The following is a 576716-nucleotide window of genomic DNA, read 5'->3' as shown; positions in this document are numbered from 1 at the left end:
GGCCCCCCCGATCGTCGGAACCTTAATGCCTTCGGTCAGGTTCTCCGAAGATGCTCCGACGATGGTGCCCCGACGAAGAAAAATGTGGCACCAACAATGCCCGAGCCCAGCATGTGCTGCCGTAACCCTCGGTCCGGTCCGATCTTAGACTGGGATTGAACTCCGTATGCCTAAGCCAACCGACGAAACGAGCGAGCGGGCGGGCGGGCACTACGTCGGTTAGAGAGACGGGATGCGCGAGCCGTGGATAGATAGGGTGGTTGGTGGGTTTAGGCACATCTTCATATTTCTACGTGCCAGTTCCATTTTTATGGCTTGTAAATTCATACAATGGTCCCTTAAGCCTTCACGTGAAGTTTAATGGAAAGACGACTCGTTTTCTAATTTTCATGATTTTTGAAACTTTTTGAAGTTTAGGATTTTTTAAAATTTTTTCAAAAAGCGTTCTTCCCCAAACTTGGTAGACGTGATCCTTTTACATTTTTTGGCAGGAACAAAAAAATTCGGCTAAAAACTCGAAGTGTACAAGATTTTGTGACGATTTGAAAAAAGTGTCCCCATTTCAGACACTTTAATGGCTACTGGCAGCAAACCTGTAAAATCTCAAGTGGTCTTTAAAGGGGTGTGAGTTCTTGAGGTTTGATGAGGGATAGGGGCCAATATAAGGGCTAAGTACCAGAACCCATAGCACATCATGTGCGCACACCCGCCCTCGGCGCCCCCGATCGCCAGAACCATAATGCCGCCAGTCAGGTTCTCCGGCGATGCTCTAGCGATGGTGCCCCGGTGAAGAAAAATGCGACACCAGCACATGCTCGAGCCCAGCATGTGCTGTAGCAACCCTCGGTCCAGTCTGATCTTAGATTGGGAATGAACTTCGTATGCCCATGCGAACCGACAAAACGAATGGGCGAACGGGCGGGCGGGCACTACGCCGGCCAGAGAGACGGGATGCGTAAGCCGTGGATCGATAGGGTGGTAGGTGGGTTTAGGCACATCTTCATATTTCTACGTGCCAATTCCATTTTTATGGCATTTAAATTCATACAATGGTCCCTTAAGCCTTCACGTGAAGTTTTGTGGCAAGATGACTCATTTTCTATTTTTCACGATTTTTGAAACTTTTTGCTGTTCGGAATTTTTTTAAAATTTTTTCGGAAGGAGTTTTAGCCCCAAACTTGGTAGACATGATCCTTGTATTTTTTTTGGCATGCAAAAAAAAATTCAGCTAAAAGCTCGAAATGTACAAGATTTTGTGACCATTTGAAAAAAGTGTCCCCATTTCAGACACTTTAATGGCTACTGGCAGCAAACCTGTAAAATCTCAAATGCTCTTTAAAGGGGTGTAAGTTCTCGAGGTTTGATGATGGATAGGGGGCCAATATAAGGGCTAAGTACCAGAACCCGTAGCACATCATGTGCGCACACCCGCCCTCAGCGCCCCCGATCGCCAGAACCATAATGCCGCCAGTCAGGTTTTCCGACGATGCTCTAGCGATGGTGCCCCGGTGAAGAAAAACGTGACACCAGCACATGCTCGAGCCCAGCATGTGCTGTAGCAACCCTCGGTCCAGTCTGATCTTAGATTGGGAATGAACTTCGTATGCCTAAGCGAACCGACAAAACGAATGTGCGAACGGGCGGGCGGGCACTACGCCGACCAGAGAGACGGGATGCGTAAGCCGTGGATCGATAGAGTGGTAGGTGGGTTTAGGCACATCTTCATATTTCTACGTGCCAATGCCATTTTTATGGCATTTAAATTCATACAATGGTCCCTTAAGCCTTCACGTGAAGTTTTATGGCAAGACGACTCATTTTCTATTTTTCACGATTTTTGAAACTTTTTGCTGTTTGGGATTTTTTTAAAATTTTTTCGAAAGGAGTTTTGGCCCCAAACTTGGTAGACATGATCCTTGTATTTTTTTTGGCATGCACAAAAAAATTCAGCTAAAAGCTCGAAATGTACAAGATTTTGTGACCATTTGAAAAAAAGTGTCCCCATTTCAGACACTTTAATGGCTACTGACAGCAAACCTGTAAAATCTCAAATGCTCTTTAAAGGGGTGTGAGTTCTCGAGGTTTGATGAGGGATAGGGGGCCAATATAAGGGCTAAGTACCATCACCCATCGCACATCATGTGCACAAACCCGCCACCGGTCCCCCCGATCGCCAGAACCCCAATGCCGCCAGTCAGGTGCTCCGACGATGGTGCCCCGACGAAGAAAAATACGGCACCAGCACATGCTCGAGCCCAGCATGTGCTGCAGCAACCCTCTGTCCGATCGATCAGAGACTGGGAATGAACTCTGTACGCCTAAACCAACCGACGAAACGAGCGGGCGGGCGGGCACTACGTCTGCCAAAGAGACGGGATGTGCAAGCCGTGGATCGATAGGATGGTAGGTGGGTTTAGGCACATCTTCATATTTCTCCATTCCAATGCCATTTTTATGGCTTTTAAATTCATACAATGGTCCCTTAAGCTTTCACGTGAAGTTTCATGGCAAGATGACTCGTTTTCTATTTTTTACGATTTTTGAAACTTTTTGCGGTTCGGGATTTTTTAAAATTTTTTCAGAAGGATTTTTGGCCCCAAACTTGGTAGACATGATCCTTGTATTTTTGTTGGCATGCACAAAAAAATTCAGCTAAAAAATTGAAGTGTACAAGATTTTGTGACCATTTGAAAAAAGTGTCCCAATTTCAGACACTTTAATGGCTACTGGAAGCAAACCTGTAAAATCTCAAATGCTCTTTAAGGGGGTGTGAGTTCTTGAGGTTTGATGAGGGATAGGGGGCCAATATAAGGGCCAAGTACCAACACACATCGAACATCATGTGTGGATACCCCCCCGGCCCCCCCGATCATCGGAACACCAATGCCGTCGGTCGGGTTCTCCGATGATGCTCCGACGATGGTGCCCCGACAAAGAAAAATACGGCACCAGCACATGCCCGAGCCCAGCATGTGCTGTCGTAACCCTCGGTCCGGTCCAATCTTAGACTGGGAATGAACTCCGTATGCCTAAGTCAACCCATGAAACGAGCGTGCGGGCGCTCAGCCGGCTAGAGGGGCGGGATGCGCAAGTCGAGGATCGATCGAGTCCCCCTCTACGTGCTGTCGAACCTGCTGCCGCAACCCTTGGTCTAGTCCAATCTTAGACTGGGAATGAACTCCGTATGGCTAAGCCAATCGACGAAACGAGTGGGCTGACGGGCGGGCACTACGCTGGCCAGAGAGACGGGATGCGCAAGCCGTGGATCGATAGGGTGGTAGGTGTGTTTAGGCACATCTTCACATTTCTGCATGCCAATGCCATTTTTATGGCTTGTATATTCATACAATGGTCCCTTAAGCCTTCACGTAAAGTTTCATGGCAAGACGACTCATTTTCTATTTTTCATGATTTTTGAAACTTTTTACAGTTCGGGATTTTTTAAAATTTTTTTGGAAGGGTTTTTTGCCCCAAACTTGGTAGACGTGATCCTTGTATTTTTTTTTGCATGCACAAAAAAATTCAGCTAAAAAATCAAAGTGTACAAGATTTTGTGACCATTTGAAAAAAGTGTCCTCATTTTAGACACTTTAATGGCTACTGGTAGCAAACCTGTAAAATCTCAAATGCTCTTTAAGGTGGTGCGAGTTCTTGAGGTTTGATGAGGGATAAGGGGCCAATATAAGGGCCAAGTACCAGCACCCATCACACATCATGTGCGCACACCCCCCGGCCCCCCCGATCGTCGGAACCCTAATGCCTTCGGTCAGGTTCTCCGAAGATGCTCCGACGATGGTGCCCCGACGAAGAAAAATGTGGCACCAACAATGCCCGAGCCCAGCATGTGCTGCCGTAACCCTCGGTCCGGTCCGATCTTAGACTGGGATTGAACTCCGTATGCCTAAGCCAACCGACGAAACGAGCGAGCGGGCGGGCGGGCACTACGTCGGTTAGAGAGACGGGATGCGCGAGCCGTGGATAGATAGGGTGGTTGGTGGGTTTAGGCACATCTTCATATTTCTACGTGCCAGTTCCATTTTTATGGCTTGTAAATTCATACAATGGTCCCTTAAGCCTTCACGTGAAGTTTAATGGAAAGACGACTCGTTTTCTAATTTTCATGATTTTTGAAACTTTTTGCAGTTTAGGATTTTTTAAAATTTTTTCAAAAAGCGTTCTTCCCCAAACTTGGTAGACGTGATCCTTTTACATTTTTTGGCATGAACAAAAAAATTCGGCTAAAAACTCGAAGTGTACAAGATTTTGTGACGATTTGAAAAAAATGTCCCCATTTCAGACACTTTAATGGCTACTGGCAGCAAACCTGTAAAATCTCAAGTGGTCTTTAAAGGGGTGTGAGTTCTTGAGGTTTGATGAGGGATAGGGGCCAATATAAGGGCTAAGTACCAGAACCCATAGCACATCATGTGCGCACACCCGCCCTCGACGCCCCCGATCGCCAGAACCATAATGCCGCCAGTCAGGTTCTCCGGCGATGCTCGAGCCCAGCATGTGCTGCAGCAACCCTCTGTCCGATCGATCAGAGACTGGGAATGAACTCTGTATGCCTAAACCAACCGACGAAACGAGCGGGCGGGCGGGCACTACGTCTGCCAAAGAGACGGGATGTGCAAGCCGTGGATCGATAGGATGGTAGGTAGGTTTAGGCACATCTTCATATTTCTGTGTGCCAATGCCATTTTTATGGCTTGTAAATTCATACAATAGTCCTTTAGGCCTTCACGTGAAGTTTCATGGCAAGACGACTTGTTTTCTATTTTTCATGATTTTTGAAACTTTTTGTGGTTCGGGATTTTTTAAAATTTTTTTGGAAGGAGTTTTGGCCCTGAACTTGGTTGACGTGATCCTTTTATTTTTATTGGCATCCACAAAACAAATCAGCTAAAAACTCGAATTGTACAAGATTTTGTGACCATTTGAAAAAAGTGTCCCCATTTTAGACACTTTAATGGCTACTGACAGCAAACCTGTAAAATCTCAAATGCTCTACAAGGGGGTGTGAGTTCTCAAGGTTTGATGGGGGATAGGGGGCCAATATAAGGGCCAAGTACCAGCACCGATCGCACATCATGTGCGCACACCCCCCGGCCCCCCGATCGACGGAACCCCTATGCCGTCAGTCAGGTTCTCCGACGATGGTGCCCCGATGAAGTAAAATGCGGCACCAGCACATGCCCGAGCCCAGCATGTGCTGCTGCAACCCTCGATCCGATTCAATCTTAGACTGGGAATGAACTTCGTATGCTTAGACTGGGAATGAACTCCGTATGCCTAAATCAACCCACGAAACGAGCGTACGGGCGCTCAGCCGGCCATAGGGGCGGGATGCGTAAGTTAGGGATCGATCGGGTCCCCCTCTGCATGCTGCCGATCCTACTACCGCAACCCTCGGTCTGGTCTAATCTTAGACTGGGAATGAACTATGCATGCCTAAGCCAACTGAAGAAACGAACGGGCGGGCGGGCGGGCGGGCAGGTGGGCACTATGCCGCCCAGAGAGACAGGATACACAAGCCGTGGATCGATAGGGTGGTAGGTGGGTTTAGGCACATCTTCATATTTCTGCATGCCAATGCCATTTTTATGGCATATAAATTCATACAATGGTCCCTTAAGCCTTCACGTGAAGTTTCATGGCAAGACGACTCGTTTTCTATTTTTCACGATTTTTGAAACTTTTTGCGGTTCGGGATTTTTGAAATTTTTTTCGCACGGAGTTTTGGAACCAAACTTAGTAGATGTGATCCTTGTATTTTTGTTGGCATGCACAAAAATATTCAGCTAAAAACTCGAAGTGTACAAGATTTTGTGACCATTTGAAAAAAGTGTCCCCATTTCAGACACTTTAATGGCTATTGGCAGCAAACCTGTAAAATCTCAAATGCTCTTTAAAGGGGTGTGAGTTCTCGAGGTTTGATGAGGGATAGGGGGCCAATATAAGGGCCAAGTACTAGTGCCAATTGCACATCATGTGCGCACACCCCCTGCCCCCCCAATCACCGGAACCCTAATACCATCGGTCAGGTTCTCCGGCGATGCTCTGGCGATGGTGCCCCGACGAAGAAAAATGTGGCACCAGTAAATGCCCGAGCCCAGCATTTGCTACTGCAACCCTTGGTCTGATCCGATCCTAGACTGGGAATGAACTCCGTATGCCTAAGCCAACCGACGAAACGAGCGGGCGGGCGAGCACTACGCTGGCCAGAGAGACGGGATGCGCAAGTCGTGGATCAATAGGGTGGTAGGTGGGTTTAGGCACATCTTCATATTTCTGCATGCCAATGCCGTTTTTATGGCTTGTAAATTCATACAATGGTCCCTTAAGCCTTCACGTGAAGTTTCTTGGCAAGACAACTCGTTTTTTATTTTTCACGATTTTTGAAAATTTTTGCGGTTCAAGATTTTTTAAAATTTTTTTGGAAGGATTTTTGGCCCCAAACTTTGTAGATGCGATCCTTTTATTTTTCTTGGCATGCAAAAAAAAAAAAAGTTAAAAACTCGAAGTGTACAAGATTTTGTGACCATTTGAAAAAAGTGTCCCCATTTCAGACACTTTAATGGCTACTGGCAGCAAACCTATAAAATCTCAAATGCTCTTTAAGGGGGTGTGAGTTCTCAAGGTTTGATGAGGGATAGGGGGCCAATATAAGGGCCAAGTACCAGCACCCATCGTACATCATGTGCGCACACCCCCCCCGGCCCCCCGATCGTCGAAACCCCAATGCCGTCGGTCAGGTTCTCTGGCGATGCTCCGGCGATGGTGCCCTGGCGAAGAAAAATGCGGCAGCAGCACATTCCCAAGCCCAGTATGTGCTGCTGCAAGCCTCAGTCCGGTCCAATCTTGGACTGGGAATGAACTCCGTATGCCTAAGTCAACCCACGAAACGAGCGTGCAGGCGCTCAGCCGGCCAGAGGGGCGAGATGCGCAAGCAGGGGATCGGCCGGGTCCCCCTCTGCGTGCTGCCGATCCTACTGCCGTAACCCTCGGTCTGGTCCAATCTTAGACTAGGAATGAACTCCGTAAGCCTAAGCTAACCGACGAAATGAGCGGACGGACCGGCCAGAGAGACGGGATGCGCAAGCCGTGGATCGATAGGATTGTAGGTGGGTTTAGGCACATCTTCATATTTCTGCTTATCAATGCAATTTTTATGGCTTGTAAATTCATACAATGGTCCCTTAAGCCTTCACGTGAAGTTTCATGGCAAGACGACTCGTTTTCTATTTTTCATGATTTTTGAAACTTTTTATGGTTTGGGATTTTTTAAAATATTTTCGGAAGGATTTTTGACCCCAAACTTGGTAGATGTGATCCTTGTATTTTTTTTCGCATGCTTAAAAAAATTCAGCTAAAAACTCATAGTGTACAAGATTTTGTGACCATTTGAAAAAAATGTCCCCATTTAAGACACTTTAATGGCTATTGGCAGCAAACTTGTAAAATCTCAAATGCTCTTTAAGGGGTGTGAGTTCTCGAGGTTTGATGAGGGATAGGGGGCCAATATAAGTGCAAAGTACCAGCACCCATCGCACATCATGTGCGCACACCCCCCGGCCCCCCCGATCGCAGGAACTCCAATGCCGCCGGTCAGGTTCTCTGACAATGCTCCGATGATGGTGCCTCGATGAAGAAAAATGCAGCACCAGCACATGCCCGAGCCCAACTTGTGCTGTCGTAACCCTCGGTCTGGTCCAATCTTAGACTGGGAATGAACTCCGTATGCTTAGACTGGGAAGGAACTCCATATGCCTAAGTCAACCCACGACACGAGCGTGCGGGCGCGCAGCCGGCCAGAGTGGTGGGTTGCGCAAGCCAGGGATCGATCGGGTCCCCCTCTACGTGCTGCTGATCCTGTTGCCGTAACCTTCAGTTTGGTCTGATCTGAGTCTGGGAATGAACTCTGGATGCCTAAGCCAACCAACAAAATGAGCGGGCGGGCGGGCGGGCGGGCGGGCGGGCACTACGTCGGCCAGAGAGACGGGATGCGCAAGCCATGGATCGATAGGGTGGTAGGTGGGTTTAGGCACATCTTCATATTACTGCATGCCAATGAAATTTTTATGGCTTTTAAATTCATACAATGGTCCCTTAAGCCTTCACGTGAAGTTTCATGGCAAGACGACTCGTTTTCTATTTTTCATGATTTTTGAAACTTTTTTAGGTTTGGGATTTTTTAAAATTTTTTCGGAAGGAGTTTTGGCCCCAAACTTGGTAGATATGATCCTTGTATTTTTGTTGGCATGTGCAAAAAAATTCAGCTAAAAACTCAAAGTGTAAAAGATTTTGTGACCATTTGAAAAAAGTGTCCCCATTTTAGACACTTTAATGGCCACTGGCAGCAAACCTGTAAAATCTCAAATGCTCTTTAAGGGGGTGTGAGTTCTCGAGGTTTGATGAGGGGTAGGGGGCCAATATAAGGGCCGAGTACCAGCACCCATCCCACATCATGTGTGCACACCCCCCCGGCCCCCCGATCGTCAGAACCCCAATGCCGTCGATCAGGTTCTTCGATGATGCTCCGACGATGGTGCCCCGACGAAGAAAAATACGGCACCAGCACATGCCCGAGCCCAGCATGTGCTACCGAAACCCTTGGTCTGGTCTGATCTTAGACTAGGAATGAACTCCGTATGCCTAATCCAACCGATGAAATGAGCAAGCGGGAGGGCGGGCGGGCACTATGCTGGCCAGAGAGACGGGCTGCGCAAGCCGTGGATCGATAGGGTGGTAGGTGGGTTTAGGCACATCTTCATATTTCTGCATGCCAATGCCATTTTTATGGCTTGTAAATTCATACAATGCTCCCTTAAGCCTTCACGTGAAGTTTCTTGGCAAGACGACTCGTTTTCTATTTTTCAAGATTTTTGAAAGTTTTTACGGTTCAAGATTTTTTAAAATTTTTTCGGAAGGAGGTTTTGCCCCAAACTTGGTAGACGTGATCCTTGTATTTTTGTTGGCATGCAAAAAAAAATTCAGCTTAAAACTCGAAGTGTACAAGATTTTGTGACCATGTGAAAAAAATGTCCCCATTTTAGACACTTTAATGGCTACTGGCAGCAAACCTATAAAATCTTAAATGCTCTTTAAGGGGGTGTGAGTTCTTGAGGTTTGATGAGGGATAGGGGGCCAATATAAGGGCCAAGTACCAGCACCCATCGCACATCATGTGCGCGCACACCCCCCGACCCCCCCGATCACCGGAACCCCAATGCCGTTGATCAGGTTCTCCAATGATGCTCCGGCGATGGTGCCCCGACGAAGAGAAATGCGGCCCCAGCACATTCCTGAGCCCAGCATGTGCTGCCGTAACCCTCGATCCAGTTCGATCTTAGACTGGGAATGAACTCTGTATGCTTAGACTGGGAATGAACTCCGTATGCCTAAGTCAACCCACGAAACAAGCGTGCGGGCGCTCAGTCGACCAGAGGGGCGAGATGCGCAATCCGGGGATCGGTCGGGTCCCCCTCTGCGTGCTACCAATCTTACTACCGCAACCCTTGGTCCGATCTGGTCTTAGACTGGGAATGAACTCCGTATGCCTAAGCCAACCGACGAAACGAGCGGGCGGGCGGGCAGGCACTATGCCGGCCAGAGAGACAGGATGCGCAAGCCGTGGATCAATTGGGTGGTAGGTGGGTTTAGGCACATCTTCATATTTCTGCATGCCAATGCAATTTTTATGGCTTGTAAATTCATACAATGGTCGGTTAAGCCTTCACATGAAGTTTCATGAAAAGACGACTCGTTTTCTATTTTTCACGATTTTCAAAACTTTTTATGGTTCGGGATTTTTTAAAATTTTTTCGGAAGGATTTTTGGACCCAAACTTGGTAGACATGATCCTTGTATTTTTTTTGGCATGCATAAAAAAATTCAGCTAGAAACTCGAAGTGTACAAGATTTTGTGACCATTTGAAAAAGTGTCCCCATTTCAGACACTTTAATGGCTATTGGCAGCAAACCTGTAAAATCTTAAATGCTCTTTAAGGTGGTGTGAGTTCTCGAGGTCTGATGAGGGATAGGGGGCCAATATAAGGGCCAAGTACCAGCACCCATCGTACATCATGTGCGCGCACACCCCCCGGCCCCCCCGATCGCCGGAACCCCAATGCCACCGGTCAGGTTCTCCGGTGATGCTCCGGCGATGGTGCCCCGACGAAGAAAAATGTGGCCCCAGCACATTCCTGAGCCCAGCATGTGCTGCCGTAACCCTCGATCCAGTTCGATCTTAGACTGGGAATGAACTTCGTATGCCTAAGTCAACCCACGAAACGAGCGTGCGGGCGCTCAGCCAACCAAAGGGGCGGGATGCGCAAGCCGGGGATCGGCCGGGTCCCCCTCTACGTGCTGCCGATCCCCTCGGTCTGGTTCGATATTAGACCAGGAATGAACTTCGTATGCCTAAGTCAACCCACGAAACGAACGTGCGGGCGCTCAGCTGGCCAAAGGGACGGGATACGCAAGCTGGGGATCGACCGGGTCCCCTTCTGCATGCTACCGCAACCCTCAGTCCGATCTGATCTTAGACTGGGAATGAACTCCGTATGCCTAAGCCAACCGATAAAATGAGTGGGCGGACGGGCGGGCGAGCTCTACGCCGGCCAGAGAGGCGGGATGTGCAAGCCGTGGATCGATAGGGTAGTAGATGGTTTAGGCAAATCTTCATATTTCTACGTGCCAATGCCATTTTTATGGCTTGTAAATTCATAAATGGTCCCTTAAGCCTTCACGTGAAGTTTCTTGGCAAGACAACTCGTTTTCTATTTTTCATGATTTTTGAAACTTTTTACGGTTCAGGATTTTTTAAAATTTTTTCGAAAGGAGTTTTGGCCCCAAACTTGGTAGACGTGATCCTTGTATTTTTGTTGGATGCACAAAAAAATTCAGCTAATAACTCGAAGTGTACAAGATTTTGTGACCATTTGAAAAAAGTGTCCCCATTTCAAACACTTTAATGGCTACTGCCAGCAAACCTGTAAAATCTCAAATGCTCTTTAAAGGGATGTGAGTTCTCGAGGTTTGATGAGGGATAAGGGGCCAATATAAGGGCCAAGCACCAGCACCCACCACACATCATGTGCGCACACCTCCCAAGCCCTCCCGACCATCGGAACCCCAATGTCGTCGGTCAGGTTCTTCGGTGATGCTCCAGCGATGGTGCCCCGTCGAAGAAAAATGCAGCACCAGCACATGCTCGAGCCCAGCATGTGCTGCCGCAACCCTCGATCCGGTCTGATCTTAGACTGGGAATGAACTCCGTATGCCTAAGTCAACCCACGAAACGAGCGTGCGGGCACTCAGCCGGTCGAGGGCCGAGATGCACAAGCCGGGGATTAGTCAAGTCCCCCTTTGCGTGCTGCCGATCCTACCGCTGTAACCCTCGGTCCGATCCAATCTTAGACTAGGAATGAACTCCGTATGCCTAAGCCAACCGACGAAACGAGCAGGCGGGCATGCGGGCACTACACCGGCCAGATAGGCAGGATGCGCAAGCCGTGGATTGATAGGGTGGTTGGTTGGTTTAGGCACATCTTCATATTTTTGTGTGCCAATGCCACTTTTATGGCTTGTAAATTCATACAATGGTCCCTTAAGCCTTTGTGTGAAGTTTCATGGCAAGATGACTCGTTTTCTATTTTTTAGGATTTTTGAAACTTTTTGAGGTTTGGGATTTTTTAAAAATTTTTTCGGAAGGATTTTTGGCCGCAAACTTGGTAGACATGATCCTTGCACTTTTGTTGGCATGCACAAAAAAATTCAGCTAAAACCTTGAAGTGTACAAGATTTTGTGACCATTTGAAAAAAGTGTCCCCATTTTAGACACTTTAATTGCTACTGGCAGCAAACCTGAAAAATCTCAAATGCTCTTTAAGGGGGTGTGAGTTCTCGAGGTTTGATGAGGGATAGGGGGCCAATATAAGGGCCAAGCACCAGCACCCATCGCACATCATCTTCGCACACCCCCATGGCCCCCCCGACTGTCGGAACCCGAATGCTGCCGGTCAGGTTCTCCGACGATGCTCCGCAATGGTGCCCCGACGAAGAAAAATACGGCACCAACACATGCCCGAGCCCAGCATGTGCTGCCGTAACCCTTGGTCCGGTCCGATCTTAGACTGGGAATGAACTCCGTATGCCTAAGTCACCCCACGAAACGAGCGTGCGGGCGCTCAGCTGGTTAGAGGGGCGGGACGTGCAAGCCAGGGATCGGCCGGGTCCCCCTCTGCGTGCTGCCGATCCTACTACTGCAATCCTCGGTCCGATCTGATCTTAGACTGGGAATGAACCCCGTATGCCTAAGCCAACTGATGAAACAAGCGCGCAGGCGGGCGGGCACTATGTCGGTTAGAGAGACGGGATGCGTAAGCCGTGGATCGATAGGGTGGTAGGCGGGTTTAGGCACATCTTCATATTTTTGTGTGCCAATGCCATTTTTATGGCTTGTAAATTCATACAATGGTCCCTTAAGCCTTCTTGTGAAGTTTCATGGCAAGACGACTCGTTTTCTATTTTTCATGATTTTTGAAACTTTTTGCGATTCAAGATTTTTTAAAATCTTTTCGGAAGGAGTTTTTGCCCCAAACTTGGTAGACGTGATCCTTGCATTTTTGTTGGCATGCAAAAAAAAAATTCAGCTAAAAACTCGAAGTGTACAAGATTTTGTGACCATTTGAAAAAAGTGTCCCCATTTAAGACACTTTAATGGCTACTGGCAGCAAACCTGTAAAATCTCAAATGCTCTTTAAGGGGGTGTGAGTTCTCGAGGTTTAATGGGGGATAGGGGGCCAAAATAAGGGTCAAGAACCAGCACCCATCACACATCATGTGCGCACACCCCCCCGGCCCCCCCGATCGTCGGAACCGTAATGCCGTCGATCAAGTTCTTCGGCGATGCTCCTAGGATGGTGCCCCGATGAAGAAAAATACGGCACCAGCACATGCCCGAGCCCAGCATGTGCTGTCGTAATCCTCGATCCGATCCGATCTTAGACTGGGAATGAACTCCCTATGCTTAGACTGGGAATGAACACTGTATGCCTAAGTCAACCCACGAAATGAGCATGCGGGCGCTCAGTCGGCCAGAGGGGCTGGATGCGTAAGTCGGGGATCGATCGAGTCCTTCTCTATGTGCTGCCGATCTTGCTGCTACAACCCTCGGTTTGGTCCGATCCTAGACTGGGAATGAACTCCGTATGCCTAAGCCAACCGACGAAATGAGCGGGCGGGCGGGCACTAAGTCGGCCAGAGAGGCGGGATGCATAAGCCGTGGATCGATAAGGTGGTAGGTGGGTTTAGGCACATCTTCATATTTCTGCTTGCCAATGCCATTTTTATGGCTTGTAAATTCATACAATGGTCCCTTAAGCCTTCGTGTGAAGTTTCATGGCAAGACAACTCGTTTTCTATTTTTCACGATTTTTGAAACATTTTGCGGTTCGGGATTTCTTAAAATCTTTTCGGAAGGAGTTTTCGCCGCAAACTTGGTAGACGTGATCCTTGTATTTTTTTTGGCATGCATAAAAAAATTCAGCTAAAAACTCGAAGTGTACAAGATTTTGTGACCATTTGAAAAAAGTGTCCCCATTTCAGACACTTTAATGGCTAATGGCAGCAAACCTGTAAAATCTCAAATACTCTTTATGGGGGTTTGAGTTCTCGAGGTTTGATGAGGGATAGAGGGCCAATATAAGGGCCAAGCACCAGCACCCATCACACATCATGTGCGCGCACCCCCCCGGCCTCCCCGATCATCGGAACCCCAATGCCATCGGTCAGGTTCTCCGGTGATGGCGCCCCGGCGTAGAAAAATATGGCACCAGCACATGCCCGAGCCCAGCATGTGCTACCGCAACCTTGGATCCTGTCTGATCTTAGATTGGGAATGAACTCTGTATGCTTAGACTGGGAATGAACTCTGTATGCCTAAGTCAACCCACGAAACTAGCATGCGGGTGCCCAATCGGCTAGAGGGGTGGGATGCGCAAGCCGGGGATCGGTCAGGTCCCCTTCTGCATGCTGCCAATCCTGCTACCGCAACCCTCAATCCAATCCAATCTTAGACTGGGAATGAACTTCGTATGCCTACGCCAACCGATGAAACGAGCGGGCGGGCAGGCGGGCACTACGTCGGCCAGAGAGGCGGGAAGCGCAAGCCGTGGATCGATAGGGTGGTAGGTGGGTTTAGGCACATCTTCATATTTCTGTGTGCCAATGCCATTCTTATGGCTTGTAAATTCATACAGTGGTCCCTTAAGCCTTCGTCTGAAGTTTCATGGCAAGACGACTCGTTTTGTATTTTTCACGATTTTGGAAACTTTTTACGGTTCGAGATTTTTTAAAATTTTTTCAGAAGGAGTTTTGGCCCCAAACTTGGTAGACATGATCCTTGTATTTTTGTTGGCATGCAAAAAAAAATTCAGCTAAAAACTCAAAGTGTACAAGATTTTATGACCATTTGAAAAAAGTGTCCCCATTTTAGACACTTTAATGGCTACTGGCAGCAAACCTGTAAAATCTCAATTGCTCTTTAAGGCGGTGTGAGTTCTCGAGGTTAGATGAGGGATAGGGGCCCAATATAAGGGCCAAGCACCAGCACCCATCACACATCATGTGCGCAAGCCCCCCCGGTCCCCCCGATCATCGGAACCCCAATGCGGCCGGTCAGGTTCTCCGACGATGCTCCGACGATGGTGCCCCAACGAAGAAAAATACGGCACCAGCACATGGTCGAGCTCAGCATGTGCTGTCGTAACCCTCGGTCTGGTCTAATCTTAGACTGGGAATGAACTCTGTATGCTTAGATTGGGAATGAACTCCGTACACCTAAATCAACCCACGAAATGAGCATGCGGTCACTCAGCCAGCCAGAGGGGCGGGACGCGCAAGCCGGGTGTCATGGACTAAGCTTTCTCTCAACAAGCAATAGACCGGATGGCACTTGAATGGGTGCTCCCAACCAAGTCAGCCTTCAATAGATCGATATCTGAACAAATAACCCTAAGCTATGGTTAGTCACAAGCATTCACAATAAGGCACAACATATCGAGATCAATCTCAAGCGCACACACAATGAGGCATATTCGCATCAAGAAAAAGAAAAACACATCGAGGCAACAATCGGGACATTAAATCAGGATGAGTTTTATTATAAATGGGACTCATACGTTAGGACCTCCCACCATCACCAGGGCCAGGGGGCAGCCCTTGGTAGGTGGCCTAAGCTCGCATAGCAATTGGTAAGACAGCCCAACACTACGCTGCCAGCTCACTCCCATAAAGAGCCTTAGAGATTTTAGAGCTATTCTACCAGTAACCATTACAATGTTTGAAATGGGGACACTTTTCCTAGCACAAGGGATCTACCCGGCCATGGCCCTATACATGGGTGGCTCATGGCAACCTAAGTCCCAGTCATGGCCCTATACAAGGTTGGCTCATGACATCCTCCCCCCACCTATTCTATCGACGTCCTCGTCGACTTGCTGGCTTGAAATTCTTCAATCTTCCTTTGAAATCTCTGAAGGTTGTGTTTTCTCTTAGAGATGGTTTCTTCTAGTCCTAATCCCTCCCACTTCACTAAGTACTCCCAAACTAGTCTTCAAGATATCTTGGTTTCCCTGTCAGCTAAGATCTCTTCGACTCGATGCTCTGAGGGTGACTTTATGGTGATGGCGGCTCTGGTTGGCTCCTTTCGGCTAGCATCTGTAGGATCTGCATGGAAAGGTTTTAGGTTACTCACATGAAATACTGGGTGCACCTTCATCCACTTTGGTGGGTCAATTTTGTAAGAAGCATTCCCCACCTTGGAAAGGACCCTTACTAGACCTTCATATTTGCGCACCAGTCTACGATCACTCTTTTTCAGGAACCTGGTTTGTTCAAGAACTAGTCGGATAAGAACCAAATCACCAGCTTGAAATTGTTGAGCTCTATGACCCTTGTCTGCCCATTTTTTCATCCGCTTTGATGCTTTCTCCAGGTAGGCTTGTGCAATCTCTGTGTTTTGTTTCCATTCTTTGCTGAGATTGAAGGCTCTCAGATTCTTTCTTCCATATTGTTCCAAGAAAGTGTGGGATAGCCTTGGTAATTGTCCGATGACCACCTCAAATGGGCTCTTGTTGGTGGAAGAGCTTTTGTTGGAATTAAAGCAGAGTTGAGCCATATCCAATAATGAAGGCCAGTCTTTCTGATTAGCTTGAACAAAATGCTCAAGTATTCCTCTAATAATTCGTTGAACCGTTCCATTTAACCATCAGTTTGGGGGTGGTAGCTTGAGGAAATGTTAAGTTGGGACCTCAATATCTTGAAAAGTTCTCTCCAGAAGGACCCCATGAATCTCAGATCTCGATCACTGACAATGTTTTGAGGGAGGCCCCAGTATTAGACCACATGTTTGAATAATAGTCGAGCTGTGTCTTCCACTGTGCAATACTTGTGAGCGGGATTGAATGTGGCATACTTAGAGAACCGATCAATTACCACCAAAATTGCTCCAAGGTCACCAACCTTGGGTAGGCTCGAAATGAAATCGATGGAGATGGTTTCCTAAGGTCTGGTGGGTACTGGTAGTGGTTCAAGCATGCCTGCAGGTTTTCTCCTTTCAACCTTGTCTTGTTGGCAAATGAGGCAAGTCTTCGTATAGTCCATCACATCTTGTCGCATGTGAGGCCAATAGTATCCCTGTTTCAATAACGCCAAAGTGCTTTGCCAACCCGGGTGTCCCACCCATGGTGTGTCATAACATTCACTCATTAGCATTTGTCTCAGACCTTCTGCTCTTGGCACAAATACTTGAGGCCCCTTGGTCATTTTCTTGCCAGAAGTACTTGGACTTCTCTTCTTCTACTAACTTCAAGATGGCACAAGCTTGTGGGTCCTTTCCTAAGTGATCTCCAATCAACTTGTGAATATCTGTAGTGGCTCTACTAGCCACCAGTAGGGCAATTCTTCTAAGGGCCGCTAGATCTGCTCGCCTGCTCAATGCATCGGCCACTTGATTGGTCTTTCCAGCGGTGTGCTCAAAATAAAAGTCGAATTTCGCTAAAAATTCTTGCCACCTAGCTTGTTTTGCCTTAAGCCTTGGCTGGGTGAAAAAATGGCTAACGGTCGTATTGTTTGTCTTCATGACAAAGTGTGAACCCAACAAGTAATGTCGCCAAGCCCTCAAGCAGTGAACCACCGCGAGGAGTTTTTTTTTCTGGGCCGTATATTTCTTTTTAGCTTCACTTAGCTTCCTACTTTCAAATGCTACAGGGTGATGTTGTTGCAAAAGCACTCCTCCAATAGCAAAATCAGATGCATCCGTCTGAACTTCGAAGGGCTTTTCAATATCAGAGAGAGCTAAAATGGGATCCTTCATAATAGCATCCTTCAATCCCTCGAAGGCCTCTTGGCACTCACTCATCCAACACCATTTACGCTCTTTCTTCAATAGCTCCGTGAGGGCTATGGTCTTGCGAGAGTACCCTTCCACAAACCTTCTATAGTAGTTGGCTAGTAACAAAAATGAGCGGAGCTCACTAACATTCTTTGATGTTGTCCATTCCTTGATGGCCCTAGCCTTTTCCATGTACATTCGAATATGGCCACGTTTGACAATGTGATCGAGAAAATGGATTCGGGTCTGAGCAAATGGACACTTCTCTTTTTTTACGTATAACTGGTGGTCATGTAATCTTTGAAGTACCTGGTGCAGGTGCTCTTGATGCTCTTCCAAAGTGGAGCTATATACCACTATATCGTCTAAATAAATGACTACAAATTTGTCTAAGTAATCATGGAACACCTGATTCATCAATGTACAAAATGTGGCAGGAGCATTGGTCAGTCCAAAAGGCATAACAAGAAATTCAAATGCACCATACCGTGTCACACAAATGGTCTTTGGCTCATCTCCCTCAACGATTCGGACCTGATGGTAGCCAGATCTCAGGTCCAATTTGGAGAAGTACTTAGCTCGGCTCAATTGATCAAACAAGTCTACTATAAGGGGAATGGGATATTTGTTTCTTACGGTGACTTTGTTCAGGGCCTCGTAGTCAACACATAATCGCAAACTTCCATCGTGCTTCTTCTGAAATAGCACTGGTGCTCCGAAAGGAGCCTTTGATGGTTTTATGAACCTGGCTTGTAGCAGCTCATCTAACTACTTTCTTAGTTCGGCCAACTCTGGCAGGGCCATGCGGTAGAGTGCTCTAGCAGGGGGTTTCACTCCTCGGAGGAGCTCGATTTCATGGTCCACTACTCGTCGAGAGGGTAGAACTTTAGGCAAGATCTCTGGCATTACCTCTTCGAATTCTTCCAACACTTTTTCCACACCATCAGGTATTGGTTCTACTTTCGACCCTTCTTTGTAAATTGACACCACCACAAAGGAGGGTTCCCCTCTCTTTATCCCTTTCTTGAACTGTAAAGCTAAAATCATTTTCTTCCCACTCTTTGGTAAGATGTTGGCTGGCACCACGCATGGGTGTTCTCCTAAGAACAACAAGCAGCTAGCGATGGGGATAGGAATGACCTGAGCCAACATCATGAAGTCCAATACAAGGACAACATCAAAGTCATCCATGGGGGAAACTGTAAAGTCTACCTTCCCCTCCCATGGCCCCAATCGGGTTGTCACACTTTTGGAGCTTCCACTGATCGCAAAGGCTGGCGAATTGACCGCCTTCATTCATCCACAGTCTTTACTAATCTGAAGACCACACCTTTTTGCTTCTTCTAGTGTGATGAAAGTGTCAGTTGCACCCGTATCCACCATGGCCTTGGTGGCTTTCTTATTGATCATCAAGTTCACATACATCAAGCCTCTACTCTGCTCTTTTTTTATAGTGTTCAATTGGGTGCGGAAGGCATTGAGGAACCTTATTGAACCCATCTTGGTTGGCTCTTCTTTAGCTTCTTCAACGCTCTCTGGTACTTTTACGGACTCTTGAGATGAGGTCCTTAAGGCATTAAGGGCTCCCCTGTGCGGGCATTCAGCCACCTGATGTAGCCCCTTGCAAAGAAAGTAAGCTAGCGGTTGCCTAGGCTTGAAAATCCCTGCGTTGCTTGTCTTGGGCTAGGTGCTATCTCGACCAAAGGACCTCCTGTCTGATCCCCCACTGAAGGGTTGGTCCAACCTAGTCATCTTTCCTCCACTCCCAAAGTTAAAGCTACTGCCAGCTAATGGAGGATTTTTTCATTTTAAGGAGCCATCATTGTAATCGTGAAGACATTCAACTACAGCCATGGCTGTGGCCACATCTTACACTTTCTGCCTTTGTAGTTCTATCCTTGCCCAAGGCTTGAGGCCCTCAAGAAAATAGAACATCTTATCCTTTTCGATTTGCACCAACTCTCGAAGTCTCCTTCGAGCCATATACTCCACATTCTCAGGGAAAAATTGGTTTTTCAATTCTCACTTTAGATCCGTCCAAGTCTTAATCGGGCACTCGTCATCGACAAACTTGGAGTGCCACCATAGCTTGGCATCCCTTGTGAGGTACATTGACGCCATTGTCACCTTATCTTCCTTTGAATTTGTGTGTACAGCTTGGAAGTATTGCTCTATGTCAAACAAGAAATTTTCAAGTTCCTTAGCATCCCTTGCCCTCTCATAGCATCGAGGCTCCGGCACCTTGGGCCTTTGTCCCTTTTCCATTGAGCTTGAACCCAATCTGGCCACAACCATTTGTAAGATGCTCATCTGTGCTTTGAGCTCCTCAAACTCCTTTTGGAGAATGTTCAAGGCATCTCTAGCCTCTTCGCTCATATTCTGGAGAGTGTCGGACAACTCCCGTTGGGTTGTCTCGATCTCCCTTACTTGGTCTTTCATCACCATATGAGTTTTCATTATGGCCACCGCGGCCTCAAGTTCCCCAATTCTCTGTTGATGATCCAGTCCACCATTTGTGGCCATCTCATCCATTTTTCTAGCACTTCTCAACCGTGCTCTGATACCATGTGTCACGGACTAACCTTTCTCTCAACAAGCAATAGACCGTGTGGCACTTGAATGGGTGCTCCCAACCAAGTTAGCCTTCAATAGATCGATATCTGAACAAATAACCATAAGCTATGGTTAGTCACAAGCATTCACAATAAGGCACAACATACCGAGATCAATCTCAAGCACACACACAAGGAGGCATATTCGCATCAAGAAAAAGAAAAACACATCAAGGTAATAATTGGGACATTCAATCGGGATGAGTTTTATTATAAACGGGACCCATACATCGAGACCTCCCACCGTCACCAGGGCCAGGGGGCAGCCCTTGGTGGGTGGCCTAAGCTCGCATAGCAACCGGTGAGACAGCCCAACACTATGCTATCGGCTCACCCCCTTAAAGAGCCTTAGAGATTTTAGAGCTATGCTACTAGTAACCATTACAATGTTTGAAATGGGGACACTTTTCCTAGCACAAGGGATCTACCTGGCCATGGCCCTATACATGGGTGGCTCATGGCAACCTAAGTCTCAGTCATGGCCCTATACAAGGTTGGCTCATGACACTAAGGATCGATCGGGTCCCCCTCTGCGTGCTATCGATCCTACTATCGTAACCCTCGGTTCGGTCTGATCTTAGAGTAGGAATGAACTCTTAGGCCTAAGCCAACCGACGAAATGAGCGGGCGGGCGAGAGGGCGGGCACTATGCCGACCAGAGAGATGGGATGCGTAAGCTGTGGATCAATAGGGTGGTAGGTGGGTTTAGGCACATCTTCATATTTCTACGTGCCAATGCCATTTTTATGGCTTCTAAATTCATACAATGGTCCCTTAAGCCTTCACATCAAGTTTCATGGCAAGACGACTCGCTTTCTATTTTTCACGATTTTTAAAACTTTTTACGGTTTGGGATTTTTTAAAATTTTTTCAGAAGCATTTTTGGCCCCAAACTTGGTAGACGTGATCTTTGTATTTTTGTAGGCATGCACAAAAAAATTCAGCTAAAAACTCGAAGTGTACAAGATTTTGTGACCATTTGAAAAAAGTGTCCCCATTTCAGACACTTTAATGGCTACTGGCAGCAAACCTGTAAGATCTCAAATGCTCTTTAAGGGGGTGTGAGTTCTCAAGGTTTGATGAGGGATAGGGGGCCAATATAAGGGCCAAGTACCAGCACCCATCGCACATCATGTGCGCACATCCCCCCAGCCCCCCCGATCGTCGGAACCCCAATACCGTCGGTCAAGTTCTCCGGCAATGCTCCGGTGATGGTACCCCGACGAAGAAAAATGTGGCACCACCACATGCCCTAGCCCAGTATATGCTGCCACAACCCTCAGTCCGGTAAGATCTTAGACTGGGAATAAACTCCGTATGCCTAATTCAACCCACGAGTGTGCGAGCACTCAGCCGACCAGAGGGGCAGCATGCGCAAGCCGAGGATCGACCGGGTCCCTCTCTGCGTGCTGCCGATCCTGTTGCTACAACCCTCAGTTTGGTCTGATCTTAGATTGGGAATGAACTCAATATGCCTAAGCCAACCGACGAAACGAGCTGGCGGGCGAGCGGGCGAGCATTATGCCGGCTAGAGAGATGGGAGCGCAAGCCGTGTATCGATAGGGTAGTAGGTGGGTTTAGGCACATCTTCATATTTCTACCTGCCAATCCCATTTTTATGGCTTGTAAATTCATACAATGGTCCCTTAAGCCTTCACGTGAAGTTTCATGGCAAGACGACTCGCTTTCTATTTTTAACGATTTTTGAAACTTTTTACGGTTTGGGATTTTTTAAAATTTTTTCGGAAGGATTTTTGGCCCCAAACTTAGTAGACGTGATCCTTGTATTTTTGTAGGCATGCACAAAAAGATTCAGCTAAAAACGCGAAGTGTACAAGATTTTGTGACCATTTGAAAAAAGTGTCCCCATTTCAGACATTTTAATGGCTACTGGCAGCAAACTTGTAAAAACTCAAATGCTCTTTAAAGGGGTGTGAGTTCTCAAGGTTTGATGAGGGATAGGGGCCAATATAAGGGCCAAGTACCAGCACCCATCGTACATCATGTGCGCACACCCCCCAGCCCTTCCGATCGTCGAAACCCCAATGCCGTCGGTCAGGTTCTCTGGCGATGCTCCGACGATGGTGCCCCGGCGAAGAAAAAAGTCACACCAGCACATGCCCTAGCCCAGCATGTGCTGCCACAACCCTCGGTCCACTAAGATCTTAGACTGGGAATGAACTCCGTATGCCTAAGTCAACTTACGAGCGCGCGGGCACTCAGTCGGCCAGAGGGGCAGGATGCGCAAGCCGGGGATCGATCGGGTCCCCCTTTGCGTGCAGCCAATCCTGCTGCCGCAACCCTCAGTTCAGTCCGATCTTAGATTGGGAATGAACTCCATAGGCCTAAGCCAACTGACAAAAAGAGCGGGCGGGCGGGCGGGCACTACGCCGGCCAGAGAGACGAGATGCGCAAGTCGTGGATCGATAGAGACGGGATGCGCAAGTCGTGGATCGATAGCGTGGTAGGTGGGTTTAGGCACATCTTCATATTTCTACGTGCCAATGCCATTTTTATGGCTTGTAAATTCATACAATGATCCCTTAAGCCTTCACGTGAAGTTTCATGGCAAGACGACTTGTTTTCTATTTTTCATGATTTTTGAAACTTTTTATGATTCGAGATTTTTGAAAATTTTTTCGGAAGGAGTTTTGGCCCCAAACTTGGTAGACATGATTCCTGTATTTTTGCTGGCATGCGCAAAAAAAGTCAGGTAAAAACTCAAAGTGTACAAGATTTTGTGATCATTTGAAAAAAGTGTCCCCATTTCAGACACTTTAATGGCTACTGGCAGCAAACCTGTAAAATCTCAAATGCTCTTTAAGGGGGTGTGAGTTCTCGAGGTTTGATGAGGGATAGGGGGCCAATATAAGGGCCAAGTACCAGCACCCATTGCACATCTTGTGCGCACACCCCTCGGCCCCCGATCGTCGGAACACCAATGCCGCCGGTCAGGTTCTCCGGCGATACACCGACGATAGTGCCCCGACGAAGAAAAATGTGGCAACAGCACATGCCCGAGCCCAGTATGTGCTGCCGCAACCCTCGGTTCAATCCGATCTTAGACTGGGAATGAACTCCGTATGCCTAAGTCAACCCACAGTACGAGCTTGCGGGCACTCAGCCGGCCAGAGGGGTGTGATACGCAATCCGGGGATCGATTGGGTCCCCCTCTGCGTGCTGCTGATCCTGCTGTCGCAACCTTCGATCTGGTCCGATCTTAGACTGGGAATGAACTCTGTATGCCTAAGCTAATCGACGAAACGAGTGGGCGGGCACTACGTCGTTTAGAGAGACGGGATGCACAAGCCGTGGATCGATATGGTAGTAGGTGGGTTTAGGCACATCTTCATATTTCTGCATGCCAATGCCATTTTTATGGCATGTAAATACATATAATGGTCTCTTAAGCCTTCACGTGAAGTTTCATGGCAAGACGACTCATTTTCTATTTTTCACGATTTTTGAAAACTTTTTGCGATTCGGGATTTTTTAAAATTTCTTTGGAAGGAGTTTTGGCCCGAAACTTGGTAGACGTGATCCTTGTATTTTTTTTGGCATGCACAAAAAAATTCAGCAAGAAACTCGAAGTGTACAAGATTTTGTGACCATTTGAAAAAAATGTCCCCATTTCAAACACTTTAATGGCTACTGGCAGCAAACCTGTAAAATCTCAAATGCTCTTTAAAGGGGTGTAAGTTCTTGAGGTTTGATGAGGGATAGGGGGCCAATAAAAGGGCCAAGTTCCAGTACCCATCGCACATCATGTACGCACACCCCCCGGCCCCTCGATCGTCGGAACCCCAATGCCGCCAGTCAGGTTCTCCGGTGATGCTCCGACGATGGTGCCCCGGCGAAGAAAAATGTGGCACCAGCACATGCCCGAGCCCAGCATGTGCTGCCGGAACCCTTGGTCCAATCCGATCTTAGACTAGGAATGAACTTCGTATGCTTAGACTGAGAATGAACTACGTATGCCTAAGTCAACTCACGAAACAAGCATGCAGGTGCTCAGTCGGCCAGAGGGGCGGGATGCGCAAGTCAGGGATCGATCGGGTGCCCCTCTGCGTGCTGCTGATCCTGCGGCCGCAAACTTCAGTTCGGTCAGATCTTAGACTGGGAATGAACTCCGTAACCCTAAGCCAACCGACGAAACGAGCAGGCGGGCAGGCGGGCGGGCACTACGCCGGCCGGAGAGACAGGATGCGCAAGTCGTGGATTGATAGGGTGGTAGGTGGGTTTGGGTACATCTTCATATTTCTGCATGCCAATGCCATTTTTATGGCCTGTAAATTCATACAATGGTCCCTTAAGCCTTCACGTGAAATTTCATGGCAAGACGACTCGTTTTCTATTTTTAATGATTTTCAAAACGTTTTGCGCTTCCGGATTTTTTAAAATTTTTTTGGAAGGAGTTTTGGTCCCAAACTTTTTAGACGTGATCCTTGTATTTTTTTTGGCATGCATAAAAAAATTCAGCTAAAAACTCGAAGTGTACAAGATTTTGTGACCATTTGAAAAAAGTGGCCCCATTTCAGACACTTTAATAGCTACTGGCAGCAAACCTGTAAAATCTCAAAAGCTCTTTAAGGGGGTGTGAGTTCTCAAGGTTTGATGAGGGATAGGAGGCCAATATAAGGGCCAAGTACCAGCACCCATCGCACATCATGTGTGCAGAACCCCCACGGCCCCCCGATCGTCGGAACCCCAATCCCGCCGGTCAGGTTCTCCGGTGATGCTCCGACGATGGTGCCCTGACGAAGAAAAATACGGCACCAGCACCAGAGGGGCGGGATGCGCAAGCTAGGGATCGGTTGGGTCTCCCTCTGTCTGCTGTCGATCCTGCTGCCACAACCCTCAGTCCGGTCCAATCTTAGACTGGGAATGAACTCTGTATGCCTAAGCCAACCGACGAAAAAAGCGGGCGGGCGGGCGGGCACTACGTCGGCCAGAGAGACGGGATGCGCAAGCCGTGGATCGATAGGGTGGTAGGTGGGTTTAGGCACATCTTCATATTTCTACGTGCCAAACCAATTTTTATGGCTTGTAAATTCATATAATGGTCCCTTAAGCCCTCACGTCAAGTTTCATGGCAAGACGACTCGTTTTCTATTTTTCATGATTTTTGAAACTTTTTGCGTTTCGAGATTTTTTAAAATTTTTTTGGAAGGAGTTTTGGCCCCAAACTTGGTAGATGTGATCCTTGTATTTTTGTTGGCATGCACAAAAACATTATGCTAAAAACTCGAAGGGTACAACATTTTGTGACCATTTGAAAAAAGTGTCCCGATTTTAAACACTTTAGTGGCTAATGGCAGCAAACCTGTAAAATCTCAAATGCTCTTTAAGGGGGTGTGAGTTCTCGAGGTTTGACGAAGGATAGGGGACCAATATAAGGGCCAAGTACCAGCACCCATCGACATCATGTGCGCACACCCCCCCGGCCCCCCCGATCGTCAGAAACTCAAGGCCTCCGGTCAGGTTCTCCGACGATGCACCGGCGATGGTGCCCCGACAAAGAAAAATGTAGCACCAGCACATGCCCGAGCCCAGCATTTGCCGCCGCAACCCTCGGTATGGTCCAATCTTAGACTGGGAATGAACTCCGTATGCCTAAGTTAACCCACGATACAAGCGTGCGGGCGCTCAGCCGGCCAGAGGAGCAAGCCGTGGATCGATAGGGTGGTAGGTGGGTTTAGGCACATCTTCATATTTCTGCATGCCAATGCCATTTTTATGGCTTGTAAATTCATACAATGCTCCCTTAAGCCTTCACATGAAGTTGCATGGCAAGACGACTCGTTTTCTATTTTTCATGATTTTCAAAACTTTTTACGGTTCAGGATTTTTTCAAATTTTTTTGGAAGGAGTTTTGGCCCCAAACTTGGTAGACGTGATCCTTGTATTTTTGTTGGCATGCACAAAAAAAAATCAGCTAAAAACTCAAAGTGTACATGATTTTGTGACCATTTGAAAAAGTGTCCCCATTCCAGACACTTTAATGGCTACTGGCAGCAAACCTGTAAAATCTGAAATGCCCTTTAAGTAGGTGTGAGTTCCCGAGGTTTGATGAGGGATAGGGGGCCAATATAAGGGCCAAGTACCAGCACCCATCGCAGATCATATGCGTACACCCGCCCGTCGGCCCCCCCGATCGTCGGAACCCTAATGCCGCCGGTCAGGTTCTCCGATGATGCTCCGACGATGGTGCCCCGATGACGAAAAATGCGGCACCAGCACATGCTCGAGCCTAGCATGTGCTGTCACAACCCTTGGTTTGGTCCGATCTTAGACTGGGAATGAACTCCATATGCTTAAACTGGGAATGAACTCCATATGCGTAAGTCAACCCACGAAACAAGCGTGCGGGCGCTCAGCCGGCCAGAGGGGCGGGATGCGTAAGCCGGGGATCAATCGGGTCCCACTCTGCGTGCTGTCAAGCCTATTGCCCGTAACCCTTGGTCTGGTCTGATCATAGACTACGAATGAACTCCGTATGCTAAGCCAACCGACGAAACGAGCGGGCGGGCGGGAGGGCGGGCACTACGCCGACCAAAGAGACGGGATGCGCAAGCCGTGGATCGATAGGGTGGTAGGTGGGTTTAGGCACATCCTCATATTTCTGCATGCCAATGCCATTTTTTTGGCTTGTAAATTCATACAATGGTCCCTTAAGCCTTCACGTGAAGTTTCATGGCAAGACGACTTGTTTTCTATTTTTCATGATTTTCGAAACTTTTTGCGGTTCGAGATTTTTTAAAATTTTTTCAGAAGGAGTTTTGGCCCCAAACTTGTTAGACGTGATCCTTGTATTTTTTTGGGCATGCGCAAAAAAAATCAGCTAAAAACTCAAAGTGTACAAGATTTTGTGACCATTTGAAAAAAGTGTCCCCATTTCAGACACTTTAATGGCTATTGGCAGCAAACCTGTAAAATCTCAAATGCTCTTTAAGGGGGTGTGAGTTCTTGAGGTTTGATGAGGGATAGGGGGCCAATATAAGGACCAAGTACCAACACCCATCGCACATCATGTGTGCACACCCCCCCGGCCACCCTAATCGCCGTAACCCTAATGCTACCGGTCAAGTTCTTCGACGATGCCCCGACAATGGTGCCCCGGGGAAGAAAAATACGGCACCAGCACATGCTCGAGCCCAGCATGTGCTACCACAACCCTCGATCTAGTCCGATCTTAGATTGGGAATGAACTCCGTATGCTTAGACTGGGAATGAACTCCGTATGCCAAAGTCAACCCACGAAACGAGCATGCGGGGGCTCAGCCGGCCAATGGGGCAGGATGCACAAGCCAGGTATCGGTCAGGTCCCTCTCTAAGTGCTTCTGATCTGGTTGCCGCAACCCTTACTCTGGTCCGATCTTAGACTAGGAATGAACTCCATATGCCTAAGCTAACCGACAAAACGAGCGGACGGGCGAGCAGGTGGGCACTACGCCTGCCAGAGAGACGGGATGCGCAAGCCGTGGATCGATAGGGTGGTAGGTGGGATTAGGCACATCTTCATATTTCTGCATGGCAATGCCATTTTTATGGCTTGTAAATTCATACAATGGTCCCTTAAGCCTTCACGTGAAGTTTCATGGCAAGACGACCCATTTTCATTTTTTCACGATTTTTGAAACTTTTTGCGGTTCAAATTTTTTAAAATTTTTTCAGAAGGATTTTTGGCCCAAAACTTGGTAGACGTGATCCTTGTATTTTTGTTGGCATGCACAAAACAATTCAACTAAAAACTCGAAGGGTACAAGATTTTGTGACCATTTGAAAAAAGTGTCCCCATTTCAGACACTTTAATGGCTACTGGCAGCAAACCTATAAAATCTCAAATGCTTTTTAAGGGGGTGTGAGTTCTCAAGGTTTGATGAGGGATAGGGGGCCAATATAAGGGCCAAGTACCAGCACCCATCGCACATCATGTGCGCACACCCTCCCGCCGGCCCCCCCGATCGTCGGAACCCCAATGCCGCCGGTCAGGTTCTCCGGCGATGCTCGGATGATGGTGCCCCGGTGATGAAAAATGCAGCACCAGCACATGCTTGAGCCCAGTAAGTGCTGCCGTAACCTTCAATCCGGTCCAATCTTAGACTGGGAATGAACTCCGTATGCTTAAACTGGGAATGAACTCCGTATGCCTAAGTTAACCCGTAAAATGAGCGTGCGGGCGCTCAGTCGGCCAGAGCGGCAGGATGCACAAGCCGAGGATCGATCCGATCCCCCTCTACGTGTTGCCGATCCTGCTGCCGTAACCCTCAGTCTGGTCCGATCTAATACTAGGAATGAACTCCGTATACCTAAGCCAAACGACGAAACGAGCGAGCGGGCGGTCGGGCACTACGTTGGCCAAAGAGACGGGATGCGCAAGCCATGGATCGATAGGGTGGCAGGCGGGTTTAGCCATATCTTCATATTTCTAGGTGCCAATGCCATTTTATGGCTTGCAAATTCATACAATGGTCCCTTAAGCCTTCACGTGAAGTTTCATGGCAAGATGACTCGTTTTCTATTTTTCACGATTTTGAAAACTTTTTGCAGTTCGGGATTTTTTAAAATTTTTTCAGAAGGAGTTTTGGCCCCAAACTTGGTAGACGTGATCCTTGTATTTTTTCTGGTATGCATAAAAATATTCAGCTAAAAACTAAAAGTCTACAAGATTTTGTGACCATTTGAAAAAAGTATCCCCATTTCAGACACTTTAATGGCTACTGACAGCAAACCTATAAAATCTCAAATGCTCTTTAAGGGGGTGTGAGTTCTTGAATTTTGATGAGGGATAGGGGGCCAATATAAGCACCAAGTACCAGCACCCATCGCACATCATGTGCGCACACCCTCCCGAAACCCCCAATCGTCAGAACCCCAATGCCGTCGGTCAGGTTCTCCAGCGATGCTCCGGTGAAGGTGCCCCAACGAAGAAAAATGCCCGAACCCAGTATGTGCTCCTGTAACCCTCGGTCCGGTCTGATCTTAGACTGGGAATAAACTCCGTATGCTTGAATTAACCCACGAAACGAGCGTGTGGGCGCTCAGCCGGCCAGAGGGGCGGGATGCGCAAGCCGGGGATCGGTCAGGTCCCCCTCTATGTGCTACCGATCCTGCTACTGCAACCCTCAGTCTAGTTCGATCTTAGACTGGGAATGAACTCCGTATGCTTAGGCCAACCGACGAAATGATCGGTCGGGCACTACGTCGGCCAGAGAGACGAGTTACGCAAGCCGTGGATCGATAGTGTGGTGGGCGAGTTTAGCCATATCTTCATATTTCTACATGCCAATGCCATTTTATGGCTTGAAAATTCATACAATGGTCCGTTAAGCCTTGACGTGAAGTTTCATGGCAAGACGACTCGTTTTCTATTTTTCACAATTTTCAAAACTTTTTGCAGTTCGGGATTTTTTAAAATTTTTTCGGAAGGATTTTTGAACCTAAACTTGGTAGACATGATCCTTGTATTTTTGTTGGCATGCACAAAAAAATTCAGCTAAAAAATCGAAGTGTACAAGACTCTACGACCATTTGAAAAAAGTGTCCCCATTTCAGACACTTTAATGGCTACTGGCAGCAAACCTGTAAAATCTCAAATGCTCTTTAAGGAGGTGTGAGTTCTCGAGGTTTGATGAGGGATAGGGGGATAATATAAGGGCCAAGTACCAGCACCCATCGCACATCATGTGCGCACACCCTCCCCGGCCCCCCCGATCGCTGGAACCCCAATGCCGTCGGTCAGGTTCTCCGACGATGGTGCACCGGTGAAGAAAAATGTGACACCAGCACATGTCTAAGCCCAGCATGTGCTACCGTAACCCTAGATCTGGTCTGATCTTAGACTGGGAATGAACTCCATATGCTTAGACTGGGAATGAACTCCGTATGCCTAAGTCAACACACGAACCGAGCGTGCGGGCGCTCAGCCGGCCATAAGGGCGGGATGCGCAAGCCGAGGATCGACCGGGTCCTCCTCTGTGTTCTGTCGATCTTGCTACCGCAACCCTCGGCTCGATCTGATCTTAGACTGGGAATGAGCTCCGTATGCCTAAGCCAACCGACGAAACGAGCGGGCGGGCGGGCGGGCTGGCGGGCACGTACTACGCCGGCTAGAGAGACGAGATGCACAAGTCACGGATCGATAGAGTGGTAGGTGGGTTTAGGCACATCTTCATATTTCTACGTGCCAATGCCATTTTTATGGCTTGTAAATTCATAGAATGGTCCCTTAAGCCTTCACGTGAAGTTTCATGGCAAAACGACTCCTTTTTCTATTTTTCACGATTTTGGAAACTTTTTGCGGTTCGGGATTTTTTAAAATTTTTTCAGAAGGAGTTTTGGCCCCAAACATGGTAGACGTGATCCTTGTATTTTTTTTGGCATGCACAAAAAAATTCAGCTAAAAACTCGAGTTGTACAAGATTTTGTGACCATTTGAAAAAAGTGTCCCCATTTTAGACACTTTAATGGCTACTGGCAGCAAACCTGCAAAATCTTGAATGCTCTTTCAGGGGGTATGAGTTCTCATGGTTTGATGAGGGATAGGCGGCCAATATAAGGGCCAAGCACCAGCACCCATCGCACATCATGTGCGTACACCCCCTCCGGCCCCCCCGATCGTCGGAACCCCAATGCCGCCGGTTAGGTTCTCCGGTGATGCTCCGGCGATGATGCCCCGACGAAGAAAAATGCGGCACCAGCACATGCCTGAGCCCAGTATGTGCTCCCGCAACCCTCGGTTCGGTCCGATCTTAGACTGGGAATGAACTCCATATGCTTAGACTGGGAATGAACTGCAGAAGCTTAAGTCAACCCACGAAATGAGCGTGTGGGCGCTCAACCGGCCAGTGGGGCGGGATGCGCAAGCCGGGGATCGATCGGGTCCCCATCTTTGCGCTGTTGATCTTGCTACTGCAACCATCGACTTGATCCGATCTTAGATTGGGAATGAGGTCCGTATGCCTATGCCAACCGACAAAACGAGCAGGCAGGCGGGCACTATGCCGGCCAGAGAGATGGGATGCGCAAGCCGTGGATCGATAGGGTGGTAGGTGGGTTTAGGCACATCTTCATATTTCTGTGTGCCAAAGCCATTTTTATGGCTTGAAAATTCGTACAATGGTCCCTTAAGCCTTCATGTGAAGTTTCACGGCAAGACGACTCGTTTTCTATTTTTCACGATTTTTGAAACTTTTTACGGTTTGGGATTTTTTAAAATTTTTTGAGAAGGATTTTTGGCCCCAAACTTGGTAGACGTGATCCTTGTATTGTTGTTGGCATGGACAAAAAAATTCAGCTAAAAACTCGAAGTGTACAAGATTTTGTGAATATTTGAAAAAAGTGTCCCCATTTCAGACACTTTGTCGGGTACTGGCAGCAAACCTGTAAAATCTCAAATGCTCTTTAAGGGGGTGTGAGTTCTCGAGGTTTGATGAGAGATAGGGGGCCAATATAAGGGCCAAGTACCAGCATCCATCGCACATCATTTGCGCACACCCCCCCGATCGCCGGAACCCCAATGCCGCAGGTCAGGTTCTCCGATGATGCTTCGGCGATAGTGCCCTGACGAAGAAAAATGTGGCACCAGCAGATGCCCGAGCCCAGCATGTGCTGCCGTAACCCTCAGTCCGTTTCGATCTTAGATTGGGAATGAACTCCGTATGCCTAAGCCAAAGGAAGAAACGAGCGGGCGGGCGGGAACTACGCCGGCCAGAGAGATGAGATGCGCAAGCCGTGGATCGATAGGATGGTAGGTGGGTTTAGGCACATCTTCATATTTCTATGTGCCAATGCCATTTTTATGGCTTGTAAATTCATACAATCGTCCCTTAAGCCTTCACGTGAAGTTTAATGGCAAGATGACCCATTTTCATTTTTTCACGATTTTTGAAACTTTTTGCGGTTTGAATTTTTTAAAATTTTTTCAGAAGGATTTTTGGCCCCAAACTTGGCAGACGTGATCCTTGTATTTTTTTTGGCATGCACAAAACAATTCAGCTAAAAACTCGAAGTGTACAAGATTTTGTGACCATTTGAAAAAAATGTCCCTATTTCAGACACTTTAATGGCTACTGGTAGCAATCCTGTAAAATCTCAAATGCTCTTTAAGGGGGTGAAAGTTCTCAAGGTTTGATGAGGGATAGGGGGCCAATATATGGGCCAAGTACCAGCACCCATCACACATCATGTGCGCACACCCCCCGGCCCCCCCGATCGTCGGAACCCCAATGCCGCCGGTCAGGTTCTCCGACGATGCTCTGGCGATGGTGCCCCGATGATGAAAAATGCGACACCAGCACATGCCTGAGCCCAGCATGTGCTGCCATAACCCTTGATCCGATCCGATCTTAGACTGGGAATGAACTCCTTATGCCTAACCCAACCGACGAAACGAGCGGGCGGGCGGGTGGGCGGGCACTACACCGGCCAGAGAGACGGGATGCGCAAGCCGTGGATCGATAGGGTGGTAGGTGGGTTTAGGCACATCTTCATATTTCTACATGGCAATGCCATATTTATGGCTTGTACGTTCATACAATGGTCCCTTAAGCCTTCACGTAAAGTTTCATGCCAAGAAGACTCGTTTTCTATTTTTCACGATTTTCAAAACTTTTGTGGTTCGGGATTTTTTAAAATTTTTTTGAAAAGAGTTTTGTCCCCAAACATTGTAGACGTGATCCTTGTATTTTTGTTGGCATGCACAAAAAAAATCAGCTAAACACTTGAAGTGTACAAGATTTTGTGACCATTCAAAAAACGTGTCCCCATTTCAGACACTTTAATGGCTACTGGCAGCAAACCTGTAAAATCTCAAATGCCCTTTAAGTGGGTGTGACTTCTCGAGGATTGATGAGGGATAGGGGGCCAATATAAAGGCCAAGTAATGGCACCAATTGCACATCATGCACACACACCCCCACGGCCCCCCCGATCGTCGAAACCCCAATGCCGCCGGTCAGGTTCTCCGGTGATGCTCCGACGATGGTGCCCTGGCGAAGAAAAATGCGACACCAGCACATGCTCGAGCCTAGCATGTGCTGCCGTAACCATTGGTCCGATCCGATCTTAGACTGGGAATGGACTCCGTATGCCTAAGCCAACCGACGAAATGAGCGGGTGGAGGGGCGGGCAGGCACTACGTTGGCCAGAGAGACGGGATGCGCAAGCGATGGATCGATAGGGTGGTAGGTGTGTTTAGGCACATCTTCATATTTCTACTTGCCAATGCCATTTTAATGGCTTGTAAATTTATAAAATGGTCCCCTAAGCCTTCACGTAAAGTTTCATGGCAAGACGAATCACTTTCTATTTTTCATGATTTTTAAACTTTTTATGGTTTGGGATTTTTTAAAATTTTTTCGAAGGAGTTTTGTCCCCAAACAAGGTAGACGTGATCCTTGTATTTTTGTTGGCATGCTAAAAAAAAATCAGCTAAAAACTCGAAGTGTACAAGATTTTGTGACCATTTGAAAAAAGTGTCCCCGTTTTGGACACTTTACTGGTTACCGGCAGCAAACCTGTAAAATCTCAAATGCTCTTTAAGGGGGTGTGAGTTCTCGAGGTTTGATGAGGGATAGGGGGCCAAGTACAAGCACCCATCACACATCATGTGCGCACACCCCCCCGGCCCCCCCGATTGTCGAAACCCCAATACCGTCGGTCTGGTTCTCCGATGATGCTCCGACGATCGTGCCCCGGTGAAGAAAAATGCGGCACCAGCACATGCCCGAGCCTAGCATTTGCTGCCGCAACCTTCGGTCTAGTCCGATCTTAGACTAGGAATGAACTCCGTATGCTTAGACTGGGAATAAACTCCGTATGCCTAAGTCAACCCACGAAACGTGCGTGCAGGCACTACGCCAGCCAGAGACACGGGATGCGCAAGCCGTCGATTGATAGGGTTGTAGGTGGGTTTAGGCACATCTTCATATTTTTGCATGCCAATGCCATTTTTATGGCTTGTAAATTCATACAATGGTCCCTTAAGCCTTCACGTGAAGTTTCGTGGCAAGACAACTCGTTTTTTATTTTTCATGATTTTTGAAACTTTTTATGGTTCGGGATTTTTTAAAATTTTTTCGAAGGATTTTTGGTCCAAAACTTGGTAGACGTGATCCTCGTATTTTTATTGGCATGCACAAAAAAATTTAGCTCAAAACTCGAAGTGTACAAGATTTTGTGACCATTTGAAAAAAATGTCCCCATTTTAGTCACTTTAATGGGTACTGGCAGCAAACCTGTAAAATCTCAAATGCTCTTTAAGGGGGTGTGAGTTCTTGAGGTTTGATGAGGGATAGGGGTCCAATATAAGGGCCAAGTACCAGCACCCATCGTACATCACGTGCGCACACCCCCTGGCCCCCCGATCGTCGAAACACTAATGTCGCCGGTCAAGTTATCCGGTGATGCTCCAGTGATGGTGCCCCGTGGAAGAAAAATACGGCACCAGCACATGCCCGAGCCCAACATGTGCTGTGGCAACCCTCAGTCCGATCCGATCTTAAATTGGGAATGAACTCCGTATGCCTAAGTCAACCCACGAAACCAGGTGCGGGCGCTCAGCCGGCCAAAGGGGCGGGATGCGCATGCCGGGGTTCGGCCGGGTCCCCCTCTGCGTGCTGCGGATCCTACTGCCGCAACCCTCGGTCTTGTCTGATCTTAGACTGGGAATGAACTCTGTATGCCTAAGCCAACCGATGAAACGAGCGGGTGGGTGGGCGGGCGGGCACTATATCGGCCAGAGAGACGGGATGCGCAAGTCGTGTATCGATATGGTGGTAGGTGGGTTTAGGCACATCTTCATATTTCTGCATGCCAATGCCATTTCTATGGCTTGTAAATTCATACAATGGTCCCTTAAGCCTTCACGTGAAGTTTCATTGCAAGACGACTCGTTTTCTATTTTTCAAGATTTTGGAAACTTTTTGCGGTTCGGGATTTTTTAAAATTTTTTCGGAAGGATTTTTGGCCCCAAACTTGGAAGATGTGATCCTTGTATTTTTTTTGGCATGCACAAAAAAATTCAGCCAAAAACTCGATGTGTACAAGACTTTGTCACCATTTGAAAAAAGTGTCCCCATTTCAGACACTTTAATGGCTACTGGCAGCAAACCTGTAAAATCTCGAATGCTCTTTAAGGGGGTGTGAGTTCTCAAGGTTTGATGAGGGATAGGTTGCCAATATAAGGGCCAAGTACCAGCACCCATCGCACATCATGTGCGCACACCCCCCGGCCCCCCGATCGTCGGAACCCCATTGCCGCCTGTTAGGTTCTCCGACGATGCTCCGGCAATGGTGCCCCGACGAAGAAAAATGCGGCTCCAGCACATGTGCGAGCCCAGTATGTGCTGCCGCAACCCTCGGTCCGGTCTGATCTTAAACTTGGAATGAACTCCGTATGCCTAAGCCAATCGACAAAACGAGCAGGCGGGCGGGCGGGCGGGCGGGCGGGCACTACGCCAGCCAGGCAGACGGGATGCGCAAGCCGTGGATCGATAGGGTGATATGTGGGTTTAGGCACATCTTCATATTTCTACGTGCCAATGCCATTTTTATGGCTTGTAAATTCATACAATGGTCGCTTTAAGCATTCACGTGAAGTTTCATGGCAAGACGACTCGTTTTCTATTTTTTATGATTTTCAAAACTTTTTGTGGTTCAGGATTTTTTAAAATTTTTTCGAAAGGAGTTTTGGCCCCAAACTTGGTAGACGTGATCCTTGTATTTTTTTTGGCATGCACAAAAAAAATCAGCTAAAAACTCAAAGTGTACAAGATTTTGTGACCATTTGAAAAAAGTGTCCCCATTTCAGACACTTTAATGACTACTGGCAGCAAACCTATAAAATCTCAAATGCTCTTTAAGGGGGTGTGAGTTCCTGAGGTTTGATGAGGGATAGAGGGCCAATATAAGGGCCAAGTACCAGCACCCATCACACATCATGTGCGCACACCCCCCGGCCCCCCCGATCGCCAGAACCCTAATGCTGCCATTCAGGTTCTCCGGCGATGCTTCGACGAAGAAAAATACGACACCAACACATGCCCGAGCCCAGCATGTACTGCTGTAACCCTCGGTCCGGTCCTATCTTAGATTGGGAATGAACTCCGTATGCTTAGACTGGGAATGAACTCTGTATGCCTAAGTCAACCCACGAAACAAGCGTGCGAGCGCTTAACCGGCCAGAGGGGCGGGATGCGCAAGACTGGGATCAATCGGGACCCCCTCTGCGTGCTGCCGATCCTGCTGCCGCAACCCTCAGTTCGATCCGATCTTACACTGGGAATGAACTCCATATGCCTAAGCCAACCGACGAAACGAGCGGGCGGGTGGGCGGGCGGGCACTACGTCGACCAGAGAGACGGGATGCGTAAGCTGTGGATCGATAGGGTGGTAGGTGGGTTTAGGCATATCTTCATATTTCTACATGCCAATGCCATTTTTATGGCTTGTAAATTAATACAGTGGTCCCTTAAGCCTTCACGTGAAGTTTCATGGCAAGACGACTCGTTTTCTATTTTTCACAAATTGTGAAACATTTTTCGAAAGGAGTTTTGGTCCCAAACATGGTAGACATGATCCCTGTATTTTTGTTGGCATGCACAAAAAAAATCAGCTAAAAACTCGAAGTGTACAAGATTATGTGACCATTTGAACAAAGTGTCCCCATTTTAGACACTTTAATGACTACTGGCAGTAAACTTGTAAAATCTCAAATGCTCTTTAAGGGGGCGTGAGTTCCCGAGATTTGATGAAGGATAGAGGGCCAATATAAGGGCCAAGTACCAGCACCCATCGCACATCATGAGCACGCACACCCCCCGGCCCCCCGATCGCTAGAACCCCAATATTGCCATTCAGGTTCTCCGGCGATGCTCTGACGAAAAAAATGCGGCACCAGCACATGCCCGAGCCCAGCATGTGCTGTCATAACCCTCGGTCCGGTCCTATCCTAGATTGGGAATGAAATCCGTATGCTTAGACTGGGAATGAACTCCGTATGCCTGAGTTAACCCATGAAACAAGCGTACGGGCGCTCAACCGGCCAGAGGGGCGGGATACGCAAGACGGGGATCGGTCGGGACCCCCTCTGTGTGCTACCGATCGTGCTGCCATAACCCTCAGTTCGGTCTGATCTTAGACTGGGAATGAACTCCGTATGCCTAAGCCAACCGACGAAACGAGCGAGCGGGTGGGCACTACATCGGCTACAGAGACGGGATGCGCAAGCCGTGGATCGATAGGGTGGTAGGTGGGTTTAGGCACATCTTCATATTTCTACATGCCAATGCCATTTTTATGGGTTGTAAATTCATACAATCGTCCCTTCAGCCTTCACGTGAAGTTTTAATGGCAAGACGACTCGTTTTTTATTTTTCACAATTTTTGAAACATTTTACGGTTCAAGATTTTTTAAAATTTTTTCGGAAGGATTTTTGGTCCCAAACTTGGTAGACGTGATCCTTGTATTTTTTTTGGCATGTACAAAAATATTCAGCTAAAAACTTGAAGTGTACAAGATTTTGTGACCATTTGAAAAAAGTGTCCCCATTTCAAAAACTTTAATGGCTACTGGCAGCAAACCTGTAAAATCTCAAATGCTCTTTAAGGGGGTGTGAGTTCTCGAGGTTTGATGATGGATAGGGGGCCAATATAGGGCCAAGTACCAGCACCTATCGCACATCATGTGCGCACAACCCACCGGCCACCCCGATCGCCGAAACCCTAATGCCTTCAGTCAAGTTCTCTGGCGATGCTCCGACGATGGTACCTCGACGAAGAACAATGCGGCAACCCTCGGTCCGCTCTAATCTTAGACTGGGAATGAAATACGTTTGCTTAGACTGGGAATGAACTCTGTATGCCTAAGTCAACCCACGAAATGAGCATGCGGGCATTCAGCCAGCCAGAGGGGCGGGATGCGCAAGCCGGGGATCGGTCGGGTCCCCCTCTACGTGCTGCCGATACTGCTGCCACAACCCTCAGTCTGGTCGGATCTTAGACTGGGAATGAACTCTGTATCCCTAAGCCAATTGATGAAACGAGTGGGCGGGCGGGCACTATGTCGGCCAGGGAGAAAGGATGCGCAAGCCGTGGATTGATAGGGTGGTAGGTGGGTTTAGGCACATCTTCATATTTCTACGTGCCAATGCCATTTTTATAGCTTGTAAATTCATACAGTGGTCCCTTAAACTGTCACATGAAGTTTCATGGCAAGACAACTCATTTTTATTTTTTACGATTTTTGAAACATTTTGTGGTTCGGGATTTTTTAAATTTTTTTCGGAATTAGTTTTGGCCCCAAACTTGGTAGATGTGATCCTTGTATTTTTTTTGGCATGCACAAAAAAATTCAGCTAAAAACTTGAAGTGTACAAGATTTTGTCACCATTTGAAAAAAATGTCCCTATTTTAGACACTTTAATGGCTACTGGCAGCAAACCTGTAAAATCTCAAATGCTCTTTAAGGGGGTGTGAGTTCTCAAGCTTTGATGAGGGATAAGGGGCCAATATAAGGGCCAAGTACCAGCACCCATCGCACATCATGTGCACACAACCCCCCGGCCACCGTAACCCTAGCCCAACATGTGCTACCGTAACCCTCGGTCTAGTCCGATCTTAGACTAGGAAAGAACTCCGTATGCTTAGACTGGGAATGAACTTCGTATGCCTAAGTCAACCCACAAAATGAGCGTGCGGGCGCTCAGTCGGCCAAAAAGGTGGCATGCGTAACCTGAGGATCGATCGGGTCCCCCTCTGCGTGCTGCTGATCCTGCTGTCGTAACCCTCGATCTGGTCTATTCTTAGACTGGGAATGAACTTCGTATGCCTAAGCCAACTGACAAAACAAGCGGGCGGCCACTACGTCGGCTAGAGAGACGGGATGCGCAAGCCATGGATCGATAGGGTGGTTGGTGGGTTTAGGCACATCTTCATATTTCTGTGTGCCAATGCCATTTTTATGGCTTGTAAATTCATACAATGGTCCCTTAAGCCTTCACGTGAAGTTTCATGGCAAGACGACTCGTTTTCTATTTTTCGTAATTTTCAAAACCTTTTGTCATTTGGGATTTTTTGAAATTTTTTCGGAAGGAGTTTTGGCCCCAAACTTGGAAGATGTGATCCTTGTATTTTTTTTAGCCTGGACAAAAAAATTCAGCTAAAAACTCGATGTGTATAAGATTTTGTGACCATTTGAAAAAAGTGTCCCCATTTTAGACACTTTAATGGCTACTGACAGCAAACCTGTAAAATCTCAAGTGCTCTTTAAGGGGGTGTGAGTTCTTGAGGTTTGATGAGGGATTAGGGGCCAATATAAGTGCCTAGTGCCAGCACCCATCACACATCATGTGCGCACACCCCCCCGGCCCCCTCGATCATCGGAACCCCAATGCCGTCGGTTAGGTTCTCTGGCGATGCTCCAGCGATGGTGCCCCGACAAAGAAAAATACGACACCAGCGCATGCCCGAGCCCAGCATGTGCTGCCGCAACCCTCGGTCCAGTCCAATCTTAGACTGGGAATGAAGTCCGTATGCTTAGACTGGGAATGAACTATGTATGCCTAAGTCAACCCACGAAACGAGCGTCCAGGCACTCAGTCAGCTAGAGGGGCGGGATGCGCAAGCCAGGGATCAGCCGAGTCCCCCTCTGCCTGCTGCCGATCTTGCTGCTGCAACCCTCGGTCCGGTCTAATCTTACACTAGGAATGAACTCCGTATGCCCAAGCCAACTGACGAAACGAGCAGATGGGCGGGCACTACGCCGTCCAAAGAGACGGGATCACAAGCCGTGGATCGATAGAGTGGTAGGTGGGTTTAGGCACATCTTCATATTTCTGTATGCCAATGCCATTTTTATGGCTTGCAAATTCATACAATGGTCCCTTAAGCCGTCACGTGAAGTTTCATGGCAAGACGACTCGTTTTTATTTTTCACGATTTTTGAAACTTTTTACGGTTTGGGATTTTTTTTAATTTTTTTGAAAGGATTTTTAGCCCCAAACTTGGTAGACATGATCCTTGTATTTTTTTTGGGATTCACAAAAAAATTCAGCTAAAAACTTGAAGTGTACAAGATTTTGTGACCATTTGAAAAAAGTGTCCCCATTTCAGACACTTTAATGGCACTGGCAGCAAACCTGTAAAATCTCAAATGCTCTTTAAGGGGGTTTGAGTTCTCAAGGTTTGATGAGGGATAGGGGGCCAATATAAGGGCCAAGTAGCAGCACCCATCACACATCATGTGCACACAACCCCCCGGCCACCCCGATCGTCGGAACCCCAATGCCGCCGGTCAGGTTCTCTGGCGATGCTCCGGCGATGGTGCCCCAACGAAAAAAAATACGGCAACCCTCGGTCCGGTCCGATCTTAGACTGGGAATGAACTCCATATGCTTAGACAGGAAATGAACTCTATATGCCTAAGTCAACCCACGAAATGAGCATGCGGGCGCTTAGCCGGCCAGAGGGGTGGGATGCGTAACCCGACAATCAATCGGGTCCCCCTCTGCGTGGGGCCACAACCCTCGGTTCGATCCTATCTTAGACTGGGAATGAACTCCGTATGCCTAAGCCAACCGATGAAACAAGCGGGTAGGCGGGAGGGCGGGTGCTACGTCGACCAGAGAGGTGGGATGCGCAAGCCGTGGATCGATAGGGTGGTAGGTGGATTTTGGCACATCTTCAAATTTTGGTGTGCCAATGCCATTTTTAAGGCTTGTAAATTCATACAATGGTCCCTTAAGCCTTTACGTGAAGTTTCTTGGCAAGACGACTCGTTTTCTATTTTTTACGATTTTTGAAACTTTTTTCGGTTTGAGATTTGTTAAAATTTTTTCGGAAGGTGTTTTAGCCCCAAACTTGGTAGACGTGATCCTTGTATTTTTTTTGGCATGCACAAAATCATTCAGCTAAAAACTCGAAGTGTACAAGATTTTGTGACCATTTGAAAAAAGTGTCCCCATTTCAGACTCTTTAATGGCTACTCACAGCAAACCTGTAAAATCTCAAACGCTCTTTAAAGGGGTGTGAGTTCTCGAGGTTTGATGAGGGATAGGGGGCCAATATAAGGGCCAAGTACCAGCACCCATCGCACATCATGTGCGCACACCCCCCCGGTCCCCTGGATCGTCAGAACCCCAATGTCGTCGGTCAGGTTCTCCGACGATGCTTCGACGATGCTACCCCGACGAAGAAAAATACGGCACCAGCACATGCCCGAGCCCAGCATGTGCTGCCGCAACCCTCGGTCCGGTCCGATCTTAGACTGAGAATGAACTCCGTATGCTTAGATTGGGAATGAACTCCGTATGCCTAAGTCAACCCATGAAACAAGCGTGCGGGCGCTCAGCCAGCCAGAGGGGCAGGATGCATAAGTCGAGGATCGATCGGATCCCTCTCTGCGTGCTGCCGATCCTGCTGCCGCAACCCTCAGTTTGATATGATCTTAGACTGGGAATGAACTCCGTATGCCTAAGCCAACTGACGAAACGAGCGGGTGGGCGGGCACTACGCCGACCAGAGTGGCGGGATGCGCAATCCGTGGATCGATAGGGTGGTAGGTGGGTTTGGCACATCTTCATATTTCTGCATGCCAATGCCATTTTTATGGCTTGTAAATTCATACAATGGTCCCTTAAGCCTTCACGTGAAGTTTCATGGCAAGACGACTCGTTTTCTATTTTTCACGATTTTTGAAATTTTTTGCTGTTCGGGATTTTTTAAAATTTTTTCGGAAGGATTTTTAGCCCCAAACTTGGTAGACGTGATCCTTGTATTTTTGTTGGCATGCACAAAAAAATTCAGCTAAAAACTCGAAGTGTATAAGATTTTGTGACCATTTGAAAAAAGTGTCCCCATTTCAGACACTTTAATGGCTACTGGTAGCAAACCTGTAAAATCTCAAATGCTCTTTAAGGGGGTGTGAGTTCTTGAGGTTTGATGAGAGATAGGGGGCCAATATAAGGGCCAAGTACCTGCACCCGTCGCACATCATGTGTGCACAACCCCCCGGCCACCCCGATTGCCGAAACCCCAATGTTGCCGGTCAGGCTCTCTGGCGATGCTCTGGCGATGGTGCCCTGACGAAGAAAAATACGACAAGCCTCGGTCTGGTCTGATCTTAGACTGGGAATGAACTCCCTATGCCTAAGTCAACCCACGAAACGAGCATGCGAGCGCTTAGCCGGCCAGAGGGGTAGGATGCGCAAGCCAGGGATCAGCTGAGTCCCCCTCAACGTGGTGCTGTAACCCTCGATTCGATCCTATTTTATACTGGGAATGAACTCTGTATGCCTAAGCCAACCGATGAAACGAGCGGGCGGGCGCTACGCCAGCCAGAAAGGCGAGATGCACAAGCCGTGGATCGATAGGGTGGTAGGTGGGTTTCGGCACATCTTCAAATTTTTGTGTGGCAATGCCATTTTTATTGCTTGTAAATTCAAACAACGGTCCCTTAAGCCTTCACGTGAAGTTTCTTGGCAAGACGACTCGTTTTCTATTTTTTATGATTTTTTAAACTTTTTACGGTTTGGGACTTTTTAAAATTTTTTCGGAAGGTGTTTTGGCCCCAAACTTGGTAGACGTGATCCTTATAGTTTTGTTGGCATGCACAAAAAAATTCAGCTAAAAACTCGAAGTGTACAAGATTTTATGACCATTTGAAAAAAGTGTCCCTATTTCAGATACTTTAATTGCTACTGGCAGCAAACCTGTAAAATCTCAAATGCTCTTTAAGGGGGTGTGAGCTCTCAAGGTTTGATGAGGGATAGGGGGCCAATATAAGGGCCAAGTACTGGCACCCATCGCACATCATGTGCGCACACCCTCCCCACCCCCCGATCGTCGAAACCCCAATGCCCCCGATCAGGTTTTTCGGCGATGCTCCAGCGATGGTGCCCTGGTGAAGAAAAATGTGGTACCAACACATGCCCGAGCCCAGCATGTGCTACCGCAACCCTCCGTCCAGTCCAATCTTAGACTGGGAATGAACTCTGTTTCTTTAGACTGGGAATGAACTCCGTATGCCTTAGTCAACCCACGAAACAAGCGTACGGGCACTCAGTCGGCCAGAGGGCGGGATGCGTAATTTGAGAATCGACCAGGTCCCCCTTTGCGTGCTATCGATCCTGCTATCGTAACCCTCGGTCCGATTCAGTCTTAGACTGGGAATGAACTCCGTATGCCTAAGCCATCTGATGAAACGAGCAGACGGGTGGGTGGGCGGGCACTACGTCGACCAGAGAGACGGGATGCGCAAGCCGTGGATCGATAGAGTGGTAGGTTGGTTTAGGCACATTTTCATATTTCTACGTGCCAATGCCATTTTTATGGCTTGTAAATTCATGCAATGGTCCCTTAAGCCTTCACGTGAAGTTTCATGGCAAGACGACTCGTTTTCTATTTTTCATGATTTTTGAAACTTTTTACAGTTCGAGATTTTTTAAAATTTTTTCGGAAGGCATTTTGGCCCCAAATTTGGTAGACGTGATCCTTGTAATTTTTGGCATGCACAAAACAATTCAGCTAAAAACTCGAAGTGTACAAGATTTTGTGACCATTTGGAAAAAGTGTCCCCATTTCAAACACTTTAATGGCTACTGGCAGCAAACTTGTAAAATCTCAAATGCTCTTTAAGGGGGTGTGAGTTCTCGAGGTTTGATGAGGGATAGGGGCCAATATAAGGGCCAAGTACCAGCACCCATCGCACATCATGTGTGCACACCCCTCCCGGCCCCCCGATCACCGGAACCCCAATGCCGTCGGTCAGGTTCTCCGATAATGCTCCGACGATGGTGCCTCGACGAATAAAAAATACGGCACTAGCACATGCCCGAGCCCAGCATGTGCTATCGCAACCCTCGACCCGATCCGATCTTAGACTAGGAATGAACTCCGTATGCTTAGACTGGGAATGAACTCCATATGCCTAAGTCAACCCGCTAAATGAGCGCGCGGACGCTCAGCCGGCCAGAGGGCCAGGATACGCAAGCTGGGGATCGATCAGGGCCCCCTCTACGTGCTGCCGATCCTGCTACCGCAACCCTCAGTTCGATCCAATCTTAGACTGGGAATGAACTCCGTATGCCTAAGCCAACCGATGAAACGAGCGGATGGCCGGGCGGGGGGGCGGGCACTACGCCGACCAGAGAGACGGGATGGGCAAGCTGTGGATCGATAGGGTGGTAGGTGGGTTTAGGCACATCTTCATATTTCTACGTGCCAATGCCATTTTTATGGCTTGTAAATTCATACAATTGTCCCTTGAGCCTTCACATGAAGTTTCATGGCAAGACGACTCGTTTTCTATTTTTCATGATTTTCAAAACGTTTTACGGTTCAGGATTTTTTAAAATTTTTTCGAAAGGAGTTTTGTCCCTAAACTTGGTAGACATGATCCTTGTATTTTTGTTGGCATGCACGAAAACATTCAGCTAAAAACTCGAAGTGTACAAGATTTTGTGACCATTTGAAAAAAGTGTCCCCATTTCAGACACTTTAATGGCGACTGGCAGCAAACCAGTAAAATCTCAAATGCTCTTTAAGGGGTGTGAGTTCTTGAGGTTTGATGAGGGATACGGGGCCAATATAAGGGCCAAGTATCAGCACCCATCGCACATCATGTGCGCATACCCCCCGGCCCCCCATCGCCAGAACCCCAATGCCGCCTGTCAGGTTCTCCGGCGATGCTTCGACGATGGTGGCCCAGTGAAGAAAAATGTTGCACCAGCACATGTCTGAGCCCAGCATGTGCTGCCACAACCCTCGGTCCGATCTGATCTTAGATTGGGAATGAACTCCGTATGCTTAGACTAGGAATGAACTCCGTATGCCTAAGTCAACCCACGAAATGAGCGTGCGGGCGCTCAGCCGGCTAGAGGGGCGGGATGCACAAGCAGAGGATCGGCCAAGTCCCCCTCTACGTGCTGCCGATCCTGTTGCTGCAACCCTCGGTCCGGTCCGATCTTAGACTGGGAATGAACTCCGCATGCCTAAGCCAACCGACGAAACGAGTGGACGGGCGGACGGGCACTACACTGGCCAAAGAGACAGGATGCGCAAGCCGTGGATCGATAGGGTGGTAGGTGGGTTTAGGCACATCTTCCCATTTCTGCATGCCAATGCCATTTTTATCGCTTGTAAATTCATACAATGGTCCCTTAAGCCTTCACGTGAAGTTTTATGCGCAAGATGAATCGTTTTCTATTTTTCATGATTTTCAAAACTTTTTGCGGTCCGAGATTTTTTAAAATTTTTTCGGAAGGGTTTTTGGCCCCAAACTTGGTAGACATGATCCTTGTATTTTTATTGGCATGCACAAAAAAATTCAGCTAAAAAATCGAACTGTACCAGATTTTGTGACCATTTGAAAAAAGTGTCTCGATTCCAGACACTTTAATTGCTACTGGCAGCAAACCTGTAAAATCTCAAATGCTGTTTAAGGGGGTGTGAGTTCTTGAGGTTTGATGAGGGATAGGGGGCCAATATAAGGGCCAAGTACCAGCACCCATCGCACATCATGTGCGCACACCCCCCGGCCCCCCCGATCGCTGGAACCCCAACGCCGTCGGTCAGGTTCTCTGGCGATGCTTCGACGATGGTGCCCTGACGAAGAAAAATGCGGCACCAGCACATGCCCAAGCCCAGCATGTGCTACCGCAACCCTCGGTCTGGTCCGATCTTACACTGGGAATGAACTCCATATGCCTAAGCCAACCGACGAAATGAGCGGGCGGGTGGGCATGCGGGCACTACACCGGCCAGAGAGACGGGATGTGCAAGCTGTGGATCGATAAGGTGGTAGGTGGGTTTAGGCACATCTTCATATTTCTGCATGCCAATGCCATTTTTATGTCTTGTAAATTCATACAATCGCCCCTTGAGCCTCCACGTGAAGTTTCTTGGCAAGACGACTCGTTTTTTATTTTTCATGATTTTTGAAACTTTTTTCGATTCGAGATTTTTTAAAATTTTTTCAGAAGGATTTTTGGCCCCAAACATGGTAAACGTGATCCTTGTATTTTTGTTGGCGTGCACAAAACAATTCAGCTAAAAACCCGAGGTGTACAAGATTTTGTGTCCATCTGAAAAAAGTGTCCCCATTTCAGACACTTTAATGGCTACTGGCAGTAAACCTGTAAAATCTCAAATGCTCTTTAAGGGGGTGTGAGTTCTTAGGGTTTGATGAGGGATAGGGGGCCAATATAAGGGCCAAGTACCAGCACCCATCGCACATCATGTGCGCACACCCCCCGGCCCCCCGGATCGCCGAAACCCCAATGCCGCAGGTCAGGTTCTCCGGTGATGGTGCCCCAGTGAAGAAAAATGTGACACCAGTACATGCCCGAGCCCAGCATGTGTTGCCGCAACCCTCGGTCTGGTCTGATCTTAGACTGGGAATGAACTCCGTATGCCTATGTCAACCCACAAAACGAGCGTGTGGGTGCATAGCCGGCCATAGGGGCGGGATGCGCAAATCGGGGATCAACCGGGTCCCCCTCTGCGTGCTGTCGATTTGACTGCCACAACCCTCGGTTCGATCCGATCTTAGACTGGGAATTAACTCCGTATGCCTAAGCCAACCGACGAAATGAGCAGATGGGCGATCGGGCGGGCACTACGTCTGCCAGAGAGACGGGATTGTAATGGCTACTGGCATTTGAAAAAAGTGTACAAGATTTTGTGACGATTTGAAAAAAGTGTCCCCATTTTAGACACTTTAATGGCTACTGGCAGCAAACCTGTAAAATCTCAAATGCTCTTTAAGGGGGTGTGAGTTCTCGAGCTTTAATAAGGGATAGGGGGCCAATATAAGAGCCAAGTACTAGCACCCATCACACATCATGTGCGCACACGCCCCTCGATCGATCAGGTTCTCCGGCGATGGTGCCCCGACGAAGAAAAATTAGGCACCAGCACATGCCCGAGCCTAGCATGTGCTGCCGCAACCCTCGATCCGATCTGATCTTCGACTGGGAATGAACTCCGTATGCTTAGACTAGGAATGAACGCCGTATGCCTAAGGCAACCCACGAAACGAGCGTGCGGGCGCTCAGCGGGCCAGAGGGACGGGATGTGCAAGTCAGGGATCGACCGGGTCCACCTTTGAGTGCTATCGATCCTGTTGCTGTAACCCTCCATCTGAACCAATCTTAGACTGGAAATAAAATCCGTATGCCTAAGCCAACTGACGAAACGAGCAAATGGGTGGGCGGGTGGGCACTACACCGGCTCGAGATTTTTTAAAATTTTTTTGGAAGGCTTTCTGGCCTCAAACTTGGTAGACGTGATTCTTGTATTTTTGTTGGCATGCACAAAAAAATTCAGCTAAAAAATCAAAGTGTACAAGATTTTGTGACCATTTGAAAAAAGTGTCTCCATTTCAGACACTTTAATGGCTACTGGCAGCAAACCTGTAAAATCTCAAATGCTCTTTAAGGGAGTGTGAGTTCTCAAGGTTTGATGAGGGAAAGGGGGCCAATATAAGGGCCAAGTACTAGCACCCATTGCACATCATGTGCGCACACCCCCCGTCCCCTGATCGCTGGAACCCCAATGCCACCGGTCAGGTTCTCCGACGATGGTGCCCCGACGAAGAAAAATGCAGCACCAGCACATGCCCGAGCCCAGCATGTGCTGCCCAACCCTCGGTTCGATTTGATCTTAGACTGGGAATGAACTCCGTATGCTTAGATTGGAAATGAACTCCGTATGCCTAAGTCAACCCACGAAACGAGCGTGCGAGCACTCAGCCGGCCAGAGGGGTGGGATGTGTAAGCCGTGGATCGGTCGAGTCCCCCTCTGCATGTTGCAGATCCTGCTATCGCAACCCTCAGTTCGGTCTGATCTTAGACTGGGAATGAACTCCGTATGCCTAAGCCAATCGACGAAACAAGCGTGCAGGCGGGCGGGCGGGCACTACGTCGGCCAGAGAGACGAGATGCGCAAGCAGTGGATCGATAGGGTGGTAGGTGGGTTTAGGCTCATCTTCATATCTCTGCGTGCCAATGCCATTTTTATGGCTTGGAAATTCATACAATGGTCCCCTAAGCCTTCACGTGAAGTTGCATGGCAAGACAACTCGTTTTCTATTTTTCACGATTTTTAAAACTTTTAGCGGTTCGGGATTTTTTAAAATTTTTTCGAAAGGAGTTTTGGCCCCAAACTTGGTAGACGTGATCCTTGTATTTTTGTTGGCATGCATAAAAACATTCAGCTAAAAACTCGAAGTGTACAAGATTTTGTGACCATTTTTAAAAAGTATCGCCATTTTAGACACTTTAATGGCTACTGGCAGCAAACCTGTAAAATCTCAAATGCTCTTTAAGGGGGTGTGAGTTCTCAAGGTTTGATGAGGGATAGGGGGCCAACATAAGGGCCAAGTACCAGCACCCATTGCACATCATTGGCGCACACCCCCCGGCCCCTCGATCGCCGGAACCCTAATGTTGCTGGTCAGGTTCTCCGGTGATGCTCCGACGATGGTGCCCCAGTGAAGAAAAATGCGGCACCAGCACATGCTCGAGCCCAGTATGTGCTGCCACAACCCTCAGTCCGGTCCGATCTTAGATTGGGAATGAACTCCGTATGCTTAGACTGGGAATAAACTCCGTATGCCTAAGTCAACCCACGAAATGAGCTTATAGGCACTCAGCCGGCCAGACGGGCGGGATGCGCAAGCCGTGGATCGATCGGGTCCCCCTCTACATGCTGCCGATCCTGTTGCCGCAACCCGCAATCCTGTCTGATCTTAGACTGGGAATAAACTTTGATGCTGAAGCCAACCGACAAAACAAGCGGGCAGGCAGGCGGGCACTACGCCGGCCAGAGAGACGGGATGTGCAAGCCGTGTATCGAAAATGTGGTAGGTGGGTTTAGGCACATCTTCATATTTCTACATGCCAATGCCATTTTTATGGCTTGTAAATTCATACAATGGTCCCTTAAGCCTTCACCTGAAGTTTCATGGCAAGATGACTCGTTTTCTATTTTTCACGATTTTTGAAACTTTTTACGGTTCGGGATTTTTTAAAATTGTTTCAAAAGGTGTTTTGGCCCCAAACTTGGTAGACATGATCCTTGTATTTTTTTTGGCATGCATAAAAAAATTCAATTAAAAACTCGAAGTGTTCAAGATTTTGTGACCATTTGAAAAAATTGTCCCCATTTCAGACACTTTAATGGCTACTGGCAGCAAACCTATAAAATCTCAAATGCTCTTTAAGGGGGATTGAGTTCTCGAGCTTTGATGAGGGATAGGGGGCCACTATAAGGGCCAAGTACCAGCACCCATCTTACATCATGTGCGCACACCCCCCGGCCCCCCCGACTGTCGGAACCCCAATGTCGCCGGTCAGGTTCAACGGCGATGCTCCGACGATGGTGCCCCGGTGAAGAAAAATGAGGCACCAGCACATGCCCGAGCCCAGCATGTGCTGTCGCAACCCTCTGTCCAGTCCGATATTAGACTGGAATGAACTCCGTATGCTTAGACTGGGAATGAACTCCATATGCCTAAGTCAACCCACGAAACGAGCGTGCGGGCGCTCAGCCGGCCAGAGGGGCGGGATGCGCAAGCCGGGGATCGATTGGGTCCCCCTCTACGTGCTGCTGATCCTACTGCCACAACCCCTGATCCGTTCTGATCTGAGACTGAGAATGAACTCCGTATGCCTAAGCCAACCGACGAAACGAACGGGCGGGCGGGCACTACGCCGACTAGAGAGACAGAATGCGCAAGCGGTGGATCGATAGGGTGGTAGGTCGGTTTAGGCACATCTTCATATTTCTACGTGCCAATGCCATTTTTATGGCTTGTAAATTAATACAATGGTCCGTTAAGCCTTCATGTGAAGTTTCATGGCAAGACGACTCGTTTTCTATTTTTCACTATTTTTGAAACTATTTGCGGTTCGGGATTTTTTAAAATTTTTTCGGAAGGAGTTTTGGCCCTAAACTTGGTAGACTTGATACTTGTATTTTTGTTGACATGCACAAAACAATTCAGCTAAAAACTCGAAGTGTACAAGATTTTGTGACCATTTGAAAAAAATGTCCCCATTTCAGATACTTTAATGGCTACTGGCAGCAAACCTGTAAAATCTCAAATGCTCTTTAAGGGGGTGTGAGTTCTCAAGGTTTGATGAGGGATAGCGGGCCAATATAAGGGCAAGTACTAGCACCCATCGGACATCATGTGCGTACACACCCCCCCGGCCCCCCGATCGCCGGAACCCCAATGCCGTCGATCAGGTTCTCTGGCGATGCTCCGACGATGGTACCCCGGTGAAGAAAAATGTGGCACCAGCACATGCCTGAGCCCAGGATGTGCTGCCACAACCCTCAGTTTGGTCCGATCTTACACTGGGAATGAACTCCATATGCTTAGACTGGGAATTAACTCCGTATGCCTAAGTCAACCCACGAAACGAGCGTGCGGGCGCTCAGCCGGCCAGAGGGGTGGGATGCGCAGGCCGAGGATCAATCGGGTCCCCCTCTACTTGCTGCCGATCCTGCTACCACAACCCTCTGTCCAGTCTGATCTTATACTGGAAATGAACTCCATATGCCTAAGCCAACCGACGAAAGGAGCAGGCGGACAGGTGGGCGGGCACTACGCTGGCCAGAAAGACGGGATGCGCAAGCCGTGGATCGATAGGGTGGTAGGTGGGTTTAGTCACGTCTTCATATTTCTGCATGCCAATGCCATTTTTATGGCTTGTAAATTCATACAATGGTCCCTTAAGCCTTCACGTGAAGTTTCATGGCAAGACGACTCGTTTTCTATTTTTCACGATTTTTAAAACTTTTTGTAGTTCGGAATTTTTTAAAATTTTTTTGGAAGGAGTTTTGGCCCCAAACTTGGTAGACATGATCCTTGTATTTTTGTTGGCATGCACAAAAAATATCAGCTAAAAACTCGAAGTGTACAAGATTTTGTGACCATTTGAAACAATTGTCCCCATTTCAGACACTTTAATGGCTACAGGCAGCAAACCTGTAAAATCTCAAATGCTCTTTAAGGGGGTGTGAGTTCTCGAGGTTTGATGAGGGATAGGGGGCCAATATAAGGGCCAAGTACCAGCACCCATCGTACATCATGTGCGCACACCCCCCGGCCCCCCCGATCGTCGGAACCCCAATGACTTCGGTCAGGTTCTCCGACGATGCTCCGGTGATGGTGCCCCGTCGAAGAAAAATGCGGCAGCAGCACATGCTCGAGCCTAGCATGTGCTATCGTAACCTTCGGTCTGGTCTGATCTTAGACTGGGAATGAACTCTGTGTGCTTAGACTGGGAATGAACACCGTATGCCTAGGTGAACCCATGAAACGAGCGTACGAGCGCTCAGCCGGTCAGAGGGTTGGGGTGCGCAAGCCGGGGATCGGCCGGGTCCCCCTCTACGTGCTGCTGATCCTTCCACCGCAACCCTCGGTCGGGTCCAATCTTAGACTGGGAATGAACTCCGTATGCTTAAGCCAACCGACGAACTAAACGGGCGGACGGACGGGCGGGCACTACGTTGGCCAGAGAGACGGGATGTGCAAGCCGTGGATTGATAGGATGGTAGGTGTGTTTAGGCACATCTTCATATTTCTGCGTGCCAATGCCATTTTTATGGCTTGTAAATTCATACAATGGTCCCTTAAGCCTTCACATGAAGTTTCATGGTAAGACGACTCGTTTTTTATTTTTCAAGATTTTTGAAACTTTTTACAGTTCGAGATTTTTTAAAATTTTTTTGAAAGGATTTTTGGGCCCAAACATGGTAGACGTGATCCTTGTATTTTTCTTGGCATGCACAAAAAAAATCAGCTAAAAACTCGAAGTGTACAAGATTTTGTGCCCATTTGAAAAAAGTGTCCCCATTTCAGACACTTTAATGGCTACTGGCAGCAAACTTGTAAAATCTCAAATGCTCTTTAAGGGTGTGTGAGTTCACGAGGTTTGATGAGGGATAGGGGGCCAATATAAGGGCCAAGTACCAGCACCCATCGTACATCATGTGCGCACACCCCCCCGGCCGCCCCGATCACTGGAACGCCAATGCCGTCGGTCAGGTTCTCCGGCGATGCTACGGCAATGGTGCCTCGACGGAGAAAAATACGGCACCAGCACATTCCTGAACCTAGCATGTGTTGTAGCAACCCTCGGTCCGATCCGATCTTAGACTGGGAATGAACTCCATATGCTTAGACTGGGAATGAACTCCGTATACCTAAGTCAACCCATGAAACGTGCGTGCGGGCTATCAGCCGGCCAGAGGGGCAGGAAGCGCAAGCCGAGGATCGGTCGGGTCCACCTCTGTGTGCTGCCTATCCTGCTACCGCAACCCTCAATCCGGTCTGATCTTAGACTGGGAATGAACTCCGTATGCCTAAGCCAACCGACGGAACGAGCGGGCGGATGGGCACTACGCCGGCCAGAGAGACGGGATGCGCAAGCTGTGGATAGATAGCGTGGTAGGTGGGTTTAGACAAATCTTCATATTTCTGCTTGCCAATGCCATTTTTATGGCTTGTAAATTCATACAATGGTACCTTAAGGCTTCACGTGCAGTTTCATGGCAAGACGACTCGTCTTCTATTTTTCACGATTTTTAAAACTTTTTACGGTTCAGGATTTTTAAAATTTTTTTTGGAAGAATTTTTGGTCCCAAACTTGGTAGACATGATCCTTGTATTTTTTTGGGAATGCAAAAAAAATTTCAGCTAAAAACTCGAAGTGTACAAGATTTTGTGACCATTTGAAAAAAGTGTCCCCATTTCAGACACTTTAGTGGCTACTGGCAGCAAACCTGTAAAATCTCAAATGCTCTTTAAGGGGGTGTGAGTTCTCGAGGTTTGATGAGGGATAGGGGGCCAATATAAGGGCCAAGTACTAGCACCTGTCGCACACCATGTGCGCACACCCCCCGGCTCCCCCGATCGTCAGAACCCCAATGCCGCCAGTCAGGTTCTCCGGCGATGCTCCGGTGATGGTGCCCCGATGAAGAAAAATGCGGCACCAGCACATGGCCGAGCGCAGCATGTGCTGTCGCAACCCTCCTGGTCCAATCTTAGACTGGGAATTAACTCCGTATGCTTAGATTGGGAATGAACTCAGTATGCCTAAGTCAACCCACGAAACGAGCGTACGGGCACTCAGCCGGCCAGAGGGGTAGGATGTGCAAGCCGGGGATCGGTCGGGTCCCAGTCTGTGTTCTGTTGATCCTGCTTCCACAACCCTTGGTTCGGTCTGATCTTAAACTGGGAATGAACTCCGTATGCCTAAGCCAACCGATGAAAGGAGCAGACGGGCGGGCGGGCACAACGTCGGCCAGAGAGACGGGATGCGTAAGTTGTGGATCGATAGGGTGGTAGGTGGGTTTAGGCACATCTTGATATTTCTGCATGCCAATGCCATTTTTATGGCTTGTAAATTCATACAATGGTCCCTTAAGCCTTCACGTGAAGTTTCATGGCAAGATGACTCGTTTTCTATTTTTTAGGATTTTTGAAACTTTTTGCGGTTCGAGATTTTTTATAATTTTTTCAAAAGAGTTTTGGCCCCAAACTTGGTAGACGTGATCCTTGTATTTTTCTTGGCATGCACAAAATAATTCAGCTAAAAACTCAAAGTGTACAAGATTTTGTGACCATTTGAAAAAAGTGTCCCCATTTCAAACACTTTAATGGCTACTGGCAGCAAACCTGTAAAATCTCAAATGCTCTTTAAGGGGGTGTGAGTTCTCATGGTTTGATGAGGGATAAGGGGCCAATATAAGGGCCAAGTACCAGCACCCATCGTACATCATGCGTGCACACCCCCTAGCCCCCCGATCGCTGGAACCCCAATGCCACCGGTCAAGTTCTCCGATGATGCTCTGACGATGGTGCCCCGACAGAGAAAAATGCGGCACCAGCACATGCCCGAGCCCAGCATGTACTGCCGCAACCCTCGTTCTGGTCCGATCTTAGACTGGGAATGAACTCCGTATACTTAGACTATGAATGAACTCTGTATGCCTAAGTCAACCCACGAAATGAGCGTGCGGGCACTCAGCCGGCTAGAGGGGTGGGATGCGCAAGCCGGGGATCGGCCAGGCCCCCCTCTGCATGCTATCGATCCTGCTGCCACAACCTTCGGTCTGATCCAGTCTTAGACTGGGAATGAACTCTGTATGCCTAAGCCAACCGACGAAAAGAGCGGACGGACGGGCACTACGCCGGCTAGAGAGACGGGATGTGCAAGCCGTGGATCGATAGGGTGGTAGGTGGGTTTAGGCCCATCTTCATATTTCTACGTGCCAATGCCATTTTTATGGCTTGTAAAATAATACAATGGTCCCTTAAGCCTTCATGTGAAGTTTCATTGCAAGACGACTCGTTTTCTATTTTTCACAATTTTCAAAACTTTTTACGGTTCAGGATTTTTTAAAATTTTTTTGAAAGGAGTTTTGGCCCCAAACTTGGTAGACGTGATCCTTGTAATTTTTTTGGCATGCACAAAAAAATTCAGCTAAAAATTCAAAGTGTACAAGATTTTGTGACCATTCGAAAAAAGTGTCCCCATTCCGGACACTTTAATGGCTACTGGCAGCAAACCTGTAAAATCTCAAATGCTCTTTAACTGGGTGTGAGTTCGAGAGGTTTAATGAGGGATAGGGGGCCAATATAAGGGCCAAGTACCAGCACCCATGGCATATCATGTGCGCACACCCCTCCTGGCCTTCCGATCGTCGGAACCCCAAATGGTCAGGTTCTCCGATGATGCTCCGACGATGGTGCCCCGACGAAGAAAAATGCGACACCAACACATGCCCGAGCCCAGCATGTGCTGCTGTAACCCTTGGTTCGATTGAGTGTTCGACTGGGAATGAACTCCGTATGCTTAGACTGGTAATGAACTCCGTATGCCTAAGTCAACCCATGAAACGAGCGTGCAGGCTCTCAGCTGGCCAGAGGGGCGAAATGCGCAAGTCGAGGATCGGTCGGGTCCCCCTCTACGTGCTGTCGATCCTACTGTTGAAACCCTCGGTCCGATCTAATCTTAGATTGGGAATGAACTCCGTATGACTAAGCCAACCGACGAAACGAGCGGACGGGCGGGCCGGCATTATGTCGGCCAGAGAGACGGGATGCGCAAGCCGTGGATCAATAGGGTGGTAGGTGGGTTTAGGCACATCTTCATATTTCTGCATGCCAATGCCATTTTTATGGCTTGTAAATTCATACAATGGTCCCTTAAGCCTTCACGTGAAGTTTCATTGCAAGACGACTCGTTTTCTATTTTTCACGATTTTCAAAACTTTTTGTGGTTCGGGATTTTTTTAAATTCTTTTGAAATGAGTTTTGGCCCCAAACTTGGTAGACGTGGTCCTTGTATTTTTCTTGGCACGCACAAAAAAATTCAGCTAAAAGCTCGAAGTGTACAAGATTTTGTGACCATTTGAAAAAAGTGTCCCCATTTCAGACACGTTAATGGCTACTGGCAACAAACCTGTAAAATCTCAAATGCTCTTTAAGGGGGTGTGGGTTCTCGAGGTTTGATGAGGGATAAGGGGCCAATATAAGGGCCAAGTACCAGCACCCATCGCACATCATGTGCGCACGTCCCCCGGCCCCCCCGATCGTCGGAACCCCAATGCCGCCGGTCCGGTTCTCCGGCGATGCTCCGACAATGGTGCCCCGACGAAGAAAAATGCGGCACCAGCACATGCCTGAGCCCAGCATGTGCTGCCGCAACCCTCGATCCGGTCCGATCTTAGACTAGGAATGAACTTCGTATGCTTAGACTGGGAATGAACTCCGTATGCCTAAGTCAACCCATGGAACGAGCGTGCAGGTGCTCAATCGGCCAGATGGGCGGGATGCGCAAGTCGGCGATCGATCGGGTCCCCCTCTGCGTGCTGCTGATCCTACTACCGCAACCCTCAATCCAGTCGGATCTTAGATTGGGAATGAACTCCGTATGCCTAAGGCAACCGACGTAATGAGCGAGCGGGCGGGCGGGCACTACGCCGGCCAAAGAGACGGGATGCGCAAGCCGTGGATCGATAGGGTAGTAGGTGGGTCTAGGCACGTCTTCATATTTCTACATGCCAATGCCATTTTTATGTCTTGTAAATTCATACAATGGTCCCTTAAGCCTTCACGTGAAGTTTCATGGCAAGACGACTCGTTTTCTATTTTTCATAATTTTTGAAAATTTTTGCGGTTCGTGATTTTTTAAAAATTTTTCGGAAGGAGTTTTGACCCCAAACTTGGTAGACGTGATGGTTGTATTTTTTTTGGCATGCACAAAAAAATTCAGCTAAAAACTAGAAGTGTTCAAGATTTTATGACCATTTGAAAAAAGTGTCCCCATTTCAGACTTTTTAATGGCTACTGGCAGCAAACCTGTAAAATCTCAAATGCTCTTTAAGGGGGTGTGAGTTCTTGAGATTTGATGAGGGATAGGGGACCAATATAAGGGCCAAATACCAGGACCCATCGTACATCATGTTTGCACACCCCCCCGGCCCCCCCGATCACTGGAACCCTAATGCCGCCGGTCAGGTTCTCCGACGATGCTCCGGTGATGGTGCCCCGACGAAGAAAAATACGGCACCAGCACATGCCCAAGACCAGCATGTGCTGCTGCAACCCTCGGTCTGGTCCTACTGGGAATGAACTCCGTATGCCTAAGCCAACCGACGAAACGAGTTGGCACTACACCGGTCAGAGAGACAGGATGCGTAAGCCGTGGATCGATAGGGTGGTAGGTGGGTTTAGGCACATCTTCATATTTCTGCATGCCAGTGCCATTTTTATGGCTTGTAAATTCATACAATGGTCCCTTAAGCCTTCACATGAGGTTTCATGGCAAGACGACTCGTTTTCTATTTTTCATGATTTTTGAAAATTTTTACGGTTCGAGATTTTTTAAAATTCTTTCGGAAGGAGTTTTGGCCCCAAACTTGGTAGATGTGATCCCTGTATTTTTGTTGGCATGTAATAAAACATTCAGCTAAAAACTCGAAGTGTACAAGATTTTGTGACCATTTGAAAAAAGTGTCCCCATTTTAGGCACTTTAATGGCTACTGGAAGCAAACCTGTAAAATCTCAAATGCGCTTTTAGGGGGTGTGAGTTCTCGAGGTTTGATGAGGGATAGGGGGCCAATATGAGGGCCAAGTACGAGCACCCATCACACATTATGTGCGCACAGCCCCCCCCGGCTCCCCCGATCGTCGGAACCCCAATGCCGACGGTCAAGTTCTCCGGCGATGGTGCCCCGACGAAGAAAAATGCGACACCAGCACTTGCTTGAGCCTAGCATGTGCTGCCACAACCCTCGGTCCGATCCAATCTTAGACTGGGAATGAACTCCGTATGCCAAAGACAACCCACGAAATGAGCGTTCAGGCGCTCAACCGGCCAGAGGGGTTGGATACGCAAGCTGGGGAACGGGCAGGTCCCCCTCTGCATGCTGCCGATCCTGCTATCGCAACCCTCGATCCAGTCTGATCTTAGACTAGGAATGAACTCTATATGCCTAAGCCAACTGACGAAATGAGCAGGTGGACGGGCGGGCACTACGACGGCCAGAGAGACAGGATGCGCAAGCCATGGATCGTAGTGTGGTAAGTGGGTTTAGGCACATCTTCATATTTCTACGTGCCAATGCCATTTTTATGACTTATAAATTCATACAATAGTCCCTTAAGCCTTCACGTGAAGTTTAATGGCAAGACGACTCGTTTTCTATTTTTCATGATTTTCGAAACTTTTTACGATTTGGGATTTTTTAAAATTTTTTCGGAAGGCGTGATAATTATTTTTTTGTTTGCAGGCAAAAAAATATTCAGCTAAAAACTTGAAGCGTACTAGATTTTTTAACCATTTGAAAAAAGTGTCTCCATTTCAGAAACTTTAATGGCTACTGACAGCAAACCTGTAAAATCTCAAATGCTCTTTAAGGGGTTGTGAGTTCTCGAGGTTTGATGAGGGATATGGGGCCAATATAAGGGCCAAGTACCAGCACCCATCGTACATCATGTGCGCACACCCCTGGCCCCTCCAATCGTCGGAACCCCAATGCCTTCGATCAGGTTCTCCGGTAATGCTTCGATGATGGTGCCCCGACGAAGAAAAATACGGCACCAAGACATGCCCGAGCCCAGCATGTCCTACCGCAACCCTTGGTTCAGTCTGATCTTAGACTGGGAATGAATTCCGTATGCTTAGACTGGCAATGAACTCCGTATGCCTAAGTCAACCCATGAAACGAGCGTGCGGGCGCTCAACTGGCCAAACGGGCGGGATGCGCAATCCAGGGATCTACCGGATCTCACTCTACGTGCTACCAATCCTGCTGCCACAACCCTCAGTCCGATCTGATCTTAGACTAGGAATGAACTCCGTATGCCTAAGCCAACCGACGAAACTAGCGGGCGGGCGAGTGGGCGTGTACTACACCGACAAGAGAGGCGGGATGCGCAAGCCATGGATCGATAGGGTGGTAGGTGGGTTTAGGCACATCTTCATATTTCTGCATGCCAAAGCCATTTTTATGGCTTGTAAATTCATACAATGGTACCTTAAGCCTTCACGTGAAGTTTCATGGCAAGGCGACTGATTTTCTATTTTTCACAATTTTTGAAACTTTTTACGGTTCAAGATTTTTTAAAATTTTTTCGGGAGGATTTTTGGCCCCAAACTTGGTATACGTGATCCTTGTATTTTTTTTGGCATGCACAAAAAAATTCAGCTAAAAACTCGAAGTTTACAAGATTTTGTGACCATTTGAAAAAAGTGTCCCCATTTTCAGAGACTTTAATGGCTACTGACAGCAAACCTGTAAAATCTCAAATGCTCTTTAAGGGGGTGTGAGTTCTCGAGGTTTGATGAAGGATAGGGGCCAATATAAGGGCCAAGTACCAGCACCCATCGCACATCATGTGCGTACACCCCCCCAACCCCTCTGATCGTCGAAACCCCAATGCCGCTAGTCAGGTTCTCCGGCAATTCTCTGGCGATGCTCCGACGATGGCGCCCTGACGAAGATAAATGCGGCACCAGCACATGCTTGAGCCCAGCATGTGCTGCCGCAACCTTTGGTCCGATCTGATCTTAGACTGAGAATGAACTCCGTATACTTAGACTGGGAATGAACTTTGTATGCCTAAGTCAACCCACAAAATAAGTGTTCGGGCGCTCAGCCTACCAGAGGGGCGGGATGCGTAAGCCAGGGATCGGCTGGGTCCCCCTCTGCGTGTTGCTGATCTTGTTGCCGTAACCCTCAGTTCGGTCCGGTCTTAGACTGGGAATGAACTCCATATGCCTAAGCCAACCGATGAAACGAGTAGGCAGTCGGGCACTACGCCGGCCAGAGAGACGGGATGCGCAAGTCGTGGATCGATAAGGTGGTAGGTGGGTTTAGGCACATCTTCATATTTCTGCATGCCAATGCCATTTTTATGGCTTGTAAATTCATACAATTGTCCCTTAAGCCTCCATGTGAAGTTTCATGGCAAGACGACTCGTTTTCTATTTTTCATGATTTTTACGGTTCAGGATTTTTTAAAATTCTTTCGAAAAGAGTTTTGGCCCCAAACTTGGTAGACGTGATCCTTGTATTTTTGTTGGCATACACAAAAAAAATTCAGCTAAAAACTCAAAGTGTACAAGATTTTGTAACCATTTGAAAAAAGTGTCCCCATTTCAGACACTTTAATGGCTACTGGCAGCAAACCTGTAAAATCTCAAATGCTCTTTAAGAGGGTGTGAGTTCTCGAGGTTTGATGAGGGATAGGGGGCCAATATGAGGGCCATGTACTAGGACCCATCGCACATTATGTCTGCACAGCCCCCCTGGCCCTCCCGATCATCGAAACCCCAATACCGCTAGTCAAGTTCTCCGGCGATGGTGCCCCGGTGAAGAAAAATACGGCACCAGCAGATGCTCAAGCCCAACATGTGCTGCCGCAACACTCGGTCCTATCCGATCTTTGACTGGAAATGAACTCTGTATGCCTAAGTCAACCCACGAAACGAGCGTGCTGGCGCTCAGCCGACCAGAGGGGCGGGATGCGCAAGTCGGGGATCGGCCGGGTCCCCCTCTGGATGCTGTCGATCCTGCTGCCGCAACCCTCGGTCTGGTCTATTCATAGACTGGGAATGAACTCCGTATGCCTAAGCCAACCGACGAAACGAGTTGGCAGGCGGGCGGGCGGGCACTACACCGGCCAGAGAGACAGGATGCGCAAGCCGTGGATCGATAGGGTGGTAGGTGGGTTTAGGCACATCTTCATATTTCTACATGTCAGTGCAATTTTTATGGCTTGTAAATTCATACAATGGTCCCTTAAGCCTTCACGTGAGGTTTCATGGCAAGACGACTCATTTTTTATTTTTCATGATTTTTGAAACTTTTTACGATTCGGGATTTTTTAAAATTTTTTTGGAAGGAGTTTTGGCCCCAAACATGGTAGATGAGATCCTTGTATGTTTGTTGGCATGTACCAAAAAATTCAGCTAAAAACTCAAAGTGTACAAGATTTTGTGACCATTTGAAAAAAGTGTCCCCATTTTAGGCACTTTAATGGCTACTGGAAGCAAACTTGTAAAATCTCAAATGCTCTTTAAGGGGGTGTGAGTTCTCGAGGTTTGATGAGGGATAAGGGGCCAATATGAGGGCCAAGTACCAGCACCCATCACACATTATGTGTGCACAGCCCCCACTGGCTCCCCCGAATGTCGGAACCCCAATGTTGCCGGTCAAGTTCTCCGGCGATGGTGCCCCGACGAAGAAAAATGCGGCACCAGCACATGCTCGAGCCCAGCATGTGCTGCCACAACCCTCGGTCCGGTCGGATGTTAGACTGGGAATGAACTCCGTATGCCGAAGACAACCCATGAAATGAGCGTTCGGGCGCTCAACCGGCCAGAGGGGTTGGATGCGCAAGCCGGGGATCGGGCAGGTCCCCCTCTGCATGCTGTCGATCCTGCTGCCGCAACCCTCGGTCCGGTCCGATCTTAGACTAGGAATGAACTCCGTATGCCTAAGCCAACCGACAAAATGAGCGGGCGGGCGGGCGGGCGGGCACTACGTCGGCTAGAGAGACAGGATGCGCAAGCCATGGATCGATAGTGTGGTAAGTGGGTTTAGGCACATCTTCATATTTCTATGAGCCAATGCCATTTTTATAACTTGTAAATTCATACAATGGTCCCTTAAGCCTTCACGTGAAGTTTCATGGCAAGACGACTCGTTTTCTATTTTTCACGATTTTTGAAACTTTTTGCGGTTCGGGATTGTTTAAAATTTTTTCGGAAGGAGTTTTGGCCCCAAACTTCGTAGATGTGATCCTTGTATTTTTGTTGGCTTGTACAAAAAAATTCAGCTAAAAACTCGAAGTGTACAAGATTTTGTGACCATTTGAAAAAAGTGTCCCCATTCCAGACACTTTAATGGCTACTGGCAGCAAACTTGTAAAATCTCAAATGCTCTTTAGTGGGGTGTGAGTTCTCAAGGTTTGATGAGGGATTGGGGGCCAGTATAAGGGCCAAATACCAGCACCCATCGCACATCATGTGCGCACACCCCCCCGACCCCCCCGATCGTCGGGACCCCAATGCCGCTGGTCAGGTTCTCCGATGATGCTCCGACGATGGTGCTTCGGTAAAGAAAAATGCGACACCAGCACATGCCCGAGGCCAGCATGTGCTGCCGTAACCCTCGGTCCGGTCCTATCTTAGACTGGGAATGAACTCCGTATGCCTAAGCCAACCGATGAAACGAACGGGCGGATGGGCACTACGCCGCCCAGAGAGACGGGATGCGTAAGCCAAGGATCGATAGGGTGGTAGGTGGGTTTAGGTACATGTTCATATTTCTATGTGCCAATGCCATTTTTATGGATTGTAAATTCATACAATGGTCCCTTAAGCCTTCACGTGAAGTTTCATGGCAGGATGACTCGTTTTTTTATTTTTCAAAATTTTTGAAACTTTTTGCTGTTTGAAATTTTTTAAAATTTTCTCGGAAGGACTTTTGGCCCCAAACTTGGTAGACATGATCCTTGTATTTTGTTGGCATGCACAAAAAATTCAGCCAAAAACTCAAAGTGTACGAGATTTTGTGACCATTTCAAAAAAAGTGTCCCCATTTCAGACACTTTAATGGCTACTGGCAGCAAACCTGTAAAATCTCAAATGCCCTTAAAGGGGGTGTGAGTTCTTGAGGTTTGATGAGAGATAGGGGGCCAATATAAGGGCCAAGTACTAGCACCCATTGCATATCATGTGCGTACACCCCCCCGGCCCCCCCGATCGCCGGAACCCCAATGCCGTCAGTTAGGTTCTCCATCGATGCACCGGCGATGGTGGCCCGGTGAAGAAAAATGTGGCACTAGCACATGCCCAAGCCCAGCATGTGGTACGCAACCCTCGATCTGGTCCGATCTTAGACTGGGAAAGAACTCTGTATGCTTAGACTGGGAATTAACTCTGTATGCCAAAGTCAACCCACGAAATGAGTATGCGAGCGCTCAGCTGGCCAGAGGGGTGGGATGCGTAAGCTAGTGATCAGTCAGGTCCCCCTATGCGAGCTACCGATCCTGCTACCGCAACCCTCGATCCATTCGATCTTACACTGGGAATGAACTCCGTATGCTTAAGCCAGCTGACAAAACGAGTTGGTGGGCAGACGGGCGGGCATTACACCGGCCAAAGAGACGGGATGCGCAAGCTGTGGATCGATAGTGTGGTAGGTGGGTTTAGGCACATCTTCATATTTCTACGTGCCAATGCCATTTTTATGGCTTGTAAATTCATACAATGGTCTCTTAAGCCTTCACGTGAAGTTTCATGGCAAGATGACTCATTTTCTATTTTTCATGATTTTTGAAACTTTGTGCAGTTCAGGATTTTTTAAATTTTTTTCGGAAGACGTTTTGGCCCCAAACTTGGTAGACGTGATCCTTTTATTTTTTTTTGGCATGCACAAAAAAATTCAGCTAAAAACTCGAAGTGTACAAGATTTTGTGACGATTTGAAAAAAGTGTCCCCATTTCAGACACTTTAATGGCTACTGGCAGCAAAGCTGTGAAATCTCAAATGCTCTTTAAGGAGGTGTGAGTTCTAGAGGTTTGATGAGGGATAGGGGGCTGAAATAAGGGCCAAGTACCAGCACCCATTGCACATCATGTGCGCACACCCCCCTCGGCCCCCCCGATCGTCAGAACCCCAATGTCGCCCGTCAGGTTCTCCGGTGATGGTGCCCCGACGAAGAAAAATGTGGCACCAGCACTTGCTCGAGCCCAACATGTGCTGCCACAACCCTCGGTCCAGTCCGATCTTAGACTGGGAATGATCTCCGTATGCCAAAGACAACCAACGAAACGAGCGTTCGGGCGGTCAGCCGGCCAGAAGGGTTGGATGCGCAAGCTGGGGATCGGGCAGGTCCCCCTCTGCATGCTGCCGATCCTGCCACCGCAACCCTCGATCCGGTCTGATCTTAGACTAGGAATGAACTCCGTATGCCTAAGCCAACCGATGAAACAATCGAGCGGGCGGGCGGGCACTACGTCTATCAGAGAGACGGATGCGCAAGCCGTGGATCGATAGGGTGGTAGGTGGGTTTAGGCACATCTTCATATTTCTACATGCCAATGCTTTTTTTATGGCTTGTAAATTCATACAATGGTCCCTTAAGCCTTCACGTGAAGTTTCATGGTAAGACGACTCATTTTCTATTTTTCATGATTTTGAAACTTTTTACGGTTCAGGATTTTTTAAAATTTTTTTGGAAAGATTTTTGGCCCCAAACTTGGTAGACGTGATCCTTGTATTTTTGTTGGCATGCACAAAAAAATTCAGCTAAAAACTCGAAGTGTACAAGATTTTGTGACCATTTGAAAAAAGTGTCCCCAATTCAAACACTTTAAAGGCTGCTAGCAGCAAACCTATAAAATCTCAAATGCTCTTTAAGGGGGTGTGAGTTCTCGAGGTTTGATGAGGGATAGGGGGCCAATATCAGGGCAAAGTACCAGCACCCATCGTACATCATCGGCGCACACCCCGCCCGGCCCCCCCGATCGTCAGTACCCCAATGCCGTCGGTCAGGTTCTCCGGTGATACTTCGACGAAGAAAAATACGACACCAGCACAAGCTCGAGCCCAGCATGTGCTACCGCAACCCTCGGTCCGATCCGATCTTAGACTGGCAATGAGCTCCGTATGCCTAAGTCAACCCATGAAATGAGCGTGCGGGCGCTCAGCCGGTCAGAAGGGTGGGATGTGCAAGTCGGGGACCGATCGGGTCCCCCTCTGCATGCTATCGATCCTGCTACCGCAACCCTCGGTCCGGTCTGATCTTAGACTGGGAATGAACTCCGTATGCCTAAGCTAACCGAGGAAATGAGCGGACGGGCAGGCAGGCGAGAACAACATCAGCCAGAGAAACGGGATGCGCAAGTTGTGGATCGATAGGGTGGTAGGTGGGTTTAGGCACATCTTCATATTTCTATGTGCCAATGCCATTTATATGGCCTGTAAATTCATACAATGGTCCCTTAAGACTTCATGTGAAGTTTCATGGCAAGACGACGAGTTTTATATTTTTCACGATTTTCGAAACGTTTTGCAGTTTAGGATTTTTTAAAGTTTTTTCGCAATGAGTTTTGGCCCCAAACCTGGTAGACGTGATCCTTGTATTGTTGTTGGCATGCACAAAAAAATTCAGCTAAAAACTCAAAGTGTACAAGATTTTGTGACCATTTGAAAAAAGTGTCCCCATTTCAGTCACTTTAATGGCTACTGGCAGCAAACCTGTAAAATCTCAAATGCTCTTTAAGGGGGTGTGAGTTTTCAAGGTTTGATGAGGGATTGGGGGCCAGCATAAGGGCCAAGTACCAGCACCCATCGCACATCATGTGCGCACACCCCCCGGCCCCCTGATCGCCGGAACCCTACTACCGCCGGTCAGGTTCTCCGATGATGCTTCGATGATGGTGCCCCGGCGAAGAAAAATACGGTACCAGCACATGCCTGAGGCCAGCATGTGCTACCGTAACCCTTGGTCTGGTCCAATCTTAGACTGGAATGAATTCCGTATGCCTAAGCCAACCGACGACACGAGCGGGCGGGCGGGCGGGCAGGCACTACGCCGGCCAGAGAGATGGGATGCGTAAGCCGTGGATCGATAGGGTGGTAGGTGGGTTTAGGTACATCTTCGTATTTCTGTGTGCCAATGCCATTTTTATGGCTTGTAAATTCATAGAATGGTAACTTAAGCCTTTACGTGAAGTTTCATGGCAAGACGACTTGTTTTCTATTTTTCACAATTTTCAAAACATTTTGCTGTTCGGGATTTTTTAAAATTTTTTCGGAAGGGGTTTTGGCCCCAAACTTGGTATACGTGATCCTTGTATTTTTGTTGGCATGCACAAAAAAATTCTGCTAAAAACTCGAAGTGTACAAGATTTTGTGAACATTTGAAAAAAGTGTCCCCATTTCAGACACTTTAAAGGCTGCTAGCAGCAAACCTGTAAAATCTCAAATGCTCTTTAAGGGGGTGTGAGTTCTCGAGGTTTGATGAGGGATAGGGGGCCAATATAAGGGCCAAGTACCAGCACCCATCGTACATCATGGGTGCACACCCCGCCCGACCCCCCTGATCGACAGTACCCCAATGCCGTCGGTCAGGTTCTCCGACGATGCTTCGACGAAGAAAAATGCGACACCAGCACATGCTCGAGCCCAGCATATGCTGCCGCAACACTTGGTCCGATCTGATCTTAGACTGGGAATGCGCTCCGTATGCCTAAGTCAACCCATGAAACGAGCGTGCGGGCGCCCAGCCGGCCAGAGGGGCGGGATGCACAAGCCGGGGACCGATTGGGTAACCTTCTGCATGCTGCCGTAACCCTCGGTCCGGTCTGATCTTAGACTGGGAATGAACTCCGTATGCCTAAGCTAACCGACGAAACGAACGGACGGCCAGGCGGACGGGAACTACGCTGGCCAGAGAGACGGGATGCAAAAGCTGTGGATCGATAGGGTGGTAGGTGGGTTTAGGCACATCTTCGTATTTCTATGTGCCAATTCCGTTTATATGGCTTGTAAATTCATACAATGGTCCTTTAAGCCTTCAGGTGAAGTTTTATGGCAAGACGAGGAGTTTTATATTTTTCACGATTTTTGAAACTTTTTGCAGTTTAGGATTTTTTAACATTTTTTCGCAACGAGTTTTGGCCCCAAACTTGGTAGACGTGATCCTTGTATTTTTGTTGGCATGCACAAAAAAATTCAGCTAAAAACTTGAAGTGTACAAGATTTTGTGACCATTTGAAAAAAATGTCCCCATTTCAGACACTTTAATGGCTATTGGCAGCAAACCTGTAAAATCTCAAATGCTCTTTAAGGGGGTGTGAGTTCTCAAGGTTTGATGAGGGATTGGGGGCCAGTATAAGGGCCAAGTACCAGCACCCATCGCACATCATGTGCACACACCCCCCCCGGCCGTCCGATCGTCGAAACCTCAATGCCGCCGGTCAGGTTCTCCGACGATGCTCCGACGATGGTGCCCCAATGAAGAAAAATATGACACCAGCACATGCTCGAGGCCAGCATGTGCTACCGTAACCCTCGGTCCGGTCCGATCTTAGACTGGGAATGAATTTCGTATGCCTAAGCCAACCGACGACACGAGCGGGTGGGTGGGCGGGCGGGGACTACGTCGGCCAGAGAGACGGGATTCGTAAGCCGTGGATCGATAGGGTGGTAGGTGGGTTTAGGTACAGCTTCATATTTCTGCGTGCCAATTCCATTCTTATGGCTTGTAAATTCGTACAATGGTCCCTTAAGCCTTCACGTGAAGTTTCATGGCAAGATGACCCGTTTTCTATTTTTCATGATTTTCAAAACTTTTTACGGTTCGAGATTTTTTAAAATTTTTTTGGAAGGATTTTTGGCCCCAAACTTGGTAGATGTGATCCTTTTATTTTTTTTGGCATGCATAAAAAAATTTAGCTAAAAATTTGAAGTGTACAAGGTTTTGTGGCAATTTGAAAAAAGTGTCCCCATTTTAGACACTTTAATGGCTACTGGTAGCAAACCTGTAAAATCTCAAATGCTCTTTAAGGGAGTGTGAGTTCTTAAGGTTTGATGAGGGATAGGGGGCCAATATAAAGGCCAACTACCAGAAGCCATCGCACATCATGTGCGTACACCCCTTCCGGCCCCCTCGATCGTCGGAACCCCAATGCCGCTGGTAAGGTTCTCCGGCGATCTTAGACTAGGAATGAACTCCGTATGCTTAGACTACGAATGAACTCTGCATGCCTAAGTCAACCCATGAAACGAGCGTGCGGGCGCTCAGTCGGCCAGAGGGGTGGGATGCGCAAGCTGGGGATCGGTTGGGTCCCCCTCTGCGTGCTGCCGTTCCTGTTGTTGCGGCCCTCCGTCTACTCCGACCTTAAACTGGGAATGAACTCCGTATGCCTAAGCCAACTGACGAAACGAGCGGGCAAGCGGGCACTACACCGGCCAGAGAGACGGGATGCGCAAGCCGTGGATGATTGGGTGGTAGGTGGGTTTAGGCACATCTTCATATTTCTACTTGCCAATGCCATTTTTATGACTTGTAAATTCGTACAATGGTCCCTTAAGCCTTCATGTGAATTTTAATGGCAAGACGACTCGTTTTCTACTTTTCACGATTTTAAAAACTTTTTACGGTTTGAGATTTTTTAAAATTTTTTCGGAAGGAGTTTTGGCCCCAAACTTGGAAGACATGATCCTTGTATTTTTGTTGGCATGCATAAAAAAATTCAGCTAAAAACTCGAAGTGTACAAGATTTTGTGACCAATTGAAAAAAGTGTCCCCATTTCAGACACTTTAATGGCTACTGGCAGCAAACCTGTAAAATCTCAAATGCTCTTTAAGAGGTGTGAGTTCTCAAGGTTTGATGAGGGATAGGGGGCAATATAAGGGCCAAGTATCAGCACCCATCACACATCATGTGCGCACACCCCTCGGCCCCCTCGATAGCCGGAACCCAATGCCGTTGGTCAGGTTCTTCGATGATGGTACCCCGGCGAAGAAAAATGTGGCACCAGCACATGCCCGAGCCCAGTATGTGCTGCCACAACCTTCGGTTCGGTTTGATCTTAGTCTGGGAATGAACTTCGTATGCTTAGACTGGGAATGAACTCCGTATGCCTAAGTCAAACCACGAAAGGAGCTTCGGGCACTCAGCCAGCCAGAGGGATGGGATGCGCAAGCCGAGAATCGATCGGGTCCCCCTCTGCGTGCTGCCGATCCTGCTACCGCAACCCTCGATCCATTTTGATCTTAGACGGGGAATGAACTCTGTATGCCTAAGCCAACCGACGAAACGAGCGGACGGGCGGGCTGGCGGGCACTACGCCGGCCAGAGAGACGGGATATGCAAGCCGTGGATCGATAGGGTGGTTAGTGGGTTTAGGCACATCTTCAAATTTCTACGAGCCAATGCCATTTTTATGGCTTGTAAATTCATACAATGGTCCCTTAAGCCTTCACGTAAAGTTTCTTGGCAAGATGACTCGTTTTCTATTTTTCACGATTTTTGAAACATTTTGGGGTTCGAGATTTTTTTAAATTTTTTTGAAAGGAGTTTTGGCCCAAAACATGGTGGACGTGATCCTTGTATTTTTGATAGCATGCACAGAGAAATTCAGCTCAAAACTCAAAGTTTACAAGATTTTGTGACCATTTGAAAAAAGTGTCCCCAATTCAAACATTTTAATGGCTACTGGCAGCAAACCTGTAAAATCTCAAATGCTCTTTAATGAGGTGTGAGTTCTCGAGGTTTGATGACGGATAGGGGGCCAATATAAGGGCCAAGTACCAGCACCCATGGCACATCATGTGCGCACACCCCCCGGTTCCCCCGATCATTGGAACCCTAATGTCGTCGGTCAAAATTTTCGGTGATGAAATGGGCAGGCGGGCGGGCACTACGCCGGCCAGAGAGACGGGATATGCAAGCCGTGGATCGATAGGGTGGTTGGTGGGTTTAGGCACATCTTCATATTTCTATAAGTCAATGCCATTTTTATGGCTTGTAAATTCATACAATGGTCCCTTAAGCCTTCACGTGAAGTTTCTTGGCAAGACGACTCGTTTTCTATTTTTCACGATTTTTAAAACTTTTTACGGCTCAGGATTTTTTAAAATTTTTTTGGAAGGATTTTTGACCCCAAACTTGGTAGACATTATCCTTGTATTTTTTTTTGGCATGCACAAAAAAAATTCAGCTAAAAACTCGAAGTGTACAAGATATTGTGACCATTTGAAAAAAGTGTTCCCATTTCAGACACTTTAATGGCTACTGGCAGCAAACCTGTAAAATGTCAAATGCTCTTTAAGGGGGAGTGAGTTCTCGAGGATTGATGAGGGATAGGGGGCCAATATAAGGGCCAAGTACCAGCACCCATCGCACGTCATGTGCGTACAACCACTCTTGGCCCCCTCGATCGCCAAAACCCCAATGCCGCCGGTCAGGTTCTCCGGCGATGCTCAGACGATTGTGCCCTGGTGAAGAAAAATGCGGCACTAGCAAATGCCCGAGCCCAGCATGTGCTGCCGCAACCCTCGGTCCAGTCCAATCTTAGACTGGGAATGAACTCCGTATGCTTAGACTTGGAATGAACTCTGTATGCCTAAGTTAACCCACGAAACGAGCATACGGGTGCTCAGTCAGCCAAAGAGGCGGGATGCGTAAGTCGGGGATTGGTCGAGTCCCCTTCTGCATGCTGTCGATCCTACTATCACAACACTCAGTCCTGTCTGAACTTAGACTAGGAATGAACACCGTATGCCTAAGCCAACTGACGAAACGAGCGAGCGGGCACTACGCCGGCCAGAGAGATGAGATGCGCAAGCCGTGGATCGATAAGGTGGTAGGTGGATTTAGGCACATCTTCATATTTCTGTGTGCCAATGCCATTCTTATGGCTTGTAAATTCATACAATGGTCCCTTAAGCCTCCACGTGAAGTTTACGGCAAGATGACCTGTTTTTTATTTTTCATGATTTTTGAAACTTTTTTCGGTTCGGGATTTTTTTAAATTTTTTCGGAAGGATTTTTGGCCCCAAACATGGTAGACATGATCCTTGTATTTTTGTTGGCTTGCACAAAAAAATTCAGCTAAAAACTTGAAGTGTACAAGATTTTGTGACCATTTGAAAAAAGTGTCCCCATTTCAGACACTTTAATGGCTACTGGCAGCAAACCTGTAAAATCTCAAATGCTCTTTAAGGGGTCTGAGTTCTCGAGGTTTGATGTGGGATAGGGGGCCAATATAAGGGTCGAGTACCAGCACCAATCGCACAGCATGTCCGCATACCCCCCCGACCCCGCGATCACCGGAACCCCAATGTCGTCGGTCAGGTTCTCCAATGATGCTCCGACGATGGTGCCCCGGTGAAGAAAAATGCGACACCAGCACATGCCCGAGCCCAACATTTTCTGTCGGAACCCTCGGTCTGGTTTGATCTTAGACTGGGAATGAACTCCGTATGCTTAGACTGGGAATGAACTCCGTATGCCTAAGTCAACCCATGAAACGAGCGTGCGGGCGCTTATCCGGCCAGAGGGGTGGGATGCGCAAGCCGGGGATCGGTCGGGTCCCCTTCTACGTGCTACCGATCTTATTGCCGTAACCCTCAGTCCGATCTAATCTTAGACTGGGAATGAACTCCGTATGCCTAAGCCAACTGACGAAACGAGCGGGCGGGCGACCGGGCACTACTTCGGCCAGAGAGACGGGATGCACAAGCCGTGGATCGATAGGGTGGCAGGTGGTTTAGGCACATCTTTATATTTCTGTGTGCCAATGCCATTTTTATGGCTTGTAAATTCATACAATGGTCCCTTAGGCTTGCACATGAAGTTTCATGGCAAGACGACTCGTTTTCTATTTTTCACGATTTTTGAAACTTTTTACGTTTCGGGATTTTTTTAAATTTTTTCGGAAGGAGTTTTTACCCCAAACTTGGTAGACGTGATCCTTGTATTTTTTTTGGCATGCACAAAAAAATTCAGCTAAAAACTCGAAGTGTACAAGATTTTGTGACCATTTGAAAAAAGTGTCCCCATTTCAGACACTTTAATGGCTACTGGCAGCAAACCTGTAAAATCTCAAATGCTCTTTAAGGCGGTGTGAGTTCTCGAGGTTTCATGAGGGATAGGGGGCCAATATAAGGGCCAAGTACCAGCAACCATCACACATGATGTGCGCACAACCCCCCTCGGCCCCCCCGATCGTCGAAACCCCAATGCTGTCGGTCAGGTTCTCTGGCGATGCTCCGACGATGGTGCCCCGGTGATGAAAAATGCGGCACCAGCACATGCCTGAGCCCAGCATGTGCTGCCACAACCCTCGGTCCGGTCTGATCTTAGACTGGGAATGAATTCCGTAAGCCTAAGTCAACCCACGAAACGAGCATGCGGGCGCTCAACCGAACAGAGGGGAGGGATGTGCAAGCCGGGATCGATCGGGTCCCCCTCTATGTGCTGCCAATCCTACTATTGAAACCCTCAATCTGGTCTAATCTTAGACTGGGAATGAACTCCATATGCCTAAGCCAACCGATGAAACGAACGGGCGGGTGGGCGGTCGAGCACTACGTCGGCTAGAGAGACGGGATGCGTAAGCCGTGGATCGATAGGGTGGTAAGTGGGTTTAGGCACATCTTCATATTTCTACGTGCCAATGCCATTTTTATGGCTTGTAAACTCAGACAATGGTCCCTTAAGCCTTCACGTGAAGTTTCATGGCAAGACGACTCGTTTTCTATTTTTAACAATTTTCAAAACTTTTTGCGGTTCATGATTTTTTAAAATTTTTTCGGAAGGAGTTTTGGCCCCAAACTTGGTAGACGTGATCCTTGTATTTTGGTTGGCATGCATAAAACAATTCAGCTAAAAACTCAAAGTATACAAGATTTTGTGACCATTTGAAAAAAGTGTCTCCATTTCAGACACTTTAATGGCTACTGGCCGCAAACCTGTAAAATCTCAAATGCTCTTTAAGGGGGGTGTGAGTTCTCGAGGTTTGATGAGGGATAGGGGCCAATATAAGGGCCAAGTACCAGCACCCATCGCACATCATGTGCACACAACCCCCTAGGCCCCCCCGATCGTCGGAACCCTAATGTCGCCGGTCAGGTTCTCCAGCGATGCTCCGACGATGGTGCCCCGATGAAGAAAAATACGGCACCAGGACATGCTCAAGCCCAGCATGTGCTGTCGGAACCCTCGGTTCGGTCTGATCTTAGACTGGGAATGAACTCCGTATGCCTAAGTCAACCTACGAAACGAGCGTGCGAGCGCTCAGCCGGCCAAAGGGGTGAGATGCGCAAGTCAGGGATCGGCCGGGTCCCCCTCTACGTGCTGCCGCAACCCTCAGTCCGATCTGATCTTAGACTGGTAATGAACTCCGTATGCCTAAGCCAACCGATTAAACGAGCGGGCGGGCGGGCACTATGTCGGTAGAGAGATAGGATGCGCAAGCCATGGATCGATAGGGTGGTAGGTGGGTTTATGCACATCTTCATATTTTTGCATACCAATGCCATTTTTATGGCTTGTAAATTCATACAGTGGTCCCTTAAGCCTTCACGTAAAGTTTCATGGCAAGACGACTCATTTTCTATTTTTCACGATTTTCAAAACTTTCTACGGTTTGGGATTTTTGAAAATTTTTTCGGAATGATTTGTGGCCCCAAACTTAGTAGGGGTGATCGTTGTATTTTTATTGGCACGCACAAAAAAATTCAGCTAAAAAATCGAAGTGTACAAGATTTTGTGACCTTTTGAAAAAAGTGTCCCCATTTCAGACACTTTAATGGCTACTGGCAGCAAACCTATAAAATCTCAAACGCTCTTTAAGGGGGTGTGTGTTCTCGAGGTTTGATGAGGGATAGGGGGCCAATATAAGGGCCAAGTACCAGCACCCATCGCACATCATGTGTGCACACCCCCCGGCCCCCCATCGTCGGAACCCTAATGTCACCGGTCAGGTTCTCCGGTGATACTCCGACGATGGTGCCCCGATGAAGAAAAATGCTGCACCAGCACATGCCCGAGCCCAGCTTGTGCTGTCACAACCCTCGATCCGATCCGATCTTAGACTGGGAATGAACTCCGTATGCTTAGATTGGAATGAACTCCGTATGCCTAAGTCAACCCACGAAACAAGCGTACGGGCGCTCAGCCGACCAGAGGGGTGGGATGCGTAAGCCGAGGATCGATCGGGTCTCCCTCTATGTGCTGTCGATCCTGCTATCGCAACCCTCAGTCTGATCCAATCTTAGACTGGGAATTAACTCCTTATGCCTAGGCCAACTGACGGAATGAGCGGACGGGCGGGCGGACGAGCACTACGTCGGCAAGAGAGATGGGATGCGCAAGTCGTGGATCGATAGGGTGGTAGGTGGGTTTTGGTACATCTTCATATTTCTGCGTGCCAATGCCATTTTTATGGCTTGTAAATTCATACAATGGTCCCTTAAGCCTTCACGTGAAGTTTCATGGCAAGATGACTCGTTTTCTATTTTTCACGATTTTTGAAACTTTTTAGAGTTCGGGATTTTACAAAATTTTTTCGGAAGAAGTTTTGGCCCCAAACTTGGTAGAACTGATCCTTGTATTTTTTTTGGCATGCACAAAAAAATTCAGCTAAAAACTCTAAGTGTACAAGATTTTGTGACCATTTGAAAAAAGTGTCCCCATTTCAGACACTTTAGTGGCTACTGGCAGCAAACCTGTAAAATCTCAAATGCTCTTTAAGGGGATGTGAGTTCTCGAGGTTTGATGAGGGATTGGGGGCCAATATAAGGGCCATGTACCAGCACCAATCGCACATCATGTGCGCACACCCCTCCGGCCCCCCGATCTTTGGAACCCCAATGTTGTCGGTCAGGTTCTCTGACGATGCTCCGACGATGGTGCCCCGACGAAGAAAAATGTGGCACCAGCACATGCTCGAGCCCAGCATGTGTTACCGCAACTCTCGGTCCGGTCCGTTCTTAGACTGAGAATGAACTCCGTATGCTTAGACTGGGAATGAACTCCGTATGCCTAAGTCAACCCACGAAACAAGCGTGCAGGCACTCAGTCGGCCAGAGGGGTGGGATGCGCAAGTCGGGGATCGACCGATTCCCCCTCTATGTGCTGCCAATCCTGCTAGCACAACCCTCAATCCCGTCTGATCTTTGACTGGGAATGAACTTCGTATACCTAAGCCAACCAACAAAACGAGTGGGTGGGCGGGCATTACGCCGTCCAGAAAAACGGGATGCGTAGGCCGTCGATCGATAGGGTGGTAGGTGGGTTTAGCCACATCTTCATATTTCTGCATGCCAATGCCATTTTTATGGCTTGTAAATTCATACACTGGTCCCTTAAGCCTTCATGTGAAGTTTCATGGGAAGACGACTCGTTTTCTATTTTTCACGATTTTCAAAACTTTTTGCATTTTCGGATTTTTTAAAATTTTTTCGGAAGAAGTTTTGGCCCCAAACTTGGTAGACATGATCCATGTATTTTTGTAGGCATTGAAAAAAAAATTCAGCTAAAAACTCGAAGTGTACAAGATTTTGTGACCATATGAAAAAAGTGTCCCCATTTCAAACACTTTAATGGCTACTGGCAGCAAACCTATAAAATCTCAAATGCTCTTTAAAGGGGTGTGAGTTCTCGAGCTTTGATGAGGGATAGGGGGCCAATATAAGGGCCAAGAACCAGCACGCATCGCACATCATGAGCGCACACCACCCCTGGCCGCCTCGATCGTCGGAACCCTAATGCTGTCGGTCAGGTTGTCCGGCAATGCTCCGGTGATGGTGTCCCGGTGAAGAAAAATACGGCACCAGCACATGCCCGAGCCCAACATGTGCTACCGCAAACCTCGGTCTGGTCCGATCTTAGACTGGGAATGAACTCCGTATGCCTAAGCCAACCGACGAAACGAGCGGGCTGGCACTACGCCGACCAGAGAGACGGGATGTGCAAGCCGTGAATCGATAGGGTGGTAGGTGGGTTTAGGAACATCTTCATATTTCTACGTGACAATGCCATTTTTATGGCTTGTAAATTCATACAATGGTCCCTTAAGCCTTCACGTGAAGTTTCATGGCAAGACGAATCGTTTTCTATTTTTCATGATTTTTGAAACTTTTTGCGATTCGAGATTTTTTAAAATTTTTTCAAAAGGGGTTTTGGCCCCAAACTTGGTAAACGTGATTCTTGTATTTTTATTGGCATGCACAAAAAAATTCAGCTAAAAACTCGAAGTGTACAAGATTTTGTGACAATTTCAAAAAACTGTCCCCTTTTCAGACACTTTAATGGCTACTGGCAGCAAACCTGTAAAATCTCAAATACTCTTTAAGGGGGTGTGAGTTCTCGAGGTACGATGAGGGATAGGGGGCCAATATAAGGGCCAAGTACCAGCACCCATCAAACATCATGTGTGCACACCCCCCCGGCCCCCCCGATCGCCGGAACCCCAATGCGACCGGTCAGGTTCTCCGGCGATGGTGCCTCGGCGAAGAAAAATACGACACCAGCACATGCCCGAGCCCAGCATGTGCTGCCGTAACCCTCGGTCTGGTCCGATCTTAGACTGGGAATGAACTCCGTATGCTTAGACTGGGAATGAACTACGTATGCCTAAGTCAACCCACGAATCGAGTGTGCGGGCGCTCAATCGGCTAGAGGGGCGGGATGCGCAAGCCGGGGATCGGTCGGGTCCCCCTCTACGTGTTGCGAATCCTGCTACCACAACCCTCGATCCGGTTCGATCTTAGACTTGGAATGAACTCCGTATGCCTAAGCAACCAACAAAATGAGCGGGCGGGCGGGCACTATGCCGGCCAGAGAGACGGGATGCGCAAGCCGTGGATCGATAGGGTGGTAGGTGGGTTAGGTACATCTTCATATTTCTACGTGCCAATGCCATTTTGATGGCTTGTAAATTCATACAATGGTCCCTTAAGCCTTCACGTGAAGTTTCATGGCAAGACGGCTCGTTTTCTATTTTTCATGATTTTTGAAACTTTTTACGGTTCGAGATTTTTTTAAATTTTTTCGAAAGGAGTTTTGGCCCCAAACTTTGTAGACGTGATCCTTGTATTTTTTTTGGTAGGCACGAAAACATTCAGCTAAAAACTCAAAGTGTACAAATTTAGTGACCATTTGAAAAAATTGTCCCCATTTTAGACACTTTAATGGCTACTGGTAGCAAACCTGTAAAATCTCAAATGCTCTTTAAGGGGGTGTGAGTTCTCGAGGTTTGATGAGCGATAAGGGGCCAATATAAGAGCCAAGTACCAGCACCCATCCCACATCATGTGCGCACACCGCCCCAGGCCCCCCGATTGCCGGAACCCTAATGCCACCGTTCAGGTTCACCGGTGATGCTCCTACGATGGTGCCCCAGCGAAGAAAAATGCGGCACCAGGACATGCCCCAGCCCAGCATGTGCTGTTGCAACCCTCGATCCGGTCCGATCTTGGAATGGGAATAAACTTCGTATGCTTAGACTGGGAATGAACTCTGTATGCCTAAGTCAACCCACGAAACGAGTGTGCGGGCGCTCAGCCGGCCAAAGGGGCGGGATGCGCAAGCCGGGGATCGAGCGGGTCCCCCTCTACGTGCTGCTGATCCTGCTGCTGCAACCCTCGGTCCAGTCCCATCTTAGACTGGGAATGAACTCCGTATGCCTAAACCAACCGACGAAACGAGCGGGCACGCAGCCAGTATGCCGACCAGAGAGACAGGACGTGCAAGTCATGGATCGATAGGGTGGTAGGTGGGTTTAGGCACATCTTCATATTTCTACGTGCCAATGCCATTTTTATGGCTTGTAAATTCATACAATGGTCCCTTAAGCCTTTATATGAAGTTTCATGGCAATACGACTCGTTTTCTATTTTTCATGATTTTCAAAACTTTTTGCGATTCGAGATTTTTTAAAATTATTTCGGAACGAGTTTTGGCCCCAAAGTTGGTAGACGTAATCCATGTATTTTTCTAGGAACGCACAAAAAAATTTAAATAAAGGGCCAAGTACCAGCACCCATCGCACATCATGTGCGCACACCCCTCCGACCCCCCCGATCGCCGGAACCCCAATGCCGCCAGTCAGGTTCTCCGATGATACTCCGATGATGGTGCCCTGACGATGAAAAATATGGCACCAGCACATGCTCGAGCCCAGCATGTGCTGTCGCAACCCTCGATCCGGTCCGATCTTATACTGGGAATGAACTTCGTATGCTTAGATTGTGAATGAACTCCGTATGCCTAAGTCAACTCAAGAAACGAGCGTGCAGGAGCTTAGTCGCCAGAGGGGCGGGATACGCAAGCCGAGGAACGATCGGGTCCCCCTCTGCGTGCTGTCGATCCTGCTGCAGCAACCTTCGGTCCAACACTATCTTGGACTGGGAATGAACTCCGTATGCCTAAGTCAACCCATAAAACGAGCGTGCGGGCGCTCAGTCGGCCAGAGGGGCTGGATCCGTAAGCCGGGGATCAGCCGGGTCCCCCTCTACATGCTGCCGATCCTACTGCAGCAACCCTCGATCCGGTCTGATCTTAGATGGGAATGAACTCTGTATGCCTAAGCCAACCGACGAAATGAGCAGGTGGGCGGGCGGGCACTACACCGGCCAGAGAGACGGGATTCGCAAGCCATGGATCGATAGGGTGAAAGGTGGGTTTAGGTACATCTTCATATTTCTACGTGCCAATGCTATTTTTATGGCTTGTAAATTCATATAATGGTCCCTTAAGCCTTCACGTGAAGTTTCATGGCAAGACGACTCGTTTTCTATTTTTCACGATTTTCGAAACTTTTTATGGTTCGAGATTTTTTAAAATTTTTTCGGAAGGAGTTTTGGTCCCAAACTTGGTAGACGTGATCCTTGTATTTTTGTTGGCATGCACAAAAACATTCAGCTAAAAACTCAAAGTGTACAAGATTTTTTGACCCTTTGAAAAAAGTGTCCCCATATCAGACACTTTAGTGGCTACTGGCAGCAAACCTGTAAAATCTCAAATGCTCTTTAAGGGGGTGTGAGTTGTCGAGGATTGTTGAGGGAGAGGGGGCCAATATAAGGGCCAACTACGAGCACCAATCGCACATCATGTGCGCACACCCCCCGGCCCCCCGATCATCGGAACCCCAATGCCACCGGTCAGGTTCTCCGACGATGCTCCGGCGATGGTGCCCCGACGAAGAAAAATGCGGCACCAGGACATGCCGGAGCCCAGTATGTGCTGTCGGAACCCTCATTCCGGTTTGATCTTACACTGGAAATGAACTCCGTATGCTTAGACTGGGATGAACTCCGTATGCCTAAGTCAACCCACGAAACGAGCGTGCGAGCGCTCAACCGGCAAGAGGGGTGGGATGCGTAAGCCGGGGATCAGCCGGGTCCCCCTCTACGTGCTGTCGATCCTGTTATCGCAACCCTCGGTTTGGTCCAAGCTTAGGCTGGAAATGAACTCCGTACGCCTAAGCCAACCGATGAAACGAGCGGGCGGGCGGGCAGGCACTACGTCGGCAAGAGAGACGGGATGCGCAAGTCGTGGATCGATAGGGTGGTAGGTGGATTTAGGCACATCTTCATATTTTTGCATGCCAATGCCATTTTTTTGGCTTGTAAATTCATACAATGGTCCCTTAAGCCTTCACGTGAAGTTTCATGGCAAGACAACTCGTTTTTTATTTTTCACGATTTTCAAAACTTTTTGCGGTTCGGGATTTTTTAAAATTTTTTCGGAAGGAGTTTTGGCCCCAAACTTGGTTGACGTGATCTTTGTATTTTTTTTGGCATGCACAAAAAAATTCAGCTAAAAACACGAAGTGTACAAGATTTTGTAACCATTTGAAAAAAGTGTCCCCATTTCAGACACTTTAATGGCTACTAGCAGCAAACCTGTAAAATCTCAAATGCTCCTTAAGGGGGTGTGAGTTCTCGAGGTTTGATGAGGGATAGGGGGCCAATATAAGGGCCAAGTAGCAGCACCCATTGCACATCATGTGCGCACACCCCCCCCGGCCCCCCCGATCGTCGGAACCCCAATGCTGCAGGTGAAGTTCTCCAACGATGATCCGGCAATGGTGCCCCGACGAAGAAAAATGCAGCACCAGCACATGCTCGAGCCTAGCATGTGCTGCCGCAACCTTCGGTTTGGTTCGATCTTAGACTGTCAATGAACTCCGTATGCTTAGACTGGGAATGAACTCCGTATGCCTAAGTCAACCCACGAAACGAGCGTGCGGGCGCTCAGCCAACCAGAGGGGCTGGATGCGTAAGCCAGGGATCGGTCGAATCCCCCTCTGCATGCTGTTGATCCTACTACAGCAACCCTCGGTCCGGTCTGATCTTAGACTGGGAATGAACTCCGTATGCCTAAGCCAACCAACGAAACGAGCGGGCAGGCGGGCACTACGCCGGCTAGAGAGACGGGATGCGCAAGCCGTGGATCGATAGGGTGGTAGGTGGGTTTAGTCACATCTTAATATTTCTGCCTACCAATTCCATTTTTATGGCTTGTAAATTCATACAATGGTCGCTTAAGCCTTCACGTGAAGTTTCATGGCAAGACGACTCGTTTTCTATTTTTCATAATTTTTGAAACTTTCTACAGTTCGGGATTTTTTAAAATTTTTTCGGAAAGAGTTTTGGCCCCAAACCTGGTAGACGTGATCCTTGTAGTTTTGTTGGCATGCATAAAAACATTCAGCTAAAAACTTATGGTGTACAAGATTTTTTGACCATTTGAAAAAGTGTCCCCATTTCAGACACTTTAATTGCTACTGCAGCAAACCTGTAAAATCTCAAATGCTCTTTAAGGGGGTGAGAGTTCTCGAGGATTGATGAGGGATAGGGGGCCAATATAAGGGCCAACTACCAGCACCCATCGCACATCATGTACGCACACCCCCCCGGCCCCCCTGATCATCGGAACCCTAATGCTGTCGGTCAGGTTCTCCAGCGATGCTTCGACGATGGTGCCCCGACGAAGAAAAATGCGGCACCAGCACATGCCCGAGCCCAGCATGTGCTACCGCAACCCTCGGTCTGGTCTGATCTTAGACTGGGAATGAACTCCGTATGCTTAGACTGGGAATGAACTCCATATGGCTATGTCAACCCACGAAATGGGCGTGCGAGCGCTCAACCTGCAAGAGGGGCGAGATATGCAAGTCAGGGATTGGCCGGGTCCCCCTCTACGTGCTATCGATCCTGCTATCACAACCTTCAGTTCGGTCCGATCATAGACTGGGAATGAACTCCGTATGCCTAAGCCAACCGATGAAACGAGTGGGTGGGCTGGCGGGCAGGCACTACGCTGGCAAGAGAGACGGGATGCGCAAGCCGTGGATCGATAGGGTGGTAGGTGGATTTAGGCACATCTTCATATTTCTGCATGCCAATGCCATTTTTATGGCTTGTAAATTCATACAATGGTCCCTTAAGCCTTCACGTGAAGTTTCATGGCAAGATGACTCGTTTTTTATTTTTCATGATTTTAGAAACTTTTTAAGGTTCGGGATTTTTTAAAATTTTTTTGAAAGGAGTTTTGGCCCCAAACTTGGTTGACGTGATACTTGTATTTTTGTTGGCATGCACAAAAAAATTTAGCTAAAAACACGAAGTGTACAAGATTTTGTGACCATTTGAAAAAAGTGTCCCCATTCTAGACACTTTAATGGCTACGGGCAGCAAACCTATAAAATCCCAAATGCTCTTTAAGGGGGTGTGAGTTGTCGAGGTTTGATGAGGGATAGGGGGCAATATAAGGGCCAAGTACCAGCACCAATCACACATCATATAAGCACACCCCCCCCCGGCCCCCCCGATCGCCAGAACCCCAATGCCTCCGGTCAGGTTCTCCGGCGATGCTCCGGCGATGGTGCCCCGACGAAGAAAAATGCGGCACCAGCACATGCCCAAGCCCAACATGTGCTACCACAACCCTCGGTTCGGTCCGATCTTAGACTGAAATGAACTCCATATGCTTAGACTGGGAATGAATTCCGTAAGCCTAAGTCAACCCACAAAACGAGTGTGCGGGCGCTCAGCCGGCCAAAGGGGCGGGATGCGTAAGCCGAGGATCGGCCGGGTCCCCCTCTGCATGCTGCCAATCCTGCTGCCGCAACACTCGGTCTGGTCTGATCTTAGATTGGGAATGAACTCCGTATGCCTAAGCCAACCGACGAAACGAGCGGGCGGGCGGGCTCTATGCCGACCAGAGAGACGGGATGCGCAAGCCATGGATCGATAGGGTGATAGGTGGGTTTAGGCACATCTTAATATTTCTGCCCACCAATGCCATTTTTATGCCTTGTAAATTCATACAATAGTCCCTTACGCCTTCACGTGAAGTTTCATGGCAAGACGACTCGTTTTCTATTTTTCATGATTTTCAAAAGTTTTTAGGGTTCAGGATTTTTTAAAATTATTTTGGAAGGAGTTTTGGCCCCAAAGTTGGTAGACGTCATCCTTGTATATTTGTAGGCATGCACAAAAAAATTCAAATAAAAACTCGAAGTGTACAACATTTTGTGATCATTTGAAAAAAGTGTCCCCATTTCAGACACTTTAATGGCTACTGGCAGCAAACCTATAAAATCTCAAGCGCCCTTTAAGGGGGTGTGAGTTCTCGAGCTTTGATAGGGGATAGGGGGCCAATATAAGGGCCAAGTACCAGCACCCATCACACATCATGTGCGCACACCCCCCTGGCCCCCCATCACCGGATCCCAATGTCGCCGGTCAGGTTCTTCGGTGATACTCCGACGATGGTGCCCCGACGATGAAAAATGTGGCAGCAGCACATGCCCGAGCCCAGCTTGTGCTACCGTAACCCTCGGTCTGGTCTGATCTTAGACTGGGAATGAACTCCGTATGCTTAGACTGGGAATGAACTCCGTATGCCTAAGTCAACCCACGAAACGAGCGTGCGGGCATTCAGCCAGCCAAAGGGGCGTGATGCCCAAGCCGAGGATCGATCTGGTCCCCCCTTGCGTGCTGTCGATCTTGCTGCAGCAACCCTCGGTCTGGCCTGATCTTAGACTGGGAATGAACTCCGTATGCCTAAGTCAACCCACGAAACGAGCGTGCGGGCGTTCAGCCAGCCAGAGGGGCTGGATGCGCAAGCCAGGGATTGACCGGATCCCCCTCTGCATGCTGCCAATCCTGCTGCAGCAACCCTTGATCTGGTCCTATCTTAGATGGGAATGAACTCCGTTTGCCAAAGCCAACCAACGAAATGAGCAGGCGGGCACTACGCCTGCCAAGAGACGAGATGCGCAAGCCGTGGATCGATAGGGTCTTAGGTGGGTTTAGGCACAACTTCATATTTTTGCATGCCAATGCCATTTTTATGGCTTTTAAATTCATACAATGGTTCCTTAAGCCTTCACGTGAAGTTTCATGGCAAGATGACTCGTTCTCTATTTTTCATGATTTTTTAAACTTTTTACGGTTCGGGATTTTTTAAAATTTTTTCAAAAAGATTTTTGGCCCCAAACTTGGTAAACGTGATCCTTGTATTTTTTTTGGCATGCATAAAAAAATTCAGCTAAAAACTTGAAGTGTACAAGATTTTGTGATGATTTGAAAAAGTGTCCCCATTTCAGACACTTTAATGGCTACTGGCAGCAAACCTGTAAAATCTCAAATGCTCTTTTAAGGGGGAGTGAGTTCTCGAGGTTTGATGAGGGATAGGGGGCCAATATAAGGGCCAAGTACCAGCATCCATCGCACATCATGTGTGCACACCCACCCCGGCCCCCCCGATCGCCGGAACCCCAATGCCGCGGTCAGGTTCTCCAACGATGCTCCGACGATGGTGCCACGATGAAGAAAAATGCGGCACCAGCACATGCCCGACCCAGCATGTGCTGCCGGAACCCTCGGTAAGGTCCGATCTTAGATTGGGAATGAACTCCGTATGCTTAGACTGGGAATGAACTCCGTATGCCTAAGTCAACCCATGAAACGAGCGTGCGGGTGCTCAGCCGACCAGAGGGGTGAGATGCGCAAGCCGGGGTTCGGTCGAGTCCCCCTCTGTGTGCTGCTGATCCTGCTGCTGTAACCCTTGGTCTGGTTTGATCTAAGACTAGGAATGAACTCCGTATGCCTAAGCGAACCAAAGAAACGAGCGGGCAGATGGCCGGGCGGGCACTACGCCGGCCAGAGAGGCGAGATGCGCAAGCCGTGGATCTATAGGGTGGTAGGTGGGTTTAGGCACATCTTCATATTTCTATGTGCCAATGCCATTTTTATGGCATGTAAATTCATAAAATGGTCCCTTAAGCCGTCACGTGCAGTTTCATGGCAAGACGACTCATTTTTTATTTTTCACGATTTTTGAAACTTTTTACGGTTCGAGGTTTTTTAAAATTTTTTCGGAAGGAGTTTTGGTCCCAAACTTGGTAGACGTGATCCTTGTATTTTTATTGACATGCAAAAAAAAATTCAGCTAAAAACTCGAGGTGTACAAGATTTTGTCACCATTTGAAAAAAGTGTCCCCATTTCAGACACTTTAATTGCTACTGGCAGCAAACCTGTAAAATCTCAAATGCTCTTTAAGGGGGTGTGAGTTCTCGAGATTTGATGAGGGATAAGGGGCTAATATAAGGGCCAAGTACCAGCACCCATCGCACATCATGTGCACACACTCCCCCCTCCCCGACCGCCCCGATTTTCGAAACCCCAATGCCGCCGGTCAGGTTCTCCGACGATGCTCCGACGATGGTACCCTGGCAAAAAAAAATGTGGCACCAGCACATGCCCGAGCCCAGCATGTGCTGCCGCAACCCTCGGTCCAGTCCGATCTTAGACTGGGAATGAACTTCGTATGCTTAGACTGGGAATGAACTCCATATGCCTAAGTCAACCCACAAAATGAGCGTGCGGGCGCTCAGCCGGCCAGAGGGGCGGGATGCACAAGCCGGGGATCGGTCCGGTCCCCCTCTGCGTGCTGTCATTCTTACGTCATAACCCTTGGTCCAGTCTGATCTTAGACTGGGAATGAACTCCGTATGCCTAAGTCAACTCATAAAACGAGTGTGCGGGCGCTCAGCCGGCCAGAGGGGCGGGATGCGCAAGTCGGGGATCGATCGGATCCCCCTCTGCGTGCTGTCGATCTTGCTATCGTAACCCTTAATCTGGTCCGATCTTAGACTGGGAATGAACTCCGTATGCCTAAGCCGACCGGCGAAACGAGCGGGCGGGCGGGCGGATGAGCGGGCACTACGCCAGCTAGAGATACAGGATGCACAAGCCATGGATCGATAGGGTGGTAGGTGGGTTTACGAACAACTTCATATTTCTATGCGCCAATGCCATTTTATGGCTTGTAAATTCATACAATGGTCCCTTAAGCCTTCACATGAAGTTTCATGGCAAGACGACTCGTTTTCTATTTTTCACGATTTTTGAAACTTTTTACGATTCGGGATTTTTTAAAATTTTTTTGGAAGGAGTTTTGGCCCCAAACTTGGTAGACGTTGTAGACACCCAATTGGGTCTAGGCCGATTGAGAGAATAGGGATGTATAGAGACCTAAGAAAAGGTTTAGAAGTGTTTTGGGAGTGAGAAAAAATTTTTTGAAAATTTTTGGAGATTTTTTTTCTGGGAATTTTTGAAAAATTCCAGATTCCGGTGAATTTTTCGGCGAAATCTGAATTTTTTGACGAAAATTCTGGCCAACCTTGAAGTTTTCGGCGACCTGCCCAGTTTCCGGCAAAGAATCCCAAACACCGGTGATCTTCCGGTGAACTTCCGACGAACTTCCGGCAAAAAAACCCAGATTTCGGTGACAAAACCCAGAATCTGGTGAATCTTCAACCGGAGTTCTTCGGCCTTTAAGAGAGAAGGGGGAGGAAAAAGGAAGAAGAGAGAGAGAGGGGAGGAGCGTTCTGCCGAAAGACAAAGGGAAGTGCCTTTTATACCCTCTCAAAACGACGTCGTTTTGGCCTTAAGTGACCTAGAGGATCAGCGCATTTTACCGTGACCCGACCCGACCTGAGCATCGACCCACTTCTTGACCCGTGCGTGCCTGCCCCCCTCCAAGCCGAACCGAGCTCCAAGCCCCCCTGAGCCGTTTCTCTTCCTCGAGCCGAGCCGAGCTGAGCTGCGATCCGAGCCGCTCCAGGTTTTTTTTTTTTTGAATTTTTTTATTTTCATTTATTTGCTTATTTGTTTTTTTTTATTTATTAGATTAGGTTTATTTAATATTCTTTTTATCTTTATTTTATTTTTATTTTTGTTTTACTTTTCTTTATTTTTTTATTTTTATTTATTTTTTTATTATTATGTTTTCTTTAAATAAAAATCAAAATTTCCAAAAAAAAATATTTTTAGGGAAAAGTTGAAAGTATCAATTTTCCTTAAAAATAAGTTTAAAAAAAAAGTATTTTTGAGGAAAAGTTGAAAGTATCAATTTTCCTTAGAAATAAATTTCCAAAAAAAATATTTTTAGGGAAAAGTTGAAAGTATCAATTTTCCTTGAAAATCAAAGTTTCCAAAAAAAAAACATTTTTGGGGAAAAGTTGAAAGTATCAATTTTCCTTAGAAATAAATTTCCAGAAAAATATTTTTAAGGAAAAGTTGAAAGTATCAATTTTCCTTGAAAAGCAAAGTTTCAAAAAAAAAAACATTTTTGGGGAAAAGTTGAAAGTATCAATTTTCCCTACACAAGAACAACCATCATTTCCTTCCTTTCTATTTTGATTTTGATTTTGATTTTTCTTTAACTAATCCGACGACGGAGCCTCTGTAAGTGAAACAGTAGTTTTTCTTGCATACTCTTGAGGTGAGGGAATTTTCTCAATTTTCTACTAAAAGTATTAGAGTCAATTGAGAATAATTTCCAATAATTAATTACTTGGTAAAATTTTAAGGCTTTTGGATAACACAAATTTAAGCTGGTACCATCTTTTGATGGGCGTTGTGAGGGTGCTATAACCTTTCTCACACGTAATCGAACTCCCAAACCCTGTTCTGGTTTGTAGACCTGAACCTATTCTTTTAGGGACCCTTAAGCTTAGGTGTTCCCTGAAAGGACAGATTCCTTAGGTGGCCAATCGCACCTAGATAAAAAAAGATTGGTGGCGACTCCCTAAAGTCAATGTCTAGCGATAGATCCTCGGATCTAGACGTTATGACAGCTTGGCGACTCCACTGGGGAATTTGAGAGTCAGACCAGCAAATAATTTATGTTATCCAAAAGCCTAATAAAATTGAACCTTTTTGTATATATGTATTATTGTTCATTCATGTTTATTTACTTTGTTAATTATGTCATTCATGTGCATGTGCATAACATGAGCTCTACACCTGAGCTCCGTCCCTCTAGGAGGGAGTAAAGTACCTATTGCTTTCGTGAGGTCTAATGCCTCTGCAGTGACTAGCGAAATACTCTCACTCAAATTGAACCTTTTTCGCTTGTAGCCTGTAATGGGCGAGGATTAGAGTGCCTTACTAGTCTGTGATGGACAAGGATGTAAGGAACAATTTGAGGACCTTTAGACTTTGACCCTAAAACTGCATATAGTGAACTTTAAGAGTGCCTAACCTATAGATAGAGCCATCACTCTTCCCTGATAGAATTAACCAAAAGCATAGGATTCATCCCTTTTACTTTGTGTGATGTTTAAATTTATTTAGTTATTTATTCTTTTTCTGGGTATACTAACCTTTTTTTCCTTTCGCATTGGTTCATGCGCATATCATAAAGTTGCATAGAGAACATTTGCCTAAAAAACAGTCTTCAACAAATTTTTTCATGGACACCAATGAACGCTTAGTCTGTTCTTCATTAGTATTAGCACCTTGTGGGACACCCAATGAAGTAAAGGCCTAATCAAAAAAGACTCAACTGAAGATGGGAGATTGCTTGCCAATTGGGTATGAGTCTACTCTGTCTCAAGAAACATCTATCCTTCTCAAACAGAACAATTTAGAAGATTTGGTGGATATCTGGAAGAAGATGAGTCCGTTAAAACAAGAGCAGTTTTGTCAGAAACATGGGCATATAGCACACCTTCTAGCAGTGGTTGTTGATGATCAACTAATTAGAGCTACAACACAATTCTGGGATCCTGCATACAGGTGTTTCAACTTTAACGAAGTTGATATGACTCTCACCATAGAAGAATATTCGGTCTTATTGGGTTTGCATCTAAAGACTCCTGACAAGATATATGTCAAAAAACATAAGTCAGGATTTCGTAAAAGTCTGGCTCAACTCATGGGGATAGACAAAGAAGTTGTGGATTCTCATACAAAGAAGAAACAGGAATAGGTTTGCCTATCTTGGAAGTTCTTTCATGAGTTTCTGATGCAACACGTCAATGAAGAACGGGGGTTAGACATATTTGCCTTGGCTATATACGGACTAGTAATCTTTCCAAAGGTTTTGGGACATATTGAGATAGCGGTGGTCGATTTCTTTGAAAGTGTGATCAATGGCTGTAATCCTTCAACGGTAATATTAGCAGAGACTATCAGATCTTTGAGTTATCGTCGTCGAAATGGAGGGCACTTCATAGGATGCATACAGTTATTGGACGTGTGGATGAAAAGTCATTTTGAACAAGAAAATGGCACTTTCTCGAAGATTTACATTTGTAATCATTTTCCAATCAAGGAATTCTGTGAAAGTGGATGGTCAAAGCGGAAGCCTAAACAAGAATGGATAACTTTCTTACAAAAATTAGAAAGTGCCAGGGTGAGATGGTTGGCCCCATGGATGAATCGTGAGCCTATGTTATACCAATGTGGGGATAGTACAGTGGTTCCGCTTCTGGGTTTATGGGGAGTGACGAATTATGCACCACTCCTAGTGAGAAGGCAAATGGGGGGAAAACAGTTCATTCCTATGACTTATGGGCTTCATCAGTTAGATTTCTCTTACAGTGAGCCTAAAGCATTTCAGAGGATGAATGAGATGATCAAAGCATGGAAAAATCCCCAAAGAATGAGTCTTGGACCATTCACTAAAAAAGTCACCCCAGGTTACTTGGTTTGGAGAACAAAGAGAAGACAAGAAATGGTATTCACTTATGAAATCTCTCAACCACCAACAGAAGAAAAACTTAAAGAGACACCATCAGAGTTAGAGCTGGCAACAAAAGAATTTGAGTTTGAAAAGATCAAGTTAAAGAAAGAGATTCAAGAACTTCAAGAAGAAAAAGCCCAGTGGAAAGGTAGAGCCAAAAATTATGAAGTTAAAGTTCACAAGATTGCTAGAGAACGAGATATAGCTACTGAAGATCTAGCAAGGTTACACCAGGAGCATAAGAGGCTATGTGTGAGAGAAAGAGCCAAAGAGATAACCATTACCGAGCTGATTGAGGAAAATACAAGACTGAAGCAAGAGTATGCCGAATTGGAAGAAGAAAGTACGGAAGCACAGGCAGAAATTAACATGCTAAATAGTTATTTTAGCAGGTTAAGTCAAAGGTTGGATGAACAAGGAGACCACATCACTGCATTGGTTAGAGAACATAGAGAATTATCATACCAAGTCTGGTATGGTAAAAGAGAGAACCTAGGAAGGCAAAAATACATTGAGCACTTAACAACCCAAATTCATAAAGGGGTGTGTAAGGCAAGAGAGATGGTGGAAGAGGCAGAGGCATTAAGACAAATGGTGGCCCCAGTAAGAGAACATGGACAGCGTCTCTTGAACTTCATAGAAGAAGCCAAGGCCCAGTATGAATAGATCAAACAATTTTATGGTTATAATTCTAGGATGATAAACTCAATGTAGATCAAAGTTTTTTGGAATAAATGAAATTTTTTAGTTGAATACCATTTTAAGCCAAATGTTTTTTGCGTACATGCATTTTTCATTCATTGCATTCTCATTCATTACACTTAACAAAGTAACCATGTGATGATCATGCAAATTTACTAATTCTGAGATATGGTATTCAAGGTTCCAGGATAGCTCCATCTAGCGAAAACCTTGCCCATCGATTCAACACAAGATTCAGAGCAAGGTAAATAGAGTAGAAAAATTCCCAAAGATTTGAAAAGATAGAAAAAGCCTAGGAGAGGAGTGAAAGTGAGCTAAGGAAGATTCTGGAAGCTCTTAATAACATGAATAAAGGAAAAAGAGTTAAAGAAAGTACAAGCCAGCAAGAAGTGGCTGACCATTTGTACCCTTCAAGTTTTGGCCCACCTCAAGCCCAGTCTGCTCAAGAGGTCCCGCCACAACACTTCGTATATCCAACATATCCTGGAATGCCATCAGCTTTTAACCCAAGCCAGTATAATAGCTATATAAATCCTGTCTTCATTGAAAAGGCAGCAGAACGAATTCATGATCTAGATGATTTAAAACAGAAAGAGAAGGAAAAGATGAGGGTGGAAGCTAAGGAAAGTTCTAAGATTAGCATGCTAGAGCAAAGGCTAAGGGATGTGGAAGGATTTAGCTTTTATGGGTCAGTTGATGCTGCTGGGCTCTGCCTAGTTCCTGATGTAGTTATCCCTCAAGGGGGTATGAGTTCTTGAGGTTTGATGAGGGATAGGGGGCCAATATAAGGGCCAAGTACCAGCACCCATCGCACATCATTTGCACACACAACCCGGCCCCACCGATCGCCAAAACCTAAATGCCGCCGATCAGGTTCTCAAGTGATGCTCTGGCGATGGTGCCCTGACGAAGAAAAATGTGGCACCAGCACATGCCCGAGCCCAGCATGTGCCGTTGCAACCTTCGGTCTGGTCTGATCTTAGACTGGGAATGAACTCCGTATGCTTAGACTGGGAATGAACTCTGTATGCCTAAGTCAACTTACAAAATGAGCTTGCGGGGGCTCAGCCGGCCAGAAGGGCGAGATACGCAAGCTAGGGATCGATCGGGTCTCTCTCTACGTGCTGCCAATCCTCCTACTGCAACCCTCGGTCTGATCCAATCTTAGACTGGGAATGAACTCCGTATGCCTAATCCAACTGACGAAACGAGCGGATAGGCGGGCGGGCACTACGCCAGCCAGAGAGACTGGCTGTTCAAGCCGTGGATCGATAGGGTGGTAGGTGGGTTTAGGCACATCTTCATATTTCTACGTGCCAATGCCATTTTTATGGCTTGTAAATTCATAAAATGGTCCCTTAAGCCTTGACGTGAAGTTTCATGGCAAGACGACTCCTTTTTTATTTTTCACGATTTTCGAAATTTTTACGGTTCGAGATTTTTTTAAAATTTTTTTGGAAGGAGTTTTGGCCCCTAACATGGTAGACGTGATCCTTGTATGTTTGTTGGCATGCACTGGGAATGAACTCTGTATGCTTAGACTGGGAATGAACTATGTATGCTTAGACTGGGAATGAACTCCGTATGCCTAAGTTAACCCACGAAACGAGCATACGGGCGCTCAGCCGACCAGAGGGGCGAGATGTGCAAGCCGGGGATCGTCCGGGTCCCCCTCTGCGTGCTGTCAATCCTACTGCCGCAACCCTTGGTTCGATCTGATCTTAGATTGGGAATGAACTCCGTAGGCCTAAGCCAACCGACGAAACGAGTGGGCGGGCAAGCGGGCACTGCGTCGGCCAGAGAGGCAGGTTGCGCAAGCCGTGGATCGATAGGGTGGTAGGTGGGTTTAGGCACATCTTCATATTTCTGCATGCCAATGCCATTTTTATGGCTTGTAAATTCATACAATGGTCCCTTAAGCCTTCTCGTGAAGTTTCATGGCAAGACGACTCGTTTTTTATTTTTCACGATTTTTGAAACTTTTTACAGTTTAGGATTTTTTAAAATTTTTTCGGAAGGAGTTTTGGAACTGAACTTATTAGACGTGATCCTTGTATTTTTTTTGGCATGCACAAAAAAATTCAGCTAAAAACTTGAAGTGTACAAGATTTTGTGATCGTTTGAAAAAAGAGTCCCCATTTTAGACACTTTAATGGCTACTGGCAGCAAACCTGTAAAATCTCAAATGCTCTTTAAGGGGGTGTGAGTTCTCGAGGTTTGATGAGGGATAGGGGGCCAATATAAGGGCCAAGTACCAGCACCCATCGCACGTCATGTGCGCATACCCCCCGGCCCCCTCAATCGTCGGAACCCTAATGCCGCCGGTCAGGTTCTCCAGCGAAGCTCCGGTGATGGTGCCCCGGTGAAGAAAAATGCGGCAGCAGCAGATGCCCGGGCCCAGCATGCACTCTCGTAACCCTCAGTCTGGTCCGATCTTAGACTGGGAATGAACTCCGTATGCTTAGACTGGGAATGAACTCCGTATGCATGAGTCAACCCATGAAACGAGCGTACGGGCGCTTATCCGGCCAGAGGGGCGGGATGAGCAAGCCGAGGATTGGTCGAGTCCCCTTCTGCGTGTGCCGATCTTGTTGGCACAACCCTCAGTTCGGTCTGATCTTAGACTGGGAATGAACTCCGCATGCCTAAGCTAACCGACGAAACGAACGGGCGGGCGGACGGGCGGGCAGGCACTACGTCGGCTAGAGAGACAGGATGCGCAAGCCGTGGATCGATAGGGTGGTTGGTGGGTTTAGACACATCTTCATATTTCTGTGTGCCAATGGCATTTTTATGGCTTGTAAATTCAGACAATGGTCCCTTAAGCTTTCACATGAAGTTTCATGGCAAGACGACTCGTTTTCTATTTTTCACGATTTCCGAAACCTTTTGCGGTTCGGGATTTTTTAAAATTTTTTCATAAGGAATTTGGCCCCAAACTTGGTAGATGTGATCCTTGTATTTTTTTTGGCATGCACAAAAATATTCAGCGAAAAACTCGAAGTGTACAAGATTTTGTGACCATTTGAAAAAAGTGTCCCCATTTCAAACACTTTAATGGCTACTGGCAGCAAACTGTAAAATCTCAAGTGCTCTTTAAGGGGGTGTGAGTTCTTGAGGTTTGATGAGGGATAGGGGGCCAATATAAGGGCCAAGTACCAGCACCCATCGCACATCATGTGCGCACACCCCCCGGCCCCCCCGATCGTCGAAACCCTAATGCCGTCGGTCAGGTTCTCCGACGATGCTTCGGTGATGGTGCCCTGACGAAGAAAAAAATGGCACCAACACATGCCCAAGCCCAGCATCTGCTGCCGTAACCCTCGATCAAGTTCGATCTTAGACTGGGAATGAACTCTGTATGAATAAGCCAACCGACGAAACGAGCGGGCGGGCGGGCGGCCAGCCAATACTCCGGCCAGAGAGACGGGATGCGCAAGCCATGGATCGATAGGGTGGTAGGTGGGTTTAGGCACATCTTCATATTTCTGCATGCCAATGCCATTTTTATGGCTTGTAAATTCATACAATGGTCCCTTAAGCCTTCACGTGAAGCTTCATGGCAAGACGACTCGTTTTCTATTTTTCACGATTTTTAAAACTTTTTGCTGTTTGGGATTTTTTAAAATTTCTTCGGAAGGATTTTTGGCCCCAAACTTGGTAGGCGTGATCCTTGTATTATTTTTGTCATGCACAAAAAAATTCAGCTAAAAACTCGAAGTGTACAAGATTTTGTGAGCATTTAAAAAAAGTGTCCCCATTTCAGACACTTTAATGGCTACTGGTAGTAAACCTGTAAAATCTCAAATGCTCTTTAAAGGGTGTGAGTTCTTGAGGTTTGATGAGGGATAGGGGTCAATATAAGGGCCAAGTACTAGCACCCATCGTACATCATGTGTGCATACCCCCCGGCCCCCCCGATCACCGGAACCCAAATGTCGCCGGTCAGGTTCTCCGACGATGCTCCGATGATGGTGCCCCAGCGAAGAAAAATATGGCACCAGCACATGCCCGAGCCCAGCATGTGCTACCATAACCCTCGCTCTGGACCGATCTTAGACTGGGAATTAACTCCCTATGCTTAGACTGGGAATGAACTCTGTATGCCTAAGTCAACCCACAAAACGAGCGTGCGGGCGCTCAGCCGGCCAGAGGGGCGGGATGCACAAGCCGAGGATCGGTTGGGTCCCCCTCTACGTGCTGCCTGGTCTGATCTTAGACTGGGAATGAACTACGTATGCCTAAGCCAACCGATGAAACGAGCGGGCGGGCGGGCGGGCACTACGCTGGCCAGAGAGACGGGATGCGCAAGCTGTGGATCGATAGGGTGGTAGGTGCGTTTAGGCACATCTTCACATTTCTGCATGCCAATGCCATTTTTATGGCTTGTAAATTCGTACAATGGTCCCTTAAGCCTTCACGTAAAGTTTCATGGCAAGACGACTCGTTTTCTATTTTCCATGATTTTTGAAACTTTTTACGGTTCGAGATTTTTTAAAATTTTTTTGGAAGGGTTTTGCCCCAAACTTGATACACATGATCCTTGTATTTTTGTTGGCATGCACAAAAAAATTCAGCTAAAAACCTGAAGTGTACAAGATTTTGTGACCATTTGAAAAAAGTGTCCCCATTTCAGACACTTTAGTGGCTACTGGAAGCAAACCTGTAAAATCTTAAATGCTCTTTAAGGGGGTGTGAGTTCTTAAGGTTTGATGAGGGATAGCGGGCCAATATAAGGGCCAAGTACCAGCACCCATCGTACATCATGTGCGCACACCCCCTGGCCCCCCGATCGCCGAAACGCCAATGCCGCCGGTCAGGTTCCCCAATGATTCTCCCGCGATGGTGCCCCGACCAAGAAAAATGTTGCACCAGCACAAGCCCGAGCCTAGCATGTGCTGCCGTAACCCTCGATCTGGTCCGATCTTGACTGGGAATGAACTCCGTATGCCTAAGCCAACCGACGAAATGAGTAGGAGGGCGGGCGGGCGCTATGCCGGCTAGAGAGACGGGATGTGCAAGCCGTGGATCGATAGGGTGGTAGGTGGGTTTAGGCACATCTTCATATTTCAGTATGCCAATGCCCATTTTATGGCTTGTAAATTCATATAATGGTCCCTTAAGCCTTTACGTGAAGTTTCCTGGCAAGACGACTCGTTTTCTATTTTTCATGATTTTTGAATCTTTTTAAGGTTTGGAATTTTTTAAAATTTTTTTGGAATAATTTTTGGCCCCAAACATGGTAGACGTGATCCTTGTATTTTTGTTGGCATGCACAAAAAAATTCAACTAAAAACTCGAAGTGTACAAGATTTTGTGACCATTTGGAAAAAGTGTCCCCATTACAGACACTTTAATGGCTACTGGTAGCAAACCTGTAAAATGCCAAATGCTCTTTAAGGGGGTGTGAGTTCTTGAGGTTTGATGAGGGATAGGGGACCAATATAAGGGCCAAGTACCAGCACCCATTGTACATCATGTGCGCACACCCCCCGGCCCCCCCGATCACCGGAACCCCAATGCCGCCGGTCAGGTTTTCCGGCGATGCTTCGGCGAAGAAAAATGTGGCACCAGCACATGTCCAAGCCCAGCATTGCTGTCGTAACCCTCGATCCGGTCCGATCTTAGATTGGGAATGAACTCCTTATGCTTAGATAGGGAATGAACGCCTATGCCTAAGTTAACCCACGAAACGAGCGTACGTGTGCTCAGTCGGCCAGAGCGGCGAGATGCGTAAGCTGGGGATAGACTGAGTCCCCCTCTACGTGTTGCCGATCCTGCTGTTGCAACCCTCGGTTTGGTCTGATCTTAGACTGGGAATGAACTCCGTATGCCGAAGCCGACCGACGAAACGAACGGGCGGGTGGACGGGTGGGTACTATACCGGCCAGAAAGACGGGATGCGCAAGCCGTGGATCGATAGGGTGGTAGGTGGGTTTAGGGACATCTTCATATTTCTATGTGCCAATGCCATTTTTATGTCTTGTAAATTCATACAATGGTCCCTTAAGCCTTCACGTGAAGTTTCATGGCAAGACGACTCGTTTTCTATTTTTCATAATTTTTGAAACTTTTTGCGGTTCCAGATTTTTTAAAATTTTTTCGGAAGGAGTTTTGGCCCCAAACTTGGTAGACGTGATCCTTGTATTTTTTTTGGCATGCTCAAAAAAATTCAGCTAAAAGCTCGATGTGTACAAGATTTTGTGACCATTTGAAAAAGTGTCCCCATTTCAGACACTTTAATTGCTACTGGCAGCAAACCTGTAAAATCTCAAATGCTCTTTAAGGGGGTGTGAGTTCTTGAGGTTTGATGAGGGATAGGGGGCCAAGATAAGGGCCAAGTACCAGCACCCATCACACATCATGTGTGCACACCCCCCCGATCGTCGGAACACCAATGCCGCCGGTCAGGTTCTCCGGTGACGCTCCGATGATGGTGCCCCGGTGAAGAAAAATGCGGCGCCAGCACATGCCCAAGCCCAGCATGTGTTGGAGCAACCCTCGTTCCGATCCAATCTTAGACTTGGAATTAACTCCGTATGCTTAGACTGGGAATGAACTCCGTACGCCTAAGTCAACCCACGAAACTAGCATGCATCCCGGGGATCGACCGGGTCCCCCTCTGCATGCTGTCGATCTTGCTGCCGCAACCCTCAGTCCGGTCACCATATGCCTAAGCCAATCGAGGAAACGAGCGGGCGGGCGGGCACCACGCCGTCCAGAGAGACGGGATGCGCAAGCCATGGATCAATAGGGTGGTAGGTGGGTTTAGGCACATCTTCATATTTCTATGTGCCAATGCCATTTTTATGGCTTGTAAATTCAAACAATGGTCCCTTAAGCCTTCACGTGAAGTTTCATGGCAAGACAACTCGTTTTCTATTTCTCATTATTTTTGAAACTTTTTGTAGTTCGGGATTTTTTAAAATTTTTTTGAAAGGAATTTTGGCCCCAAGCTTGGTGGACGTGATCCTTGTATTTTTTTTGGCATGCATAAAAAAATTCAGCTAAAAACTCGAAGTGTACAAGATTTTGTGACCATTTGAAAAAAGTGTCCCCATTTTAGACACTTTAATGGCTACTGGTAGCAAACCTGTAAAATCTCAAATGCTCTTTAAGGGGGTGTGAGTTCTCGAGGTTTGATGAGGGATAGGGGGCCAATATAAGGGCCAAGTACCAGCACCCATCGCACATCATGTGCGACACCCCCTGGCCCCCCCGATCGCCGGAACCTCAATGCCGCCGGTCAGGTTCTCCGGTGATTCTCCGGCGATGGCGCCCCGACGAAGAAAAATACGGTAGCAGCACATGCCCGAGCCCAACATGTGCTGCCCTAACCCTCGATTTAGTCCAATCTTAGACTGGGAATGAACTCCATATGCTTTGACTGGGAATAAACTCCGTATGCCTAAGTTAACCTGCGAAACGAGCCTGTGGGCGTTAAATGGGCCAGTCGGGTGAGATGCGCAAGCCGGGGATCGACCAGGTCCCCCTCTGCGTGCTGCCAATCCTGCTGTCGTAATCCTCAGTCTGGTCCAATCTTAGACTGGGAATGAACTCCATATGCCTAAGCCAACCGACGAAACAAGCGGTCGAGCGGGCAGGCGGGCACTACGCCGGCCAGAGACGGGATGCACAAGCCGTGGATTGATAGGTGCTTGGTGGGTTTAGGCACATCTTCATATTTCTGCATGCCAATGCCATTTTTATGGCTTGTAAATTCATACAATGGTCCCTTAAGCCTTCACGTGAAGTTTCATGGCAAGACAACTCATTTTCTATTTTTCACGATTTTCAAAACTTTTTGCGGTTCGAGATATTTTAAAATTATGTCGGAAGGAGTTTTGGCCCCAAACTTGGTACACGTGATCCTAGTATTTTTGTTGACATGCACAAAAAAATTGAGCTAAAAACTCTAAGGGTACAAGATTTTGTGACCATTTAAAAAAAGTGTCCCCATTTTAGACACTTTAATGGCTACTGGCAACAAACCTGTAAAATCTCAAATGATCTTTAAGAGGGTGTGAGTTCTTGAGATTTGATGAGGGATAGGGGGCCAATATAAGGGCCAAGTACCAGCACCCATCGGACATCATGTGCTAACACCCCCTCCGGCCCCCCGATCGTCGGAACCTTAATGCCATCGGTCAGGTTCTCCGGTGATGCTCCGGTGATGGTGCCCCCGTGAAGAAAAATGCGTGCAGGTGCTCAGTCGGCCAGAGGGGCGGGATACACATACCGGGGATCGATCGGGTCCTCCTCTACGTGTTGCCGATCCTACTGCTGCAACCTTCGATCCGATCCAATCTTAGACTGGGAATGAACTCCGTATGCCTAAGCTAAACGATGAAATGAACGGGCGGGCAGGCATTACGTCGGCCAGAGAGACGGGATACGCAAGCCGTGGATTGATAGGGTGGTAGGTCAGTTTAGGCACATCTTATATTTTTACGTGCCAATGCTATTTTTATGGCTTGTAAATTCATACAATGGTCCCTTAAGCATTCACGTGAAGTTTCATGGCAGGACGACTCGTTTTCTATTTTTCACGATTTTCAAAACTTTTTACGGTTCGAGATTTTTTAAAATTTTTTCGAAAGGAGTTTTGGCCCCAGACTTGGTAGACAAGATCCTTGTATTTTTGTTAGCATGCACAAAACAATTCAGCTAAAAACTTAAAGTGTACAAGATTTTGTGACCATTTGAAAAAAGTGTCCCCATTTCAGACACTTTAATGGCTACTGGCAACAAACCTATAAAATCTCAAATGCTCTTTAGAAGGGTGTGAGTTCTCGAGGTTTGATGAGGGATAGGGGGCCAATATAAGGGCCAAGTACCAGCACCCATCGTACATCATGTGCGCATACCCCCCGGCCCCCCCGATCGTCGGAACCCTAATGCCGTTGGTCAGGTTCTCCGGCAATGCTCCGGCGATGGTGCCCTGACGAAGAAAAATATGGCACCAGCCCAGCATGTGCTACCGCAACCCTCGGTCCAATCCGATCTTAGACTGGGAATGAACTTCGTATGCTTATACTGGGAATGAACTCCGTACGCCTAAGTCAACCCACGAAACGAGCGTGCAGGCGCTCAGTCGGTGAAAGGGGCAGAATGCGCATGCCGGGGATTGGCTGGATCTCCCTCTGCGTGCTATCGATCCTGCTGCCGCAACCCTCAGTCTGGTCTGATCTTAGATTGGGAATGAACTCCGTATGCCTAAGCCAACCGACGAAACGAGCGGGCGAGCGGGCACTACGTCGACCAGAGAGATGGGATGCGCGAGCCATGGATCGATAGGGTGGTAGGTGGGTTTAGGCACATCTTCATATTTTTGCATGCCAGTGCCATTTTTATGGCTTGTAAATTCATACAATGGTCCCTTAATCCTTCACGTGAAGTTTCATGGCAAGACGACTCGTTTTCATTTTTCATGATTTTTGAAACTTTTTATGGTTTGAGATTTTTTAAAATTTTTTTGGAAGGAATTTTGGCCCCAAACTTGGTAGACGTGATCCTTGTATTTTTGTTGGCATGCACAAAAATATTCAGCTAAAAACTCCAAGTGTACAAGATTTTGTGACCATTTGACAAAAGTGTCCCCATTTCAGACACTTTAATGGCCACTGGCAGCAAACCTGTAAAATCTCAAATGCTCTTTAAGGGGGTGTGAGTTCTCGAGGTTTGATAAGGGATAGGGGGCCAATATAAGGGCCAAGTACCAGCACCCATCGGACATCATGTGCACACACCCCCCGGCCCCCCCGATCACCGTAACCCCAATGCCGTCGGTCAAGTTCTCCGGTGATGCTCCGGTGATGCTCCGGTGATGGTGCCCCGACGAAGAAAAATGCGACACCAGCGAATGCCCGAGCCCAGCATGTGCTGCCGCAACCCTCGGTTTGGTCCGATCTTAGATTGGGAATGAACTCCGTATGCTTAGACTGGGAATGAACTTTGTATGCCTAAGTCAACCAACGAAACGAGCGTGCGGGCGCTCAACCGCCCAGAGGGGCTGGATGCACAAGCTGGGGATCGACCGGGTCCCCCGCTGCATGCTACCGATCCTACTGCTGCATCCTTCGATCCAGTCTGATCTTAGACTGGGAATGAACTCCATATGCCTAAGCCAACCGACGAAACGAGCGGGCTGGAAGGCGGGCGGGCACTACGCCGGCTAGAGAGACAAGATGTGCAAGCCGTGGATCGATAGAGTGGTAGGTGGGTTTAGGCACATCTTCATATTTCTGTGTGCCAATATCATTTTTATGGCTTGTAAATTGATATGATGGTCTCTTAAGCCTTCACGTGAAGTTTCATGGCAAGACAACTCGTTTTCTATTTTTCACAATTTTTGAAACTTTTTGTGGTTTGAGATTTTTTAAAAGTTTTTTGGAAGGAATTTTGGCCCCAAACTTAGTAGACATCATCCTTGTATTTTTGTTGGCATGCACAAAAAAATTCAGCTAAAAACTCTAAGTGTACAAGATTTTGTGACCATTTGAAAAAAGTGTCCCCATTTTAGACACTTTAATGGCCACTGGCAGCAAACCTGTAAAATCTCAAATGCTCTTTAAAAGGGTGTGAGTTCTCGAGGTTTGATGACGGATAGGGGGCCAATATATGGTCCAAGCACCAGCACCCATCGCACATCTTGTGTGCACCCCCCCCCAGTCCTCCCGATCGCCAGAACCACAATGCTGTCGGTCAGGTTCCCCGATGATGCTCAGACGATGGTGCCCCGGCAAAGAAAAATGCGACACCAGCACATGCCCGAGCCCAACATGTGCTGCCGCAACCCTTGATCTGATCTGATCTTAGCCTGGGAATGAACTCCGCATGCTTAGACTGGGAATGAACTCCATATGCCTAAGTCAACCCATGAAACAAGCGTGCGGGCGCTCAACCGGCCAGAGGGGAAGGATGTGCCAGTTGGGGATCGGTTGGGTCCCCCTCTACGTGCTGCCGATCCTACTACCACAACCCTCGATCTGGTCTGATGGTAGACTGGGAATGAACTCCGTATGCCTAAGCCAACCGACAAAATGAACGGGCGGGCGGGCATTACGTCGGCCAGAGAGACGGGATGCGGAAGCCGTGGCTCGATAGGGTGGTAGGTGGGTTTAGGCACATCTTATATTTCTGCGTGCCAATGCCATTTTTATGGCTTGTAAATTCATACAATGGTCCCTTAAGCATTCACGTGAAGTTTCATGGCAAGACGATTCGTTTTCTATTTTTCACGATTTTCAAAACTTTTTGCAGTTCGGGATTTTTCAAAAATTTTTTGGAAGGAGTTTTGGCCCCAAACTTGGTAGACGTGATCCTCGTATTTTTCTTGGTATGCACAAAAAAATTCAGCTAAAAACTCGAAGTGTACAAGATTTTGTGACCATTTGAAAAAAGTGTCTCCATTTCAGACACTTTAATTGCTACTGCCATAAAACCTGTAAAATCTCAAATGCTCTTTAAGGGGGTGTGAGTTCTCGAGGTTTGATGAGGGATAGGGGGCCAATATAAGGGCCAAGTACCAGCACCCATCGCACATCATGTGTGCACACCCCCCCTGGCACCCCCGATTATCGGAAGCCCAATGCCGTCGGTCAGGTTCTCCGACGATGCTCCGGCGATGGTGCCCCGACGAAGAAAAATACGGCACTAGCACATGCTTGAGCCCAGAATGTGCTGCCGCAACCCTCGGTCCGGTCCGATCTTAGACTGGGAATGAATTTCGTATGCTTAGACTAGGAATGAACTCTGTATGCCTAAGTCAACCCACGAAACGAGCGTGCGGGTGCTCAGTCGGCCAAAGGGGCGGGATGCGCAAGCCGGGGATCGACCGGGTCCCCCTTTGCGTGCTGTTGATCCTACTACCACAACCCTCGGTCCAATCCGATCTTAGACTGGGAATGAGCTCCGTATGCCTAAGTCAACCCACGAAACGAGCGTGCGGGCGCTCAGCCGGCCAGAGGGGTGGGATGCGCAAGCCGAGGATCGATCGGGTTCCCCTTTGCGTGCTGTCGATCCTGTTACCGCAACCCTCGATTCGGTCTGATCTTAGACTGGGAATGAACTCCGTATTGCTAAGCCAACCGGCGAAACGAGCGGGCGGGCGGGAAGGCTGGCGGGCACTGCGTCATCCAGAGAGACGGGATGCGCAAGCCATGAATCGATAGTGTGGTAGGTGGGTTTAGGCACATCTTCATATTTCTGCATGCCAATGCCATTTTTATGGCTTGCAAATTCATACAATGGTCCCTTAAGCCTTCACGTGAAGTTTCATGGCAAGACGACTCGTTTTCTATTTTTCACGATTTTTGAAACTTTTTACGGTTCAAGATTTTTTAAAATTTTTTTCGGAAAGAGTTTTGGCCCCAAACTTGGTATATGTGATCCTTGTTTTTTTTTTGGCATGCATAAAAAAATTCAGATAAAAACTCGAAGTGCACAAGATTTTGTCACCATTTGAAAAAAGTGTCCCCATTTTAGACACTTTAATGGCTACTGCCAGCAAACCTGTAAAATCTCAAATGCTCTTTAAGGGGGTGTGAGTTCTTGAGGTTTGATGAGGGATAGGGGGCCAATATAAGGGCCAAGTATCAGCACCCATCGCACATCATGTGCGCACACCCCCCCAATGCCCCCGATCGTCGGAACCCCAATATCGTCGGTCAGGTTCTCCGACGATGCTTCGGTGATGGTGCCTCAACGAAGAAAAATACGGCACCAGCACATGCTCGAGCCCAGCATGTGCTGCCGCAACCCTCGGTCTGGTCCGATCTTAGACTGGGAATGAACTCCGTGTGCTTAGACTAGGAATGAACTCCGTATGCCTAAGTCAACCCACGAAACGAGCGTACGGGCGCTCAGCCGGCCAGAGGGGCGGGATGCGCAAGTTGGGGATCGGCCAGGTTCCCCTCTACGTGCTGCCGATCCTGCTGCCACAACTCTCGATTTGGTCTGATCTTAGACTGGGAATGAACTCCGTATGCCTAAGCCAACTGACGAAACGAGCGGGCGAGCGGGCACTACGGCGGCCAGAGAGACGGGATGCGCAAGCTTTGGATCAATAGGATGGTAGCTGGGTTTAGGCACATCTTCATATTTCTACATGCCAATGCAATTTTCATGGCTTGCGAATCCATACAATGGTCCCTTAAGCCTTCACTTGAAGTTTCATGGCAAGACGACTCGTTTTCTATTTTTCATAATTTTTGGAACTTTTTGCGGTTCGGGATTTTTTCAAATTTTTTCAGAAGGAGTTTTGGCCCCAAACTTGGTAGACGTGATCCTTCTATTTTTGTGGGCATACACAAAAAAATTCAGCTAAAAACTCGAAGTGTACAAGATTTTGTGACCATTTGAAAAAAGTATCCCCATTTTAGACACTTTAATGGCTACTGGCACCAAACCTGTAAAATCTCAAATTCTCTTTAAGGGGGTGTGAGTTCTCAAGGTTTGATGAGGGATAGGGGGCCAATATAAGGGCCAAGTACCAGCAACCATCTCACATCATGTGCGCACACCCCCTGGCCCCCCCGATCATCGGAACCCCAATGCCGCCGGTCAGGTTCTCCGGCGATGGTGCCTTGATGAAGAAAAATGTGGCACCAGCACATGCCCGAGCCTAGCATGTACTGTCACAACCCTCGATCCGATCCGATCTTAGACTGGGAATGAACTTCGTATGCTTAGACTGGAAATAAACTTCGTATGCCTAAGTTAACCCACGAAACGAGCGTGCGGGCGCTCGATCGGCCAGAGGGGCGGGATGAGCAAGCCGAGGATCGGTCGGGTCCCCTTCTGTGTGCTACCGATCCTGTTGCCGTAACCCTTGGTCTGATCTGATCTTAGACTGGGAATGAACTCCGAATGCCTAAGCCAACTGACGAAACGAGCGAGAGGGCGGGCGGGCGGGCACTACGTCAGCCAGAGAGACGGGATGCGCAAGCCCTGGATCGATAGGGTGGTAGGTGGGTTTAGGCACATCTTCATATTTCTATGTGCCAATGCCATTTTTATGGCTTGTAAATTCATACAATGGTCCCTTAAGCCTTCACGTGAAGTTTCATGGCAAGACGGCCCGTTTTTTATTTTTCATGATTTTTGAAACTTTTTACGGTTCGAGATTTTTTAAAATTTTTTCGGAAGGAGTTTTGGCCCCAAACTTGGTAGACATGATCCTTGTATTTTTTTTGGCTTGGATAAAACAATTCAGCTAAAAACTCGAAGTGTACAAGATTTTGTGACCATTTGAAAAAAGTGTCCCCATTTCAGACACTTTAATGGCTACTGCTAGCAAACCTGTAAAATCTCAAATGCTCTTTAAGGGGGTGCGAGTTCTCGAGGTTTGATGAGGGATAGGGGGCCAATATAAGGGCCAAGTACCAGCACCCATCACACATCATATGCGCACACCCCCCGGCCCCCCCAATCGTCGAAACCCCAATGCCGTCGGTCAGGCTCTCCTGCGAGGCTCCGACGATGGTGCCCCGACGAAGAAAAATGTGGCACCAGCGCATGCCCGTGCCCAGCATGTGCTACTACAACCCTCAGTCCAATCCGATCTTAGACTGGGAATGAACTCTGTATGATTAGACTGGGAATGAACTCCGTATGCCTAAGTCAAATCACGAAACGAGCGTGCGGGCGCTCAACCGGCCAGAGGAGGGGATGCGCAAGCCAGGGATCGACTGGGTCCCCTTTTGCGTGCTGCCGATCCTGTTGCCGCAACCCTCCAATCTGATCTTAGACTGGGAATCAACTCCGTATGGCTAAGCCAACCGACGACACAAGCGGGTGGGCACTACGTCGACCAAAGAGACGGTATGCGCAAGCCGTGGATCGATAGGGTGGTAGGTGGGTTTAGGCACATCTTCATATTTCTACATGCCAATACCATTTTTATGGCTTGTAAATTCATGCAATGGTACCCTAAGCCTTCACGTGAAGTTTCATGGCAAGACGACTCGTTTTCTATTTTTCATGATTTTTGAAACTTTTTGCGGTTCGGGATTTTTTTAAATTTTTTTGGAAGGATTTTTGGCCCCAAACTTGGTAGATGTGATCCTTGTATTTTTTTTGGCATGCACAAAAAAATTCAGCTAAGAACTCAAAGTGTACAAGATTTTGTGATCATTTGAAAAAAGTGTCCGCATTTCAGACACTTTAATGGCTACTGCCAGCAAACTTGTAAAATCTCAAATGCTCTTTAAGAGGGTGTGAGTTCTCGAGGTTTGATGAGGGATATGGGGCCAATATAAGGGCCAAGTACCAGCACCCATCGCACATCATGTGCGCATGGCCCCCGACACCCCCGATCATCGGAACCCCAATGCCGTCAGTTAGGTTCTTCGACGATGCTCCGGCGATGGTGCCCCGACGAAGAAAAATACGACACCAGCACATGCCCGAGCCCAGCATGTGCTGCCGCAACCCTCGGTCTGGTCTGATCTTAGACTGGGAATGAACTCCATATGCTTAGACTGGGAATGAACTCCGTATGCCTAAGTTAACCCACGAAATGAGCGTACGGGCTCTCAGCCGACCAGAGGGGCAAGATGCGCAAGTCGGGGATTGGCCGGGTCCCCCTCTACGTGCTGCCAATCCTGCTGCTGCAACCCTCGGTTTGGTCCAATCTTAGACTAGGAACCAACTCCGTATGCATATGCCAACCGACGAAACGACAGGGTGGGCGGGTACTACACCGGCCAAAGAGACGAGATGCACAAGTCGTGGATCGATAGGGTGTTAGGTGGGTTTAGGGACATCTTCATATTTCTATTGCCAATGCCATTTTTATGGCTTGTAAACTCATACAATGGTCCCTTAAGCCTTCACGTGAAGTTTCGTGGCAAGATGACTCAATTTCTATTTTTCTCGATTTTCAAAACGTTTTACGGTTTGGGATTTTTTAAAATTTTTTCGGAAGGAGTTTTCACCCAAACTTAGTAGACATGATCCTTGTATTTTTTCTGGCATGTACAAAAACATTTAGCTAAAAACTCAAAGTGTACAAGATTTTGTGACCATTTGAAAAAAGTATCCCCATTTTAGACACTTTAATGGCTACTGACCACAAACCTGTAAAATCTCAAATGCTCTTTAAGGGGGTGTGAGTTCTTGAATTATGATGAGGGATAAGGGGCCAATATAAGGGCCAAGTACCAGCACCCATAGCACATCATGTGCGCACACCCCCCCAGAAACCCCCGATCGTCAGAACCTCAATGCCGTCGGTTAGGTTCTTCGGTGATGCTCCGGTGATGGTGCCCTAGCGAAGAAAAATACGGCAGTAGCACATGTCCGAGCCCAATATGTGCTGCTGCAACCCTCGATCCGGTCCGATCTTAGACTGGGAATGAACTCCCTATGCTTAGAATGGGAATGAACTCCGTATGCCTAAGTCAACCCACGAAACGAGCGTGCGGGCGCTCAGCCGGTCGGAGGGGCGGGATGCGCAAGCCGGGGATCGGTCGGGTCCCCCTCCATGTGCTGTCAATCCTACTGTTGCAACCCTTGGTCCGATCCAATCTTAGACTGGGAATGAACTCCGTATGCCTAAGCCAACCGACGAAACGAGCGGGCGGGCGGACGGGCCCTACGCCGGCCAGAAAGACGGGATGCGCAAGTCGTGGATCGATAGGATGGTAGGTGGGTTTAGGCACATCTTCATATTTCTATGTGCCAGCACCATTTTTATGGCTTGTAAATTCATACAATGGTCCCTTAAGCCTTCACGTGAAGTTTCATGGCAAGACGACTCGTTTTCTATTTTTCACGATTTTTGAAACTTTTTGCGGTTCGGGATTTTTTCAAATTTTTTCAGAGGGATTTTTGGCCCCAAACTTGTTAGACGTGATCCTTATATTTTTGTTGGCATGCATAAAAAAATTCAGCTAAAAACTCGAAGTGTACAAGATTTTGTGACCATTTGAAAAAAATGTCCCCATTTCAGACACTTTAATGGCTACTAGTAGCAAACCTGTAAAATCTCAAATGCTCTTTAAGGGGGTGTGAGTTCTCGAGGTTTGGTGAGGGATAGGGGGCCAATATAAGGGCCAAGTACCAACACCCATCGCACATCATGTGCGCACACCCCCCCCCCCGACGCCCCCGATCGCCGAAACCCAAATGCCGTCGGTCAGGTTCTCCGGCGATGCTTCGGCGATGGTACCCCGACGAAGAAAATTGTGGCACTAGCACATGCCTGAGCCCAGCATGTGCTGCCCCAACCCTCGGTCCAGTCTAATCTTAGATTGCGAGTAAACTCTGTATGCTTAGACTGGGAATGAACTCCGTACGCCTAAGTCAACCCACGAAACGAGCGTGCATCCCGAGGATTGGCTAGGTCCCCCTCTGCGTGCTGTCGATCCTACTATCGCAATCCATCGCACATCATGTTCGCACACCCCCCGGCCCCCCCGGCCCCCCCGACCATCGGAACCCCAATGCCATCGGTCAGGTTCTCTGGCGATGCTCCGACGATGGTGCCCTGATGAAGAAAGCACATGCCCGAGCCCAGCGTGTGCTACCTCAACCATCGGTCCGACCGGATCTTAGACTGGGAATGAACTCCATATGCCTAAGTCAACCCACAGAACGAGCGTGCGGGCGCTCAGTCGGCCAAAGGGGCGGGAAGCACAAGCCGGGGATCGGCCAGGTCCCCCTCTGCCTCTTGCCGATTCTGCTACCGCAACCCTTAGTCCGATCTGATCTTAGACTGGGAATTAACTCCGTATGCCTCAGCCAACCGATGAAACGAACGGGCGGGCAGACGGGCGGTCTCTACGTCGGCCAAAGAGACGGGATGCGCAAGCCGTGGATCGATAGGGTGGTAGGTGGGTTTAGGCACATCTTCATATTTCTGTGTGCCAATGCCATTTTTATGGCTTGTAAATTCATACAATGGTCCCTTAAGCCTTCAGGTGAAGTTTCATGGCAAGACGACTCGTTTTCTATTTTTCACGATTTTCAAAACTTTTTACAGTTCGGGATTTGTTAAAATTTTTTCGAAAGGATTTTTGGCTCCAAGCTTGGTAGACGTGATCCTTGTATTTTTGTTGGCATGCAAAAAAAAAATGCAGCTAAAAACTCAAAGTGTACAAGATTTTGTGACCATTTGAAAAAAATGTCCCCATTTCAGACACTTTAACGGCTACTGGCAGCAAACCTATAAAATCTCAAATGCTCTTTCAGGGGGTGTGAGTTCTTGAGGTTTGATGAGGGATAGGGGGCCAATATAAGGGCCAAGTACCAGCACCCATCGCGCATCATGTGCGCACACCCCCCACGGCCCCCCCCGATCGTCGGAACCCCAATGCCGTCGGTCAGGTTCTCCGGCGATGCTCCGACGATGGTGCCCCGGCGAAGAAAAATGTGGCACCAGCACATGCTAGAGCCCGGTATGTGCTGCCGTAACCCTTGGACCAATCCGATCTTAGATTGGGAATGAACTCTGTATGCTTAGACTAGGAATGAACTCCATATGCCTAAGTCAAGCCACGAAACGAGCGTGCGGGCGCTCAGTCGGCCAGAGGGGCGAGACGCGTAAGCTGGGGATTGACCAGGTCCTCCTCTGCGTGCTGCCGATCCTGCTACCACAACCCTCGACTGGGTCCGATCTTAGACTAGGAATGAACCCCGTATGCCTAAGCCAATCGATGAAACGAGCGGGCGGGCGGGCACTACGTCGGCCAGAGAGACAGGATGCACAAGCCGTGGATCGATAGGGTGGTAGGTGGGTTTAGGCACATCTTCATATTTATGCATGAAAATGCCATTTTCGTGGCGTGTAAATTCATACAATGGTCCCTTAAGCCTTCACGTGATGTTTCATGGCAAGACGACTCGTTTTCTATTTTTCATGATTTTTGAAACTTTTTACGATTCAAAATTTTTTAAAATTTTTTCAGAAGGAGTTTTGGCCCCAAACCTCGTAGACATGATCCTTGTATTTTTGTTGGCATGCACAAAAAATTTCAGCTAAAAACTCGAAGTATATGAGATTTTGGGACCATTTAAAAAAAGTGTTCCCATTTCAGACACTTCAATGGCTACTGGCAGCAAACCTGTAAAATCTCAAATGCTCTTTAAGGGAGTGTTACTTTTCGAGGTTTGATGAGGGATAGGGGGCCAATATAAGGGCCAATACCAGCACCCATCGCACGTCATGTGCGCACACCCCCCCTGCCCCCTCGATCGTCGGAACCCCAATGCCGTCAGTCTGGTTCTCCGACGATGGTGCCTCGACGAAGAAAAATACGGCACCAGCACATGCTCAAGCCCAACATGTGCTATCCCAACCCTCGGTCCGATCCGATCTTAGACTGGGAATGAACTCCGCATGCTTAGACTAGGAATGAACTCCGTATGCCTAAGTTAACCCACGATACAAGCGTGCGGGCGCTCAGCCGGCCAGAGGGGCGGGATGCGCAAGCCGGGGATCGACAGGGTCCCACTCTCTGTGCTACCGATCCTGCTGCCCCAACCCTCGGTTCGGTCCAATCTTAGAATGGGAAAGAACTCCATATGCCTAAGCCAACCGACGAAACGAGCGGGTGGGCGGGCGAGCAGGCACTACGCCGGCCAAAGAGACGAGATGCGCAAGCCGTGGATCGATAGGGTGGTAGGTGGGTTTAGGCACATCTTCATATTTCTGCATGCCAATGCCATTTTTATGGGTTGTAAATTCATACAATGGTCCCTTAAGCCTTCACGTGAAGTTTCATGGCAAGACGACTCGTTTTCTATTTTTTACGATTTTCAAAACTTTTTGCGGTTCGGGATTTTTTAAAATTTTTCAGAAGGAGTTTTGGCCCCAAACTTGGTAGACATGATCCTTGTATTTTTGTTGGCATGCATAAAAAAATTCAGCTAAAAGATCGAAGTGTACAAGGTTTTGTGACAATTTGAAAAAAGTGTCCCCATTTTAGACACTTTAATGGCTACTGGCAGCAAACCTATAAAATCTCAAATGCTCTTTAAGAGGGTGTGAGTTCTTGAGGTTTGATGAGGGATAGGGGGCCAATATAAGGGCTAAGTACCAGCAACCATCGCACATCATGTGCGCACACCCCCCGGGCCCCCCGATCATCGAAACCCCAATGTCGTCGGTCAAGTTCTCCGATGATGCTCCGACGATGGTGCCCTAACGAAGAAAAATGTGGTACCAGCACATGCCTGAGCCCAGCATGTGCTACTGTAACCCTCGGTCTGATCTGATCTTAGACTGGGAATGAACTCCGTATACCTAAGTCAACCCACGAAACGAGCGTACGGGCACTCAGCCGCCTAGAGTGGTGGGATGCGCAAGCCGGTGATCGGCTGGGTCCCCCTCTACGTGCTGTTGATCTTGCTGCCGCAAGCTTGGTCTGGTTCAATCTTAGGTTGGGAATAAACTCCATATGCCTAGGCCAACTGACGAAATGAGCACTACGCCGGCCAGAGAGACGGGATACGTAAGCTATAAATAGATAGGGTGGTAGGTGGGTTTAGGCACATCTTCATATTTCTGCTTGCCAATGCCATTTTTATGACTTTTAAATTCATACAATGGCCCCTTAAGCCTTCACATGAAGTTTCATGGCAAGACGACTCGTTTTCTATTTTTCATGATTTTTGAAACTTTTTACGGTTTCGGATTCTTTAAAATTTTTTCGGAAGGAGTTTTGGCCCCAAACTTGGTAGACGTGATCCTTGTTTTTTTTTTGGCATGCACAAAAAAATTTAACTAAAAACTCGAAGTGTACAAGATTTTGCGACCATTTGAAAAAGTGTCCCCATTTCAGACAATTTATTGGCTACTGGCAGAAAACCTGTAAAATCTCAAATGCTCTTTAAAGGGGTGTGAGTTCTCAAGGTTTGATGAGGGATAGGGGGCCAATATATGGGCCAAGTACCAGCACCCATCGCACATCATGTGCGCACACCCCCCCCGGCCCCCTCGATCGTCGGAACCCCAATGTCGTCGGTAAGGTTCTCCGACGATGCTCCGACGACGGTGCCTCGGTGAAGAAAAATGCGGCACCAGCACATGCCCGAGCCCGCCATGTGATGTCGCAACCCTCGGTCCGGTCTGATCTTAGACTGGGAATGAACTTCGCATGCTTAGACTGGGAATGAACTCTGTATGCCTAAGTCAACCCACGAATGGAGCGTACGGGCGCTCAGCCGGCTAGAGGGGCTGGATGCGCAAGCCGGGGATCGACCGTGTCCCCCTCTATGTGCTACAGATCCTGCTGTCGTAACCCTCGGTCTGGTCCAATCTTAGACTGGGAATGAACTCCGTATGCCTAAGCCAACAGACGAAACGAGTGGGCGGGCGGGCGGGCGGGCACTACGCTGGCTAGAGAGACGGGATGCGCAAGCCGTGGATCGATAAAGTGGTAGGTGGGTTTAGGCACATCTTCATATTTCTGTGTGCCAATGCCATTTTTATGGCTTGTAAATTCATACAATGGTCCAATAAGCCTTCACGTGAAGTTTCATGGCGAGATGACTCGTTTTCTATTTTTCAAGATTTTCAAAACTTTTTACAGTTCGGGATTTTTTTAAAATTTTCTGAAGGAGTTTTGGGACCAAACTTGGTAGACGTGATCCTTGTATTTTTGTTGGCATGCACAAAAAAATTTAGCTAAAAACTCGAAGTGTACAAGATTTTATGACCATTTGGAAAAAGTGTCCCCATTTCAGACACTTTAATGGCTACTGGTAGCAAACATGTAAAATCTCAAATGCTCTTTAAGGGGGTGTGAGTTCTCGAGGTTTGATGAGGGATAGGGGTCCAATATAAGGGCCAAGTACCAGCACCCTTCGCACATCATGTGCGCACACCCCCCCGGCCCCTCCGATCGTCGGAACCCCAATGTCATCGGCCAGGTTCTCTGGCGATGCTCTGGTGATGTTGCCCCGACGAAGAAAAATGTGGCACCAGCACATGCTCGAGCCCAGCATGTGCTGCTGCAACCCTCGATCTGGTCCGATCTTAGACTGGGAAAGAACTCCGTATGCTTAGACTGGGAATGAACTCCGTATGCCTAATTCAACCCACGAAACGAGCGTGCGGAAGCTCAGCCGCCCAGAGGGGCGGGATGCGTAACCGGGGATTGGTCGGGTCCCCCTCTACATGTTGTCGATCCTACTATCACAACCCTCGGTTTGGTCCGATGTTAGACTGGAAATGAACTCCGTATGCCTAAGCCAACCGACGAAACGAGCAAGCGGGCGGGCGGGCACTATGCCGGCCAGAGAGACGAGTTGCGCAAGCCGTGGATCGATAGGGTGGTAGGTAGGTTTAGGCACATCTTCATATTTCTACATGCCAATGCCATTTTTATGGCTTTTAAATTCATACAATGGTCCCTTAAGCCTTCACGTGAAGTTTCATGGCAAGACGACTCGTTTTCTATTTTTCATGATTTTTGAAACTTTTTACGGTTCAGGATTTTTTAAAATTTTTTCGAAACTAGTTTTGGTCCCAAACTTGGTAGACATGATCCTTGTATTTTTTTTGGCATGCACAAAAAAATTCAGCTAAAAACTCGAAGTGTACACGATTTTGTGACCATTTGAAAAAAGTGTCCCCATTTCAGACACTTTAATGGCTACCGGCAGCAAACCTGTAAAATCTCAAATGCTCTTTAAGGGGTTATGAGTTCTCGAGGTTTGATGAGGGATAGGGGGCCAATATAAGGGCCAACTACCATCACCCATTGAACATCATGTGTGCACACCCCCCCGGCTCCCCCGATCACCGGAACCTCAATTCCATCGGTAAGGTTCTCCGACGATGCTCCGGTGATGGTGCCTTGGCGAAGAAAAATGCGGCACCAGCACATGCCCGAGCCCAGCATGTGCTGCCACAACCCTCGGTCCGATCCGATCTTAGACTGGGAACACACTCCATATGCTTCGACTGGGAATGAACTCCGTATGCCTAAGTCAACCCACGAAATGAGCGTACAGGCGCTCAGCCGACCAGAGGGGCGGGATGCGTAAGCCGGGGATCGACCAGGTCCCCCTCTGCATGCTACCGATTCTGCTATCATAACCCTCGGTCCGATCTGATCTTAGACTGGGAGTGAACTCCGTATGCCTAAGCCAACCAATGAAACAAGCGGGCAGGCGGACACTACGCCGACCAGAAAGACGGGATGCGTAAGTCGTGGATCGATAGGATGGTAGGTGGGTTTAGCACATCTTCATATTTTTTCGTGCCAATGCCATTTTTATGACTTTTAAATTCATACAATGGTCCCTTAAGCCTTCACAAGAAGTTTCATGGCAAGACGACTCGTTTTCTATTTTTCATGATTTTTGAAACTTTTTGCAGTTCGAGATTTTTTAAAATTTTTTCGGAAGAAGTTTTGGCCCCAAACATGGTAGATGTGATCCTTGTATTTTTTTTGGCATGCACAAAAAATTCAGCTAAAAACTGGAAGTGTACAAGATTTTGTGACCATTTGAAAAAAGTGTCACCATTTCAGACACTTTAATGGCTGCTGGCAGCAAACCTGTAAAATCTCAAATGCTCTTTATGGGGGTGTGAGTTCTTGAGGTTTGATGAGGGATAGGGGGCCAATATAAGGGCCAAGTACCAGCACCCATCGCACATCATGTGCGCACACCCCCCGGCCCCTCCGATCGTCGGAACCCCAATGCCATTGGCCTGGTTCTCCGACGATGCTCTGGCGATGGTGCCCCGACGAAGAAAAATGTGGCACCAGCACATGCTCGAGCCCAGCATGTGCTGTCGCAACCCTCGATCTGGTCTGATATTAGACCAAGAAAGAACTCTGTATGCTTAGACTGGGAATGAACTCCGTATGCCTAAGTCAACCCACGAAACGAGAGTACGGGCGCTCAGCCAGCCATAGAGGCGGGATGCGTAAGCCAGGGATCAGCCGGTTCCCCCTCCACGTGCTGGCGATCCTGCTGCCACAACCCACGTGCTGGCGAATGAACTCCGTACTCCTAAGCCAACCGATGGAACGAGCGGGCGGGCGGGCAGACGGGCGGGCAGGCACTACGCCGGCCAGAGAGACGGGATGCGCAAGTCGTGGATCGATAGAGTGGTAGGTGGGTTTAGGCACATCTTCACATTTTTCTGCATTTGAATGCCATTTTTATGGCTTGTAAATTCATACAATGCTCCCTTAAGCCTTCACGTGAAGTTTCATGGCAAGATGACTCTTTTTCTATTTTTCACGATTTTTGAAACTTTTTATGGTTCGGGATTTTTAAAATTTTTTCGGAAGGAATTTTGGCCCCAAACTTGGTAGACGTGATCCTTGTATTTTGGTTGGCATGCACAAAAAAATTTAGCTAAAAACTCGAAGTGTACAAGATTTTGTGACTATTTGAAAAAAGTGTCCCCATTTCAGACACTTTAATGGCTACTGGCAGCAAACCTATAAAATCTCAAATGCTCTTTAAGGGGGTATGAGTTCTCGAGGTTTGGCGAGGGATAGGGGGCCAATATAAGGGCCAAGTCCCAGCACCCATCGCACATCTTGTGCACACACCCCCAGGCCCCCCCGATCGTCGAAACCCTAATGCCGTCGATCTTAGACTGAGAATGAACTCCGTATGCTTAGACTGGGAATGAACTCCGTACGCGTAAGTCAACCCACAAAATGAGCATTCGGGTGCTCAACCGACCAGAGGGGTGAGATGCGCAAGTCGGGGATCGGTCGGGTCTCCCTCTGCGTGCTACCGATCCTGCTGTCGCAGCCCTCTGTCCTGTCCTATCTTAGACTGGGAATGAACTCCGTATGCCTAAGCCAACTGACGAAATGACCGGGTGGGCGGGCGGGCACTACGTTGGCTAGAGAGACGGGATGTGCAAGCCGTGGATCGATAGGGTGGTAGGTGGGTTTTGGCACATCTTCATATTTCTAAGTGCCAATGCCATTTTTATGGCTTGTAAATTCATACAACGGTCCCTTAAGCCTTCACGTGAAGTTTCATGGCAAGAAGATTTGTTTTTTATTTTTCAAGATTTTTGATCCTTTTTGCGGTTTGAGATTTTTTAAAATTCTTTCGGAAGGAGTTTTGCCCCCAAACTTGGTAGACGTGATCCTTGTATTTTTGTTGGCTTGCACAAAAAAATTTAGCTAAAAACTCAAAGTGTACAAGATTTTGTGACCATTTTGGAAAAGTGTCCCTATTTCAGACACTTTAATGGCTACTGGCAGAAAACCTGTAAAATCTCAAATGCTCTTTAAGGGGGTGTGAGTTCTCGAGGTTTGATGAGGGATAGGGGGCCAATAGAAGGGCCAAGTACCAGCACCCATCGCACATCATGTGCGCTCACCCCCCGGCCCCCCGATCGTTGGAACCCTAATGCCGCTGGTCAGGTTCTCCGTCGATGCTCCGGTGATGGTGCCCCGATGAAGAAAAATGTGGCACCAGCACATGCCCGAGCCCAGCATGTGCTGCTGTAACCCTTATTCTGGTCTGATCTTAGACTAGGAATGAACTTCATATGCTTAGACTGGGAATGAACTTCGTATGCGTAAGTCAACCCACGAAACGAGCCTACGGGCGCTCAGCCGGCCAAAGGGGCGGGAACCTCATGTCGAGGATCGATCGAATCCCCCTCTGTGTGCTCTCGATCCTGCTGTCACAATCTTCAGTTCGGTCGGATCTTAGACTGGGAATGAACTCCGTATGCCTAAGCCAACCGATGAAATGAGTGGGCGAGCGGGCGGGCGGGCTCCAAGCCGGCCAGAGAGATAGCATGCGCAAGCCGTGGATCGATAGCGTGGTAGGTGGGTTTAGGCACATCTTCATATTTCTATGTGCCAATGCCATTTTTATGGCTTGTAAATTCATAGAATGGTCCCTTAAGCCTTCACGTGAAGTTTCATGGCAAGACGACTCATTTTTTATTTTTCACGATTTTGGATCCCTTTTGCGGTTTGAGATTTTTTAAATTTTTTTCGGAAGGATTTTTGGCCCCTAACATGGTAGACATGATCCTTGTATTTTTTTTGGCATGCACAAAAAAATTCAGCTAAAAACTCAAAGTGTACAAGATTTTGTGACCATTTGAAAAAAGTGTCCCCATTTCAGACACTTTAATGGCTACTGGCAGAAAACCTGTAAAATCTCAAATGCTCTTTAAGGGGGTGTGAGTTCTCGAGGTTTGATGAGGGATAGGGGGCCAATATAAGGGCCAAGTACCAGCACCCATCACACATCATGTGCGCACACCCCCCTGGCCCCCCCGATCATCGAAACCCCAATGCTGCCGGTCAGGTTCTCCAGCGATGCTTCGGCGATGGTGCCCTGGCAAAGAAAAGTGTGGCACCAGCACATGCCCGAGCCTAGCATGTGCTGCTGCAACCCTCGGTCCGATGTGATCTTAGACTGGGAATGAACTCCGTATGCCTAAATCAACCGACGAAACGAGCGGGCGGGCGGGCGGGCACCAAGCCGACCAGAGAAACGGGATGCGCAAGCCGTGGATCGATAGGGTGGTAGGTGGGTTTAGGTACATCTTCATATTTCTGTGTCAATGCCATTTTTATGGCTTGTAAATTCATACAATGGTCCCTTAAGCCTTCACGTGAAGTTTCACGGCAAGACGACTCGTTTTCTATTTTTCACGATTTTTGAAACCTTTTGCGGTTCAGGATTTTTTAAAATTTTTTCGGAAGGATTTTTGACCCCAAACTTGGTAGAGGTGATCCTTGTATTTTTGTTGGCATGCACAAAATAATTTAGCTAAAAACGCGAAGTGTACAAGATTTTGTGACCATTTGAAGAAAGTGTTTCCATTTTAGACACTTTAATGGCTACTGGCAGCAAACCTGTAAAATCTCAAATGCTCTTTAAGGGGGTGTGAGTTCTCAAGGTTTGGTGAGGGATAGGGGGCCAATATAAGGGCCAAGTACCAGCACCCATCGCACATCATGTGCGCACACCCCCCCGGCCCCCCGATCGTCGGAACCCCAATACCGTCGGTTAGGTTCTCTGGCGATGCTCCGACGATGGTGCCCCAGCGAAGAAAAATGCGGTACCAGCACATGCCCGAGCCCAGCATGTGCTGTCGTAACCCTCGGTGCGGTCCAATCTTAAACTGGGAATAAACTCCGTATGCTTAGACTGGGAATGAACTCCGTATGCCTAAGTCAACCCACGAAACGAGCGTGCGGGCTCTCGGCCGATCAGAGGGTGGGATGCGCAAGTCGGGGATCGGTCGGGTCCACTTCTGTGTGCCGCTGATCCTGCTGCCGTAACCCTCAGTCCTGTTCGATCTTAGACTGGGAATGAACTCTGTATAGGCGGGCGGGCGGGCGGGCGGGGATTACGCCGGCCAGAGAGACGGGATGCGCAAGCCGTGGATCGATAGGTCGTAGGTGGGTTTAGGCACATCTTCATATTTCTGCATGCCAATGGAATTTTTATGACTTGTAAATTCATACAATGGTCCGTTCAGCCTTCACGTGAAGTTTAATGGCAAGTCGACTCGTTTTTTATTTTTCATGATTTTTAAAACTTTTTACGGTTCAGGATTTTTTAAAATTTTTTCGGAAAAAGTTTTGGCCAAAAAAACTTGTTAGACGTGATCCTTGTATTCTTTTTGGCATGCAAAAAAAAAATTCAGCTAAAAACTCGAATTGTACAAGATTTTGTGACCATTTGAAAAAAGTGTCCCAATTTCAGACGCTTTAATGGCTACTGGCAGCAAACCTGTAAAATCTCAAATGCTCTTTAAGGGGGTGTGCATTCTTGAGGTTTGATGAGGGATAGGGGGCCAATATAAGGGCCAAGTACCAGCACCCATTGCACATCAAGTGCGCACACCCCTTGGCCCCCCGATAGCCAGAACCCCAATGCCACTGATCAGGTTCTCCGACAATGCTCTGGCGATGGTGCCCTGGCAAAGAAAAATACGGCTCCAGCACATGCTCGAGCCTAGCATGTGTTGTCGCAACCCTCGGTCCGGTCCAATCTTAGACTGGGAATGAACTCCGTATGCCTAAGCCAACCGACGAAATGAGCGGGCGGGCGGGCGGGCGGGCACTACGTCGACCAAAGAGACGGGATGCGCAAGCCGTGGATCGATAGGGTGGTAGTGGGTTTAGGTACATCTTCATATTTCTGCATGCCAATGCCATTTTTATGGCTTGTAGTTTCATACAATGGTCCCTTGAGCCTTCACGTGAAGTTTCATGGCAAGACGACTCGTTTTCTATTTTTTGCGATTTTCAAAACTTTTTACGGTTCGGGATATTTTAAAATTTTTTCGGAAGGATTTTTCACCCCAAACTTGGTAGACATGATCCTTGTATTTTTGTTGTCATGCACAAAAAAAAGCAGCTAAAAACTCGAAGTGTACAAGATTTTGTGACCATTTGAAAAAATTATCCCCATTTTAGACACTTTAATGGCTACTGGCAGCAAACCTATAAAATCTCAAATGCTCTTTAAGGGGGTGTGAGTTCTCAAGGTTTGATGAGGGATAGGAGGCCAATATAAGGGCCAAGTACCAGCACCCATCACACATCATGTGCGCACACCCCCCGGCCCCTCCGATCGTCGGAACCCCAATGCCGTCGGTTAGGTTCTCCAGCGATGCTCCGACGATGGTGTCCCGACGAAGAAAAATGCGGCACCAGCACATGCCAAAGCCTAGCATGTGTTGTCGCAACCCTTAGTTCGGTCTGATCTTAGACTGGGAATGAACTCCGTATGCTTAGACTAGGAATGAACTCCGTATGACTAAGTCAACCCATGAAACGAGCGTACGAGCGCTCAACCGGCCAGAGGGGCGGGATGCGCAAGCCGGGGATCGATCGGGTCCCCCTCTGCATCTTGCCGATCCTACTGTCGGAACCCACCATCCGATTCGATCTTAGATTGGGAATGAACTCCGTATGCCTAAGCCAACCGACGAAACGAGCGGGCGGGCGGGGGGGCGGCCACTACGTCAGCCAGAGAGACGGGATGCGCAAGCCGTGGATCGATAGGGTGGTTGGTGGGTTTAGGAACATCTTTATATTTCTATGTGCCAATGCCATTTTTATTTCCTTTAAATTCATACAATGGTCCCTTAAGCCTTCACGTGAAGTTTCGTGGCAAGACGACTCGTTTTCTATTTTTCATGATTTTTGAAACTTTTTATGGTTCGAGATTTTTTAAAATTTTTTCGAAAGGATTTTTGGCCCCAAACTTGGTAGACGTAATCCTTGTATTTTTTTTGGCTTGCACAAAAACATTCAGCTAAACACTCGAAATGTACAAGATTTTGTGACCATTTGAAAAAAGTGTCCCCATTTCAGACACTTTAATGGCTACAGGCAGCAAAACTGTAAAATCTCAAATGCTCTTTAAGGGGGTGTGAGTTCTCGAGGTTTGATGAGGGATAGGGGGCCAATATAAGGGCCAAGTACCAGCACCCATCGCACATCATGTGTGAACACCCCCCGGCCTCACCGATCACCGGAACCCCAATGCCGCCTGTCAGGTTCTCCGACGATCTTCGACAATGGTGCCTCAATGAAAAAACATGTGGCACCAGCACATGCCCGAGCCTAGCATGTGCTGCCGCAACCCTCGGTCCTATCCGATCTTAGACTGGGAATGAATTTCGTATGCCTAAGCCAACCGACGAAACGAGCGGGCGGGCGGGCGGGCGGGCACTTCGCCGGATAGAGAGATGGGATGCGAAGCCCTGGATAAATAGGGTGGTAGGTGGGTTTAGGAACATCTTCATATTTCTGCATGCCAATGCCATTTTTATGGCTTGTAAATTCATACAATGGTCCCTTAAGCCTTCACGTGAAGTTTCATGCCAAGACGATTCATTTTTTATTTTTCACGATTTTTGATCCTTTTTGCGGTTCGGGATTTTTTTAAATTTTTTCGAAAGGAGTTTTGGCCCCAAACTTAGTAAACGTGATCCTTGTATTTTTGTTCGCATGCACAAAAACATTCAGCTAAAAACTCGACGTGTAGAAGATTTTGTGACCATTTGAAAAGAGTGTCCCCTTTTCAGACAATTTAATAGCTACCGACAGAAAACCTATAAAATCTCAAATGCTCTTAAAGGGGGTGTGAGTTCTCGAGATTGGATGAGGGATAGGGGGCCAATATAAGGGCTAAGTACCAGCACCCATTGTACATCATGTGCGCACACCCCCCCGGCCCCCCCGATCGTCGGAACCCCAATGCCGTCGGTAAGGTTCTCCGATGATGCTCCGGTGATGGTGCCCCGATGAAGAAAAATGCGGCACCAGCAAATGCCTGAGCCCAGCATGTGCTGTCACAACCCTCGATCTGGTTCGATCTTAGACTGGAATGAACTCCGTATGCTTAGACTGAGAATGAACTCCGTATGCGTAAGTCAACCCACAAAAAGAGCGTACGGGCGCTCAGTCGGCCAAAGGGGCAGGATGCGTAAGTCGGGGATCGATCGGGTCCCCCTCTACGTGCTACCAATCCTGCTGTTGCAACCCTCAATCTGGTTCAATCTTAGACTGGGAATGAACTCCGTATGCCTCATCCAACCGACGAAACGAGATGGGCGGGCAGGCGGGCGGGCACTACGTCGACCAGAGAAACGGGATGCGCAAGCCATGGATCAATAGGGTGATAGGTGGGTTTAGGCACATCTCCACATTTCTGCTTGCCAATGCCATTTTTATGGCTTGTAAATTCATACAATGGTCCCTTAAGCCTTCACGTGAAGTTTCATGGCAAGATGACTCATTTTTTTTTTCACGATTTTGGATCCTTTTTGCGGTTCAGGATTTTTTAAAATTTTTTTTAAAGGAATTTTGGCCCCAAACATGGTAGACATGATCCTGGTAGTTTTTTTGGTATGCACAAAAAATTCAGCTAAAAACTCAAAGTGTACAAGATTTTGTGGCCATTCGAAAAAAGTGTCCCCATTTCAGACACTTTAATGGCTACTGGCAGCAAACCTGTAAAATCTCAAATGCTCTTTAAGTGGGTGTGACTTCTCGAGGATTGATGAGGGATAGGGGGCCAATATAAAGGTCAAGTAAAAGCACCCATTGCACATCATGCACGCACACCCCCCGGCCCCCCCGATCGCCGGAACCCCAATGCCGTCGGTCAGGTTATCCGGCGATGCTCCAGTGATGGTGCCCCAGTGAAGAAAAATACGGCACCAGCACATGCCCGAGCCCAACATGTGCTGCCACAACCCTCGGTCTGGTCCGATCTTAGACTGGGAATGGACTCCGTATGCCTAAGCCAACCGACGAAACGAGCGGGCGGGAGGGCGGGCGGGCACTACGTTGGCCAGAGAGACGGGATGCCCAAGCCGTGGATTGATAGAGTGGTAGGTGTGTTTAGGCACATCTTCATATTTCTGCATGCCAATGCCATTTTAATGGCTTGTAAATTCATAAAATGGTCCCCTAAGCCTTCACGTAAAGTTTCATGGCAAGACGAATCGTTTTCTATTTTTCATGATTTCCAAAACTTTTTGCGGTTTGGGATTTTTTAAAATTTTTTCGAAAGGTGTTTTGTCCCCAAACATGGTAGATGTGATCCTTGTATTTTTGTTGGCATGCACAAAAAAAATCAGCTAAAAACTCGAAGTGTACAAGATTTTGTGACCATTTGAAAAAAGTGTCCCCATTTTGGACACTTTACTGGCTACCGGCAGCAAACCTGTAAAATCTCAAATGCTCTTTAAGGGGGTGTGAGTTCTCGAGGTTTGATGAGGGATAGGGGGCCAATATAAGGGCCAAGTATAAGCACCCATCACACATCATGTGTGCACACCCCCCGGCCCCCCCGATCGCCGAAACCCCAATACCGTCGGTCAGAGAGACGAGATGCGCAAGCCGTGGATCGATAGGATGGTAGGTGGGTTTAGTCACATCTTCATATTTCTACACGCCAATGCCATTTTTGTGGCTCATAAATTCATACAATGGTCCCTTAGGCCTTCACATGAAGTTTCATGGCAAGACGACTCGTTTTCTATTTTTCACGATTTTCAAAACTTTTTACGGTTTGGGATTTTTTGAAATTTTTTCAAAAACATTTTTATCCCCAAACATTGTAGACGTGATCCTTGTATTTTTGTTGGCATGCACAAAAAAAATCAGCTAAAAACTTGAAGTGTATAAGATTTTGTGGCCATTCGAAAAAAGTGTCCCCATTTCAGACACTTTAATGGCTACTGGCAGCAAACCTGTAAAATCTCAAATGCTCTTTAAGTGGGTGTGACTTCTCAAGGATTGATGAGGGATAGGGGGCCAATATAAAGGCCAAGTAAAAGCACCCATTGCACATCATGCACGCACACCCCCTCGGCCCCCCCGATGGCCAGAACCCCAATGCCGTCGGTCAGGTTCTCCGACGATGCTCCGGTGATGGTGCCCCGACGAAGAAAAATGCGGCACCAGCACATGCTCGAGCCCAGCATGTGCTGCTGCAACCCTCAGTCCAGTCCGATCTTAGACTGGGAATGGACTCCGCTTTCCTAAGCCAACCGACGAAACGAGCGGGCGGGTGGGCGGGCGGGTGGGCGGGCGGGCACTACGTTGGCCAAAGAGACGGGATGCGCAAGCCGTGGATCGATAGGGTGGTAGGTGTGTTTATTCACATCTTCATATTTCTGCATGCCAATGCCATTTTAATGGCTTGTAAATTCATAAAAAAGTCCCCTAAGCCTTCACGTAAAGTTTCATGGCAAGACGAATCGTTTTTTATTTTTAATGATTTTCAAAACTTTTTGCGGTTTGGGATTTTTTAAAATTTTTTTGAAAGGAGTTTTGTCCCCAAACATGGTAGACGTGATCCTTGTATTTTTGTTGGCATGCACAAAAAAATTCAGCTAAAAACTCGAAGTGTACAAGATTTTGTGACCATTTAAAAAATGTGTCCCCTTTTCAGACACTTTAATGGCTACTGGCAGCAAACCTGTAAAATCTAAAATGCTCTTTAAGGGGGTGTGAGTTCTCGAGGTTTGATGAGGGATAGGGGGCCAATATAAAGGCCAAGTACAAGCACCCATCGCACATCATGTGCGCACACCCCCTGGCCCCCCCGATCGCCGGAACCCCAATGCCGTCGGTCAGGTTCTCTGGTCATGCTCCAGCGATGGTGCCCCGACGAAGAAAAATACGGCACCAGCACATGCCCGAGCTCAGCATGTGCTACCGCAACCCTCAGTCCGATCCGATCTTAGACTGGGAATGAACTCCGTATGCCTAAACCAACCGATGAAACGAGCGGGCGGGCACTACGCTGGCTAGAGAAACGGGATGTGCAAGTCGTGGATCGATAGGGTGGTAGGCGGGTTTAGGCCCATCTTCATATATCTTAGTGCCAATGCCATTTTTATGGCTTGTAAATTCATACAATGGTCCCTTAAGGCTTCACGTGAAGTTTCATTGCAAGACGACTTGTTTTCTATTTTTCACGATTTTCAAAACTTTTTACGGTTTGAGATTTTTTAGAATTTTTTTGGAAGGATTTTTGGCCCCAAACTTTTTAGATGTGATCCTTGTATTTTTTTTTGGCATGCACAAAAAAATTCAGCTAAAAACTCGAAGTGTACAAGATTTTGTGACCATTTGAAAAAAGTGTCCCCATTCTAGACACTTTAATTGCTACTAGCAGCAAACCTATAAAATCTCAAATACTCTTTAAGGGGGTGTGAGTTCTTGAGGTTTGATGAGGGATAGGGGGCCAATATAAGGGCCAAGTACCAGCACCCATCGCACATCATGTGCATACACCCCCCGGCCCCCTTGATCGTCGAAACCCTAATGCCGTCGGTCAGGTTCTCCGATGATGGTGCCTTGACGAAGAAAAATGTGGCACCGACACATGCCGAGGATCGGCTGGTCCCCCTCTGCATGCTGCCGATCCTGCTATGGTAACCCTTGGTCTGGTCTGATCTTAGACTGGGAATGAACTTCGTATGCCTAAGCCAACCGACGAAACGAGCGGGTGGGCGGGCTGGCGGGCACTACGCTGCCAGAGAGATGGGATGCACAAGCCATGGATCGATAGGGTGGTAGGTGGGTTTAGGCACATCTTCATATTTCTGCATGCCAATGCCATTTTTATGGCTTGTAAATTCATGCAATGGTCCCTTAAGCCTTCACGTGAAGTTTCATGGCAAGACGACTCGTTTTCTCTTTTTCATGATCTTTGAAATTTTTTACGATTCGAGATTTTTTTAAATTTTTTTGGAAGGTTTTTTGGCCCCAAACTTGGTAGACGTGATCCATGTATTTTTGTTGGCATGCACAAAAAAATTCAGCTAAAAACTCGAAGTGTACAAGATTTTGTGACCATTTGAAAAAAGTGTCCCCATTTCGGACACTTTACTGGCTACCGGCAGCTAACCTTTAAAATCTCAAATGCTCTTTAAGGGGGTGTGAGTTCTCGAGGTTTGATCAGAGATAGGGGGCCAATATAAGGGCCAAGTACCAGCACCCATCACACATCATGTGCGCACACCCCCGGCCCCCTCGATCGCCGGAACCTCAATGCCGTTGGTCAGGCTCTCCAGCAATGGTGCCCCGGTGAAGAAAAATGCAGCACCAACACATGCCCGAGCCCAGCATGTGCTTAGACTGGGAATGAACTCCGTATGCTTATATTGGGAATCAACTCCATATGCTTAGACTGAGAATGAACTCCGTATGCCTACGTCAACCTATGAAACGAGCGTGCGGGCTCTCAGCCGGCCAGAGGGGCGAGATGCATAAGCCGGGGATCGGCCGGGTCCCCCTCTGCGTGCTGCTGATCCTGCTGCTGCAACCCTCAGTCCGGTCCAATCTTAGACTAGGAATGAACTCTGTATGCCTAAGCCAACTGACGAAACGAGCGGGCGGGCGGACGGGCACTACGTCGTCCAGAGAGACGAGATGCGTAAGCCGTGGATCGATAGGGTGGTAGGTGGGTTTAGGCACATCTTTATATTTCTACGTGCCAATGCCATTTTTCTGGATTGTAAATTCATACAATGGTCCCTTAAGCCTTCACATGAAGTTGCATGGCAAGACGACTCGTTTTCTATTTTTCATGATTTTTGAAACTTTTTACAGTTCGGGATTTTTTAAAATTTTTTCGGAAGGAGTTTTGGCCCCAAACTTGGAAGACGTGATCCTTGTATTTTTGTTGGCATGCACAAAAACATTCAGCTAAAAACTAGAAGTGTACAAGATTTTGTGACCATTTGAAAAAAGTATCCCCATTTCAGACACTTTAATGGCTACTGGCAGCAAACCTGTAAAATCTCAAATGCTCTTTAAGGGGGTGTGAGTTCTGGATGTTTGATGAGGGATAGGGGGCCAATATAAGGGCCAAGTACCAGCACCCAACGCACATCATGTGCGCACACCCCCCCGACCCCCCCGATCGTCGGAACCCCAATGCCATCGGTCAGGTTCTTCGACGATGGTGCCCCGGCGAAAAAAAATATGGCACCGACACATGCTCGATTCCACATGTACCGTTGCAACCCTCATTCTGGTCCGATCTTAGACTAGGAATGAACTCCGTATGCTTAGACTGGGAATGAACTTCGTATGCCTAAGTCAACCCACGAAACAAGCGTGCAGGCGCTCAGCCGCCCAAAGGGGTGGGATGTGTAAGTCGGGGATCGGCCGAGTCCCCCTCTGCGTGCTGCCGATCTTGCTGCCACAACCCTCAGTCTGGTGTGATCTTAGACTGGGAATGAACTTCGTATGCCTAAGCCAACCAATGAAACGAGCGGGCGGGCGGGCGGGCACTACATCGGCCAGAGAGACAGGATGCGCAAGCCAAGGATCGATAGGGTGGTAGGTGGGTTTAGGTACATCTTCATATTTCTGCATGCCAATGCCATTTTTATGGCTTGTAAATTCATACAATGGTCCCTTAAGCCTTCACGTGAAGTTTCATGTCAAGACGACTCGTTTTCTATTTTTCATGATTTTTCAAACTTTTTGCGGTTCGGGATTTTTTAAAATTTTTTTAGAAGGAGTTTTGGCCCCAAACTTTGTAGACGTGATCCTTGTATTTATTTTGGCACGCACAAAAAAATTCAGCTAAAAACTCGAAGTGTACAAGATTTTGTGACCATTTGAAAAAAGTGTCCCCATTTTAGACACTTTAATGGCTACTGGCAGCAAACCTGTAAAATCTCAAATGCTCTTTAAGGGGGTGTGAGTTCTCCAGGTTTGATGAGGGATAGGGGGCCAATATAAGGGCCAAGTACCAGCACCCAGTGCACATCATGTGCGTACACCCCCCCGACCCCCCCGATACCCGAAACCCCAATGCCGTCGGTCAGGTTCTTCGACGATGGTGCCCTGACGAAAAAAATGCGGCACCAGCACATGCCCGAGCCTAGCATGTGCTGCTGTAACCCTCGATCTGGTCCGATCTTAGACTGGGAATGAACTCCGTATGCTTAGACTGGGAATGAAGGCCGTATGCCTTAGTCAACCCACGAAACGAGCGTGCGGCCGCTCATCCGGCCAGAGGGGCGGGATGCGCAAGCCGGGGATCGACCAGGTCCCCTTCTGCGTGCTACCAATCTTGCTACCGGAACCCTCGGTTTGGTCTGATCTTAGACTGGGAATGAACTCCGTATGCCTAAGCCAACCGACGAAATGAGCGGACGGGCGGGCGGGCACTACGTTGGCTAGAGAGGCGGGATGTACAAGCCGTGGATCGATAGGGTGGTAGGTGGGTTTAGGCACATCTTCATATTTCTGCATGCCAATGCCATTTTTATAGCTTGTAAATTCATACAATGGTCCCTTAAGCCTTCACTTGAAGTTTCTTGGCAAGACGACTCATTTTCTATTTTTCATGATTTTTGAAAATTTTTACGGTTTGGGATTTTTTTAAATTTTTTCGGAAGGATTTTTGGCCCTGAACTTGGTAGACGTGATCCTTCTATTTTTTTTGGCATGCACAAAAAAATTCAGCTAAAAAATCGAAGTGTACAAGATTTTGTGAGCATTTGAAAAAAGTGTCCCCATTTTAGACACTTTCATGGCTACTGGTAGCAAACCTGTAAAATCTCAAATGCTCTTTAAGGGGGTGTGAGTTTTGGAGGTTTGATAAGGGGTAGGGGGCTAATATAAGGGCCAAGTACCAGCACCCATCGCACATCATGTGTGCACACCCCCCGGCACGCCCGATTGCCGGAACCCCAATGTCGTCGATCAGATTCTCTGGCGATGCTCCGGTGATGGCACCCCGATGAAGAAAAATGCAGCACCAGCAAATGCCCGAGCCCAGCATGTGCTGCCACAACCCTCGGTCCGGTCCGATCTTGGACTGCGAATGAACTCCGTATGCTTAGACTGGGAATGAACTCTATATGCCTAAGTCAACCCACGGAACGAGCATGGGGGTGCTCAGCCGGCCAAAGGGGCAGGATACGCAACCAGGGGATCAGCCGGGTCCCCCGCTTCATGCTGTTGATCTTGCTACCGTAACCCTCGGTCTGGTCTGATCTTAGACTAGGAATTAACTCCGAATGCCTAAGCCAACCAACGAAACGTGCGGGCGGGCGGGCGGGCGGGCACTATGTCGGTCAGAGAGACGGGATGCGCAAGCCGTGGATTGATAGGGTGGTAGGTGGGTTTAGGCACATCTTCATATTTCTACATGCCAATGCCATTTTTATGGCTTGTAAATTCATACAACGGTCCCTTAAGCCGTCACGTGAAGTTTCATGGCAAGACGACTCGTTTTTATTTTTCATGATTTTTTAAACATTTTACGGTTCGGGATTTTTTAAAATTTTTTTGAAATTAGTTTTGGCCCCAAACTTGGTAGACGTGATCCTTGTATTTTTTTTGGCATGCACAAAAAAATTTAACTAAAAACTCGAAGTGTACAAGATTTTGTGACCATTTGAAAAAATTGTCCCCATTTTAGACACTTTAATGGCTACTGGTAGCAAACCTGTAAAATCTCAAATGCTCTTTAAAGGGTGTGAGTTCTTGAGGTTTGATGAGGGATAGGGGGCCAATATAAGGGCCAAGTACCAGCACCCATCGCACATCATGTGCGTACACCCCCCGACCCCCCCGATCATCAGAACCCCAATACCGTCGGTCAGGTTCTCCGACGATGCTCCGGCGATGGTGCCCCGGCGAAGAAAAATACGGCTCCAGCACATGCCCTAGCCCAGTATGCGCTACCGTTACCCTCGGTTTGGTCTGATCTTAGACTGGGAATGAACTCTGTATGCCTAAGTCAGCCCACAGAACAAGCGTCCGGGTGCTTAATAGGCTAGAGGGGCAGGATGCGCAACTCGAGGATCGACCGAGTCCCACTCTGCCTGCTGTCGATCTTGCTACCGCAACCTCGGTCTGGTCCGATCTTACACTGGGAATGAACTCAGTATAAGGGCCAAGTACCAGCACCCAGCGCACATCATGTGCGCACACCCCCCAGCCCCCCCGATCCCCGAAACCCCAATGCCGCCGGTTAGGTTCTCTGGCAATGCTCCGGCGATGGTGCCCCGACGAAGAAAAATGCGGCAACCCTCGGTTCGGTCCGATCTTAGACTGGGAATGAACTCCGTATGCTTAGACTGGGAATGAACTTCGTATGCCTAAGTCAACCCACGGAATGAGCATGTGGGCGATTAGTCGGGCAGAGGGGCGGGATGTGCAAGCCGACGATCAGTCGGGTCCCACTCTGCGTGGTGCCGCAACCCTTAGTTCGGTCCGATCTTATACTGGGAATGAACTCCATATGCCTAAGCTAACCGATGAAATTATCGGGTGGGCGGGAGGGCGGGCGCTACGCCGACCAGAGAGGCGGGATGCGCAAGCCGTGGATCGATAGGGTGGTAGGTGGGTTTCGGCATATCTTCAAATTTTTGTGTGCCATGCCATTTTTAAGGCTTGTAAATTCATACAATGGTCCCTTAAGCCTTCACGTGAAGTTTCTTGGCAAGACGACTCGTTTTCTATTTTTTACGATTTTTGAAACTTTTTGCGGTTCGAGATTTTTTAAACTTTTTTCGGAAGGTGTTTTGGCCCCAAACTTGGTAGACGTGATCCTTGTATTTTTTTTGGCATGCAAAAAAAAATTCAGCTAAAAACTCGAAGTGTACAAGATTTTGTGACCATTTGAAAAAAGTGTCCCCATTTCAGACACTTTAATGGCTACCGGTAGCAAACCTGTAAAATCTCAAATGCTCTTTAAAAGGGTGTGAGTTCTCGAGGTTTGATGAGGGATAGGGGGCCAATATAAGGGTCAAGTACCAGCACCCATCACACATCATGTGCGCACACCCCCCGACCCGTCGGATCGTCGGAACCCTAATGCCGCCGGTGAGGTTCTCCAATGATGCTCCGACGATGGTGCCCCGATAAAGAAAAATGCGCCACCAGCACATGCTCGAGCCCAGTATGTGCTGCTGCAACCCTCGGTCCGATTCGATCTTAGACTGAGAATGAACTCCGTATGCTTAGATTGGGAATGAATTCCGTATGCCTAAGTTAACCCACGAAACAAACGTATGGGCGCTCAGCCGGCCAGAGGGGTAGGATGCACAAGCCAGGGATCGATCGGATCCCTCTCTGCGTGCTGCCGATTCTCCTACCGTAACCCTCAATCTGATCTGATCTTAGACTGGGAATGAACTCCATATGCCTAAGCCAACTGACAAAATGAACGGGCGGGCAGGCGGGCACTACGCCGACCAGAGTGGCGGGATGCGCAAGCCGTGGATCGATAGGGTGGTAGGTGGGTTTGGCACATCTTCATATTTCTGCATGCCAATGCCATTTTTATGGCTTGTAAATTCATACAATGGTCCCTTAAGCCTTCACGTGAAGTTTCATGGCAAGACGGCTCATTTTCTATTTTTCACGATTTTTGAAACTTTTTGCTGTTCGGGATTTTTTAAAATTTTTTCGAAAGGATTTTTGGCCCGAAACTTGGTAGACGTAATCCTTGTATTTTTTTTGGCATGCACAAAAAAATTCAGCTAAAAACTCGAAGTGTACAAGATTTTTGTGACCATTTGAAAAAAGTGTCCCCATTTCAGACACTTTAATGGCTACTGGCAGCAAACCTGTAAAATCTCAAATGCTCTTTAAGGGGGTGTGAGTTCTCGAGGTTTGATGAGGGATAGGTGGCCAATATAAGGGCCAAATATCAGCACCCATCATACATCATGTGCGCACAACCCCCCGGCCACCCCGATCGCCAGAACCCAATACTGTCGATCAGGTTCTCTAGCGATGCTCCGATGATGGTGCCCCGACGAAGAAAAATGCGGTAACCCTCAGTCCGGTTCGATCTTAGACTGGGAATGAACTCCGTATGCTTAGATTGGGAATGAACTCTGTATGCCTAAGTCAACCCACGAAATGAGCATACGGGCACTTAGCCAGCTAGAAGGAGGGGATGTCAAGCCGAGGATCAGTCGGGTCTCCCTCTGCGTAGTGCCGCAACCCTCAGTTTGGTCCTATCTTAGACTGGGAATGAACTCCGTATGCCTAAGCTAACCGACAAAATGAACGGGCGGGCGGGAGGGCGGGCGCTACATCGGCCAGAGGGGCGGGTTGCGCAAGCTGTGGATCGATAGGGTGGTTGGTGGGTTTTGGCATATCTTCAAATTTTTGCGTGCCAATGCCATTTTTAAGGCTTCTAAATTCATACAATGGTCCCTTAAGCCTTCACGTGAAGTTTCTTGGCAAGACGACTCGTTTTCTATTTTTTACGATTTTTGAAACTTTTTGCAGTTCAAGATTTTTTAAAATTTTTTCAGAAGGTGTTTTGGCCCCAAACTTGGTAGACGTGATCCTTGTAGTTTTGTTGGCATGCACCAAAACGTTCAGCTAAAAACTCGAAGTGTACAAGATTTTGTGACCATTTGAAAAAAGTATCCCCATTTCAGACACTTTAATGGCTACTGGCAACAAACCTGTAAAATCTCAAATGCTCTTTAAGGGGGTGTGAGTTCTCAAGGTTTGATGAGGGATAGGGGGCCAATATAAGGGCCAAGTACCAGTACCCATCGCACATCATGTGCGCACACCCCTCGGCCCCTTCGATCGTCGGAACCCCAATGCCGCCGGTCAGGTTCTCCGATGGTGCCCCGATGAAGAAAAATGTGGCACCAGCACATGCCCTAGCCCAGCATGTGCTACCGCAACCCTCGGTCCGGTCAGATCTTAGACTGAGAATGAACTCTGTATGCTTACATTGGGAATGAACTTCGTATGCCTAAGTCAACACACGAAACAAGCATGCGGGCGCTCAGTCGACCAGACGGGCAAGATGCGCAAGCCAGGGATCGATCGGATCCCTCTCTGCATGCTACCGATCCTGCTACCGTAACCCTCGGTCTGGTCTAATCTTAGACTGGGAATGAACTCCGTATGCCTAAGCCAACTGACGAAATGAGCAGGCGGGCGGGCGGGCGGGCACTACGCCGGCCAGAGAGGCGGGATACGCAAGCCGTGGATCGATAAGGTGGTTGGTGGGTTTGGCACATCTTCATATTTCTGCGTGCCAATGCCATTTTATGGCTTGTAAATTCATACAATGGTCCCTTAAGCCTTCACGTGAAGTTTCATGGCAAGACGACTCGTTTTCTATTTTTCACGATATTTGAAACTTTTTACAGTTCGGGATTTTTTAAAACTTTTTCGAAAGGAGTTTTAGCCCCAAAGTTGGTAGACGTGAAAATTGTATTTTTTTTTGGCATGGACAAAAAAATTCAGCTAAAAAGTCGAAGTGTACAAGTTTCTGCGACCATTTGAAAAAAGTGCCCCCATTTCAGACACTTTAATGGCTACTAGTAGCAAACCTGTAAAATCTCAAATGCTCTTTAAGGGGGTGTGAGTTCTCGAGGTTTGATGAGGGATAGGGGGCCAATATAAGGGCCAAGTACTGGCACCCATCGTACATCATCTGCGCACACCCCCCGGCCCCTCAATCGCCGAAACCCCAATGCCCCCGGTCAGGTTCTCCGACGATGCTTGGATGATGGTGCCCCGGTGAAGAAAAATACGGTACCAACACATGCCCGAGCCCAGCATGTGCTACCGCAACCCTCCATCCAATTCGATCTTAGACTGGGAATGAACTTCGTATGCTTAGACTGGGAATGAACTCCGTATGCCTAAGTCAACCCACGAAACGAGCGTGCGGGCACTCAGCCGGCCAGAGGGGCAAGATGCGTAAGTCGGGGATCGATTGGGTCCGCCTTTGCGTGCTACCGATGCTGCTGTTGTAACCCTCAGTCTGGTTCAGTCTTAGACTGGGAATGAACTCCGTATGCCTAAGCCATCTGACGAAATGAGCAAGCGGGTGGGCGGGCGGGCACTACGCCGACCAAAGAGACGGGATGCTTAAGCCGTGGATCGATAGGGTAGTAGGTTGGTTAAGGCACATCTTCATATTTCTATGTGCCAATGCCATTTTTCTGGCTTGTAAATTCATACAATGGTCCCTTAAGCCTTCACGTGAAGTTTCATGGCAAGACGACTCGTTTTCTATTTTTCATGATTTTCAAAACTTTTTACGGTTCGGGATTTTTTAAAATTTTATTGCAAGGCGTTTTGGCCCCAAATTTGGTAGACGTGATCCTTGTATTTTTGTTGGCATGCACAAAATAATTCAGCTAAAAACTCAAAGTGTACAAGATTTTGTGACCATTTGAAAAAAGTGTCCCCATTTCAAACACTTTAATGGCTACTGGCAGCAAACCTGTAAAATCTCAAATGCTCTTTAAGGGGGTGTGATTTCTCGAGGTTTGATGAGGGATAGGGGGCCAATATAAGGGCCAAGTACCAGCACCCATCGTACATCATGTGCGCACACCCCCCCGGCCCCCCCGATCGCCGGAACCCTATACCGCCGGTTAGGTTCTCCGATGATGTTGCCCCGATGAAGAAAAATACGGCACCAGCACATGCCCGAGCCCAGCTTGTGCTACTACAACCCCTGGTCCGATCCGATCTTAGACTGGGAATAAACTCCGTATGCTTAGACTGGGAATAACTCCATATGCCTAAGTCAACCCACGAAAAGATTGTCCGGGCACTCAGCTGACCAGAGGGGCGGGATGCGTAAGTCGAGGATCGATTGGGTCGCCCTCAGCGTGCCATTGATCCTGCTGCCACAACCCTCGATCCGGTCTGATCTTAGACTAGGAATGAACTTCGTATGCCTAAGCCAACCAACGAAACGAGTGGGCGGGCACTACGTCGGCCAGAGAGACGGGATGCATAAGCCATGGATCGATAGGGTGGTAGGTGGGTTTAGGCAGATCTTCATATTTCTATGTGCCAATGCCATTTTTATGGCTTGTAAATTCATACAATGGTCTCTTAAGCCTTCACGTGAAGTTTCATGGCAAGACGACTCGTTTTTTTTTTTTCATTATTTTTGAAAATTTTTGCGGTTTGGGATTTTTTAAAAGTTTTTTGGAAGGTGTTTTGGCCCCAAACTTGGTAGACGTGATCCTTGTATTTTTTTTGGCATGCACAAAAAAATTCAGCTAAAAACTCGAAGTGTACAAGATTTTGTGACCATTTGATAAAAATGTCCCCATTTCAGACACTTTAATGGCTACTGGCAGCAAATCTGTAAAATCTAAAATGCTCTTTAAGGGCGTGTGAGTTCTTGAGGTTTGATGAGGGATAGGAGACCAATATAAGGGCCAAGTACCCCCTGGCACCCCTGATCGCCGAAACCCTAATGCCGCCGATTAGGTTCTACGGCGATGCTACGATGATGGTGCCCCGGTGAAGAAAAATACGACACCAGCACATGCCCGAGCCCAGCATGTGCTGCCGCAATCCTCGGTCTGGTCCGATCTTAGACTGGGAATGAACTCCGTATGCTTAGACTGTGAATGAACTTCGTGTGTGTAAGTCAACCCACGAAACGAGCGTGCGGGTGCTCAGCTGGCCAGAGGGGCGGGATGCGTAAGTTGGAGATCGGTCAGGTCCCCCTCTGCGTGCTGCCGATCCTGCTGCCGCAACCCTCAGTCTGGTCCAATCTTAGATTGGGAATGAACTCCATATGCCTAAGCCAACCGACGAAACGAGCGGGCGGGCGGGTGAGCGGGCAATTCGCCGGCCAGAGAGACGGGATGCGCAAGCCGTGGATCGATAGGGTGGTAGGTGGGTTTAGGCACATCTTCATATTTTTGCATGCCAATGCCATTTTTATGGCTTCTAAATTCATACAATGTTCCCTTAAGCCTTCACGTGAAGTTTGATGGCAAGCCAACTCGTTCTTTTTTATTTTTCATGAATTTCGATACTTTTTGCGGTTCAGGATTTTTTAAAATTTTTTCAGAAGGAGTTTTGGCCCCAAACATGGTAGACCTGATCCTTGTATTTTTGTTGGCATGCACATAAAAATTTTGCCAAAAACTCGAAGTGTACAAGATTTTGTGACCATTTGAAAAAAGTGTCCCCTTTTCAGACACTTTAATAGCTACTGGCAGGAAACCTGCAAAATCTCAAATGCTCTTTAAGGGGGTGTGAGTTCTTGAGGTTTGATGAGGGATAGGGGGCCAATATAAGGGCCAAATACCAGCACCCATCGCACATCATGTGCGCACACCCCACGGCCCCCTGATCATCGGAACCCCTATACCGTCGGTCAGGTTCTCTGGCAGTGGTGCCTCGACGAAGAAAAATGCGGCACCAGCACATGCCCAAGCCCAGCATGTGCTACCGCAACCCTCGGTCCGGTCCGATCTTAGACTGGGAATGAACTCTGTATGCTTAGACTAGGAATGAACTCTGTATGCCTAAGTCAACCCACGAAACAAGCGTGCGGGCGTTCAGCTAGCCAGAGGGGCATGATGTGCAAGCCGAGGATCGACCGGGTCCCCATCTACGTGCTATCGATCCTGCTGCCGCAACCCTCGATCCGGTTCAATCTTAGACTGGGAATGAACTCTGTATGCCTAAGCTGACCAACGAAACGAACGGGTGGGCGGGTGGGCGGGCACTACGCCGGCCAGAGAGACGGGATGCGCAAGTCGTGGATCGATAGGGTGGTAGGTGGGTTTAGGCACATCTTCATATTTCTGCGTGCCAATGCCATTTTTATGTCTTCTAAATTCATACAATGGTCCCTTAAGCCTTCACGTGAAGTTTCATGGCAAGACGACTCGTTTTCTATTTTTCACGATTTTTGAAACTTTTTAAGGTTAGGGATTTTTTAAAATTTTTTTGGAAAGCCTTTTGTCCCCAAACTTCATGATCCTTGTACTTTTGTTGGCATGCACAAAAAAATTCAGCTAAAAACTCAAAGTGTACAAGATTTTGTGACCATTTGAAAAAAGTGTCCTCATTTAAGATACTTTAATGGCTACTGGCAGCAAACCTGTAAAATCTCAAATGCTCTTTAAGGGGGTGTGAGTTCTCGAGGTTTGATGAGGGATAGGGGGCCAATATAAGGGCCAAGAACCAGCACCCGTTGCACATCATGTCCGCACACCCCCCGACCCCCTCGATCGTCGGAACCCCAAAACCGCCAGTCAGGTTCTCCGACGATGGTGCCCCGTTGAAGAAACATGCGGCACCAGCACATGCCTGAGCCCAGGTTGTGCTGCCACAACCCTCGATTCGGTTCGATCTTAGATTGGGAATGAACTCTGTATGCTTACACTGGGAATGAACTTCGTATGCCTAAGTTAACCCACGAAACGAGCTTACGGGCGCTCAGTCGGCCAGAGGGGCGGGATGTCTAAATCGGGGATCGATCGGGTCCCTTTCTGTGTGCTGTTGATCCTACTACGGAAACCCTCAGTCTGATCCGGTCTTAGACTGGGAATGAAATTCGTACGCCTAAGCCAATCGACAAAACGACCGGACGGGCAAGCGAGCACTACACCAGCCAGAGAGACGAGATATGTAGGTCGGTTTAAGTACATCTTCATATTTTTGCATGCCAATGCCATTTTTATGGCTTGTAAATTCATACAATGGTCCCTTAAGCCTTCATGTGAAGTTTCATGGTAAGACGACTCGTTTTCTATTTTTCATAATTTTCAAAATTTTTATGGTTCGAGATTTTTTAAAATTTTTTCGAAAGGGGTTTTGGCCCCAAACTTGGTAGACGTGATCCTTGTATTTTTGTTGGCATGCACAAAAACATTCAGCTAAAAACTCGTAGTGTACAAGATTTTGTGATCATTTGAAAAAAGTGTCCCCATTTTAGACGCTTTAATGGCTACTGGCAGCAAACCTGTAAAATCTCAAATGCTCTTTAAAGGGGTGTGAGTTCTTGAGGTTTGATGAGGGATAGAGGGCCAATATAAGGGCCAAGTACCAGCACCCATCGCACATCATGTGCGCACACCCCCCCGGCCCCCCCGATCATCGGAACCCCAATGTCGTCGGTCAGGTTCTCTGACTATGCTCCGACGATGGTGCCTCAGGGAAGAAAAATGCGACATCAGCACATGCACGAGCCTAGCATGTGCTACCGCAACCCTCGGTCCGGTCCGATCTTAGACTGAGAATGAACTCCGTATGCTTAGACTGAGAATGGACTTCGTATGCCTAAGTCAACCCATAAAACGAGCGTGCGGGCGCTCAACCGGCCAGAGGGACGGGATGCGCAAGCTGGGGATTGACCTGGTCCCCTTCTGTGTGCTACCCATCTTACTGCCACAACCCTCTGTTCGGTCTGATCTTAGACTGGGAATGAACTCCGTATGCCTAAGCCAACCGATGAAACGAGCGGGCGGGCGGGCGAGCCCAGCATGTGCTACCGCAACCCTCAGTCCCGTTCGATCTTAGACTGGGAATGAACTCCGTATGCTTAGATTGGGAATGAACTCCGTATGCCTAAGCCAACCCATGAACTGAGCGTACGGGTGCCTAGCCAGCCAGAGGGGCGGGATGCGCAAGCTGGGGATCGGTTGGGTCCCCCTCTGCGTGTTGCCGATCCTACTACCGTAACCCTCGGTCCGGTCCGATCTTAGACTGGGAATGAACTCCGTATGCCTAAGCCAACTGACGAAACGAGCGGCCGGGCGGGCACTACGTCGCCAAGAGAGACGAGATGCACAAGCCATGGATCGATAGGGTGGTAGGTGGGTTTAGGCACATCTCCATATTTCTGCGTTCCAAGGCCACTTTTATGGCTTGTAAATTTATACAATGGTCCCTTAAGCCTTCACGTGAAGTTTTATGGCAAGACGACTAATTTTCTATTTTTCACGATTTTTGAAACATTTTGCGGTTCGGGATTTTTTAAAATTTTTTTGGAAGGATTTTTGGCCCCAAACTTGGTAGACGTGATCCTTTTATTTTTGTTGGCATGCACAAAAAAATTCAGCTAAAAACTCGAAGTGTACAAGATTTTGTGACCATTTGAAAAAAGTGTCCCAATTTCAGACACTTTAATGGCTACTGGTAGCAAACTTGTAAAACCTCAAATGCTCTTTAAGGGGGTGTGAGTTCTCAAGGTTTGATGAGGGATAGGGGGCCAATATAAGGGCCAAGTACCAGCACCCATCACACATCATGTGCGCACACCCTCCCGGCCCCTCCGATCATCGGAACCCCAATAATGCTGGTCAGGTTCTCCGATGATGCTCCGACAATGGTGCCACGGTGAAGAAAAATGCGGCACCAGAACATGCCCGAGCCCAGCATGTGCTACCGCAACCCTCAATACGGTCTGATCTAAGACTTGGAATGAACTCTGTATGCCTGAGTCAACCCACGAAATGAGCGTGCAGGCGCTCAGCCAGCTAGAGTGGCGAGATGCACAAGCCGAGGATCAGCCAGGTCCGCCGCTGCGTGTTGTCGATCCTTCTGCCGCAACCCTCGGTTTGGTCCAATCTTAGACTGGGAATGAACTAGGTATGCCTAAGCTAACCGACAGAAAGAGCAAGTGGGCGGACGGGCAGGCACTACGTCGGCCAGAGAGGCGGGATGCGCAAGCCGTGGATCGATAGGGTGGTAGCTGGGTACAAGCTCATCTTCATATTTCTGAGTGCCAACACCATTTTTATGGCTTGTAAATTCATACAATGGTCCCTTAAGCCTTCACGTGAACTTTCATGGCAAGACGACTCGTTTTCTATTTTTTACGATTTTTGAAACTTTTTACAGATCGGGATCTTTTAAAATTTTTTCGAAAGGTGTTTTGGCCCCAAACTTGGTAGACGTGATCCTTGTATTAAGGCACATCTTCATATTTCTGTATACCAATGCCATTATTATGGCTTGTAAATTCCTACAATGGTCCCTTAAGCCTTCACGTAAAGTTCATGGAAAGACGACTCGTTTTCTATTTTTCATGATTTTTGAAACTTTTTACGGTTCGGGATCTTTTAAAATTTTTTTGGAAGGAGTTTTGGCCCCAAACTGGGTAGACGTGATCCTTGTATTTTTGTTGGCATGCCCAAAAAATTCAGCTAAAAACTCGAAGTGTACAAGATTTTGTGACCATTTGAAAAAAGTGTCCCCATATTAGACACTTTAATGGCTACTGGCAGCAAACCTGTAAAATCTCAAATGATCTTTAAGGCGGTGTGAGTTCTCGAGGTTTGATGCGGGATAGGAGGCCAATGTAAGGGCCAAGTACTAGTACCCATCGCACATCATGTGCACACACCCCCCCAGCCCTCCCGATCACCGGAACCCTAATGTCGTCGATCAGGTTCTCTGGCGATGCTCTGTCGATGGCACCCCGACGAAAAAAATATGGCACCAGCACATGCCCGAGCCCAGCATGTGCTGCCGTAACCCTCGGTCCGATCTGATCTTAGACGGGGAATGAACTCCGTATGCCTAAGTCAACCCACGAATCGAGCGTGCCGTAGCTCAGCCGGCCAGAGGGGCGGGATGCGCAAGTCGGGATCGGTCGGGTCCCCCTCTGCTTGCTGTCGATCCTACTACCGCAACCCTCAGTCCGATCCGATCTTAGACTGGGACTGAACTTCGTATGCCTAAGCCAACCGACGAAATGAGCAGGCGGGCGGACACTTCACCGGCCAGAGAGACGGGAAGCGCAAGCTATGGATCGATAGGGTGGTAGGTGGGTTTAGGCACATCTTCATATTTCTGTGTGCCAATGCCATTTTTATGGCTTGTAAATTCATACATTGGTCCCTTAAGCCTTCACGTGAAGTTTCATGGCAAGACGACTCGTTTTCTATTTTTCATGATTTTTGAAACTTTTTGCGGTTCAGAATTTTTTAAAATTTTTTCAGAAGGAGTTTTGGGCCAAAACTTGGTAGACGTGATCCTTGTATTTTTGTTGGCATGCACAAAAAAATTCAGCTAAAAACTCGAAGTGTACAAGATTTTGTGACCATTTGAAAAAAGTGTCCCCATTTCAGACACTTTAATGGCTACTCGCAGCAAACCTGTAAAATCTCAAATGTTCTTTAAGGGGGTGTGAGTTCGGAGGTTTGATGAGCGATAGGGGGCCAATATAAACGCCAAGTACCAGCACTCATCGCACATCATGTGCGCACACCCCCCCATTCCCCTCGATCGCCGGAACCCCAATACCGTCGGTCAAGTTCTTCGGCGATGCTCTGGCGATGGTGCCCCGATGAAGAAAAATGCGGCTCCAGCACATGCCCGAGCCTAGCATGTGCTGCCGCAACCCTCGGTCCAATCCGATCTTAGACTGGAATGAACTCCGTATGCCTAAGTCAACCCATGAAACGACCGTGCGGGCGCTCAATTGGCCAAAGGGGTGGCATGCGCAAGCCGGGGATCGACCGGGTCCCCCTTTACGTGCTGTCGATCCTGCTGCCGTAACCCTAGGTCTGGTCTGATCTTAGACAGGGAATCAACTCCGTATGCCTAAGCCAACTGACAAAACGAGCGGGCGGGCGGGCACTACGTCGGCCAGAGAGACGGGATGCGCAAGCCGTGGATCGATAGGGTGGTAGGTGGGTTTAGGCACATCCTCATATTTTTGCATGCCAATGCCATTTTTAGGGCTTGTAAATTCATACAGTGGTCCCTTAAGCCTTCACGTGAAGTTTCATGGCAAGACGACTCATTTTCCATTTTTCATGATTTTTGAAACTTTTTACAGTTCGAGATTTTTTAAAATTTTTTCAAAAGGAGTTTTAGCCCTAAACTTCATAGACGTGATCATTGTATTTTTTTTGGCATGCACAAAAGAAATCAGCTCAAAACTCGAAGTGTACAAGATTTTGTGACCATTTGACAAAGGTGTCCCCATTTTAAACACTTTAATCGCTACTGGCAGCAAACCTGTAAAATCTCAAATGCTCTTTAAGGCGGTGTGAGTTCTCCAGGTTTGATGATGGATAGGGGGCCAATATAAGGGCCAAGTACCAGCACCCATCGCACATCATGTGCGCACACCCCCCCGCCCCCCGATCAACGGAACCCCAATGCCGTCGATCAGGTTCTCTGATGATGCTCCGGCGATATTGCCCCGGTGAAGAAAAATGCGACACCAGCACATGCTCGAGCCCAGCATGTGCTACCGTAACCCTAGGTCTGGTCCGATCTTAGACTGGGAATGAACTCTGTATGCTTAGACTGGGAATGAACTCCGTATGCCTAATTCAACACACGAAACGAGCGCGCGGGCGCTCAACAGGCCAGATGGGTTGGATGCACAAGCCGAGGATCGATCGGGTCCCTCTCTGCGTGCTGTCGATCCTGCTGCCACAACCCTCGGTCCGATCTGATCTTAGACTGGGAATGAACTCCGTATGCCTAAGGCAACCGACGAAATGAACGGGCGGCCGAGTGGGCACTACGTCGGCCAGAGAGACGGGATGCGCAAGCCATGGATCGATATGGTGGTTGGTGGGTTTAGGCACGTCTTCATATTTTTGTGTGCTAATGCCATTTTTATGGCTTGTAAATTCATACAATGGTCCCTTAAGCCTTCACGTTAAGTTTCATGGCAAGATGACTCGTTTTCTGATTTTCATAATTTTTGAAACTTTTTACGGTTCAAGATTTTTTAAAATTTTTTCGAAAGGAGTTTTGGCCTTAAACATGGTAGATGTGATCCTTGTATTTTTGTTGGCATGCACAAAAAGATGCAGCTAAAAACTCAAAGTGTACAAGATTTTGTGACCATTTCAAAAAAGTGTCCCCCTTTAAGACACTTTAATGGTTACTGGCAGCAAACCTGTAAAATCTCAAATGCTCTTTAAGGGGGTGTGTGTTCTTAAGGTTTGATGAGGGATAGGGGGCCAATTTAAGGGCCAAGTATGGGCACCCATCACACATCATGTGCGCACACCCCCCCGATCGCTGGAACCACAATGTCGCCGGTCAGGTTCACCGGTGATGTTTCGATGATGGTGCCCCAACGAAGAAAAATGTGGCACCAGCAGATGCCCGAGCCCAGGATCTGCTGCCGTAACCCTCGGTCTGGTCTGATCTTAGACTGGGAATGAACACGTATGCTTAGATTGGGAATGAACCCCGTATGCCTTAGTCAACCCACGAAACGAGCGTACGGGTGCTCAACCGGCCAGAGGGGTGGGATGTGCAAGCCGAGGATCGATCGGGTCCCCTTCTGCATGCTGCTGATTTTGCTGCCGTAACCCTCGGTTTGATCTGATCTTAGACTGGGAATGAACTCCGTATGCCTAAGCCAACCGACGAAACGAGCGGGCGGACGGGAGGGCACTGCCCGGCCAGAGAGACGGGATGCGCAAGCCGTGGATCGATAGGGTGGTAGGTGAGCTTAGGCACATCTTCATACTTCTGCATTCCAATGCCATTTTTATGGCTTGTAAATTCATACAATGGTCCCTTAAGCCTTCACGTGAAGTTTCATGGCAGGACAACTCGTTTTCTATTTTTCATGATTTTTAAAACTTTTTATGGTTTAGGATTTTTTAAAATTTTTTCGGAGGGAGTTTTGGCCCCAAAACTTTTTAGACGTGATCCTTGTATTTTTGTTGGCTTGCACAAAAAATTCAGCTAAAAACTGTATGTGTACAAGATTTTGTGACCATTTGAAAAAAGTGTCCCCCTTTCAGACACTTTAATGGCTGCTAGCAGCAAACCTGTAAAATCTCAAATGCTCTTTAAGGTGGTGTGAGTTATGAAGGTTTGATAAGGGATAGGGGGCCAATATAAGGGCCAAGTACCAGCACCCATCGCACATCATTTGCGCACACCCCCCGGCCCCCCGATCGTCGGAACCCTAATTCCGCCAGTGAAGTTCTCCGATGATGCTCCGATGATGGTGCCCCGGGGAAGAAAAATACGGCACCAACACATGCCCGAGCCCAGCATGTGCTGCCGTAACCCTCGATCTGGTCTGATCTTAGACTAGGAATGAACTCCGTATCCTTAGACTGGGAATGAACTCCGTATGCCCAAGTCAACCCATGAAACGAGCGTGCGGGCGCTCAGCCTGCTAGAGGGGCGGGATGCTCAAGCCGGGGATCGACCGGGTCCCCCTCTGTGTGCTGCCGATCCTACTGCCACAACCCTCGATCTGGTCTGATCTTAGAATGGGAATGAACTCCATATCCCTAAGCCAACCGACGAAACGAGCGGGCAGGCGGGCACTACGCCGGCCAGAGAGAAGGGATGCGCAAGCCGTGGATCGATAGGGTGGTAGGTGGGTTTTGGCACATCTTCATATTTCTACGTGCCAATGCCATTTTTATGGCTTGTAAATGCATACAATGGTCCCTTAAGCCTTCACGTGAAGTTTTATGGCAAGACGACTCGATTTCTATTTTTCACGATTTTCAAAACTTTTTACAGTTCGGTATTTTTTAAAATCTTTTCGGAAGGAGTTTTGAACCCAAAATAGGTAGACGTGATCCTTGTATTTTTGTTGGCATGCACAAAAAATTCAGTTAAAAACTCGAAGTGTACAAGATTTTGTGACCATTTGAAAACGTGTCCCTATTTCAGACACTTTAATGGCTACTGGCAGCAAACCTGTAAAATCTCAAATGCTCTTTAAGGGGGTGTGAGTTCTCGAGGTTTGATGAGGGATAGGGGCTTAATATAAGGGCCAAGTACCAGCACCCATCGCACATAACGTGTGCACACCCCCCTTGGACCCCCCGATTGCCGGAACCCCAATGCCGCCGGTGAGGTTCTCCGACGATGCTCCGACGATGGTGCCCCGACGAAGAAAAATGCGACACCAGCACATGCCCAAGCCCAGCATGTACTATCGCAACCCTCGGTCTAGTCTGATCTTAGACTAGGAATGAACTCCGTATGCTTAGATTGGGAATGAACTTCGTATGCCTAAGTCAACGCACGAAATGAGCGTGCAGGCGCTCAGTCGGCCAGAGGGGTGGGATGCGCAAGCTGAGGGTCAGCCAGGTCCCCCTTTGTGTGCTACCGATCCTGCTGTCACAACCCTCGGTCCAGTCTGATCTTAGATGGGGAATGAACTCCGTATGCCTAAGTTAACCAACGAAACGAACGTGTGGGCGCTCAGCCAGCTAGAGGGGCACGATGCGCAAGCCGGGTCCCCCTCTGCGTGCTGTCGATCCTGCTATCGCAACCCTCGATCTGGTTTGATCTTAGACTGGGAATGAACTCCGTATGCCTAAGTCAACCGACGAAATGAGCGGGCAGACGGGTGGTCAGGCACTACGCCGGCCAGAGAGACGGGATGCGCAAGCCGTGGATCGATAGGGTGGTAGGTGGGTTTAGGCACATCTTCATATTTCAGCATGCCAATGCCATTTTTATGGCCTGTAAATTCATACAATGGTCCCTTAAGCCTTTACGTGAAGTTTCATGGCAAGATGACTCGTTATCTATTTTTCATGATTTTTGAAACTTTTTACGGTTCGGGATTTTTTAAAATTTTTTCGAAAGGATTTTTGGCCCAAAACTTGGTAGATGTGATCCTTGTATTTTTTTTTTGCATGCATAAAAAAATTCACCTAAAACCTCGAAGTGTACAGGATTTTGTGACTATTTGAAAAAAGTGTCTCCATTTCAAACACTTTTGTGGCTACGGGCAGCAAACCTGTAAAATCTCAAATGCTCTTTAAGGGGGTGTGAGTTCTCAAGGTTTGATGAGGGATAGGGGGCCAATATAAGCGCCAAGTACTAGCACCCATCGCACATCATGTGCGCACACACCCCCTGACCCCCCCGATCGCCGGAACCCTAATGCCATCCTGCGATGGTGCCCCGGCGAAGAAAAATGCAGCACCAGCACATGCTCGAGCCCAGCATGTGCTGCCGCAGCCCTCGGTCCAGTCTGATCTTAGACTGGGAATGAACTCCGTATGCTGAGACTGGGAATGAACTCCGGATGCCTAAATCAAGCCACGAAACGAGCGTGCTGGCGCTCAGTCGGCCAGAGGGGCGAGATGCGCAAGCTGGGATCGGCCAGGTCCCCCTTTGCGTGCTGCCAATCTTGCTACCGCAACCCTGGATCCAATCTGATCTTATACTGGGAATGAACTCCGTATGCCTAAGCCAACCGATGAAACGAGAAGGAGGGCAGGCGGGCGGGCACTACGTCGGCCAGAGAGACGGGATGCGTAAGCCATGGATCGATAGGGTGGTAGGTGGGTTTAGTACATCTTCATATTTCTATATGCCAATTCCATTTTTATGGCTTGTAAATTCATACAATGGTCCTTTAAGCCTTCACGTGAAGTTTCATGGCAAGACGACTCATTTTCTATTTTTCACGATTTTCCAAACTTTGTACGGTTCGGGATTTTTTAAAATTTTTTTGAAAAGAGATTTGGCCCCAAACTTTGTAGGTGTGATCCTTGTATTTTTGTCGGCATGCATAAAACAATTCAGCTAAAAACTCGAAGTGTACAATATTTTGTGACCATTTGAAAAAAGTGTCACCATTTCAGACACCTTAATGGCTACTGGCAGCAAACCTGTAAAATCTCAAATGCTCTTTAAGGGGGTGTGAGTTCTCAAGGTTTTATGATGGATAGCGGCCCAATATAAGGGCCAAGTACCAGCACCCATCACACATCATGTGCGCACACCCCCCGGCACCCTCGATCGTCGGAACCCCAATGCCGTCCGACGATGGCGCCCCAGTGAAGAAAAATACGGCACCAGCACATGCCCGAGCCGAGCATGTGCTGCCGCAACCCTCCGTCGGATCTGATCTTAGACTGGGAATGAACTCCGTATGCCTAAGTTAAGCCACGAAATGAGCGTGCGGGCGCTCAGCCGCCCAGAGGGGCGGGATGCGCAAGCCGAAGATCGATCGGGTCCCCTTCTGTGTGCTACCGATCCTGCCACTGCAACCCTTGGTCTGGGCTGATCTTAGACTGGGAATGAACTTCTTATGCCTAAGCCAACCGACGAAACGAGCGGGCGAGCGGACACTACGCTGACCAGAGAGATGGGATGCACAAGTCGTGGATCGATAGGTTGGTAGGTGGGTTTTGGCACATCTTCATATTTCTGCATGCCAATGCCATTTTTATGGCTTGTAAATGCGCACAATGGTCCCTTAAGCCTTCACATGAAGTTTCATGGCAAGACGACTCGTTTTCTATTTTTCATGATTTTCCAAACTTTTTGCGGTTCGGGATTTTTTAAAATTTTTTTGAAAAGAGTTTTGGCCCCAAACTTTGTAGGCGTGATCCTTGTATTTTTGTCGGCATGCACAAAACAATTCAGCTAAAAACTTGAACTGTACAAGATTTTGTGACCATTTGAAAAAAATGTCCCCATTTCAGACACTTTTATGGCTACTGGCAGCAAACCTGTAAAATCTCAAATGCTCTTTAAGGGGCTGTGAGTTGTCGAGGTTTGATAAGAGATAGGGGGCCAATATAAGGGCCAAGTACCAACACCCATCGCACATCATGTGCGCACACCCCCCTCCGGGCCCCCCGATCGCCGGAACCCCAATGCCACCTGTCAGGTTCTCCGGTGATGCTCCGACGAAGAAAAATGCGGCACCAGCACATCACAAGCCTAGCATGTCCGGCCGTAACCTTCGGTCCGGTTCGATCCTAGACTGGGAATGAACTCTGTATGCCTAAACCAACCGACGAAACGAGCGGACGGGCGGGCAGGCACTACGTCTGCCAGAGAGACGGGATGCACAAGCCATGGATCGATAGGGTGGTAGGTGGGTTTAGGCACATCTTCATATTTCTGCGTGCCAATGCCATTTTTATGGCTTGTAAATTCATACAATGGTCACTTAAGCCTTCACATGAAGCTTCATGGCAGGACGACTCGTTTTCTATTTTTAATGATTTTGGTAAGTTTTTGCGGTCGAGATTTTTTAAAAATTTTTCGGAAGGATTTTTGGGCCCAAACTTGGTAGATGTGATCCTTGTTTTTCTGTTGGCATGCACAAAAAAATTCGATTAAAAACTCGAAGTGTACAAGATTTTGTGACCATTTGAAAAAAGTTCCCCATTTCAGACACTTTAATGGCTACCGGCAGCAAACCTGTAAAATCTCAAATGCTCTTTAAGGGGGTGTGAGTTCTCGAGGTTTGATGAGGGATAGGGGACCAATATAAGGGCCAAGTACCAGCACCCATCGCACATCATGTGCACACACCCACCGGCCCCTTCGATCGTCAAAACCCCAACGCCGCCGGTCAAGTTCTCCGGCGATGCTCCGGTGATGGTGCCCCGACGAAGAAAAATGCGGCACCAGCACATGCCCAGGCCCAGCTTGTGCTGCCGTAACCCTCAGTCCGGTCCGATCTTAGACTGGGAATGAACTCCGTATGCCTAAGTCAACCCACGAAACGAGTGTACGGGCACTCAGCCGGCCAGAGGGACGGGATGCACAAGCCGAGGATCGGTCGGGTCCCCCACTGCATACTCCCGATCCTACTGCCACAACCCTCGATTCAATCCGATCTTAGACTGGGAATGAACTCCGTATGCCTAAGCCAACTGACGAAACGAGCAGGCGGGCGGGAGGGCGGGCACTACACCGACCAGAGAGACGAGATGCGCAAGTCGTGGATCGATAGGGTGGTAGGTGGGTTTATGCACATCTTCATATTTCTGCATGCCAATGCCATTTTTATGCCTTGTAAATTCATACAATGGTCTCTTAAGCCTTCACGTGAAGTTTCATGGCAAGACGACTCGTTTTCTATTTTTCACAATTTTTAAAAATTTTTACGGTTCGAGATTTTTTAAAATTTTTTCGGAAGGAGTTTTGGCACCAAACTTGGTAGGCGTGATCCCTGTACTTTTGTTGGCACGCAAAAAAAATCAGCTAAAAACTCGATGTGTACAAGATTTTGTGACCATTTGAAAAAAGTATCCCCCATTTCAGACACTTTAATGGCTACTGGCAGCAAACCTGAAAAATCTCAAATGCTCTTTAAGGGGGTGTGAGTTCTCGAGGTTTGATGAGGGATTAGGGGCCAATATAGGGGCCAACATAAGGGCCAAGTACCAGCACCCATCACACATCATGTGCGCACACCACCCCGATTGCCGGAACCCCAATGCTGCTGGTCAGGTTCTCTGACGATGCTCTGACGATGGTGCCTTGGCGAAGAAAAATGCAGCACCAGCACATGCCCTAGCCCAGCATGTGCTGCCGTAGCCCTCGCTTCGATCCGATCTTAGACTGGGAATGAACTCCGTATGCTTAGATTGGGAAAGAACTCCGTATGCCTAAGTCAACTCATGAAACGACCGTGCGGGCGCTCAGCCGACCCGAGGGGCGGGATGCACAAGCTAGGGATCCATCGGGTCCCCCTCAGTGTGCTGTCGATACTGCTACCGCAACCCTCATTTTGGTCTGATCTTAGACTGGGAATGAACTCCGCATGCCTAAGCCAACCAACGAAACGAGCGGGCGGGCGGGGGGGAGCACTATGTCGGCCAGAGAGACAGGATGCGCAAGCCGTGGATCGATAGGGTGGTAGGTGGGTTTAGGCACATCTTCATATTTCTGTGTGCCAATGACATTCTTATGGCTTGTAAAATCATAAAATGGTCCCTTAAGCCTTCACGTGAAGTTTCATGGCAAGACGACTCGTTTTCTATTTTTCGTGATTTTTGAAACTTTTTGAGGTTCGAGATTTTGAAAATTTTTTCGGAAGGAGTTTTTACCCCAAACTTGGTAGACGTGATCCTTGTATTTTTGTTGGCATGCACAAAAAAATTCAGCTAAAAACTCGAAGTGTACAAGATTTTGTGACCATTTGAAAAAAGTGTCCACATTTCAGACACTTTAATGGCTATTGGCAGCAAACCTGTAAAATCTCAAATGCTCTTTAAGGGGGTGTGAGTTCTCGAGGTTCGATAAGGGATAAGGGGCCAATATAAGGGCCAAGTACCAGCACCCATCGCACATCATGTGTGCACACCCACCGGCCCCCCCGATCGTTGGAACCCCAATGCCGTCGGTCAGGTTCTCCAGCGATGCTCCGACGATGGTGCCCTGAAGAAGAAAAATACGGCACCAGCACATGCCCGAGCCAGGCATGTGCTGTCGCAACCCTCATTCCGGTCTGATCTTACACTGGGAATGAACTCTGTATGCTTAGACTGGGAATGAACTCTGTATGCCTAAATCAACCCATGAAACGAGCGTGCAGGCGCTTAACCAGCCAGAGGGGCGGGATGCGCAAGCCGGGGATCAGCCAGGTCCCCCTCTGCGTGCTGTCGATCCTACTATCGCATCCCTCGGTCTGGTATGATCTTAGACTTGGAATGAACTCCGTATGCCTAAGCTAACCGACGAAACGAGCGGGCGGGCACTACGTCGGCCAGAGAGGTGGGATGCGCAAGCCGTGGATCGATAGGGTGGTAGGTGGGTTTAGGCACATCTTCATATTTCTGTGTTCCAATGCCATTTTTCTAGCTTGTAAATTCATACAATGGTCCCTTAAGCCTTCACATGAAGTTTCATGGCAAGACGACTCGTTTTTTATTTTTCACGATTTTTGAAACTTTTTGCGGTTTAGGATTTTTTAAAATATTTTTGGAAGGAGTTTTGGCCCCACACTTGGTAGATGTGATCCTTGTAATTTTGTTGGCACACACAAAAAAATTCAGCTAAAAACTCAAAGTGTTCACGATTTTGTGACCATTTGAAAAAAGTGTCCCCATTTCAGACACTTTAATGGCTACTGGCAGCAAACCTGTAAAATCTGAAATGCTCTTTAAGGGGGTGTGAGTTCTCAAGGTTTGACGAGGGATAGGGGGCCAATATAAGGGCCAAGTACCAACACCCATCGCACCTCATGTGCGCACAACCCCCGGCCCTCTCGATCGTCGGAACCTCAATGCTGCCGGTCAGGTTCTTCGACGATGGTGCCCCGACGAAGAAAAATATGGCACCAGCACATGCCCGAGGCCAGCTTGTGTTGTCGCAACCCTCGGTCTGATCCGATCTTAGACTGGGAATGAACTCCATATGCTTAGACTAGGAATGAACTCCGTACGCCTAAGCCAACCCATGAAACGAGCGTGCGGGCACTCAGCCGACCAGAGGGGTGGGATGCGCAAGCCAGGGATCGACCGGGTCCTCCTCTATGTGCTACCGGTCCTGCTGCTTCAACCCTTAGTCTGGTCCGATCTTAGACTGGGAATGAACTCCGTATGCCCAAGCCAATCGATGAAACGAGCGGGCGGGCTGACGAGCGGGCACTACATCGGCCAAAGAGACGAGATGTGCAAGCCGTGGATCGATAGGGTGGTTGGTGGGTTTAAGCACATCTTCATATTTCTACGTGCCAATGCCATTTTTATGGCTTGTAAATTCATACAATGGTCCCTTAAGCCTTTACGTGAAGTTTCTTGCCAATATAAGGGTCAAGTACCAGCACCCATCGCACATCATGTGCGCAGCCTCCCCGCTCAACCCCCCGATCGTCGGAACCCCAATGTCACTGGTCAGGTTTTCCGACGATGGTGCCCCGACGAAGAAAAATGTGGCACCAGCATATGCCCGAACCCAGCATGTGCTGTCGCAACCCTCGATCCAGTCTGATCTTAGACTGGGAATGAACTCCATATGCTTAGATTGGAAATGAACTCCATACACCTAAGTCAACCCATGAAACAAGCGTGCGGGCGCTCAGCTGGCTAGATGGGTAGGATGCACAAGCCGGGGATCGATCGGGTCCCTTTTTACGTGCTACTGATCCTGCTTCCGTAACCTTTGGTCTGGTTTGATCTTAGAATGGGAATGAACTTCGTATGCCAAAGCCAATCGATAAAACGAACGAGCGAGCGGGCGATCGAACGAGCGGGAGGGCACTACGCCGACCAGAGAGACGGGATGCACAAGCCGTGGATTGATAGGGTGGTAGCTGGGTTTAGGCAGATCTTCATATTTCTACATGCCAATGCCATTTTTATGGCCTGTAAATTCATACAATGGTCACTTAAGCCTTTACGTGAAGTTTCATGGCAAGATGACTCTTTTTTCTATTTTTTATGATTTCCAAAACTTTTTGTGGTTCGAGATTTTTTAAAATTTTTTTGAAAGGAGTTTTGGCCCCAAACTTGGTAGATGTGATCCTTGTATTTTTGTTGGCATGCACAAAAAAATTCAGCTAAAAAATCGAAGTGTACAAGATTTTGTTACCATTTGAAAAAAGTATCCCTATTCAAGACACTTTAATGGCTATTGCCAGCAAACCTGTAAAATTTCAAATGCTCTTTAAGGGGGTGTGAGTTGTCAAGGTTTGATGAGGGATAGGGGGCAAATATAAGGGCCAAGTACCAGCACCCATCACACATCATGTGCACACACCCCCCCGGCCCTCCCGATCGTCAGAACCCCAACGTCGCTGGTCAGGTTCTCCGACGATGGTGCCCCGACGAAGAAAAATACGGCACCAGCACATGCCCGAGCCCAGCATTTGCTGCTGTAACCCTCGATCCCATCCGATCTTAGACTGGGAATGAACTCCGTATGCCTAAGTCAACCCAAGAAACGAGCGTGCGGGTGTTCAGCCGACCAGAGGGTCAGGGTGCACAAGCCGGGGATTGGTCGGGGCCCCCACTATGTGCTGTTGATCCTGCTGCCATAACCCTCAGTCTGGTCTGATCTTAGACTGGGAATGAAATTCGTATGCCTAAGCCAGCCAACGAAATGAGCGGGCAGGCGCTACATCGGCCAGAGAGACGGGATGCGCAAGCCGTGGATCGATAGGGTGGTAGGTGGGTTTAGGCACATCTTCATATTTTTGCTTGCCAATGCCATTTTTATGGCTTGTAAATTCATACAATGGTCCCTTAAGCCTTCACGTGAAGTTTCATGGCAAGACGACTCGCTTTCTATTTTTCACGATTTTTGAAACTTTTTACGGTTTGGTATTTTTTAAAATATTTTTAGAAAGAGTTTTGACCCCAAACTTGGTAGACATGATCCTTGTATTTTTGTTGGCATGCACGAAAAAATTCAGCTAAAAACTCGAAGTGTACAAGATTTTGTGACCATTTGAAAAAAGTGTTCCCATTTCAGACACTTTAATGGCTACTAGCAGCAAACCTGTAAAATCTCAAATGCTCTTTAAGGGGTGTGGGTTCTTGAGGTTTGATGAGGGATAGAGGGCCAATATAAGGGCCAACTACCAGCACCCAACGCACATCATGTGCGCACACCCCACCCGGCCCCCCCGATCACCAGAACCCCAATACCACCGGTCAGGTTATCCAGCGATGGTGCCCCGACAAAGAAACATCCGGCACAAGCACATGCCCGAGCCCAGCATGTGTTGTCGCCACCCTCGGTCTGATCTGATCTTAGACTGGTAATGAACTCCGTATGCTTAGACTGGGAATGAACTCCGTATGCCTAAGTCAACCCACGAAACGAGCGTGCGGGCGCTCAGTCGGCCATAGGGGGGGGATGCGCAAGCCAGGGATCGGCCGGGTCCCCTTTTGTGTGCTGCCGTTCCTACTGCCATAACCCTCGGTCCGGTTCAATCTTAGATTGGGAATGAACTCTGTATTCCTAAGCCAACCGATGAAACGAGCAGGCGAGCGGGCGGGCACTACGTCAGCCAGAAAGACGGGATGCGCAAGCTGTGGATCGATAGGGTGGTAGGTGGGTTTAGGCACATCTTCATATTTCTGCATACCAATGCCATTTTTTTGGCCTGTAAATTCATACAATGGTCCCTTAAGCCTTTACGTGAAGTTTCATGGCAAGATGACTCGTTTTCTATTTTTCATGATTTTTAAAACTTTTTGTGGTTCAGGATTTTTTAAAATTTTTTCGAAAGGAGTTTTGGCCCCAAACTTGGTAGACGTGATCCTTGTATTTTTTTTGGCATGCACAAAAAAATTCAGCTAAAAAGTTGAAGTGTTCAAGATTTTGTGATGATTTGAAAAAAGTGTCCTCATTTCAGACACTTTAATGGCTACTGGTAGCAAACCTGTAAAATCTCAAATGTTCTTTAAGGGGGTGTGAGTTCTCGAGGTTTGATGAGGGATAGGGGGCCAATATAAGGGCCAAGTAGCAGCACCCATCACACATCTTGTGCGCACACCCCCCTGGCCCCCCCGACCGCCGGAACCCCAACGCCACTGGTTAGGTTCTTCGGCGATGCTTCGACGATGGTGCCCCGACAAAGAAAAATGTGGCACCAGCACATGCCTGAGCCCAACATGTGCTGCTGCAACCCTCGGTCCCATCCGATCTTAGACTGGGAATGAACTCCGTATGCTTGACTGGGAATGAACTCCGTATGCCTAGGTCAACCCACGAAATGAGCGTGCGGGTGTTCAGCCGGCCAGAGGGTCAGGATGCACAAGTCGAGGATCGATCGGGTCCCCCTCTGTGTGCTGTTGGTCCTGTTGCCGTAACCCTCGGTCCGGTCTAATCTGAGACTGGGAATTAACTCCTTATGCCTAAGCTAACCGATGAAACAAGCGGGCGGGCGGGCAGGCGGGCACTACGCCAGCAAGAGAGATGGGATGCGTAAGCCATGGATCGATAGGGTGGTAGGTGGGTTTAGGTACATCTTCATATTTCTGTGTGCCAATGCCATTTTTATGGCTTGTAAATTCATACAATGGTCCCTTAAGCCTTCACGTGGAGTTTCATGGCAAGACGACTCGCTTTCTATTTCTCACGATTTTCGAAACTTTTTATGGTTCGGGATTTTTTAAAATTTTTTCAAAAGGTGTTTTGGCCCCAAACTTCGTAGACGTGATTCTTGTATTTTTTTTGGCATGCACAAAAAACTTCAGCTAAAAAATCGAAGTGTACAAGATTTTGTGACCATTTGAAAAAAGTGTCCCCATTTCAGACACTTTAATGGCTACTGGCAGCAAACCAGCAAAATCTCAAATGCCCTTTAAGGGGGTGTGAGTTCTTGAGGTTTGATGAGCGATAGGGGGCCAATATAATGGCCAAGTACCAGCACCCATCGTACATCATGTGCGCACACCCCCCGCCCCCCCGATCGTCGGAACCCCAATGCCGCCAGTCAGGTTCTCTAACGATGCTCCGATGATAGTGCCCCGGCGAAGAAAAATGGGGCACCAGCACATGCCCGAGCCCAGCATGTGCTGCCACAACCCTCAGTCCAATCCAAACTTAGACTGGGAATGAACTTCGCATGCTTAGACTGGGAATGAACTCCGTACGCTTAAGTCAACCCATGAATCGAGCGTGCGGGTGCTCAGCCGTCCAGAGGGGCAGGATGCGTAAGCCTGGGATCGGTCGGGTCCCTCTCTGCATGCTGTCGATCCTGCTACCACAACCCTAAGTTCGGTCTGATCTTAGACTGGGAATGAACTCCATATGCCTAGGCCAACCGACGAAATGAGCGGGTGGGGGGGCGGGCGGGCACTATGCCGGCTAGAAAAATGGGATGCGCAAGCCGTGGATCGATAGGGTGGTAGGTGGGTTAGGCACATCTTCATATTTCTGCCTGCCAATGCCTTTTTTATGGCTTGTAAATTCATACAATGGTCCCTTAAGCCTTCACGTGAAGTTTCATGGCAAGACGACTCGTTTTCAATTTTTCACGATTTTTGAAACTTTTTGCAGTTTGAGATTTTTTAAAATTGTTTTGGAAGGATTTTTGGCCCCAAACTTGGTAGACGTGATCCTTGTAATTTTTTTGGCATGCACAAAAAAATTCAGCTAAAAACTCGAAGTGTACAAGATTTAGTGACCATTTGAAAAAAGTGTCCCCATTTCAGACACTTTAATTGCTATTGGTAGCAAACCTGTAAAATCTCAAATGCTCTTTAAGGGGGTGTGAGTTCTCGAGGTTTGATGAGGGATAGGGGGCCAATATAAGGGCCAAGTACCAGCACCCATCGCACATCATGTGCGCACACCCCCTCGGCCCCTTGATTGTCGGAACCCCAATGCCGTCGGACAGGTTCTCCGACGATGGTGCCCCGGCGAAGAAAAATACGGCACCAACACATGCCCGAGCCCAGCATGTGCTGTCGCAACCCTTGGTCCGGTCTGATCTTAGACTGGGAATGAACTCCGTATGCTTAGACTGGGAATGAACTCCGTATGCCTAAGTCAACCCACGAAACGAGCATGCAGGCGCTCAGCTGACCAGAGGGGTGAGATGCACAAGCCGGGGATCGGTCGGGTCCCCCTCTGCGTGCTACCAATCCTGCTACCACCACACTCGATCCATTCTGATCTTAGACTAGGAATGAACTCTGCATGCCTAAGCCAACCGACGAAACGAGCGGGCGGGCGGGCGTGCAGGCACTTCACCGGTCAGAAAGACAGGATGCGCAAGCCGTGGATCGATAGGGTGGTAGGTGGGTTTAGGCACATCCTCATATTTCTGCATGAAAATGTGATTTTTATGGCTTGTAAATTCATACAATGGTCCCTTGAGCCTCCACGTGAAGTTTCATGGCAAGACGACTCGTTTTCTATTTTTCATGATTTTTGAAACTTTTTACGGTTCAGGATTTTTTAAAATTTTTTTGGAAGGAGTTTTGGCCCCAAACTTGGTAGATGTGATCCTTGTATTTTTGTTGGCATGCATAAAAACATTCATCTAAAAACTCGAAGTGTGCAAGATTTTGTGACCATTTGAAAAAAGTGTCCCCATTTCAGACACTTTAATGGCTACTGGCAGCAAACCTCTAAACTCTCAAATGCTCTTTAAGGGGGTGTGTGTTCTCGAGGTTTGATGAGCGATAGGGGGCCAATATAAGAGCCAAGTACTAGCACCCATTGCACATCATATGCGCACACCCCCCGGCCCCCCCGATCGTCGGAAGCCCAATGCCGTCGGTCAGGTTCTCCGACGATGCTCCGACGATGGTGCCCCAGTGAAGAAAAATACGGCACCAGCACATGTCCGAGCCCAGCATGTGCTGCTGCAACCCTCAATCCGGTCTGATCTTAGATTGGGAATGAACTCCATATGCTTAGACTGGGAATGAACTCTGTATGCCTAAGTCAACTCATAAAATGAGCCTGCGGGCACTCAGTCGACCAGAGGGAAGGGATATGCATGCCGAGGATCGGTCAGGTCCCCCTCTACGTGCTACCAATTCTACTGTCACAACCCTAGGTCTAGTCTGATCTTAGACTAGGAATGGACTCCGTATGCCTAAGTCAACCCACGAAACGAGCGTGCAGCTGCTCAGTCAGCCAAAGGGGCGGGATACGCAAGCCAGGGATCAACCAGGTCCCTTTCTATGTGCTGTCGATCCTACTGCCGCAACCCTCAATCCAGTCTGATCTTAGACTGGGAATGAACTCCGTATGCCTAAGCCAACCGACGAAACGAGTGAGCGAAAGGGCGGGCGGACACTACGTCAGCCAGAGAGACGAGATGCGCAAGTCGTGGATGATAGGGTGGTAGGTGGGTTTAGGCACATCTTCATATTTCTGCATGCCAATCCTATTTTTACAGCTTGTAAATTCATACAATGGTCCCTTAAGCCTTCACGTGAAGTTTCACTGCAAGACGACTCATTTTCTATTTTTCACGATTTTTGAAACTTTTTACGGTTCAGGATTTTTTAAAGTTTTTTCGAAAGGAGTTTTGGCCCCAAACTTGGTAGACTTGACCCTTGTATTTCTGTTGGCATGCATAAAAAAATTCAGCTAAAAACTCAAAGTGTATAAGATTTTGTGACCATTTGAAAAAGTGTCCCCATTTCAAACACTTCAGTGGCTACTGGCAGCAAACTTGTAAAATCTCAAATGCTCTTTAAGGGGGTGTGTGTTCTCGAGGTTTGATGAGGGAAAGGGGGCCTATATAAGGGCCAAGTGCAAGCACCCATTTCACATCATGTGCGTACACCCCCCTCGGCCCTCCCGATCATCGGAACCCTAATGCTGCCGGTTAGGTTCTACGACGATGCTCCGACGATGGTGCCCTGGCGAAGAAAAATGCGGTACCAGCACATGCCTGAGCCCGGAATGTGCTGTTGTAACCCTCGGTCCGGTCTGATCTTAGACTAGGAATGAACTCTGTATGCTTAGACTATGAATGAACTCCGTATGCCTAAGTCAACCCACGAAACGAGCGTGCGGGTGCTCGTCAGCAGAGGGGCAGGATGCCAAAGCCGGGGATCAGTCGGGTCCTCCTCTGTGTGTTGCTGATCCTACTATCGTAACCCTCAGTCTGATCTGATCTTATATTGGGAATGAACTCCGTATGCCTAAGCTAACCGACGAAACGAGTGAGCGGGCGGGCACTGTGCCGGCCAGAGAGACGGGATGCGCAAGTCGTGGATCGATAGGGTGGTAGGTGGGATTAGGCACATCTTCACATTTTTGCATGCCAATGCCATTTTTAAGCCTTGTAAATTCATACAATGGTCCCTTAAGCCTTCACGTGAAGTTTCATTGCAAGACAACTCGTTTTCTATTTTTCATGATTTTCAAAACTTTTTGCGGTTCGGGATTTTTTAAAATTTTTTCGAAAGGAGTTTTGGCCCCAAACTTGGTAGAAGTGACCCTTGTATTTTTGTTGGCATGCATAAAAAAATTCAGCTAAAAACTCAAAGTGTACAAGATTTTGTGACCATTTGAAAAAAGTGTCCCCATTTCAGACACTTTATTAGCTACTGGCAGCAAACTTGTAAAATCTCAAATGCTCTTTAAAGAGTGTGTGTTCTCGAGGTTTGATGAGGGAAAGGGGGCCTATATAAGGGCCAAGTACAAGCACCCATTGCACATCATGTGCGCACACCCCCCCGCGGCCCTCCCGATCACCGAAAACCCAATGCCTCCGGTCAGGTTCTCCGGCGATGCTCTGACGATGGTGCCTCGACGAAGAAAAATGCGGCACCAGCACATTCCCGAGCCCAGCATGTACTACCGTAACCCTCGTTCTGGTTTGATCTTAGACTGGGAATGAACTCCTATGCTTAGACTGTGAATGAACTCCGTATGCCTAAGTCCACCCACGAAACGAGCGTGCGGGCGCTCAGTCGGCCAGAGGGGCAGGATGCGCAAGCCGGGGAATGGTCGGGTCCCCCTCTATGTGCTGCCTATCCTATTGTCGTAACCCTTGGTTCGGTCCGATCTTAGACTGGGAATGAACTCCGTATTCCTAAGCCAATCGACGAAACAAGTGGACGGGCGGGCACTATACCGGCCAGAGAGACGGGATACGCAAGCCGTGGATCGATAGGGTGGTAGGTGGGTTTAGGCACATCTTCATATTTTTGCATGCCATTGCCATTTTTAAGGCTTGTAAATTCATACAATTGTCCCTTAAGCCTTCACGTGAAGTTTCATTGCAAGATGACTCGTTTTCTATTTTTCACAATTTTTGAAACTTTTTACGGTTCGGGATTTTTTAAAATTTTTTCGGAAAGAGTTTTGGCCCCAAACTTGGTAGATGTGACCCTTGTATTTTTTTTGGCATGCATAAAAAAATTCTGCTAAAAACTCAAAGTGTACAAGATTTTGTGACCATTTGAAAAAAGTGTCCCCATTTCAGACACTTTAATAGCTACTGGCAGCAAACTTGTAAAATCTCAAATGCTCTTTAAGGGGGTGTGTGTTCTTGAGGTTTGATGAGGGATAGAGGGCCTGTATAAGGGCCAAGTACAAGCACCCATTGCACATCATGTGCGCACACCCCCTCTCGGCCCTCTCGATTACCAGAACCCTAATGCCGCCGGTCAGGTTCTCCGACGATGGTGCCCCGACGAAGAAAAATACGGCAGCAGCACATGCCCGAGCCTAGCATGTGCTATCGTAACCCTCGGTCCGGTCTGACCTTAGACTGGGAATGAACTCTGTATGCTTAGACTGTGAATGAACTCCGTATGCCTAAGTCAAACCACGAAACGAGCGTGTGGGCGCTTTGTCGGCCAGAGGAGCAGGATGCGCAAGCCGGGAATCGACCGGGTCCCCCTCTGTGTGCTAACCATCCTGTTTCCGCAACCCTTGGTTCGGTCTGATCTTAGACTGGGAATGAACTCCATATGCCTAAGCCAACCGACGAAAAGAGCGAACGGGCGGGCACTACGCCGGCCAGAGAGACGGGATGCGCAAGCCGTGGATCGATAGGGTGGTAGGTGGGTTTAGGCACATATTCACATTTCTGCATGGAAATGCCATTTTTATGGCTTGTAAATTCATACAATGATCCCTTCAGCCTTCACATAAAGTTTCATGGCAAGACGACTCCTTTTCTATTTTTTAAGATTTTTGAAACTTTTTACGATTCGAGACTTTTTAAAATTTTTTCGGAAGGAGTTTTGGCCCCAAACTTGGTAGACGTGATCCTTGTATTTTTTTCGGCATGCATAAAAAAATTCAGCTAAAAACTCAAAGTGTACAAGATTTTGTGACCATTTGAAAAAAGTGTCCCCATTTCAGACACTTTAATGGCTACTAGCAGCAAACCTGTAAAATCTCAAATGCTCTTTAAGGAGGTGCGAGTTCTCAAGGTTTGATGAGGGATAGGGGGCCAATATAAGGGCCAAGTACCAGCACCCATCGCACATCATGTGAGCACACCCCCCCCGGCCCCCTCGATTGCCGGAACCCCAATGCCGCTGATCAGGTTCTCCGACGATGATCTAGCGATTGTGCCCCGACGAAGAAAAATACGACACCAGCACATGCCCAAGCCCAGCATGTGCTGCCACAACCCTCGGTCCAGTTCGATCTTAGACTAGGAATGAACTCCGTATGCCTAAGCCAATTGACGAAACGAGTGGGCGGGCGGGCGGGCACTACGTCAACTAAAGAGACGGGATGCGAATGCCGTGGATTGATAGGGTGGTAGGTGGGTTTAGGTTCATCTTCATATTTCTACATGCCAATGCCATTTTTATGGCTTGTAAATTCATACAATGGTCCCTTAAGCTTTCACGTGAAGTTTCATGGCAAGACGACTCGTTTTCTATTTTTCATGATTTTTGAAACTTTTTACGGTTCGTGATTTTTTAAAATTTTTTTGGAAGGAGTTTTGGCCCTAACCTTGGTAGGCGTGATTGTTGTATTTTTGTTGGCAGGCATGAAAAAATTTAGCTAAAAACTCGAAGTGTACAAGATTTTGTGACCATTTGAAAAAAGTGTCCCCCTTTCAGACACTTTAATTGCTATTGGCAGCAAACCTGTAAAATCTCAAATGTTCTTTAAGGGGGTTGAGTTCTCAAGGTTTGATGAGGGATAGGGGGCCAATATAAGGGCCAAGTACCAGCGCCCATCACACATCATGTGTGCACAACCCCCGGGCCCCCGATCACCGGAACCCCAATGCCGTCGGTCAGGTTCTACGACGATGCTCTGGCGATGGTGCCCTGGCGAAGAAAAATGCGGCACCAGCACATGCCCGAGCCCAGCATGTGTTGTCGCAACCCTCGGTCCGGTCCGATCTTAGACTAGGAATGAACTCCGTATGCTTAGACTGGGAATGAACTCCTTATGCCTAAGTCAACCCACGAAACGAGCGTGCGGGCGCTTTATCGGCCAGAGGGGCGAGATGCGCAAGTCGAGGATCGACCGGGTCCCCCTCTGTGTGCTGCCGATCCTGCTGCCGCAACCCTCAGTCCGGTCCGATCTTAGACTGGGAACGAAGTTTGTATGCCTAAGCCAACCGATGAAACGAGCAGGCGGACGGCTGGACGGGCACTACGTCGGCCAGAGAGACGGGATGCGCAAGCCATGGATCGATAGGGTGGTAGGTGGGTTTAGGAACATCTTCATATTTTTGCATGCCGATGCCAATTTTATGGCTTGTAAATTCATACAATGGTCCCTTAAGCCTTCACGTGAAGTTTCATGGCAAGACGACTCGTTTTCTATTTTTCATGATTTTTGAAACTTTTTGCGGTTCGACATTTTTTAAACTTTTTTCGGAAGGAGTTTTGGCCCAAAACTTGGTAGACATGATCCTTGTATTTTGTTGGCATGCACAAAAAAATTCAGCTAAAAACTTGAAGTGTACAAGATTTTGTGACCATTTGAAAAAAGTGTCCCCATTTCAGACACTTTAATGGCTACTAGCAGCAAACCTGTAAAATCTCAAATGCTCTTTAAGAGGGAGTGAGTTCTTAAGGTTTGATGAGGGATAGGGGGCCAATATAAGGGCCATGTACCAGCACCCATCGCACATCATGTGCGCACAACCCCCGGCCCCCCTGATCATCGAAACCCCAATGTCGCCGGTCAGGTTCTCTGGCGTTGGTGCCCAGGCAAAGAAAAATGTGGCACCAGCACATGCCCGAGCCTAGCATGTGCTGTCGCAACCTTTGGTCGAATCCTATCTTAGACTGGGAATGAACTCCGTATACTTAGACTGGGAATGAACTCCGTATGCATAAGTCAACCCACGAAACGAGGGTGCGGGCGCTCAGTCGGCTAGAGGGGCAGGATACGCAAGTTGGGGATCAATCGGGTCCCCCTCTGTGTGCTGTCAATCCTGCTTCCGTAACCCTCGGTCTGGTCCATTCTTAGACCAGGAATGAACTCTGTATGCCTAAGCCAACCGACGAAACAAGCGAGTGGGCGGGCAAGCAGGCGCTACACTGACCAAAGAGACGGGATACGAAAGCCGTAGATCGATAGGGTGGTTGGTGGGTTTATGCACATCTTCATATTTTTGCGTGCCAATGCCATTTTTATGGCTTGTAAATTCATACAATGGTCCCTTAAGCCTTCACGTGAAGTTTCATGGCAAGATGCGTTTTCTATTTTTCATGATTTTTGAAACTTTTTGAGGTTCGGTATTTTTTAAACTTTTTTCAAAAGGAGTTTTAGCCCAAAACAAGGTAGACGTGATCCTTGTATTTTTTTTGGCATGCACAAAAAAATTCAGCTAAAAACTTGAAGTGTACAAGATTTTGTGACCATTTGAAAAAAGTGTCCCCATTTCAAACACTTTAATGGCTACTGGCAGCAAACCTGTAAAATCTCAAATGCTCTTTAAGGGGGTGTGAGTTCTCGAGGTTTGATGAGGGATAGGGGGCCAATATAAGGGCCAAGTACCAGCACCCATCACACATCATGTGTGCACACCCCCCGGCCCCCCCAATGCCGGAACCCCAATATAAGGGCCAAGTATCAGCACCCATCGCACATCATGTGCGCACACCCTCCACCGGCCCCTTCCATCGCCGGAACCCCAATGCTGTCGGTCAGGTTCTCCGGTGATGCTTCGGCAATAGTGCCTCGATGAAGAAAACTACGGCACCAGCACATGCCCAAGCCCAGCATGTGCTGTCGCAACCCTCGGTCCGATTCGATCTTAGATTGGGAATGAACTCCGTATGCTTAGACTGGGAATGAACTCTGTATGCCTAAGTCAACCCATGAAATGAGTGTGCGGGCGTTCAACTGACCAGAGGGGAGGGATGCGCAACCGGGGATCGATCGGGTCCCCATCTGTGTGCTACCGATTCTGCTGCCGCAACCCTCAGTCCGGTCTAATCTTAGACTGAGAATGAACTCTGTATGCCTAAACCAACCGACGAAACGAGCGGGCGGGCAGGCGGGCGGGCGCTACGCCGATCAGAGAGACGGGATGCGCAAGCCGTGGATCGATAGGGTGGCTGGTGGGTTTAGGCACATCTTCATATTTCTATGTGCCAATGCCATTTTTATGCCTTGTAAATTCATACAATGGTCCCTTAAGCCTTCACGTGAAGTTTCATGGCAAGACGACTCGTTTTCTATTTTTCATGATTTTTGAAACCTTTCGTGGTTCGAGATTTTTTTAAATTTTTTTCGAAAGGATTTTTGGCCCCAAACTTGGTAGACGTGATCCTTGTAATTTTGTTGGCATGCACGAAAAAATTCAGCTAAAAACTCGAAGTGTACAAGATTTTGTGACCATTTGAAAAAAGTGTCCCCATTTTATACACTTTAATCGCTACTGGCAGGAAACCTGTAAAATCTCAAATGCTCTTTAAGGGGGTGTGAGTTCTCGAGGTTTGATGAGGGATAGGGAGCCAATATAAGGGCCAAGTACCAGCACCCATCGCACATCCTGTGCACACACCTCCCCCCGGCCCCCCGATCGTCGGAACCCCAATGCAGCCGGTCAGGTTCTCCGGTGATGCTCCGACGATGGCACCCCGACGAAGAAAAATGCAGCACCAGCACATGCCCGAGCCTAGCATTTGCTGCCACAACCCTTGGTCCGGTCCGATCTTAGACTGGGAATGAACTCCGTATGCTTAGACTGGGAATGAACTCTGTATGCCTAAGTCAACCCATAAAACAAGCGTGCAGGCGCTCAGCCGGCCAGAAGGGCGGGATGTGCAAGCTAGGGATCGACCGGGTCCCCCTCTGTGTGCTGCCAATCTTTCTACCGCAACCCTCGGTCCGGTCTGATCTTGGATTGGAAATGAACTCCGTATGCCTAAGCCAATCGATGAAACGAACGGACGGGCAGGCGAGCACTACGTCGGCCGAGAGACGGGATGCGTAAGCCGTGGATCGATAGGGTGGTAGGTGGGTTTAGGCACATCTTCATATTTCTGCATGCCACTGCCATTTTTATGGCTTGTAAATTCATACAATGGTCCCTTAAGCCTTCACTTGAAGTTTAATGGCAAGACGACTCGTTTTCTATTTTTCACTATTTTTAAAACCTTTTGCGGTTCGGGATTTTTAAAAATTTTTTCGAAAGGATTTTTGGCCCCAAACTTGGTAGACGTGATTCTTTCATTTTTTTTGGCATGCACAAAAAAATTCAGCTAAGAATGCGAAGTGTACAAGATTTTGTGACCATTTCAAAAAAGTGTCCCCATTTCAGACACATTAAAGGCTGCTGGCAGCAAACCTGTAAAATCTCAAATACTCTTTAAGGGGGTGTGAGTTCTTGAGGTTTGATGAGGGATAAGGGGCCAATATAAGGGCCAACTACCAGCACCCATCGCACATCATGTGCGCACACCCCCCCGACCCCCCCGATCACCGGAACCCCAATGCCGCCGGTCAGGTTCTCCAGCGATACTTCGACGATGGTGCTCCGACGAGGAAAAAAGCGGCACCAGCACATGCCCGAGCCCAGCATGTGCAGCCACAACCCTCGGTCTGGTCCGATCTTAGACTGGGAATGAACTCTGTACGCTTAGACTGGTAATGAACTGCATATGCCTATGTCAACCTACGAAACAAGCGTGCAGGCGCTCAACCGACCAGAGGGGCGGGATGCACAAGCCGGGGATCGGTTGGGTCCCCCTCTGCGTGCTGCCGATCCTGCTACCGTAACCCTCGGTCTGGTCCAATCTTAGACTGGGAATCAACTCCGTATACCTAAGCCAACCGACGAAACGAGCGGGCTGACAGGCGGGCACTACGCCAGCCAGAGAGATGGGATGCGCAAGCCGTGGATCAATAGGGTGGTAGGTGGGTTTAGGCACACCTTCATATTTCTCCATGCCAATGCCATTTTTATGGCTTGTAATTTCATACAATGGCCCTTAAGCCTTCACGTGAAGTTTCATGGCAAGAGAACTCGTTTTTTTTTCACGATTTTTGAACTTTTTACGGCTCAAGATTTTTTAAAATTTCTTCGAAAGGAGTTTTGGCCTCATACTTGGTAGACGTGATCCTTGTATTTTTGCTGGCATGCACAAAACAATTCAGCTAAAAACTCGAAGTGTACAAGATTTTGTAACCATTTGAAAAAAGTGTCCCCATTTCAGACACTTTAATGGCTACCGGTAGCAAACCTGTAAAATCTCAAATGCTCTTTAAGGGGGTGTGAGTTCTTGAGGTTTGATGAGGGATAGGGGGCCAGTATAAGGGCCAAGTACCAGCACCCATTGCACATCATGTGCGCACACCCTCCGACCCCCCCGATCGCGGGAACCCCAATGCCGCCGGTCAGGTTCTTTGGCGATGCTCCGACAATGGTGCCTCGACGAAGAAAAATGTGGCACCAACACATGCCCGAGCCCAGCATGTGCTGCCGCAACCCTCGGTCTGGTCCGGTCTTAGACTGGGAATGAACTCCATATGCTTAGACTGGGAATGAGCTCCGTATGCCTAAGTCAACCTACGAAACGAGCGTGCGGGCGCTCAGCCGGCCAGAAGGGCGGGATGCGCAAGCCGTGGATTGGTTGGGTCCCCCTCTGCGTATTGCCAATCCTGTTACCACAACCCTCGATCTGATATGATCTTAGACTGGGAATGAACTTCGTATGCCTAAGCCAACCGACGAAACGAGCGGGCGGGCGGGCGGGCACTACACCGGTTAGAGAGACGAGATGCACAAGCCGTGGATCGATAGGGTGGTAGGTGCATTTAGGCACATCTTCATATTTTTACATGCCAATACCATTTTTATGGCTTGTAAAATCATACAATGGTCCCTTAAGCCTTCACGTCATGTTTCATGGCAAGATGACTCGTTTTCTATTTTTCACGATTTTTGAAACTTTTAGCAGTTCGGGATTTTTTAAAATTTTTTCGAAAGTATTTTTGGCCCCAAACTTGGTAGACATGATCCTTATATTTTTGTTGGCTTGCACAAAAAAATTCAGCCAAAAACTCGAAGTGTACAAGATTTTGTGACAATTTGAAAAAAATGTCACCATTTCAGACACTTTAATGGCTACTGCCAGCAAACCTGTAAAATCTCAAATGCTCTTTAAGGGGGTGTGAGTTCTCGAGGTTTGATGAGGGATGGGGGGCCAATATAAGGGCCAAGTACCAGCACCCATCGCACATCATGTGCGCACACCCCCCAGCCCCCCCGATCGCCGGAACCCCAATGCCGTCGGTCAGGTTCTCCAGCGATGCTCCGATGATGGTGCCCCGACAAAGCAAAATGTGGCACCAGCACATGCCCGAGCCCAGCATGTGCTGTCGCAACCCTCGGTCTGGTCCGATCTTAGACTACGAATGAACTCCGTATGTTTAGACTGGGAATGAATTCCGTATGTTTAGACTAGGAATAAACTCTTTATGCCTAAGTCAACCCATGAAACGAGCATACGGGCGCTCAGTCGACCGGAGGGGCGGGATACGCAAGCTGGGGATCGGTCGGGTCCCCCTCTACGTGCTGCCAATCTTGCTGCCACAACCCTCAGTCCGGTTCAATCTTAGATTGGGAATTCACTCCGTATGCCTAAGCCAACCGACGAGACGACCAGGCGGGCGGGCGGGCACTACGCCGGCCAGAGAGACGGGATGCGCAAGCTATGGATCGATAGGGTGGTAGGTGGGTTTAGGCACATCTTCATATTTCTGCATGCCAATGCCATTTTTATGGCTTGTAAATTCATACAATGGTCCCTTAAGCCTTCACGTGAAGTTTCATGGCAAGACGAGTCGTTTTCTATTTTTCACGATTTTTGAAGCTTTTTATGGTTTGGGATTTTTTAAAATTTTTTCGGAAGGAGTTTTGGCCCAAACTTGGTAGATGTGATCCTTGTATTTTTGTTGGCATGCACAAAAAAATTCAGCTAAAAACTCAAAGTGTACAAGATTTTGGGACCATTTGAAAAAAGTGTTCCCATTTCAGACACTTTAATGGCTACTGGCAGCAAACCTGTAAAATCTCAAATGCTCTTTAAGGGGGTGGGAGTTCTCAAGGTTTGATGAGGGATAGAGGCCAATATAAGGGCCAAGTACCAGCACCCATTGCACATCATGTGCGCACACCCACCCCTGGCCCCCCGATCGTCGGAACCCCAATGCCGTCGGTCAGGTTCTTCGACGATGCTCTGACGATGGTGCCCCAGTGAAGAAAAATGCCGCACCAGCACATGCCCGAGCCCAGTATATGCTAATGCAACCCTCGGTCTGATCCGATCTTAGACTGGGAAAGAACTCCGTATGCTTAGACTGGGAATGAGCTCCGTATGCCTAAATCAACCCACGAAACGATCGTACGGGCGCTCAGTCGGCCAGAGGGGCGGGATGCGCAAGTCGGGGATCGGTCGGGTCCCCCTCTGTGTGCTGCCAATCCTGCTGTCGCAACCCTCGGTCCGGTCTGATCTTAGACTGGGAATGAACTCCGCATGCGTAAGCCAACCAACGAAACGACTGGGCAGGTGAGCGGGCACTACGCTGGCCAGAGAGACGGGAAGCACAAGCTGTGGATCGATAGGGTGGTAGGTGGGTTTAGGCACATCTTCATATTTCTACATGCCAATGCCATTTTTATGGCTTGTAAATTCATACAATGGTCCCTTGAGCCTTCACGTGAAGTTTCATGGCAAGACGACTCATTTTCTATTTTTCACGACTTTTGAAACTTTTTACGGTTCGAGATTTTTTAAAATTCTTTCGGAAGGAGTTTTGGCCCAAACTTGGTAGACATGATCCTTGTATTTTTGTTGGCATGCACAAAAAAATTCAGCTAAAAACTCAAAGTGTACAAGATTTTGAGACCATTTGAAAAAAGTATCCCCATTTTAGACACTTTAATGGCTACTGGCAGCAAACCTGTAAAATCTCAAATGCTCTTTAAGGGGGTGGGAGTTCTCAAGGTTTGATGAGGGATAGAGGCCAATATAAGGGCCAAGTACCAGCACCCATCGCACATCATGTGCGCACACCCCCCGGGCCCCCGATTGCCAGAACCTCAATGCGGCCGGTCAGGTTCTTCGACGATGCTCCGACGATGGTGCCCCGGTGAAGAAAAATGCGGCAGTAACACATGCTCGAGCCCAGCATGTGCTGCTGCAACCCTCGGTCTGGTCCGATCTTAGACTGGGAATGAATTTCGTATGCTTAGACTGGGAATGAACTCCGTATGCCTAAGTCAACCCACGAAATGAGCGTGTGTGCACTTAGCCGGCCAGAAGAGCGGGATGCGCAAGTCGGGGATTGGCCGGGTCCCCCTCTGCATGCTGTCGATCCTACTGCCACAGCCCTCAGTCCGGTCCGATCTTAGATTGGGAATGAACTCCGTATGCCTAACCCCACCGACGAAACGAGTGGGCAGGCGGGCGAAAGGGCCCTACGCCGACCAAAGAGACGGGATGCGCAAGCCGTGGATCGATAGGGTGGTAGGTGGGTTTAGGCACATCTTCATATTTCTACGTGTCAATGCCATTTTTGCAGCTTGTAAATTCATACAATGGTCCCTTAAGCCTTCACGTGAAGTTTCATGGCAAGATGACTCGTTTTCTATTTTTCACGATTTTCAAAACTTTTTAAGGTTCAGAATTTTTTAAAATTTTTTCGGAAGGAGTTTTGGCCCCAAACTTGGTAGACGTGATCCTTGTATTTTTGTTGGCATGCATAAGAAAATTAAGCTAAAAACTCGAAGTGTACAAGATTTTGTGGCCTTTTGAAAAAAGTGTCCCCATTTCAGACACTTTAATGGCTCCTGGTAGCAAACCAGTAAAATCTCATATGCTCTTTAAGGGGGTGTGAGTTCTCGAGGTTTGATAAGGGATAGGGGGCCAATATAAGGGCCAAGTACCAGCACCCATCGCACATCATGTGCGCACACCCCCCTCGGCCCCCCCGATCGTCGGAACCCCAATGCCGCCGGTCAGGTTCTTCAACGATGCTCCGACGATGGTGCCCCGGTGAAGTAAAATGTGGCACCAACACATGCCCGAGCCCAGCATGTGCTGCTGCAACCCACGGTCCTGTCTGATCTTAGACTGGCAATGAACTCTCTCTACTTAGGCTGGGAATAAACTCTGTATGCCTAAGTCAACCGACGAAATGACCGTGGGGGCGCTCAGCCAGCCAAAAGGGCAGGTCGTGCAAGCTGGGGATCGGCCGGGTCCGGTCCTACTACCACAACCCTTGGTCCGGTCCAATCTTAGACTAGGAATGAACTCCGTATGCCTAAGCCAACCGATGAAACGAACGAGCGGGCGGGCGGGCGGACACTACGCCGGCCAGAGAGACGGGATACGCAAGCCGTGGATCCATAGGGTGGTAGGTGGGTTTAGGCACATCTTCATATTTCTGCATGCCAATTCCATTTTTATGGCTTGTAAATTCATACAATGGTCCCTTAAGCCTTCATGTGAAGTTTCATGGCAAGACGACTCGTTTTCTATTTTTCACGATTTTCAAAACCTTTTGAGGTTCAGGATTTTTTAAAATTTTTTCGGATGGAGTTTTGGCCCCAAACTTGGTAGACATGATCCTTTTATTTTTGTTGGCATGCATAAAAAAATTCAGCTAAAAAATCGAAGTGTACAAGATTTTGTGACCATTTGAAAAAAATGTCCCCATTTCAGACACTTTAATGGCTACTGGCAACAAACCTGTAAAGTCTCAAATGCTCTTTAAGGGGGTGTGAGTTCTCGAGGTTTGATGAGGGATAGGGAGCCAATATAAGGGCCAAGTACTACCACCCATCGCACATCATGTGCGCACACCCCCTCCGCCCCCCCGATCGTCGGAACCCCAATGCCCCCGGTCAGGTTCTCTGGCAATGCTCGGGTGATGGTGCCCCGACGAAAAAAAATACGGCACATCCCTCTGTCTGGTCCGATCTTAGACTGGGAATGAACTTCGTATGCCTAAGTCAACCCACGAAACGAGCGTGCGGGCGCTCAGCCGGCCATAGGGGCAGGCGGGCACTACGTCGGCCAGAGAGACGGGATGTACAAGTCGTGGATCGATAGGGTGGTAGGTGGGTTTAGGCACATCTTCATATTTCTGCATGCCAATGCCATTTTTATGGCTTGTAAATTCATACAATGGTCCCTTAAGCCTTCACGTGAAGTTTCATGGCAAGACGACTCGTTTTCTATTTTTCAAGATTTTGAAACTTTTTGAGGTTTGGGATTTTTTAAAATTTTTTCGGAAGGAGTTTTGGCCCCAAACTTGGTAGACGTGATCCTTGTATTTTTTTTGCCATGCACAAAACAATTCAGCTAAAACTCGAAGTGTACAAGATTTTGTGACCATGTGAAAAAAGTGTCCCATTTCAGACACTTTAATGGCTACTGGTAGCAAACCTGTAAAATCTCAAATGCTCTTTAAGGGGGTGTGAGTTCTCGAGGTTTGATGATTGATAGGGGGCCAAGATATGGGCCAAGTACCAGCACCCATCACACATCATGTGCGCACACCCCCCCGGCCCCTCCGATCGCTGGAACCCCAATGCCATCGATCAGGTTCTCTGGCGATGCTCTGGCAATGGTGCCCCAGTGTAGAAAAATGCGGCACCAGCACATGCCCAAGCCCAGTATGTGCTACTGCAACCCTCGGTCCGGTCCAATCTTAGACTGGGAATGAACTCCATATGCCTAGACTTGGAATGAACTCCGTATGCCTAAGTCAACCCACGAAACGAGCGTGCGGGCGTTCAGCTGGCCAGAGGGTCGGGATGCGTAAGTCGAGGATCAGTCGAGTTCCCTCTGCGCATTGCCAATCCTGTTGCCGTAACCCTTGGTCCGGTCCGATCTTAGACTGGGTATTAACTCCGTATGGCTTAGTCAACCCACAAAACGAGCGTGCAGGCGCTCAGCCGGCCAGATGGTCGGGATGCGTAAGTCGAGGATCAGTCGGGTCCCCTCTGCGCGCTGCCAATCCTGTTGCCGTAACCCTCGGTCTGGTCCCATCTTAGACTGGGAATGAACTCCGTATGCCTAAGTCAACCCATGAAACGAGCGTGCGGGCTCTCAGCTGGCCAGAAGGTCAGGATGCATAAGTCGAGGATCAGTCGGGTCCCCTCTGCACGCTGCCAATCCTGTTGCCGCAACCCTCAGTTCGGTCTGATCTTAGACTGGGAATTAACTCCGTATAGCTAAGTCAACCCACAAAACGAGCGTGCAGGCGCTCAGCCGGCTAGAGGGGCAGAATGTGCAAGCCGGGGATCGGTCGGGTCCCCCTCTGCGTGCCATCGATCCTGTTACCGTAACCCTCGGTCCGGTCCCATCTTAGACTAGGAATGAACTCTGTATACCTAACCCAACCGACAAAACGAGCGGGCAAGCGGGCGGGCACTATGCCGGCCAGAGAGACGGGATGTGCAAGCCGTGGATCGATAGGGTGGTTGGTGGGTTTAGGCACATCTTTATATTTTTGCGTGCCAATGCCATTTTTATGGCTTGTAAATTCATACAATGGTCCCTTAAGCCTTCACGTGAAGTTTCATGGCAAGACGACTCGTTTTCTATTTTTCAAGATTTTTGAAACTTTTTACGGTTCGGGATTTTTTAAAATTTTTTTGAAAGGAGTTTTTGCCCCAAACATGGTAGACGTGATCCTTGTATTTTTATTGGCATGCACAAAAAAATTCAGCTAAAAACTCGAAGTGTACAAGATTTTGTGACCATTTGAAAAAAATGTCCCCATTTCAGACACTTTACTGGCCACTGGTAGCAAACCTGTAAAATCTCAAATGCTCTTTAAGGGGGTGTGACTTCTCGAGGTTTGATGAGGGATAGGGGGCCAATATAAGGGCCAAGTACCAGCACCCATCACACATCATGTGCGTAGACCCCCCCTCAGCCCCTCGATCGTCGGAACCCCAATGCCGTCGGTCAAGTTCTCCGGCGATGGTGCCCGAGTGAAGAAAAATGCTGCACAAGCACATGCCCGGGCCTAGCATGTGCTGTCGCAACCCTTGGCCCGGTCTGATCTTAGACTGGGAGTGAACTCCATATGCTTAGACTGGAAATGAACTCTGTAGGCCTAAGTTAACCCATGAAACGAGCGAGCGGGCGCTCAACCAGCCAGAGGGGCGGGATGCACAAGCCGGGGATCGGTCAGGTCTCGCACTGTGTATTGCTGATCGTGCTGTTGCAACCCTCGGTGTAGTCCGATCTTAGATTGGGAATGAACTCCGTATGCCTAAGCCAACCGATGAAACGAGTGGGCGGGCGGGCACTACACCGGCCAGAGAGACGGGATGCGCAAGTCGTGGATCGATAGGGTGGTAGGCGGGCTTAGGCACATCTTCATATTTCTGCATGCCAATGCAATTTTTATGGCTTGTAAATTCATACAATGGTCACTTTCAGACACTTCAATGGCTACTAGTAGCATACCTGTAAAATGTCAAATGCTCTTTAAGGCGGTGTGAGTTCTCGAGGTTTGATGAGGGATAGGGGGCCAATATAGGGGCCAAGTACCAGCACCCATCGCACATCATGTGCGCACAACCCATCCTGGCCCCCTGATCGCCGGAACCACAATGCCGTCGATCAGGTTCTCTGACGATGCTCTGATGATGGTGCCTCGACGAAGAAAAATGCGGCACCAGCACATGCCTGAGCCCAGCATGTGCTGTCGTAACCCTCAGTCGGGTTCGATCTTAGACTGGGAATGAACTCCGTATGCTTAGACTAGGAATGAACTCCGTATGCCTATGTCAACCCACGAAATGAGCGTGCGGGCGCTCAATCGGCCAGAGGGCCGAAATGCGTAAACCGAGGATCAGTCGGGTCCCCTCTGCGTGCTGCCAATCCTGTTGTCGCAACCCTCGGTCTGGTCCGATCTTAGACTGGGAATGAACTTCGTATGCCTAAGCCAACTGACAAAACGAGTGGGTGGACGGGCGGGCACTACGTCAGACAGAGAGATGGGATGCGCAAGCCGTAGATCGATAGGGTGGTAGGTGGCTTTAGGCACATCTTCATATTTCTACATCCCAATGCCATTTTTATGGCTTGTAAATTCATACAATGGTCCCTTAAGCCTTCACGTGAAGTTTTAGGACAAGATGACCTATTTTCTATTTTTCATGATTTTTGAAACTTTTTACGGTTTGGGGTTTTTTAAAATTTTTTCGGAAGGATTTTTGGTCCCAAACTTGGTAAACGTGATCCTTGTAATTTTGTTGGCATGCATAAAACAATTCAGCTAATAACTCGAAGTGTACAAGATTTTGTGACCATTTCAAAAAAGTGTTCCCATTTTAGACACTTTAATGGCTACTGGCAGCAAACCTGTAAAACCTCAAATGCTCTTTAAAGGGGTGTGAGTTCTCAAGGTTTGATGAAGGATAGGGGGCCAATATAAGGGCCAACTACCAGCAGCCATCGCATATCATGTGCGCACACCCCCCGGCCCCCCCGATCGTCGGAACCCCAATGCCGCTGATCAGGTTCTCCGGCGATGGTGCCCCGACGAAGAAAAATGTGGCACCAGCACATGCCCAAGCCCAGCATGTGCTGCCGTAACCCTCAGCCTAGTCTGATCTTAGATTGAGAATGAACTCCGTATGCTTAGACTGGGAATGAACTCCGTATGCCTAAGCCAACCGATGAAATGAGCGGGCAAGCGTGCAATTCACCGGCCAGAGAGACGGGATGCGCAAGCTGTGGATCGATAGGGTGGTAGGTGGGTTTAGTCACATCCTCGTATTTCTGCATGCCAATGCCATTTTTATGGCTTGTAAATTCATACAATGGTCCCTTAAGCCTTCATGTGAAGTTTAATGGCAAGACGACTCGTTTTCTATTTTTCACAATTTTGAAAACTTTTTACGGTTCGAGAATTTTTAAAATTTTTTCGGAAGGAGTTTCGGCCCCAAACTTTTAAGACGTGATCCTTGTATTTTTGTTGGCATTCACAAAAAAATTCAGCCAAAAACTCGAAGTGTACAAGATTTTGTGACTATTTGAAAAAAGTGTTTGCATTCCAGACACTTTAATGGCTACTAGCAGCAAACCTGTAAAATCTCAAATGCTCTTTAAGAGGGTCTGAGTTCTCAAGGTTTGATGAGGGATAGGGGGCAATATAAGGGCCAAGTATTAGCACCCATCGCACATCATGTGTGCACACCCCTCAGCCCCCTCGATCGTTGGAACCCCAATGCCGCCGGTCAGGTTCTCCGGTGATGGTGTCCCGGTGAAGAAAAATGTGGCACCTGCACATGTCCGAGCCCAGTATGTGCTACCGTAACCCTCGGTCCAATTCGATCTTAGACTGGGAATGAACTCCATATGCTTAGACTGGGAATGAACTCCGTATGCCTAAGTCAACCAGCCAGAGGGGCGGGATGCACAAGCCGGGAATCGACCGGGTCCCCCTCTGCATGCTGCCTATCGTGCTGCCGTAACCCTCGGTCTATTTCAATCTTAGACTAGGAATGAACTCCGTTTGCTTAAGCCAACCGATGAAATGAGCGTGCGGGCGGGCGGGCGGGCACTACGTCGGCCAGAGAGACGGGATGTGCAAGCCGTGGATCGATAGGGTGGTTGGTGGGTTTAGGCACATCTTCATATTTCTACGAGCCAATGCCATTTTTATGGCTTGTAAATTCATACAATGGTTCCTTAAGCCTTCACGTGAAGGTTCTTGGCAAGACGACTCGTTTCCTATTTTTCACGATTTTCAAAACTTTTTACGGCTCGAGATTTTTTAAAATTTTTTTGGAAGGAGTTTTGACCCCAAACTTGGTAGACGTTATCCTTGTATTTTTGTTGGCATGCACAAAACAATTCAGCTAAAAACTCGAAGTGTACAAGATTTTGTGACCATTTGAAAAAAGTGTTCCCATTTCAGACACTTTAATGGCTACTGGCAGCAAACCTGTAAAATGTCAAATGCTCTTTAAGGGGGTGTGAGTTCTCGAGGATTGATGAGGGATAGGGGGCCAATATAAGGGCCAAGTACCAGCTCCCATCGTACATCATGTGCGCACAAGACCTCCTGGCCCCCCCGATCGTCGGAACCCCAATGCCGCCGGTCAGGTTCTTCGACGATGCTCCGACGATCGTGCCCCAGTGAAGAAAAATACGGCACCAGCACATGTCCGAGCCCAGCATGTGCTGTCGCAACCCTCGGTCTGGTCTTATACTGGGGATGAACTCCATATGCTTAGACTGGGAATGAACTCCGTATGCCTAAGTCAACCCATGAAACGAGCGTGCGGGCGCTCATTCGACCGAGGGGTGGGATGTGCAAGCCGAGAATCGGCCAGGTCCCTCTCTGCGTGCTACCGATCTTGCTATCGTAACCTTCGGTTCGGTCTGATCTTAGACTGGGAATGAACTCCGTATGCCTAAGCCAACCGACGAAATGAGCGGGTGGGCGGGCGGGCACTACGTCGGCCAGGGAGACGGGATCCGCAATCCATGGATCGATAGGGTGGCAGGTGGGTTTAGGCACATCTTCATATTTCTGTGTGCCAATGCCATTTTTATGGCTTGTAAATTCATACAATGGTCCCTTAAGCGTTCACGTGAAGTTTAATGGCAAGACGACTCATTTTCTATTTTTCATGATTTTTGAAACTTTTTATGGTTCGAAATTTTTAAAATTTTTTCGGAAGGGATTTTGGCCCCAAACTTGGTAGACGTGATCCTTGTATTTTTTTTGGCATGCATAAAAAAATTCAGCTAAAAAATCGAATGTAAAGATTTTGTGACCATTTGAAAAAAGTGTCCCCATTTCAGACACTTTACTGGCTACTGGTAGCAAACCTGTAAAATCTCAAATGCTCTTTAAGGGGGTGTGAGTTGTCAAGGTTTGATGAGGGATAGGGGGCCAATATAAAGGCCAAGTACCAGCACCCATGGCACATCATGTGCGCACACCCCCCGGCCCCTCCGATCGTCGAAACCCAAATGCCGCCGGTCAGTTCTCCGGTGAAGATGCCCCGACGAAGAAAAATGTAGCACCAGTACATGCCCGAGCCCAGCATGTGCTGCTGTAACCTTCGCTCTGGTCCAATCTTAGACTGGGAATGAACTCCGTATGCTTAGACTGGGAATCAACTCCGTATGCCTAAGTCAACCCACGAAATGAGCGTACGGGCGTTCAACCGGCCAGAGGGGAGGGATACGCAAGTCGGGGATCGGTTGGGTCCCCCTCTGCGTGCTGTCGATCCTACTGCTGCAACCCTCAGTCCAGTCTGATCTTAGATTGGGAATGAACTCCATATGCCTAAGCCAACCGACGAAACGAGCGAGCGGGTGAGCGGGCGGGCACTACGCCGGCAAAAGAGATGGGATGCGCAAGCCGTGGATCGATAGGGTGGTAGGTGGGTTTAGGCACATCTTCATATTTCTGTGTGCCAATGCCAATTTTTTGGCTTGTAAATTCTTACAATGGTCCCTTAAGCCTACACGTGAAGTTTCATGGCAAGGTGACTCGTTTTCTATTTTTCACGATTTTTGAAACTTTTTAGGGTTCGAGATTTTTTAAAATTTTTCAGAAGGAGTTTTGGCCCCAAACTTGGTTGACGTGATCCTTGTATGTTTTTTGGCTTGCATAAAAAAATTCAGCTAAAAACACGAAGTGTACAAGATTTTATAACCATTTGAAAAAAGTGTCCCCATTTCAGACATTTTAATGGCTATTGGCAGCAAACCTGTAAAATCTCAAATGCTCTTTAAGGAGGTGTGAGTTCTCGAGGTTTGATGAGGGATAGGGGGCCAATATAAGGAACAAGTACCAGCACCCTTGGCACATCATGTGCGCACACCCCCCCGACCCCCCGATCGTCGGAACCCCAATGCTGTCGATCAGGTTTTTCAACGATGCTCCGGCAATGGTGCCCCGACGAAGACAAATGCAGCACCAGCACATGCCCAAGCCCAGCATGTGCTACAGCAACCCTCGGTCTGGTCCAATCTTAGACTGGGAATGAACTCCGTATGCTTAGACTGGGAATGAACTCCGTATGCCTAAGTCAACCCATGAAACGAGCGTGCGGGTGCTCATTCGACCGAGGGGTAGGATGTGCAAGCTGAGAATCGGCCAGGTCCCTCTCTGCGTGCTACCGATCTTGCTATCGTAACCTTCGGTTCGGTCTGATCTTAGACTGGGAATGAACTCCATATGCCTAAGCCAACCGACGAAATGAGCGGGTGGCCGGGCGGGCGGGCACTACGTCGGGCAGAGAGACGGGATGTGCAAGCCGTGGATCGATAGGGTGGTAGGTGGGTTTAGGTACATCTTCATATTTCTATGTGCCAATGCCATTTTTATGGCTTGTAAATTCATACAATGGTCCCTTAAGCCTTCACGTGAAGTTTCATGGTAAGACGACTCGTTTTCTATTTTTCACGATTTTTGAAACTTTTTGTGGTTCAGGATTTTTTAAAATTTTTTCGAAAGCAGTTTTGGCCCCAAACTTGGTAGACGTGATCCTTGTAGTTTTGTTGGCATGCATAAAACAATTCAGCTAAAAACTCGAAGTGTACAAGACTTTTTGACCATTTGAAAAAAGTGTCCCCATTTCAGACACTTTAATGGCTACTGGCAGCAAACCTGTAAAATCTTAAATGCTCTTTAAGGGGGTGTGAGTTCTCGAGGTTTGATGAGGGATAGGGGGCCAATATAAGGGCCAAGTACCAGCACCCATCGCACATCATGTGCGCACACCCCCCGGCCCCTCTGATCGCTGGAACCCCAATGCCGCCGGTCAGGTTCTCTGGCGATGCTCCGACGATGGTGCCCCGGTGAAGAGAAATATGGCACCGACACATGCTCAAGCCCAGGATGTGCTACCGCAACCCTCGGTCCGGTCCGATCTTAGACTGGGAAAGAACTCCGTATGCTTAGACTGGAAATGAACTCCGTATGCCGAAGTCAACCTGCGAAACGAGCGTGCGTGCGCTCAGTCGGCCAGAGGGGTAGGATGCACAAGTCGGGGATCGATCGGGTCCCCCTCTGTTTGCTGCCAATCCTGCTATCGCAACCCTCGGTCTGATCTAATCTTAGACTGGGAATGAACTCCGTATGCTTAGACTGGGAATGAATTCCGTATGCCTAAGTCAACCCATGAAACGAGCGTGCGTGCGCTCAGTCGGCCAGAGGGGCGGGATGCACAAGTCGGGGATCGGCCGGGTCCCCCTCTGCGTCCTGCCGATCCTGCTGCCATAACCCTCAATTCGATCCGATCTTAGACTGCGAATGAACTCCGTACGCCTAAGCCAACCGACGAAACGAGCGGGCGGGCGGGCGGGCACTACATTGGCCAAAGAGACGAGATGCGCAAGCCGTGGATCGATAGGGTGGTAGGTGGGTTTTGGCACATCTTCATATTTCTACTTGCCAATGCGATTTTTGTGCATTGTAAATTCAAACAATGGTCCCTTAAGCCTTCACGTGAACTTTCATGGCAAGACGACTCGTTTTCTATTTTTCATGATTTTTGGAACTTTTTACGGTTTGAGATTTTTTAAAATTTTTTCGGATGGAGTTTTGGCCCCAAACTTGGTAGACATGATCCTTGTATTTTTGTTGGCATTCACAAAATGATTCAGCTAAAAACTTGAAGTGTACAAGATTTTGTGACAATTTGAAAATGTGTCTCCATTTTAGACACTTTAACGGCTACTGGCAGCAAACCTGTAAAATCTCAAATGCTCTTTAAAGGGGTGTGAGTTCTCGAGGTTTGATGAGGGATAGGGGGCCAATATAAGGGCCAAGTACCAGCACCCATTGCACATCATGTGTACACACCCCCCGGCCCCCCCTGATCGTCGAAACCCTAATGTCGCCGGTCAGGTTCTCCAGCGATGCTCCAGCGATGGTGCCCCGACGAAGAAAAATGCAGCTCCAGCACATGCTCGAGCCCAACATGTGCTCCGCAACCCTTGGTCTGGTCCGATCTTAGACTGGGAATGTACTTCATATGCTTAGACTGGGAATGAACTCCATATGCCTAAGTCAACCCACAGAACGAGCGTGCGGGCGCTCAGCCGGCTAGAGGGGCAGGATGAGCAAGTCGGGGATCGACCAGGTCCCCCTCTGCGTGCTGCCGATCCTACTACCATAACCCTTGGTTCGATCTGATCTTCGACTGGGAACGAACAACATATGCCTAAGCCAACCGATGAAACGAGCGAGCGGGCGAGTGGGCACTACGCTGGCCAGAGAGATGGGATGCACAAGTCGTGGACCGATAGGGTGGTTGGTGGGTTTAGGCACATCTTCATATTTCCATGTGCCAATGCCATTTTTATGGCTTGTAAATTAATACAATGGTCCCTTAAGCCTTCACGTGAAGTTTCATGGCCAGACGACTCGTTTTCTATTTTTTATGATTTTTGAAACTTTTTGTGATTCGGGATTTTTTAAAATTTTTTCGGAAGGAGTTTTGGCCCCAAACTTAGTAGACGTGATCCTTGTATTTTGGTTGGCATGCACAAAAAGATTCAGCTAAAAGCTTGAAGTGTACAAGATTTTGTGACCATTTGAAAAGAGTGTCTCCATTTCAGACACTTTAACGGCTACTGGCAGCAAACCTATAAAATCTTAAATGCCCTTTAAGGGGGTGTGAGTTCTCGAGGTTTCATGAGGGATAGGGGGATGATATAAGGGCCAAGTACCAGCATCCATCGCACATCATGTGCGCACACCCCCCCGGCCCCCTCTCGATCGTTGGAACCCCAATGCAGTCGGTTAGGTTCTCCGGTCATGCTCCGACGATGGTGCCCCGGTGAAGAAAAATGCGGCACCAGCACATGCCCGAGCCCAGCATGTTCTGCCGTAACCCTCGGCCCGGTCCGATCTTAGACTGGGAATGAACTCCTTATGCTTAGATTGGGAATGAACTCTGTATGCCTAAGTTAACCCACGAAATGGGCTACTGATCCTACTATCGTAACCCCCTCTGTGTGCTACTGATCCTACTATCGTAACCCTCAATCCTGTCTGATCTAGACTGGGAATGAACTCCGTATGCCTAAGCCAACCGACGAAACGAGCGGGCGGGTGGGCACTACGCCGGCCAGAGAGACGGGATGCGCAAGCCGTGGATCGATATGGTGGTAGGTGGGTTTAGACACATCTACATATTTCTGCATGCCAATGCCATTTTTATTTCTTCTAAATTCATACAATGGTCCCTTAAGCCTTCACGTGAAGGTTCATGGCAAGACGACTCGTTTTCTATTTTTTATGATTTTTGAAACTTTTTACGGTTCGAGATTTTTTAAAATTTTTTCAGAAGCAGTTTTGGCCCAAAACTTGGTAGACGTGATCCTTGTATTTTTTTTCACATTCACAGAACAATTCAGCTAAAAATTTGAAGTGTACAAGATTTTGTGACCATTTGAAAAAAGTGTCCCCATTTCATACACTTTAATGGCTTCTGGCAGCAAACCTCTAAAATCTCAAATGCTCTTTAAGCGGGTGTGAGTTCTCGAGGTTTGATGAGGGATAGGGGGCCAATATAAGGGCCAAGTACCAGCACCCATCGCACATCATGTGCACACACCCCCCCGGCCCCCTGATCGCCAGAACCCCAATGCCGCCGGTCAGGTTCTCCGGTGATACTCCGGCGATGGTGCCCCGATGAAGAAAAATACGGCACTAGCACATGCCCGAGCGTAGCATGTGCTACCGTAACCCTCGGTCTGATCCGATCTTAGACTGGGAATGAACTCCGTATGCCTAAGTCAACCCACGAAACGAGTGTGCGGGCGCTCAGTCGGCTAAGGGGGCGGGATGCGTAAGTCAGGGATCGATCAGGTCCCCCTCTACTTCCTGTCGATCCTGCTGCCGCAACCCTCGGTCTGGTCTTATCTTAGACTGGAAATGAACTCTGTATGCCTAAGCCAACCGATTAAACGAGCGGGCGGGCGGGCAGGCACTACGCTGGCCAGAGGGACGGGATACGCATGCCGTGGATCGATAGGGTGGTAGGTGGGTTTAGGCACATCTTCATATTTTTGTGTGCCAATGCCATTTTTAAGGCTTGTAAATTCATACAATGGTACCTTAAGCCTTCACGTGAAGTTTCATGGCAAGACGACTCATTTTCTATTTTTCATAATTTTTGAAACTTTTTAAAGTTCGAGATTTTTTAAAATTTTTTCGGAAGGTGTTTTGGCCCAAAATTGGTAGACGTGATCCTTGTATTTTTGTTGACATGCACAAAAAAATTCAGCCAAAAACACGAAGTGTACAAGATTTTGTGACCATTTGAAAAAAGTGTCCGCATTTTAGACACTTTAATAGCTACTGGCAGCAAACCTATAAAATCTCAAATGCTCTTTAAGGGGGTGTGAGTACTCGAGGTTTGATGAGGGATAGGGGACCATTATAAGGGCCAAGTACCAGCACCCATGGCAAATCATGTGCGCACACCCCCCGGCCCCCCCGATCGCCGGAACCCCAATGCCGTCGGTGAGGTTCTGCGGTGATGGTAGCCCGACGAAGAGAAATTTGGCACCAACACATGCTCGAGCCTAGCATGTGCTGCCACAACCCTTGGTCCAGTCTGATTTTAGATTGGGAATGAACTTTATATGCTTAGACTGGGAATGAACTCCGTATGCCTAAGTCAACCCACGAAACGAGCGTGCGGGCGCTCAATCGGCCAGAAGGTAGGATGCGCAAGTCGAGGATCGGTTGGGTTCCCCTCTATGTCCTGTCGATCCTGCTACCACAACACTCGGTCTGGTCTGATCTTAGACTGGGAATGAACTCTGTATGCCTAAGCCAACCAGCGAAACGAGCGGACGGGCGGGCGAGCACTACGCCGGCCAGAGAGACGGGATACGGAAGTCGTGGATCGATAGGGTGGTAGGCGGGTTTAGGCACATCTTCATATTTCTGCATGCCAATACCATTTTTATGGCTTGTAATTTCATACAGTGGTCCCTTAAGCCTTCACATGAAGTTTCATGGCAAGACAACTCATTTTCTATTTTTCATGATTTTTGAAACTTTTTTACGGTTTGGGATTTTTTAAATTTTTTTCAGAAGGAGTTTTGGCCCAAAAGTTGGTAGACGTGATCCTTGTATTTTTGTTGGAATGCGCAAAACAATTCAGCTAAAAACTCGAAGTGTACAAGATTTTGTGTCCATTTGAAAAAAGTGTCCTCATTTCAGATACTTTAATGGCTACTAGCAGCAAACCTATAAAATCTCAAATGCTCTTTGAGGGAGTGTGAGTTCTCGAGGTTTGATGAGAAATAGGGGGCCAATATAAGGGCCAAGTACCAGCAGCCATCGCACATCATGTGCGCACACCCCCCTGGCCCCCCATCGTCGGAACCCTAATGCCGTCGGTCAGGTTCTCCGACGATACTCTGACGAAGAAAAATGCGGCACCAGCACATGCCCGAGCCCATCATGTGCTGTCGCAACCCTCGGGCCGATCTGATCTTAGACTGGGAATGAACTCCGTATGCCTAAGTCAAACCACGAAACGAGCGTACGGGCGCTCAACCGACCAGAGGGGTGGGATGCGCAAGCCGGGGATCGACCGGATCCCCCTCTGTGTGCTACCGATTCTGCTATTGTAACCCTCGATCTAGTCTAATCTAGACTGGGAATGAACTCCTTATGCCTAAGCCAACCGACGAAACGAGCGGGCGGGCGGGCGGGCACTAAGCCGGCCAGAGAGACGGGATGCGCAAGCCGTGGATCGATAAGGCGGTAGGTGGGTTTAGGCACATCTTCATATTTCTGCATGCCAATGCCATTTTTATGGCTTCTAAATTCATACATTGGTCCCTTAAGCCTTCACGTGAAGGTTCATGGCAAGACGACTCGTTTTCTATTTTTTATGATTTTTGAAACTTTTTACGGTTAGAGATTTTTTAAAATTTTTTCGGAAGCAGTTTTGGCCCAAAACTTGGTAGACGTGATCCTTGTATTTTTGTTCACATGCACAAAACAATTCAGCTAAAAAATTGAAGTGTACAAGATTTTGTGACCATTTGAAAAAAGTGTCCCCATTTCAGACACTTTAATGGCTACTGGTGGCAAACCTGTAAAATCTCGAATGCTCTTTAAGGGAGTGTGAGTTCTCGAGGTTTGATGAGGTATAGGGGGCCAATATAAGGGCCAAGCACCAGCACCCATCACACATCATGTGCGCACATCCCCCCTGACCCCCCAATCGTCGGAACCCCAATGCCGGCGGTCAGGTTCTCCTGCGATGCTCCAGCGATGGTGCCTCGACGAAGAAAAATGCGGCACCAGCACATGCCCGAGCCCAGCATGTGCTGCCATAACCCTCGGTCACATCCGATCTTACACTGGGAATGAACTCCGTATGCTTAGATTGGGAATGAATTCCTTATGCCTAAGTCAACCCACGAAACGAGCGTGCAGGCGCTCAACCGGCCAGAGGGGCGGGATGCGCAAGCTGAGGATCGAGTGGGTCCTTCTCTGTGTGCTACCGATCCTGCTGCTGTAACCCTCGATCTGGTCGGATCTTAGACTGGGAATGAACTCCGTATGCCTAAGCCAACTGACGAAACGAGCGGGCGGTTAGGCGGGCGGGCGGGCACTACGCCGGCCAGAGAGACGGGATGCGTAAGCCATGGATCGATAGGGTGGTAGGTGGGTTTAGGCACATCTTCATATTTCTACATGCCAATGCCATTTTTATGGCTTGTAAATTCATACAATGGTCCCTTAAGCCTTCACGTGAAGTTTCATGGCAAGATGACTCATTTTCTATTTTTCACGATTTATGAAACTTTTTACGGTTCGGGATTTTTTAAAATTTTTTCGGAAGGAGTTTTGGCTAAAAGCTTGGTAGACGTGATCCTTGTATTTTTTTTTGCATGCACAAAAGAATTCAGCTAAAAACTCGAAGTGTACAAGATTTCGTGACCATTTGAAAAAAGTGTGCCCATTTCGGACACTTTAATGGCTACTGGCAGCAAACCTATAAAATCTCAAATGCTCTTTGAGGGAGTGTGAGTTCTGGAGGTTTGATGAGGGATATGAGGCCAATATAAGGGCCAAGTTCCAGCACCCATCGCACATCACGTGCGCACACCCCCCGGCCCCCCCGATCATTGGAACCCCAATGCCGTCGGTTAGGTTCTCCGATGATGCTCCGACGATGGTGCCCCGACGAAGAAAAATGCGTCACCAGCACATGCCCGAGCCCAGCATGTGCTATCGTAACCCTCGATCCAGTCCGATCTTAGACTAGGAGTGAACTCCGTATGCTTAGACTGAGAATGAATTCTGTATGCCTAAGTCAACCCACGAAATGAGCGTGCGGGCGCTCAGCCGGCCAGAGGGGCGAGATGCGCAAGCCGTGGATCGGTCAAATCCCCCTCTACGTGCTGCCAATCTTGCTGCTGTAACCTTCGGTTTGGTTCGATCTTAGACTGGGAATTAACTCCGTATGCCTAAGCCAACCGATAAAACGACCGGGCGGGCGGGCACTACGTCGGCCCGAGAGACGGGATGCGCAACCGTGAATCGATAGGGTGGTAAGTGGGTTTAGGTACATCTTCATATTTCTGCATGCCAATGCCATTTTTATGGCTTGTAAATTCATGCAATGGTCCGTCAAGCCTTCACGTGAAGTTTCATGGCAAGACGACTCGTTTTTTATTTTTCAAGATTTTCAAAACTTTTTGCGGTTCGGGATTTTTTAAAATTTTTTCGAAAGGAGCTTTGGCCCCAAACTTGGTAGACGTGATCCTTGTATTTTTGTTGGCATGCACAAAAAAATTCAGCTAAAAACTCGAAGTGTACAAGATTTTGTGACCATTTGAAAAAAGTGTCCCCATTTCAGACACTTTAATGGCTACTGGCAGCAAACCAGTAAAATCTCAAATGCTCTTTAAGGGGGTGTGAGTTCCCGACGTTTGATGAGGGATAGGGGGCCAATATAAGGGCCAAGTACCAGCGCACATCGCACATCATGTGCGCACACCCCCCGACTCCCCCAATCGCCGGAACCCCAATGCCGCCGGTTAGGTTCTCTGGCAATTCTTCGACGATGGTGCCCCGATGAAGAAAAATGCGGCTACACCACATGCCTGAGCCCAGAATGTGCTGTCGTAACCCTCGGTCCAGTCCGATCTTAGACTGGGAATGAACTCCGTATGCTTAGACTGGGAATGAACTCCGTATGCTAAGTCAACACACGAAACGAGCGTATGGGCGCTCAGTCGGCCAGAGGGGCAGGATGCGCAAGTCGGGGATTGGTCGGGTCCCCCACTACGTGCTGTCGATCCTGTTGCTACAACCCTCAGTCCGGTCTGATCTTAGACTGGGAATGAACTCCGTATGCCTAAGCCAATTGATGAAACGAGCGGGCGAGTGGGCGGGCGGGCACTACGCCGGCCAGAGAGATGGGATGCGGAAGCCGTGGATCGATAGGGTGGTAGGTGGGTTTAGGCACATCTTGATATTTCTGTGTGCCAATGCCATTTTTATGGCTTGTAAATTCATACAATGGTCCCTTAAGCCTTCACGTGAAGTTTCATCGCAATACGACTCGTTTTCTATTTTTCATGATTTTTGAATTTTTTACAGTTCAGGATTTTTTAAAATTTTTTTGGAAGGTGTTTTGCCCCAAATTTGGTAGACCTGATCCTTGTATTTTTGTTGGCATGCACAAAAAAATTCAGCTAAAAACTCAAAGTGTACAAGATTTTGTGACCGTTTGAGAAAAGTGTCCCCATTTTAGACACTTTAATGGCTACTGGCAGCAAACCTGTAAAATCTCAAATGCTTTTTAAGGGGGTGTGAGTTCTCCAGGTTTGATGAGGGATAGGGGGCCAATATAAGGGCCAAGTACTAGCACCCATCGCACATCACGTGCGCACACCCCCCCCGGCCCCCCCGATCGTCGGAACCCCAATGCCGGCGGTCAGGTTCTCCGACGATGCTCCGGTGATGGTGCCCCGGTGAAGAAAAATACGGCACCAGCACATGCTTGAGCCCAGCATGTGCTACCACAACCCTCGGTCATGTCCGATCTTAGACTGAGAATGAACTCCGTATGCCTAAGTCAACCCACGAAACGAGCGTGCGGGCGCTTAGCCGGCCAGAGGGGCAGGATGCCCAAGTCGGGGATCGGCCGGGTCCTCCTTTGTGTGCTGTTGATCCTGCTACTGCAACCCTCGATCCGGTCCGATCTTAGATTGGGGATGAACTCCGTATGCCTAAGCCAACCGACGAAATGAGAGGGCGGGCAGGCGGGCGGGCACTACGCATGCCAAAGAGACGGGATGCGCAAGCCGTGGATTGATAGGGTGGTAGGTGGGTTTAGGCACATCTTCATATTTCTGCATGCCAATGCCATTTTTATGGCTTGTAAATTCATACAATGGTCCCTTAAGCCTTCACGTGAGTTTCATGGCAAGATGACTCGTTTTCTATTTTTCACGAATTTTGAAATATTTTACGGTTCGAGATTTTTTGAAATTTTTTTCAAAGGATTTTTGCCCCAAACTTGGTAGACGTGATCCTTGTATTTTTGTTGGCATGCACACAAAAATTCAGCCAAAAACTCGAAGTGTACAAGATTTTGTCACCATTTGAAAAAAGTGTCCCCATATCAGACAATGTAATGGCTACTGGCAGCAAACCTGTAAAATCTGAAATGCCTTTTAAGGGGGAGTGAGTTCTCGAGGTTTGATGAGGCATAGGTGGCCAATATAAGGGCCAAGTACCAGCACCCATCACACATCATGTGCGCACGCCCCCCCGGCCCACCGATCGTCGGAACCCCAATGCTGCTGGTCAGGTTCTCCGGCGATAGTGCCCTAGGGAAGAAAAATACGGCACCAGCACATGCCCGAGCCCAGCATGTGCTGCTACAACCCTCGGTCTGATCCGATCTTGGACTGGGAATGAACTTCGTATGCCTAAGTCAACCCACGAAACGAGCGTGCGGGCGCTCAGTCGGCCAGAGGGGTGGGATGCGCAAGCCAGAGATCGACCAGGTCCCCCTCTGCATGCTGCCAATCCTGCTGCCGCAACCCTCAGTCCAGTCCGATCTTAGACTGCGAATGAACTCCGTACGCCTAAGCCAACCGACGAAACGAGCGGGCGGATGGCGGGCAGGCACTACGTCGGCCAGAGAGACGGGATGGTTAAGCCGTGGATCGATAGGGTGGTAGGTGGGTTTAGGCACATCTTCATATTTCTGCATGCCAATGCCATTTTTATGGCTTGTAAATTCATACAATGGTCCCTTAAGCCTTCACGTGAAGTTTCATGGCAAGACGACTCGTTTTCTCTTTTTCATGATTTTTGAAACTTTTTCGGTTCGGGATTTTTTAAAATTTTTTTGAAAGGAGTTTTGCCCCAAACTTGGTAGACGTGATCCTTGTATTTTTTTTGGCTTGCATAAAAGAAATCAGCTAAAAACTCGAAGTGTAGAAGATTTTGTGACCATTTGAAAAAAGTGTTCCCAATTCAGACACTTTAATGGCTACTGGCTGCAAACTTGTAAAATCTCAAATGCTCTTTAAGGGGGTGTGAGTTCTTGAGGTTTGATGAGGGATAGGGGGCCAATATAAGGGCCAAGTACCAGCACCCATTGCACATCATGTGCGCACACCCCCCAGGCCCCCCCGATTGCCGAAACCCTAATGCCGCCGGTCAGGTTCTCCGACGATGCTGCGGCGATGGTAGCCTGACGAAGAAAAATGTGGCACCAGTACATGCCCGAGCACAGCATGTGCTGCCACAACCCTCGGTCCGGTCCGATCTTAGACTGGGAAGGAACTCCATATGCTTAGACTGGGAATGAACTCCGTATGCCTAAGTCAACCCACGAAACAAGCGTGCGGGCGCTCAGTCGGCCAGAGGGGCGGGTTGCGCAAGCCAGGGATCAGCCGGGTCCCCCACTACATGCTGCCAATCCTGCTGCTGCAACCCTTGATCTGGTCTGACCTTAGACTGAGAATGAACTCCGTATGCCTAAGCCAACTGATGAAACGAGCGGATGGGCGGGCGGGCACTACGCTGGCCAAAGAGACGGGATGTGCAAGCCGTGGATCGATAGGGTGGTAGGTGGGTTTAGGCACATCTTCATTTTTCTACATGCCAATGCCATTTTTATGGCTTGTAAATTCATGCAATGGTCCTTTAAGCCTTCACGTGAAGTTTCATGGCAAGACGACTCATTTTCTATTTTTCATGATTTTCAAAACTTTTTGCGGTTCGGGATTTTTAAAAATTTTTTTGGAATGTGTTTTGGCCCCAAACTTGGTAGACGTGATCCTTGTATTTTTTTTGGCATGCCAAAAAACTTCACCTAAAAACTCGAAGTGTACAAGATTTTGTGACCATTTGAAAAACGTGTCCCCATTTCAGACACTTTAATAGCTACTAGCAGCAAACCTGTAAAATCTCAAATGCTCTTTAAGGAGGTGTGAGTCCTCGAGGTTTGATGAGGGATAAGGGGCCAATATAAGGGCCAAGTACCAGCACCCATCGCACATCATGTGCGCACACCCCCCCGGCCCCTCCGATCGTCAGAACCCCAATGCCGTCGGTCAGGTTCTCCGACGATGGTGCCCTGGCGAAGAAAAATGCGGCACCAGCACCTGCCTGAGCCCAGCATGTGCTATCGCAACCCTCGGTCTGGTCCGATCTTAGACTGGGAATGAACTCCATATGCTTAGACTGGGAATGAACTCCATATGCCAAAGTCAACCCATAAAACGAGCGTACGGGCGCTCAGCCGGCCAGAGGGGTGGGATGCACAAGTCGAGGATCGGTCGGGTCCCCCTCTGTGTGCTGCCGATCCTATTACTGCAACCCTCAGTCCGATTCAATCTTAGACTAGGAATGAGCTCCGTATGCCTAAGCCTACCGATGAAATGAGCGGGCGGTCGGGCGAGCACTACTCCGGCCTGAGTGGCAAGATGCACAAGTCATGGATCGATAGGGTGGTAGTTGGGTTTAGGCACATCTTCATATTTCTATGTGCCAATGCCATTTTTATGGCTTGTCAATTCATACAATGGTCCCTTAAGCCTTCACGTGAAGTTTTATGGCAAGATGACTCGTTTTCTATTTTTCATGATTTTCAAAACTTTTTGCGGTTCGGAATTTTTTAAAATTTTTTCGCAAGGATTTTTTGTCCCAAACTTGGTATACGTGATGCTTATATTTTTGTTGGCATGCACAAAAAAATTCAGCTAAAAACTCAAAGTGTACAAGATTTTGTGACCATTTGAAAAAAGTATCCCTATTTTAGACACTTTAATGGCTACTGGCAGCAAACCTGTAAAATCTCAAATGCGCTTTAAGGTGTGTGAGCCCTCAAGGTTTGATGAGGGATAGGGGCCCAATATAAGGGCCAAGTACCAGCACCCATCGCACATCATGTGCGTACACCCCCCGGCCCCCCCGATCGTCGGAACCTTAATGCCGCCGGTCAGGTTCTCCGCCGATGCTCTGGCAATGGTGCCCAGCCAACCAATGAAATAAGCGGGCGGGCACCACACCGGCTAGAGAGACGGGATGCGCAAGCCGTGGATCGATAGGATGGTAGATGGGTTTAGGCACATATTCATATTTCTGCGTGCCAATGCCATTTTTATGGCTTGTAAATTCATACAATGGTCCCTTAAGCCTTCACGTGAAGTTTCATGGCAAGACGACTCATTTTTTATTTTTCACGATTTTTGAAACTTTTTATGGTTCGAGATTTTTTAAAATTTTTTCAGAAGGAGTTTTGAAACCAAACTTGGTAGACATGAACCTTGTATTTTTGTTGGCATGCAGAAAACAATTCAGCTAGAAACTGGAAGTGTACAAGATTTTGTGACGATTTGAAAAAAGTGTCCCCATTTTCAGACACTTTAATAGCTACTGGTAGCAAACCTGTAAAAACTCGACTGCTTTTTAAGGGTGTATGGGTTCTCAAGGTTTGATGAGGGATAGGGGGCCAATATAAGGGCCAAGTACCAGCACCCATCACACATCATGTGCGCACACACCCCTCCCGACCCCCCGATCGTCGGAACCCCAATGCTGTCGGTCAGGTTCTCCGACGATGCTCCAGCGATGGTGCCCCGACGAAGAAAAATGCGGCACCAGCACATGCCCGAGCCCAGTATGTGCTACCGTAACCCTTAATCCGATCCGATCTTAGACTGGGAATGAACTCCGTATGCTTAGACTGGGAATGAACTCCGTATGCCTAAGTCAACCCACGAAACGAGTGTGCGGGCGCTCAGCCGGCCAGAAGGGTGGGATGCGCAAGCTGGGGATCGACCTGGTCCCTCTCTGTGTGCTGTCAATCCTGCTGCCACAACCCTTGGCCCAGTCTAATCATAGACTGGCAATGAACTCTGTATGCCTAAGCCAACCGACGAAACGAGCGGGCAAGCAGACGGGCGGGCACTACGCCGGCCAGAGAGACAGGATGCGCAAGCTGTGGATCGATAGGGTGATTGGTGGGTTTAGGCACATCTTCATATTTGTGCATGCCAATGCCATTTTTATGGCTTGTAAATTCATACAATGGTCCCTTAAGCCTTCACGTGAAGTTTCATGGCAAGACGGCTCGTTTTCTATTTTTCATGATTTTCAAAATTTTTTGCGATTCGAGATTTTTTAAAATTTTTTGGGAAGGCATTTTGGCCCCAAACTTGGTAGACGTGATCATGTATTTTTGTAGGCATGCATAAAAAAATTCAGCTAAAAACTTGAAGTGTACATGATTTTACGACCATTTGAAAAAAGTGTCCCCATTTTAGACACTTTAATGGCTACTGGCAGCAAACCTGTAAAATCTCAAATGCTCTTTAAGGGGGTGTGAGTTCTTGAGGTTTGATGAGGGATAGGAGGCCAATATAAGGGCCAAGTACCAGCAGCCATTGCACATCATGTGCGCACACCCCCCCGGCCTCCTCGATCGCCGAAACCCAAATGCCGCCGGTCAGGTTCTCCAGCGATGCTCCGACGATGGTGCCCCGGCGAAGAAAAATGCGGCACCAGCACTTGCCCGAGCCCAGCATGTGCTGCTGCAACCCTCAGTCCGATCCGATATTAGACTGGGAATGAACTCCGTAAGCTTAGACTTGGAATGAACTTCGTATGCCTACGTCAAACCACAAAATGAGCGTGCAGGCGTTCAACCGACCAGAGGGGCAGGATGCGCAATCCGAAGATCGATCGGGCCCCCCTTTGTGTGCTGCCAATCCTGCTACCGCAACCTTCAGTCTGATCCGATCTTAGACTGGGAATGAACTTCGTATGGCTAAGCCAACAGACGAAACGAGTGGGCGGGTGGGCGGGCACTACGCCGGCCAGAGAGGCGGGATGCGCAAGCCGGGGATCGATAGGGTGGTAGGTGGGTTTAGGCACATCTTCATATTTGTGTGTGCCAATGCCATTTTTATGGCTTGTAAATTCATACAATGGTCCCTTAAGCCTTCACGTGAACTTTCATGGCAAGACAACTCGATTTTTATTTTTCATGATTTTCAAAACTTTTTATGATTCGGGATTTTTTCAAATTTTTTCGGAAGGAGTTTTGGCCCCAAACGTGGTAGACGTGATCCTTGTATTCTTATTGGCATGCACAAAAAAATTCAGCTAGAAACTCGAAGTGTACAAATTTTGTGACCATTTGAAAGAAGTGTCCCCATTTCAGACACTTTAATGGCTACTGGCAGCAAACCTGTAAAATCTCAAATGCTCTTTAAAGGGGTGTGAGTTCTGGAGGTTTGATGAGGGATAGGGGGCCAATATAAGGGCCAAGTACCAGCACCCATCGCACATCATGTGCGCACACCCCCCCGCCCCCCCGATCGTCGAAAACCCAATTTCGCCAGTCAGGTTCTCTAGTGATGCTCGGACGATGGTGCCCCGTCAAAGAAAAATACGGCACCAGCACATGCCTGAGCCCTGAATGTGCTGTCGTAAGCCTCAATCTTGTCCGATCTTAGACTGGGAACGAACCCCATATGCTTAGACTGGGAATGAACTCCGTATGCCTAAGTCAACCCACGAAACAAGCGTACAGGCGCTCAGCTAGCCAGATGGGCAGGATGCGCAAGCCGAGGATCGGCCAGGTCCCCCTCTGCATGCTGTCGATCCTACTACCACAACCCTCAGTTCAGTCTGATCTTAGACTGGGAATGAACTCTGTATGCCTAAGCCAACTGACGAAACGAGCGGGCGGCCAGGCGTGCGGGCACTATGCTGGCCAGAGAGACGGGATGCGCAAGCCGTGAATCGATAGGGTGGTAGGTGGGTTTAGGCACATCTTATATTTCTGTGTGCCAATGCCATTTTTATGGCTTGTAAATTCATACAATGGTCCCTTAAGCCTTCACATGAAGTTTCGTGGCAAGACGACTCATTTTCTATTTTTCATGATTTTTTAAACTTTTTGTGATTCAGGGTTTTTTATAATTTTTTGGGAAGGATTTTTGGCCCCAAACTTGGTAGCCGTGATCCTTATATTTTTGTTAGCATGCACAAAAAAATTCAGCTAAAAACTGGAAGTGTACAAGATTTTGGGACCATTTGAAAAAGGTGCCCCATTTCAGACACTTTAATGGCTACTGCCAGCAAACCTGTAAAATCTCTAATGCTCTTTAAGGGGGTGTGAGTTCTCGAGGTTTGATGAGGGATAGGGGGCCAATATAAGGGCCAAGTACCAGTAGCCATCGCACATCATGTGTGCACACCCCCCCGACCCCCCCGATCGTCAAAACCCCAATGCCGTCGGTCAGGTTCTCCGGTGATGCTCTAGCGATGGTGCCCCGGTGAAGAAAAATGCGGCACCAGCAAATGTCCAAGCCCAGTATGTGCTGCCACAACCCTCGGTCTGGTCCAATCTTAGACTCGGAATGAACTCCGTATGCTTAGACTAGGAATGAACTCCGTATACCTAAGTCAACCCACGAAACGAGCGTGCGGGCGCTCAGCCGGCCAGAGGGGCGGGATGCACAAGCCGGGGATCGATCGGGTGCCCCTCTGCGTGCTGTCGATCTTGCTGCCGCAACCCTCGGTCCGATCTGATCTTAGACTGGGAATGAACTCCGTATGCCTAAGCCAACCGATGAAACGAGCGGGCGGGCGGACAGACGGGCACGATTGCGGGCCACAGAGACGGGAAGCGCAAGCCGTAGATTGATAGGGTGGTAGGTGGGTTTAGGCACATCTTCATATTTCGGCATCCCAATGCCATTTTTATGGCTTGTAAATTCGTACAACGATCCCTTAAGCCTTCACGTGAAGTTTCTTGGCAAGACACTCGTTTTCTATTTTTCATGATTTTTGAAACGTTTTACGGTTCGGGATTTTTTAAAATTTTTTTGGAAGGTGTTTTGGCCCTAAACTTGTTAGACGAAATCCTTGTATTTTTGTTGGCATGCACAAAAAAATTCAGCTAAAAAATTGAAGTGTACAAGATTTTGTGACCATTTGAAAAAAGTGTCCCCATTTCAGACACTTTAATAGCTACTGGCAGCAAACATGTAAAATCTCAAATGCTCTTTAAGGGGGTGTGAGTTCTCAAGGATTGATGAGGGATAGGGGGCCAATATAAGGGCCAAGTACCAGCACCCATCGCACATCATGTGCGCACACACCCCTCCCGACCCCCCGATCGTCGGAACCCCAATGCTGTCGGTCAGGTTCTCCGGCGATGCTCCAGCAATGGTGCCCCGACGAAGAAAAATACGACACCAGCACATGCCCGAGCCCAGCATGTGCTGTCGCAACCCTTGATCGGGTCCGATCTTAACTGGGAATGAACTCTGTATGCTTAGACTGGAAATGAACTCCGTATGCCTAAGTCAACCCACGAAACAAGCGGACGGGCACTCAGTCGGCCAGAAAGACGGGATGTGCAAGCTAAGGATCAGTCGGGTCCCCCTCTATGCACTACCGATCCTGCTACTGCAACCCTCGGTCTGGTCCGATCTTAGATTGGGAATGAACTCCGTATGCCTAAGCCAACCAACGAAACGAGCGAGCGGGCGGGCACTACGCAGACCAGAGAGACGGGATGCGCAAGCCATGGATCGATAGGGTTGTACGTGGTTTAGGCGCATCTTCATATTTCTGAATGCAAATGGTATTTTTATGGCTTGTAAATTCATACAATGGTCCCTTAAGCCTTCACGTGAAGTTTCATGGCAAGATGACTCATTTTTTATTTTTCACGATTTTCAAATTTTTGCGGTTCGAGATTTTTTAAAATTTTTTTGGAAGGAGTTTTGGCCCCAAACTTGGTAGACCTGATCCTTGTATTTTTTTTGGCATGCACAAAAAAAATTAGCTAAAAACTCGAAGTGTACAATATTATGTGTCCATTTGAAAAAAGTTTCCCCATTTCAAACACTTTAATGGCTACTGCCAGCAAACCTGTAAAATCTCAAATGCTCTTTAGGGGGGTGTGAGTTCTTGAGGTTTGATGAGGGATAGGGGGCCAATATAAGGGCCCAGTACCAGCACCCATCGTACATCATGTGCGCACACCCCTCCGGCCCCTTTGATCGCAAGAACCCCAATGCCACCTGTCAGGTTCTCTGGCGATGCTCCGGTGATGTTCCCCCGACGAAGAAAAATGTGGCACCAGCACAAGCCCGAGCCCAGCATGTGCTGCCGTAACCCTCAGTCCGATCTGATCTTAGTCTAGGAATGCCTAAGTCAACCCACGAAACGAGCGTGCGAGCGCTCAGCCGGCCAGAGAGGCGGGATACGCAAGTCGGGGATCGGTCGATCCCTTTTTGCGTGCTGCTGATCCTGCTACCACAACCCTCAGTCTGATCTGATCTTAGACTGGGAATGAACTCCGTATGCCTAAGCCAACTGATGAAACGAGCGGACGGGCGGACAGCCAGCCAGAGGGGCGGGATGTGCAAGCCGGGGATCAACCGGGTCCCCATCTGTGTGCTGTCGATCCTGCTGTCGCAACCCTCAATCCGGTCTGATCTTAGATTGGGAATGAACTCTGTATGCCTAAGCCAACCGACGAAACGAGCGGCTGGACGGGCGGGCAAGCACTACACAGGCTAGAGAGATGGGATGTGCAAGTCGTGGATCGATAGGGTGGTAGGTGGGTTTAGGCACATCTTCATATTTTTGCGTGCCAATGCCAATTTTTTGCTTGTAAATTCATACAATGGTCCCTTAAGCATTCACGTGAAGTTTCACGGCAAGACGACTCGTTTTCTATTTTTCACGATTTTTGAAACCTTTTGCGGTTCGAGATTTTTTAAAATTTTTTCGAAAGGCATTTTGGCGCCAAACTTGGTAGATGCGAACCTCGTATTTTTGTTGGCATGCACAAAAAAATTCAACTAAAAACATGAAGTGTACAAGATTTTGTGACCATTTGAAAAAAGTGTCTGCATTTCAGACACTTTAATGGCTACTTGCAGCAAACCTGTAAAATCTCAAATGCTCTTTAAGGGGGTGTGAGTACTCAAAGTTTGATGAGGGATAGGGGGCCAATATAAAGGCCAAGTACCAGCACCCGTGGCACATCATGTACGCACACCCCTCGGCCCTCCCGATCGTCGGAACCCTAATGCCGTCGGTCGGGTTCTCCAACAATGCTCCGGCGATGGTACCCTGGTGAAGAAAAATTCGACATCAGCACATGCCCGAGCCCAGCATGTGCTACCGCAACGCTCGGTCTGGTTCGATCTTAGATTGGGAATGAACTCCATATGCTTAGACTAGGAATGAACTCCGTTTGCCTAAGTCAACCCACGAAACGAGCGTGCGGGTGCTCAACCGGCCAGAGAGGCAGGATGCGTAAGTCGGGGATCGGCCGGGACCTTGTCTGTGTCCTGTCGATCCTGCTGCTACAACCCTTAGTCCGGTCTGATCTTAGACTAGGAATGAACTCCGTATGCCTAAGCCAACTGATGAAATGAGCGGGCACTACGCCGGCCAGAGAGTTAGGATGTGCAAGCCGTGGATCGATAGGGTGGTAGGTGGGTTTAGGTACGTCTTCATATTTCTACATGCCAACGGCATTTTTATGGCTTGTAAATTCATACAATGGTCCCTTAAGCCTTCACGTGAAGTTTCATGGCAAGACGACTCGTTTTCTATTTTTCATAATTTTCGAAACTTTTTGCGGTTCAGGATTTTTTAAAATTTTTTTGAAAGGAGTTTTGGCCCCAAACTTGGTGGACATGAGCCTTGTATTTTTATTGGCTTACACAAAACAACTCGAAGTGTACAAGATTTTGTGACCATTTGAAGAAAGTGTCCCCGTTTCAGACACTTTAATGGCTACTAGTAGCAAACCTGTAAAATCTCAAATGCTCTTTAAGGGGGTGTGAGTTCTTAAGGTTTTGTGAGGGATAGGGGGCCAATATAAGGGCCAAGTACCAGCACCCATCGCACATCATGTGTGCACACCCCCTGGTCCCCCGGTCGTCGGAACCCCATTGCCGCCGGTCAGGTTCTCCGACGATGCCCCGACGAAAAAAAATACGGCACCAACACATGTCCGAGCCTAGCATGTGCTATCGTAACCCTCTGTCTGATTCGATCTTAGACTGGGAATGAACTCCGTATGCTTAGACTAGGAATGGACTCCGTATGCCTAAGTCAACCCACGGAACGAGCGTGCGAGTGCTCAGCCGGCCAGAGGGATGAGATGCACAAGCCAGGGATCGATCGGGTCCCCCTTTGCGTGCTACCGATCTTGCTGCCATAACCTTCAGTTCGGTCTGATCTTAGACTGGGAATGAACTCTGTATGCCTAAGCCAATCGACGAAACGAGCGGGCAGGCGGGAGGGCACTACGACGGCTAGAGAGACGGGATGCGCAAGCCGTGGATCAATAGGGTGGTAGGTGGGTTTAGGCACATCTTCATATTTCTGCGTGCCAATGCCATTTTTATGGCTTGTAAATTCATACAATGGTCCCTTAAGCCTTCACGTAAAGTTTCATGGCTAGACGACTCATTTTCTCATTTTTACGATTTTTGAAACTATTTGCAGTTCGGGATTTTTTAAAATTTTTTCGGAAGGATTTTTTGCCCAAAACTTGGAAGACGTGATCCTTGTATTTTTTTTAGCATGATCAAAAAAATTCAGCTAAAAACTCGAAGTGTACAACATTTTGTGACCATTTGAAAAAAGTCTCCCCATTTCAGACACTTTAATAGCTACTGACAGCAAACCTATAAAATCTCAAATGCTCTTTAAGGGGGTGTGAGTTCTCAAGGTTTGATGAGGGATAGGGGACCAATATAAGGGCCAGTGCCAGCACCCATCGCACATCATGTGTGCACACCCCCTGACCCCCCCGATCGTCAGAACCCTAATGTCGTCGATCAGGTTCTCCGACGATGCTCCAGCGATGGTGCCCCGACGAAGAAAAATGCTGCACCAGCACATGCTCAGCCCAGCATGTGCTATCGCAACCCTCGGTCTGGTCTGACCTTAGACTGGGAATGAACTCCGTATGGTTAGACTGCGAATGAACTCCGTATGCTTAAGTCAACCCACGAAACAGTGTGTTGGCGCTCAGCCGGCCAGAGGGGCGGGATGCGTAAGCCGGGGATTGGTCGGGTCCCCCTCTGCGTGCTGTCGATCCTGCTGTCGCAACCCTCAATTTGGTCTAATCTTAGACTGGGAATGAACTCCGTATGCCTAAGGCAACCGATGAAACGAGCGGGCGGGCGAACGAGCGGGCACTATGCCGGTATGAGAGACGGGATGCGCAAGCCGTGGATCGATAGGGTTGTAAGTGGGTTTAGGCACATCTTCATATTTCTAAGTGCCAATGCCATTTTTATGGCTTGTAAATTCATACAATGGTCCATTAAGCCTTCAGGTGAAGTTTCATGGCAAGACGACTCGTTTTCTATTTTTCATGATTTTCGAAACTTTTTGCGGTTCAGGATTTTTTAAAATTTTTTCGAAAGGAGTTTTGGCCCCAAACTTGGTAGACGTGATCCCTGTATTTTTGTTGGCATGCAAAAAAAAATTAAGCTAAAACTCGAAGTGTACAAGATTTTGTGACCATTTGAAAAGAGTGTTTGCATTTCAGACACTTTAATGGCTACTGGCAGTAAACATGTAAAATCTCAAATGCTCTTTAAGGGGGTGTGAGTTCTTGAGGTTTGATGAGGGATAGGGGGCCAATATAAGGGCCAAGTACCAGCACCCATCGCACATCATGTTCGCACACCCCCTGGCCCCCCCGATCACCTGAACCCAATGCCGCTGGTTAGGTTCTCTGACGATGGTACCCCGACGAAGAAAAATGTGGCACCAGCACATGCCGGAGCCCAGCATGTGCTGCCACAACCCTCAGTCTGGTCCAATCTTAGAATGGGAATGAACTCCATATGCTTAGACTGGGAATGAACTCCGTATGCCTAAGTCAACCCATGGAACGAATGTGCGGGCGCTCAGCCGACCAGAGGGAAGGGATACGGAAGCTGGGGATCGGTCGGGTCCCCCTCTGCGTGCTACCGATCCTGCTGTCGCAACCCTACGTTCGGTCCAATCTTAGACTAGGAATGAACTCCGTATGCCTAAGCCAACCGATGAAATGAGCGGGCGGGCGGGCACTATGCCGACCAGAGATAAGGGATGCGCAAGCCGTGGACTGATAGTGTGGTAGGTGGGTTTAAGAACAACTTAATATTTCTACATGCCAATGCCATTTTTATGGCTTGTAAATTCATACAATGCTCCCTTAAGCCTTCACGTGAAGTTTCATGGCAAGACGACTCGTTTTCTATTTTTGACGATTTTCAAAACTTTTTACGGTTCAGGATTTTTTAAAATTTTTTCAGAAGGAGTTTTGGCCCTAAACTTGGTAGATGTGATCCTTGTATTTTTTTTGGCATGCACAAAAAAATTCAGCTAAAAACACGAAGTGTACAAGATTTTGTGACCATTTGAAAAAAGTATCCCCATTTCAAACACTCTAATTGCTACCGGCAGCAAACCTATAAAATCTCAAATGCTCTTTAAGGGGGTGTGAGTTCTCGAGGTTTGATGAGGGATAGGGGGCCAATATAAGGGCCAAGTACCAGCACCCATCGCACATCATGTGCGCACACCCCCCGACCCCCTCGATCACCAGAACCCCAATACCGCCGAATAGGTTCTCCGAGGATGATCCGGTGATGTTGCCCCGATGAAGAAAAATGCGGCACCAGCACATGCCCGAGCCCAGCATGTGCTGTCGCAGGCCTCAGTCTGGTCCCATCTTATACTGGGAATGAACTCCGTATGCTTAGACTGGGAATGAATTCCTTATGCCTAAGTCAACCCATGGAATGAGTGTGCGGGCACTCAGCCGGCCAGAGGGGCGGGATGTGCAAGTCGGGGATCGGTCGGGTCCCCCTCTGCATGCTGGCGATCCTGTTGTTGTAACCCTCGGTCTGATCCGATCTTAGACTGAGAATGAACTCCGTATGCCTAAGCCATCTGATGAAACGAGCGGGCGGGCACTACGCCGGTCAGAGAGACGGGATGCGCAAGCCGTGGATCGATAGGGTGGTAGGTGGGTTTCGGCACATCTTCATATTTATGAGTGCCAATGCCATTTTTATGGCTGGTAAATTCATACAATGGTCCCTTAAGCCTTCACGTGAAGTTTCATGGCAAGACGACTCAGTTTCTATTTTTCACGATTTTCAAAACTTTTTACGGTTCGGGATTTTTTAAAATTTTTTCGGAAGGATTTTTGGCCCCAAACTTGGTAGACATGATCCTTGTATTTTTTTTGGCTTGCAAAAAAAATTCAGCTAAAAACTCGAAGTGTAGAAAATTTTGTGACCATTTGAAAAAAGCATCCCCATTTCATACACTTTAATGGCTACTGGCAGCAAACCTGTAAAATCTCAAATGCTCTTTAAGGGGGTGTGAGTTCTCGAGGTTTGATGAGGGATAGGGGGCCAATATAAAGGCCAAGTACCAGCACCCATCGCACATCATGTGCGCACACCCCCCGGCCCTCCCAATCACTAGAACCCCAATGCCGTCGGTCAGGTTCTCTAGCGATGCTCCGACGATGGTGCCCCGACGAAGAAAAATACGACACTAGCACATGCTCGAGCCCAGCATGTGTTGCCGCAACCCTCGGTGCAGTCCAATATTAGACAGGGAATGAACTCCGTATGCTTAGACTAGGAATGAACTCTATATGCCTAAGTCAACCCACGGAACGAGCGTGCGGGCGCTCAACCGACCAGACGGGCAGGATGCGTAAGTCGGGGATCGACCGGGTCCTCTTTTACGTGCTACCGATCCTGCTGCCGTAACCCTCGATCCATCTGATCTTAGACTGGGAATGAACTCCGTATGCTTATACTAGGAATGAACTCCGTATGTCTAAGTCAACCCACGAAACGAGCGTGCGGGCGCTCAACCGGCCAGCGGGTCGGGATGCGCAAGTCAGTAATCAACTAGGTCCCCCTCTGCGTACTACCGATCCTACTGCTGAAACCCTCAGTCTGGTCCAATCTTAGACTAGGAATGAACTCTGTATGCCTAAGCCAACCGACGAAATGAGCGAGCGGGCGGGTGGGCACTACGCCGGCCAGAGAGACGGGATGCGCAAGCCGTGGATCAATAAAGTGGTAAGTGGGTTTAGGCACATCTTCATATTTATGCATGCCAATGCCATTTTTATGGCTTGTAAATTCATACAATGGTCCCTTAAGCCTTCACGTGAAGTTTCATGGCAAGACGACTCCTTTTCTATTTTTTAAGATTTTTGAAACTTTTTGCGGTTCAGGATTTTTTAAAATTTTTTCAGAAGGAGTTTTGGCCCCAAACTTGGTAGATGTGATCCTTGTATTTTTGTTGGCATGCACAAAACAATTCAGCTAAAAACTCGAAGTGTACAAGATTTTGTGACCATTTGAAAAAAGTGTCCCCATTCCAGACACTTTGATGCCTCCTGGCAGCAAACCTATAAAATCTCAAATGCTCTTTAAGGGGGTGTGAGTTCTAGAGGTTTGATGAGGGATAGGAGGCCAATATAAGGGCCAAGTACCAGCACCCATCGCACATCATGTGCGTACACCCCCCCCGGCCCCCCCGATCGTCGAAACCCCAATGTCGTCGGTCAGGTTCTCCGACGATGCTTCGGCGATTGTGCCTCGTCGAAGAAAAATACGACACCAGCATATGCCCGAGCCAAACATGCACTACCGTAACCCTCGGTCTGGTCTGATCTTAGACTGGGAATGAGCTCTGTATGCTTAGACTGGAAATGAACTCCGTATGCCTATGTAAACCCACAAAACGAGCGTGTGGGCGCTTAGTCGGCCAGAAGGGCAGGATGTGCAAGCCGGGGATCGGTCAGGTCCCCCTCTGTGTGCTGCCGATCTTGCTACTGCAACCCTCGGTCTGGTTCGATCTTAGACTGGGAATGAACTCCGTATGCCTAAGCCAGCCGATGAAACAAGTTGGCGGGCGGGCGGGCGGGCACTACGGTCGGCCAGAGAGATGAGATGCGCAAGCTGTGGATCGATAGGGTGGTAGGTGGGTTTAGGCACATCTTTATATTTCTGCATGCCAATGCCATTTTTATGGATTGTAAATTCATGCAATGGTCCCTTAAGCCTTCACGTGAAGTTTCATGGCAAGATAACTCGTTTTCTATTTTTAATGATTTTTGAAACTTTTTGTGGTTTGAGATTTTTTAAAATTTTTTTGGAAGGATTTTTGGCCCCAATCTTGGTAGACGTGATCCCTGTATTTTTTTTGGCATGCACAAAAAAATTCAGCTAAAAACTCAAAGTGTACAAGATTTTGTGACCATTTGAAAAAAGTGTCCCCATTTCAGACACTTTAATGGCTACTGGCAGCAAACCTGTAAAATCTCAAATGCTCTTTAAGGGGGTGTGAGTTCTTGAGGTTTGATGAGGGATAGGGGGCCAATATAAGGGCCAAGTACCAGCACCTATCGCACATCATCTGCGCACACCCCCCCGGCCCCCCCGATCGTCGAAACCCAATGGCGCCGGTCAGGTTCTCTGACGATGGTGCCCCGACGAAGAAAAATACGGCACGAGCACATGCCGGAGCCCAGCATGTGCTGCCGCAACCCTCGGTCCCATCCGATCTTAGATTGGGAATGAACTCTGTATGCTTAGACTGGGAATGAACTCCGTATGCCTCAGTCAACCCACGAAACGAGCGTGCGGGCGCTCAGCCGGCTAGAGGGGCGGGATGCCAAGCCGGGGATCGGTCGGGTCCCCCTCTGCGTGCTACCGATCCTGCTGTCGCAACCCTTGGACCGGTCGGATCTTAGATTGGGAATGAACTCCGTATGCCTAAGCCAACCGATGAAACGAGCGGGCGGGCGAGCGGGCACCACGCCAGCCAGAGAGACAGGATGCGAAAGCTGTAGATCGATCGGGTGGTAGTTGGGTTTAGGCACATCTTCATATTTCTGTGTGCTAATGCCATTTTTATGGCTTGTAAATTCATACAATGGTCCCTTAAGCCTTCACGTGAAGTTTCATGGCAAGGAGACTCGTTTTTTATTTTTCATGATTTTTGAAACATTTTGCGGTTCGGGATTTTTTAAAATTTTTTCAGAAGGAGTTTTGGAAACTTGGTAGACGTGATCCTTGTATTTTTGTTGGCATGCATAAAAAAATTCAGCTAAAAACTCAAAGTGTATAAGATTTTGGGACCATTTGAAAAACGTGTCCCCATTTCAGACACTTTAATGGCTACCGACAGCAAACCTGTAAAATCTCAAATGCTCTTTAAGGGGGTGAGAGTTATTGAGGTTTGATGAGGGATAGGGGGCCAATATAAGGGCCAAGTACCAGCACCCATCGTGCATCATGTGCGCACACCCCCCCCGACCCCCCCGATCATCGGAACCCCAATGCCGCCGATCAGGTTCTCCGACGATGCTCTGACGATGGTGCCCCGACGAAGAAAAATGCGGCACCAGCACATGCCCGAGCCCAGCATGTGTTGTCGCAACCCTTAGTCCGGTCTGATCTTTGACTGGAATGAACTCCGTAAGCTTAGACAGGGAATGAACTCTGTATGCCTAAGTCAACCCATGAAACGAGCGTACGGGCGCTCAGCCGGCCAGAGGGGCGGGATGCGTAAGCCGATGATCGACTGGGTCCCCCTCTACGTGCTGCCAATCCTGCGGCTACAACCCTCGATCCGATCTGATCTTAGACTGGGAATTAACTTCGTATGCCTAAGCCAACCGACGAAACGAACGGGCAGGCGGGCGGTTGGGCACTACACCAGCCAGAGAGACGGGATGCGCAAGCCATCAATCGATAGGGTGGTAGGTGGGTTTAGGCAGATCTTCACATTTTTGTGTGCCGATTCCATTTTTATGGCCTGTAAATTCATACAATGGTCCCTTAAGCCTTCATGTGAAGTTTCATGGCAACACGACTCATTTTTTATTTTTCACGATTCTCGAAACTTTTTACGGTTCGAGATTTTTTAAAATTTTCTCGGAAGGAGTTTTGGCCCCAAACTTGGTAGACGTGATCCTTGTATTTTTGTTGGCATGCACAAAACAATTCAGCTAAAAACTCAAAGTGTACAAGATTTTATGACCATTTGAAAAAAGTGTCCCCATTTCAGACACTTTAATGGCTACCCGCAGCAAACCTGTAAAATCTCAAATGCTCTTTAAGGGGGTGTGAGTTCTCGAGGTTTGATGAGGGATAGGGGGCCAATATAAGGGCCAAGTACCAGCACCCATCGCACATCATGTGCACACACCCCCCATGGCCCTCTCTATCGCCGGAACCCCAATGCCGACGGTCAGGTTCTCCGGCGATGCTCCGGTGATGGTGCCCCGATGAAGAAAAATGTGACACCAGCACATGCTCGAGCCCAGCATGTGCTGCCGCAACCCTCGGTCCGATCCGATCTTAGACTGGGAATGAACTCCGTATGCCTAAGTCAACCCACGAAACGAGCATGCGGGCGCTCAGCCGGCCAAAGGGGCGAGATGCGCAAGCCAGGGATCGGTCGGGTCCCCCTCTGTGTACTACCGATCCTGCTGCCGCAACCCTCGATTCGATTTGATCTTAGACTGGGAATGAACTTCGTATGCCTAAGCCAACTGACGAAACGAACGGGCGGGCAGGCAGGCACTACGCCGGCCAGAGAGACGGGATGCGCAAGCTGTGGATCGATAGGGTGGTTGGTGGGTTTAGGCACATCTTTATATTTCTATGTGCCAATGCCATTTTTATGGCTTGTAAATTCATACAATGGTCCCTTAAGCCTTCACGTGAAGTTTCATGGCAGGACAACTCGTTTTCTATTTTTCACGATTCTCAAAACTTTTTACGGTTCGGGATTTTTTAAAATTTTCTCGGAAGGAGTTTTGGCCCCAAACTTGGTAGATGTGATCCTTGTATTTTTGTTGGCATGCACAAAAAATTCAGCTGAAAACTCGAAGTGTAGAAGATTTTGTGACTATTTGAAAAAAGTGTCCTCATTACAGACACTTTAATGGCTACTGGCAGCAAACCTGTAAAATCTCAAATGCTCTTTGAGGGGTGTGAGTTCTCGAGGTTTGCTGAGGGATGGGGGGGCCAATATAAGGGCCAAGTACCAGCACCCATCGCACATCATGTGCGCACACCCCCTCGGCCCCCCTGATCGCCGGAACCCCAATACCGTCGGACAGGTTCTCCGACGATGGTGCCCCGGCGAAGAAAAATACGACACCAACACATGGGCGAGCCTAGCATGTGCTGCCGTAACCCTCGGTCCGGTCCGATCTTAGACTGGGAATGAACTCCGTATGCTTAGAATGGGAATGAACTTCATATGCCTAAGTCAACCCACAAAACAAGCGTGCGGGCGCTCAGCCGACCAGAGGGATGCACAAGTCGGGGATCGGCCGGGTCCCCTTCTGCGTGCTGCTGATCCTACTGCCGCAACCCTCAGTTCAGTTCGATCTTAGACTGGGAATGAACTCCGTATGCCTAAGCAAAATGACGAAACGAGCATGCGAGCGGGTGGGCGGGTACTACGTCGGCCAGAGAGACGGGATGCGCAAGCCGTGGATCGATAGGGTGGTAGGTGTGTTTAGGCACATCTTCATATTTCTACGTGCCAGTGCCATTTTTATGGCTTGTAAATTCGTACAATGGTCCCTTAATCCTTCAAGTAAAGTTTCATGGCAAGACGACTCGTTTTCTATTTTTCATGATTTTCAAAACTTTTTACGGTTCGAGATTTTTTAAAATTTTTTTGGAAGGAGTTTTGGCCCCAAACATGGTAGACGTGATCCTTGTACTTTTGTTGGCATCCACAAAACAATTCAGCTAAAAACTCGAAGTGTACGAGATTTTTTGACCATTTGAAAAAAGTGTCCCCATTTCAAACACTTTAATGGCTACTGGCAGCAAACCTGTAAAATCTCAAATGCTCTTTAAGGGGGTGTGAGTTCTTGAGGTTTGATGAGGGATAGGGGGCCAATATAAGGGCCAAGTACCAGCACCCATCGCACATCATGTGCGCACAACCCCCCGACCCACCAATTGTCAGAACCCTAATGCCGCCGATCAGGTTCTCCGGCGATGGTGCCCCGACGAAGAAAAATACGGCACCAGCACATGCCCGAGCCCTGCATGTGCTGCCGTAACCCTCGGTTCGGTCTGATCATAGACTGGGAATGAACTCCGTATGCTTAGACTGGGAATGAACTCCGTATGCCTAAGTAAACCCACGAAACGAGCGTGCGGGCGCTCAGTCGACCAGAGGGGCGGGATGCGATAGCCGGGGATCGATCGAGTCCCCCTCTCCGTGCTACCGATCCTGCTGCTGCAACCATCAGTCTGGTCCAATCTTAGACTGGGAATGAACTACGTATGCCTAAGCCAACCGACGAAACAACCGGACGGGCGGACGGGCACTACATCGGCCAGAGAGACGAGATGCGCAAGCCGTGGATCGATAGCATGGTAGGTGGGTTTAGGCACATCTTCATATTTCTGCATGCCAATGCCATTTTTATGGCTTGTAAATTCATACAATGGTCCCTTAGGCCTTCACGTGAAGTTTCATAGCAGGACGACTCGTTTCTATTTTTCATGATTTTTGAAACTTTTTACGGTTTGGGATTTTTTTAAATTCTTTTGGAAGGCGTTTTGGCCCCAACCTTGGTAGATGTGATCCTTGTATTTTTGTTGGCATGCACAAAAAAATTCAGCTAAAAATTCAGAGTGTACAAGATTTTGTGACCATTTGAAAAAAGTGTCCCCATTTCAGACACTTTATTGGCTACTGGCAGCAAACCTGTAAAATTTCAAATGCTCTTTAAGGGTGTGTGAGTTCTCGAGGTTTGATGAGGGATAGGGGGCCAATATAAGGGCCAAGTACCAACACCCATCGCACATCATGTGCGCACACCCCCTGGCCCCCCCGATCATCGGAACCCTAATGCTGTCGATCAGGTTCACCGGTGATGGTGCCCCGACGAAGAAAATTGCAGCACCAGCACATGCCTGAGCCCAGTATGTGCTACGGTAACCCTCAGTCTGATTCGATCTTAGTCTGGGAATGAACTCCGCATGCTTAGACTGGGAATGAACTCCGTATGCCTAAGTCAATCCATGAAACGAGCGTATTGGTGCTCAGCCGGCCAGAGGGGCGGGATGCGCAAGCCGAGGATCGACCGGGTCCCCCTCTACGTGCTACCAATCCTGTTGCCGCAACCCTCGGTCCTGTCCGATCTTAGACTGAGAATGAACTTTGTATGCCTAAGCCAACCGACGAAACAAGCCGGCGGGCGTGCAGGCGGGCACTACGTCGGCCAGAGAGACGGAATGCGCAAGCCGTGGATCAATAGGGTGGATCGATAGGGTGGTAGGTGGGTTTAGGAACATCTTCATATTTCTGCATGCCAATGCCATTTTTATGGCTTGTAAATTCATACACTGGTCCCTTAAGCCTTCACGTGAAGTTTCATGGCAAGACGACTCGTTTTCTATTTTTTATGATTTTTGAAACTTTTTACGGTTTGGGATTTTTTAAAATTTTTTCGGAAGTATTTTTGGCCCCAAACTTGGTAGACATGATCCTTGTATTTTTTTTGGTGTGCACAAAAAAATTTAGCTAAAAACTCGAAGTGTACAAGATTTTGTGACCATTTGAAAAAAGTGTCCCCATTTCTGACACTTTACTGGCTACTGGCAGCAAACCTGTAAAATCTCAATTGCTCTTTAAAGGGGTGTGAGTGCTTCAGCTTTGATGAGGGATAGGGGGCCAATATAAGGGCCAAATACCAGCATCCATCGCACATCATGTGCGCACACCCCCCTGGCGTCCCCGATCGTCGGAAACCCAATGCTGTCGGTCAGGTTCTCTAGCGATGGTGCCCCCGCGAAGAAAAATGCAGCACCAGCACATGCCCAAGCCCAGCATGTGCTGCCGCAACCCTCAGTCCGATCTGATCTTAGACTGGGAATGAACTCTGTATGCTTAGACTGGGAAAGAACTCCGTATGCCTAAGTCAACCCACGAAACGAGCGTGTGGGCGCTCAGCCGGCCAGAAGGGCTGGATGCGTAAGCCGGGGATCGATCGGGTCCCCCTCTGCGTGCTGCCGATCTTGCTATCGTAACCCTCAGTCCGGTCCGATCTTAGACTGGGAATGAACTCAGTCTGCCTAAGCCAACTGACGAAACGAGGGGGCGAACAGGCGGGCGGGCTCTACGCCGGCCAGAGAGACAGGATTCAAGCCATGGATCGATATTGTGGTAGGTAGGTTTAGGCACATGTTCATATTTCTACATGCCAATGCCATTTTTATGGCTTGTAAATTCATACAATGGTCCCTTAAGCCTTCACGTGAAGTTTCATGGCAAGACGACTCGTTTTCTATTTTTCACGATTTTCCAAACTTTTTATGATTCGGGATTTTTTAAAATTTTTTCAGAAGGAGTTTTGGCCCCAAACTTGGTTGACGTGATCATTGTATTTTTTTTGGCATGCACAAAAAAATTCAGCTAAAAACTAGATGTGTACAAGATTTTGTGACCATTTGAAAAAAGTGTTCCCATTTCAGACACTTTACTGGCTACTGGCAGCAAACCTATAAAATCTCAAATGCTCTTTAAAGGGGTATGAGTGCTTGAGCTTTGATGAGGGATAGGGGGCCAATATAAGGGCCAAATACCAGCGCCCATCACACATCATGTGCGCTCACCCCCCGGCATCCCCGATCGCCGGAAACCCAATGCCGCCTGTCAGGTTCTCCGAGGATGGTGCCCCCGCGAAGAAAAATACGGCACCAGCACATGCTTGAGCCCAGCATGTGCTGCCGCAACCCTCGGTCCGGTCTGATCTTAGACTGGGAATGAACTTCGTATGCTTAGACTGGGAATGAACTCTGTATGCTTAGACTGGGAATGAACTCCGTATGCCTAACTCAACCCATGAAACGAGCGTGCGGGTGCTTAGCCGGCCAGAGGGGTAAAATGCACAAGTCGGGGATCGATCGGGTCCCCTTCTGTGTGCTGCCGATCCTGCTGTTGCAACCCTCGGTCCGGTCCGATCTTAGACTGAGAATGAACTCCGTATCCCTAAGCCAACCGACGAAACGAGCGGACGGGTGGGCGGGCACTACATCGGCCAGAGAGACGGGATGCGCAAGCCGTCGATCGATAGGATGGTAGGTGGGTTTAGGCACATCTTCATATTTCTGCTTGCCAATACCATTTTTATGGCTTGTAAATTCATACAATGGTCCCTTAAGCCTTCACGCAAAGTTTCATGGCAAGATGACTCGTTTTCTATTTTTCACAATTTTAGAAACTTTTTGTGGTTCGGGATTTTTTAAAATTTTTTCGGAATGAGTTTTGGCCCCAAACTTGGTAGATGTGATCCTTGTATTTTTTTTGCCATGCATAAAAAAATTCAGCTAAAATCTCGAACTGTACAAGATTTTGTGACCATTTGAAAAAAGTGTCCCCATTTCAGACACTTTAAAGGCTACTGGCAGCAAACCTGTAAAATCTCAAATACTCTTTAAGGGGGTGTGCGTTCTTGAGGTTTGATGAGGGATAGGGGGCCAATATAAGGGCCACGTACCAGCACCCAGCGGACATCATGAGCGTACACCCCCCGGCCTACCGATCACCGAAACCCCAATGTCGTCGATCAGGTTCTCCGGCGATGCTCCGACGATGGTGCCCCGACGAAGAAAAATGTGACACCAGCACATGCATGAGCCCAGCATGTGCTGTCGCAACCCTCGGTCTGGTCCGATCATAGACTGAGAATGAACTCCGTATGCTTAGACTGGGGATGAACTCCGTTTGCCTAAGTCAACCCACAAAACGAACGTGCGGGCGGGCGGGTTTGAAAAAAGTGTCCCCATTTCAGACACTTTAATGGCTATTGGCAGTAAACCTGTAAAATCTAAAATGCTCTTTAAGGGGGTGTGAGTTCTCGAGGTTTGATGAGGGATAGGGGGCCAATATAGGGGCCAAGTACCAGCACCCATCGCACATCATGTGCACACACCCCCCCGCCCCCTGATCGTCGGAACCCGAATTCCACCGGTCAGGTTCCCCGACGATGCTACGGCGATGGTGCCCCGACGATGAAATATGCGGCACCAGTACATGCCCGAGCCCAGCATGTGCTGTTGCAACCCTCGGTCCGGTCCGATCTTAGACTGGGAATGAACTCCGTATGCTTAGACTAGGAATGAACTCTTTATGCCTAAGTCAACCCACGAAAAGAGCGTGCGGGTGCTTAGCCGGTCAGAGGGGCAGGATGCCTAAGTTGGGGATCGGTCGGGTCCCCCTTTACATGCTGCTAATCCTACTGTCGCAACCCTCAGTCCGGTTCAATCTTAGACTGGGGATGAACTCCGTATGCCTAAGCCAACTGACGAAATGAGTGGGTGGGCAGGCGGGCGGGCAGGTACTACGCCGGCCAGAGAGACGGGATGCTTAAGCCGTGGATCGATAGGGTGGTAGGTGGGTTTAGGCACATCGTCATATTTCTGCACGCCAATGCCATTTTTATGGCTTGTCAATTCATACAATGGTCCCTTAAGCCTTCACGTGAAGTTTCATGGCAAGACGACTCGTTTTCTATTTTTCACGATTTTCGAAACATTTTGCGGTTCAAGATTTTTTGAAATTTTTTTGAAAGGAGTTTTGTCCCAAACTTGGTAGACGTGATCCTTGTATTTTTGTTGGCATGCACAAAAAACAATTCAGCTAAAAACTCGAAGTGTACAAGATTTTGTCACCATTTGAAAAAAGTGTCCCCAATTCAGACACTTTAATGGCTGCTGGCTGCAAACCTGTAAAATCTCAAATGCTCTTTAAGGGGGTGTGAGTTCTCGAGGTTTGATGAGGGATAGGGGGCCAATATAAGGGCCAAGTACCAGCACCCATCGCACATCATGTGCGCACACCCCCTAGGCCCCCCCGATTGCCGGAACCTTAATGCCGTCGGTCAGGTTCTCCAGCGATGCTCCGGCGATGGTGGCTCGACGAAGAAAAATGTGGCACCAGCACATGCCCGAGCCCAGCATGTGCTGCTGTAACCCTCGGTCCAGTCCGATCTTAGATTGGGAATGAACTCCGTATGCTTAGACTAGGAATGAACTCCGTATGCCTAAGTCAACCAACGAAACAAGCGTGCGGGCGCTCAGTCGACCAGAGGGGCGGGATGCGTAAATCGGGGATCAATCGGGTCCCCCTCTGCGTGCTGTCGATCCTGTTGCCACAAGCCTTAGTCCGGTCTGATCTTAGACTGAGAATGAACTCCGTATGCCTAAGCCAATCGATGAAACGAGCGGGTTGGCGGACAGGCACTACGCCGGCCGAGAGACGGGATGCGCAAGCCGTGGATCGATAGGGTGGTAGGTGGGTTTAGGCACATCTTCTTTTTTCTACTTGCCAATGCCATTTTTATGGCTTGTAAATTCATACAATGGTCCTTCAAGCCTTCACGTGAAGTTTCATGGCAAGACGACTCGTTTTCTATTTTTTAGGATTTTCAAAACTTTTTACGATTCAGGATTTTTTAAAATTTTTTTGGAAAGTGTTTTGGCCCCAAACTTGGTAGACGTGATCCTTGTATTTTTGTTGGCATGCAAAAACAAATTCACCTAAAAACTCGAAGTGTACAAGATTTTGTGACCATTTGAAAAAAATGTCCCTATTTGAGACACTTTAATGGGTACTGGTAGCAAACTTGTAAAATCTCAAATGTTTTTTAAGGGGTTGTGAGTTCTCGAGGTTTGACGAGGGATAGGGGGCCAATATAAGGGCCAAGTACCAGCACCCATCGCACATCATGTGCGCACACCCCTGCCGGCCCCCCGATCGTCGAAACCCCAATGCCGTCGGTCAGGTTCTCCGGTGATGGTGCCCCGGCGAAGAAAAATGCAGCACCAGTACATGCCCGAGCCCAGCATGTGCTACCACAACCGTCGGTCTGGTTTGATCTTAGACTAGGAATGAACTTCGTATGCTTAGACTGGGAATGAACTCTGTATGCCTAAGTCAACCAACGAAACGAGCGTGCGAGCGCTCAGCCGACCAGAGGGTCAGGATGCGCAAGACAGGGATCGGTCGAGTCCCTCTCTGTGTGCTGCCGATCCTGCTGCCGCATCCCTCGGTCGGATTTGATCTTAGACTGGGAATGAACTCCGCATGCCTAAGGCAACCGATGAAACGAAAGGGTGGACGGGCGGGCGGGCACTACGCCGGCCAGAGAGACGGGATGCGTAAGCCGTGGATCGATAGGGTGGTAGATGGGTTTAGGCACATCTTCATATTTTTGCGTGCCAATACCATTTTTATGGCTTGTAAATTCATACAAAGGTCCCTTAAGCCTTCACGTGAAGTTTCATGGCAAGATGACTCGTTTTCTATTTTTCATGATTTTCAAAACTTTTTGCGGTGCGAGATTTTTTAAAATTTTTTCGGTAGGAGTTTTGGCCCCAAACTTGGTAGACGTGATCCTTGTATTTTTGTTGCCATGCACAAAACAATTCAGCTAAAAACTCGAAGTGAACAAGATTTTCTGACCATTTGAAAAAAGTGTCCCTATTTCAGACACTTTAATGGCTACTGGCAGCAAACCTGTAAAATCTCAAATGCTCTTTAAAGGGGTGCGAGTTCTCGAGGTTTGATGAGGGATAGGGGGCCAATATAAGGGCCAAGTACCAGCACCCATTGCACATCATGTGCACACACCCCTCGACCCCCCCGATCATCGAAACCCCAATGCCGCCAGTCAGGTTCTCTTACGATGCTCCGACGATGGTGCCCCGACGAAGAAAAATACGGCACCAGCACATGCCCGAGCCCAACATGTGCTGCGACAACCCTCGGTCCGGTCTGATCTTAGACTGGGAATGAACTCCGTATGCTTAGGCTGGGAATGAACTCCGTATGCTTAGGTCAACCCACGAAACAAGCGTGTAGGCGCTCAGCCGGCCAGAGGGGCAGGATGCGTAAGCCGGGGATCGACCGGGTCCCTCTTTCCGTGCTGCTGACCTGCTGTCGCAACCCTTGATCCAGTCTGATCTTAGGCTGGGAATGAACTCCGTATGCCTAAGCCAACTGACGAAACAAGCGGGCAGGCGAGCGGGCAGACACTACGTCAGCCAGAGAGACGGGATGCGTAAGCCGTGGATCGATAGGGTGGTAGGTGGGTTTAGGCACATCTTCATATTTTTGCGTGCCAATGCCATTTTTATGGCTTGTAAATTCATACAATGGTCCCTTAAGCCTTCACGTGAAGTTTCATGACAAGATGGCTCGTTTTCTATTTTTCACGATTTTTAAAACTTTTTACGGTGCGAAATTTTTTAAAATTTTTTCGGTAGGAGTTTTGGCCCCAAACTTGGTAGACGTGATCCTTGTATTTTTGTTGGCTTGCACAAGACAATTCAGCTAAAAACTCGAAGTGAACAAGATTTTGTGACCATTTGAAAAAAGTGTCCCCATTTCAAACACTTTAATGGCTACTGGCAGCAAACCTGTAAAATCTCAAATGCTCTTTAAGGGGGTGCGTGTTCTCGAGGTTTGATGAGGGATAGGAGGCCAATATAAGGGCCAAGTACCAGCACCCATTGCACATCATGTGCGCACACCCCCCCGGCCCCCTGATCATCGAAACCCCAATGCCGCCAGTTAGGTTCTCCTACGATGCTCTGGCGATGGTGCCCCAACGAAGAAAAATGCAGCACCAACACATGCCCAAGCCCAGCATGTGCTGTCGCAACCCTCGGTCCGGTCCGATCTTAGACTGGGAATGAACTTCGTATGCTTAGACTGGGAATGAACTCCGTATGCTTAAGTCAACCCACGAAATGAGCGTGCAGGTGCTCAGCCGCCCAGAGGGGCGGGATGCGCAAGTCGGGGATCGGCCGGGTCCCCCTCTGCGTGCTGTTGATCCTACTACCACAACCCTCGGCCTGGTCCGGTCTTAGACTGGGAATGAACTCCGTATGCCTAAGCCAACCAACGAAACGAGCGAGCGGGCGGACGGGCGGGCGCTATGCCGGTCAAAGAGACGGGATGGGCAAGCCGTGGATAGATAGGGTGGTTGGTGGGTTTAGGCACATTTTCATATTTCTGTGTGCCAATTCCATTTTTATGGCTTGTAAATTCATACAATGGTCCCTTAAGCTTATTTTTTCATGTGCTTTCATATTTTCTTTTGTTTTCACTTTTTTTCTTCGTTTTAAAAATTTCTACAAAACATTTTTTCTTTTTATTTTATTTCATATTTTTACCTCTTCATTTTTTATTTTTTCTTTTTTTTTTAATTTTTTTTGCAAAATTCTTTTTATTTCTTCTTTCCATTTTTTTTTCACACTTCCTTAGATTTTTTATTTTTCATAAATCTCTTGTCTTTTCATTTTTATTCTTTTCTTAATTTTTTAACAAATTTCTTTTTATTTTTTATTTCCATTTTTAAATTCTTATAGTTTTTTTTGTTGCATTTTCTTTTTTCGTTTTCATTTTTATTTTGCATTAACTTTTCTCTTTTTTAATTTTTTGCCCTTGAATTTTTATATTGTTTTCTTATTATATCTTATATGTTTTTCAATTTTTTGTATTTTTTCAAATATTTTATTTCTATTTTCTCGTTTCATTTCATTTTTGTCTTTTTTTATTTTTTATTTTTGATTCATTATTTTTTTTTCTTACTTTTTATATTTTATATTTTTTGTTTTGCTTTAATATTTTTTTCTTTTTTATTTCTTTTTTTATTTATATTTTCATAAATTTTTATAATGTTTTGGATTTTTTTATTTTTCTTTTTTTTTTTATTTATCGTTGTTTCTTATTTTCTATTGTATTTTTATAATTTTTCATTAACTCATTTTCCTTTTAAATTTTTCTTTTTTTTTTTACTTATTTTTTCATGTGCTTTCATATTTTCTTTTGTTTTCATGTGTTTTTTTTTTGTTTTAAAATTTTCTACAAAACATTTTTTCTTTTTATTTTATTTCATATTTTTGCCTCTTCATTTTTTTTTCCTGTTTTTCTAATTTTTTTCGTAAAATTTTTTTTATTTCTTCTTTCCATTTTTTTTCACACTTCCTTGGATTTTTTATTTTTCATAAATCTCTTGTCTTTTCATTTTTATTCTTTTCTTAATTTTTTCACAAATTTCTTTTTATTTTTTATTTTCATTTTTAAATTCTTATAGTTTTTTTTGTTGCATTTTCTTTTTTCGTTTTCATTTTTATTTTGCATTAACTTTTCTCTTTTTTAATTTTTTGCCCTTCAATTTTTATATTGTTTTCTTATTATATCTTATATGTCTTTCAATTTTTTGTATTTTTTCAAATATTTTTTTTCTATTTTCTCGTTTCATTTCATTTTTGTCTTTTTTTATTTTTTAGTTTTGATTCATTATTTTTTATTTTCTTACTTTTTATATTTTATATTTTTTGTTTTGCTTTAATATTTTTTTCTTTTTTTATTTTTTATTTCTTTCTTTATTTATATTTTCATAAATTTTTATAATGTTTTGGATGTTTTTATTTTTCTCTTCTTTTCTTATTTGTCGTTGTTTCTTATTTTCTATTATATTTTTATAATTTTTCATTAACTCCTTTTCCTTTTAAATTTTTCTTTTTTTTTTTTTACTTATTTTATCATGTGCTTTCATATTTTCTTTTGTTTTCACTTTTTTTCTTCATTTTAAAAATTTCTACAAAACATTTTTTCTTTTTATTTTATTTCATATTTTCGCCTCTTCATTTTTTTTCTTGTTTTTCCAATTTTTTTCGCAAAATTCTTTTTATTTCTTCTTTCCATTTTTTTTTTTCACACTTCCTTGGATTTTTTATTTTTCCTAAATCTTTTGTCTTTTCATTTTTATTCTTTTCTTAATTTTTTCACAAATTTCTTTTTATTTTTTATTTTCATTTTTAAATTCTTATAGTTTTTTTTGTTGCATTTTCTTTTTTCGTTTTCATTTTCATTTTGCATTAACTTTTCTCATTTTTAATTTTTTGCCCTTGAATTTTTATATTGTTTTCTTATTATATCTTATATGTTTTTCAATTTTTTGTATTTTTTCAAATATTTTTTTTCTATTTTCTCGTTTCATTTCATTTTTGTCTTTTTTTATTTTTTATTTTTTTACTTTATATAGTTTATATTTTTTGTTTTGCTTTAATATTTTTTTCTTTTTTATTTCTTTCTTTATTTATTTTTTCATAAATTTTTATAATGTTTTAGATTTTTTTTTCTTTTTTTTTATTTATCGTTGTTTCTTATTTTCTATTGTATTATTATAATTTTTCATTAACTCCTTTTCCTTTTAAATTTTTCTTTTTTACTTATTTTATCATGTGCTTTCATATTTTCTTTTCGTTTCACTTTTTTTCTTCGTTTTAAAAATTTCTACAAAACATTTTTCCTTTTTATTTTATTTCATATTTTTGCCTCTTTATTTTTTTTTTCTTGTTTTTCCAATTTTTTTCGCAAAATTCTTTTTATTTCTTCTTTCCATTTTTGTTTTCACACTTCCTTGGATTTTTTATTTTTCAAAAATCTTTTGTCTTTTCATTTTTATTCATTTCTTAATTTTTTCACAAATTTCTTTTTATTTTTTATTTTCATTTTTAAATTCTTATAGTTTTTTTTGTTGCATTTTCTTTTTTCGTTTTCATTTTTATTTTGCATTAACTTTTCTCTTTTTTAATTTTTTGCCATTGAATTTTTATATTGTTTTCTTATTATATCTTATATGTTTTTCAATTTTTTGTATTTTTTCAAATATTTTTTTTCTATTTTCTCGTTTCATTTCATTTTTGTCTTTTTTTATTTTTTAGTTTTGATTCATTATTTTTTATTTTCTTACTTTTTATATTTTATATTTTTTGTTTTGCTTTAATATTTTTTCCTTTTTTATTTTTTATTTCTTTCTTTATTTATATTTTCATAAATTTTTATAATGTTTTGCATTTTTTTTCTTTTTTTATTTATCGTTGTTTCTTATTTTCTATTGTATTTTTATAATTTTTCATTAACTCCTTTTCCTTTTAAATTTTTCTTTTTTTTTAATTATTTTTCATGCGCCGTCATATTTTCTTTTGTTTTCACTTTTTTTCTTCGTTTTAAAAATTTCTACAAAACATTTTTTCTTTTTATTTTATTTCATATTTTTGCCTCTTCATTTTTTTTTCTTGTTTTTCTAATTTTTTTCGCAAAATTCTTTCTATTTCTTCTTTCCATTTTTTTTCACACTTCCTTGGATTTTTTATTTTTCATAAATCTCTTGTCTTTTTATTTTTATTCTTTTCTTAATTTTTCACAAATTTCTTTTTATTTTTTATTTTCATTTTTAAATTCTTATAGTTTTTTTTGTTGCATTTTCTTTTTTCGTTTTCTTTTTTATTTTGCATTAACTTTTCTCATTTTTAATTTTTTGCCCTTGAATTTTTATATTGTTTTCTTATTATATCTTATATGTTTTTCAATTTTTTGTATTTTTTCAAATATTTTTTTTCTATTTTCTCGTTCCATTTCATTTTTGTCTTTTTTTATTTTTTATTTTTGATTCATTATTTTTTAATTTCTTACTTTTTATATTTTATATTTTTTGTTTTGCTTTAATATTTTTTCCTTTTTTATTTTTTATTTCTTTCTTTATTTATATTTTCATAAATTTTTATAATGTTTTGGATTTTTTTATTTTTCTTTTCTTTTTTTATTTATCGTTGTTTCTTATTTTCTATTGTATTTTTATAATTTTTCATTAACTCCTTTTCCTTTTAAATTTTTCCTTTTTTTTTTTACTTATTTTTCATGCGCCGTCATATTTTCTTTTGTTTTCACTTTTTTTCTTCGTTTTAAAAATTTCTACAAAACATTTTTTCTTTTTATTTTATTTCATATTTTTGCCTCTTCATTTTTTTTTTCTTGTTTTTCTAATTTTTTTCGCAAAATTCTTTCTATTTCTTCTTTCCATATTTTTTCACACTTCCTTGGATTTTTTATTTTTCATAAATCTCTTGTCTTTTCATTTTTATTCTTTTCTTAATTTTTCACAAATTTCTTTTTATTTTTTATTTTCATTTTAAAATTCTTATAGTTTTTTTTTGTTGCATTTTCTTTTTTCGTTTTCGTTTTTATTTTGCTTTAACTTTTCTCTTTTTTAATTTTTTGCCCTTCAATTTTTATATTGTTTTCTTATTATATCTTATATGTTTTTCAATTTTTTGTATTTTTTCACATATTTTTTTTTCTATTTTCTCGTTTCATTTCATTTTTGTCTTTTTTTATTTTTTATTTTTGATTCATTATTTTTTATTTTATTACTTTATATATTTTATATTTTTTGTTTTGCTTTAATATTTTTTTCTTTTTTTCTTTTTTATTTCTTTCTTTATTTATATTTTCATAAATTTTTATAATGTTTTGGATTTTTTTATTTTTCTTTTCTTTTTTTATTTATCGTTGTTTCTTATTTTCTATTTATTTTTATAATTTTTCATTAACTCCTTTTCCTTTTAAATTTTTCTTTTTTTTTTTACTTATTTTTTTATGTGCTTTCATATTTTCTTTTGTTTTCACTTTTTTTCTTTGTTTTAAAAATTTCTACAAAACATTTTTTTTTTATTTTATTTCATATTTTTGCCTCTTCATTTTTTTTCTTCTTTTTCCAATTTTTTTCGCAAAATTCTTTTTATTTCTTCTTTCCATTTTTTTTCACACTTCCTTGGATTTTTTAATTTTCATAAATCTTTTGTCTTTTCATTTTTATTCTTCTCTTAATTTTTTCACAAATTTCTTTTTATTTTTTATTTTCATTTTTAAATTCTTATAGTTTTTCTTTTTCATTTTTATTTTGCATTAACTTTTCTCTTTTTTAATTTTTTGCCCTTGAACTTTTATATTGTTTTCTTATTATATCTTATATGTTTTTCAATTTTTTGTATTTTTTCAAATATTTTTTTTCTATTTTCTCGTTTCATTTCATTTTTGTCTTTTTTTATTTTTTATTTTTGATTCATTATTTTTGATTTTCTTACTTTTTATATTTTATATTTTTTGTTTTGCTTTAATATTTTTTTCTTTTTTTATTTTTTATTTCTCTCTTTAATTATATTTTCATAAATTTTTATAATGTTTCAAATTTTTTTTTCTTTTCTTTTTTTATTTATCGTTGTTTCTTATTTTCTATTGTATTTTTATAATTTTTCATTAACTCCTTTTCCTTTTAAATTTTTCTTTTTTTTTTTTACTTATTTTTTCATGTGCTTTCATATTTTCTTTTGTTTTCACTTTTAAAAATTTCTACAAAACATTTTTTCTTTTTATTTTTTTTCATATTTTTGCCTCTCCATTTTTTTTTCTTGTTTTTCTAATTTTTTTCGCAAAATTTTTTTTATTTCTTCTTTCCATTTTTTTTCACACTTCCTTCGATTTTTTATTTTTCATAAATCTCTTGTCTTTTCATTTTTATTCTTTTCTTAATTTTTTCACAAATTTCTTTTTATTTTTTATTTTCATTTGTAAATTCTTATAGTTTTTTTTGTTGCATTTTCTTTTTTCGTTTTCATTTTTATTTTGCATTAACATTTCTCTTTTTTTATTTTTTGTCTTTGAATTTTTATATTGTTTTCTTATTATATCCCATATGTTTTTCAATTTTTTGTATTTTTTCAAATATTTTTTTCTATTTTCTCGTTTCGTTTCATTTTTGACTTTTTTTATTTTTTATTTTTGATTCATCATTTTTTATTTTCTTACTTTTTATATTTTTTATTTTTTGTTTTGCTTTAATTTTTTTTATTTTTTATTTCTTTCTTTATGTATATTTTCATAAATTTTGATAATGTTTTGGATTTTTTTTTCTTTTTTTATTTATCGTTGTTTCTTATTTTCTATTGTATTTTTATAATTTTTCATTAACTCCTTTTCCTTTTAAATTTTTTTTTTTACTTATTTTTTCATGTGCTTTCATATTTTCTTTTGTTTTCACTTTTTTTCTTCGTTTTAAAAATTTCTACAAAACATTTTTTCTTTTTATTTTATTTCATTTTTTTGCCCCTTCATTTTTTATTTTTTCTTATTTTTCTATTTTTTTTCGCAAAATTCTTTTTATTCTTGTTTGCATTTTTTTTCACACTTCCTTGGATTTTTTATTTTTCATAAATCTTTTGTCTTTTCATTTTTATTGTTTTCTTAATTTTTTCACAAATTTCTTTTTATTTTTTATTTTCATTTTTAAATTCTTATAGATTTTTTTTTGTTGCATTTTCTTTTTTCGTTTTCATTTTTATTTTGCTTTAACTTTTCTCTTTTTTAATTTTTTGTCTTTGAATTTTTATATTGTTTTCTTATTATATCTTATATGTTTTTCAATTTTTTGTATTTTTCGAAATATTTTTTCTATTTTCTCGTTTCATTTCATTTTTGTCTTTTTTTATTTTTTATTTTTGATTCATTATTTTTTATTTTCTTACTTTTTATATTTTATATTTTTTGTTTTGCTTTAATTATTTTCTTTTTTATTTCTTTCCTTATTTATATTTTCATAAATTTTTATAATGTTTTGGATTTTTTTATTTTTCTTTTCTTTTTTTATTTATCGTTGTTTCTTATTTTCTATTGTATTTTTCTAATTTTTCTTTTTTTTACTTATTTTTTCATGTGCTTTAATATTTTCTTTTGTTTTCACTTTTTTTCTTCGTTTTAAAAATTTCTACAAAACATTTTTTCTTTTTGTTTTATTTCATATTTTTGCCTCTTCATTTTTTATTTTTTCTTTTTTTTCTAATTTGTTTTCGCAAAATTCTTTTTATTTCTTTTTCCATTTTTTTTTTACACTTCCTTGGATTTTTTATTTTTCATAAATCTTTTGTCCTTTCATTTTTATTCTTTTCTTAATTTTTTCACAAATTTCTTTTTATTTTTTATTTTCATTTTTAAATTCTTATAGTTTTTTTGTTGCATTTTCTTTTTTCGTTTTCATTCTTATTTTGCATTAACTTTCTATTTTTTAATTTTTTGTCCTTGAATTTTTATATTGTTTTCTTATTATATCTTATATGTTTTTCAATTTTTTGTATTTTTTCAAATATTTTTTTCTATTTTCTCGTTTCATTTCATTTTTGTCTTTTTTTATTTTTTATTTTTTGTTCATTATTTTTTATTCTCTTACTTTTTATATTTTTTTCTTTTTTTATTTTTTATTTCTTTCTTTATTTATATTTTCATAAATTTTTATAATGTTTTGGATTTTTTTATGTTTTTTTCTTTTTTTATTTATCGTTGTTTCTTATTTTCTATTGTATTTTTATAATTTTTCATTAACTCCTTTTCCTTTTAAATTTTTCTCTTTTTTTTACTTATTTTTTCATGTGCTTTCATATTTTCTTTTGTTTTCATTTTTTTTCTTCGTTTTAAATATTTCTACAAAAACATTTTTTCTTTTTATTTTATTTCATATTTTTGCCTCTTCATTTTTTATTTTTCCTGTTTTTCTATTTTTTTCGCAAAATTATTTTTATTTCTTGTTTCCATTTTTTTTTCACACTTCCTTGGATTTTTTATTTTTCATAAATCTTTTGTCTTTTCATTTTTATTCTTTTCTTAATTTTTTTCACAAATTTCTTTTTATTTTTTATTTTCATTTTTAAATTCTTATAGTTTTTTTTGTTGCATTTTCTTTTTTCGTTTTCATTTTTATTTTGCATTAACTTTTCTCTTTTTTAATTTTTTGTCCTTGAATTTTTTATATTGTTTTCTTATTATATCTTATATGTTTTCCAATTTTTTCTTTTTTTTTCAAATATTTTTTTTTCTATTTTCTCGTTTAATTTCATTTTTGCCTTTTTTATTTTTTATTTTTTATTCATTATTTTTTATTTTCTTACTTTTTATATTTTATATTTTTTGTTTTGCTTTAATATTTTTTTCTTTTTTTATTTCTTTCTTTATTTATATTTTCATAAATTTTTATAATGTTTTGGATTTTTTCTTTTTCTTTTTTTTTGATTTATCGTTGTTTCTTATTTTCTATTGTATTTTTATAATTTTTCATTAACTCCTTTTCCTTTTAATTTTTCTTTTTTTTTACTTATTTTTTCATGTGCTTCATATTTTCTTTTGTTTTCATATTTTTGCCTCTTCATTTTTTATTTTTTTCTTGTTTTTCTAATTTTTTTCGCAAAATTCTTTTTATTTCTTGTTTCCATTTTTTTTTCACACTTCCTTGGATTTTTTATTTTTCATAAATCTTTTGTCTTTTGATTTTATTTTTGTCTTTTGATTCTATTTTGTCGTTTCATTTCATTTTTGTCTTTTTTTATTTTTTATTTTTGATTCATTATTTCTTATTTTCTTACTTTTTATATTTTATATTTTTTGTTTTGCTTTAATATTTTTTTTCTTTTTTTTGTTTTTTATTTCTTTCTTTATTTATATTTTCATAAATTTTTATAATGTTTTGGATTTTTTTATTTTTCTTTTCTTTTTTTATTTATCGTTTTTTTTTCTATTGTATTTTTATAATTTTTCAGTAACTCCTTTTCCTTTTAAATTTCTTTTTTTTTTTTTTTACTTTTTGCGGCTCGGGATTTTTTAAAAATTTTTTTGAAAGGAGTTTTGGCCCCAAACTTGGTAGACGTGATCCTTGTATTTTTTTTGGCATGCATAAAAAAATTCAGCTAAAAGCTTGAGGTGTTCAAGATTTTGTAACCATTTGAAAAAAGTGTCCCCATTTTAGACACTTTAATGGCTATTGGCAACAAATTTGTAAAATCTCAAATCCTCTTTAAGGGGGTGTGAGTTCTCGAGGTTTGATGAGGGATAGGGGGCCAATATAAGGGCTAAGTACCAGCACCCATTGCACATCATGTGCGCACACCCCCCGGCCCCCCCGATCGCCGAAACGCTAATGCCGTCGGTCAGGTTCTCCGGTGATGGTGCCCCGATGAAGAAAAATACGGCACCAGCACATGCTCGAGCCCAGCATGTGCTACCGCAACCCTCGGTTCGGTCCGATCTTAGACTGGGAATGAACTCCATATGCTTAGACTGAGAATGAACTCCGTATGCCTAAGTCAACCCACAAAACGAGCGTGCGGGCACTCAACCGGCCAGAGGTGCGGGATGCGTAAGCCGAGGATCGGTCGGGGACCCCTCTACGTGCTATCGATCCTGCTGTCGTAACCCTCCGTCCGATCTGATCTTAGACTAGGAATGAACTTAGTATGCCTAAGCCAACCAACGAAACGAGCGGGTGGGCGGGCACTACACCGGCCAGAGAGACGGGATGCGCAAGCCGTGGATTGATAGGGTGGTAGGTGGGTTTAGGCACATCTTCATATTTTTACGTGCCAATGCCATTTTTATGACTTGTAAATTCATACAATGCTCCCTTAAGCCTTCATGTGAAGTTTCAGGGCAAGACGACTCTTATTTTATTTTTACGACTTGTAAATTCATACAATAGTCCCTTAAGCCTTCACGTGAAGTTTCATGGCAAGACGACTCATTTTCTATTTTTCATGATTTTTGAAACTTTTTACGGTTCGAGATTTTTTAAAATTTTTTCGGAAGGAGTTTTGGCCCCAAACTTGGTAGACGTGATCCTTGTATTTTTGTTGGTATGCACAAAAAAATTTGGCTAAAAACTCGAAGTGTACAAGATTTTGTGACCATTTGAAAAAAGTGTCCCCATTTCAGATACTTTAATGGCTACTAGCAGCAAACCTGTAAAATCTCAAATGCTCTTTAAGGGGGTGTGAGTTCTCATGGTTTGATGAGGGATAGGGGGCCAATATAAGGGCCAAGTACTAGCACCCATCGCACATCATGTGCGCACACCCCCCCTCGGCCCTCCCGATCGTCGGAACCCCAATACCGCCGATCAAGTTCTCCGACGATGGTGCCCCGACGAAGAAAAATGCGACACCAGCACATGCCCGAGCCCAGCATGTGCTGCCGCAACCTTCAATCTGGTCCGATCTTAGATTGGGAATGAACTCCGTATGCCTAAGTCAACCCACGAAATGAACGTGCGGGCACTCAACCGGCCAGAGGGGCGAGATGCGTAAGCTGGGGATCGATCGGGTCCCCCTCCGCATGCTACCAATCCTGCTGCCATAACCCTCGGTCCGGTCTGATCTTAGACTGGGAATAAACTCTGTATGCCTAAGCCAACCGACGAAACGAACGGGCGGGCACTACGTCGGCCAGAGAGACGGGATGCGCAAGCCGTGGATCGATAGGCTGGTAGGTGGGTTTAGGCACATCTTCATATTTCTGTGTACCAATGCCATTTTTATTTCTTGTAAATTCATACAATGGTCCCTTAAGCCTTCACGTGAAGTTTCAAGGCAAGACGACTCATTTTTTATTTTTCATGATTTTTGAAACTTTTTACGGTTCAAGATGTTTTAAAATTTTTTCGGATGGAGTTTTGGCCCCAAACTTGGTAGACGTGATCCTTGTATTTTTGTTGGCATGCACAAAAACATTCAGCTAAAAACTTGAAGTGTACAAGATTTTTGTGACCATTTGAAAAAAGTGTCCCCATTTTAGACACTTTAATGGCTACTGGCAGCAAACTTGTAAAATCTCAAAAGCTCTTTACGGGGGTACGAGTTCTTGAGGTTTGATGAGGGATAAGGGGCCAATATAAGGGCCAAGTATCAGCACCCATTGGACATCCTGTGCACACACCCCTCTCGGCCCGCCCGATCGTCGGAACCCTAATGTCGCCGGTCAAGTTCTCTGATGATACTCCAACGATGGTGCCCCGGTGAAGAAAAATGCAGCACCAGCACATGCCCGAGCCTAGCATGTTGCTGCTGTAACTCTCGGTCCGGTCCGATCTTGGACTGGGAATGAACTCCGTATGCTTAGACTGGGAATGAACTCCATATGCCTAAGTCAACCCAAGAAATGAGCATGTGGGCGCTCAGCAGGCCAGAGGGGCGGGATGTGCAAGCCGGGGATCGGTCGAGTCCCCCTTTGGGTGCTGTAGATCCTGTTGTCGCAACCCCCGGTCCGGTCCAATCTTAGACTGGGAATGAACTTCGTATGCCTAAGACAACCAACGAGACGATCGAGCGGGCGGGCAGGCAGGCACTACGCCTGCCAGAGAGACGGGATGCGCAAGTCGTGGATCGATAGGGTGGTAGGTTAGTTTAGGCACATCTTTATATTTCTGCATGCCAATGCCATTTTTATGGCTTGTAAATTCATACAATGGTCCCTTAAGCCTTCACATGAAGTTTCATGGCAAGACGACTCGTTTTCTATTTTTCACGATTTTTGAAACTTTTTACGGTTTGAGATTTTTTAAAAATTATTTGGGAAGGATTTTTGGCCCTAAAATTGGTAGACGTGATCCTTGTATTTTTGTTGGCATGCACAAAAAAATTCAACTAAAAAATCGAAGTGTACAAGATTTTGTGACCATTTAAAAAAAATGTCCCCATTTTAGACACTTTAATGGCTACTGGCAGCAAACCTGTAAAATCTCAAATGCTCTTTAAGGGGTTGTGAGTTCTCGAGGTTTGATAAGGGATAGGGGGCCAATATAAGGGCCAAGTACCAGCACCCATTGCACATCATGTGCGCACACCCCCCCGCCCCCCGATCGTCGGAACCCCAATGCCGTCGGTCAGGTTCTTCCGCGATGCTCTGACGATGGTGCCCCGACGAAGAAAAATGCGGCATGCCCGAGCCCAGTATGTGCTGCCGCAACCCTTGATTCGATCTGATCTTAGACTAGGAATGAACTCCGTATGCTTAGATTGGGAATCAACTTTGTATGCCTAAGTCAACCCACGAAACGAACGTGCGGGTGCTCAGCCGGCCAGAGGGGCGGGATGCGCAAGCCGGGGATCGGTTGGGTCCCCCTCTGCATGCTGCTGATCTTGCTGCCACAACCCTCGGTCCGGTCTGATCTTAGACTGGGAATGCACTCCGTATGCCTAAGCCAACCGACGAAACGAGCGAGTGGACGGCCGGCCGAGCACTATGTCGGCCAAAGAGTCGGGATGCGCAAGCCGTGGATCGATAGGGTGGTAGGTGGGTTTAGGCACATCTTCATATTTCTGCATGCCAATGCCATTTTTATGGCTTGTAGATTCATACAATGGTCCCTTAAGCCTTCATGTGAAGTTTTATGGCAAGACGACTTGTTTTCTATTTTTCACGACTTTCAAAACTTTTTGCGGTTCGAGATTTTTTAAATTTTTTTGGAAGGAGTTTTGGCCCCAAACTTGGTAGACGTGATCCTTGTATTTTTGTTGGCATGCACAAAAAAATTCAACTAAAAACTCGAAGTGTACAAGATTTTGTGACCATTTGAAAAAAGTGTCCCCATTTCAGACACTTCAATGGCTACTGGCAGCAAACCTGTAAAATGTCAAATGCTCTTTTAGGGGGTGTGAGTTCTTGAGGTTTGATAAGGGATAGGGCCCAATATAAGGGCCAAGTACCAGCACCCATTGCACATCATGTGCGCGCACCCCTCTGTCCCCTCCGATCGCTAGAACCGTAATGTTGTCGGTCAGGTTCTCCGACGATGCTCCGACGATGGTGCTCGGTGAAGAAAAATGCTGCACCAGCAAATGCCCGAGCCCAGCATGTGCTGTCGCAACCCTCGGTCCGATCCGATCTTAGACTGGGAATGAACTCCGTATGCCTAAGTCAACCCACGAAACAAGCGTGCGGGCGCTCAGCCGGCCAGAGGGGCGGGATGCGTAAGCCGGGGATCGGTCGGGTCTCCCTCTGCGTGCTGTCGATCCTGCTGCCACAACCCTCAATCCGGTCTGATCTTAGACTGGGAATGAACTCCGTATGCCTAAGCCAATCGACGAAACGAGCGGACGGGCACTACGTCGGCCAGAGAGACGGGATGCGCAAGCCGTGGATCGATAGGGTGGTAGGTGGGTTTAGGCACATCTTCATATTTCTACGTGCCAATACCATTTTTATGGCTTGTAAATTCATACAATGGTCCCTTAACCTTCATGTGAAGTTTCATGGCAAGACGACTCGTTTTCTATTTTTCATAATTTTCAAAAATTTTTACGGTTCGGGATTTTTTTAAATTTTTTTGGAAGGAGTTTTGGCCCCAAACATGGTAGATGTGATCCTTGTATTTTTGTTGGCTTGCACCAAAAATTCAGCTAAAAACTCGAAGTGTACAAGATTTTGTGACCATTTGAAAAAAGTGTCCCCATTTCAGACACTTTAATGGCTACTCGCAGCAAACTTGTAAAATCTCAAATGCTCTTTAAGGGGGTGTGAGTTCTTGAGGTTTGATGAGGGACAGGGGGCCAATATAAGGGCCAAGTACATGAACCCATCACACATCCTGTGCGCACACCCCCCCGGCTCCCCCTATCGTCGGAACCCCAATGCGGCCGGTCAGGTTCTCCGGTGATGCTCCGACGATTGCGCCCCGGCGAAGAAAAATACGGCACCAGCACATGCTTGAGCCTAGCATGTGCTGCCGCAACCCTCGGTCCGGTCTGATCTTAGACTGGGAGTGAACTCTGTATGCTTAGACTGGGAATGAACTCCGTATGCCTAAGTCAACCCACGAACCAAGCGTACGGGCGCTCAGTCGGCCAGAGGGGTGGGATGCTCAAGCCGGGGATCGACTGGGTCCCCCTCTACGTGCTACCGATCCTGCTGCCGCAACACTCAGTCTGGTCTGATCTTAGACTGGGAATGAACTCCATATGCTTAAGCCAATCGACGAAACGAGCGGGCGGGCGGGCAGGATGGCATTACATCAGCCAGAGAGACGGGATGCGCCAGTCGTGGATCGATAGGGTAGTAGGTGGGTTTAGGCACATCTTCATATTTTTGTGTGCCAATACCATTTTTATGGCTTGTAAATTCATACAATGGTCCCTTAAGCCTTCACGTGAAGTTTCATGGCAAGATGACTCGTTTTCTATTTTTCATAATTTTTGAAACTTTTTACGGTTCGGGATTTTTTAAAATTTTTTCGGAAAGAGTTTTGGTCCCAAACTTGGTAGACGTGATCATTGTATCTTTTTTTGCATGCACAAAAAAATTCAGCTAAAAAATCAAAGTGTACAAGATTTTGTGAGCATTTGAAAAAAGTGTGCCCATTTCAGACACTTTAATGGCTACTGGCAGCAAACCTGTAAAATCTCAAATGCTCTTTAAGGGGGTGTGAGTTCTCGAGGTTTGATGAGGGATAGGGGGCCAATATAAGGGCCAAGTACCAGCACCCATTGCACATCATGTGTGCACACCCACCCAGCCCCCCCGATCGCCGGAACCCCAATGCCGCTTGTCAAGTTCTCCGACGATGGTGCCCCGACGAAGAAAAATACGGCACCAGCACATGCTCGAGCCCAGCATGTGCTGCTGCAACCCTCGGTCTGATCCGATCTTAGACTGGGAATGAACTCCGTATGCTTAGACTGGGAATGAACTCGTATGCCTAAGTCAACCCACGAAACGAGCGTGTGGGCGCTCAACCGGCCAGAGGGGCGGGATGCGCAAGCCAGGGATCGGCCAGATCCCCCTCTACGTGCTGTCGATCCTGCTACCGTAACCCTCAGTCCGGTCCGATCTTAGGCTGGGAATGAACTCCGTATGCCTAAGCCAACCAACAAAACGAGCGAGCGAGCGCCACGCCGACCAAAGAGATGGGATGCGCAAGTCGTGGATCGATAGGGTGTAGGTGGTTTAGGCACATCTTCATATTTCTACATGCCAATGCCATTTTTATGGCTTGTAAATTCATATAATGGTCCCTTAAGCCTTCATGTGAAGTTTCATGGCAAGACGACTCCTTTTCTATTTTTAACAATTTTTGAAACTTTTTACGGTTTTGGATTTTTTTAAATTTTTTCGGAAGGAGTTTGGACCCAAACTTGGTAGACGTGATCCCTGCATTTTTTTTGGCATGCACAAAAAAATTCAGCTAAAATCTCAAAGTGTACAAGATTTTGTGACCATTTGAAAAAAGTGTTCCCATTTCAGACACTTTAATGGCTACTGGCAGCAAACCTGTAAAATCTCAAATGATCTTTAAGGGGGTGTGAGTTCTGGAGGTTTGATGAGGGATAGGGGCAATATAAGGGCCAAGTACCAGCACTCATTGCACATCATGTGCGCACACCCCCCCTGGCCCCCCGATCGCCGAAACCCCAATGCCACCGGTCAGGTTGTCCAGCGAAGCTCCGGCGAAAGGTGCCCCGGCGAAGAAAAATATGGCACCAGCACATGCGCAAGCCCGGCATGTGCTGTCGCAATCCTCTGTTCGGTCCGGTCTTAGACTGGGAATGAACTCCGTATGCCTAAGTCAACCCACGAAACGAGCATGTGGGTGCTCAATCGGCCAGAGGGGCGGGATGCGCAAGCCGGGGATCGGTCAGGTCCCCCTCTGCCGATTCTGTTGCCGCAACCCTTGGTCCGGTCCGATCTTAGACTGGGAATGAACTCTGTATGCCTAAGCCAACTGACCAAACGAGCGGGCGGGCGGGCGGGCGGGCGCTACGCCTGCTAGAGAGACGAGATGCGCAAGCCGTAGATCGATAGGGTGGTAGGTGGGTTTAGGCACATCTTCATATTTCTCCATGCCAATGCCATTTTTATGGCTTGTAAATTCATACAATGGTCCCTTAAGCCGTCACGTGAAGTTTCATGGCAAGACGACTCGTTTTCTATTTTTCATGATTTTTGATACTTTTTACGGTTCGGGATTTTTTAAAATTTTTTCAGTAGGAGTTTTCACCCCAAACTTTGTAGACGTGATCCTTGTATTTTTTTTGGCATGCACAAAAACATTCAGTTAAAAACTTGAAGTGTAGAAGATTTTGTGACCATTTAAAAAAAGTGTCCCCATTTCAGACACTTTAATGGCTACTGGCAGCAAACTTGTAAAATCTCAAATGCTCTTTAAGGGGGTGTGAGTTCTCGAGGTTTGATGAGGGATAGGGGGCAATATAAGGGCCAAGTACCAGCACCTATCGCACATCATGTGCGCACACCCCCTGGCCCCCTGATCACCGGAACCCCAATGCCGCTGGTCAGGTTCTCCAACGATGCTTCGGCGATGGTGCCCCGACGAAGAAAAATGTGGCACCAGCACATGCCCGAGCCCAACATGTACTACCGCAACCCTTGGTCCGATCCAATCTTAGATCGAGAATGAACTCCGTATGCTTAGACTGGGAATGAACTCCGTATGCCTAAGCCAACCGACGAAACGAGCGGGCGGGTGGGCACTACGCCGGCCAGAGAGACGGGATGCGCAAGCCGTGGATCGATAGGGTGGTAGGTGGATTTAGGCACATCTTTATATTTCTGCGTGCCAATGCCATTTTTGCAGCTTGTAAATTCATACAATGGTCCCTTAAGCCTTCATGTGAAGTTTCATGGGAACACGACTCATTTTCTATTTTTCATGATTTTCAAAACTTTTTGCATTTCGAGATTTTTTAAAAATTTTTTCGAAAGGATTTTTGGCCCAAAACTTGGTAGACGTGATCCTTGTACTTTTTTTTGGCATGCAAAAAAAAATTCAGCTAAAAACTCGAAGTGTACAAGATTTTGTGACCATTTGAAAAAAGTGTCCCCATTTCAGACACTTTAATGGCTACTGGCAACAAACCTGTAAAATCTCAAATGCTCTTTAAGGGGGTGTGAGTTCTTGAGGTTTGATGAGGGATAAGGGGCCAATATAAGGGCCAAGTACCACACCCATCGCACATCTGTGCGCACACCCCCCGACCCCCCCGATCATCGGAACCCTATTGCCGTTGGTCAGGTTCTTCGACGATGCTCCGGTGATGGTGCCCCGACGAAGAAAAATACGGTGCCAGCATATGCCCAAGCCCAGCATGTTGTGCCACAACCCTCGGTCTGGTCTGATCTTAGACTGGGAATGAACTCGGTATGCTTAGACTGGGAATGAACTCCGTATGCCTAAGTCAACCCACGAAACGAGCGTGCGGGCGCTTAGCAGGCCAGAGGGGCGGGAAGCGCAAGCCGGGGATCGGTCGAGTCCCCCTCTGCGTGATGCCGATCCTGCTGCTGCAACCATCTATCCAGTTCGATCTTAGACTAGGAATGAACTCTGTATGCCTAAGCCAACCGATGAAACGAGCAGGTAGGCGGGCGGACGGGCACTACACCGGCCAAAGAGACAGGATGCTCAAGTCGCGGATCGATAGGCTGGTAGGTGGGTTTAGGCACATCTTCATATTTCTGTATGCCAATGCCATTTTCATGGCTTGTAAATTCATACAATGGTCCCTTAAGCCTTCACGTGAAGTTTCATGGCAAGATGACTCGTTTTCTATTTTTCACGATTTTCAAAACTTTTTGCAGTTTGGGATTTTTTAAAATTTTTTTGGAAGGATTTTTGGCCCCAAACTTGGTAGACATGATCCTTGTATTTTTATTGGCACGCACAAAAAAATTCAGCTAAAAACTCAAAGTGTACTAGATTTTGTGACCATTTGAAAAAACTGTCCCCATTTCAGAAACTTTAATGGCTATTGACAGCAAACCTGTAAAATCTCAAATGCTCTTTAAGGGGGTGTGAGTTCTTGAGGTTTGATGAGGGATAGGGGGCCAATATAAGGGCCAAGTACCAGCATCCATCGCACATCATGTGTGCACACCCCCCTCGGCTCCCTCGATCGTCGGAACCCCAATGCCGTCGGTCAGGTTCTCCGGTGATGTTCCGACGATTGTGCCCCGACGAAGAAAAATGTGGCACCAGCACATGCTCGAGCCCAGCATGTGCTGTCGCAACCCTTGGTCTGATTCAATATTAGACTGGGAATGAATTTCGTATGCCTAAGTCAACCCACGAAACGAGCATGCGGGCGTTCAGCTGGCCAGATGGGTGGGATTCGCAAACCTGGGATCGACCGGGTCCCTCTTTGCATGCTGCCCATCCTGCTGTCGCAACCCTCGGTCTGGTCTGATCTTGGACTGGGAATGAACTCCGTATGTCTAAGCCAACCAACGAAACGAGCGGGCGGGCAGATGGGCGGGCACTACGCCGGCCAGAGAGACGGGATACGCAAGCCGTGGATCGATAGGGTGGTAGGTGGGTTTAAGCACATCTTCATATTTCTGTGTGCCAATGCCATTTTTATGGCTTGTAAATTCATACAAAGGTCCCTTAATCCTTCATGTGAAATTTCATGGCAAGATGACTCGTTTTCTATTTTTCACGATTTTTGAAACTTTTTGCGGTTCGGGATTTTTTAAAATTTTTTTGGAAGGAGTTTTGGCCCCAAACTTGTTAGATGTGATCCTTGTATTGTTTTTGGCTTGCACAAAAAAATTCAATTAAAAACTCGAAGTGTACAAGATTTTGTGACCATTTGAAAAAAGTGTCCCCATTTTAGATACTTTAATGGCTACTGGCAGCAAACCAGTAAAATCTCAAATGCTCTTTAAGGGGGTGTGAGTTCTTGAGGTTTGATGAGGGACAGGGGGCCAATATAAGGGCCAAGTACCAGCACCCATCGCACATCATGTACGCACACCCCCCAGGCCCCCCAGATTGTTGGAACCCTAATACCGCTAGTCAAGTTCTCCGGTGATGCTCTGGCGATGGTGCCCCGACGAAGAAAAATGTGACACCAGCACATGCCCGAGCCCAGCATGTGCTACCGCAACACTTGGTCCGATCCAATCTTAGACTGTGAATGAATTTCGTATGCCTAAGTCAACCCATGAAACGAGCATAGGGGTGCTCAGTCGGCCAGAGGGGTGGGATTCGCAAGCCGGGGATCGGTCGGGTCCCTCTCTGCATGCTGCCCATCTTGTTGCCGCAACCCTCGGTCCGGTCTGATCTTGGACTGGGAATGAACTCCGTATGCCTAAGCCAACCGATGAAACGAGCGAGCGGGCGGACGGGCGGGCACTACGTCGGCCAGAGAGACGGGATGCGCAAGCCGTGGATAGATAGGGTGGTAGGTGGGTTTAGGCATATCTTCATATTTCTGCATGCCAATGCCATTTTTATGGCTTGTAAATTCATACAATGGTCCCTTAATCCTGTGTGCACACCCCCCCATTTTTATGCCATCGCACATCATGTGCGCACACCCCCACGGCCCCCCCGATCGTCGAAACCCCAATGTCGTCGGTCAGGTTCTCTGTCGATGCTCCGACGATGGTGCCCCGGTGAAGAAAAATGCAACACCAGCACATGCCCGAGCCCAGTATGTGCTGCCGTAACCCATGGTCCGATCCGATCTTTGACTGGGAATGAACTCCGTATGCTGAGACTAGAAATAAACCCCGTATGCCTAAGTCAACCCACGAAACGAGCGTGCGGGCGCTCAGCCGACCAAAAGGGCGGGATGCATAAGCCGAGGATCGATCGGGTCCCCCTCTGTGTGTTGCTGATCCTGTTGCCATAACCCTCGATCTGATTTGATCTTAGACTGGGAATGAACTCCGTATGCCTAAACCAACCGATGGAATGAGTGGGCGGCCGAGCGGGCACTACGCTGGCCAGAGAGACGGGATGCGCAAGCCGTGGATCGATTTGGTGGTAGGTGGGTTTAGGTACATCTTCATTTTTTTGTGTGCCAATGCCATTTTTATGGCTTGTAAATTCATACAGTGGTCCCTTAAGCCTTCACGTGAAGTTTCATGGCAAGACGACTCATTTTCTATTTTTCACGATTTTCAAAACTTTTTGCGGTTCGGGATTTTTTAAAATTTTTTCGGAAGGAGTTTTGGCCCCAAACTTGGTGGACGTGATCCTTGTATTTTTTTTGGCATGCACAAAAAAATTCAGCTAAAAACTCGAAGTGTACAAGATTTTGTGACCATTTGAAAAAAGTGTCCCCATTTCAGACACTTTAATGGCTACTGGCAGCAAACCTGTAAAATCTCAAATGCTCTTTAAAGGGGTGTGATTTCTCGAGGTTTGATGACGGATAGGGGGCCAATATAAGGGCCAAGTACTAGCACCCATCGCACATCATGTGCGCACACCCGCCCTGGCCCCCCTGATCGTTGAAACCCCAATACCGCCGGTCAGGTTCTCCGACGATGCTCCGGTGATGGTGCCCCGACGAAGAAAAAAGCGGCACCAGCACATGCCCGAACCCAGCATGTGATGACGCAACCCTTGGTTCGGTCCGATCTTAGACTGGGAATGAACTCTGTATGCTTAGACTGGGAATGAATTCAATATGCCCAAGTCAACCCACAAAATAAGCGTGCGGGCATTCAGTCAGCCAGAGGGGCGAGAAGCGCAAGACGGGGATCGGTCGGGTCCCCCTCTACGTGCTGCTGATCCTACTATCGCAACCCTCGGTCCGATCTGATCTTAGACTGGTAATGAACTCCGTATGCCTAAGCCAACCGATGAAACGAACGGGCGGGCAGGCCGGCGGGCACTACACCGGCCAGAGAGACGGGATGCGTAAGCCGTCGATTGATAGAGTGATAGGTGGGTTTAGGCACATCTTCGTATTTCTACATGCCACTACCATTTTTATGGCTTGTAAATTCATACAATGGTCCCTTAAGCCTTCACGTGAAGTTTCATGGCAAGACGACTCGTTTTCTATTTTTCATGATTTTCGAAACTTTTTACGGTTTGGGATTTTTTAAAATTTTTTCGAAAAAATTTTTGGCACTAAACTTGGTAAAACTGATCCTTGTATTTTTGTTGGCATGCGTAAAAACATTCAGCTAAAAACTCGAAGTGTACAAGATTTTGTGACCATTTGAAAAACGTGTCCCCATTTCAGACACTTTAATGGCTAATGGCAGCAAACCTGTAAAATCTCAAATGCTCTTTAAGGGGGAGTGAGTTCTCGAGGTTTGATGAGGGATAGGGGGCCAATATAAGGGCCAAATACCAGCACCCATCGCACATCATGTGCGCACACCCCCTGGCCCCCCCGATCACTGGAACCCCAATGCCGCCGGTTAGGTTCTCTGACGATGCTCCAGCGATGGTGCCCTGACGAAGAAAAATGTGGCACCAACACATGCTCAAGCCTAGCATGTGCTGCCGTAATCCTCGGTCCAGTCTGGTCTTAGACTGGGAATGAACTCTGTATGCTTAGACTGGGAATGAACTCTGTATGCCTAAGTCAACCCATGAAACGAGCGTACGGGCGCTCAGCCGGCCAGAGGGGCAGGATGTGTAACCGGGGATCGATCGGGTCCCCCTCTACGTACTACCGGTCCTGCTGTCGCAACCCTCAGTTCGGTTCAATCTTAGATTGGGAATTCACTCCGTATGCCTAAGCCAACCGACGAAACGAGCGAGCGGGCGGGCGGGCGAGCATTACGTCGGCCAGAGAGACGGGATGCGCAAGCCGTTGATCGATAGGGTGGTAGGTGGGTTTAGGCACATCTTCATATTTCTACATGCCAATGCCATTTTTAGGGCTTGTAAATTCATACAATGGTCCCTTAAGCCTTCCCGTGAAGTTTCATGGCAGGACGACTCGTTTTCTATTTTTCATGATTTTTGAAACTTTTTACGGTTCGGGATTTTTTAAACATTTTTCGGAAGGAGTTTTGGTCCCAAACTTGGTAAGCATGATCCTTGTATTTTTGTTGGCATGCACAAAAAAATTCAGCTAAAAACTTAAAGTGTACAAGATTTTGTGACCATTTGAAAAAAGTGTCCCCATTTTAGACACTTTAATGGCTACCGGCAGCAAACCTGTAAAATCTCAAATGCTCTTTAAGGGGTGTGAGTTCTCGAGGTTCGATGAGGAATAGGGGGCCAATATAAGAGCCAAGTACCAGATCCCATTGCACATCATGTGTGCACACCCCCCGGCCCCCCCAATCACCGGAACCCTAATATAGTCGGTCAGGTTCTCCGGCAATGCTCCGATGATGGTGCCCCGACGAAGAGAAATACGGCACCAGCACATGCCCGAGCCCAGCATGTGCTGCTGCAACCCTCGGTTCGGTCCAATCTTAGACTGGGAATGAACTCCGTATGCTTAGACTGAGAATGAACTCTGTATGCCTAAGTCAACCCACGGAACGAGCGTGCAGGCACTCAGTCGGCCAGAGGGGCGATATGCACAAGCTGACGATCGGTCGGGTCCCACTTTGCATGCTATCGATCTTGCTACCGTAATCCTCAGTCTGGTCCGATCTTAGACTGGGAATGAACTCCGTATGCCTAAGCCAACAGACGAAACGAGCGGGCGGGTGGGCACTACGCCGGTCAGAGAGATGGGATGTACAAGCCGTGGATCGATAGGGTGGTCGGTGGGTTTAGGCACATCTTCATATTTTTGCATGCCAATGCCATTTTTATAGCTTGTAAATTCATACAATGGTCCCTTAAGCCTTCACATGAAGTTTCATGGCAAGACTACTCGTTTTCTATTTTTTACGATTTTTGAAATTTTTTACGGTTCGGGATTTTTTATAACTTTTTCAGAAGGTGTGTTGGCTCCAAACTTGGTAGACATGATCCTTGTATTTTCTTTGCCATGCACAAAACAATTCAGCTAAAAACTCAAAGTGTACAAGATTTTTTGATCATTTGAAAAAAACTGTCCCCATTTCAAACACTTTAATGGCTACTGGCAGCAAACCTGTAAAATCTCAAATCCTCTTTAACATGGTGTGAGTTCTTGAGGTTTAATGAGGGATAGGGGGCCAATATAAGGGCCAAGTACTAGCACCAATCACACATCATGTGCGCACACCCCCCCGGCCCCCCCGATCACCGGAACCCTAATGCCGTCGGTCAGGTTCTTTGGCGATGCTCCGGCGATGGTGCCCTGGCGAAGAACAATGCGGCACCAGCACATGCCCGAGCCCAGCATGTGCTGTCGCAACCCTCGGTCTGGTCTGATCTTAGACTGGGAATGAACTTCGTATGCTTAGAATGGGAATGAACTCCGTATGCCTAAGTCAACCCACGAAACGAGCGTGCGAGCGCTCAGTCGGCCAGAGGGGCAGGATGCGCAACTGGGGATCGATTGGGTCCCCCTCTACATACTGTCAGTCCTGCTGCCGCAACCCTCAGTCCAGTTCCATCTTAGATTGGGAATTCACTCCGTATGCCTAAGCCAACCGACGAAACGAGCGAGCGGGCGGGCGGGCGAGCACTACGTCAGCCAGAGAGACGGGATGCGCAAGCCATGGATCGATAGGGTGGTAGGTGGGTTTAGGCACATCTTCATATTTCTACATGCCAATGCCATTTTTTTGGCTTGTAAATTCATACAATGGTCCCTTAAGCCTTCATGTGAAGTTTCATGGCAGGACGACTCGTTTTCTATTTTTTATGATTTTTGAAACTTTTTACGGTTCGGGATTTTCTAAAAATTTTTCGGAAGGAGTTTTGGTCCCAAACTTAGTAAACGTGATCCTTGTATTTTTGTTGGCATGCACAAAAAAATTCAGCTAAAAACTCAAAGTGTACAAGATTTTGTGACCATTTGAAAAAAGTGTCCCCATTTTAGACACTTTAATGGCTACCGGCAGCAAACCTGTAAAATCTCAAATGCTATTTAAGGGGGAGTAAGTTCTCGAGGTTTGATGAGGGATAGGGGGCCAACATAAGGGCCAAATACCAGCATCCATCGCACATCATGTGCGCACACCCCCCGACCCCTCGATCACTGGAACCCCAATGCCGCCGGTCAGGTTCTCCGACGATGCTCCGGCGATGGTGCCCCGACGAAGAAAAATGTGGCACCAACACATGCCCAAGGATCAGCACCCATCGTACATCCTGTGCGCACAACCCCCCAGCCCCCCAGATCGTCGGAACCCCAATGCCGCAGGTTAGGTTCTCTGGCGATGCTCCGGCGATGGTGCCTCGACAAAGAAAAATACGACACCAGCACTTGCCCGAGCCCAGCATGTGCTGTTGCAACCCTCGGTCCAGTCTGATCTTAGACTGGGAATGAACTACGTATGCTTAGACTGGGAATAAACTCCGTATGCCTAAGTCAACCTGCGAAATGAGCGGACGGGCGCTCAGCCGGCCAGAGGGGCGAGATGCGCAAGTCGGGGATCAGTCGGGTCCCCCTCTGTGTGCTGACAAACCTGCTACCGCAACCCTCAGTCTGGTTCAATCTTAGACTGGGAATTCACTCCGTATGCCTAAGCCAACCGACGAAATAAGTGAGCGGGTGGGCGGGCGAGCACTACATCGACCAGAGAGACGGGATGCGCAAGTTATGGATTGATAGGGTGGTAGGTGGGTTTAGGCACATCTTCATATTTCTAAATGCCAATGACATTTTTATGGCTTGTAAATTCATACAATGGTCCCTTAAGCGTTCACGTGAAGTTTCATGGCAGGACGACTCGTTTTTTATTTTTCACGATTTTTGAAACTTTTTACGGTTTGGGATTTTTTTAAATTTTTTCGGAAGAAGTTTTGGTCCCAAACTTGGTAGACGTGATCCTTGTATTTTTGTTGGCAATGCCAAAAAAATTCAGCTAAAAACTCAAAGTGTACAAGATTTGGTGACCATTTGAAAAAAGTGTCCCCATTTCAGACACTTTAACGACTACTGGCAGCAAACCTGTAAAATCTCAAATGCTCTTTAAGGGGTGTGAGTTCTCGAGGTTTGATGAGGGATAAGGGGCCAATATAAGGGCCAAGTACCAGCACCCATCGCACATCATGTGTCCACACCACCCCCGGCACCCCCCGATCGCTGGAACCCCATGCGGTCGGTTAGGTTCTCCGGCGATGCTCCGATGATGGTGCCCTAACAAAGAAAAATGCGGCACCAGCACATGCCCGAGCCCAGCATGTGCTGCCGCAACCCTCGGTCTGGTCCAATCTTAGACTGGGAATGAACTCCGTATGCTTAGACTGTGAATGAACTCCGTATGCCTAAGTCAACCCACGGAACGAGCGTGCAGGCACTCAGCCGGCCAGAGGGGCGGTATGCACAAGCCGACGATCGATCGGGTCCCACTCTGCATGCTGTCGATCCTACTGCTGTAATCCCTGGTCTGGTCCGATCTTAGACTGGGAATGAATTTCGTATGCCTAAGCCAACCGACGAAACGAACGGGCGGGTGGGTACTACACCGGCCAGAGAGATGGGATGCACAAGCCGTGGATCGATAGGGTGGTCGGTGGGTTTAGGCACATCTTCATATTTCTGCATGCCAATGCCATTTTTATGGCTTGTAAATTCATACAATGGTCCCTTAAGCCTTCACGTGAAGTTTCATGGCGAGACCAGTCGTTTTCTATTTTTCACGATTTTCAAAATTTTTTACGGTTCGGGATTTTTTAAAATTTTTTTGGAAGGAGTTATGGCCCCAAACTTTGTAGACGTGATCCTTGTATTTTTTTTTTGCAGGAACAAAAAAATTCAGCTAAAAACTCCAAGTGTACAAGATTTTGTGACCATTTGAAAAAAGTGTCCCCATTTCAGACACTTTAATGGCTACTGGCAGCAAACCTGTAAAATCTCAAATGCTCTTTAAGGGGGTGTGAGTTTTCGAGGTTTGATGAGGGATAGGGAGCCAATATAAGGGCCAAGTACCAGCACCCATCGCACACCATGTGCACATACCCCCCTCGGCGCCCCCGATCACCGGAACCCTAATACCGCCGTTCAGGTTCTCCGACGATGTTGCCCCGATGAAGAAAAATACGGTACCAGCACATGCCCGAGCCCAGCATGTGCTACCGTAACCGTCGGTTCAGTCCGATCTTAGACTGGGAATGAACTCCATATGCTTAGACTGGGAATGAACTCCGTATGCCTAAGTCAACCCACGAAACGAGTGTGCAGGCGCTCAGCTGGCCAGAGAGGGGAGATGCGCAAGCCGGGGATCGGTCGGGTCCCCATCTGCATGCTGTCGATCCTGCTGCCGCAACCCTTGGTCCGATCCAATCTTAGACTGGGATTGAACTCTGTATGCCTAAGCCAACCGGGCAGACGAGCAGACGGGCACTACGTCGACAGAGAGACGGGATGCGCAAGCCGTGGATCGATAGGGTGGTAGGTGGGTTTAGGCACATCTTCATATTTCTGCATGCCAATTCCATGTAAATTCATACAATGATCTCTTAAGCCTTCACGTGAAGTTTCATGGCAAGACGACTCGTTTTCTATTTTTCACAATTTTCAAAACTTTTTACGGTTCGGGATTTTTTAAAATTTTTTCGAAAGGGATTTTGGCCGTAAACTTGGTAGACGTGATCCTTGTATTTTTGTTGGCATGCACAAAAAAATTCAGCTAAAAACTCAAAGTGTACAAGATTTTGTGACCATTTGAAAAACGTGTCCCCATTTTAGACACTTTAATGGCTACTGGCAGCAAACCTGTAAATCTCAAATGCTCTTTAACTGGGTGTGAGTTCTTGAGGTTTGATGAGGGATAGGGGGCCAAAATAAGGGCCAAGTACCAGCACCCATCACACATCATGTTCGTACACCCCTTCTGGCCCCCCGATCGCTGGAACCCCATTGTCGCTGGTCAGGTTCTCTGGTGATGCTCCGACGATGGTGCCCCGGTGAAGAAAAATACAGCACCAACACATTCCCGAGCCTAGCATGTGCTGTCGCAACCCTTGGTCCGGTTTGATCTTCGACTGGGAATGAACTCCGTATGCTTAGACTGGGAATGAACTCCGTATGCCTAAGTCAACCCACGAAACGAGCATGCAGGTGCTCAGCCGACCAGAAGGGCAGGATGCGTAAGCCGAGGATCGGTCGGGTCCCCCTTTGCAATCTATCAATCCTACTACTGAAACCCTTGATCTGGTCTAATCTTAGATAGGGAATGAACTCTGTATGCCTAAGCCAACCGACGAGACGAGAGGACGGGCGGGCCGGCAGTACGCCAGCCAGAGAGACAGGATGCGCAAGCCGTGCATCGATAGGGTGGTAGGTGGGTTTAGGCACATCTTCATATTTCTATGTGCCAATGCCATTTTTATGGCTTGTAAATTCATACAATGGTCCCTTAAGCCTTCACGTGAAGTTTCATGGCAAGACGACTCCTTTTCTATTTTTCACCATTTTTGAAACATTTTACGGTTTGAGATTTTTTAAAATTTTTTCGGAAGGAATTTTGGCCCCAAACTTGGTAGACGTGATCCTTGTATTTTTGTTGGCATGCACAAACAAATTCAGCTAAAAACTCGAAGTGTACGAGATTTTGTGACCATTTGAAAAAAGTGTCCCTATTTCAGACACTTTAATGGCTACTGGCAGCAAACTTGTAAAATCCCAAATGCTCTTTAAAGGGGTGTGATTTCTCGAGGTTTGATGACGGATAGGGGGCCAATATAAGGGCCAAGTACTAGCACCCATCGCACATCATGTGCGCACACCCGCCCCGACCTCCCCGATCGTCGGAACCCCAATGCCGTCGGTCAGGTTCTTCGACGATGCTCCGGAGATGGTGCCCCGACGAAGAAAAAAGTGACACCAGCTCATGCTCGAACCTAGCATGTACTGCCGTAACCCCTGCTCCGGTCCGATCTTAGACTAGGAATGAACTCTGTATGCTTAGACTGGGAATGAATTCAATATGCCCAAGTCAACCCACAAAATGAGCGTGCAGGCACTCAGTCGGCCAGAGGGGCGAGAAGCGCAAGCCGTGGATCGATAGGGTGGGAAGGTGGGTTTAAGCACATCATCATATTTCTACGAGCCAATGCCATTTTTATGGCTTGTAAATTCATACAATGGTCCTTTAAGCCTTCACGTGAAGTTTCTTCGCAAGACGGCTTGTTTTATATTTTTCACGAATTTAAAAACTTTTTACGGCTCGGGATTTTTTAAAATTTTTTCGGAAGGAGTTTTGACCCCAAACTTGGTAGACATGATCCTTGTATTTTTATTGGCATGCACAAAAGAATTCAGCTAAAAACTCGAAGTGTACAAGATTTTGTGACGATTTGAAAAAAGTGTTACCATTTCAGACACTTTAATGGCTACTGGCAACAAACCGGTAAAATCTCAAATGCTCTTTAAGGGGGTGTGAGTTCTCAAGGTTTGATGAGGGATAGGGGGCAATATAAGGGCCAAGTATCAGTACCCATCGCACATCATGTGCGCACACCCCCCGGCCCCCCCGATCGTCGAAACCCCAATGCCGTCGATCAGGTTCTCCGGTGATGGTGCCCCGGTGAAGAAAAATGTGGTACCAGCACATGCCCGAGCCCAGTATGTGCTGTTGCAACCCTCGGTCCGGTCCGATCTTAGACTGGGAATGAACTCCGTATGCCTAAGTCAACCCACGAAACGAGCGTGCGGGCGTTTAGTCAGCCAGAGAGGCGGGATGTGTAAGTCGGGGATCAGCTGGGTCCCCCTCTGCATGCTACCGATCCTGCTACCATAACCTCGATTGGGTCCAATCTTAGACTGGGAATGAACTCCGTATGCCTAAGCCAATCGACGAAACGATCGGGCGGGCGGGTACTACACCGGCCAGAGAGACGGGATGCGCAAGCCGTGGATCGATAGGGTGGTAGGTGGGTTTAGGCACATCTTCATATTTCTGCATGCCAATGCCATTTCTATGGCTTGTAAATTCATACAATGGTCCCTTAAGCCTTCATGTGAAGTTTCATGGCAAGATGACTCGTTTTCTATTTTTCACTATTTTTGAAACTTTTTATGGTTCGGGATTTTTTAAAATTTTTTCGGAAGGAGTTTTGGCCCCAAACTTGGTAGACGTGATCCTTGTATTTTTGTTGGCATGCACAAAAAAATTCAGCTAAAAACTCGAAGTGTACAAGATTTTGTGACCATTTGAAAAAACTGTCCCCATTTCAAGCACTTTAATGGCTACTGGCAGCAAACCTATAAAATCTCAAATGCTCTTTAAAGGGGCTGAGTTCTCGAGGTTTGATGTGGGATAGGGGGCCAATATAAGGGCCAAGTACCAGCACCCATCGCACATCATGTGCGCACACCCCCCGGCCCCCCGATCGTCGGAACACCAATGCCACCGGTCAAGTTCTCCGGTGATGCTCCGACGATGGTACCCCGGTGAACAAAAATACGGCACCAGCTCATGCCCGAGCCCAGCATGTGCTGCCATAACCCTCGGTCCGGTCCAATCTTAGACTGGGAATGAACTCCGGATGCCTAAGTCAACCCATGAAACAAGCGTGCGGGCGCTCAGTCGGCCAGAGGGAAGGGATACGCAAGCCGAGGATCGGTCGGGTCCCCCTCTGTGTGCTATCAATCCTGCTGTTGCAACCCTAGGTTCGGTCCGATCTTAGACTAATAATGAACTCCGTTTGCCTAAGCCAACCGATGAAACGAGCGGGCGGGCAGACGGGCGGGCACTACGCCGGCTAGAGAGAGGGGATGCGCAAGCCATGGACCGATAGGGTGGTAGGTGGGTTTAGGAACATCTTCATATTTCTACGAGCCAATGCCATTTTTTTGGCTTGTAAATTCATACAATGCTCCGTTAAGCCTTCACGTGAAGTTTCATGGCAAGACGACTCGTTTTCTATTTTTCACGATTTTCAAAAACTTTTTGCGGTTGGGGATTTTTTAAAATTTTTTCAGAAGGATTTTTGGCCCGAAACTTGGTAGATGCGATCCTTGTATTTTTTTTTTGGCATGCATAAAAAAATTCAGCTAAAAACACGAAGTGTACAAGATTTTGTGACCATTTGAAAAAAGTCTCCCCATTTCAGACACTTTAAAGGCTACTGGCAGCAAACCTGTAAAATCTGAAATGCAATTTAAGGGGGTGTGAGTTCTCGAGGTTTGATGAGGAATAGGGGGCCAATATAAGGGCCAAGTACCAGCACCCATCGCACATCATGTGCGCACACCCCCTCGGCCCCCCCGATCATCGGAACCCCAATGCTGTCGGTCAGGTTCTCTGGGGATGCTCCAACGATGGTGCCCTGACGAAGAAAAATTTGGCACCAGCACATGCCCGAGCCCAGCATGTGCTACTGCAACCCTTGGTCCGATCCAATCTTAGACTGGGAATGAACTCCATATGTTTAGGCTGGGAATGAACTCCGTATGCCTAAGTCAACCCACGAAATGAGCGTGCAGGCGCTCAGCCAGCCAGAGGGGCAGGATGCGCAAGTCGGGGATCAGCCGAGTCCCCCTCTGCGTCCTGTCGATCTTGCTGCTGCAACCCATGGTTCGGTCCGATCTTAGACTGGGAATGAACTCCGTATGCCTAAGGCAGCCGATGAAACGAACGGGCGGTGGGGCAGGCACTATGCCGGCCAAAGAGACGGGATGCGCAAGTCGTGGATTGATAGGGTGGTAGGTGGGTTTAGGTGCATATTCATATTTCTACATGCCAATGCCATTTTTATGGCTTGTAAATTCATACAATGGCCCCTTAAGCCTTCACGTGAAGTTTCATGGCAAGACGACTCGTTTTCTATTTTTCACGATTTTTGAAACTTTTTGTGGTTTGGGATTTTTTAAAATTTTTTTGGAAGGACTTTTGGACCCAAACTTGGTGGACGTGATCCTTGTATTTTTACTGGCATGCACAAAAAAATTCAGCTAAAAACTCGAAGTGTACAAGATTTTGTGACCATTTGAAAAAAGTGTCCCCTTTTTGGACACTTTAATGGCTACTGGCAGCAAACCTGTAAAATCTCAAATGCTCTTTAAGTGGGTGTGAGTTCTCAAGGTTTGATGAGGGATAGGGGAACAATATAAGGGCCAAGTACCAGCACCCATTGCACATCATGTGCACACACCCCCCTGGCCCCCCGATCGTCAGAACCCCAATGTCGCCAGTCAGGTTCTTCGACGATGCTCCGACGATGGTGCACCGACGAAGAAAAATGCGACACCAGCACATGCCCGAGCCCAGCATGTGCTACCGCAACCCTCAGTCCAATCCGATCTTAGACTAGGAATGAACTCCGTATGTTTGCCTAAGTCAACCCACGAAACGAGTGTACGGGCGCTCAGCCAGCCAGAGGGGCGGGATGCACAAGCCGGGAATCGATCGGGTCCCCCTTTGCGTCCTGTCGATCCTGCTGCCGCAACCCTCGATCTGGTCTGATCTTAGACTATGAATGAACTCCGTATGCCTAAGCCAACCGACGAAAAGTGTGGGCGTATGGGTGGGTGGGCACTACGCTGGCCAAAGAGAGGGGATGCACAAGCCGTGGATCGATAGGGTGGAAGGTGGGTTTAGGCCCATCTTCATATTTCTGCATGCCAATGGCATTTTTATGGCTTGTAAATTCATACAATGGTCCCTTAAGCCTTCACGTGAAGTTTCATGGCAAGACGACTCGTTTTCTTTTTTTCATGATTTTCGAAACTTTTTGCAGTTCGGGATTTTTTAAAATATTTTCAGAAGGAGTTCTGGCATCAAACTTGGTAGACATGATCCTTGTATTTTTGTTAGCGTGCACAAAAAAATTCAGCTAAAAACTCGAAGTGTAAAAGATTTTGTGACCATTTGAAAAAAGTGTCCCCATTTCAGACACTTTAATGGCTACTGACAGCAAACCTGTAAAATCTAAAATGCTCTTTAAGGGGGTGTGAGTTCTCAAGGATTGATGAGGGAAAGGGGGAAAATATTAGGGCCAAGTACCTGCACCCATCGCACATCATGTGCGCACACCCCCCGGCCCCCCGATCGTCAAAACCCCAATGCCGTCGGTCAAGTTCTCCAACGATGCTCTAGCGATGGTGCCCCGGTGAAGAAAAATGTGGCACCAGTACATGCCCGAGCCCAGCATGTGCTGCCGCCACCCTCGGTCCGGCCCGATCTTAGACTGAGAATGAACTCTGTATGCCTAAGTCAACCCGCGAAACGAGCGTGCGGGTGCTCAGCCGACCGGAGGGGCGAGATGCGCAAGTCGAGGATCGGTCAAGTCCCCTTGTACGTGCTGTCGATCCTGCTGTCGCAACCCTCAGTCCGGTCTGATCTTAGACTGGGAATGAACTCCGTATGCCTAAGCCAATCGACGAAACGAGCGGACGGGCGGACGGGCACTACGTCGGCCAGAGAGACGGGATTCGCAAGCCCTGGATCGATAGGGTGGTAGGTGGGTTTAGACACATCTTCATATTTCTGCATGCCAATGCCATTTTAGAGGCTTGTAAATTCATGCAATGCTCCCTTAAGCCTTCACGTGAAGTTTCATGGCAAGCAACTCGTTTTCTATTTTTCACGATTTTCAAAACTTTTTGCGGTTCGAGATTTTTTAAAATTTTTTCGGAAGGAGTTTTGGCCCCAAATATGGTAAACGTGATCCTTGTATTTTTGTTGTTGTGCACAAAACAATTCAGCTAAAAACTCCAAGTGTAGGAGATTTTGTGACCATTTGAAAAAAGTGTCCGCATTTCAGACACTTTAATGGCTACTGGCAGCAAACCTGTAAAATCTCAAATGCTCTTTAAGGGGGTGTGAGTTCTCGAGGTTTGATGAGGGACAGGGGGCCAATATAAGGGCCAAGTACCAGCACCTATCTCACATCAAGTGTGCACACCCCCCGGCCCCCTCGATCGTCGGAACCCCAATGCCGTCGGTCAGCTTCTCCTATGATGCTCCGGCGATGTTGCCCCAGTGAAGAAAAATGCAGCACTAGCACATGCTTGAGCCCAGCATGTGCTGCCCAACCCCCGGTCCGGTCTGATCTTAGACTAGGATTGAACTCCGCATGCTTAGACTGGGAATGAACTCCATATGCCTAAGTCAACCCAACGGGCGCTTAGCCGACCAGAGGGATGGGATGCGCAAGCCAGGGGTCAGTCGGGTCCCCCTCTGCGTGCTGCCAATCCTGCTACTGCAACCCTCGGTCTGGTCCAATCTTAGACAAGGAATCAACTTCGTATGCCTAAGCCAACCGACGAAACGAGAGGCGGGTGGGCGGTCGGGCACTACGCCTGTCAGAGAGACGGGATGCGCAAGCCGTGGATCGATAAAGTGGTAGGTGGGTTCAGGCATATCTTCATATTTCTACGTGCCAATGCCATTTTTATGGCTTGTAAATTCATACAATGGTCCCTTAAGCCTTCACGTGAAGTTTCATGGCAAGACGACTCGTTTTTTATTTTTCATGATTTTGGAAACTTTTTACGGTTTGGGATTTTCTTAAATTTTTTCGGAAGGAGTTTTGGCTTGGTAGACGTGATCCTTGTATTTTTCTTGGCATGCAAAAAAAAATTCAGCTAAAAACTCGAAGTGTAGAAGATTTTGTGACCATTTAAAAAAAATGTCCCCGTTTCAGACACTTTAATGGCTACTGACAGCAAACCTGTAAAATCTCAAATGCTCTTTAAGGGGGTGTGAGTTCTCGAGGTTTGATGAGGGATAGGGGGCCAATATAAGGGCCAAATATAAGGCACCCATCGCACATCTTGTGCACACACCCCCCGGCCACCTGACCGTCGGAACCCCAATGTCGCCGGTCAGGTTCTCCGGTGATGCTCCGACGATGGTGCCCCGACGAAGAAAAATGCGACATTAGCACATGCCCAAGCCCAGCATGTGCTGCCGCAACCCTCGGTCCGGTCCGATCTTAGACTGGGAATGAACTTCGTATGCTTAGACTGGGAATGAACTCCGTATGCCTAAGTCAACCCATGAAACGACCGTGCGAGCGCTCAGCCGACCAGAGGGGCGGGATGCTAGGCCGTGGTTCGACCGGGTCCCCCTCTACGTGCTGTCGATCCTGCTACCGCAATCCTCGGTCTGGTCTGATCTTAGACTGGGAATGAACTCCGTATGCCTAAGCCAATCGACGAAACGAGCGGGCGTGCGGGCGGACGGGCACTATGCCGGCCAGAGAGACGGGATGCACAAGCCGTGGATCGATAGGGTGGTAGGTGGGTTTTGGCACAACTTCATATTTCTACGTGCCAATGCCATTTTTATGGCTTGTAAATTCATACAATGGTCCCTTAAGCCTTCACGTCAAGTTTCATGGCAAGACGACTCATTTTCTATTTTTCACTATTTTTGAAACTTTTTGCGGTTCGAGATTTTTTTAAATATTTTCGGAAAGATTTTTGGCCCCAAACTTGGTAGACGTGATCCTTGTATTTTTGTTGGTATGCACAAAAAAATTCAGCTAAAAACTCGAAGTGTAGAAGATTTTGTGACCATTTGAAAAAAATGTCCCCATTTCAGACACTTTAATGGCTACTGGCAGCAAACCTGTAAAATCTCAAATGCTCTTTAAGGGGGTATGAGTTCTCGAGGTTGGATTAGGAAAAGGGGGCCAATATAAGGGCCAAGTACCAGCACCCATTGCTCATCATGTGCGCACACCCCCCGGCCCCCCCGATCGCTGGAACCCTAATTTCGTCAGTCAGGTTCTCCGACGATGGTGCCCCGATGAAGAAAAATACGACACCAGCACATGCTGGAGCCCATCATGTGTTACCGTAACCCTCGGTCTGATCTGATCTTAGACTGGGAAAGAACTCTGTATGCTTAGATTGAGATTGCACTCCGTATGGCTAAGTCAACCCACGAAATGAGCGTGTGGGCACTCATCCAGCCAGAGGGGCGAGATACGTAAGTCGGGGATCATCCAGGTCCCCCTCTGTGTGTTACCGATCCTACTGTCACAACCTTCAGTCTGTCCGATCTTAGACTAGGAATGAACTCCGTATGCCTAAGCCAACCGACGAAACGAGCGTGCGGGCAGGCACTACGCCGGCTAAAGAGACGGGATGCGCAAGCCATGGATCGATAGGGTGGTAGGTGGGTTTAGGCACATCTTCTTATTTCTATGTGCCAATGCCATTTTTATGGCTTGTAAATTCATACAATGGTCCCTTAAGCCTTCACGTGAAATTCCATGGCAAGACGACTCATTCTCTATTTTTCACGATTTTTGAAAACTTTTTACGGTTAGGGATTTTTTCAAATTTTTTTGAAAAGAAGTTTCGGCCCCAAACTTGGTAGACGTGATCCTTGTATTTTTGTTGGCATGCACAAAAACATTCAGCTAAAAACTCGAAGTGTACAAGCTTTTGTGACCATTTGAAAAAAGTCTCCCCATTTCAGACACTTTAATGGCTACTGGCAGCAAACCTGTAAAATTTCAAATGCTCTTTAAGGGGGCGTGAGTTCTCGAGGTTTGATGAGGGATATGGGGCCAATATAAGGGCCAAGTACCAGCACCCATTGCATATCACGTGCGCACACCCCCCCGGTCCCCCCGATCGTCGGAACCAAAATGCCATCGATCAGGTTCTCCGGTGATGCTCCGGCGATGGTGCCCCGATGAAGAAATATACGGCACCAGTACATGCCCGAGCCCAGCATGAGCTGTCGCAACCCTCAGTCCAGTCCGATCTTAGACTGGGAATGAACTCCGTATGCCTAAGTCAACCGATAAAACGAGCGTGCGTGCGCTCAGCCGGCCAGAGGGGCAGGATGCATAAGCCGGGGATCAGCCGAATCCCCCTCTGCGTGCTGTCGATCTTGCTGACACAACCCTCGGTCCGGTCTGATCTTAGACTGGGAATGAACTTCGTATGCCTAAGCCAACCGATAAAACGAGCGGAAGGGCGGGCGGGAGGGCGGGCACTACGTCGGCCAGAGAGACGGGATGCGCAAGCCGTGGATCGATAGGGTGGTAGGTGGGTTAAGCCACATCTTGATATTTCTGCATGCCAATGCCATTTTCATGGCTTGTAAATTCATACAATGGTCCTTTAAGCCTTCACGTGAAGTTTCATGGCAAGACGACTCGTTTTCTATTTTTCACGAATTTGAAAACTTTTTGAGGTTTAGGATTTTTTAAAATTTTTTTGAAAGGATTTTTGGCCCCAAACTTGGTAGACATGATCCTTGTATTTTTTTTGGCATGCACAAAAACTTTCAGCTAAAAACTCAAAGTGTACAAGATTTTGTGACCATTTGAAAAAAGTGTCTCCATTTCAGACACTTTAATGGCTATTGGTGGCAAAACTGTAAAATCTCAAATGCTCTTTAAGGGGGTGTGAGTTCTAGAGCTTTGATGAGGTATAGGGGGACAATATAAGGGCCGAGCACCAGCACCCATCACACATCATGTGCGCACACCACCCCGGCCCCCTGATCATCGAAACCTCAATGTCGTCGATCAGGTTCTCCGGTGATGGTGCCCCGGTGAAGAAAAATGCGGCACCAGCATGTGCTGCCGCAACCCTCGGTCTGGTCCGATCATAGATTGGGAATGAACTTCGTAAGCTTAGATTGGAATGAACTCCATATGCCTAAGTCAACCCACGAAACGAGGGTGCAGGTGCTCAGCTGACCAGAGGGGTGGGATGCGCAAGCTCGGGATCGGTTGGGTCCCCCTTTGCGTGCTGTCGATCCTGTTGCCGTAACTTTCGGTTTGATCCGATCTTAGACTGGAAATGAACTCCGTATGCCTAAGCCAACTGATGAAACGAGCGAACAGGCGGGCGGGCGGGCGGGCACTACGCCTGTCAGAGAGAAGGGATGCGCAAGCCGTGGATCGGTAGGGTGGTAGGTGGGTTTAGGCACATCTTCATATTTCTACGTGCCAATGCCATTTTTATGGCTTGTAAATTCATACAATGGTCCCTTAAGCCTTCACGTGAAGTTTCATGTCATGGCGACTCGTTTTCTATTTTTCATGATTTTTGAAACTATTTACGGTTCGTGATTTTTTAAAATTTTTTCGGAAGGAGTTTTGGCCCCAAACTTGGTAGACGTGATCCTCGTATTTTTGTTGGCATGCACAAAACAATTCAGCTAAAAACTCGAAGTGTACAAGATTTTGTGACCATTTGAAAAAAGTGTCCACATTTCAGACACTTTAATGGCTATTGGCAGTAAACCTGTAAAATCTCAAATGCTCTTTAAGGGGGTGTGAGTTCTTGAGGTTTGATGAGGGATAGCGGGCCAATATAAGGGGCAATACCGCAACCCTCAATCTGGTCTGATCTTAGACTGGGAATGAACTCCGTATGCTTAGACTGGGAATGAACCCCGTATGCCTAAGTCAACTTACAGAACGAGCGTGCAGGCGCTCAGCCGGCCAGAGGGGCGGGATACGCAAGCCGAGGATCGATCGCATCCCCCTCTGCATGTTGCTGATCCTACTGCTGCAACCCTCGGTCTCGTCCAATCTTAGACTGGGAATGAACTCTGTAAGCCTAAGCCAACTGACGAAACGAACGGACGGGCGGGCGGACGGGCAGACGGGCACTATGCCGACTAGAGAGACGGGATGCGCAAGCCGTGGATTGATAGGGTGGTAGGTGGGTTTAGGCACATCTTCATATTTCTGCATGCCAACGCCATTTTTATGGCTTGTAAATTTATACAATGGTCCCTTAAGCCTTCACGTGAAGTTTCATGGCAAGACGACTCGTTTTCTATTTTTCACAATTTTTGAAACCTTTTGCGGTTTGAGATATTTTAAAACTTTTTAGGAAGGACATTAGGCCCCAAACTTGGTAGGTATGATCCTTGTATTTTTGTTGGCATGCACAAAAAAATTCAGCTAAAAACTTGAAGTGTACAAGATTTTGTGACCATTTGAAAAAAGTGTCCCCATTTCGGACTCTTTAACGGCTACTGGCAGCAAACCTGTAAAATCTCAAATGCACTTTAAGGGGGTGTGAGTTCTCAAGGTTTGATGAGGGATAGGGGGCCAATATAAGGGCCATGTACCAGCACCCATTGCATATCAAGTGCGCACACCCCCCCGGCCCCCTGATCGTCGGAACCCCAATGCCATCGGTTAGGTTCTCCGATGATGCTCTGGCGATGGTGCCTCGGCGAAGAAAAATGCGGCACCAGCACATGCTCGAGCCCAGCATGTGCTACTGCAACCCTCGGTTCGGTCTGATCTTAGACTGGGAATTAACTCCGTACGCTTAGACTGGGAATGAACTCCATATGCCTAAGTCAACCCACGAAATGAGCATACGGGCGCCCAGCTAGCCAGAGGGGCGAGATGCATAAGGTGGGGATCGATCGGGTCCCCTTCTGCGTGCTACCGATCTTGTTGCCACAACCCTCGATCTAGTCTGATGTTAGACTGTGAATGAACTCCGTATGCCTAAGCCAATCGATGAAACGAATGGGCGAGCGAGCCGGCGGCCACTACGCCGGCCAGAGAGACGGGATGCGCAAGCCGTGGATCGATAGGGTGGTAGGTGAGTTTAGGTACATCATCATATTTCTGCGTGTCGATGCCATTTTTATGGCTTGTAAATTCATACAATGGTCCCTTAAGCCTTCACGTGATGTTTCATTGCAAGACGACTCGTTTTCTTTTTTTCACAATTTTTGAAACTTTTTGTGGTTCGGGATTTTTCAAAATTTTTTCGAAAGGGGTTTTGGCCCCAAACTTGGTAGACGTGATCCTTGTATTTTGTTGGCATGCACAAAAAAATTTAGCTGAAAACACGAAGTGTACGAGATTTTGTAACCATTTGAAAAAGGTGTCCCCATTTCATACACTTTAATGGCTACTGGCAGTAAACCTGTAAAATCTCAAATGCTCTTTAAAGGGGTGTGAGTACTCAAGGTTTGATGAGGGATAGCGGGCCAATATAAGGGCCAAGTACTAGCACCCATTGCACATCATGTGTGCCCACCCCCCCAGCCCCCCTGATCGTCGGAACCCCAATGCCGTCGGTCAGGTTCTCCAGCATTGCTCCGACGATGGTGCCCCGACGAAGAAAAATACGGCACCAGCACATGCCCGAGCCCAGCATGTGCTGCCGCAACCCTCGGTCCGATCCGATCTTAGACTAGGAATGAACTTCGTATACTTAGACTGGGAATGAACTCCGTTTGCCTAAGTAAACCCACGAAACAAGCGTGCCGGCGCTCAGCTGGCCAGAGGGGCGAGATGCGCAAGCTGGTGATCGACTGGGTCCCCCTCTCCATGCTGCTGTAACCCTTGGTTTGGTCCAATCTTAGATTAGGAATGAACTCCGTATGCCTAAGCCAACCGACGAAACGAGCGGGCGGACGGGCAGAATGGCACTACGCCGGCCAAAGAGACAGGATGCGTAAGCCGTGGATCGATAGGGTGATAGGTGGGTTTAGGCACATCTTCATATTTCTCCATGCCAATGATATTTTTATGGCTTGTAAATTCATACAATGGTCCTTTAAACCTTCACGTGAAGTTTCATGGCAAGACAACTCGTTTTTTATTTTTCACGATTTTTGAAACTTTTTACGGTTTGAGATTTTTTTAAATTTTTTCGGAAGGAGTTTTGGCCCCAAACCTGGTAGACATGATCCCTTTATTTTTGTTGGCATACATAAATAAATTAAGCTAAAAACTCGAAGTGTACAAGATTTTGTGACCATTTGAAAAAAGTGTCCCCATTTCAGACACTTTAATTGCTACTAGAAGCAAACCTGTAAAATCTCAAATGCTCTTTAAGGGGGTGTGAGTTCTCGAGGCTTGATGAGGGATAGGGGGCCAATATAAGGGCCAAGTCCTAGCACCCATCGCACGTCATGAGCGCACACCCACCCGGCCCCCCCGATCGTCGGAACCCCAATGCCGTCGATCAGGTTCTCCGGCGATGGTGCCCCGACGAAGAAAAATACGGCACCAGCACATGCCCGAGCCCAGCATGTGCTGCAGCAACCCTCGGTTCCAGTCCGATCTTAGACTGGGAATGAACTCTGTATGCTTAGGCTGGGAATGAACTCCGTATGCCTAAGTCAACCCACGAAACAAGCGTGCAGGCGCTCAGCTGGCCAGAGCGGCAGGATGCGAAAGCTGAGGATCGGCCGGGTCCCCCTCTGCGTGCTGTCAATCTTGCTACCACAACCCTCGATCCAGTCCGATCTTAGACTAGGAATGAACTCCATATGCCTAAGCCAACCGACGAAACGAGCGAGCGGGCGGGCGGGCACTACGTCGGCCAGAGAGATGGGACATCTTCATATTTCTGCATGCTAACACCATTTTTATGGCTTGTAAATTCATAGAATGGTCCCTTAAGCCTTCACGTGAAGTTTCATGGCAAGACGACTTGTTTTCTATTTTTCACGATTTTTGAAACTTTTTTCGGTTCGAGATTTTTTAAAATTTTTTAGGAAGGACTTTTGGCCCCAAACTTGGTAGGTGTGATCCTTGTATTTTTGTTGGCATGCAAAAAAAAAATTCAGCTAAAAACTTCAAGTGTACAAGATTTTGTAACCATTTGAAAAAAGTGTCCCCATTTTAGACACTTTAACGGCTACTGGCAGCAAACCTGTAAAATCTAAAATGCTCTTCAAGGGGGTGTGAGTTCTCGAGGTTTGATGACAGATAGGGAGCCAATATAAGGGCCAAGTACCAGCACCCATCGCACACCATGTGCGCACACCCCTCCAAGCCCCCCGATCGTCGGAACCCTAATGCCGTCGGGTAGGTTCTCCGATGATGCTCCGACGATGGTGCCCCGACGAAGAAAAATATGGTACCAGCACATGCCCAAGCCCAGCATGTGCTGCCACAAACGTCGGTCCGGTCCGATCTTACATTGGGAATGAACTCCGTATGCCTAAGTCAACCCACGAAACGACCGTACGGGCGCTCAGCCGGCCAGAGGGGCGGGATGCGTAAGCTGAGGATCGACCGGGTCCCCCTCTGTATGCTCCTGATCCTGTTACCGTAACCCTCGATCCGATCCAATCTTAGACTGGCAATGAACTTCGTATGCATAAGCCAACCGACGAAATGAGTGGGCAGGCGGGCGGGCGGGCATTACGTTTGCTAGAGAGACGAGATGCGCAAGCCGTGTATCGATAGGGTGGTAGGTGGGTTTAGACACATCTTCATATTTCTGCATGCCAATGCCATTTTTATGGCTTGTAAATTCATACAATGTTCCCTTAAGCCTTCACGTGAAGTTTCATGGCAAGACGACTCGTTTTCTATTTTTCATAATTTTTGAAACTTTCTATGGTTCAGGATTTTTTAAAATTTTTTCAGAAGGAGTTTTGGACCCAAACTTGGTAGACATGATCCTTGTATTTTTTTTGGCATGCGCAAAAAAATTCAGCTAAAAACTCAAAGTGTACAAGATTTTGTGACCATTTGCAAAAAGTGTCCCCATTTCAGACACTTTAATGGCTACTGGCAGCAAACCTGTAAAATCTAAAATGCTCTTTAAGGGGGTGTGAGTTCTCAAGGTTTCATGACGGATAGGGGGCCAATATAAGGGCCAAGTACCAGCACCCATCGCACACCATGTGCGCAAACCCCCCAGGCCCCCCGATCGTCGGAACCTCAATTCCACCGGTCAGGTTCCCCGACGATGCTTCGGCGATGGTGCCCCGACGATGAAAAATACGGCACCAGCACGTGCCCGAGCCCAGCATGTGCTATCGCAACCCTCGGTCCGGTCCGATCTTAGACTGGGAATGAACTTCGTATGCTTAGACTGGGAATCAACTCCTTATGCCTAAGTGAACCCACGAAATGAGCGTGCGGGCGCTCAGCCGGCCAGAGGGACGGGATGCGTAAGCCAGGGATCAGACGGGTCCCTCTCTGCGTGTTGTCGATCCTGCTACTGCAACCCTCGGTCCGATCCGATCTTAGACTGGGAATGAACTCTGTATGCCTAAGCCAACTGACGAAATGAGCGAGCGGGCGGGCGAGCGGGCACTACGCCAGCCAGAGAGACGGGATGCACTAGCCATGGATTGATAGGGTGGTAGGTAGGTTTAGGCATATCTTCATATTTCTGTGTGCCAATGCCATTTTTATGGCTTTTAAATTCATGCAATATTCCCTTAAGCCTTCACGTTAAGTTTCATGACAAGACAAATCGTTTTCTATTTTTCATGATTTTCAAAACTTTTTGCTGTTCGGGATTTGTTAAAATTTTTTCGGAAGGAGTTTTGGCCCCAAACTTGGTAGACGTGATCCTTGTATTTTTGTTGGCTTGCACAAAAAAATTCAGCTAAAAACTCGAAGTGTACAAGATTTTGTGACCATTTGAAAAAAGTGTCCCCATTTCAAACACTTTAATGGCTATTGGCAGCAAACCTGTAAAATCTCAAATGCTCTTTAAGGGGGTGTGAGATCTTGAGGTTTGATGAGGGATAGGGGGCCAATATAAGGGCCAAGTACCAGTACCCATCGCACATCATGTGCGCACACCCCCCCGCCCCCCGATCGTCGGAACCTCAATGCCGTCGGTTAGGTTCTCCGACGATGCTACGACGTTGGTGCCCTGGCGAAGAAAAATGTGGCACCAGCACATGCCCGAGCCCAGCATGTGCTACCGCAACCCTCGGTCCGGTCCGATCTTAGACTGGGAATGAACTCCGTATGCTTAGACTGGGAATGAACTCTGACGATCGGGGGGGCCGGAAGGGTGTGCACACATGATGTGCGATGGGTGCTGCTACTTGGCCCTTATATTGGCCCCCTATGCCTCATCAAACCTCGAGAACTCACTCCCCCCTAATGGGCATTTCAGATTTTACAGGTTTGCTGCCAGTAGCCATTAAATTGTCTAAAATGGGGACACTTTTTTCAAATGGTGACAAAATCTTGAACACTTCGAGTTTTTAGCTGAATTTTTTTGTGCATGCCAACAAAAATACAAGGATCACTTCTACCAAGTTTGGGGCAAAACTCCATTCGAAAAAATTTCAAAAAATCCCAAACCGTAAAATATTTCAAAAATCGTGAAAAATAGAAAACGAGTCGTCTTGCCATGAAACTTCACGTGAAGGCTTAAGGGACCATTCTATGAATTTACAAGCCATAAAAATGGTGTTAGCATGCAGAAATATGAAGATGTACCTAAACCCATGGAACGAGCGTACGGGCGCTCAGCCAGCCAGAGGGGTGGGATGCCCAATTAGGGGATCGGTCGGGTCCCCCTTTACGTGCTACTGATCCTGCTACCACAACCCTCGGTCCGATCTGATCTTAGACTGGGGATGAACTCCGTATGCCTAAGCCAACTGATGAAATTAGCGGGCGGGCGGGCGGGCGGGCAGGCACTAGGTCGGCCAGAGAGACATGATGCGCAAGCTGTGGATTGATAGGGTGGTAGGTGGGTTTAGGCACATCTTCATATTTCTGCATGCCAATGGCATTTTTATGGTTTGTAAATTCATACAACGGTCCCTTAAGCCTTCACGTCAAGTTTCATGGCAAGACGACTCGTTTTCTATTTTTCATGATTTTTGAAATATTTTACGGTTTGGGATTTTTTGAAATTTTTTCGAATGGAGTTTTGCCCCAAACTTGGTAGAAGTGATCCTTGTATTTTTGTTGGCATGCACAAAAAAATTCAGCTAAAAACTCGAAGTGTTCAAGATTTTGTCACCATTTGAAAAAAGTGTCCCCATTTCAGACAATTTAATGGCTACTGGCAGCAAACCTGTAAAATCTGAAATGCCCATTAGGGGGGAGTGAGTTCTCGAGGTTTGATGAGGCATAGGGGGCCAATATAAGGGCCAAGTAGCAGCACCCATCGCACATCATGTGTGCACACCCTTCCGGCCCCCCCGATCGTCGGAACCCCAATACCGTCGGTCAGGTTCTCCGGCGATGCTCAGACGATGGTGCCCCGACGAAGAAAAATATGGCAGCAGCACATGACCGACCCCAACATGTGCTACCGTAACCCTCAGTCCGATTCGATCTTAGACTGGGAATGAACTCCGTATGCCTAAGTCAACCCATGAAACGAGTGTATGGGCACTCAGCCGGCCAGAGGGACGGGATGCGCAAGTTGGGGATCAGTCGGGTCCCCCACTGTGTGCTGCCAATCTTGCTGCCGCAACCCTCGGTCCAATCGGATCTTAGACTGGGAATGAACTCCCTATGCCTAAGCCCACCGACGAAACGAGCGGGCGGGCGAGCGGGCGGGCACTACGTCGGCCAGAGAGACGGGATGCTTAAGCTGTAGATCGACAGGGTGGTAGGTGGGTTTAGGCACATCTTCATATTTTTGCATGCCAATGCCATTTTTATTGCTTGTAAATTCATACAATGGTCCCTTAAGCCTTCACGTGAAGTTTCATGGCAAGACGACTCGTTTTCTATTTTTCATGATTTTTGAAACTTTTTCGGTTCGGGATTTTTTTAAATTTTTTTGAAAAGACTTTTGGCCCCAAACTTGGTAGGTGTGATCCTTGTATTTTTGTTGGCATCCACAAAAAAATTCAGCTAAAAACTTCAAGTGTACAAGATTTTGTGACCATTTGAAACAAGTGTCCCCATTTCAGACACTTTAATGGCTACTGGCAGCAAACCTGTAAAATGTAAAATGCTCTTCAAGGGGGTGTGAGTTCTCGAGGTTTGATGAGGGATAGGGGGCCAATATAAGGGCCAAGTACCAGCACCCATCGCACATCATGTGCGCACACCCCCCGGCCCCCCCAATCGTCAGAACCCCAATGCCACCGGTCAGGTTCTCCCGCGATGCTCCGGCGATGCTCCGGCGATGGTGCCCCGATGAAGTAAAATGCGACACCGGCACATGGCCAAGCCCAGCATGTGCTGTCGTAACCCTCGGTCTGGCCCTATCTTAGACTAGGAATGAACTCCGTATGCTTAGACTGGGAGTGAACTCCGTATGCCTAAGTTAACTCACGAAACGAGCGTGCGGGCGCTCAGCCGGCCAGAGGGGCGGGATGCGCAAGCCGGGGATCGATCGTGTCCCCCTCTGCATGCTGCCGATCCTGCTGCCACAACCCTCGGTCCAGTCCAATCTTAGACTGGGAATGAACTCCGTATGCCTAAGCCAACCGACGAAACAAGCAGCTGGGCACAACGCCGGCCAGAGAGGCAGGATGCACAAGCCATGAATCGATAGGGTTGTAGGTGGGTTTAGGCACATCTTTATATTTCTGCTTGCCATTGCTATTTTTATGCCTTTTAAATTTATACAATGGTCCCTTAAGCCTTCACGTGAAGTTTCATGGTAAGATGACTCGTTTTATATTTTTCACAAATTTTGAAACTTTTTACGGTTCTGAATTTTTCAAAATTTTTTTGGAAAGAGTTTTGGCCTCAAACTTGGTAGACGTGATCCTTGTGTTTTTGTTGGCTTGCACAAAAAAATTTAGTTAAAAACTCAAAGTGTACAAGATTTTGTGACAATTTGAAAAAAGTGTCCCCATTTCAGACACTTTAATGGCTACTGGCAGCAAACCTGTAAAATCTCAAATGCTCTTTAAGGGGGTTTGAGTTCTTGAGGTTTGATGAGGGATAGGGGAACAATATAAGGGCAAGTACCAGCACCCATCGCACATCCTTTGCGCACACCCCCCCGTTCCCCTGATCGTCGGAACCCCAATGCCGCCGGTCAGTTTCTCTGGCGATGCTCCGACGAAGAAAAATACAACACCAGCACATGCCCGAGCCCAGCATGTGCTACCGTAACCCTCGATCCGATCCGATCTTAGACTAGGAATGAACTCCGTATGCTTAGACTGGGAATGAACTCTGTATGCTTAAGTGAAGCCACGAAACGAGCGTACGGGCGCTCATCCGACCAGAGGGGCAGGATACGCAAGCCGGGGATCGATCGTGTCCCTCTCCGCATGCTGTCGATCTTAGACTGGGAATGAACTTTGTATGCCTAAGCCAACCGACGAAACGAGCAGGCGGACACTACGCCGGCCAGAGAGATGAGATGTGCAAGCCGTGGATTGATAGGGTGGTAGGTGGGTTTAGGCACATCTTCATATTTCTGCATGCCAATGCCATTTTTATGGCTTGTAAATTCATACAATGGTACCTTAAGCCTTCATGTGAAGTTTCATGGCAAGACAACTCGTTTTATATTTTTCACAATTTTTGAAACTTTTTACGGTTCTGGATTTTTTAAAATTTTTTCGGAAAGAGTTTTGGCCCCAAACTTGGTAGACGTGATCCTTGTATTTTTTTTGGCATGCACAAAAAAATTTAGCTAAAAACTCAGAGTGTACAAGATTTTGTGACCATTTGAAAAAAGTGTCCCCATTTTAGACTCTTTAATGGCTACTGGCAGCAAACCTGCATTTGAAAAAAGTGTCCCCATTTTAGACTCTTTAATGGCTACTGGCAGCAAACCTGTAAAATCTCAAATGCTTTTTAAGGGGGTTTGAGTTCTTGAGGTTTGATGAGGGATAGGGGGCCAATATAAGGGCAAGTACCAGCACCCATCACACATCATGTGCGCACACCCCTCCGGCCCCCCCGATTGTCGGAACTCTAATGCCGCCGGTAAGGTTTTCTGACGATGCTCCGACGAAGAAAAATGCTGCACCAGCATGTGCTGTCGCAACCCTCGATCCGGTCTGATCTTAGACTGGGAATGAACTCGGTATGCCTAAGTCAACCCACGGAACAAGCGTGCGGGTGCTCAGCCGGCCAGAGGGGCGGGATGCGCAAGCCGGGGATTGGTCGGGTCCCCCTCTCTGTGCTACTGATCCTGTTGCGGCAACCCTGAGTCTGGTCCAATCTTAGACTGGCAATGAACTCCGTATGCCTAAGCCAACCGACGAAACGAGCGGGCGGGCAGGCACTACGCCAGCCAGAGAAACGGGATGAGCAAGCCGTGGATCGATAGGGTGGTAGGTGGGTTTAGGCACATCTTCATATTTCTATGTGCCAATGCCATTTTTATGGCTTGTAAATTCATACAATGGTCCCTTAAGCCTTCACGTGAAGTTTCATGGCAAGACGACTCGTTTTCTATTTTTCACGATTTTCAAAACTTTTTGCGGTTTCAGATTTTTTAAAATTGTTTCGTATGGAGTTTTAGCCCCAAACTTGGTAGACATGATCCTTGTATTTTTTTTGGCATGCACAAAAAAATTCAGCTAAAAACTCGAAATGTACAAGATTTTGTGACCATTTGAAAAAAGTGTCCCCATTTCAGACACTTTAATGGCTACTGATAGCAAACCTATAAAATCTCAAATGCTCTTTAAGGGGGGGTGAGTTCTCGAGGTTTGATGAGGGATAGGGGGCCAATATAAGGGCCAAGTACCCGCACGCATTGCACATCATGTGCCACACCCCCCCAGCCCCTCCGATCGACGGAACCCTAATGCCGTCGGTCAGGTTCTCCTAGGATGCTCCGACGATGGTGCCCCGACGAAGAAAAATGCGGCACCAGCACATGCCTGAGCCCAACATCTGCTACACCAACCCTCGGTCCAGTCTGATCTTAGATTGGGAATGAACTTCGTATGCTTAGACTGGGAATGAACTCTGTATGGCTAAGTCAACCCACGAAACGAGCGTGCGGGCGCTCAGCCGGCCAGAGGGGCAGGATGCGCAAGCCCGGGTCCCCCTCTGCGTGCTGTCGATCCTGCTACTGTAACCTCGATCTGGTCCAATCTTAGACTCGGAATGAACTCCGTATGCCTAAGCCAACTGACGAAATGAGCGGGTGGGCACTACGCCGGCCAGAGAGATGGGATGCGCAAGCCGTGGATCGATAGTGTGGTAGGTGGGTTTAGGCACATCTTCATATTTTTACGTGCCAATGCCATTTTGATGGCTTGTAAATTCATACAATGGTCCCTTAAGCCTTCACCTGAAGTTTAATGGCAAGATGACTCGTTTTCTATTTTTCACGATTTTTAACTTTTTACGGTTCGAGATTTTTTAAAATTTTTTGGAAGGAGTTTTAGCCCTAAACTTGGTAGACATGATCCTTGTATTTTTGTTGGCATGCACAAAAAAATTCAGCTAAAAAGTTGAAGTGTACAAGATTCTGTGACCATTTGAAAAAAGTGTCCCCATTAAAGACACATTAATGGCTACTAGTAGCAAACTTGTAAAATCTCAAATGCTCTTTAAAGGAATGTGAGTTCTTGAGGTTTGATGAGGGATAACGGGCCAATATAAGGGCCAAGTACCCGGACCCATCGCACATCATGTGCGCACACCCCCCCGGCCCCCCCATCGCCAGAACCCCAATGCCGTCGATCAGGTTCTCCGACGATGCTTCGATGATCCTGCTTGCTCCGCCGGTCGGGTCCCCCTTTTCGTGCTGCCGATCCTACTTTCGCAACCCTCGGTTTGGTCTGATCTTAGACTGGGAATGAACTCCGTATGCCTAAGCCAACCGACGAAACGAGCGGGCGGGCGGACGGGCACTACTCCGACTAGAGAGACAGGATGCGCAAGCCGTGGATAGATAGGGTGGTATGTTGGTTTAGGCACATCTTCATATTTTTGCATGCCAATGCCATTTTTATGGCTTGTAAATTCATACAATGGTCCCTTAAGCCTTCACGTGAAGTTTCATGGCAAGACGACTCGTTTTCTATTTTTCACGATTTTTAAAACTTTTTGTTGTTCGGGATTTTTTAAAATTTTTTTGGAAGTAGTTTTAGCCCCAAACTTGTTAGACGTGATGCTTGTATTTTTGTTGGCATGCACAAAAAAATTCAGTTAAAAACTCGAAGTGTTGAAGATTTTGTGACCATTTGAAAAAAGTGTCCCAATTTCAGACACTTTAATGGCTACTGGCAGCAAACCTGTAAAATCTCAAATGCTTTTTAAGGGGGTGTGAGTTCTCGAGGTTTGATGAGGGATAGGGGGCCAATATAAGGGCCACGTACCAGCACCCATCGCATATCATGTGCGTACACCCCCCGACCCCCTCGATCATCGGAACGAAAATGCCGTCAGTCAGGTTCTCCGACGATGGTGCCCCGACGAAGAAAAATACGGCACCAGCACATGCCCGAGCCCAGCATGTGTTGGCGCAACCCTCGGTTTGGTCTGATCTTAGACTGAGAATGAACTCTGTATGCCTAAGTCAACACAGGAAACGAGCGTGCGGCCACTCAGCCGGCCAAAGGGGCGGGATGTGCAAGCCGGGGATCGGCCGGGTCCCTCTCTGCGTGCTGCTGATCCTACTGCCATAACCCTCGATCCGGTCCGATCTTAGATTGGGAATGAACTCCGTATGCCTAAGCCAACTGACGAAAAGAGCGGGCGGGCGGGCATCACGTCGGTCAGAGAGGCGGGATGCGTAAGCCGTGGGGATAAGGGGCCAATATAAGGGCCACGTACCAGCACCCATCGTATATCATGTGCGTACACCCCCCGGCCCCCCCGATCGTCGGAACCAAAATGCCGTCAGTCAGGTTCTCCGACGATGGTGCCCCGACGAAGAAAAATGCGGCACCAGCACATGCCCGAGCCCAGCATGTGCTGGCGCAACCCTCGGTCCGGTCTGATCTTAGACTGAGAATGAACTCTGTATGTCTAAGTCAACACAAGAAACGAGCGTGCGGCCACTCAGCCGGCCAAAGGGGCGGGATGTGCAAGCCGGGGATCGGCCGGGTCCCTCTCTGTGTGCTGCTGATCCTACTGCCATAACCCTCGATCCGGTCCGATCTTAGACTGGGAATGAACTCCGTATGCCTAAGCCAACTGACGAAAAGAGCGGGCGGGCGGGCATCACGCCGGTCAGAGAGGCGGGATGCGTAAGCCGTGGATCGATAAGGTGGTAGGTGGGTTTAGGGACATCTTTATATTTCTGCGTGCCAATGCCATTTTTATGGCTTGTAAATTAATACAATGGTCCCTTAAGCCTTCATGTCAAGCTTCATGGCAAGATGACTCGTTTTCTATTTTTCACGATTTTCAAAACTTTTTGCGGTTTGGGATTTTTTAAAATTTTTTCAGAAAGAGTTTTGGCCCCAAACTTGGTAGACGTGATGCTTGTATTTTTGTTGGCACGCACAAAAAAATTCAGCTAAAAACTTGAAGTGTACAAGATTTTGTGGCCATTTGAAAAAAGTATCCCCATTTCAGACACTTTAATGGCTATTGGTAGCAAACCTGTAAAATCTCAAATGGTTGTTAAGGGGGTGTGAGCTCTGGAGGTTTGATGGAGGATAGGGGGCCAATATAAGGGCCAAGTACCAGCACCCATCGCACATCATGTGCGCACACCCCCTGGCCCCCCCGATCATCGAAACCCCAATGCCGTCGGTCAGGTTCTCCGGCGATGCTCCGACAATGGTGTTCGAGGAAGAAATATGAGGCACCAGCACATGCCCAAGCCCAGCATGTGCTACCGTAACCCTCGGTCCGGTCCGATCTTAGACTGGGAATGAACTCCGTACGCTTAGACTGGGAATTAACTCCGTATGCCTAAGTCAACCCACGAAACGTCTGTGCGGGCGCTCAGCCGGCCAGAGGGGCAGGTCGCGCAAGTCAGGGACCGGCCGGGTCACCCTCCACGTGCTATCGATTCTGCTATCGCAACCCTCGATCCGGTCTGATCTTAGACTGGGAATGAACTCGTATGCCTAAGCCAACCGACGAAACAAGGGGGCGGGCACTACGCCTGCCAAAGAGACGGGATGCGCAAGCCGTGGATCGATAGGGTGGTAGGTGGGTTTAGGCACATCTTCATATTTTTGCATGCCAATGCCATTTTTATGGCTTGTAAATTCATACAATGGTCCCTTAAGCATTCACGTGAAGTTTCATGGCAAGACGGCCCGTTTTCTATTTTTCACAATTTTTGAAACTTTTGAAGGTTCGAGATTTTTTAAAATTTTTTCGGAAGGAGTTTAGGCCCCAAACTTGGTAGACGTGATCCTTGTATTTTTGTTGGCATGCACAAAACAATTCAGCTGAAAACTCGAAGTGTACAAGATTTTGTGACCATTTGAAAAAAGTGTCCCCATTTCAGACACATTAATGGCTACTGGCAGCAAACCTGTAAAATCTCAAATGCTCTTTAAGGGGGTGAGAGTTCTTGAGGTTTGATGAGGGATAGGGGGCCAATATAAGGGCCAAGTACCAGCATCCATCGAACATCATGTGCACACACCACCCCCGGCCCTCCCGATCGCCGGAACCCAGATGCCGTCGGTTAGGTTCTCCGGCGATGCTCTGACGATGGTGCCCCGACGAAGAAAAATGCGGCACCAGCACATGCCCGAGCCCAGCATTTCCTATCGCAACCCTCAGTCCGATCCGATCTTAGACTGGGAATGAACTCTGTATGCCTAAGTCAACCTACGAAACGAGCGTACGGGTGCTCAACCGGCCAGAGGTGCGGGATGCGAAAGTCGAGGATCGACTGGTCTACCTCTGCGTGCTACCGATCTTTCTACCGTAACCCTCGCTCCGATCTGATCTTAGACTGGGAATGAACTCCGTATGCTTAAGCCAACCAACGAAACAAATGGGTGAGCAGACGGGCACTCCGCTGGCCAGAGAGACGAGATATGCAAGCCGTGGATCGATAGGGTGGTAGGTGGGTTTAGGGACATCTTCATATTTTTGTGCGCCAATGCCGTTTTTATGTCTTGTAAGTTTATACAATGGTCCCTTAAGCCTTCACGCGAAGTTTAATGGTAAGACGACCCGTTTTCTATTTTTCACGATTTTCAAAACTTTTTGCGGGGGATTTTTTAAAATTTTTTTGGAAGGAGTTATGGCCCAAAACTTGGTAGATGTGATCCTTGTATTTTTTCTGGCATGCACAAAAAAATTCAGCTAAAAACTTGAAGTGTACAAGATTTTGTGACCATTTGAAAAAAGTATCCCCATTACAGACACTTTAATGGCTATTGACAGCAAACCTGTAAAATCTCAAATGCTCTTTAAGGGGGTGTGAGTTCTTGAATTTTGATGAGGGATAGGGGGCCAATATAAGGGCCAAGTACCAGCACCCATCGCACATCATGTGCGCACACCCCCCCGAAACCCCCGATCGTCGGAACCCTAATGCCGTTAGTTAGGCGCTCCGGCAATGCTCCGGCGTGGTGCCTCGGTGAAGAAAAATGCGGCACCAGCACATGCCCAAGTCTAGCATGTGCTGCCGCATCCCTCGATCCCGTCTGATCTTAGACTGGGAATGAACTCCATATGCTTAGACTGGGAATGAACTCCGTATGCCTAAGTCAACCCACGGAACGAGCGTGCGGGCGCTCAGCCGGCCAGAGGGGTGGGATACGAAAGCCGGGGATCGGTTGAGTGCCCCTCTGTATGCTATCGATCCAGCTGCCACAACCCTCAGTCCGGTCTGATCTTAGACTGGGAATGAACTCTGTATGCCTAAGCCAACCGACGAAACGAACGGGCGGGCGGGCGGGCGGGCACTATGCCGGCCAGAGAGACGAGATGCGCAAGCCGTGGATCGATAGGGTGGTAGGTGGGTTTAGGCACATCTTCATATTTTTGCGTCCCTTAATCCTTCACATGAAGTTTCATGGCAAGATGACTCGTTTTCTATTTTTCATGATTTTTGAAACTTTTTACGGTTCGGGATTTTATAAAAATTTTTTGGAAGGATTTTTGGCCCCAAACTTGGTAGACGTAATCCTTGTATTTTTGTTGGCATGCACAAAAAAAATTAGTTAAAAACTCGAAGTGTACAAGATTTTGTGACCATTTGAAAAAAGTGACCCCATTTCAGACACTTTAATGGCTATTGGCAGCAAACCTGTAAAATCTCAAATGCTCTTTAAGGGGGTATGAGTTCTCATGGTTTGATAAGGGATAGGGGGCCAATATAAGGGCCAAGTACCACCACCCATTGCACATCATGTGCGCACACCCCCAGCCCCCCCGATCGTCGGAACCCCAATGCCGCTGGTTAGGTTCTCCGGCGATGCTCCAGTGATGGTGCCTCGACGAAGAAAAATGCAACACCAGCACATGCCCAAGCCCAGCATGTGCTGTCACAATCCTCGGTCTGGTCCGATCTTAGACTGGGAATGAACTCTGTATGCTTAGACTGGGAATGAACTCCGTATGCCTAAGTCAACCCACGAAACGAGCGTGCGGGAGCTCAATCGACCAGAGTGGCAGGATGTCCAAGCTGGGGATCGGTCGGGTCCCCCTCTATGTGCTGCTGATCCTACTACCACAACCGTCGGCTCGATCTGATATTAGACTGGGAATGAGCTCTGTATGCCTAAGCCAACCGATGAAACGAGCGGGCGGGCGGACAGGCCGTGGATTGATAGGGTGGTAGGTGGGTTTAGGTACATTGTCATATTTCTATGTGCCACAGCCAATTTTATGGCTTTTAAATTCATACAATGGTCTCTTAAGCCTTCACGTGAAGTTTCATGGCAAGACGACTCGTTTTCTATTTTTCACGATTTTTGAAACTTTTTGAGGTTCAGGATTTTTTAAAATTTTTTCGGAAGGAGTTTTGGCCCCAAACTTGGTAGACGTGATCCTTGTATTTTTGTTGGCATGGATAAAAAAATTCAGCTAAAAACTCGAAGTGTACAAGATTTTGTGACTATTTGAAAAAAGTGTCCCCATTTCAGACACTTTTATGGCTACTGGCAGCAAACTTGTAAAATCTCAAATGCTCTTTAAGGAGGTGTGAGTTCTCGAGGTCTGATGAGGGATAGGAGGCCAATATAAGGGCCAAGTACCAGCACCCATGGCACATCATGTGCGCACACCCCCCCGACCCCTCCGATCACAGGAACCACAATGTCACCGGTCAGGTTCTCCGGTGATGCTTCGACGATGGTGCCCCGACGAAGAAAAATGCAGCACCAGCACATGCCTGAGCCTAGCATGTGCTGTCGCAACCCTCAGTCCTATCCGATCTTAGACTGGGAATGAACTCCGTATGCTTAGACTGGGAATGAACTTCGTATGGCTAAGTCAACCCACAAAATGAACGTGCGGGCGTTCAGCCGGCTAGAGGGGCAGGATGCGCAAGCCAGGGATCGGTCGGGTCCCCCTCTGCATGCTACCGATCCTGCTACCGCAACCCTCGGCTCGTTCCAATCTTAGACTGGGAATGAGTTTCGTATGCCTAAGCCAACCAACAAAACGAGTGGGCGGGCGGGCGGGCACTACGTCGGCTAGAGAGACAGGATGTGCAAGTCGTGGATCGATAGGGTGGTAGGTGGGTTTAGGCACATCTTCATACTTCTGTGTGCCAAAGCCATTTTTATGGCTTGTAAATTCATACAATGGTCCCTTAAGCCTTCACGTGAAGTTTCATTGCGACATGACTCGTTTTTTATTTTTCACAATTTTTTGAAACTTTTTGTGGTTCGGGATTTTTTAAAATTTTTTTGAAAGGAGTTTTAGCCCCAAACTTGGTAGATGTGATGCTTGTATTTTTGTTGGCATGGTCAAAAAAATTCAGCTAAAAACTCGAAGTGTACAAGATTTTGTGACTATTTGAAAAAAGTGTCCCCATTTCAAACACTTTCAGACACTTTAACTTCGTATGCCTAAGTCAACCCACGAAATGAGCGTGCGGGTGCTCAGCTGGCCAGAGGGGTGCGATACAGAAGTTGGGGATCAGTCGGGTCCCCCACTGTGTGCTGTCGATCCTGCTACCGCAACCCTTGGTCCGGTCTGACCTTAGACTGGGAATGAACTCCGTATGCCTAAAGCAACCGACGAAATGAGCGAGCGGACGGGCTGGTGGGCACTATGTCGGCCAGAGAGACGGGATGCGCAAGCCGTGGATCGACAGGGTGCTAGGTGGGTTTAGGTACATCTTCATATTTCTGCGTGCCAATGCCATTTTTATAGCTTGTAAATTCATACAATGGTCCCTTAAACCTTTACGTGAAGTTTCATGGCAAGACGACTCGTTTTCTATTTTTCACGATTTTCAAAACTTTTGACGGTTCAGGATTTTTCAAAATTTTTTCAGAAGGAGTTTTGGCCCTAAACTTGGTAGACGTGATCCTTGTATTTTTGTTGGCATGCACAAAAAAATTCAGCTAAAAACTCGAAGTGTACAAGATTTTGTGGCCATTTGAAGAAAGTGTCCCCATTTCAGACACTTTAATGGCTATTGGCAGCAAACCTGTAAAATCTCAAATGCTCCTTAACGGGTGTGAGTTCTCGAGGTTTGATGAGAAATAGGGGGCCAATATAAGGGCCAAGTACCAGCACCCATCACATATCATGTGCGCACACCCCCCCGGCCCCCCCGATCATCGGAACCCCAATGCCGCCGGTCAGGTTCTCCGACGATGCTCTGGCGATAGTGCCCTGACGAAGAAAAATGCGGCACCAGCACATGCCCAAGCCCAGCATTTGCTACCGCAACCCTCGGTCCGGTCCGATCTTAGACTGGGAATGAACTCCGTATGCTTAGTCTGGGAATGAACTCCGTATGCCTAAGTCAACCCATGAAATGAGCGTACATCCCAGGGATCGGTGGGGTCCCCCTCTGCGTATTGCCGATCCTATTACCGCAACCATTGGTCAGGTCCAATCTTAGACTGGGAATGAACTCCGTATTCCTAAGCCAATCGACAAAATGAGTGGGCGGGCGGGCGGGTGGGCACCACGCCGGCCAGAGAGACGGGATGCGCAAGCCGTTGATCGATAGGGTGGTAGGTGGGTTTACGCACATCTTCATATTTTTGCATGCCAATGCCATTTTTATAGCTTGTAAATTCATACAATGGTCCCATAAGCATTCAGATGAAGTTTCATGGCAAGACGACTCGTTTTCTATTTTTCATGATTTTTGAAACTTTTTGCGGTTGAGGATTTTTAAAAATTTTTTTGGAATAATTTTTGGCATCAAACTTGGTAGATGTCATCCTTGTATTTTTGTTGGCATGCATAAAAAAATTCAGCTAAAAACTCGAAGTGTACAAGATTTTGTGACCATTTGAAAAAAATGTCCTCATTTCAGACACTTTAATGGCTACTGGCAGCAAACCTGTAAAATCTCAAATGCTCTTTAAGGGGGTGTGAGTTCTCAAGGTTTGATGAGGGATAGGGGGCCAATATAAGGGCCAAGTACCAGCACCCATCACACATCATGTGCGCACAACCCCCACCCGACCCCCCGATCGTCGGAACCCCAATACCGTCGGTCTATTCTTTGACAGTGCTCCGACGATGGTGCCCCGACGAAGAAAAATGCGGCACCAGCACATGCCCAAGCCCAGCATGTGCTGCCGCAACCCTCGGTCCAGTCCGATCTTAGATTGGGAATGAACTCCGTATGCTTACACTGGAAATGAACTCTGCATGCATAAGTCAACCCATGAAACGAGCGTGCGGGGGCTCAGTCGGCCAGAGGGGCGGGATGCGCAAGCCGAGGATCGACTGGGTCCCCCTCTGCGTGCTGCCGATCCTACTACCACAACCCTCGGTCGGTCCGATCTTGGACTGGTAATGAACTCCGTATGCCTAAGCCAATCGACGAAAGGAGCGGGCGGAAGGGTGGGCACTACGCTGGCCAGAGAGACGGGATGCGCAAGCCGTGTATCAATAGAGTGGTAGGTGGGTTTAGGCACATCTTCATAGTTTTATGCGCCAATGCCATTTTTATGGCTTGTAAATTCATACAATGGTCCCTTAAGCCTTCACGTGAAGTTTCATGGCAAGACGACTCGTTTTCTATTTATCACAATTTTTGAAACTTTTTGCAGTTCGGGATTTTTTAAAATTTTTTTGGAAGGATTTTTGGCCCCAAACTTAGTAGAAGTGATTTTTGTATTTCTGTTGGCATGCATAAAAAAATTCAGCCAAAAAGTCTAAGTGTACAAGATTTTGTGACCATTTGAAAAAAATGTCCTCATTTCAGACACTTTAATGGCTACTGGCAGCAAACCTGTAAAATCTCAAATGCTCTTTAAGGGGGTGTGAGTTCTCGAGGTTTGATGAGAGATAGGGGGCCAATATAAGGGCCAAGTAACAGCACCCATCGCACATCATGTGCGCACACCCCCTCGGCCCCCACGATCGCTGGAACCCCAATGCCGCGGGTTAGGTTCTCCAGAGATGCTCTGACGATGGTGCCCCGACGAAGAAAAATGCGGCACCAGCACATGCCCGAGCCCAGCATGTGCTGCCGCAACCCTCGGTCCAATCCGATCTTAGACTAAAAATGAACGCCGTATGCTTAGACTGGGAATGAACTTCGTATGCCCAAGTCAACCCACGAAATGAGCGTGCGGGCGCTCAGCCGGCCAGAGGGGCGGGATGCACAAGTCGAGGATCGGCTAGGTCCCCCTCTGTGTGTTGCCGATCCTACTGCCGCAACCCTGGGTTCGGTCCGATCTTAGATTGGGAATGAACTCTGTATGCCTAAGCCAACCGACAAAATGAGCGGGCGGGCGGGCACTATGCCAGCCAGAGAGACGGGATGCGCGAGCCGTGGATTGATAGGGTGGTAGGTGGGTTTAGGCACATCTTCATATTTCTGCATGCCAATGCCATTTTTATGGCTTGTAAATTCATACAATGGTCCCATAAGCCTTCACGTGAAGTGTCATGGCAAGACGACTCGTTTTCTATTTTTCACGATTTTTGAAACTTTTTGCTGTTCGGGATTTTTTAAAATTTTTTCAGAACGAGTTTTGGCCCCAAACTTGGTAGACATGATCGTTGTGTTTTTGTTGGTATGCACAAAAAAATTCAGGTAAAAACTCGAAGTGTACAAGATTTTGTGACCATTTGAAAAAAGTGTCCCCATTTCAGACACTTTAATGGCTACTGGTAGCAAACCTGTAAAATCTCAAATGCTTTTTAAGGGGGTGTGAGTTCTCGAGGTTTGACGAGGGATAGAGGGCCAATATAAGGGCCAAGTACCAGCACCCATCTCACATGATGTGCGCACACCCCCCCGGGGCCCCCGATGCCGTCGGTCAGGTTCTTCGGTGATGCTCCGATGATGGTGCCTCGACGAAGAAAAAAGTGACACCAGCACATGCCCGAGCCTAGCATGTGCTACCGTAACCCTCGGTCTAGTCCGAACTTAGACTGGGAATGAACTTCATATGCTTAGACTGGGAACGAACTCCGTATGCCTAAGCCAACCCACGAAACGAGTGTGCGGGCGCTCAGCCGGCCAGAGGGGCGGGATGCGCAAGCTGGGGATCGAACGGGTCCCCCTCTGCTTGCTGCTGATCCTGCTGCCACAACCCTCAATCTGGTCCGATGTTAGACTGGGAATGAACTCCGTATGCCTAAGCCAACCGACGAAACGAGCGGGCGGGCGGGCACTACGCCGGCCAGAGAGACGGGATGCGCAAGCCGTGGATCGATAGGGTGGTAGGTGGGTTTAGGCACATCTTCATATTTTTGCATGCCAATGGCATTTTTATGGCTTGTAAATTCATACAATGGTCCCTTAAGCATTCACGTGAAGTTTCATGGTAACACGACTCGTTTTCTATTTTTCACGATTTTTGAAACTTTTTATGGTTCGGGACTTTTTAAAATTTTTTCGGAAGGAGTTTTGGCAACAAACTTGGTAGACATGATCCTTGTATTTTTGATGGCATGCACAAAAAAATTCATCTAAAAAATCGAAGTGTACAAGATTTTGTGACCATTTGAAAAAAGTGTCCCCATTTCGAACACTTTAATGGCTACTGGCAGCAAACCTGTAAAATCTCAAATACTCTTTAAGGGGGTGTGAGTTCTCAAGGTTTGATGAGGGATAGGGGGCCAATATAAGGGCCAAGTACCAGCGCCCATCGCACATCATGTGCGCACACCCCCCCGACCCCCCCGATCCCCGAAACCCCAATGCCGCCGGTTAGGTTCTCCAGCGATGCTCCGACGATGGTGCCCCGACGAAGAAAAATACGGCACCAGCACATGCCCGAGCCCAGCATGTGCTGTGGTAACCCTCGATCCATTCCAATCTTAGACTGGGAATGAACTCCGTATGCTTAGACCAGGAATGAACTCCGTATGCCTAAATCAACCCACGAAACGAGCATGCGGGCACTCAGTTGGCCAGAGGGGCGGGATGCACAAGTCGGGGATCAACCGGGTCCTCCTCTACGTGTTGCCGATCGTTCTACTACAACCCTTGGTTCAGTCTGATCTTAAACTAGGAATGAACTCGATATGCCTAAGCCTACCGATGAAACGAGCGGGCGGACGGGTGGGCACTACGACGGCCAGAGAGGCGGGATGCAGAAGGCGTGGATCGATAGGGTGGTAGGTGGGCTTAGGCGCATCTTCATATTTCTATGTGCCAATGCCATTTTTATGGTTTGTAAATTCATACAATGGTCCCTTAAGCCTTCACGTGAAGTTTCATGGCAAGACGACTCGTTTTCTATTTTTTACGATTTTCAAAACTTTTTACGGTTCGGGATTTTTTTAAATTTTTTTGGAAGGTGTTTTGGCCCCAAATTTGGTAGACGTGATCCTTGTATTTTTGTTGGTTTGTACAAAAAAATTCAGCTAAAACTAGAAGTGTACAAGATTTTGTGACCATTTTAAAAAAGTGTCCCTATTTCAGACACTTTAATGGCTACTAGCAGCAAACCTGTAAAATCTCAAATGCTTTTTAAGGGGGTGTAAGTTCTTGAGCTTTGATGAGGGATATGGGGCCAATATAAGGGCCAAGTACCAGCACCTATCGCACATCATGTGCGCACACCCCCCTCGGCCCCACCGATTGTCGGAACCCCAATGTCGTCGGTCAGGTTCTCCGATGCTGCTCCGACGATGGTGCTCCGGTGATTGTGCCCCAGTGAAGAAAAATGTGACACCAGCACATGCTCGAGCCCAGCGTGTGCTATCGCAACCCTCGGTCCGGTCCGATCTTAGGCTGGGAATGAACTCCGTATGCTTAGACTGGGAATGAACTCCGTATGCCTAAGTCAACCCACGAAACGAGCGAGTAGGCGCTCAGCCGGCCAGAGGGGCGGGATGCACAAGTAGGAGATCGGCCGGGTCCCCCTCTGTGTGCTATCGATCCTACTATCGTAACCCTCAATCTGGTCTGATCTTAGACTGGGAATGAACTCCGTATGCCTAAGCCAATCGACGAAATGAACGGGCGGACGGGTAGGCGGGCACTACACCGACCAGAGAGACGGGATGCGCATGCTGTGGATCGATGGGGTGGTAGGTGGGTTTAGGCACATCTTCATATTTCTATGTGCCAATGCCATTTTTATGGCTTGTAAATTCATACAATGGTCCCTTAAGCCTTGACGTGAAGTTTCATGGCAAGACGACTCGTTTTCTCTTTTTCATGATTTTTGAAACTTTTTGCGGTTTGGGATTTTTTAAAATTTTTTCAGATGGGGTTTTGGACCCAAACTTGCTAGACGTGATCCTTGTACTTTTGTTGGCATGCACAAAAAAATTCAGCTCAAAACTCGAAGTGTACAAAATTTTGTGATCATTTGAAAAAAGTGTCCCCATTTCAGACACTTTAATGGCTACTGGTAGCAAACCTGTAAAATCTCAAATGTTCTTTAAGGGGGTGTGAGTTCTCAAAATTCGATGAGGGATAGGGGGCCAATATAAGAGCCAAGTACCAGCACCCATCGCACATCATGTGCGCACACCCCCTGGCCCCCCAATCGTCGGAACCCCAATGCCGCCGGTCAGGTTCTCCGACGATGCTACGACGATGGTGCCCCGACGAAGAAAAATACGGCACCAGCACATGCCCGAGCCCAGCATGTGCTACTATAACCCTCGGTCCGGTCTGATCTTAGACTGGGAATGAACTCCGTATGCTTAGACTAGGAATGAACTCCGTATGCCTAATTCAACCCACGAAACGAGCGTGCAGGCGCACAGATGGCCAGGGGGCAGGATGCGTAAGGCCGGGATCCTGTTGTGTGCTGCCGATCCTGCTGCCACAACCCTTAGTCTGGTTCAATTTTAGAGTGGGAATGAACTCCGTATGCCTAAGCCAACCGATGAAACGAGCGGACGGACGAGCGGCCGGGCACTGCGCCGGCCAGAGAGATGGGATGCGCAAGCAGTGAAACGATAGGGTGGTAGGTGGGTTTAGGCACATCTTCATATTTTTATGTGTCAATGCAATTTTTATGGCTTGTAAATTCATACAATGGTCCCTTAAGCCTTCACGTGAAGTTTCATGGCAAGATGACTCGTTTTCTATTTTCCATGATTTTTGAAACTTTTTGCGGATTGGGATTTTCTAAAATTTTTTCAGAAGGAGTTTTGGCCCCAAACTTGGTAGACATGATCCTTATATTTTTGTTCGCTTGCACAAAAAAATTCAGCTAAAAACTCAAAGTGTACAAGATTTTGTGACCATTTGAAAATAATGTCCCCATTTCAGACACTTAAATGGCTACTGGCAGCAAACCTATAAAATCTCAAATGCTCTTTAAGGGGGTGTGAGTTCTCGAGGTTTGATGAGGGATAGGGGGCCAATATAAGGGCCAAGTACCAGCACCCATCGCACATCATGTGCGCACACCCCCCCGACCCCCCCGATCGTTGGAACCCCAATGTCGCCAATCAGGTTCTCCGACGATCCTATGACGATGGTACCCCGGTGAAGAAAAATTTGACACCAGCACATGCCCGACCCAGCATGTGCTGTCGTAACCCTCGGTCCGGTCCGATCTTCGACAGGGAATGAACTCCGTATGCTTAGACTGGGAATGAACTCCGTATGCCTAAGTCAACCCATGAAATGAGCGTGCGGGCGCTCAGCCGGCCAGAGGGGCGGGATGCGCAAGCTGGGGATCGGTCGGGTCCCCCTCTGCGTGCTGTCGATCCTGCTGCTGTAACACGCGGTCCGGTCCGATCTTAGACTGGGAATGAACTCCGTATGCCTAAGCCAATCGATGAAATGAGCAGGTGGGTGGGCGGACGGGCATTACGTCGGCCAGAGAGACGGGATGCGCAACCCGTGTATCGATAGGGTGGTAGGTGGGTTTAGGCACATCTTCATATTTTTGCATGCCAATGCCATTTTTATGGCTTGTAAATTCATACAATGGTCCCTTAAGCCTTCACGTGAAGTTTCATGGCAAGACGACTCGTTTTCTATTTTTCATGATTTTTGAAACTTTTTACAGTTCGGGATTTTCTAAAATTTTTTCAGAAGGAGTTTTGGCCCCCCGATGAAGAAAAATATGGCACCAGCACATGCTCGAGCCCAGCATGTGCTATCGTAACCCTTGGTCCGGTCCGATCTTCGATTGGGAATGAACTCCATATGCCTAAGCCAACCGACGAAACGAGCGGACGGGCGGGCGGGCACTATGCTGGGCAGAGAGACGGGATGCGCAAGCCGTGGATCGATAGGGTGGTAGTTGGGTTTAGGCACATCTTCATATTTTTGCATGCCAATGCCATTTTTATGGCTTGTAAATTCATACAATGGTCCCTAAAGCCTTCACGTGAAGTTTCATGGCAAGATGACTCATTTTTTAATTTTCATGATTTTTGAAACTTTTTACGGTTCAGGATTTTTTAAAATTTTTTCGGAAGGATTTTTGGCCCCAAACTTGGTAGACATGATCCTTGTATTTTTGTTATCATGCACAAAAAAAAAACAGCTAAAAACTCAAGGTGTACAAGATTTTGTGACCATTTGAAAAAAGTGTCCGCATTTCAGACACTTTAATGGCTACTGGAAGCAAACCGGTAAAATCTCAAATGCTCTTTAAGGGGGTGTGAGTTCTAGAGGTTTGATGAGGGATAGGGGGCCAATATAAGGGCCAAGTACCAGCACCCATCACACATCATGTGCCACACCCGCCCGGGCCCCCCGATTGCTGGAACCCCAATACCGCCTGTCAGGTTCTCTGGTGATGCTCCGGCGATGGTGCCCCGACGAAGAAAAATGCGGCACTAGCACATGCCCGAGCCCAACATGTGCTGCTGTAACCCTCGATCCGATCCGATCTTCGACTGGGAATGAACTTCGTATGCCTAAGCCAACCGACGAAACGAGCGGGCGGGCGGGCACTATGCCGGCCGAGAGACAGGATGCGCAAGCCGTGGATCGATAGGGTGGTAGTTGGGTTTAGGCACATCTTCATATTTCTGCAAGCCAATGCCATTTTTATGGCTTGTAAATTCATACAATGGTCCCTAAAGCCTTCACGTGAAGTTTCATGGCAAGATGACTAATTTTTTAATTTTCATGATTTTTGAAACTTTTTACGGTTCGGGATTTTTTAAAATTTTTTCGGAAGGATTTTTGGCCCCAAACTTGGTATACATGATCCTTGTATTTTTGTTGTCATGCACAAAAAAAAGCAGCTAAAAACTCAAAGTGTACAAGATTTTGTGACCATTTGAAAAAAGTGTCCCCATTTCAGACACTTTAATGGCTACTGGAAGCAAACCTGTAAATTCTCAAATGCTCTTTAAGGGGTTGTGAGTTCTCAAGGTTTGATGAGGGATAGGGGGCCAATATAAGGGCTAAGTACCAGCACCCATCGTACATCATGTGCACACACCCCGTCAGCCCCTCCGATCACCGGAACCCCAATGTCGTCGGTCAGGTTCTTCGGCGATGCTTCGACGAAGAAAAATGCGGCACCAGCACATGCCCAAGCCCAGCATGTGCTGCCGCAAGTCTTGGTCTAGTCCGATCTTAGACTGGGAATGAACTCCGTATGCCTAAGTCAACCCACGAAACGAGCGTGCGGGCGCTCAACTGGCCAGAGGGACGGGACGCCCAAGCCGGGGATCGGTCGGGTCCCCCTCTACGTCTTGCCGATCCTGCTACCGCAACCCTCCATCTGATCCGATCTTAGATTGTGAATGAACTCCGTATGCCTAAGCCAACTGACGAAACGAACGGGCGGGCAGGGAGGAGGCCACGACGTCAGCCAGAGAGACAGGGTGCGCAAGCCGTGGGTCGATAGGGTGGTAGGTGGGTTTAGGCACATCTTCATATTTCTACGTGCGAATGCCATTTTTATGGCTTGTAAATCCATATAATGGTCCCTTTAGCCTTCACGTTAAGTTTTATGCCAAGATGACTCGTTTTTTATTTTTCATGATTTTTGAAACTTTTTATGGTTCGGGATTTTTTAAAATTTTTTTGGAAATATTTTTGGCCCCAAACTTGGTAGACGTGATCCTTGTATTTTTTTTGGCTTGCACAAAAAAATTCAGCTAAAAATTCAAAGTGTACAAGATTTTGTGACCATTTGAAAAAAGTGTCCCCATTTTAGACACTTTAATAGCTACTGGCAGCAAACCTGTAAAATATCAAATGCTCTTTAAGGGGGTGTGAGTTCTCAAGATTTGATGAGGGATAGGGGGCCAAAATAAGGGCCAAGTACCAGCACCCGTCGCACACGATGTGCGCACACCCCCCCGGCCCCCCAATCGTCGGAACCTTAATGCCGCTTGTCAGGCTCTCCGGCGATGCTCCGACGATGGTGCCCCGGGGAAGAAAAATGTGGAACCAGCACATGCCCCAGCCCAGCATGTGCTGCCGCAACCCTCGGTCTGATCTGATCTTAGACTGGGAATGAACTCCGTATGCCTAAGCCAATCGACAAAACGAGTTGGCAGGCGGGCGGGCATTACACCGGCCAGAGAGAGGGATGCGCAAGCCGTGGATCGATAGGATGGTTGGTGGGTTTAGTCACATCTTCATATTTTTCCATGCCAATGCCATTTTTGTGGCATGTAAATTCATACAATGGTCCCTTAAGCCTTCACGTGAAGTTTCATGGCAAGACAACTCGTTTTCTATTTTTCATGATTTTCAAAACTTTTTACGGTTCGATATTTTTTAAAATTTTTTCAGAAGGAGTTTTGGACCTAAACTTGCTAGACGTGATCCTTTTATTTTTGTTGGCATGCACAAAAAAAATCAGCTAAAAAGCCGAAGTGTACAAGATTTTGTGACCATTTGAAAAAAGCATCCCCATTTCAGACACTTTAAGGGCTACTGGCAGCAAACCTGTAAAATCTCAAATGCTCTTTAAGGGGGTGTGAGTTCTCGAGGTTTGATGAGGGATAGGGGGCCAATATAAGGGCCAAGTACCAGCACCCATCGCACATAATGCGCGCATACCCCCCGGTCCCCCCGATCGTCAGAACCCCAATGCCGCTGTCAGGTTCTCCGACGATGCTCTGGCGATGGTGCCCCGACGAAGAAAAATGCGGCACCAGCACATGCTCGAGCCCAGCTTGTGCTGCCACAACCCTTGGTCTGGTCCGATCTTAGACTGGGAATGAACTTCGTATGCTTATACTGGGAATGAACTCTGTATGCCTAAGTCAACCCATGAAACGAGCGTGTGGGCGCTCATCCGACCAGAGGGGCGGGATGCGCAAGCCGGGGATCCACCGTGTCCCCCTCTGCGTGCTGTCGATCCTACTTTCGTAACCCTCAATCTGGTCTGATCTTAGATCGGGAATGAACTCCGTATGCCTAAGCCAACCGATGAAACGAGCGGGCGGGCGGGTAGGCGGGCACTACGCAAGCCAAAGAGACGGGATGCGCAAGCCGTGGATCGATAGGGTGGTAGGTGGGTTTAGGTAGATCTTCATATTTTTGCATGCCAGTGCCATTTTTATGTCCTGTAAATTCATACAATGGTCCCTCAAGCCTTCATGTGAAGTTTCATGGCAAGACAACTCGTTTTCTATTTTTCACGATTGTCAAAACTTTTTATGGTTCAGGATTTTTTAAAATTTTTTCAGAAAGAGTTTTGGTCCCAACCTTGGTAGACGTGATCCTCGTATTTTTTTTGGCTTGCACAAAAAAATTCAGCAAAAAAATTGAAGTGTACAAGATTTTGTGACCATTTGAAAAAAGTGTCCCCATTTGAGACACTTTAATGGTTGCTGGAAGCAAACCTGTAAAATCTCAAATGCTCTTTAAGGGGGTGTGAGTTCTCGAGGTTTGATGAGGGATAAGGGGCCAATATAAGGGCCAAGTACCAGCACCCACCGCACATCATGTGCGCACACCCCCCCAGGCCCCCCCGATCACCGGAACCCTAATGTCACCGATCAGGTTCTCCGACGATGCTCTGGCGATGATGCCCCGACGAAGAAAAATACGGCACCAGCACATACCCGAGCCCAGCATGTGATGCTGCAACCCTCGGTCTGATCCGATCTTAGACTAGGAATGAACTCCATATGCTTACATTGGGAATGAACTTCGTATGCCTAAGTCAACCCATGAAACGAGCATACGGGCGCTCAGCCGACCGGAGGGGCGGGATGCGCAAGTCGGGGACTGATCGGGTCCCCATTGCGTGCTACCGAACCTACTACCGTAACCCTTGTTCCGGTCCAATCTTAGACTGGGAATGAACTCCGTATGCCTAAGCCAACCGACGAAATGAGCGGGCGGACGGGCAGGCGGGCACTACGCCGGCCAGAGAGACGGGATGCGCAAGCTGTGGATCGATAGGCTGGTAGGTGGGTTTAGGCACATCTTCATATTTCTACATGCCAATGCCATTTTTATGGCTTGTAAATTCATACAATGGTCCCTCAAGCCTTCATTTGAAGTTTCATGGCAAGACACTTGTTTTCTATTTTTCACGATTTTTGAAACTTTTTGCGGTTCAGGATTTTTTAAAATTTTTTCGGAAGGTTTTTGGCCCCAAACTTGGTAGACGTGATCCTTGTATTTTTTTTGGCATGCACAAAAAAATTTAGCTAAAAACTCGAAGTGTACAAGATTTTGTGACCATTTGAAAAAAGTGTCCCCATTTCAGACACTTTAATTGCTACTGGCAGCAAACCTGTAAAATCTCAAATGCTCTTTACGGGGGTGTGAGTTCTCGAGGTTTGATGAGAGATAGGGGGCCAATATAAGGGCCAAGTACCGGCACCCACCGCACATCATGTGCGCACACCACCCCCGGCCCCCCGATCGCCGGAACCCTAATGCCGCCGGTCAGGTTCTCCGATGATGCTCCGGCGATGGTGCCCCGGTGAAGAAAAATACGGCACCAGCACATTCTCGAGCCCAGCATGTGCTGCCGCAACCTTTGGTCTGGTCCGATCTTAGACTGGGAATGAACTCAGTATGCCTAAGCCAACTGACGAAACGAGCGGGCAGGCGGACGGGCACTACGCCGGTCAGAGAGACGGGAAGTGCAAGCCGTGGATCGATAGGGTGGTAGGTGGGATTAGGCACATCTTCATATTTCTACGTGCCAATGCCATTTTTATGGCTTGTAAAAACATACAATGGTCCCTTAAGCCTTCACGTGAAGTTTCATGGCAAGACGACTCATTTTCTATTTTTCATGATTTTTGAAACATTTTGCGGTTTGGGATTTTTTAAAATTTTTTCGGAAGGAGTTTTGGCCCCACACTTGGTAGACGTGATCCTTGTATTTTTGCTGGCATGCACAAAAAAATTCAGCTAAAAACTTGTAGTGCACAAGATTTTGTGACCATTTGAAAAAAGGGTCGCCATTCTAGACACTTTAACAACTATTGGCAGCAATCCTGTCAAATCTCAAATGCTCTTTAAGGGGGTGTGAGTTCTTGAGATTTGATGAGGGATAGGGGCCCAATAGAAGGGCCAAGTACCATCACCCATCGCAAATCAAGTGCGCACACCCCCCGGCCCCCCCGATCGCCGGAACCCCAATGCCACCGGTCAGGTTCTTCGACGATGCTCCGGTGATGGTGCCCGAACAAAGAAAAATGCGGCACCAGCACATGCCTGAGCCCAGCATGTGCTGTCGTAACCCTCGGTCTGGCCCGATCTTAGACTGGGAATGAACTCCGTATGCCTAAGTCAACCCTCGAAACGAGCTGGCGGGCGCTTAGCCGACCAGAGGGGCGGGATGCCCAAGCCGAGGATCGACCGGGTCCCCCTCTGTGTGCTACCGATCCTGCTACCACAACCCTCAGTCCGGTCTGATCTTAGACTGGGAATGAACTTTGTATACCTAAGCCAATCGACTAAACTAGCGGGAGGGCGGGCGGGCAGGCACTACACCAACTAGAGAGACGGGATGCGCAAGCCGTGGATCGATAGGGTGGTAGGTGGGTTTAGGCACATCTTCATATATCTATGAGCCAATGCCATTTTTATGGCTTGTAAATTCATACAATGGTCCCTTAAGCCTTCACGGGAAGTTTAATGGCAAGACGACTCGTTTTCTATTTTTCATGATTTTTGAAACTTTTTACGGTTTGGGATTTTTAAAAATTTTTTTGGAAGGAGTTTTGGCCCCAAACTTGGTAGACAAGATCCTTGTATTTTTTTGGCATGCACAAAAAAATTCAGCTAAAAACTCGAAGTGTACAAGATTTTGTGACCATTTGAAAAAAGTGTCCCCATTTCAGACACTTTAATGGCTGCTGGCAGCAAACCTGTAAAATCTCAAATGCTCTTTAAGGGGGTGTGAGTTCTCAAGGTTTGATAAGGGATAGGGGGCCAATACAAGGGCCAAGTACCAGCACCCATCGCACATCATGTGCGCACACCCCCCGGCCCCCTCGATCGTCGGAACCCTAATGCCGCCGGTCAGGTTCTCCGACGATGCTCCGGCGATGGTACCCCAACGAAGAAAAATGCGGCACCAGCACATGCCCGAGCCCAGCATGTGCTGTCGCAACCCTCGGTCTGGTCCGATCTTAGACTGGGAATGAACTTCATATGCTTAGACTGGGAATGAACTCCGTATGCCGAAGGCAACCAACGAAAAGGGCGTGCAGGTGCTCAACCGATGAGAGGGGCTGGGTGCGCAAGTCGAGGATCGGTCGGGTTCCCCTCTGCGTGCTGCCAATCCTGCTACCACAACCCTCGGTCCGATCCGATCTTAGATTGGGAATGAACTCCGTAGGCCTAACCCAATCGACGAAATGAGCGGGCGGGCGGGCGGGCGGGCACTACGTCGGCCAGAGAGACGGGATGCGCAAGTCGTGTATCGATAGGGTGGTAGGTGGGTTTAGGCGCATCTTTATATTTCTGCCTGCCAATGCCATTTTTATGGCTTGTAAATTCATACAATGGTCCCTTAAGCCTTCACGTGAACTTTCATGGCAAGACACTCATTTTCTATTTTTCACGATTTTCAAAACTTTTAACGGTTCGAGATTTTTTAAAATTTTTTCGAAAGGAGTTTTGGCTCCAAACTTGGTAGACGTGATCCTTGTATTTTTGTTGGCATGCACAAAAAAATTCAGCTAAAAACTCGAAGTGTACAAGATTTTGTGAATGCGCTGTCGCAACCCTCGATCCGGTTCGATCTTAGACTGGGAATGAACTCCGTATGCTTAGACTAGGAATGAACTCCGTATGCCTAAGTAAACCCATGAAACGAGCTTGTGGGCGCTCAACCGGCTAGAGGGGCGAGATGCGTAAGTCGGGGATTGATCGAGTCCCCCTCTACGTGCTGTCGATCTTGCTACCCCGTATGCCTAAGCCAACCGACGAAATGAGCGGAAGGGCGGGCGGACGGGCACTACGCCGGCCAGAGAGACTGGATGCGTAAGCCTTGAATCGATAGGGTGGTAGGTAGGTTTAGGCACATCTTCATATTTCTGCGTGCCAATGCCATTTTTATGGCTAGTAAATTCATACAATTGTCCTTTAAGCCTTCACATGAAGTTTCATGGCAAGACGACTCGTTTTCTATTGTTCACGATTTTCTAAACTTTTTACGGTTCAAGATTTTTGAAAATTTTTTTGGAAGGATTTTTAACCCCAAACTTGGTAGACGTGATCCTTCTATTTTTGTTGGCATGCACAAAAACATTCAGCTAAAAACTCGAAGTGTACAAGATTTTGTGACCATTTGAAAAAAGTGTCCCCATTTCAGACACTTTAATGGCTACTGGCAGCAAACCTGTAAAATCTCAAATGGTCTTTAAGGGGGTGTGGGTTCTCGAGGTTTGATGGGGGATAGGGGGCCAATATAAGGGCCAAGTACCAGCACCCATTGTACATCATGTGCGCACACCCCCCGGGCCCCCGATCGCCGGAACCCCAATGCCGCCGGTCAGGTTCTTCGACAATGCTCCGACGATGGTGCCCCGATGAAGAAAAATGCCGCACCAGCACATGCCCGAGCCCAGCATGTGCTAACGCCACCCTCGGTCCAATCCGATCATACACTGGGAATGAACTCCGTACGCTTAGACTGGGAATGAACTCCGTATGCCTAAGTCAACCCATGAAATGAGCGTGCGGGCGCTCAGCCGGTAAGAGGGGCGGGATGCGTAAGCCGGGGATCGGTTGGGTCCCCCTCTATGTGCTGCCGATCCTGCTACCGCAACCCTCAGTCCGGTCCGATCTTAGAATGGGAATGAAGTCCGTATGCCTAAGGCAACCGACGAAACGAGCGGGTGGGCGGGCAGGCGGGCACTATGCCGGCCAGAAAGACAGGATGCGCAAGCCGTGGATCGATAGGGTGGTAGGTGGGTTTAGGCACATCTTCACATTTCTGCATTCCAATGCCATTTTTATGGCTTGTAAATTCATACAATGGTCCCTTAAGCCTTCATGTGAACTTTCATGGCAAGACGACTCGTTTTCTATTTTTCACGATTTATGAAACTTTCTACGGTTTGGGATTTTTTAAAATTTTTTCGGAAGGAGTTTTGGCTCCAAACTTGGTAGACGTGATCCTTGTAATTTTTTCGGCATGCACAAAAAAATTCAGCTAAAAACTCGAAGTGTACAAGATTTTGTGACCAATTGAAAAAAGTGTCCCCATTTCAGACACTTTAATTGCTACTGGCAGCAAACCTGTAAACTCTCGAATGCTCTTTAAGAGGGTGTGAGTTCTTGAGGTTTCATCAGGGATAGGGGGCCAATATAAGGGCCAAGTACCAGCACCCATCGCACATCATGTGCGCACACCCCCCCGGCCCCCCCGATCGCCGAAACCCCAATGCCACCGGTCAGGTTCTCCGACGATGCTCCGGTGATGGCACCCCGACAAAGAAAAATGCAGCACCAGCACATGCCCGAGCCTAGCATGTGCTGTCGTAACCCTCAGTCTGGTCCGATCTTAGACTGAGAATGAACTCCGTATGCTTAGACTGGGAATGAACTCCACATGCCTAAGTCAACCCACGAAATGAGCGTGCGGGCTCAACCGGCCAGAGGGGCGGGATGCGCAAGTCGGGGATCGGCCGAGTCCCCCTTTGCATCCTTCCGATCATGCTGCCACAATGCTCGGTCTGGTAGATTGGGAATGAACTCTGTATGCCTAAGCCAACCGATGAAACGAGCATGCGGGCGGGCACTGCGCCGGCCAAATAGACTTAATGCGCAAGCCGTGGATCGATAGGCTGTAGGTGAGTTTAGGCACATCTTCATATTTCTACGTGCCAATGCCATTTTTATGGCTTGTAAATTCTTACAATGGTCCCTTAAGCCTTCACATGAGGTTTCATGGCAAGACGACTCGTTTTCTATTTTTCATGATTTTTGAAACTTTTTACGGTTCGAGATTTTGTAAAATTTTTTCGAAAGGAGTTTTGGCCCCAAACTTGGTAGACGTGATCCTTGTGTTTTTTTTGGCGTGCACAAAAAAATTCAGGTAAAAACTCAAAGTGTATAAGATTTTGTGACCTTTTAAAAAAAGTGTCCCCATTTCAGACACTTTAGTGGCCACTGGCAGAAACCTGTAAAATCTCAAATGCTCTTTAAGGGGGTGTGAGTTCTTGAGGTTTGATGAGGGATAGGGGGCCAAGTACCAGCACCCATTGCATATCATGTGCGCACACCCCCCAGCCCCCCCGATCGTCAGAACCCCAATGCCGCCGGTCAGGTTCTCTGGCGATGCTCTGGCAATGGTGCCCCGGTGAAGAAAATTACGGCACCAGCACATGCTCGAGGCCTGTATGTGCTGCCGCAAGCCTTGGTCTGGTCCGATCTCAGATTGGGACTGAACTCTGTATGCCTAAGCCAACCGACGAAATGAGCGGGTGGGCGGGCGAGCAGGCACTACGTCGGCCAGAGAGACGGGATGCGCAAGCCGTGGATCGATAGGGTGGTAGGTGGGTTTAGGCACATCTTCATATTTCTGCATGCCAATTTTATTTTTATGGCTTGTAAATTCATACAATGGTCCCTTAAGCCTTCACGTGAAGTTTCATGGCAAGACGACTCGTTTTCTATTTTTCACGATTTTCAAAACCTTTTGCGGTTCGAGATTTTTTAATATTTTTTGGAAAGGATTTTTTGCCCCAAACTTGGTAGACGTCATCCTTGTATTTTTGTTGGCATGCACAAAAAAAAATCAGCTTAAAACTCGAAGTGTACAAGATTTTGTGACCATTTGAAAAAAGTGTCCCCATTTCAGACACTTTAATGGCTACAGACAGCAAACCTGTAAAATCTCAAATGCTCTTCAAAGGGGTGTGAGTTCTCGAGGTTAGATGAGGGATAGGGGGCAATATAAGGGTCAAGTACCAGCACCCATCGCACATCATGTGCGCACACCCCCCGGCCCCCCCGATCGTCGGAACCTCAATGCCGCCGGTAAGGTTCTCCGGCGATGCTCCAACGATGGTGCCCCGATAAAGAAAAATACGGCACCAGCACATGCCCGAGCCCAGCATGTGCTGCTGCAACCCTCGGTCTGGTCCGATCTTAGACTGGGAATGAACTCCGTATGCTTAGACTGGGAATGAACTCCGTATGCCTAAGTCAACCCATGAAACGAGCTTGCGGGCACTCAGTCGGCCAGAGGGGCGCGATGCACAAGCCGGGGATCAGCCGATTCCCCCTTTGTGTGCTGCTGGTCCTGCTATCGTAACCCTTGGTCCAGTACAATCTTAGACTGGGAATGAACTCTGTATGCCTAAGCCAACCGACGAAACGAGCGGGTGGGCGAGCGAGCGGGCACTACGTCGGCCAAAGAGACGGGATACGCAAGCTGTGGATCGATAGGTGGTAGGTTGGTTTAGGCGCATCTTCATATTTTTACGTGCCAATGCCATTTTTACAGCTTGTAAATTCATACAATGGTCCCTTAAGCCTTCATGTGAAAATGCAAGACGATTCGTTTTCTATCTTTCACAATTTTTGAAACTTTTTACGGTACGAGATTTTTTAAAATCCTTTCGGAAGGAGTTTTGGCCCCAAACTTGGTAGACGTGATCCTTGTATTTTTTTTGGCATGCATAAAAAGAATCAGTTAAAAACTTGAAATGTACAAGATTTTGTGACCATTTGAAAAAAGTGTCCCCATTTCAGACACTTTAATGGCTACTGGCAGCAAACCTGTAAAATCTCAAATGCTCTTTAAGGGGGTGTGAGTTCTCGAGGTTTGATGAGGGATAGGGGCCAATATAAGGGCCAAGTACCAGCACCCATCGCACATCATGTGTGCACACCCCCCAGCCCCCCCGATCGCTGAAACCCCAATGCCGTTGGTCAGGTTCTCCGGTGATGGTGCCCTAATGAAGAAAAATACGACACTCGCACATGCTCGAGCCCAGCATGTGCTGCTGCAACCCTCGATCTAGTTCGATCTTAGACTGGGAATGAACTTCATACGCTTAGACTGGGAATGAACTCCGTATGCCAAAGTCAACCCATGAAACGAGCGTACGGGCGTCAGCTAGCCAGAGAGGCAGGATGCGCAAGCCGAGGATCGGCCTGGTCCCCCTCTGTGTGCTGCTGATCCTGCTGCCACAACCCTTGGTTCGGTCTGATCTTAGACTGGGAATGAACTACGTATGCCTAAGCCAATCGATGAAATGAGCGGGCGGGCTGGCGGGAGGGCACTACACCGGCCAGAGAGATGGGATGCGCATGCTGGGGATCGACTGGGTCCCCCTCTGCGTGCTGTCGATCCTGTTACAGCGAACCTCGGTCTGATCCAATCTTATACTAGGAATGAACTCCATATGCATAAGCCAATTGATGAAACGAGCAGGCGGGTTGGCGGACGGGCACTACGCCTGCCAGAGAGACGGGATGCGCATATCGTGGATCGATAGGGTGGTAGGTAGGTTTAGGCACATGTTCATATTTCAGCGTGCCAATGCCATTTTTATTTCTTGTAAATTCATACAATGGTCGCTTAAGCCTTCACGTGAAGTTTCATGGCAAGACGACTCGTTTCCTATTTTTTAAGATTTTTGAAACTTTTTCTCGTTTGGGATTTTTTAAAATTTTTTCAGAAGGAATTTTGGCCCCAAACTTGGTAGACGTGATCCTTGTATTTTTGTTGGCATGCTCAACAAAATTCAGCTAAAAACTCGAAGTGTACAAGATTTTTTGACCATTTGAAAAAAGTGTCCCCATTTCAGACACTTTAATGGCTACTGGCAGCAAACCTATAAAATCTCAAATGCCCTTTAAGGGGTGTGAGTTCTCGAAGTTTGATGAGGGATAGGGTGCCAATAGAAGGGCCAAGTACCAGCACCCATCGCACATCATGTGCGCACACACCCCCGGCCCCCCCGATCGTCGTAACCCTAATGCCGCCGGTCAGTTCTCCGGCGATGGTGCCCCGATGAAGAAAAATATAGCACCAGCACATGCCCGAGCCCAGCATGTGCTGCCGCAACCCTCGGTCCAGTCCGATTTTAGATTGGGTATGAACTCCGTATGCTTAGACTGGGAATGAACTCCGTATGCCTAAGTGAACCCACGAAACAAGCGTGCGGGCGCTCAGCCGACCAGAGGGGTGGGATGCGTAACTCGAGGATAGGCGGGGTTCCGCTCTGCGTGCTGCCAATCTTGTTGCTGTGACCCTCGGTATGGTCCGATCTTAGACTGGGAATGAACTCCGTATGCCTAAGCCAACCGACAAAATGAGCGGGCGGACAGGCACTACGTCGGCCAGAGAGATGGGATGCGTAAGCCGTGGATCGATAGGGTGGTAGGTGGGTCATATTTCTGCATCCCAATGCCATTTTTATGGCCTGTAAATTCTTACAATGGTCCCTTAAACCTTCACGGGAAGCTTCATGGCAAGACGACTCATTTTCTATTTTTCACGATTTTCAAAACTTTTTACGGTTCGGGATTTTTTAAAATTTTTTCGAAAGGAGTTTTGTCCCCAAACTTTAGACATTATCCTTGTATTCTTGTTGGCATGTAGAAAAAAATTCAGCTAAAAACTCAAAGTGTACAAGATTTTGTGACCATTTGAAAAAAGTGTCCCCATTTCAGACACTTTAATGGCTACTGGCAGCAAACCTGTAAAATCTCAAATGCTTTTTAAGGGGGTGTGAGTTCTTGAGGTTTGATGAGGGATAGGGGGAAAATATAAGGGCCAAGTACTAGAACCCATCGCACATATGTGCGCACACCCCCCGGCCCCCCGATCGTTGGAACCCCGATGCCGTCGGTTAGGTTCTCTGGCGATGCTCTAGCGATGGTGCCCGACGAAGAAAAATGTGGCACCAGCACATAGCCGAGCCCAGCATGTGCTGCCATAACCCTCGATCTGGTTCGAACTTAGACTGGGAATGAACTCCGTATGCTTAAACTAGGAGTGAACCCCGTATGCCTAAGTCAACCCACGAAACAAGCGTGCGGGCGCTTAACCGGCCAGAGGGGCGAGATGCGCAAGCCAGGGATCGGTCGGGTCCACCTCTCCGTGCTGCCGATCCTGCTATCGCAACCCTTGGTCCGGTCCAATCTTAGACTACGAATGAACTCCGTATGCCTAAGCCAACCGAAGAAACGAGCAAGTGGGCGGGCGGGCGGGCACTATGCCGGCTAGAGAGACGGGATGCGCAAGCCGTGGATCGCTGGGGTGGTAGGTGGGTTTAGGGACATCTTCATATTTCTGCCAGCCAATGCCATTTTTATGGATTGTAAATTCATACAATGGTCCCTTAAGCCTTCACGTGAAGTTTAATGGCAAGACGACTCATTTTCTATTTTTCATGATTTTTGAAACTTTTTACGGTTCGAGATTTTTTAAAATTTCTTCAGAAGGAGTTTTTGCCCCAAACCAGGTATAGGTGATCCTTGTATTTTTTTTGGTATGCACAAAAAAATTCAGCTAAAAACTTAAAGTGTAAAAGATTTTGTGGCCATTTGAAAAAAGTGTCCCCATTTCAGACACTTTAATGGCTACTGGTTGCAAACCTGTAAAATCTCAAACGCTCTTTAAGGGGGTGTGAGTTCTCAAGGTTTGATGAGGGATAAGGGGCCAATATAAGGGCCAAGTACCAGCACCCATTGCACATCACGTGCGTACACACCACCGACCCCCTGATCGTCGAAACCCCAATGCCGTCGGCAGGTTCTCCGACGATGCTCCGACAATGGTGCCCAAGCGAAGAAAAATACGACACCAGCACATGCCCGAGCCTAGCATGTGCTACCGCAACCCTCGGTCCGGTCCGATCTTAGACTGGGAATGAACCTCGTATGCCTAAGTCAACCCACGAAACGAGCGTGCGGGCGCTCAGCTGGCCAGAGGGGCGGGATGCATAGGCCGGGGATTGACCGGGTCCCCCTCTGTGTGCTGTCGATCCTGCTGCTACAACCATTGGTCTGGTCCGTTCTTAGATTGGGAATGAACTCCGTATGCCTAAGCCAATAGAAGAAACGAGCAAACGGGCGGGCGGGCGGGCACTACGCCGGCCAGAGAGACGGGATGCGCAAGCCGTGGATCGCTAAGGTGGTAGGTGGGTTTAGGCACATCTTCATATTTTTGCATGCCAATGCCATTTTTATGGCTTGTAAATTCATACAATGGTCCCTTAAGCCTTCACGTGAAGTTTCATGGCAAGACGACTCGTTTTTTATTTTTCATGATTTTTGAAACTTTTTACGATTAGGGATTTTTTAAAATTTTTTTGGAAGGACTTTTAGCCCCAAAATTGGTAGATGTCATCCTTGTATTTTTTTCGGCATGCACAAAAAAATTCAGCTAGAAACTTGAAGTGTACAAGATTTTGTGACCATTTGAAAAAAGTGTCCCCATTCCAGACACTTTAATTGCTACTGGCAGCAAACCTGTAAAATCTCAAATGCTCTTTAAAGGGGTGTGAGTTCTCGAAGTTTGATGAGGGATATGGGGCCAATATAAGGGCCAAGTACCAGCACCCATCGCACATCACATGCGCACACCCCCCCGGCCCCACCAATCGCTGGAACCCCAATGCCGCTGGTCAGGTTCTCCAGCGATGCTCCGACGATGGTGCCCCGACGAAGAAAAATACGGCACCAGCACAGGCCTGAGCCCAGCATGTGCTGCCACAACCCTCGGTCTGGTCCGATCTTAGACTGGGAATGAACTCCATATGCTTAGACTGGGAATGAACTCCGTATGCCTAAGTCAACCTACGAAAGGAGCGTGCGGGCGGTCAGCCGGCTAGAAGGGCGGGATGTGCAAGCCAGGGATCGGTCGGGTCCCCATCTGCGTGCCGTCAATCCTACTGCTGTAACCCTCGGTGCGGTCCAATCTTAGGCTGGGAATGAACTCTATATGACTAAGCCAACCGACGAAATGAGCGTGCGGGCGGGCACTACGCCAGCCAAAGAGACGAGATGCGCAAGTCGTTGATCGATAGGGTGGTAGATGGGTTTAGGCACATCTTCATATTTCTGCGTGCCAATGCCATTTTTATGGCTTGTAAATTCATACAATGGTCCCTTAAGCCTTCACGTGAAGTTTCATGGGAAGACGACTCATTTTCTATTTTTCATGATTTTTGAAACTTTTTATGGTTCAGGATTTTTTAAAATTTTTTCGAAAGGAGTTTTGGCCCCAAAGTTAGTAGACGTGATCCTTGTATCTTTGTTGGCATGCACAAAAACATTTCGCTAAAAACTCAAAGTGTACAAGATTTTGTGACCATTTGAAAAGAGTGTCCCCATTTCAGACACTTTAATGGCTACTGGCAGCAATCCTGTAAAATCTCAAATGCTCTGTAAGGAGGTGTGAGTTCTCGAGGTTTGATGAGGGATAGGGGCCAATATAAGGGCCAAGTACCAGCACCCATCGCACATCATGTGCGCACACCCTCCCGGCCCCCCCGATCGTCGGAACCCCAATGCCGCCGATAAGGTTCTCCGACGATGCTCCGATGATGGTGCCACGGCGAAGAAAAATGCGGCACCAGCAAATGCTCGAGCCTAGCATGTGCTACTGCAACCCTCAGTCCGGTCTGATCTTAGACTAGGAATGAACTCTGTAAGCTTAGACTGGGAATGAACTCCGTGTGCCTAAGTCAACCCACGAAATGAGCGTGCGGGCGCCCAGAGGGGCGGGATGCATGAGCCGGGGATTGGTCGGGTCCCCCTCTGCGTGCTGCCGATCCTACTGTCACAACCCTCGGTCTGGTCCGATCTTAGACTGGGAATGAACTCCGTATGCCTAAGCCAACAGACGAAACGAACGTGCGGGTGGGCAGGCGGGCACTACGCCGATAAGAGAGACGGGATGCGCAAGTCGTGGATCGATAGGGTGGTAGGTGGGTTTAGGCACATCTTCATATTTTTGTGTGCCAATGCCATTCTTATGGCTTGTAAATTCATACAATGGTCCTTTGAGCCTTCACGTGTAGTTTCATGGCAAGACGACTCGTTTTCTATTTTTCACGATTTTTGAAACTTTTTGTGGTTCGAGATTTTTTAAAATTTTTTCAGAAGGAATTTTGGCCCCAAGCATGGTAGACGTGATCCTTGTATTTTTATTGGCATGCACAAAAAACTCAGCTAAAAACTCGAAGTGTACAAGATTTTGTGACTATTTGAAAAAAGTGTCCCAATTTCAAACACTTTAATGGCTACTGGCAGTAAACCTTTAAAATCTCAAATGCTCTTTAAGGGGGTGTGAGTTCTCGAGGTTTGATGAGGGATAGGGGGCCAATATAAGGGCCGAGTACCAGCACACATCGCACATCATGCGCGCACACCCCCCGACCCCCCGATCGCCGGAACCCTAATGCCGTCCGACGATGGTGCCCCGACGAAGAAAAATGCAGGACCAGCACATGCCCGAACCCAGGATGTGCTGCCATAACTCTCAGTCCAGTCTGATCTTAGACTGGGAATGAACTCCGTATACTTAGATTGGGAATGAACTCCGTATGCCTAAGTCAAGGCACGAAACGAGCGTACGGGCACTCAACTGGCGAAAGGGGTGGGATGCGCTAGCTGGGGATCGATCGGGTCCCCCTTTGCGTGCTGTCGATCCTGCTACCGCAAGCCTCGATCTGATCCGATCTTAGACTGGGAATGAACTCCGTCTGCCTAAGCCAACTGACGAAACGAGCGAGCGAGCGGGCAGGCACTACGTCGGCCAGAGAGACGGGATGCGCAAGCCGTGGATCGATAGGGTGGTAGGTTTGTTTAGGCACATCTTCATATTTCTGCATGCCAATGTTATTTTTATGGCTTGTAAATTCATACAATGGTTCCTTAAGCCTTCACGTGGAGATTCATGGCAAGACGACTCGTTTTTTATTTTTCACGATTTTTAAAACTTTTTGTAGTTCGGGATTTTTTACAATTTTTTCAGAAGGATTTTTGGCCCCAAACTTGGTAGACGTGATCCTTGTAATTTTTTTGGCATGCACAAAAAAATTCAGCTAAAAACCCGAGGTGTACAAGATTTTGCGACCATTTGAAAAAAGTGTCCCCATTTTAAACACTTTAATGGCTACTGGCAGCAAACCTGTAAAATCTCAAATGCTCTTTAAGGGGGTGTCAGTTCTTGAGGTTTGATGAGGGATAGGGGGCCAATATAAGGGCCAAGTACCAGCACCCATCGCAAATCATGTGTGCACACCCCCCCGCCCCCCCAATCGTCAGAACCCCAATGCCGCCGGTCAGGTTCTCCGGTGATGCTCCGACGATGGTGCCTGGGTGAAGAAAAATGCGGCACCAGCACATGCCTGAGCCTAGCATGTCTACCGCAACCCTCGTTTCGATCTGATCTTAGGCCGGGAATGAACTCCGATGCTTAGGCTGGGAATAAACTCCGTATGCCTAAGTCAACCCATGAAACGAGCGTACGGGCGTTCAACCGGCTAGAAGGGTGGGATGCGCCAGCCGGGGATCGACCGGGTCACCCTTTACGTGCTGTCGATCCTGCTACTGCAACCCTCGGTCTGGTTTGATGTTAGACTGGGAATGAACTCCGTATGCCTAAGCCAACCGAAGAAATGAGTGAGCGGGCGGGCGGGTGGGCACTACGTCGGCCAAAGAGACGAGATGCGCAAGTCGTGGATCGATAGGGTGGTAGGTGGTTTAGGCACATCTTTATATTTCTGTGTGCCAATGCCATTTTTATGGCTTGTAAATTAATACAATGGTCCCTTAAGCCTTCACGTGAAGTTTCATGGCAACACGACTCATTTTCTATTTTTCATGATTTTTGAAACTTGTTACGATTCGGGGTTTTTTTAAAATTTTTTTGGAAGGTATTTTTGCCCCAAACTAGGTAGACGTGATCTTGTATTTTGTTGGCATGCACAAAAAAATTCAGCTAAAAACTCGAAGTGTACAAGATTTTGTGACCATTTGAAAAAAGTGTCCCCATTTCAGACACTTTAATGGCTACTGGCAGCAAACCTGTAAAATCTCAAATGCTCTTTAAGGGGTGTGAGTTCTCGAGGTTTGATGAGGGATAGGGGGCCAATATCAGGGCCAAGTACCAGCACCCATCACAAATCATGTGCGCACACCCCCCCGCCCCTCGATCGTCAGAACCCTAATGCCGCCGGTCAGGTTCTCCGACGATGCTTCGATGATGGTGCCCGGGTGAAGAAAAATGCGGCACCAGCACATGCTCGAGCCTAGCATGTGCTGCCGCAACCCTCGTTCTGATCCAATCTTAGACTGGGAATGAACTCCGTACGCTTAGGTTGGGAATGAACTCCGTATACCTAAGTCAACCCACAAAACGAGCGTACAGGCTTTCAACCGGCCAGATGGGTGGGATGCGCCAGTCAGGGATCGGTCGGGTCACCCTTTACGTGCTGTCGATCCTGTTGCCGCAACCCTCGGTCCGGTCTAATGTTAGACTGGGAATGAACTCTGTATGCCTAAGCCAATCGATGAAATAAGAGAGCGGACGGGGGGGCGGACGGGCGGGCACTACGCCGGCCAGAGAGACGGGATGCGCAAGTCGTGGATCGATAGGGTGGTAGGTGGGTTTAGACACATCTTTATATTTCTGTGTGCCAATGCCATTTTTATGGCTTGTAAATTAATACAATGGTCCCTTAAGCCTTCACGTGTAGTTTCATGGCAAGACGACTCGTTTTCTATTTTTCATGATTTTTGAAACTTGTTGCGATTCGAGATTTTTTAAAATTTTTTCGGAAGGTGTTTTTGCCCCAAAGTTGGTAGACGTGATCTTGAATTTTTGTTGGCATGCACAAAAAAATTCAGCTAAAAACTTGAAGTGTACAAGATTTTGTGACCATTTGAAAAAAGTGTCCCCATTTCAGACACTTTAATGGCTACTGGCAGCAAACCTGTAAAATCTCAAATGCTTTTTAAGAGGGTGTGAGTTCTCAAGGTTTGATTAGGGATAGGGGACCAATATAAGGGCCAAGTACCAGCACCAATCGCACAACATGTGCGCACACCCCCCGGCCCCCCAATTGCCGGAACCCTAATGTCGCCGGTCAGGTTCTCTGACGATGCTCCGGCGATGGTGCCCCGACGAAAAGAATACGGCACCAACAGATGCCTGAGCCCAGCATGTGCTACTGCAACCCTCGATCTGGTCTGATCTTAGACTGGGAATGAACTTCGTATGCCTAAGTCAACCCACTAAACGAGCGTGCGGGCGCTCAGCCGGCCAGAAGGGCGGGATCGGTCGGGCCCCCTTCTGCGTGATACTGATCTTACTGCCGCAACCCTTGATCTGGTTCAATCTTAGTATGGGAATGAACACCATATGCCTAAGCCAACAGACGAAATGAGCGGGCGGGTGGGCGGGCGGGCGGGCACTACGCCGGTCAGAAAGATGGGATGCGCAAGCCGTGGATCGATAGGGTGGGAGGTGGGTTTAGGCACATCTTCACATTTTTGCATGCCAATGCCATTTTTATGACTTGTAAATTCATACAATGGTCCCTTAAGCCTTCACGTGAAGTTTCATGGCAAGACGACTCGTTTTCTATTTTTCACGATTTTTGAAACTTTTTGCGGTTCGGGATTTTTTAAAATTTTTTTGGAAAGTTTTGGCCCAAATTTGGTGGACGTGATCCTTGAAAAATGTGTCCCCATTTCAGACACTTTAATGGCTACTGGCAGCAAACCTGTAAAATCTTAAATGCTCTTTAAGGGGGTGTAAGTTCTCGAGGTTTGATTAGGGATAGGGGGCCAATATAAGGGCCAAGTACCAGCACCAATCGCACAACATGTGCGTACACCCCCCGGCCCCCCCGATCGTCGGAACCCCAATGCCGTCGGCCATGTTCTCCGACGATGGTGCCCCGCAAAGCAAAATGTGCCACCAGCACATGCTCGAACCTAGCATGTGCTATCGCAACCCTAAGTCCAATCCGATCTTAGACTGGGAATGAACTCCGTATGCTTAGACTAGGAATGAACTCCGTATGCCTAAGTCAACCCACGAAACGAGCGTGCGGGCGCTTAACCGACCATAGGGGCGGGATGCACATGTCGAAAATCGGTCGGGTCCCCCCTGCGTGCTGTCGATCCTACTGACGTAACCCTTGGTCCAGTCTGATCTTAGACTAGGAATGAACTCCATATGCCTAAGCGAATCGACGAAACGAACAAGCGTGCGGTTGGGCAGGCACTACGCCGGCTAGAGAGATGAGATGCGCAAGCCGTGGATCGATAGGGTGGTAGGTGGGTTTAGGCACATCTTCATATTTCTGCATGCCAATGCCATTTTTATGGCTTGTAAATTCAAACAATGGACCCTTAAGCCTTCACGTCAAGTTTCATGGCAAGACGACTCATTTTCTATTTTTCACGATTTTTGAAACTTCTTGCGGTTTGAGATTTTTTTAAATTTTTTTGGAAGGAGTTGTGGCAACAAACTTGGTAGACGTGATCCTTGTATTTTTTTTGGCATGCACAAAAAAATTCAGCTAAAAACTCGTAGTGTACAAAATTTTGTGACCATTTGAAAAAAGTGTCCCCATTTCAGACACTTTAGTGGCTACTGGCAACAAACCTGTAAAATCTCAAATGCTCTTTAAGGGGTGCGAGTTCTCGAGGTCTGATGAGGGATAGGGGGCCAATATAAGGGCCAGGTACCAGCACCCTTCGCACATCATGTGCGCACACCCCCCGGCCCCCCGATCGTCGGAACCCCAATGCCGTCAGTTAGGTTCTCCGGCGATGCTCCGACGATGGTGCCCCAACGAAGAAAATTGCGGCACCCGCACTTGCCTTAGCCCAACATGTGCTACCGCAACCCTTGGTCCGGTCCGATGTTAGACTGCGAACGAACCTTGTATGCCTAAGCCAACTGACGAAACGAACGGGCAGGCGGGCACTACAACGTCCAGAGAGACGGGATGCGCAAGCCGTGGATCGATAGGGTGGTAGGTGGGTTTAGGCACATCTTCATATTTTTGCATTCCAATGCCATTTTTATGGCTTGTAAATTCATACAATGGTCCCTTAAGCCTTCACGTGAAGTTTCATGCCAAGATGACTCGGTTTCTATTTTTCACGATTTTCGAAACTATTTACGGTTCGAGATTTTTTAAAATTTTTTCTTAAGGATTTTTGACCCCAAACTTGGTAGACATGATCCTTGTATTTTTGTTGTCATGCACAAAAACAATCAGCTAAAAACTCGAAGTGTACAAGATTTTGTGACCATTTGAAAAAAGTGTCCCCATTTCAGACACTTTAATGGCTACTGGCAGCAAACCTGTAAAATCTCAAATTCTCTTTAAGGGGGTGTGAGTTCTCAAGGGTTGATGAGGGATAGGGGCCCAATATAAGGGCCAAGTACCAGCACCCATCGCACATCATGTGCGCACACCACCCATCGTCGGAACCCCAATGCCGTCGGTCAGGTTCTCCGGTGATGGTGCCCTGACGAAGAAAAATGCGGTACTAGCACATGCCCGAGCCCAGCATGTGCTACCGCAACCCTCCGTCCAGTCTGATCTTAGACTGGGAATGAACTCCGTATGCTTAGACTGGGAATGAACTCCGTATGCCTAAGTCAACCCACAAAACGAGCGTGCGGGCACTCAGTCGGCCAGAGGGGCGGGATGCGTAAGTCGGGGATCGATCGGGCCCCCCTCTGCGTGCTACCGATCCTGCTTTCGCAACCCTCAGTCCAGTTCAATCTTAGACTGGGGATGAACTCTGTATGCCTAAGCCATCTGACGAAACGAGCAGGCGGGTGGGCGGGCGGGCACTACGTCGGCTAGAGAGACGGGATGCGCAAGCCGTGGATCGATTGGGTGATAGGTGGATTTAGGTACATCTTCATATTTCTGCATACAAATGCCATTTTTATGGCTTGTAAATTCATACAATGGTCCCTTAAGCCTTCACGTGAAGTTTCATGGCAAGACGACTCGTTTTCCATTTTTCATGATTTTTGAAACTTTTTATGCTTCGGTATTTTTTACAATTTTTTCGAAAGGAGTTTTGGCCCCAAATTTGGTAGACGTGATCCTTGTATTTTTGTTGGCATGCACAAAACAATTCAGCTAAAAACTCAAAGTGTACAAGATTTTGTGACCATTTGAAAAAAGTGTCCCCATTTCAGACACTTTAATGGCTACTGGCAGCAAACCTGTAAAATCTCAAATGCTTTTCAAAGGGGTGTGAGTTCTTGAGGTTTGATGAGGGATAGGGGGCCAATATAAGGGCCAAATACCAGCACCCATCACACATCATGCGTGCACACCCCCCGACCCCCCCGATCGCCGGAATCCTAATACCGCCGGTCAGGTTCTCCGGTGATGGTGCCCCGGGGAAGAAAAATGCGACACCAGCAAATGCCTGAGCCCAGCATGTGCTGCTGCAACCCTCGGTTTGGTTTGTTCTTAGACTGGGAATGAACTCCGTATGCTTAGACTGGGAATGAACTCCATATGCCTAAGTCAACTCATGAAACAATTGTGCGGGCACTCAGCCGGCCAGAGGGGCTGGATGCACAAGTCGTGGATCAATCTGGTCCCCATCGATGTGCCATCAAACCTGCTGCCACAACCCTCGGTCCAGCCTGATCCTAGACTGGGAATGAACTTCTTATGCCTAAGCCAACCGACGACACGAGCGGGCGGCCGGGCGGGCACTACGACGGCCAGAGAGACGGGATGCGCAAGCCGTAGATCGGTAGGGTGTAGGTGGTTTAGGCACATCTTCATATTTCTGTGTGCCAATACCATTTTTATGGCTTGTAAATTCATACAATGGTCCCTTAAGCCTTCCGCGAAGTTTCATGGCAAAACGACTCGTTTTTTATTTTTCATGATTTTTGAAATTTTTTGAGGTTTGGGATTTTTTAAAATTTTTTTGGAAGGAGTTTTGGCCCCAAACATGGTAGACGTCATCATTGTATTTTTGTTGGCATGCACAAAAAAATCCAGCTAAAAAATCGATGTGTACAAGATTTTGTGACCATTTGATAAAAATGTCCCCATTTTAGACACTTTAATGGCTACTGGTAGCAAACCTGTGAAATCTCAAATGCTCTTTAAGGGGTGTGAGTTCTTGAGGTTTGATGAGGGATAGGGGACCAATATAAGGGCCAAGTACCAGCACCCATCACACATCATGTGCGCACACCCCCCGGCCCCCCCGATCGTCGGAACCCCAATGCCGTCGATCGGGTTGTCTGGTGATGCTCCGGTGATGGTGCCCCGATGAAGAAAATTACGGTACCGGCACTTGCCCGAGCCCAGCATGGGCTGCCACAACCCTCGGTCCTGTCCGATCTTAGACTGGGAATGAACTCCGTATGCTTAGACTGGGAATGAACTCCGTATGCCTAAGTCAACCCACGAAACGAGCGTGTGGGCGCTCAGCTGGCCAGAGGGGCGGGATGTACAAGCTGAGGATTGGTTGGGTCCCCCTCTACGTAATGTCGATCCTGCTGCTACAAATCTTGGTCTGGTCTGATCTTAGACTGGGAATGAACTCCGTCTGCCTAAGCTAACCGACAAATAGAGCGGGCAGGCGGGCGGGCGGGCACTACGCCAGCCAGAGAGACGGGATGCGAAAGCCGTGGATCAATAGGGTGGTAGGTGGGTTTAGGCACATCTTCATATTTCTGCATGCCAATGCCATTTTTATGGCTTGTAAATTCATACAATGGTCCCTTAAGCCTTCATGTGAAGCTTCATGGTAGGACGACTCGTTTTCTATTTTTAATGATTTCGTAACTTTTTACGGTTTGGGATTTTTTAAAATTTTTTCGGAAGGATTTTTGGCCCCAAACTTGGTAGATGTGATCCTTGTATTTTTGTTGGCATGCACAAAAAAAATCACCTAAAAACTCGAAGTGTACAAGATTTTGTGACCATTTGAAAAAAGTGTCCCCATTTTAGACACTTTAATGGCTACTGGTAGCAAACCTGTAAAATCTGAAATGCTCTTTTAGGGGGTGTGAGTTCTTGAGGTTTGATGAGAGATGGGGGGCCAATATAAGGGCCAAGTACCAGCACCCATCGTACATCATGTGCGCGCACCCCCCGGCCGCCCCGATCGTCGGAACCTCAATGCTGCCAGTCAGGTTCTCAGGTGATGCTTCGGTAATGGTGCCCCGATGAAAAAAATTGCGTCACCAGCACATGCCCGAGCCCAGCATGTGCTGTTGCAACCCTCAGTCTGGTCCGATCTTAGACTGGAAATGAACTCCGTATGCCTAAGCCAACTAACGAAAGGAGCGGGCGGGCGAGCACTACGTCAGCCAGAGAGACGGGATGTGCAAGCCGTGGATCGATAGGGTGGTAGGTGGGTTTAGGCACATCTTCATATTTCTGCATGCCAATGCCATTTTAATGGCTTGTAAATTCATATAATGGTCCCTTAAGCCTTCACGTGAGGTTTCATGGCAAGACGACTCGTTTTCTATTTTTCACGATTTTTGAAACTTTTTGAGGTTTGGGATTTTTTAAAATTTTTTCAAAAGGTGTTTTTACCCCAAACCTAGTAGACGTGATCCTTGTAGTTTTTTTGGCATGCACAAAAAAAATCAGCTAAAAACTCAAAGTGTACAAGATTTTGTGACCATTTGAAAAAGTGTCCCCATTTCGGATACTTTAATGGCTACTGGCAGCAAACTTGTAAAATCTCAAATGCTCTTTAGGGGGGTGTGAGTTCTCAAGGTTTGATGACGGATAGGGGGCCAATATAAGGGCCAAGTACCAGCACCCATCGCACATCGTGTGCGCACACCCCCCCTGGCCCTCCGATCGCTGGAACCCCAAAGCTGCCGGTCAAGTTCTCCGGTGATGCTCAGACGATGGTGCCCCGATGAAGAAAAATGCGGCACCAGCACATGCCCAAGCCCAGCATGTGCTGCCGCAACCCTCGGTTCGATCCGATCTTCGATTGGGAATGAACTCCGTATGCTTAGACTGGGAATGAACTCCATATGCCCACGTCAACCCACGAAACGAGCGTGTGGGCGCTCAGCCGGCCAGATGGGCAAGAGGCGCAAGCCGGGGATCGGTCGGGTTCCCCTCTGGGTACTACCAATCTTGCTCCCGTAACCTTCGGTCCGATCTGATCTTAGACTTGGAATGAACTCCGTATGCCTAAGCCAACTGACGAAACGAGCGGGCGGGCGGGAGGGCACTACGCCGACCAGAGAGACGGGATCCGCAAGCCGTGGATCGATAGGGTGGTAGGTGGGTTTAGGCACATCTTCATATTTTGGCATGCTAATGCTATTTTTATGGCTTGTAAATTCTTACAATGGTCCCTTAAGCCTTCACGTGAAGTTTCATGGCAAGACGACTCGTTTTCTATTTTTCACGATTTTCAAAACTTTTTACGGTTCGAGATTTTTTAAAATTTTTTTGGAAGGAGTTTTGGCCCCAAACTCAGTAGACGTGATCCTTGTATTTTTGTTGGCATGCATAAAAAGATTCAGCTAAAAACTCGAAGTGTACAAGATTTTGTGACCATTTGAAAAAAGTGTCCCCATTTCAGACACTTTAATGGCTACTGGTTGCAAACCTGTAAAATCTCAAATGCTCTTTAAGCAGGTGTGAATTCCCGAGGTTTCATGAGGGATAGGGGGCCAATATGAGGGCAAGTACCAGCACCCATCACACATCATGTGCGCAGACCCCCCCGGCCCCCCGATCATCAGAATCCCAATGCCGCCGGTTAGGTTCTCTGACGATGCTTCGGTGGTGGAGCCCCGATGAAAAAAAAAACGGCACCACCACATGCCTGAGCCCAGCATGTGCTGCCATAACCCTCGGTCTAGTCCGATCTTAGACTAGGAATGAACTCCATATGCTTAAGTCAACCCACGAAATGAGCGTGCGGGCGCTCAGCCAGCCAGAGGGATAGGATGCGCAAGCCGAGGATCGGTCGGGTCCCCCTTTACGTGCTGTCGATCCTACTGCCACAACCTTTGGTCTAGTCTGATCTTGGACTGGGAATGAACTCCGTATGCCTAAGCCAACCGACGAAACGAGCGGCTGGGCGGGCGTGCGGGCACTACGCTGGCCAGAGAGACGGGATGCACAAGCTGTGGATCGATAGGGTGGTAGGTGGGTTTAGGCACATCTTCATATTTCTGTGTTCCAATGCAATTTTTATGGCTTTTAAATTCATACAATGGGCCGTTAAGCCCTCACGTGAAGTTTCATGGCAAGATGACTCGTTTTTTATTTTTCACGATTTTCAAAACTTTTTGCGGTTCAAGATTTTTTAAAATTTTGTCGGAAGAAGTTTTGGCCCCAAACCTGGTAGACGTGATCCTTGTATTTTTGTTGCCATGCACAAAAAAATTCAGCTAAAAACTCGAAGTGTACAAGATTTTGTGACCATTTGAAAAAAGTGTCCCCATTTCAGACACTTTAATGGCTACCGGCAGCAAACCTGTAAAATCTCAAAGGCTCTTTAAGGGGGTGCGAGTTCTCGAGGTCTGATGAAGGATAGGGGGCCAATATAAGGGCCAAGTACCAGCACCATTGCACATCATGTGCGCACACCCCCCCGGCCCCCCCGATTGTCGAAACCCCAATGTCGCCGGTCAGGGTCTCCGGTGATGCTCCGATGATGGTGCCCCGGTGAAGAGAAATGCGGCACCAGCACATGCCTGAACCCAGCATGTGCTGCCACAACCCTCGGTCTGGTCTGATCTTAGACTGGGAATGAACTCCGTATGCTTAGACTGGGAATGAACTCCGTATGCCTAAGTCAACCCACGAAACGAGCGTGCGGGCGCTTAGCCGGCCAACGGGGAGGGATGCGCAAGTCGAGGATCGGCCAGGTCCCCCTCTGTGTGCTACTGATCCTACTGCCGCAACCCTCAATCCGGTCTGATCTTAGACTAGGAATGAACTCCGTATGCCTAAGCCAACCGACGAAACAAGGGGGCGAGAGGGCGGGCGGGCACTACGCCGGCCAGAGAGACGGGATGCGCAAGCCGTGGATCGATAGGGTGGTAGGTGGGTTTTGGCACATCTTCATATTTCTATGTGCCAATGCCATTTTTATGGCTTGTAAATTCATACAATGGTCCCTTAAGCCATCACGTGATGTTTCATGGCAAGACAACTCATTTTCTATTTTTCACGATTTTTGAAACTTTTTACGGTTCGGGATTTTTTAAAATTTTTTCCAAAGGATTTTTGGGCCCAAACTTTCTAGACGTGAACCTTGTATTTTTGTTGGTAGGCATAAAAAAATTCAGCCAAAAAGTCGAAGTGTACGAGATTTTGTGACCATTTGAAAAAAGTGTCCCCATTTCAGACACTTTAATGGCTACTGGCAACAAACCTGTAAAATCTCACATACTCTTTAAGGGGGAGTGAGTTGTTGAGGTTTGATGAGGGATAGGGGGCCAATATAAGGGCCAAGTACCAGCACGCATCGCACATGATGTGCGCACACCCCCCCCGGCCCCACCGATCATCGGAACCCCAATGCCGCTGGTCAGGTTCTCCGACGACGCTCCGACGACAGTGCCCCAACGAAGAAAAATACGGCACCAACACATGCCCGAGCCCAGCATGTGCTGTCACAACTCTCGGTCCGATCTGATCTTAGACTGGGATTGAACTCCATATGCTTAGACTGGGAATGAACTCCGTATGCCTAAGTCGACCCACGAAACGAGCGTGCGGGCGCTCAGTCGGCCAGAGGGGCGGGATGCGCAAGCCAGGGATCGACCGGGTCCCCCTTTGTTTGCTGTTGATCCTGCTGCTGTAACGCTCAATCCGGTCTAATCTTAGACTGGGAATGAACTCCGTATGCCTATGCCAACTGATGAAATGAGCGGGCACTACACCGACTAGAGAGAAGGGATGCACAAACCGTGGATCGATAGGGTGGTAGGTGGGTTTAGGCACATCTTCATATTTCTGTGTGCCAATGCCATTTTTATGTCATGTAAATTCACACAATGGTCCCTTAAGCCATCACGTGAAGTTTCATGGCAAGACGACTCGTTTTCTATTTTTCATGATTTTCAAAACTTTTTGCGGTTCGGGATTTTTTAAAATTTTTTCGGAAAGAGTTTTGGCCCCAAAGTTGGTAGACATGATACTTGTATTTTTTTTGGCATGCACAAAAAATTCAGCTAAAAACTCAAAGTGTACAAGATTTTGTGACCATTTGAAAAAAGTGTCCCCGTTTGAGACACTTTAATGGCTACTGGCAGCAAACCTATAAAATCTCAAATGCTCTTTAAGGAGGTGTGAGTTCTTGAGGTTTGATGAGGGATAGGGGGCCAATATAAGGGCCAAGTACCAGCACCCATCGCACATCATGTGCACACACCCCGCGGCCCTCTTGATCGTCGGAACCCCAATGCCGCCGGTCCGGTTCTCCGGCGATGCTCTTGCGATGGTACCCCGATGAAGAAAAATGCGGCACCAGCACATTCTCGAGCCCAGCATGTGCTGTCGCAACCCTTTGTTCGGTCTGATCTTATACTGGGAATGAACTCCGTATGCTTAGACTGGGAATGAACTCTGTATGCCTAAGTCAACCCATGAAATGAGCGTGTGGGTGCTCAGCCGGCCATAGGGGCGTGATGCGTAAGCTGGGGATCGGTCAGGTCCTCTTCTGCATGCTGTCAATCCTACTGCCATAACCCTCGATCCAGTCCAATCTTAGACTGGGAGTGAACTCCGTATGCCTAAGCCAACCGACGAAACGAGTGGGTGGGCGGGCACACATCGACCAAAGAGACGGGATGCACAAGCTGTGGATCGATAGGGTGGTAGGTGGGTTTAGGTACATCTTCATATTTCTGCATGGCAATGCCATTTTTATGGCTTGTAAATTCATACAATGGTCCCTTAAGCCTTCACATGAGGTTTCATGGCAAGACGACACGTTTTCTATTTTTCATGATTTTCGAAACTTTTTGCAGTTCGAGATTTTTTGAACTTTTTTCGAAATGAGTTTTGGCCCCAAACTTGGCGGACTTGATCCTTGTATTTTTTTTTGCATGCACAAAAATATTCAGCTAAAAACTAGAAGTGTACTAGATTTTGCGACCATTTGAAAAAAGTGTCCCCATTTCAGACACTTTAATGGCTACTATCAACAAACTTGTAAAATCTCAAATGCTTTTTAAGGGGGTGTGAGCTCTTGAGGTTTGAAGAGGGATAGGGGGCCAATATAAGGGCCAAGTACCAGCACCCATCACACATCATGTGTGCACACCCCCCGGCCTCCCCGATCGTCGAAACCTCAATGCCGTCGGTCAGGTTCTCCAACGATGCTCCGACGATGGTGCCCCGGTGAAGAAAAATACGGCACCAGCACATGCCCGAGCCCAGCACGTGCTACTGCAACCCTCGATCTGATCCGATCTTAGACTAGGAATGAACTCCGTTTGCTTAGACTGGGAATCAACTCCGTATGCCTAAGTCAACCCATGAAACGAGTGTGCAGGCGCTCAGCTGGCCGGAGGGGTGGGATGCACACGTCGGGGATTGGTCGGGTCCCCCTCTACATGCTGCCATTCTTGCTGCCACAATCCTCGGTCCAATCCAATTTTAGACTGGGAATCAACTTCGTATGCCTAAGCCAACCGACGAAACTAGCGGGCGGGCACTACGCCGGCCAGAGAGACAGGATGCGCAAGCCATGGATCGATAGGGTGGTAGGTGGGTTTAGGCACATCTTCATATTTCTGCATAACAATGCCATTTTTATGGCTTGTAAATTCATACAATGGTCCCTTAAGCCTTCACGTGAAGTTTCATGGCAAGACTACTCGTTTTCTATTTTTCAAGATTTTTAAAACTTTTTGGGGTTCGGGATTTTTTAAAATTTTTTTGAAAGGAGTTTTGGCCCCAAACTTGGTAGACGTGATCCTTGTATTTTTGTTGGCACGCACAAAAAAATTCAGCTAAAAACTCGAAGTGTACAAGATTTTGTGACCATTTGAAAAAAGTGTCCCCATTTCAGACACTTTAATGGCTACTGGCAGCAAACTTGTAAAATCTCAAATGCTCTTTAAGGGGGTGTGAGTTCTCAAGGTTTGATGAGGGATATGGGGCCAATATAAGGGCCAAGTACCAGCACCCATCGCACATCATGTGCGCACACCCGCTCCGGCCACCCTGATCGTCGGAACCCCAATGCTGCCGATCAGGTTCTCTGACGATGGTGCCCTGACGAAGAAAAATATGGCAACAGCACATGCCCGAGCCCAGCATGTGCTGCCGCAACCCTCGGTCCGGTCCGATCTTAGACTGGAAATGAACTTCGTATGCTTAGACTGAGAATGAAATCCGTATGCCTAAGTCAACCCACGAAACGAGCGTGCGGGCGCTTAGCCGGCCAGAGGGGCGGGATGCGTAAGCCGGGGATCGGCCGGGTCCCCTTCTGCATGCTGCCAATCCTGCTGCCACAACCCTCGGTCTGATCTGATCTTAGACTGAGAATGAACTCCGTATGCCTAAGCCAACCGACGAAACGAGCAGGCGGGCGGGCACTACGCCGGTTAGAGATACGGGATGCACAAACCGTGGATCGAGAGGGTGGTCATTGGGTTTAGGCACATCTTCATATTTCTATGTGCCAATGTCATTTTTATGGCTTGTAAATTCATATAATGGTCCCTTAAGCCTACACGTGAAGTTTCATTGCAAGACGACTTGTTTTCTATTTTTCACGATTTTCAAAACTTTTTACGGTTCGGGATTTTTAAAAATTTTTTCGAAAGGAGTTTTTTCCCCAAACTTGGTAGACGTGATCCCTGTATTTTTGTTGGCATGCACAAAACAATTCAACTAAAAACTCAAAGTGTACAAGATTTTCTGACCATTTGAAAAAAGTGTCCCCATTTCAGACACCTTAATGGCTACTGGTAGCAAACCTATAAAATCTCAAATGCTCTTTAAGGGGGTGTGAGTTCTCAAGGTTTCATGAGGGATAGGGGGCCAATATAAGGGCCATATACCAGCACCCATCACACATCATGTGTGCACACCCCCCCCCCCCGACCCCCCCGATCGTCGGAACCCCAATGCCGTCGGTCAGGTTCTCCGGCGATGCTCCGGTGATGGTGCCCCGACGAAGAAAAATTGCAGCACCAGCACATGCCCGAGCCCAGCATGTGCAGTCGTAAGCCTCGGTCTAGTCCGATCTCAGACTGGGAATCAACTTCGTATGCTTAGACTGGGAATGAACTCCGTATGCCTAAGTCAACCCACGAAACGAGCGTGCAGGCGCTCAGCCAACCAGAGGGATGGGATGCACAAACCGAGGATCGACTGGGTCCCCCTTTGCGTGCTGTCAATCCAAATGCCACAACCCTCGGTCCGATCTAATCTTAGACTGGGAATGAACTCCGTATGCCTAAGCCTACCGACGAAATGAGCGGGCGGGCGGGCGGGCACTACGCCATCCAAAGAGACGGGATGCACAAGCCGTGGATCGATAGCGTGGTAGGTGGGTTTAGGCACATCTTCATATTTCTGCATGCCAATGCCATTTTTATGGCTTGTAAATTCATACAATGGTCCTTTAAGACTTCACATGAAGTTTCATGGCAAGACGTCTGGTTTTCTATTTTTCACGATTTTCAAAACTTCTTGCGGTTTGAGATTTTTTAGAATTTTTTTTGAAGGAGTTTTGGCCCCAAACTTCGTAGACATGATCCTTGTATTTTTGTTGGCATGCAAAAAGAAATTCAGCTAAAAACTCGAAGTGTACAAGATTTTGTGACCATTTGAAAAAAGTGTCACCATTTCAGACGCTTTAATGGCTACTGGCAGCAAACCTGTAAAATCTCAAATGCTTTTTAGGGGAGTGTGAGTTCTCGAGGTTTGATGAGGGATAGGGGGCCAATATGAGGGCCAAGTACCAGAACCCATCGCACATCATGTGCGCACACCCCCCGGCCCCCCCGATCATTGGAACCCCAATGCCGCCAGTCAGGTTCTCCGGCGATGCTCCGACAATAGTGCCCCGATGAAGAAAAATGCGGCACCAGCATATGCCCGAGCCCAGCATGTGCTGCTGCAACCCTCGATCCGGTCTGACTTAGACTGGGAATGAACTCTGCATGCCTAAGTCAACCCACAAAATGAGCGTGTGGGTGCTCAGCCGGCTAGAGGGGCGGGATACGCAACTCGGGGATAGGTCGGGTCCCCCTCTGTGTGCTGCCGATCCTGCTACCGCAACCCTCAGTCCGGTCCGATCTTAGATTGGGAATGAACTTTGAATGCCTAAGCCCACCGACAAAACGAGCCGGCGGGCACTACGTCAGCCAGAGAGACGGGCTGCGCAAGCCGTGCATCAATAGGGTGGTAGGTGGGTTTAGGCACATCTTCATATTTCTACTGCCAATGCCATTTTTATGGCTTGTAAATTCAAACAATGGTCCCTGAAGCCTTCATGTGAAGTTTCATGGCAAGACGACTCGTTTTCTATTTTTCACTATTTTTGAAACTTTTTACGATTCGAGATTTTTTTAAATTTTTTCGGAACGAGTTTTGGCCCCAAACTTGGTAGACGTGATCCTGGTATTTTTTTTGGCATGCACAAAAAAATTCAGCTAAAAACTTGAAGTGTTCAAGATTTTCTGACCATTTGAAAAAAGTATCCCCATTTCAGACACTTTAATGGCTACTGGCAGCAAACCTGTAAAATCTCAAATGCTCTTTAAGGGGTTGTGAGTCCTCGAGGTTTGATGAGGGATAGGGGGCCAATATAAGGGTCAAGTACCATCACCCATCACACATCATATGCACACACCCCTCCCCCCGGCCCTCCCGATAATCGGAACCCATATGCCGCCGGTCAGGTTCTCCGGTGATGTTTCGACGATAGTGCCCCGACGAAGAAAAATGCGGCACCAACACATGCCCGATCCTAGCCTGTACTGCCGCAACCCTCGGTCCGGTTCGATCTTAGACTGGGAATGAACTCCGTATGCCTAAGTCAACCCACGAAACGAGCGTGCAGGCGCTCAGCCAACCAGAGGGATGGGATGCACAAATCGAGGATCGACTGGGTCCCCCTTTGCGTGCTGTCAATCCTACTGCCACAACCCTCAGTCCGATCCAATCTTAGACTGGGAATGAACTCCGTATGCCTAAGCCTACCGACGAAATGAGCGGGCGGGCGGGCGGGCACTACGCCATCCAAAGAGACGGGATGCGCAAGCCGTGGATCGATAGGGTGGTAGGTGGGTTTAGGCACATCTTCATATTTCTGCATGCCAATTCCTTTTTTATGGCTTGTAAATTCAAACAATGGTCCCTTAAGCCTTCACGTGAAGTTTCATGGCAAGATGACTCGTTTTCTATTTTTCATGATTTTTGAAACTTTTTGCGGTTCGAGATTTTTTAAAATTTTTTTGGAATGGGTTTTGGCCCCAAACTTGGTAGACGTGATCCTTGTATTTTTGTTGGCATGTACAAAAAAATTCAGCTAAAAACTTGAAGTGTACAAGATTTTGTGACCATTTGAAAAAATGTCCCCATTTCAGACACTTTAATGGCTACTGGTAGCAAACCTGTAAAATCTCAAATGCTCTTTAAGGGGGTGTGAGTTCTCAAGGTTTGATGAGGCATAGGGTAGCCAATATAAGGGCCAAGTACCAGCACCCATCGCACATCTTATGAACACACCCCCTCGGGCCCTCGATCGTCGGAACCCCAATGCCGTTGGTCAGGTTCTCTGGCGATGCTCCGGTGATGGTCCCCCGACGAAGAAAAATGCGGCACCAGCACATGCTCGAGCCCAGCATGTGCTGCCGCAACCCTCGGTCCAGTGCGATCTTAGACTGGGAATGAACTCCGTATGCTTAGACTGGGAATGAACTTCGTATGCCTAAGTCAACCCACGAAACGAGCGTGCGGGCGCTCAGTCGGCCAAAGGGGCGGGATGCGTAAGCTGGGGATCGGTCGGGTCCCCCTCTGTGTGCTGTAGATCCTGCTGCCACAACCCTCAGTTCGGTCTGATCTTAGACTAGGAATAAACTCTGTATGCGTAAGCCAACTGACGAAACGAGCGGGCGGGCGGGCGGGCACTACGTCGGCCAGAGAGACGGGATGTGGAAGCCGTGGATCGATAGGGTGGTAGGTGGGTTTAGGCACATCTTCATATTTCTGCATAACAATGCCATTTTTATGGCTTGTAAATTCATACAATGGTCCCTTAAGCCTTCACGTGAAGTTTCATGGCAAGACGACTCGTTTTCTATTTCTCAAGATTTTTTAAACTTTTTACGGTTCAGGATTTTTTAAAATTTTTTTGGAAGGATTTCTAGCCCCAAACTTGGTAGACGTGATCCTTGTATTTTTGTTGGCATGCACAAAATAATTCAGCTAAAAACTCGAAGTGTACAAGATTTTGTGACCATTTGAAAAAAGTGTCCCCATTTCAGACACTTTAATGGCTACTGGCAGCAAACCTATAAAATCTCAAATGCTCTTTAAGGGGGTGTGAGTTCTCGAGGTTTGATGAGGGATTGGGGGCCAATATAAGGGCCAAGTACCAGCACCCATCGCACATCATGTGCGCACACCACCCCGGCCCCCCCGATCGTCGGAACCCCTATGCCGCCGGTCAGGTTCCCCGGCGATGCTCTGGTGATAGTGCCCTGGTGAAGAAAAATGCGGCACCAGCACATTCCTGAGCCCAGCATGTGCTACCGCAACCCTCAGTCTAGTTTGATCTTAGACTGGGAATGAAATCCGTATGCTTAGACTGGGAATGAACTCCGTATGCCTAAGTCAACCCATGGAATGAGCGTGCGGGCGCTCAGTCGGCCAGAGGAGTGGGATGCGCAAGCCGAGGATCGACCGGGTCCCCCTTTGTGTGTTGTCGATCTTGCTGTCGTAACCCATAATCTGGTCTGATCTTAGATTGGGAATGAACACCGTATTCCTAAGCCAATCGACGAAATGAGCGGGCGGGCGGGCAGGTGGGTACTACGCTGGCGAGAGAGACGGGATGCGTAAGCCATGGATCGATAGGGTGGTAGGTGGGTTTAGGGACATCTTCATATTTCTACATGCCAATGCCATTTTTATGGCTTGTAAATTCATACAATGGTCCCTTAAGCCTTCACGTGAAGTTTCATGGCAAGACGATCCGTTTTGCGATTTGGGATTTTTTAAAATTTTTTTAGTAGGATTTTTGGCCCCAAACTTGGTAGATGTGATCCCTGTATTTATGTTGGCATGCATAAAAAAATTCAGCTAAAAACTCGATGTGTACAAGATTTTGTGACCATTTGAAAAAAGTGTCCCAATTTCACACACTTTAATGGCTACTGGTAGCAAACTTGTAAAATCTCAAATGCTCTTTAAGGGGGTGTGAGTTCTCGAGCTTTGATGAGGGATAGGGGGCCAATATAAGGGCCAAGTACCAGCACCCATCGCACATCATGTGCGCACACCCCCCCCGGCCCCCCCGATCGTCGGAACCCCAATGCCGCCGGTCAGGTTCTCCAGTGATGCTCCGATGATGGTGCCCCGGTGAAGAATATTCGGCTCCAACACATGCCCGAGCACAGCATGTGCTACCGCAACCCTGTGCCAATGACAAAAAATTTTTTCAGAAGGAGTTTTGGCCCCAAACTTGGTAGACGTGATTCTTGTATTTTTTTTGGCATGCACAAAAACATTCAGCTAAAAACTCGAAGTGTACAAGATTTTGTGAGCATTTGAAAAAAGTGTCCGCATTTCAGACACTTTAATGGCTACTGGCAGCAAACCTGTAAAATCTCAAATGCTTTTTAAGGGGGTGTGAGTTCTCGAGGTTTGATGAGGGATTGGGGGCCAATATAAGTTCCAAGTACCGGCACCCATCGCATATCATGTGCGCACACCACCCCCCGGCCCCCCCGATCATCGGAACCCCAATGCCACCAGTCAGGTTCTCCGATGATGGTGCCCCGACGATGAAAAATGCTGCACCAGCGAATGCCCGAGCCCAGCATGTGTTCTCGTAACCTCCAGTCCGGTCCGATCTTAAACTGGGAATGAACTCCGTATGCTTAGACTGGGAATGAACTCCGTATGCCTAAGTCAACCCACGAAATGAGCGTGCAGGCGCTCAACCGACCAGAGGGGCAGGATGCGCAAGCCGAGGATCGACCGTGTCCCCCTTTGCGTGCTGCTGATCCTACTGCCCCAACCCTCGGTTTGGTCTGATCTTAGACTGGGAATGAACACCATATGCCTAATCCAACCGACGAAAGGAGCAGCCGGGCGGGCGGGCAGGCAATACGCCGTCCAGAGAGACGGGATGCGCAAGCCATGGATCGATAGGGTGGTAGGTGGGTTTAGGCACATCTTCATATTTTTGCAAGCCAATGCCATTTTTATGGCTTGTAAATTCATACAATGGTCCCTTAAGCCTTCACGTGAAGTTTCATGGTAAGACAACTCGTTTTCTATTTTCCACGATTTTTAATACTTTTTGCGATTCGAGATTTTTTAAAATTTTTTCGAAAGGAGTTTTGGCCCCAAACTTGGTAGACGTGATCCTTGTATATTTTGTTGGCCTGCACAAAAAAATTCAGCTAAAAACTTGAAGTGTACAAGATTTTGTGACCATTTGAAAAAAGTGTCCCCATTTCAGACACTTTAATGGCTACTGGCAGCAAACCGGTCAAACCTCAAATGCTCTTTAAGGAGGTGTGAGTTCTCGAGGTTTGATGAGAGATAGGGGGCCAATATAAGGGCCAAGTACCAGCACCAATCGCACATCATGTGCGCACACCCCCCTTCGGCCCCCCTGATCGTCGGAACCCCAATGCCGCCAGTTAGGTTCTCCGACAATGGTGCCCTGGTGAAGAAAAATACGGCACCAGCACATGCCCAAGCCTTGCATGTGCTGTCGCAACCATCGGACTGCTCTGATCTTAGACTGGGAATGAACTCTGCATGCTTAGACTAGGAATGAACTCTGTATGCCAATGTCAACCCATGAAACGAGTGTGCGGGCGCTCAGCCGGCCAGAGGGGCGGGATGCGCAAGTCGGGGATCGATTGAATCCCCCTCTGCATGCTGCCGATCCTGCTACCGCAACCCTCGGTCCAGTCTAATCTTAGACTGGGAATGAACTCTGTATGCCTAAGCCAACCGATGAAACGAGCAGACGGGCACTACGCCGGCAAGAGAGACGGGATGCGTAAGCCGTGGATCGATAGGGTGGTATGTGGGTTTAGGCACATCTTCATATTTCTACGTGCCAATGCCATTTTTATGGCTTGTAAATTCATACAATGGTCCCTTAAGCCTTCACGTGAAGTTTCATGACAAGAGGACTCGTTTTCTACTTTTCACGATTTTCAAAACTTTTTGGGGTTCGGGATTTTTTAAAATTGTTTTGGAAGGAGTTTTAGCCCCAAACCTAGTAGACATGATCCTTGTATTTTTATTGGCGTGCACAAAAAAATTCAACTAAAAACTCGAAGTGTACAAGATTTTGTGACCATTTGAAAAACGTGTTTCCATTTTAGACACTTTAATGGCTACTGACAGCAAACTTGCAAAATCGCAAATGCTCTTTAAGGGGGTGAGAGTTCTCAAGGTTTGATGAGGGATAGGTGGCCAATATAAGGGCCAAGTACCAGCACCCATCGTGCCTCATGTGCACACACCCCCCTAGCCCCCCCGATCGTCGGAACCCCAATACCGCCAGTCAGGTTCTCCTACGATGCTCCGATGATGGTGCCTTGGCGAAGAAAAATGTGGCACCAGCACATGCCCGAGCCCAGCATGTGCTGCTGCGACCCTCGGCCCGGTCCAATCTTAGACTGAGAATGAACTCCGTATGCCTAAGTCAACCCACGAAACGAGCGTGCGAGCACTTAGCCGGCCAGAGGGGCGGGATGCGCAAGTCGGGGATCGTTCGGGTCCCCCTCTGCGTGCTATCGATCCTACTACCACAACCCTCTGTCCGGTCCGATCTTAGACTGGGATTGAACTTCGTATGCCTAAGCCAACCGACCAAACAAGCGGGCGGGCGGGGAGGCAGGCGGGATGTGAAAGCAGGGATCGATCGGGTCCCTCTCTGCGTGCTGTCGATCCTGCTGCCACAACCCTCGATTTGGTCTGATCTTAGACTCAGAATGAACTCCGTATGCCTAAGCGATCCGACGAAATGAGCGGGCGGGCACTACGCCGGCCAGAGAGACGGGATGCGCAAGCCGTGGATCGATAGGGTGGTAGGTGGGTTTAGGCACATCTTCATATTTCTGCATGCCAATGCCATTTTTCTGGCTTGTAAATTCAGACAATGGTCCCTTAAGCCTTCACGTGAAGTTTCATGGCAAGACGACTCGTTTTCTATTTTTCACGATTTTGAAAACATTTTGCGGTTCGGGATTTTTTAAAATTTTTTCGGAAGGAGTTTTGGCCCCAAACTTGCTACATGATCTTTGTATTTTTGTTGGCATGTACAAAAAAATTTAGTTAAAAACTCGAAGTGTACAAGATTTTGTGACCATTTGAAAAAAGTGTCCCCATTTCAGACACTTTAATGGCTACTGGCAGCAAACTTGTAAAATCTCAAATGCTCATTAAGGGGGTGTGAGTTCTCGAGATTTGATGAGGGATAGGGGGCCAATATAAGGGCCAAGTACCAACACCCATCGCATATCATGTGAGCACACCCCCTAGCCCCCCGATCGTCGGAACCCTAATGCCGCCGGTCAGGTTCTCCGACGATGCTCCGACGATGGTGCCCCGGCGAAGAAAAATACAGCACTAGCACATGCCTGAGCCCAGCATGTGCTGCCGCAACCCTCAGTCTGGTCTGATCTTAGATTGGGAATGAATTCCGTATGCTTAGACTGGGAATGAACTCTGTATGTCTAAGTCAACGCATGAAACGAGCGTGCGAGCGCTCAACCGGCCAGAGGGGTGGGATGCGTAAGTCGAGGATCGATCGAGTCCTCTTTTACGTGCTACCAATCCTGCTGCCACAACCCTCGGTCTCCTCTAATCTTAGACTGGGAATGAACTTCGTATGCTTATACTGGGAATGAACTCCGTATGCCTAAACCAACCGACGAAAAGAGCAGGCAGATGGGCGGGCGGGCACTACGTTGGCCAGAGAGACAGGATGCCCAAGCCATGGATCGATAGGGTGGTAGGTGTGTTTAGGCACATCTTCATATTTTTGGGGCACCAGCACATGCCCGAGCCTAGCATGTGCAACCGCAACCTTCGATCTGGTCTGATCTTAGACTGGGAATTAACTCCGTATGCCTAAGTCAACCCACGAATCGAGCGTGCGGACGCTCAGCTAGCCAGAAGGGCGGGATGCGTAAGCTGACGATCGATTGGGTCCCTTTTTGCGTGCTTCCGATCCTGCTGCCCCAACCCTCATTCTGGTCCGATCTTAGACTGGGAATGAACTCCGTATGCCTAAGCCAACCGACGAAACAAGCAGGAGGGCGGGTGGGCACTACGTCGGCCAGAAAGACGAGATGCGCAAGCCATGGATACATAGGGTGGTAGGTGGGTTTAGGCACAACTTCATATTTCTACGGCACCAGCACATGCCTGAGCCTAGCTTGTGCTGCCGTAACCCTCGGTCTGATCTGATCTTAGACCAGGAATGAACTCCGTATGCCTAAGTCAACTCACGAAACGAGCGTGCGGGCGCTCAGCCAGTAAGAAGGGCGGGATGCGCAAGCCGGGGATCGATCGGGTCCCCTTCTTCGTGTTGCCAATCCTGCTACCGCAACCCTCAGTCTGGTCTAATCTTAGACTGGGAATCAACTCCGTATGCCTAAACCAACCGATGAAACGAGCGGGCAGGCGTGCGGGCACTATGCCGGCCAGAGAGATGGGATGCGCAAGCCGTGGATCGATAGGATGGTAGGTGGGTTTACGCACATCTTCATATTTCTGCATGCCAATGCCATTTTTGTGGCTTGTAAATTCATACAATGGTCCCTTAAGCCTTCACGTGAAGTTTTATGGCAAGAAGACTCGTTTTTTATTTTTCATGATTTTCAAAACTTTTTACGGTTTAGGATTTTTTAAAATATTTTCAGAAAGATTTTTGGCCTGAAACTTGGTAGACGTGATCCTTGTATTCTTGTTGGCCTGCACAAAAAACTTCAGCTAAAAACTCGAAGTGTACAAGATTTTGTGACCATTTGAAAAAAGTGTCCCCATTTCAGACACTTTAATGGCTACTGGCAGCAAACCTGTAAAATCTCAAATGCTCATTAAGGGGGTGTGAGTTCTCGAGATTTGATGAGGGATAGGGGGCCAATATAAGGGCCAAGTACCAGCACCCATCGCATATCATGTGCGCACACCCCCTAGCCCCCCGATCGTCGGAACCCTAATGCCGCTGGTCAGGTTCTCCGGCGGTGCTCCGGCGATGGTGCCCCGGTGAAGAAAAATACGGCACTAGCACATGCCTGAGCCCAGCATGTGCTGCCGCAACCCTCAGTCTGGTCTGATCTTAGATTGGGAATGAATTCTGAATGCTTAGACTGGGAATGAACTCTGTATGTCTAAGTCAACGCATGAAACGAGCGTGCGGGCGCTCAACCGGCCAGAGGGGTGGGATGCGTAAGTCGAGGATCGACCGGGTCCTCTTTTACGTGCTACCAATCCTGCTGCCGCAACCATCGATCTCGTCTGATCTTAGACTGGGAATGAACTTCGTATGCTTATACTGGGAATGAACTCCGTATGCCTAAACCAACCGACGAAAAGAGCAGGCAGATGGGCGGGCGGGCACTACGTTGGCCAGAGAGACAGGATGCCTAAGCCATGGATCGATAGGGTGGTAGGTGTGTTTAGGCACATCTTCATATTTTTAGGGCACCAGCACATGCCCGAGCCTAGCATGTGCAACCGCAACCTTCGATCCGGTCTGATCTTAGACTGGGAATTAACTCTGTATGCCTAAGTCAACCCACGAATCGAGCATGCGGACGCTCAGCTAGCCAGAGGGGCGAGATGCGTAAGCCGATGATCGGTTGGGTCCCTTTCTGTGTGCTTTCGATCCTGCTGCCCCAACCCTCAGTCTGGACCGATCTTAGACTGGGAATGAACTCCGTATGCCTTAGCCAACCGACGAAACAAGTAGGAGGGCGGGTGGGCACTACGTCGGCCAGAGAGACGGGATGCGCAAGCCATGGATCGATAGGGTGGTAGGTGGGTTTAGGCACAACTTCATATTTCTACGGCACCAACACATGCCCGAGCCTAGCTTGTGCTGCCGCAACCCTCGGTCCGATCTGATCTTAGACCAGAATGAATTCTGTATGCCTAAGACAACTCACGAAACGAGCGTGTGGGCGCTCAGCCAGTAAGAGGGGTGGGATGCGCAAGCCGGGGATCGACCGGGTCCCCTTCTTCGTGTTGCCAATCCTGCTATGGCAACCCTCAGTCTGGTCTGATCTTAGACTGGGAATCAACTCCGTATGCCTAAGCCAACCGATGAAACGAGCGGGCAGGCATGCGGGCACTACGCCGGCCAGAGAGACGGGATGCGTAAGCCGTGGATCGATAGGATGGTAGGTGGGTTTAGGCACATCTTCATATTTCTGCATGCCAATGCCATTTTTGTGGCTTGTAAATTCATACAATGGTCCCTTAAGCCTTCACGTGAAGTTTCATGGCAAGAAGACTCGTTTTTTATTTTTCACGATTTTCAAAACTTTTTACAGTTCAGGATTTCTTAAAATATTTTCAGAAAGATTTTTGACCTGAAACTTGGTAGACGTGATCCTTGTATTCTTGTTGGCCTGCACAAAAAACTTCAGCTAAAAACTCGAAGTGCACAAGATTTTGTGACCATTTGAAAAAAGTGTCCCCATTTCAGACACTTTAATTGCTACTGGCAGCAAACCTGTAAAATCTCAAATGCTCTTTAAGTGGGTGTGAGTTCTCGAGGTTTGATGAGGGATAGGGGGCCAATATAAGGGCCAAGTACCACCACCCACCGCACATGATGTGCACACACCCGCCCGGCCCCCCGATCGCCGGAACCCCAATGCCATCGGTCAGGTTCTCCAATGATGCTCCGATGATGGTGCCTCGACAAAGAAAAATGCGGCACCAGCACATGCTCGAGCCCAACATGTGCTACCGTAACCCTCGGTCCGGTCTGATGTTAGACTGGGAATAAACTCTATATGCTTAGACTGGGAATGAACTCTGTATGCCTAGGTCAACCAATGAAACAAGCGTGCGGGCACTGAGCCGGCCAGAGGGGCGGGATGCGGAAGCCGGGGATCGATCGGGTCCCCCTCTGTGTGCCATTGATCATGCTTTCACAACCCTCGGTCTGGTCTAATCTTAGACTAGGAATGAACTCCCTATGCCTAAGCCAACCGACGAAATGAGCGGACGGGCGGGCGGGCACTACGTCGGCCAGAGAAACGGGATGCGTAAGCTGTGGATCGATAGAGTGGTAGGTGGGTTTAGGTGCATCTTCATATTTCTACATGCCAATGCCATTTTTATGGCTTGTAAATTCATACAATGGTCCCTTAAGCCTTCATGTGAAGTTTGATGGCAAGACGACTCGTTTTCTATTTTTCACGATTTTTGAAACTTTTTACGGTTTAGGATTTTTTAAAATTTTTTTGGAATGAGTTTTAGCCCCAACCTTGGTAGACGTGATCCTTTTATTTTTTTTTGGCATGCACAAAAAAATTCAGCTAAAAACTCGAAGTGTACAAGATTTTGTGACCATTTGAAAAAAGTGTCCCCATTTCAGACACTTTAATGCCAACTGGCAGCAAACCTGTAAGATCTCAAATGCTCTTTAAGAGGGTGTGAGTTATCGAGGTTTGATGAGGGATAGGGGGCCAATATAAGGGCCAAGTACCAGCACCCATCACACATCATGTGCGCACACCCCCCCGGCCCCCCCGATCGTCGAAATCCCAATGCCGCCGGTCAGGTTCTCTGGTGATGCTCCAGCGATGGTGCCTCGGTGAAGAAAAATGCGGCACCAGCATATGCCTCAGCCCAGCATGTGCTGCCGCAACCTCGGTCCAGTCCATCTTAGACTGCGAATGAACTCCGTATGGTTAGACAGGGAATGAACTCCATATGCCTAAGTTAACCCACGAAACAAGCGTGAGGGAGCTCAGCCGGCTAGCAGGGTGGGATACGGAAGTTGGGGATCGACTGGGTCCCCCTCTGTGTGCTGTCGATCCTGCTGCCTGAACCCTTGGTTTGGTCCGATCTTAGACTGGGAATGAACTCCGTATGCCTAAGCCAACTGATGAAACGAGCGAGCGGGCGGTCGGGCGGGCACTACGCCGGACAGAGAGATGGGATGCGCAAGCAATGGATCGATAGGGTGGTAGGTGGGTTTAGTCACATCTTCATATTACTGCCTGCCAATGCCATTTTTATGGCTTGTAAATTCATACAATGGTCCCTTAAGCCTTCACGTGAAGTTTTATGGCAAGACGACTCGTTTTATATTTTTCACAATTTTTGAAACTTTTTACGGTTAAAGATTTTTTAAAATTTTTTCGGAAAGAGTTTTGGCCCCAAACTTGGTAGACGTGATCCTTGTATTTTTTTTGGCATGCACAAAAAAAAAAACAGCTAAAAATTCGGAGTGTACAAGATTTTGTGACCATTTGAAAAAAGTGTCCCCATTTTAGACACTTTAATGGCTACAGGCAGGAAACCTATAAAATCTCAAATGCTTTTTAAGGGGGTTTGAGTTCTCGAGGTTTGATGAGGGATAGGGGGCCAATACAAGGGCAAGTACCAGCACCCATCGCACATCATGTGCGCACACCCCCCCGACCCCTCCGATCACCGGAACGCCAATGCCGCCGGTCAGGTTCTCCGACGATGCTCTGGCGAAGAAAAATGCTACAGCAGCACATGCCCGAGCGTAGCAAGTGCTGTCATAACCCTCGGTCCGGTCCGATCTTAGACTGGGAAAGAACTTCGTATGCCTAAGTCAACCCACGAAATGAGCGTGTGGGTGCTCAACCGGCCAGAGGGGCGGGATGCGCAAGCCCCGATCCCCCTCTGTGTGCTGTCGATCCTGCTGACGTAACCCTCGGTCTGGTCTGATCATACACTGGGAATGAACTCCGTATGCCTAAGCCAACTGACGAAACGAGTGGGTGTGCAAGCGGGCGGGCACTATGCCGGCCAGAGAGACGGGATGCGCAAGGCGTGGATCGTTAGGGTGGCAGGTGGGTTTAGGCACATCTTCATTTTTCTGCATGCCAATGCCATTTTTATGGCTTGTAAATTCATACAATGGTCCCTTAAACCTTCATGTGAAGTTTCATGGTAAGATGACTCGTTTTCTATTTTTCATGATTTTTGAAACTTTTTGCGGTTCAGGTTTTTTTAAAATTTTTTCGGAAGGAGTTTTGGCCCCAAACTTGGTACATGTGATCCTCGTATTTTTTTTGGCATGCGCAAAAAAAGTCAGTTAAAAACTCGAAGTGTACAAGATTTTGTGACCATTTGAAAAAAGTGTCCTCATTTCAGACACTTTAATGGCTACTGGCAGCAAACCTGTAAAATCTCAAATGTTCTTTAAGGGGGTGTGAGTTCTCGAGGTTTGATGAGGGATAGGGGGCCAATATAAGGGCCAAGTACCAGCACCCATCGCACATCATGTGTGCACACCCCCCGTCCCCCCGATCACTGGAACCCCAATGCCGCCGGTCAGGTTCTCCGGCGTTGCTCTGACGATGGTGCCCCGATGAAGAAAAATGCGACACCGACACATGCCCAAGCCCAGCATGCGCTATCGCAACCCTCGATCCGGTCCGATCTTAGATCGGGAGTGAACTCAGTATGCTTAGACTAGGAGTGAATTCCGTATGCCTAAGTCAACCCACGAAACGAGCGTACGGGCACTCAGCCAGCCAGAGGGGTGGGATGCACAAGCTGGGTATCGGTTGTGTCCCCTTCCGCGTGCTACCGATCCTGCTATCGCAACCCTCGGTCCAGTCCAATCTTAGATTGGGAATGAACTCCGTATGCCTAAGCCAACCGACGAAACGAGCAGGCGGGCACAACGCCGGCTAGAGAGACGGGATGCGCAAGCCGTGGATCGATAGGTCGATAGGTGGGTTTAGGCACATCTTCATATTTCTATGTTCCATTGCCATTTTTATGGCTTGTAAATTCATACAATGGTCCCTTAAGCCTTCACGTGAAGTTTCATGGCAAGACGACGCGTTTTCTATTTTTCACGATTTTCAAACATTTTTGCGATTCGGGATTTTTTAAAATTTTTTTGGAAGGAGTTTTGCCCCAAACCTGGTAGACGTGATCCTTGTATTTTTTTTGGCATGCAAAAAAAAAATTCAGCTAAAAACTCGAAGTGTACAAGATTTTGTGACGATTTGAAAAAAGTGTCCCCATTTTAGACACTTTAGTGGCTACTGGCAGGAAACTTGTAAAATCTCAAATGCTTTTTAAGGGGGTTTGAGTTCTCGAGGTTTGATGAGGGATAGGGGGACAATATAAAGGCAAGTACCAGCACCCATCGCACATCATGTTGGCACACCCCCTCGGCCCCCCGATCGTCGGAACCCCAATGCGGTCGGTCAGGTTCTCCGATGATGCTCCGATGAAGAAAAATGTGGCATCAGCACATGCCCGAGCCTAGCATGTGCTGCCTCAACCCTCGGTGTGGTCCGATCTTAGACTGGGAATGAACTCTGTATGCTTAGACTGGGAATGAACTCCATATGCCTAAGTCAACCCACGAAATAAACGTGCGGGCGCTCAGCCGGCCATAGGGGCAGGATGCGCAAGCCGGGGATCGATCGTGTCCCCCTCTGTGTGCTGTCGATCTTGCTACCGCAACCCTTGGTGCAGTCCGATCTTAGACTGGGAATGAACTCCGTATGCCTAAGCCAACCGACGAAATGAGTTTTTCAAAATTTTTTCGTAAGGGGTTTTGGCCCCAAACTTGGTAGACGTGATCCTCATATTTTTGTTGGCATGGAAAAACACATTCAGCTAAAAACTCGAAGTGTACAAGATTTTGAGACCATTTGAAAAAAGTGTCCCCATTTCAGACACTTTAATGGCTACTGGCAGCAAACCTGTAAAATCTCAAATGCTCTTTAAGGGGGTGTGAGTTATCCAGGTTTGATGAGGGATAGGGGGCCAACATAAGGGCCAAATACCAGCACCCATCGTACATCATGTGCGCACACCACCCCGGCCCCCCCGATCGTCGAAACCCAATGCCACCGGTCAGCTTTTTCGACGATGCTCCGACGATGGTGCCCCGACGAAGAAAAATGCGGCACCAGCACATGCACGAGCCCAACATGTGCTGCCACAACCCTCGGTCCGGTCCGATCTTAGACTGTGAATGAACTCCATAAGCTTAGACTGGAAATGAACTCCGTATGCCTAAGTCAACCCACGAAACGAGCGTGCGGGCGCTCAGCCGGCCAGAGAGGCGGGATGCACACGTCGGGGGTCAATCGGGTCCCCCTCTACGTGCTGCCGATCCTGCTGCCACAACCCTCGATCCGATTCGATCTTAGACTGGGAATGAACTCCGTATGCCTAAGCCAACCGGTGAAACGAGCGGGCGGCCAGGCGGGCACTACACCGGCTAGAGAGACGGGATGCGCAAGCCGTGGATCGATAGGGTGCTAGGTGGGTTTAGGCACATCTTCATATTTCTACGTGCCAATGCCTTTTTTACGGCTTGGAAATTCATACAATGGTCCCTTAAGCCTTCATGTGAAGTTTCATGGCCAGACGACTCGTTTTCTATTTTTCACGATTTTTGAAACTTTTTACGGTTCGGGATTCAGAAGAAGTTTTGGCCCCAAAATTGGTAGACATGATCCTTGTATTTTTGTTGGCATGCATAAAAAAATTCAGCTAAAAACTCGAAGTGTATAAGATTTTGTGACCATTTGAAAAAAGTGTCCCCATTCCAAACACTTTAATGGCTACTGGCAACAAACCTGTAAAATCTCAAATGCTCTTTAAGGGGGTGTGAGTTCTCGAGGTTTGATGAGGTATAGGGGGCCAATATAAGGACCAAGTACTAGCACCCATCGCACATAATGTGCGCACACCCCTTCCGGCCACCCCAGTCGTCGAAACCCCAACGCCGTCGATCAGGTTCTCCGACGATGCTCTGACGATGGTGCCCCGACGAAGAAAAATGTGGCACCAGCACATGCCCGAGCCCAGCATGTGCTGTCGCAAACCTCGGTCTGATTCGATCTTAGACTGGGAATGAACTCCGTATGCTTAGGCTGGGAATGAACTCCGTATGCCTAAGTCGACCCACGAAACGAGCATGCGAACGCTCAACCGGCAAGAGGGGTGAGATGCGTAAGCCGGGGATCGATCGGGTCCCCCTCTGCGTGCTGTCGATCCTGCTATCGCAACCCTCGATTCGGTCCAATTTTAGGCTGGGAATGAACTCCGTATGCCTAAGCCAACCGATGAAACGAGCGGGCGGACGGGCGGGCAGGCACTACGCCGACAAGAGAGACGGGATGCGCAAGCCGTGGATCGATAGGGTGGTAGGTGGGTTTAGCCACATCTTCATATTTCTACATGCCGATGCCATTTTTATGGCTTGTAAATTCATACAATGGTCCCTTAAGCCTTCACGTGAAGTTTCATGGCAAGATGACTCATTTTCTATTTTTCATGATTTTCTAAGCTTTTTACGGTTCGGGATTTTTTAAAATTTTTTTGAAAGGAGTTTTGGCCCCAAACCTGGTAGACGTGATCCTTGTATTTTTTTTGGCATGCACAAAAATATTCAGCTAAAAACTCGAAGTGTACAAGATTTTGTGACCATTTGAAAAAAGTGTCCCTATTTCAGACACTTTAATGGCTACTGGCAGCAAACCTGTAAAATCTGAAATGCTCTTAAGGGGTGTGAGTTCTCGAGGTTTGATGAGGGATAGGGGCCAATATAAGTGCCAAGTACCAGCACCCATCGCACACGATGTGCGCACACCCCCCGTCTCTCCCGATCGCCAGAACCTCAATGCCACTGGTCAGGTCCTCCGACGATGCTCCGACGATGGTGCCTCGACGAAGAAAAATGCGGCACCAGTACTTGCTCGAGCCTAGCATGTGCTGTCGTAACCCTTGGTCCGATCCAGTTCGATCTTAGACTGGGAATGAACTCCGTATGCTTAGACTGGGAATGAACTCTGTATGCCGAAGTCAACCCACGAAATGAGCGTGCGGGCGGTCAGTCGGACAGAGGGGCGGCATGCGCAAGCCGCGGATCGGTCGGGTTTCCCTCTGCGTGCTGCCGATCCTGTTACCATAACCCTCAGTCTAGTTCAATCTTAGACTGGGAATGAACTTCGTATGCTTAGACTGAGAATGAACTCCGTATGCTTAGACTGGGAATGAACTTTGTATGCCTAAGTCAACCCACGAAACGAGCGTGCAGGCGCTCAACCGGTCAGAGAAGCAGGATGCACAAGCTAGGGATCGACCGGGTCCCCGTCTGCGTGCTGTTGATCCTGCTACAGCAACCCTCGGTCTGGTCCGATCTTAGACTGGGAATGAACTCCGTATGCCTAAGCCAACCGACAAAACGAGCGGGCGGGCAGCCACTACGTCGGCCAGAGAGGCGGGATGCGTAAGCCGTGGATCGATAGGGTGGTAGGTGGGTTTAGGCACATCTTCATATTTCTGTAAGTCAATGCCATTTTTATGGCATGTAAATTCATACAATGGTCCCTTAAGCCTTCACGTGAAGTTTCATGGCAAGATGACTCGTTTTCTATTTTTCATGATTTTTGAAACTTTTTTGGTTCGGGATTTTTTAAAACTTTTTTGAAATGATTTTTAACCCCAAACTTGGTAGGTGTGATCCTTGTATATTTTTTGGCATGCATAAAAAAATTCAGCTAAAAACTCGAAGTGTACAAGATTTTGTGACCATTTGAAAAAGTGTCACCATTTCAGACACTTTAATGGCTACTGGCAGCAAACCTGTAAAATCTCAAATGCTCTTTAAGGGGGTGTGAGTTCTCGAGGTTTGATGAGGGATAGGGGGCCAATATAAGGGCCAAGTACCAGCACCCATCGCACATCATGTGCGCACACACCCCCTGGCCCCCTCGATCGTTGGAACCCCAATGCCACCGATCAGGTTCTCCGACGATGCTCCGGTGATGGAGCCCCGACGAAGAAAAATACGGCACCAGCACATGCCCGAGCCCAACATGTGTGGCTGCAACCCTCAGTTCGGTCTGATCTTAGACTGGGAATGAACTTTGTATGCCTAAGTCAACCCACGAAACGAGCGTGCAGGCGCTCAACCGGTCAGAGAAGCAGGATGCACAAGCTGGGGATCGACCGGGTCCCCGTCTGCGTGCTGTTGATCCTGCTACAGCAACCCTCGGTCTGGTCCGATCTTAGACTGGGAATGAACTCCGTATGCCTAAGCCAACCGACAAAACGAGCGGGCGGGCAGCCACTACGTCGGCCAGAGAGGCGGGATGCGTAAGCCGTGGATCGATAGGGTGGTAGGTGGGTTTAGGCACATCTTCATATTTCTGTAAGCCAATGCCATTTTTATGGCATGTAAATTCATACAATGGTCCCTTAAGCCTTCACGTGAAGTTTCATGGCAAGATGACTCGTTTTCTATTTTTCATGATTTTTGAAACTTTTTCGGTTCGGGATTTTTTAAAACTTTTTCGAAATGATTTTTAACCCCAAACTTGGTAGGTGTGATCCTTGTATATTTTTTGGCATGCATAAAAAAATTCAGCTAAAAACTCGAAGTGTACAAGATTTTGTGACCATTTGAAAAAGTGTCACCATTTTAGACACTTTAATGGCTACTGGCAGAAAACCTGTAAAATCTCAAATGCTCTTTAAGGGGGTGTGAGTTCTCGAGGTTTGATGAGGGATAGGGGGCCAATATAAGGGCCAAGTACCAGCACCCATCGCACATCATGTGCGCACACACCCCCTGGCCCCCTCGATCGTTGGAACCCCAATGCCGCCGATCAGGTTCTCCGACGATGCTCCGGCGATGGAGCCCCGACGAAGAAAAATACGGCACCAGCACATGGCCGAGCCCAACATGTGTGGCTGCAACCCTCAGTTCGGTCTGATCTTAGATGGGGAATGAACTCCGTATGCTTAGACTGGGAATGAACTTCGTACGCCTAAGTAAACCCACGAAACGAGCGTGCTGGCGCTCAACCGGCCAGTGGGGCGGGATGTGCAAGTCGGGGATCTGTCGGGTCCCCCTCTACGTGCTGCCATAACCCTCAGTCTGGTCCGATCTTAGACTGGGAATGAACTCCGTATGCTTAAGCCAATCGATGAAACAAGCGAGCGAGCGGGCGGGCACCACGTCAGCCAGAGAGACGGAATGCGCAAGTCATGGACCAATAGGGTGGTAGGTGGGTTTAGGCACATCTTCATATTTTTGCGTGCCAATGCCATTTTTATGGCTTGTAAATTCATACAATGGTTCCTTAAGCCTTCACGTGAGGTTTCATGGCAAGATGACTCGTTTTCTATTTTTCATGATTTTTTAAAACTTTTTCATTTCGGGATTTTTTAAAACTTTTTCGAAATGATTTTTTGCCCCAAACTTGGTAGGCATGATCCTTGTATATTTTTTGGCATGCATAAAAAAATTTAGCTAAAAACTCGAAGTGTACAAGATTTTGTGACCATTTGAAAAAAGTGTCCCCATTTCAAACACTTTAATGGCTACTGGCAGCAAACCTGTAAAATCTCAAATGCTCTTTAAGGGGGTGTGAGTTCTCGAGGTTTGATGACCAGAGAGACAGGATGCGCAAGCCATGGATCGATAGGGTGGTAGGTGGGTTTACTCACATCTTCATATTTCTATGTGCCAACGCCATTTTTATGCCTTGTAAATTCATACAATGGCCCTTAAGCCTTCACGTGAAGTTTCATGGCAAGACGACTCATTTTCTATTTTTCATGATTTTTGAAACTTTTTATGGTTCAAGAATTTTTAAAATTTTTTCGGAAGGAGTTTTGGCCCCAAACTTGGTAGACATGATCCTTGTATTTTTTTTGGCATGTACAAAAAAATTCAGCTAAAAACTCGAAGTATACAAGATTTTGTGACCATTTGAAAAAAGTGTCCCCATTTCAGACACTTTAATGGCTACTGGCAGCAAATCTATAAAATCTCAAATGCTTTTTAAGGGGGTGTGAGTTCTCGAGTTTGATGAGAGATAGGGGGCCAATATAAGGGCCAAGGACTAGCACCCATCGTACATCATGTGCGCACACCCTCGGCCCCACCGATCGTCGAAACCCCAATACCGCCGGTTAGGTTCTCCGACGATGGTGCCCCGACGAAGAAAAATACGGCACCAGCACATGCCCGACCCTAGCATGTGCTGCCGTAACCCTCGGTCTGGTCTGATCTTAGACTGGGAATGAACTCTGTATGCTTAGATTGGGAATGAACTCCGTATGCCTAAGTCAACCTATCGAATGAGCGCGCGGGCACTCAGTCGGCCAGAGGGGCGGGATGCGCAAGCCAGGGATCGGTCGGGTCCCCCTCTACGTGCGGTCGATCCTGCTGCCACAAACCTCGGTCTGATCCAATCTTAGACAGGGAATGAACTCTGTATGCCTAAGCCAACCGACGAAATGAGCGAGTGGGTGGGCGGGCGGGCACTACGCCAGCCAGAGAGGCGGGATATGCAAGCCGTGGATCGATAGGGTGGTAGGCGGGTTTAGGCACATCTTCATATTTCTGTGTGCCAATGCCATTTTAATGGTTTGTGAATTCATACAATGGTCACTTAAGCCTTCACGTTAAGTTTCATGGCAAGACGACTCGTTTTATATTTTTCACGATTTTCGAAACCTTTCACGGTTCCAGATTTTTTAAAATTTTTTCGAATGGATTTTTGGCCGCAAACTTGGTATACGTGATCCTTGTATTTTTGTTGGCATGCACAAAACAATTCAGCTAAAAACTCGAAGTGTACAAGATTTTGTGACCATTTGAAAAAAGTGTCCCCATTTCAGACACTTTAATGCCTACTGGTAGTAAAGCTGTAAAATCTGAAATGCTCTTTAAGGGGGTGTGAGTTCTCGAGGTTTGATGAGGGATAGGGGGCCAATATAAGGGCCAACCACCAGCACCCATCACACATCATGTGCGCACACCCCCCCGGCCCCCCCGATCGCCGGAACCCCAATGTCGCCGGTCAGGTTCTCCGACGATGGTGCCCCAACGAAGAAAAATGCGGCACCAGCACATGCTCGAGCCCAGCATGTGCTGCCGTAACCCTCGGTCCGGTCCGATCTTAGACTGGGAATGAACTCCGTATGCCTAAGTCAACCCATGAAACGAGCGTGCGGGCGCTCAGCTGGCCAGAGGGGCAGGATGCGCAAGCATGGGATCGGTCAGGTCCCCCTCTGCGTGCTGCCGATCCTGCTGTCGTAACCCTCGGTCCAATCGGATCTTAGACTGGGAATGACCTATGTATGCCTAAGCGAACCGACGAAAAGAACGGGCGGGCGGGCGAGCACTACGCCGGCCAGAGAGACGGGATGCACAAGCCGTGGATCGATAGGGTGGTATGTGGGTTTAGGCACATCTTCATATTTCTTCATTCCAATGCCATTTTTATGGCTTGGAAATTCATACAATGGTCCCTTAAGCCTTCGTGTGAAGTTTCATGGTAAGAAGACTCGTTTTCTATTTTTCATGATTTTTGAAACTTTTTACGGTTCGGGATTTTTTCAAATGTTGTGAGAAGGAGTTTGGGCCCCAAACTTGGTACACGTGATCCTTGTATATTTGTTGGCTTGCACAAAAGAATTCAGCTAAAAACTCGAAGTGTACAAGATTTTGTGACCATTTGAAAAAAGTGTCCCCATTTCAGACACTTTAATGGCTACTGGCAGTAAACCTGTAAAATCTCAAATGCTCTTTAAGGGGGTGTGAGTTCTTAAGGTTTGATGAAGGATAGGGGGCCAATATAAGGTCCAAGCACAAGCACCCATCGCACATCATGTGCGCACACCCCCTCAGCTCCCCCGATCGTCGGAACCCCATTGTCGTCGGTCAGGTTCTCTGGTGATGGTGCCCTGTCAAAGAAAAATACGACACCAGGACATGCCCAAGCCCCGCATGTGCTGCCACAACCCTTGGTTCGGTCCGATCTTAGACTGGGAATGAACTCTGTATGCTTAGACTAGGAATGAACTCTGTATGCCTAGACTAGGAATGAACTCCGTATGCCTAAGTCAACCCACGAATTGAGCGTGCGGGCGTTCAGCCGTCTAGAGGAGCAGGATGCGCAAGTCGGGGATCAATTGAGTCCCCCTCTATGTGCTGTTGATCTTGTTACCGCAACCCTCGGTCCGATCCAATCTTAGACTAGGAATTAACTCCGTATGTCGAAGCCAACCGACGAAACAAGCGGGCGGGCGGGCGGGCACTACGTCGGCCAAATTGGCGGGATGCGCAAGCCGTGGATCAATAGGTTGGGAGGTGGGTTTAGGCACATCTTCATATTTCTACGACTCGTTTTCTATTTTTCACTATTTTTGAAACTTTTTGTGGTTCAGGAGTTTTTAAAATTTTTTCAGAAGGAGTTTTGGCCCCAAACCTGGTAGACGTGATCCTTGTATTTTTGTTGGCATGCACAAAAAAATTCAGCTAAAAACTCGAAGTGTACAAGATTTTGTGACCATTTGAAAAAAGTGTCCCCATTTCAGACACTTTAATGGCTACTGGCAGCAAACCTGTAAAATCTCAAATGCTCTTTAAGGGGGTGTGAGTTCTCAAGGTTTGATGAGGGATAGGGGGTGAATACAAGGGCCAAGCACCAGCACCCATCACACATCATGTGCGTAGACCCCCCCCCGACTCCCCCGATCATCGGAACCCCAATGTCGTCGATCAAGTTCTCCCATGATGCTCCGGCGATGGTGCCCCGGTGAAAAAAAATACGACACCAGCAAATGCCTGAGCCCAGCATGTGTTGCCGCAACCCTCATTCCAGTCCGATCTTAGATTGAGAATGAACTCCGTACGCCTAAGTCAACCCACAAAATGAGCGTGTGGGCACTCAGCCAGCCAAAAGCGTGGGATGCGTAAACCGGGGATCAGCCGGGTCCCCCTCTGCATGCTACCGATCCTACTGCCACAACCCTTGGTCCCGTCCAATCTTAGACTGGGAATGAACTCCGTATGCCTAAGCCAACCGATGAAACAAGCGGGCGGGCAAGCGGCCAGTACGCCGGCCAGAGAGGCGGGATGCGCAAGCCGTGAGTCGATAGGTTGGTAGGTGGGTTTAGGCACATCTTCATATTTCTGCGTGCCAATGCCATTTTTATGGCTTGTAAATTCATACAATGGTCTCTTAAGCCTTCATGTGAAGTGTACAAGATTTTGAGACCATTTGAAAAAAGTGTCCCATTTCAGACACTTTAATAGCTACTGGCAGCAAACCTGTAAAATCTCAAATGCCTTTTATGGGGGTGTGAGTTCTCAAGGTTTGATGAGGGATAAGGGGCCAATATAAGCACTAAACACCAGCACCCATCGCACATCATGTGCGCACACCCCCTCGGCCCCCCCGATCGTCGGAACCCTAATGCCGCCGATCAGGTTCTTTGGCGATGCTCCGACGATGGTGCCCTAACGAAGAGAAATGCGGCACCAGCACATGCCTGAACGCAGCATGTGCTGCTGCAACCCTTGGTCCGATCCGATCTTAGACTGGGAATGAACTACGTATGCTTAGACTAGGAATGAACTCCGTATGCCTAAGTCAACCCATGAAATGAGCATGCGGGCACTCAGCCGGCCAGAGGGCCAAGATGCGTAAGCAGGGGATCGGTCGGGTCCCCCTCTGCGGGCTGCCGATCCTGCTGCCGCAACCCTCGGTTTGATCTGATCTTAGATTGGGAATAAACTTCGTATGCCTAAGCCAATCGACGAAATGAGCGGACGGACGAGCAGCCAGTACGTCGGCCAGAGAGGCGGGATGCGCAAGCCTTGGGTCGATAGGTTGGTAGGTGGGTTTAGGCACATCTTCATATTTCTGCATTCCAATGCCATTTTTATGGCTTGTAAATCCATACAATGGTCTCTTAAGCCTTCATGTGAAGTTTCATGGCAAGATGACTTGTTCTCTATTTTTCACGATTTTTGAAAGTTTTTGTGGTTCGGGATTTTTTAAAATTTTTTCGAAAGGTGTTTTGGCATCAAACTTGGTAGACATGATTGTTGTATTTTTGTTGGCATGCACAAAAAAATTCAGCTAAAAACTCGAAGTGTACAAGATTTTGTGACCATTTGAAAAAAGTGTCCCATTTTAGACACGTTAATGGCTACTGGCGACAAACCTGTAAAATCTCAAATGCTTTTTAAGGGGGTGTGAGTTCTCAAGGTTTGATGAGGGATAAGGGGCCAATATAAGGGCCAAGCACAAGCACCCATCGCACATCATGTGCGTACACCCCCTGGCCCCCCCGATCACCGGAACCCCAATGTCGTCGGTTAGGTTCTCCGACGATGCTTCGATGATGGTGCCCCGGCGAAGAAAAATGCGGCACCAGCACATGCCTGAGTGCAGCATGCGCTGCTGCAACCCTTGTTCCAGTCCGATCTTAGACTGGGAATGAACTACGTATGCTTAGACTAGGAATGAAGTCCGTATGCCTAAGTCAACCCACGAAATGAGCGTGCGGGCGCTCAGCCAGCCAGAGGACCGAGATGCGCAAGCAAGGGATCGACCGAGTCCCCCTCTGCGGGCTGCCGATCTTGCTGCTGCAACCCTCGGTTCGGTCCGATCTTAGACTAGGAATGAACTCCGTATGCCTAAGCCAACCGACGAAACGAGCGGACGGGTGAGCGGCCAGTATGTTGGCCAGAAAGGCGGAATGCGCAAGCCGTGGATCGATAGGGTGATAGGTGGGTTTAGGCACATCTTCATATTTCTGCATGCCAATACCATTTTTATGGCTTGTAAATTCATACAATGGTCCCTTAAGCCTTCATGTGAAGTTTCATGGCAAGACATCTCGTTTTATAATTTTCACGATTTTTGAAACATTTTGTGGTTCGGGATTTTTTAAAATTTTTTCGGAAGGAGTTTTGGCCCCAAACTTGGTAGACGTGATCCTTGTATTTATGTTGGCATGCAAAAAAAAATTCAGCTAAAAACTCGAAGTGTACAAGATTTTGGGACCACTTGAAAAAAGTGTCCCCATTTCCGACACTTTAATGGCTACTGGCAGCAAACCTGTAAAATCTCAAATGCTCTTTAAGGGAGTGTGAGTTCTTGAGGTTTGATGAGGGATAGGGGGCCAATATATGGGCCAAGCACCAGCACCCATCACACATCATGTGCGCACACCCCCCCGACCCCCCCGATCGCTGGAACCCCAATGCCACCGGTCAGGTTCTTCAGCAATGCTCCGACGATAAAGCCCCGATGAAAAAAAATGCGGCACCAGCACATGCTCGAGCCCAGAATGTGCTTTCGCAACCCTTGTTTCAATCCAATCTTAGACTGGGAATGAACTCCGTATGCTTAGACTGGGAATGAACTCCGTATGCCTAAGTTAACCCATGAAACGAGCGTGTGGGCATTCAGCCGGCCAGAGGGGCGGGATGCACAAGCCAGGGATCGGCCGGGTCCCCCTCTACGTGCTAACGATCCTGCTACTGCAACCCTCAGTCTAGTCTGATCTTAGACTAGGAATGAACTCCGTATGCCTAAGCCTACCGACGAAAAGAGCGGGCAGGCGGGCACTACGCCAGCCAGAGAGGCGGGATGCGCAAGCCGTGGATCGATAGGGTGGTAGGTGGGTTTAGGCAAATCATCATATTTCTGCGTGCCAATGCCATTTTTATGGCTTGTAAATTCATACAATGGTCCCTTAAGCCTTCATGTGAAGTTTCAGGGCAAGATGACTCGTTTTCTATTTTTCACGATTTTTGAAACTTTTTGCGGTTAGGGATTTTTTAAAATTTTTTCGGAAGGAGTTTTGGCCCCAATCTTGGTAGACATGATCCTTGTATTTTTTTTGGCTTGCACAAAATAATTCATCTAAAAACTCGAAGTGTACAAGATTTTGTGACCATTTGAAAAAAGTGTCCCCATTTCAGACACTTTAATGGCTACTGGCAGCAAACCAGCAAAATCTCAAATGCTCTTTAAGGGGGTGTGAGTTCTCGAGGTTTGATGAGGGATAGGGGGCCAATATAAGGGCCACGAACCAGCACCCATTGCACATCATGTGCGCACACCCCCCCTGGCCCCCCCGATCGTCGGAACCCCAATGCCGTCGGTCAGGTTCTCAGGTGATGCTCGGGCGATGGTGCCCCGACGAAGAAAAATGTGGCAGTAGCAGATGCTCGAGCCCAGCATCTACTGCTGCAACCCTCGGTCCGATCCGATCTTAGACTAGGAATGAACTCTGTATGCCTAAGTCAACCCACGAAACGAGCGTGCGGGCGCTCAGTCGGCTAGAGGGGCGAGATACGTAAGTCGGCGATCGGCCAGGTCCCCCTCTGCATGCTGCCAAAACCCTCAGTCTGGTCCTATCTTAGTTTGGGAATGAACTCTGTATGCCTAAGCCAACCGACGAAACGAGTGGGCGGGTGGGCGGGCACTACGCCGCTAGAGAGGCGGGATACACAAGCCGTGGATCAATAGGGTGGTAGGTGGGTTTAGGCACATATTCATATTTCTACGTGCCAATGCCTTTTTTATGGCTTGTAAATTCATACAATGGTCCCTTAAGCCTCCGTGTGAAGTTTCATGGCAAGACAACTCATTTTCTATTTTTCACGATTTTTAAAACTTTTTACGGCTTGGGATTTTTTAAAATTTTTTCAAAATTTTGGCCCCATCTTGGTAGACGTTATCCTTGTATTTTTGTTGGCATGCACAAAAAAATTCAGCTAAAAACTCGAAGTGTACAAGATTTTGTGACTATTTGAAAAAAGTGTCCCCATTTTAGACACTTTAATTGCTACTGGCAGCAAACCTGTAACATCTCAAATGCTCTTTAAGGGGGTGTGAGTTCTCGAGGTTTGATGAGGGATAGGGGGAAAATATAAGGGCCAAGCACCAGTGCCAATCGCACATCATGTGCGCACACCCCCTGCCCCCCGATCTTCGAAACCCCAATGCCGCTGGTCAGGTTCTCTGACGATGCTCTGGCGAAGAAAAATGCGGCACCAGCACATGCTCGAGCCCAGCAAGTGCTACCGTAACCCTCGGTCCGATCTGATCTTGGACTGGGAATGAACTTCGTATGCTTAGACTGGGAATAAACCCGATATGCCTAAGTCAACCCACGAAACGACCGTGTGGGCGCTCAGTCGGCCAAAGGGGTGGGATGTGCAAGCCGGGGATCGATCGAGTCCCCCTGCTACGTGCTGCTGATCCTGCTGCCGCAACCCTCGATTCGGTTCGATCTTAGACTGGGAATGAACTCCGTATGCCTAAGCCAACCGACAAAATGAGCGGGCGGGCGGGCACTACGCCGACCAGAGAGGTGGGATGCGCAAGCCTTGGATCAATAGGGTGGTAGGTGGGTTTAGGCACATCTTCATATTTCTGCATGCCAATGCTATTTTTGTGGCTTGTAAATTCATACAATGGTCCCTTAAGCCTTCGTGTGAAGTTTCATGGCAAGACGACTCTTTTTCTATTTTTCATGATTTTCGAAAGTTCTTGCGGTTAGAGATTTTTTAAAATTTTTTTGGAAGGAGTTTTGGCCCCAAACCTGGTAGACGTGATCCTTGTATTTTTGTTGGCATGCAAAAAAAAATTCAGCTAAAAATTCAAAGTGTACAAGATTTTGTGACCATTTGAATAAAGTGTCCCCATTTCAGACACTTTAATGGTGATTGGCAGCAAACCTATAAAATCTCAAATGCTCTTTAAGGGGGTTTGAGTTCTCAAGGTTTGATGAGGGATAGGGGGCCAATATAAGGGCCATGCACCAGCACCCATCGCACATCATGTGCGCACACCCCCCCGGCCCCCCGATCGTCGGAACCCCAATGTCGTCGGTCAGGTTCTCCGACGATGCTCCGGCGATGGTGCCCCAGTGAAGAAAAATGCGGCACCAGCCCATGCCCGAGCCCAGCATGTGCCACCGCAGCCCTTGGTTCGATCCTATCTTAGACTGGGAATGAACTCCGTATGCTTAGACTGGGAATGAACTTCGTATGCCTAAGTCAACCCATGAAACGAGCATGCAGGCGCTCAGTCGGCTAGAGGGGCAGGATGCACAAATCGGGGATCGATCGGGTGCTCCTCTACGTACTGCCGATCCTGCTGTGACAACCCTCAGTCTGGTCCGATCTTAGACTGGGAATGAACTCCGTATGCCTAAGCCAATCGACGAAACGAGCGGGCGGGCGGACGGGCACTACGCCAGCCAGAGCGGCGGGATGCGCAAGCCGTGGATCGATTGGGTGGTAGGTGGGTTTAGGCACATCTGCATATTTCTGCATGCCAATGCCATTTTTATGGCTTGTAAATTCGTACAATGGTCCCTTAAGCCTTCGTGTGAAGTTTCATGGCAAGATGGCTCGTTTTCTATTTTTCACGATTTTCAAAACTTTTTTCGGTTCAAGATTTTTTAAAATTTTTTTGGAAGGAGTTTTGGCCCCAAACATTATAGACATGATCCTTGTATTTTTTTTGGCATGAACAAAAAAATTCAGCAAAAAACTCGAAGTGTACAAGATTTTGTGACCATTTGAAAAAAGTGTCCCCATTTCAGACACTTTAATGGCTACTGGCAGCAAACCTATAAAATCTCAAATGCTCTTTAAGGGGGTGTGAGTTCTTGAGGTTTGATGAGGGATAGGGGGCCACTATAAGGGCCAAGCACCAGCACCCATCGCACATCATGTGCGCACACCCCCCCGGCCCCCCCGATCGTCGAAACCCCAATGCCGCTGGTCAGGTTCTCCGATGATGGTGCCTTGGCAAAGAAAAATGTGGCACCAGCACATGCCCGAGCCCAGCATGTGCTGCCGTAACCCCCGGTCCGGTCTGATCTTAGACTAGGAATGGACTCCGTATGCTTAGACTAGGAATGAACTCCGTGTCCCTAAGTCAACCCAAGAAACGAGCGTACGGGCGCTCAGCCAGCCAGAGGGGCAGGATGCGCAAGCCGGGGATCGACCGGGTCCCCTCTACGTGCTGCCGATCCTATTGCCACAACCCTCAGTCTGGTCCAATCTTAGACTGGGAACGAACTCCGTATGTCTAAGCCAACCGACGAAACGAGCGGCCTGGCGGGCGGCCAGTACGCTGGCCAGAGAGGCGGGATGCGCAAGTCGTGGATCGATAGGGTGGTAGGTGGGTTTAGGCAGATCTTCACATTTCTGCATGGCAATGACATTTTTATGGCTTGTAAATTCATACAATGGTCCCTTAAGCCTTCGTGTGAAGTTTCATGGCAAGATGACTCGTTTTCTATTTTTCATGATTTTTGAAACTTTTTACGGTTCAGGATTTTTTAAAATTTTTTCGTAAGGAGTTTTGGCCCTAAACTTGGTAGATGTGATCCTTGTATTTTGGTTGACATGCACAAAAAAATTCAGCTAAAAAATCGATGCGTACAAGATTTTGTGACCTTTTGAAAAAAGTGTCCCCATTTCAGACACTTTAATGGCTACTGGCAGCAAACCTCTAAAATCTCAAATGCTCTTTAAAGGGGGTGTGAGTTCTTGAGGTTTGATGAGGGATAAGCGGCCAATATATGGGCCCAGCACCAGCACCCATCGCACATCATGTGCGCACAACCCCCCGGCCCCCCCGATCGCCAGAACCCCAATGCTCCGACGATGGTGCCCCGACAAAGAAATATGCAGCACCAGCACATGCCCGAGCCCAGCATGTGCTACCGCAACCCTCGATCCAGTTTGATCTTAGACTGAGAATGAACTCCCTATGCTTAGACTGGGAATGAACTCGGTATGCGTAAGTCAACCCACGAAATGAGCGTGCGGGCGCTCAGCCGGCCAGAGGGGCGGGATGCGGGGAACGATCGGGTTACCCTCTGCGTGCTGCCAATCCTGCTGCCACAACCCTCGATCCGGTCCAATCTTAGACTAGGAATGAACTCCGTATCCTTAGACTGGGAATGAACTCCGTATGCCTAAGTCAACCTACGAAACGAGCGTGCGGGTGCTCAGTCGGCCAGAGAGGCGGGATGCGCAAGCCGTGGATCGATAGGGTGGTAGGTGGGTTTAACCACAGCTTCATATTTCTGCATGCCAATGCCATTTTCATGGCTTGTGAATTCATACAATGGTCCCTTAAGCCTTCGCATGAAATTTCATGGCAAGACAACTCGTTTTCTCTTTTTCATGATTTTGGAAACTTTTTATGGTTCGGGATTTTTTAAAATTTTTCCAAAGGAGTTTTGGCCCCAAACTTGGTAGACATGATCCTTGTATTTTTGTTGGCATGCACAAAAAAATTCAGCTAAAAACTCGAAGTGTACAATATTTTGTGACCATTTGAAAAAAATGTCCCCATTTCAAACACTTTAATGGCTACTGGCAGCAAACCTGTAAAATCTCAAATGCTCTTTAAGGGGGTGTGAGTTCTCGAGGTTTGATGAGGGATAGGGGGCCAATATAAGGGTGAAGCACTAGCACCCATCGCACATCATGTGCGCACACCCCCCTCGGCCCCCCCGATCGACGGAACCCCAATGCCGTCGGTCAGGTTCTCCGACGATGCTTCGGCGATGGTGCCCCGACGAAGAAAAATGCGACACCAGCACATGCCTGAGCCCAGCATGTGCTGCCACAACCCTCGATCTGGTTTGATCTTAGACTGGGAATGAACTTCGTATGCTTAGACTGGGAATGAACTCGGTATGCCTAAGTCAACCCATGAAACGAACGTGCGGTCGCTCAGCCGGCCAGAGGGGTGGGATGCACAAGACGGGGATCGGTCCGGTCCCCCTCTGCGTGCTGCCGATCCTGCTGCCACAACCCTCTGTCTGATTCAATCTTAGACTAGAAATGAACTCCGTATGCCTAAAACAACCGATGAAACGTGCGGGCAGGCGTGCGAGCACTACGCCGGCCAGAGAGGCGGGATGCGCAAGCCATGGATCGATAGGGTGGTAGGTGGGTTTAGGCACATCTTCATATTTCTACATGCCAATGCCATTTTTATGGCTTGTAAATTCATACAATGGTCCCTCAAGCCTTCGTGTGAAGTTTCATGACAAGACGACTCGTTTTCTATTTTTCATGATTTTTGAAACTTTTTACGGTTCAGGATTTTTTAAAATTTTTTTGGAAGGGGTTTTGGCCCCAAACTTGGCAGACGTGATCCTTGTTTTTTTGTTGGCATGCAAAAAAAAGTAAAAACTCGAAGTGTACAAGATTTGGTGACCATTTGAAAAAAGTGTCCCCATTTCAGACACTTTAATGGCTACCGACAGCAAACCTGTAAAATCTCAAATGCTCTTTAAGAGGGTGTGAGTTCCTGAGGTTTGATGAGGGATAGGGTGCCAATATAAGGGCCAAGCACCAGCACCCATCATACATCATGTGCGCACACCCCCCCTGGCCCCCCCGATCGCCAGAACCCCAATGTCGCCGGTCAAGTTCTCCGGCGATGCTCTGGCAATGGTGCCCCGGTGAAGAAAAATACAGCACCAGCACATGCTCGAGCTCAGCATGTGCTGCCGCAACCCTCGATCCAGTTTGATCTTAGATTGAGAATGAACTCTCTATGCTTAGACTGGGAATGAACTCGGTATGCCTAAGTCAACCCACGAAATGAGCGTGCGGGCGCTCAGCCGGCCAGAGGGGCCGGATGCGGGGAACGATCGGGTTACCCTCTGTGTGCTGCCAATCCTGCTGCCACAACCCTCGATCCGGTCCAATCTTAGACTAGGAATGAACTCCGTATCCTTAGACTGGGAATGAACTCCGTATGCCTAAGTCAACCTACGAAACGAGCGTGCGGGTGCTCAGTCGGCCAGAGAGGCGGGATGCGCAAGCCGTGGATCGATAGGGTGGTAGGTGGGTTTAACCACAGCTTCATATTTCTGCATGCCAATGCCATTTTCATGGCTTGTGAATTCATACAATGGTCCCTTAAGCCTTCGCATGAAATTTCATGGCAAGACAACTCGTTTTCTCTTTTTCATGATTTTGGAAACTTTTTGTGGTTCGGGATTTTTTAAAATTTTTCCAAAGGAGTTTTGGCCCCAAACTTGGTAGACATGATCCTTGTATTTTTGTTGGCATGCACAAAAAAATTCAGCTAAAAACTCGAAGTGTACAATATTTTGTGACCATTTGAAAAAAATGTCCCCATTTCAAACACTTTAATGGCTACTGGCAGCAAACCTGTAAAATCTCAAATGCTCTTTAAGGGGGTGTGAGTTCTCAAGGTTTGATGAGGGATAGGGGGCCAATATAAGGGCCAAGCACCAGCACCCATCGCACATCATGTGTGCACACCCCCTCGACCCTCCCGATCGTCGAAACCCCAATGCCGTCGATTAGGTTCTCCGGTGATGGTGCCCCGACGAAGAAAAATGTGGCACCAGCACATGCCCGAGCCCAGCATGTGCTACCGCAACCCTTGATCCGGTCTGATCTTAGATTAGGAATGAACTCCGTATGCTTAGACTGGGAATGAACTCCATATGCCTAAGTCAACCAACGAAACGAACGTACGGGCGCTCAGCCAGCCAAAGGGGTGAGATGCGCAAGCCGGGGATCAACCGGACCCCCTCTGCGTGCTGTCGATCCTGCTGCTACAGAGAGGTGGGATACGCAAGCTGTGGATCAATAGGGTGGTTGGTTGGTTTAGGCACATCATCATATTTCTACGTGCCAATGCCATTTTAATGGCTTGTAAATTCATACAATGATCCCTTAAGCCTTCGTGTAAGTTTCATGGCAAGACGACTCGTTTTCTTTTTTTCGTAATTTTTGAAACTTTATGGGGATCCAGATTTTTTAAAATTTTTTCAGAAGGGGTTTTGGCCCCAAACTAGGCAGACTTGATCCTTGTATTTTTGTTGGCATGCAAAAAAAAATTCAGGTAAAAACTCGAAGTGTACAAGATTTTGTGACCATTTGAAAAAAGTGTCCCCATTTTAAACACTTTAATGGCTACTGGTAGCAAACCTGTAAAATCTCAAATGCTCTTTAAGGGGGTGTGAGTTTTCGAGGTTTGATGAGGGATAGGGGGCCAATATAGGGGCCAAACACCAGCACCCATCGCACATCATGTGCGCACACCCCCTGGCCCCCCCAATCGCCGGAACCCTAATGTCGTCGGTCAGGTTCTCCGACGATGCTCCGATGATGGTGCCCCGACGAAGAAAAATGCGGCACCAGCACAAGCCCTAGCCAAGCATGTGCTACCGTAACCCTTGATCCGATCAGATCTTAGACTGGAAATGAACTCCATATTCTTGACTGGGAAAGAACTCCGTATGCCTAAGTCAACCCACGAAACAAGCGTGCGGGCACTCAGTCGGCCAGAGGGGCGGGATGCGCAAGCCAGGGATCGATAGGGTGGTAGGTGGGTTTAGGCAAATCTTAATATTTCTGCATGCCAATGCCATTTTTATGGCTTGTAAATTCATACAATTGTTCCTTAAGCCTTCGTGTGAAGTTTCATGGCAAGACGGCTCGTTTTCTATTTTTCATCATTTTTGAAACTTTTTACAGTTCGAGATTTTTTAAAATTTTTTCAGAAGGATTTTTGGCCCCAAACTTGGTAAACATGATATTTGTACTTTTTTTGGCATGCAAAAAAAAATTCAGCTAAAAACACGAAGTGTAAAAGATTTTGTGACCATTTGAAAAAAGTGTCCCCATTTCAGACACTTTAATTTCTAATGGCAGCAAACCTGTAAAATCTCAAATGCTCTTTAAGGGGGTGTGAGTTCTCGAGGTTTGATGAGGGATAGGGGACCAATATAATTGCCAAGCACCAGCACCCATCGCACATCATGTGCGCACACCCCCCTCAGCCCCCCCCATCGTCGGAACCCAAATGCCGTCGGTCAGGTTCCCTGGTGATGCTCCTGCGATGGTGCCTCAATGAAGAAAAATACGGAACCAGCACATGCCCGAGCCCAGCATGTTTTGCCACAACCCTCGGTCCGGTCCGATCTTAGACTAGAAATGAACTCCGTATGCCTAAGTCAACCCATGAAACGAGCGTGCGGGTGCTCAGCCTGCCAGAGAGGTAGGATGCGCAAGCCGGGGATCGGTCGGGTCCCCCTCTGCGTGCTTTCGCAACCCTCGGTCTACTTCGATCTTAGACTGGGAATGAACTCTGTATGCCTAAGCCAACCAACGAAATGAGTGGGCGGTCGGGCGGGCACTACGTCGGCGAGAGAGGCGGGATGCGCAAGCAATGCATCGATAGGGTGGTAGGTGGGTTTAGGCACATCTTCATATTTCTGCATGCCAATGCCATTTTTATGGCTTCTAAATTCATACAATGGTCCCCTAAGCCTTCGTGTTAAGTTTCATCGCAAGACGACTCGTTTTCTATTTTTCACGATTTTTTAAACTTTTTGCGGTTTGAGATTTTTAAAAAATTTTTTGAAAGGATTTTTGGCCCCAAACTTGGTAGACGTCATCCTTGTATTTTTGTTCACATGCACAAAAAAATTCAGGTAAAAACTCGAAATGTACAAGATTTTTGTGACCATTTGAAAAAAGTGTCCCCATTTCAAACACTTTAATGGCTACTGGCAACAAACCTGTAAAATCTCAATTGCTCTTTGAGGGCGTGCGAGTTGTCAAGGTTTGATGAGGGATAGGGGGCCAATATAAGGGCCAAGCACCAGCACCCATCGCACATCATGTGCGCACACCCCCCTGGCCCCCCCGATCGCCGAAACCCCAATGCTGTTGGTCAGGTTCTCCGACGTTGCTCTGACGATGGTGCCCCGTCGAAGCAAAATGCGGCACCAGCACAATGCTCGAGCCCAACATGTGCTACCGCAACCCTCGGTCCGATCCGATCTTAGACTGAGAATGAACTCGATATGCTTAGACTAGGAATGAACTCCATATGCCTAAGTCAACCCACGAAACGAGCGTGCGGGCGCTCAACCGGCCAGAGGGGCGGGATGAGCAAGCCGAGGATTGATCGGGTCCCTCTCTGCTTGCTGTCGATCCTACTATCGCAACCCTCAGTCCGGTCTGATCTTAGACTGGGAATGAACTCTGTATGCCTAAGCCAACAGACGAAACGAGTGGACGGGCAGGCGGGCAGTACGTCGGTTGAAGAGGGGGGATGCGCAAGCCGTTGATCGATAGGGTGGTAAGTGGGTTTAGGCACATCTTCATATTTCTGCATCCCAATGCCATTTTAATGACTTGTAAATTCATACATGGTCTCTTAAGCCTTCGTGTGAAGTTTCATGGCAAGACGACTTGTTTTCTATTTTCCATAATTTTTGAAACTTTTTGCGGTTCGGGATGTTTAAAAATTTTTTCGGAAGCAGTTTTGGCCCCAAACTTGGTAGATGTGATCCTTGTATTTTTTTTGGCATGCGCAAAAAAATTCAGCTAACAACTCAAAGTGTACAAGATTTTGTGACCATTTGAAAAAAGTGTCCCCATTTCAGACACTTTAATGGCTACTGGCAGCAAACCTATAAAATCTCAAATGCTTTTTAAAAGGGTGTGAGTTCTTGAGGTTTGATGAGGGATAAGGGGCCAATATAAGGGCCAAGCACTAGCACCCATCGCACATCATGTGCGCACACCCCACTCAGCCACCCCGATCGTCGGAACCGCAATGCCGTCGGTCAGGTTCCCTGACGATGCTCTGATGAGGTGCCCCGACGAAGAAAAATGTGGCACCAGCACATGCCCGAGCCCAACGTGTGCTGCCGTAACCCTCGGTCTGGTCTGATCTTAGACTGGGAATGAACTCCGTATGCTTAGACTGGGAATGAACTCCGTATGCCTAAGTCAACCCACGAAATGAGCATGCGGGCGCTTAGCCAGCCAGAGGGGCGGGATGCGTAAGCCGGGGATCGATCGGGTCCCCCTCTACGTGCTACCGATCCTACTGTTGCAACCCTCGGTCTGATCTGATCTTAGATTGTGAATGAACTCCGTATGCCAAAGCCAACCGACGAAACGAGCGGGTAGGCGGGCGGGCACTACGCCGGCCAGAGAGGCGGGATGCGCAAGCCGTGGATCGATAGCGTGGTAGGTGGGTTTAGGCACATCTTCATATTTCTGCATGCCAATGCCATTTTTATGGCTTCTAAATTCTTACAATGGTCCCTTAAGCCTTCACGTGAAGTTTCATGGCAAGACGACTCGTTTTGTATTTTTCATGATTTTTGAAACTTTTTGCGGTTCAGGATTTTTTTAAATTTTTTTGGAAGGAATTTTGGCCCCAAAATTGGTAGACGTGATCCTTGTAATTTTGTTGGCATGCACAAAAAACTTCAGCTAAAAACTCGAAGTGTAAACGATTTTGTGACCATTTGAAAAAAGTGTCCCCATTTCAAACACTTTAATAGCTACTGCCAGCAAACTTGTAAAATCTCAAATGCTCTTTAAGGGGGTGTGAGTTCTCAAGGTTTGATGAGGGATAGGGGGCCAATATAACGGCCTAGTACCAGCACCCATCGAACATCATGTGCACACACCCCCCGCGGGACACCGATCGTCGGAACCCAATGCCGCCGGTCAGTTTCTCCAGCATGGTGCCCCGACGAAGAAAAATGCGACACCAGCACATGCCCGAGCCGAGCACGTGCTGCCGCAACCCTCGATCTAGTCCGATCTTGGACTGGGAATGAACTCCGTATGCTTAGACTGGGAATGAACTCCGTATGCTTAGACTGGGAATGAACTCCGTATGCCTAAGTCAACCCACGAAAAGAGCGTGCGGATGCTCAGCCGGCCAGAGGGGCGGGATGCGCAAGCCGGGGATCGACCGGGTCCCCCTCTACATGCTGTCGATCCTGTTGCTGCAACCCTCAGTCCAATCCGATCTTAGACTGGGAATGAACTCTGTATGCCTAAGCCAACCGACGAAACGAGCGGGCGGGTGGGCACTACACCGACCAGAGAGACGGATGCGCAAGCCGTGGATCGATAGGGTGGTAGGTGGGTTTAGGCACATCTTCATATTTTTGCATGCCAATGCCATTTTTATGGCTTAAAAATTCATAGAATGGTCCCTTAAGCCTTCACGTGAAGTTTCATGGCAAGACGACTCGTTTTCTATTTTTCACGATTTTTGAAACTTTTTGCAATTCAGGATTTTTTAAAATTTTTTCAAAAGGAGTTTTGGCCCCAAACTTGGTAGACGTGATCCTTGTATTTTTGTTGGCATGCTAAAAAACATTCAGCTAAAAACTCGAAGTGTACAAGATTTTGTGACCATTTGAAAAAAGTGTCCCCATTTCAGACACTTTAATGGCTACTGGCAACAAATTTGTAAAATCTCAAATGCTCTTTAAGGGGGTGTGAGTTCTCAAGTTTTGATGAGGGATAGGGGGCCATTATAAGGGCCAAGCACCAGCACCCATCGCACATCATGTGCGCATACCCCCCTGGCCCCCCCGATCGTCGAAACCCTAATGCCGCCGGTCAAGTTCTCCGACGATGGTGCCCCGGAGAAGAAAAATGTGACACCAGCACATGCCTGAGCCCAGCATGTGCTACCGCAGCCCTCGGTCCGGTCTGGTCTTAGGCTGGGAATGAACTTCGTATTCTTAGACTGAGAATGAACTCTGTATGCTTAGACTGGGAATGAACTCGATATGCCTAAGTCAACCCACGAAACGAGCGTGCGAACGCTCAGCCAGCTAGAGGGGCAAGATGCGTAAGCTGGGGATCGGTCGGGTCCCCCTCTGCGTGCTGCTGATCCTACTACCGTAACCCTCGATCTGGTCTGATCTTAGACTGGAATTGAACTTCGTATGCCTAATCCAATCGATGAAACGAGCGGGCGGGCAGGCGGGCGGGCACTACCCCGACCAAAGAGACCGGATTCGCAAGCCATGGATCGATAGAGTGGTAGGTGGGTTTAGGAACATCTTCATATTTCTGTGTGCCAATGCAATTTTTATGGCTTGTAAATTCATACAATGGTCCCTTAAGCCTTCACGTGAAGTTTCATGGCAAGACACTTGTTTTCTATTTTTCACGATTTTCCAAACTTTTTGTGTTCCGAGATTTTTTAAAATTTTTTCGGAAGGAGTTTTGGACCCAAACTTGGAAGACGTGATCCTTGTATTTTTGTTGGCATCCACAATGAAATTCAGCTAAAAAATCGAAGTGTAAAAGATTTTGTGACCATTTGAAAAAAGTGTCCCCATTTCAGACACTTTAATGGCTACTGGCAGCGAACCTGTAAAATCTCAAATGCTCTTTAAGGGGGTGTGAGTTCTCGAGGTTTGATGAGGGATAGGGGGCCATTATAAGGGCCAAGTACCAGCACCCATCTTACATCATGTGGGCACACCCCCCCGGCCCCCCCGATCGTCGGAACCCCAATGTCGCCGATCAGATTTTTTGGCGATGCTCCGACGATGGTGCCCCGACGAAGAAAAATGTGGCACCAGCACATGCCCGAGCCCAGCATGTGCTGTTGCAACCCTCGGTCTGGTCCGATCTTAGACTGGGAATGAACTCCGTATGCCTAAGCCAACCGACGAAATGAACGGGCATGCGGGTAGGCGGGCACTACGTCGCCGAAAGAGGCGGGATGTGCAAGCCGTGGATTGATAGGGTGGTAGGTAGGTTCAGGCACATCTTCATATTTCTGTGTGCCAATGCTAATTTTATGTTTTTTAAATTCATACAATGGTCCCTTATGCCTTCACGTGAAGTTTCATGGCAAGACGACTCGTTTTTTATTTTTCACAATTTTTCAAAATTTTTACTGTTTAGGATTTTTTAAAATTTTTTCGAAAGGAGTTTTAGCCCCAAACTTGGTAGACGTGATCCTTTTAATTTTGTTGGCATGCATAAAAAAATTCAGCTAAAGACTCGAAGTGTACAAGATTTTGTGACCATTTGAAAAAAGTGTCCTCATTTCAGACACTTTAAAGGCTACTGGCAACAAACCTATAAAATCTCAAATGCTCTTTAAGAGGGTGTGAGTTCACCAGGTTTGATGAGGGATAGGGGGCCAATATAAGGGCCAACTACCAGCACACATCGCACATCATGTGAGCACACCACCCCCGAACCCCCCAATCGCTGGAACCCCAATGCCGTCGATCAGGTTCTTCGACGATGCTCCGACGATGGTGCCCCGACGAAGAAAAATACGGCACCAGCACATGCCCGAGCCCAACATGTGCTATCGTAACCCTTGGTCTGGTCCGATCTTTAACTGGGAATGAACTCCGTATGCTTAGACTGGGAATGAACTTCGTATGCCTAAGTCAACCCACGAATTGAGCGTGCTGGCGCTCAATCGACGAAAGGGGCGGGATGCGCAAGCTGGGGATCGACCGGGTCCCCCTTTGTGTGCTACTAATCCTACTGCCGCAACCCTCGGTTCGGTCCAATCTTAGACTGTGAATGAACTCTGTATGCCTAAGCAATCGACGAGACGAGCGGAAGGGCGAGCAGGAGGGCACTACGCTGGCCAGAGAGGCGGCATGCGCAAGCTGTGGATCGATAGGGTGGTAGGTGGGTTAGGCACATCTTCATATTTCTGTGTGCCAATGCCATTTTGATGGCTTGTAAATTCATACAATGGTCCCTTATGCCTTCACGTGAAGTTTCATGGCAAGACGACTCGTTTTCTATTTTTAACGATTTTTGAAACTTTTTACGGTTCAAGATTTTTTAAAATTTTTTCGGAAGGAGTTTTGGCCCCAAATTTGGAAGGCATGATCCTTGTATTTTTATTGGCATGCACAAAAAAATTCAGCTAAAAACTCGAAGTGTACAAGATTTTGTGACCATTTGAAAAAAGTATCCCCATTTCAGACACTTTAATGGCTACTGGCAGCAAATCTGTAAAATCTCAAATGCTCTTTAAGGGGGTGTGAGTTCGAGGTTTGATGAGGGATAGGGGGCTAATATAAAGGCCAAGTACCAGCACCCATCGCACCTTATGTGCGCACACCGCCCGGCCCCCCCGATCACCAAAAACCCAATGCCGCCGGTCAGGTTCTCCGACGATTCTCCCGTGATTGTGCCCCGACGAAGAAAAATACGGCACCAGCCCATGCCCGAGCCCAGCTTGTGCTGCCGTAACCCTCGATCCGATCTGATCTTAGACTGGAAATGAACCCCATATGCTTAGACTGCGAATGAACTCTGTATGCCTAAGTTAACCCACGAAACGAGCGTGCGGGCGCTCAGCCGGCCAGAGAGGCGGGATGCGCAAGCCGAGGATTGACCGGGTCCCCCTCTGTGTGCTGCCAATCCTACTGCCGCAACCCTCGATCTAGTCCGATCTTAGACTGGGAATGAACTCCGTATGCCTAAGCCAACCGACAAAATGAGCGGACAGGCGGGCGGGGGGGCACTACGCGGGCCAGAGAGACGGGATGCGCAAGCCGTGGATCGATAGGGTGGTAGGTGGGTTTAGGCACTTCTTCATATTTCTACGTGCCGATACCATTTTTATGGCTTGTAAATTGATACAATGGTCCCTTAAGCATTCACGTGAAGTTTCATGCCAACACGACCCGTTTTCTATTTTTCTTGATTTTTGAAATTTTTTGGGGTTCAGGATTTTTTCATATTTTTTTGGAAGGAGTTTTGGCCCAAAACTTGGTAGACGTGATCCTTGTATTTTTTTGGCGTGCACAAAAAATTTCAGCTAAAAACTCAAAGTGTACAAGATTTTGTGACCATTTGAAAAAAGTGTCCCCATTTCAGACACTTTAATGGCTACTGGCAGCACCCATCGCACATCATGTGTGCACACCCCCCGGCCCCCCAATCGTCGGAACCCCAATGCGGCCGGTCAGGTTCTCCGATGATGCTCCGACAATGGTGCCCCGACGAAGAAAAATGCGACACTAGCACATGCCCGAGCCCAGCTTGTGCTGCTGCAACCCTCGGTCTGGTCCGATCTTAAACTGGGAATGAACTCCGTATGCTTAGATTGGGAATGAACTCTGTATACCTAAGTCAACCCATGAAATGAGCATACGAGCGCTCAACCGGCCAGAGGGGTGAGACGCGCAAGCCGGGTGTCACGGACTAAGCTTTCTCTCAACAAGCAATAGATCGTGCGGCACTTGAATGGGCGCTCCCAACCAAGTCAGCCTTCAATAGATCGATATCTGAACAAATAACCATAAGCTATGGTTAGTCACAAGCATTCACAATAAGGCACAACATATCGAGATCAATCTCAAGCGCACACACAAGGAGGCATGTTCGCATCAAGAAAAAAAAAACACATCGAGGCAACAATCGGGACATTCAATCGGGATGAGTTTTATTATAAATAGGGCTCATACATCGGGACCTCCCATCATCACCAGGGCCAGGGGGTAGCCCTTGGTGGGTGGCCTAAGCTCGCATAGCAACCGGTGAGACAGCCCAACACTACTCTGCCAGCTCACCCCCATAAAGAGCCTTAGAGATTTTAGAGCTATGCTACCAGTAACCATTACAATGTTTAAAATGGGGACATTTTTCCTAGCACAAGGGATCTACCCGACCATGGCCCTATACATGGGTGGCTCATGGCAACCTAAGTCCCGATTATGGCCCTATACAAGGTTGGCTCATGACATCTTCGCCCCACCTATTCTATCGACGTCCTCGTCGACTTGCTGGCTTGAAATTCTTTAATCTTCCTTTGAAATCTCTGGAGGTTGTGTTCTCTCTCTAAGCTAGTTTCTTCTAGTCCTAATCCCTCCCACTTCACTAAGTACTCTCGAACTAGTCTTCGAGATATCTTGGTTTCCCTATCAGCTAAGATCTCTTCGACTCGATGCTCTGAGGGTGGCTTTATGGTGATGGCGGCTCTGGTTGGCTCCCTTCAGCTAGCATCTGTAGGATCTGTATGGAAAGGTTTCAGGTTGCTCACATGAAATACTGGGTGCACTTTCATCCACTTTGGTGGGTCAATTTTGTAAGAAGCATTCCCCACCTTGGAAAGGACCCTTACTGGACCTTCATATTTGTGCACCAGTCTACAATTACTCTTTCTCAAGAACCTGGTTTATTCAAGAACTAGTCGGACAAGAACCAAATCACCAGTTTGAAATTGTTGAGCTCTACGACCCTTATCTGCCTATTTTTTCATCCGTTTTGATGCTTTCTCCAGGTAGGCTTGCACAATCTCTGTGTTTTGTTTCCACTCTTTACTGAGATTGAAGGCTCTCAGATTTTTTCCTCCATATTGTTCCAAGAAAGTGTGGGGTAGCCTTGGTAATTGTCTGGTGACCACCTCAAATGGGCTCTTGTTGGTGGAAGAGCTTTTGTTGGAATTAAAGCAGAGTTAAGCCACATCCAATAATGAAGGCTAGTCTTTCTAATTAGCTTGAACAAAATGCTCAAGTATTCCTCTAATAATCTGTTGAACCATTCCATTTAACCATCGGTTTGGGGGTGATAGCTTAAGGAAATGTTGAGTTGGGACCCCAATATCTTGAAAAGTTCTCTCCAGAAGGACCCCGTGAATCTCGAATCTCGATCGCTGACAATGTTTTGAAGGGGGCCCCAGTATTTGACCACATGTTTAAATAATAGTCAAGCTGTGTCTTCCGTTGTGCAATACTTGTGAGCGGGAATGAATGTGGCATACTTAGAGAATCGATCAATTACCACCAAAATCGCTCCAAGGTCACCAACCTTGGGTAGGCTCGAAATGAAATCGAGGGAGATGCTTTCCTAAGGTCTGGTGGGTACTGGTAGTGGTTCAAGCATGCCTGTAGGTTTTCTCCTTTCAACCTTGTCTTGTTGGCAAATGAGGCAAGTCTTCGTATAGTCCATCACATCTTGTCGCATGTGAGGCCAATAGTATCCCTGTTTCAATAACGCCAAAGTGCGTTGCCAACCCGGGTGTCCCGCTCATGGTGTGTCATGACATTCCATCATTAGCATATGTCTCAAACCTTTTGCTCTTAGCACAAATACTCGAGGCCCCTTGGTCCATAGGACCTTATTTTCTTGCCAGAAGTACTTGGACTTCCCTTCTTCCACTAGCTTCAGGATGGCACAAGCTTGCGGGTCCTTTTCTAAGTGATCTCCAATCAACTTGTGAATGTCTGTAGTGGCTCTACTAGCCGCCATTGGGGCAATTCTTTTAAGGGCCGCTAGATCTGCTCGTCTGCTCAATGCATCGGCCACTTGATTGGTCTTTCCAGTGGTGTGCTCAAAACAAAAGTCGAATTCCGCTAAAAATTCTTGCCACCTAGTTTGTTTTGCCGTAAGCCTTGTTGGGTGAGAAAAATGGCTAACGGTCGTATTGTCTGTCTTCATGACAAAGTGTGAACCCAACAAGTAATGTCGCCAAGCCTTCAAGCAGTGAACCACTGCGAGGAGTTTTTTTTCCTGGGTCGTATATTTCTTTTCAGCTTCACTTAGCTTTCTACTTTCAAATGCTACTGGGTGATGCTGTTGCAAAAGCACTCCTCCAATAGCAAAATCGGATGCATCTGTCTGAACTTCAAAGGGCTTTTCAATATCAGGGAGAGCTAATATGGGATCCTTCATAATAGCATCCTTCAATCTCTCGGAGGCCTCTTGGCACTCACTCGTCAAACACCATTTACGCTCCTTCTTCAATAGCTCCGTGAGGGCTATGGTCTTGCGAGAGTACCCTTCCATAAACTTTCTATAGTAGTTGGCTAGTCCCAAAAATGAGCAGAGCTCACTAACATTCTTCAATGTTGTCCACTCCTTGATGGCCCTAAACTTTTCCATGTGCATTCGAATATAGCCACGTTCATAATGTGACCAAGAAAATGGATTCGTGTCTGAGCAAATGGACACTTCTCCCCTTTTACGTATAACTGGTGGTCATGTAATCTTTGAAGTACCTGACGCAGGTGCTCTTGATGCTCTTCCAAAGTAGAGCTATATACCACTATATCGTCTAAATAGATGACTATAAATTTGTCTAAGTAGTTATGGAACACCTGATTCATCAATGTACAAAATGTGGCAGGAGCATTGGTCAGTCCAAAAGGCATAACAAGAAATTCAAATGCACCATACCGTGTCACACAAGTGGTCTTTGGCTCATCTCCCTCAACGATTCGAACCTGATGGTAGCCAGATCTCAGGTCCAATTTGGAGAAGTACTTGGCTCGGCTTAATTGATCAAACAAGTCTGCTATAAGGGGAATGAGATATTTGTTTCTTATAGTGACTTTGTTCAGGTTCTTGTAGTCAACACATAATCGCAAACTTCCATCGTGCTTCTTTTAAAATAGCACTGGCGCTCCGAAAGGAGCCTTTGATGGTCTGATGAACCCGGCTTGTAGCAGCTCATCTAACTGCTTTCTTAGTTTGGCCAACTCTGGCGGGGCCATACGGTAGGGCACTCTAGCAGGGGGTTTCACTCCGGGGAGGAGCTCGATTTCATGGTCCACTACTCGTCGAGAGGGTAGAACTTTAGGCAACATCTCTGGCATCACCTCTTCGAATTCTTCCAACACTTTTTCCACACCATCAGGTATTGATTCTACTTCTAACCCTTCTTTGTAAATTGACACCGCCACAAAGGAGGGTTCCCCTCTCCTTATCCCTTTCTTAAACTGCAAAGCTGAAATCATTTTCTTCCCACTCTTTGGTAAGATGTTGGCTGGCAGCACACATGGGTGTTCTCCTAAGAACAACAAGCAGCTAGTGGCGGGGATAGGGATGACCTGAGCCAACATCATGAAGTCCAATCCAAGGACAACATCAAAGTCATCCATGGGGGAAACTGTAAAGTCTACCTTCCCCTTCCATGGCCCCAATCGGGTTGTCACACTTTTGGAGCTTCCACTGATCGCAAAGGCTGGCGAATTGACCGCCTTCATTCATCCACAGTCTTTACTAATCTAAAGACCACACCTTTTTGCTTCTTCTAGTGTGATGAAAGTGTCGGTTGCACCCGTATCCACCATGGCCTTGGTGGCTTTCTCATTGATCGTCAAGTTCACATACATCAAGCCTCTACTCTGCTCTTTCTTTATAGTGTTCAATTAGGTGCGAAAGGCATTGAGGAACCTTATTGAACCCATCTTGGCTGGCTCCTGTTTACCTTTTTCAATGCTCTCTGGCACTTTTACGGACTCTTGAGATGAGGTCTTTAACGCATTAAGGGCTCCCCTGTGCGGGCATTCAGCCACCTGATGCGGCCCCTTGCAAAGAAAGCAAGCTAGCGGTTGCCTAGGCTTGAAAATCCCTACGTTGCTTGTCTTAGGCTGGGTGCTATCTCGATCAAAGGACCTCCTGTCTGATCCCCCACTGAAGGGTTAGTCCAACCTAGTCATCTTTCCCTTACTCCCAAAGTTAAAGCTACTGCCAGCTAATGGAGGATTTTTTCGTTTTAAGGAGCCATCATTGTAATCGTGAAGACGTTCAGCTCCAGCCATGGCCGTGGCCACATCTTGCACTTTCTGCCTTTGTAGTTCTATCCTTGCCCAAGGCTTGAGGCCCTCAAGAAAATAGAACATCTTGTCCTTTTCGGACATGTCTCAAATATCCAACATCAGGGTAGAAAAGCTTCTCATAAATTCTCGCACCGTTTCGATTTACACCAACTCTCGAAGTCTTCTTCGAGCCATATACTCCATATTCTCAGGGAAAAACTGGTTTTTCAATTCTCACTTCAGATCCGTCCAAGTCTTAATTGGGCACTCGTCATCGACAAACTTGGAGCGCCACCACAGCTTGGCATCCCCTGCGAAGTACATCGACGCCATTGTCACCTTGTCTTCCTCTGAATTTGTGTGTACAGCTCAAAAGTATTGCTTCATGTCAAACAAGAAATTTTCAAGTTCCTTAGCATCCCTTCCCCCTCATAGCATCGAGGCTCCGGCACCTTGGGCCTTTGTCCCTTTTTCATCGAGCTTGAACCCGATCTGGCCACAGCTTTTTGGAGGATGCTCACCTGTGCTCTGAGCTCCTCAAACTCTTTTTGGAGAATGTTCAACGCATCTCTAGCCTCTTTGCTCACATTCTAGAGAGTGTCGGACAACTCCCGCTGGGTTGTCTCGATCTCCCTTACTTGGTCTTTCGTCACCATATGAGTTTTCATTACGGCCACCGCGGCCTTAAGTTCCTCAATTCTCTCTTGATGATCTAGTCCACCATTTGTGGCCATCTCATCCATTTTTCTAGCATTTCTCAACCGTGCTCTGATACCACGTGTCACGGACTAAGCTTTCTCTCAATAAGCAATAGACCGTGCGACACTTGAATGGGTGCTCCCAACCAAGTCAGCCTTCAATAGATCGATATCTGAACAAATAACCATAAGCTATGGTTAGTCACAAGCATTCACAATAAGGCACAACATCTCGAGATCAATCTCAAGCACACACACAATGAGGCATATTCGCATCAAGAAAAAGAAAAACACATCGAGGCAACAATCGGGACATTCAAACGGGATGAGTTTTATTATAAACGGGACTCATACATCGGGACCTCTCACCGTCACCAGGGCCAGGGGGCAGCCCTTGGTGGGTAGCCTAAGCTCGTATAGCAACCGGTGAGATAGCCCAACACTACGTTGTCGGCTCACCCCCCTAAAGAGCCTTAGAGATTTTAGAGCTATACTACCAGTAACAATTACAATGTTTGAAATGGGGACACTTTTCCTAGCACAAGGGATCTACCCGGCCCTGGCCCTATACATGGGTGGCTCATGGCAACCGAAGTCTCGGTCATGGCCCTATACAAGGTTGGCTCATGACACCAGGGATCGATCGGGTCCCCCTCTACGTGCTGCCAATCCTGCTGTCGTAACCCTCGGTCTGGTCCGATCTTAGACTAGGAATGAACTCTGTATGCCTAAGCCAACCGACGAAATGAGCGGGCGGGTATTATGTCAACCAGAGAGATGGGATGCGCAAGTCGTGGATCGATAGAGTGGTAGGTGGGTTTAGGCACATCTTCATATTTCTATGCGCCAATGCCATTTTTATGGCTTGTAAATTCATACAATGGTCCCTTAAGCCTTCACATGAAGTTTCATGGCAAGACGACTCGCTTTCTATTTTTCACAATTTTTGAAACTTTTTACGGTTCGAGATTTTTTAAAATTTTTTCGAAAGGATTTTTGGCCCCAAAATTGGTAGACATGATCCTTGTATTTTTGTAGGCATGCACAAAAAAATTCAGCTAAAAACTCAAAGTGTACAAGATTTTGTGACCATTTGAAAAAAGTGTCCCCATTTCAGACATTTTAATGGCTACTGGCAGCAAACCTGTAAAATCTCAAATGCTCTTAAAGGGGGTGTGAGTTTTCAAGGTTTGATGAGGGATAGGGGGCCAATAGAAGGGCCAAGTACCAGCACCCATCGCACATCATGTGCGCACACCCCCCAGCCCCCCCGATCGCCGGAACCCCAATGCCATCGGTCAGGTTCTCCGGTGATGCTCCGGCGATGGTGCCCCGGTGAAGAAAAATGTGGCACCAGCACATGCCCTAGCCTAGTATGTGCTGCCACAACCCTCGGTCCGGTAAGATCTTAGACTGGGAATGAACTCCGTATGCCTAAGTCAACCCATGAGCGCGCAGGCACTCAGCCGGCCAGAGGGGTGGGATGCGCAAGCCGAGGATCAGTCGGGTCCCCCTCTGCGTGCTGCCGATCCTGCTGTCGCAACCCATGGTTTGGTCTGATCTTAGATTGGGAATGAACTCCGTATGCCTAAGCCAACCGACGAAACGAGCGAGGGGGCAGGCGGGCGCTACGCCGGCCAGAGAGACGGGATGCGCAAGCCATGGATCGATAGGGTGGCAGGTGGGTTTAGGCACATCTTCATATTTTTGCATGCCAATGCCATTTTTATGGCTTGTAAATTCATACAATGGTCCCTTAAGCCTTCACGTGAAGTTTAATGGCAAGATGACTTGTTTTCTATTTTTCACGATTTTCAAAACTTTTTTCGATTCGAGATTTTTTAAAATTTTTTCGGAAGAAGTTTTGGCCCCAAAATTGGTAGACGTGATCCCTGTATTTTTGTTCGCATGCACAAAAAAAAATCAGGTAAAAACTCAAAGTGTACAAGATTTTGTGACCATTTGAAAAAAATGTCCACATTTCAGACACTTTAATGGCTACTGGCAGCAAACCTGTAAAATCTCAAATGCTCTTTAAGGGGGTGTGAGTTCTCGAGGTTTCATGAGGGATAGGGGGCCAATATAAGGGCCAAGTACCAGCACCCACTGCACATCACGTGCGCACACCCCCCCGGCCCCCCCGATCGTCGGAACCCCAATGCCGTCGGTCAGGTTCTCTGGTGATGGTGCCCCGACTAAGAAAAATGTGGCACCAGCACATGCCCGAGCCCAGCATGTGCTACCGTAACTCTCGGTCCGGTCCGATCTTAGACTGGGAATGAACTCCGTATGCCTAAGTCAACCCACGATACGAGCATGCAGGCACTCAGGCGGCCAAAGGGACGGGATGCCCAAGCTGGGGATTGGCCGGGTCCCCCTCTATGTGCTGCCGATCCTGCTGCCGCAACCCTCAGTCTGGTTGAATCTTAGACTGGGAATGAACTCCGTATGCCTAAGCCAACCGATGAAACAAGTGGGCGGGCGGGCGGGCACTACGTCGTCCAGAGAGACGGGAGACGCAAGCCGTGGATCGATAGGGTGGTAGGTGGGTTTAGGCTCATCTTCATATTTCTGCATGCCAATCCCATTTTTATGGCTTGTAAATTCATACAATGGTCCCTTAAGCCTTCACGTGAAATTTCATGGCAAGACGACTCATTTTTTATTTTTCATAATTTTTGAAAACTTTTTACGGTTCAGGATTTTTTAAAATTTCTTTGGAAAGAGTTTTGGTCCCAAACTTGGTACACGTGATCCTTGTAATTTTGTTGGCATCCACAAAAAAATTCAGCTAAAAACTCGAAGTGTACAAGATTTTGTGACCATTTGAAAAAAATGTCCCCATTTCAGACACTTTAATGGCTACTGGTAGCAAACCTGTAAAATCTCAAATGCTCTTTAAAGGGGTGTAAGCTCTCAAGCTTTGATGAGGAATAGGGGGCCAATATAAGTGCCAAGTACCAGCACCCATCGTACATCATGTGCGCACACCCCCCGGCCCTCCCGATCGTCGGAACCCCAATGCCGTCGATCAGGTTCTCCGGTGATGCTGTGGAGATGGTGCCCCGGTCAAGAAAAATGTGGCACCAGCACATGCCCGAGCCCAGCATGTGCTGCTGTAACCCTCGGTTTGGTCCGGTCTTAGACTGGGAATGAACTCCGTATGCTTAGACTGGGAATGAACTCTGTATGCCTAAGTCAACTCACAAAACGAGCGTGCAGGTGCTCAACCGGCCAGAGGGGCGGGATGCTCAAGTCGGGGATCGATCGGGTCCCCCTCGGTGTGTTGTTGATCCTGCTGCCACAACCTTCAGTCCAGTCTGATCTTAGACTGGGAATGAACTCCGTATGCTTAAGCCAACCGACGAAACGAGCAGGCGGGCAGGCGGGCGGGCACTACGCTGGCCAGAGAGACAGGATGCGCAAGCCGTGGATCGATAGGGTGGTAGGTGGGTTTGGGCACATCTTCATATTTTTACGTGCCAATGCCATTTTTATGGCTTGTAAATTCATACAATGGTCCCTTATGCCTTCACGTGAAGTTTCATGGCAAGATGACTCATTTTCTATTTCTAATGACCTTCAGAACTTTTTGCGGTTCCGGATTTTTTAAATTTTTTTTGGAAGGAGTTTTGGCCCCAACCTTTTTAGATGTGATCCTTGTATTTTTTTTGGCATGCACAAAAAAATTCAGCTAAAAGCTCGAAGTGTACAAGATTTTGTGACCATTTGAAAAAAGTGTCCCCATTTCAGACACTTTAATGGCTACTGGGAGCAGACCTGTAAAATCTCAAAAGCTCTTTAAGGGGTATAAGTTCTCAAGGTTTGATGAGGGATAGGGGGCTAATATAAGGGCCAAGTACCAGCACCGATCGCACATCATGTGCGCACACCCCCCGGCCCCCCCAATCGCCGGAACTCCAATGCCGCCGGTCAGGTTCTCCGTCGATGCTCCGACGATGTTGCCCCGGTGAAGAAAAATGTGACCCCAGCACATGCTCGAGCCCATCATGTGTTGCCGTAACCCTTGGTCCGGTCCGATCTTAGACTGGGAATGAACTCCGTATGCTTAGACTGGGAATGAACTCCCTATGCCTAAGTCAACCCACGAAACGAGCGTGCGGGCACTCAGCCGGGCAGAGGGGCGGGATGCGCAAGCCGGGGATCGGCCAGGTCCCCCTCTGCATGCTGCTACAACCCTCGGTCTGGTCTGATCTTAGATTGGGAGTGAACTCCGTATGCCTAAGCCAACCAACGAAACGAGTGGGCGGGTGGGCGGGCGGGCACTACGCCGACCAGAGAGACGGGATGCGCAAGCCATGGATCGATAGGATGGTAGGTGGGTTTAGGCACATCTTCATATTTCTGCGTGTGAATGCCATTTTTATGGCTTGTAAATTCATACAATGGTCCCTTAAGCCTTCACGTGAAGTTTCATAGCAAGACGACTCGTTTTTTATTTTTCATGATTTTTTAAACTGTTTGAGGTTCGAGATTTTTTAAAATTTTTTTGGAAGGAGTTTTGTCCCCAAACTTGGTAGACGTGATCCTTGTATTTTTGTTGGCATGCACAAAAAATTCAGCTAAAAACTCGAAGTGTACAAGATTTTGTGACCATTTGAAAAAAGTATCCCCATTTCAGACACTTTAATACCTACTGGTAGCAAACCTGTAAAATCTCAAATGCTCTTTAAGGGGGTGTGAGTTCTCGAGGTTTGATGAGGGTTAGGGGGCCACTATAAGGGCCAAGTACCAGCACCCATCGCACATCATGCACGCACACCCCCCGGCCCCCCCGATCGCTGGAACCCCAATGCCACCGGTCAGGTTCTTCGACGATGCTCCGACGATGGTGCCCCGGCGAAGAAAAATGCGACACCAGCACATGCCCGAGCCCAGCATGTGCTGCCACAACCCTCCGTCCGATATGATCTTAGATCGGGAATGAACTCTGTATGCTTAAACTGGGAATGAACTCCATATGCCTAAGTCAACCCACAAAACGAGCATGCGGTCGCTCAACCGGTCAGAGGGGCGGGATGCACAAGCCGAGGATCGGTCGGGTCCCCCTCTGTGTGCTGCCAATCCTGCTGCCGTAACCCTCGATCTGAGCTGATCCTAGACTGGGAATGAACTCCGTATGCCTAAGCCAACCGACGAAACGAGCGGGCAGGTATATACCGGCTAGAGAGACGGGATACGCAAGCTGTGGATCGATAGGGTGGTAGGTGGGTTTAGGCACATCTTCATATTTCTACGTGCCAATGCCATTTTTACGGCTTCTAAATTCATACAATGGTCCCCTAAGCCTTCACGTGAAGTTTCATGGCAAGACTACTCGTTTTCTATTTTTCACGATTTTTGAAACTTTTTATGGTTCAAGATTTTTTAAAATTTTTTTGGAAAGAGTTTTGTGCCCAAACATGGTAGTCGTGATCCTTGTATTTTTTCTAGCATGCACAAAAAAATTCAGCTAAAAACTCGAAGTGTAGAAGATTTTGTGACCATTTGAAAAAAGTGTCCCCATTTCAGACACTTTAATGGCTACTGGCAGCAAACCTGTAAAATCTCAAATGCTCTTTAAGGGGGTGTGAGTTCTCAAGGTTTGATGAGGGATAGGGGGCCACTATAAGGGCCAAGTACCAGCACCCATCACACATCATGTGCGCACACCCCCCCGGCCCCCCGATCGCCGAAACCCCAATGCTGCCGGTCAGGTGCTCTGACAATGGTGACCCGGAGAAGAAAAATGCGGCACCAGCACATGCCCGAGCCCAGCATGTGCTGCCGCAACCCTCGGTTCGGTCCAATCTTAGACTGGGAATGAACTTTGTATGCCTAAGTCAACCCACGAAACGAGCATGCGAGCGCTCAGTCGGCCAGAGGGGCTGGATGCACAAGCTGGGGATCAATCGGGTCCCCCTTTGCGTGCTGTCGATCCTGCTACTGCAACCCTCAGTCTGGTCTGATGTTAGACTGGGAATTAACTCCGTATGCCTATGCAACCGACGAAACGAACGGGCGGGTGGGCACTACGTCGGCCAGAGAGACGGGATGCGCGACCCGTGGATCGATAGGGTGGTAGGTGGGTTTAGGCACATCTTCATATTTCTACATGCCAATGCCATTTTTATGGCTTGAAAATTCATATAATGGTCCCTTAAGCCTTCACGTGAAGTTTCACGGCAAGACGACTCGTTTTTTATTTTGCACGATTTTCAAAACTTTTGACGTTTCGAGATTTTTTAAAATTTTTTCGAAAGGAGTTTTGGCCCCAAACTTGGTAGACGTGATCCTTGTATTTTTGTTGGCATGCAAAAAACAATTCAGCCAAAAACTCAAAGTGTACATGATTTTGTGACCATTTGAAAAAAGTGTCCCCATTTCAAACATTTTAATGGCTATTGGCAGCAAACCTGTAAACTCTCAAATGCTCTTTAAGGGGTGTGAGTTCTCGAGGTTTGATGAGGGATAGGGGGCCAATATAACGGCCAAGTGCCAGCACCCATCACACATCATGTGCGCACACCCCCTGGCCCCCCTATCGTCGGAACCCCAATCTCACCGGTTACGTTCTCTGGCCATGCTCCGGCGATGGTGCCCGACGAAGAAAAATGCGGCACAGCACATGCCTGAGCCAAGCATGTGCTGTCGCAACCCTCCGTCTGGCCCGATCTTAGACTGGGAATGAACTCCGTATGCTTAGACTGGGAATGAACTCCGTATGCCTAAGTTAACCCACGAAACGAGCGTGCAGGCGCTCAGTAGGCCAGAGGTGCGTGATGCGTAAGCCGGGGATCGGTCGAGTCCCCCTCTGCAAGCTGCCAATCTTGCTGCCGTAAACGTCAATCCAGTCTAATCTTAGACTGGGAATGAACTCCGTATGCCTAACCCAACCGACGAAACGAGCCAACGGGCGGGCGGGCGATACGCCGGCCAGAGAGACGGGATGCGCAAGCGGTGGATCGATAGGGTGGTAGGTGGGTTTAGACACATCTTCATATTTCTGCGTGCCAATGCCATTTTTATGGCTTGTAAATTCATACAATGGTCCCTTAAGCCTTCACGTGAAGTTTCATGGCAAGATGACTCGTTTTCTATTTTTCAAGATTTTTGAAACTTTTTACGGCTGGAGATTTTTTTAAATTTTTTCGAAAGGGGTTTTGGCCCCAAACTTGGTAGACGTGATCCTTGTATTTTTGTTGGCATGCACAAAAACATTCAGCTAAAAACTCAAAGTGTACAAGATTTTGATACCATTTGAAAAAAGTATCCAAATTTCAGGCACTTTAATGGCTACTGGCAGCAAACCTGTAAAATCTCAAATGCTCTTTAAGGGGGTGTGAGTTCTCGAGGTTTGATGAGGGATAGGGGGCCAATATAAGGTCCAACTACCAGCACCCATTGCACATCATGTGCGCACATCCCCCCCGACCCCCTCGATCATCGGAACCCCAATGCCGCTGGTTAGGTTGTCCGACGATGCTCCGGCGACGGTGCTCCGGAAAAGAAAAATGTGGCACCAGCACATGCCTGAGCCCAGCATGTGCTGCCGTAACCCTCGGTCCGGTTCGATCTTAGACTGGGAATGAGCTCCGTATGCTTAGACTGGGAATGAACTCCGTATGCCTAAGTCAACCCACGTAACAAGCGTGCAGGCGCTCAGCCGACCAGATGGGCGGGATGCGCAAGCCGGGGATCGGTTGGGTCCCTTTCTGCGTGATGCCGATCCTGCTGCCATAACACTCGGTCCGATCTGATCTTAGACTGGGAATGAACTCTGTATGCCAAAGCCAACCGATGAAACGAGCCCAGCATGTGCTGCCGTAACCCTCAGTCCAGTCCGATCATAGTCTGGGAATGAACTCCATATGCTTAGACTGGGAATAAACTCCGTATGCCTAAGTCAACCCACGAAACGAGCGTGCGGGCGCTCAGCCGGCCAGAGGGGCGAGATGCGCAAGCCGGGGAATGATCGGGTCGCCCTCTGCGTGCTGCCAATCCTGCTGCCACAACCCTCGATCCGGTCCAATCTTAGACTAGGAATGAACTCCATATGCTTAGACTGGGAATGAACTCCGTATGCCTAAGTCAACCTACGAAACGAGCGTGCGGGTGCTCAGCCGGCCAGAGAGGCGGGATGCGCAAGCCATGGATCGATAGGGTGGTAGTGGGTTTAACCACATCTTCATATTTCTGCATGCCAATGCCATTTTTATGGCTTGTGAATTCATACAATGGTCCCTTAAACCTTCGCGTGAAGTTTCATGGCAAGATAACTCGTTTTCTCTTTTTCACGATTTTTGAAACTTTTTTTGGTTCGAGATTTTTTAAAATTTTTCCAAAGGAGTTTTGGCCCCAAACTTGGTAGACGTGATCCTCGTATTTTTGTTGGCATGCACAAAAAAATTCAGCTAAAAACTCGAAGTGTACAATATTTTGCGACCATTTGAAAAAAGAGTCCCCATTTCAGACACTTTAACGGCTACTGGTAGCAAACCTATAAAATCTCAAATGCTTTTTAAGGGGGTGTGAGTTCTCGAGGTTTGATGAGAAATAGGGGGCCAATATAAGGGCCAGGTACCAGCACCCATCGCACATCATGTGCGCACACCCCCCGGCCCCCCCAATCGTCGGAACCCTAATGCCGCCGATCAGGTTCTCTGACGAAGGTCTTGCGATGGCACCCCGGCAAAGAAAAATGCTGCACCAGCACATGGCCGAGCCCAGCATGTGCTGCCACAACCCTCCGTCCAGTCTGATCTTAGACTGGGAAAGAACTCCATATGCTTAGACTGGGAATGAACTCCATATGCCTAAGTCAACCCACGAAACGAGCGTGCAGATGCTCAGCCGGCCAGAGGGGCGGGATGCACAAGCCGGGGATCGGTCGAGTCCCCCTCTACGTGCTGTCGATCCTGTTGTCGCAACCCTCGATCCGGTCCAATCTTAGATTGGGAATGAACTCCATATGCCTAAGCCAACCGACGAAACGAGCGGACGGGCGGGCGGGCGATACGTCGGCCAGAGAGACGGGATGCGCAAGTCGTGGATCGATAGGGTGGTAGGTGGGTTTAGGCACATCTTCATATTTCTGCTTGCCAATGCCATTTTTATGGCTTGTAAATTCATACAATGGTCCCTTCAGCCTTCACGTGGAGTTTCATGGCAAAACAACTCATTTTCTATTTTTCATGATTTTTGAAACATTTTGTGGTTCGGGATTTTTTAAAATTTTTTTGAAAGGAGTTTTAGCCCCAAACTTGGTAGTCATGATCCTTGTATTTTTGTTGGCATGCACAAAAAAATTCAGATAAAAACTCAAAGTGTACAAGATTTTGTGACCGTTTGAAAAAAGTGTCCCCATTTCAATGGCTATTGGCAGCAAACCTGTAAAATCTCAAATTCTCTTTAAGGGGGTGTGAGTTATCGAGGTTTGATGAGGGATAGGGGGCCACTATAAGGGCCAAGTAGCAGCACCCATCACACATCATGTGCGCACACCCCCCAGCCCCCCGATCGCCGGAACCCCAATACCGTCGGTCAGGTTCTCCGACGATGGTGCCCCGACGAAGAAAAATGCGGCACCAGCACATGCCCGAGCCCAGCATGTGCTGCCGCAACCCTCCATTTGGTTCGATCTTAGACTGGGAATGAACTTCGTATGCTTAGACTGGGAATGAACTCTGTATGCCTAATTCAACCCATGGAACGAGCATGTGGGCGCTCAGCCGACCAGAGGGGCTGGATGCACAAGCCGGGGATCGACTGGGTCCCCCTCTGCGTGCTGCAATCCTGCTGCTGCAACCCTCTATCTGGTCTGATCTTAGACTGGGAATGAACTCCGTATGCCTACGCCAACCGACGAAACGAGCGGGCGGGCGAACATTACGTCGGCCAGAGAGACGGGATGCGCGACCCGTGGATTGATAGGGTGGTAGGTGGGTTTAGGCACATCTTCATATTTCTACGTGCCAATGCCATTTTTATGGCTTGAAAATTCATATAATGGTCCCTTAAGCCTTCACGTGAAGTTTCACGGCAAGACGACTCGTTTTCTATTTTTCACGATTTTCAAAACTTTTTACGGTTCGGGATTTTTAAAAATTTTTTCGAAATGAGTTTTGGCCCCAAACTTGGTAGACGTGATCCTTGTATTTTTGTTGGCATGCACAAAACAATTCAGCTAAAAACTCAAAGTTTACAAGATTTTGTGACCATTTGAAAAAAGTGTCTCCATTTCAGACACTTTAATGGCTACTGGCAGCAAACCTGTAAAATCTCAAATGCTCTTTAAGGGGGTGTGAGTTCTCGAGGTTTGATGAGGGATAGGAGGCCAATATAATGGCCAAGTACCAGCACCCATCACACATCATTTGCGCACACCCCCCTGGCCCCCCCGATCGCCGGAACCCCAATGTCGCCGATTAGGTTCTCCGGCCATGCTCCGACGATGGTGCCCCGACGAAGAAAAATACGGCACAGCACATGCATGAGCCAAGCATGTGCTGTCGGAACCCTCGGTCCGGTCGGATCTTAGAGTGGGAATGAATTCCGTATGCTTAGACTGGGAATGAACTCCGTACGCCTAAGTCAACCCACGAAATGAGCGTGCGGGCGCTCAGCCGGCCAGAGGTACGGGATGCGCAAGCCAGGGATCGATCGGGTCCCCCTCTGCATACTGTCGATCCTGCTGCCGCAACCCTCGATCTGGTCCAATCTTAGACTGGGAATGAACTTCGTATGCCTAAGCCAACCGACGAAACGAGCGGGCGGGTGGGTTGGCGATACGTCGGCCAGAGAAACAGGATGGTAAGTCGTGGATCGATAGGGTGGTAGGTGGGTTTAGACACATCTTCATATTTCTGCAGGCCAATGCCATTTTTATGGCTTGTAAATTCATACAATGGTCCCTTAAGCCTTCACGCGAAGTTTCATGGCAAGACGACTCGTTTTCTATTTTTCAAGATTTTTGAAACTTTTTATGGCTCAGGATTTTTTAAAATTTTTTCGGAAGGGTTTTGGCGCCAAACCTGGTAGACGTGATCCTTGTATTTTTGTTGGCATGCACAAAAACATTCAGCTAAAAACTCGAAGTGTACAAGATTTTGTGACCATTTGAAAAAGGTGTCCCCATTTCAGACACTTTAATGGCTACTGGCAGCAAACCTGTGAAATCTCAAATGCTCTTTAAGGGGGTTTGAGTTCTAGAGGTTTGATGACGTATAGGGGGCTAATATAAGGGCCAAGTACGAGCACCCATCGCACATCATGTGCGCACACCCCCTCGACCCCCCGATCGTCGAAACCCCATTGCCGCCAGTCAGGTTGTCCGACGATGCTCCAGCGACGGTGCCCCGGCAAAGAAAAATGCGGCACCAGCACATGCCCGAGCCCAGCATGTGCTACCGTAACCCTCGGTCCGGTCCGATCTTAGACTGGGAATGAACTCCGTATGCTTAGACTGTGAATGAACTCCGTATGCCTAAGTCAACCCACATAACGAGCGTACGGGCGCTCAGCCGACCAAAGGGGCGGGATGCACAAGCCCAGGATCGGTCGGGTCCCCTCTATGTGCTGCCGATCCTGCTGCCGCAACACTCGGTCTGATCCGATCTTAGACTGGGAATTAACTCCGTATGCCCAAGCCGACCGACGAAACAAGCCCAGCATGTGCTGCCGCAGCCCTCGGTCCGGTCCAATCTTAGTCTGGGAATGAACTCCGTATGCTTACACTGGGAATAAACTCCGTATGACTAAGTCAACCCATGAAACGAGCCTGCGGGTGCTCAATCGGCCAGAGGGGCGGGATGCGCAAGCCGAGGATCGATCGGGTCACCTTCTGCATGCTGTAGATCTTGTTGACGCAACCCTCAGTCCGGTTTGATCTTAGACTAGGAATGAACCCCGTATGACTAAGCCAATTGACGAAACGAGCGGGCGGGCAGGCGGGCACTACACCGGCCAGAGAGGCAGGATGCGTAGGTCGTGGATCGATAGGGTGGTAGGTGGGTTTAGGCACATCTTCATATTTCTACGTGCCAATGCCATTTTTATGGCTTGTAAATTTTATACAATGGTCCCTGAAGCTTTCACGTCAACTTTCATGGCAAGATGACTCGTTTTCTATTCTTCATAATTTTTGCAACTTTTAACAATCCAAGATTTTTTAAAATTTTTTCGAAGGGCGTTTTGGCCCCAAACTTGGTAAACATGATCCTTGTATTTTTTTTGGCATGCGCAAAAAAATTCAGCTAAAAACTCGAATTGTATAAGATTTTGTGACCATTTGAAAAAAAAGTCCCCATTTTAGACACTTTAATGGCTACTGGCAGCAAACCTGTAAAATCTCAAATGCTCATTGAGGGGATGTGAGTTCTCGAGGTTTGATGAGGGATAGAGGGCCAATATAAGGGCTAAATACTAGCACCCATCGCACATCATGTCCGCACACCCCCCGGCCCCCTCGATCGTCGGAACCCCAATGCCGCCGATCAGGTTCTCCGACGATGCTCCGACAATGGTGCCCCGACAAAGAAAAATGTGTCACCAGCACATGGCCAAGCCCAGCATGTGCTGCCACAACCCTCGGTCCGGTCTGATCTTAGACTGGGAATGAACTCCGTATGCTTAGATTGGGAATGAACTCCATATACCTAAGTCAACCCATGAAACGAGCGTACGGGCACTCAATTGGCCAGAGGGGCGGGATGCGCAAGTCGGGGATCGGCCGAGTCCCCCTCTATGCGCTGCCGATCCTGTTGCCGTAACCCTCGATCCGGTCTGATCTTAGATTGGGAACGAACTCCATATGCCTAAGCCAACCGACGAAACGAGCAGGCAGACGGGCGGGCGGGCGATACGCCAGCCTGAGAAACGGGATGCGCAAGCTGTGGATCGATAACGTGGTAGGTGGGTTTAGGCACATCTTCATATTTCTGCATGCCAATGCCATTTTTATGGCTTGTAAATTCATAAAATGGTCCCTTAAGCCTTCACGTGGAGTTTCATGGCAAGACGACTCGTTTTCTATTTTTCACGATTTTTGAAACATTTTGTGGTTCAGGATTTTTTAAAATTTTTTTGAATGGATTTTTTGCCCCAAACTTGGTAGACATGATCCTTGTATTTTTGTTGGCATGCATAAAAAATTCAGCTAAAAAATCGAAGTGTACAAGATTTTGTGACCATTTGAAAAAAGTATCCCCATTTCAGACACTTTAATGGCTACTGGTAGCAAACCTGTAAAATCTCAAATGCTTTTTAAGGGGGCATGAGTTCTCAAGGTTTGATGAGGGATAGGGGCCAATATAAGGGCCAGGTACCAGCACCCATCGCACATTATGTGTGCACACCCCTTCGACCCCTCCGATCGCCGGAACCCCAATGCCGTCGGTCAGGTTCTCCGGTGATGCTCCGATGATGGTGCCCAGGTGAAGAAAAATGTGGCATCAAGACATGCTCGAGCCCAGCATGTGCTGGCATAACCCTCGATTCGGTCTGATCTTAGACTGGGAATGAACTCCGTATGCCTAAGTCAACCCATGAAATGAGCTTGCGGGCTCTCAGCTGGCCAGAGGGGCGGGATACACAAGCCGAGGATCGGTCGGGTCCCACTCTGTGTGCTGCCGATCTTGCTACCACAACCCTCGGTCTGACCTAATCTTAGACTGGGAATGAACTCCGTATGCCTGAGCCAACCGACGAAACGAGCGATCGGGCGGGCGGGCACTACGTCGGCCAGAGAGGCGGGATGAGCAAGCCGTGGATCGATAGGGTGGTAGGTGGGTTTAGGTACATCTTCATATTTCTATGTGCCAATGCCATTTTTATGGCTTGTAAATTCATACAATGGTCCCTTAAGCCTTCGTGTGAAGTTTCATGGCAAGACGACTCGTTTTTTTATTTTTCATGATTTTCAAAACTTTTTACGGTTCGAGATTTTTTAAAATTTTTTGGGAAAGATTTTTGGCCCCAAACTTGGTAGATGTGATCCTTGTATTTTTGTTGGCATGCACAAAAAAATTCAGCTAAAAACTCGAAGTGTACAAGATTTTTTCACCATTTGAAAAAAGTGTCCCCATTTGAGACACTTTAATGGCTACTGGCAGCAAACCTGTAATATCTCAAATGCTCTTTAAGGGGGTGTGAGTTCTCATGGTTTGATTAGGGATAGGGGGCCAATATAAGGGCCAAGCACCAGCACCATCGCACATTATGTGGTCACACCCTCCCCGACCCCCCCGATAGCCGAAACCCCAATGTCGCTGGTCAGGTTCTCCGGTGATGCTCTAGCGATGGTGACCCGACGAAGAAAAATGTGACACCCGCACATGCTCGAGCCTAGCATGTGCTGCCGCAACCCTCAGTCCGGTCTGATCTTAGACTGCGAATGAACTCCATACGCTTAGACTGGGCATGAACTCCGTATGCCTAAGTGAACCCATCAAACGAGCATGCGGGCGCTCAACCGGCCAGAGGGGCGGGACGTGCAAGCCGGGGATCGATTGGGTCCCCCTTTGTGTGCTGCCGATCCTGCTACCACAACCTTCAGTTCGATCCAATTTTAGACTGGGAATGAACTCTGTATGCCTAAGCCAACCGACGAAACGAGCGGGCGGGCGGGCGGGACCTACGCCGGCCAGAGAGGCGGGATGCTCAAGTCATGGATCGATAGGGTGGTAGGTGGGTTTAGGCACATCTTCATATTTCTGCATGCCAATGCCATTTTTATGGCTTGTAAATTCATACAATGGTCCCTTAAGCCTATGCTTAGACTGGGAATGAACTTCGTATGCCTAAGTCAACCCACGAAACGAACTTGTGGGCGCTCAGCCGGCCAGAGGGGCGGGATGCGTAAGCTGGGGATCGACCAGGTCCCCCTCTGCGTGCTGCCAAACCTGCTGTCGTAACCCTCGATCTGGTTATCTCTTAGACTGGGAATGAACTCCATATGCCTAAGCCAACTGACGAAACCCACGGGTGGGCGGGCGAGCGCTACGCCAGCCAGAGAGGCGAGATGCACAAGCTGTGGATCGATAGGGTGGTAGGTGGGTTTAGGCAAATCTTCATATTTCTGCATGCCAATGCCATTTTTATGGCTTGTAAATTCATACAATTGTCCCTTAAGCCTTCGTGTGAAGTTTCATGGCAAGACGACTTGTTTTCTATTTTTCACGATTTTTAAAACTTTTTACGGTTCGGGATTTTTTAAAATTTCTTCAGAACATGTTTTGGCCCCAAACTTGGTAGACATGATCCTTGTATTTCTGTTGGCATGCACAAAAAAATTTAGATAAAAATTCAAAGGGTACAAGATTTTGTGACCATTTGAAAAAAGTGTCCCCATTTTAGACACCATGTGCGCACACCCCCTCAGCCCCCTCGATCGTCGGAACCCCAATGCCGTCGGTCAGGTTCTTCGACGATGGTGCCCCGATGAAGAAAAATACGGCACCAGCATATGCTTGAGCCCAGCATGTGCTGCCGCAAACCTAAGTTCGGTCTGATCTTAGACTAGGAATGAACTCTATATGCTTAGACTGGGAATGAACTCTGTATGCCTAAGTCAAACCATGAAACGAGTGTGCGGGCACTCAGCCGGCCAAAGTGGCAGGATATGCAAGTCAGGGAATAGTTGGGTCCCCCTCTGTGTGCTGCCAATCCTGCTACCGTAACCCTCGGTCTGATCCTATCTTAGACTGGGAATGGACTCTATATGCCTAAGCCAACCGACGAAATGAGCGGGCGGGCTGGCGGGCACTACGCCGGCCAGAGAGACAGGATGCGCAAGCCGTGGATCGATAGGGTGGTAGGTGGGTTTAGGCACATCTTCATATTTCTGCATGCAAATGCCATTTTTATGGCTTGTAAATTCATACAATGGTCCCTCAAGCCTTCACATGAAGTTTCATGGCAAGACGACTCTTTTTCTATTATTCACGATTTTTGAAACTTTTTACGGTACGAGATTTTTTTAATTTTTTCGGAAGGATTTTTGGCCCCAAACTTGGTAGACGCAATCCTTGTATTTTTATTGGCATGCACACAAAAATTCAGCTAAAACCTCGAAGTGTACAAGATTTTGTGACCATTTGAAAAAAGTGTCCCCATTTCAGACACTTTAATGGCTACTGGCAGCAAACCTGTAAAATCTCAAATGCTCTTTAAGGGGGTGTGAGTTCTTGAGGTTTGATGAGGGATAAGGGGCCAATATAAGGGCCAAGTAACAGCACCAATCGCACATCATGTGGGCACACCCCCTCGGCCCCCCCGATCCTCGAAACCCTAATGCCGCCGGTCAGGTTCTCCAACGATGCTCCGGCGATGGTGCCCCAACGAAGAAAAATATGGCACCAGCACATGCTCAAGCCCAGCATGTGCTGCCGCAACCCTCGGTTTGGTCCAATCTTAGACTGGGAATGAACTCCGTATGCTTAGATTGGGAATGAACTCCGTATGCCTAACTCAACGCATGAAACGAGCGTGCGGGCGCTCAGTCAGCCAGCAAGAACGGGATGCGCAAGCCGGGGATCGATCGGGTCCCCCTCTACGTGCTGCTGATCCTGCTGCCTCAACCCTCAGTCTGGTCTAATCTTAGACTGGGAATGAACTCTGTATGCCTAAGCCGTGTCCCCATTTTAGACACTTTAATGGCTACTGGCAGCAAACCTATAAAATCTCAAATGCTCTTTAAGGGGGTGTGAGTTCCCGAGGTTTGATAAGGGATAGGGGGCCAATATAAGGGCCAAGTACCAGCACCCATCGTACATCATGTGCGTACACCCCCCCGCTCGGCCCCCTCGATTGTCGGAACCCTAATGCCGTCGGCCAGGTTCCCCGGCGATGCTCCGACGATGGTGCCCCGATGAAGAAAAAAATGGCACCAACACATGCCCGAGCCCAGCATGTGCTGCCACAACCCTTGATCTGATCTGATCTTAAGACTGGGAATGAACTCCGTATGCCTAGACTGGGAATGAACTTTGCATGCCTAAGTCAACCCATGAAACGAGCTTACGGGCACTCAGTTGGCCAGAGGGGTGGGATGCACAAGCCGGGGATCGATCGGGTCCCCCTCTGCGTGCTGCCAATCTTACTATCGTAACCCTCAGTTCTATCCAATCTTAGGCTGGGAATGAACTCCGTATGCCTAAGTGAACCGATGAAACGAGAGGGCTGGCGGGCGGGCACTATGCCGACCAGAGAGACGGGATGCGCAAATCGTGGATCGATAGGGTGGTAGGTGGGTTTAGGCACATCTTCATATTTCTATGTGCCAATGCCATTTTTATGGCTTGTAAATTCATACAATGGTCCCTTAAGCCTTTACATGAAGTTTCATGGCAAGATGACTCGTTTTCTATTTTTCATGATTTTTAAAACATTTTACGGTTCGGGATTTTTTTAAAACCCTTTTGGAAGAATTTTTGGACCCAAACTTGGTGGACATGATCCATGTATTTTTGTTGGCATGTACAAAAAGATTCAGCTAAAAACTTGAAGTGTACAAGATTTTGTGACCATTTGAAAAAAGTGTCCCTATTCCAGACACTTTAATGGCTACTAGTAGCAAACCTGTAAAATCTCAAATGCTCTTTAAGGGGGTTTGAGTTCTTGAGCTTTGATGAGGGATAGGGGGCCAATATAAGGGCCAAGTACCAGCACCCATTGCACAACATGTGTGCACACCAACCCCCCGACCCCCCTGATCGCCGGAACCCCAATGTCACCGATCAGGTTCTCCGGCGATGCTCCGACGATGGTGCCCTGGCTAAGAAAAATGGGGCACCAGGACATGCTCGAGCCCAGCATTTGTTGCCGCAACCCTTGGTCTGGTCTGATCTTAGACTGGGAATGAACTTCGCATGCTTAGATTGGGAATGAACTCCATATGCCTAAGTCAGCCAACAGAATGAGCGTGCGGGCGCTCAGCCGGCCAGAGGGGTGAGATGCGCAAGCCGGGGATCGGTCGGGTCCCCCTCTGTGTGCTGCCGATCCAGCTACCACAACCCTCGGTCCGGTTCGATCTTACACTGGGAGTGAACTCTGTATGCCTAAGCCAACTGACGAAATGAGCGGGCGAACGGGCGGTCGAGCACTATGCCGGCCAGAGAGACAGGATGTGCAAGACGTGGATTGATAGGGTGGTAGGTGGGTTTAGGCACATCTTCATATTTCTACGTGCCAATGCCATTTTTATGGCTTGTAAATTCATACAATGGTCCCTTAAGCCTTCACATGAAGTTTCATGTTAAGATGACTCGCTTTCTATTTTTCCTGATTTTTGAATATTTTTGCGGTTTGGGATTTTTTAATATTTTTTCAAAAGGAGTTTTGGCCCCAAACTTGGTAGAAGTGATCCTTGTACTTTTTTTGGCTTGCACAAAAAAATTCAGCTAAAAACTCGAGGTGTACAAGATTTTGTGACCATTTGAAAAAAGTGTCCCCATTTTAGACACTTTAATGGCTACTGGCAGAAAACCTATAAAATCTCAAATGCTCTTTAAGGGGGTGTGAGTTCTCGAGGTTTGATGAGGGATAGGGGGCCAATATAAGGGCCAAGTACCAGCACCCATCGTACATCATGTGCGTACACCCCCCCGCTCGGCCCCCTCGATTGTCGGAACCCTAATGCCGCCGACCAGGTTCTCTGACGATGCTCCGGCGATGCTCCGGTGATGGTGCCCCGACGAAGAAAAAAGTGGCACTAACACATGCCCGAGCCCAGCATGTGCTGCCACAACCCTTGATCTGATCCGATATTAAGACTGGGAATGAACTCCGTATGCCTAGACTGGGAATGAACTCTGTATGCCTAAGTCAACCCACGAAACGAGCGTACGGGCACTCAGTTGGCCAGAGGGGTGGGATGCACAAGCCGGATCAATCGGGTCCCCCTCTGCGTGCTGCCAATCTTACTGTCGCAACCCCTAGTTCGATCCAATCTTAGGCTGGGAATGAACTCCGTATGCCTAAGTGAACCGATGAAACGAGAGGGCTGGCGGGCGGGCACTATGCCGACCAGAGAGACGGGATGCGCAAATCGTGGATTGATAGGGTGGTAGGTGGGTTTAGGCATATCTTCATATTTCTATGTGCCAATGCCATTTTTATGGCTTGTAAATTCATACAATGGTCCGTTAAGCCTTCACATGAAGTTTCATGGCGAGAAGACTCGTTTTCTATTTTTCACGATTTTTGAAACTTTTTATGGTTCAGGATTTTTTAAAATTTTTTCGAAAGGAGTTTTGGATCCAAACGTGGTAGACGTGATCCTTGTATTTTTGTTGGCATGCACAAAAAAAATCAGCTAAAAACTCGAAGTGTATAAGATTTTGTGACCATTTGAAAAAAGTGTCACCATTTCAGACACTTTAATGGCTACTGGTAGCAAACCTGTAAAATCTCAAATGCTCTTTAAGGGGGTGTGAGTTCTCGAGGTTTGATGAGGGATAGGGGGCCAATATAAAGGCCAACTACGGGCACCCATCGCACATCATGTGCGCACACCCCCCCCCCGACCCCCCCGATTGTTGGAACTCCAATGCCGTCGGTCAGGTTCTCCGGCCATGCTCCGACGTTAGTGCCCCGACGAAAAAAAATGTGGCACCAGCACATGCTCGAGCCCAGAATGTACTGCTGCAACCCTCGGTCTGGTCCGAACTTAGACTGGGAATGAACTCCATATGCATAAGCCAACTGACGAAACGAACGGGCGGGCGGGCGGGCACTACGTCAGCCAACGAGACGGGATGCGCAAGCCATGAATCGATAGGGTAGTAGGTGAATTTAGGTACATCTTTGTATTTTTGCGTGCCAATGCCATTTTTATGGCTTGGAAATTCATACAATGGTCCCTTAATCCTTCACGTGAAGTTTCATGGCAAGACGACTTATTTTCTATTTTTCATGATTTTTGAAACTTTTTGTTGTTTGGGATTTTTTTAAATTTTTTCGGAAGGCTTTTTGGCCCCAAACTTGGCAGACGTGATCCTTGTATTTTTGTTGGCATGCACAAAAAAAATCAGCTAACAACTCGAAGTGTACAAGATTTTGTGACCATTTGAAAAAAGTGTCCTCATTTTAGACACTTTAATAGCTACTGGTAGCAAACCTGTAAAATCTCAAATGCTCTTTAAGGGGGTGTTAGTTTCGAGGTTTGATGAGGGATAGGGGGCCAATATAAGGGCCAAGTACCAGCACCCATCGCACATCATGTGCGCACACCCCCCGACCCCCTCGATCATCGAAACCCTAATGCATCCGGTCAGGTTCTCGGACGATGCTCCGACGATGGTGCCCCGACGTAGAAAAATACGACACCAGCACATGCCCGGGCCCAGCATGTGCTGCCGCAACCCTTGGTCTGGTCCGATCTTAGAGTCGAATGAACTCCGTATGCTTAGACTGGGAATGAACTCCATATGCCTATGTCAACCCACGAAATGAGCGTGCGGGCATTCAGTCGGCCAGAGGGGCGGGATGCGCAAGCCGGGGATCGACCGGGTCCCCCTCTGCGTGCTGTCGATCCTACTACCACAACCTTCAGTCTGATCTTAGACTGGGAATAAACACCGTATGCCTAAGCCAACCGATGAAATGAGCATGCGGGGGGGCAGGCGGGCACTACGTCGACCAGAGAGACGGGATGCGCAAGCCGTGGATCGATAAGGTGGTAGGTGGGTTTAGGCACACATTCATATTTCTGTGTGCCAATTCCATTTTTATGGCTTGTAAATTCATACAATGGTCCCTTAAGCCTTCACGTGAAGTTTCATGGCAAGACGACTCGTTTTCTATTTTTCATGATTTTTGAAACTTTTTACGGTTCAGGATGTTGCAAAATTTTTTTGGAAGGAGTTTTGGCCCCAAACTTGGTAGACGTGATCCTTGTATTTTTGTTGGCATGCACAAAAAAAATCAGCTAAAAACTCGAAGTGTACAAGATTTTGTGACCATTTGAAAAAAGTGTCCCAATTTCAGACACTTTAATGGCTACTGGCAGCAAACCTGTAAAATCTCAAATGCTCTTTAAGGGGGTGTGAGTTCTGGATGTTTGATGAGGGAGAGGGGGCCAACATAAGGGCCAAGTACCAGCACCCATCGCACATCATGTGCGCACACCCCCAACTGTCCCCCCTGATCGTCAAAACCCTAATGCCGCCGGTCAGGTTCTCTGGTGATGCTCCGGTGATGGTGCCCCGATGAAGAAAAATATGGCACCAGCACATGCTCGAGCCCAGCATGTGCTGCCGCAACCCTCAGTCTGGTCTGATCTTAGACTGGGAATGAACTCCATTTGCTTAGACTGGGAATGAACTCCGTATGCCTAAGTCAACCCACGAAACGAGCATGCGGGCGCTCAGCCGTCTAGAGGGGCAGGATGCGCAAGTCGGGGATCGGTTGAGTCCCCCTCTACGTGCTGTCAATCCTGCTATCGCAACCCTCAGTTCGGCCTGATCTTAGACTGGAAATGAACTCCGTATGCCTAAGCCAACCGATGAAACGAGCGGGCGGGCGGGCACTACGTCGGCCAGAGAGACGGGATGCGCAAGCAATGGATCGATAGGGTGGTAGGTGGGTTTAGGTACATCTTCATATTTCTACGTGGCAATGCCATTTTTATGGCTTGTAAATTCATACAATGGTCCCTTAAGCCTTCACGTGAAGTTTCATGGCAAAATAACTCCTTTTCTATTTTTCACGATTTTTGAAACTTTTTATGGTTTGGGATTTTTTAAAAGTTTTTCGGAAGGAGTTTTGGCCCCAAACTTGATAGACATGATCCTTGTATTTTTTTTGGGATGCAAAAAAAAATTGACCTAAAAACTCGAAGTGTCCAAGATTTTGTGACCATTTGAAAAAGTGTCCCCATTCTAGACACTTTAATGGCTACTGGCAGCAAACCTGTAAAATATCAAATGCTCTTTAAGGGGGTGTAAGTTCTTGAGGTTTGATGAGGGATAGGGGGCCAATATAAGGGCCAAGTACCAGCACCCATCGCACATCATGTGTGCACACCCCCTCCGCCCCCCCGATCACCGTAACCCCAATGCCACCGATCAGGTTCTCCGACGATGCTTCGATTATGGTGCCCCGATGAAGAAAAAAATGGTACCAGCACATGCCCGAGCCCAACATGTGCTGTCGTAACCCTCCGTTCGGTCCGATCTTTGACTAGGAATGAACTCCATATGCTTAGACTGGAATGAACTCCGTATGCCTAAGTCAACCTACGAAACGAGCGCGCGGGCGCTCAGCCGGCCAGAGGGGCGAGATGTACAAGCCGTGAATCGATCGGGTCCCCCTTTCCGTGCTATCGATCCTACTGCCACAACCCTCGGTCTGGTCCAATCTTAGATTGGGAATGAACTCCGTATGCACAAGCCAACTGACAAAACGAGCGGGCGGGCACTACGCCGGCTAGAGAGACGGGATGCGCAAGCCGTGGATCGATAGGGTGGTAGGTGGGTTTAGGCACATCTCCATATTTCTGCATGTCAATGCCATTTTTATGGCTTGTAAATTCATCCAATGGCCCCTTAAGCCTTTACGTGAAGTTTCATGGCAAGACGACTCGTTTTCTATTTTTCATGATTTTTGAAACTTTTATCGGTTCGGGATTTTTAAAAATTTTTTCGGAGGGAGTTTTGGCCCCAAACTTGGTAGATGTGATCCTTGTATTTTTTTTGGCATGCACAAAAACATTCAGCTAAAAACTCAAAGTGTACAAGATTTTGTGACCATTTGAAAAAAGTGTCCCCAATTCAGACACTTTAACGGCTACTGGCAGCAAACTTGTAAAATCACAAATGCTCTTTAAGGGGGTGTGAGTTCTCGAGGGTTGATGAGGGATAGGGGGACAAAATAAGGGCCAAGTACCAGAACCCATCACACATCATGTGCGCACCCCCCCGGCCCCCCTGATCGCCGGAACCCCAATGCTGCCGGTCAAGTTCTCTGACAATGCTACGGCGATGGCACCCCGGTGAAGAAAAATACGACACCAGCACATGCCTGAGCCCAGCATGTGCTGTCGCAACCCTCGATCCGGTCTGATCTTAGACTGGAAATGAACTTTGTATGCTTAGACTGGGAATGAACTCTGTATGCCTAAGTCAACCCACGAAACAAGCGTGCGGGTGCTCAACCGACCAGAGGGGTAGGATGCGCAAGCCGAGGATCGATCGAGTCCCCCTCTGTGTGCTGTTGATCTTGCTACCACAACCCTCAGTCTGATCCAATCTTTAGACTGGGAATGAACTCCGTATGCCTAAGCCAATCGATGAAACGAGTGGGCGGACACTACGTCAGCCAGAGAGACCGAATGCGCAAGCTGTGGATCGATAGGGTGGTAGGTGGGCTTAGGCACATCTTCATATTTTTGTGTGCCAATTCCATTTTTATGGCTTGTAAATTCATACAATGGTCCCTTAAGCCTTCACGTGAAGTTTCTTGACAAGACGACTCGTTTTCTCTTTTTCATGATTTTTGAAACTTTTTACGGTTCGAGATTTTTTAAAATTTTTTCGGAAGGAGTTTTGGGCACAAACATGGTAGACATGATCCTTGTATTTTTTTTGGCATGCACAAAAAAATTCAGCTAAAAATTTGAAGTGTACAAGATTTTGTGACCTTTTGAAAAAAGTGTCCCCATTTCAGACACTTTAATGACTACTGGCAGCAAACCTGTAAAATCTCAAATGCTCTTTAAGGGGGTGAGAGTTCTCGAGGTTTGATGAGGGATAGGGGGCCAATATAAGGACTAAGTACCAGTACCCATCGCAAATCATGTGCGCACACTCCCTCGGCTCCCCCGATCACCGGAACCCTAATGCAGCCGGTCAAGTTCTCCGGCGATGCTCCGATGATGGTGCCCCTGTGAAGAAAAATGCGGCACCAGCACATGCCCGAGCCCAGCATGTGTGGTCGCAACCCTCTTTTCGGTCTGATTTGTCTGATTTTAGACTGGGAATGAACTCCGTATGCTTAGACTGGGAATGAACTCCGTATGCCTAAGTCAACCCACGAAATGAGCGTTCGGGCGTTCAGCTGGCCAGAAGGGCAGGATGCGCAAGCCGGGGATCGGCCTGGACCCCCTCTGCGTACTGTTGATCTTGCTATCGTAAACCTCTGTCCGGTCCAATCTTAGACTGGGAATGAACTCCGTATGCCTAAACCAACCGATGAAACGAGCGGGCGGACGGGCGGACAGGCACTTTGCCGGCCAGAGAGACGGGATGCGCAAGCCGTGGATCGATAGAGTGGTAGGTGGGTTTAGGCACATCTTCATATTTCTACATGCCAATGATATTTTTATGGCTTCTAAATTCATAAAATGGTCCCTTAAGCCTTCACGTGAAGTTTCATGGCAAGACGACTCGTTTTTTATTTTTCATGATTTTTGAAACTTTTTGCGGTTTGAGATTTTTTAAAATTTTTCCAAAAGGATTTTTTTCCGGTAGACGTGATCATTGTATTTTTGTTGGCATGCACAAAAAAATTCAGCTAAAAACTCGAAGTGTACAAGTTTTTGTGACCATTTGAAAAAAGTGTCCCCATTTCAGACACTTTAATGGCTACTGGCAGCAAACCTGTAAAATCTCAAATGCTCTTTAAGGGGTGTGAGTTCTCGGGGTTTGATGAGGGATAGGGGCCCAATATAAGGGCCAAGTACCAGCAGCCATTGCACATCATGTGCGCACACCCCCCGGCCCCCTCATCGCCAAAAGCACAATGCCGCCGGTCAGGTTCTCCGACGATGCTCCGACAATGGTGCCCCTGAGAAGAAAAATGCGGCACCAGGACATGCCCTATCCCAACATGTGCGGCCGTAACCCTTGGTTCGGTCCGATCTTAGACTGAGAATGAACTCCGTATGCTTAGACTGGGAATGAACTCTGTATGCCTAAGTCAACCCATGAAACGAGCGTGCGGGCGCTCAGTTGGCCAGCGGGGCAGGATGCGCAAGTTGGGGATTGGTCGGGTCCCCTTCTGCATGCTACCGCAACCCTCCGTCTAGTCAGATCTTAGACTGGGAATGAACTCCATCGACCAAAGGGACGGGATGCACAAGTCGTGGATCGATAAAGTGGTATGTGGGTTTAGGCACATCTTAATATTTCTGCATGCCAATGCCATTTTTATGGCTTGTAAATTCGTACAATGGTTCCTTAAGCCTTCACGTCAAGTTTCATGGCAAGACGACTCGTTTTCTATTTTTCACGATTTTCAAAACTTTTTGCGGTTCGGGATTTTTTAAAATTTTTTCGAAATGATTTTTGGCCCCAAACTTGGTAGACATGATCCTTGTATTTTTTTTGGCATGCACAAAAAAATTCAGCTAAAAACTTAAAGTGTACAAGATTTTGTGACCATTTGAAAAAAGTGTCACTATTTCATACACTTTAATTGCTACTGGTAACAAACCTGTAAAATCTCAAATGCTCTTTAAGGGTGTGAGTTCTCGAGGTTTGATGGGGATAGGGGGCCAATATATGGGCCAAGTACCAGCACCCATCGCACATCATGTGCGCACACCCCCCCGGCCCCCCCGATCACCGGAACCCCAATGCCGTCGATCAGGTTCTCTGATGATGCTTCGGTGATGGTGCCCCGACGAAGAAAAATATGGCACCAGCACATGCCTGAGCCCAGCATGTGCCATCGTAACCCTCGGTCCGATCCGATCTTAGACTGAGAATGAACTCCGTATGCCTAAGTCAACCCACGAAATGAGCGTGCGGGCGCTTAGCCGGCCAGAGGGGCGGGATGCGCAAGCCGGGGATCGGCCTGGTCCCCCCATGCCTACTGTCGATCCTGCTACCGTAAACCTCGGTCCAGTCCAATCTTAGACTGGGAATGAACTCCGTATGCCTAAGCCAACCGACGAAACGAGTGGGCGGGCGGGCGGGCGGGCACTATGCCGGCCAGAGAGACGGGATGCGCAACTCGTGGATCGATAGAGTGGTAGGTGAGTTTTGGCACATCTTCATATTTCTGCATACCAATGCCATTTTTATGGCTTGTAAATTCATACAATGCTCCCTTAAGCCTTCACGTGAAGTTTCATGGCAAGACGACTCATTTTTTATTTTTCACGATTTTTGAAACTTTTTACGGTTTAGGATTTTTTAAAATTTTTTCGGACAGAGTTTTGGCCACAAACTTGGTAGATAGGATCCTTGTATTTTTGTTGGCATGCGCAAAAAAATTCAGCTAAAAACTCGAAGTGTACAAGATTTTGTGACAATTTAAAAAAAGTGTCCCCATTTTAGACACTTTAATAGCTACTGGTCGCAAACCTGTAAAATCTCAAATGCTCTTTAAAGGGGTGTGAGTTCTCAAGGTTTGATGAGGGATAGGAGGCCAATATAAGGGCCAAGTACCAGCAGTCATCGCACATCATGTGCGCACACTCCCTCCCAGGCCCCCCGATCGCCGGAACCCCAATGCCGTCGGTCAGGTTCTCCGGCGATGCTCCGACGATGGTGCCCCGGTGAAGAAAAATGCGGCACCAGCACATGCCTGAGCCCAGCATGTGCCACCGCAACCCTCGATCCGGTCTGATCTTAGACTGGGAATGAACTCCGTATGCTTAGACTGGGAATGAACTCCGTATGCCTAAGTCAACCCATGAAATGAGCGTACAGGCGCTCAGCCGGCCAGAGGGGCGGGATGCACAAGTCGGGGATCGACCTGGTCCCCCTCTGCGTACTGCCGATCTTGCTATCGTAAACCTCAGTCCGGTCCAATCTTAGACTGGGAATGAACTCCGTATGCCTAAGCCAACTGACGAAACGAACGGGCGGACGGGCGGGCACTATGCCAGCCAGAGAGACTTTTTGTGGTTCAGGATTTTTTAAAATTTTTTCGGATGGAGTTTTAGCCCCAAACTTGTTAGATGCGATCCTTGTATTTTTTTTGGCATGCACAAAAAAATTAAGCTAAAAACTAGAAATGTACAAGATTTTGTGACCATTTGAAAAAAGTGTCCCCATTTCAGACACTTTAATAGCTACTGGCAGCAAACCTGTAAAATCTCAAATACTCTTTAAAGGGGTGTGAGTTCTCGAGGTTTGATGAGGGATAGGGGGCCAATATAAGGGCCAAGTACCAACAGCCATTGTCAGGTTCTCCGGCGATGCTCCGACGATGGTGCCCCGACGAAGAAAAATACGGCACCAGCACATGCCCGAGCCCAGCATGTGCTGCCGTAACCCTCAATCTGATCTGATGTTAGACTGGGAATGAACTCCATATGCTCAGACTGGGAATGAACTCCGTATGCCTAAGTCAACCCACGAAACGAACGTGCGGGCGCTCAACCGACCAGAGGGACGGGATACGCAAGCCGAGGATCGGTCGGGTCCCCCTCTGTGTTCTGCTAATCCTGCTACCGTAAACCTCGGTCTAGTTTGATCTTAGACTGGGAATGAACTCCGAATGCCTAAGCCAACCGACGAAACGAGCGGGCGGACGGGCGGGCACTACGCCGGCCAGAGAGACAGGATACGCAAGCCGTGGATCGATAGGGTGGTAGGTGGGTTTTGGCACATCTTCATATTTCTATGTGCCAATGCCATTTTTATGGCTTGTAAATTCATACAATGGTCCCTTAAGCTTTCACGTGAAGTTTCATGGCAAGACGACTCATTTTCTATTTTTCACGATTTTTGAAACTTTTTGCGGTTCGGGATTTTTTAAAATTTTTTCGAAATGAGTTTTGCCCCAAACTTGGTAGATGTGATCCTTGTATTTTTGTTGGCATGCACAAAAAATTTCAGCTAAAAACTCAAAGTGTACAAGATTTTGTGACCATTTGAAAAAAATGTCCCTATTTCAGATACTTTAATGGGTACTGGTAGCAAACCTATAAAATCTCAAATGCTCTTTAAGGGGGTGTGAGTTCTCCAGGTTTGATGAGGGATAGGGGGCCAATATAAGGGCCAAGTTCCAGCACCCATCACATATCATGTACGCACACCCCCGACCCCCCGATCGTCGGAACGCCAATGCCGCCGGTAAGGTTCTCCAGTGATGCTCTGGCGGTGGTGCCCCGACGAAGAAAAATGCGGCACCAGCACATGCCTGAGCCCAACATGTGCTGTCGTAACCCTTGGTCTGGTCCGATCTTAGACTGAGAATGAACTCCGTACGCTTGGACTGGGAATGAACTCCGTATGCCTAAGTTAACCCATGAAACGAGCGTGCAGGCGCTCAGCCGGCTAGAAGGGCGGGATGAGCAAGCCAGGGATTGACCGGGTCCCCCTCTACATGCTGTCGACCTGCTGCAGCAACCCTCGATCCGATTCGATCTTAAACTGAGAATGAACTCCGTATGCCTAAGTAAACTGACGAAATGAGCGGGCCGGCGAATGGGCGGGCACTACGCCGGCCAGAGAGACGGGATGCGCAAGCCGTGGATCGATAGGGTGGTAGGTGGGTTTAGGCACATCTTCATATTTCTATGTGCCAATGCCATTTTTATGGCTTGTAAATTCATACAATGGTCCCTTAAGCTTTCACGTGAAGTTTCATGGCAAGACGACTTGTTTTCTGTTTTTCATGATTTTTGAAACTTTTTACAGTACGGGATTTTTTAAAATTTTTTCGAAATGAGTTTTGGCCCAAACTTGGTAGATGTGATCCTTGTATTTTTGTTGGCATGCATAAAAAATTTCAGCTAAAAACTCAAAGTGTACAAGATTTTGTGACCATTTGAGAAAAGTGTCCCTATTTCAGACACTTTAATGGGTACTGGCAGCAAACCTGTAAAATCTCAAATGCTCTTTAAGGGGGTGTGAGTTCTCAAGGTTTGATGAGGGATAGGGGGCCAATATAAGGGCCAAGTACCAGCACCCATCGTACATCATGTACGCACACCCCTCGACCCCCCGATCGTCGGAACACCAATGCCGTCGGTCAGGTTCTCCGGTGATGCTCTGGCGATGGTGCCCCGGCGAAGAAAAATGCGGCACTAGCACATGCCTGAGCCCAACATGTGTTGTCGCAACCCTTGCTCTGGTCCGATCTTAGACTGAGAATGAACTCCGTATGCTTGGACTGGGAATGAACTCCGTATGCCTAAGTCAACCCATGAAACGAGCATGCAGGCGCTCAGCCGGCTAGAAGGGCAGGATGCGCAAGCCATGGATCGATCGGGTCCCCCTCTGCGTGCTGTCGATCCTACTGTAGCAACCCTCAGTCCGATCCGATCTTAGACTGGGAATGAACATCGTATGCCTAAGTAAACCGACGAAATGAGCGGGCGGGCGGACGGGCAGGCACTACGCCGGCCAGAGAGACGGGATGCGCAAGCCGTGGATCGATAGGGTGGTAGGTGGGTTTAGGCACATCTTCATATTTCTGCGTGCCAATGCCATTTTTATGGCTTGTAAATTCATACATTGGTTCCTTAAGCCTTCACGTGAAGTTTCATGGCAAGACGACTCATTTTTTATTTTTCACAATTTTTGAAACTTTTTGTGTTTCAGGATTTTTTAAAATTTTTTCGAAAGTTGTTTTGGCCCCAAACTTGGTAGACATGATCCTTGTATTTTTTTTGGCACGCATAAAAAAATTCAGCTAAAAACTTGAAGTGTACGAGATTTTGTGGCCATTTGAAAAAAGTGTCCTCATTTCAGACACTTTAATGGCTACTAGCAGCAAACCTGTAAAATCTCAAATGCTCTTTAAGGGGGTGTGAGTTCTCAAGGTTTGATAAGGGATAAGGGGCCAATATAAGGGCCAAGTACCAGCACCCATCGCATATCATGTGCGTACACCCCTCCCGGCCCCCCGATCGTCGAAACCCCAATGTCGCCGGTCAAGTTCTCTGACGATGCTCTGGTGATGGTGCCTCGATGAAGAAAAATACGGCACCAGCACATGCCTGAGTCCAGCATGTGCTATCGTAACCCTCGGTCTGGTCCGATCTTAGACTGGGAATGAACTTCGTATGGTTAGACTGGGAATGAACTCCGTATGCCTAAGTCAATCCACTAAACGAGCGTGCGGGCGCTCAGCCGACCAGAAGGGCGGGATACGCAAGCTGGGGATCAGTCGGGTCCCCCTCTGTGTGCTATCGATCTTGCTGTTGCAACCCTCGGTCCAGTCTGATCTTCGACTAGGAATGAACTTTGTATGCCTAAGCCAACCGACGAAACGAGCGGGCGGCCGGGTAGGCGGGCACTACGCCGGCCAGAGAGACAGGATGCGTAAGCTATGGATCGATAGGGTGGTAGGTGGGTTTAGGTACATCTTCATATTTCTGCGTGCCAATGCCATTTTTATGGCTTGTAAATTCAAACAATGGTCCCTTAAGCCTTCACGTGAAGTTTCATAGCAAGACGACTCGTTTTCTATTTTGCATGATTTTCAAAAATTTTTATGGTTTGGGATTTTTTAAAATTTTTTCAAATGGAGTTTTGGCCCCAAACTTGGTAGACATGATCCTTGTATTTTTCTTGATATGCAAAAAAAAAATTCAGCAAAAAACTCGAAGTGTATAGGATTTTGTGACGATTTGAAAAAAGTGTCCCCATTTTAGATACTTTAATGGCTACTGGCAGCAAACTTGTAAAATCTCAAATGCTCTTTAAGGGGGTGTGAGTTCTCAAGGTTTGATTAAGGATAGGGGGCCAATATATGGGCCAAGTACCAGCACCCATCGCACATCATGTGCGCACACCCCCCCAGCCCTCCCGATCACCAGAAACCCAATACCGTCGGTCAGGTTCTCCGGCGATGCTCCAGCGAAGAAAAATGCGGCACCAGCACATGCCCGAGCCCAGCATGTGCTACCGCAACCCTCGGTCCGATCCGATCTTAGAATGGGAATGAACTCCGTACGTTTAGACTGGGAATGAACTCCGTATGCCTAAGTCAACCCACGAAACGAGCGTGCGGGCGCTCAGCAGGCCAAAGGGGCAGGATGTGCAAGCCGGGGATCGACCGGGTCCCCCTCTATGTGCTGCCAAACCTACTGCTGCAACCCTCAGTCTGGTCTAATCCTAGACTGGGAATGAACTCCGTATGCCTAAGGCAACCGACGAAATGAGCGGACGGGCGGGCACTACGCTGGCCAGAGAGACAGGATTCGCAAGCCGTGGATCGATAGGGTGGTAGGTTGGTTTAGGCACATCTTTATATTTCTGCATGCCAATGCCATTTTTATAGTTGTAAATTCATTCAATGGTCCCTTAAGCCTTCACGTGAAGTTTCCTGGCAAGACGACTCGTTTTCTATTTTTCACAATTTTCAAAACTTTTTACGGTTCGAAATTTTTAAAATTTTTTTGGAAGGAGTTTTGGCCCCAAACTTGGTAGACGTGATCCTTGTATTTTTCTTGGCATGCATAAAAAAATTCAACTAAAAACTCGAAGTGTACAAGATTTTGTGACCATATGAAATAAGTGTCCCCATTACAGATACTTTAATGGCTACTGGCAGCAAACCTGTAAAATCTCAAATGCTCTTTAAGGGGGTGTGAGTTCTTGAGGTTTGATGAGGGATAGGGGGCCAATATAAGGGCCAAGTACCAGCACCCATTGCACATCACGTGCGCACACCCCCCCGACCCCCCGATCGTCGGAACCCCAATGCCGCCGGTATGGTTCTCCGACGATGGTGCCCGACAAAGAAAAATACGGCACCGACACATGCCTGAGCCTAGCATGTGCTGTTGTAACCCTCGGTCCAGACCGATCTTAGGCTGGGAATGAATTCCGTATGCCTAAGCCAACCGACGAAATGAGCGGGTGGGCAGGCAGGCGGGCACTACACCGGCCAGAGAGACGGGTCGCGCAAGCCGTAGATCGATAGGGTGGTAGCTGGGTTTAGGGACATCTTCATATTTTTGTGTGCCAATGCCATTTTTATGGCTTGTAAATTCATACAATGGTCCCCTAAGCCTTCACGTGAAGTTTCATGGCAAGACGACTCGTTTTCTATTTTTCATGATTTTTTAATCTTTTTCCGGTTCAGGATTTTTTAAAATTTTTTTGAAAGGAGTTTTGGACCCAAACTTGGTAGACGTGATCCTTGTATTTTTGTTGGCATGCACAAAAAAATTCAACTAAAAACTCGAAGTGTACAAGATTTGTGACCATTTGAAAAAAGTATCCCCATTTTAGACACTTTCATGGCTACTGGCAGCAAACCTGTAAAATCTCAAATGCTCTATAAGGGGGTGTGAGTTCTCGAGGTTTGATGAGGGATAGGCGGCCAATAGAAGGGCCAAGTACCAGCACCCATCGCACATCATGTGCGCACAGCCCCCCCGCCCCCCCGATCATCGGAACCCCAATGCCGCCGGTCAGGTTCTCCGGTGATGCTCTGACGATGGTGCCCTAGCGAAGAAAAATGTGGCACCAGCACATGCTCGAGCCGAGCATGTGCTGCCGCAACCATCGGTCTGGCCCGATCTTAGACTGGGAATGTACTCCGTATGCTTAGACTGGGAATGAACTCCGTATGCCTAAGCCAACCGACGAAATGAGCGGGTAGGCGGGCGGGCACTATGCCGGCCAAAGAGACGAGATGCGTAAGCTGTGGATCGATAGAATGGTAGGTGGGTTTAGGCACATCTTAATATTTCTGCATGCCAATGCCATTTTTATGGCTTGTAAATTCATGCAATGGTCCTATAAGCCTTCACGTGAAGTTTCATGGCAAGATGACTCGTTTTCTATTTTTCACGATTTTTGAAACTTTTTGTGGTTCAGGATTTTTAAAAACTTTTTCGAACGAAGTTTTGGCCCCAAAATTGGTAGACGTGATCCTTGTATTTTTTTTGGCATGCACAAAACAATGCAGGTAAAAACTCGATGTGTACAAGATTTTGTGACCATTTGAAAAAAGTGTCCCCATTTCAGACACTTTAATGGCTACTGGCAGCAAACCTGTAAAATCTCAAATGCTCTTTGAGGGGGTGTGAGTTCTCGAGGTTTGATGAGGGATAGGGGGCCAATATAAGTGCCAAGTACCAGCACGCATCGCACATCATGTGCGCACACCCTAACCGGCCCCCCCAATCGTCGAAACCCCAATGCCGTCGGTCAGGTTCTCTGGCGATGCTCTGACGATGGTGCCCCGACGAAGAGAAATACGGCACCAGCACATACCCGAGCCCAGCATGTGCTGCCCCAACCCTAGGTTCGATCCGATCTTAGACTGGGAGTGAACTCCGTATGCCTCAGCCAACCGACGAAACGAGCGGGCGGGCGGGCGGGCACTACGTCGGCTAGAGAAACGGGATGCGCAAGCCGTGGATTGATAAGGTGGTAGGTGGGATTAGGCACATCTTCATTTTTTTGCATGCCAATGCCATTTTTATGGCTTGTAAATTCATACAATGGTCCCTTAAGCCTTCACGTGAAGTTTCATGCCAAGACGACTCGGTTTCTATTTTTCATGATTTTTGAAACTTTTTGTGTTTCGGGATTTTTTAAAATTTTTTCGTTAAGAGTTTTGGTCACAAAGTTGGTAGACGTGATCCTTGTATTTTTGTTGGCATGCACAAAGAAACTCAGCTAAAAACTCAATGTGTACAAGATTTTGTGACCATTTGAAAAAAGTGTCCCCATTTCAGACACTTTAAAGGCTACTGGCAGCAAACCTATAAAATCTCAAATGCTCTTTAAGGGGCTATGAGTTCTCGAGGTTTGATGAGGGATAGGGGGCCAATATAAGGGCCAAGTACCAGCACCCATCGCACATCATGTGCGCACACCCCCCGCCCCCCGATCGTCGGAACCCCAATGTCGTCGGTTAGGTTCTCCGGCGATGCTCCGGCGATGGTGCCCCGACGAAGATAAATGCGGCACCAGCACATGCCCAGCCCAACATGTGCTGTTACAACCCTCGGTCCGGTCCGATCTTAGACTGGGAATGAACTCCGTATGCTTAGACTGGGAATGAACTCTGTATGCCTAAGTCAACCCATGAAACGAGAGTGCAGGCGCTCAGTCGGCCAGAGAGGTGGGATGCGCAAGTTGGGGATCAGTCGGGTCCCTTTTGCATGCTGCTGATCTTGCTATCGCAACCCTCAGTCTAATTTGATCTTAGACTAGGAATGAACTCCGTATGCCTAAGCCAACCGACGAAATGAGCGGGCGGGTGGGCACTACGTCGACTAGAAAGACGGGATGCACAAGCTGTGGATCGATAGGGTGGGAGGTGGGTTTAGGCACATCTTCATATTTTTGCATGCCAATGCCATTTTTATGGTTTGTAAATTCATACAATGGTCCTTTAACCCTTCACGTGAAATTTCATGGCAAGACGACTCGTTTTCTATTTTTCATGATTTTCGAAAGTTTTTACGGTTCGATATTTTTTAAAATTTTTTTGGAATGAGTTTTGGCCCCAAACATGGTAGAGGTGATCCTTGTATTTTTTTTGGCATGCTAAAAACATTTCAGCTAAAAACTCGAAGTGTACAAGATTTTGTGACCATTTGAAAAAAGTGTCCCCATTTCAGACACTTTAATGGCTACTGACAGCAAACCTGTAAAATCTCAAATGCTCTTTCAGGGGGCATGAGTTCTTGAGGTTTGACAAGGGATAGGGGGCCAATATAAGGGCCAAGTACCAACGGCCATCGTACATATGTGCGCACACCCCCCTCGGCCCCCCGATAGCCGGAACCCCAATGCCGCCGGTTAGGTTCTCCGACGATGGTGCCCCGACGAAGAAAAATGCAGCTTCAGCACATGCCCAAGCCCAACTTGTGCTGCCACATCCCTCGGTCTGGTCTGATCTTAGATAGGAAAGAACTCCATATGCTTAGACTAGGAATGAACTTTGCATGCTTAAGTCAACCCACGAAACGAGCGTGCGGGCGCTCAGCCGGCCAAAGGGGCAGGATGCACAAGCCAGGGATCAGCCGGGTCCCCCTCTACGTGTCACCGATCCTACTACCGCAACCCTCCGTCTGGTCTGATCTTAGATTGGGAATGAACTCCGTATGCTTAAGCCAACCGACGAAACGAACGGGTGGGCGGGCGTCGGCCAGAGAGACGGTATGCGCAAGCCGTGGATCGATAGGGTGGTAGGTGGGTTTAGGCAAATCTTCATATTTGTGCGTGCAATACCATTTTTATGGCTTGTAAATTCATACAATGGTCCCTTAAGCCTTCACGTGAAGTTTCATGGTAGTACGACTCGTTTTCTATTTTTCATGATTTTTGAAACTTTTTGTGGTTCGGGATTTTTTAAAAGTTTTTCGAAAGGAGTTTTGGCCCAAAACTTGGTAGATGTTATCCTTGTATTTTTGTTGGCGTGCACAAAAAAATTCAGCTAAAACCTCGAAGAGTACAAGATTTTGTAACCATTTAAAAAAAGTGTCCCCATTTCAAACACTTTAATGGCTACTGGCAGCAAACCTGTAAAATCTCAAAAGCTCTTTAAGGGGGTGTGAGTTCTCGAGGTTTCATGAGGGATAGAGGGCCAATATAAGGGCCAAGTACTAGCACCCATCGCACATCATGTGCGCACACCCCACCCGGCCCCCTCGATCGTCGACACCTCAATACCTCCTGTCAGGTTCTCCGATGATGCCCCAGTGATGGTGCCCCGGCAAAGAAAAATGCGGTACCAACACATGTCCGAGCCCAGCATGTGCTGTCGCAACCCTCGGTCCGGTCCGATCTTAGACTGGGAATGAACTCCGTATGCTTAGACTGGGAATGAACTCCTATGCCTAAGTCAACCCATGAAACGACCGTGCGGGCGCTCAGTCGGCCAGAGGGGCGGGATGCGCAAGCCGGGGATCGGCCGGGTCCCCTTCTGCGTGTGGCCAATCCTGCTGCCGCAACCCTCGGTTCGGTCTGATCTTAGACTGGAATGAACTCTGTATGCCTAAGCCTACTGACAAAACGAGCGGACGGGCGGGCGGACGGGTGGGCACTAAGCCGGCCAGAGAGACGGGATACGCAAGCCGTGGATCGATAGGGTGGTAGGTGGGTTTAGGCACATCTTCATATTTCTGTGTGTCAATGCCATTTTATGGCTTGTAAATTCATACAATGGTCCCTTAAGCCTTCACGTGAAGTTTCATGGCAAGACGACTCGTTTTTTATTTTTCACAATTTTTCAAACTTTTTGCGGTTCGGGATGTTTTAAAATTTTTTCGAAAGGAGTGTTGGTGCAAAACTTGGTAGACATGATCCTTGTATTTTTGTTGGCATGCCCAAAAAAAATTCAGCTAAAAACTCAAAATGTACAAGATTTTGTGACCATTTGAAAAAAGTGTCCCCATTTCAGACACTTTAATGGCTACTGGCAACAAACCTGTAAAATCTCAAATGCTCTTTAAGGGGGCATGAGTTCTCTAGGTTTGATGAGGGATAGGGGGCCAATATAAGGGCCAAGTACCAGTGCCCATCGTACATACGTGCGCACACCCCCCCGGCCCCCCAATAGCGGAACCCAAATGCCGCCGGCTAGGTTCTCCGGCGATGCTCCGGCGATGGTGCCTTGGCGAAGAAAAATGCGGCACCAGCACATGCCCAAGCCCAGCATGTGCTGCCGCATCCCTCGGTTCTGTCTGATCCTAGACTGGGAAAGAACTCCGTATGCTTAGACTAGGAATGAACTCTGTATGCCTAAGTCAACCCACGGAATGAGCATGCGGGCGCTCAGTCGGCCAGAGGGTCTGGATGCGCAAGCCGAGGATCAGTCGGGTCCCCCTTTGCGTGTTACCGATCCTGCTATCGTAACCCTCGATCTGGTCCGATCTTAGACTGGGAATGAACTCCGTATGCCTAAGCCAACTGACGAAACGAGCGGGCGGGCGGGCGGGCGGGCACTACGTCGGCCAGAGAGACGGTATGCGCAAGCAGTGGATCGATAGGGTGGGAGGTGGGTTTGGGCACATCTGCATATTTGTGCATGCCAATGCCATTTTTATGGCTTGTAAATTCATATGATAGTCCCTTAAGCCTTCACGTGAAGTTTCATGGCAAGACGACTCGTTTTCTATTTTTCACGATTTTTGAAACTTTTTACGATTCGGGATTTTTTAAAAGTTTTTCGGAAGGAGTTTTGGCCCAAAACTTGGTAGACGTGATCTTTGTATTTTTGTTGGTGTGCGCAAAAAAATTCAGCTAAAACCTCGAAGAGTACAAGATTTTGTGACCATTTGAAAAAAGTGTCCCCAAGTCAGACACATTAATTGCTACTGGCAGCAAACCTGTAAAATCTCAAATGCTTTTTAAGGGGGTGTGAGTTCTCGAGGTTTGATGAGGGATAGGGGGCCAATATAAGGGCCAAGTACCAGCACCCATGGCACATCATGTGCACACACCCCCCCGGCCCCCCCGATCCTCGGAACCCTAATGCCGTCGGTCAGGTTCCCCAACGAAGCTCCAGCGATGGTGCCCCGACGAAGAAAAATGCGACACCAGCACATGCCCGAGCCCAGCATGTTCTGCCGCAACCCTTGGTCCGATCTGATCTTAGACTGGGAATGAACTCCGTATGCTTAGACTGGGAATGAACTTCGTATGCCTAAGTGAACCCACGAAACAACCGTGCGGGCGCTCAGCGGCCAGAGCGACGGGATGCTCAAGACGGGGATCGAACGGGTCCCTCTCTACGTTCTACCGATCCTACTACCGCAACCCTCGATCTGATCTGATCTTAGACTGGGAATGAACTCCATATGCCTAAGCCAATCGACGAAACAAGCGGACGGGCGGGCACTACGTCGACGAGAGAGATGGTATGCGCAAGTCGTGGATCGATAAGGTGGTAGGTGGGTTTAGGCACATCTTCATATTTGTGCATGCCAATGCCATTTTTATGGCTTGTAAATTCATACAATGGTCCCTTAAGCCTTCACGTGAAGTTTCATGGCAAGACGACCAGTTTTCTATTTTTCATGATTTTTGAAACTTTTTATGGTTCAAAATTTTTTAAAATTTTTTCTGAAGGATTTTTGGCCCCAAACTTGGTAGACATGATCATTGTATTTTTGTTGGCATGCACAAAACAATTCAGCTAAAAACTCTAAGTGTACAAGATTTTGTGACCATTTGAAAAAAGTGTCCCCATTTCAGACACTTTAATAGCTACTGGAAGCAAACCTGTAAAATCTCAACTGCTCTTTAAGGGGTGTGAGTTCGCAGGGTTTGATGAGGGATATGGGGCCAATATAAGGGCCAAGTACCAGCACCAATCGCACATCATGTGCACACACCCCCCTCGGCCCCCCGATCGTCAGAACCCTAATGCCATCGGTAAGGTTCTCTGATGATGCTCCAGTGATGGTGCCTCTACGAAGAAAAATGTGGCACCAGCACATGCCCGAGCCCAGCATGTGCTACCGCAGCCCTCAATCCGGTCCGATCTTAGACTGGGAATGAACTTCGTAAGCTTAGACTGGGAATGAACTATGTATGCCTAAGTCAACCCACGAAACGAGCGTGCGGGCACTCAGCCAGTCAGAAAGATGACATGCGCAAGCCGGGGATCGGTCGGGTTCCCCTCTACGTGCTGCAGATCTTGCTATTGCAACCCTCAGTTTGGTCCAATCTTAGGCTGGGAATGAACTCCGTATGCCTAAGCCAACCGACGAAACGAGCGGACGAGCAAGCGGGCGGGCACTCCGCCGGCCAGAGAGATGGGATACGCAAGCTGTGGAACGATAGGGTGGTAGGTGGGTTTAGGCAAATCTTTATATTTTTGCATCCCAATGCCATTTTTATGGCTTGTAAATTCATACAGTGGTCCTTTAAGCCTTCACGTGAAGTTTCATGGCAAGCCGACTCGTTTTCTATTTTTCACAATTTTTGAAACTTTTTACGGTTCAAGATTTTTTAAAAATTTTTCGGATGGAGTTTTTGCCACAAACTTGGTAGATGTGATCCTTGTATTTTTGTTGGCATGCACAAAACAATTCAGATAAAAAATCAAAGTGTACAAGATTTTGTGGCCATTTGAAAAAATTGTCCCCATATCAAACACTTTAATGGCTACTGGCAGCAAACCTGTAAAATCCCAAATGCTCTTTATGGGGGGGTGAGTTCTCAAGGTTTGATGAGGGATAGGGGGCCAATATAAGGGCCAAGTACCAAAAGTCATCCCACATCATGTGCGCACACCCCCCCGGCCCTCCCGATCGCCAGAACCCTAATGCCGTCGGTCAGGTTCTCCGGCGATGCTCCGGCGATGCTCCGACGATGGTGCCCCGACGAAGAAAAATGTGGCACCAGCACATGCTCGAGCCCAGCATGTGCTACCGTAACCCTCGGTCTGATATGTTCTTAGACTAGGAATGAACTTCGTATGCTTAGACTGGGAGTGAACGCCGTATGCCTAAGTCAACCCACGGAACGAGCGTGCCGACGCTCAGCCGACCAGAGGGGCGAAATGCGCAAGCCGGGGATCGATCGGGTCCCCCTCTGCGTACTGTCGATCCTACTACCGTAACCCTCAGTCCGGTCTAATCTTAAACTGGGAATGAACTCCGTATGCCTAAGCCAACCGACGAAACAAGAGGGCGGGCGGGCAAGCACTACGTCGACCAGAGAGACGGGATGCGCAAGCCATGGATCGATAGGGTGGTAGGTGGGTTTAGGCACACGTTCATATTTCTGCGTGCCAATGCCATTTTTATGGCTTGTAAATTCATACAACCGTCCCTTAAGCTTTCACGTGAAGTTTGATGGGAAGACGACTCATTTTCTATTTTTCACGATTTTGGAAACCTTTTACGGTTCAGGATTTTTTAAACTTTTTTCGGAAGGAGTTTTGGCCCCAAACTTGATAGACATGATCCTTGTATTTTTGTTGGCATGCACAAAAAAATTCAGCTAAAAACTCGAACTGTACAAGATTTTATGACCATTTGAAAAAAGTGACCCCATTTCAAACACTTTAATGGCTACTGGCAGCAAACCTGTAAAATGTCAAATGCTCTTTAAAGGGGTGTGAGTTCTCGACGTTTGATGAGGGATAGGGGGCCAATATAAGGGCCAAGTACCAGTACCCATCGCACATCATGTGCGCATACCCCTCGGCCCCCCCGATCGTCGGAACCCCAATGTTGCCGGTCAAGTTCTCCGGTGATGCTCCGGCGATGGTGCCCCGTTAAAGAAAAATGTGGCACCAGCACATGCCCAAGCCTAGCATGTGCTAGCACAACCCTTGGTTTGGTCCGATCTTAACTGAGAATGAACTCCGTATGCCTAAGCCAACCGACGAAACGAGCGGGCGGGCGGGCACTATGCCGGCCAGAGAGACGGGATGCGCAAGCCATGGATCGATAGGTTCGTAGGTGAGTTTTGGCACATCTTCATATTTGTGCATGCCAATGCCATTTTTATGGCTTGTAAATTCATACAATGGTCCCTTAAGCCTTCACGTGAAGTTTCATGGCAAGACGACTCGTTTTCTATTTTTTACGATTTTCAAAACTTTTTGCGTTTGGAGATTTTTTAAAATTTTTTCGGAAGGAGTTTTGGCCCGAACCCTGGTAGAGGTGATCCTCGTATTTTTGTTGGCATGCACAAAAAAATTCAGCTAAAAACTCGAAGTGTACAAGATTTTATGACCATTTGAAAAAAGTGTCCCCGTTTCAGACACTTTAACTACTACAGGCAGAAAACCTGTAAAATCTCAAATGCTCTTTAAGGGGGCGTGAGTTGTCGAGGTTTGATGAGGGATAGGGGGCCAATATAATGGCCAAGTACCAGCACCCATCGCACATCATGTGCGCACACCCCCCGACCCCCCCGATCGTCGGAACCCCAATGCCGCCGGTCAGGTTCTCCGACGATGGTGCCCTGACGAAGAAAAATGTGGCACCGACACATGCCCGATTCCAGCATGTGCCACTGCAACCATCGGTCTGATCCGATTTTAGGCTGGGAATGAACTCCGTATGCCTAAGTCAACCCACGAAACAAGCGTGCGGGCGCTCAGCCGACCAGAGGGGTGGGATGTGAAAGTCGGGGATCGGTCGGGTCCCCCTTTGCGTCCTGCCGATCTTACTGCCACAACCCTCGGTCCGGTCTGATCTTAGACTAAGAATAAACTCCGTATGCCTAAGCCAACCGACGAAATGAGCGGATGGGTGGGCACTACGTCGGCCAGAGAGATAGGATGCGTAAGCCGAGGATCGATAGGGTGGTAGGTGGGTTTAGGCACATCTTCATATTTATGCATGCCAATGCCATTTTTATGGCTTGTGAATTCATACAATGGTCCTTTAAGCCTTCACGTGAAGTTTCATGGCAAGACGACTTGTTTTCTATTTTTCATGATTTTTCAAACTTTTTACGGTTCCAGATTTTTTAAAATTTTTTCAGAAGGATTTTTGGCCCCAAACATGGTAGACGTGATCCTTGTCTTTTTTTTGGCATGCATAAAAAAATTCAGCTAAAAACTCGAAGTGTACAAGATTTTGTGACCATTTGAAAAAAGTATCCCCATTTCAGATACTTTAATGGCTACTGGCAGCAAACCTGTAAAATCTCAAATGCTCTTTAAAGGGGTGTGAGTTTTCGAGGTTTGATGAGGGATAAGGGGCCAAAATACGGGCCAAGTACTAACACCTAGCGCACATCATGTGCGCACACCCCCCGATCCCCGAAACCCCAATACCGCCGGTCAGGTTCTCCGGCGATGGTGCCTCGACAAAGAAAAATACATTACTAGCACTTGCCCGAGCCCAGCATGTGCTGCCGCAACCCTTGGTCTAGTCTGATCTCAGACTGGGAATGAACTGTGTATGCTTAGACTGGGAATGAACGTCGTATGCCTAAGTCAACCCATGAAACGAGCGTGCGGGCGCTCATCCGACCAGAGGGGGGGATGCGCAAGCCGGGGATCGGTCAGGTCCCCCTCTACGTGCTGTCGATCCTACTGCCGCAACCCTCGGTCTGGTCCAATCTTAGACTGGGAATGAACTCCGTATGCCTAAGCCAACCGATGAAACGAGCGGGCGAGCGGGCGAGCACTACGTCGGTTAGAGAGGCGGGATGCGCAAGCCGTGGACCGATAAGGTGGTAGGTGGGTTTAGGCACATCTTCATATTTCTACGTGCCAATGCCATTTTTATGGCTTGTAAATTCATACAATGGTCCCTTAATCCTTCACGTGAAGTTTCATGGCAAGACGACTTGTTTTCTATTTTTCATGATTTTCAAAAATTTTTACGGTTCGGGATTTTTTAAAATTTTTTCGGAAGGAAATTTGGCCCCAAACTTGGTAGACGTGATCCTTGTATTTTTTTTGGCTTGCACAAAAAAATTCAGCTAAAAACTCAAAGTATACAAGATTTTGTGTCCATTTGAAAAATGTGTCCCCATTTCAGACACTTTAATGACTACTGGCAGCAAACCTGTAAAATCTCAAATGCTCTTTAAGGGGTTGTGAGTTCTCGAGATTTGATGAGGGATAGGGGGCCAACATAAGGGCCAAGTACCAGCACCCATTGCACATCATGTGCGCACAGCCCCCCGGCCCCCCCGATCACCGTAACCCCAATGCCGTCGGTACCCTAAAGCATCCGATCAGGTTCTCCGGCGAGGCTCTGACGATGGTGCCCCGACGAAGAAAACTGTGGCACGAGCACATGTCGGAGCCCACCATGTGCTGTCGCAACCCTCGATCCGATCTGATCTTAGACTGGGAATGAACTCCATCTGCTTAGACTGGGAATGAACTCCGTATGCCTAAGTCAACCCACGAAACGAGCGTGCGGGCACTCAGCTTGCCAGAGGGGCAGGATACGCAAGCTGAGGATTGGTCGGGTCCCCCTCTGCGTGCTACCGATCCTGCTACCACAACCCTCGATCCGATCTGATCTTAAACTAGGAATGAAGTCCGTATGCCTAAGCCAACTGACGAAATGAGCGGGCGGGCACTACGTCGGCCAGGGAGACGGGATCGATAGGGTGGTTTGTGTGTTTAGGCACATCTTCATATTTTCTGCATGCCAATGCCATTTTTATGGCTTGAAAATTCATACAATGGTCCCTTAACCTTCATGTGAAGTTTCATGGCAAGACAACTCGTTTTCTGTTTTTCATGATTTTTGAAACTTTTTATGGTTCGAGATTTTTTAAAATTTTTTCGGAAGGGGTTTTGGCCCCTAACTTCATAGACGTGATCCTTGTATTTTTATTGGCATGCACAAAAACATTCAGATAAAAACTCGAAGTGTATAAGATTTTGTGACCATTTGAAAAAAGCATCCCCATTTTAGACACTTTAATGGCTACTGGCAGCAAACCTATAAAATCTCAAATGCTCTTTAAGAGGGTGTGAGTTCTCGAGGTTTGATGAGGGATAGGGGGCCAATATAAGGGCCAAGTGCCAGCACCCATCGCACATCATGTGCGCACACCCCCCCGGCCCCCCCGATCGTCGGAACCCTAATGCCACCGATCAGGTTCTCCGGCGATGCTCCGACGATGGTGCCCTGGCGAAGAAAAATGCGGCACCAGCACATGCCCGAGCCCAACATGTTTGCCGCAACCCTCAGTCTGGTCCGATCTTAGACTGGGAATGAACTCCGTATGCCTAAGCCAACCGACGAAACGAGCGGACGGACGGGCGGGCACTACGCCGGCCAGAGAGACGGGATGCGCGAGCCGTGTATTGGTAGGGTGGTAGGTGGGTTTAGGCACATCTTTATATTTTTGCATGCCAATTCCATTTTTGTGGCTTGTAAATTCATACAATGGTCCCTTAAGCATTCACGTGAAGTTTTATGGCAAGACGACTAGTTTTCTATTTTTCATGATTTTCAAAACTTTTTACGGTTCAAGAATTTTTAAAAATTTTTTAGAAGGATTTTTCTCCCCAAACTTGGTAGACGTGATCCTTGTATTTTTTTTGACATGCACAAAAAAATTCAGCTAAAAACTCGAAGTGTACAAGATTTTGTGACCATTTGAAAAAAGTGTCCCCATGTCAGACACATTAATGGCTATTGGCAGCAAACCTGTAAAATCTAAAATGCTCTTTAAGGGGGTGTGAGTTCTCGAGGTTTGATGAGGGATAGGGGGCCAATATAAGGGCCAAGTACCAGCACCCATCGCACATCATGTGCGCACACCCCCCGGCCCCCCCGATCGTTGGAACCGCAATGCCGTCGGTCAAGTTCTCCGATGGTGCTCCGGAGATGGTGCCCCGACGAAGAAAAATGTGACACCAGCACATCCCCGAGCCCAGTATGTACTACCACAACCCTCGATCCAGTCTGATCTTAGACTGGGAATGAACTCCTATGCCTAAGTCAACCCACGAAACGAGCGTGCGGGCGCTCAATCGGCCAGAGGGGTGGGATGCGCAAGCCGAGGATCGACCGAGTCCCCCTCTACGTGCTACCGATCCTGCTGCTGCAACCCTCGGTCTGGTTCGATCTTAGACTCGGAATGAACTCCGTATGCCTAAGCCAACCGACGAACAAATGGACGGGCGGGCGGGCGGGCACTACGTCGGCCAGAGAGACGGGATGTGCAAGTCGTGGATCGATAGGGTGGTAAGTGGGTTTAGGCGCATCTTCATATTTGTGCATGCCAATGCCATTTTTATGGCTTGTAAATGCATACAATGGTCCTTTAAGCCTTCACGTGAAGTTTCATGGCAAGACGACTCGTTTTCTATTTTTCACGATTTTCAAAACTTTTTACGGTTCGAGATGTTTTAAAATTTTTTCGGAAGGATTTTTGGCCCCAAACTTGGTAGACGTGATCCTAGTATTTTTTTTGGAATGCACAAAACAATTCAGCTAAAAACTCGAAGTGTACAAGATTTTGTGACCATTTGAAAAAAGTGTCCCCATTTCAGACACTTTAATGGCTACTGGCAGCAAACCTGTAAAATCTCAAACGCTCTTTAAGGGGGTGTGAGTTCTCAAGGTTTGATGAGGGATAGGGGGACAATATAAGGGCCATGTAACAGCACCCATCGCACATCATGTGCGCACACCCCCCCGGCCACCCTGATCGCCAGAACCCAATGCCGCCGGTCAAGTTCTCCGATGATGCTCCGACGATGGTGCCCCAGGGAAGAAAAATGCGGCACCAGCACATGCTCAAGCCCAGCATGTGCTGTCGTAACCCTCGGTCTTGTCCGATCTTAGACTGGGAATGAACTTCGTATGCTTAGACTGGGAATGAACTCCGTATGCATAAGTCAACCCACGAAACGAGCGTGCGGGTGCTCAGCCGACTAGAGGGGCGGGATGCACAAGCCGGGGATCAGTCGGGTCCCCCTCTACGTGCTACCAATCCTGTTGCCGTAACCCTCAGTCCGGTTCAGTCTTAGACTGAGAATGAACTCCGTATGCCTAAGCAAACCGATGAAATGAGCGGGTGGGCGGGCGGGCACAGCGTCGGCCAGAGAGACGGGATGCGCAAGCCGTGGATCGATGGGGGGTAGGTGGGTTTAGGCACATCTTCATATTTCTGCATGCCAATGCCATTTTTATGGCTTGTAAATGCATACAATGGTCACTTAAGCCTTCACGGGAAGTTTCATGGCGAGACGACTCATTTTCTATTTTTCACGATTTTTGAAACTTTTTATGATTCGGGATTTTTTAAAATTTTTTCGGAAGGAGTTTTGGCCCCAAGCTTGGTAGACGTGATCCTTGTATTTTTGTTGGCATGCACAAAAAAGTCAGCTAAAAACTCGAAGTGTACAAGATTTTGTGACCATTTGAAAAAAGTGTCCCCATTTCGGACACTATAATGGCTACTGGCAGCAAACCTATAAAATCTCAAATGCTCTTTAAGGGGGTGTGAGTTCTCGAGCTTTGATGAGGGATAGGGGGACAATATAAGGGCCAAGTATGAGCACCCATCGTACATCATGTGCGCACACCCCCGGCCCCCCGATCACCGGAACCTTAATGCCGTCAGTCAGGTTCTCCGACGATGCTCCGGAGATGGTGCCTCTACGAAGAAAAATATGACACCAGCACATGCCCGAGCCCAGCATGTGCTGTCGCAACCCTCGGTCCGATTCGATCTTAGACTGGGAATGAACTTCGTATGCTTAGACTGGGAATGAACTCCGTATGCCTAAGTCAACTCATGAAAGGAGCGTGCGGGCGCTCAGCCGGCCAGAGGGGTGGGATGAGCAAGCCGGGGATCGATCGAGTGCCCTTCTACGTGCTACCGATCCTGCTGCCTCAACCCTCAGTTCGGTTTGATCTTAGACTGTGAATGAACTCCGTATGCCTAAGCCAACCGACAAAACGAACAGGCGGACGGGCGGGCACTATGTCGGCCAGAGAGACGGGATGCACAAGCTGTGGATCGACAGGGTGGTTGGTGGGTTTAGGCACATCTTCATATTTTTGTGTGCCAATGCCATTTTTATGGCATGTAAATTCATACAATGGTCCCTTAAGCCTTCACATGAAGTTTCATGGCAAGACGACTCATTTTCTATTTTTCATGATTTTTGAAACTTTTTATGGTTTGGGATTTTTTTAAATTTTTTTGGAATGAGTTTTGGCCCCAAACTTACTAGACGTGATCCTTGTATTTTTGTTGGCATGCACAAAAAAATTCAGCTAAAAACTCGAAGTGTACATGATTTTGTGACCATTTGAAAAAAGTGTCCCCATTCCAGACACTTTAATGGCTACTGGCAGCAAACCTGTAAAATCTCAAATGCTCTTGAAGGGGGTGTGAGTTCTCGAGGTTTGATGAGGATAGGGGGCCAATATAAGGGCCAAGTACTAGCACCCATCGCACATCTTGCGCGCATACCCCCCGGCCCCCTCGATCACCTGAACCCTAATGCCTCCGGTCAGGTTCTCCGACGATGCTCCAGTGATGGTGCCCCGACGAAGAAAAATGCGGCACCAGCACATGCCCGAGCCCAGCATGTGCTGCTGCAACCCTCTATCCGGTCCGATCTTAGACTGGGAATGAACTTCGTATGCCTAAACCAATTGACGAAATGAACGGGAGGGCGGGCGGGCAGGCACTACGCCGGGCAGAGAGACGAGATGCGTAAGCCATGGATCGATAGGGTGGTAGGTGAGTTTACACACATATTCATATTTCTGCATGCCAAAGCCATTTTTATTGCTTTTAAATTCATACAATGGTCCCTTAAGCCTTCACGTGAAGTTTTGTGGCAAGACGACTCGTTTTTTATTTTTCATGATTTTCAAAACTTTTTGCAATTTGGGATTTTTTAAAATTTTTTCGGAAGGAGTTTTGGCCCCAAACTTGGTAAACGTGATCATTGTATTTTTTTTGGCATGCACAAAACAATTCAGCTAAAAACTCGAAGTGTACATGATTTTGTGACCATTTGAAAAAAGTGTCCCCATTTCAAACACTTTAATGGCTACTGGCAGCAAACCTGTAAAATCTCAAATGCTCTTTAAGCGGGTGTGAGTTCTCGAGGTTTGATGAGGGATAGGGGGCCAATATAAGGGCCAAGTACCAGCACCCATCGTACATCATGTGCGCAGACCCCCCCGGCCCCCCCGATCACTGAAACCCCAATGCCGTCGGTCAGGTTCTCCGACGATACTCCGGTGATGGTGCCCCGGTGAAGAAAAATATGGCACCAGCACATGCCCGAGCCCAACATGTGCTATCGCAACCCTTGGTCCGGTCCAATCCTAGATTGAGAATGAACTCCGTATGCTTAAACTGGGAATGAACTTTATATGCCTAAGTCAACCGACAAAACAAGCGTGCAGGCACTCAGCAGGCCAGAGGGGCCGGATGCGCAAGTCGGGGATCGATTGGGTCCCCCTCTGCGTGTTACCGATCCTACTGCCACAACCTTCGATCCAATCCGATCTTAGACTGGGAATGAACTCCATATGCCTAAGCCAATAGATAAAACGAACGGGCGGGCGGGCGGGCTGGCACTATGCCGGCCAGAGAGGCGGGATGCGCAAGCCGTGGATCGATAGGGTGGTAGGTGGGTTTAGGCACATCTTCATATTTCTGTGTGCCAATGCCATTTTTATGGCTTGTAAATTCATACAATGGTCCCTTAAGCCTTCACGTGAAGTTTCATGCCAAGACGACTCATTTTCTATTTTTCATGATTTTTGAAACTTTTTGCAGTTCGGGATTTTTTAAAATTTTTTTTGAAAGAGTTTTGTCCCCAAACTTCATAGACGTGATCCTTGTATTTTTGTTGGCATGCACAAAAACATTCAGCTAAAAACTTGAAGTGTACAGGATCTGTTGACCATTTGAAAAAAGTGTCCCTATTTCAGATACTTTAATGGCTACTGGCAGCAAACCTTTAAAATCTCAAATGCTCTTTAAGGGGTGTGAGTTCTCGAGGTTTGATGAGGGATAGGGGGCCAATATAAGGGCCAAGTACCAACACTCATCACACATCATGTGCGCACACGCCCCCCGGGCCCCCCGATCGTCGGAACCCTAATGCCACCGGTCAGGTTCTCCGACGATGCTCCGACGATGGTGCCCCGACGAAGAAAAATACGACACCAGCAGATACTCTTGCCCAACATGTGCTGCCACAACTCTTGGTCCGGTCCGATCTTAGACTGGGAATGAACTCCATATGCCTAAGCCAACCGATGAAACGAACGGGCGGACGGACGGGCGAGCACTATGCCGGCCAGAGAGACGGGTTGCGCAAGCTATGTATCGATAGGGTGGTGGGTGGGTTTAGGCACATCTTCATATTTTTGTGTGCCAATGCCATTTTTATGGCTTGTAAATTCATACAATGGTCCCTTAAGTCTTCACGTGAAATGTCATGGCAAGACGACTCGTTTTCTATTTTTCACGATTTTTGAAACTTTTTGCGATTCGGGATTTTTTAAAATTTTTTTCGGAAGGAGTTTTGGCCCCAAACTTGGCAGACATGATCCTTGTATTTTTTTTGGCTTGCACAAAAATATTCAGCTAAAAACTCAAACTGTACAAGATTTTGTGACCATTTGAAAAAAGTGTCCCCATTTCAGATACTTTAATGGCTAATGGCAGCAAACCTGTAAAATCTCAAATGCTCTTTAAGGCGGTGTGAGTTCTCAAGGTTTGATGAGGGATAGGGGGCCAATATAAGGGCCAAGTACCAGCACCCATCGCACATCATGTGCGCACACCCCCTTGGCCCCCCCGATCGTCAAAACTCCAATGCCGCCGGTCAGGTTCTCCGGCGATGCTCCGACGATGCTGCCCTGGCGAAGAAAAATGTGGCACCAGCACATGCTTTAGCCCAGCATGTGCTGCAGCAACCCTCAATCCAATCCAATCTTAGATTGGGAATGAACTCCGTATGCCTAAGCCAACCGACAAAATGAACGAGTGGGCGGGCGGGCGGGCACTACGTCAACCAGAGAGACGGGTTGCGCAAGGCGTGGATCGATAGGGTGGTAGGTGGGTTTGGGCCCATCTCCATATTTCTATGTGCCAATGCCATTTTTATGGTTTGTAAATTCATACAATGGTCCCTTAAGCCTTCACGTGAAGTTTCATGGCAAGACGACTCGTTTTCTATTTTTCATGATTTTTGAAACTTTTTGCAGTTCGGGATTTTTTAAAATTTTTTCGGAAGGAGTTTTGGCCCCAAACCTGGTAGACATGATCCTTGCTTTTTTTTCGGCATGCACAAAAAAATTCAGCTAAAAACTCGAAGAGTACAAGATTTTATGGCCATTCGAAAAAAGTGTCCCTATTTCAGACACTTTAATGGCTACTGGCAGCAAACCTGTAAAATATCAAATGCTCTTTAAGGGGGTGTGAGTTCTTGAGGTTTGATGAGGGATGGGGGGGCCAATATAAGGGCCAAGTACCAGCACCCATCACACATCATGTACGCACACCCCCCTCGGCCCCCCCAATCGCCAGAACCCCAATGTCGTCGGTCAGGTTCTCCGACGATGGTGCCCCAGCGAAGAAAAATGTGGCACTAGCACATGCCTGAGCCCAGCATGTGCTGCCACAACCCTCAGTTTGGTCTGATCTTAGACTGGGAATGAATTCCGTATGCCTAAGCTAACCGATGAAACGAGCGGGCAGGCGGGTGGGTGGGCGGGCGGGCACTACGTCGACCAGAGAGACAGGATGCGCAAGCCGTGGATCAATAGGGTGGTAGGTGGGTTTAGGCACATCTTCATATTTTTGCATGCCAGTTGTCGTAATGTCTAGATCCGGGGATCTATCGCTAGACATTGACTTTCAGGGAGTCGCCACCAATCTTTTTTATCTAGGTGCGATTGGCCACCTAAAGAATCTGTCCTTCCAGGGAACACCTAAGTTTAAGGGTCCCTAGAAGAATAGGTTCAGGTCTGCTGACCAGAACAGGGTTCGGGAGTTCGGTTACGTGTAAGGAAGGTTATAGCACCCTCACAACGCCCATCAAAAGATGGTACCAGCTTGAATTTGTGTTATCCAAAAGCCTTAAAATTTTACCAAGTAGTTAGTTGTTTAAAAGTATTCTCAATTGACTCTAATACTTTTAGCAGAAAATTGAGAAAATTCCCTCACCTCAAGAGTATGCAAGAAAAACTACTGTTTCACTTACAGAGGCTCCGTCGTCGGATTATTTAAAGAAAGAGAAAAAAAAAAAAAAACAAAATCAAAATTAAGATAGAAAGGAATGAAAGAATGATTTTTTTTTTGTAGGGAAAATTGATACTTTCAACTTTTCCCCAAAAATATTTTTTTTGGAAATTTCGATTTTCAAGGAAAATTGATACTTTCAACTTTTCCTCAAAAACCCTTTTTTTGAAAATTTATTTCTAAGGAAAATTGATACTTTCAACTTTTCCCCAAAAATAGTTTTTGGAATTTTATTTCTAAGGAAAATTGATACTTTCAACTTTTCCCTAAAAATATTTTTTTTTGAAATTTATTTCTGAGGAAAATTGATACTTTCAACTTTTCCCCAAAAATATTTTTTGGAAATTTATTTCTAAGGAAAATTGATACTTTCAACTTTTCCCTAAAAATATATTTTTTTTGGAATTTTTTTATTTTTATTTAAAGAAAATAAAATAATAAAAAATAAATAAAAAGAATATTACGTAAACCTAATCTAATAAATAAAAAATGAAATAAACAAATAAACAAAGGAAAAAAAAAAAAAAAAAAAAACCTGGAGCGGCTCGGATCGCGGCTCGGCTCGGCTCGGCTCAAGGCAGGAAAACGGCTCGGGGGGAGCGCCTTGGCGGCTTGGCTCGGCTCGGCTCGGCTCGGAGGGGGCTGGCACGCGCGGGTCAGAAAGCGGGTCGACGCCCGGGTCGGGTCGGGTTGCGGCAAAACGCGCAGATCCTCTGGGTTACTTAAGGCCAAAACGACGTCGTTTTGGGAGGGTATAAAAGGCACCTTCCTCCGTTTTTTGGCAGAACGCTCCTCCCCCTCTCTCTCTCTTCTTCCTTTTTCTCTCCCTTCTCTCTAGAAACCGAAGAACACCGGTGCCGGATTCTGGAAATTTTCGCCGGAATCTGGAAATTTCACCGGAAGTTGGCCGAAAAGTCACCGGTTTCTGGGATTCTTCGCCGGAAACTGGGCAGGTCGCCGGAAACTTCAATGTTGGCCGGAATTTTCACCGGAAAATTCAAACTTCGCCGGAATTTTCGTCGGAATCTGGAAATTTCCCAGAAATTTCCAGAAAAAATTTTCGCCAAAAATTTCTAAAAAATTTTTCTCACTCCCAGAACACTCCTAAACTTTTTCTAACTTCCTATACGCCTCCTTTTCTCTCAAATCAGTAGCTTTGCTTACTGTTTTCTGTGTGTCTTGCATTCTGTTCCAGAGTCCCTTTTATAGGGATTGATCAGGAGTTCCTGATCAATCCCAATTCCTCCTTGGACGGGAATTCAATCTTTGAATCCCACTGGACTCTTCTGATTGAATTCCCATTTCCAATGGGATTCTTCAGCCTTCAATCTCAGCCCTCCAAAATTAAAATCAAAATAAATAAAAAATACTAGATAATTAGAAAAGATAAATCAAAAGATATTACAAAAAAAATATCTGATAATCAGGAAAAATCAGAACAGATAAAAAAAATAATAATAAATATATAACTATATATCTAATCTAATAAAAAAAAAAATAAATAAATAAGTATATACATAATAATAAAATACATAAAATACATAAAATACAAAATAATACAGGACAAATTGAATTGGGCCCTACCCATTTGGGCCAGGCCCAATTGATCTGGGCCGGACCCAATTGGGTGTCTACAGCTGCCCCTCTTTGCACATTTTTTGTGAAACAAAAATTGCGCAAAGACGTAGACACCCAATCAAGACTCAACTCAACATTTTTTGGTTTTTTTTTTGTTTTTTTTTTTGTTTTTTGGTTTTTTTTTGTTTTTTTTGTTTTTTTTTTTTACCAAAGCTCCTCTAAACAGAGGCACCACGACTTTTGAAAAGTAAATTGCTCCTCTAAACAGAGGTATCACGACTTTGGAAAGTAAATTGCTCCTCTAAACAGAGGCACCACGACTTTGGAAAAATAAATTGCTCCTCTAAACAGAGGCACCACGACTTTGGAAAAATAAATTGCTCCTCTAAACAGAGGCAACGGAACTTTGAAAAATAAATTGCTCCTCTAAACAGAGGCAACGGAACTTTGAAAAAATAAATTGCTCCTCTAAACAGAGGCACCACGACTTTGGAAAAATAAATTGCTCCTCTCAACAGAGGTACCACGACTTTGAAAAAATAAATTGCTCCTCTAAACAGAGGCACCACGACTTTTGGAAAAATAAATTGCTCCTCTAAACAGAGGCAACGAACTTGGAAAGTAAATACTCCTAGACGATCATGTCCGAAGGAGTTGAAAGTTGTGTTTGAAGGGATTTCAAGAGATTATGCCCAAAGGTCTTATAAATCAACCCCGATACCAAGAGACATCCTATTTCAAGGATTAGGAACTTACCTGACAAGTTTCTTCTCAAACTTGCAAAGTCTTTTCATATCTGTCTTTTTCATGTGGGATGTTGGAACACCCCTGCTTCTTGAATTTGTACACTATACTTTCCTGAAAGTAGTGTATGCTATGCAAATGCATATGAATTTCAATGCATGCCATGCAAATGTTGGCCAATTAATTCCTGTTCAATGTATGGTACTCAAGTTTCTCAAGCTCTTTTTTTTTTCTTGGGTGTCAAGCCCTTTGATTCCTCAAGGATCCAATTGCACTGCTCTTCTAAGATCGAACCAGTGTGACTCTTAATGATTTCTTCCATTCATATTCTTCCTGTAACAAAAAATCTCTTCCCAAATTCAATGTCCTAATCAGGAGCTGAACATCTCGATTCTACCTTTATCACTCTCGATTTATTCAATGTAATGTAAAAATCTTTTTATGTTGTTATTCATTCATCAATCATTATTTTCAACTCAGAAAGGGAGAATGCATTTACACATTCCTTCCATGATGGGGTATTAAGAAGAAAGGGATATGAATGGTAGGGAAACAGTCATCTGAAAAAGGAGCAAAGAATAAAATGTTTCTTTATTAGCAAATGTCGGTAAACTTTGGCCAAGAAAGAATTACAAGGATAGGTATGGGGACAAAGCCCAAAATGAACAATAAGATAATCATGATAACATATCTCAAAGTTTTTTCTGAAAACTCAACCTTCTGATGTATTTAACAACTTGAAACTCTTCTGAATTTGCTAACCTTCATATCAGCAGACTTTCAGATTCGATGCTGTATTCTCCTTATCTAAGCCGCCTTTTCAGGTTTTCAACTTAGACAAACCCCCTATGACTCAAACCGCCCTTTTGGGGTTTTCGCCTTGAGTTCTCCTTGTTCACTTTTTCTTTTTTTTCCATTTTTTCTTTTTTCATTTTTTCATTTTTTCATTTTTCATTTTTCCATTTTTTCATTTTTTTTTTATTTTTTCATTTTTCATTTTTCCATTTTTTCATTTTTTTTCAAGCATAGTATTTCTTCACAGCATCAGAATTTACAGGATGGGGTAAATCATTTCCATCCATTTCAGTCAATATCAACGCTCCACCCGAAAAGGCCCGTTTCACCACATACGGCCCTTCCCAATTCGGAGTCCATTTTCCTCTACTATCGTGCTGGATTGGGAGAATTCTTTTCAAAACCAACTCTCCTTCTCGAAAGCAACGAGGTCGAGTTTTCTTATCATGAGCCCTCATCATTCTTCTTTGGTATAGCTGACCATGGCACAGTGCAGTCAATCTCTTTTCTTCTATGAAATTTAACTGCTCATAACGTTCTCGAATCCATTCAGCCTCTTCTAACTTAACTTCTTTTAAGACTCTCAAAGAGGGGATCTCTACTTCCACTGGTAGTACAGCCTCCATCCCATAAACCAACGAAAATGGGGTTGCCCCAGTAGAGGTACGAACTGACGTTCGATATGCATGCAATGCGAATGGCAACTTCTCATGCCAATCTTTGTAAGTCTCGGTCATTTTTTCCAAAATCCTCTTTATGTTCTTATTGGCTGCCTCAACTGCCCCATTCATTTTTGGACGGTATGGTGCCGAGTTATGATGCTTGATCTTATACTGAGCACATATTTCTTGCATCATTTTGTTATTCAGATTCTTGGCATTGTCTGAAATGATTTTTTTCGGAAGTCCATATCTACAGATGATCTCTTTTTTTATGAACTTGCAAATCACAGAGTGTGTCACATTTGCATATGAAGCTGCTTCTACCCATTTTGTGAAGTAATCTATCATCACAAAAATGAATCTGTGCCTGTTAGAAGCCTTTGGGGTGATTGGACCAATGACATCCATGCCCCACATTGAAAATGGCCATGGTGGTGCCATAACATGTAAAGCAGACGGCGGAGCATGAATCTTATCAGCATATATCTGGCATTTATGGCATTTACGAGCATAGTCAATGCAATCATTCTCCATCGTCAACCAGTAATATCCCGCTCTCATAATCTGTCTTGCCATCATATGTCCACTAGTATGTGCCCCACATATTCCATCATGTACCTCTTCAATGATTTTTTTCGCTTCAGTCTCATTTACACACCTCAATAGTACTTGATCCTTGCTTCTTTTGTAAAGGATATCCCTGTCTAGGAAAAAGCTCATAGCCAATCTTCGGATGACCCTTTTATCATTTTCTGTTGCATGAACTGGATATTGCTGATCCTTGACATACTGTAAGATGTCATAATACCAGGGTTTTCCATCTTCTTGCCCCTCTACATTAGAACAATACACTGGTATATCCTTAACATCTAACTTTATGGGCTGAATGTCAATGTCCTCATTAATTTGAATCATTGCAGCCAGAGTAGCCAATGCATCAGCAATCACATTTTCTTCTCGAGGTAAGTGATCGAACTGGACATCTTCAAATTGTTTCATCAACTCTAGAATATACTTATGATATGGAATGAGTTTTGAGTCTCTCGTCTCCCATTCTCCTTTCAACTGGTATATAACTAGAGCTGAGTCTCCAAACACTTTCAGTGCTTTCACTCTTCTTTCTATAGCAGCTTGCAGACCCATAACACATGCTTCATACTCAGCGATGTTATTTGTGCAATTAAAATTTAATCTCGCTGTTACAGGGTAGTACTGTTCTTCTGGAGAAATCAAAATTGCCCCAATTCCATGCCCCAAGGCATTGACAGCTCCATCAAAATACATTCTCCAACATTTTTCTCCATGCTCCATTTCTTCCAGTTGAGAAATAGCCATCAAGTCTTCATCAGGAAATTCTAGCTTCATCGGCTCATACTCTTCAGTAGCACGATCTGCAAGAAATTCTGCTATAGCACCCCCTTTTATTGCTTTTTGGCTCACGTATATAATGTCGTATTCCGAGAGCATTACTTGCCATCTAGCGATTCTCCCAGACAAAGAAGGCTTCTCGAAGATGTACTTAATGGGATCCAATTTCGCTATGAGCCATGTAGTGTGATAGAGCATGTACTGTCTAAGTCTTTTGGTAGTCCACGCTAATGCACAACACATTTTCTCCAATGAAGAATACTTGGATTCGTATTCAGTGAACTTTTTACTCAGATAATAAATAGCTCTCTCCTTTCGACTAGCCTCATCTTGCTGCCCCAGCACACATCCCATTGAATTTTCACATACAGTTAGGTACAAAATTAAAGGTTTTCCTGAAACAGGTGGCACCAATACTGGAGGGTTTGATAAATATTGCTTGATTTTATCGAACGCCTTTTGACATTCTTCATTCCACTTTCCAGGATTATCTTTACGGAGAAGCTTAAAGATGGGATCACATTTGTAGGTAAGCTGAGAGATGAACCGAGAAATGTAGTTCAATCTACCCAAAAAACCTCGAACTTCTTTTAGTGTGCTAGGAGGTGACAAATTTTGGATGGCTCGTATCTTGTCGGGATCGACTTCAATTCCTCTTTCATTGACTACGAAGCCTAGCAACTTCCCTGACTTTACCCCAAAGGTGCACTTGGTTGGGTTTAATTTTAGCTGAAATTTTCTCAACCTCTCAAATAACTTTCTGAGGCTGGTGACATGATCTCCATCCCCACAAGACTTTGCAATCATATCATCTACATACACTTCGATCTCTTTGTGCATCATGTCATGGAAGAGTGTTACCATGGCCCTTTGATATGTTGCCCCAGCATTCTTTAACCTAAAAGGCATGACTTTGTAGCAGAAAGTTCCCCACATGGTCACAAAAGTAGTCTTTTCCATATCATCTGCAGCCATCTTTATCTGATTATACCCCGAGAAACCATCCATAAAGGAGAAAATCGAATGCTTAGCCGTGTTATCTACTAGTGTGTCAATATGAGGCAAAGGAAAGTTATCCTTTGGGCTAGCCTTATTCAAGTCCCGATAGTCCACACACATTCGTACTTTTCCATCTTTTTTAGGAACTGGAACTATATTGGCTACCCATTCTGGGTACTTAGCCACTTGTAGAAAACCTGCATCAAATTGTTTCTTCACCTCCTCTTTAATCTTTAGTAGCATTTCGGGCGTCATTCGTCTCAGTTTCTGTTGAACTGGCTTACATTCTGGCCTTAGAGGCAATCTGTGCTCCACTATCTCTGTGCTCAGCCCTGGCATATCCTAATAAGACCAAGCGAATATATCTACAAATTCTCGGAGTAGGTCTGTCAGTCGTTGCCTATCTTCAGATGAAAGTGAAGTGCCCATTCTGACCTCTTTCTTATTTTTTACATCTCCCAGATTCACTAAGTCTACTAACTCTTGATGGGGCTCAATCGGCTTATTTTCTTGTTCAATCATCCTCATTAGGTCCGAAGGCATAACATATTCTTCAGAATTCTCTTCATTATCAAATTCATCAGTGTTAATTGAATTCTCAAAGCTAACCTCTTGATTGTTATCATGATTATCCTTATGTTCATTTAAAGACCTACAATTGAATGAAATGGGATATGTTGGCAAGATGTGCTTGGGAAGATGGAAATAATGAAAACACAAGAAGAAATGAATGAAAATGCATACTTCCTAACTTTATTAAAAATAATAAATGATGAATGGCCCGAACAAAAAGATCACCCCAATGCCTTGGGCAATAGCTATTGGGATGCTACAATTACATTGCATCTAAATCAAAAGTCGAAGGCATCTCGATAACACTCCAATTGTTCAGCTCATAATCTGGTGGACAGAGACGAACCCACACTTCTTGATTTACCCTCACCTCATCTTCAACAGCATTAATGGCTAACTGGGCAAAATCATCTTCCACACTTTTTCTAGCATCTGGGTTCAGGAATCCTCCAGGTCTGAAGGTTTTATACAAGTGTGGGATGAACATTAGTTTTGGTGTCTTTCTTGATGGCCTCCTTTTGACTTCCCACTCTGCCATTTCATAGCCTAAGCCTGCCCTATCGCTATTGTCTGCTATTGTTGGAGGTTCTTTAATTCCCTGTAAATTTTTGCCTAGCCCTAGTCTTGGACACCAGCCTTTATTGATGACTTGGCTCACCACTATATTTGAAAAAGGCTGATTTTGGAATCCTTCACCTACAGTATTGACCAATTCAAAAGATCGATAGGAGCATTCCAATGCTTCTTCAGCAGCCTCTACATATGGAGTGTTCAATGGTTGAGTCACCAGCATGTCTTCCTCCCCAACTACTACTACCAATTGACCTTCTACATTGAACTTGATCTTTTGATGTAAAGTAGAGGGCACAGCTCCTGCCATGTGAATCCATGGTCTTCCTAATAAACAGTTGTAGGAAGGAGAGATGTCCATCACTTGAAATTTTACATTGAAGGTGCATGGCCCAATTTGTAAGGGCATCTCAATATCTCCCAAGACTTCTTTTCTGGTCCCATCAAAGGCTCTCACAATCATCTGACTATCTCGCATATGAGAATAGTCGATGGGTAGCCTTGCCAAAGTTGACATAGGCATGACATTGATGGCTGAACCATTATCGATAAGGACTTTAGCTATGATATGGCTCTGGCACTTTACTGTGATATGCAAGGCCTTAGCATTTCTCTTTCCCTCCAAAGAAATCTCATCATCACTGAATGAAATGTGATTTGGCATGACTAAGTTTCCAGCCAAGTGATTCACATATTCAACAGACACGTTATGTGCCACGTATGCCTGATTCAACACTTTCAGCAAGGCATTCCGATGTGGCTCTGAGTTCAGCAACAGTGATAACAATGAGATTCGAGCTGGCATTTTATTCAACTGTTCCACAACTGAATATTCGCTATGTTTTACCAGCTTCAAGAATTCACAAACCTCCCTTTCTGATACTGGCTTTGGCTGATCTTCTTCAGGCTCTATCTCTGGATTATTTCGTCTTTCTCCTTCTTTAGCCTTCTCCCTTCTAGCCTTCTCTAGCATTTCTGGGGTGTAACATCTCCCACTTCGAGTAATGCCTCCTACACCAGTAATATTGGAAGCATCAGCTTTGGAGACCTCTTCTTTTTGCCCCTGCACTACAGTGTCACATCCATATCTCCAGGGCACAGCTTTATCATCTTTGTATGGAAAAGGAGTCGGGACTTTAAAAGTTACCGGCCTAGGGAGGAGCTTGTCTATGACTGATTTTGGTTTGTTTCCACACCGAATTGTCACTGGTTTGGGAAACAGCTTTTCAGGCCTATCAGTCATGCACACCTCAGCATTCTTCAAGCTTTCTTTTTCTTCGTAGACCTCCATCTGATGTGAATTCAAAAGTTTTTGCACCTCTCGGTGAAACTGTTTACAGGTCTCAATGGAGTGGCCTCTTGCCCCACTATGATACTTACAACTAGTACCAGCTATATATGCTCCATGATAGCTGTGTGGACTTACCAGTTGTATCATGTCTGCTTTTCGTAAGACATCAAACAATTGATCGGGAGGTGTCTTAATATCTACCACCTCTTTCTTCACTTGGCGCTCATGCTCTTCACCTATAGCATTCACATTATGATTTGGCAAAGGATTGCCACTAACATTTGGTGCAGTCATCCCTCCAGTATCAAAGCAGATCATCCCATCCTTAATCAACCGTTGCACTTTATATTTCAGGGTAGTGTAATTTTCGGTGGAGTGACCAGCAATCCCATAATGGTAGTCACAGTGGGCAGTGGGATCATACCACTTAGGGTAAGGTGGCTTGAGGGGTTCCAATTTACTTGGAGCAATCAAATGATTGTTGTAGAGCTCCTTGTATAATTCCGTATAGGTCATGGGAATAGGGTCAAAAATAGGTCTTTCGCGAGTGGTTCGTTGCTCCCGCGAGCCACCAGCAGGGTTAGTTGGGCGAATTTGTGGTTTTGGGGTAGGTTGAATGTTAGAACTGTACATGGTGTTTTGGGGTCTATGAGAGGTTTGATAGGTTTGGGGGTATGGTGGTTGGTATGGGTGAAAAGAAGTGTTATTTATAGTGGGGTGATAGGGCAGATATTCTGGTGGGGGGTAGGGCGAATAACCCCTAAGTTGCTGTCTATCAAAGCTCACAGCCTGAGCTTCAGTTTCTTTTTTCTTTGGGATTCTTTTGCTAGATGCTTCATTCCCTTCTAGCTTGCCATTCTTGATGGCACTCTCAATGATTTCTCCCGAAATTACCATATCGACAAAATTCTTTGTTGCATTCCCTATCATCTTTTCATAATAGGGAGGTTTTAAAGTGCTAACAAATAGCATTGTAGTTTCTTTCTCGGTCAGAGGAGGTTGTACCTGAGAAGCAATATCTTTCCACCTCTGGGCATACTCTTTAAAAGATTCGTTTGCCTTTTTCTCCAGATTCTGCAAAGACAAACGATCTGGGGCCAAATCGATGATATGTCGGTATTGACTGATAAAGTCATGTGCCATATCGCTCCACGAGCGAATGCGAGTCCTGTCCAGCTGAACATACCATCTGGCCGCAGAGCCAGTAAGACTGTCTTGGAAAACATGCATCAAGAGTTTCTCATCCTGTGCATGAGCTGCCATCTTCCTGCAATACATGGTGATGTGGGTTTTGGGGCACTTTGTACCATCATATTTTTCAAATTTTGGTACCTTGAACTTATGGGGGATAACCACATCAGGAACTAAGCAGAGCCCAGCAGCATCTACTGACCCATAGAAGCTAAATCCTTCCACAGCCCTTAGCCTTTGCTCTAGCATGCTAATCTTGGAACTTTCTTCAGCCTCTACTCTCATCTTTTCCTTCTCCTTCTCTTTTAAATCATCTAGATCAGGAATTGGTTCTACTGCCTTTTCAGTGAAGACAGGATTTATATAGCTATTATACTGCCCGGGGTTGAAAGTCGATGGCATTCCAGGATATGTTGGATATGCGAAGTGTTGTGGTGGGACCTCTTGAGCAGACTGAGCTTGAGGTGGGCCAAAACCTGGAGGGTACAGGGGGTCAGCTATTTCTTGTAATGGGGGAATTTGCTGGCTTGTACTTCTTTCAACTCCTTTTCCTTTGTTCATGTTATTAAGAGCCTCCAGAATCTTGCTTAGCTCACCCTCAATCTTCTCTTGGGCTTTCTCTATCTTTTCAAATCTTTGGGAATTTTCCTGCTCCACTTGCCTTACTCTGAATCTGGTGTTGAATCGATGAGTAGGATTTTCGCTAGACGGAGCTATCCTGGAACCTTGAGTACCATATCTTAGAATCAGTAAATTGGCATGATCATCACATGGTTATTTTGTAAGTGTAATGAATGAGAATGTAATGAATGAGAAATGCATGTATGCAAAGAACATTTGCCTCAAAATGGTATTCAACTAAAAAATTTCATTTATTCCAAAAAACTTTGGTCTACATTGAGTTTATCATCCTAGCATTATAGCCATAAAATTGTTTGATCTGTTCATACTGGGCCTTGGCCTCTTCTATGAAGTTCAAGAGACGCTGTCCATGTTCTCCTACTGGGGCCACCACTTGTCTTAATGCCTCTGCCTCTTCCACCATCTCTCTTGCCTTACGCACCCCTTTATGAATTTGGGCTGTTAAGTGTTCAATGTATTTCTGCCTCCCTAGGTTCTCTCTTTTACCACACCAGACTTGGTATGATAATTCTCTATGTTCTCTAACCAATGCAGCAATGTGGTCTCCTTGTTCATCCAACCTTTGACTTAGCCCGCTCAAATAACTGTTTAGCATGCTAATTTCTGCCTGTGCTTCAGTACTTTCTTCTTCTAATTCGGCATACTCTTGCTTCAGTCTTGTGTTTTCCTCAGTCAGCTCGACAATGGTTATCCCTTTGGCCCTTTCTCTCACACATAGCCTCTTATGCTCCTGGTGTAACCTTGCTAGATCTTCAGTAGCTGCATCACGTTCTCTAGCAATCTTATGAACTTTAACTTCATAATTTTCAGCTCTACCTTTCCACTGGGCTTTTTCTTCTTGAAGTTCTTGAATCTCTTTCTTTAACTTGATCTTTTCAAATTCAAACTCTTTTGTTGCCAGCTCTAACTCTGATGGTATCTCTTCAAGCTTTTCTTCTGTCGGTGGTTGAGAGACTTCATAAGTGAATACCATTTCCTGTCTTCTCTTTGTTCTCCAAACCAAGTAACCTGGAGTGACTTTTTCAGTGAATGGTCCAGGACTCACTCTTTGGGGATTTTTCCATGCTTTGATCATCCCATTCATCCTTTGAAATGCTTTAGGCTCACTATAAGAGAAATCTAACTGATGAAGCCCATAAGTCATAGGAATAAACTGTTCTCCCCCCAATTATCTCCTCACTAAGAGCGGTGCATAATTCGTCACTCCCCATAAACCTAGAAGTGGAACCACTGTATTATCTCCACATTGGTATAACATAGGCTCTCGATTCATCCATGGGGCTAACCATCTCACCTTGGCACCTTCCAACTTTTGCAAGAAAGTTATCCATTCTTGTTTAGACTTCTGCTTTGACCACCCACTTTCACAGAACTCTTTGATCGGAAAGCGATTACGGACATAAATCTTCGAGAAAGCCCCATTTCCTTGTTCAAAATGGCTTTTCATCCATACGTACAATAGCTGTATGCATCCTATGAAGCGCCCTCCATTCTGACAACAATAACTCAAAGATCTGATAGTCTCTGCTAATATTACCGTTGAAGGATTACAGCCATTGATCACACTCTCAAAGAAATCAACCACTGCTATCTCAATATGTCCCAAAACCTTTGGAAAGATTACCAGTCCGTATATAGCCAAGGCAAATATGTCTAACCCTCGTTCTTCATTGATGTGTTGCATCAGAAACTCATGAAAGAACTTCCAAGGTAAGCAAACCTGTTCTTGTTTCTTCTTTGTATGAGAATCCACAACTTCCTTGTCTATCCCCATGAGTTGAGCCAGACTTTTACGAAATCCTGACTTATGTTTTTTGACATATATCTTGTCAGGAGTCTTTAGATGCAAACCCAATAAGACCGAATATTCTTCTATGGTGGGAGTCATATCAGCTTCGTTAAAGATAAAACACCTGTATGCAGGATCCCAGAATTGTGTTGCAGCTCTAATTAGTTGATCATCAACAGCCACTGCTAGAAGGTGTGCTGTATGCCCATGCTTCTGACAAAACTACCCTTGTCTTGACAGACTCATCTTTTTCCAGATGTCAACCAAATCTTCTAAATTGTTCTGTTTGAGGAGGACAGATGTTTTTTGAGACAGAGTAGACTCATACCCATTTGGCAAGCAATCTCCCATCTTCAATTGAGTCTTTTCTGATAGGGCTCTTACTTCATTAGGTGTCCCACAGGGTGCTAATACTGATGAAGAGCAAACTAGGCGTTCATTGGTGTCCATGAAAAAAATTTGTTGAAGATCGTTTTTCAAGCAAATGTTCTTTTATGCAACCTTATGATATGCGTATGAACCAATGCAAAAGAAATAAGAAAAAGGTTAGTATACCCAGAAAAAGAACAAATAACTAAGTAATTTTACACATCACACATCACACAAAGTAAAAGGGATGAATCCTATGCTTTTGGTCAATTCTAAAAAGGGAGAGTGATAGCTCTATCTATAGGTTAGGCATTCTTAAGGTTCACTATATGTGGTTTTAGGGTCAAAGTCTAAAGGTCCTCAAATTGTTCCTTACATCCTTGTCCATCACAGACTAGTAAGGCACCCTAATCCTCACCCATTACAGGCTACAAGCGGAAAAGGTTCAATTTGAGTGGGAGTATTTTGCTAGCCACTGCGGAGGCATTAGACCTCACGAAAGCAATAGGTACTTTACTCCCTCCTAGAGGGACGAAGCTCGGGTATAGAGCTCATGTTATGCACATGCACATGAATGACATAATTAACAAGATAAATAAACAGGAATGAATAATAACACATATATACAAAAATGGTTCAATTTTATCAGGCTTTTGGATAACACAAATTATTTGCTGGCCTGACTCTCAAAGTCCCCAGTGGAGTCGCCAAGCTATCGTAACGTCTAGATCCGGGGATCTATCGCTAGACATTGACTTTCAGGGAGTCGCCACCAATCTTTTTTATCTAGGTGCGATTGGCCACCTAAAGAATCTGTCCTTCCAGGGAACACCTAAGTTTAAGGGTCCCTAGAAGAATAGGTTCAGGTCTGCTGACCAGAACAGGGTTCGAGAGTTCGGTTACGTGTAAGGAAGGTTATAGCACCCTCACAACGCCCATCAAAAGATGGTACCAGCTTGAATTTGTGTTATCCAAAAGCCTTAAAATTTTACCAAGTAGTTAGTTGTTGAAAATTATTCTCAATTGACTCTAATACTTTTAGCAGAAAATTGAGAAAATTCCCTCACCTCAAGAGTATGCAAGAAAAACTACTGTTTCACTTACAGAGGCTCCGTCGTCGGATTATTTAAAGAAAGAGAAAAAAAAAAAAAAACAAAATCAAAATTAAGATAGAAAGGAATGAAAGAATGATTTTTTTTTTGTAGGGAAAATTGATACTTTCAACTTTTCCCTAAAAATATTTTTTGAAAATTTCGATTTTCAAGGAAAATTGATACTTTCAACTTTTCCTCAAAAACCCCCTTTTTTTGAAAATTTATTTCTAAGGAAAATTGATACTTTCAACTTTTCCCCAAAAATATTTTTTTTGGAAATTTCGATTTTCAAGGAAAATTGATACTTTCAACTTTTCCTCAAAAACCCTTTTTTTGAAAATTTATTTCTAAGGAAAATTGATACTTTCAACTTTTCCCCAAAAATAGTTTTTGGAATTTTATTTCTAAGGAAAATTGATACTTTCAACTTTTCCCTAAAAATATTTTTTTTTGAAATTTATTTCTGAGGAAAATTTATACTTTCAACTTTTCTCCAAAAATATTTTTTGGAAATTTATTTCTAAGGAAAATTGATACTTTCAACTTTTCCCTAAAAATATATTTTTTTTGGAATTTTTTTATTTTTATTTAAAGAAAATAAAATAATAAAAAATAAATAAAAAGAATATTACATAAACCTAATCTAATAAATAAAAAATGAAATAAACAAAGGAAAAAAAAAAAAAAAAAAAAAAAAACCTGGAGCGGCTCGGATCGCGGCTCGGCTCGGCTCGGCTCAAGGCAGGAAAACGGCTCGGGGGGGAGCGGCTTGGCGGCTTGGCTCGGCTCGGCTCGGCTCGGAGGGGGCTGGCACGCGCGGGTCAAAAAGCGGGTCGACGCCCGGGTCGGGTCGGGTTGCGGCAAAACGCGCAGATCCTCTGGGTTACTTAAGGCCAAAACGACATCGTTTTGGGAGGGTATAAAAGGCACCTTCCTCCGTTTTTCGGTAGAACGCTCCTCTCCCTCTCTCTCTCTTCTTCCTTTTTCTCTCCCTTCTCTCTAGAAACCGAAGAACACCGGTGCCGGATTCTGGAAATTTTCGTCGGAATCTGGAAATTTCACCGGAAGTTGGCCGGAAAGTCGCCGGTTTCTGGGATTCTTCGCTGGAAACTGGGCAAGTCGTCGGAAACTTCAATGTTGGCCGGAATTTTCACCGAAAAATTCAAACTTCGCCGGAATTTTCTCCGGAATCTGGAAATTTCCCAGAAATTTCCAGAAAAAATTTTCGCCAAAAATTTCTAAAAAATTTTTCTCACTCCCAGAACACTCCTAAACTTTTTCTAACTTCCTATACGCCTCATTTTCTCTCAAATCAGTAGCTTTGCTTACTGTTTTCTGTGTGTCTTGCATTCTGTTCCAGAGTCCCTTTTATAGGGATTGATCATGAGTTCCTGATCAATCCCAATTCCTCCTTGGACGGGAATTCAATCTTTGAATCCCACTGGACTCTTCTGATTGAATTCCCATTTCCAATGGGATTCTTCAGCCTTCAATCTCAGCCCTCCAAAATTAAAATCAAAATAAATAAAAAATACTAGATAATTAGAAAAGATAAATCAAAAGATATTACAAAAAAAATATCTGATAATCAGGAAAAATCAGAACAGATAAAAAAAAAAATAATAAATATATAACTATATACATATAAATCTAATCTAATAAAAAATAAATAAATAAATAAGTATATACATAATAATAAAATACATAAAATACATAAAATACAAAAAATACAAAATAATACAGGACAAATTGAATTGGGCCCTACCCATTTGGGCCAGGCCCAATTGATCTGGGCCGGACCCAATTGGGTGTCTACACCAGTGCCATTTTTATGGCTTGTAAGTTCCTACAATGGTCGCTTAAGCCTTCACCTGAAGTTTCATGGCAAGACGACTCGTTTTCTAATTTTCATGATTTTTAAAACTTTTTGTAGTTCGGGATTTTTTAAAATTTTTTCGAAAAGATTTTTGGCCCCAAACTTGGTAGACATGATCCTTGTATTTTTTTTGGCATGCACAAAAAAATTCAGCTAAAAACTCGAAGTGTACAAGATTTTGTGACCATTTGAAAAAAGTGTCCCCATTTCAGACACTTTAATGGCTACCGGCAGCAAACCTATAAAATCTCAAATGCTCTTTAAGGGGGTGTGAGTTCTCGAGGTTTGATGAGGAATAGGGGGCCAATATAAGAGCCAAGTACCAGCACCCATCATACATCATGTGTGCACACCCCCCCAGCCCCCTCGATCGTCGAAACGCCAATGCCATTGGTCAAGTTCTCCGGTGATGCTCCGACGATGGTGCCTCGATGAAGAAAAATGAGGTAGCAGCGCATGCCCGAGCCCAGCATGTGCTGTCAAAACCCTCGGTCCGGTCCGATCTTAGACTGGAATGAACTCCGTATGCCTAAGCCAACCGACGAAACGAACGGGCAGGCAGGCGGGCGGGCACTACGCCTGTTGGAGAGACGGGATGTGCAAGCCGTGGATCGATAGGGTGGTAGGTGGGTTTAGGCACATCTTCATATTTCTGTGTGCCAATGCCATTTTTATGGCTTTTAAATTCATACAATGGTCCCTTAAGCCTTCACGTGAAGTTTCATGGCAAGACGACTTGTTTTCTATTTTTCATGATTTTCCAAACTTTTTACGGTTCGAGATTTTTTAAAATGTTTTCGGAAGGATTTCTGGCCCCAAACTTGGTAGACGTGGTCCTTGTATTTTTGTTGGCAAGCACAAAAAAATTCATCTAAAAACTCGAAGTGTACAAGATTTTGTGACCATTTGAAAAAAGTGTCCCCATTTCAGACACTTTAATGGCTACTGGTAGCAAACCTGTATAATCTCAAATGCTCTTTAAGGGGGTATGAGTTCTCAAGGTTTGATGAGAGATAGGGGGCTAATATAAGGGCCAAGTACCAGCACCCATCGCACATCATGTGCGCACACCCCCCGGCCACCCCGATCGTCGGAACCCCAATGCCGCCTGTCAGGTTCTCCGGCGATGCTTCGACGATGGTGCCCCGACAAAGAAAAATTCGACACCAGTACATGCTCGAGCCCAGCATGTACGGCCGCAACCCTCGGTCTGGTTCGATCTTAGACTGGGAATGAACTTCGTATGCTTAGACTGGGAATGAACTCTGTGTGCCTAAGTCAACCCATGAAACGAGTGTACGGGCGCTCAGCCGGCCAGAGGAGCGGGATGCTCAACCCGGGGATCGATCGGGTCCCCCTCTGTGTGCTGCCGATCCTCCTACAGCAACCCTCGGTCCGATCCAATCTTAGACTGTCGCAATCCCATTGCACATCATGTGCACACACCCCTCCTGGCCCCATCGATCGTCGGAACCCCAATGTCGCCGATCAGGTTCTCCGGCGATGCTCCGACGATGGTGCGCCGGTGAAGAAAAGGGTGGCACCAGCACATGCCTGAGCCCAGCATGTGCTGCCACAACCCTTGGTCCAGTCCGATCTTAGACTGGGAATGAACTCCGTATGCTTAGACTGGGAATGAACTCTATATGCCAAAGTCAACCAACGAAACGAGCGGGCAGGTGGGCAGGCACTACGCCGGCTAGAGAGACGAGATGCGCAAGCCGTGGATCGATAGGGTGGTAGGTGGGTTTAGGCACATCTTCATATTTCTTCGTGCCAATGCCATTTTTATGGCTTGTAAATTCATACAATGGTCCTTTAAGCTTTCATGTGAAGTCTAATGGCGAGATAACTCGTTTTCTATTTTTCACGATTTTTGAAACTTTTTGGGGTTCGGGATTTTTTTAAATTTTTTCAGAAGGAGTTTTGGCCCAAACTTGGTAGACGTGATCCTTGTATTTTTGTTGGCATGCACAAAAAAATTCAGCTAAAAACTCGAAGTGTACAAGATTTTGTGACCATTTTAAAAAAGTGTCCCCATTTCAGACACTTTAATGGCTACTGGCAGCAAACCTGTAAAATCTCAAATGCTCTTTAAGGGGGTGTGAGTTCTCGAGGTTTGATGAGAGATAGGGGTCCAATATAAGGGCCAAGTACCAGCACCCATCGCACATCATGTGTGCATACCCCCTGGCCCCCTCGATTGTCAGAACCCTAATGCCGCCGGTCAAGTTCTCTGATGATGCTCCGACGATGGTGCCCCGGCAAAGAAAAATGCAGCACTAGGACTTGCCTGAGCCCAGCATGTGCTACCGTAACCCTCGGTCTGATCCAATCTTAGACTGGGAATGAACTCTATATGCCTAAGTCAACCCATGAAACGAAAGTGCGGGCGCTCAACCAGCTAGAGGGGCGAGATGCGCAAGCCAAGGATCGGTCGGGTCCCCCTCTACGTCTATTGAACCTGCTACCGCAACCCTCGATCTGGTCCAATCTTACATTGGGAATGAACTCTGTATGCCTAAGCCAACCAACGAAACGAGCGGGCGGGCGGGCGGGCACTACGCTGGCCAGAGAGACGGGATCGCAAGCCATGGATAGATAGGGTGGTAGGTGGGTTTAGGCACATCTTCACATTTCTGCATGCCAATGCTATTTTTATGGCTTTTAAATTCATACAATGGTCCCTTAAGCCTTCACGTATAGTTTCATGGCAAGACGACTGGTTTTCTATTTTTCATGATTTTTGAAACCTTTTGCGGTTTGGGATTTTTTAAAATTTTTTCGGAAGGAGTTTTGGCCCCCAACCTGGTAGACGTGTTCCTTGCATCTTTTTTGGCATGAACAAAAAAATTCAGCTAAAAACTAGAAGTGTACAAGATTTTATGACCATTTGAAAAAAGTGTCCCCATTTCAGACACTTTAATGGCTACTGGCAACAAACCTGTAAAATCTCAAATGCTCTTTAAGGGGGGTGAGTTCTTGACGTTTGATGAGGGATAGGGGGCCAATATAAGGGCCAAGTATCAGCACCCATCGCACATCATGTTCGCACACCCCCCGGCCCCCCCGATCGTCGGAACCCCAATGCCACCAGTCGGGTTCTCCGGTGATGCTCCGACGATGGTGCCCCGGTGAAGAAAAATGAGGCACCAGCACATGCGCGAGCCTAGCATATGCTGTCGTAACCCTCGGTCGAGTCCGATCTTAGGCTGGGAATGAACTCCGTATGCCTAAGCCAACCGATGAAATGAGCGGAAGGGCGGGCGGGCAGGCACTACGCTGGCCAGAGAGACGGGATGCGCAAGCCGTGGATTGATAGGGTGGTAGGTGGGTTTAGGCACATATTCTTATTTCTGCGTGCCAGTTCCATTTTTATGGCTTGTAAATTCATACAATGGTCTCCTAAGCCTTCACGTGAAGTTTAATGGCAAGATGGCTCGTTTTCTAATTTTCATGATTTTTGAAACTTTTTACAGTTCAGGATTTTTTAAAATTTTTTCGGAAAGCGTTCTTCCCCAAACTTGGTAGACGTGATCATTTTTCTTTTTTTGAAATGAACAAAAAAATTCAGCTAAAAACTCGAAGTGTACAAGATTTTGTGACCATTTGAAAAAAGTGTCCCCATTTCAGACACTTTAATGGCTACTGGTAGCAAACCTGTAAAATCTCAAGTGCTTTTTAAAGGGGTGTGAGTTCTCAAGGTTCGATGAGGGATAGGGGGCCAATATAATGGCTAAGTACCAGAACCCATCGCACATCACGTGCGCACACCCGCCCTCGGCCCCCCCGATCGCCAGAACCCTAATGCCGCCAGTCAGGTTCTCCGGCGATGCTCTGGCGATGGTGCCCCGACGAAGAAAAATGCGGCACCAGCACATGCTCGAGCCCAGCATGTGCTGTAGCAACCCTCGGTCCGGTCTGATCTTAGATTGGGAATGAACTTCGTATGCCTAAACGAACTAACAAAACGAATGGGCGAGCTGGCGGGCGGGCACTACGCCGGCCAGAGAGACGGGATGCGCAAGCCGTGGATCGATAGGGTGGTAGGTGGGTTTAGGCACATCTTCATATTTTTGCATGCCAATGCCATTTTTATGACATTTAAATTCATACAATGGTCCCTTAAGCCTTCACGTGAAGTTTCATGGCAAGACGACTCGTTTTCTATTTTTCATGATTTTTGAAACTTTTTACTGTTCGGGATTTTTTTAAAATTTTTTCGGAAGGAGTTTTGGCCCCAAACTTGGCAGACATGATCCTTGTATTTTTTTTGGCATGCGCAAAAAAATTCAGTTAAAAGCTCGAAATGTACAAGATTTTGTGACCATTTGAAAAAAGTGTCCCCATTTCAGACACTTTAATGGCTACTGGCAGCAAACTTGTAAAATCTCAAATGCTCTTTAAAAGGGTGTGAGCTCTCAAGGTTTCATGAGGGATAGGGGGCCAATATAAGGGCTAAGTACCATCACCCATCGCACATCATGTGCACACACCCGCCACCAGTCCCCCCGATCGCCGGAACCCCAATGCTGCCAGTCAGATTCTCCGGCGATGCTCCGACGATGGTGCCCCGGTGAAGAAAAATACGGCACCAGCACATGCTCGAGCCCAGCATGTGCTGCAGCAACCCTCGGTCCGGTCGATCATAGACTGGGAATGAACTCCGTATGCCTAAACCAACCGACGAAACGAGCGGGCGGGCGGGCGGGCACTACGTCGGCCAGAGAGACGGGATGTGCAAGCCGTGGATCGATAGGATGGTAGGTGGGTTTAGGGACATCTTTATATTTTTGTGTGCCAATGCCATTTTTATGGCTTGTAAATTCATACAATGGTCCCTTAGGCCTTCACGTGAAGTTTCATGGCAAGACGACTCGTTTTCTATTTTTCATGATTTTCAAAACTTTTTGTGGTTCAGGATTTTTTAAAATTTTTTTGGTAGGAGTTTTGGCCCTAAACTTGGTAGACGTGATCCTTTTATTTTTGTTGGCATCCACAAAAAAAAAATCAGCTAAAAACTCAAAGTGTACAAGATTTTGTGACCATTTGAAAAAAGTGTCCCCATTTTAGACACTTTAATGGCTACTGATAGCAAACCTGTAAAATCTCAAATGCTCTACAAGGGGGTGCGAGTTCTCAAGGTTTGATGGGGGATAGGGGGCCAATATAAGGGCCAAGTACCAGCACCGATCGCACATCATGTGCACACACCCCCCGGCCCCCCCGATCGACGGAACCCCAATGCCGTCGGTCAGGTTCTCCGATGATGGTGCCCCGACGAAGAAAAATGTGACACCAGCACATGCCCGAGCACAGCATGTGCTGTCGCAACCCTCGATCCGATTCGATCTTAGACTGGGAATGAACTCCTATGCTTAGACTGGGAATGAACTCCGTATGCCTAAGTCAACCCACGAAATGAGCGTACGGGCGTTCAACCGGCCATAGGGGCAGGATGCGCAAGCCGTGGATCGGCCAGGTCCCCCTCTGCATGCTGCCGATCTTGCTACCACAACCCTAGGTTCGGTCTGATCTTAGACTGTTAATGAACTCCGTATGCCTAAGCCAACTGACGAAACGAGCGGGCGGGCGGGCAGGCGGGCACTACGCTGGCCAGAGAGACAGGATGCATAAGCCGTAGATCGATAGGGTGGTAGGTGGGTTTAGGCACATCTTCATATTTCTACGTGCCAATGCCATTTTTATGGCATTTAAATTCATACAATGGTCCCTTAAGCCTTCACGTGAAGTTTCATGGCAAGACAACTCGTTTTCTATTTTTCACGATTTTTGAAACTTTTTGCGGTTCAGGATTTTTTTAAATTCTTTCAGAAGAAGTTTTGGCCCCAAACTTGGTAGACGTGATCCTTGTATTTTTTTTGGCATGCACAAAAAAATTCAGCTAAAAACTCGAAGTGTACAAGATTGTGTGACCATTTGAAAAAAGTGTCCCCATTTCAGACACTTTAATGGCTACTGGCAGCAAACCTGTAAAATCTCAAATGCTCTTTAAGCGGGTGTGAGTTCTCGAGGTTTGATGAGAGATAGGGGGCCAATATAAGGGCCAAGAACCAGCACCCATTGGACATCATGTGTGCATACCCCCCGGCCCCCCCGATCGTCGGAACCCAGTGCCGTCGGTCAGGTTCTCCAATGATGCTCTGACGATGGTGCCTCGACAAAGAAAAATGCAGCACCAGCAAATGCCCGAGCCCAGCATGTGCTACCATAACCCTCGATCCTATCCGATCTTAGACTGGGAATGAACTCCGTATGCCTAAGCCAACTGACGAAACGATCAAGCGAGCGGGCGGGCACTACGCCGGCCAGAGAGACGGGATGCGCAAGCCGTAGATCAATAGGGTGGTAGGTGGGTTTAGGCACATCTTCATATTTCTGCATGCCAATGCCATTTTTATGGCTTGTAAATTCATACAATGGTCCCTTAAGCCTTCACGTGAAGTTTCTTGGCAAGACGACTCGTTTTTTATTCTTCACGATTTTTGAAACTTTTTGCGGTTCGGGATTTTTTAAAATTTTTTTGGAAGGAGTTTTGGCCTCAAACTTGGTAGATGTGATCCTTGTATTTTTGTTGGCATGCAAAAAAAAAAATCAGCTAAAAACTCAAAGTGTACAAGATTTTGTGACCATTTGAAAAAAGTGTCCCCATTTTAGACATTTTAATGGCTACTGGTAGCAAACCTGTAAAATCTCAAATGCTCTTTAAGCGGGTGTGAGTTCTTGAGGTTTGATAAGGGATAAGGGGCCAATATAAGGGCCAAGTACCAGCACCCATCGTACATCATGTGCACACACCCTCCCCGGCCGCCCCGATCGTCGGAACCCCAATGCCGCTGGTCAGGTTCTCTGACGATGCTCTGGCGATGGTGCCTCGACGAAGAAAAATACGACACCAGCACATGCCTGAGCCCAGCATGTGCTACCATAACCCTCGGTCTGGTTTGATCTTAGACTGTGAATGAACTCCGTATGCTTAGACTGGGAATAAACTCCGTATGCCTAAGTCAACCCATGAAACGAGCGTGTGGGCGCTCAGCCGGCCAGAGGGGCGGGATGTGCAAGCCGGGCATCGATCGTGTCATCCTCTACGTGCTGCCGATCCTGCTGCTGCAACCCTCGGTCCTGTCCGATCTTAGACTGGGAATGAACTCCGTATGCCTAAGCCAGTCAACGAAACGAGCGGGCGGGAGGGTGGGCAGGCACTACTTCGACCAGAGAGACGGGATGCGCAAGTCATGGATCGATAGGTTGGTAGGTGGGTTTAGGCACATCTTCATATTTCTGCATGCCAATGCCATTTTTATGGCTTATAAATTCATACAATGGTCCCTTAACCCTTCACGTGAAGTTTCATGGCAAGACAAGTCGTTTTCTATTTTTCATGATTTTCCAAACCTTTTGTGGTTCAGGATTTTCTAAAATTTTTTTGGAAGGAGTTTTGGCCCCAAACTTGGTAGACGTGATCCTTGTATTTTTTTTGTCATGCACAAAAAAAAATCAGCTAAAAACTTGAAGTGTACAAGATTTTGCGACCATTTGAAAAAGGTGTCCACATTTCAGACACTTTAATGGCTACTGGCAGCAAACCTGTAAAATCTCAAATGCTCTTTAAGGGGGTGTGAGTTCTCGAGGTTTGACGAGGGATAGGGGGCCAATATAAGGGCCAAGTACCAGCACCCATCGCACATCATGTGCGCACACCCCCTGGCCCCTCGATCGTCGAAACCCCAACGTCGTCGGTCAGGTTCTCTGACGATGCTCCGACGATGGTGCCCTAGCGAACAAAAATGCGGCACCAGCACATACCCGAGCCCAACATGTGCTGCTGCAACCCTCAGTCCAATCTGATCTTAGACTGGGAATGAACTCCGTATGCCTAAGCCAGTCGACGAAATGAGCGGCGGGAGGCTGGGCAGGCACTACTCCGGCCAAAGAGATGGGATGCGCAAGTCGTGGATCGATAGGGTGGTAGGTGGCTTTAGGCACATCTTCATATTTCTGCATGCCAATTCCATTTTTATGGCTTTTAAATTCATACAATGGTCCCTTAAGCCTTCACGTGAAGTTTCATGGCAAGATGAGTCGTTTTCTATTTTTCACGATTTTCCAAACTTTTTGTGGTTCAGGATTTTTTAAACTTTTTTCAGGAGGAGTTTTGGCCCCAAACTTGGTAGACAAGATCCTTGTATTTTTGTTGGCATGCACAAAAAAAACCAGCTAAAAACTCGAAGTGTACAAGATTTTGTGACCATTTGAAAAAAGTGTCCCCATTTCAGACACTTTAATTGCTACTGGCAGCAAACCTGTAAAATCTCAAATGCTCTTTAAGGGGTGTGAGTTCTCGAGGTTTGATGAGGGATAGGGGGCCAATATAAGGGCCAAGTACCAGCACCCATCGCACATCATTTGCACACACCCCCCGGCCCCCCCGATTGTCGAACCCAATGCCACCGATCAGGTTCTACGATGATGCTCCGACGATGGTGCCCCGGTGAAGAAAAATGTGAAACCAGCACATGCCCGAGCCCAGCATGTGCTGCAAAAACCCTTGGTCTGGTTTGATCTTAGACTAGGAATGAACTCCATATGCCTAAGCCAACCGACGAAACAGGTGTGTGGGCGGGTGTGCGGGCGGGGACAACGCCGGCCAGAGAGACAGGTTAAGTAAGCCGTGGATCGATAGGGTGGTAGGTGGGTTTAGGCACATCTTCATATTTCTGCATGCCAATGCCATTTTTATGGCTTGTAAATTCATACAATGGTCCCTTAAGCCTTCGTGTGAAGTTTCATGGCAAGACGACTTGTTTTCTATTTTTCATGATTTTTGAAACTTTGTGCGGTTCTGGATTTTTTAAAATTTTTTTGGAAGGAGTTTTGGCCCCAAACTTGGTAGACATGATCCTTGTTTTTTTGTTGGCATGTACAAAAAAATTCAGCTAAAAAATCGAAATGTACAAGATTTTGTGACCATTTGAAAAAAGTGTCCCCATTTCAGACACTTTAATGGCTACTGGCAGCAAACCTATAAAATCTCAAATGCTCTTTAAGGGGGTGTGAGTTCTCGAGGTTTGATGAGGGATAGGGGGCCAATATAAGGTCCAAGCACCAGCACCCATCGAACATCATGTGCGCACACCCCCCCGACCCCTCTGATCATCGGAACCCTAATGCTGCCGGTCAGGTTCTCCGGTGATGCTCCGGCGATGGTGCCCAGGTGAAGAAAAATGGGGCACCAGCACAAGCCTGAGCCCAGCATGTGCTGCCCTAACCCTCGATCTGATCCGATCTTAGTCTTGGAATGAACTCCGTATGCTTAGAGTAAGAATGAACTTCGTATGCCTAAGTCAACCCACGAAACGAGCGTGCGGGCGCTCAGCCGACCGGAGGGGTGGGATGCGTAAGCCAAGGATCGGCTGGGTCCCCTCTGCGTGCTGCCAATCCTGCTGCCGCAACCCTCTATCTAGTCTGATCTTAGACTGGGAATGAACTCTGTATGCCTAAGCTAAACGACGAAACGAGCGATCGGACGGGCAGGCACTACGTCGACCAGAGAGGCGGGATGCGCAAGCCGTGGATCGATAGGGTGGTAGGTGGGTTTAGGCAAATCTTTATATTTCTGCATGCCAATGCCATTTTTACGGCTTGTAAATTCATACAATGGTCCCTTAAGCCTTTGTATGAAGTTTCATGGCAAGATGAATCGTTTTCTATTTTTCATGATTTTTGAAAGTTTTTACGGTTCGGGATTTTTTTAAAATTTTTTGTAAGGATTTTTGGCCCCAAACTTGGTAGACGTGATCCTTGTATTTTTTTTGGCTTGCACAAAAAATTCAGCTAAAAACTCAAAGTGTACAAGATTTTGTGACCATTTGAAAAAAGTGTCCCCATTCCAGACACTTTAATGGCTACTGGCAGCAAACCTGTAAAATCTCAAATGCTCTTTAAGGGGATGTGAGTTCTCGAGGTTTGATGAGGGATAGGGGGCCAATATAAGGGCCAAGCACCAGCACCCATCGCACATCATGTGCGCACACCCCCCCGGCCCCCCCAATCGTCGGAACCCTAATGCCGTCGGTCAGGTTCTCCGGTGATGCTCCGACGATGGTGCCCCGATTAAGAAAAATACGGCACCAGCACATGCTCGAGCCCAGCATGTGCTGCCACAACCCTCGGTCCGGTCTGATCTTAGATTGGGAATGAACTTCGTATGCCTAAGTCACCCCACGAAATGAGCTTTCGAGCGCTCAGCTGCCCAGAGGGGCAGGATGCGCAAGCCGGGGATCGACCGAGTCCCCCTCTGCGTGCTGCCGATCTTGTTGGCACAACCCTCAATCTGGTCTAATCTTAGACTGGGAATGACCTTCGTATGCCTAAGCCAACCGACGAAACTAGCGGGCGGGCGGGTGGGCACTACGTCGGCCAGAGAGGCAGGATGCGCAAGCCGTGGATCAATAGGGTGGTAGGTGGGTTTAGGCACATCTTTATATTTTTATTGTCCCTTAAGCCTTCATGTGAAGTTTCATGGCAGGACGACTCGTTTTTTATTTTTCATGATTTTTGAAACTTTTTACGGTTTGAGATTTTTTAAAATTTTTTTAGAAGGAGTTTTGGCCCCAAACTTGGCAGACGTGATCCTTGTATTTTTGTTGGCTTGCACAAAAAAATTCAGTTAAAAACTCGAAGTGTACAAGATTTTGTGACCATTTGAAAAAAGTGTCCCCATTTCAGACACTTTAATGGCTACTGGCAGCAAACCCTTAAAATCTCAAATGCTCTTTAAGGGGGTGTGAGTTCTCGAGGTTTGATGAGGGATAGGGGGCCAATATAAGGGCCAAGCACCAGCACCCATCGCACATCATGTGCGCACACCCCCCAGCTCCCCCGATCGTCAGAATCCCAATGCCACCGGTCAGGTTCTCCAACGATGGTGCCCCGTCGAAGAAAAATGCGGCACCAGCACATGCGCAAGCCCCGCATGTGCTGCCGTAACCCTCAGTCCGATCCGATATTAAACTGGGAATGAACTCCGTACGCTTAGACTAGGAATGAACTCCGTATGCCTAAGTCAACCCATGAAACAAGCGTGCGGGCACTCAGCCAGCTAGAGGGGCAGGATGCGTAAGTCGGGGATCAGTCGAGTCCCCCTCTACGTGCTACTGATCCTGCTACCGTAACCCTCGGTCCGATCCAATCTTAGATTAGGAATTAAGTCCGTATGCCTAAGCCAACCGACGAAATGAGCGAGCGGGCGGGCGGGCACTACACCGACCAGATAGGCAGGATGCGCAAGCCGTGGATCGATAGGTTGGTAGGTGGGTTTAGGCACATCTTCATATTTCTTCATGCCAATGCCATTTTTATGGCTTGTAAATTCATACAACGGTCCCTTAAGCCTTATCGTGAAGTTTCATGGCAAGACGACTCATTTTCTATTTTTCACAATTTTTGAAACTTTTTGCGGTTCAGGATTTTTTAAAATTTTTTTGGAAGGAGTTTTGGCCTCAAACTTGGTAGACATCATCCCTTTATTTTTGTTGGCATGCACAAAAAAATTCACCTAAAAACTCGAAGTGTCCCAATTTCTGACACTTTAATGGCTATTGGCAGCAAACCTGTAAAATCTCAAATGCTCTTTAAGGGGGTGTGAGTTCTCAAGGTTTGATGAGGGATAGGGGGCCAATATAAGGGCCAAGCACCAGCACCCATCGCACATAATGTGTGCACACCCCCTCGACCACCCCGATCGTCGGAGCCCCAATGCCGTCGGTCAGGTTCTCCCGTGATGCTCCGACGATGGTGCCCCGACGAAGAAAAATGCGGCACCAGCACATGCCCGAGCCCAGCATGTGCTGCCGTAACCCTAAGTCCATTCCAATCTTAGACTGGGAATGAACTCCGTATGCCTAAGTCAACCCATGAAACGAGCGTGTGGGTGCTCAGCCGGTCAGAAGCGTGGGATGTGCAAGCCGGGGATCAGTCGGGTCCCCCTTTGCGTGTTGCTTATCCTGCTACCACAACCCTCGGTCTGGTCCTATCTTAGACTGGGAATGAACTCCGTATGCCTAAGCCAACTGATGAAACGAGCGTGCGGGTGAGCGGCCAGTACGCCGGCCAGAGAGGTGGGATGCGCAAGCCGTGGGTCGATAGGTTGGTAGGTGGGTTTAGGCACATCTTCAAATTTCTGCATGCCAATGCCATTTTTATTTCTTGTAAATTCATACAATGGTCCCTTAAGCCTTCGTGTGAAGTTTCATGGCAAGACGACTCGTTTTCTATTTTCACGATTTTCAAAACTTTTTACGGTTCGAGATTTTTTAAAATTGTTTCGGAAGGACTTTTGGCCCCAAACTTGGTAGACGTGATCCTTGAGTTTTTGTTGGCATGCACCAAAAAATTCAGCTAAAAACTCAAAGTGTACAAGATTTTGTGACCATTTGAAAAAAGTGTCCCCATTTCAGACACTTTAATGGCTACTGGTAGCAAACCTGTAAAATCTCAAATTCTCTTTAAAGGGGTGTGAGTTCTCGAGGTTTGATGAGGGATAAGGGGCCAATATAAGGGCCAAGCACCAGCACCCATCGCACATCATGTGCGCAAACCCCTCGGCCCCCCGATCGTCGGAACCCCAATGCCATCGGTCAGGTTCTCCGGTGATGCTCCGACGATGGTGCCCCGCCGAAGAAAAATGCGGCACCAGCACATGCCTAAGCGCAGCATGTGCTGCCGCAACCCTTGGTCCAGTCTGATCTTAGACTGGAATGAACTACGTATGCTTAGACTAGGAATGAACTCCGTATGCCTAAGTCAACCCATGAAACAAGCGTGCGGGCATTCATCCAGCCATAGGGTCGGGAAGCGGAAGCAGGGGATCGGCCAGGTCCCCCTCTATCGACTATCGATCCTGTTGCTGCAACCCTCAATTCGGTCTGATCTTAGACTGGGAATGAAGTCCGTATGCCTAAGCCAACCGACAAAACGAGCGGGTGGGTGGGCGACCAGTATGTCGGCCAGAGAGGCGGGATGCGCAAGCTGTGGATCGATAGGGTGGTAGGTGGGTTTAGGTACATCTTCATATTTCTACATGCCAATGCCATTTTTATGGCTTTTAAATTCATACAATGGTCCCTTAAGCCTTCGTGTGAAGTTTCATGCCAAGACGACTCGTTTTCTAATTTTCACGATTTTTGAAATATTATATGGTTAGGGATTTTTTAAAATTTTTTCGGAAGGTGTTTTGGCCGCAAACTTGGTAGACGTGATCCTTGTATTTTTATTGGCATGCAAAAAAAAATTCAGCTAAAAACTCGAAGTGTACAAGATTTTGTCACCACTTGAAAAAAGTGTCCCCATTTCAGACACTTTAATGGCTACTGGCAGCAAACCTGTAAAATCTCAAATGCTCTTTAAGGGGGTGTGAGTTCTTGAGGTTTGATGAGGGATAGGGGGCTAATATGAGGGCCAAGCACTGACACCCATCACACATCATGTGCGCACACCCCCCCTCCGGCCCCCCGATCGTTGGAACCCCAATGCCACCGGTCAGGTTCTCCGGCAATGCTCCGACGATGGTGCCCCGATGAAGAAAAATACGGCACCAGCACATGGTCGAGCCCAGTGTGTGCTGTCGCAACTCTTGGTCTCGTCCAATCTTAGACTGGGAATGAACTCCGTATGCTTAGACTGGGAATGAACTCCGTATGCCTAAGCTAACCCACGAAATGAGCGTGCGGGCGCTCAGCCGGCCAGAGGGGCGGGATGCGCAAGCCAGGGATCGATCGGGTCCCCCTCTGTGTGCTGCCAATCCTGCTACTGCAACCCTTGGTCCGGTCCGATCTTAGACTGGGAATGAACTCCGTATGCCTAAGCCAACCAATGAAACGAGCGGGCGAGCGGGCACTACACCGACCAGAGAGGCAGGATGCGTAAGCCGTGGATCGATAGGGTGGTAGGTGGTTTTAGGCAAATCATCATATTTCTGCATGCCAATGCCATTTTTATAGTTGTAAATTCATACAATGGTCCCTTAAGCCTTCGTGTGAAGTTTCATGGCAAGATGACTCGTTTTCTATTTTTCACGATTTTTGAAACTTTTTGCGGTTAGGGATTTTTTAAAATATTTTCAGGAGGAGTTTTGGCCCCAAACTTGGTAGACGTGATCCTTGTATTTTGTTGGCATGCACAAAATAATTCAGCTAAAAACTCGAAGTGTACAAGATTTTGTGACCATTTGAAAAAAGTGTCCCCATTTTAGACACTTTAATGGCTACTGGCAGCAAACCAGTAAAATCTCAAATGCTCTTTAAGGGAGTGTGAGTTCTCGAAGTTTGATGAGAGATAGGGGGCCAATATAAGGGCCAAGCAGCAGCACCCATCGCACATCATCTGCGCACACCCCTCTAGCCCCCTGATCGTCGGAACCCTAATACCGTCGGTCAAGTTCTCTGGTGATGCTCCGACGATGGTGCCCCGTTGAAGAAAAATATGGCAACAGCACATCCCAAGCCCAGCATGTGCTACCACAACCCTCGGTCCAGTCCGATCTTAGACTAGGAATGAACTCCGTATGCTTAGACTGGGAATGAACTCTATATGCCTAAGTCAACCCACAAAACGAGCGTGCAGGCGCTCAGTCGGCCAGAGGGGCAAGATGCACAAGCCGAGGATCGGTCAGGTCCCCCTCTGTGTGCTGTCGATCCTGCTGCCGCATCCCTCTGTCTGGTCCTTTCTTAGACTAGGAACGAACTCCGTATGCCTAAGCCAACCGACGAAACGAGTGGGCTGGCGGGCGGGCTCTACGTCGGCCAAAGAGACTAGATGCGCAAGTCGTGGATCGATAGGGTGGTCGGTGGGTTTAGCCATATCTTCATATTTCTGTGTGCCAATGCCATTTTTATGGCTTGTAAATTCATACAATGGTCCCTTAGGCCTTCGTGTGAAGTTTCAAGGCAAGACGACTCGTTTTCTATTTTTCATGATTTTTGAAACTTTTTGTGCTTCAAGATTTTTAAAAATTTTTTCGGCAGGTGTTTTGGTCCCAAACTTGATAGATGTGATCCTTTTATTTTTGTTGGTATGCATAAAAAATTCAGCTAAAAACTTGAAATGTACAAGATTTTGTGACCGTTTGAAAAATGTGTCCCTATTTTAGACACTTTAATAGCTACTGGCAGCAAACCTATAAAATCTCAAATGCTCTTTAAGGGGGTGTGAGTTCTCGAGGTTTGATGAGGGATAAGAGGCCAATATAAGGGCCAAGCACCAGCACCCATCGCACACCATGTGCGCACACCCCGCCCGGCCCCCCCTGATCATCGGAACCCCAATGTCGTCGGTCAGGTTCTCCGACGATGCTCCGGCGATGGTGCCCCGTTGAAGAAAAATGGGGCACTAGCACATGCTCGAGCCCAGCATGTGCTGCCGTAACCCTTGGTGTGGTTTGATCTTAGACTGGGAATGAACTCCGTATGCCTATGTCAACCCACGAAACGAGTGTGTGGGTGCTCAGTCGGCCAGAGGGGCAGGATGGGCAAGTCGGGGATCGGCCGGGTCCCCCTTTGTGTGCTGCCGATCCTGCTACCGCAGCACTCGGTCTGGTCAAATCTTAGACTGGGAATGAACTCCGTATGCCTAAGCCAACCGACGAAACGAGTGGACGGGCGGGCGGGCACTATGCCGGCCAGAAAGGCGAGATGCGCAAGCCGTGGATCGATAGGGTGTTTGGTGGGTTTAGGACATCTTCATATTTCTACGTGCCAATGCCATTTTTATGGCTTGTAAATTCATACAATGGTCCCTTAAGCCTTCGTGTGAAGTATCATGGCCAGATGACTCGTTTTTTATTTTTCACGATTTTCAAAACTTTTTGCAGTTCGGGATTTTTAAAAAAATTTTCGGAAGGAGTTTTGGCACAAACTTGGTAGACGTGATCCTTGTTTTTTTTTTGGCATGCACAAAAAAATTCAGCTAAAAACTCGAAGTGTACAAGATTTTGTGACCATTTGAAAAAAATGTCCCAATTTCAGACACTTTAATAGCTACTGGCAGCAAACCTATAAAATCTCAAATGCTCTTTAAGGAAGAGTGAGTTCTCCAGTTTTGATGAGGGACAGGGGGCCAATATAAGGGCCAAGCACCAGCACCCATCGCACATCATGTGTGCATAGCCCCCCCGATCGCCGGAACCCCATCGCCATCAGTCAAGTTTTCCGATGATGCTTCGACGATGGTGCCCCGGCAAAGAAAAATGTGGCACAAGCACATGCCCGAGCCCAGCATGTGCTACCGCAACCCTCGATCTAGTTCGATCTTAGATTGGGAATGAACTCCGTATGCTTAGACTGGGAATGAACTCCGTATGCCTAAGTCAACCCATGAAACGAGCGTGCCGACGCTCAGCCGGCCAGAGGGGCGGGATGCGTAAGCCGAGGATCGGTCGGGTCCCCCTCTGCGTACTGCAGATCCTGCTGCCACACCCGTCAGTCCGGTCCGATCTTAGATTGGGAATGAACTTCGTATGCCTAGGCCAAACGATGAAACGAGCGGGCGAGCGGGCGACAGTACGCCAGCCAGAGAGGCGGGATGCGCAAGCCGTGGATCGATAGGGTGGTAGGTGGGTTTAGGCACATCTTCATATTTTTATGTTCCAATGCCATTTTTATGGCTTGTAAATTCATACAATGGTCCCTTAAGCCTTCGTGTGAAGTTTCATGGCAAGACGACTCGTTTTCTATTTTTCATGATTTTTAAAACTTTTTACGGTTCGAGATTTTTTAAATTTTTTCGAAAGGATTTTTGTCCCCAAACTTGGTAGCCATGATCCTTGTATTTTGTTGGCATGCACAAAAAAATTCAGCTAAAAACTCGAAGTGTACAAGATTTTGTGACCATTTGAAAAAAGTGTCCCCATTTTAGACATTTTAATGGCTACTGGCAGCAAACCTATAAAATCTCAAATGCTCTTTAAGGGGGTGCAAGTTCTCGAGGTTCGATGAGGGATAAGTGGCTAATATAAGGGCCAAGCACCAGCACCCATCGCATATCAGGTGCGCACACCCCCCGGCTCCCCGGATCGCCGGAACCCCAATGCCGCCGGTCAGGTTCTCCGGTGATGCTCCGGCGATGGTGCCCCGTCGAAGAAAAATGTGGCACCAGCACATGCCTGAGCCAAGCATGTGCTACTGCAACCCTCGCTCTGGTCCGATCTTAGACTGGGAATGAACTCCGTATGCCTAAGTCAACCCACGAAACGAGCATGCCGGTGCTTAGCCGACCAGAGGGGCGGGATGCTTAAGCCGAGGATCGGTCGGGTTCCCCTCTGCGTGCTGCTGATCCTGCTGCCGCAATCGTCAGTCCAGTCCGATCTTAGATTGGGAATGAACTCCGTATGCCTAAGCCAAACGACGAAACGAGCGGGCGAGCGGGCGGCTAGTAGGCCGACCAGAGAGGCGGGATGCGTAAGCCATGGATCGATAGAGTGGTAGGTGGGTTTAGGCACATCTTCATATTTTTGTGTGCCAATGCCATTTTTATGGCTTGTAAATTCATACAATGGTCCCTTAAGCCTTCGTGTGAAGTTTCATGGCAAGACAACTCGTTTTCTATTTTTCACGATTATTGAAACTTTTTGCGGTTCGAGATTTTTTTAAATTTTTTCTGAAGGATTTTTGGCCCCAAAATTGGCAGACGTGATCCTTGTATTTTTTTTGCATGCACAAAAAAATTCAGCTAAAAACTAGAACTGTAAAAGATTTTGTGACCATTTGAAAAAAGTGTCCCCATTTCAAACATTTTAAGGGCTAGTGACAGCAAACCTGTAAAATCTCAAAAGCTCTTTAAGGGGGTGTGAGTTCTCGAGGTTTGATGAGGGATAGGGGGCCAATATAAGGGTCAAGCACCAGCACCCATCACACATCATGTGCGAACACCCCCCGGCCCCCCCGATCACCAGAACCTTAACGCCATCGGTCAGGTTCTCCGGGGATGCTCCGACGATGGTGCCCCGATTAAGAAAAATGTGGCACCAGCGCATGCCCGAGCCCAGCATCTGCTACTGTAATCCTCGATCCAGTCTGATCTTAGACTGGGAATGAACTCCGTATGCTTAGACAGGGAATGAGCTCCGTATGCCTAAGTCAACCCATGAAACGAGCGTGTGGGCGCTCAGTCGGCCAGAGGGTTGGGATGTGCAAGCCGGGGATCGGCCGGGTCCCCCTCTACGTGCTGCCGTAACCCTCGATCCGATCTGATCTTAGACTGGGAATGAATTTCGTATGCCTAAGCCAATCGACGAAATGAGCAGACAGGCGGGCGGGCACTACGCCGGCCAGAGAGGCGGGATGCGCAAGCCGTGGATCGATAGGGTGGCAGGTGGGTTTCTGCACATCTTCTTATTTCTATGTGCCAATGCCATTTTTATGGCTTGTAAATTCATACAATGGTCCCTGAACCCTTCGTGTGAAGTTTCATGGCAAGACGACTCGTTTTCTATTTTTCACGATTTTCGAAACTTTTTACAGTTCGATATTTTTAAAATTTTTTCAGAAGGAGTTTTGGCCCCAAACTTGCTAGACGTAATCCTTGTATTTTTTGTTGGCATGTGCCAAAAAATTCAGGTAAAAACTCGAAGTGTACAAGATTTTGTGACCATTTGAAAAAACTGTCCCCATTCCAGACACTTTAATGGCTACTGGCAGCAAACCTGTAAAATCTCAAATGCTCTTTAAGGGGGTGTGATTTCTCGAGGTTTGATGAGAGATAGAGGGCCAATATAAGGGCCAAGCACCAGCACCCATTGCAAATGATGTGCGCGCACCCCCCGGCCCCCCCAATCGTCGAAACCCCAACGCCGTCGGTCAGTTTCACTAGCGATGCTCCGGTGATGGTGCCCCGACGAAGAAAAATGCGGCACCAGCACATGCCCGAGCCTAGCATGTGCAGCCGCAACGCTCAGTCCGGTCCGATCTTACACTAGGAATGAACTCTGTATGCTTAGAATGGGAATGAACTCTATATGCCTAAGTCAACCCATGAAACGAGCGTGCGGGCGCTCAGCCGGCCAGAGGGGCGGGATGCGCAAGCCGGGGATCGACTGGGTCTCCCTTTGCGTTCTGCCGCAACCCTCAATCCGGTCCGATCTTAGACTGGGAATGAAGTCCGTATGCCTAAGCCAACCGACGAAACGAGCGGGCGGGCGGCCGGGCACTACGCCAGCAAGAGAGGCGGGATGCATAAGCCATGGATCAATACGGTGGTAGGTGGGTTTAGGCACATCTTCATATTTCTACATGCCAATGCCATTTTTATGGCTTGTAAATTCATACAATGGTCCCTGAAGCCTTCACGTGAAGTTTCATGGCAAGACGACTCGTTTTCTATTTTTCACGATTTTTGAAACTTTTTACGATTCGAGATTTTTTTAAATTTTTTCGAAAGGAGTTTTGGCCCCAAACTTGGTAGACATGATCCCTGTATTTTTTTCTAGCATGCACAAAAACGTCAGGTAAAAACTCGAAGTGTACAAGATTTTGTGACCATTTGAAAAAAGTGTTCCCATTTAAGACACTTTAATGGCAACTGGCAGCAAACCTGTAAAATCGCAAATGCTCTTTAAGGGGGTGTGAGTTCTCAAGGTTTGATGAGGGATAGGGGGCCAATATAAGGGCCAAGTACCAGCACCCATTGCACATCATGTGCGCACACCGCCCCGACCCCTGATCGCCAAAACCTCAATGCCGTCGGTCAGGTTCTCCGGCGATGCACCGACGATGGTGCCCCGACGAAGAAAAATGTGGCACCAGCACATGCCTGAGCCCAGCATGTGCTACCGTAACCTTTGGTCCGGTCCGATCTTAGGCTGGGAATGAACTCCGTACGCCTAAGTCAACCCACGATACGAGCGTACGGGCGTTCAGCTGGCTAGAGGGACGGGATGCTCAAGTCGGGGATTGGTCGGGTCTTCCTCTGCGTGCTACCGATCCTGCTGCTACAACCCTGATCTGGTTTGATCTTAGACTAGGAATGAACTCCGTATACCTAAGCTAACAGACAAAATGAGCGGACGGGCGGGCGGGCGGGCACTACGTCAGCCAGAGAGACGGGATGCGCAAGCCATGGATCGATAGGGTGGTAGGTGGGTTTAGGCACATCTTCATATTTTTGCATGCAAATGCCATTTTTATGGCATGTAAATTCATACAATGGTCCCTTAAGCCTTCACGCGAAGTTTCATGGCAAGACGACTCATTTTATATTTTTAACAATTTTTGAAAACTTTTTGCGGTTTGGGATTTTTTAAAATTTCTTTGGAAGGAGTTTTGGCCCCAAACTTGGTAGACATGATCTTTGTATTTTTTTTGGTATGCACAAAAAGATTCAGCAAAAAACACGAAGTGTACAAGATTTTGTGATTATTTGAAAAAAATGTCCCCATTTCAAACACTTTAATGGCTACTGGCAGCAAACCTGTAAAATCTCAAATGCTCTTTAAAGGGGTGTGAGTTCTCAAGTTTTGATGAGGAATACGGGGCCAATATAAGGGCCAAGTACCAGCACCCATCGCACATCATGTGCGCACACCCCCCGGCCCCATCGATCGTCGAAACCCCAATGTCGTCGGTCAGGTTCTCCGGTGATGCTCCGGCGATGGTGCCCCGACGAAGAAAAATGTGGCACCAGCTCATGCCCGAGCCCAGCATGTGCTGCCGTAACCCTCGGTCTGATCCGATCTTAGACTGGGAATGAACTCCGTATGCTTAGACTGGGAAAGAACTCCGTATGCCTAAGTCAACTCACGAAACAAGCGTGCAGGCGCTCAGCCGGCCAGAGGGGCGGGATGCGCAAGTCGGGGATCAATCGGGTCCCCCTCTACGTGCTGCCGGTCCTGCTGCCGCAACCCTCAGTCCAGTCGAATCTTAGACTGGGAATGAACTCCGTATGCCTAAGCCAATCGATGAAACGAGCAGGCGGGCGGGCACTACGTCGGCTAGAGAGACGGGATACGCAAGCCGTGGATCGATAGAGTGGTAGGTGGGTTTGGGCACATCTTCATATTTCTGCGTGCCAATGCCATTTTTATGGCTTGTAAATTCATACAATGGTCCCTTAAGCCTTCACGTGAAGTTTCATGGCAAGACGACTCGTTTTCTATTTTTAATGATTTTCAAAACTTTTTGCGGTTCCAGATTTTTTAAAATTTTTTTGGAAGGAGTTTTGACCCCAAACTTTTTAGATGTGATCCTTGTATTTTTGTTGGCATGCATAAAACAATTCAGCTAAAAAATCAAAGTGTACAAGATTTTGTGACCATTTGAAAAAAGTGTCCCCATTTTAGACACTTTAATAGCTACTGGCAGCAAACCTGTAAAATCTCAAATGCTTTTTCAGGGGGTGTGAGTTCTCGAGGTTTGATGAGGGATAGGGGGCCAATATAAGAGCCAAGTACCAGCACCCATCGCACATCATGTGCGCACAACCCCCACGGCCCCCCGATCGTCGGAACCCCAATCCCGTCGGTCAGGTTCTCTGGTGATGCTCTGACGATGGTGCCCCGACGAAGAAAAATACGGCACCAGCACATGCCCGAGCCCAGCATGTGCTGCCGCAACCCTCGATTCGATCCGATCTTAGACTGGGAATGAACTCCGTATGCCTAAATCAACCCACGAAATGAGCGTGCAGGCGCTCAGTCGACCAGAGAGGTGGGATGCGTAAAGCAGGGGATCGACCGGGTCCCCCTTTGCGTGCTGCCGATCCTGCTGCCGTAACCCTCAGTCCGATCTAATCTTATACTGGGAATGAACTCTGCATGCCTAAGCCATTCGATGAAACGAGCAGGCGGGCGGGTGGGCGGGCGGGCATTACGTCGGCCAGAGAGACGAATGCGCAAGCCGTGAATCGATAGGGTGGTTGGTGGGTTTAGGCACATCTTCATATTTGTGCATGCCAATGCCATTTTTATGGCTTGTAAATTCATACAATGGTCCCTTAAGCCTTCACGTGAAGTTTCATGGCAAGACGACTTGTTTTCTATTTTTCACGATTTCGAAAACTTTTTGTGGTTCGAGATTTTTTAAAATTTTTTCGGAAGGAGTTTTGGCCCCAAACTTGGTAGACGTGATCCTTGTCTTTTTGTTGGAATGCACAAAAACATTCAGCTAAAAACTCGAAGTGTACAAGATTTTGTGACCATTTGAAAAAAGTGTCCCCATTTCAGACACTTTAATGGCTACTGGTAGCAAACCTGTAAAATCTCAAATGCTCTTTAAGGGGGTGTGAATTCTCGAGGTTTGATGAGGGATAGGGGGCCAATATAAGGGCCAAGTACCAGCACCCATCGCACATCATGTGCGTACACCCCCCCGGCCCCTCCGATCGTCGGAACCCCAATGCCGTCGGTCAGGTTCTCCGACGATGCTCCGACGATGGTGCCCCGATGAAGAAAAATATGACAGCAGCACATTCCTAAGCCTAGCATTTGCTGCCGCAACCCTCGGTCCGATCCAATCTTAGACTGTGAATGAACTCCGTATACTTAGACTGGGAATGAACACCGTATGCCTAAGTCAACCCATAAAACGAGCATGCGGGCACTCAACCTGCCAAAGGGGTGGGATGCGCAAGCCGAGGATCGATCGGGTCCCCCTCTGTGTACTGTCGATCCTGCTGCCGCAACCCTCAGTCCGGTCTGATCTTAGACTGGGAATGAACTCCGTATGCCTAAGCCAACTGACGAAACGAGCGGGCGGGCGGGCACTATGCCGGCCAGAGAGACGGGATGCACAAGCCGTGGATCGATAGGGTGGTAGGTGGGTTTAGGCACATCTGCAGATTTCTGCATACCAATGCCATTTTTATGGCTTGTAAATTCATACAATGGTCCCTTAAGCCTTCACGTCAAGTTTCATGGCAAGATGACTTGTTTTCTATTTTTCATGATTTTTGAAACTTTTTACGGTTCGAGATTTTTTAAAATTTTTTCGGAAGGAGTTTTGGTGACAAACTTGGTAGACGTGATCCTTGTATTTTTGTTGGCATGCACAAAAACATTTTGCCAAAAAATCGAAGTGTACAGGATTTTGCGACCATTTGAAAAAAGTATCCCGATTTTAGATACTTTAATGGCTACTAGCAGCAAACCTGTAAAATCTCAAATGCTCTTTAAGGGGGTGTGAGTTCTCGAGGCATGATGAGGGATAGGGGACCAATATAAGGGCCAAGTACCAGCACCTGTCGACATCATGTGCGCACACCCCCCGGCCTTCCCGATCGTCGGAACCTCAAGGCCGTCGGTCAGGTTCTCCGGCGATGCTCCGGCGATGGTGCCCCGATGAAGAAAAATGTGGCACCAGCACATGCTCGAGCCTAGCATGTTCTGTCGCAACCCCCGGTTCGGTCCAATCTTAGACTGGGAAGGAACTTCGTATGCTTAGATTGGGAATGAACTCCGTATGCCTAAGTCAAAACACGAAACGAGCATGCGGGCGCTCAGCTGGCCAGAGGGGTAGGATGCGCAAGTCGGGGATCGACCGGGTCCCCCTCTACGTGCTACCGATCCTACTACCGCAACCCTCGGTCTGGTCCGATCTGAGACTGGGAATGAACTCCGTATGCCTAAGTCAACCGACGAAACGAGCGGGCGGGCGGGCGGGCACTATGCCAACCAGAGAGACGAGATGCAAAAGCCGTGGACCGATAGGGTGGTAGGTGGGTTTAGGCACATCTTCATATTTCTGCGTGCCAATGCCATTTTTATGGCTTGTAAATTCGTACAATGGTCCCTTAAGCCTTCACGTGAAGTTTCATGGCAAGACAACTCATTTTCTATTTTTTACGACTTTTGAAACTTTTTGTGGTTCGGGATTTTTTAAAATTTTTTGGAAGGAATTTTGTTCCCAAACTTGGTAGACGTGATCCTTGTAATTTTGTTGGCATGCACAAAAAAATTCAGCTAAAAACTCGAAGTGTACAAGATTTTGTGACCAATTGAAAAAAGTGTCCCAATTTCAGACACTTTAATGGCTACTGGCAACAAATCTGTAAAATCTCAAATGCTCTTTATAGGGGGCCAATATAAGGCCAAGTACCAGCACCCATCATACATCATGTGCGTACACCCCCGACCCTGATTGTTGGAACCCCAACGCCGTCGATCAGGTTCTCCGACGATGCTCTGGCGATGGTGCCGCGACGAAGAAAAATGAGGCACCAGCACATGCCTGAGCCCAATATGTGCTGCTGCAACCCTCGGTCTGGTCTGATATTAGACTAGGAATGAACTTCGTATGCCTAGACTAGGAATGAACTCCGTATGGCTAAGTCAACCCACGAAACGAACGTGCGGGCGCTCAGCCGGCCAGAGGGGGGATGCGTAAGCCGGGGATTAGCCGGGTCCCCCTCTCCGTGCTGCCGATTTTGCTACCACAATCCTCGGTCTGGTCAGATCTTAGAGTGGGAATGAACTCCGTATGCCTAAGCCAACAGACGAAACGAGCGGGCGAGCGGGCGGGCGGGCACTACGCCGGCCAGAGAGACGGGATGCGCAAGCCGTGGATCGACAGGGTGGTTGGTGGGTTTAGGCACATCTTCATATTTTTGCATGCCAATACCATTTTTATGGCTTGTAAATTCATACAATGGTCCCTTAAGCCTTCACGTGAAGTTTCATGGCAAGACAACTTGTTTTCTATTTTTCATGATTTTCTGACCATTGAAAAAAGTGTCCCCATTTGAAAAAAGGGGGTGTGAGTTCTCAAGGTTTGATGAAGGATAGGGGCCCACTATAAGGGCCAAGTACCAGCACCCATCACACATTATGTGCGCACACCCCTCGGCCCCCCGATCGTCGAAACCCCAATGCCGTCGGTCAGGTTCTCTGATGATGGTGCTCCGGCAAAGAAAAATACGGCACCAGCACATGCCCGAGCCGAACATGTGTTGCCGCAACCCTTGGTTCGGTCCAATCTTAGGCTGGGAATGAACTCTGTATGCCTAAGTCAACCCACGAAAAGACCATGCGGGCGTTCAGCCGACCAGAGGGGCTGGATGCACAAGCTGGGGATCGATCGGGTCCCCCTCTGCGTGTTGCCGATCCTGCTACCGCAACCCTCGATCTGGTCTGATCTTAGACTGGGAATGAACTCCGTATGCCTATGCCAACCGATGAAACGAGCGGGCGGGCAAGCACTACGTCGGCCAGAGAGACGGGATGCGCGACCCGTTGATCGATAGGGTGGTAGGTGGGTTTAGGCACATCTTCATATTTCTACATGCCGATGCCATTTTTATGGCTCGTAAATTCGTACAATGGTCCCTTAAGCCTTCACGTGAAGTTTCATGGCAAGACGACTCGTTTTTTTTTATACGACTTTTGAAACTTTTTGTGGTTCGAGATTTTTTAAAATTTTTCAGAAGGAATTTTGTTCCCAAACTTGGTAGATGTGATCCTTGTATTTTTGTTGGCATGCACAAAACAATTCAGCTAAAAACTTGAAGTGTACAAGATTTTGTGACCAGTTGAAAAAAGTGTCCCCATTTCAGACAATTTAAGGGCTACTGGCAGCAAACTTGTAAAATCTCAAATGCTCTTTAAGAGGGTGCGAGTTCTCGAGCTTTGATGAGGGATAGAGGGCCAATATAAGGGCCAAGTACCAGTACCCATCGCACATCATGTGCGCACACCCCCCTGGCCCCCTATCGCCGGAACCCCAATGTCGTCGGTTAGGTTCTCCGACGATGCTCCGGCGATGGTGCCCCGACGAAGAAAAATGCGACACCAGCACATTCCCAAGCCAAGCATGTGCTGCTGCAACCCTCTGTCCAGTCCGATCTTAGATTGGGAATGAACTCCGTATGCTTAGACTGGGAATGAACTCTGTATGCCTAAGTCACCCTAGGAAACGAGCGTGCGGGCGCTCAGTCGGCCAGAGGTACGGGATGCGTAAGCCAGGGATCGACTGGGTCCCCCTCTGCATGCTTCAGATCCTGCTGCCACAACCCTCGATCCTGTCTGATCTTAGACTGAGAATGAACTCCATATGCCTAAGCTAAGAAACGAGCAGGCGGGTGGGCAGGCGATACGCCAGCCAGAGAGACGGGATGCGCAAGCCGTAGATCGATAGGGTGGTAGGTGGGTTTAGAGACATCTTCATATTTCTACGTGCCAATGCCATTTTTATGGCTTGTAAATTCATACAATGGTCCCTTAAACCTTCACATGAAGTTTCATGGCAAGACGACTCGCTTTATATTTTTCAGGATTTTTGAAACTTTTTACGGCTCGGGATTTTTTAAAATTTTTTCAGAAGGGGTTTTGGCCCCAAACTTGGTAGACGTGATCCTTGTATTTTTTTTGGCATGCACAAAAACATTCAGCTAAAAAATCGAAGTGTACAAGATTTTGTGACCATTTGAAAAAAGTGTCTAAATTTCAGACACTTTAATGGCTACTAGCAGCAAACCTGTAAAATCTCAAATGCTCTTTAAGGGGGTGTGAGTTCTCGAGGTTTGATGAGGGATAGGGGGCCAATATATGGGCCAAGTACCAGCACCCATCGCACATCATGTGCACACACCCCCCGGCCCCCCCGATCGTCGAAACCCCAATGCCGTCGGTCAGGTTGTCCGGTGATGCTCCGGCGACGGTGCCTCAGCAAAGAAAAATGTGGCACCAGCACATGCCCAAGCCCAGCATGTGCTGTCGTAACCCTCAGTACGGTCCGGTCTTAGACTGGGAATCAACTTCATATGCTTAGACTGGGAATGAACCCGTATGCCTAAGTTAACCCACGTAACGAGCGTGCAGGCGCTCAGCCGACCAGAGGGGCGGGATGCGCAAGCCCAGGATCGGTCGGGGCCCCCTCTATGTGCTGCCACAACACTCGATCCTATCCGATCTTAGACTGGGAATGAACTCTGTATGCGTAAGCCAACCGATGAAACGAGCCCAACATGTGCTACCGCAACCCTCGGTCCGATCCGATCTTAGTCTGGCAATGAACTCCATATGCTTAGACTGGGAATAAACTCCATATGCTTAAGTCAACCCATGAAACCAGCGTACGTGCACTCATCCGGCCAGAGGGGCGGGATGCGCAAGCCGAGGATCGATCGGGTCGCCCTCTGCGTGCTGCTGATCCTATTGACGCAACCCTCGATCTGGTTTGATCTTAGACTGGGAATGAACTCCGTATGACTAAGCCAACTGACGAAATGAGTGGGCAGGCGGGCGGGCGGGCACTATGCCAACCAGAGAGACGGGATGCGCAAGCCGTGGATCGATACGGTGGTAGGTGGGTTTAGGCACATCTTCATATTTCTATGTGCCAATGCCATTTTTATGGCTTGTAAATTCATACAATGGTCCCTGAAGCCTTCACGTGAATTTTCATGGCAAGACGAATCGTTCTCTATTTTTCACAATTTTTGAAACTTTTTGCACATCGGGATTTTTTAAAATTTTTTCGGAGGGTGTTTTGGCCCAAAACTTGGTAGACATGATCCTTGTATTTTTGTTGGCATGCACAAAAAAATTCAGCTAAAAACTCGAAGTGTACAAGATTTTGTGACCATTTGAAAAAAGAGTCCCCATTTCAAACCCTTTAATGGCTACTGGCAGCACATCTGTAAAATCTCAAATGCTCTTTAAGGGGGTGTGAGTTCTCGAGGTTTGATGAGGGATAAGGCACCAATATAAGGGCCAAGTACCAGCACCCATCGCATATCTTGTGTGCACACCCCCTCGGCCCCCCCGATTGTCGGAACCCCAATGTCGCCGGTCAAGTTCTCCGGCGACGCTCTGGCGATGGTGCCCCGGTGAAGAAAAATGCGGCACCAGCACATGCCCAAGCCCAGCATGTGCTGGTGCAACCCTCGATCCAGTCTGATCTTAGACTAGGAATGAACTTCGTATTCTTAGACTGGGAATGAAGTCCATATGCCTAAGTCAACCCATTAAACGAGCGTGCGAGCACTCAGCCGGCCAGAAGGGCAGGATGCACAAGTCGGGGATCGGCCAGGTCCCCCTCTACGCGTTGCCGATTCTGTTGCCACAACCCTTGATCCGATCTGATCTTAGATTGGGAATGAACTCCAAACGCCTAAGCCAACCGACGAAACGAGCGGGCGGGCGGGCGGGCGATATGCCGGCCAGAGAGACGAGATGCGCAAGCCGTGGATCGATAGGGTGGTAGGTGGGTTTAGGCACATCTTCATATTTCTGCATGCCAATGCCATTTTTATGGCTTGTAAATTCATACAATGGTCCCTTAAGCCTTCACATGGAGTTTCATGGCAAGACGACTCGTTTTCTATTTTTATCAATTTTTGAAACATTTTGTGGTTTGGGATTTTTTAAAATTTTTTCGAAAGGAGTTTTGGCCCCAAACTTGGTAGACGTGATCCTTGTATTTTTGTTGGCATGCACAAAAAAATTCAGCTAAAAACTCAAAGTGTACAAGATTTTGTGACCATTCGAAAAAAGTGTCCCCATTTCAGACACTTTAATGGCTATTGGCAGCAAACCTGTAAAATCTCAAATGCTCTTTAAGGGGGTGTGAGTTCTTGAGGTTTGATGAGCGATAGGGGGCCAATATAAGGGCCAAGTACCAGCACCCATTGCACATCATGTGCGCACACCACCGCGGCCCCCCTGATCGCCGAAACCCCAATGCCGCCGGTCAGGTTCTCCGACGATGCTCTAGTGATGGTGCCCCGACGAAGAAAAATGTGGCACCAGCACATGGCCGAGCCCAGCATGTGCTGTCGTAACCCTCGGTCCGGTCCGATCTTAGACTGGGAATGAACTCCGTATGCTTAGACTGGGAATGAACTCCATATGCCTAAGTCAAACCATGAAACGAGCGTACGGGTGCTCAGTCGACCAGAGGGGCGGGATGCGCAAGCCGGGGATCGATCAGGTCCCCCTCTACATGCTGTCGATCTTGCTACAGCAACCCTCGATTTGGTCCAATCTTAGACTGGGAATAAACTCTGTATGCCTAAGCCAACCTATGAAACGAGTAGGCGGGCAGGCGGGCGGGCACTACGTCGGTTAGAGAGACGGGGTGCGCAAGCCGTGGATCGATAAGGTGGTAGGTGGGTTTAGGCACATCTTCATATTTCAGCATGCCAATGCCATTTTTATGGCTTGTAAATTCATACAATGGTCCCTTGACCCATCACTTGAAGTTTGATGGCAAGATGGCTCGTTTTCTATTTTTCACGATTTATGAAATGTTTTGCGGTTCGGAATTTTTTAAAATTTTTTCAAAAGGAGTTTTGGCCCCAAACTTTGTAGACGTGATCCTTGTATTTTTTTTGGCATGCACAAAAAAATTCACCTAAAAACTCGAAGTGTACAAGATTTTGTGACCATTTGAAAAAAGTGTCCCCATTTGAGACACTTTAATGGCTACTAGCAGCAAACCTGTAAAATCTCAAATGCTCTTTAAGGGGGTGTGAGTTCTCGAGGTTTGATAAGTGATAGGGGTTCAATATAAGGGCCAAGTACCAGCACCCATCGCACATCATGTGTGCACACCACCCTGGCCCCCCTAATCGTCGGAACCCCAATGTCGTCGATCAGGGTCTCCGGCGATGCTCCGGCGATAGTGCCAAGATGAAGAAAAATGCGGCACCAGCACATGCCCGAGCCCAGCATGTGCTGCCACAACCTTCGGTCCGATTCAATCTTAGACTGGGAATGAGCTCCGTATGCTTAGACTTGGAATGAACTCCGTATGCCTAACTCGACCCATGAAACGAGCGTGCGGGCGCTCAACCGGCCAGAGGGGCGAGATGCGCAAGCTGGGGATCTGCCGGGTCCCCCTGCGCATGCTGTCGATCCTGCTGCCGTAACCCTCGGTCTGGTCCAATGTTAGACTGGGAATGAACTCGTATGACTAAGCCAACCGACGAAACGAGCAGGCGGGCGGGCGAGCACTACGCCGGCCAGAGAGACGGGATGCGCAAGCCGTGGATCGGTAGGGTGGTAGGTGGGTTTAAGCACATCTTCATATTTCTGCATGCCAATGCCATTTTTTTGGCTTGTAAATTCATACAATGGTCCCTTAAGCCTTCACGTGAAGTTTCATGGCAAGACGACTCGTTTTCTATTTTTCATGATTTACAAAAATTTTTGCGGTTCTGGATTTTTAAAAATTTTTTTGGTAGGATTTTTGGCCCCAAACTTGGAAGACGTGATCCTTGTATTTTTTTTGGCATGCACAAAAAAATTCATCTAAAAAAACAAAGTGTACAAGATTTTGTGACCATTTGAAAAAAGTATCCCCATTTCAGACACTTTAATGGCTACTGGCAGCAAACCTGTAAAATCTCAAATGCTCTTTAATGGGGTGTGAGTTCTCAAGGTTTGATGAGGGATAGGGGGCCAATATAAGGGCCAAGTACCAGCACCCATCGCACATCATGTGCGCACACCCCCCGGGCCCCCTGATCATCGGAGCCCCAACGCCGTCGGTCAGGTTCTTCGATAATGCTCCAACGATGGTGCCCCAACGAAGAAAAATGAGGCACCAGCACATGCCTGAGCCCAGCAAGTGCTGCCGCAACCCTTGGTCCGGTCCGGTCTGATCTTAAACTGGGAATGAACTCCGTACGCTTAGACTGGGAATAAACTTCATATGCCTAAGTCAACCCACGAAATGAGCGTGCGGGCTCTCAGCTGGCCAGAGGGGTGGGATGCGCCAGCCGGGGATCGGTCGGGTCCCCCTTTGCGTGCTGCCAATCCTACTACTGCAACCCTCGGTTCGGTCTGATCTTAGCCTGGGAATGAACTCCGTATGCCTAAGCCAACCGACGAAACGAGCGGACGGGCGGGCTGGCACTACGCCGGCAAGAGAGGCGGGATGCGCAAGCCGTGGATGGATAGGATGGTAGGAGGGTTTAGGCACATCTTCATATTTCTGCATGCCAATGCCATTTTTATGGCTTGTAAATTCATGCAATGGTCCCTTAAGCCCTCGTGTGAAGTTTCATGGCAAGACGACTCGTTTTTTTATTTTTCATGATTTTTAAAACTTTTTACGGTTCCTAATTTTTTAAAAGTTTTTCGGAAAGAGTTTTGGCCCCAAACTTGGTAGATGTGATCCTTGTATTTTCGTTGGCATGCACAAAACAATTCAGCTAAAAACTCGAAGTGTACAAGATTTTGTGACCATTTGAAAAAAGTGTCCCCATTTGAGACACTTTAATGGCTACTGGCTGCAAACCTGTAATATCTCAAATGCTCTTTAAGGGGGTGTGAGTTCTCGAGGTTTGATGAGGGATAGGGGGCCAATATAAGGGCCAAGCGCCAACACCCATCGCACATTATGTGCGCACACCCCCCGGCCCCCCTGATTGTCGGAACCCCAATGCTGCCGATCAGGTTCTCCTACGATGCTCTGGCGATGGTGCCCTGGCGAAGAAAAATGTGACACCCGCACATGCTCGAGCCCAGCATGTGCTGTCGCAACCCTCGGTCTGGTTCGATCTTAGACAGGGAATGAACTCCGTATGCCTAAGTCAACCCACGAAACGAGCGTGCGGGCGCTCAGCCGGCCAGAGGGGCGGGATGCACAAGCCAAGGATCAACCGGGTCCCCCTCTCCGTGCTGCTGATCCTGCTGCCACGTCCTTCGATCCGGTGCAATTTTAGACTAGGAATGAACTCTGTATGCCTAAGCCAATCGACGAAACGAGCAGGCGGGCGGGCGGGAACTACGTCGGCCAGAGAGGCGGGATGCTCAAGCCGTGGATCGATAGGGTGGTAGGTGGGTTTAGGCACATCTTCATATTTATACGTTCCAATGCCATTTTTATAGCTTGTAAATTCATACAATGGTCCCTTAACCCTTCGTGTAATGTTTCATGGCAAGACGACTCGTTTTCTATTTTTCACGATTTTTGAAACATTTTGTGGTTCGGGATTTTTTAAAATTTTTTTGGAAGGATTTTTGGCCCCAAACTTGGTCGACGTGATCCTTGTATATTTGTTGGCATGCACAAAAAAATTCAGCTAAAAACTCGAAGTGTACAAGATTTGGTAACCATTTGAAAAAAGTGTCCCCACTTCAGACACTTTCATGGCTACTGGCCGCAAACCTGTTAAATCTCAAACGCTCTTTAAAGGGGTGTGAGTTCTCGAGGTTTGATGAGGGATAGGGGGCCAATATATGGGCCAAGCACCAGCACCCATTGCACATCATGTGCGCACACCCCCCCGGCCCCCCTGATCGTCGGAACCCTAATGCCGCTAGTCAGGTTCTCTGGTGATGCTCTGGCGATGGTGACCTGGCGAAGAAAAATGTGGCACCAGCACATGCCCAAGCCCAGCATGTGCTGCCGCAACCCTCGGTCTGGTCCAATCTTAGACTATGAATGAACTCCGTATGCCTAAGTCAACCCACGAAACGAGCTTGCAGGCGTTCAGCCAGCCAGAGGGGCGGGATGCGCAAGTCGAGGATCGATCGGGTCCCCCTCTGCGTGCTGTCGATCCTACTACTGCAGCCCTCGGTCCAGTCTAATCTTAGACTGGGAATTAACTCCATATGCCTAAGCCAACAGATGAAATGAGCGGGCGGGCGGGAGGGCACTACGCCGGCCAGAGAGGCGGGATGCGCAAGCCGTGGATCGATAGGGTGGCAGGTGGGTTTAGGGAAATCTTCATATTTCTGCATGCCAATGCGATTTTTATGGCTTGTAAATTCATACAATTGTCCCTTAGGCCTTCGTGTGAAGTTTCATGGCAAGATGACTTGTTTTCTATTTTTCACGATTTTTGAAACTTTTTGCCGTTCGAGATTTTTTAAAATTTTTTCGGAAGGAGTTTCAGCCCCAAACTTGGTAGACGTGATCCTTGTATTTTTGTTGGCATGCACAAAGACATTCAGATAAAAACTCAAAGTGTACAAGATTTTGTGACCATTTGAAAAAGGTGTCCCCATTTCAGACACTTTAATGGCTACTGGTAGCAAACTTATAAAATCTCAAATGCTCTTTAAGGGGGTGTGAGTTCTCGAGGTTTGATGAGGGATAGGGGCCAATATTAGGGCCGAGCACCAGCACCCATTGCACATCATGTACGCACACCCCCCCGACCCCCCGACCCCCCGATCGCTGGAACCCCAATGCCGCCGGTCAGGTTCTTCGGCGATGCTCTGACGATGGTGTGTCGATGAAGAAAAATACGGCACCAGCACATGCTCGAGCCCAGCATGTGTTGCCATGACCCTCGGTCTGGTTCGATCTTAGATTGGGAATGAACTCCGTATGCTTAGACTGGGAATGAACTCCGTATGCCTAAGTCTACCCACGAAATGAGCGTGCGGACACTCAGCCGGCCAGAGGGGTGAGATGCATAAGCCGAGGATCGATCGTGTCCCCTTCTGCATGCTGTCGATCCTACTGCTGCAAACCTCAGTCCGGTCCGATCTTAGACTGGGAATGAACTTCGTATGCCTAAGCCAACCGACGAAACGAGCGGACGGGCGGGCAGGCGGGCGGGCACTACGTCGACCAGAGAGACGGGATGCGCAAGCCGTGGATCGATAGGGTGGCAGGTGGGTTTAGGCACATCTTCATATTTCTGCATGCCAATGCCATTTTTATGGCTTGTAAATTCATACAATGGTCCCTTAAGCCTTCGTGTGAAGTTTCATGGCAAGACGACTCATTTTTCTTTTTTTCATGATTTTTGAAACTTTTTGCGATTCGGGATTTTTTAAAATTTTTTCGGAAGGCATTTTGGGCCCAAAATTTTTTGACATGATCCTTGTATTTTTATTGGCATGCACAAAAAAATTTAGCTAAAAACTCAAAGTGTACAAGATTTTGTAACCATTTGAAAAAAGTGTCCCCATTTTAGACACTTTCATGGCTACTGGCAGCAACCCTGTTAAATCTCAAATTCTCTTCAAGGGGGTGTGAGTTCTCGAGGTTTGATGAGGGATAGAGGGCCAATATAAGGGCCAAGTACCAGCACCCATTACAGATCATGTGTGCACACCCCCCGGCCCCCCCGATCGCTGAAACCCCAATGCCGCCGGTCAGGTTCTCCAGCGATGCTCCGGTGATGGTGCCCTGGCGAAGAAAAATGCGGCACCAGCACATGCCCGAGCCCAGCATATGCTGCAGCAACCCTCGGTCTGGTCCGATCCTAGACTGGGAATGAACTCTGTATGCCTAAGTCAACCAACGAAACGAACGTGCGGGCACTCAGCCGCCCAGAGGGGTGGAATGCGCAAGCCGGGGATCGGTCGGGGCCCCCTCTGCATGCTGCCGCAACCCTCCGTCCAGTCCAATCATTGACTGGGAATGAACTCCCTATGCCTAAGCCAACCGACAAAACGAGCAGGCGGGCACTATGCTGGCCAAAGAGACGGGATGCGCAAGCTGTGGATAAATACGGTGGTAGGTTGGTTTAGGCGCATCTTCATATTTCTACGTGCCAATGCCATTTTTATGGCTTCTAAATTCATACAATGGTCCCTTAAGCCTTCACGTGAAGTTTCATTGCAAGGTGACTTGTTTTCTATTTTTCAAGATTTTTTATTCATTTTGCGGTTCGGGATTTTTTAAAATTTATTTCGGAAGGGGTTTTGGCCCCAAACTTGGTAGACGTGATCCTTGTATTTTTGTTGGCACGCAAAAAAAAGTTCAACTAAAAACTCTAAGTGTACAAGATTTTTTGACCATTTGAAAAAAGTGTCCCCATTGTAGACACTTTAATGCCTACTAGTAGCAAACCTATAAAATCTCAAATAGTTTTTAAGGGGGTGTGAGTTCTCGAGGTTTGATGAGTGATAGGGGGCCAATATAAGGGCCAATTACCAGCACCCATCGCACATCATGTACGCACACACCCCCGGCCCCCTCGATCGTTGGAACCCCAATGCCGTCAGTCAAGTTCTCCGGCAATGCTCTGGCGATGTTGCCCCGGGGAAGAAAAATGCGACACCAACACATGCCCGAGCCCAGCATGAGCTGCCGTAACCCTCGGTCTGGTCTGATCTTAGACTGGGAATGAACTCCGTATGCTTAAACTGGGAATGAACTCTGTATTCCTAAGTCATCCCACGAAATGAACGTGCGGGCGCTCAGCCGGCCAAAGGGGCGGGATTCGTAAGTCGGGGATCGATCGGGTCCCCCTCTACATGTTGCTGATCCTGTTGCTGAAACCCTCGATCCGGTCTGATCTTAGACTGGGAATAAACTCCGTATGCCTAAGCCAATCGACGAAACGAGCGGGCGGGCGAGCACTACGCCAGCCAGAGAGACGGGATCCGTAAGCGATGGATCGATGGGGTGGTAGGTGGGTTTAGGCATATCTTCATATTTCTGCATGCCAATGCCATTTTTATGGCTTGAAAATTCACACAATGGTCCCTTAAGCCTTCACGTGACGTTTCATGGTAAGACGACTCGTTTTCTATTTTTCATGATTTTTGAAACTTTTTGCGGTTCGGGATTTTTTAAAATTTTTTCGGAAGGAGTTTTGGCCCCAAACTTGGTAGACATGATCCTTGTATTTTTTTTTGGCATGCACAAAAAAATTGAGCTAAAAACTTGAAGTGTATAAGATTTTGTGACCATTTTAAAAAAGTGTCCTCATTTCAGACACTTTAATGGCTACTGGCAACAAACCTGTAAATTTTCAAATGCTCTTTAATCGGGTGTGAGTTCTCAAGGTTTGATGAGGGATAGGGGCCAATATAAGGGCCAAGTACCAGAACCCATCGCACATCATGTGCGCACACCCCCACGGCCCCCGATCATCAGAACCCTAATGCCGTCGGTCAGGTTCTCCGGCGATACTCCGACGTTGGTGCCCCGACGAAGAAAATTGTGGCACCAGCACATTCCCGAGCCCAGCATATTCTGCGGCAACCCTCAGTCCGGTCTGATTTTAGACTAGGAATGAACTCCGTATGCCTAAGGCAACTGACGAAATGAGCAGGCGGGCGGGCGGGTGGTCACTACGCCGGCCAGAGGGGTAGGATATGCAAGCCGTGGATCGATAGGGTGGTAGGTGGGTTTAGGAACATCTTCGTATTTCTGCATGCCAATGCCATTTTTATGTCTTGTAAATTCATACAATGGTCCCTTAAGCCTTCACATGAAGTTTCATGGCAATACGACTCGTTTTCTATTTTTCATGATTTTCAAAACTTTTTACGGTTCGAGATTTTTAAAAATTTTTTCGGAAGAAGTTTTGGCCCTAAAGTTATGCGCAAGTCAGGGATCGGTCGGGTCCCCCTCTGTGTGCTGTCGATACTACTGTCGCAAACCTCAGTCTAGTCTGATCTTAGACTGGGAATGAACTCTGTATGCCTAAGCCAACCGATGAAACGAGCGGGCGAACGGGCGGGCGGGCGAACGGGCGGGCGGGCATTACGCCGGCCAGAGAGACGGGATGCGTAAGCCATGGATCGATAGGGTGGTAGGTGGGATTAGGCACATCTTCAAATTTCTGCATGCCAATGCCATTTTTATGGCTTGTAAATTCATACAATGGTCCCTTAAGCCTTCACGTGAAGTTTCATGGCAAGACGACTCGTTTTCTATTTTTCATGATTTTTGAAACTTTTTACGGTTCAGGATTTTTTACAATTTTTTTAGAAGGATTTGTGGCCCCAAACTTGGTAGACGTGATCCTTGTATTTTTGTTGGTATGCACAAAAAAATTCAGCTAAAAACTCAAAGTGTACAAGATTTTGTGACCATTCGAAAAAAGTTTCTCTATTTCAGACACTTTAATGGTTACTGCCAGCAAACCTGTAAAATCTCAAATGATTTTTAAGGGGGTGTGAGTTCTTGAGGTTTGATGAGGGATAGGGGGCCGATATAAGGGCCAAGTACCACCACCCATCGCACATCATGTGCGCACACCCCCCCGACCCCCCCGATCGTGGGAACCCTAATGTCGTCGGTCAGGTTCTCCAGCGATGATGCCCTGACGAAGAAAAATGTGACACCAACACATGCCCGAGCCCAGCATGTGCTATCACAACCCTTGGTTCAGTCTGATCTAGGACTGGGAATGAACTCCGTATCCCTAAGTCAACCCACGAAACGAGTGTGTGGGCACTCAGCCGGCTAGAGGGGCAGGATGCACAAGTTGGGGATCGACCGAGTCCCCCTCTGCTTGCTGTCGATTTTGTTGCTGCAACCCTCGGTCTGATCTGATCTTACACTTGGAATGAACTCCGTATGCCAAAGCCAACCGACGAGATGAGCGGGCGAGCGGGTACTCGCCGGCCAGAGAGACGGGATGCACAAGCCGTGGATAGATAGGGTGGTAAGTGGGTTTAGGCATATCTTCATATTTCTATGTGCCAATGCCATTTTTATGAATTGTAAATTCATACAATGGTCCCTTAAGCCTTCACGTGAAGTTTCATGGCAAGATAACTCATTTTCTATTTTTCACGATTTTTGAAACTTTTTATGGTTCGGGATATTTGAAAATTTTTTCAAAAGGAGTTTTGGCCCCAAACTTGGTAGACATGATCTTTGTATTTTTGTTGGCATGCACAAAAACATTCAGCTAAAATTTCAAACTGTACAAGATTTTGTGACCATGTGAAAAAAGTGTCCCCATTTCAGACACTTTAATGGCTACTGGCAGCAAACCTTTAAAATCTCAAATGCTCTTTAAAGGGGTGTGAGTTCTCGAGGTTTGATGAGGGATAGGGGGCCAATATAAGGGCCAAGTACCAGTACCTATCGCACATCATGTGCGCACACCCCCCTCGGCCCCCCCATTCGTCGGAACCCCAATGCCGCCTATCAGGTTCTCCGGTGATGCTCCGGCGATGGTGCCCCGACGAAGAAAAATACGGCACCAGCACATGCCCGAGCCCAGCATGTGCTGCCATAGCCTTCGGTCCTATCCGATCTTAGACTGGGAATGAACTCCGTATGCTTAGATTGGGAATGAACTCCGTATGGCTAAGTCAACCTATGAAATAAGCGTGCGGGCGCTCAGCCGGCCAGAGGAGCGGGATGCGCAAGCCAGGGATCGGTCAGGCCCCCCTCTGCGTGCTACCGATCTTGCTGCTGCAACCCTCGGTCCGGTCTAATCTTAGATTGGGAATTAACTTCATATGCCTAAGCCAACCGACGAACCGAGCGGGCGGATGGGCACTACGCCGACGAGAGAGACGGGATGCTCAAGCCGTGGTTGGATAGGGTGGTAGGTGGGTTTAGGCACATCTTCATATTTCTTCATGCCAATGCCATTTTTATGGCTTGTAAATTCATACAATGGTCCCTTAAGCCTTCACGTGAAGTTTCATGGCTAGATGACTCGTTTTCTATTTTTCACGATTTTCAAAACTTTTTGCGGTTCGGGGTTTTTTAAAATTTTTCGGAAGGATTTTTGGCCCCAAACTTATTAGATGTGATCCTTGTATTTTTGTTGGAATGCACAAAAAAATTCAGCTAGAAACTCGAAGTGTACAACATTTTGTGACCATTTGAAAAAAGTGTCCCCTTTTCAAACACTTTAATGGCTACTGGCAGCAAACCTGTAAAATCTCAAATGCTCTTTAAGGGGGTGTGAGTTCTTGAGGTTCGGTGAGGGATAGGGGGCCAATATAAGGGCCAAGTACCAGCACCAATCCCACATCATGTACGCACACCCCCTCTTGGTCCCTCCGATTGCCGAAACCCTAATGCCACCGGTCAGGTTCTCCGACGAAGAAAAATGCGGCACCAGCACATGCCCGAGCCCAGCATGTGCTGCCACAGCCCTCGGTCTGGTCCGATCTTAGACTAGGAATGAACTCCGTATGCTTAGACTGGGAATGAACTTCGTATGCCTAAGTCAACCCACAAAACAAGCGTGCGGGTGCTCAGCCGGCCAGAGCGACGGGATACACAAGTCGGGGATCGGCCAGGTCCCCCTCTGCGTGCTGTCGATCCTGCTGTCGCAACCCTCAGTCCGGTCCGATCTTAGACTGGGAATGAACTTCATATGCCTAAGCCAACCGACGAAATGAGCGGGCGGAAGGGCGGGCGGGCACTATGCCGACGAGAGACACGGGATGCGCAAGCCGTGGTTGGATAGGGTGGTAGGTAGGTTTAGGCACATCTTCATATTTCTGCATGCCAATGCCATGTTTATGGCTTGTAAATTCATACAATGGTCCCTTAAGCCTTCACGTGAAGTTTCATGGCAAGATGACTCGTTTTCTATTTTTCACGATTTTTGAAATTTTTGCGGTTCGGGGTTTTTTAAAATTTTTCGGAAGGAGTTTTGGCCCCAAACTTGGTAGACGTGATCCTTGTATTTTTGTTGGCATGCACAAAAAAATTCAGCGAAAAACTCAAAGTGTACAAGATTTTTTTGACCATTTGAAAAAAGTGTCCCCATTTCAAACACTTTAGTGGCTACTGGCAACAAACCTGTAAAATCTCAAATGCTCTTTAAGGGGGTGTGAATTCTCAAGGTTTGATGAGGGATAGGGGGCCAATATAATGGCCAAGTACCAGCACCAATCGGACATCATGAGCGCACACCCCCCTTTCGGCCCCCCCGATCGCTGGAACCCCAATGCCACCGGTCAGGTTCTCCGGTGATGGTGCCCCGACGAAGAAAAATACGGCCCCAGCACATGCCCGAGCCCAGCATGTGCAATCGCAACCCTCGGTCTGGTCTTATCTTAGACTGGGAATGAACTCCGTATGCCTAAGTCAACCCACAAAACGAGCATACGATGCTCAACCGGCCAGAGAGGCAGGATGCACAAGCCGGGGATCGGTCAGGTCCCCCTCTGCGTGCTACCGATCTTACTATCGCATCCCTCAATTTGATCAGATCTTAGACTGGGAATGAACTCTGTATGCCAAAGCCAACCGACGAAACGAACGGGCGGGCGGTGGGGCGGGCACTACGCCGGCCAGAGAGACGGGATCGGCAAGCTGTGGATCGATAGGGTGGTAGGTGAGTTTAGGCATATCTTAATATTTCTACATGCCAATGCCATTTTTATGGCTTATAAATTCAAACAATGGTCCCTTAAGCCTTCACGTGAAGTTTCATGGCAAGACGACTCATTTTCTATTTTTCACGATTTTCAAAACTTTTTACGGTTCAGGATTTTTTAAAATTTTTTCGGAAGGAGTTCTGACCCTAAACTTGGTAGGCATGATTTTGTTGGCATGCACAAAAAAATTCAACTAAAAACTCGAAGTGTACAAGATTTTGTGACCATTTGATAAAAGTGTTTTCGTTTCAGACACTTTAATGGCAACTGGCAGCGAACCTGTAAAATCTCAAATGCTTTTTAGGGGGGTGTGAGTTCTCGAGGTTTGATGAGGGATAGGAGGCCAATATAAGGGCCAAGTACCAGTACCCATTACACATCGTGTGTGCACACCCCCCCGCCCCCCCGATCGTCGGAACCCCAATGCTACTGGTCAGGTTCTCCGGCGATGTCCGGTGATGGTGCCCTGACGAAGAAAAATGCGGCAACAGCACATGCTCGAGCCCAGCATGTGCTGTCGCAACCTTCGGTCTGATCCAATCTTAGACTGAGAATGAACTCCGTATGCTTAGACTGGGAATGAACTCTGTATGCCTAAGTCAACCCACGAAACGAGCGTGTGGGCGCTCAGCCGGCCAGAGGGGCGGTATGCGCAAGCCGAGGATCGACCGGGTCCCCCTCTATGTGCTGCTGATCCTGCTGCCGTAACCATCACTCTGGTCCAATCTTAGACTGGGAATGAACACCGTATGCCTAAGCCAACCGACGAAACGAACGGGCAGGCAAGCGGGCTGGCACTACGCTGGCCAGAGAAACGGGATGCGCAAGCCGTGGATCGATAGGGTGGTAGGTGGGTTTAGGCACATCTTCATATTTCTACGTGCCAATGCCATTTTAATGGCTTATAAATTCATAAAATGGTCCCTTAGGCCTTCACGTGAAGTTTCATGGCAAGACGACTCGTTTTCTATTTTTCACGATTTTTGAAACTTTTTACGGTTTGGGATTTTTTAAAATTCTTTCGGAAGGAGTGTTGGGCCCAAACTTGGTAGATGTGATACTTGTATTTTTGTTGGCATGCACAAAACAATTCAGCCAAAAACTCAAAGTGTACAAGATTTTGTGACCATTTGAAAAAAGTGTCCCCATTTCAGACACTTTAATGGCTACTGACAACAAACCTGTAAAATCTCAAATGCACTTTAAGGGGGTGTTTGTTCTCGAGGTCTGATGAGGGATAGGGGGCCAATATAAGGGCCAAATACCAGCACCCATCGCACATCATGTGCGCACACCCCCCCGGCCCCCCCGATCGTCGGAACCCAAATGCCACCGGTCAGGTTCTCGGTGATGCTCCGATGATGGTGCCTCAACGAAGAAAAATGTGGCACCAGCACATGCCCGAGGCCAGCATGTGCTACCGCAATCCTCAGTCCTGTCTGATTTTAGACTCGGAATGAACTCCGTATGCTTACACTGGGAAATGAACTCCGTATCCCTAAGTCAACCCACAAAATGAGCGTGTGGGCGCTCAGCCCGCCAGAGAGGCGGGATGCGCAAGCCGGAGATCGGCCAGGTCCCTCTCTGCATGCTGCGATCCTACTACCATAGCCCTCGGTTTGGTTCGATCTTAGATTGGGAATGAACTCCGTATGCCTAAGCCAACCGACGAAACGAACGAGCGGGCGGGCACTACGTCGGCCAGAGAGACGGGATGCGCAAGCCGTGGATCGATAGGGTGCTAGGTGGGTTTAGGCACATCTTCATATTTTTGCATGCCAATGCCATTTTTATGACTTGTAAATTCATACAATGGTCCCTTAAGCCTTCACGTGAAGTTTCAAGGCAAGACGACTCGTTTTCTATTTTTTATGATTTTTGAAACTTTTTACAGTTCGGGATATTTTAAAATTTTTTCGGAAGGAGTTTTGGCCCCAAACTTGGTAGACGTGATCCTTGTATTTCTGTTGGCATGCACAAAATAATTCAGCTAAAAACCTGAAGTGTACAAGATTTTGTGACCATTTGAAAAAAGTGTCCCCATTTCAGACACTTTAATGGCTACTGGCAGAAACCTGTAAAATCTTAAATGCTCTTTAAGGGGGTGTGAGTTCTCGAGGTTTGATGAGGAATAGGGGGCCAATATAAGGGCCAAGTATCAGCACCCATCGCACATCATGTGCGCACACCCCAACTGGCCCCCGGATCGTCGGAACCCCAATGCCGTCGATTAGGTTCTCCGGCGATGCTCCGGCGGTGGTGCCCCGACGAAGAAAAAAGTGGCACCAGCACATGCCCGAGCCCAGCATGTGTTGCCACAACCCTAGGTCCGATCCGATCTTAGACTGGGAATGAACTCCGTATGCCTAAGCCAACCAACGAAACGAGCGGGCAGGCGAGCGGGCGGGCACTACGCTGGCCAGAGAAACGGGATGCGTAAGCCGTGGATCGATAGGGTGGTAGGTGGGTTTAGGCACATCTTCATATTTCTATGTGCCAATGCCATTTTAATGGCTTATAAATTCATAAAATGGTCCCTTAGGCCTTCACGTGAAGTTTCGTGGCAAGACGACTCGTTTTCTATTTTTCATGATTTTTGAAACTTTTTACGGTTTGGGATTTTTTAAAATTCTTTCGGAAGGAGTTTTGGCCCCAAACTTGGTAGATGTGATACTTGTATTTTTGTTGGCATGCACAAAACAATTCAGCCAAAAACTCAAAGTGTATAAGATTTTGTGACCATTTGAAAAAACTGTCCCCATTTCAGACACTTTAATGGCTACTGACAACAAACCTGTAAAATCTCAAATGCACTTTAAGGGGGTGTTTGTTCTCGAGGTCTGATGAGGGATAGGGGGCCAATATAAGGGCCAAGTACCAGCACCCATCGCACATCATGTGTGCACACCCCCCGGCCCCCCCGATCGTCGGAACCCAAATGCCGCCGGTCAAGTTCTCGGCGATGCTCCGATGATGGTGCCTCAACAAAGAAAAATACGGCACCAGCACATGCCCGAGCCCAGCATGTGCTGCCGCAATCCTCAGTCCTGTCCGATTTTAAACTCGGAATGAACTCCGTATGCTTATACTGGGAATGAACTCCGTATGCCTAAGTCAACCCACAAAATGAGCGTGCGGGCGTTCAACCGGCTAGAGAGGCGGGATGCGCAAGCCGGAGATTGGCCAGGTCCCTCTCTGCATGCTGTTATCCTACTGCCACAACCTTCAGTCTGGTACCATCTTAGACTGGGAATGAACTTCGTATGCCTAAGCTGACTGACGAAACGAGCCGGCGGGCGGGCACTACGTTGGCTAGAGAGACAAGATGCGCAAGCCATGGATCGATAGGGTGATAAGTGGGTTTAGGCACATCTTCATATTTCTACGTGCCAATGCCATTTTTATGGCTTGTAAATTCATACAATGGTCCCTTAAGCCTTCACGTGAATTTTGATGGCAAGACAACTCGTTTTCTATTTTTCACGATTTTTAAAACTTTTTGCGGTTCGAGATTTTTTAAAATTTTTTCGGAAAGAGTTTTGGCCCCAAACTTGGTAGATGTGATACTTTTATTTTTGTTGGCATGCAAAAAAATATTCAGCCAAAAACTCAAAGTGTACAAGATTTTGTGACCATTTGAAAAAAGTGTCCCCATTTCAGACACTTTAATGGCTACTGGCAGCAAACCTGTAAAATCTCAAATGCTCTTTAAGCGGGTGTGAGTTCTCGAGGTTTGATGAGGGATAGGGGGCCAATATAAGGGCCAAGTACCAGAACCCATCGCACATCATGTGCGCACACCCCCCCGGCCCCCCCGATCACCAGAACCCAAATGTCGTAGGTCAGGTTCTCCGACGATGCTGCGACGATGGTGCCTCGACGAAGAAAAATACAGCACCAGCACATGCCCGAGCTCAGCATGTGCTGCCGTAACCCTCAGTCCGGTTCAATCTTAGACTGGGAATGAACTCCGTATGCTTACACTGGGAATGAACTCCGTATGCCTAAGTTAACCCACAAAACGAGCGTACGGTCGCTCAGCTGGCCAGAGGGATGGGATGCGTAAGCCGAAGATCGGCCGAGTCCCACTCTGCATGCTGCCGATCCTACTACCGTAACCCTCAGTTCGGTCCGATCTTAGACTGGGAATGAACTCCGTATGCCTAAGCCAACCGACGAAACGAGCGGGCGGGCGGGCGGGCACTACGTCGGCCAGAGAAACGGGATGCGCAAGCCGTGGATCGATAGGGTGGTAGGTGGGTTTAGGCACATCTTCATATTTTTGCGTGCCAATGCCATTTTTATGGCTTGTATATTCATACAATGGTCCCTTAAGCCTTCACGTGAAGTTTCATGGCAAGACGACTCGTTTTCTATTTTTTATGATTTTTGAAACTTTTTGCAGTTCGGGATTTTTTAAAATTTTTTCGGAAGGACTTTTGGCCCCAACCTTGGTAGACGTGATCCTTGTATTTTTTTTGGCATGCACAAAACAATTCAGCTAAAAACTCAAAGTGTACAAGATTTTGTGACCATTTGAAAAAAGTGTCCCCATTTTAAACACTTTAATGGCTACTGGCAGCAAACCTGTAAAATCTCAAATGCTCTTTAAGCGGGTGTGAGTTCTCGAGGTTTGATGAGGGATAGGGGGCCAATATAAGCGCCAAGTACCAGCACCCATTGCACATCATGTGCGCACAGCCCCCGGCCCCCTCGATCATCGGAACCCAAATGCCGTAGGTCAGGTTCTCCGACGATGCTGCGACGATGGTGCCTCGACGAAGAAAAATACAGCACCAGCACATGCCCGAGCCCAGCATGTGCTGCCGCAACCCTCAGTCTGATTCGATCTTAGACTGGGAATGAACTCCGTATGCTTACACTGGGAATGAACTCCGTATGCCTAAGTCAACCCACAAAACGAGTGTGTGGGCACTCAGCTGGCCAGAGGGATGGGATGCGTAAGCCGAAGATCGGTCGGGTCCCCCTCTACATGCTGCCGATCCTACTACCGTTACCCTCAATTTGGTTCGATCTTAGACTGGGAATGAACTCCGTATGCCTAAGCCAACCGACGAAACGAGCGGGCGGGCGGGCGGGCACTACGTCGGCTAGAGAGACGGGATGTCCCCATTTGAAAAAAGTGTCCCCATTTCAGACACTTTAATGGCTACTAGCAGTAGACCTGTAAAATCTCAAATGCCCTTTAAGGGGTTGTGAGTTCTCGAGGTTTGATGAGGGATAGGGGGCCAATATAAGGGCCAAGTACCAGCACCCATGGCACATCATCTGCACACACCCCCCTGGCCACCCGATCGTTAGAATCCTAATGCCGTCAGTCAGGTTCTCCGACGAAGCTCCAGCGATGGTGCCCCGACGAAGAAAAATGCGACACCAGCACATGCCCGAGCCCAGCATGTGCTACCGTAACCCTCGGTCCGATCTGATCTTAGACTGGGAATGAACTCTGTATGCTTAGACTGGGAATGAACTCCGTATGCCTAAGTCAACCCACGAAACGAGCGTGCGGGCGCTCAACCGGCCAGAGGGGCAGGATGCGCAAGCCAGGGATCGACCGAGTCCTCGTCTACGTGCTATCGATCCTGCTGCCACAACCCTCAATCCGGTCTGATCTTAGACTGGGAATGAACTCCAATGCCTAAGCCAACCGACGAAACGAGCGGGCCGACGGGCACTACGTTGGCCAGAGAGACGGGATGTGTAAGCCATCGATCGATAAGGTGGTAGGTGGGTTTAGGCACATCTTCATATTTCTGCGTGCCAATGCCATTTTTATGGCTTGTAAATTCATACAATGGTCCCTTAAGCTTTCACGTGAAGTTTCATGGCAAGACGACTCATTTTCTATTTTTCATGATTTTCAAAACTTTTTGCGGTTCGGGATTTTTTAAAATTTTTTTGGAAGGAGTTTTGGCCCCAAACTTGGTAGACATGATCATTTTTTTTTTGTTGGCATGCACAAAAAAATTCAGCTAAAAACTCGAAGTGTACAAATTTTGTGACCATTTGAAAAAAGTGTCCCCATTTTAGACACTTTAATAGCTATTGGAAGCAAACCTGTAAAATCTCAAATGCTCTTTAAGGGGGTGTGAGTTCTCAAGGTCTGATGAGGGATAGAGGGCCAATATAAGGGCCAAGTACCAGCACCCATTGCACATCATGTGCACACACCCCCCGGCCCCCCCAATCGTCTGAACCCCAATGCCATCGGTCAGGTTCTCCGGCAATGCTCCGACGATGGTGCCCCGACGAAGAAAAATGTGGCACCAGCACATGCTAAAGCCTAGCATGTGCTGTCGCAACCCTCGGTCTGATCCGATCTTAGATTGGGAATGAACTCTGTAAGCTTAGACTGGGAAGGAACTATGTATGCCTAAGTCAACCCACGAAACGAGTGTGCGAGCGCTCAGTCGGCCAGAGTGCCGGGATGCGCAAGCCGGGGATCGGTCGGGTTCCCCTCTACGTGCTACTGATCCTACTATCACAACCCTCGATTTGGTCTGATCTTAGACTGGGAATAAACTCCGTATGCCTAAGCCAACTGACAAAACGAGCGGACGGGTGGGTACTACGTTGGCCAGAGAGGCGGGATGTGCAAGCTATGGATTGATAGGATGGTAGGTGGGTTTAGGCACATCTTTATATTTTTGCATGCCAATGCCATTTTTATGGCTTGTAAATTCATACAGTGGTCCCTTAAGCCTTCACGTGAAGTTTCATGGCAAGACGACTCGTTTTCTATTTTTCACAAATTTTGAAACTTTTTACGGTTCGAGATTTTTTAAAATTTTTTCGGATGGATTTTTAGTGACAAACATGGTAGACGTGATCCTTGTATTTTTGTTAGCATGCATAAAAAAATTCAGATAAAAACTCAAAGTGTACAAAATTTTGTGACCATTTGAAAAAAATGTCCCCATATCAAACACTTTAATGCCTACTCGCAGCAAACCTGTAAAATCTCAAATGCTCTTTAAGGGGGGGTGAGTTCTCGAGGTTTGATGAGGGATAGGGGGCCAACATAAGGGCCAAGTACCAGCACCCATCACACATCATGTGCGCACACCCCCCCGGCCCCCCCGATCGTCGGAACCCTAATGGCGCCGGTTAGGTTCCCCAACGATGGCGCCCCGACGAAGAAAAATACGGCACCAGCACCTGCCCGAGCCCAACATGTGCTGTCGTAACCCTCGGTCAGGTCAGATCTTAGACTGGGAAAGAACTCCGTATGCTTAGACAGGGAATGAACTTCGTATGCCTAAGTCAACCCATGAAACGATCATGCAGACACTTAGCCGACCATAGGGGTGGGATGCGCAAGCCGGGGATCGAAAGGGTCCCACTCTATGTGCTACCAATCCTGCTGCCGCAACCTTCGGTCCAGTCCGATCTTAGACTAGGAATGAACTCCGTATGCCTAAGCCAACCGATAAAACGAGCGGGCAGGCGGATGGGCGGGCACTACGCAGGCCAGAGTGACGGGATGCACAATACGTGGATCGATAGGGTGGTAGACGTGATCCTTGTATTTTTGTTGGCATGCACAAAACAATTCAGCCAAAAACTCAAAGTGTACAAGATTTTGTGACCATTTGAAAAAAGTGTCCCCATTTCAAACACTTTAATGGCTACTGGCAGTAAACCTGTAAAATCTCAAATGCTCTTTAAGGGGGGTGTGAGTTCTCGAGGTTTGATGAGGGATAGGGGGCCAATATAAGGGCCAAGAACCAGTACCCATCACACATCATGTGCGCACACCCCCCCGGCCCCCCCGATCGTCGGAACCCCAATGTCCCCCTCTGCGTGCTGCCAATCCTCCTACTGCAACCCTCAATCCGGTTTGATCTTAGACTGGGAATGAACTCTGTATGCCTAAGCCAACCGACGAAACGTGCAATCGGGCGGGCGCTACGTCGACCAGAGATACGGGATGCGCAAGCCGTGGATCGATAGGGTGGTAAGTGAGTTTAGGCACATCTTCATATTTCTGCATTTCGATGCCATTTTTATGGCTTGTAAATTCATACAGTCGTCCCTTAAGCCTTCACGTGAAGTTTCATGGCAAGACGACTCGTTTTCTATTTTTCATGGTTTGTGAAACTTTTTACGGTTCAAGATTTTTTAAAATTTTTTTCGAAAGAGTTTTGGCCCCAAACTTGGTAGACGTGATCCTTGTATTTTTGTCGGCATGCACAAAAAAATTCAGCTTAAAACTGGAAGTGCACAAGATTTTGTGACCATTTGAAAAATGTGTCCCCATTTCAGACACTTTATTGGCTACTGGCGGCAAACCTGTAAAATCTCAAATGCTCTTTAAGGGGGTGTGAGTTCTCAAGGTTTGATGAGGGATAAGGGGCCAATATAAGGGCCAAGTACCAGCACCCATCACACATCATGTGCGCACACCCCCCCCCCGCCCCATCGATTGCCAAAACCCTAATGCCGCCGGTCAGGTTCTCCGGTGATACTCCGACGATGGTGCCCCGACGAAGAAAAATGCGGCACCAGCACTTGCCCGAGCCTAGCATGTGCTACCGCAACCCTCGGTCTGGTCCAATCTTAGACTGGGAATGAACTCCGTATGCTTAGACTGGGAATGAACTCCGTATGCCTAAGTCAACCCACGAAATGAGCGTGCGGGCGCTCAACCGGCCAGAGGGGCGAGATGCACAAGTCGGGGATTGATCGGGTCCCCCTCTACGTACCGCCAATCCTACTGCCACAACCCTCGATCCGGTCCAATCTTAGACTGGGAATGAACTCCATATGCCTCAGCCAACCGACGAAACGAGCAAGCGGGCGGGCACTACGCCGTCCAGAGAGACGTGATGCGCAAGCCGTGGATCGATAGGGTGGTAGGTGGGTTTAGGCACATCTTCATATTTCTGTGTGCCAATGCCATTTTTATGGCTTGTAAATTAATAAAATGGTCCCTTAAGCCTTCACCTAAAGTTTCATGGCAAGACGACTCGTTTTCTATTTTTCATGATTTTCAAAACTTTTTGCGGTCCAGGATTTTTTAAAATTTTTTCGGAAGGATTTTTGGCCCCAAACTTGGTAGACGTGATCCCTGTAATTTTTTTGGCATGCAAAAAAAAAATCAGCTAAAAACTCGAAGTGTACAAGATTTTGTGATCATTTGAAAAAAGTGTCCCCATTTTAGACACTTTAATGGCTACTGGCAGCAAACCTGTAAAATCTCAAATGCTCTTTAAGGGGGTGTGAGTTCTCGAGGTTTGATGAGGGATAGGGGGCCAATATAAGGGCCAAGTACCAGCACCCATCGCACATCATGTGCGCACACCCCCCCAAGGGCCCCCCAATCGTCGGAACCCCAATGCCGCCGGCCAGGTTCTCCAGCGATGGTGCCCCGACGAAGAAAAATGCAGCACCAACACATGCCCGTGCCTAGCATGTGCTGCCGTAACCCTCGGTCTGATCCGATCATAGACTGGGAATGAACTCCATATACTTAGACTGGAAATGAACTCTGTATGCCTAAGTCAACCCACGAAACGAGCGGGCGGGCACTCAACTGGCCAAAGGGGTGGGATGCGCAAGTCGACGATCAGTCGGGTCCCCCTCTGCATGCTGCCGATCTTGCCACCGCAACCCTTGGTCTGGTCTGATCTCAGACTGGGAATGAACTCCTTATGCCTCTTCCAATCGACGAAACGAGCGGGCGGGCGGGCGGGAGGGCACTACGTCGGCTAGAGAGACAGGATGCGTAAGCCGTGGATCGATAGGGTGGTAGGTGGGTTTAGGCACATCTTCATATTTCTGTGTGCTTATGCCATTTTTATGGCTTGTAAATTCATACAATGGGCCCTTAAGCCTTCACGTGAAGTTTCATGGCAAGATGACTGGTTTTCTATTTTTCATGATTTTCAAAACTTTTTACGGTTCGAGATTTTTGAAAATTTTTTCGATAGGAGTTTTGGCCCCAAACATGGTAGACATGATCCTTCTATTTTTGTTGGCATGCACAAAAAAATTCAACTAAAAATTCGAAGTGTACAAGATTTTGTGACCTTTTGAAAAAGTGTCCCCATTTCAGACACTTTAATGGCTACTGGCAGCAAACCTGTAAAATCTCAAATGCACTTTAAGAGGGTGTGAGTTCTTGAGGTTTGATGAGGGGTAGGGGGCCAATATAAGGGCCATGTACCAGCAACCATTGCACATCATGTGCACACACCCCCCCCCGGCCCCTTCGATCGTCAGAAACCCAATGCCGCCAATCAGGTTCTCCGACGATGCTCCGGCAATGGTGCCCCGACGAAGAAAAATACGGCACCAGCACATGCCCAAGCCCAAGCCTAGCATGTGCTGTCGTAACCCTCGGTCTGGTCCGATCTTAGGCGAGGAATGAACTCTATATGCTTAGACCAGGAATGAACTCCGTATGCCTAAGTCAACCCATGAAACGAGAGTACGGGCGCTCAGTCGGTCAGAGGGGTGGGATGAGCAAGCCGAGGATCGGTTGGGTCACCTCTGCGTACTGCCAATCTTGCTACCGCAACTCTCGATCCGGTCCGATATTAGACTGGGAAAGAACTCCGTATGCCTAAGCCAACCGACGAAACGAGCGGGCGGGCGGGCACTACGCTGGCCAGAGAGACGGGATGCGCAAGCTGTTGATCGATAAGGTGGTAGGTGGGTTTAGGCACATCTTAAAATTTCTGCGTGCCAATGCCATTTTTATGGCTTGTAAATTCATACAATGGGCCTTTAAGCCTTCACGTGAAGTTTCATGGCAAGGCGACTGGTTTTCTATTTTTCACGATTTTCAAAACTTTTTACGGTTCGGGATTTTTGAAAATTTGTTCGATAGGAGTTTTGGCCCCAAACTTGGTAGACGTGATCCTTGTATTTTTGTTGGCATGCATAAAAATATTCAGCTAAAAACTTGAAGTGTACAAGATTTTGTGACCTTTTGAAAAAAGTCTCCCCATTTCAGACACTTTAATGGCTACTGGCAGCAAACCTGTAAAATCTCAAATGCTCTTTAAGGGGGTGTGAGTTTTTGAGGTTTGATGAGGGATAGGGGGCCAATATAGGGGCCAAGTACCAGCACCCATCGCACATCTTGTGCGCACACCCCCAGCCCCCCCGATCGTCCAAACCCCAATGCCGTCAGTCAGGTTCTCTGGCGATGCTCCAGTGATGGTGCCCCGATGAAGAAAAATACTGCCCCAGCAGATGCTCGAGCCTAGCATGTGCTGCCACAACCCTCGGTCCGGTCCAATCTTAGACTGGGATTGAACTCTGTATGCCTAAGCCAACCGACGAAACGAGCAGGCGGGCGGGCGGGCGGACGGGCGGGCGTGCGGGCACTACGTCGGCCAGAGAGACGGGATGCGCAAGCCGTGGATCGATCGGGTGGTAGGTGAGTTTAGGCACATCTTGTCAATTCATACAATGGTCCCTTAAGCCTTCACGTGAAGTTTCATGGCAAGACGACTCATTTTCTATTTTTCACGATTTTTGAAACTTTTTGAGGTTCGAGATTTTTTAAAATTTTTTCGAAAGGATTTTTGGCCCCAAACTTGGTAGACGTGATCCTTGTATTTTTTTTGGCATGCACAAAAAAATCAGCTAAAAACTCGAAGTGTACAAGATTTTGTGACCATTTGAAAAAAGTGTCCCCATTTCAGACACTTTAATGACTACTGGCAACAAACTTGTAAAATCTCAAATCCTCTTTAAGGGGGTGTGAGTTCTCGAGGTTTGATGAGGGATAGGGGGCCAATATAAGGGCCAAGTATAAGCACCCATCGCACATCATGTGCGCACACGCCCCCCGGCCCCCCCGTTTGCCGGAACCCCAATGCCGTCGGTCAGGTTCTCCGACGATGCTCCGGCGATGGTGCCTCGATGAAAAAAAATGTGACACCAGCACATGCTCGAGCCTAGCATGTGCTGCCGCAACCCTCGGTCCAGTCTGATCTTAGATGAGGAATGAACGCTGTATGGTTAGACTGGGAATGAACTCCGTATGCCTAAGTCAACCCACGAAACGAGAGTGCAGGCACTTAGTTGGCTAGAGGGGTGGGATGCACAAGCCGGGGATCGATCGGGTCCCCCTCTATGTGCTGTCGATTTTGCTACCGTAACCCTTGGTCCAGTCCAATCTTAGACTGGGAATGAACTCCGTATGCCTAAGCCAACCAACAAAACGAGCGGGCAGACGGGCAGGCACTACGCTGGCCAGAGAGACGGGATGCGCAAGCCGTGGATCGATAGGGTGGTAGGTGGGTTTAGGGACATCTTCATATTTCTGCAAGCCAATGATATTTTTATGGCTTGTAAATTCATACAATGGTCCCTTAAGCTTTCACATGAAGTTTCATGGCAAAACGACTCATTTTCTATTTTTCACGATTTTTGAAACTTTTTACGGTTCGAGATTTTTTTAAATTTTTTTGGAAGGAGTTTTAACCCCAAACATTGTTGACGTGATCCTTGCATTTTTGTTGGCGTGCACAAAAAAATTCAGCTAAAAACTCAAAGTGCACAAGATTTTGTGACCATTTGAAAAAAGTGTCCCCATTTCAGACACTTTAATGGCTGCTGGCAGCAAACCTGTACAATCTCAAAAGCTCTTTAAGGAGGTGTGAGTTCTCGAGGTTTGATGAGGGATAGGGGGCCAATATAAGGGCCAAGTACTAGCAACCATCGCACATAATGTCGCACACCCCCCCCGGCGCCTCCGATCATCGGAACCCCAAGGCCGTCGGTCAGGTTCTTCGACGATGCTCCGACGAGGTTCCCCGGTGAAGAAAAATGTGGCTCCAGCACATGCCCGAGCCCAGCATGTGCTGCCGCAACCCTTGGTCCGGTCCGATCTTAGACTAGGAATGAACTCCATATGCCTAAGCCAACCGACGAAACGAGTGGGCGGGTTGGCGGGCACTACGCCGGCTAGAGAGACGGGATGCGCAAGCCGTGGATCGATAGGGTGGCAGGTGAGTTTAGGCACATCTTCATATTTCTGCATGCCAATGCCATTTTTATGGCTTGTAAATTCATACAATGGTCCCCTAAGGCTTCACGTGAAGTTTCATGGCAAGACGACTCGTTTTCTATTTTTCACGATTTTCGTAACTTTTTTTGGTTCGGGATTTTTTAAAATTTTTTTGGAAGTTTTTTTGGCCCCAAACTTTGTAGACGTGATCCTTGTATTTTTGTTGGCATGCACAAAAAAATTCAGCTAAAAACTCGAAGTGTACAAGATTTTGTGACCATTTGAAAAAAGTGTCCCCATTTCAGACACTTTAATGACTACCGGCAGTAAACCTGTAAAATCTCAAATGCTCTTTAAGGGGGTGTGAGTTCTCAAGGTTTGATGAGGGATAGCGGGCCAATATAAGGGCCAAGTACCAGCACCCATCGCACATCATGTGCGCACACCCCCCCGGCCCACCGATCGTCGGAACCCCAATGCCGCCGGTCAGCTTCTCCGGCGATGCTCCGGCGATGGTGCCCCGGTGAAGAAAAAAGTGGCACCAGCACATGCCCGAGCCCAGCACGTGCTGCCCCAACCTTCGGTCCTGTCCGATCTTAGACTGGGAATGAACTCCTTATGCCTAAGCCAACCGACGAAATGAGTGAGCGGGTGGGCGGGCGGGTACTACGTCGACCAGAGAGATGGGATGCGCAAGCAGTGGATCGATAGGGTGGTAGGTGGGCTTAGGAACATCTTCATATTTCTGCATGCCAATGCCAAATTTGTGGCTTGTAAATTAATACAATGGTCCTTTAAGCCTTCACGTGAAGTTTCATGGCAAGACGACTCGTTTTCTATTTTTCACGATTTTCAAAACTTTTTACGGTTCAAGATTTTTTAATATTTTTTCGGAAGGATTTTTGACCGCAAACTTGGTAGAGGTGATCCTTGTATTTTTTTTGGCATGCACAAAAAAAATCAGCTAAAAACTCGAAGTGTACAAGATTTTGTGACCATTTGAAAAAAGTGTCCTCAATTCAGACACTTTAATGGCTACTGGCAGCAAACCTGTAAAATCTCAAATGCTCTTTAAGGGGGTGTGAGTTCTCAAGGTTTGATGAGGGAGAGGGGGCCAATATAAGGGCCAAGTACCAGCACCCATCGCACATCATGTGCGCACACCCCCCTCCGGCCCCCCGATCGCTGGAACCCCAATGTCGCCGGTCAGGTTCTCCCACGATGCCCCGTCAAAGAAAAATACGGCACCAGCACTTGCCCGAGCCCAGCATGTGCTATCATAACCCTCGGTCCGGTTCGATCTTAGACTGGGAATGCACTCCGTATGCCTAAGTCAACCCACGAAATGAGCGTGGGCGCTCAGCCGGCCAGAGGGGCAGGATGCGCAAGCCGGGGATCGATCGGGTCCCCCTCTTCATGCTACCGATCCTGATGCTGCAACCCCCGGTCCAGTCTGATCTTAGACTGGGAATGAGCTCCGTATGCCTAAGCCAACCGACGAAATGAACGGGCGGGCGGGCACTACGTCGGCCAAAGAGAGGGGATGCGCAAGCCGTGGATCGATTGGGTGACAGGTGGGTTTAGGCATATATTTATATTTCAATGTGCCAATGGCATTTTTATGGCTTTTAAATTCATACAATGGTCCCTTAAGCCTTCACGTGAAGTTTCATGGCAAGACGACTCGTTTTCTATTTTTCATGATTGTCAAAACTTTTTGTGATTCGTAATTTTTTAAAATATTTTCAGAAGGGGTTTTGGCCCCAAACTTGGTAGACGTGATCCTTGTATTTTTGTTGGCATGCACAAAAAAATTCAGCTAAAAACTCGAAGTGTACAAGATTTTGTGACCATTTGAAAAAAGTGTCCGTACTTCAAACGCTTTAATGGCTACTGGCAGCAAACCTGTAAAATCTCAAATGCTCTTTAAGGGGGTGTGAGTTCTCAAGGTTTGATGAGGGATAGGGGGCCAATATAAGGGCCAAGTACCAGCACCCATCGCACATCATGTGCGCACAACCCCCCCGGCCCCCCGATCGCCGGAACCCTAATGCCGCTGGTCAGGTTGTCCGGCGATGCTCCGGTGATGGTGCCCCGAGGAAGAAAAATGCAGCACCAGCAAATGCCCGAGCCTAGCATGTGCTACCGTAACCCTTGGTCCGGTCTGATCTTAGATTGGGAATGAACTCCGTATGCTTAGACTGGGAATGAACTCCGTGTGCCTAAGTCAACCCATGAAACGAGCGTGCGGGTGCTCAGTCGGCCAGAGGGCTGGGATGCGCAGGCTGAGGATCGGCCGGGTCCCTCTCTACGTGATGTCGATCCTTCTGCCGCAACCCTCGATCTGGTCTGATCTTAGATTGGGAATGAACTCCGTATGCCTAAGCCAATCGACGAAATGAGCGGGAGGGCAGGCGGGCACTATGCCTGCTAGAGAGACGGGATGCGCAAGCCATGGATCGATAGGGTAGTAGGTGGGTTTAGGCATATCTTCATATTTCTCTATTCCAATGCCATTTTTGTGCTTGTAAATTCATACAATGGTCCCTTAAGCCTTCACGTGAAGTTTCATGGCAAGACGACTCGTTTTCTATTTTTCACGATTTTTGAAACTTTTTACGGTTCGGGATTTTTTAAAATTTTTTTGGAAGGATTTTTGGACCCAAAATTCATAGATGTGATCCTTGCATTTTTGTTGGGATGCATAAAAAAATTCAGCTAAAAACTCGAAGTGTACAAGATTTTGTGACCATTTGAAAAAAATGTCCCCATTTCAGACACTTTAATGGCTACTGGCAGCAAACCTGTAAAATCTCAAATGCTCTTTAAGGGGGTGTGAGTTCTCAAGGTTTGATGAGGGATAGGGGGCCAATATAAGGGTCAAGTACCAGCACCCATTGCACATCATGCGCGCGCACCCCCCGGCCCCCGTGATAGTCGGAACCCTAATGCCGCCGGTCAGGTTCTCCGGTGATGCTCTAGCGGTGGTGCCCCGGTGAAGAAAAATGCAGCACCAGCACATGCCCGAGCCCAGCATGTGCTGCCGCAACCCTCGGTCTAGCTGATCTTAGACTGGGAATGAACTATGTATGCTTAGACTGGGAATGAACTCTGTATGCCTAAGCCAACCGACGAAACGAGCGGGCGGGCGGGAGGGCGGGCGCTACGCCGGCCAGAGAGGCGGGATGCGCAAGCCGTGGATCGATAGGGTGGTAGGTGGGTTTTGGTACATCTTCATATTTCTGTGTGCCAATGCCACTTTTGTGGCTTGTAAATTCATACAATGGTCCCTTAAGCTTTCACGTGAAGTTTCATTGCAAGACGACTCGTTTTCTATTTTTTACGATTTTTGAAACTTTTTACAGTTTGGGATTTTTTAAAATTTTTTCAGAAGGTGTTTTGGCCCCAAACTTGGTAGATGTGATCCTTGTATTTTTGTTGGCATGCACAAAAAAATGCAGCTAAAAACTCGAAGTGTACAAGATTTTGTGACCATTTGAAAAAAGTGTGCCCATTTCAGACACTTTAATGGCTACTGGCAGCAAACCTGTAAAATCTCAATTGCTCTTTAAGGGGGCGTGAGTTCTCGAGGTTTGATGAGGGATAGGGGGCCAATATAATGGCCAAGTACCAGCACCCATCACACATCATGTGCGCACACCCCCTGGCCCCCTGATCGCCGGAACCCCAATGCCGTCGGTCAGGTTCTCCGACGATGCTTCGGTGATGGTGCCCCGGCAAAGTAAAATGTGGGACCAGCACATGCCCGAGCCCAGCATGGGCTGCCACAACCCTCGGTCCAGTCTGATCTTAGACTGAGAATGAACTTCGTATGCTTAGATTGGGAATGATCTTCGTATGCCTAAGTTAACCCACGAAATGAGCGTGCGGGCGCTCAGTCGGCCAGAGGGGTAGGATGTGCAGGTCGGGGATCGACCGGGTCCCCTTCTGCGTGCTACCAATCCTGCTATCGCAACCTTCGGTCCGATCCAATGTTAGACTTGGAATGAACTCCGTATGCCTAAACCAATCGACAAAACGAGCGGGCGGGCACTACGCCAGCCAGAGAGGCGGGATGCGTAAGCCGTGGATCGATAGGGTGATAGGTGGGTTTAGGCACATCTTCATATTTCTGCATGCCAATGCCATTTTTATGGCTTGTAAATTCATATAATGGTCCCTTAAGCCTTCACGTGAAGTTTCATGGCAAGACGACTTGTTTTCTATTTTTCATGATTTTTGAAACTTTTTACGGTTCGAGATTTTTTAAAATTTTTTCAGAAGGATTTTTGGCCCCAAACTTCGTAGACATGATCCTTGTATTTTTATTGGCATGCTCAAAAAATCTCAGCTAAAAACTTGAAGTGTACAAGATTTTGTGACCATTTGAAAAAAGTGTCCCCATTTCAGACACTTTAATGACTACTGGCAGCAAACCTGTAAAATCTCAGATGCTCTTTAAGGGGGTGTGAGTTCTCAAGGTTTGGTGAAGGATAGGGGGCCAATATAAGGGCCGAGTACCAGCACCCATCGCACATCATGTGCGCACACCCCCCAGCCCCCCCGATCGTCGGAACCCCAATGTCGTCGGTCAAGTTCTCCGACGATGCTCCAACGATAGTGCCTAGACGAAGAAAAATGAGGCACCAGCACATGCCCGAGCGTAGCATGTGCTGCCGTAACCCTCGGTCTGGTCCGATCTTTGACTGGAAATGAACTCTCTATGCCTAAGTCAACCCACGAAACGACCGTATGGGTGCTCAGTCGGCCAGAGGGGCGGCTGCCCAAGTCGGTGATCGGTCGGGTCCCCCTCTGCATGCTACCGATCCTGCACCGCAACCCTTGATCTGGTTTGATCTTAGACTGGGAATGAACTCCTTATGCCTAAGCCAACCGATGAAACGAGCGGGCGGGAACTACGCCGGCCAGAGAGACGGGATGCGCAATCCGTGGATCGATAGGGTGGTAGGTGGGTTTAGGCACATCTTCATATTTCTGCATGCCAATGCCATTTTTATGGCTTGTAAATTCATACAATGGTCCCTTAAGCCTTCACGTGAAGTTTCATGGCAAGACGACTCATTTTTTATTTTTCATGATTTTCAAAACTTTTAACGGTTCGGGATTTTTAAAATTTTTTTGGAAGGAGTTTTGGCCCCAAACATGGTAGACGTAATCCTTGTATTTTTTTTGGCGTGCATAAAAAAAATTCAGCTAAAAACTAAAAGTGTACAAGATTTTGTAACCATTTGAAAAAAGTGTCCCCATTTCAGACACTTTAACGGCTACTGGCAGCAAATTTGTAAAATCTCAAATGCTCTCTAAGGGGGTGTGAGTTCTCGAGGTTTGATGAAGGATAGGGGGCCAATATAAGGGCCAAGTACCAGCACCCATCGCACATCATGTGCAGACACTCCTCGGCCCCCCGATCATCAGAACCCTAATGCCGCCGGTCAGGTTCTCCGACGATGGTGCCCCGACAAAGAAAATGGTGGCACCAGCACATCTTCATAATTCTGCATGCCAATGCCATTTTTATGGCTTGTAAATTCATACAATGGTCCCTTAAGCCTTCACGTGAAGTTTCATGGCAAGACTACTCGTTTTCTATTTTTCATGATTTTCAAAAGTTTTTACGGTTTGGGATTTTTTAATATTTTTTCGGAAGGAGTTTTGGCCACAAACTTGGTAGAGGTGATCCTTGTATTTTTTTTGGCATGCACAAAAAAAATCAGCTAAAAACTCGAAGTGTACAAGATTTTGTGACCATTTGAAAAAAGTGTCCCCATTTTAGACACTTTAATGGCTACTGGCAGCAAACCTGTAAAATCTCAAATGCTCTTTAAGGGGGTGTGAGTTCTCAAGGTTTGATGAGGGATAAGGAGCCAATATAAGGGCCAAGTACCAGCACCCATCGCATATCATGTGCGCACACCCCCTGACCCCCCCGATCACCGGAACCCCAATGCTGTCGGTTAGGTTCTTTGGCGATGCTCCAGCGATGGTGCCCCGACGAAGAAAAATGTGGCACCAGTACATGCTCAAGCCCAGCATGTGCTCCCACAACCCTCGGTCCAGTTTGATCGTAGACTGGGAATGAACTCCGTATGCCTAAGTCAACCCATGAAATGAGCGTGCGGGCGCTCAGCCGACCAGAGGGGCAAGATGCGCAAGCCGGGGATCGGCTGGGTCCCCTTTTGTGTGTTGTCGATCTTGCTGCTGTAACCCTCGGTCCAGTCTGATCTTAGATTGAGAATGAACTCTGTATGCTTAAGCCAACCGACGAAACGAGCGGGCGGACGGGTGGGCGGGCACTACGTCAGCCAGAGACACGGGATGCGCAAGCCGTGGATCAATAGGGTGGCAGGTGGGTTTAGGCACATCTTCATATTTCTGCATGCCAATGCCATTTTTATTGCTTCTAAATTCATACAATGGTCCCTTAAGCCTTCACGTGAAGTTTCATGGCAAGACGACTCGTTTTTTATTTTTCACAATTTTCAAAACTTTTTACGGTTCAAGATTTTTTTAAATTTTTTTGGAAAGAGTTTTGGCCCCAAACTTTTTAGATGTGATCCTTGTATTTTTTTTGGCGTGCACAAAAAAATTCAGCTAAAAACTCGAAGTGTACAAGATTTTGTGACCATTTGAAAAAAGTGTCACCATTTCCTTTAATGGCTACTGGCAGCAAACCGGTAAAATCTCAAATGCTCTTTAGGGGAGTGTGAGTTCTCGAGGTTTTATGAGGGATAGAGGGCCAATATAAGGGCCAAGTACCAGTACCCATCACACATCATGTGCGCACACCCCCCTGGCCCCCCGATCGTGGAACCCTATTACCGTCGGTCAGGTTCTCCGACGATGCTCCGACGATGGTGCCCTGGCAAAGAAAAATGTGGCACCAGCACATATAGCCGAGCCTAGCATGTGCTGTCGCAACCCTCTATTTAGTTTGATCTTAGACTGGGAATGAACTTCGTATGCCTATGTCAACCCACGAAACGAGCGTGCGGGCACTCAGTCGGCCAGCGGGGCGAGATTCGTAAGCCAGGGATCGACCGGGTCCCCCTCTACGTGCTGTTGATCCTGCTACCGCAACCCTCAGTCCGGTCTGATCTTAGACTAGGAATGAACTCCGTATACCTAAGCCAACCGATGAAATGAGCGGGCGGGTGGGCAAGCGGGCACTACGTCGGCCAGAGAGACGGGATGCGCAAGCCGTGGATCGATAGGGTGGTAGGTGGGTTTAGGCACATCTTCATATTTGCGTTTGCCAATGATATTTTTATGGCTTGTAAATTCATACAATGGTCCCTTAAGCCTTCACGTGAAGTTTCATGGCAAGACAACTCGTTTTCTATTTTTCATGATTTTTGAAACTTTTTTCGGTTCGGGATTTTTTAAAATTTTTTTGGAAGGAGTTTTGGCCCTAAACATGGTAGACGTAATCCTTATATTTTTGTTGGAATGCACAAAAAAATTCAGCTAAAAACTCGAAGTGTACAAGATTTTGTGACCATTTGAAAAAAGTGTCCCCATTTCAAACACTTTAATGGCTACTGGCAGCAAACCTGTAAAATCTGAAATGCTCTTTAAGGGGGTGTGAGTTCTCGAGGTTTGATGAGGGATAGGGGGCCAATATAAGGGCCAAGTACCAGCACCCATTGCACATCATGTGCGCACACCCCACCGGCCCCCCGATCATTGGAACCCCAATACCGTCGGTCAGGTTCTCCGGCGATGCTCCGACGATGGTGCCCCGACGAAGAAAAATGTGGGACCAGCACATGACCGAGGCCAGCATGTGCTGCTTCAACCCTCGGTCCCATTTGATCTTATATTGGGAATGAACTCCGTATGCTTAGACTACGAATGAACTCCGTATGCCTAAGTCAACCGATGAATCGAGCGTCCGGGCGGTCAGCCGACCAGAAGGGCAAGATGTGCAAGCCGGGGATCGACTGGGTCCCCCTCTATGTGCTGTCGATCTTGCTGCTGCAACCCTCGGTCCGGTCCGATCTTAGACTGGGAATGAACTCCGTATGCTTAAGCCAATCGACGAAACGAGCGGGCGTGCGGGCGGGCACTACGTCAGCTAGAGATGTGGGATGCGCCAGCCATGGATCAATAGGGTGGCAGGTGGGTTTAGGCACATCTTCATATTTCTATGTGCCATTGCCATTTTTATGGCTTCTAAATTCATACAATGGTCCCTTAAGCCTTCACGTGAAGTTTCATGGCAAGATGACTCGTTTTCTATTTTTCACGATTTTTAAAACTTTTTGCGGTTCAGGATTTTTTAAAATTTTTTTGGAAGCAGTTTTGGCCCCAAACTTGGTAGACGTGATGCTTGTATTTTTGTTGGCTTGCAAAAAAAAAATTCAGCTAAAAACTCGAAGTGTACAAGATTTTGTGACCATTTGAAAAAAGTGTCCACATTTCAGACACTTTAATGGCTATTGGCAGCAAACCTGTAAAATCTCAAATGCTCTTTAAGGGGGTGTGAGTTCTCGAGGTTTGATGAGGGATAGGGAGCCAATATAAGGGCCAAGTACCAGCACCCATCGGATATCATGTGCGCACACCCTCCTGTGCCCCCCAATCATCGGAACCCCAATGCTGCTGGTCAAGTTCTCCGACGATGCTCTGGCGATGGTGCCCTGATGAAGAAAAATGTGGCACCAGCACATGCTCGAGCCCAGCATGTGTTGTCGTAACCCTCGGTCCGGTTAAATCTTAGACTGGGAATGAACTCCATATTCTAAGACTGGGAATGAGCTCCGTATGCCTAAGACAACCCATGAATCGAGCGTGCGGGCGCTCAGCCGGCTAGAAGGGCAAGATTCGCAAGCCGGGGATCGGCTGGGTCCCCCTCTGTGTGCTGTCGATCTTGCTGCCACAACCCTTGGTCCAGTCCGATCTTAGATAGGGAATGAACTCCGTATGCTTAAGCCAACCGATGAAACGAGCGGGCGGGCGGGCGGGCACTACGTCAGCCAGAGATACGGGATGCGCAAGCCGTGGATCAATAGAGTGGCAGGTGTGTTTAGGCACATCTTCATATTTCTGCATGCCAATGCCATTTTTATGGCTTCTAAATTCATACAATAGTCCCTTAAGCCTTCACGTGAAGTTTCATGGCAACACGACTCATTTTCTATTTTTTACGATTTTCAAAACTTTTTGCGGTTCAGGATTTTTTAAAATTTTTTTGGAAGGCGTTTTGGCCCCAAACTTGGTAGACGTGATCCTTGTATTTTTGTTGGCATGCAAAAAAAAAACTCAGCCAAAAACTCGAAGTGTACAAGATTTTGTAACCATTTGAAAAAAGCGTCACCATTTCAGACACTTTAATGGCTACTGGCAACAAACCTGTAAAATCTCAAATGCTCTTTAGGGGGGTGTGAGTTCTCGAGGTTTTATGAGGGATAGGGGGCCAATATAAGGGCCAAGTGCCACCACCCATCACACATCATGTGCGCACACCCCCTTGGCCCCCCCGATCGTGGAAACCTATTACCACCGGTCAGGTTCTCCGATGATGCTCTGACGATGGTGCCCCGGCAAAGAAAAATGTGGCACCAGCACATATAGTCGAGCCTAGCATTTGCTCTCGCAACCCTCTGTCCAGTTTGATCTTAGACTGGGAATGAACTCCGTATGCCTAAGTCAACCCACGAAACGAGCGTACGGACGCTCAGCCGGCCACAGTGGCGGGATGTGTAAGCCGGAGATCGACCGGGTCCCCCTCTGCGTGCTGTCGATCCTGCTACCGCAACCCTCGGTTTGGTTCAATGTTAGACTGGGAATGAACTCCGTATGCCTAAGCCAACCGATGAAATGAACGGGCAGGCGAACAAGCGGGCACTCCGCCGGCCAGAGAGACGGGATGCGCAAGCCGTGGATCGATAGGGTGGTAGGTGGGTTTAGGCACATCTTCATATTTCTGTGTGCCAATGCCATTTTTATGGCTTGTAAATTCATACAATTGTCCCTTAAGCCTTCACGTGAAGTTTCATGGCAAGACAACTCGTTTTCTATTTTTCATGATTTTTTAAACTTTTTTCGGGTCGGGATTTTTTAAAATTTTTTCGGAAGGAGTTTTGGCCCCAAACTAGGTAGACGTAATCCTTGCATTTTTGTTGGCATGCACAAAAAAATTCAGCTAAAAACTCGAAGTGTACAAGATTTTGTGACCATTTGAAAAAAGTTTCCCCATTTTAAACACTTTAATAGCTACTGGCAGCAAACCTGTAAAATCTCAAATGCTCTTTAAAGGGGTGTGAGTTCTCGAGGTTTGATGAGGGATAGGGGGCCAATATAAGGGCCAAGTACCAGCACCCATCGCACATCATGTGCGCACACCCCCGGCCCCCCGATCATCGAAACCCTAATGCCGCCGGTCAGGTTCTCCAGCGATGCTCCGATGATGGTGCCCCGACGAAGAAAAATGTGGGACCAGCACATGCCCGAGCCCAACATGTGTTGCTGCAACCCTCGGTCCGGTTCGATCTTAGACTGGGAATGAACTCCGTATACTTAGACTGGGAATGAACTCCGTATGCCTAAGTCAACCCACGAAACGAGCGTGCGGGCGCTCAGCCGGTAAGAGGGGCGGGATGCGCAAGCTAGTGATCGGCCAGGTCCTCCTCTGTGTGCTGCTGATCCTACTACCGCAACCCTTGGTCCGATTCGATCTTAGACTAGGAATGAACTCCGTATGCCTAAACCAACCGACGAAACGAGCGGGCGGGCGGGCACTACGTTGACCAGAGACACGGGATGCGCTAGTCGTGGATCGATAGGATGGTAGGTGGGTTTAGGCACATCTTCATATTTGCGTGTGCCAATGCCATTTTTATGGCTTGTAAATTCATACAATGGTCCCTTAAGCCTTCACGTGAAGTTTCATGGCAAGACTACTCGTTTTCTATTTTTCGTGATTTTTAAAACTTTTTATGGTTCGGGATTTTTTAAAATTTTTTCGGAAGGAGTTTTGGCCCCAAACTTGGTAGACATAATCCTTGTATTTTTTTTGGCATGCACAAAAACATTCAGCTAAAACGTCGAAGTGTACAAGATTTTGTGACCATTTGAAAAAAGTGTCCCCATTTGAAACACTTTAACGGCTACTGGCAGCAAACCTGTAAAATCTCAAATGTGCTTTAAGGGGGTGTGAGCTCTCGAGGTTTGATGAGGGATAGGGGGCCAATATAAGGGCAAAGTACCAGCACCCATCGCACATCATGTGCGCACACCCCCCATCCCCCGATCATTGGAACCCCAATGCCATCGGTCAGGTTCTTCGGCGATGCTCCGGCGATGGTGCCCCGACGAAGAAAAATGTGGGACCAGCACATGCCCGAGCCCAGCATGTGCTGCCGTAACCCTCGGTCTGGTTCGATCTTAGACTGGGAATGAACTCTGTATGGCTAAGTCAACCCACGAAACGAGCGTGCAGGCGCTCAGCCCGCAAGAGGGGCGGGATGCGCAAGCTAGTGATCGGCCAGGTCCTCCTCTATGTGCTGCTGATCCTACTACCGCAACCATTGGTCTGGTTTGATCTTAGACTAGGAATGAACTCCGTATGCTTAAGCCAACTGACGAAACGAGCGGGCGGGCGGGCGGGCACTACGTCGACCAGAGACACGGGATGCGCAAGCCGTGGATCGATAGGGTGGTAGGTGGGTTTAGGCACATCTTCATATTTGTGTGTGCCAATGCCATTTTTATGGCTTGTAAATTCATACAATGCTCCCTTAAGCCTTCACGTAAAGTTTCATGGCAAGACTACTCGTTTTCTATTTTTCATAATTTTTAAAACTTTTTATGGTTCGGGGTTTTTTAAAATTGTTTTTGAAGGAGTTTTGGCCCCAAACTTGGTAGACGTAATCCTTGTATTTTTGTTGGCATGCACAAAAATATTCAGCTAAAAACTCGAAGTGTACAAGAGTTTGTGACCATTTGAAAAAAGTGTCCCCATTTCGGACACTTGAACGGCTACTGGCAGCAAACCTGTAAAATCTCAAATGCTCTTTAAGGGGGTGTGAGTTCTCAAGATTTGATGAGGGATAGGGGGCCAATATAAGGGCCAAGTACCAGCAGCCATCGCACATCATGTGCGCACACCCCCCGACCCCCCGATCATTGGAACCCCAATACCGCCGGTCAAGTTCTCCGGTGATGCTCCGGCGATGGTGCCCCGATGAAGAAAAATGTGGGACCAGCACATGCCCGAGCCCAGCATGTGCTACCGTAACCCTCGGTCCAGTTCGATCTTAGACTGGGAATGAACTCCGTATGCCTAAGTCAACCCACGAAACGAGCGTACGGGTGCTCAACCGACAAGAGGGGCGGGATGTGCAAGCTGGTGATCGGCCAGGTCCTCCTCTACGTGCTGCTGATCCTGCTGCCGTAACCCACGGTTCGGTCTGATCTTAGACTGGGAATGAACTCCGTATGCCTAAGCCAACCGACAAAACGAGCGGGCGGGCGAGCACTACGCCGACCAGAGAGACGGGATGCGCAAGCCGTGGATCGATAGGGTGGTAGGTGAGTTAAGGCACATCTTCATATTTGTGTGTGCCAATGCCATTTTTATGGCTTGTAAATTCATACAATTCTCCCTTAAGCCTTCACGTGAAGTTTCATGGCAAGACTACTCGCTTTCTATTTTTCATAATTTTTAAAACTTTTAATGGTTCGGGATTTTTTAAAATTTTTTTGGAAGGAGTTTTGGCCCCAAACTTGGTAGACATAATCCTTGTATTTTTTTTGGCATGCACAAAAAAATTCAGCTAAAAACGCAAAGTGTACAAGATTTTGTGACCATTTGAAAAAAGTGTCCCAATTGCAGACACTCTAACAGCTACTGGCAGCAAACCTGTAAAATCTCAAATGCTCTTTAATGGGGTGTGAGTTCTCGAGGTTTGATGAGAGATAGGGGGCCAATATAAGGGCCAAGTACCAGCACCCATCGCACATCATGTGCGCACACCCCCCGGCCCCTCGATCATTGGAACCCCAATGCCGCCGGTCAGGTTCTCCGGCGATGCTCCGACGATGGTGCCCCGATGAAGAAAAATGTGGGACCAGCACATGCCCGAGCCCAAAATGTGCTACCGCAACACTCAGTCCAGTTCGATCTTAGACTGGGAATAAACTCTGTATGCTTAGACTGGGAATGAACTCCGTATGCCTAAGTCAACTCACGAAACGAGCGTGCGGGCGCTCAGCCGGCAAGAGGGGCGGGATGCGCAAGCTGGTGATCGACCAAGTCCTCCTCTGCATGCAGCTGATCATGCGGCCACAACCCTCGGTCCGGTCCGATCTTAGACTGGGAATGAACTCCGTATGCCTAAGCCAACCGACGAAACGAGAGGGCGGGCAGGCACTACGCCGACCAGAGAGACGGGATGCGCAAGCCGTGGATCGATAGGGTGGTAGGTGGGTTTAGGCACATCTTCGTATTTGTGTGTGCCAATGCCATTTTTATGTCTTGTAAATTCATACAATGGTCCCTTACGCCTTCACGTCAAGTTTCATGGCAAGACTACTCGTTTTCTATTTTTCACGATTTTTAAAACTTTTTGTGGTTCGGGATTTTTTAAAATTTTTTTGGAAGGATTTTTGGCCCCAAACTTGGTAGACGAGATCCTTGTATTTTTGTTGGCATGCACAAAAAAATTCAGCTAAAAACTCGAAGTGTACACGATTTTTTGACCATTTGAAAAAAGTGTCACCATTTCAGACACTTTAATGGCTACTGGCAGCAAACCTATAAAATCTCAAATGCTCTTTAGGGGGGTGTGAGTTCTCAAGGTTTTATGAGGGATAAGGGGCCAATATAAGGGCCAAGTACCAGCACCCATCACACATCATGTGCGCACACCCCCTGGCCCGCCCGATCGTGGAACTCTATTACTGCCGGTCAGGTTCTCCGACGATGCTCCGACGATGGTGCCCCGGCAAAGAAAAATGCGACACCAGCACATGTAGCCGAGCCTAGCATGTGCTGTCGCAACCCTCTGTATGCCTAAGTCAACCCACGAAACGAGCGTGTGGGTGCTCAGCCGGCCAGAGGAGCGGGATGCATAAGCCGAGGATCGATCGGGTCCCCCTCTACGTGCTGCCAATCTTCCTACCGCAACCCTCAGTCCAGTCTGATCTTAGACTGGGAATGAACTCCGTATGCCTAAGCTAACTGACGAAATGAGCGGACGGGCGGGCAAGCAGGCACTATGCCAGCTAGAGAGACGAGATGTGCAAGCCGTGGATCGATAGGGTGGTAGGTGGGTTTAGGCACATCTTCATATTTTTTTGTGCCAATGCCATTTTTATGGCTTGTAAATTCATACAATGGTCCCTTAAGCCTTCACGTGAAGTTTCATGGCAAGACAACTCGTTTTCTATTTTTCATGATTTTTGAAACTTTTTTCGGTTCGGGATTTTTTAAAATTTTTTCGGAAGGAGTTTTGGCCCCAAGCTTGATAGACGTAATCCTTGTATTTTTGTTGGCATTTTTTTTAAAAAATTCAGCTAAAAACTCAAAGTGTACAAGATTTTGTGACCATTTGAAAAAAGTGTCCCCATTTCAGACACTTTAACGGCTACTGGCAGCAAACCTGTAAAATCTCAAATGCTCTTTAAGGGGTGTGAGTTCTTGAGGTTTGATGAGGGATAGGGGGCCAATATAAGGGCCAAGTACCAGCACCCATCGCACATCATGTGCGCACACCCCCCGGCCCCCCGATCATTGGAACCCCAATGCCGTCGGTTAGGTTCTCCGACGATGCTCCGACGATGGTGCCCCGACGAAGAAAAATGTGACACCAGCACATGTTCGAGCCCAGCATGTGCTGCCGCAACCCCCGGTCCGGTTCGATCTTGGACTGGGAATGAACTCCGTATGCTTAGACTGGGAATGAATTCCGTATGCCTAAGTCAACCCACGAAACGAGCGTGCGGGCGCTCAGCCGGTAAGACGGGTGGGATGCGCAAGCTGGTGATCGGCTGGGTCCTCCTCTGTGTGATGCTGATCCTGCTACCGCAATCCTCAATCCGGTCTGATCTTAGACTGGGAATGAACTCCGTATGCCTAAGCCAACCGACAAAACGAGCGGGCGTGCGGGCACTACGCCAACCAGAGAGACGGGATGCGCAAGCCGTGGATCGATAGGGTGGTGGGTAGGTTTAGGCACATCTTCATATTTGTGTGTGCCAATGCCATATTTATGGCTTGTAAATTTATACAATGGTCCCTTAAGCCTTCACGTGAAGTTTCATGGCAAGACTACTCGTTTTCTATTTTTCATGATTTTCAAAACTTTTTATGGTTCGGGATTTTTTAAAATTTTTTCGGAAGGAGTTTTGGCCCCAAACTTGGTAGACGTAATCCTTATATTTTTGTTGGCATGCACAAAAAAATTCAGCTAAAAAATCGAAGTGTACAAGATTTTGTCACCATTTGAAAAAAGTGTCCCCATTTCAGACACTTTAACGGCTACTGGCAGCAAACCTATAAAATCTCAAATGCTCTTTAAGGGGGTGTGAGTTCTTGAGGTTTGATGAGGGATATGAGGTTAATATAAGGGCTAAGTACCAGCACCCATCGCACATCATGTGCGCACACCCCCCGGCCCCCCGATCATCGGAACCCTAATGCCGCCGGTCAGGTTCTCCGGCGATGCTCCGGTGATGGTGCCCCCACAAAGAAAAAGGTGGGACCAGCACATCTTGATATTTCTGCATGCCAATGCCATTTTTATGGCTTGTAAATTCATACAATGGTCCCTTAAGCCTTCACGTGAAGTTTCATGGCAAGACAACTCGTTTTTTATTTTTCATGATTTTTAAAACCTTTTGTGGTTTGGGATTTTTTAAAATTTTTTCGGAAGGAGTTTTGGCCCCAAACAAGGTATACGTGATCCTTGTATTTTTGTTGGCATGCAAAAAAAAATTCAGCTAAAAAGTCGAAGTGTAAAGGATTTTCTGACCATTTGAAAAAAGTGTCCCCATTTCAGACACTTTAATGGCTACTGGCAGCAAACCTGTAAAATCTCAAATGCTCTTTAAGGGGGTGTGAGTTCTCGAGGTTTGATGAGGGATAGGGGGCCAATATAAGGGCCCAATACCAGCACCCACCGCACATCATGTGTGCACACCCCCCCGACCCCCCCGATCATCGGAACCCCAACGCTGCCGGTCAGGTTCTCCGGCGATGCTCCGATGATGGTGCCCCGACAAAGAAAAATGTGGCACCAGCACATGCTCGAGCCCAGCATGTGCTGCTGCAACCTTCAGTCTAGTTCAATCTTAGACTGGGAATGAACTCCGTATGCTTAGACTGGGAATGAACTACGTATGCCTAAGTCAACCCATGAAACGAGCATGCGGGCGCTCAGCCGGCCAGAGGGGCGAGATGCGCAAGCCGGGGATCGACCGGGTCCCCCTATGCATGCTACCGATCCTGCTACCGCAACCCTCGGTCCGGTTCGATCTTAGACTGGGAATGAACTCCTTATGCCTAAGCCAACCGATGAAACGAACGGGTAGGCGGGCGAGTGGGAACCATGCCGGCTAGAGAGACGGGATGCGCAAGCCGTGGATTGATAGGGTGGTAGGTGGGTTTAGGCACATCTTCATATTTCTACATGCCAATACCATTCTTATGACTTGTAAATTCATACAATGGTCCCTTAAGCCTTCACGTGAAGTTTCACGGCAAGACGACTCGTTTTCTATTTTTCATGATTTTTAAAACTTTTTACTGTTCAGGATTTTTTAAAAATATTTTCGGAATGATTTTTGGCCCCAAACTTGGTAGACGTCATCCTTGTATTTTTTTTGGAATGCACAAAAAAATTCAGCCAAAAACTCGAAGTGCACAAGATTTTGTGACCATTTGAAAAAAGTGTCCCGATTTCAGACACTTTAATAGCTACTGGCAGCAAACCTGTAAAATCTCAAATGCTTTTTAAGGGGGTGTGAGTTCTCGAGGTTTGATGAGTTATAGGGGGTCAATATAAGGGCCAAGTACCAGCACCCATTGCACATTATGTGCGCACACCCCCCCGGTCCCCCCGATCATCGGAACCCCAATGCCGCCGGTCAAGTTCTCTGGCGATGCTCCGATGATGGTGCCCTGGCGAAGAAAAATGCGGCACCAGCACATGCCTGAGCCTAGCATGTGCTGCCGTAACCCTCGATCAGGTCCGATCTTAGGCTGGGAATGAACTCCATATGCTTAGACTGGGAATGAACTCCGTATGCCTAAGTCAACCCACGAAACAAACGTGCGGGCGCTCAGCCGGCCAGCGGGGCGGGATGCGCAAGCCGGGGATCGGCCAGGTCCCCCTTTGTGTGCTACCGCAACCCTCGATCTGGTCCGATCTTAGACTATGAATGAACTCCGTATGCCTAAGCCAACCGACGAAACGAGCGTGTGGGCGGGCGGGCGGGCACTACGTCAGCCAGAGAGACGGGATGCGCAAGTCGTGGATCGATAGGGTGGTAGGTGGGTTTAGGCACATCTTCATATTTCTACGTGCCAATGCCATTTTTATGGCTTGTAAATTCATACAATGGTCCCTTAAGCCTTCACGTGTAGTTTCATGGCAAGACGACACGTTTTCAATTTTTCATGATTTTTGAAACTTTTTGCTGCTCAAGATTTTTTAAAATTTTTTCGAAAGGAATTTTGGCCCCAAACTTGGTAGACATGATCCTTCTATTTTTTTTGGCATGCACAAAAAAATTCAGCAAAAAACTCGAAGTGTATAAGATTTTGTGACCATTTGAAAAAAGTATCCCCATTTAAGACACTTTAACGGCTACTGGTAGCAAACCTATAAAATCTCAAATGCTCTTTAAGGGGGTGTGAGTTCTCAAGGTTTAATGAGGGATAGGGGGAAAATATAATGGAAAAGTACCAGCACCCAACGCACATCATGTGCGCACACCCCCCGGCCCTCCCGATCGTCGGAACCCTAATGCCGTCGGTCAGGTTCTCCGACGATGCTCCGACGAAGAAAAATACGGCTCCAGCACATGCTCGAGCCCAGCATGTGCTGTCATAACCCTCAGTCCGGTCGATCTTAGACTGGGAATGAACTCCGTATGCCTAAGGCAACCGACGAAACGAGCGGGTAGACGGGCAGGCGGGCACTACGCCGGCCAGAGAGACGGGATGCGCAAGCCGTGGATCGATAGGGTGGTAGGTAGGCTTAGGCACATCTTCATATTCCTGCATTCCAATGCCATTTTTATGGCTTGTAAATTCATACAATGGTCCCTTAAGCCTTCACGTGAAGTTTCATGGCAAGATGACTCGTTTTCTATTTTTCACGATTTTTGAAACTTTTTACGGTTCGGGATTTTTTACAATTTTTTCGGAAGGATTTTTCGCCCCAAACTCGGCAGACGTGATCCTTATATTTTTTTTGGCATGCACAAAAAAATTCAGCTAAAAACTCGAAGTGTACAAAACATTGTGACCATTTGAAAAAAGTGTCCCCATTTCAGACACTTTAATGGCTACTGGCAGCAAACCTGTAAAATCTCAAATGCTCTTTAAGAGGGTGTGAGTTCTCGAGGTTTGATGAGGGATAGGGGGCAAATATAAGGGCCAAGTACCAGCACCCATCGCACATCATGTGCGCACACCCGTCGGCCCCCCCGATCGTCGGACCCTAATGCCGCCGGTCAGGTTCTCCGACGATGGTGTCCCGACGAAGAAAAATGCGGCACCAGCACATGCTCGAGCCTAGCATGTGCTGCCGCAAACCTCGGTCTGGTCTGATCTTAGACTGGGAATGAACTTCGTATGCTTAGACTGGGAATGAACTCCGTATGCTTAGACTGGGAATGAACTCCGTATGCCTAAGTCAACCCAAGAAACGAGTGTGCGGGCGCTCAGCCGGCCAGAGGGGCGACATGCGCAAGTCGGGGATCGATCGGGTCCCCCTCTGCATGCTACAAATCCTGCTACTGCAACCCTCGGTCCAATCTGATCTTAGACTGGGAATGAACTCCGTATGCCTAAGCCAACTGATGAAACGAGTGGGCAGGCGGGCACTACGCTAGCCAAAGAGATGAGATGCGCAAGCCGTGGATCGATAGGGTGGTAGGTGAGTTTAGGCACCTCTTTATATTTCTACATGCCAATGCCATTTTTATAGCTTGTAAATTCATACAATGGTCCCTTAAGCCTTCACGTGAAGTTTCATGGCAAGACGACTCGTTTTGTATTTTTCACGATTTTTAAAACTTTTTACGGCTCGAGATTTTTTAAAATTTTTTCGTAAGGAGTTTTGGCCCTAAACTTATTAGACATTATCCTTGTATTCTTGTTGGCATGCATAAAAAAATTCAGCTAAAAACTCAAAGTGTACAAGATTTTGTAACCATTTGAAAAAAGTGTCCCTATTTCAGACACTTTAATGGCTACTGGCAGCAAACCTGTAAAATCTCAAATTCTCTTTAAGGGGGTGTGAGTTCTCGAGGTTTGATGAGGGATAGGGGGCCAATAAAAGGGCCAACTACCAGCACCCATCGCACATCATGTGCGCACACCCCCCGGCCCCCCGATCGCCGAAACCCCATGTCGCCAGTCAGGTTTTCCGGTGATGGTGCCTCGGTGAAGAAAAATGTGACACCAACACATGCCCGAGCCCAGCATGTGCTGTCGTAACCCTCGGTCTGGTCCGATCTTAGACTGGGAATGAACTCCGTATGCTTAGAATGGGATTGAACTCCGTATGCCTAAGTCAACCCACGAAATGAGTGTGCGTACGCTTAGTCGACCAGAAAGGCGGGATGCGTAAGCTGAGGATCGGTCGGGTCGCCCTCTATGTGCTATCGATCCTGCTGTCCAATCTGATCTTAGACTGGGAATGAACTCCGTATGCCTAAGCCAACCGACGAAACGAGAGGGCCGACGGGCGGGAGGGCACTACGCTGGCCAGAGAGACGGGATGCGCAAGCAGTGGATCGATAGGGTGGTAGGTGGGTTTAGGCACCTTTTCATATTTCTACGTGCCAATGCCATTTTTATGGCTTGTAAATTCATACAATGATCCCTTAAGCCTTGACGTGAAGTTTCATGGCAAGATGACTCGTTTTCTATTTTTCATGATTTTCAAAAATTTTTGGGGTTCGGGATTTTTAAAATTTTTTCAAAAGGCATTTTGGCCCCAAACTTATTAGACGAGATCATTGTCTTCTTGTTGGCATGCACAAAAAAATTCAGCTAAAAACTCGAAGTTTACAAGATTTTGTGACCATTTGAAAAAGGTGTCCCCATTTTAAACACTTTAATGGCTACTGGCAGCAAACCTGTAAATTTCTCAAATGCTCTTTAAGGGGGTGTGAGTTCTTGAGGTTTGATGAGGGATACGGGGCCAATATAAGGGCCAAGTACCAGCACCCATCGCACATCATGTGCGTACACCCCCCAGCCCCCTGATTGTCGGAAGCCCAATGCTGTCGGTCAGGTTCTCCGGCGATGGTGCCCCGGTGAAGAAAAATGTGGCACCAGCACATGCCCGAGCCCAACATGTGTTACCGCAACCCTCGATCTGGTCTGATCTTAGATGGGGAATGAACCCCATATGCTTAGACTGGGAATGAACTCCGTATGCCTAAGTTAACCCATGAAACGAGTGTGCGGGCGCTCAGCCAGTCAGATGGGCGGAATGGCAAGCCGGGGATCGGTCGAGTCCCCCTCTACGTGCTGCCGATCCTGCTACCGCAACCCTCCGTCCGATTTGATCTTAGACTGGGAATGAACTCCGTATGCCTAAGCCAACCGACAAAACGAGCGGGTGGGCGGGTGGGCGGGCAGGCACTACACCGGCCAGAGAGACGGGATGCGCAAGCAGTGGATCGATAGGGTGGTAGGTGGGTTTAGGCACCTTTACATATTTCTACCTGCCAATGCCATTTTTATGGCTTGTAAATTCATACAATGGTCCCTTAAGCCTTCACATGAAGTTTCATGGCAAGACGACTCGTTTTCTATTTTTCATGTTTTTTGAAACTTTTTGCGGTTCGAGATTTTTTAAACTTTTTTAGAAAGGATTTTTGGCCCCAAACTTGGTAGACGTGATCCTTGTATTTTTGTTGGCATGCACAAAAAAATTCAGCTAAAAACTCGAAGTGTACAAGATTTTGTGACCATTTGAAAAAAATGTCCCCATTTCAGACACTTTAATAGCTACTGGAAGCAAACCTGTAAAATCTCAAATGGTCTCTAATGGGGTGTGAGTTCTCAAGGTTTGATGAGGGATAGGGGGCCAATATAAGGGCCAAGTACCAGCACCCATCGCACACCATGTGCGCACACCCCCCGGCCCCTCCGATCGTCGGAACCCCAATGCCGTCGGTCAGGTTCTTCGGTGATGCTCTGACGATGGTACCCCGACGAAGAAAATTGCGGCACCAGCACATGCTCGAGCCCAGCATGTGCTGCCGCAACACTCGGTCCGATCTGATCTTAGACAGGGAATGAACTCCGTATGCCTAAGTCAACACACGAAACGAAAGTGCGGGTGCTCAGCCGGCCAGAGGGGTGGGATGCGCAAGTCGGGGATCGGTCGGGTCCCCCTCTACGTGCTACCAATCCTGCTGCCACAACCCTCGATCTGGTCTGATCTTACACTGGGAATGAACTCCGTATGCCTAAGCCAACCGACGAAACGAGTGGGCGGGCAAGCGGGCACTACGTCGGCTAGAGAGACGGGATGTACAAGCCGTGGATCGATAGGATGGTAGGTGTGTTTAGGCACCTCTTCATATTTCTACATGCCAATGCCATTTTTATGGCTTGTAAATTCATACAATGGTCCCTTAAGCCTTGACGTGAAGTTTCATGGCAAGACGACTCGTTTTCTTTTTTTCATGATTTTCAAAACTCTTTGCGGTTTGAGATTTTTTAAAATTTTTTTGGAAGGAGTTTTGGTCCCAAACTTATTAGACATGATCCTTGTATTCTTGTTGGCATGCATAAAAAAATTCAGCTAAAAACTCGAAGTGTACAAGATTTTGTGACCATTTGAAAAAAGTGTCCTCATTCGAGACACTTTAATTGCTACTGACAGAAAACCTGTAAAATCTGAAATGCTCTTTAAGGGGGTGTGAGTTCTCGAGGTTTGATGAGGGATAGGGGGCCAATATAAGGGCCAAGTACCAGCACCCATTGCACATCATGTGCGCACACCTCCGCCGGCCCCTCGATCGCCGGAACCCCAATGCCGTTGGTCAGGTTCTCCGATGATGCTCCGATGATGGTGCCCCAGCGAAGAAAAATGTGGCACCAGCTAATGCCCGAGCCCAGTATGTACTACCGTAACCCTCAGTCTGGTCTGATCTTAGACTGGGAATGAACTCCGTATGCTTAGACTAGGAATGAACTCCATATGCCTAAGTCAACCCACGAAACAAGCGAGCGGGCACTCAGCCAGCCAGAGGGGCGCGATGCGTAAGTCGGGGATCGGTTGGGTCCTCCTCTACGTGCTGTCGATCCTGCTACTGTAACCCTCGGTCCGGTCCTATCTTACACTGGGAATGAACTTCGTATGCCTAAGCCAACCGATGAAACGAGCGGGCGGGCACTACGTCGGCTAGAGAGATGGGATGCGCAAGCCGTGGATCGATAGGGTGGTAGGTGGGTTTAGGCACATCTTCATATTTCTACGTGCCAATGCCATTTTTATGGCTTGTAAACTCATACAATGGTCCCTTAAGCCTTCACGTGAAGTTTCATGGCAAGACGACTCGTTTTTTATTTTTCACAATTTTTGAAACTTTTTATGGTTCAGGATTTTTTTAAATTTTTTTGAAAGGAATTTTGGCCCCAAACTTGGTAGACGTGATCCTTGTATTTTTTTTTTTGGCATGCACAAAAAAATTCAGCCAAAAACTCGAAGTGTACAAGATTTTTTGACCATTTGAAAAAAGTGTTCCCATTTTAGACACTTTAATGGCTACTGGCAACAAACCTGTAAAATCTCAAATACTCTTTAAGGGGGTGTGAGTTCTCGAGGTTTGATGAGGGATAGGGGGCCAATATAAGGGCCAAGTACCAGCACCCATCGCACATCATGTGCGCACACCCCCCCGGCCCCCTATCGCCAGAACCCCATCGCCACCGGTCAGGTTCTCCGGCGATGGCGCCCCAGCGAAGAAAAGTGCGGCACCAGCACATGCCTGAGCCCAGCATGTGCTGCCGTAACCTCAGTCTGGTCCAATCTTAGACTGAGAATGAACTCCGTATGCCTAAGCCAACCGACGAAACGAGCGGGCGGGCGGGCACTACGTCGATGAGAGAGACGGGATGCACTAGTCGTGGATTGATAGGGTGGTAGGTGGGTTTAGGCACATCTTCATATTTTCTGCATGCCAATGCCATTTTTATGGCTTGTAATTTCATACAATGGTCCCTTAAGCCTTCACGTGAAGTTTCATGGCAAGACGACTCGTTTTCTATTTTTCATGATTTTTGAAACTTTTTACGGTTTGGGATTTTTTAAAATTTTTTTGGAAGGAGTTTTGGCCCCAAACTTGGTAGATATCATCCTTGTATTTTTTTTGGCATGCACAAAAAAATTCAGCGAGAAACTCGAAGTGTACAAGATTTTGTGACCATTTGAAAAAAGTGTCCCCATTTCAAACACTTTAATGGCTACTGGTAGCAAAGTTGTAAAATCTCAAATGCTCTTTAAGGGGCTGTGAGTTCTAGAGGTTGGATGAGGGATAGGGGGCCAATATAGGAGCCAAGTACCAGCACCCATCGCACATCATGTGCGCACACCCCCCCGGCCCCCTCGATCGTCGGAACCCTAATGCCGCTGGTCAGGTTCTTCGGCGATGCTCTGGCGATGGTGCCTCGACGAAGAAAAATACGGCACCAGCACATGCTCGATCCTAGCATGTGCTGTCACAACCCTCGGTCCGGTCCGATCTTAGACTTGGAATGAACTCCGTATGCCTAAGTCACACCACGAAACGAACGTGCAGGTGTTCAGCCAGCCAGAGGGGCGGGATGCGCAAGCCGGGGATCGACCGGGTCCCCCTCTGCGTGCTGTCGATCCTGCTACGGCAACTCTCAATCCAGTCTAATATTAGACTGGGAATGAACTCCGTATGCCTAAACTAACCGACGAAAGGAGCAGGCGGGTAGGTGGGCAGGTACTACGTTGGCCAGAGAGACGGGATGCGCAAGCCATGTATCAATAGGGTGGTATGTGGGTTTAGGCACATCTTCATATTTGTGTATGCCAATGCCATTTTTATGGCTTGTAAATTCATGCAATCGTCCCTTAAGCCTTCACGTTAAGTTTCATAGCAAGATGACTCGTTTTCTATTTTTCATGATTTTTTAAACTTTTTACGGTTCGAGATTGTTTAAAATTTTTTCAAAAGGAGTTTTGGCCCCAAACTTGGTAGACGTGATCCTTGTATTTTTGTTGACATGCACAAAAAAAGTTAGCTAAAAACTCGAACTGTACAAGATTTTGTGACCATTTGAAAAAAGTGTCCCCATTTCATTCACTTGAATGGCTACTGGCAGCAAACCTATAAAATCTCAAATGCTCTTTAAGGGGTGTGAGTTCTCGAGGTTTGATGAGGGATAGGGGGCCAATATAAGGGCTAAGTACCAGCACCAATCGTACATCATTTGCGCACACCCCCTGGTCCCCTCGATCACCAAAACCCTAATGCCGTCGGTCAGGTTCTCGGGCGATGCTCCGGTGATGGTGCCCCGACGAAGAAATACGACACCAGCAGATGCCCAAGCCAAGCATGTGCAGCTGCAACCATCGGTCCGATCTGATCTTAGACTGGGATTGAACTCTGTATGCCTAAGCCAACCGATGAAACGAGCGGGCGGGCAGGCGGGCGAGCACTACGCCGGCTAGAGAGACGGGATGCGCAAGCCGTGGATCGATAGGGTGGTATGTGGGTTTAGGCACATCTTCATATTTCTGCATGCCAATTCCATTTTTATGGCTTGTAAATTCATACAATGGTCCCTTAAGCCTTCACGTGAAGTTTCATAGCAAGACGACTCGTTTTCTATTTTTCACGATTTTTGAAACTTTTTGCGGTTTGGGATTTTTGAAAATTTTTTCGAAAGGAGTTTTGGCCCCAAACTTGGTAGATGTGATCCTTGTATTTTTTTTGGCATGCACAAAAAAATTCAGCTAAAAACTCAAAGTGTACAAGATTTTGTGACCATTTCAAAAAGTGTCCCCATTTCATACACTTTAATGGCTACTGGCAGCAAACCTGTAAAATCTCAAATGCTCTTTAAGGGGGTGTGAGTTCTCTAGGTTTGATGAGGGATATGGGGCCAATATAATGGCCAAGTACCAGCACCCATCGCACATCATGTACGCACACCCCCAGCCCCCGCGATCGTCTGAACCCCAATGCTGCCAGTCAGGTTCACTGGAGATGGTGCCCCAGCGAAGAAAAATGTGGCCCCAGCACATGCTCGAGCCCAGCATGTGCTGCTGCAACCCTTGATCCGGTCTGATCTTAGACTAGGAATGAACTCCGTATGCCTAAGTCAACCCACAAAATGAGCGTATAGGCGCTCAACCGGCCAGAGGGGCGGGATGCGCAAGTCGGGGATCGATCGGGTCCCCCTCTGCGTGCTGTCGATCCTGCTACCGTAACCCTCATTCCCGTCTGATCTTAGACTGTGAATGAACTCCGTGCGCCTAAGCCAACCGACAAAACGAGTGTGCGAGTGGACGGGCGGGCACTACAACGGCCAGAGAGACGGGATGCGTAAGTCGTGGATCGATAGGGTGGTAGGTGGGTTTAGGCACATCTTCATATTTCAAAGTGCCAATGCCATTTTATGCCTTGTAAATTCATACAATGGTCCCCTAAGCCTTCACGTGAAGTTTCATGGCAACACGACTCGTTTTTTATTTTTCACGATTTTTGAAACTTTTTACGGTTCGGGATTTTTTAAAATTTTTTCAGAAGGAGTTTTGGCCCCAAACTTGGTAGATGTGATCCTTGTATTTTTCTTGGCATGCACAAAAAAAGTCAGCTAAAAACTCGAAGTGTACAAGATTTTGTGACCATTTCAAAAAGTGTCCCCATTTCAGACACTTTAATAGCTATTGGCAGCAAACCTGTAAAATTTCAAATGCTCTTTAAGGGGGTGTGAGTTCTCTAGGTTTGATGAGGGATAGAGGGCCAATATAATGGCCAAGGCCCAGCACCCATCGCACATCATGTGCGCACACCCCCCGCCCCCCGATCGTCGAAACCCCAATGCTTCCAGTTAAGTTCTCTAGAGATGGTGCCCCAGCGAAGAAAAATGCGGCACCAGCACATGCCCGAGCCCAGCATGTGCTGCCGCAACCCTCGATCCAGTCCGATCTTAGACTGGGAATTAACTCCGTATGCTTAGAATGGGAATGATCTCCGTATGCCTAAATCAGCCCACGAAACGAGCGTGTGGGTGCTCAGCCGACTGGAGGGGCGGGATGCGTAAGCCGGTGGTCGACCAGATCCCCCTCTGCGTGCTGTCGATCCTGTTGCCGCAACCCTCGGTCCGATCTGATCTTAGACTGGGAATGAACTCCGTAGGCCTAAGCCAACCGACGAAATGAGCGGGTGGGCGGGTGGGCGGGCACTACGCCGGCCAGAGAGATGGGATGCGCAAGCCGTGGATCGATAGGGTGGTAGGTGGGTTTAGGCACATCTTCATATTTCTGCATGCCAATGCCATTTTTATGGCCTGTAAATTCATACAATGGTCGCTTAAGCATTCACGTGAAGTTTAATGGTAAGACGACTCATTTTTTTATTTTTTTCAATTTTTGAAACTTTTTACGGTTTGAGATTTTTGAAAACTTTTTCAAAAGGAGTTTTGGCCCCAAACTTGGTAGACGTGATCCTTGTATTTTTTTTGGCATGCACAAAAAATTTAGCTAAAAACACGAAGTGTACAAGATTTTGTGATCATTTTAAAAAATGTGTCCCCATTTTAGACACTTTAATCGCTACTGGCAGCAAACCTGTAAAATCTCAAATGCACTTTAAGGGGGTGTGAGTTCTCGAGGTTTGATGAGGGATAGGGGGCCAATATAAGAGCCAAGTACTAGCACCCATCGCACATCATGTGCGCACACCCCCCGGTCCCCCCGATCGTCGGTACCCCAATGCCGTCGATCAGGTTCTCCGGTGATGCTCCGACGATAGTGCCCCGACAAAGAAAAATGTGGCACCAGGACATGCCCGAGCCCAGCATGTGCTGCTGCAACCCTCAGTTAGGTCCGATCTTAGACTGGGAATGAACTCCGTATGCTTAGACTGGGAATGAACTCCATCTGCCTAAGTCAACCCATGAAACGAGCGTGCGGGCGCTCAGCCGGCCAAAGGGGTAAGATGCACGAGCCGAGGATTGACCGGGTCCCCCTCTACGTGCTATTGATCCTTCTGTCGCAAGCCTCAGTTCGGTCTGATCTTAGACTGGGAATGAACTTCATATGACTTAGCCAACTGACGAAACGAACGGGCGGGCGGGCGGGCAGGCAGGCACTACGCCAGCCAGAGAGACAGGATGCGCAAGCCGTGGATCGGTAGGGTGGTAGGTGGGTTTAGGCACATCTTCATATTTCTGCATGCCAATGCCATTTTTATGGCTTGTAAATTCATACAATGGTCCCTTAAGCCTTCATGTGAAGTTTCGTGGCAAGACGACTCGTTTTCTATTTTTCACGATTTTCAAAACCTTTTACGGTTCGGGATTTTTTAAAATTTTTTTGAAAGAGTTTTGGCCCCGAGTTTGGTAGCCGAGATCCTTGTATTTTTGTTGGTGTGCACAAAAAAATTCAGCCAAAAGCTCGAAGTGTACAAGATTTTATGACCATTTGAAAAAAATGTCCCCATTTCAGACACTTTAATGGCCACTGGCAGCAAACCTGTAAAATCTCAAATGCTCTTTAAGGGGGTGTGAGTTCTCGAGGTCCAAGTACCAGTGCCCAATGCACATCTTGTGTGCAGCCCCCCGACCCCCCGATCGCCAAAACCCCAATGCCGTCGGTCAGGTTCTCCGGCGATGCTCCGACGATGGTGCCTCGGTGAAGAAAAATACGACACCAGCACATGCCCGAGCCTAGCATGTGCTGCCACAACCCTCGGTCCGGTCCGATCTTAAACTGGGAATGAACTCTGTATGCCTAAGTCAACCCATGAAATGAGCGTGCGGGCGCTCAGCCGGCCAGAGGGGCTAGATGCGCAAGTCGGGAATCGGCTGGGTCCCCCTCTGCATGCTGTCGATCCTACTACCGCATCCCTCGGCCCGGTCTGATCTTAGACTGGAAATGAACTCCGTATGCCTAAGCCAACCGACGAACTGAGTGGGCTGGCAAGCGGGCGGGCGCTACGTCGGCTAGAGAGACAGGATGTACAAGCCGTGGATCGATAGGGTGGTAGGTGGGTTTAGGCACATCTTCATATTTATGTGTGCCAATACCATTTTTATGGCTTGTAAATTCATACACTGGTCCCTTAAGCCTTCATGTGAAGTTTCATGGCAAGACGATTCGTTTTCTAGTTTTCACAAACTTTTTGCGGTTCGAGATATTTTAAAATTTTTTTGGAATGAATTTTGGCCCCAAACTTAGTAGACGTGATCCTTGTATTTTTGTTGGCATGCATAAAAAAATTCATCTCAAAACTTGAAGTGTATAAGATTTTGTGACCATTTGAAAAAAGTGTTTCCATTTTAGACACTTTAATGGCAATTGGCAGCAAACCTGTAAAATCTCAAATGCTCATTAAGGGGTGTGAGTTCTCGAGGTTTGATGAGGGATAGGGGGTCAATATAAGGGCCAAGTACCAGCACCCATCGCACATCATGTGCGCACACCCCCCGGGCCCCCCGATCGTCGGAACTCAAATGCCGCCGGTCAGGTTCTCCGACGATGCTTCGACGATGGTGCCCCGGTGAAGAAAAATACGGCACCAGCAAATGCGCGAGCCTAGCATGTGCTGCCGTAACCCTTGTTTTGGCCTGATCTTAGAGTGGGAATGAACTCCGTATGCCTAACCCAACCGACGAAACGAGCGGCCGGACGGGCGGGCGGGCACTATTCCAGCCAGAGAGACGGGATGCGCAAGCCATGGATCGATAGGATGGTAGGTGGGTTTAGGCACATCTTCATATTTATGCATGCCAATGCCATTTTTATGGCTTGTAAATTCATACAATGGTCCTTTAAGCCTTCACGTGAAGTTTCATGGCAAGACGACTCGTTTTCTATTTTTCATAATTTTTTAAACTTTTTACGGTTCGGGATTTTTTTAAATTTTTTCGAAAGGAGTTTTGGCCCCAAACTTGGTAGATATCATCCTTGTATTTTTGTTGGCATGCAAAAAAAAATTCAGATAAAAACTCAAAGTGTACAAGATTTTGTGACCATTTGAAAAAAGTGTCCCCATTTCAGACACTTTAATGGCTACTGGCAGAAAACCTGTAAAATCTGAAATGCTCTTTAAGGGGTTGTGAGTTCTCGAGGTTTGATGAGGGATAGGGGGCCAATATAAGGGCCAAGTACTAGCACCCATCACACATCATGTGCAAACACCCCCCGGCCCCCCATCGTCGGAACCCCAATACCGTCGATCATGTTCTCCGGCGATGCTTCGGCGATGGTGCCTTGGCAATGAAAAATGCGGCACCAGCACATGCCCAAGCCCAGCATGTGCTGCTACAACCCTCGGTCCGATCCGATCTTAGACTGGGAATGAACTCCATATGCTTAGACTGGGAATGAACTCCATATGCCTAAGTCAAACCACGAAATGAGCGTGCAGGCGCTCAGCCGGCCAGAGGGGTGGGATGCGAAAGCCGGGGATCGACCGGGTCCCCCTCTACGTGCTGTCGATCCTACTGCCGCAACTCTCAGTTCAGTCTGATCTTAGACTGGGAAGGAACTCCGTATGCCTAAGCCAACCGATGAAACGAACGGGTGGGCGGGTGGGCGGGCACTATGCCGGCCAGAGAGATGGGATGCGCAAGCCGTGGATCAATAGAGTGGTAAGTGGGTTTAGGCACATCTTCATATTTCTGCATACCAATGCCATTTTTATGGCTTGTAAATTCATACAATGGTCCTTTAAGCCTTCACGTGAAGTTTCATGGCAAGACGACTCGTTTTCTATTTTTCACGATTTTTTAAACTTTTTATGGTTCGGGATTTTTTAAAATTTTTTCGAAAGGATTTTTGGCCCCAAAGTTGGTAGACATGATCCTTGTATTTTTTTTGGCATGCACAAAAAAATTCAGCTAAAAACTCGAAGTGTACAACATTTTGTGACCATTTGAAAAAAGTGTTTCCATTTCAAACACTTTAATGGCAACTGGCAACAAACCTGTAAAATCTCAAATGCTCATTAAGGGGGTGTGAGTTCTCGAGGTTTGATGAGGGATAGGGGGCCAATATAATGGCCAAGTACCAGCACCCATCGCACATCATGTGCGCACACCCCCTAGCCCCCCCGATCGCCGAAACCCCAATACCGTCGGTCAGGTTCTCCAACAATGCTCCGACAATGGTGCCCCGAGAAAGAAAAATGCGGCACCATCACATGCCCGAGCCTAGCATGTGCTGCTGTAACCCTCATTCCGGTCTGATCTTAGACTGGGAATGAACTTCGTATGCCTAACCCAACCGACGAAACGAGCAGTTGGGCGGACAGGCGGGCACTATGCCAGCCAGAAAGACGGGATGCGCAAGCCGTGGATCGATAGGGTGGTAGGTGGGTTTAGGCACATCTTCATATTTCTGCATACCAATGCCATTTTTATGGCCTGTAAATTCATACAATGGTCCTTTAAGCCTTCACGTGAAGTTTCATGGCAAGACGACTCGTTTTCTATTTTTCACGATTTTTTAAACTTTTTACGGTACGAGATTTTTTAAAATTTTTTCAGAAGGATTTTTGGCCCCAAAGTTGGTAGACATGATCCTTGTATTTTTTTTTTTGGCATGCACAAAAAAAATCAGCTAAAAACTCGAAGTGTACAAGATTTTGTGACCAATCGAAAAAAGTTTCCCCATTTTAGACACTTTAATGGCTACTGGCAGCAAACCTGTAAAATCTCAAATGCTCTTTATGGGGGTGTGAGTTCTCAAGGTTTGATGAGGGATAGGGGGCCAATATAAGAGCCAAGTACCAGCACCCATCGCATATCATGTGCGCACACCCCCAGGCCCCCCCGATGGCCGAAACCCCAATGCCGTCGATCAGGTTCTCCGGCGATGGTGCCCCGGCGAAGAAAAATACAGCACCAGCACATGGTCGAGCCCAGCATGTGTTGCCGCAACCCTCGGTCCAATCCGATCTTAGACTGGGAATGAACTCCGTATGCTTATACTGGGAATCAACTCCGTATGCCTAAGTCAACCCACAAAACGAGCGTGCGAGCTCTCTGCCTGCCAGAGGGGCGGGATGCGCAAGCCGGGGATCGGTTGGGTCCACCTCTGCGTGCTGCCGATCCTGCTACTGTAACCCTCGGTCTGGTCTTATCTTAGACTGGGAATGAACTCTGTATGCCTAAGCCAACCGATGAAACGAGCGGGCGGGCAGGCACTACGCCGCCATGAGAGACGGGATGTGCAAGCCGTGGATCGATAGGGTGGAAGGTGGGTTTCGGCACATCTTCTTATTTCTACTTGCCAGTGCCATTTTTATGGCTTGTAAATTCATACAATGGTCCCTTAAGCCTTCACGTGAAGTTTCATGGCAAGATGACTCGTTTCCTTTTTTTCACGATTTTGAAAATTTTTTCCGATTTGGGAGTTTTTAAAATTTTTTCGATAGGAGTTTTGGCCCCAAACTTGGTAGACGTGATCCTTGTATTTTTTTTGGCATGCACAACAAAAAATTAGCTAAAAACTCGAAGTGTACAAGATTTTGTGACCATTTGAAAAAAATGTCCCCATTTCAGACACTTTAATGGCTACTAGCAACAAACCTATAAAATCTCAAATTCTCTTTAAGGGAGTGTGAGTTCTCGAGGTTTGGTGAGGGATAGGAGGCCAATATAAGGGCCAAGTACCAGCACCTATCGCACATCATGTGCGCACCCCCCCGGCCCCCCCGATCACCGGAACCCCAATGCCGTCGGTTAGGTTCTCCGACGATGCTCCGATGACGATGCTTCGATGTGGCACCAGCACATGCCCAAGCCCAGCATGTGCTGCCGCAACCCTCGGTCCGGTCTGATCTTAGACTGGGAATGAACTCCGTATGCTTAGACTAGGAATGAACTCCGTATGCCTACGTCAACCCATGAAACGAGCGTGCGGGCGCTCAACAGGCCAGAGGGGCGAGATGCGTAAGTCGGGGATCGGCCAGGTCCCCCTCTGTGTCTTGTCGATCTTGCTGCCACAACCCTCCGTCTGATCTGATCTTAGATTGGGAATGAAGTCCGTATGCCTAAGCCAATAGACGAAACGAGCGGGCGAGCGGGGGGGCGGCCACTACGTCAGTCAGAGGGACGGGATGCGGAAGCCGTGGATCGATAGGGTGGTAGGTGGGTTTAGGCACATCTTCTTATTTCTATGTGCCAATGCCATTTTTATTTCTTGTAAATTCATACAATGGTCCCTTAAGCCTTCACGTGAAGTTTCATGGCAAGACGACTCGTTTTCTATTTTTCTCGATTTTGGAAACTTTTTATGGTTCGAGATTTTTTCAAATTTTTTCGGAAGGTTTTTTGGCCCCAAACTTGGTAGCCTTGTATTTTTGTTGGCTTGCAAAAAAAAATTCAGCTAAACACTCGAAGTGTACAAGATTTTGTGACCACTTGAAAAAAGTATCCCCATTTCAGACACTTTAATGGCTACTAGCAGCAAACCTGTAAAATCTCAAATGCTCTTTAAGGGGGTGTGAGTTCTCGAGGTTTGATGAGGGATGGGGGGCCAATATAAGGACCAAGTACCAGCACCCATCACACATCATGTGCGCACACCCCCTGACCCCCCCGATCGCCGAAAACCCAATGCCGTCGATCAGGTTCTCTGGCGATGCTCCGACGATGGTGCCCCGACGAAGAAAAATACGGCACCAGCACATGCCTGAGCCCAGCATGTGCTACCGTAACCTTCGGTCTGGCTCGATCTTAGACTAGGAATGAACTCCGTATGCTTAGACTGGGAATGAACTCCATATGCCTAAGTCAACCCATGAAACGAGCGTGCAGCCGTTCAGCCGGCCAGAGGGGCGGGATGCGCAAGCCGGGGATTGGTTGGGTCCCCCTCTATGTGCTGCCAATCTTGCTGCCACAACCGTCGGTCTGGTCCGATCTTAGACTGGGAATGAATTTCGTATGCCTAACCCAATTGACAAAACGAGCGGGCGAACAGGGTGGGCACTACGCCGGCCAGAGAGACGGGATGCGCAAGCCGTGTATCGATAGGGTGGTAGGTGGGTTTAGACACATCTTCATATTTCTGCTTGCCAATACCATTTTTATGGCTTGTAAATTCATACAATGGTCCCTTAAGCCTTCACGTGAACTTTAATGGCAAGACAACTCGTTTTCTATTTTTCACGATTTTTGAAACTTTTTGCGGTTCAGGATTTTTTAAAATTTTTTCGGAAGGATTTTTGGCCCTAAACTTGGCAGACATGATCCTTGTATTTTTGTTGGCATGCACAAAACAATTCAGCTAAAAACTCAAAGTGCACAAGATTTTGTGACCATTTGAAAAAGTGTCACCATTTTCAGACACTTTAATGGCTACTGGCAGCAAAGCTGTAAAATTTCAAATTGTCTTTAAGGGGGTGTGAGTTCTCGAGGTTTGATGAGGGATAGGGGGCCAATATAAGGGCCAAGTACCAGTACCCATCGCACATCATGTGCGCACAGCCCCCCGACCCCCCCGATCTTAGACTGGGAATGAAGTCCGTGTGCCTATGGCAACCGACGAAACCAGCGGGTGGACGGGTGGGCGGGCACTATGTCGGCCAGAGAGACGGGATGCGCAAGCCGTGGATCGATAGGGTGGTAGGTGGGCTTAGGCACATCTTCATATTTCTACGTGCCAATTTCATTTTTATGGCTTGTAAATTCATACAACGGTCCCTTAAGCCTTCACGTGAAGTTTCTTGGCAAGACGACTCGTTTTTTATTTTTCACGATTTTCAAAACTTTTTACGGTTTGAGATTTTTAATATTTTTTTGAAATGGGTTTTTGTCGCAAACTTGGTAGACGTCATCCTTGTATTTTTGTTGGCATGCACAAAACAAATCAGCTAAAAACTCGAAGTGTACAAGATTTTGTGACCATTTGAAAAAAGTGTCCCCATTCCAGACACTTTAGTGGCTACTGGCAGTAAACCTGTAAAATCTCAAATGCTCTTTATGATGGTGTGAGTTCTCGAGGTTTGATGAGGGATAGGGGGCCAATATAAGGGCCAAGTACCAGCATCCATCGCACATCATGCGTGCACACCCCCCCTCCGGCCTCTCCGATCATCGAAACCCTAATGCCGCCGGTCAGGTTCTCCGGCGATGTTCTGACGATGGTGCCCTGACGAAGAAAAATACGGCACCAGCACATGCCCGAGCCCAGCATGTGCTGCCGCAACCCTCGGTCCGACCCGATCTTAGACTGGGAATTAACTCCGTATGCCTAAGCCAACAAACGAGCAGGCGGGCGGGCGGGTGGGTGGGCACTACGCCGGCCAAAGAGACGGGATGCGCAAGCCGTGGATCGATAGGGTGGTAGGTGGGTTTAGCCACATCTTCATATTTCTACATGCCAATGCCATTGTTATGGCTTGTAGATTGATACAATGGTCCCTTAAGCCTTCACGTGAAGTTTCATGGCAAGACGACTTGTTTTCTATTTTTCATGATTTTTGAAACTTTTTTACGGTTCGGGATTTTTTTAAATTTTTTCAGAAGGAGTTTTGGCTCCAAACTTGGTAGACGTGATCCTAGTATTTTTGTTGCCATGCACAAAAAAATTCAGCTAAAAACTCGAAGTGTACAAGATTTTGTGACCATTTGAAAAAAGTATCCCCATTTCAGACATTTTAATGGCTGCTGGTAGCAAACCTTTAAAATCTCAAATGCTCTTTAAGGGGGTGTGAGTTCTCAAGGTTTGATGAGGGATATGGGGCCAATATAAGGGCCAAGTACCAGCACCCATCGCACGTCATGTGCGCACACCCCAACGCCCCCCGATCGTCGGAACCCCAATGCCGTCGATCAGGTTCTCTGGCGAAGCTCCGGCGATGGTGCCCCGACGAAGAAAAATGTGACACCAGCACATTCCCGAGTGCAGCATGTGCTGCCACAACCCTCGGTTCGATCCGATCTTAGACTGGGAATGAATTCCGTATGCTTGGACTAGGAATGAACTCCGTATGCCTAAGTCAACCCACGAAACGAGCGTGTGGGGGCTTAGCCAGCCAGAGGGGCAGGATGCGCAAACCGGGGATCATTCGGGTCCCCCTCTGCGTGCTACCAATCCTGCTGCTGTAACCATCCATCTGGTCAAATCTTAGACTGGGAATGAACTCTGTATGCCTAAGCCAACCGACGAAACGAGCGGACGGGCGGGCGGGCACTATGCCGGCCAGAGAGACAGGATGCGTAAGCCGTGGATCGATAGGATGGTAGGTGGGTTTAGGCACATCTTCATATTTCTGCATGCCAATGCCATTTTTATGGCTTGTAAATTCATACAATGGTCCCTTAAGCCTTCACGTGAAGTTTCATGGCAAGACGACTCGTTTTCTATTTTTCATGATTTTCGAAACTTTTTGCGGTTCGGGATTTTTTAAAATTTTTTCGAAAGGAGTTTTGACCCCAAACTTGGTAGACATGATCGTTGCATTTTGTTGGCATGCACAAAAAAATTCAGCTGAAAACTCGAAGTGTACAAGATTTTGTGAACATTTGAAAAAAGTGTCCCCATTTTAGACACTTTAATGGCTACTGGCAGCAAACCTATCAAATCTCAAATGCTCTTTAAGGGGGTGTGAGTTCTCGAGGTTTGATGAGAGATAGGGGGCCAATATAAGGGCCAAGTACCAGCACCCATCGCACATCATGTGCGCACACCCCCCGACCCCCCCAATCGCTGAAACCCCAATGCCGTCGATCAGGTTCTCTGGCGATGCTCCGGCGATGGTGCCCCGGCGAAGAAAAATACGGCACCAGTACATGCCTGAGCCCAGCATGTGCTGCCGCAACCTTCGGTCTGGTCCGATCTTAGACTAGGAATGAACTCCGTATGCTTAGACTGGGAATGAACTCCATATGCCTAAGTCAACCCATGAAACGGGCGTACGGGCGCTCAGCCGGCCAGAGGGGCGGGATGTGCAAGTCGGGGATCGGTTGGGTCCCCCTCTATGTGCTGCCAATCTTGCTGCCACAACCCTCGGTCCGGTCTGATCTTAGACTGGGAATGAATTCCGTATGCCTAACCCAACCGACCAAACGAGCGGGCGAGCTGGTGGGCACTACGCCGGCCAGAGAGATGGGATGCGCAAGTCGTGTATCGATAGGGTGGTAGGTGGGCTTAGGCACATCTTCATATTTCTGTGTGCCAATGCCATTTTTATGTCTTGTAAATTCATACAATGGTCCCTTAAGCCTTCACGTGAACTTTCATGGCAAGACGACTCGTTTTCTATTTTTCATGATTTTTGAAACTTTTTACGGTTCGAGATTTTTTAAAATTTTTTCGAAAGGAGTTTTGGCCCCAAACTTATTAGACGTGATCCTTGTATTTTTGTTGGCATGCACAAAAAAATTCAGCTAAAAACTCAGAGTGCACAAGATTTTGTGACCATTTGAAAAAAGATTTTCAGACACTTTAATGGCTACTGGCAGCAAAGCTGTAAAATCTCAAATTGACTTTAAGGGGGTGTGAGTTCTCGAGGTTTGATGGGGGATAGGGGGCCAATATAAGGGCCAAGTACCAGCACCCATCGCACATCATGTGCGCACACCCCTCCGTCCCCCCGATCTTAGACTGGGAATGAAGTCCGTATGCTTATGGCAACCGACGAAACCAGCGGGTGGGCGGGCGGGCGGGCACTATGCCGGCCAGAGAGACGGGATGCGCAAGCCGTGGATCGATAGGGTAGTAGGTGGGTTTAGGCACATCTTCATATTTCTATGTGCCAATTTCATTGTTATGACTTGTAAATTCATACAACAGTCACTTAAGCCTTCACGTGAAGTTTCTTGGCAAGACGACTCGTTTTCTATTTTTCATGATTTTCAAAAATTTTTACGGTTCATGATTTTTTAATATTTTTTCGGAAGGGGTTTTTGCCCCACACTTGGTAGACGTCATCCTTGTATTTTTGTTGGCATGCACAAAAAAAATTAGCTAAAAACTCGAAGTGTACAAGATTTTGTGACCATTTGAAAAAAGTGTCTCCATTTCAGACACTTTAATGGCTACTGGCAGCAAACCTGTAAAATCTCAAATGCTCTTTATGATGGTGTGAGTTCTTGAGGTTTGATGAGGGATAGGGGGCCAATATAAGGGCCAAGTACCAGCACCCATCGCACATCATGTGCGCACACCCCTCCGGCCCCCCCGATCGCCGTAACCCTAATGCTACTGGTCAAGTTCTCCGGCGATGCTCCGATTATGGTGCCCCGGGGAAGAAAAATGTGGCACCAGCACATACTCGAGCCCAGCATGTGCTACCGTAACCCTCGGTCTAGTCCGATCTTAAACTGGGAATGAACTCCATATGCTTAGACTGGGAATGAACTCCGTATGTCAAAGTCAACCCACGAAACGAGCGTGCGGGGGCTCAGCCGGCCAATGGGGCGGGATGCACAAGCTGGGGATCAGTCAGGTCCCTCTCTAAGTGCTACTGATTTGGCTGTCGTAACCCTTAGTCAGTCCAATCTTAGACTGGGAATGAACTCTGTATGCCTAAGCTAACCGATGAAACGAGCGGGCGGCGAGCAAGCGGGCACTACGCCTGCCAAAGAGACGGGATACGCAAGCCGTGGATCGATAGGGTGCTAGGTGGGATTGGGCACATCTTCATATTTCTGCATGCCAATGCCATTTTTATGGCTTGTAAATTCATACAATGGTCCCTTAAGCCTTCACGTGAAGTTGCATGGCAAGACGACTCGTTTTCTATTTTTCACGATTTTCAAAACTTTTTACGATTCAGAATTTTTTAAAATTTTTCAGAAGGAGTTTTGGCCCCAAACTTGGCAGACGTGATCCTTGTATTTTTGTTGGCATGCACAAAACAAATCAGCTAAAAACTCAAAGTGTAAAAGATTTTTTGACCATTTGAAAAAAGTGTCCCCATTTCAGACACTTTAATGGCTACTGGCAGCAAACCTATAAACTCTCAAATGCTCTTTAAGGGGGTGTGAGTTCTCGAGGTTTGATGAGGGATAGGAGGCCAATTTAAGGGCCAAGTACCGGCACCCATCGCACATCATGTGCGCACACCCACCCGCCAACCCCCCCGATCGCCGGAACCCCAATGCCGCCGGTCAGGTTCTTCGGTGATGCTCCGGTGATGGTGCCCCTGCGATGAAAAATGCAGCACCAGCACATGCTCGAGCCCAGCAAGTGCTGCCGCAACCCTCCGTCCGGTCCAATCTTAGACTAGGAATGAACTCCGTATGCTTAAACTGGGAATGAACTCCGTATGCCTAAGTCAACCCGTAAAACGAGCGTGCGGGCGCTCAGTCGGCCAAAGGGGCAGGATGCGCAAGTCGAGGATGGATCGAGTCCCCCTCTACGTGTTGTCGATCCTGCTGCCGCAACCCTCAGTCTGGTCTGATCTTATACTAGGAATGAACTTCGTATACCTAAGCCAACCGACGAAATGAACGGGCGGGCACTACGTTGGCCAGAGAGACGGGATGCGCAAGCCATGGATTGATAGGGTGGTAGGCGGGTTTAGCCATATCTTCATATTTCTATGTGCCAATGCCATTTTATGGCTTGTAAATTCATACAATGGTCCCTTAAGCCTACACGTGAAGTTTCATGGCAAGACGACTCGTTTTCTATTTTTCACGATTTTCAAAACTTTTTACAGTTTGGGATTTTTTAAAATTTTTTTGGAAGGAGTTTTGGCCCCAAACTTGGTAGACGTTATCCTTGTATTTTTACTGGCATGCCCAAAAAAATTCAGCTAAAAACTTGAAGTCTACAAGATTTTGTGACCATTTGAAAAAAGTATCCCCATTTCAGACACTTTAATGGCTACTGACAGCAAACCTATAAAATCTCAAATTCTCTTTAAGGGGGTGTGAGTTCTTCAATTTTGATGAGGGATAGGGGGCCAATATAAGCACCAAGTACCAGCACCCATCGCACATCATGTGCGCACACCCCCCCGAAACCCCCGATCGTCAGAACCCCAATGCCGTCGATCAGGTTCTCCAGGGATGCTCCAGCGATGGTGCCCCAGCGAAGAAAAATGCTCGAACCCAATATGTGCTCCTGCAACCCTTGGTCTGGTGGTCCGGTCCGATCTTAGACTGGGAATGAAGTCCGTATGCTTAAACTGGGAATGAACTCTGTATGCCTGAGTCAACCCACGAAACGAGCGTGCAGGCGCTCAGCCGGCCAGAGGGGCAGGATGCGCAAGTCGAGGATCGGTCGGGTCCCCCTCTATGTGCTACCGATCCTGTTGCCACAACCCTCAGTCTGGTCTGATCTTATACTGGGAATGAACTCCGTATGCCTAAGCCAACCGACGAAATGACCGGGCGGGCACTACGCCGGCCAGAGAGACGAGTTGCGCAAGCCGTGGATCGATATGGTGGCAGGCGGGTTTAGCCATATCTTCATATTTCTATGTGCCAATGCCATTTTATGGCTTGTAAATTCATACAATGGTCCCTTAAGCCTTCACGTGAAGTTTCATGGCAAGACGACTCGTTTTTTATTTTTCACAATTTTCAAAACTTTTTGCAGTTCGAGATTTTTTAAAATTTTTTTGCAAGGAGCTTTGAACCCAAACTTGGTAGACGTGATCCTTGTATATTTGTTGGCATGCACAAAACAATTCAGCTAAAAACTCAAAGCGTACAAGATTTTGTGACCATTTGAAAAAAGTGTTCCCATTTCAGACACTTTAATGGCCACTAGTAGTAAACCTGTAAAATCTCAAATGCTGTTTAAGGGGGTGTGAGTTCTCGAGGTTTGATGAGGGATAGGGGGCTAATATAAGGGCCAATTACCAGCACCCATCGCACATCATGTACGTACACCCTCCCCGGCATCCCCGATCACCGAAACCCCAATGCCGCCGGTCAGGTTCTCCAACGATGGTGCACCGGTGAAGAAAAATGCGGCACCAGCACATGCCTGAGCCCAGCATGTGCTGTCGCAACCCTCGATCCAGTCCGATCTTTCACTGGGAATGAACTCCATATGCTTAGACTGGGAATGAGCTCCGTATGCCTAAGTCAACCCACGAAACGAGCGTGCGGGCGCTCAGCCAGCCAGAAGGGCGGAATGCGCAAACCGGGGATTGGCCGGGTCCTCCTCTGCGTACTGTCAATCTTGCTACCGCAACGTTCAGCTCGATCTGATCTTAGACTGGGAATGAGCTCCGTATGCCTAAGCCAACCGACGAAACGAGCGGGCGGGCGGGCAGGCATGCACTACGTCGGCCAGAGAGACGGGATGCGCAAGCCGTGGATCGATAGAGTGGTAGGTGGGTTTAGGCACATCTTCATATTTCTGCATGCCAATGCCATTTTTATGGCTTGTAAAATCATACAATGGTCTCTTAAGCCTTCACGTGAAGTTTCATGGCAAAACGACTCCTTTTTCTATTTTTCATGATTTTGGAATCTTTTTGCAGTTTAGGATTTTTTTAAATTTTTTCAGAAGGAGTTTTGCCCCAAACGTGGTAGACGTGATCCTTGTATTTTTGTTGGCATGCAAAAAAAAATTCAGCTAAAAACTCGAAGTGTACAAGATTTTGTGACCATTTGAAAAAAGTGTCCCCATTCCAGACACTTTAATGGCTACTGGCATCAAACCTGTAAAATCTCGAATGCTCTTTAAGGGGGTATGAGTTCTCATGGTTTGATGAGGGATAGGGGGCCAATATAAGGGCCAAGCACCAGCACCCATCGCACATCATGTGCACACACCCCTTCCGGCCCCCCCGATCGTAGGAACCCCAATGCGGCCGGTTAGGTTCTCTGGTGATGCTCCGACGGTGGTGCCTCGGTGAAGAAAAATATGGCACCAGCACATGCCCGAGCCCAGTATGTGCTCTCGCAACCCTCGGTTTGGTCCGATCTTAGACTGGGAATGAACTCCGTATGCTTAGACTGGGAATGAACTCCAGATGCCTAACTCAACCCACGAAACGAGCATACAGGCGCTCAGCCGACCAGCGGGGCGGGATGAGCAAGCCGGGGATCGGTCAGGTCCCCGTCTATGTGCTGCTGATCTTGCTACCGTAACTATCAGCTTGGTCCAATCTTAGACTGTGAATGAGCTCTGTATGCCTATGCCGATCGACGAAATGAGAAGGCGGTGGGCACTATTTCGACCAGAGAGACGGGATGCGTAAGCCGTGGATCGATAGGGTGGTAAGTGGGTTTAGGCACATCTTCATATTTCTGTGTGCCAAAGAGATTTTTATGGCTTGAAAATTCATACAATTGTCCCTTAAGCCTTCCCGTGAAGTTTCATGGCAAGACGACTCATTTTCTATTTTTCATGATTTTTGAAACTTTTTACGGTTCGGGATTTTTTAAAATTTTTTTTGAAGGATTTTTGGCCCGAAACTTGATAGACGTGATCCTTCTATTTTTTTTGGCATGGATAAAAAAATTCAGCTAAAAACTCGAAGTGTACAAGATTTTGTGACTATTTGAAAAAAGTGTCCCCATTTTAGACACTTTATCGACTACTGGCAGCAAACCTGTAAAATCTCAAATGCTCTTTAAGGGGGTGTGAGTTCTCGAGATTTGATGAGAGATAGGGGGCCAATATAAGGGCCAAGTACCAGCACCCATCGCACATCATGTGTGCACACCCCCCCGGCCCCCGATCGTCGGAACCCCAACGCCGCCGGTTAGGTTCTCCGACGATGCTCCAACGATAGTGCCCCGACGAAGAAAAATGCGACATCAGCACATGCCTGAGCCCAGCATGTGCTGCCGCAACCCTCAGTGCAGTCCGATCTTAGACTGAGAATGAACTACGTATGCCTAAGCCAACCGACAAAATGAGTGGGCGGGCGGGAACTACGCCGGCCAGAGAGACGGGATGCATAAGCCGTGGATCGATAGGATGGTAGGTGGGTTTAGGTACATCTTCATATTTTTGCGTGCCAATGCCATTTTTATGGCTTGTAAATTCATTCAATGGTCCTTTAAGCCTTCATGTGAAGTTTCATGGCAAGACGACCCATTTTCATTTTTTCACAATTTTTGAAACTTTTTGCGGTTCGAATGTTTGAAAATTTTTCCAGAAGGATACAAGATTTTGTACAAGATTTTGTGACCATTTGAAAAAAGTGTCCCCATTTTAGACACTTTAATGGCTACTGGCAGCAAACCTGTAAAATCTTAAATGCACTTTAAGGGGTGTGAGTTCTCGAGGTTTGATGAGGGATAGGGGGCCAATATAAGGGCCAAGTACCAGCACCCATCGCACATCATGTGCGCACCCCCCCGGCCCCCTCGATCGTTGGAACCCCAATGCCATCGGCTAGGTTCTCCGGCGATGCTCTGGCGATGTTGCCCCGGCGAAGAAAAATATGGCACCAGCACATGCCCGAGCCCAGCATGTGCTCCTGTAACCCTCGGTCTGGTCCAATCTTAGACTGGGAAAGAACTCCATATGCTTAGACTGGGAATGAACTCCGTATGCCTAAGTCAACCCACGAAACAAGTGTGCGATGGCTCAGCCAGCCAGAGGGGCGGGATGCGCAAGCCGGGAATCAACCAGGTCTCCCTGTGCGTGCAGCTGATCCTACTGCCGCACCCCTTGGTTTGGTCCGATCGTAGACTAGCAATGAACTCCTATGCCTAAGCCAACCGATGAGACAAGCGGGTGGGCGGGCGGGCGGGCACTACGTCGGCTAGAGAGACGTGATGCACAAGCAGTGGATCGATAGGGTGGTAGTTGGGTTTAGGCACATCTTCATATTTTTGTGTGGCAATGCCATTTTTATGGCTTGTAAATTCATACAATGGTCCCTTAAGCCTTCACGTGAAGTTTCATGGCAAGATGACTCGTTTTCTATTTTTCACGATTTTTGAAACTTTTTGCAGTTCGGGATTTTTTGAAATTTTTTCGGAAGGAGTTTTGGCCCCAAACTTGGTAGACATGATCCTTGTATTTTTGTTGGCATGCACAAAAAAATTCAGCTAAAAGCTCGAAGCGTACAAGATTTTGTGACCATTTGGAAAAAGTGTCCCTATTTTAGACACTTTAATGGCTACTGGTAGCAAACCTGTAAAATCTCAAATGCTCTTTGAGGGGGTGTGAGTTCTCGAGGCTTGATGAGGGAAAGGGGGGCCAATATAAGGGCCAAGTACTAGCACCCATCGCACATCATATGCGCACACCCCCCCGGCCCCCCCGATCGCCGGAACCCCAATACTGCCGGTCAGGTTCTCCGGTGATGCTTCGACGATGGTGCCCTGGCGAAGAAAAATGTGGCACCAGCACATGCCTGAGCCCAGCATGTGCTGCCGTAACCCTCGGTTCGGTTCGATCGTAGAGTGGGAAAGAACTCCGTATGCCTAAGCCAACTGACGAAACGAGCGAGCGGGCGGGCGGGCGGGCACTATGCCGGCCAGAGAGACGGGATGCGCAATCTGTGTGGCAATGCCATTTTTATGGCTTGTAAATTCATACAATGGTCCCTTAAGCCTTCACGTGAAGTTTCATGGCAAGACGACTCATTTTCTATTTTTTACGATTTTTAAAACTTTTTGCGGTTCGGGATTTTTTAAAATTTTTTCGAAAACAGTTTTGGCCCCAAACTTGGTAGACATGATCCTTTCATTTTTGTTGGCATGCACAAAAATATTCGGCTGACAACTCGAAGTGTACGAGATTTTGTGACCATTTGAAAAAAGTGTCCACATTTCAGACACTTTAATGGCTACTGGCAGCAAACCTGTAAAATCTCAAATGCTCTTTAAGGGGGTGTGAGTTCTCGAGATTTGACGAGGGATAGGGGGCCAATATGAGGGCCAAGTACCAACCCCCATCACACACCATGTGCGTACACCCCCTCGATCGCCAAGACCCCAATGCTGCCGGTCAGGTTCTCCGGCGATGCTCTGACGATGGTGCCCCGACGAAAACAAATATGGCACCAGCACATGCCCGAGCCCAGCATGTGCTGTCACAACCCTCGGTCCGGTCCGATCTTAGACTGGGAATGAACTCCGTATGCCTAAGCCAACCGACGAAACGAGCGGGTGGGCGGACGGGCACTATGCCGGCCAGAGAGACAGGATGCGCAAGCCGTGTATCGATAGGGTGTAGGTGGGTTTACGCACATCTTCATATTTCTGTGTGCCAATGCCATTTTTATGGCTTGTAAATTCATACAATGGTCCCTTAAGCCTTCACGTGAAGTTTCATGGCAAGATGATTCGTTTTCTCTTTTTCACGATATTCGAAACTTTTTGTGCTTCGAGATTTTTTAAAGTTTTTTCGAAAGGAGTTTTGGCCCCAAACTTGGTAGACGTGCTCCTTGTATTTTTGTTGGCATGCACAAAAAAATCAGCTCAAAACTCGAAGTGTACAAGACTAATGGCTACTGGCAGCAAACCTGTATAATCTCAAAGGGTCTTTAAGGGGGTGTGAGTTCTCAAGGTTTGATGAGGGATATAGGGCCAATATAAAGGCCAAGTACCAGCACCCATCGCACATCATGTGCGTACACCCCCCCCGGCCCCCCCGATCGTCGGAACCCCAATACCGCCAGTCAGGTTCTCCGGTGATGCTCCTACGGTGGTGCCTCGACAAAGAAAAATACGGCACCAGCACATGCCTGAGCTCGGCATGTGCTGCCTTAACCCTCGGTTCGGTTTGATCTTAGACTGAGAATGAACTCCGTATGCCTAAGCCAACCGACAAAACGAGCGGGCGGGCACTACGTCGGCCAGAGAGACGGGATGCGCAAGCCGTGGATCGATAGGGTGGTAGGTGGGTTTAGGCACATCTTCATATTTTTGTGTCCCAATGCCATTTTTATGGCTTGTAAATTCGTACAATGTTCCCTTAAGCCTTCACGTGAAATTTCATGGCAAGACGACTCGTTTTCTATTTTTCATGATTTTTGAAACTTTTTGCGGTTCGAGATTTTTTAAAATTTTTTCGGAAGGAGTTTTGGCCCGAAACTTGGTATACTTGATCCTTGTATTTTTGTTGGCATGCGCAAAAACAATTCAGCTAAAAACTCGAAGTGTACAAGTTTTTGTGACCATTTGAAAAAAGTGTCCCCATTTCAGACACTTTAATGGCTACTGGCAGCAAACCTGTAAAATCTCAAATGCTCTTTAAGGGGGTGTGAGTTCTGGAGGTATGATGAAGGTTAAGGGGCCAATATAAGGGCCAAGTACCAGCACCAATCGCACATCATGTGCGCACACCCCCCCCGACCGCCCCAATCGTCGGAACCCCAATGCCGTCGGTCAGGTTCTCCGACGATGGTGCCCCGACGAAGAAAATGTGGCACCGACACACGCCCGATTCCAGCATGTGCCGCTACAACCCTCGACCTGGTTCGATATTAGATTGGGAATGAACTCCGTATGCTTAGACTGGGAATGAACTCCATATGCCTAAGTTAACCCACGAAACAAGCGTGCAGGCGCTCAACTGACTAGAGGGGTGGGATGTGTAAGCCGAGGATCAGTCGGGTCCCCCTCTGTATGCTACCGATCCTTCTACCATAACCCTCGGTCCGGTTCGTATGCCTAAGCCAACCAATGAAACGAGCGGCCGGGCGGGCACTACGTCGACCAAAGAGACGGGATGGGCAAGCCGGGGATCGATAGGGTGGTAGGTGGGTTTAGGCACATCTTCATATTTCTACATGCCATTGCCATTTTTATGGCTTGTAAATTCATACAATTGTCCTTTGAGCCTTCTCGTGAAGTTTCATGGGAACACGACTCATTTTCTATTTTTCACGATTTTTAAAACATTTTACGGTTTGACATTTTTTAAAATTTTTTCGAAAGGAGTTTTGGCCCTAAACTTGGTAGACTGGGAATGAACTCCGTATTATTAGACTGGGAATGAACTCCGTATTTTTAGACTGGGAATGAACTCCGTATGCCTAAGTCAACCCACGAAACGACCGTAGGGGCGTTCAACCGACCAGAGGGGTGGGAGCGCAAGCCGGGGATTGGTCGGGTCCCCCTTACGTGCTGCCAATCCTACTGCCACAACCCTCCATCCGGTCTGATCTTAGACTGGGAATGAACTCCATATGCCTAAGTCAACCCACGAAACGACCGTGCGGGCGCTCAGTCGGCTAGAGGGGCGAGATGCGCAAGCCGGGGATCGGTCAGGTCCCCCTCTACGTGCTGCCGATCCTGCTATCGTAACCCTCAATCTGGTCTGATCTTAGATTGGGAATGAACTCTGTATGCCTAAGCCAACCGACGAAACGTGCGGGCCCGCGGGCGGGCGGGAACAACGCTGGCTAGAGAGAGGGGATGCGCAAGCCGTGGATCGATAGGGTGGTAGGTGGGTTTAGGCACATCTTCATATTTCTGCCTGCCAATGCCACTATTATGGTTTGTAAATTCATACAATGGTCCCTTAAGCAATCACGTGAAGTTTCGCGGCAAGATGACTCGTTTTCCATTTTTCACGATTTTTAAAACTTTTTATTGTTCGGGATTGTTTAAAAGTTGTTCGGAAGGAGTTTTGGCCCCAAACTTGGTAGACGTGATCCTTGTATTTTTGTTGGCATGCACAAAAAAATTCAGTGAAAAACTCACAGTGTACAAGATTTTGTGACCATTTGAAAAAAGTGTCCCCATTTCAGACACTTTAATGGCTACTGGTAGCAAACCTGTAAAATCTCAAATGCTCTTTAAGGGGGTGTGAGTTCTCGAGGTTTGATGAGGGATAGGGGGCCAATATAATGGCCAAGTACCAGCACCAATCGCACATCATGTGCTCACACCCCCACTCGGCCCCCCCGATCGTCGGAACCCCAATGCCGTCGATCAGGTTCTCCGGTGATGCTCCGACGATGGTGCCCTGATGAAGAAAAATACGGCACCAGCACATGCCCGAGCCCAGCAGGTGCTGTAGCAACACTCGGTCCGGTCCGATCTTAGACTGGGAATGAACCCCGTATGCTTAGACAGGGAATGAACTTCATATGCCTAAGTTAACCAATGAAACGAGCGTGCGAGCGTTCAGCCAGCCAGAGGGGCGGGATGCACAAGCCGAGGATTGGTCGGGTCCCCCTTTGCGTGCTACCGATCCTGCTACCGCAACCCTTGATCCGGTCTGATCTTAGACTGGGAATGAACTCCGTATGCCTAAGCCAACTCTCGAAACGGGCGGAAGGGCGGGCACTACGTCGGCCAGAGAGACGAGATGCGCAAGCCATGGATTGATAGGGTGGTAGGTGGGTTTAGGTACATCTTCATATTTCTGCATGCCAATGCCATTTTTATGGCTTGTAAATTCATACAGTGGTCCCTTAAGCCTTCACGTGAAGTTTCATGGCATGACGACTCGTTTTCTATTTTTCACGATTTTTAAAACTTTTTACGGTTCAGGATTTTTTAAAATTTTTTTGGAAGGAGTTTCGGCCCCAAACTTGGTAGACATGATCCGTGTATTTTTTTTGGCATGCACAAAAAAATTTAGCTAAAAACTCGAAGTGTACCAGATTTTGTGACCATTTGAAAAAAGTGTCTTCATTTCAGACACTTTAATGGCTAATGGCAGCAAACCTGTAAAATTTCAAATGCTCTTTAAGGGGGTGCGAGTTGTCAAGGTTTGATGAGGGATAGGGGGCCAATATAAGGGCCAAGAACCAGCACCCATTGCACAACATGTGCGTACACCCCCCCGGCCCCCTAATCGTTGGAACCCCAATGCCGTCGATCAGGTTCTCCGACGACGCTCCAGCGATGGTGTCCCGGTGAAAAAAAATGTGGCACCAGCAATGCTCGAGCCCAGCATGTGCTGTCGTAACCCTCGGTCCGGTCTGATCTTAGACTGGGAATGAACTCTGTATGCTTAGACTCGGAATGAACTCCGTGTGCCTAAGTAAACGTATGAAACGAGCGTGCGGGCTTTTAGCCAACCAGAGGGGCGGGATGCACAAGTCGAGGATCGGTCGGGTCCCCCGAAAAAAGCGGGTGGGCGGGCGGGCACTACGTCTGCTAGAGAGACGGGATGCACAAGCCGTGGATCGATAGGGTAGTAGGTGGGTTTAGGCACATCTTCATATTTCTGTGTGCCAATGCCATTTTTATGGCTTGTAAATTCATACATTGGTCCCTTAAGCCTTCACGTGAAGTTTCATGGCAAGACGAGTCGTTTTCTATTTTTCACGATTTTTGAAAATTTTTGTGATTCAGGATTTTTTAAAATTTTTTCGGAAGAAGTTTTGGCCCCAAACGTGGTAGACGTGATCCTTGTATTTTTGTTGGCGTGCAAAAAAAAATTCAGCCAAAAACTCGCAGTGTACAAGATTTTGTGACCATTTGAAAAAAGTGTCCCCATTTTAGACACTTTAATGGCTACTGGCAGCAAATCTGTAAAATCTCAAATTTTCTTTAAGGGGGTCTGAGTTCTCAAGGTTTGATGAGGGATAGGGGGCCAATATAAGGACCAAGCACCAGCACCCATCACACATCATGTGCGCACACCCCCCCGGCCTACCCGATCGCAGGAACCCCAATGCCGCCGGTCAGGTTCTCCGGTGATGCTCTGACGATGGTGCCCCGACGAAGAAAAATGCGACACCAGCACATGCTCAAGCCCAGCATGTGCTGCCGCAACTCTCGGTTCGGTCCGATCTTAGACTGGGAATGAACTCTGTATGCTTAGAATAGGAATGAACTCCGTATGCCTAAGTCAACCCATCGAATGAGCGTACGGGCTTTTAGTCGGCCAAAGGGGCGGGATACATAAGCCGGGGATCGGTCGGATCCCCCTCTGCGTGCTGCTAATCCTACTACTGCGACCTTCGGTCTGGTCTGTTCTTAGACTGGGAATGAACTTCGTATGCCTAAGCCAACCGACGAAAAGAGAGGGCAGGCACTACGCCGGCCAGAGAGCGGGATGCGCAAGCCATGAATCGATAGGGTGGTAGGTGGGTTTAGGCACATCTTCATATTTATGTGTTCCAATGCCATTTTTATGGCTTGTAAATTCATACAATGGTCCCTTAAGCCTTCACGTGAAGTTTCATGGCAAGACGACTCGTTTTCTATTTTTCATGATTTTTTAGATGGAGTTTTGGCCCAAAACTTGGTAGACGTGATCCTTTTATTTTTGTTCGCATGCACAAAAAAATTCAGCTAAAAACTCGAAGTGTACAGGATTTTGTGACCATTTGAAAAAAGTGTTCCCATTTCAGACACTTTAATGGCTACTGGCAGCAAACCTGTAAAATCTCAAATGCTCTTTAAGGGGGTGTGAGTTCTCAAGGTTTGATGAGGGATAGAAGGCCAATATAAGGGCCAAGTACCAGCACCCATCGCACATCTTGTGCGCACCGCCCAGACCCCTAATCGTTGGAACCCCAATGCCGTCGATTAGGTTCTCCGACGATGCTCTGACGATGGTGTCCCAGCAAAGAAAAATGCGACACCAGCAAATGCCTGAGCCTAGCATGTGTTGCCGCAACCTTCAGTTTGGTCCGATCTTAGACTGGGAATGAACTCCGTACGCTTAGACTGGGACTGAACTCCATATGCCTAAGTCAACCCACGAAACGAGCGTGCGAGCGCTCAGCCGGCTAGAGAGGCGAGATGCGCAAGTCGAGGATCGGCTGGGTCCTCCTCTGCGTGCTGTCGATCCTCCAGCCATAACCCTTAGTCCGGTCCAATCTTAGACTGGGAATGAACTTCGTATGCCTAAGCCAACCGATGAAATGAGCGGGCGGGCGGGCAAGCGGGCACTACGCCAGCCAGAGAGACGGGATGCGCAAGCCTTGGATCGATAGGGTGGTGGGGGGTTTAGGCACATTTTCATATTTCTGTGTGCCAATGCCATTTTTATGCCCTGTAACTTCATACAATGGTCCCTTAAGCCTTCACGTGAAGTTTCATGGCAAGACGACTGGTTTTTTATTTTTCATGATTTTTGAAACTTTTTGTGGTTTGAGATTTTTTAAAATTTTTTCGGAAGGTTTTTTGGCCCCAAACTTGGTAGATGTGATCCTTGTATTTTTGTTGGCATGCACAAAAAAATTCAGCTAAAAACTCGAAGTGTGAAAGATTTTGTGACCATTTGAAAAGAGTGTCCCCATTTCAGACACTTTAATGGCTACTGGCAGCAAACCTGTAAAATCTCAAATGCTCTTTAAAGGGGTGTGAGTTTCTTGAGGTTTGAAGAGGGATAGGGGGCCAATATAAGGGCCAAGTACTAGCAACCATCGCACATCATGTGAGCACACCCCCCCGGCCCCCCGATCGCCGGAACCCCAATGCCGCCAGTCAGGTTCTCCAGCGATGCTCCGGCGATGGTGCCCGACGAAGAAAAATGCAGCACCAGCACATGCCCGAGCCCAGCATGTGCTGCCGTAACCCACGGTTTGGTCCAATCTTAGACTGGGAATGAACTCCGTATGCTTAGACTGGGAATGAATTCCGTATGCCTAAGTCAACCAACAAAACGAGCGTGCGGGCGCTCAGCCGGCTAGAGGGGCGGGATGCGCAAGCTGGGGATTGATCGGGTCCCTCTCTGCGTACTGTCGATCCTGCTGCCACAACCCTCGGTCCGATTTGATCTTAGACTGGGAATGAACTTCGTATGCCTAAGCCAACCGACGAAATGAGGGAGCGGGCAGGCGGGCACTACGCCGACCAGAGAGACGGGATGCGCAAGGCGTGAATCGATAGGGTGGTAGGTGGCTTTCGGCTCATCTTCATAATTCTGCATGCCAATGCCATTTTTATGGCTTGTAAATTCAAACAATGGTCCCTTAAGCCTTCACGTGAAGTTTCATGGCAAGACGACTCGTTTTCTATTTTTCACGATTTTAGAAACTTTTTACGGTTCGAGATTTTTTAAAATTTTTTCGAAAACAATTTTGGCCCCACATTGGTAGACATGATCCTTGTATTTTTGTTGGCATGCACAAAAAAATTCAGTTAAAAACTTGAATTGTACAAGATTTTGTGACTATTTGAAAAAGTGTCCCCATTTTAAACACTGTAATACCTACTGGCAGCAAATCTATAAAATCTCAAATGCTTTTTAAGGGGGTGTGAGTTCTCGAGGTTTGATGAGGGATATGGGGCCAATATAAGGGCAAAGTACCAGCACCCATCGCACATCATGTGCACACGCCCCCCGTTCGGCCCCCCCGATCACCGAAACCCCAATGCCGTCGGTCAGGTTCTCCGGCGATGGTGCCCCGACGAAGAAAAATGCGGCACCAGCACATGCCCGAGCCCAACATGTGCTGCCGCAACCCTCGGTCTAGTCCGATCTTAGACTGGGAATGAACTCCGTATGCTTAGACTGGAAATGAACTCCGTATGCCTAAGTCAACCCACGAAACGGGCGTGCGGGCTCTCAGCCGGCCAGAGAGGTGAGATGCACAAGTCGAGGATCAGTCAGGTCCCCCTCTGTGTGCTGTCGATCCTGTTGCCGCAACACTCGGTCTGATCCGATCTTAGACTGGGAATGAACTCCGTATGCCTAAGCCAATCGACGAAACGAGTGAACGAGCGAGCGGGCACTACGCCGGCCAGAGAGACGGGATGCGTAAGCCGTGGATCAATAGGGTGGTAGGTGGGTTTAGGCACATCTTCGTATTTCTGCTTGCCAATGCCATTTTTATGGCTTGTAAATTCATACAATGGTCCCTTAAGCCTTTACATGAAGTTTCATGGCAAGATGACTCGTTTTCTATTTTTTGTGATTTTTAAAACTTTTTGTGGTTCGGGATTTTTAAAATTTTTTCGGAAGGAGTTTTGGCCCCAAACTTGGTAGACGTGATCCTTGTATTTTTCTTGGCATGCACAAAAAAATTCAGCTAAAAACTCGAAGTGTACAAGATTTTGTGACCATTTGAAAAAAGTGTCCCCATTTCAAACACTTTAATGGCTACTGGCAGCAAACCTGTAAAATCTCAAATGCTCTTTAAGGGGCTGTGAGTTCTCGAGGTTGGATGAGGGATAGGGGGCCAATATAAGGGCCAAGTACCAGCACCCATCACACATCATGTGCGCACACCCCTCCGGCCCCCTCGATCGTCGGAACCCTAATGCCGCTGGTCAGGTTCTCCGGTGATGGTGCCCCGGTGAAGAAAAATGCGGCACCAGCACATGCCCAAGCCCAGCATGTGCTACCACAACCCTCGGTCCCATCCGATCTTAGACTAGGAATGAGCTCCGTATGCTTAGACTGGGAATGAACTCCGTATGCCTAAATCAACCCACGAAATGAGCGTACGGGCGATTAGCCAGCCAGAGGGGCAGGATGCGCAAGCCGGGGATCGGCTGGGTCCCCCTCTGCGTGCTGCCGATCCTGCTACCACAACCCTCAGTCCGGTCTAATCTTAGACTGAGAATGAACTCCATATGCCTAAGCCAACCAACGAAACGAGCGGGCGGGCAGGCGGGCGGGCACTATGCCCCAAGAGAGACGGGATGCGCAAGCCATGGATCGATAGGGTGGTAGGTGGGTTTAGGCACATCTCCATATTTCTACATGCCAAGGCCATTTTTATGGCTTGTAAATTCATACAATGGTCCGTTAAGCCTTCACGTGAAGTTTCATGGCAAGACGACTCGTTTTCTATTTTTCACGATTTTTGAAACATTTTACGGTTTGGGATTTTTTAAAATTATTTTGGAAGGATTTTTGGCCCCAATCTTGGTAGACGTGATCCTTGTATTTTTTTTGGCATGCACAAAAAACTTCAGCTAAAAACTCGAAGTGTACAAGATTTTGTGACCATTTGAAAAAAGTGTCCCCATTTTAGACACTTTAATGGCTACTGGCAGCAAACTTGTAAAATCTCAAATGCTCTTTGAGGGGGTGTGAGTTCTCAAAGTTTGATGAGGGATAGAGGGCCAATATAAGGGCCAAGTACCAGCACCAATCGCACATCATGTGCGCACACCCTCCCGGCCCCCCTGATCGTCGGAACCTCAATAACGTCAGTCAGGTTCTCCGGTGATGCTCCGACGATGGTGCCCCGACGAAGAAAAATACGACACCAGCACATGCCCGAGCCCAGCATGTGCTGCTGCAACCCTCAGTCCGATCCGATCTTAGACTGGGAATGAACTCTGTATGCCTAAATCAACCCACGAAATGAGCGTGCGGGCACTCAGTCAGCTAGAGGGGCGGGATGCGCAAGCCAGGGATCAGCCGGGTCCCCCTCTGCGTGTTGCCGATCCTTCTACCACAACCCTCGGTTCGGTCTGATCTTAGACTAGGAATGAACTAGGTATGCCTAAGCCAACTGAGAAAAGGAGCAAGCGGGCGGGCGGGCGGGCGGGCACTACGTCAGCTAGAGAGGCAGGATGCGCAAGCTGTGGATCGATAGGGTGGTAGTTGGGTATAGGCTCATCTTCATATTTCTGAGTGCCAATACCATTTTTATGACTTGTAAATTCATACAATGGTCCCTTAAGCCTTCACATCAAGTTTCATGGCAAGCCGACTCGTTTTCTATTTTTTACGATTTTTGAAACTTTTTACGGATCGAGATTTTTTAAAATTTTTTCGAAAGGTTTTTTGGCCCCAAACTTGGTAGCCGTGATCCTTGTATTTTTGTTGGCATGCATAAAAAAATACAGCTAAAAACTCGAAGTGTACAAGTTTTTGTGACCATTTGAAAAAGGTGTCCCCATTTCAAACACTTTAATGGCTACTGGCAGCAAACCTATAAAATCTCAAATGCTTTTTAAGGGGTGTGAGTTCTCGAGGTTTGATAAGGGATAGGGGGCCAATATAAGGGCCAAGTACCAGCACCCATCGCACATCATGTGCGTACACCCCCCTGGCCCACCCGATCGTCGGATCCCCAATGCCGCCAGTCAGGTTCTCCGGTGATGCTCGGGAGATGCTTCGACGATGGTGCCCCGATGAAGAAAAATGCAGCACCGGCACATGCCTGAGCCTAGCATGTGCTACCACAACCCTCGGTCTGGTTCGATCTTAGACTGGGAATGAACTTTGTGTGCTCAGACTGGGAATGAACTCCGTATGCCTAAGTCAACCCACGAAACGAGCGTGCGGGCGCTCAGCCAACCAGAGGGGCGAGATGCGCAAGGCGGGGATCGGTCGGGTCCCCCTCTACGTGCTGCCGATCCTGCTACTGCAACCCTCGGACCAGTCTGATCTTAGACTGGGAATGAACTCCGTATGCCTAACCCAACCGACGAAACGAGGGGGCGGGCGAGCGGGCACTACACCGGCCAGAGAGACGGGATGCGCAAGCCATGGATCGATAGGGTGGTAGGTCAGTTTAGGCACATCTTCATATTTCTACGTGCCAATGCAATTTTTATGGCTTGTAAATTCATACAATGGTCCCTTAAGCCTTCACGTAAAGTTTCATGGAAAGACGACTCGTTTTCTATTTTTCATGATTGTTGAAACTTTTTACGGTTCGAGATCTTTTAAAATTTTTTCGGAAGGAGTTTTGCCCCCAAAATTGGTTGACGTGATCCTTGTATTTTTGTTGGCATGCCCAAAAACATTTAGCTAAAAACTCGAAGTGTACAAGATTTTGTGACCATTTGAAAAAAGTGTCCCCATTTCAGACACTTTAATGGCTACTGGCAGCAAACCTGTAAAATCTCAAATGATCTTTAAGGCGGTGTGAGTTCTCGAGGTTTGATGTGGGATAGGGGGCCAATAAAAGGGCCAAATACCAGTACCCATCGCACATCATGTGTGCACACCCTCTCCAGCCCCCTCGATCGTCGGAACCCTAATGCCGTCGATCAGGTTCTCCGCTGATGCTCTGGCGATGGTGCCCCAGCAAAAAAAATACGGCACCACCACATGCCCGAGCCCAGCATGTGCTGCCGTAACCCTCGGTCTGGTCCGATCTTAGACTGGGAATGAACTCCGTATGCCTAAGTCAACCCATGAACCGAGCGTACGGGCGCTCAACCGGCTAGAGGGGCGAAATGCGCAAGTCGGGGATCGGTTGGGTCCCCCTCTGCTTGCTGCCGATCCTACTATCGTACCCTCGGTTCGGTTTGATCTTAGACTGGGAATGAACTCTGTATGCCTAAGGCAACCGATGAAATGAGCAGACGGGCGAGCGGGCGGGCACTACACCAGCCAGAGCTATGGGAAGCGCCAGTCGTGGATCGATAGGGTGGTAAGTGGGTTTAGGCACATCTTCATATTTCTGCATGCCAATGCCATTTTTATGGCTTGTAAATTCATACAATGGTCCCTTAAGCCTTCACGTGAAGTTTCATGGCAAAACGACTCGTTTTCTATTTTTCACGATTTTTGAAACTTTCTATGGTTCGGAATTTTTTAAAATTTTTTCGGAAGGAGTTTTGGCCCAAACTTGGCAGACATGATCCTTGTATTTTTTTTGGCATGCACAAAAAAATTTACCTAAAAACTCGAAGTGTACAAGATTTTGTGACCATTTGAAAATAGTGTCCCCATTGGCAGCAAACCTGTAAAATCTCAAATGCTCTTTAAGGGGGTGTGAGTTCTTGAGGTTTGATGAGGGATAGGGGGCCAATATAAGGGCCAAGTACCAGCACTCATCGCACATCATGTGCGCACACCACCCTGGGCCCTCCAATCGCCAGAACCCCAATTCCGCTGGTCAGGTTCTCTGGCGATGCTCCGGTGATGGTGCCTCGATGAAAAAAAATGTGGCTCCAGCACATGCTCGAGCCTAGCATGTGCTATCACAACCCTCGATCCGATCTGATCTTAGATTGTGAATGAACTCCGTATGCCTAGACTGGGAATGAACTCCGTATGCCTAAGTCAACCCATGAAACGAGTGTGCGGGAGCTCAACCGGCCAAAGGGGTGGGATGCGCAAGCCAAGGATCGACCGGGTCCCCTTCTACATGTCGTCGATCCTACTGCCGTAACCCTCGGTTCAGTCTGATCTTAGACAGGGAATGAACTCCGTATGCCTAAGCCAACCGACGAAACGAGCGACGGACGGGCGACCCCTCGCTGCGTCGGCCAGAAAGACTGGATGCGCAAGTCGAGGATCGATAGGGTGGTAGGTGGGTTTAGGCACATCTTCATATTTCTGCATGCCAAGGCCATTTTTATGGCTTCTAAATTCATACAATGGTCCCTTAAGCCTTCACGTGAAGTTTCATGGTAAGACGACTCGTTTTCTATTTTTCACGATTTTCAAAGCTTTTTGCGGTTCGAGATTTTTTAAAATTTTCTCGAAAGGTGTTTTGGCTCCAACTTGGTATACGTGATCCTCGTATTTTTGTTGGCATGCACAAAAGAATTCAGCTAAAAACTTGAAGTGTACAAGATTTTGTGACCATTTGAAAAAAGTGTCCCCATTTCAGACACTTTAATAGCTGCTGGCAGCAATCCTGTAAAATTTCAAATGCTCTTTAAGGGGGTGTGAGTTCTCGAGGTTTGATAAGGGATATGGGGCCAATATAAGGGCCAAGTACCAGCACCCATCGCACATCATGTGTGCATCCCCCCGCTCGGTCCCCCCGATCACCAGAACCCCAATGCCGTCGGTCAGGTTCTCCGACGATGTTCCGGCGATGGTGCCCCGGTGAAGAAAAATACGGCACCAGCACATGCTCGAGCCAGCATGTGCTGCCACAACCCTCGGTCTGGTTCGATCTTAGACTGGGAATGAACTCCGTATGCTTAGACTAGGAATGAACTTCGTATGCCTAAGTCAACCCACGAAACGAGCATGCGGCGCTTAGTCGGCCAGAGGGGCGAGACGCACAAGCCGAGGATCAGCCGGGTCCCTCACTGTGCACTGCCGATCTTGCTGTCGCAACCCTCGGTCTGGTCCGATCTTAGACTGGGAATGAACTCCGTATGCCTAAGCCAATCGACGAAACGAGCGGGCGGGTGGGTGGGCACTACGCCAGCCAGAGAGACGGGATGCGCAAGTCGTGGATCGATAGGGTGGTAGGTGGGTTTAGGCACATCTTCATATTTTTGCATGCCAATGCCATTTTTATGGCTTGTAAATTCATACAATGGTCCCTTAAGCCTTTACGTGAAGTTTCATGGCAAGACGACTCGTTTTCTATTTTTCACGATTTTCAAAACTTTTTGTGGTAAGAGATTTTTTAAAATTTTTTCGGAAGGAGTTTTGGCCCCAAACTTGGTAGACGTGATACTTGTATTTTTTTTGGCATGCACAAAAAATTCAGCTAAAAACTCGAAGTGTCCAAGATTATGAGACCATTTGAAAAAAGTGTCCCCATTTCAGACACTTTAATGGCTACTGGCGGCAAACTTGTAAAATCTCAAATGCTCTTTAAGGGGGTGTGAGTTCTCGAGGTTTGATGAGGGAAATGGGGCCAATATAAGGGCCAAGTACCAGCACCCATCGCACATCATGTGCGCATACCCTCCCGGCCCCCCCGATCGTCGAAACCCCAATAACGTCGGTCAGGTTCTCCGGCGATGCTCCGACGATGGTGCCTCAACGAAGAAAAATATGGCACCAGCACATGCCCGAGCCCAGCATGTGCTGTCGCAACCCTCAGTCTGGTCTGATCTTAGACTGCGAATGAACTCCGTATGCTTAAGTCAACCCACAAAACGAGCGTGCGGGCGCTCAATCGGCTAGAGGGGTGGGATGCACAAGCCGGGGATCAGCTGGGTCCCCCTCTGCCTGTTGTCGATCCTTCTGCCGCAACCCTCGGTTTGGTCTGATCTTAGACTGGGAATGAAGTAGGTATGCCTAAGCCAACCGACAAAACGAGCAAGCGGACGGGCGGGTGGAGACTACTAGCCATGGATCGATAGGGTGGTAGCTGGGTATAGGCTCATCTTCATATTTCTGAGTACCAATGCCATTTTTATGGCTTGTAAATTCATACAATGGTCCCTTAAGCCTTCACGTGAAGTTTAATGGCAAGACGACTCATTTTCTATTTTTTACGATTTTTGAAACTTTTTACAAATCGAGATTTTTTAAAATTTTTTCAGAGGGTGTTTTGGCCCCAAACTTGGTAGACTTGATCCTTGTATTTTTGTTGGCATGCACAAAAAAATACAGCTAAAAACTCGAAGTGTACAAGTTTTTGTGACCATTTGAAAAATGTGTCCCCATTTAAAACACTTTAATGGCTACTGGCAGCAAACCTGTAAAATCTCAAATACTCTTTAAGGGGGTGTGAGTTCTCAAGGTTTGACCAGGGATAGGGGGCTAATATAAGGGCCAAGTACCAGCACCCATCGCACATCAAGTACGCACACCGTCCCCGACCCCCTCGATCGTCGGAACCCCAATGTCGTCGGTCAGGTTCTCCGGTGATGCTCCGATGATGGTGCCCCGACGAAGAAAAATGCGGCACCAGCACATGGCCAAGCCCAGTATGTGCTGCCACAACCATCGGTCCTGTCTGTTCTTAGACTAGGAATGAACTTCGTATGCTTAGACTGGGAATAAGCAACCCACAAAACGAGTGTATGGGCGCTCAGCCGGCTAGAGGGGCAAGATGCGCAAGCCGGGGATTGGTCGGGTCCCCCTCTACGTGCTGCTGATCCTACTGCCGTAACCCTCGGTCTACTCTGATCTTAGACTAAACTTTGTATGCCTAAGCCAACCGACGAAACGAGCAGGCAGGCGGGTGGGCGTGCACTACGTCGGCTAAAGAGACGGGTTACGCAAGCCATGGATCGATAGGGTGGTAGGTGGGTTTAGGCACATCTTCATATTTCTATGTGCCAATGCCATTTTTATGGCTTGTAAATTCATACAATGGTCCCTTAAGCCTTCACGTGAAGTTTCATGGCAAGACGACTCATTTTCTATATTTCACGATTTTTGAAACTTGTTACGGTTTGGGATTTTTTAAAATTTTTTTGGAAGGATTTTTGGCCCCAAACTTGGTAGACGTGATCCTTATATTTTTTTTTGGCATGCACAAAAAAATTCAGCTAAAAACTCGAAGTGTACAACATTTTGTGACCATTTGAAAAAAATGTCCCCATTTCAAACACTTTAATGGCTATTGGCAGCAAACCTATAAAATCTCAAATGCTCTTTAAGGGGGTGTGAGTTCTTGAGGTTTGATGAGGGATAGGGGGCCAATATAAGGGCCAAGTACTAGCACCCATTGCACATCATGTGCGTAAACCCCCCGGCCCCCCCGATCGTCGGAACCCCAATGCTGTCGGTCAGGTTCTCCGACGGTGCTCCGACGGTGGTGCCCCGACGAAGAAAAATGCAGCACTAGCACATGCTCGAGCCCAGCATGTGCTGCCGCAACCCTCGGTTCGGTCCGATCTTAGACTGGGAACGAACTCCGTATGCCTAAGTCAACCCACGGAACGAGCGTGCGGGCGCTCAGCCGGCCAGAGGGGCGGGATACGCAAGCCGAGGATCGGTCGGGTCCCCCTTTGCGTGCTGTCGATCCTACTGCCGCAACCCTCAGTCCTGTCTAACCTAAGCCAACTGACGAAACGAGGGGTGGGCGGGTACTACGTCGAGTAGAGAGACGGGATACGCAAGCCGTGGATCGATAGGGTGGTTGGTGGGTTCAGGCACATCTTCATATTTCTGCATGCCAATGCCATTTTTATGGCTTGTAAATTATACAATGGTCGCTTAAGCCTTCACGTGAAGTTTCATGGCAAGACGACTCGTTTTCTATATTTCACGAGTTTTAAAACCTTTTGCGGTTTGCGATTTTTAAAATTTTTTCGGACGGAGTTTTGGCCCCAAACTTGGTAGACGTGATACTTGTATTTTTTTTGGCATGCACAAAAAAATTCAGCTAAAAACTCGAAGTATACAAGATTTTGTGACCACTTGAAAAAAGTGTCCCCATTTCAGACACTTTAATGGCTACTGCCAGCAAACCTGTAAAATCGTTAATGCTCTTTAAGGGGGTGTGAGTTTTGGAGGTTTGATTAGGGATAGGGGGCTAATATAAGGGCCAAGTACCAGCACCCATCACACATCATGTGCGCACACCCCCCGACCCCCCCGATCGCCTGAACCCCAATGTCGTCGATCAGGTTTTCCGGTGATGGTGCCCCAACGAAGAAAAATGCGGCACCAGCACATGCTCGAGCCCAGCATGTGCTGTCGTAACCCTTGGTCCAATCTGATCTTAGACTGGGAATGAACTCCGTATGCTTAGACTGGGAATGAACTCTGTATGCCTAAGTCAACCCACGAAACGGGCGAGCGGGCGCTTAGCTGGCCAAGGGGGTGGGACGCGTAAGTCAGGGATCGGCTGGGTCCCCCACTGCGTGCTATCGATCCTACTGCAGCAACCCTCGGTCCAATCCGATCTTAGACTGGGAATGAACTCCGTATGTCTAAGCCAATCGACGAAACGAGCGGGCGAGCGGGCGGGCGGGCACTACTACGACCAGAGAGACGGGATGCGCAAGCCGTGGGTCAATAGGGTGGTAGGTGGGTTTAGGCACATCTTCATATTTCTGTGTGCCAATGCCATTTTTATGGCTTGTTAATTCATACAATTGTCCCTTAAGCCTTCACGTGAAGTTTCATGGCAAGACGACTCGTTTTCTATTTTTCATGATTTTTAAAACTTTTTGCGGTTCGAGATTTTTTAAAATTTTTTCAGAAGGAGTTTTGGCCACAAACTTCGTAGACGTGATCCTTGTATTTTTGTTGGCATGCGCAAAACAATTCAACTAAAAGCTAGAAGTGTATAAGATTTTGTGACCATTTGAAAAAAGTGTCCCCATTCAGACACTTTAATGGCTACTGGCAGCAAACCTGTAAAATTTCAAATGCTCTTTAAGGGGGTGTGGGTTCTTGAGGTTTGATGAGGGATAGGGGGCCAATATAAGGGCCAAGTACCAGCACCCATCACACATCATGTGCGCACCCCCCCGACCACCCCGATCGTTGGAACCCTAATGCCGTCGGTCAGGTTCTCCGGCGATGCTCCGATGATGGTACCCCGACGAAGAAAAATGTGACACCAGCACATGCCCGAGCCCAGTATGTGCTATCGCAACCCTCGGTCTGGTCTGATCTTAGACTGGGAATGAACTTCGTATGCTTAGACTGGGAATGAACTCCGTATGCCTAAGTCAACCCACGGAATGAGCGTGCGGGCGCTCAGTCGGCCAGAGGGGCGGGATGCTCAAGCCAGGGATCGGCTGGGTCCTTCTCTGCGTGCTACCGATCCTACTACCGCAACCCTCAGTCTGGTCTGATCTTAGAATGGGAATGAACTCCGTATGCCTAAGCCAACCGATAAAACGAGCGGACGGGCAGGCGGGCGAGCACTATGTCGGCCAGAGAGACGAGATGCGCAAGCCGTGGATCGATAGGGTGGTAGGTGGGTTTAGGTACATCTTCATATTTCTGTGTGCCAATGCCATTTTTATGGCTTGTAAATTCATACAATGGTCCCTTAAGCCTTCACCTGAAGTTTCAGGGCAACACGACTCATTTTCTATTTTTCACGATTTTTGAAACTTTTCACGGTTTGAGATTTTTTAAAATTTTTTCAGAAGGGGTTTTAGTCCCAAACTTGGTAGACGTGATCCTTGCAGTTTTGTTGGCATGCACAAAAAAATTCAGCTAAAAACTTGAAGTGTATAAGATTTTGTGACCATTTGACAAAAGTGTCCCCATTTAAGACACTTTAATGGCTACTGGCAGCAAACCTGTAAAATCTCAAATGCTCTTTAAGGGGGTGTGAGTTCTCGAGGTTTGATGAGGGATAGGGGGCCAATATAAGGGCCAAGTACCAGCACCCATCGCACATCATGTGCGCCCACACCCCCCGCCCCCCGATCGTTGGAACCTCAATGCCGTCGGTCAGGTTCTCCGGTGATGCTCCGACGATGGTGCCCCGACGAAGAAAAATGCGGCACCAGCATAAGCCCAAGCCCAGCATGTGCTGCCGCAACCCTCGGTCCCATCTGATCTTAGACTAGGAATGAACTCCATATGCATAAGTCAACCTACAAAACGAGCGTGCGGGCGTCAGTCGACCAGAGGGGCGGGATACGCAAGCCGGGGATCGACCGGGTCCCCCTCTGCGTGCTGCCGATCCTACTGCCACAACCCTCGGTTTGATCAGATCTTAGACTGGGAATGAACTCCGTATGCCTAAGCCAACCGACGAAACGAGTGGTCGGGTGGGCGGGCGGGCACTACACCGGCCAGAGAGACGGGATGCGCAAGCCGTGGATCGATAGGGTGGTAGGTGGGTTTAGGCACATCTTCATATTTCTGCATGCCAATGTTATTTTTATTGCTTGTAAATTCATACAATGGTCCCTTAAGCCCTCACGTGAAGTTTCAATGCAAGACGACTCGTTTTCTATTTTTCACGACTTTTGAAACTTTTTGTGGTTCGGGATTTTTTTAAATTTTTTTGGAAGGATTTTTGGTTCCAAACATGGTAGACTTGATCCTTGTATTTTTATTGGCATGCACAAAAAAATTCAGCTAAAAACTCGAAGTGTACAAGATTTTGTGACCATTTGGAAAAAGTGTCCCCATTTCAGACACTTTAATGGCTACTAGCAGCAAAGCTGTAAAATCTCAAATGCTCTTTAAGGGGGTGTGAGTTCTTAAGGTTTCATAAGGGATAGGGGGCCAATATAAGGGCCAAGTACCAGCACCCATCGCACATCATGTGCGCACACCCCCCGGCCCCCTCGATCGTCGGAACCCCAATGCCACTGGTCAGGTTCTCCGGCGATGCTCCGACGATGGTGCCCCGATGAAGAAAAATGCGACACCAGCACATGCCCGAGCCCAGCATGCGCTACTGCAACCCTCGGTCCAGTCCGATCTTAGACTGGGAATGAACTCCATATGCTTAAGCCAATCGACGAAATGAGCGGGCAGGTAGGCGGACGGGTACTACGCCGACCAGAGAGGCGGGATGCGCAAGCCGTGGATCGATAGGGTGGTAGGTGGGTTTAGGAACATCTTCATATTTCTACGTGCCAATGCCATTTTTATGGCTTGTAAATTCATACAATGGTCCCTTAAGCCTTCACGTGAAGTTTCATGGCAAAACGACTCGTTTTCTATTTTTCACGATTTTTGAAACTTTTTGCAGTTCAGATTTTTTAAAATTTGTTCGGAAGGATTTTTTGTCCCAAACATGGTAGACATGATCCTTGCATTTTTTTTGGCATGCACAAAAAAATTCAGCTAAAAACTCGAAGTGTACAAGATTTTATGACCATTTGAAAAAAGTGTCCCCATTTCAGACACTTTAATGGCTACTGACAGCAAACCTGTAAAATCTCAAATGCTCTTTAAGTGGGTGTGAGTTCTCGAGGTTTGATGAGGGATAGGGGGCCAATATATGGGCCAAGTACCCCCCCAATCGCCGGAACCCCAATGCCGCTGGTTATGTTCTCCGATGATGCTCTGGCGATGGTGCCCCGACGAAAAAAAATATAGCACCAGCACATGCCCGAGCCCAGCATTTGCTGCCGTAACCCTCAGTCAGTCCAATCTTAGACTGGGAATGAACTCCGTATGCCTAACCCAACCGACGAATTGAGCGAAAGGGCGGGCAGGCGGGCACTACGCCGACCAGAGAGACGGGATGCGTAAGCCGTGGATCGATAGGGTGGTAGGTGGGTTTAGACACATCGTCGTATTTCTACATGCCAATGCCATTTTTATGGCTTGTAAATTCAGAGAATGGTCCCTTAAGCCTTGACGTGAAGTTTCATTGCAAGACGACTCCTTTTCTAATTTTCAAGATTTTTAAAATTTTTTGCAGTTCGGGATTTTTTAAAATTTTTTCAGAAAGATTTTTTGCCCCAAATTGGGTAGACGTGATCCTTTTATTTTTGTTGGCATGCACAAAAAAATTCAGCTAAAAACTCGAAGTGTACAAGATTTTGTGACCATTTGAAAAAATTGTCCCCATTTCAGACACTTTAATGGCTACTGGCAGCAAACCTGTAAAATCTCAAATGCTCTTTAAGGGGGTGTGAGTTCTCAAGGTTTGATGAGGGATAGGGGGCCAATATAAGGGCCAAGTGCCAGCACCCATCGCACATTATGTGCGCACACCCGCCCCGGCTCCCCCGATCATCAGAACCCCAATGCCGTCAGTCAGGTTCTCCGGCGATGCTCCGATGAAGGTGCCCCGATGAAGAAAAATGTGCCACCAGCACATCCTCAGGCCCAGCATGTGCTGCAGCAACCCTCGGTTCAGTCCGATCCTAGACTGAGAATGAACTCCGTATGCCTAAGCCAACCGACAAAACAAACGGGTGGGTGGGTGGGCGGGCGGGCGGGCACTACACCGGCCAGAGAGACGTGATGCGCAAGTCATGGATCGATAGGGTGGTAGGTGGGTTTAGGCACATCTTCCTATTTCTACGTGCCAATGCCATTTTTATGGCTTGTAAATTTATACAATGGTCCCTTAAGCCTTTACGTGAAGTTTCATGGCAAGACGACTCATTTTTTATTTTTCACGATTTTTGAAACTTTTTACGGTTCGGGAATTTTTTAAAATATTTTTAGAAGGAGATATAGCCCCAAACTTGGTAGACGTGATCCTTGTATTTTTTATGGCATGCATAAAAAAATTCAGCTAAAAACTCGAAGTGTACAAGATTTTGTGACCATTTGAAAAAAGTGTCCCCATTTCAGACACTTTTATGGATACTGGCAGCAAACCTGTAAAATCTCAAATGCTCTTTAATGGGGTGTGAGTTCTCGAGGTTTGATGAAAGATAGGGGGCCAATAAAAGGGCCAAAGACCAGCACCCAATGCACATCATGTGCGTACACCCCCTCGGCCCCCCCGATTGCCGGAACCCCACTGCCTTCGGTCAGGTTCTCCGACGATGCTCTGACGATGGTGCCCCAGCGAAGAAAAATGCGGCACCAGCACAAGCCCAAGCCTAGCATGTGGTGCCGTATCCCTAAGTCCGGTCCGGTCTGATCCTAGACTGGGAATGAACTCTGTATCCCTAAGCCAACTGACAAAATGAGCGGGTGGGCAGGCGGGCGTGCACTACACCGGCCAGAGAAACGGGATGCGCAAGCCGTGGATCGATAGGGTGGTACGTGGGTTTAGGCACATCTTCATATTCCTAGGTGCCAATGCCATTTTTATGGCTTGTAAATTCATACAATGGTCCCTTAAGCCTTCACGTGAAGTTTCATGGCAAGACGACTCGTTTTCTATTTTTTACGATTTTCAAAACTTTTGGCGGTTCGGGATTTTTTAAAATTTTTTCGGAAGGAGTTTTGGGCCCAAACTTGGTAGACGTGATCCTTTTATTTTTGTTGGCGTGCACAAAACAATTCAGCTAAAAACTGAAGGTGTACAAGATTTTGTGTCCATTTGAAAAAAGTGTCCCCATTTTAGACACTTTAATGGCTACTGGCAGCAAACCTGTAAAATCTCAAATGTTCTTTAAGGGGGTGTGAGTTCTCGAGGTTTGATGAGGGATAGGGGGCCAATATAAGGGCCAAGTACCAGCACCCATCACACATCATGTGCGCACACCCCCCGGCCCCCCCGATCATCGAAACCCCAACGTCGCTGGTTAGGTTCTCCGACAACGCTTCGACAATGGTGCCCTGACGAAGAAAAATATGGCACCAGCACATGCTCGAGCCCAGCATGTGCTGCTGCAACCCTCGGTCCCATCCGATCTTAGACTGGGAATGAACTCTGTATGCTTAGGCTGGGAATGAACTCCGTATACCTAAGTCAACCCACGAAACGAGCGTACGAGTGTTCAGCCGGCCAGAGGGTCGGGATGCACAAGTCGGGGATCGGTCGGGTCCCCCTCTGTGTGCTGTCGATCCTGCTGCCGCAACCCTCGATCTGGTCTGATCTTAGATTGGGAATGAACTCCGTATACCTAAGCAAGCCGATGAAACGAGCAAGCGGGCGGGTGGGCGCTACGCCGACCAGAGAGACGGGATGCGCAAGTCGTGGATCGATAGGGTGGTAGGTGGGTTTAGGCACATCTTCATATTTCTACTTGCCAATGCCAATTTTATGGCTTGTAAATTCATACAATGGTCCCTTAAGCCTTCACGTGAAGTTTCATGGCAAGACGACTCGCTTTCTATTTTTCATGATTTTTAAAACTTTTTACGATTTGGGATTTTTTAAAATTTTTTCAAAAGGAGTTTTGACCCAATCTTGGTAGACATCATCCTTGTATTTTTGTTGGCATGCACAAAAAAATTCAGCTAAAAACTCGAAGTGTACAAGATTTTGTGACCATTTGAAAAAAGTGTTCCCATTTCAGACACTTTAATGGCTACTGGCAGCAAGCCTGTAAAATCTCAAATGCTCTTTAAGGGGGTGTGGGTTATTGAGGTTTGATGAGGGATAGGGGGCCAATATAAGGGCCAACTACCAGCACCCAACGCACATCATGTGTGCACTCCCCACCCGGGCCCCCCGATCACCGGAACCCCAATACCGCAGGTCAGGTTATCCGGTGATGGTGCCCCGACGAAGAAACATCTGGCACAAGCACAAGCTCGAGCCCAACATGTGTTGTCGCAATCCTTGGTCTGATCCGATCTTAGACTGGTAATGAACTCTGTATGCTTAGACTGGGAATGAACTCCGTATGCCTAAGTCAACCCACGAAACGAGCGTGTGGGCGCTCAGTCGGCCAGAGAGGCGGGATGCGCAAGCCGGGGATCGGTCGGGTCCCCCTTTGCGTGCTGTCGATCCTGCTACCACAACCCTCAGTTCGGTTCAATCTTAGACTGGGAATGAACTCCGTATGCCTAAGCCAACCGACGAAACGAGCAAGCGGGCGGGCATGCAGTCACTACACCGGCCAGAGAGACAGGATGCGCAAGCCGTGGATCGATAGGGTGGTAGGTGGGTTTAGGCACATCTTCATATTTCTGCATGCCAATGCCATTTTTATGGCATGTAAATTCATACAATGGTCCCTTGAGCCTCCACATGAAGTTTCATGGCAAGACGACTCGTTTTCTATTTTTCACGATTTTTACAACTTTTTACGGTTCGAGATTTTTTAAAATTTTTTCGAAAGGAGTTTTGGCCCCATACTTGGTAGACGTGATCCTTGTATTTTTGTTGGCATGCATAAAAACATTCAGCTAAAAACTCGAGGTGTGCAAGATTTTGTGACCATTTGAAAAAAGTGTCCCCATTTCAGACACTTTAATGGCTACTGGCAGCAAACCTGTAAAATCTAAAATGCTCTTTAAGGGGGTGTGTGTTCTTGAGGTTTGATGAGCGATAGGGGGCCACTATAAGGGCCAAGTACTAGCACCCATCGTACATCATGTGCGCACACCCCCCAGCCCCCGATCATCGGAACCCCAATGCCGTCGGTCAGGTTCTCCGGTGATGCTCCGGGAATGGTGCCCCGATGAAGAAAAATGCGGCACCAGCACATGCTCGAGCCCAGCATGTGCTGCCATAACCCTCGATCCGATCCGATCTTAGATTGGGAATGAACTCCGTATGCTTAGACTGGGAATGAACTCCGTATGCCTAAGTCAACTTATGAAATGAGCTTGCGGGCGTTCAGTCGGCCAGAGGGAAGGGATATGCAAGCTGAGGATCGATCGGGTCCCCCTCTACGTGCTACCGATCCTACTATTACTACCCTAGTTCGATCTGATCTTAGACTGGGAATGAACTCCGTATGCCTAAGCCAACCGACAAAACGAGCCGACGAGCGGGCGGGCGAGCTCTACGCCGGCCAGAGAGACGGGATCACAAGCCATGGATCGATAGGGTGGTAGGTGGGTTTAGGCACATCTTCATATTTCTGCATGCCAAATGCCATTTTTATGGCTTGTAAATTCATACAATGGTCCCTTAAGCCTTCACGTGAAGTTTCATGGCAAGACGACTCGTTTTTCTATTTTTCATGATTTTGAAACTTTTTGCATTTCGAGATTTTTTTAAATTTTTTCGGAAAGAGTTTTGGCCCTAGCTTGGTAGACATGATCCTTGTATTTTTGTTGGCATGCACAAAAAAATTCAGCTAAAAAGTGTACAAGATTTTGTGACCATTTTTAAAATGTGTCCCCATTTCAGACACTTTAATGGCTACTGGCAACAAACCTGTAAAATCTCAAAAGCTCTTTAAGGGGGTGTGAGTTCTCGAGATTTGATGAGGGATAGGGGGCCAATATAAGGGCCAAGTACCAGCACCCATTGCACATCATGTGCGCACACCCCTCAGCCCCCCGATCGCCGGAACCCCAATGCTGCCGGTCAGGTTCTCCAGTGATGCTCCGACGATGGTGCCCCGATGAAAAAAAATGCGGCAACAGCACATGCCCGAGCCCAGCATGTGCTGCCACAACCCTCGGTCCGGTCTGATCTTAGATTGGGAATGAACTCCGCATGCTTAGACTGGGAATGAACTCCGTATGCCTAAGTCAACCCACGAAATGAGCGTACGGACGCTTAGCCGGCCAGACGGGTCCCCCTCTACGTGCTACCGATCCTGCTGTCGCAACCCTCAATCTGGTCTAATCTTAGACTAGGAATGAACTCTGATTCTTAAGCCAACCGACAAAATGAGCGGGCGGTCGGACGGGCGGGCACTACGCCAGCCAGAGAGACGGGATGTGCAAGCCGTGGATCGAAAATGTGGTAGGTGGGTTTAGGCACATCTTCATATTTCTATGTTCCAATGCGATTTTTATGCCTTGTAAATTCATACAATGGTCCCTTAAGCCTTCACGTGAAGTTTCATGGCAAGATGACTCGTTTTCTATTTTTCACAATTTTTGAAACTTTTTGCAATTCGGGATTTTTTAAAATTTTTTCGGAAGATGTTTCGGCCCCAAACTTGGTAGACATGATCCTTTTATTTTTTTTGGCATGCACAAAAAAATTCAGCTAAAAACTCGAAGTGTTCAAGATTTTGTGACCATTTGAAAAAAGTGTCCCCATTTCAGACACTTTAATGGCTACTGGCAGCAAACCTATAAAATCTCAAATGCTCTTTAAGGGGGTTTGAGTTCTTGAGCTTTGATGAGGGATAGGGGGCCACTATAAGGGCCAACTATCAGCACCCATCTTACATCATGTGCGCACACCCCCCGGTCCCCCCGTTCACCGGAACCCCAACTCCGCCGGTCAGGTTCTTCCGCGATGCTTCGGCAATGGTGTCCCGACGAAGAAAAATGTGGCACCAGCACATGCCCAAGCCCAGCATGTGTTGTCGTAACCCTCGGTTTGGTCCGATCTTAGACTGGGAATGAACTCCGTATGCTTAGACTGGGAATGAACTCCGTATGCCTAAGTCAACCCACGAAATGAGCGTGCGGGTGCTCAGCATGGCAAAGGGGTGAGATGCGCAAGTCGGGGATTAGTCGGGTCCCCCATTGCGTGTTGCCGATCCTGCTACCGTAACCGTTGATCCGGTCAGATCTTAGACTGGGAATGAACAACGTATGCCTAAGCCAACCGATGAACCGAGCGGACGGACGGGCGCTACGCCGGACAGAGAGACGGGATGTGCAAGTCGTGGATCGATAGGGTGGTAGCTGGGTTTAGGCGCATCTTCATATTTCAGTGTGCCAATGCCACTTTTATGGCTTGTAAATTCATACAATGGTCCCTTAAGCCTTCACGTGAAGTTTCATGGCAAGATGACTTCTTTTCTATTTTTCATGATTTTTGAAACTTTTTATGGTTTGAGATTTTTTAAAATTCTTTCAAAAGGATTTTTGGCCCAAAACTTGGTAGATGTGATCCTTGTATTTTTGTTGGCATGCAAAAAAAAATTCAGCTAAAAAATCAAAGTGTACAAGATTTTGGGACCATTTGAAAAAAGTGTCCCCTTTTCGACACTTTAATGGCTACTGGCAGCAAACCTATAAAATCTCAAATGCTTTTTAAGGGGGTGTGAGTTCTTGAGGTTTGATGAGGGATAGGGGGCCAATATAAGGGCCAAGTACCAGCACCCATCACACATCGGGCGGGCTGGCGGGTGAGCACTACGTCGGCCAGAGGTACGAGATGAGCGAGTCATGGATGGATACAGTGGTAGGTGGGTTTAGGCACATCTTCATATTTTTACGTGCCAATGCCATTTTTATGGCTTATAAATTCATACAATGGTCCCTTAAGCCTTCACGTGAAGTTTCTTGGCAAGATGACTTCTTTTCTATTTTTCACGAGTTTTGAAACATTTACGGTTCAAGATTTTTTAAAATTCATTCGAAAGGAGTTTTGGCCCCAAACTTGGTAGACGTGCTCCTCGTATTTTTGTTGGCATGCACAAAAACATTCAGCTAAAAACTCGAAGTGTACAAGATTTTATGACCATTTAAAAAAAGTGTCCCCATTTCAGACACTTTAATGGCTACTGGCAGCAAACTTGTAAAATCTCAAATGCTCTTTAAGGGGGTGTGGGTTCTCGAGGTTTGGCGAGGGATAGGGGGCCAATATAAGGGCCAAGTACCAGCACCCATCACACATCATGTGAGCACACCCCCCCCGACCCACCGATCGTCGAAACCCCAATGCCACCTCGACGAAGAAAAATGCGGTACCAGCACATGCCCGAGCCCAGTATGTGCTGCCACAACCCTTAGTCCGATCCGATCTTAGATTGGGAATGAACTCCGTATGCTTAGATTGGGAATGAACTCCGTATGCCCATGTCAACCCACGAAACGAGCTTGCAGGCGCTCAGCCGGTCAGATGGGCGAGAGGTGTAACCCGGGGATCGATCGGGTCCCCCTCTGGGTGCTACCGATCCTGCTACCGCAACCCTCGGTCCGATCTGATCTTAGACTGGGAATGAACTCCGTATGCCTAACCCAACCAACAAAACGAACGGGCGGGCGAGCGGGAGGGCACTACGTCGGCCAGAGAGACGGGATACGCAAGCCGTGGATCGATAGGGTGGTAGGTGGGTTTAGTCACATCTTCATATTTTGGCATGCCAATGCCCTTTTTATGGCTTGTAAATTCATACAATGGTCCCTTAAGCCTTCACGTGAAGTTTCATGGCAAGACGACTCGTTGTCTATTTTTCATGATTTTTCAAACTTTTTACGGTTCGGGAATTTTTAAAATTTTTTCGAAAGGAGTTTTGGCCCCAAACTTGGTAGACGTGATCGTTGTATTTTTGTTGGCATGCACAAAAACATTCAGCTAAAAACTCAAAGTGTACAAGATTTTGTGACCATTTGAAAAAAGTGTCCCCATTTCAGACACTTTAGTGGCTACTGGCAGCAAACCTGTAAAATCTCAAATGCTCTTTAAGGGGGTTTGAGTTCTCGAGGTTTCATGAGGGACAGGGGGCCAATATGAGGGCCAAGTACCAGCACCCATCGCACATCATGTGTGCACACCCTCCGACCCCCCAATCGTCAGAACCCCAATGATGCCGGTTAGGTTCTCTGGCGTTGCGCCGGCGATGGAGCCCCGATGAAGAAAAGTGTGGCACCAGCACATGCCCGAGCCCAGCATGTGCTGTCGTAACCCTCGGTCTGGTCTGATCTTAGACTAAGAATGAATTCTATATGCTTAGACTGGGAATGAACACCGTATGCATAAGTCAACCCATGAAATGAGCGTGCAGGCACTCAGTCGGCTAGAGGGGCGGGATGCGCAAGCCAAGGATCGATCGGGTCCCCCTCTACGTGCTGCTGATCTTGCTGTCGTAACCCTTGGTGCAGTCTGATCTTAGATTGGGAATGAACTCCTTATGCCTAAGCCAACTGACGAAACGAGCAGGCAGGCGTGCTGACGGGCACTACACCGGTTAGAGAAACAGGATGCGCAAGTCGTGGATCGATAGTGTGGTAGGTGGGTTTAGGCACATCTTCTTATTTCTGCATTCCAATGCCATTTTTATGGCTTGTAAATTCATACAATGGTCCGTTAAGCCTTCACGTGAAGTTTCATGGCAAGACGACTCATTTTCTATTTTTCACAATTTTTGAAACCTTTTGCGGTTCGGGATTTTTTAAAATTTTTTCGGAATGGATTTTGGCCCAAACTTGGTAGACGAGATCCTTGTATTTTTATTGGTATGCACAAAAAAATTCAGCTAAAAACTCAAAGTGTACAAGATTTTGTGACCATTTGAAAAAATTGTCCCCATTTAAGACACTTTACTGGCTGCTGGCAGCAAACTTGTAAAATCTCAAATGCTCATTAAGGGGGTGTGAGTTCTCGAGGTTTGATGAGGGATAGGAGGCCAATATAAGGGCCAAGTACCAGCACCCATAGCACATCATGTGCACACACCCCCCCACCCCCCCGATTGTTAGAACCACAATGCCGCCGGTCAGGTTCTCCAGGCGATGCTCCGACGATGCTGCCCCGACGAAGAAAAATACGGCACCAGCACATGCTTGAGCCCAGCATGTGCTGCCACAATCCTCGATTTGGTCTGATCTTAGACTGGGAATGAACTCCGTATGCTTAGACTGGGAATGAACTCCGTATGCCTAAGTCAACCCACGAAACGAGTGTGCGGGGGCTCAACCGGCCAGAGGGGCGGGATGCGCAAGTCGGGGATCAATAGGGTGGTAGGTGGGTTTAGGCACATCTTCTTATTTCTGCATGCTAATGCCATTTTTATGGCTTGTAAAATGATACAATGGTCCCTTAAGCCTTCACGAGAAGTTTTATACCAAGACGACTCGTTTTCTATTTTTCATGATTTTTGAAAATTTTTACGATTCGAGATTTTTTAAAATTTTTTCGGAAGGTGTTTTGGCCCCAAACTTGGTAGACGTGATCCTTGTATTTTTTTTGGCATGCACAAAAACATTCAGCTAAAAACTCGAAGTGTACAAGATTTTGTGACCATTTGAAAAAAGTGTCCCCATTTCAGACACTTTAATGGCTACTAGCAGCAAACCTGTAAAATCTCAAATGCTCTTTAAAGGGGTGTGAGTTCTCGACGTTTGATGAGGGATAAGGGGCCAATATAAGGGCCAAGTACCAGCACCCATCGCACATCATGTGCGCACACCCCCCGGCCCCCTCGATCATCAGAACGCTAATGCCGTCGGTCAGGTTCTCCGGCGATGGTGCCCCAGCGAAGAAAAATGTGGCACCAGCACATGCCCGAGCCCAGCATGTGCTGCTGCAACCCTCGGTCTGGTTTGATCTTAGACTGGGAATGAAAACCGTATGCTTAGACTAGGAATGAACTCTGTATGCCTAAGTCAACCCATGAAGCGAGCGTGCGAGCGCTCAGCCGGCTAGAGGGGAAGGATGCGCAAGCCGGGGATCGGCCGGGTCCACCTCTGTGTGGTGCTGATCCTGCTATCGTAACGCTCAGTTTGGTCTGATCTTAGACTAGGAATGAACTCTGTATGCCTAAGTCAACCGATGAAACGAGCGTGCGGGCGCTCAACCGGCTAGAGGGGCGAGATGCGTAACCCGAGGATCGATCGGGTCCTTCGCTGTGCGCTACCGATTCTGCTACAGCAACCTTCGGTCCGGTCTGATCTTAGACTGGGAATGAACTCCGTATGCCTAAGCCAACCGATGAAAAGAGCGGGCACACCCCTTCGGCCCCCCCGATCGTCGAACCCTAATGCCGTCGGTCAGGTTCTCCTGTGATGCTCCGACGATGGTGCCCTAACGAAGAAAAATACGACACCAGCACATGCTCGAGCCCAGCATGTGCTGTCGCAACCCTCAGTCCAGTTCGATCTTAGACTGGAAATGAACTCTGTATGCTTAGACTAGGAATGAACTCCGTATGCCTAAGTCAACCCACGAAACGAACGTGCGGGCGCTCAGCCAGCCAAAGAGGCAGGATGCGCAAGCCGGGGATCGGCCTGGTCCCCCTTTGCGTGCTGTCAATCCTATTGCCATAACCCTTGGTCCGGTCTGATCTTAGATTGGGAATGAACTCCGTATGCCTAAGCCAACCGATGAAATGAACAGAAGGGTGGGCGGGTGGGTACTACGTCGGCCAGAGAGACGGGATGCGCAAGCCGTGGATCGATAGGGTGGTAGGTGGGTTTAGGGACAACTTCATATTTCTACGTGCCAATGCCATTTTAATGGCTTGTAAATTCATACAATGGTCCCTTAAGCCTTCACGTGAAGTTTCATGGCAAGATGACCCGTTATGTATATTTCACGATTTACGAAACTTTTTACGATTTTGGATTTTTTAAAATTTTTACAGAAGCAGTTTTGGCCCCAAACTTGGTAGACGTGATCCTTTTATTTTTGTTGGCATGCCCAAAAACATTCAGCTAAAAACTTGATGTGTACAAGATTTTGTAACCATTTGAAAAATTGTCCCCATTTCAGACACTTTAATGGCTACTGGCAGCAAACCTGTAAAATCTCAAATGCTCTTTAAGGGGGCGTGAGTTCTCGAGGTTTGATAAGGAATAGGGGGCCGATATAAGGGCCAAGTACTAGGACCCATTGCATATCATGTGCGCACACCCCCGGCCCCCCCGTATCGTCGGAACCCCAATGCCGCCAGTCAGGTTTTCCGGCAATGCTCCGACGATGGTGCCCCGATGAAGAAAATTACGGCACCAGCACATGCCCGAGACCAGCATGTGCTGTCGCAACTATCGGTCCACTCTGATCTTAGACTGGGAATGAACTCCGTATCCTTAGACTAGGAATGAACTCTGGCCCAATGCCGCCGGTCAAGTTCTCCGACAATGCTCTGGCGATGGTGCCCCGACGAAGAAAAATACGGCACCAGCACATGCCCGAGCCCAGCATGTGCTGCCGCAACCCTTGGTCTGGTCTGATCTTAGACTGGGAATGAACTCCATATGCCTAAGCCAACCGACGAAACGAGCGGGTGGGCGAGCGGGCGGGCACTACACCGATCAGAGAGACGGGATGCACAAGCTGTGGATCGATAGGGTTGTAGGTGGGTTTAGGCATATCTTCATATTTTTGTGTGCCAATGCCATTTTTATGGCTTGTAAATTCATACAATGGTCCCTTAAGCCTTCACGTGAAGTTTCGTGGCAAGACGACTCGTTTTCTATTTTTCACGATTTTCAAAACTTTTTATGGTTCAGGATTTTTTAAAACTTTTTCGAAAGCATTTTGGGCCCTAAACTTGGTATACGTGATCCTTGTATTTTTGTTGGTATGCATAAAACAAATCAGCTCAAAACTCGAAGTGTACAAGATTTTGTGACCATTTGAAAAAAATGTCCCCATTTCAGACACTTTAATGCCTACTGGCAGCAAACCTGTAAAATCTCAAATGCTCTTTAAGGGAGTGTGAGTTCTCAAGGTTTGATGAGGGATAGGGGGCCAATATAAGGGCCAAGTACCAGCACCCATCGCACATCATGTCCGGACATCCCCCAGGGCCCCCCGATCATCGGAACCCCATTACCGTCGGTCAGGTTCTCCGACGATGCTCCAGCGTTGGTGCCCCGATGAAGAAAAATACGGTGCCAGCACATGCCCGAGCACAGAATGTGTACCGAAACCCTCGGTCCAGTCCGATCTTAGACTGGGAATGAACTCTGTATGCCTAAGGCAATCGACGAAATGAGCGGGCGGACGGGCGGACGGGCGGGCGGGCACTACATCAGCCTGAGAGACGGGATGCACAAGCTGTGGATCGATAGGGTTGTAGGTGGGTTTAGGCACATCTTCATATTTCTGCATGCCAATGTCATTTTTATGGCTTGTAAATTCATACAATGGTCCCTTAGGCCTTCACGTGAAGTTTCATGTCAAGATGACTCGTTTTCTATTTTTCACGATTTTTGAAACTTTTTACGGTTCGGGATTTTTTAAAATTTTTTTGAAAGGAGTTTTGGCAAAAAACTTGGTAGACGTGATCCTTGTATTTTTGTTGGCATGCACAAAAAAATTCAGCTAAAAACTCGAAGTGTACAAGATATTGTGGCCATTTGAAAAAAGTGTCCCCATTTCAGACACTTTAATGGCTACTGGTAGCAAACCTGTAAAATCTCAAATGCTCTTTCAGGGGGTGTGAGTTCTCCAAGTTTGATGAGGGATAGGGGGCCAATACGTACCAGCACCCATCACACATCATGTCCGCACACCCCCCATGGCCCCCCGATCGCCGGAACCCCAATGCCGCCGGCCAGGTTCTCCGGCGATGCTCCAGCAATGGTGCCCTGATGAAGAAAAATACGGTGCCAGCACATGCCCAAGCGCAGCATGTGCTACCGCAACTCTCAGTCCGATCCAATCTTAGACTGGGAATGAACTCTGTATGCCTAAGCCAATCGACGGAACGAGCGGGCGGGCGGGCACTACATCGGCCTGAGAGACGGGATGCACAAGCCATGGATCGATAGGGTTGTAGGTGGGTTTAGGCACATCTTCATATTTCTGCATGCCAATGCCATTTTTATGGCTTGTAAATTCAAACAATGGTCCCTTAGGCCTTCACGTGAAGTTTCTTGGCAAGCTGACTCGTTTTCTATTTTTCACGATTTTTGAAACTTTTTATGGTTCGGGATTTTTTAAAATTTTTTCGGAAGGAGTTTTCACAAAAAAGTTGGTAGACGTGATCCTTGTATTTTTGTTGGCATGCACAAAAAAATTCAGCTAAAAACTCGAAGTGTATAAGATTTTGTGACCATTGGAAAAAAGTGTCCCTATTTCAGACACATTAATGGCTACTGGCAGCAAACCTGTAAAATCTCAAATGCTCTTTAAGGGGGTGTGAGTTCTCGAGGTTTGATGAGGGATAGGGGGCCAATATAAGGGCCAAGTACCAGCACCCATCGCACATCATGTGCGCACACCCCCCGGCCCCCCCGATCGCCAGAACCCCAATGCCGTCTGTCAGGTTCTCCGACGATGGTGCCCCGACGAAGAAAAATGCGGCACCAGCACATGCCCGAGCCCAGCATGTGCTGCTGTAACCCTCTGTCCAGTCTGATCTTAGACTAGGAATGAACTCCGTATGCCTAAGCCAACCGACGAAGCAAGCGGGTAGGCACTACGCTGGCCTGAGAGAAAGGATGCACAAGCCGTGGATCGATAGGGTGGTAGGTGGGTTTAGGCACATCTTCATATTTCTGCGTGCCAATGCCATTTTTGTGGCTTGTAAATTCATACAACGGTCCTTTAAGCCTTCACGTGAAGTTTCATCGCAAGACGACTCGTTTTCTATTTTCCATGATTTTTAAAACTTTTTGCGGTTTGGGATTTTTTAAAATTTTTTCGGAAGGAGTTTTTTCTCCAAACTTGGTAGACGTGATCCTTGTATTTTTGTTGGCATGCACAAAAAAGTTCAGCTAAAAACTCGAAGTGTACAAGATTTTGTGACCATTTCAGAAAAGTGTCCCCATTTCAGACACTATAATGGCTACTAGCAGCAAACATGTAAAATCTCAAATGCTCTTTAAGGGGGTGTGAGTTCTCGAGGTTTGATGAGGGATAGGGGGCCAATATAAGGGCCAACTACCAGCACCCATCGCACATCATGTGCGCACACTGCCCCTGACCCCCCGATCATCGGAACCCTAATGCTACCGGTCAAGTTCTCTGGCGATGCTCCGACGATGGTGCCCCAAGAAAGAAAAATGCTGCACCAGCACGTGCTCGAGCTCAACATGTGCTGCCGTAACCCTCGGTCCAGTCCGATCTTAGAGTGGGAATGAACTCCGTATGCCTAAACCAACCGATGAAACAAGCGGGCTGGCACAACGTTAGCCAGAGAGACGGGATGCGTAAGTCGTGGATCGATAGGGTGGTAGGTGGGTTTAGGCACATCTTCATATTTCTGCAGGCCAATGCCATTTTTATGGCTTGTAAATTCATACAATGGTCCCTTAAGCCTTCAGATGAAGTTTCATGGCAAGACGACTCATTTTCTATTTTTCACAATTTTTGAAACTTTTCACGGTTCAGGATTTTTTAAATTTCTTTCGGAAGGAGTTTTGGCCCCAAACTAGGTAGACATGATCCTTTTATTTTTGTTGGCATGTACAAAAAAAATCAGCTAAAACTCGAAGTGTACAAGTTTTTGTGACCATTTGAAAAAAGTGTCCCCATTTCTGACACTTTAATGGCTGCTGGCAGCAAACCTGTAAAATCTCAAATGCTCTTTAAGGGGGTGTGAGTTCTCAAGGTTTGATGAGGGATAGGGGGCCAATATAAGGGCCAAGTGCCAGCACCCATCGCTCATCATCTGCGCACCCCCCCTGACCCCATTGATCGCCAGAACCCAGTGCCGTCGGTCAGATTCTTCAGTGATGCTCCGGTGATGGTGCCCCGACAAAGAAAAATGCGGTACCAACACATGCCCGAGCCCAGCATGTACTGTCGCAACCCTCGGTCTGGTCCGATCTTAGACTGGGAATGAACTTTGTATGCTTAGACTAGGAATGAACTCCATATGCCTAAGTCAACGCACGAAATGAGCGTGCGGGCGCTCAGCCGGCCAGAGGGGTGGGATGCACAAGCTGTGGATCGGTCGGTCCCTCTCTATGTGCTGCCAATCCTGCTACCACAACCCTCAGTTCGATCTGATCTTAGATTGGGAATGAACTTCGTATGCCTAAGCCAACCGACGAAACGAGTAGGCAGGCACCCATCGCACATCATGTGTGCACACCCCTCTCGGCCCCCTGATTGCCACCGGTCAGGTTCTCTAGCAATGCTCCGGTGATGGTGCCTCGGTGAAGAAAAATATGGCACCAGCACATGCTCGAGCCCAACATGTGCTGCCGTAACCCTCGGTCCGGTCCGATCTTAGACTGGGAATGGACTCCGTATGACTAAGCCAATCGACGAAATGAGGGGGCGGGGGGTGCGGGCGGGCACTACGTTGGCCAGAGAGACGGGATGTGCAAGCCGTGGATCGATAGGGTGGTAGGTGTGTATAGGCACATCTTCATATTTCTGCATGCCAATGCCATTTCAATGGCTTGTAAATTCATAAAATGGTCCCCTAAGCCTTCACGTAAAGTTTCCCGGCAAGATGAATCGTTTTCAATTTTTCATGATTTTCAAAACTTTTTACGGTTCAGGATTTTTTAAAAATTTTTCGAAAGGAGTTTTGTCCCCAAACATGGTAGACATGATCCTTGTATTTTTGTTGGCATGCACAAAAAAAATCACCTAAAAACTCAAAGTGTACAAGATTTTGTGACCATTTCAAAAAAGTGTCCCCATTCCGAACACTTTACTTACTACCGGCAGCAAACCTGTAAAATCTCAAATGCTCTTTAAGGGGGTGTGAGTTCTCAAGGTTTGATAAGGGATAGGGGGCCAATATAAGGGCCAAGTACCAACACCCATCGCACATCATGTGCGCACATCCCCCCAGCCCCCCTGATCGCCGGAACCCCAATGTCGTCGGTCAGGTTCTCCGATGATGCTTCGACGATGGTGCCCCGACGAAGAAAAATGTGGCACCAGCACATGCCCCAGCCCAGTATGTGCTGCCACAACCCTCAGTCTGGTCCGATCTTAGACTGGGAATGAACTCCGTATGCTTAGACTGGGAATGAACTCTGTGTGCCTAAGTCAATGCACGAAACGAGCGTGCGGGCGCTCAACCGGCCAGAGGGGCGGGATGCGCAAGCCGTGTATCAGTCGGTCCCCCTCTACGTGCTGCCAATCTTGCTATGACAACCCTCAGTCCGATCCAATCTTAGACTTGGAATGAACTCCATATGCCTAAGCCAACTGACAAAACGAGCGGGCGGGCACTACGTCGGCCAGAGAGACGGGATGCGCAAGTCGTGGATCAATAGGGTGGTAGGTGGTTTTAGGCACATCTTCATATTTATGTGTCCAAATGCCATTTTTATGGCTTGTAAATTCATACAATGGTCCCTTCAGGCTTCACGTGAAGTTTCATGGCAAGATGACTCATTTTTTATTTTTCATGATTTTTGAAACTTTTTACGGTTCGAGATTTTTTAAACTGTTTTCGGAAGGAGTTTTGGCCCCAAACTTCGTAGACTTGATCCTTGTATTTTTGTTGGCATGCACAAAAAAATTTAGCTAAAAACTCGAGGTGTATAAGATTTTGTGACCATTTGAAAAAAGTGTCCTCATTTCAGACACTTTAATAGCTACTGGCAGCAAACGTGTAAAATCTCAAATGCTCTTTAAGGGGGTGTGAGTTCTCATGGTTTGATGAGGGATAGGGGGCAAATATAAGGGCCAAGTGCCAGCACCCATCGCACATCATGTGCGCACACCCCCCCGATCGTCGAAACCCCAATGCCGCCGGCCAGGTTCTCCGGCAATGCTTCGGCGATGTTGCCCCGACGAAGAAAAATGCAACACCAGCACATGCCCGAGCCCAGCATGCGCTGCCGTATCCCTCGGTCTGATCCAATCTTAGACTAGGAATGAGCTCCGTAAGCTTAGACTGGGAATGAACTCCCTATGCCTAAGTCAACCCACGAAATGAGCATGCGGGCGCTCAGTCTGCTAGAGGGGCGGGATGCACAAGCCAGGGATCGACTGGGTCCCCCTCTGCGTGCTGCCGATCCTGCTGCCGTAACCATCGGTTGGGTCCGATCTTAGACCAAGAATGAACTCCGTATCCTTAAGCCAAACGATGAAATGAGTAGGTGGGTGGGCGGGCGGGCACCACACCGACCAGAGAGACGGGATGCGCAAGCCGTGGATCGAAAGGGTGGTACGTGGGTTTAGGCACATCTTCATATTTCTACATGCCAATACCATTTTTATGGCTTGTAAATTCATACAATGGTCCCTTAAGCCTTCATGTGAAGTTTCATGGCTAGACGACTCGTTTTCTATTTTTCATGATTTTTGAAACTTTTTACGGTTCAGGATTTTTTAAAATTTTTTTGGAAGGATTTTTGGCCCCAAACTTGGTAGACGTGATCCTTGTATTTTTGTTGGCATGCACAAAAAAATTCAGCTAAAAACTCGAAGTGTACATGATTTTGTTACCATTTGAAAAAAGTGTCCCCATTTCAGACACTTTAATGGCTACTGGCAGCAAACCTGTAAAATCTCAAATGCTCTTTAAGGGGGTGTGAGTTCTCAAGGTTTGATGAGGGATAGGGGGCCAATGTAAGGGCCAAGTACCAGCGTCCATTACACATCATGTGCGCACACCCCCCGGCCCCCCTGATCGCCGGAACCCCAATGTCGCCGGTTAGGTTCTTCGGCGATGTTCGGCGTTGGTGCCCCGACGAAGAAAAATGCAACACCAGCACATGCCCGAGCCCAGCAAGTGCTGCAGCAACCCTCGGTCCAATCTGATATTAGACTGGGAATGAACTCCGTATGCCTAAGTCAACCCATGAAACGAGCGTGCGGGTGCTCAGCCGGCCAGAGGGGCGGGATGCACAAGCCAGGGATCGACTGGTCCCCCTCTGTGTGCTGCTGATCCTGCTATCGTAACCTTCGATCTGTTCTGATCTTAGACTAGGAATGAACTCCGTATGCCTAAGCCAACCGACGAAACGAGCGGGTGGGCGGGCTGGCGGGCACTACGCTGCCCAGAGAGACGGGATGCGTAAGCCGTGGATCGATAGGGTGGTAGGTGGGTTTAGGCACATCTTCATATTTCTGCATGCCAATGCCATTTTTATGGCTTGTAAATTCATACAATGGTCCCTTAAGCCTTCACGTGAAGTTTCATGGCAAGACGACTCGTTTTCTATTTTTCATGATTTTTTAAAATTTTTACGGTTCGGGACATTTTAAAATTTTTTCGAAAGGATTTTTGGCTCCAAACTTGGTAGACGTGATCCTTGTATTTTTGTTGGCATGCACCAAAAAATTCAGCTAAAAACTCGAAGTGTACAAGATTTTGTGACCATTTGAAAAAAGTGTCCCCATTTTAGACACTTTAATGGCTACTGCCAGCAAACCTGTAAAATCTGAAATGCTCTTTAAGGGGGTGTGAGTTCTTGAGGTTTGATGAGGGATAGGAGGCCAATATAAGGGCCAAGTACCAGCACCCATCGCACATCATGTGCGCACGCCTCCCGGCCCCCCCAATCGTTGGAACCGCAATGCCGTCAGTCAAGTTCTCCGGCGATGCTCCGGAGATGGTGCCCCGATGAAGAAAAATACGGCACCAGCACATGCTCGAGCCCAGTATGGACTGCCGCAACCCTCAGTCCAGTCCGATCTTAGACTGGGAATGAACTCTCTATGCTTAGACTGGGAATGAACTCCGTGCGGGCGGACGGGCGGGCGGGTGGGCGGGCATTACGTCGGCCAGGGAGACGGGATGCGCAAGCCATGGATCGATAGGGTGGTAGGTGGGTTTAGGCACATCTTCATATTTCTGCATGCCAATGCCATTTTTATGGCTTGTAAATTCATACGATGGTCCCTTAATCCTTCACGTGAAGTTTCATGGCAAGACGACTTGTTTTCTATTTTTCACGATTTTCAAAAATTTTTATGGTTCGGGATTTTTTAAAATTTTTTCGGAAGGAGTTTTGGCCCCAAACTTGGTAGACATGATCCTTGTATTTTTTTTGGCGTGGATAATAAAATTCAGCCAAAAACTCAAAGTGTACAAGATTTTGTGACAATTTGAAAAAAGTGTCCCCATTTCAGACACTTTAATGGCCACTGGCAGCAAACCTGTGAAATCTCGAATGCTCTTTAAGGAGGTGTGAGTTCTCAAGGTTTGATGAGGGATAGGTTGCCAATATAAGGGCCAAGTACCAGCACCCATAGCACATCATGTGCGCACACCCCCCCGGCCCCCCCGATCGCCAGAACCCCAATGCCGTCAGTCAGGTTCTCCGGCGATGCTCCGGCAATGGTGCCCCGGCGAAGAAAAATATGGCTCCAGCACACGCGCGAGCCCAGCATGTGCTGCCGCAACCCTCGGTCCGATCTGATCTTAGACTGGGAACGAACTTCATATGCTTAGACTGGGAATGAACTCCGTATGCCTAAGTCAACTCACGAAACGAGCGTGCAGGCGCTTAGCCGGCCAGAGGGGCGGGATGCGCAAGTTAGGGATCGACCGAGTCCCCTTCTGCGTGCTGCCTATCCTGCTACCGCAACCCTCAGTCCGATCGGATCTTAGACTGGGAATGAACTCCATATGCCTAAGCCAACCGAAGAATCGAGCAGGCGGGCAGACGGGCGGGCACTACACCGGCCAGAGAGATGGGATGTGCAAGCCGTGGATCGATAGGGTGGTAGGTGGGTTTGGGCACATCTTCATATTTCTGCATGCTAATACCATTTTTATGGCTTTTAAATTCATACAATGGTCCCTTCAGCCTTCACGTGAAGTTTCATGGCAAGACGACTCGTTTTCTATTTTTAATGATTTTCAAAACTTTTTGTGGTTTCGGATTTTTTAAAATTTCTTTGGAAGGAGTTTTGGCCCCAAACTTTTTAGACGTGATCCTTGTATTTTTGTTGGCATGCATAAAAAAATTCAGCTAAAAACTCGAAGTGTACAAGATTTTGTGACCATTTGAAAAAAGTGTCCCCATTTCGGACACTTTAATAGCTACTGGCAGCAAACTTGTAAAATCTCAAATGTTCTTTAAGGCGGTGTGAGTTCTCAAGGTTTGATGAGGGATAGGGGGCCAATATAAGGGCCAAGTACCAGCACCCATCGCACATCATGTGTGCACAACCCCCACGGCCCCCCGATCGTCGGAATCCCAATCCTGTCGGTCAGGTTCTCCGGTGATGCTCCGACGATGGGGCCCTGACGAAGAAAAATACGGCACCAGCACAGGCCCGAACCCAGCATGTGCTATCGCAACCCTCGATTCGATCCGATCTTAGACTGGGAATGAACTCTGTATGCCTAAATCAACCCACGAAACGAGCGTGCAGGCACTCAACCGGCCAGAGGGCCAGGATGCGCAAGCAGGGGATCGACCGGGTCCCCCTCTGCGTGCTATCGATCCTACTGCTGCAACCCTCTGTTCGGTCTGATCTTAGACTGGGAATGAACTTCGTATGCCTAAGCCAATCGACAAAACGAGGAGACGGGCGGGCGGGCGGGCACTACGTCGGCTAGAGAGACGAGATGCGCAAGGCGTGGATCGATAGGGTGGTAGGAGGGTTTAGGCACATCTTCATATTTCTACATGCCAATGCCATTTTTATGGCTTGTAAATTCATACAGTGGTCCCTTAAGCCTTCACGTGAAGTTTCATGGCAAGACGACTCGTTTTTTATTTTTCACTATTTCGAAAACTTTTTGTGGTTCGAGATTTTTTCAAATTTTTTCGGAAGGATTTTTGGCCCCAAACTTGGTAGACATGATTCTTGTCTTTTTGTTGGCATGCACAAAAACATTCAGCTAAAAACTCGAAGTGTACAAGATTTTGTGACCATTTGAAAAAAGTGTCCCCATTTCAGACACTTTAATGGCTATTGGCAGCAAACTTGTAAAATCTCAAATGCTCTTTAAGGGGCTGTGAGTTCTCAAGGTTTGATGAGGGATAGGGGGCCAATATAAGGGCCAAGTACCAGCACCCATCGCACATCATGTGCGTACACCCCCCGGCCCCCCAATCGCCGGAACCCCAATGCCGTTGGTCAGGTTCTCCGACGATGCTCCGACGATGGTGCCCCGACGAAGAAAAATGCGACAGCAGCACATTCCTAAGCCTAGTATTTGCTGTCGCAACCCTCGGTCTGGTCCGATCTTAGACTGGGAATGAACTCCGTATGCCTAAGTCAACCCATGAAACGAGCGTGTGGGCACTCAACCGGCCAGAGGGGCTAGATGCGCAAGTCGGGGATCGGTCGGGTCCCCCTCTGCGTGCTATCGATCCTACTGCCCCAACCCTCATTCCGATCAGATCTTAGAATGGGAATGAACTCCGTATGCCTAAGCCAACCGACGAAACGAGCAGGCGGGAGGGCGGGCGGGCACTACGTCGGCCAGAGAGACGGGATGCGCAAGCCGTGGATCGATAGAGTGGTAGGTGGGTTAAGGCACATCTTCATATTTCTGCGTGCCAATGCCATTTTTATGGTTTGTAAATTCATACAATGGTCCATTAAGCCTTCACGTCAAGTTTCATGGAAAGACGACTCATTTTTTATTTTTCATGATTTTCGAAACTTTTTGCGGTTCGAGATTTTTTAAAATTTTTTCGGAAGGAGTTTTGGCCCCAAACTTGGTAGACGTGATCCTTGTATTTTTTTTGGCATGCACAAAAACATTATGCTAAAAACTCGAAGTGTACAAGATTTTGTGACCATTTGAAAAAAGTGTCCCGATTTCAGACACTTTAATTGGTACTGGCAGCAAACCTGTAAAATCTCAAATGCTCTTTAAGGGGGTGTGAGTTCTCGAGGTTTGATGAGGGATAGGGGACCAATATAAGGGCCAAGTACCAGCACCCATCGACATCATGTGCGCACACCCCCCCGGCCCCCCCGATCGTCGGAACCTCAAGGCCGCCGGTCAGGTTCTCCGGCGATGCTCCTGTGATGGTGCCCCGACGAAGAAAAATGAGGCGCCAGCACATGCCCAAGCCTAGCATGTGCTGTCGAAACCCTCGATTAAGTCCAATCTTAGACTGGGAATGAACTTCGTATGCTTAGACTGGGAATGAACTCTGTATTCCTAAGTCCAAACACGAAACGAGCGTGCGGGCGCTCAGCTGACCAGAGAGGCAGGATGCGCAAGCTGAGGATCGACCTGGTCCCCCTCTGCATGCTGCCAATCCTGCTACCGCAACCCTCAGTCTGGTCTAATCTCAGACTGGGAATGAACTCCGTATGCCTAAGTCAACTGACGAAACGAGCAGGCGGGCGGGTGGGCGGGCACTATGCCGGCCAAAGAGACAGGATGCGCAAGCCGTGGATCGATAGGGTGGTAGGTGGGTTTAGGCACATCTTCATATTTCTGCATGCCAATGCCATTTTTCTGGCTTGCAAATTCATACAATGGTCCCTTAAGCCTCGACGTGAAGTTTCATGGCAAGACGACTCGTTTTCTATTTTTTACGACTTTCGAAACTTTTTGTGGTTCGAGATTTTTTAAAATTTTTCGGAAGGAATTTTGTTCCCAAACTTGGTAGATGTGATCCTTGTATTTTTGTTGGCATGCACAAAAACATTTAGCTAAAAACTCGAAGTGTACAAGATTTTGTGACCATTTGAAAAAAGTGTCACAATTTCAGACACATTAATGGCTACTGGCAGCAAATCTGTAAAATCTCAAATGCTCTTTAAGGGGGTGTGAGTTCTCAAGGTTTGATGAGGGATAGGGGGACAACATAAGGGCCAAGTACCAGCACCCATCACACATCATGTGCGAACACCCCCGGTCCCGATCGTCGGAACCCCAATGCAGTCGGTCAAGTTCTCTGACGATGCTCTGGCGATGGTGCAGTGGCGAAGAAAAATGCGGCATCAGAACATGCCTGAGCCCAATATGTGCTGCTCTAACCCTCGGTCCAGTCTGATCTTAGACTGCCAATGAACTCCGTATGCTTAGACTAGGAATGAACTCCTTATTCCTAAGTCAACCCGCGAAACGAGCGTACGGGTGGTAAGCCGGCCAGAGGGGGGATGCGCAAGCCGGGGATCAGCCGGGTCCTCCTCTCCGTGCTGCCTATCCTGCTACCACAACCCTCAGTCTGGTCAGATCTTAGAGTGGGAATGAACTCCGTATGCCTAAGCCAATAGACGAAACAAGCGGGCGGGCGGGCAGACGGGCACTACACCGGCCAGAGAGACGGGATGCGCAAGTCGTGGATTAATAGGGTGGTAGGTGGGTTTAGGCGCATCTTCATATTTTTGTGTGCCAATGCCATTTTTATGGCTTCCAAATTCATACAATGGTCCCTTAAGCCTTCACGTGAAGTTTCATTGCAAGACGACTCATTTTCTATTTTTCACAATTTTCGAAACGTTTTGCGGTTTGAGATTTTTTTAAATTTTTTCAGAAGGAGTTTTGGCCCAAAACTTGGTAGGCATGATCCTTGTATTTTTTCTGGCATGCACAAAAAAATTCAGCTAAAAACTTGAAGTGTACAAGATATTGTTACCATTTGAAAAAAGTGTCCCCATTTCAGACACTTTAATGGCTACTGGCAGCAAACCTGTAAAATCTCAAATGCTCTTTAAGGGGGTGTGAGTTCTAGAGCTTTGATGAGGGATAGGGGGCCAATATAAGGGCCAAGTACCAGCACCCATCGCACATCATGTGCGTATACCCCCAGCCCCCCCGATCGTCGGAACCCCAATGCCGCCGATCAGGTTCTCCGACGATGCTACGGGGATGGTGCCCCGACGAAGAAAAATGGGGCACCAGCACATGCCCGAGCCCAACATGTGCTACCATAACCCTCGGTCCGGTTTGATCCTAGACTGGGAATGAACTCTGTAAGCTGAGACTGGGAATAAACTCCGTATGCCTAAGTCAACCCACGAAACAAGCGTGCAGGCGCTCAGTCGGCCAGAGGGGCGGGATGCGCAAGCCGAGGATCGACCGAGTCCCCCTCTGTGTGCTATCGGTCCTACTCCCAAAACCCTCGATTCGGTCTGATCTTAGATTGGGAATGAACTTCGTATGCCTAAGCCAACCGACGAAACGAGCGGGCGGGTGGGCGGGCACTACGCCAACCAGAGAGACGGGATGCGCAAGCCGTGGATCGATAGGGTGGTAGGTGGGTTTAGGCACATCTTCATATTTCTACGTGCCAATGCCATTTTTATGGTTTGTAAATACATACAATGGTCCCTTAAGCCTTCACGTGAAGTTTAATGGCAAGACGACTCATTTTCTATTTTTCAGGATTTTTGAAACTTTTTGCAGTTCGGGATTTTTTAAAATTTTTTCGAAAGGATTTTTGGCCCCAAATGTGGTAGACCTGATCCTTGTATTTTTATTGGTATGCACAAAAAACTTCCACTAAAAACTCAAAGTGTACAAATTTAGTGACCATTTGAAAAAACTGTCCCCATTTCAAACACTTTAATTGCTAATGGCTCCAATGCTGTAAAATCTCAAATGCTCTTTAAAGGGGTGTGAGTTCTCGAGATTTGATTAGGGATAGGGTGCCAATATAAGGGCCAAGTTCCAGCGCCCATCGCACATCATGTGCACACACCCTCCCCGACCCCTCCGATCGCTAGAACCCCAATGCCGCCGGTCAGGTTCTCCGACGATGGTGCCCCGATGAAGAAAAATGTGGCATCAGCACATGCTCGAGCCTAGCATGTGCTGCCGCAACCCTCGGTTCGATCCGATCATAGACTGGGAATGAACTCCGTATGCTTGGACTGAGAATGAACTCCGTATGCCTAAGTCAACCCATGAAACGAGCGTACGGGCGCTCAGCCGACCAGAGGGGTGGGATGAGCAAATCGGGGATCGATCGGGTCCCCTTCTACATGCTATCGATCTTGCTGCCACAACCCTCGGTCCAATATGATCATAGACTGGGAATGAAATCCGTATGCATAAGCCAACCGACGAAACGAGTTGGAGGGCGGGTGGGCGGGTGGGCACTATGCCGGCCAGAGAGACGGGATGGACAAGCCGTGGATCGATAGGGTGGTAGGTGGGTTTATGCACATCTTCATATTTCTGTGTTCCAATGCCATTTTTATGGCTTGTAAATTCATACAATGGTCCCTTAAGCCTTCACGTGAAGTTTCATGGCAAGACGACTTGTTTTCTATTTTTCATGATTTTTCAAACTTTTTACGATGCGGGATTTTTTAAAATTATTTTAGAAGGATTTTTGGCCCCAAACTTGGTAGACGTGATCCTTATATTTTTGTTGGCATGCACAAAAAACTTTAGCTAAAAACTCGAAGTGTACAAGATTTTATGACCATTTGAAAAAATGGTCCCCATTTCAGACACTTTAATGGCTACTGGCAGCAAACCTGTAAAATCTCAAATTCTCTTTAAGGGGGTATGAGTTCTCGATGTTTGATGAGGGATAGGGGGCCAATATAAGGGCCAAGTACCAGTACCCATCGCACATCTTGTGTAGACACCCCCCGGCCCCCCGATCGCCGGAACCCCAATGTCGCCGGTCAGGTTCTCCGCTGATGCTCCGACGATGTTGCCCTGGTGAAGAAAAATGCGACACCAGCACATGCTCGAGCCCAGCATGTGCTGTCGCAACCCTTGGTTCGGTCCGATCTTAGACTGGGAATGAACTCTGTATGCTTAGACTGGGAATGAACTCCGTATGCCTAAGTGAACCCACGAAACGAGCGTGCGGGTGCTCAGCCGGCCAGAGGGGCGGGATGCGTTAGCCGGGGATCGGCTGGGTCCCCCTCTGCATGCTGCTGTAACCCTCGATCTATTTTGATCTTAGACTGGGAATGAACTCCGTATGCCTAAGCCAACCGACGAAACAAGCGGGCGGGTGGGCGGACGGGCACTACGCCGACCAGAGAGACGGGATGCGCAAGCCGTGGATCGATAGGGTGGTAGGTGCGTTTAGGCAACTCTTCATATTTTTGTGTACCAATGCCATTTTTATGGCTTGTAAATTCATACAATGGTCCCTTAAGCCTTCACGTGAAGTTTCATGGCAAGACGACTCGTTTTCTATTTTTCACGATTTTGGAAGCATTTTGCGGTTCAAGATTTTTTAAAATTTTTTCGAAAGGATTTTTGGCCCCAAACTTGGTAAATGTGATCCTTTTATTTTTGTTGGCATGCATAAAAAAATTCAGCTAAAAACTCGAAGTGCACAAGATTTTGTGACCATTTGAAAAAAGTGTCCCCATTTCAAACACTTTAATTGCTACTGGCAGCAAACCTGTAAAATCTCAAATGCTATTTAAGGGGGTGTGAGTTCTCGAGGTTTGATGAGGATAGGGGGCCAATATAAGGGCCAAGTACCGGCACCCATCGCACATCATGTGCGCACAGCCCCTCCGATCGTAGGAACCCCATTGCCACCGGTCAGGTTCTCCGGCGATGGTCCGACGATGGTACCCCGGTGAAGAAAAATCCGACACCAGCACATGCCCGAGCCCAGCATGTGCTGCTGCAACCCTCGATCCAGTCTGATCTTAGACTGGGAATGAACTCCGTATGCTTAGACTGGGAATGAACTCTGTATGCCTAAGTCAACCCACGAAACGAGCGTACGAGCGCTCAGTCGGCCAGAGGGGTAGGATGCACAAGCCGGGGATTGGTCGGGTCCCCTTCTGCGGGTTGCTGATCTTGCTACCCCAACCCTCGATTGGATCTGATGTTAGACTTTGAATGAACTCCGTATGCCTAAGCCAAACGACGAAACGAGTGGGCGGGTGGGTATTACGTCAGCCAGAGTGACGGGATGCGCAAGCCATGGATCGATTGGGTGGTAGGTAGGTTTAGGCACATCATCATATTACTGTGTGCCAATGCCATTTTTATGGCTTGTAAATTTATACAATGGTCCCTTAAGCCTTCACGTGAAGTTTCATGGCAATACGACTCGTTTTCAATTTTTCACGATTTTCAAAACTTTTGGCGGTTCGGGATTTTTTAAAATTTTTTTGGAAGGCGTTTTGGCCCCTAACATGGTAGACATGATCCTTGTATTTTTGTTGGCATGCACAAAAAAATTCAGCTAAAAACTTGAAGTGTACAAGATTTTGTGACCAATTGAAAAAAGTGTCCCCATTTCAGACACTTTAATGGCTACTAGTAGCAAACCTGTAAAATCTCAAATGCTCTTTAAGGGGGTGTGAGTTCTCGAGGTTTGATGATGGATAGGGGGCCAATATAAGGGCCAAGTACTATCACCCATCGCACATCATGTGCGCACACCCCCCCGGCCCCCCTGATCGCCGGAACCCCAATGCCATTGGTCCGGTTCTCCGACGATGCTCCGATGATGGTGCCCCGGTGAAGAAAAATGCGGCACCAGCACATGCCTGAGTCCAGCATGTGTTAACGCAACCCTCCGTCTGGTTTGATCTTATACGGGGAATGAACTCCATATGCTTAGACAGGGAATGAACTCCGTATGCCTAAGTCAATCCACGAAACGAGCGTGCGGGCACTTAGCCGGCCAGAGGGGCAGGATGCACAAGCCGGGGATTGGCCAGGTCCCCTTCTGTGTGCTGCCGATCCTGCTACCACAACCCTCAGTCCGATCCCATCTTAGACTGGGAATGAACTCTGTATGCCTAAGCCAACCGACGAAACGAGCGGGCGAACGGACGGGCACTACGCCAGCCAGAGAGACGGGATGCACAAGTCGTGGATCGATAGGGTGGTAGGTGGGTTTAGGCACATCTTCATATTTCTATGTGCCAATGCCATTTTTATGGCTTGCAAATTCATACATTGGTCCCCTAAGCCTTCACGTGAAGTTTCATGCCAAGACGACTCGTTTTCTATTTTTCATGATTTTCAAAACTTTTTGCCGTTCGAGATTTTTTAAAATTTTTTCAGAAGGAGATTTGGCCACAAACTTGGTAGACGTGATCCTTGTATTTTGGTTGGCATGCCCAAAAAAATTCAGCTAAAAACTCGAAGTGTACATGATTTTGTGACCATTTGAAAAAAGTGTCCCCATTTCAGACACTGTAATGGCTACTGGCAGCAAGCCTGTAAAATCTCAAATGCTTTTTAAAGGGGTGTGAGTTCTCAAGGTTTGATGAGGGATAGGGGGCTAATATAAGGGCTAAGTACCAGGACCAATCGCACATCATGTGCGCACACCCACCCCCTCCGGGCCCCCCGATCGTCGGAATCCCAATGCCGTCGATCAGGTTCTCCGACGATGCTCCGACGAAGAAAAAAATGGCACCAGCACATGCCCGAGCCCAGCATGTGCTGCCGTAACCCTCGGTCTGGTCTGATCTTAGACTGGGAATGAACTTCGTATGCTTAGACTAGAAATGAACTCTGTATGCCTAAGTCAACCCATGAAACGAGCGTGCGGGCGCTCAGCCGTCCAGAGGGGCGAAATGCGCAAGCCGGGGATCGACCGGGCCCCCCTCTGCGTGCTACCGTTCCTGCTGCCACAACCCTTGGTTTGATCTGATCTTATACTGGAAATGAACTCTGTATACCTAAGCCAACTGACGAAATGAATGGACGGGCGGGCGGGCACTATGCCGACCAGAAAGACAGGATGCGCAAGCCGCGGATCGATAGGGTGGTAGGTGGGTTTAGGCACATCTTCATATTTTTGCGTTCCAATGCCATTTTTATGGCTTGTAAATTCATACAATGGTCCCTTAAGCCTTCACGTGAAGTTTCATGGCAAGATGACTCGTTTTCTATTTTTCATAATTTTTGAAACATTTTACGGTTCGAGATTTTTTAAAATTTTTTCGAAAGGAGTTTTGGCCCCAAACTTGGTAGACGTGATCCTTGTATTTTTCTTGGCATGCACAAAAACATTCAGCTAAAAACTCGAAGTGTACAAGATTTTGTGACCATTTGAAAAAAATGTCCCCATTTCAAACACTTTAATGGCTACTGGCAGCAAACCTGTAAAATCTCAAAAGCTCTTTAAAGGGGTGTGAGTTCTCAAGGTTTGATGAGGGATAGGGGGCCAATATAAAGGCCAAGTACCAGCACCCATCGCACATCATGTGCGCACACCCCCTGGCCCTCCCAATCGCCGGAACCCCAATGCCGCCGATCAAGTTCTCCGGCGTTGCTCCGACAATCATGCCCCGACGAAGAAAAATACGGCACCAGCACATGCCTGAGCCCAGCATGTGCTGCCGCAACCCTCGGTCCGATCCGATCTTAGACTGGGAATGAACTTCGTATGCTTAGACTGGCAATAAACTCTGATGCCTAAGTCACCCCACGAAACGAGCGTGCAAGCGTTCAGCCGGCTAGAGGGGCAGCATGCATAAGTTGGGGATCGGCCGGGTCCCCCTCTACGTGCTGCCAATCATGCTGTCGCAACCCTCGGTCTGGTCTGATCTTAGACTAGGAATGAACTCTGTATGCCTAAGCCAACCGACGAAACGAACGGGTGGGTACTACGCCGGCCAGAAAAACAGGATACGCAAGCCGTGGATCGATAGGGTGGTAGGTGGGTTTAGGCACATCTTCATATTTCTATCTGCCAATGCCATTTTTATGGCTTCTAAATTCATACAATGGTCCCCTAAAGCCTTCACGTGAAGTTTCATGGCAAGACCACTCGTTTTCTATTTTTTACGATTTTTGAAACTTTTTATGGTTCAGGATTTTTTAAAATTTTTTTGGAAGGAGTTTTGTCCGCAAACTTGGTAGACATGATCCTTGAATTTTGTTGGCGTGCACAAAATAATTCAGCTAAAAACTCGAAGTGTACAAGATTTTGTGACCATTTGAAAAAAATGTCCCGATTTCAGACACTTTAATGGCAATTGGCAGAAAACCTGTAAAATCTCAAATGCTCTTTAAGGGGGTGTGAGTTCTTGAGCTTTGACGAGGGATAGGGGGCCACTATAAGGGCTAAGTACCAGCACCCATCACACATTATGTGCACACACCCCCCGGCCCCCCGATCACCGGAACCCCAATGCCGCCGGTCAAGTTCTCCGACAATAGTGCCCCGACGAAGAAAAATGTGGCACCAGCACATGCCCGAGCCCAGCATGTGCTGCCGAAACCCTCGGTTTGGTCCGTATGCTTAGACTGGGAATGAACTTTGTATGCCTAAGTCAACCCACGAAACAAGCATACAGGCACTCAGCCAGCTAGAAGGGCTGGATGCACAAGATGGGGATGGACCGGGTCCCCCTCTACGTGCTGCCGATCCTGCTATCGCAACCCTCAGTCTGGTCTGATCTTAGACTGGGAATGACTCCGTATGCCTATGCCAACCGACGAAACGAGCAGACGGGCGGGCGGGCACTACGCCGGCCAGAGAGATGGGATGCGCAAGCCGTGGATCGATAGGGTGGTAGGTGGGTTTAGGCACATCTTCATATTTCTGCGTGCCAATGCCATTTTTATGGCTTGAAAATTCATATAACGGTCCCTTAAGCCTTCACATGAAGTTTCACGGCAAGACGACTCGTTTTCTATTTTTCATGATTTTCAAAACTTTTTACGGTTCGAGATTTTTTAAAATTTTTTTGAAAGGAGTTTTGGCCCTAAACTTGGTAGACGTGATCCTTGTATTTTTGTTGGCATGCACAAAACAATTCAGCTAAAAACTCGAAGTGTACAAGATTTTGTGACCATTTGGAAAAAGAGTCCCCATTTCAGACACTTTAATGGCTACTGGTAGCAAACCTGTAAAATCTTAAATGCTCTTTAAAGGGGTGTGAGTTCTCGAGGTTTGATGAGAAATAGAGGGCCAATATAAGGGCTAAGTACCAGCACCCATCGCACATCCTCTGCGCACACCCCCCGACCCCACCGATCGTCGGAACCCCAATGCCACCGATCAGGTTCTCCGACAATGCTCTGGCGATGGTGCCCCGGCAAAGAGAAATGCGGCACCAGCACATGGCCGAGCCCAGCATGTGCTGCCACAACTCTCGATCCAGTCCGATCCTAGACTGTGAAAGAACTCCGTATGCTTAGACTGGGAATGAACTCCATATGCCTAAGTCCACCCATGAAACGAGCGTGTGGGCGTATAGCCGGCCAGAGGGGCGGGATACGCAAGTCAGGGATCAGCCAGGTCCCCCTCTACGCACTGCCGATCTTGTTGCCACAACCCTCGATCCGGTCTGATCTTAGATTGGGAATGAACTCTATATGCCTAAGCCAACCGACGAAACGAGCGGGCAGGTACTACATCAGCCAGAGAGACGAGATGCGCGACCCGTGGATCGATAGGGTGGTAGGTGGGTTTAGGCACATCTTTATATTTTTACGGGCCAATGCCATTTTTATGGCTTGAAAATTCATATAATGGTCCCTTAAGCCTTCACGTGAAGTTTCACGGCAAGACGACTCGTTTTCTATTTTTCACGATTTTTGAAACTTTTTCCGGTTTGAGATTTTTTGAAATTTTTTCGAACGGAGTTTTGGCCCCAAACTTGGTAGACGTGATCATTGTATTTTTGTTGGCATGCACAAAACAATTCAGCTAAAAAGTCAATGTGTACAAGATTTTGTGACCATTTGAAAAAAGTGCCCGATTTCAGACACTTTAATGGCTACTGGAAGCAAACCTGTAAAATCTCAAATGCTCTTTAAGGGGGTGTGAGTTCTCGAGGTTTGATGAGGGATAGGGGGCCAATATAAAAGCCAAGTACCAACACCCAACGCACATCATGTGCGCACACCCCCTGGCCCCCCCGATCGCTGGAACCCCAATGTCGCCGGTTAGGTTCTCCGGCCATGCTCCGACGATGGTGCCCCGACGAAGAAAAATGCGGTACCAGCACATGCTCGAGCCAAGCATGTGCTACTGTAACCCTCAGTCCGGACCGATCTTAGACTGGGAGTGCACTCCATATGCTTAGACTAGGAATGAACTCCGTATACCTAAGTCAACCCACAAAATGAGCGTGCGGGCGCTCAGCCGGCCAGAGGTACGGGATGCACAAGCCGGGGATTGGCCGGGTCCCCCTTTGTATGCTGTCGATCCTGCTGCCACAACCCTCGTTCAGATCCGATCTTAGATGGGGAATGAACTCCGTATGCCTAAGCCAACCGACGAAACGAGCGGGCAGGCGGGCGGGCGATACGTCGGCTAGAGAAGCGGGATGCGCAAGCCGTGGATCAATAGGGTGGTAGTTGGGTTTAGACACATCTTCATATTTCTGTCTGCCAATTCCCTTTCTATGGCTTGTAAATTCATACAATGGTCCCTTAAGCCTTCACGTGAAGTGTCATGGCAAGACGACTCGTTTTCTATTTTTCAAGATTTTTGAAACTTTTTACAGCTCGGAATTTTTTAAAATTTTTTCGAAAGGGGTTTTGGCCCCAATCTTGGTAGACGTGATCCTTGTATTTTTGTTGGCATGCACAAAAACATTCAGCTAAAAATTCAAAGTGTACAAGATTTTGTGACCATTTCAAAAAAGTGTCCAAATTTCAGACACTTTAATGGCTACTGGCAGCAAACCTGCAAAATCTCAAATGCTCTTTAAGGGGGTGTGAGTTCTCGAGCTTTGATGAGGGATAGGGGGCCAATATAAGGGCCAAGTACCAGCACCCATCGCACATCATGTGCACACACCCCCTGGCCCCCTATCGTCGAAACCCCAATGTCGTCGGTTAGGTTCTCTGACGATGCTCTGGCAATGGTGCCCCGACGAAGAAAAATGTGGCACCAGCACATGCTCGAGCCAAGCATGTGCTACCGCAACCCTCGGTCCGGTCCGATCTTAGACTGGGAAAGAACTCCGTATGCTTAGACTGGGAATGAACTCTGTATGCCTAAGTCACCCTAGGAAACGAGTGTGCGGGCGCTCAGCCAGCCAGAGGTACGTGATGCGCAAGCAGGGGATCGACCGGGTTCCCCTCTGCATGCTTCAGATCCTGCTACCACAACCCTCGATTCGGTCCGATCTTAGGCTGGGAATGAACTCTGTATGCCTAAGCCAACCGACGAAACGAGCGGGCAGGCAGGCAGACGGACGACACGTCGGCCAGAGAGACGGGATGCGAAAGCCGTGGATCGATATGGTGGTAGGTGGGTTTAGGCACATCTTCATATTTCTGTGTGCCAATGCCATTTTTATGGCTTGTAAATTCATACAATGGTCCCTGAAGCCTTCACGTGAAGTTTCATGGCAAGACAACTCGTTTTTTATTTTTCATAATTTTTGAAACGTTTTGCACATCGGGATTTTTGAAAATTTTTTCGAAGGGTGTTGGCCCCAAACTTGGTAGACATGATCCTTGTATTTTTGTTGGCATGCACAAAAGAATTCAGCTAAAAACTCGAAGTGTACAACATTTTGTGACCATTTGAAAAAAGAGTCCCCATTTCAGACACTTTAATGGCTACTGGCAGCACACTTGTAAAATCTCAAATGCTCTTTAAGGGGGTGTGAGTTCTCGAGGTTTGATGAGGGATAGAGGGCCAATATAAGGGATAAGTACCAGCACCCATCGCACATCATGTACGCACACCCCCTGGCCCCCCCGATCACCGGAACCCCAATGCCGCCGATCAGGTTCTCCGACGATGCTCCGGCGATGGTGCCCCAGCAAAGAAAAATGTGACACCAGCACATGGCTGAGCCCAGCATGTGCTGCCTCAACCCTCGGTCCGGTTCGATCTTAGACTGGGAATAAACTCTGTATGCTTAGACTGGGAATGAACTCCATATGCCTAAGTCAACACACGAAACGAGTGTGCGGGTGCTCAGCCAACCAGAGGGGCATGATGCACAAGTCGGGATCGATCGGGTCCCCTTCGACGCGCTGCCGATTCTGTTGCCGCAACCCTCGATCTGGTGTGATCTTAGATTGGGAATGAGCTCAATATGCCTAAGCCAACCGATGAAACGAGCGGGCGGGCAGGCGGACGATACGCCGGCCAGAGAGACGGGATGCGCAAGCCGTGGATCGATAGGGTGGTAGGTGGGTTTAGGCACATCTTCATATTTCTGCATGCCAATGCCATTTTTATGGCTTGTAAATTCATACAATGGTCCCTTAAGCCTTCACGTGGAGTTTCATGGCGAGACGACTCATTTTCAATTTTTAATGATTTTTGAAACATTTTGTGGTTTGGGATTTTTCAAAATTTTTTCGAAAGGAGTTTTGGCCCCAAACTTGGTAGACGTGATCCTTGTATTTTTTTTGGCATGCACAAAAAAATTCAGCTAAAAACTTGAATTGTACAAGATTTTGTGACCATTTGAAAAAAGTGTCCCCATTTTAGACACTTTCATGGCTATTGGCAGCAAACCTGTAAAATCTCAAATGCTCTTTAAGGGGGTGTGAGTTCTCGAGGTTTGATGAGGGATAGGGGACCAATATAAGGGCCAACTACCAGCACCCATTGCTCATCATGTGCGCACACCCCCCGGCCACCCCGATCGCCGGAACCCCAATGCCGTCGGTCAGGTTCTATGACGATGCTCCGGCGATGGTGCCTCGGTGAAGAAAATTGTGGCACCAGCACATGCCCGAGCGCAGCAAGTGCTGCCGCAACCCTTGGTCCGGTCTGATCTTAGACTGAGAATGAACTCCGTATGCTTAGACTCGGAATGAACTCCGTATGCCTAAGTTAACCCACGAAAGGAGCGTGCGGGTGCTCAGTCGGCTAGAGGGGCAAGATGCGTAAGCCGGGGATCGGCCAGGTCCCCCTCTACGTGCTGTTGATCCTGCTGCTGTCACCCTAGGTTTGGTCCAATCTTACACTGGGAATAAACTCCGTATGCCTAAGCCAACCGATGAAACGAGTGGGCGGGCAGGCGGGCGGGCACTACGTCAGCTAGAGAGACGGGATGCGCAAACCGTGAATCGGTAAGGTGGTAGGTGGGTTTAGGCACATCTTCATATTTCAGCATGCCAATGCCATTTTTATGGCTTGTAAATTCATACAATGGTCCCTTGACCCATCACTTGAAGTTTCATGGCAAGACGACTCGTTTTCTATTTTTCACGAGATTTTTTAAAATTTTTTTGAAAGGAGTTTTGGCCCCAAACTTTGTAGACGTGATCCTTGTATTTTTGTTGGCATGCACAAAAAACTTCAGCTAAAAACTCGAAGCGTACAATATTTTGTGACCATTTGAAAAAAGTGTCCCCATTTGAGACACTTTAATGGCTACTGGTAGCAAACCTATAAAATCTCAAATGCTCTTTAAGGGGGTGTGAGTTCTCGAGGTTTGATGAGGGATTGGGGGCCAATATAAGGGCCAAGTACTAGCACCCATTGCACATCATGTGCGCACACCCCCTGCCCCCCCGATCGTCGGAACCCTAATGCAGTTGGTCAGGGTCTCCGACGATGCTCCGGCGACAGTGCCTAGACGAAGAAAAATGCGGCACCAGCACATACCTGAGCCCAGCATGTGCTGTCGCAACCCTCGGTCTGGTCCAATCTTAGACTGGGAATGAACTTCGTATGCTTAGACTGGGAATGAACTCTGTATGCCTAAGTCAACCCATGAAACAAGCGTACGGGCGCTCAGCCGGTCGGAGGGGTGGGATGTGCAAGCTGAGGATCGGCCGGGTCCCCCTCTACGTGCTGCCGATCCGACTGCCACAACCCTCACTCCGATCTGATCTTAGATTGGGAATGAACTCCGTATGTCTAAGCCAACCGACGAAACGAGCGGGCGGGCACTACACCGGCCAGAAAGACGGGATGCGCAAGCTGTGGATCGATAGGGTGGTAGGTGGGTTTAGGCACATCTTCATATTTTTGCGTGCCAATGCCATTTTTATGGCCTGTAAATTCATACAATGGTCCCTTAAGCCTTCACGTGAAGTTTCATGGCAAGACAACTCGTTTTCTATTTTTCACCATTTTCGAAACTTTTTACAGTTTCGGATTTTTTAAAATTTTTTCGGAAGGAGTTTTTGCCCGAAACTTGGTAGACGTGATCCTTGTATTTTTGTTGGCATGCCGAAAACAATTCAGCTAAAAACTCGAACAGTACAAGATTTTGTGACCATTTGAAAAAAGTGTCCCCATTTCAGACACTTTAATGGCTACTGGCAGCAAACCTGTAAAATCTCAAATGCTCTTTGAGGGGGTGTGAGTTCTCGAGGTTTGATGAGGGACAAGAGGCCAATATAAGGGCCAAGTACCAGCACCCATCGCACATCATGTGAGCACACCCCCCGGCCCCCTGATCACCGAAACCCCAATACCACCGGTCAGGTTCTCCGACGATGCTCCGGTGATGGTGCCCCGGTGAAGAAAAATGTGGCACCAGCACATGCCCAAGCCCAGCATGTGCTACCGCAACCCTTGGTCCGATCCGATCTTAAACTAGGAATGAACTCCATATGCTTAGATTGGGAATGAACTCCGTATGCCTAAGTTAACCCACGAAACGAGCGTGCGGGCACTACCTACGTGCTGCTAATCCTACTGCCGCAACCCTCAATCCAGTCCTATCTTAGACTAGGAATGAACTCTGTATGCCTAAGCCAACCGATGAAATGAGCGGGCGGGCACTACGTCGACCAGAGAGACGGGAAGCGCAAGCCGTGGATCGATAGGGTGGTAGGTGAGTTTAGGCACATCTTCATATTTCTGCGCGCCAATACCATTTTTATGGCTTGTAAATTTATATAATGGTCCCTTAAGCCTTCACGTGAAGTTTCATGGCAAGACAACTCGTTCTCTATTTTTCATGATTTTCGAAACTTTTTACGGTTCAGATTTTTTTAAATTTTTTCGGTAGGAGTTTTGGCCCCAAACTTGGTAGACGTGATCCCTGTATTTTTGTTCGCATGCACAAAAGAATTTAGCTAAAAACTCGAAGTGTTCAAGATTTTGTGACCATTTGAAAAAAGTGTCCCCATTTCAAACACTTTAATGGCTACTGCAGCAAACCTGTAAAACTCAAATGCTCTTTAAGGGGGTGTGAGTTCTCGAGGTTTGATGAAGGATAGGGGGCCAGTAAAAGGGCCAAGTACCAGCACCCATCGCACATCATGTGCGCACATCCCCCCGGCCCCCCCGATCGTCGGAACCGCAATGTCGCAGGTCAAGTTCTTCGGCGATGCTCCGACGATGGTGCCCCGACGAAGAAAAATGCGACACCAGCACATGCCAATGCCCGAGCCCAGCATGTGCTACCACAACCCTTGATCCGGTCCGATCTTAGACTGTGAATGAACTCCGTATGCTTAGATTGGGAATGAACTCCGATTCCTAAGTCAACCCACGAAACGAGCGTGCGGGCGCTCAACCGGCCAGAGGGGCAGGATGTGCAAGCGGGGGATCGGTTGGGTCCTCTTCTATGTGTTGCCGATCCTGCTATCACAACCCTCAATCCGGTCTGATCTTAGACTGGGAATAAACTCCGTACGCCTAAGCCAACCGATGAAACTAGCGGTTGGGCACTACGCCGGCCAGAGAGACCGGATGCGCAAGCCGTGGATCGATAGGGTGGTAAGTGGGTTTAGGCACATCTTCATATTTCTGCATGCCAATGCCATTTTTATGGCTTGTAAATTCATACAATTGTCCCTTAAGCCTTCACGTGAAGTTTCATGGCAAGACGACTCCTTTTTTATTTTTCACGATTTTCAAAACTTTTTGGAAGGTGTTTGGCCCCAAACTTGGTAGACGTGATCCTTGTATTTTTGGTGGCATGTACAAAAAAATTCAGCTAAAAACTCAAAGTGTACAAGATTTTGTGACCATTTGAAAAAAGTGTCCCCATTTCAGACAATTTAACGGCTACTGGCAGCAAACCTGTAAAATCTCAAATGCTCTTTAAAGGGGTGTGAGTTCTCGAGGTTTGATGAGGGATAAGGGGCTAATATAAGGGCCAAGTACCAGCACCCATCGCACATCATGTGTGCACACCCCTCCGGCCCCCCCGATCGCCGAAACCCGAACGCCGCCGGTCAGGTTCTCCAACGATGCTCCGGCGATGGTGCCCCGATGAAAAAAAATGCGGCACCAGCACATGCCCGAGCCCAGCATGTGCTGCCGCAACCCTCGGTCTGATCCAATCTTAGACTGGGAATGAACTCCGTATGCCTATGTCAACCCACGAAACGAGCATACGGGCGCTCAGCCGGCAAAAGGGATGGGATGCGCAAGCCGGGGATCGACCGGGTCCCCCTCTGCGTGCTGCTGAACCTACTACCAAAACTCTCAGTTTGATCTGATCTTAGACTGGGAATGAACTCCGTATCCCTAAGCCAACCGACGAAACGAGCGGGCGGGCGGGCACTACACCAGCCAGAGAGACAAGATGCGCAAGACGTGGATCGATAGGGTGGTAGGTGGCTTTAGGCACATCTTCGTATTTCTACGTGCCAATGCCATTTTTATGGCTTGCAAATTCATGCAATGGTCCCTTAAGCCTTCAAGTGAAGTTTCATGGCAAGACGACTCATTTTCTATTTTTCACGATTTTTGAAACTTTTTACGGTTCAGGATTTTTTAAAATTTTTTCAAAAGGAGTTTTCGCCCAAACCTGGTAGATGTGATCCTTGCAATTTATTTGGCATGCACAAAAGAATTCAGCTAAAAACTCAAAGTTTACAAGATTTTGTGACCATTTGAAAAAAGTGTCCCCATTTCAGACACTTTAATTGCTACTGGCAGCAAACCTGTAAAATCTCAAATGCTCTTTAAGGGGGCGTGAGTTCTCGAGGTTTGATGAGGGATAAGGGGTAAATACAAGGGCCAAGTACCAGCACCCATCGCACATCATGTGCGCACACCCCCCGATCGCTGGAACCCCAATGCTGTCGGTCAGGTTCTCCGGCGATGCTCCGGCGATGGTTCCCCGACGAAGAAAAATACGGCACCAGCACATGCCTGAGCCCAGCATGTGCGGTCACAACCCTCGGTCCAATCCGTTCTTAGACTAGGAATGAGCTCCGTATGCTTAGATTGGGAATGAACTCCATATGCCTAAGTCAACCCACGAAACGAGTGTGCGGGCGCTTAGTTGGCCAGAGGGGCGGGATGCGTAAGCTGAGGATCGGTCGAGTCCCCCTCTGTGTGCTACAGATCCTGCTACTACAACCCTCGGCCCAGTCTGATCTTAGACTAGGAATGAACTCCGTATGCCTAAGCCAACTGACGAAACGAACGGGCAGGCGGGCGGGGGGCACTACGTCGGCCAGAGGGGCGGGATGCGTAAGCTGAGGATCGATCAGGTCCCCCTCTGTGTGCTACAGATCCTGCTACTACAACCCTCAGCCCAGTCTGATCTTAGACTAGGAATGAACTCCGTATGCCTAAGCCAACTGACGAAACGAACGGGCAGGCGGGCGGGGGGCACTATGTCGGCCAGAGGACGGGATGCGCAAGCCGTGGATCGATAGGGTGGTAGGTTGGTTTAGGCACATCTTCCTATTTCTACGTGGCAATGCCATTTTTATGGCTTTTAAATTCATACAATGGTCCCTTAAGCCTTCACGTGAAGTTTCATGGCAAGACGACTCGTTTTCTATTTTTCACGATTTTCAAAAATTTTTGCTGTTCAGGATTTTTTAAAATTTTTTCGGAAGGAGTTTTGGCCCAAAACTAGGTAGACATGATCCTTGTATTTTTGTTGGCATGCACAAAAAAATTCAGCTAAAAACTCGAAGTGTACAATATTTTGTGACCATTTGAAAAAAGTGTCCCAATTTTAGACACTTTAAAGGCTACTTGTAGCAATCCTGTAAAATCTCAAATGCTCTTTAAGGGGGTGTGAGTTCTCGAGGTTTGATGAGGGATTGGGGGCCAAAATAACAGCCAAGTACCAGTACGCATCGCACATCATGTGCGCACTCACCCCCCCGGCCCCCCCGATCGTCGGAACCAAAATGCCGTCGGTCAGGTTCTCCGGCGATGCTCCGACGATGGTGCCTCGACGAAGAAAAATGTGGCACCAGCACATGCTCGAGCCCAGCATGTGCTGCCGTAACCCTCGGTCTGATCCGATCTTAGACTGGGAATGAACTTCGTATTCTTAGACTAGGAATGAACTCCGTATGCCTAAGTCAATCCACGAAACGAGTGTATGGGCGCTCAGTAGGCCAGAGGGGCGGGATGCGCAAGTCGAGGATAGGCTCGGTCCCCCTCTACGTGCTGTCGATCCTGCTGCTGTAACCCTCACTCCAGTCCAATCTTAGACTGGGAATGAACTCCATATGCCTAAGCCAACCGACGAAACGAGCGGGCGGGAGGGTGGGCGGGCACTACGTCGGCCAGAGAGACGGGATGCGCAAGCCGTGGATCGATAGGGTGGTAGGTGGGTTTAGGCACATCTTCATATTTCTGCGTGCCAATGCCATTTTTATGGCTTGTAAATTCATAAAATGGTCCCTTAAGCCTTCACGTGAAGTTTCATGGCAAGACGATTCGTTTTCTATTTTTCACTATTTTTGAAACCTTTTGCGGTTTGGGATTTTTTAAAATTTTTTCGGAAGGAGTTTTGGCCCCAAACTTGGTAGATGTGATACTTGTATTTTTGTTAGCATGCACAAAACAATTCAGCCAAAAACTCAAAGTGTACAAGATTTTGTGACCATGTGAAAAAAGTGTCCCCATTTCAGACACTTTAATGGCTACTGACAGCAAACCTGTAAAATATCAAATGCACTTTAAGGGGGTGTGAGTTCACGTGAAGTTAAGGGGGCCAATATAAGGGCCAGGTACCAGCACCCATCGCACATCATGTCCGTACACCCCCCCGTCGGCCCCCCCGATCGTTGGAACCCCAATGTCGTCGGTCAGGTTCTCCGGTGATGCTCCGACGATGGTGCCCCGACAATGAAAAATACGGCACCAGCACATGCCCGAGCCCAGTATGTGCTGCTGCAACCCTCGGTCTAGTCCGATCTTAGACTGGGAATGAACTCCGTATGCTTAAACTGGGAATGAACTCCGTATGCCTAAGTCAACCCACGAAACAAGCGTGCGGGCGTTCAGCCGGCCAGAGGGGTGGGATGCGCAAGTCGGGGATCGATCGGGTCCCACTCTACGTGCTGCCGAGCCTATTGTCGTAACCCTCGTTCTGGTCTGATCATAGACTGGGAATGAACTCCGTATGCCTAAGCCAACCGACGAAATGAGCGGGCGGGCGGGAGGGCGGGCACTACGCCGGCCAGAGAGACGGGATGCGCAAGTCATGGATCAATAGGGTGGTAGGTGGGTTTAGGCACATCTTCATATCTCTGCGTGCCAATGCCATTTTTTTGGCTTGTAAATTCATACAATGGTCTCTTAAGCCTTCACGTGAAGTTTCTTGGCAAGACGACTCGTTTTCTATTTTTCATAATTTTTGAAACTTTTTACGGTTCGAGATTTTTTAAAATTTTTTCGGAGGAGTTTTGGCCCCAAACTTGGTAGACGTAATCCTTGTATTTTTTTTGTCATGCACAAAAAAATTCAGCTAAAAACTCGAAGTGGACAAGATTTTGTGACCATTTGAAAAAAGTGTCCCCATTCTAGACACTTTAATGGCTACTGGCAGCAAACCTGTAAAATCTAAAATGCCCTTTAAGGAGGTGTGAGTTCTTGAGGTTTGATGAGGGATAGGGGGCCAATATAAGGGCCAAGTACCAGCACCGATCACACATCATGTGCGTACACCCCCCCGTCGGCCCCCCCCGATCGTCGAAACCCCAATGCCGTCAGTCAGGTTCTCAGGTGATGCTCCGACGATGGTGCCCCGACGACGAAAAATACGGCCCCAACACATGTCCGAGCCCAGTATGTGCTGTCGCAACCTTCGGTCTGGTCCGATCTTAGACTGGGAATGAACTCCGTATGCTTAAACTGGGAATGAACTCCGTATGCTTAAACTGGGAATGAACTTCGTATGCCTAAGTCATCCCACGAAACAAACGTGAGGGCACTCAGTCGGCCAGAGGGGCAGGATACGTAAGCCGAGGATCGATCGGGTCCCACTCTATGTGCTATCGAGCCTACTGCCACAACCCTCAATCTGGTCTGATCATAGACTGGGAATGAACTCCGTATGCCTAAGCCAACCGACGAAACGAGCGGGAGGGCAGGCACTACGCCGGCCAAAGAGACGGGATGCGCAAGCCGTGTATCGATAGGGTGGTAGGTGGGTTTAGGCACATCTTCATATTTCTGCATGCCAATTATATTTTTTTGCCTTGTAAATTCATACAATGGTCCCTTAAGCCTTCACGTGAAGTTTCATGGCAAGACGACTCGTTTTTTATTTTTCTTGATTTTTGAAACTTTTTGCGGTTCGGGATTTTTTAAAATTTTTTTGGAAGGTGTTTTGGCCCCATACTTGGTAGATGTGATCCTTGTATTTTTGTTGGCATGCGTAAAAAATTTCAGCTAAGAACTCAAAGTGTACATGATTTTGTGACCATTTGAAAGAAGTGTCCCCATTTCAGACACTTTAATGGCTACAGGCAGCAAACCTGTAAAATCTCAAATGCTCTTTAAGGGGGTGTGAGTTCTTGAGCTTTGATGAGGGATAGGGGGCCAATATAAGGGCCAAGTACCAGCACCCATCGCACATCATGTGCGCACACCCCCCCGGTCCCCCCGATCGTCGGAACCCCAATGCTGCCGGTCAAGTTCTCCGATGATGCTCCGGCGATGGTGCCCCATTAAAGAAAAATGCGGCACCAGCACATGCTCAAGCCCAGCATGTGCTGCCGCAACCATTGGTCTGGTATGATCTTAGACTGGGAATGAACTCTGTGTGCTTAGACTGGGAATGAACACCATATGCCTAAATGAACCCATGAAACGAACGTGCGGGCGCTCAGCCGATCAGAGGGGTGGGTTGCGCAAGCTGGGGATCGATCGAGTCCCCCTCTATGTGCTACCGATCCTTCTGCCACAACCCTCGATCAGGTTTGATCTTAGACTGGGAATGAACTTCGTATGCCTAAGCCAACCGATGAAATAAACGGGCAGACGGGCGGGCGGGCACTACGTCAGCCAGAGAGACGGGATGTGCAAGCCGTGGATCGATAGGATGGTAGGTGTGTTTAGGCACATCTTCATATTTCTACATGCCAATGCCATTTTTATGACTTGTAAATTCATACAATGGTGCCTTAAGCCTTCACGTGAAGTTTCATGGCAAGACGACTCGTTTTTTTATTTTTCAGGATTTTTGAAACTTTTTGCGGTTCAAGATTTTTTAAAATTTTTTCAAAACGAGTTTTGGGCCCAAACTTGGTAGACGTGATCCTTGTATTTTTCTTGGTATGCACAAAAAAAATCAGCTAAAAACTCGAAGTGTACAAGATTTTGTGCCCATTTGAAAAAAGTGTCCCCATTTCAGACACTTTAATGGCTACTGGCAGCAAACTTGTAAAATCTCAAATGCTCTTTAAGGGTGTGTGAGTTCGTGAGGTTTGATGAGGGATAGTGGGCCAATATAAGGGCCAAGTACCAGCACCCATCGCACATCATGTGTGCACACCCCCTCGGCCCCGCCGATCGCTGGAACCCCAATGCCACCATTCAGGTTCTCCGGCGAT

This window comes from Durio zibethinus, chromosome 19 (genome assembly GCF_047325235.1).
Source record: "Durio zibethinus cultivar Kanyao isolate XHJ-2024 chromosome 19, ASM4732523v1, whole genome shotgun sequence".
Taxonomy (NCBI): Eukaryota; Viridiplantae; Streptophyta; class Magnoliopsida; order Malvales; family Malvaceae; genus Durio; species Durio zibethinus.
Note: the sequence above shows the minus strand (reverse complement) of the source record.